This window comes from Anomaloglossus baeobatrachus, chromosome 2, assembly GCF_048569485.1.
Source record: "Anomaloglossus baeobatrachus isolate aAnoBae1 chromosome 2, aAnoBae1.hap1, whole genome shotgun sequence".
In the NCBI taxonomy this organism is placed as follows: Eukaryota; Metazoa; Chordata; class Amphibia; order Anura; family Aromobatidae; genus Anomaloglossus; species Anomaloglossus baeobatrachus.
Window position 1 is genome coordinate 182592543 of NC_134354.1, and position 474158 is coordinate 183066700.

At 47.8% G+C, this 474158-nt stretch overlaps 2 protein-coding genes across 2 annotated transcripts; one reads left to right on the forward strand and one right to left on the reverse strand.

Annotated features, from left to right (window-relative positions):
• Positions 1-30119: 30119 nt before the first annotated feature.
• Positions 30120-346495, forward strand: USP9X (ubiquitin specific peptidase 9 X-linked). The gene is given in 46 exon segments (XM_075335516.1): positions 30120-30559; positions 125789-126042; positions 135722-135867; positions 137655-137734; positions 139689-139801; positions 149256-149474; positions 151743-151858; positions 152405-152656; positions 167337-167475; positions 171753-171905; positions 172077-172100; positions 172102-172182; positions 180254-180460; positions 180593-180729; positions 182680-182813; positions 182966-183053; positions 191002-191344; positions 216680-216775; positions 217013-217224; positions 225459-225699; positions 226088-226237; positions 228714-228834; positions 229690-229820; positions 229912-230187; positions 231851-231967; positions 232051-232176; positions 232950-233116; positions 233633-233741; positions 251930-252076; positions 252255-252401; positions 260888-261095; positions 270180-270400; positions 287696-287889; positions 289365-289538; positions 289924-290065; positions 295688-296438; positions 311756-311879; positions 313973-314198; positions 314316-314445; positions 314534-314719; positions 332397-332617; positions 336168-336256; positions 336369-336525; positions 336791-337003; positions 339120-339215; positions 344803-346495. Coding segments are annotated over 45 exon segments (7635 nt in total). The 5' UTR covers positions 30120-30559; positions 125789-125946; the 3' UTR covers positions 344938-346495.
• A 57346-nt stretch (positions 346496-403841) lies between these two features.
• On the reverse strand, positions 403842-412132 carry RPL8 (ribosomal protein L8). The gene is made up of 6 exons (XM_075335517.1): positions 412064-412132; positions 410786-410929; positions 407878-408019; positions 404606-404824; positions 404214-404329; positions 403842-404048 (listed from the first exon to the last, which is right to left on the reverse strand). The coding sequence occupies exons 2-6, from the start codon at positions 410921-410923 to the stop codon at positions 403890-403892; spliced, it is 774 nt and encodes a 257-aa protein (XP_075191632.1). The 5' UTR covers positions 410924-410929; positions 412064-412132; the 3' UTR covers positions 403842-403889.
• Positions 412133-474158: the final 62026 nt, after the last annotated feature.

Here is a 474158-nt window from a genome sequence, read left to right on the forward strand (position 1 = left end):
ACATAGGCACACTGCCCAGGCATCTAGTCCAATGGACAGGGATATATTCCCAGCAGGGCCAGTGTACGTGCCTATATCATAAACAGGTTCACAGCAAATGACAGAGTAACACTTTAGTGAATGACAATGGGCACATTACACAAACACATGGTCCAACGGACAGGGAAGTATTCCCAGCAAAACCAATGTAAGTGCCTTTCCAAGTTCACAGTAATGACAGGATAACACTTAGTACATAATCATAGGCACATTACCCAAACACTTAGCCCGGTGGATATTCCACCAATTATAGCACTCACATGCAGTCACACAAGGGGGGGAAAAAAAAAAAAAAAAAAAAAAAAAAAAAAAAAAAAAAAAAAGTCCCAATACGTATTTCGTGATGACTTCCTCAGGGGACCATGGACAAAAGGAGGGAAATGGTTGCATTTATACACTAGTGTATATTAGATCATTTGCAGCACCTGTCGCTGCTACAGAGCACTAAGGCACACTGAGCAGGCGTGGGTGGCTACTCCAGCATCACCTGGGCCAGGGAAAACCCCTTTGATGACGTCAATATTACCCAGGGGAAGCTTCAAGGAGAGCCACACACACTGCACATGTGCAGAGCCGCAAACAGGAAGTAAAGCTGCAAATGCCATGTCTACTCCTGGCAAAAGAAAGGGCAAATCGCATTGGGAATCATACAAAGTGCATAGCACTATAGAGGGATAAGAATACATATAATTACATCATAATTACATCCAGTACTGTATACATAGAGCGTAAGGACATTATTCATGCATATAACAACATATTAAACAGTAAGACGCAGTCCAATGAACAATCTCATATAGACAATCAGGATATACTGTATTCCTTCCCAGCTCATTCTCCAATGCAGGCAGACCACCAGGTTAGTGACACAGAGAAATATTGCACCAAGAGCACAAACGTAGACAACTGTAGAAAAAAGAGGACACAAAGAATCCAGTTAAAAAAATCCAGTTAAAAAAATATTAATAAAAACCATTATGTACAAAGCAGATTCAATCACAGGGGATCCGCAACCAAACAAATATTGCCCGTAATGGGGTATATGTCAAACGCAGACGAGACCTACTGGATTATAAATAGGAACTAAAGGTCTGCCTCTCATTCAAACCTCGAGGGGCCACTGTGTCGAGGAGAAATATCCAACGACATTCAACCCGTGCCAACACCTTATGAATATTACCACCCCTCAATCCAAGGTGTACACGGTCAATCCCCCTCACCTTAAAGCTTGAGGGGTCAGACCCGTGATGCACCCTAAAATGGCGGGGGATGGTCTTCAGGGAATCAACATCCTCAGGTTTCGCTTTTTTAGCCGCGATGATGTCCCTAGTATGCTCCCTCGTCCGGACCCGCAATTCACGACTAGTGAGTCCGACATATATTAAGTCGCAAGCGCACGTAGCGTAATAAATTACGCCCGTGCTACTGCAAGAAATATATTGCCGGATCTCGAATGTTTTGGAGCCGTCCGAGGAGGCAAAGGATGTTGCCCTGATGATGTTACCGTGACGGCACGCAATGCATGAGCCACATGGAAATGATCCACAGATAGAACGTCCCATCATAAATGGTGGTTTCTTTTGTGCCACATAGTGGCTGTGGACCAACATATCACGTAGGCTCCGGCCCCGACGTGCCGTCATGAGGGGTCGGTCTGGAAGCATATCTTTCAGCACAGGTTCCGTTTGTAGGACAGACCAGTGCTTAGTTAATATGCCACGAATATGATCCCATTGACGGTTGAATGAGGAGATAAAACGCACCTTCGGTTCAGCAGGCTTCGTCTTATCAGGATTGAAACGTAAAAGAAGTCGGTCTCTCGGAGCTACTTTAGCCCGACTATAGGCAATTACTCACATAGTCACCAGGTGCGGGTTCCAGTCACTTTATTTACTGGCTCAGGTGGTATTGCACCCCGGATGCTGGTCCTCGCCAACAGAGACTCCGGTCGCTTCCCGGGCAGGTCATAGGCTGGATCCTGTTTGATAATCTGTGACCTTTATCCTCCATGAATAACTCTGTACTCTCCCCCAGTCCTGGCCCATACGTCCGGCAGCCTGAGCCTCTCATGAGTCGGACTCCTATCCCTTTCCCCAGGCTCACTCTCTGCTGTCGCGCCGTGGCCACCTTGACTAGGGCTCTGTACCTCTCTCTTGTGCTCAGTCCCATTCTCTGGCGACTACTCTCTTCTGGTCCACGATTATAGGTACCGGGTCCCGTCTCTCTAGATGTTTCTGGCCCTCAGCTTGGTGGAGCTGTCTGTTCGGTGTTACATCCAAACAGCTCTGTTCTGCCTCCCTGAAGGCCTGACAGCCTCCCCTTCAGGGAGCTGCACCACTGTGTGTCTGCTCTGACTCGTGTCCAAGCTTATTCTGACTTACTAGATTAACATCTTGACCTGCCAGGGAAGGATATAATGATATACCCTGTAGCGACCAGTCTCAGGGTCGCTACAATAACAGCACACAGCTGCTACTAAGCTATAGGTTGTGATGGCACAAGTGTCTATGAGATACCTGCATCACTAATCTATAAGTGACAGTAAATAAATATAAACACAGAGAAAAAATACAAAAACGCACCCTCCTTCACCACTTTATTAATCCCCAACACACCCCTCCAGGTCCGGCGTAATCCACACGAGGTCCCACGATGACGCATCCAGCTCTTCTACATCTCACAGCCAGCGCCCATAGAGCACAACCGCCAGCTGTGAGTGTAGCCTATGACTGAGCTGCGATGAGCAATGACTTCAGGCAGACGCTGTCACAGGCTGGGGGAGCGTCTGACTGCAACCAATCACAGATGACAGGACGGCCGGTGGGTGGGGAAAGCACAGAAGCAGCGCAGTACAGGAAGTGAATGCGCGATCCGGAAGCAGTTTGCTGCCATGACACTGAGTCTTGTAAGTATGAAACTGTCACTTAATCCTTGTTTCTTTATTTTTCAATTAATTTCCCCAGTGCCGGATCTGGATCATGCACCTGGAATCCCGGGCCAGGGTGTGGCACCCGGGCATCTTTGAAACCGCGCTGATCCGGACTTTTACAGTCCGGATCCGCTCAGCCCTAGTCATAAGTGGAATGAAGAGCACAGAAACGATGTTAGACAGTGATGAAGGAGGAATTGGGCAGTGCAAAGGCTTTGTTGGTGATAAGTTTATATTGTACAATGTAATGGATGGGTAACCAGTGCAATGACTGGCTTAGGGTGGAGTTATTGGTGTAGTGGCTGGACAGAATTCTGACTCTGCCTGCTGCATTTAGGATAGTTTGTAAAGGGAAGAGTTTAGTAAGAGGGAGGATGATTAGTAGAGAGTTGCAGCAGTCCAGATGAGAATGAAAGTACCTGAATCAAGACAGTACCTAATCTAATATTTAAACATTACTTTGTATCATATAACATCAATGTAGATGGGGGCAGAGAAGGACTGGGGCCCTACTGTATGGACACCGTACATGGAAAAAAATGAAAAATTATCCAGGTCAAGGAGAGGGAGCTACATAAGGAAAAAATTAAAACATGATCCGAAGTATAAGTTGATATACATGTACTGCATAGAAGTATGTTCACACTGTGGCCATTTAATAGACAAAACCTAACATTGAAACAAAATGAGAACATACCCTGCTCTAAAAAAATAAGTAAAAATCACTACCCATTTTACAACCGGTTTCATGCTCATTTTGTTTCTTAGATTATGTCTGTTAAATGGTCATAGTGTGAACATGCTTCCCATGGCGGGGTGTCCAAATAATAAAGATCTGAGTCAACTAATAAACGTAAGACATCGCGCGTGCTATGAGTTAAGGCCCTGGCATACACAGAGATAAATCTGCTGCAGATCTGTGGTTGCAGTGAAATTGTGGACAATCAGTGCCAGGTTTGTGGCTGTGTACAAATGGAACAATATGTCCATGATTTCACTGCAACCACAGATCTGCCAAAGATTTATCTCTGTGTGTGTGACGGGGCCTTTACTCACAGAAATGGTAATATCGGAGTTAGGTAGATTAGTAGAAAAATGAGGAATCACAAGTTCAGTTTTGGAAAGGTTCCATTATAGTTAGAGGTTGGACTTAATTTCAGGATCAGCAGACAATCACAAATATTTTGTAGTAGTGTAGGGGTGATATAAGTAGATGTGTATAAATGGATGTTATGTTTGTCCAATAGGGGACGGTGAGTGGAGAAACAGTAATGGGAAGTGAAGAGTGAGAAAAAGCTATGATTCTCTGAGCAACCAAGATGGTAGAAAGTCAGCAAACCATATGAAGACTGGCTAAATGAACGAGGAATGTTTAGTTTGCAAAAGGAAAGGCTGAAAAGAGACTTAACACCTTCACCACTAAGCATGTTTTCACCTTCATGACCAGACCATTTTTTGCAATTCTGACCAGTGTCACTTTGAGAGGTTACAACTCTGGAACGCTTCAACGGATCCCGGTGATTTTAAGAATGTTTTTTCGTGACACACTTCATGATACTGGTAAATTTAAGACAATATTTTTTGTGTTTATTTGTGAAAATATTGGAATTTTAGCAAAAATGTCCAAACTTTTTTTATTCCAACATTTTTATGCCATTAAATCTGAGAGCTATATCACAAAATATAGTTAACAAATAACATTACCCACAGTCTACTTTACATCAGCGCAATTTTTGAAACATAATTTTTTTTTATTAGCAAGTTAGAAGGGTTCAAAGTTTGTCAGCAATTTCTCATTTTTCCAACAAAGTTTACAAAAACATTTTTAGGGACCACATCACATTTTAAATGACTTTGAGAGGCTTATATGACAGAAAATACCCAAAAGTGTCACCATTCTGAAAACTGCATCCCTCACACTGCTCAAAATCATATTCAGGAAGTTTATTAATCCTTCAGGTGCTTCAAATGAACTAAAGCAATGTGGATGGAAAAAATGAAAATTTTACTTTTTCACACAAAAAATGTAACTTTAGACACAAATTTTGTCTTTTTACAAATGTAACAACAGAAAATGCACCATACAATTTGTTGTGCAATTTCTCTTTAGTACACCGATACCTTACATGTGGTGGAAATCTACTGGTTGGCTGCACAGTAGGGCTCGGAAGGGAAGGCAATTTGACTTTTTGAATGAAAAATTAGCTGGACTCTTTACTTGACGCCATATCGTGTTTGGAGAGACCCTGAGGTGCCTAAACAGTGGATCTCTACACAAATGACCCCATTTTGGAAACTAGATACCTCAAGGAATTTATCTAGATGTTTAGTGAGCACCTGGAACAGGTAGGTGCTTCACAGAATTTTATAATGTTGAGCCATGAAAATAAAAAATACATTTTTACCACAAACTTGTTGTTTCAACCAGATAGCTTTTTATTCACAAGGGTAACTGAAAAAAATGCATAATAAAATTTATTGTGCAAATTCTCATGAGTATGCTGATACCTCACGTGTTGTGGAAATCTACTATTTGGGCGCATGTCAGGGATCGGAAGAGAAGGAGCGCCATTTGTATTTTTGAGTGCAAAATTAGCTGTAATCATTAGTGAACGTCATGTTACATTTGGAGACTCCCCCACAAGTAACCCTATTTTGGTAAGCGGACCCCTCAGGGAATATATCTGGATGGTTGGTGAGCACCTTGAACTCCCAGGTGCTACACAGAATTTTATAACCTTATGAAAAATGCGTGCAATGAAATACACAAACAAGGAGTACTATATTCAAACTGTATAAATGTTTTATTGATTACAAAAAATTCACAAACAAAATAACATTTAAAAGCATCATCATGTTACAAAAAATGATTATTTTAGGGGACTCCTTAAAGGGGGGAGAATAGCCATGTGTCCAGTACTGGATGTAAAGATGGTTAATGAAATAGACCGTCTTCTATATATAAATATAGTGCTTAAATATGAAGTATTGGTATATACTGTAGCTAAATCCAGCACAAAAATAGTATTCTATGAGTAAAGAGTAAATATATTCAGTAGTGAAGGGTTAAATAACCTGCATGTAGCGACTCATGCATAGAAAAAGACAGTCAAAAAGTCCAAGTGACTGGGCATAATAGTAATGTACCGACCCGTCCTGCACGTGCATATCGCGTAGGCAGCTTCTTCAGCAGAGTGGGGAAGGCCTTAAACCTGTGTTTTTTTTGTATACAGAATTTTATAACGCTGAAGCATGAAAATGAAAAAATACATTTTTAATCACAAAAATGTTGCTTTAACACCAAATGTTTACAAGGGTAAAAGGGTAACAGGAGAAAATGGATCATACAATTTTTGTGTAATTTCTCCTGAGTACGCCAATGCCCCATATGTGGTCAAAAACTACTTTTGAGGCACAGTGAAAAGTGAGAAAAGGAAGGAGCGCCATATTGGAGTGGAGATTTAGTTGGAATAGTTTGCGGGTATCATGTCATGTTCTGAATTGCCAGAACAGCATAAATTCCCCACAAGTGACCCCATATTAAAAACTGCACCCCTCAATGAATTCATCCAGGGGTGCAGTGACAATATTGACAGAATAGGTGTATCTCAAAATGTTATACTATTGGGCATTTTTACCACTGAAATGTTGTTTTAACCCCAGATTTCCAATTTTCACAAGGGGAATAGATAAAAAAGGCCCCTAAAATGTGTTACACAATTTCTCCTGAATGTGGCAATACCTCACATGTGACTGTACAGTACTGTTTGGCCATACCACAGGGCTCGGGAGGGAAGCATTTGATTCTTGGAGCACAGATATTCCAAGAATAGTTTGAAAACACCATTTACACAGCCCCTAAGTGCCAGAACAACAGTAACCTCCACAAGTGACCACATTTTAGAAATTACGCCCCTTTGGGTATTCATATACGAGTGTAGTGACAATTTAGTCTCTGGAAAACATCAATGGTGTCAAACGCAGTGAATATTTCAGAATTAAAAATTGCAAATAAGTCCTTGTCGTGCCCAGTACATAGTAGTGCCTGTACATTGTGCCCAGCTCATGCTTCTGAAGACTTGCACCCTGTAAATAAAGCAGGCTCTCCTCACTACAATAATGTCAAACATGTGGACGTTAACTGTGGTTTAGGGGCTCAGAAGGGAGGGAGGCAAATGGGAGTGCAGATTTAGCTGCATTTCTTTTTTGAGGGTGGGAGCCATAACATTTTTCCAGAGCCTTTGTGTTACTAGTAATGTGGAAGAACCCTATATTTCCATTAACAGATGACAGGCCTGAGTGGGGACTTGTGTTTTTGTGGGTTGAGTTGAATGCTATTTGGTGGCAATTTGGCTACAGAACATTTTCAATCAATCAGTTCATGTTTATTCGGTACTTTATGCCGGACACATACATTGGGATTTACATCTATATCTCCAAAATACGTGATTCAGGTGAATACCCCGAAGGATTTAGTCACTAATGAGTCAGCAGAGTTACTACAGACTCTGTTTGGCCTCTGTTCAGCGGTGTCCGTCTTTTCAAAGGTGAACAAAACTGTTGTTGACCGCGCTTTTGAGCACGCATAAAAAGATGAACACCGTTGGACCACAGGCAAGACGGGAGTTGAAAGTGACTCCTTCATTACAGTGAATTTTCCTTCGGGAATTATGTCTGAATCACGTTTTTCAGAGATTTACACATAATCCCCGGTGTAAGTGCTCAGCATATAGTGAAGAAAATAATTATTTGATTGCTTGCTAATTTTGTAAATTCGTCCACTGACAAAGATATGAACAGTCTATAATTTTAAGGGTGGGTTAATTTTAACAATGGGAAATAGAATATCCAAAATAAAATTCAGAAAATCACATTGTATAAGTTATACAACTTTATTTGCATTTTGCAGAGATAAATTTGTATTTGCTCCCTCTGGCAAATAAGACTTAATACTTGGTGGCAAAACCCTTGTTGTCAAGCACAGCAGTCAGACGATTTTTTGGTTGATGATGAGGATTGTGCATATGTCAGGAGGAATTTCAGTCCACTCCACTTTGCAGACCATCTCTAAATCATTAAGATTTTGAAGCTGTCGCTCGTCAACTCAGAGCGTCAGCTACTTCCATATGTTTTCTATGAGATTGAGGTCTGGAGACTGGCTAGGACACTCCATGACCTTAATGTAATTCTTTTTGAGCCACTCCTTTGTTGCCTTGCCTGTATGTTTTGGGTTGTTGTCATGCTGGAAGACCCAGACACGACCCATTTTTAATATCCTGGCAGAAGGAAGGAGGTTGATACTTAGGATTTTACGGTACATGGCTCCATCCATTGTCCCATTGATGTGGTGAAGTAGTCCTGTGCCCTTAGCAGAAAAACACCCCCAAAACATAATGTTTCTACCTCCATGCTTGACAGTGGGGACGGTGTTCTTTGGGTCATAGGCAGCATTTCTCTTGCTTCAAACACGGAAAGTTGAATTAAGGCCAAAGAGCTCAACTTTTGTCTCATCTGACCACAGTACCTTCTCCCAATCACTCTCAGAATCATCCAGGTGTTTATTGGCAAACTTCAGACGGGCCTGCACATGTGCCTTCTTGAGCAGTGAGACTTTGCAGGCACTGTAAGATTTTAATCCATTACGGCATAATGTGTTACCACTGGTTTTCTTTGTGACAGTGGTCACAGCTGTCTTGAGATCATTAACAAGTTCCTCCCGTGTAGTTTTAGGCTGATCTCTCACCAGTGCCGTAACTAGTGTGCGATAGGTTCCTATGCGAAATTTGGACCTTGGCACCCCTCCGGACATTGGTCAGATGTATGGGCACCTGTAGCGTTCTAAATCATATAAAGACATATTTATTGCCCCACCCCACTTTCTTCATTATGCAGTAATGTCCTCAGTCCTGGTACATATGTCCCCACATCCTGGTATCCAGTCCTCAGCACACACAAGAGGTTACAGTACAGTTATAGATGGTGACTTCAAGCTGTTTCGGACGGAATCGTTCACTTTTGCCGTCTTTTCCATCTGGTCCAGACCGACATCGCAACTTCTTACAGACAGAATTTGTCTGCAGAAATTACAAAAAAGATACATTTCCAACACCTTTCCATCTATTCCCAACCTGAAAAAACTCCTCATCCTGCTGACACCCCATTAATGAGCCGCTGTTGCCCTATGTGTCCCTATTCCTGCACCTGCTGTGCGGTACAAAAACGATGTTCCTCTTACTGCCCCACATAGTAATGTCACCACTGTGCCCCTTACATGGTAAAATACCTCTTTTGTGCCCTCTAGATGGTAAAAAATATTAATGGTAGAAAATATTAATGCCCTATGCAAGTGCCCTACAGAAGTGTCCACATTTTGCTCCTAGAAAGTAATAATGCCCCATGTGTTCCTTTGATGGTCATAATACTCTGAGTGCACCTATAACAGTAATGATTCTCAAGTGCCTTCTTAACATTTACTAATGTCTCCTAAGTCTTCCCATGTACACTTCCCTATACAGAATATGATAGACCCACAGCTCCCCCAAAACAATGGTCCGCACACTGTATAATGGTCATCACAGTAGCCCACACACTGATTAATTGTCCCCACATAGCATAATGGCTTGAATATAAGTCCCTACACAGTATGAGAACCCACAAAATAGTCCCCACAATATATGATAGCCCTCCCACATTAGCTCCTATGCTTTATAAAGGCTCCTCATTAGCTTTCACACTGTATAAAGGCCCCTCACACTGTATAAGTGCCCCCCACACCAGTGGCATAACTATAGTCCGGTGGACCCTGGTGCAAGATTTGGCTCTGACCCTCATTCCCACTCCCCTGCAATGTTAATATCAGATGTATGGGCCCTTCTGGCTTTCTAAATCCTATAAAGACATACGTGTTGCTCCCCCTTTATTATGTAGTAATGTCCCCATCCAGGTATATATGTCCCCATCCTGGTATATATGTCCCCCAGCCTGGGCCCTATGCTGGTATATATATGTCCCCCAGCCTGGGCCCTATGCTGGTATATATATGTCCCCCAGCCTGGGTCCTCCTATCCTCATATATATGTTCCCTGGCCCCCAGGCTAATCCTGGTATATATATGTCCCCCAGCCTGGCCCCTATGCTGGTATATATATATATATATATATATATATATATATATTCCCCAGCCTGGGCCTTACGCTGGTATGCATGGGCCCTATGCTAGTAAATATATATATGTCCCCCAGCCTGGGCCCTATGCTGGTATATATATGTCCCCCAGCCTGGGCCTTATGCTGTTATATAAACAGTACAAACCAAAAGTTTGGACACACCTTCTCATCTCTAGAACAATTATTAAGAAGAGACTTTGTGCAGCAGGCCTTCATGGTAAAATAGCTGCTATGAAATCACTGCTAAGGACAGGCAACAAGCAGAAAAGACTTGTTTGGGATAAAGAACACAAGGAATGGACATTAGACCAGTGAAAATCTGTACTTTGGTCTGATGAGTCTAAATTTGAGATCTTTGGATCCAACCACCGTGTCTTTGTAGAAAAGGTGAATGGATGGACTCTAAATGCCTGGTTCCCACTGTGAAGCATAGAGGAGGAGGTGTGACGGTGTGGGGGTGATTTGCTGGTGACATTGTTGGGGATTTATTCAAAATTGAAGGCATACTGAACCAGCATGGCTACCACAGCATCTTGCAGCGGCATGCTATTCCATTCAGTTTGCGTTTAGTTGGACCATCATTTATTTTTCTATAGGACAAGAATCCCAAACACACCTGCAGGCTGTGTAAGGGCTATTTGACTAAGGCCTAAAACACACGTCCTTGATAACCACGCACGTGTAATACGGGCCGTTTTTCATGTCCGTAATCCGTTTTTTGGTCCGTAAATAACGCACGTGTGGTGGCAATATCAGCCAGCAGACGCCCAGAATTGCCGCATACATTAGATGCGACAGTTCCGGAACTGTACCCGGCTCTTCCCGATTTGCCCTGGTGCGTTGGCAAATCGGGGTAATAAGGAGTTAATGGCAGCCCATAGCTGCCACTAAATCCTAGATTAATCATGTCAGGCGTCTCCCCGAGATACCTTCCATGATTAATCTGTAAGTTACGGTAAATAAACACACACACCTGAGAAATCCTTTATTAGAAATAAAAAACACAAACACATTTCGTGGTTCACCAATTTAATCAGCCCGAAAAAGCCCTCCATATCTGGCGTAATCCAGGATGGTCCAGCGTCGCTACCAGCTCTGCTGCATGAAGGTGACCGGAGCAGCAGAAGACACATCCGCTCCTGTCAGCTCCACGCAGCAACTGAGGTGAGTAGCGCGATCAGCTGTGCTGTCACTGAGGATACTCGCGGCCACCGCTGGATCCAGTGACAGCTCAGCTGATCACGCGGCTCTCTTCATACAGTTTATTTACTGTAATTTACAGATCAATCATGGAAGGTATCTCGGGGAGACGCCTGACATGATTAATCTAGGATTTAGTGGCAGCTATGGGCTGCCGTTAACTCCTTATTACCCCGATTTGCCAACGCACCAGGGCAAAGAGCCGGGTACTGTCCCAGAACAGTCGTATCTACTGTATTCGGCCATTCTGGGCGGCTGCTGACTGATATTGTTAGGCTGGGAGGCTCCCCATAACGTGGAGCTCCCCATCCTGAGAATACCAGCCTTCAGCCGTATGGCTTTATCTGGCTGGTATTAAAATTGGGGGGACCGCACACCGTTTTTTTTAATTATTTATTTATTTATTTCTATACTCCATAGTGACACGCCCACCGGCTGCTGTGATTGGGTGCAGTGAGACACCTGTCACTCAGCGTGGGGGCGTGTCTCACTGCAACAAATCATAGGCGCCGGTGGGCGGGGAAAGCAGGGAATACGAGATTGTTTAATGAGCGGCCGGCTTTTTCAAATTAGAAAAAGCCGCCGGAGGTGTGTGAACGCTGTGCAGCGCCGCGCCGGGGATCGGGGATCGGTCAGTATGAGAGAGGGGGGGAAACTTCAGTCACCCGAGTTCATTCTCATCCCGCTACTCTGTCTTCCGACATGTAGTAACGACATTTTGCATCACACACGGACATTTCTCACGGACAACATAACCACACATCCGTGCAAGGAACGTTTTATTTGGACTCCCATAGGCTAACATTATGTCCGTGTGTGCGTGCTCCGTCCCAAAAACGAACATGCCTCTGTGCCAAACGGAGCAAAAAACGTGGGACGCACACGAACACACGGAAGATCAAATAACACGCACGTGTGCCTTTAAACATAAAAAAGATATGTGCACGTTTGGTCGTATCTCCGGTATGTGCGGAAACGGACCAAACACGCACGTTTTCAACGGATGTGTGTTGCGGGCCTAAGAAGGAGAGTGATGGGATGCTACGCCAGATGACCTGGCCTCCACAGTCACCAGACCTGAACCCAATCGAGAAGGTTTGGGGTGAGCTGGACCGCAAAGTGAAGGCAAAAGGGCCAACAAGTGGTAAGCATCTCTGGGAACTCCTTCAAGACTGTTGGAAAACCATTTCTGGGGACTACCTCTTAAAGCTCATCAAGAGAATGCCAAGAGTGTGCAAAGCAGTAATCAAAGAAAAAGGTGGCTACTTTGAAGAACCTAGAATATAAGACATATTTTCAGTTGTTTCACACTTTTTTAAGTATTTAATTCAACATGTTTTCATTTATAGTTTTGATGTCTTCAATATGAATCTACAATTTTTAGAGTCATGAAAATAAAAAAAACTCTTTGAATGAGAAGGTGTGTCCAAACTTTTGGTCTGTACTGTATGTCTCCATGCATGGGCCCTAAGCTAGTATATATATACAGTATAGACCAAAGGTTTGGACACACCTTCTCATTGTCCACCAGACTTCTACACAACACAACTGATGGTCCCAACCCCATTTATAACGCAAGAAATCCCACTTATTAAACCTGAAAGGGCACACCTGTGAAGTGAAAACCATTTCCGGTGACTACCTCTTGAAGCTCATCAAGAGAATGCCAAGAGTGTGCAAAGCAGTAATCAAAGCAAAAGGTGGCTACTTTGAAGAACCTAGAATATAAGACATATTATCATTTGTTTCACACTTTTTTTGTTAAGTATTTCATTCCACATGTGTTAATTCATAGTTTTGATGCCTTCAATGTGAATCTACAATTTTCAGAGTCATGAAAATAAAGAAAACTCTTTGAATGAGAAGGTGTGTCCAAACGTTTCGCCTGTACTGTAACCTAACCTGGGCCCTCCTATCCTGATATAGTTGTTCCCTAGCCTGGGCCTCATCCTGGTATATATATGTCCCCCAGCCTGGGTCCCATCCTGGTATATATATATATATATATATATATATATATATATATATATATATATATATATATATATATATATATGTATATATATATATATATATATATATATGTTACACAGCCTGGGTCCCATCCTGGTATTTACAGTATACATACACTACAGTTCAAAAGTTTAAGGTCACTTAGATATTTCCTGATTTTTGAAAGAAAAGCACATTTTTTTCAATGAAGCTAACATTAAATTAAACAGAAATACACTCTATACATTGTTAGTTTGGTAAATGACTATTCTAGCTTCAACCATCTGGTTTTTAATGCAATATCTACATAGGTGTATAGAGGCCCATTTCCAACAACCACCACTCCAGTGTTTAATGGTACATTGTGTTTGCTAACTGTGTTAGAAGACTAATGGATGTTTAGAAATCCTTCGAAAACCCTTGTGCAAGTATGTTAGCACAGCTGAAAACAGTTTTGCTGATTAGAGAAGCTATAAAACTGACCTACCTTTGCGCTAGTTGAGAATCTGGAGGATTACATTTGTTGGTTCCATTAAACACTCAAAATGGGCAGAAAAAGAGAACTTTCATGTGAAAATCGACAGTCTATTCTTAGAAATGACTGTCTTCCATGCAAGAAATGACTGTCTTCCATGCAAGAAATTGCCAAGAAACGAAAGATTTCCTACAACGGTGTGTACTACTCCCTTCAGAGGAGAGCACAAACAGGCTCTAACCAGAGTAGAAAGAGAAGTGGGAGGCCCCGCTGCACAACTGAGCAACAAGACAACTCCATTAGAGTCTCTAGTTTGAGAAATCGACTCCTCACAGGTCCTCAACTGGCAGCTTCATTAAATAGTACTGACAAAATGACAGTGTCAACGTCTACAGTGAAGAGGCGACTTCGGAATGCTGGTCTTCAGGGCAGAGTGGCAAAGAAAAAGCCATATCTGAGACTGGCTAATAAAAGGAAAAGATTAATATGGGCAAAAGAACACAGACATTGGACAGAGGAAGATTGTAAAAAAGTGTTATTGACAGACGAATCGTAGTTTGAGGTGTTTGTATCACACAGAAGAACATTTGTGAGATGCAGAACAGCTGAAAAGATGCTGGAAGAGTGCCTGACGCCATCTGTCAAGCATGGTGGAGGTAATGTGATGGACTGGGGTTGCTTGGTGGTGGTAAAGTGGGAGTTTTGTACAAGGTAAAAAGGATTTGCAGTGCCCACGGGGGTTTGGGCACTCGTCACCAGGCCGGTGTACGGGGTTAGGGATGTCAAAGCGGCCAGGCCCGGTTCCCTGACCCCAGCGGTGTCAATAATGACGGAGGGGTGTATTTACAGGGAAGAAGAGTTTGTATCCATGAGGCCACCTGGTTTGCGGTTAATATAGGAGCCGCCGCTGCGGGAGATATCATCTGGGGCAGATGGTAGCGCAGCTAGGTTGGTGCAGCTCTCCACAAGCAGAGCTCAGGCCCCAGGGAAGTTAGGAGTAGCAGTCTCCTGCTGCCGTGCAGCTAATGTGCGTGAAGAATTGGACGACACAGGGGTAGCAGTTAATGTTCTTTACTCACTGAGATCTCGCCGCCCTTGGGGTGCCGGATTCCGGTGTCATGGGCACCAGCCGATCCCGGATAGTTCGGAGAGGAAAACCGGTTCTCTCTGTGAGCTTTCCTACTTGTGCTGTGTTGTGTAAGTCCCTGCGGCTTGAAGCTACGCTGGAACCCGAGTCCTTGAATTAGCTCTGTACCTGTCCTGTATGGCAGGCAGCGCAAGTCTTTTACTGGTGCCGATCTGGTATTACGGCTCCTGGCTCTAGTATGCTGCTGTGCCCCGGGCACTTTATGTGGGCCAGAAGACTTGAAATCTTCTGCCCAGCGGATTCTGGTGGCGGGACCTGAAGTACCCATCCAGCCTAGGGCTCCACACCCTGTTGCATGCGCCCGGTCCTGGAGGTGCTATGGCGCAGCTCTCTCCCCAGCGACCGTCTCTCTCCACGCCTCACTTGTTACCTGTCCGTCACTGTTCAGCGTCCATCTGATGAGTGTGTATGTGTCGCCTTGCTCCCTAGTGTCGCTCCCCCCCTCCGGTTGCTGAACTGGTGGGCAGGAGGTCCACTACTTTAGTGATGGCCACTCCCCAGGTCCCTACCCTAGGCCAGTCCCAGTGGGAGGGCAATATACTGTGTGTTATGGATTGTAGTGGTTACCGGCAATGACCTCTTCCTTACCCGAGATGAATACTGCACCTCTAGTGAGGTTCAATACCTTGTGGCGACTGAAGCCTCAGAGGTGCCACAGATTTTGAATAAGGAAGGCTATCACTCCATTTTGCAACGCCATGCCACACCCTGTGGACAGCGCTTGACTGGAGCCAATTTCATCCTACAACAGGACAATTACCCAAAGCACATCTCCAAATTATGCATGAACTATTTAGGGAAGAAGCAGGGAGCTGGTATTCCATCAGTAATGGAGTGGCCAGCCCAGTCTCAAGATCTCAACCCTATAGAGCTGTTGTGGGATCAGCTTGACCGTATTGTATGCAAACAGGGTCCCAGAGGTGTAGGCAGGAGGCATGTGGCGACATTGCTAGCCAGGTAAGTAGTGTGACGGGTCCGCGCGATTTTGTGCGCCACGGGCAGCGATTTACCCGTGACGCACAAACGATGGGGGCGGGTACGCACGCTAGCGATCTTGCTAGAGAGATCGCAGTGTGTAAAGTGGCCTTTAGTCAATGTCTGGACTATATTTTGTATTCATTATGGATCTCATTTGATAAACAAAAGTATGATTTTTCATTGAAAAGACAAAATTGTCTGCGGGACCCCAAACTAATGAACTGTAGTGTATGTCCCCCAGCCTGGGCCCTATCCTGGTATATATATGTCCCCCAGCCTGGCCCCTATGGTGGTATATATGATCTCCAGCCTGGGCTCTATCCTGGTATATATATGTCCCCCAGCCTGGCCCCATCCTGGTATATATATTTGTCCCCCAGGCTGGGCCTGTTCTGCTATACATACCAGGCTGGGGATATACAGATGTTTAGAAATCCCTTGAAAACCCTTGTGCAAGTATGTTAGCACAGCTGAAAACAGTTTTGCTGATTAAAGAAGCTATAAAACTGACCTTCCTTTGAGCTAGTTGAGAATCTGGAGCATTACATTTGTTGGTTCCATTAACACTAGAAGTCCCAGAAATTTCGAGCTCCCCCCTGAAGTCCCAAAAGAGGGTCAAATGACATACAATAAACTGAATAGAACTAACTAGAAACTAAATGGCTAAACTCAATGGAAAACAACAACCTCTTGTGGTGTGAAAGGTGCGAAATGTTAAATGACCCCTCTCTGGGACTTCTAGTATTAAACTTTCGAAATAGGCAGAAAAAGAGAACTTTCATGTGAAACTAGACAGTCTGTTCTTGTTCTTAGAAATGAAGGATATTCCATGCAAGAAAATGCCAAGAAACTGAAGATTTCCTACAATGGTGTGTACTACTCCCTTCAGAGGAGAGCTTAAACAGGTTCTAACCAGAGTAGAAGGAGAAGTGGGAGTCTCCGCTGCACAACTGAGCAACAAGTCAAGTACATTAGAGTGTCTAGTTTGAGAAATCAACGCCTCTCAGGTCCTCAACTGGCAGCTTCATTACCCGCAAAACGCCAGTGTCAACGTCTACAGTGAACAGGCGACTTCGGGATGCTGACCTTCAGGGCAGAGTGGCAAAGAAAAAGCCATATCTGAGACTGGCTAATAAAAGGAAAATATTAATATGGGCAAAAGAACACAGACATTGGACAGAGGATAATTGGAAAAACGTGTTATGGACAGTCGAATCGAAGTTTGAGGTGATTGGATCACACAGAAGAACATTTGTGAGACGCAGAACAACTGAAAAGATGCTGGAAGAGTGCCTGATGCCATCTGTCAAGCATGGTGGAAGTAATATGATGGTCTGGGGTTACTTTGGTTCTGACAAAGTGGGAGATTTGTACAATGTAAAAGGGATTTTGAATAAGGAAGGCTATCACTCCATTTTGCAATGCCATGACATACCCTGTGGACAGCGCTTGATTGGAGCCAATTTCATCCTACAACAGGACAATGCCCCAAAACACAGCTCCAAATTATGCATGAACTTTTTAGGGAAGAAGCAGGCAGCTGGTATTCTATCTGTAATAAAGTGGCCAGCCCAGTCACCAGATCTCAACCCTATTGAGCTGTTGTGGGAGCAGCTTGACCGTATGATACGCAAAAAGTGAACATCAAGCCAATCCAACTTGTGGGAGGAGCTTCGGGAAGCATGGGGTGAAATATCTCTGGATTACCTCAGCAAACCAACAGCTAGAATGCCAAAGGTCTGCAAAGCTGAAATTGCTGCAAAGGGAGCATTCTGTGACAAAAGCAAAGTTTGAAGGAGAAAATTATTATTTCAAGTAAAAATCATTATTTCTCTAACCTGGTCAATGTCTGGACTATATTTTCTATTCATTATGCAACTCCTTTGATTAATAAAAGTATGATTTTTTATGGAAAGGACAAAATTGCCTGGGTGACCCCAAACTTTTGAACTGTAGTGTGTATATAAGTCCCCCAGCCTGGCCCCTATGCTGGTATATACGATATACAGTATATGTTCCCCAACCTGGGCCCTATCTTGGTATATATATATACGGTATATATATATATATATATATATATATATATATATATATATATATATGTGGTCCTCCAGCCTGGCCCCTATGCTGCTAGATATATATAATGTCCCCCATCATACTCACGTACTCCATGGTCCTGGTGTCCTCAGCACGGGCGGATCACAGCGATGTCATCGCCCGCACAAGACATCAAAGTCCCGACGCTCTGCTATGACGTCACCATGCTGGGACTCTGAGGTACTGCACATGCGCTCATTGTTGTCATCAGCGGCAGTGCTGGGAAATCATGTCTCCCGGCACGACCGCAGAGTTTAGCTATATAGGCGCTTGGTGCCAATATAGTTAACAGTAGCGCAGCTTCAGGTGGGCGCCCTCTGAGCATGGGTCCCCACCCCCCGGTAGCAGCGATACTTATTGAAATTACAGGAACAGCACATCTCCTTTCTCACTGAGAGGAGCCAGCTGTTTCTCTGAAGGGCAGGCGCCGGGCCCAGAAACCTGCCAGGTCAGGTCGCAGTGGCGAAAGAGGTCGTTACGTCCCTGTCTCTCACCTTCCTCAAGATCCTGGGTACCCCACGAGGTGAGATTTTGCGTGGTGCCCCAGATCGATGTAGATTGACATTCATTTTGTATTTTTTCCATTTTCTTACTATGGCACCAACAGTTGCCTCCTTCTCATCCAGTGTCTTACTTAAGGTTTTGTAGCCCATTCCAGCCTTGACCAGTTCTATGATCTTGTCCCTGACATTCTTGGAAAGCTCTTTGCCCATGTTGTAGAGGTTAGAGTGTGACTGATTGAGTCTGTGGACAGGAGTCTTTTATACAGGTGGCAATTTAAGACAGCTGTCTATAATGCAGGTAGTGAGTTGATTAGGAGCGTCTGTAAGAGCCAGAAGTCTTAAGGGGGCTTTAAACACAGTGACATCGCTAGCAATGTCGCTCGTGAAAGCACCCGCCCCTGTTGTTTGTGCGTCACAGGCAAATCGCTGCCCGTGGTGCACAATATCACTAGTACCCATCACACGAACTTACCTGCCTAACGACGTCGCTGTGGCCGGCGAACGGCCTCATTTCTAAGGGGGCGGTTCGTGCAGCGTCACAGTTATGTCACACGGAAGGCGTCCAATAGAAGCGGAGGGGCAGAGAGCAGCCAAATGAAAGTCACGCGCACCTCATTGCCGGAGGACGCAGGTACGGTGTTGTTCTTCGTTCCTGGGGTGTCACAAAGTAGCGATGTGTGCTGCTTCAGGAACGACGAACAACCTGCGTCCTGCACCATCAACGATATTTGGGATTTGAACGATGTGTCAACGATCAACGATTAGGTAAGTATTTTTGATCGTTAGCGGTCTCTCGTACGTGTCACACGCAACGACATCGCTAACGAGGCCGGATGTGCGTCACAAATTCCGTGACCCCCAACGACATCTCGTTAGCGATGTCGTTGTGTGTAAAGCCCCCTTTAGGCCCTGTGCGCACACTGCATTTTTACCCGCGGGGTTTTTTTTGCGTTTTTGCTGCAGAAATATCTTGAGAAAATGGTTGTAACCTTTCTGCAGACATTCCCCAGCAAAACCTATGGAAAAAAAAATAGCTGTGCGCACAGTGCGTTTTTTTCTCAAGAACATTCTTTCTGCAGAATTTCTTGAGAAAAATTATGAGCATATCACTTCTTTTCTGCAGGTATCTGCGTTTTTTGCCATAGATAATGGAAAAAAACGCAGGGCCCAACCTGTGGAAAAAAACGCATGCGGTTTTTGGTACATTATTGGTAAGTTTTTTAAATGCAAGTGCGCTAATCTTTCAGACTCTGAAGAAATTTCCTGAGAAAAATCCTTTTTCTAGTGCGCACAGGTCCTTAACGGTTGGTAGGGGATCAAATACTTATTTCACTCTGCAAAATGCAAATAAATTTATACAATGAGATTTTCTGGATTTTATTTTGGATATTCTATCTCTCACTGTTAAAATTAACCTACCCTTAAAATTCTAGATTGCTCATGTGTTTGTCAGTGGACAAACTTAGAAAATCAGCAAGGGATCAAATAATATTTTCCTTCACTGTAGAGCGCAGCATAAATATGAGCCGTGCCGTACTGCGACCTTTGGGAGGCAGAATGAACAAATTAACAACAGTTGAAGAATTGGCTTTATTTATTTTTTTACGCCATTCACCTTGCGGTATTAGTGATATGGTGGCTTTATTCCTGCAGTCAGTACGATTACAGAGATACCAGATTTATATAGTGTTTTTAAGTTTGGCGATGATCACATTAAAAACACTTTTTTACATCACTGAATTTTTAAGGCTATAGCTTTTTTATTTTTCTGCAGACAGAGTAATTTCAAGGCTTGTTTTCTACGGGATCAGTTGGAGTTTTTATTGGTACCATTTTGGACCACATAATATTTTTTGAATGCTTTCTAATCCAATGAAGAAACAGCAATTCAGGGTTTTTTGGTTTTTTTTTTTTTTACACCACTCACAGTGCTGTAAACGTGATAAGATAGTTTTATACTTCGGGTCAGTACGACTACAGCGCTACCACATTTATGTAGTTTTTTTTTATGTTTTACTGCTTTTACACAATATAAACAATTTTACAGAAAAAAAGAAGTTTTTGCATTCTGTATTCTTATTCTTAATTTATACTTAATTTAATACTTAATGTATACTTAATTTAATAATTTACACTTAATTTAATCTTATTATTATTGTTTCTGTATTCTTTGAGCTATAGATTTTTTTATTTTTTCACTGACAGAGCTGTGTGGTGGCTTGTTTTTTGTGGGACAAGATGACGTTTTCCGCGGTACCATTTTTATTTATATATGGCTCTTTGATCGCGTTTTATCACTTTTTTGTCAGCTTTATGTTAAAAAGACATAGTTTTTACTACTTTATTTACGCTTTTGACCATCTTCACTGAAGGGGTTAATCCCACATGGTCTGTGAGACTCTCAGTAACCCGAGGTCATCATGACGACAACCCAAGGTTACCGTGGCAGAGATGGGGTCTCTGTGATTGCATTACAGGAATCCGATCGCCTGGGAGAGGTAAGCTATCCTCTCCCTGCCTCCTCAATGCTGCGATCACTATTGATCGCAGGCATTCAGAAGGTTAAGCTGCTGGGAGCGGCACGGGCACCGCTTCGGCAGTGAAAGCTGGGTCTCAGCTGCAAGATAAAACACAGAACCAGGGGCAATTGCGGGGGTACAGCGCAGGAACCCCTGTGATCACCATTATCGATCGGACTGGCACTGACTTTCATAACGTACCCAGTACATTCAATATAGTAAAGAGGTTAATAGCAGTCTACAAATATCTGCAAGGTAGTCACAGTGCAGAAGGAACTACCCTTTTCTCATTAGTATAAGGAAGTACAAGAGACAATGGGATGAAACTGAAAGGAAAAAGATTCATATTAGATATTAGGAAAAACTTTCTGACAGTGAGGGCATTCAGGCAGTGGAACAGGCTACCACGGGAGGTGGTGAGCTCTCCATCAATGGAAATATTCAAGCAGAAACTGGATAAACATCTAGCTGGGATGATTTATGAAAACCTGCACTCACAGGGGGTTGGACCCGATGGCCCTTGAGGTCCCTTCCAACCCTACCATTGTATGATTCTATGATATCCTGAAAGAGCAATAAGTCAACTAGGAGGAGAACCAAGACAGAGCAGTATACTTGAGATGGGTAAAGTGGAACATAATGAAAAGGAGCTGGTAATCCACAGTATCAAATATTGCAGAGAGATCCAGGAGATTCATAGGGAGTAGCGACCAATAAATTAAGGTGTTAGTAGATCATTACAATATCTAGTAAAAGCAGTTTCTGTATAGTGGAAACCTGATTGTAAAGGTTCAAGAACAGAGTTAAAAGTTCAATGAGGGAGTGAAAAGTGTCAGAGGCATTTTGGGTTTTTGGATAGTGAAGTGATGAGGGTGATGAAGTAGGTTGGTTTGGTGACATGAAGAGCAGAGTTAAATTTTGACCATAAATGTCTGTGTTGATGAGGAGGCATATTGGAGTAGTCGATCCTGATTCATTATAAACGTGTCAGGGAAGGCATATAGTTGCCGTGGTCCAAGTCACACATATTACTTTGGTCCCTCCTCAAATAAGATTAGTGGCATATCGCTGATTACCACACCCAGTCCCAGCTGGGCAAAAATGGCATAGAAATTGTTTTGTGCAAATACAGTGCAGACCAAAAGTTTGGACACACCTCATTCAAAAAGTTTTCTTTATTTTCATGACTGAAAATTGTAGCTTCACATTGAAGGCATCAAAACTATGAAATAACACATGTGGAATGAAATACTTAACAAAAAAGTGTGAAACAACTGAAAATATGTCTTATATTCTAAGTTCTTCAAAGTAGCCACCTTTTGCTTTGATTACTGCTTTGCACACTCTTGGCATTCTCTTGATGAGCTTCAAGAGGTAGTCACCGGAAATGGTTTTCACTTCACAGGCGTGCCCTTTCAGGTTTAATAAGTAGGATTTCTTGCCTTATAAATGGGGTTGGGACCATCAGTTGTGTTGGGTTATAAATGGGGTTGGGACCATCAGTTGTGTTGTGTAGAAGTCTGGTGGACACACAGCTGATAGTCATACTGAAGAGACTGTTAGAATTTGTATTATGGGAAGAAAAAAGCAGCTAAGTAAAGAAAAATGAGTGGCCATCATTACTTTAAGAAATGAAGGTCAGTCAGTCCAAAAAATTGGGAAAACTTCGAAAGTGTCCCCAAGTGCAGTGGCAAAAACCATCAAATGCTACAAAGAAACTGGCTCACATGAGGACCCCCCCAGGAAAGGAAGACCAAGAGTCACCTCTGCTGTGGAGGATAAGTTTATCCGAGTCACCAGCCTCAGAAATCGCAGATTAACAGCAGCTCAGATTAGAGACCAGGTCAATGCCACACAAAGTTCAAGCAGCAGACACATATCTAGAACAACTGTTAAGAGGAGACTTTGTGCAGCAGGACTTCATGGTAAAATAGCTGCTAGGAAACCACTGCTAAGGACAGACAACAAACAGAAGAGATTTGTTTGGGCTCAAGAACACAGGGAATGGACATTAAACCAGTGGAAATCTGTGCTTTGGTCTGATGAGTCCAAATTTGAGATCTTTGGATCCAACCACCGTGTCTTTGTGTGACGCATAAAAGGTGAACGGATGGACTCTACATGCCTGGTTCCCACCGTGAAGTATGGAGGATGAGGTGTGATGTTGTGGGGGTGCTTTGCTGGTGACAGTGAAGGGGATTTATTCAAAATTGAAGGCATACTGAGCCAGCAAGGCTAACACAGCATCTTGCCGCGGCATGCTATTCCATGCGGTTTGTGTTTAGTTGAACCGTCATTTATTTTTCAACAGGATAATGACCCCAAACACACCTCCAGGCTGTGTAAGGGCTATCTGACTAAGAAGGAGAGTGATGGGGTGCTACACCAGATGACCTGGCCTCCACAGTCACCAGACCTGAACCCAATCGAGATGGTTTGAGGTGAGCTGGACCGCAGAGTGAAGGTAAAAGGGCCAACAAGTGCTAAGCATCTATGGGAACTCCTTCAAGACTGTTGAAAGACCATTTCCAGTTACTACCTCTTGAAGCTCATCAAGAGAATGCCAAGAAGTGTGCAAAGCAGTATTCAAAGCAAAAGGGGGCTACTTTGAAGAACCTAGAATATAAGACATTTTTTCAGTTGTTTCCCACTTTTTTGTTAAGTATTCCATTCCACATGTGTTAATTCATATTTTGTATGCCTTCAATGTGAATCTACAATTTTCAGTCATGAAAATAAAGAAAACTCTTTGAATGAGAAGGTGTGTCCAAACGTTTGGTCTGTACTGTACGTGTTGGGCAAAAACTGTGTGACTTTTCAAAGTGTTTTGAATATCTATTTTTTCTTTAACATCAAAGTCTATAAGAAACAGATGATAATTGAAATCCATTTAACAAATGTTTTTTGTTAGCACTAGTAATCACAAAACACTTAACGGGAAGCTGTCAACTGACCAAGCGTAGCATGTATTAGCCACTGGCCTGCCAGTAGATGCAGGTCTGTGTACTCAGTGACCTCAGTTGAAGTGAGGTCACTCAGTTCAATGAGGTCAGGTTACCTGCGATCAGAGGTAAAGGACTGTGGAAATCTCCAGCTGTGACCGTAAATAACCTAAATGATGTCACCGCTCATTGCAAAGTCATTCTTTGTCTGACGCTCACAGGAGGCAGTCATGTTTTATGGCTGCCATCTGTCACTTCAAATGTAGAAGTGCTGGAATCGTCGTAGGACCTAGTGTGGATTACGTTGGACCTGGGTGGTTTTGGGGTTAATAATTTGGTGAAAGAGGGTGTTTTTTTGTATTTTTTTTCAAATAAAGGATTTTGTTTGGTACTTGTTTCTTTTCACTTACAGATTAGTAATGGGGAGGTCTCAAACACCTTTCATTACTAATCTAGTGCTTATTGGCAGCTGTGGGCTGTTATTAACACCTTATTAACCCAATTGTCACTGCACCTGGGCAATCGAGAAGAGCCAGGTAAAGTGCTAGATGGATGTGACAATACTGAGTGGCTGCAGACTGCATGCATCCCCAGCCTGAGAATACCAGCCCCCAGCTGTCGGGATTTATCCTGGCTGGGTATCAAAATTAGGGTGGACTGCAAGTCGCTTTTTTTATTTATTTAAATAATTATGAAAAAAAATAAACCGCATGCAGTTTCTTTGATTTTGAAACACAGCCAAAATAAGTACACGGCTGGGGCTGTATGCCTTATCTGTGCTGGGTATCATAATATCGGTGGGATCCTATGTCAATTTTTTTCCATTATTTCTTTTTTTTCCTATTTACAGTGACCTGCAGACAGGGTCTGTGATCGCAAGCAGTAAAACACTGTCACACAGGCTAGGGGCACTGTCTGACTGCAACCAATCACAGATGGCAAGACTGCTGGTGGGTAGGGGAAGCAGTGAATATGCATGAGGCTAATGAGTGGCCCCAGAAGAAGAGTGAGCTGCCTGGAAGCAGTTACTGCCGCGCCAGAGACTCGGTAAGTATAGCGTGCGTGCTTTATTTTTCTTTTTTTAAATTTCCCGAGTTGCCGGATTCGGATTTGACCCGGCACCCGGATACTTTTGAAACCACGAGGATCGGACTAATCAAGACGCGTGCACCTCTATGAATCAGGAGCATCAGACTTCAGCATGCACCTCATCAAGACTGACATGAACGCCAGTTTTCATGAATCAGGTCCTTTGTTCTTAAAGGCATCAATTTAAAAATCTGAACCTTTGGTTTAAGATTAGAATCTGTGTCTTTATATGTCGTTTTTTTTCTAGTGTGTAACGAAGCAACATTACTCTCTACTCCATCATGCTTTTGTGTCCAGAAATACCATTGGAAAGGAGGTCGGATGGGGTACAAAGTGATCCTATCTGACATAGGCCATGTTCACACTGAGTTTCTGCAGTTTTTTTGTGGGGTCTGCTTGAATCTCCATAAAAAAGGTGATTGAGTCATAGAATGTAATATGAACAGAATTCGACTTTTTTTCCTCTGAAAGTGTCTGTCTGTTCGGACAAGTCCAGAACTATAGCAGACAACATTTCTGCCCTTGTCTGTACAAAAGGACCGTTCAGAAAAAAAACAGATAGAAATCATTTTAATGTCATTGCACTTTTTGAATCCCATTTCTAGGGTTTTTCAGGTAAAAATTACTGCTCAGTGTGAACAAGACGTTAGGCCTATTGCATCACGCTTTTGGGGTGTACACAACGTATCCATTTGTATAAAAGAATTCTATAGAAGAATGTACTGTGATACATTTGCATCCATTGTATTATTTCAGAAAACAAATCACATGATCAGAGCTGAGCTGCCAATCCTCCAGACATTCTAACACAGTCCATAAAAATAAAGCACATTTTTTTGTACTGTCACTAAAAAAACCACATTTTTAAAACGGAATCTGTCAGCAGGTTTTTGCTCCATCATCTGAGAGCAGTGTAATGTAGACAGAGATCCTGATTCCAGCGATGATGTGTTACTCAGGGCTCATTCACATGACCATTCCGTTTGTCCTGATCAGTTCCTGTTTTTTTGCGGACCCATGGACAGGACCATCTTTTCAATGTCTTTTGTGTAGGATCGGATGGCACATTGAAGCACTTCTGTGTGCATCCGATCCTACAAAAAAACACATCGGATGCCGTATGTCCGTTCCGTTATTATGGAACATGTCCTATTCTGTTCCGTAATAACGGACTGTGACTCAATACAAGTCAATGGGCCCGCAAAATCTCCGGAAGCCGCATGGAAGCACATCCGTGTGACCTCCGTCGGGTGCCCGTGCAGTCTGTGTCCCGCTCACCCGCCAGCCACGCAGCTGCTTGCACTGCAGTGCGTCCGCATATGCCGACACTGCAATGTCAGTATATGCCTGCACTGCAGTGTGTCAGCATATGCCGGCACTGCAATGTGAGCAGCTGCCGGGATGATGAGCGTTTCCATCAGGAGGTTAGTAAAGTTCATTACCTGCGGTGATTAAGTCCTGCTCTCCTGACGTCAGCGCTCCTCACTGATCGTCGTGGGACCCCCTTATTGGATTACGCCGGACCAGGATTTGTTTTTTCTTTTCAATAAATTGGTGAAAGAGGGAATGTGTTGGGGAGTTTTTTTTTCAAATGAAAATGTGTTTGTCACCTATATTTTTTTAATTACTGACTGGGTTATTGATGGCAGGTATCTGATAGACGCCGTGACATCAGTAACCCCAGGGCTTGATGCCAGGTGACATTACACATGTCGTATCAACCCCATATATTACCCCGTTTGCCACCGCACCAGGGCATCGGGATGAGCTGGGACAAAGCACCAGGATTGGCACATCTAATGGATGCGCCACTTCTGGAGCAGCTGCGGCCTGCTATTCTTCAGCTGGGGAGGGTCCAAGAACCACGGACCTCCCTAGACTAAGAATACCTGACCACAGCTGTCCGCTTTACCTTGGCTGGTGATCTAATTTGGGGGGGACCCCACGTTTTTTGTTTTAAATTATTTATTTAATTTAAAATAACAGCGTGGGGAGCCCTCTGTTTTGGATTACCAGCCAAGGTAAAGTTGCCAGCTGTGGTCTGCAGGCTGCAACCATCTGCTTTACCCGAGCTGGCTACAAAAAATAGGGGGACCCCATGTTGTTTTTTTTAATTATTTTTTTGTCTAAATGCAAGGCTAAGCACCCTTTAGTGCCACATTATATATGTCTTTCTCATCTATTATCTATCTATCCCTCTAGCTATCCCTCCATTCATTCGTTCATTCATCCCTCTATCTCTGTCTCTCTATCTATCCCTCTATCTATATCTAGCTATCCATCTATTTATCTATCTAGCTGCTTCCGTGTTTTGTGGTCTGCAAAAAAACGGAAGGCACACGGATGACACACGGCCCATATACGGAATGGATGTCACACGGATGTATCCGTGAAGAAAACGGACAGTGTTCTGCGGACCACAAAAATGGGATGGTCATGTGAATGTAGCCTCACTGAGCTGTTTGTTGTCAGTTTGATAAAATCACTGTTTTCTCTGCTGCAGATCTAGCAGTTATACAGAGTTCATTAATATGCTGGACTACCTGCAGCAGGCCAAGTAGTCATAATAATCTACTGCTGATTAACAGTGATTTTATCAAAACTACAGTAAGCAGCCCAGTAAGTGACACATCGTTGGAATCAGGGTCTCTGTCTCTACGTTATGCTGCTCTCAGATTTGGTGGCAAAAGCCTGGTGATAGATTCCCTTAGGCCCCCTTCACACATCTGTGAAAAACACGCACGTTTTTCACGGACCTGTCAAAGGTGCGTATATCCTTCCGTGTGCCGTTTTTATGGCACAACGTGTGGTCTCCGTGTGCTATCTGTGATAACACACAGAGATCGGGAACTTTCTGCTCACCTGTACATGGCGTTGCTGTCCGTGGTGCTGATCTTCAGTCTCCGGTCCTGCCGACTCCCCGCTGCTGCTGCTTCCGCCCGCAGTGGAATGAATATGCAATGAGCATAATGAGTGGGGGTCGGAAGCGAGTGACAGCAGCGGCAGAGACTGCAGCACTGGGGACAGGTGAGTATACATTTTTTCTTTTTTACCAACACGTGTTTTCTCCGATGTGTGTCACACGGATCACATCCATGTGGTCCGTGTGATACCCGTGATGCCGGAGAAAAACGAACATGTCTACATGTGGAGCACACGGGCACACGTATGCTCCACATGTACACACGGTCCACAGCAAAACACGCATGTGTTGATTTTAATGGGTCTACGTGTGGCCGTGTCTCCGGCATGTGAGGAAACGGACCAAACACGTACCGGAGACACGGACATGTGAAGGGGGCCTTAAAAAGCCTGTGATTTTTTTTATCTGTAGACACTTATACAAATTATTCTGACTGCAATAATCAGTTTGCAGTGACTGCGGCTGATGTCTTCATATCTGCATTAAGGGCAGCAGACCTGGCTCACTTATAATCAGAATGATTTACTATAATTTTCCAATGTGTCATTAAAAAATATTGTCTGTTTGTGATTTTTGGATAAGCTGTCCAGAAAAAGTAAAAAATCTAGTTGGCAAACTTGGATCTGATATTGTGGATGAAACATATATGTAAAAAAAAAATAACCACACGGATATAATGGAATAGTTGTGTTAAAACACCCCCGTTTGCAGCAGACCAGTTTTCGGTGGCTTCCGCACAGTGCTTCGTGCGGTCTCCGTGCACCGCTTCCTGCACCTTTTGTGCAGCGCCCCCTGCCCTGTGTGGTATTCTGTGCTCCCGCCTGGCTGCATGCCCTGCTTCCTGTGCTCCATGTGGCATGCGCACAGTGCTTCCTGCGCCCTTCATACAGTGCTTTTCCACCTCGTGTGGCCTCTGCGCAGTGCCCCCCCTCACCCCGTGTGGACTCCGTGCAGCGCCCTCCTCACCCTGTGTGGCCTCCGCGCAGCGCTCCCCTGACCCCGTGTGGTCTCCGCCCAGCGCCCCCCTCACCCCGTGTGGCCTCCGCCCAGCGCCCACCTCACCCCGTGTGGCCTCTGCCCAGCGCCACCCTCACCCCGTGTGGCCGCCGCCCAGCGCCCCCCTCACCCCGTGTGGCCTCCCCCCAGCGCCCCCTCACTCCGTGTGTCCTCTGCCCATTTCATCCCTCACCTCGTGTGGCCTCCGCCCAGCGCCCCCCTCTCCCCGTGTGGCCCCCGCCCAGCGCCCCCCTCACTCCGTGTGGCCTCCGCCCAGCACATCCCTCCCCCTGTGTGGCCTCCGCCCAGCGCATCCCTCACCCCGTGTGGCCTCCGCCCAGCGCTCCCCTCACCCCATGTGGCCTTCGCGCAGCGCTCCCCTCACCCAGTGTAGCCTCCGCACAGCGCTCCCCTCACCCAGTGTGGCCTCCGCCCAGCGCCCCCTCACCCCGTGTGGCCTCCGCCCAGCGCCCCCCTCACCCCGTGTGGCCTCCGCCCAGCACCCCCTCACCCCGTGTGGCCTCCACCCAGCGTCCCCCTGTCACCCCGTGTGGCCTCCGCCCCCCTCACCCCGTGTGGCCTCCGCCCAGCGCCAGCCTCACCCCGTGTGGCCTCCGCCCCCCTCACCCCGTGTGGCCTCCGCCCAGCGCCAGCCTCACCCCGTGTGGCCTCTGCCCAGCGCCCCCTGTCACCCCGTGTGGCCTCCGCCCCCCTCACCCCGTGTGGCCTCCGCCCAGCGCCAGCCTCACCCCGTGTGGCCTCCGCCCAGCGCCCCCTCACCCCGTGTGGCCTCCGCCCAGAGCCCCCCCTCACCCCGTGTGGCCTCCGCCCAGAGCCCCCCCTCACCCCGTCTGGCCTTCATAAATGTATTAGTGTAATTGCTGCTGATAAATCCAAATATTTTGTCCCAAACTTGAAAAATGCCTGAAATGTGCCCCACTACTGGCTACAACCAGGTGTGTACCAGGGCCTATGGGAAATAAGCCCCATGTCTCCTCACCGGGGACACGCCAGTTACGGTACATGGTAACAGCGTAAACCCCCTACAGGTGAAGTGCCGTAAAGTGAGGACGCCGGCTCGGCCGCCCCGGCTTGCAATGTGACAGTGTGTATGTCCGGGCTTGAAGAGGAAGAGGAGGTGGTTGCTGTGGCTGATGGTGGGAGAGGAGGAGTCGCTCAGCTGAAGCTGCTGCTGTTAGTGCTCATGACGCAGGAAAAACGCACCGCCGGCCAAAAAGAGACACTGCGAGCCTGAAGAAGCCAGGGATCCTGCAGGCACACACCGGCAGCGGGCGGACAGCACGGGGCGCCGCCGACACCAGCCGCTCACCGCACGGCTCCACCGGGAGCAGAACCGGCGCGGGAGGCAACGACAACAAGTTCTGATGCCTTTCAAGTTGTGGGGGAAACTATAAAGGAAGCCGAGGACCTGCCGCCCGCCCGCCCGCGCCGTTATATTAACCGCCTGCACGTTACTGCGCGGACCCCGCGGCCGCCTCACATGTGTGTCCCTGCGCCGGCTCCGCGGGCTCTCCAGCAGGGGAGGACGGCTCACTAGCTGGCGGTGAGTACATGGCCGTGTGTGTGAGACTGACAATGCCGGGGCTGCGGGACAGGACGTGCAGAACGTTCTCTCTCCGCCTCCCTTCTTTATAACATGATGAAGTGTAAAGGAAAATGGCTGACGTCTCCGCTCTCCCCCATCCTGTCTGGGCTGACTGGGGATGAGCTCGCTGCACTCCTCCTCCTCTTCCTCCTCCTCCAGGAGCCATTGCTGTTCCTCAGACCCCGGAGATTTTTCCTTCTCGCCGCTTAACCCCTGGCTGCCCGCCGTGCCGCTCGTCAGGGAGGAGGCAGCTGGCGGCGGCCGGCATTTCCTCCCCGGCTCCCTCCCGCTCGCTCTCTCTCTCCTCCCCCTTCCCTCTTCTCTTCTGCTTTCTGCCAAACGCCATTACTGAGGTGGAGTGATTTGGAGGGGGTGGGTGGGGGAAATAAGCGAGAGCCATGTAGGCCCTGCCCGCAATTCCAGGCCTCCGACCACTCCACATAAATGGCGGCCTACTCGTCTCTGTAGCCGCGGCTGCCAGCCTTCCCCCGGCTGTGTCCTCACCACAGACTAGACGGAAGCCGGCGGACATGTAAGTAGTCCCTGCTGGCCCGGTGCAGCCTGGGCTGTCTGCTGTCACTGCCGGTGTCACCTCTATTGCCTGTCACCTGCCGGCACTGCCATCCCTGTGTGGGCAGCAGTCACCCTGTGCCTCTGCTGTTCTGCCCAGTGATGCTCTATGCCTCTTGTCTTATGCCCAGTGATCACCCCCCTGTGCCTCTGCTCTTATGCCCAGTGATCACCCCCCTGTGCCTCTTGTCTTATGCCCAGTGATCACCCCCCCCCTGTGCCTCTGCTCTTATGCCCAGTGATAACCCTCCCCCCCCCCGTGCCTCTGCTCTTATGCCCTGTGATCACCCCCCCCCCCCGTGCCTCTGCTCTTATGCCCTGTGATCACCCCCCCCCCCCCGTGCCTCTGCTCTTATGCCCTGTGATCACCCCCCCCCCCCGTGCCTCTGCTCTTATGCCCTGTGATCACCCCCCCCCCCGTGCCTCTGCTCTTATGCCCTGTGATCACCCCCCCCCCCCCCGTGCCTCTGCTCTTATGCCCTGTGATCACCCCCCCCCCCCTCGTGCCTCTGCTCTTATGCCCAGTGATTCACCCCCCTGTGCCTCTGCTCTTAGGCCCAGTGATTCACCCCCCTGTGCCTCTGCTCTTATGCCCAGTGATCACCCCCCTGTGCCTCTGCTCTTAGGCCCAGTGATCTCCCCACCCCCCGTGCCTCTGCTCTTATGCCCAGTGATCTCCCCACCCCCCGTGCCTCTGCTCTTATGCCCAGTGATCTCCCCACCCCCCCCCCGTGCCTCTGCTCTTATGCCCAGTGATCTCCCCACCCCCCGTGCCTCTGCTCTTATGCCCAGTGATCACCCCACCCCCCCCCGTGCCTCTGCTCTTATGCCCAGTGATCTCCCCGTGCCTCTGCTCTTATGCCCAGTAATCACCCCCCCCGTGCCTCTGCTCTTATGCCCAGTGATCACCCCACCCCCCCCGTGCCTCTGCTCTTATGCCCAGTGATCTCCCCGTGCCTCTGCTCTTATGCCCAGTAATCACCCCCCCCGTGCCTCTGCTCTCATGCCCAGTGATCACCCCCCCCCTGTGCCTCTGCTCTTATGCCCAGTGAGTGATCACCCCCCCGTGCCTCTGCACTTATGCCCAGTGATCTCCCCACCCCCCCGTGCCTCTGCACTTATGCCCAGTGATCACCCCCCCCCCTGTGCCTCTGCTCTTATGCCCAGTAATCACCCCCCCCCCCCTGTGCCTCTGCTCTTATGCCCAGTAATCACCCCCCCCCCTGTGCCTCTGCTCTTATGCCCAGTAATCACCCCCCCCCTGTGCCTCTGCTCTTATGCCCAGTAATCACCCCCCCCTGTGCCTCTGCTCTTATGCCCAGTGAGTGATCACCCCCCCCCCCCGTGCCTCTGCACTTATGCCCAGTGATCACCCCCCTGTGCCTCTGCTGTTATGCCCAGTGATCACCCCCCCCCGAGCCTCTGCTCTTATGCCCAGTGATCACCCCCCCGTGCCTCTGCTCTCATGCCCAGTGACCCTCAGCCCCCCCCCGTGCCTCTGCTCTCATGCCCAGTGACCCTCAGCCCCCCCCCCCCCCGTGCCTCTGCTCTCATGCCCAGTTACCCTCAGCCCCCCTCTCCCCCCCCCCCCCCCCCCCGTGCCCCTGCTCTTATGCCCAGTGATCACCCCCCCTGTGCCTCTGCTCTTATGCCCAGTGATCACCCCCCCCCCCCTATGCCTCTGCTCTTATGCCCAGTAATCACCCCCCCCCGTGCCTCTGCTCTTATGCCCCGTGACCACCCTCCCGGTGCCTCTGGTCTTATGCCCAGTGACCCTCTATGCCTCTGCTGTTATGCCCAGTGACCACATGACAGGACACTGTGCCCAATAGCTATGGCTCCAGTAACTTGTGTGTTGCTTGTTGTCCCTTTCTGAGGCCGTAACTCGTATACATGTATTTAGGGATAACAACTTCTGCTCTTGGGTTTCATTATAAATTTGCACTGTTTTGCTTTTACAGGCCTCTTGGTTTCTTGCAATGTCAACTTTGATGTGGTGTGTGTGGTCATAAATCTGCAGAGAGGAGCTCAGAGAAAGACTGATAAGTTACAAGCTCTGCTGTCAAACTGTTTGAATAAGCTCATTGACAGATTCTTAAAGAGAACCTGTCACCACCAGTGAGCTCTTATATGCAGTATTCTGGAATGCTGTATAACATAAAAATCACGTTTATAATATTCACATAGGGGGTGGTCCGCTCCGATGTTGCAGCTCTATCTCGGAGCCTTTTCTCTGCGGCGATTGCCGTCCTCCTTCTACCCTGCCCAGTATGAATGACGTGCCCTATGTCATCCACACAAGCGGACACTGTGGTCCTGCTCAGGCGCACTTCTCCCCCTTGCTGAGGGCAGATCACAGTGTTGTACTGCGCATGCATGGGTGGTCTTTCACTTTTCCTTGCGCCTGCACATTACAGTACTTTGATCTGCTCTGAGTAGGGCAGATCAAAGTGCAGCTGCGCAGTACCGCAATCCTGGCTTGTGTGGATGACGTAGGACACGTTATCCAAACTGGGCTGGGTCGAAGGAGGACCGCAATCACCGCAGAGAGGAGGCGCCGGACCAGAGAGCAACAACACCCATTGGACCCAACTGCCCCCCCCGGTGAGTATAATAAAGGTGAATTTTACATTCTACAGAACGGCCTGGGCTCTGGTATACAGTATTCTGGAATGCTGTATATAAGAGCTCAGTGTTGGTGGCCGCAGGTTATAGCTGCCAAATCTGGTGACAGGTTTCCTGTAACTTATTCTACAGCCAGTATAACACTGAAGCCATAGAAAGCAAATGTTGCAAAATTTGTAATGAAACCAATTTGCGTTTTTTGTTCTCCCCCAATTAAATGCGTTTTTGAAGGAATTTCACTGTGGTTGTGTCTCCTAAACTAAAAGCAGGGGAGAGACACTGATTCCAGCATTGTCACTCACTTGGCTGATTTGGTAATCTCGTAAAACAAAAACTTATCACTAGAGGGCTAGTAAACCTGCTGCCATGTAGTCCTCCATATTCTTGAACTCTGTATAACCTTGCTCCCCACCACTCATTGGCAGGTTTCTGCCTATGCACAGTGTACATAAAGCTGTCAATCAAGGGTGTGAACTTGTAGATGTGCAGCAGATGACTGATTTTATAAGAACTATAGAAAGCAAAGTAGGTGACACATAGCTGGAATCAGGGTCTCTGTCTCTACATTATACTGCTCTCAGTTGTAGCAAAAATCTGGTGACAGATTCCCTTTAAAGGGAACCTGTCAGGTGCAATATGCACCCAGAACCACGATCAGTTCTGGGTACATATTTCCAATCCCTGCCTAACTGTCCCTGTATTTAGTAGCATAGATAAAGGGATGTTTAGAAAAAGTATTTCAAAAGATCCTTTATGATATGCTAATGAGTGCGGGGGCTATTCGCAAGGGGGATAGTTCCTGTGCTCATTCCGCCCTCTTAGCATGTTAGTACGCCCATTGCCCAGCGTTATCAGCGGTGACGCATGTACCTGTGTCTGTTGTCACAGCTTCAGAGTGCCGGTTCCCTTTTAAGTGTTGCCTTTTCTTCTTTCTCTCCACATTCACGTTCTATTTTCCAGCCTCTTTTGTATGTTTTCCAGATTTAGAGAATTAAAGTAACATTTTTATACAGTAGTCTCCAAACTCCTAGAATCTCAGGCTGACGTTCACGGTCTGATTATGGGCGGTCCTTACATAATAGCCCCTACTTGGGCCATAAATGTGTGACGCTGACGTAAATCAGATGTACTGAAACCCCCTTTATAGTCATACGTCATACTCCTTGCTTGTGTCGCTTGTAGGAAAAGCTGCTGACGTGAATGTTAAGCGTGTTCTGTGATTGATGCCATCTGTGTGCTATAATAAATTGGTGTGTTTTTTTTTTTTTTTGTATATCCCATAGGTCTGCACCGTGTAAAAATAACAATTGGTGTATAGGCGGTAGTATTTAAAATCCTGTTTACGTTTGCAGAAGGCTGATCAGATGTGCGCTAAACGTTCAGTGTGTGTAGGCCGCCATTGTTGGTAGCGACTCTTGTGCTCTTTACACAGGACAACTTGCTGACCAGAACCGTGATCTTTGGGGCATAATTATGCATTTTCTTTGTTGATCAGGTGACTGGCAGCCTGTGTAGACTGCTCTATTATTAGGAAAGGAGCTTTCCTAGGGCGGCTCTTTCACGATGATCGTGCAATGTAAATTATTTATTATAGTGCCATTTATTCCATGTTGCTTTACATGTGAAAAGTTGTATACATAATAAATGCAAGTACAGATGATCATGAACTATACAAAACAGACTGGTATAGGAGGAGAGAGAGGACCCTGCCTGCGAGGGAGCACAGTCCTCTAGGGATTGGTGAGGATACAGTAGGTGAGGACAGAGCTGGTTGTGCAGCAGTATAGTGGAATGAGGGTTAATGCAGGTTGTAAGCTTGTCGAAAGAGGTGCGTCTTCAAGTTTTGTTTGAAGGTTTGCACAGTAGGCGAGAGTCTGGAACTCTACCACAGCATATCAGAGTATGGGGGATGCATGGGAGAAATCTTGTATGCAATTTTTGGGAAGAGGAGATAAGCGTGCAGGAGACCTTGTAAGGATCAGAGGTTTGTGTGCAAATAAATACCGGGAGACTAGACAGATGTATGGGGGAGACAGGTTGCGGATGGCTTTATATGTCATGGTTAGGGTTTTGAACTGGAGTCCCTGAGTAATGGGAGGTCAGTGAAGGGATTCGAAGAGAGAAGAGGTCAGGGGGTGGACATGTTGGGCAGCAGAGTTTAGGATTTTGTTAGAGGGGTGCGAGAGTGTTGGAAGGGAGGCCACAGAGCAGGATATTGCAGTAGTTGAGGCAGGAGATGATGAGGGCTTGCAGTGGTGTTGCTGAATCTTTGCTAAGGAATGTACAGATCCGAGTAATATTTTTGAGTTTGGGTCTGCAAGAGGTGGAAAAGGCTTGAATATGTGGCAAAGCAATGTTTAGGGTTACCCCAAGGCAGTGAGCTTGTGGGCTTTGGGAGAGGGGGTGGGGTTGAGTGATAAAGGGGAAATATCATGAAACCTGTTTTGTTCACGTTAAGGTTTAGAAATCAAGTGGAGAAAAAGGATGAAATTGTAGACACATTGTGGGGTTCTGGTTAGTAAGGAGGTGATATTGGGTCCAGAGAGTTAGATCTGCATATCATCAGCATAGAGAGGAAACCAAAAGCCATAGGCCTTTATGCTACATGCGCAAACTGCATCTTTTTCTGAGTGCTTCTTTTTTCCTGTGATCACAGAAAACAGCTTGTGGCCCAAAAAACGCATTACGTTTTGCCGCGTTATTGTTAATACGTTTGTTAAAGGAGAAACAAAATGATAGGTTAGGATAATTGTTAGCTAGAATAGAAAGCAGAGGTAGGTAGGCTAGAAAGAACATGTAGAATAGATAGAGAGAGAGAGAAAGAAATAACAGAGTGATGGCTAGCTTGGCCACACTTTTTTTATTTTTTTATTTTTGATTTATTTAAAAATGGATACGCCACATCTGGGGTGGCTGTGGCCTTTTATTGTTAGACTGGAAAGGGCCAAATAACCATGGCCCTACTCTCCCTAGTATCAGCCCCAGTTGTCTGCTGTACCTTCACTGGTGTTAGAAAAAATTGGGGGGACCAGATTTTTTTTTCAAATTATTTGATTTAAAAAAAAAAAAAAAAAGTGTAATCCCCTTTATTTTATATAATGGATGCAGCAATTCCGGGTGGCTGCAGGCTGAAATTTTTAGCCTGGGGGTGAACAAATAAACCAACCCCCAGCTGTCGGGCTTTCTGTGCTGGGTATCATAATATGGGGGGATCCTATGCTAATTTTTATTTTACTGTACATATACACCTACCCACCGGCGTCTATGATTGGATGCCTCACACACGTTGTCACTCAGCATGGGGGCTCATCTGACTGCAACCAATCAGATGCCTGTGGGCGGGGGAAGCGGTGCATATTCAATGAAGGCATTTAGTGGCACGGGAAGTAAGACTGGCTGTGGGAGCAGTGTGACAGCCTACCCGGTGAATCGGTAAGTGAAGCGCTTTCTCCTACCCTTTTGCGCCATGTTCTGGTCCCCATAGACTTTATATGGGGACCAGATACCTAGTATCAATCCTGCGACCCAGAGTCAGCGGGGAATTGATCTGCGAGACCTCCGAAACGCAGGGACAATATGCAAAAAGAATTGACATGCTGCGTCTTCAAAAACACAGCCAAAAGAAAGTGTAGTAGGGAGTACTGACAGGAACCCCAACAGATAATCATTCAGCAGACAGTTGCCTCTTCTGACTCCCCCATACACACGATCAGTCAGTCTAGCTTTCTAGTGTTATCTTTGGGTGGAAAAATAGCCACTGGCAGATAACCATGACAATGGCTTAAGGCCCAGTCACACTAAACAACTTACCAGCGATCCCAACAACGATACAACCTGATAGGGATCGCTGGTAAGTTGCTAGGAGGTCGCTGGTGAGATGTCACACTAAGCGACGCTCCAGCGATCCCACCAGCAACCTGACCTGGCAGGGATCGCTGGAGCGTGGCTACACGGGTTGCTGGTGAGCTGTCACACAGGCAGATCTCACCAGCAACCAGTGACCAGCCCCCAGCCAGCAGCGCCGCGTGGAAGCGATGCTGCGCTTGGTAACTAAGGTAAATATCGGGTAACCAACCCGATATTTACCTTGGTTACCAGCGCGCACCGCTTAGCGCTGGCTCCCTGCACTCCTAGCCAGAGTACACATCGGGTTAATTACCTGATGTGTAGTCTGGCTATGTTTGCAGGCAGCAGGAGCCGGCACTGACAGCGTGAGAACAGCGGACGCTGGTAACGAAGGTAAATATCGAGTAACCAAGGAAAGGGCTTCTTGGTTACCCGATGTTTACCGTGGTTACCAGCGTCCGCAGAAGCCGGCTCCTGCTGCCTGCACATTTAGTTGTTGCTCTGTCGCTGTCACACACAGCGATCTGTGCTTCACAGCAGGACAGCAACAACTAAAAAATGGCCCAGGACACACTCAAACTCTTATTAACTAAGCCATTATGCTAGCAAACAGTCAGTGTACCTAGTGGCATCCTAAACGTGGCTATTGTACTTTTGTCTATTCACACTATTGTAAAGATATTTACCTCACACTTACCTCACATTTGCCTCACAGCAGGGGCCGGGTTGTTGCTGGATGTCACACACAGCAACATCGCTGCTACGTTACAAAAGTTGTACGTTACAAAAGTTGTTCCTTAGCAGCGATGTTGCTTAGTGTGACGTGACCTTTAGAGTACCTGCCACTTGGTCAAGTATCCAATGATTGCTCTTATGTTATTACAGCTACTCCCCTCAGTGGTGTGTCTGTGTGTCTGTGTGTCTGTGTGTCTGTGTGTCTGTGTGTCTGTGTGTCTGTGTGTCTGTGTGTCTGTGTGTCTGTGTGTCTGTGTGTCTGTGTGTCTGTGTGTCTGTGTGTCTGTGTGTCTGTGTGTCTGTGTGTCTGTGTGTCTGTGTGTCTGTGTGTCTGTGTGTCTGTGTGTCTGTGTGTCTGTGTGTCTGTGTGTCTGTGTGTCTGTGTGTCTGTGTGTCTGTGTGTCTGTGTGTCTGTGGTTTTGTTGTTTTTTTTTTTTTTTTTAAATCTGCCAAACCATGGGCAGCCTGTATCGGCCATTGGCTGTATAATCACAGCAATGAATGATTTTAACTCTGGCTGGAGCGATTCAGAGAGAAACCCTTTTAACCCCTTAGCGACCCATGTCGTACTTCATGGATCGTGTGAGGTTAATCCCCGCCCCATGCCGTGGGCAGGCCGCGGCGATCCGCACACATATCAGCTGATTTCAACAGCTGACGTGTGCCTGCTAGTTGCCAGAGGAATCGCGTTCCACCCGCGATTATTAACCCCTTACGTCTCGCTGCCAAAATCTGACAGCAAGATGTATATGCGCGCAGCCATTATGATGACCTACCCCGCCCCCATCGAAAGTCATGTGACTTCCGGTGGTTGCCATGGTAGCACAGGATCATGTGAGTCTGTAGCTAACATGAGTCACTTTCTCTCAATGCCGGAATAGTGCCAGCATTGACAGTAAAGCAGCATATCTCCAGATGTCAGCTCTCTAGCTGTGATCTGGAAATATGAAAGAGCGATCAGATTGCTGATCCATATAGTCCTCTTAGGCTATGTGCGCACGTGTGCGCTCTGCACCGCACCGAAAATGTGCGCTTCAGAGCGCAGCTGAAAAGCTGCGTTTTGAAGCGCATGGTGCCGGCAGATTCGTGCGCTCTGCATGCTGCCTCTCCCTATAGACAGCATGCAGAACGCACGAAAGAAGTGACATGCCACTTCTTAGAACGCAGCGATTCGGCAAGCAGCCGAATCGCTGCGTTCTAACATGCCACGTGCACACGGCCCCTGCACAATCTCCATAGATTCGCGAGATGCGGTGCAGAACCCAGCGTAACTGCATGTAATACGCACACGTGTGCACATACCCTTAGGGGACTAGTAAAATAAAACAAAAGTAAAAAAAAAATGTAAAAAAACCCCATTAAGTTCAAATCACCACTTTTTCGCCCCATTGAAAATTAAAGGGTTAAATATACATCTTGCTGCGTTCAGAAATGCCCTATCAAAATATAAAATCAATTAATCTGCTTGGTAAACGGCGTAGCGGCAAAAAAAATTCCAAATGCCAAAATTTTACATTATTTTTGGTTGCAGCAAATTTTGAGCAAAATGCAATAAGACGATCAAAACGTTGCATCTGCGCAAAAATGGTACCGTTAAAAATGTCAGCTTGAGACGCAAAAAATAAGCCATCACTGAGCCATAGATACCGAAAAATGAGAATGTTACAGGTTTCGGAAAATGGCGCAAAATGTGCTCCACTTTTTTTTTTTTTTTTTTTTTTTTTGGATAGACTTGTGAATTTTTCTTAACCCCTTAGATACAAGTAAACCTATACATGTTTGGTGCCTCTAAACTCGCGCCGACCTCAGGCATCATACCCACACATCAGTTTTACCATATAGTGAACATGGTGAGTAAAATATCCCAAAAAGTATTGTGCGATCACACTTTTTTTTGCCGTTTTTCCACACTTACAAATTTTTTAAAATTTTTGTTTGCTGTTTTCCAGTACACTATATGGTAAAACGTATGGTTTCATTTAAAACTACAACTTGTCCCACAAAAAAACAAGCCCTTACATGGCAAGATTGATGGAAAAATGAAAGTTATTGGTCTCGGAAGAAAGAGAGGAAAAAAACCCCCAGAAATAGGCAAAACGCCCGGGGGCTTAAGGGGTTAATAGTTGCCGGGTACCGGGAAACGTTGACTAGGCGGAACCCCTGCAGCTTCTATCTGCCTGCTAACAGTGACTGACAAGTCTTTGCTTATACGTGCGTATAGGCAGAAACTTGTCAGTCACTGTCAGCGAGCAGGGAGTAGCTGCCGGGGATCTGCCTTTTTGACTAGTCAGTAGCGCTGACTGCTATTAAGTGTGTTGTGGTTTTTTTTTTATTTTTTTTTTATTTTTTATATTTTTGTTTCTCGTCGCAACGTTTCAGAATTACATACATGCTGCCTATTCCTTGGGCAGCATGTATCCGCTTTAAGTGAGCCTTTCTCACAGAGTAATAATGCAGAGCAGCTGAATGAAAGGGAGAATTGTAAACCATGTCTCCTTTGCTCAAATTATTCCTGAGAAGGTCCATATCTCAACTGTAAGGATTTAAAAGAAAATAGAATTGTGAGAACAGTGTGGATAAAATCTGAAAGGAAACAATGGCCATGTTTGACCTGTTGACAGGCTTTCTTAAAAAGGGTAGTCGGAAATCCAAAGTAATTTACCTTATAAATCCTTATCTATTTTTTTACGCCATGATCAAAACTACTTATACTTAAATTAAAAATTCCCTACAGTTCACAAACTACCTTTTTGTATTTATTTTTTTCTACATTACCTTTTTGGTGATTTTTTTTTTTTTTTTTTTTTTTTTTCTTTCTTTTGAGACTCCCAGTGCATGCTAGGATACTAAAAATGAAGCATCATCAGTGGCAGAGGCTGCGGTTACGAAGAGCCTCTGTCCCCTCCCTGAAACAACAACAAAAAAGCATTACCAGTGACCCTTGTTTTCAGGGACTGTATTGGTTCCTGTGCAATGTGCACAATGACAGTGCATTCTCTGTAAGCTCGGATCAGCAGTAATTAGCCAGTAAGAGAGTGTTGACACCACCCCCGCAAGTGACGTAACCAGTTGGTGCACGCTGGGTATTATAACACCGCTCTGGTGTCAGCTCATTACTTATGATCTGGGCCAACAGAGCGCACTGTCATAGTGCATAGCACGCAGACTAGCCCAACTCCTGAAACGAGTGTCGCTGGTGGTGCTTTTTCAGGGAGGGGGGCAGAGGCTGTGAGTGGCCACAGCCTCTGCCCCCTGATGACACATGCACTAGGATTCTCAAAGCATCTTCATAAAGGAAGTGGGTGGAGGGATAGAAAAAGCAGTTGGGGTACATGCTCATGATCAGTGTTTGCAGCATTTTGAACGGAGTGTGTTTTCGCTGTCCTATAAAAAAGAATAGCGTAGTCTACGATTGGGTTAAATCACCTTTTTGTAAGTATGCTATAGATGAGGGACACCACTCTTACAGAGGTGGATCACTACTCTGCAATTGTGGCCACTTCTCTGTAAAACTGATAGGGAAGGCTTTTATTAAATACCTTGTTCAGCCAATTCTGTCTCTGAGCAGCTCTATTGCAATCCGCCCATCCCCAGAGAAGTGACCCCAGGGCTCTGTGACCTCTGAGATTCGGTGCTGTGACGTCACCTTCCAGTTGACCTGACATCACTAAGGTGGGCCCCAGTCTTCCTGAGTGACAGGGCTGTGGGCGGAGTTTCACCGTTCATCACAGCCCAGCATTGCTCCTGCTTGCGGTGCTTTGCAGTGAAGGGGAGCGCATGCAAAATGCTGTGCTGTTATACTGGGCCATGATGCAGCCCACAGCTCAGTCACTCAGTATGACTGGGGTCGGCCTCGATGTCAGGTCAACTGGAAGTTGACGTAACCTGACCGGATGAGTACACCGCAATAGCGCCGCTTAGGCCGGGGCCACACGGGGTTATGTGCGATCCTCGTATGCCACTTGGCGCACGCTCACAACACAGTGGGATCCTAGGGTCATGCGACTGGTCCGATTGTGCGTTCAGAGCACAGCTGAGGAGGGGAGGGCTAGCGCTGTGGAGGAGAGGGAGGGATTTATCTCTCTATCTCCTCCGTTGCCGGCTGATGCGAGAGTGCGATGTTTCTCTCGCCCCATAGTTTTGAATGGGTTTGAGTGGAACAGTATCGGGTTCCACTCTCAGCATGCTGCGATTGTTTTCTCTGTCCGATTAAGGCTGAGAAAATAATCGCTCATGGGAGCGGGCACATAGAGTATTATTGGTCTGAGTGAAACACAATTTTTTTTTAAATCCCATTCCACTCGTACCCTTTTTCTCGCCGTGTGTCCTAGGCCTTATTGGCAAAATTGACTGAACAAGTTATTAAAAAGCCTTCACTATCAGTTTTACATGTGGCCACTATTGCAGAGTAGTAAACGACTCCTTTAAGTCTGAAGGGATCCATCTGTCAGACAGAGGCTAAGTTTTGCATGTACGTCGAAAGCACTTGTGTACTTGGGAACAATGTAAGGTAGATTTGGGCTAGGGCTATGTTAACATATAATAATAATAATAATGTTGATGATGATATTATTATATATTAATTTATATAGCGCTATTGATTCCACAGCGATTTACATACATTGGCAACACTGTCCCCATTGGGGCTCACAATCTAGAGTCCCTATCTGTATGTCTTTGGAGTGTGGGAGGAAACCGGAGTACTCGAAGGAAACCCACACACGGGGAGAACATACAAACTACTTGCAGATGTTTTCCTTGGTGGGAATTGAACCCAGAACCTCAGCGCTGCAAGGCTACAGTGCTAACCACTGAGCCACCGACATCTGTTAGTTTTCACTTGAACATGAAAAATAGTGCTGCATGCTATTCTGCAACATAGCCATGAGCGTAGATCAAAGGGGAAAACTAAGATGAAGAACAATCTGGTTCTAGGCATGACAAAGGCTTTGCATGGGCAAAATGTTATTTGTTCTGTTGCTTTAAAACATTCTTTTCCCTTCTCCCCAAATGCTGAAAAAGTACAACTCCTAAGCATGTATTGTCAGTGATTTTAGTTTTTAGCAGTTGGGGAGCCACAGATTCATGAGAAATGTTTTGGGGTTCTCAATGTGGCCTTAAAAAAAAAAAAAAAAATATATTCTTTCTTTATCGTTCCTTTGGGAGACCCAGACCATGGGTGTTTTTAGCTTCTGCCTCCGGAGGACACACAAAGTACTACACTTAAAGTGTAGCTCCTCCCTCTGAGCTTATACACCCCCTGGTGAGCTGACCCAGCCAGTTTATCGCTTTGTGTTCAGGAGGCATACATCCACACATGCATTCTCATATGATTTTTTCCTTTTGGAACGAGATTGAAGAGTGGGGTCCACGTCTGGACCCCCGGCATGTCCCTTCTCACCCCACTGTGTCGGCGGTGTTGTAAGGTTGATTTCCAAGGCTGGAGCCTTTACATGCCGTGCTCCTTCACCATCCCTCCTGGGCTCTGGCTTGAAGTGGGAGCCAGCACGGTTTCCCTGCCTGGCAGAAGACCGGTCTCCATCTGCAGCCCTTCAGGACCCTGCTGGACCGGAGCACTCATCCCCAGGGACCTGGCCCTGCGTCTCAGCAGCTAAGTACCTGAGACGTTTATATTTTGGGGGTCCCTGTGCTTTATTGTTTGGGGAGAGTGTGCTTACTGTATTTATTGGCATTTCCGGCGGGTTCTCTGTCGCCCGAGAACCGCGCCGATGGCGCCTGCGCGTCGGCCTCGCCGCTCAAATTTAGGCCCCGGCTTTGCCGGAGGCCTAGTTTCTGTTCTCTGCCCTCGCATGTCATTCATGCAGAGGGACAGGCTCGGCTCCTCCCGGCGGCCGTTCTGTACAGGGGAGGGACACTCCCCACTGCTGTGCGTGTCTCCTCCCCTGTAGGTCTCAAGGGCCCTCCAGATCCCGCTCTCCAAGCCAAGTCCTGCCCCCTCTCTTCGCTCCGGCGGCCATTTTCTCAGACAGAGTTCACTCGGCGCTGGTCTGCACTCTGCATCCCTGCTGAAGTAACAACAAAGAGCCAGCACCAGTGTGCACTAAGGCATCAAATATTCCAAACTGCATTATAAAAATTTTTTTTTTTGAGATTTTTGGCAAAAAATTGCAATTTCTTGAGCTGCTTCGCCACGTCACGGCAAATCTCATTTGAAGCAGTCCTACACTAAAATATTTTTATAAAATGTGCCATGCGGCCTCACATATAAATAGCAGAACTGCTCTCAGCAGCACTCACCTGGTCTATTGCAGTCCCGTACCCATGACTGAGTCATGGCTGTGGGCGGGACAGGTCCAAGCAAATGCTGCATGAAGTATATATATAGCCTGTGGACAAAGCCTGATGACCCAATGTGAACAGTCACCAAACGCCAAAATCTATACAGATGGAATACATCCCAAATTGGGGTGCATAGCAAGGTGGAGGTCAACCACCGACCAATTCAACAAAGAAACAACAAAGAGCCAGCACCAGTGTGCACTAAGGCATCAAATATTCCAAACTGCATTATAAAAATTTTTTTTTGAGATTTTTGGCAAAAAATTGCAATTTCTTGAGCTGCTTCGCCACGTCACGGCAAATCTCATTTGAAGCAGTCCTACACTAAAATATTTTTATAAAATGTGCCATGCGGCCTCACATATAAATAGCAGAACTGCTCTCAGCAGCACTCACCTGGTCTATTGCAGTCCCGTACCCATGACTGAGTCATGGCTGTGGGCGGGACAGGTCCAAGCAAATGCTGCATGAAGTATATATATAGCCTGTGGACAAAGCCTGATGACCCAATGTGAACAGTCACCAAACGCCAAAATCTATACAGATGGAATACATCCCAAATTGGGGTGCATAGCAAGGTGGAGGTCAACCACCGACCAATTCAACAAAGAAACAACAAAGAGCCAGCACCAGTGTGCACTAAGGCATCAAATATTCCAAACTGCATTATAAAAATTTTTTTTTTTGAGATTTTTGGCAAAAAATTGCAATTTCTTGAGCTGCTTCGCCACGTCACGGCAAATCTCATTTGAAGCAGTCCTACACTAAAATATTTTCCCTGCTGAAGTGCTGTGCTTGGGGGTCCGGGCTTCGGGATCTGGAGGGCACACAACACCGCTCCAGCGGTCTGGTAAGCCACAACCGGTCTCTGGTTGTGGACCTCTGTATATACTCTCTGGGGTTCATTCTCTTGCAGAGCCCCCACTCCAGCAGCATGTCTCACACGAGGAGCAAGGCTTCAAAGCTTTATTCTGTATGCGCTGCATGTAAGCTCCTGTTGCCTGAACCGAGCACCTATCCTCATTGTGATGTCTGCTCTAACTTGGCGGTGCCACAGCCTGGAGTCTCACCCCCAGTGGTCTCTCAGGCTGCTCCTGCTCCTGTGGCTGAACCCCCGGCTTGGGTAGAATCCTTTTCTAGGTCTATCTCCCAGTCCTTTGCAGAGTCCATGGGACTTCTGTCCAGGACTTTGATGAATATGCATCAGCCACCTTCACAGGGTGCCCTTACTGCTATGGGTCCCTTAGGTTCGGAGCTCACAGAGGATTCATCATCAGGTCCCAGACCCCGTCCTCCTCAGAAGAGACGTAGGGTTCCCTCTCCCTCCTCCTCCCGCGGCTCTGATTCAAGAGCTGACTCGCAGGATGAGGAGGATGCCTTTACAGGGGGCTCGGAGGCTAACTCCATGTACCCCATTGATCTATCCGAGGGTGACTCAGATCTTAGTGACTTGATTGCTTCCATTAATTCTGTGCTGGATCTCAATCCGCCAGTATCAGAGGAGCAACCCTCTCTGGCAGAAAAGCACCAGTTTACCTCGCCTAAGAGAGCAAAGAGTGTGTTCTTTAACCACTCCAGTTTTCAGGCCACTGTGACCAAGCCCAGGGCCTGTCCTGACAACGCTTCCCAAAGCGCGGTTCTGATGACCGTTTTCCCTTCCTACCTGAGGTGGTCAAGGAGTGGGCTCAGTCCCCAAAGGTAGACCCTCCGGTGTCTAGGCTCTCAGCCCGGACCGTTGTGTCGGTGGCTGATGGCACCTCCCTTAAGGATTCCACTGACCGTCAGATTGACCTTCTGGCCAAATCAAATGAAGCGGCGGGGGCCACGTTTTCCCCGACTTTTGCAGCAGTGTGGGCTCTCAAAGCCATCTCTGCTTCTCTAGAGGAGATGCATTCCCTCACCAAGGAATCTATGCCTGAGATGGTTACCTTAACTGCTCAGGCTTCAGCTTTTTCATCTTATGCCATGTCTGCCATGCTAGAGGCTGCTCACCGCACTGCGGTGGCTTCAGCTAATTCTCTTCTTATCCGCAGGATTTTGTGGCTTCGAGAGTGGAAGGCAGATGCTTCTTCCAAGAAGTTTCTTGCTGGGCTCCCTTTTGCTGGTTCACGGCTGTTTGGTGAACAGCTGGATGAAATCATTAAAGAAGCTACTGGCGGAAGAGTACTTCCATGCCACAAACCAAAACCAGGAAACCCGCCCAGGGTAGGAATCAGTCGAGGTTTCGCTCCTTTCGTTCCTCCAACTGGTCGTCCTCTAAGCCCTCGGCCTCGTCCGCTAACTCAGCGAATGACCAGAAATCCAACTGGCGCCCAAAAGCGCGTCCACAGAAGACCGCAGGAGGTGCTGCCACTAAGGCAGCCTCCTCATGACTCTCTGACCGCTTCGGCGACGTCATTAGTCGGTGGCAGGCTCTCCCACTTTGGCGACGCTTGGTTTCAACACGTCTCCGATCAGTGGGTGAGAGACATCATCTCACACGGCTACAGGATAGAATTTTCTTCCAGACCGCCAAACAGATTTTTTCTCTCAACTCCCCCCTGCTCCAAGGCCGCCACCTTCTCACAGGCCGTGGCAGCCTTGCAGGCCAACGGAGTAATTGTACCGGTTCCCGCCCGGGAACGGTTCAGAGGTTTCTACTCAAATCTCTTCCTAGTTCCCAAAAAGGACGGTTCCTTCCGGCCCATCCTGGATCTCAAGCTTCTCAACAAGCATGTTCAGGTGCGGCACTTTTGCATGGAGTCTCTGCGATCAGTCATTGCCTCAATGACCCAAGGGGATTTCCTGGCATCCATCGACATCAGAGATGCCTATCTGCATGTGCCAATTGCAGTTTCACACCAGCGTTGGCTACGTTTTGCAATAGGAGAAGATCATTTCCAATTCGTGGCTCTCCCCTTCGGGTTAGCCACGGCCCCTCGGGTATTCACCAAGGTCATGGCAGCCGTGATTGCAGTTCTGCACCTCCAGGGGTTGGCAGTGATTCCTTACCTGGACGACCTTCTAGTCAAGGCTCATCCAGCGCAGACTGTCAGCGGAGTGTCTCGCTCACTCTCGCCACTCTAGCCCAATTCGGGTGGCTTGTCAATCTTCCAAAATCCACTCTGACTCCGACCCAGAGTCTCGCGTACCTAGGGATGCAGTTCGAGACTTTGCCGGCACTTGTGAAGTTGCCATTAGTCAAACAGCAGTCCCTCCAGCTAGCGGTGCGCTCTCTGCTGAGGCCCCGCCGTTATACCCTCAGGCGTCTGATGCAGGTGCTGGGTCAAATGGTGGCGTCCATGGAGGCTGTTCCCTTTGCCCAGTTCCATCTGCGCCCCCTGCAGCTGGACATTCTCCGCTGTTGGGACAAGCGGCCTTCCTCCTTACACAGGTTAGTGGCTCTGTCGCCACAGACCAGGAGCTCTCTTCAGTGGTGGCTTCGGCCCCTCTCACTGTCCCAGGGGCGCTCCTTCCTGGCCACGTCCTGGGTGATTCTCACCACTGATGCGAGTCTATCCGGCTGGGGAGCGGTATGTCTCCACCACAGAGCGCAGGGCACTTGGACTCCGTCCGAGTCAGCCCTTTCAATCAATGTGCTGGAAACCAGAGCCGTGCTTCTAGCTCTCCTAGCTTTTCACCACCTGTTGGCGGGCAGGCACATTCGAGTCCAGTCAGACAACGCGACAGCGGTTGCCTACATCAATCACCAAGGCGGGACACGCAACCGCCTGGCAATGTTGGAGGTCCAACGCATTCTTCAATGGGCGGAGGACTCCAAGTCCACCATATCCGCAGTCCACATCCCTGGCGTAGAAAACTGGGAGGCAGATTATCTCAGCCGTCAAACCGTGGACGGTGGCGAGTGGTCCCTGCACCCGGCAGTGTTTCATTCAATCTGCCGCAAATGGGGCACTCCGGACGTGGACCTAATGGCATCCCGTCACAACAACAAGGTTCCTGTTTACGTGGCTTGCTCCCACGATCCTCAGGCATTCGCCGCGGACGCTCTGGTTCAAGACTGGTCCCAGTTTCGTCTGTCCTACGTGTTTCCCCCTTTAGCTCTCTTGCCCAGAGTCCTGCGCAAGATCAGAATGGAGAGCCGTCGAGTCATCCTCATTGCATCGGACTGGCCCAGGCGAGCTTGGTATCCAGACCTGCTCCATCTGTCCGTAGAGATGCCGTGGCATCTCCCGGACCGTCCAGACCTACTCTCGCAGGGTCCGTTTTTCCGCCCGAATTCTGCGGCACTCAAATTGACGGCGTGGCTCTTGAGTCCTGGATTTTGACGGCTTCTGGTATTCCTCCTGAAGTCATCTCCACTATGACTCGGGCCCGTAAGTCTTCCTCCGCTAAGATCTATCACAGGACTTGGAAAATTTTCCTGTCCTGGTGTCACTCTGCCGACCATCCTCCTTGGCCATTCTCCTTGCCGACCCTTCTGTCTTTTCTACAGTCCGGTCTGCAGCTAGGGCTGTCCCTCAACTCTCTCAAGGGACAAGTCTCAGCTCTGTCAGTTTTGTTCCAGCGGCGTCTCGCTCGGCTGGCTCAGGTCCGCACCTTCATGCAAGGCGCGTCTCACATCATTCCGCCTTACCGGCGGCCCTTGAATCCCTGGGACCTTAACTTGGTTCTTACGGTTTTGCAGAAACCCCCCTTTGAGCCTCTTAGGGAGGTTTCTTTGTATCGTCTTTCACAGAAAGTGGCTTTTCTGGTGGCCATAACTTCCCTTAGGAGAGTCTCTGATTTAGCTGCGCTCTCCTCGGAGTCACCTTTTTTTAGTTTTCCATCAAGACAAGGTGGTTCTCCGTCCGACTCCGGACTTTCTTCCTAAGGTGGTCTCTCCTTTCCACCTTAACCAGGACATTACCCTTGTGAGGCAAATCCCGGGATATGAAGATGAATTATGACTCCAGTCATAATCCCTCATCACTCCCTGGCAGTGCCCCCTCCCTTCTTGTTCTCAGTGTTCCACTTACACCTCCATGGCCATGTCCTGTGATATGGAAATGAGGTGGTGTGGGAACAATGGACACAGGATGACTCCCTGCCGTCACCCTGTAACAAGAGTTGTATCTCATTAGCAAGGCTATGGAAATAGCCAGACAGAACGACTCCAGTAAAAAATGGTTCATATCTCGCAAGCCATATTTCCGATAAATATGGCAACCATAAAAATGGTGTCTCCGCATGCGGACGATGCTGGCACACCCTTTTTATGGGAGCAGGACATTGGGAAATGCCCCAGGCGTGATATCAGCCAATGGGGAACTGGCAGACAGGTCATGAGTCCCCTCGTTCTGTAGCTAAATTCATAACTGTCACAATGAGAGCATTGGCGTCCGCCTACGACGCTCCCAGGCAAAGTTATGGCCATATTCCATGTTGTGGATTTTGTCCATAACTCCAGCCAGGGGTGGAGCAGTGCTCCCTCTGAGGTCACGAAGGTAGGAGGGGACCTGGATTTGTCCAGGTTGATAACCCTACTTCGGCCATTTTCCAGTGTTTTCGCTGGGGGCACGTGTAGGAAACATCTGTGGGAAGGATCCTAGAAACCTGGGTACAGCGCCCCCCTGTGGCCAGACGCAACAAGGTAACTGCTGGAACTGTGTATGCCTGTTTGTAACCCATGCTTTGATTGTAACTGTACTCTGACATATGTATATTCTGTAGATTCCCTATTGTATATATTGTAGTTTCTAGTGTGCTTTAGGCTGATTAAATTATATAATTAATCTTGGGCTGTTCTGTTATCTCGATCTTGAATCCCACGTCTGTGTGTTCGGCTAATAGTTACCGTGAAGCGGTTGGTGGCAGCGAATTGTGCCAAGGATTATTGTGGGGAGGCCAGTGAGATTCGGGGAGATTTTATATATTCCGCCCGCGGAGGTCGGGGGAATATATACCCTACTCTCACCGGGGACCCTTCAATAATCGGCATAAGTAGTATAGCGGCCTCCTTGCTTATTGTCGGGCAATTCCATAATTGGCCTGACTATAAGAGGGGCGCTAGAGAGCGCGTCACGTGCTCTGTCTGTCGGTCGGGAGGTATAAAGGAGGGGTGACCCCCACTTGTTACCCCCCGATTGTGACGTACTGGTAGCCAGCGCGGGGGATTTCTGAGTGACCCCCCGGTGGTTTGTGACATATTGGTGGCATAGCGGTGGGATCGAGATAATAGTGTGTGTGAGTGTGAGACCCATACTCCCAGACACTAAAGACTGCCTGCAGCAGCTGTGGCTGCTGGGGTCTTCAGACTAGCTCAACACTAGAGTGTCAGAGTGCAGATACTGTAAGGTGTGTGGAGGCATCAGGTGTCAGTTCTGTGTCAGTGACCAAAAGTCTGCAAGAATGGCTGATGGCACCAGGAGCAGAGCTATGCAACTGGCCAATGCTAAGGCAGGAGCCGAAGAGAGGGAGGACGGTGCTGTGGACAGCAATGAGGAGGTTGCCCACGAGTCCTCCAGGAGCTCGACGCCAGAAAACAGTTCTGCCGAGGACATTGCGCAACCTGGCACTGCTGGACAAGATGAGGAGGAGCTCACCCAAGGTTCCTCAACGAGCCAGATGCCAGCCCTCCGCTCTGAAAGGGACAGTGAATCGCCTAGCTCTGCAGCGTGCCGCAGATCACCACGTGCCATTCCACCGAGCCTGGGAGGCTCGGATAGCCTTCTTCAAATGGCTATGGCCCTTCTCCAGGCTGGAGACCAGAAGGGCTACAAGGAACTCCTGGCAGAGCGCAGGGCAGAGCGGCAGGCAGCGCGTGACGCTGAGGCTGCGGAGCGGCACGCAGAGCGTGAGGCTGCGGAGCGACGGCAACAGGCAGACCGTGACCACCAGCTGCAGCTAGCTCAGCTCCGGCCCTCATCAGCCACACGTGACCTTCAAGACACCAAACTTCCAAAGGTCCGTGTTGAGGACTTCCCAGTGCTGGAGAAGGATGGAGACTTGGACTCTTTCTTGACTGCTTTTGAACGGACTTGCTTGCAGCACCATCTGGACAAGGAGCAGTGGGCCAAATACCTGACCCCCCGTTTAAGGGGTAAGGCCCTGGATATCCTTGGGGACTTGCCTGCTGAGGCAGATCAGGGCTACGACACCATCAAGCGGGCCCTGATCCAACAGTACAACCTCACCCCAGAGTCCTACCGCAAGAAGTTCCGGAGCCTACAGAAGGGACCAAAGGACTCCTGGGCTGACCACAGGCGGGCACTTGCCCGAGCTGCCGACCACTGGACCCAAGGCCTGCAGCTTTCCACCGGACCGGAGATCCTGGACTTGTTCATCACGGAGCAACTCTTGTGGAACTGCCCTGAGGATCTCCGCCAGTTCATCCGAGACCAGAAGCCAAAGGGGTCCACGGCTACAGCTGCCCTGGCCGATGACTACACCAACAATCGTGCTCCTGAAGCCAGGAGAGCAGCCACCAGCAGCACCTGGAGAGGGGGTAAGATGAATTCTGCGACTGCCCCACCTGCCCCTAGACTGCAGGGGGTGTCCCCCTCAACTCCCCTCTCCAGGCCCGTGGCAGAACCAAGACGGTGCCACCAGTGCAACCTACCTGGACACTTCAAGGCCATGTGCCCTCAGCGTCCCAAGGCCCCGGCTCCGTCCCCGTCCCAAGGGCCGCCCAAGGTGTATTGTGTGGGTGGGGGTGGTGGTAGGTCCCTGGACAGCTTCCAACCTGTCACCGTCGGCCGGTCTGTGACCATAGGACTGCGAGACAGCGCCTCGGAGGTGACTCTGGTGCGGCCTGAGATGGTGTCCCCCCAAGACTTGATCCCTGGAAAAACCCTCGCTGTCTCCGGGATTGGAGGCATTGACCCGGCGCTGCCTGTTGCTGACATTTATGTGGACTGGGGCGCAGGGCGAGGGGTGAGGGAGGTGGGGGTAACTGATTGGATCCCCGCAAACGTGCTACTTGGGACAGATTTGGGGCAGATAACCTCCCAGTTTAGGCCCCAACCAAGGGCTGAACCTTCAGCCAGTACTGACATGCCTCCGGACAATGTTAATGTGTTATCTATGAATGATGTAAGGGAGGAGGGAGTGAACTCTGATATTTCTGCTTGCATAGACACCATAGACACACACACAGCTGCAGCTGTGACAGGGGAGGGGGTCAGAGAAAGGTGTGACAATGCCTCTACAAGTAACCAGCCTGTGAGCTGGGATCTGCTGCCCTCTGCAGGGATAAGCAGAGAGCAGGGTGCTGCAGGGGGAGGACCAGTGTGTGGGGTGGGGGCTACCACAGCAAATGTGGGGTCCCCAGAGATTTCACAGCGGGGTTCTGTTGCTGCAGGAGGGGAACAGGCAGGTGAGATTGGGGCCGGTCCAGGAGCGGAAGTGCTCCCAGGTAAGATCTCGGTGCATGGTTCCCCCACAACCGGGGTGTCAGGAAGCCAGGTAGGTCTGCCTGAACCGGCGACTTGGTCAGGAACGGAGGAGGAGCAGGCACGACCCACGGTCGCAGCGGCTGTGGCCGCTGTCACCCGCAGTGGGAGTGCTGGAAGCCAAGGGGCCTCCCGGAGGTCCGATAGCTCTTCCCCTTCTGACCAAGTGGCAGCCGAGTCAGGTGGAGGCCAGGACACAGGTCCCGGGGTACTGACTGAAGATGTGACAGTCTCGTCGATTCTGGCCACATCTAGTCAGGGGTTTCAGGCAGCGTTAGAAGCTGACGACAGCCTGAAAGCTCTTAAGGAGCAGGCGGCACAGCCTCCCTCGGACTCGGACCCGGAGCGAGTGGTCTGGGACCAAGGACGGCTGTACCGGGCCACGGTCCAGCAGGGTTCACCGGAGGCGTGGCCCAGGGACCGACAGTTGGTGGTACCCTATCCGTTCCGGACGGAGTTGTTGCGGATCGCACATGAGATTCCGATGGCCGGACACCTAGGGATCGCTAAGACCAAGGCCAGGTTAAACCAGCATTTCTACTGGCCAAAAATGGGGGCCGATGTGGCTGCCTACTGCCGTTCGTGTGAAACCTGTCAGAGAGTGGGGAAGGCGGGGCCACACCCCAAAGCCCCACTGGTATCTCTGCCAATCATCGATGAGCCTTTCAGGAGGGTGGCTGTGGATCTGGTCGGCCCGCTGGCCATCCCCAGCAGCTCCGGGAAACGCTTCATACTGACGGTAGTGGACTATGCCACCCGGTACCCAGAAGCAGTGGCCTTGTCGTCCATTTGGGCTGACAAGGTGGCCACCGCATTGCTGGAGATTTTCTCCCGAGTGGGTTTTCCCCAGGAAATGCTCACTGACCGGGGGACCCAATTCATGTCCCAGCTGATGGAAGCCCTCTGTAAGCAAGTCCAGGTGCGACATCTGGTGGCCAGCCCGTACCATCCACAGACTAATGGCCTGTGCGAGCGGTTCAATGGCACCTTAAAGCAGATGCTTAAGATGTTGGTCGACTCCCATGGGCGTGACTGGGAGCGGTATCTCCCACACCTGTTATTTGCTTACCGGGAGGTTCCACAGGCCTCAACAGGATTCTCACCGTTTGAGCTCCTGTACGGGCGACGTGTGCGGGGCCCCCTGGCTCTGGTGAAAGAGGCTTGGGAAGGGGATTTGGCCACCCCTGGAGTGTCGGTTATCGAGTATGTCATGCGCTTCCGGGACAAAATGCAGGCCTTGACGCAACTGGTACACGACAATATGGCTCAAGCCCAGGCCGGTCAGAAGCGTTGGTACGACCAGAACGCTTGTGAGAGGACCTACCAAGTGGGTCAAGAGGTGTGGGTACTGGTCCCCGTACCACAGGACAAGCTTCAGGCAGCCTGGGAAGGCCCATACCTCGTGTACCAGCAGCTCAACCCTGTGACGTACCTGGTCACCCTGGACCCTGCCCGTGGAAGGCGGAAGCCCTTCCATGTGAACATGATGAAGGCACATCATGAGCGGGAGGCATGTGCGCTCCCCGTGTGCAACCTGCCCGAGGAGGGAGAAGCGGAAACCCTCTTGGATATGCTAGCCCAGGTTAGGGCAGGCGGATCCATTGAGGATGTGGAGGTTGGCCACCAGCTCTTGGAAGACCAACGGTCCCAGCTGTGGGCCACCCTCCTCCCCTTCCGGGGGTTGTTTACCAACCAGCCCGGAAGGACTGACTTGGCTGTCCATCACGTGGACACTGGGGATCATCCCCCGATCCGGCGTTCAGCATATCGGGTCTCCCTGGAGGTGCAGCAACACATGCGCCAGGAGATTGACGAGATGCTGAAGCTGGGGGTGATCCAGGCATCCAACAGCGCTTGGGCCTCGCCTGTAGTCCTCGTCCCTAAGAAGGACCGAACCACTCGGTTCTGCGTGGACTACAGGGGGCTCAATGCGGTCACGGTCGCCGATGCGTACCCAATGCCACGCATCGATGACCTGCTCGATCAGTTGGCCGGGGCTCAGTACCTGACCATCATGGATCTGAGCCGGGGATATTGGCAGATCCCCCTGACTCGCAAGGCCAGGGAACGCTCTGCCTTTATTACCCCATTTGGACTGTACGAGTCCACGGTGATGCCATTCGGGATGAGGAATGCCCCTGCCACTTTCCAGCGGATGGTCAACACCCTGCTCAAGGGACTTGAAGGGTACGCGGCCGCGTACCTGGATGACATTGCCGTCTTCAGTCCCACCTGGGAAGATCACCTAGAGCATCTAGCACAGGTGCTCAGGCGGGTCCACCGGGCAGGTTTGACCATCAAGCCGGGCAAGTGTCAGCTGGCCATGAGCGAGGTCCAGTACCTCGGTCACCGGGTAGGCGGGGGAACACTGAAGCCCGAGCCTGAGAAAGTGGAGGCCATCGCATCCTGGCCCACCCCCAGGACCAAGAAGCAGGTGATGTCCTTCTTGGGGACCGCTGGGTACTATAGGAGGTTTGTTCCATGCTATAGTAGCCTGGCAAAGCCCTTGACGGACCTCACCAAGAAGAAGCGGCCCTCTGCAGTCGATTGGACAATGGACTGCGAGACAGCCTTCCGGGCCCTAAAGGACGCCCTGTCCAGCCCGCCCGTGCTACAGGCAGCCGACTTCACGCGGCCGTTTGTAGTACAGACCGACGCCAGTGACTTCGGCCTCGGTGCGGTGCTCAGCCAGGTGGACTCTGCGAGCCAAGAGCACCCAGTCTTGTACCTGAGCAGGAAGCTGTTACCAAGGGAAGTTGCCTATTCCACGATGGAGAAGGAGTGCCTGGCCATAGTGTGGGCCCTGCAGCGTCTGCAACCCTATCTATACGGGCGCCACTTCATCGTGGAGACGGACCACAATCCCCTCAGCTGGTTGCACACCGTCTCTGGGACGAATGGGCGATTGTTGCGATGGAGCCTTGCGCTCCAGCAATACAACTTCACCATTCGCCACAAAAGGGGCCGTGACCACGGTAACGCAGACGGGCTGTCCCGACAAGGAGAGGTCGCGGACGGGCGCACGGGGGAACACCGGAGTGTGCTGCCCCCTAGCGCCCTCAAAAGGGGGGAGGTGTGAGGCAAATCCCGGGATATGAAGATGAATTATGACTCCAGTCATAATCCCTCATCACTCCCTGGCAGTGCCCCCTCCCTTCTTGTTCTCAGTGTTCCACTTACACCTCCATGGCCATGTCCTGTGATATGGAAATGAGGTGGTGTGGGAACAATGGACACAGGATGACTCCCTGCCGTCACCCTGTAACAAGAGTTGTATCTCATTAGCAAGGCTATGGAAATAGCCAGACTGAACGACTCCAGTAAAAAATGGTTCATATCTCGCAAGCCATATTTCCGATAAATATGGCAACCATAAAAATGGTGTCTCCGCATGCGGACGATGCTGGCACACCCTTTTTATGGGAGCAGGACATTGGGAAATGCCCCAGGCGTGATATCAGCCAATGGGGAACTGGCAGACAGGTCATGAGTCCCCTCGTTCTGTAGCTAAATTCATAACTGTCACAATGAGAGCATTGGCGTCCGCCTACGACGCTCCCAGGCAAAGTTATGGCCATATTCCATGTTGTGGATTTTGTCCATAACTCCAGCCAGGGGTGGAGCAGTGCTCCCTCTGAGGTCACGAAGGTAGGAGGGGACCTGGATTTGTCCAGGTTGATAACCCTACTTCGGCCATTTTCCAGTGTTCTTTTCGCTGGGGGCACGTGTAGGAAACATCTGTGGGAAGGATCCTAGAAACCTGGGTACAGCGCCCCCCTGTGGCCAGACGCAACAAGGTAACTGCTGGAACTGTGTATGCCTGTTTGTAACCCATGCTTTGATTGTAACTGTACTCTGACATATGTATATTCTGTAGATTCCCTATTGTATATATTGTAGTTTCTAGTGTGCTTTAGGCTGATTAAATTATATAATTAATCTTGGGCTGTTCTGTTATCTCGATCTTGAATCCCACGTCTGTGTGTTCGGCTAATAGTTACCGTGAAGCGGTTGGTGGCAGCGAGTTTGTGCCAAGGATTATTGTGGGGAGGCCAGTGAGATTCGGGGAGATTTTATATATTCCGCCCGCGGAGGTCGGGGGAATATATACCCTACTCTCACCGGGGACCCTTCAATAATCGGCATAAGTAGTATAGCGGCCTCCTTGCTTATTGTCGGGCAATTCCATAATTGGCCTGACTATAAGAGGGGCGCTAGAGAGCGCGTCACGTGCTCTGTCTGTCGGTCGGGAGGTATAAAGGAGGGGTGACCCCCACTTGTTACCCCCCGATTGTGACGTACTGGTAGCCAGCGCGGGGGATTTCTGAGTGACCCCCCGGTGGTTTGTGACAACCCTACCTTCCTTTTGTCCGGCTCCTGTTCATCGCTTTGAGAAAGCGCTGCATACTCTGGATCTGGTGCGTGCTCTCCGGATCTATGTGTCTCGCACCGCTGCACTTAGGCGGTGCACCTCTCTTTTTCTGCTAACCACAGGTCGGCGCAAGGGCCTTTCTGCTTCTAAGCCGACCTTAGCCTGTTGGATTAGATCGACCATTTCGGACGCCTACCAGAGTACTCGGGTGCCTCCCCCGCCGGGGATCAAGGCACATTCGACCAGAGCTGTCGGTGCCTCTTGGGCTTTCAGGCACCAGGCTACGGCTCAACAAGTCTGTCAGGCTGCCACTTGGACAAGCCTGCACACCTTTTCGAAGCACTACCAAGTGCATGCTCATGCTTCGGCAGATGCGAGCTTGGGCAGACGCATCCTTCAGGCGGCTGTCGCCCATTTGTGAAGTTAGGTTCTGCCTACTTCTTGCCTTTTTTCGGTTTATTTCCCACCCAGGGACTGCTTTGGAACGTCCCATGGTCTGGGTCTCCCAAAGGAACGATAAAGAAAAAGAGAATTTTGTTACTTACCGTAAATTCTTTTTCTTATAGTTTAGTATTGGGAGACCCAGCACCCTCCCTGTTGCCTGTTGGCAATTTCTTGTTCCGCGTGTTATCACCGGCTGTTGTCGTGGACAGAGTCTCCGGTTGTTCCGACTCTTGCTCTGTTCTAATTGTGGGTGGCTATTCTCCTTCAGCTTTTGCACTAAACTGGCTGGGTCTGCTCACCAGGGGGTGTATAAGCTCAGAGGGAGGAGCTACACTTTTAAGTGTAGTACTTTGTGTGTCCTCCGGAGGCAGAAGCTAAACACCCATGGTCTGGGTCTCCCAATACGGAACTATAAGAAAAAGAATTTACGGTAAGTAAACAAATTTCTCTTTTTTGTTGTTTATAATGATCTTCATTTGCTATTTCATTAAAAGGCCTCGTACAGAGGGAGAGACTGGGCGCTCTTGTATACGTGGTGGGCGAACCGAAGTCTCATGGGGAATCAGAGCTTGTGCATATTAACTTCTTCCAACCAGAATACCCTTTTATCACCTCCATAGGATATCGTTTAAACTTTTTTTTTTTAAATTGGTCGAAGACTGGGGCATTTTTATTCCCATTACAATGGAGCGTCAGTGCGCATTCTTCATTGCTGCTTTATTCATTCTCTTGGACATGGCAGTCCCATATGAAGTGAATGGAGCGGAGGATGAGCGTACATACGGTCTGTCGCTCCATTGTAATGGGGGTGGTAGGTGCCCCAATCTGAAGATCAGTAGGGATTTTACCTGTCGGATCCAAAGCAATCTAGAAGTTATTTTCTAACAGAATGTCCTTTTAAGATTTAACTATGGGTGACTAAGCAGTATCATGCCTTTCTACTGTCTAACATGTGGTTGTGATTATAGGGATAAACGGAGAATTAACAAACTTATAAAATTATTGGTGTTCTAACCCCAGCTGCCACTTTAAGTCTGATTCCATATGCCTTGTTTGTACTTTTTGTGACGTCCACTCAGTTTGATTCTATTTACTTACCTTTTTGATACATGTTTTAATCTCAGGAAGCAGGTGACATTGCTGAAATATGACTTCTCTCAGTGGTGGAAACATTCCAGGTTCCTAGATTTTATTGGAAATTTTCATATCGGACATTGAGGTTTTGTGGGTTTTTTTTTTTGTTTGCCACCTGGAAGATCCTATGGCATTGCAACAGTTACACTACTGTATTGCTGTTGAAATTTCTTAATGGTCTGAATTGTTCTGATAATTTTCTATTTTATTTTGCCGTTTAGGAATTGTAAGAATGTAACTGGCACTGGTTTCCACTAAAATAACCAAAACCTTTGTCACAATTGTACATGCTTACACCTGTTAAAGGGGTGGTCTAGTCTAAATTGAGTGACTGCAGATTTGTGAATCCACAGTGTGCGATGTGACCATTCACAAGTCAGACTACAGACTTGTGGGGGGTACTGGTATCTATCTGATCAGCAGACAGTATGTTATAGTGCAGGAGGAGTTGATCGGATTAATACATTTTTGTTGGCAAAGCTTCAGCAAACCTTGCATTTTAATTATTGAAATCCTTGCTTGTATGCATGAGTCCAGTGACTAGTCCCTTTATGGCTGTGTATGCGGAGACCGCTGTTAATCAACTACCCCATGGACTCGTATATGGAACAGACACAAGGGATTTCAACAAATAAAATTAATTATACTGAATTCTTTAACACAAATCTATATTCATTACCTTGACAAAGTAATCATGCCCTAGAACTTTTCCAAAATTTTTCACATGATACCCATAAATTTAGAGGGGTGGGCCAATGCCTAAAATGTATATTCTAGCCATCTTCACCCCCTAACCTGTTTTGTAATTACCTTTTTATTATAAAATTTCCTACACTTCTCTCCTATCTCCTTTATCTATCTAATCTCTGAAAGCGTGTTTTTTTTTTTTTTTTTTTTTTTTTTTTTTTTTTTTTTTTTTACTGCACTGAAACGTGATGGCACAGGAGGCTGGAGCTGCAGTCACTCCCCACCGCGTCCGTCTCCCCTCCAGGAACATGATGTCCCCTGGGTGCGAACTGCAGTTACTTACTAATTTTTTGCATCGCCGCCTGAGGTTAATGATTGGACGCTGTGGTCAGGATTAGTGGAGCGCTGGCAAGTTACTCCTCCTCTCTTTGCAGCCACTTCCATTGCTTTTACGAAAGACAACGGCTGGGGGATTGCTAGATGCAGTGAGTGACACCAGTGCTGCCCACAGCATCTAGAACCACCCTCAAATGAAGCTTCATCAGGGGGCTAGTGTCGCTCATTACTTCTAGCACCATCTCCTTATGACTCTTCATTTGAGATCAGGGCTAAAGGTTTGTAAGCACCGCTGCTTTCACTCACTGCATCTAGCACCTCCCCCAACCGACATCTTTCATACAAGCCATGAAAGCAGCCAAAGATAGATGAGTAACTGGCCACAGCATCCTTCATCCAGGATGAAGGACATCCTAACGGGGCTGTGATGCAAGAAATTAGTAAGTAACGGCTGCGTCGCCTCCTGGTGACGTCCTGTTCCCATGGGAGTGATTGCAGCTCCAGCCTTCTATGTCATTGCGTAGGAGACTCTTCTCAAACAAAACATCACAGGAAGTGCAGTTAAAAAAATACCTTTAGAAATTAGATAGGAGAGAAGTGTAGGGAATTGTGTATTAATAATTACAAACTGGTTTGGAGTAAAGCTAGTTAGAAAATACATTTAGGTGTCAGACCACCACTTTTAAATAGAATGTAGGCTACATTCACATGACCGTTACGTTTTTGCGGTCCACAAAACACGGTTCGTTTTTTCTTTTTTTTTTCACAGATACATCCGTGTGACATCTGTTCTGTTCCACATACAGGCTGTGTGTCTTCCGTTTTTTTTTTTTTGCGGACCGCGAAAACGGAAACAGCTAGATAGATAAATAGATAGATGGCTAGATGGGGATAGCGGGACAGATAGACAGAGATAGTGGGATGGATAATAGATGAGAAAGACATATAATGTCCCACTCCCCAGCATTTTGTAGTCTTGCACCCTCTAGTGCCTTTCATGTGGCACTAAAGGGTGATTAACCTTGTATTTAGCCAAAAGATAAATAAATAATTAAAAAAAAAACGACGTGGGGTGCCCTATTTTTTTGTAGCCAGTTCGGGTAAAGCAGATGGTTGCAGCCTCTACACCACAGCTGGCAGCTTCACCTTGGCTGGTAATCGAAAACAGAGGGCACTCCATGCTGTTTTAAATTAAATAATTTAAAACAAAAGTGGGGTCCCCCCCAAATTGAATCACCAGCCAAGGTAAAGCGGACAGCTGTTGTCTGGTATTCTCAGACTAGGGAGGTCCGCGGTTCTTGGACCCTCACCAGCCTAAGAATAGCAAGCTGCAGCTGCCCCAGAAGTGGCGCATCCATTAGATGTTTCAATCTGCAAACTGGGTAATATATGGGGTTGATACCAGATGTGTAATGTCACCTGGCATCAAGCCCTGGGGTTACTGATGTAATGCGGTCTATCAGATACCTGACGACAGTAACCCAGTCAGTAATTAAAAAAAAAAATAGACTAAAAAAAATTCTTATTTAAAGAAAAAAAAAGAACTTCCCCCAACACATTCCCTCTTTCACCAATTTATTGAAAAGAATAAACAAATCCAATGAACAGAGCAGTGCAGTGACCTGAGCTAACATCATGAGGTCAGCCAAGGTCACTGCAGGGCATGACCAGCGCTGACTTCAGGAGGTTAGCGAGGTACATTACCTGCAGTGATGGAAGCCGCTGCACTCCTGACATCAGCGCTTGTCACTGACTTCTATGCCCGCCGCATTCTCAGATCACCTCTCGCAAGCAGCCTGTGACATCACCGCTAGTCACAGTCTCGGGCCGCCTGCGAGAGGAGATGTGAGAATGCGGCTGTCAGTGAGGAGCGCAGACTTCAGGAAAGCAGGACTAAGGCTCTGTGCGCACTGGGAAATGAAATTTCCTTGAGAAAATTCCGCATGCTCTCAAAGATTACCGCACCCGCGGTAAAAAACCGTGGGAAACCGCACCCGAAAACCGCATGCGGTTTGCCGCGGTTTTACCGCGGTATTATTCGCGGTATTGCCGCGGTTTTGCCGCGTGCGGGTTGGGATGTGGTTTATTGCATTCAATGCAATAAAGCACATTGAAAAAAAAAAAAAGGCATTTAATTCTGAGATAGTAGATAGATAGATAGATAGATAGATAGATAGATAGATAAAGAGACAGAAGAATAGATAGAGGGATAGATAGATGATAGATAGATAGATAGAGGACAGATCGCTGCATTTCCCACGGTCGGCAGTGAGTTCACATTACCGGCCGTGGGAAATGACCGGTAATTACCTCTGCTGTCTGCTGCATTCAGCCTGTGTCTGTGACAGTCGCGGCTGGATGTCAGCAGTGCAGGACGCCGGAGCTGTGGATTACGCCGGAGCTTTGCTTGGGGGGGGGGTTAATAAAAGGGTGAACGAGGCTTGTTGGTTTTATTTAAAATAAAGGATTTTTCGGTGTCTGTGTTTTTTTTTCACTTTACTTACGGGTTGATCATGTCAGCTGTCACATAGACGCTGCCATGATCAAGCCTGGGGTTAATGGCGGTGATCCCCCATCACCATTAACCCCTTGTATTACCTTGCCACCACTGCTACACGGTGGCAAGAAGAGCCGAGGACACGCCGGCAGTGCCGCATAATGCATGCGACAGTGCCGGGGCAGCTGCGGCTGATATTCTCGGCTGCGGGAGGGGGAGTGAGGCGGGGGACATTACCCCTGCCCCTCTCCCTCCCCAGCCTGAGGATACCGGGACGCCGCTGTGTGCTTACCTCGGCTGGAAGGTAAATATGCAGCGGAGCCCACGTTCTTTTTTTTCTATATTTCCGTTTTCTTTCTATGTGTGTTCTATGTGTCTGTGTCTATGTGATCTATGTGTCTGTGATGTCTGTGTGTGTGTGATGTGTTTGTGTTTACTCTGCACGGCTTCCTCTTCCTGTAATGACATCACTTCCCTGCAAAACCGCAGACAAGTGATGTACATTACCGGAGGTAAACCGCAAAATACCGCAGGGAATAACGCAGGAAAACGCAGTGAACCGCACAGAATTTGCTGCCTGCGTTATTCTTTGCGGGATTTCACGATTACATTAAAGTCAATGGAGTGAAATCCCGCAGCGATGTGCGGAAAAGAAGTGACATGCACTTGTTTTTGCTGCGGGATTCCCGCAGCAAAACATGCAGCTGTCAAATTCCGCCCAGTGCGCACAGGATTTTTTTTCTCCATAGGATTTGCTGGTGATTCACTGCAGAGATGTTATGAACATTTTCTGCAGCGAAACATGCAGCAATCCGCGAAAAATCCGCGGCAAAATCCGGTAAGTGCGCACATAGCCTTAATCACCGCAGGTAATGAACTTTACTAACCTGACTGCAACGCTCATCATCCCCGTGGCTGCTCGCACTGCGGTGCGGGCATATGCTGACACGATGCTGTGCGAGCAGCCGCGGGGCTGGCGGGGGAGCGGGACACAGACTGCACGGGCACCCGACGGAGGTTACACGGAAGTGCTTCCATGCAGCTTCCGGGGAATTTGCGGGCTTATTGACTTGTATTGAGTCACGGTTCGTTATTACGGAACAGAATAGGACATGTTCCATAATAACGGAACGGAGATACGGCATCCGATGTGGGTTTTTTTGTTTTGTTTTTTTTTTTTCTTGTAGGAACTGATGCATACGGAAGTGCTAGTGTGTACCATCCGATCCTACACAAAAGACATAGAAAAGATGGTCCTGTCCATGGGTCCGCAAAAAACCAGGAACTGACCATGACAAGGGAAACGGTCATGTGAATGAGCCCTTATTGGGATTTTGTGAAATGTCAACACAAAATAGCAAATATTTGTGAAGTGTATAGGAAATGTTAAATGGTTCTCTGAATATTTTTAAAATATAAATATGAAAATTGTGATGTGCATTTGTATTCAACCTCTGTAGCCTGATACCCCCTAAATAAAATCTTGAATGACCAATTGCCTTCAGAAGTCACCTAATTAGTAAATTTAATTCACTAGTGTGTAATTTGTTCTCAGTATAACTTACAAGTATTAGGCGATTGCCTCAGAGGTTTGTTTCAGAACATTAAGGAATGATGAATACCAAGAAACGCACCAGATGGGTATGGCGGAAAACTAAGGCAATGTGCCCCCATAGCATATTTTCATGCAGTTACGCTGCGATCTGCACCGCAGCGTAGCTGCATGCGTCCTGCGTCCCCAGCATAATCTATGAAGATTGTGCCTAATCCATGCCCACGTGGCGTATTAGAACGCAGCGCTTCGGCTCCTGCCGAAACGCTGTGTTCTAAAAAGCAACATGTCACTTCTTTCATGCGCTTTGGATGCAGCCCCCGCTCTATCTATGGGAGAGGCTGCATCCAGAGTGCATGAAATCTGCTTTTCGTTACGGACTGTTTCTGCAGCGATTTGAAACGCACGTGTGCTGTTCAAATCGCTGCAGAAATTTCTGCAGGGACAGAACGCAATGTGGGCACATAGCCGAACACTGCACATCACCTTGAAAACACGATCTCCAACATCAAACATAGTGGTAGCAGCATCATGCTGTGTGGGTGTTTTTCTTCAGCAGGGACAAAGGAAGCTGGTCAAAGTTGATGGGAAGATGGATGGAGCTAGTTAAGGCAATCCTGAAGGAAAACCTGTTGGAGGCAGCAAAAAACTGGAGATCGGAGTGTAGGTTCACCTTCCTGCAGGATGACCCTAAACATACTGCCAGAGCTACAATGGAATAGTTTAGGTTAAAGCATATTCATGTGTGTGAATGGCCCAGTCAAGCTCCAGACCTAAGCTCCAGACCTAAGCTCCAGACCTAAGCTCCAGACCTAAGCTCCAGACCTAAGCTCCAGACCTAAGCTCCAGACCTAAGCTCCAGACCTAAGCTCCAGACCTAAGCTCCAGACCTAAGCTCCAGACCTAAGCTCCAGACCTAAGCTCCAGACCTAAGCTCCAGACCTAAGCTCCAGACCTAAGCTCCAGACCTAAGCTCCAGACCTAAGCTCCAGACCTAAGCTCCAGACCTAAGCTCCAGACCTAAGCTCCAGACCTAAGCTCCAGACCTAAGCTCCAGACCTAAGCTCCAGACCTAAGCTCCAGACCTAAGCTCCAGACCTAAGCTCCAGACCTAAGCTCCAGACCTAAGCTCCAGACCTAAGCTCCAGACCTAAGCTCCAGACCTAAGCTCCAGACCTAAGCTCCAGACCTAAGCTCCAGACCTAAGCTGTGGTGAGACTTGAAAATTGCTGTTCACAGATGCTCTACATCAATCTCAGAGCTTGAGACAGCTTAGGCTGCTTTCACATATCCGGCTTGAGCTCTGCGGCTCAATCCGGCTGTGCAAGCTATGCAACGGATGCGGTGAAAACACCGCATCCTTTTCATAAGTTTTTCCCTTGCGGCCTGTCCGGTTTTTGCAGCTTGCGGCATGCTACTGAGCATGCGCAGTGGCAAAAACCGCATGCGGCGTCCGGATGCGGTTTTTGCCGCATCCGGCCGCCATAGGCATGCATTGAAAAATACGCTGCATCGGCCGAATGCGGCGCGATGCGGTTTATTTTGCCGCACGAATAAACGTGCTAGGCAACGTTCCATCCGGCCGCCGCATCGGCTAAATCTGCCGCATGCGGCAAAAACCGGATGGAACGCAAGGCCATGCGGCACAATGCGGCACTAATTAAAGTCTATGCAGAAAAAACGCAACCGGCAGCAAAAAAAAACGGTTGCGATTTTCCTGCAAAGTGCCGGAGTGTGCCGCATTGCAGAAACCGGAGGTGTGAAAGCAGCCTTACAAAGAATGGGCAAAATTTTCAGCCTCCAAGATGTGCAAAACTGGTAGACATACAGTATATCCCAAAAGCGAAATGTTATCCTACAAAATATGGATTCAGGCGGCTGAATTGCAGATACACGTCTATTTTCAGATTAATATTTTTAAAATATTTGAAACCATGTATGATTTCCTTCACATTTCACAAATACTTTCTACTTCGTGTTCGTAATGGCTCAGTCACAATAAATGTATTTAATTGATCATGCTTGTGCTATCCATTGAGCATCTTGGAGTCTGTGGTGGATACAGGACCAGATCTGGGTCAGGTATAGGTTAAGGGAATCGGGCTGAAGTCCAGAATCAGAGACTGGTGCAGGTAAGGCTAGTTTCTCACATCCTTCTTTTCGCCGGTTTGGCGGATCCGGCGCACTACAGTACAGTGTATACAGTACAATGGCAGCGCTGCAACGTCCGGGTCACATGCTCTGGTCACATGACATGTGACCAGAGCTTGTCGCGCTGTCATTGTATTGTATACACTGTACTGGAGTGCGCCGGATCCGCCAAACCAGCAAAAAGAAGGATGTGTGAAACTAGCCTTAAAGGGATCAGGCTGGGAAGCGTGCTCAGGAAGGTACTCAGGATCTGTAAGCAGAGAAAGAGTTACTCAAAGCACATGGCATAGAGGGACCTGAACAACTGATACAAGAGACGAGCACCGGCCAAGGGAAGTGGAAAGTCTTAGGCTATGTGCCCACGAGAGCTCGCACCTGCGGATATATCCGCAGGTTTCCCACAGCAGCTCCCCGGAATTCACAGCTATACATAGCTGTGGGATTCCAGCGAAATAGCTGTGGTAAACCTGCGCAAGGTCCGGCCTCTATCTCCATAGTGAAGGTCGGGGTTTCCGCAGGAATAATTGACATGCAGTTATGTGCGGCTGCGGGACATCCACAGCCGCACATACCGCAGCATGGACACAGACACTCCCCATGCCCCATAGGATAACATGGGGAGTGTCTGTACTTGCTGAAACCTGCAGATTTATCTAGAAAATCCAGATAAATCTGCAGGTTTTCCACGGCAAAATCTGCAGGTGAGAGCTCCCGTGGACACACAGCCTAAAATACCCAAAGCTAATTAGTAGTCAGATCCCGAACAGCTGTGCTGGCCCTTTAAGTCTAGGTGAGTGCACGCGTGCGCCCTCTAGAGTGCATGTGTGCAGCCTGAACCCCGGAAGTCAGAGCTGAACCCACAGGAGGAGTGGCAGGACGCTAGAGCGCAGGTGGCTGCAGTGAGAGAGTGCAGCGCGGCGTCGATACCGACGGGGGGGGGGGGGGTGTATGGACAAGGTAGCAGGAGTACGAGCTCGGCGGGGACCCCAGGGGGGTGGAGTGACGGGGGGGTGGGCGGCGCGGGAGCGTGACAGTGATATAGTCCTGCAAGAGAATATCATTAAAATAAGAGACTAGACTGGTCATCCACTTCAGCCCGGAGTAGAAATGTCCTGCATCCTGCACTTGTTTACCCACATAAGATTTTATCACCATTGAAAGTTGGGCCTAGAGAGGAACTTTGTAAAGGCAATGGCTAAAAATGCAAAAGCACTGAAGTATCTGATAGATTTCCAAGGTTGAGTGAAGCAAAGATAAAGGAAAGAGTCTTTATTGGACCTCAGATTTCTGAAGTTCAAGATAAAGAGTTTCCATTTGTTGCAGGGCAGGTAAAAGGCTGCATGGATAGCTTGTGTATTAGTGGTGACTCGAGCAGATAACTATGAAGAGTCGGTGAATAATCTCAACATAAAAGGATCTTGGCTGTAAGGCCATGTGCGCACGCTGCGTTTTTTTGACGCTGCGTTTTTTATGCGTTTTTGGCCGCTAAAAACGCACAAACGCACCTGCGTTGAAAAAACGCATCAAAAACGCATGCGTTTTTACCGCGATTTGGTGCGTGTTTTGCTGCGTTTTTGATCTCTGCGTTTTGCTGCGTTTTTCCAATGCATTGCATGGGCGGAAAACGCAGAAAAACGCAAGAAAGAATTGACATGTCTATTTTTTTTTTCAAGCTCAAAAACGCAGCTTAAAAAAACAGATGTGTGCGGACAGCAAAAATGAAAACTCATAGACTTTGCTGGGGAAGCAAAGTCATGCAGTTTTGAGGCCAAAAACGCACCCGAAAAATGTGCAAAAATGCACTGTGCGCACATAGCCTAACTTGTCCTTTAAAGGGAACCAATCACCAGGAGATAGATATAATTTACTGACACTATCAGGCTGATTCTCTACGTACTTGTAATGGTCAGCTCGGATGCATAAAGGCCCCGTGACACACACAGGTTCGCTAACAAGATCGTTGCTGCAGCGATCTCGTTATGTGTGACACCTACCAGCGATCAGGCCCCTGCTGTGAGATCTCTAGTCGTTGCTGAATGGTTGGGACCATTTTCTTCAAAGGCGATGGGCAGGACGCATTGCTGTGTTTGACGCCTACCAACGACCTCCTAACATGGTCCCACCGCCCGCCGAGATCGTTATACAGGTCGCTGATCGTTACTGTGTCGTTGGTAAGATCTTACTGTGTGACATCTCACCAGCGACCTCCCAGTGACTTATCAGCGATCCCTATCAGGTCGCATCGTTTTCGGGATTGCTGGTAAGTCGTTTAATGTGACAGGACCTTAAGTTTTGAAACCCAAGAAAGTAAAGGATATAAAATCTGCAACTTCTTGAGTGACAGCAGCTGAGGCCAGATAATATCTGGGGGGTATTCAGAGTTATCCCCTCCTCCTGTTAGAATTACCATATGTATTTTAGAATCAATTTAACTTTTCACTAGCAGGATCTGGGAGGTAATACCCATGTGACCAGAAGGGGCGGGGCCTCAGCCAACAAAGCGGATACCACGAAGCAACATTTTTCTGTAGGCTGAGGCCCTGCCCCTTCTGTTCACATGGGTATGACCTCACACAGGTCCTGTAAGGGAAAAAGTGAATAGTTTGTAATTATAATACTTATGGGATAACTCTGAATACCCCCCCAGATATTATCTGATCCTCAGCTGCTGTCACTCAAGAAGCTGCCGATTTTTATAAACTTTAGGTTTGAAATCCAAGAAAGTAAACATCTGAGCTGACCGCTAAAGGTATGTGAAGAATCAGCCTGATAGTGCCAGTATAGCACTGGTTTTAGGTTGCATCCAAAAATCCTGATCAGACCCCTTTTAACCCCAGAGCATGTTTTTTTTAGCATGACCAGGACATATTTTTTTACAACTGACCAGTGTAACTTTAACATGTTATAACTCTGTAACGCTTCAACGAATCCTGGTTGAGATTTTTTGTTTTCTTTTCTTTTCCTGGGACCTATTGTACTTCATGTTAGTGGTAAATTTGAGATATATATATATATATATATATATATATTTTATATTTATTTTTATTGTGAAATTTTACGGAAATATAGAAAATTTTGCTATTTGCAAACTGAATTGTTATGCCCTTAAATCAGTTATGTCACACAAAATTAGGTAATAACATTTCCTACTCTTTAATTCATCAGTGCAATTTTTGAAACGTAATTTTTTTTTTTTTTTTGTTATGAAGTTAGAAGTTTATCAGCAATTTCTCCTTTTTGTTGTAAAAAAAAAAAAATGTACAAAATCTTTTTTAGAGACCACATCACATTTAAAGTGATTTGAGAGGCCTAGGTGACAGAAAATATCCAAAAGTGACACCATTCTAAAAACTAAACCACATCCAAGAAGTTTAACCCTTTAGATGCTTCACAGGCACTAAAGCCATGTGGAAGGGGAAAGCATGGAAAATGTTACTTTTTCCCATAAAGAAATGTTAGTTTAGGCCCAACTTTTGTATTGTCACAAGGGTATAAGAGAAAATGCACCATACAATTTGTTGTGAAATTTCACCTGAATATACAGATACCCAACATATCTACTGTTTGGGCGCACGGCAGTGCTTGGAAGAGAAGGAGCATCATTTGACTTTTTGAATGCAAAATTAGCTGGAATCATTAGTGGATACTGTGACTCTTTAGGAGCGCCCATTTGGTGGAGATCCCCCATAAGTAACCCCATTTTGGAAACTAGACTCAAAGTAATTTATGTAGATGTTTGGTGGACACCTTGAAAGCCCTGGTGCTTCACAGAATTTAATAGCGTTGAGCCGTGAAAATGAAAAAGGTTTTGAACCACAAAAATGTTGCTTTAACCCCAAATTTTCCCGTCACCACGACAGCGCCACCAGAGAGATACGTCCGTCCCTCATTTGGATAGGAAACCCACTAAAATAAAAGGGCGGTACCTCTCTACTGCATCAGTTAGGTTTCCTGTCCCATGATGGGAGACCCAGAAGTGCTGTTTTGCTGCCACAGTGAAGGACTGCTTAGGTTGGGGTCCTTTGGCTTTTTTTAGGGGCCTCAACTTTTTCTTTTATATTTTGACTGGGTCTGTGTCCTGCAGGGGGTTAAATAACCCCTATGGTTGTATACGCCAGTTGACCGGGTCTGTATCCTGCTGTGCTGCTGGATCCCCGGCAGTTGTATACGCTGGTCTTATGTCCGGGTCTGTGTCCTGCGGAGGTGGCGGTCGAAAGGTTCCCTCAGGAGTCCTCCGCCTGCCTCCCACAAGAACCCGGTACAGCATCTGTCTCAAGGGGGTAAGTGACGCCTTTTTTTTTCGGGGTCTTACTAGGTCCCTTCTTTCTGCTGTCCCTTTGATAGACCCAAGAATAGTACAGAGAAGGTGCACAACAGAGAATGTCCCTTATGTAGAAAACCTCTACCTTCTGGATCAGATAAAAGCTATGTCAGGCCTGTATCCAGAAGATGATAGCCGAGAGGAAGCCCCAGATTTTAATAGCAATCTGCGGGATGTCATTAGGGCGGAGATAAAGGATGCCTTGAGTGGATTACCTCGACCTAAACCTACAGAGCCCAATACTAGCAGATCCCCCAAAAAGAGGAAAGTTCGGACAAGGGAATCCTCTGAATCGTCGTCTTCCAATTCCCAGTCTTCGGCCTCGTCTTCCTCTGATGAGGACATAGAAGGCAGACCCTGTTTTCCAGATTCTGATATTAATTGACTGGTGAAGGCAGTTCGTTCCACAATGGGGTTGGTGGATGACAAGGTCCCGGAATCCCTGGAGGAAGTTATGTTTAGTGGTTTGGAGCATAAACAAAAAACGCTCCTTCCCTGCCCATTCTTTTTTTTTTTATAACTGAATGTTTTATTAAGTTTTTAGAACAGATACAAAAAAAAAAATACATGGATGCATGGATATGTCTCACAAGCTTGTTAATAACTGTAAACCAGAAATCCATATTATCCACTAATACACTGAAAACAGGGAATATGACAAGACGAACAATACAATACTAGACAGGGAAACATAAGGGAGGGGGGATGGATTGGGGAGGGTGAGCATATCAGGCTTCCATCAAGGCCGTACTTCACTGTTATTCTTTGTTGGCCCAATAAGTATCCCAAAGTGACCAAACACTCTCAAAAAGATCTACTGTGTTATTTGACAGGGCAGATAAATACTCCATCCTTCTCACATCTTGGATCCGAGATTGGAGATCTGTAAGTGAGGGTGGATGGGCCAACCTCCAGTTACGGGCAATTAGACATCTAGCTGCTGTGGTCATGTGTAATAGTAACCGCTTCACTCTTTTCCCCAGCTGAGCAAGTGGTATATTTAATAAATAGAATTTAGGATCCAGGGGAATCTGAAGGTTAGTTACTTTATATATAAGGGATTGCACCAACCTCCAGAAACACTCGATATTGGGGCATACCCAGAATATGTGCGGTATGTCTCCTCCTGTGGCTCCACACCTCCAACAATTGTCAGGTATAGCTGGGTTTAGTTTATGTAGTAGTGATGGGGTGTGATACCAATACATAAGTAATTTATACTGATTTTCCTTATAGACATAGCATGACGATGTCTTAGAGGCCGTATCCCAGATCCGCTTCCACATACACAAGGGAATGGACTCACCAAGGAAATCTTCCCATTTCCTCATATATGTATGCTTTGGCTTGTCTTCTGGGCACGGAGCCATTAAAATACGATATATATCGGAGATGAGGCCTTTAGTAGAGGCCCCAGCTCTACACGATCTCTCAAAAAGTGTAGGGATAGAGACTTCTAATGAGGTAAAAAGGGAATGCATCAGGTGTCTAACTTGTAAATACCGATATTGGGAATTGCCTGGGAGATTAAATTTATCAGCTATGGTGGCGTATGGGAGAAGGACTCTGGAACATGCGTCTACTATGTCAGCAAAGCAAAAGAGTTTCCTGTCAAACCACATTTTAGTCGCTGTACCCTGCATACCGTCCGGCATTCTGGGATTAAAAAGAAAAGAAGTCAATGGAGAGTGTTCAGATTTAAGTGGAAACTTCTTGACACAACAGTCCCATATCCTCTTCGTGAAGGCTATCGGGCCCAGAGTATTTGGGTCAGGCTTATTAGATGAGGTGCCCCAAAGGTAGGAGTTAGGGTGTATTGGGGCAAGCCATAACTTCTCTATTTCCATCCATCTAGAGAAGGCACAGCGATTAGACCATGCAGGGATGTGGCGTAAGTGTGCTGCCCAATAGTACTTAGTAATATCAGGGACCCCCAGGCCTCCTCTCAGTTTACTGTCAAATAATGTTGTTTTCTTGATTCTATGTCTCTTAAGCTGGTGTCACACACAGCGACAACGACAACGACGTCGCTGCTACGTCACCATTTTCTGTGACGTTGCAGCGACGTCCCGTCGCTGTCGCTGTGTGTGACATCCAGCAACGACCTGGCCCCTGCTGTGAGGTCGCCGGTCGTTGCTGAATGTCCTGCTTCATTTTTTGGTCGTCACTCTCCCGCTGTGAAGCACACATCGCTGTGTGTGACAGCGAGAGAGCGACGAAATGAAGCGAGCAGGAGCCGGCACTGGCAGCTGCGGTAAGCTGTAACCAGCGTAAACATCGGGTAACCAAGGGAAGACCTTTCCCTGGTTACCCGATGTTTACGCTGGTTACCAGCCTCCGCTCTTGCTGCCAGCGCCGGCTCCTGCACTGTGACATGTGGCTGCAGTACGCATCGGGTAATTAACCCGATGTATACTGTAGCAAGGAGAGCAAGGAGCCAGCACTAAGCAGTGCGCGCGGCTCCCTGCTCTCTGAACTGTGACATGTAGCTGCAGCACACATCGGGTTAATTAACCCGATGTGTATTGTAGGAGAGCAAGGAGCCAGCGCTAAGCGCGGCACCCTGCTCTCTGCACATGTAGCACAGCGACGTTATGATCGCTGCTGCGTCGCTGTGTTTGACAGCTAAGCAGCGATCATAACAACGACTTACAAGGTCGCTGTTACGTCACAGAAAATGGTGACGTAACAGCGACGTCGTTGTCGCTGTCGTTTAGTGTGAACCCAGCTTTATGGGCCCAAACAAATTGAAGTATACTAGACTGAATGTTGCGCAATTCTTTGTATGGTACACACACCGGAAGGGTCTCAAACAGGTAAAGGAGCTTTGGCAGAACAGACATTTTGACTGCAGAGATTCTTCCAAACAGAGACAATGGGAGCTTATTCCAATTGAGCAGGAGCCTTTTTATCTCAGTAAATAAACTAGGATAGTTCTGCTGGTACAAGAGCTTATACTTAGATGTTAATTGTATCCCAAGGTATGTCAAGGATATGTTTTTCCATTTATAGTTGTAGTTTCCCTGTAAGGAAGAGACCCGCACCTGTGGAACATTAAGAGGCAGAGCTTCCGTTTTGTTCTGATTGACCTTATACCCTGACAACCTTCCAAATTGTAGTAACAAGGAATGCAAATTCGGGAAGGTGATATGTGGTTGGGACAAGATCAATAGGACATCATCCGCATATAGAGATAGCTTAAATTCCTTATCTCGTACCATTACTCCATGTATATTAGGGTCATTGCGAATAGCAGCAGCCAATGGTTCAATACACATGACAAAGAGAAGGGGGGACAAAGGGCATCCCTGACGAGTGCCGTTGTGTATTTGAAAGGGTTGAGATGTGGCATAAGGAAGCTTGACCGAAGCTGAGGGGCACGAATATAGACTTTTCAGGGCAGTAATAAATGGACCTGAAATTCCAAATTGATGCAATGTTTCGAACATGAATGGCCACCCCAGACGGTCAAACGCCTTCTCCGCATCCAAACTAAGGAGTGCTTCACTCTCTGTCTTATTAACAACCTCTACTAAGTCAATGATCTTCCTGGTATTGTCCCCTCCCTGTCTACATGGGACAAAACCCACCTGGTCTTTATGTATTAGGTGAGGAAGTAGAACTGAAAGGCGTAGAGCTATAGTAGTTAAGTGAAGATTTTCAAATCGGCATTAAGGAGTGCTATGGGCCTATAGTTGGCACATTCCATAGCATCCTTCCCAGGTTTGGGTATAAGCGTAATATATGAATGTAACATACTTGTGGGTATAGGGGAGCCCGTGAGGAAGCTATTAAATAATTTAACTAAATAGGGGGTAAGTCGATCCGCAAATGCCTTGTAGTAGAAGTATGTCAGGCCGTCTGGACCCGGTGATTTTCCATTAGGAAGTAATTTAAGCACCTCTCCTACCTCTTCACACGTGATTTCTTTATTCAGTGTGTTTACAGTATTCTTAGTAAGGGTAGGCAGCTTACAATGCTCAAGAAAGGAGTGGATTAGCTCCCTCTGTTTTCCTGGGTCTGTAGGAAGGGTGCTGGGCAAAGAATACAATCTTGACAAATAATCCTGAAAAATCTTTGCAACTTTAGTGGGGTCATATAACGTATTCCCTCCCGAATCTCTCAAGGCATAAACGGATGAGTTCCCCCTCTCCTCCCTAAGTTGGCGGGCTAAAAGAGAGTGAGATTTATTTCCTTTGTCATAGTATTTATGCCTGCTATAAAGTAGTAATTTTTCTGTTATATTGACCTCTAGGTCCTTCAGTTGGGCACGAGTCTTTACTATACCTCTAAGGGTACGTATTGATGGGTTAAGGGTCATCCTATTTTCTAAGTCTCTGAGACTTTTAAGGAGCTGATCTCTCTGATATAGTCTATCTTTTTTGATGCGGGAGCTTAAAGCTATGCATTGCCCTCTAAAGACGGCCTTATGGGCTTCCCAAACAGTAGAAAAATTGGGCACTGACCCCTCATTGTTCTCAAAGTATTCCATCAATCCTGCTTCCAGTTTGTCTCTGTAGGAAGTTCTCTTGAGAAGGGACTCATTGAGCCTCCAGTGGCAGACTCTTGTACGTTGGGTTGTCTGATCTAGGGTGAGAGTCATTGGCGCGTGGTCTGACCACGTTATTGCACCAATATCTACTTTGCTCGTCCATCTAAGGGCCTGAATGTTGCCAAAGAAGAAATCGATTCTGGTGTGTGTACCATGAGGGGGAGAGTAGAAGGTAAAGGTTTTTTCTGAGGGATGTTTAACTCGCCACAAATTAAATAAGGCAAACCTGCGGATCAGTCTTCGAAAGGCAGCTGTCAATTTACGTTGAGACGGGCTCGACAATTGATTGTTAATGGTCAACCTGTCTAAAGAGTCAGAGAAAATAGTGTTAAAATCTCCACCCACTATCCACACTGAGGGGGGAAGGCGTGTTAATTTGAGGAATACCCGGTTCAAAAAAAGGATCTGGGAGGTGTTAGGGGCATAAATGTTACACAAAAGGATTGGAACTTCCTTATATATCCCTTGTAGGATAAGGTATCTACCCTGTGGGTCTGCCAGGGAGGTAGTAACTTGAATGGGACAGGTCCTTGATATCAAGATCGCCACACCGGCTTTTTTCCTTTCCTGAGAGGCTAAAAAAATCGTAGGGTAAAGGTGTTTGGCGAAATTGCAGTTCCCGTTGAGATTCAAGTGCGTTTCCTGCAAGAAAACCACATCAGCTCGCTGGGTCCGCATCTCACCTAATGCCATTCGCCTCTTAATGTTTGAGTTTAAACCCTTAACATTTAGTGTTAAAATTTTAACCATATTTTAAGTTATAGTGGTATAAAGCAAAATTAGCATTACATACAAAGGCTAACCGGGTATTGCCCATCTCAAACTTGCCTGACGGCCCATGATGGATGGCTCTCAATGGGGTACAAAAGATTCCCTCACCTCAATCAGGGTAAACACATAAGGAATGGTAAAAGACAATGACAAAACACATAACATATAAAGCATAACATTTACATGTCATAAATGTTACCGGTGAGGAGTGAAGCCGCAGGCAAAAGCCTTCACCTCCGCTTCCGTCCTCCCCGGTCAGGGTCAAAGAAGAAAAAATTGGCATAATTTAAAACTTTACCAATATCTAAACTCTAACCTCCTATACCAACTCTTCCGTAGAAGGAACCAGGGTAACTCTAACCCTTAAAGGGAGTTTGTGGCTATGGACACACTGCTATCACAGTCAGTGTCTAAAGCTAGATTCTAAACATCTAAGAGAGGGGAGCATTCGGTTCTCACCGCCCTAGTAGCAAACCAATGCAAATGATATGAGGAATCGTAACCAGATATATCAATATCAGAAAAGAAAAAAGAAAGTGAACAACTAGTTATGAAAGAAAAGACCAACCAAAGTCCTTATAATAAATCAGGGAGGGCATGAAGCCACCCCCCAAGGGGGGGACTACAGCCTGAAACCAGAAACTCAAACTCAAGGCTCCTGTTCCTAGAAGAAAGAAAAAATAAAATTGTCGTCTCAGGTCGGAGCCGGTCGTGCCTTAGGCCGTGATGAGGGAGAACCCCCCCTTAGAGTCCACTTGTTGCCAGATCGGACGGGGTGGATTGGATGGCATCTCTAATTCCCAGTCTACCAGGGAGGGCGAAGGGATTCCCAGGTCAGTGCAGAAGGCTGGGAGGTCCTGAGTAGAGCGTAGCACAGCCGTACGACCATCTTTTGAGGCTATGAGGGCAAACGGGAACCCCCAGCGGTATCGGATGCCCTTATCTTTTAGGGATGCAAATAGTGGCTGCAGATGTCTCCTTTTCTGTAAGGTGATCCAAGATAGATCAGGGAATAATTGGATCCGAGTCCCTTTATATTCAATTCCCTCCGAAGTGCGGGCTTTGGCCATGATAGACTCTTTTAGTTGGAAGTCATGGACACAGCAAATAACGTCACGAGAGTAATTTTGAGGCCCCCTGGGGCGTAATGCTCTATGTGCTCTGTCCAATTTTATCCTTTGAGTTGTAGGGCGCTCCAGTACAGTGTTGAATATGGTTTCAAGTATGGCATGGACGTCTTCATTACCTGTAGCCTCAGGGACGCCTCTCACTCGGATATTACGGCGCCCTCTGTTGTCTAGGTCCTCCAGATGTTTGTTAGTTTCACTCAGAGCCCGAGCATAAGAGGTCACGTTCTTTTGTAATTTGATGATGTACTGTCTAGTGTTATCGTGAACCCTTTCCACCGAGTCCACTCTATCTGCTAGTAGCCCAACATCTTGGCGGATTGAGTTAATCTCTGACTTACAGGTTTCTTTTACTTCCGAGATCAGGGATCTGAAGTCTTCCTTGGTAGGAAGGAGATCCAGGTACTTTTTTAATTTTCTGTGGTCAAAATGGTGTTCCATGTCTCCCGGCTCAGATTCTGATGGGGAGTCGCGTGACCCTCCTCCGTCTTCCTGTTGAGACACCAAAGCAGACAGCGAAGGCGTAGAGTCTAGGTCCATATCCACGGAACCCGACCGCGTAGTTTTTATTTTTCGCTTGATTGCTTTTATGGGTTGATTGTTGTCGTGACTTTGGTGGCATGGGGTCACTCACAGCACAGTCTCTTTTAGTAAGAAACTTGTCTAGAGGGGTCACAAACGACTGCCCCCCTTTCAATCTATATGACCAGCTTGGACCTCTTCTCCTCCTCACCCCAGCCAGATCGTCACCTGGTCTGTACAATATATTATGTCGCCTTTCAATATTGTTTAAAGATGTAAGACCGTTAAAATTATAGTTGTTCACTTATGTCCTCTATCTGGGCGGTAAGACAAGCCCCCCTCTACTCAGACATTATACAGGGGTGTACATCTCTTTCATGGCTCCGTTCCAAGAAAATCTTTTTGCAGCAAGCTATTATTCCAATGTCCACAAGATGGCAGCAGAGTACAGTGCAGAAAGTGAGGGATTTTTCTATATAGAGAAAAGGCGGGCTCTGAAAAGACAATTCTGCAGCACTGCCCCGAATTTTCTTCCTTCTCCCTTCTTTACTTATATCATGGAAGAGGGAACCGTAGCACCCCTCTCCCTGTACTGCCACAGGATCAGACTTGAGTCAGGGGTTAACTCTTCAGATGTTATAAGAGCACTGGATGTTATCAGATCTCAGGGCTTACTTTCTTCTCTGAAGGTCTTAGCTTTCCCTCTTCCCCCTCCCCTCCAGGGAAACCAGCCTCAGACTCCTCCACACCCGTGTGTCACCCCTGTGCTTCTTATCAGAGCAATGCGACTCGTGTTGCGGGGGTGAGGGTTAATTTACAGCCCTAGTGGGTAATGGTGCTCTAGTGCGTAGCACTGGCTTTAGAGCCAGGGGGTGTATGCGTCCTAGGACCAGCCAGTTACCCGGCTGGTTGTCGCCCCTATGCACGGGGGATTTCCACTCACCAGCCTCCTCTCTTGCCGTTCGCCTGTCACTTCACTGCCTGCCTCCAGCCGGCTCTCTCTCAGGCCCGACAGTCACCAGGCGGCTCCCCCTCCCCGTGTCCGGCTCGTGCTCCACTCCACTCCAGCGTCTCTCCCTCCACCAGGCTCCTGGTCTCAGCGTCTGCAGCGTGGTCCCAGGCCTCCCTTGAGAATGATGTCTGCTGGGATTCAGGTAGGGTCCTGTCCCACAATACTCGTCTCCTGGGGTCCGCTGGCTCTCAGGGACGGTATATGGAGGCTTCAGATGGATCTAAGTCGGGCAGGGGCTCAGATGTCTCTGGATGTCTCAGAGCTCTGTCAGATACATCCTCCTGCATCGGCGGCCATTTTGGACTCCAGTACAATACCCTTCCCTGTCCATTCTAAGGTCAAACAGTATTGGAGCAGTGGAAGAAGCCGGACAAAAAATCCTTTATCTCATCCTCCTTTCGGCATCGGTATCCCTTTCAGGAGCAGGACTCTACTCTTTGGGACCATTGTCCAAAAATTGATGTGGCAGTCTCCAAGACATGCATGAAATCTGCCCTGCCGTTTGAAGATGTCAGCACTCTCCGTGACCCCCCCTGGATAGAAAGGCTGATGCGTATCTTAAGTCTGCATGCAAGACCTCAGCAGGGGCACTGCGACCCTTGGTAGCCAGAACATGTGTGGCTCAGTCTTTGATGGTCTGGATGCAACAACTGGAGGACCATTTAAAGGCTGATGTTCCTCGTGAACAAGTGTTGGATACCTTCTCTCAAGTAAAAGGTGCTGCTGCCCTCTTATCCGATGCCTCTGCAGACACCCTACAACTTTCAGCTAAAGCAGCATCTTTGTCTAATTTGGCAAGACGGGTACTATGGTGAAAGTACTGGCCTGGGGACTCTCAATCAAAATCCAGATTGTGTGGAGGGGTTTCCTTTTCAGTAAGCCCCTGGATGATATCCTGCAAAAAGCCGGGGATGAGAAGAAAGGCTTTCCCACTTTCTCTTATGCTTCCTTAGACCCATCTCCTTTAGAACGAAAAGCTACCAGAAGAGGAAGACTGCAACATTACAAGAGAGGTGACCAGACAGTAAGAGATGGCGGTAAGGGTTCATGTTTGGCACTTCCCAGGGAGATAAGAAGTCTACCCAGTAATCCCAGTCTCCAGGTGGGAGGTAGACTTTCCTTTTTTTTTTTTTTCCCCCCTACATGGAGTACAATTTCCTCCAGCTCCCGGAATTTTGAGATTGTGAGATCTGATCTCAAGCTACAATATTCATCGGCCCCTAAGGGATCATTAATTGTTACATCGCTCGGCAGGTTACGAGAGAAACAGATAGCCCTGCAGCGGGAGGTACAAGACCTAATGATCAAATCAGTCTTGGTCGAAGTTCCCAAAGGAGAAGGTTGAGTATTTTATTCTCCACTATTTCTAATCCGCAAACAGAGCGGCCCATTATGGACAATCATCAACTTGAGGAGGTTAAACCAGTATCTTGTGACCCACCATTTCAAGATGGAATCAGTACAGTCGGCCTTAAAACTCCTCTTTCGGGGATGTTTTATAACGGTGATCGACCTCAGGGATGCATATTATCACATCCCAATTAACCCCTCACACCAGCAGTTTTTAAGGGTGGCCCTACTTCTTAACGGACAGATGAAACCCCTTCAATTCCGAGCCCTACCATTCGGCTTGGCTATGGCACCAAGGGTATTTACGAAGGTGATGGCAGAGGTAACGGCTCACATTCGAGAGGGGAAATTTTGATAGTACCCTATCTGGATGATTTCCTAATAGTGGGCACCTCGGAGGCACATTGTACGGCCTAGATTCAGTCGGTCATATCCATCCTACAGAACCTGGGATGCCTTATCAACTTCGACAAGTCACGACTGACTCCCCTAACCAGATCTTTCTCGGCCTGATCCTGGACTCAGTGATGCGTTCTACCCCAGACAAAGTGACTTCCATGAAAGCAAAAGTGCACGCTGCCGTCTCCACTCCAGTCCTGACCCTCCGAGAGGCTATGTCACTGTTAGGTTCCCTAGTGGCTTGTATTCCGGCTGTCCCCTGGGCTTAGTTACATTCCTGGGCACTTCAGAGGGAGGTCTTGCTAGCACAGCTTCGCTTAGGAGAGTGTTTGGACAGACACAACACTCTCTGCCCATGTCTGTCACTCTCTCCATTGGTGGCTGCAAACCAAATTTCTAACAGTGGGTGTCCCTTGGGCAGTCACGGTTTCAGATACAATCACTACCGATGCCAGCGCTTTCGGGTCTGGGGATCACCTACTGGGCCAGCTAACGCAAGGTCGATGGAGTCCCTTAGAGAGCCATGGTTCATCCAATTTCAGGGAGCTTTGTGCTATAGGGAAAGCTCTTCAAGCCCTTCTCCCTCTCCTATTGGGTCGTCGCATTCGGATTCTGTCAGACAACAGTGTGATTGTGTCATACATAAATCACCAGGAGGGTACACGGTCACCAGCCCGCATGGAGCTCACCCGTCACATTTTTTCCCTGGCTCAGGTCCATCTGTCGTCATTTAAAGCCCTGCACATTAGGGGGGATGACACTACTGCCTTTTTTTTTGTTTGTTTTTTTTTAGTCGCCAATGAGTTTGTCAGGGGGAATGGTGCCTTCACCCGGACGTCTTCAGGGACATTGTACACCTTTTTGGGGTTCTCCAGTCTTAGACCTATTTGCCACCAGGTCCATTCGGAAAGTACAGAGGTTTTGCTCTTTGAATCCCAACGAAAGACCTTGGGCAGTAGATGTCTTTCAGATCCCCTGGTTCACGGGTCTCCTCTACGCCTTTCCTCCCTTGGTGTTAGTCTCGGCAGTGTTGAGGAAGATCAGAGACGAGAGGGTGCAGATCATTCTAATCGCCCCCTTCTGGCCCATGAGAGCTTGTTTCTACTGGCTTCAGAAGCTGTTGGAGTCAGATCCATTGGTTCTGCCGGAGAGGCCAGATCTTCTGTCTCGGGGCCCTATGCTCCATCCCCAGGTTTCCAGTCTCCACCTGACGGCCTGGAGTTTGAAATCACAAAATGTGATTCTGAGGACCGTATCGTTGCCATAGTGACAGAAGGGTGGCATGAAGACCTCCAGGTCACACAGAAAAAAAATGTTAAATATAGAAATGTTTATCTATGTAGAAAAAAGTACACCTTTGCGTTCGCCGCGTCCGTAAAAAAATCTATAAAACTGTAATGCTAGTGAACACTGTAGAAAAATACATCTGATAAAGTTTAATAGAATGCAGCCAAAAAAATCACACATAAATAAAAATTGTATAGCTGAAAACGTCATCTTGTCCTGCAAAAAAACAAGCTACCACACAGCTCTGAGAAAAAATAAAAATCCAGAGGGAGAAAAGAAATGGTGGCACTCGCCCTTCGTAAAAATTCTTTTTTTTAATTTTTTTTATTTAGTCAAAGGTTACGGGATATGTCTAAGACACCGGGCACGCCAAGACGACAGCGACCGTTTTGCGCACCTAGGCGCTATGTTGGATCCTGACACCTTTTTCCTTAACTCACATCCATCCTACCTATTTCAATTCCTATAGTCTTTAATATTGGGCCTGGTACCGACTCTCACTTCTATCCTGCATGTCCTTATAGACTAGAAGATATCTTCAGGAATGTGTGTTGGTTAATGTGCAAAAGGACCACATTAACAGTTAATGTAAAAGGTGTCAGGACCTGACAAAGCGCAAAACGGTCGCAGTCCTCTTGGTGTGCCCTGCGTCTTAGACATATCCTATATTCCCCTACTGTATGCGCTTTTAACGATGGCTGTCATGGTAGCACAGGGTCCTGTGACAAGCAGCCGAGTACTGCAGGTTACAAGAGATGAGCATTTCTCCCGATCTGAGCGGTGCTGTTCTGACCGAGGGAAAAGAATGAGCGACCAGACATCTGATCCCTCTAGTTCCCTAGGGGGACTAGTAAAATAAAATTTACTAGTTTTTTTTTTTTAAAAAAAATTTTTAAAAATAAAAAAACCCTAAGTTCAAATCACCCCCCCCCCTTTGCCTCATTGAAAATTAAAGGGTTAAAAAAAATTATGTGCATATGTATGTATGTGTGTGTGTGTGTGTGTGTGTGTGTGTGTGTATGTATATGTATGTGTGTGTATATATATATATATATATATATATATATATATATATATATATATATATATATATATAATATTAATAATAAAATCTCTCATACACATACGCGCACACACACACTCTTTGGTATTGCCGTGTTCAGAGATGCCCGATTTTTATCAAAATATAAAATCAATTAATCTATCACTGAACGGCGTAGCGACAAAAAATTCCAAACGTCAAAATTACGTTTTTTGGTCTCCACAAAATGCAATAACAGGCGATCAAAACATAGCATCTGCACAAAATGGTACCATTAAAAACATCACCTCGAAACGCAAAAAATAAGCTGTCACTGAGCCATAGATCCTGAAAAATGAGAACACTACAGGTTGTGGAAAATGGCGCAGAATGTGCACCACTTTTGCTGGACAAACTTCTTTTGTTTTTTTTCTTTTACCCCTTAGGTAAAAGTAAACCTTTACATGTTTGGTATCTACGAACTCGCACTGACCTCAGGCATCACAACAACACATCAGTTTTACCATATAGTAAACACCGTGAATAAAATATCCCAAAAACAGTCATGCAATCACACTTTTGCTGTTTTTTGTTTTTTTTTTTTGTTTTTTTTTTGCTGTTTTCCAGTACACTATATGGTATAACTTATGGTTCCACTTAAAAGTACAATTCATCCTGCAAAAACAAAGTCCTCATATGGCAAGATTGACAGAAAAATAAAAGTTACAGCTCTCGGAAGAAGGGGAGCAAACACCCCCCCCCCCCGCCCCCTCCCCTCCCAAAAAAAAACAAATGGAAAATCGGCCGGTGGTGAAGGGGTTAATCTTTGAAATAAAAGAAGAATTTTATGAAGGATGAGTGCCATTATTTCTTCTCTCCCTATGTGGGCTTGGATTGCTGTGCTGTTTGCCAGATGGCGCACCTCCCTCTATTAAATGTTGGTATTACCACAGCTCTGTCTGTTCCATTTTGAGACTGATAAGTTGAGCTAGGTCTGTGTTCGGAATTGGTGCCGGACCATGATCTTTGTTGTGGAAACAATAAACATGCTATAGCTCTCAAAATACAGCAATGCAAAAACTATTTTTTTTTCCTATAAAATTGTTCTTGTGCTTTAAAAGCGGCAAAATTAAAAAATGTATCACTGTAATCGTGCTGAGCTGAAGAATAAAGCTGTCCTATCACTTTTGACACAAGGAATGGCGTGTAAAAAAAAATCTTTAAGGCCTTGTTCACACACTGCGGTTTTACCCACGTTTTTGTTTTGTGGTTTTGCTGCAGAAATTTCTTGAGAAAATGGTTGTAACCTTTCTGCAGACATTCCCCAGCAAAACCTATGGAAAAATAAAAATAGCTGCGCACACTGCGTTTTTTTTCTCAAGAACATTCCTTCTGCAGAATTTCTTGAGAAAAAGAGTGAGCCGGTCACTTTTTTGCAGGTACCTGCGTTATTTCACTCCATTGACTGTAATGTAATCATGAAATACCGCAGGGAATAACGTAGGTAGCAAATTATGTGAGTTTCATTGCGTTTTCCTGCATTATTCACGCAGTATTTTGCGTTTCTCGGGATATAGTGATCATCAATCACTACACTGTGTTTTGCAAGGAAGTGATGTCACACAGATCACACTCACACAGACACACATACTGTAACACACAGAAAACAAACCGTACATATTAAATAAAAAAACGTGGGCGCCACCATATTTTTACTGTCCAGCCAAGATAAGCACACAGCAGGGGCCTGGTATTCTCAGGCTGGGGAGGGCGAGGGCCATGGTTATTGCCCCCCCCCCCCTTCCTGTAGCCAAGAATATCAGCCCACAGCTGCCCCGAGAATGTCGCATCCATTATGCAACAGTGCCGCCGTGTTACTGGCTTTTCCCATTGCCAAGATGTGGTGGCAATCAGGAGTTAATAGCAACCCATAGCTGCCACTAAGTCCTAGGTTAATCATGGCGGGCGTCTGATATCACCCCCTCTTCCCCCCCCCCCCCCATGATTAACCTGTAAGTAAAGTGAATAAACACACACACACCGAAAAATCCTTTATTTGAAATAAAGCACAAAAAAAGCCCTCTCTTTCACCACTTTATGAACCCCCCCCCCTGCCCCCCACAAACACACATCTCCGGCGTAATCCACAGAGGTCCCATGACGCTTGTATAGTGATTTCTTCAATGTGCTTTATTGCATTGAATGCATAAAAACACATGTACCAATATCGCGGCAAACCGCTGTAAAACCGCATGCGGTTTTTGGGTGCGGTTTGCTGGGGTTTTTTTGCCGCAGGTGCGGTAATCTTTCAGAAGGTGTGAAATTTTCTAGTGCGCACGGGCCTAATTGCTGTTTCTCGGATTCTGTGTTACAGAAAGCGGAAGAGAGCTATATTCAGACACTGCATCTTTCCTTAACCACAAAGATGCAGCATTTTTGGCCCAAAAAATGCACCCGTGGCAAAAGCATCAAAAACTCTTGCCACATTTTGCCCAAAGCGTTTTTTTAAGTCTACTCTGTTGATTGGAAGAGTCCAAATGCAAAAAGAATTAACATTCATCATCTTCAAAAACACAGCCAAGATGCAGCCAAATAAAGATGCTCTTTGTAGACAGCAAAATAGAAATCTCATAGACTTTGCTGGGAGAAGGAAATACATGCATTTGAGTGCATCTTTGACCTCAGAAATGCACCAAAAGCGCCGTAAAAAATGCAGTGTGTGAACATAGTCTAAAGTGTACAAAAAATATTGTGGCCCAAAAATGGTACAAAAAAAAATTTCCCAACTCATCCCGCAAAAAACAAGCCCTCCCATGACTGTCGATAGAAAGCTAATAAAGATTATAGTATAAAATTTGGCGATGCAGGGTTTTTTAGTGTGATTGTAGCCAAACCTATTTAAGCCTGGTATCACTGTAATCCTACTGACCTGAGAAACAAGTTGCCTATTCACTTATAGCGCATGGTGTATGGCGTAAACAATAGTAAAGCCAATTCTTCAACTGCTGTTGATTTGTTTATACTGCCTCCTCAAGATCGCAGCACGTATCACGGGTTTTCTGCGCTCTATGGATTATGTGTAAATCTCTGGAAAAATGTAATTCAGACAAAATTCTTAACGGAAGATTCACTGTAATGAGGAAGAGGCAGTCACTTTAAACTCCTGTGGTCCTGTGTTGTCCATCTTTTTAGGCTTGCACAATAAGGTGGTCAACAACAGTCAACAACAACAGTTTTATGCACGGTGGTCAGGGCTGTGGAGTCGGTAAGCCAAACCTCCGACTCCTCAATTTCCCTGACTCTCATACATGATTTGATAAATTTACTATGATGAAGCTGTTGAGATAGATAAAATATATTGAAATACAAGTTTAGAACACAAAAAAACTTTAACCTTTTCCTATCTTGAGTTCCCCCCCCCCCCCAAAAAAAAAATTCCATTACGCTCCTTTGTCGGGCCACTGCCTTGTTTATCATTCTCATGTGAATAACTTGATTTCCTTGTTGATGATTTATTTTACAAAATTCATCCATATTGCAAAATTTTGTTTTGACGTTTTTTTTCAAAATATAATAGGATTTCAATGGGAAGAACAGGAACTTTTATTGGATAGGAAAAGGTTAATAAATTGTAAATATGTAATGAGTATGCTGTAAGTGGGGGGAAATTGTTTTCTATAAAAATGGACAGCATAACATTTTGTGCAGTCTATAAATTTGTTCTGAGAAATGGTATTGCCTCCATCAGATCCTCCTTCATAGATGACCTCAAATCTTACCTAATTTTAACGCTAGAGACACTAACTTGGGTTGATGACAAACATGTTTGGTAGCTACAAACTCGTACCGACTTGAGGAATTATACCAACACATCAGTTTTACCATATAGTGAGCATGGTGAATAAAATACCCTTAAAACAATTGTGCAATGGCACTTTACCCGCACTTGGAATTTTTTTATCCTGTACACTATATGGTCAAAATCATGATTTCATTCAAAAGTACAACTTTCTGCAAAAAATAAGCCCTCATATGGCAACACTGACAGAAAAATAAAGTTATGGTTGTCTGAAGAAAGGCAGCAAAAAATGGAAAATCTCCGGGGGGTGAAGAGTTACATAGGGGAAAAAAAAAAAACCAAAACGCCGCATGCGGTCTCTTATTTTGATACACAGCAAAGATAAGCGCACAGCTGGGGTCTGTAGCCGCATGCTTTTATCTGTACTGTATCATATGTGGGGGGGACCCTACACCAAATATTTTTATACCACGATACATGAACTTAGCGTTTGTGATTGGAAGCAGTCAGCTCACACGCTGCCACTTGGGACTTGGGGTGAGTCTGACTGCAACCAATCACAGATGCCGGTGGGCAGGGAAAGCCGTGCATATGCAATGAAGGTAAAGAATGGTCTGGGAGCAGTGTACAGCCGCGCCAGAGCTACGGTAAGTAGAGCCCACTTGCTCCTATCCTTCTAGCCCAGTCATGGCGAACCTTTTACAGGCCGAGTGCCCAAACTGTAGCCCTAAACCCAATTTTTTTTCCTTAGTGCCAACCAATCCTATCATGTAAATAATTGATTTTAACCTTACCTTTGCCATCTTCTCTTAAGCAGGGGCATCACGCTCATGCTTACCACACATTGAAGTTGAGCCCCTGCCCTTTCCAGACACAGCAGTTGGATTGATCTTTCTGGAAAAAATTGCAGCATATTAGACAGAGATTTTAGCCTGGAATGCAATCAGAGGTCACCCTGTAATCCACATCTACATTTCAAAGTCTGAACATCTTGAAATCCCATAAAGACGTACGAGTGGCTCCCCTCCCCTTCATTGTGTAGTTATGTCCCCCTTCCTCGGACACTTCCTGGTAAACATGTCCCCCATCCTGATATATATTTCCTACATTCTGGTATATTTGTCCCTATCACGGCCCCATCCTGGTAAATGTCCTCCATCCTGGTAAATGTTACCCATTCTGGCATGTTCCCTCATGCTGGTAAATGTACCCCATCCTGACATATTGCCCATCCTTGTGAATGTTCCCCCATCATGGCATGTACCCCATTCCTGGTAAATGTCCTCCATCCTGGTAAATGTTCCCAATCCTGGTAAATGTACCCTATCGTGGCATGTTTCCTCCATCCTGGCATGTATGTTTCCTCCATCCTGGCATGCATGTTTCCTCCATCCTGGCATGCATGTTTCCTCCATCCTGGCATGCATGTTTCCTCCATCCTGGCATGCATGTTTCCTCCATCCTGGCATGCATGTTTCCTCCATCCTGGCATGCATGTTTCCTCCATCCTGGCAGGCATGTTTCCTCCATCCTGGCATGCATGTTTCCTCCATCCTGGCAGGCATGTTTCCTCCATCCTGGCAGGCATGTTTCCTCCATCCTGGCATGCATGTTTCCTCCATCCTGGCATGCATGTTTCCTCCATCCTGGCATGCATGTTTCCTCCATCCTGGCATGCATGTTCCCTCCATCCTGGCATGCATGTTTCCTCCATCCTGGCATGCATGTTTCCTCCATCCTGGCATGCATGTTTCCTCCATCCTGGCATGCATGTTTCCTCCATCCTGGCATGCATGTTTCCTCCATCCTGGCATGCATGTTTCCTCCATCCTGGCATGCATGTTTCCTCCATCCTGGCATGCATGTTTCCTCCATCCTGGCATGCATGTTTCCTCCATCCTGGCATGCATGTTTCCTCCATCCTGGCATGCATGTTTCCTCCATCCTGGCATGCATGTTACCTCCATCCTGGCATGCATTGTTCCCCATTCTGGCATGCATTTCCCCCCCCCCATGCTGGCAAGCATGTTTCCCCCCATGCTGTTATGCATGTCGTCCCCACCCCATGCTGGCATGTGCGTTCCCCCACCGCCACCCCACGCTACCAAGTGCGTTTCCCCCCCCCCACGCTGCCAGGTGCGTTTCCCCCCCCCCCCACGCTACCAAGTGCGTTTCCCCCCCCCCCCACGCTGCCAGGTGCGTTTCCCCCCACCCCACGCTGGCATGTGCGTTCCCCCACCCCATGCTGGCGCTGCCCCCCCCCCCCATCCCCACCTTGGCACAGCCGCACACGAGTTGTATATTTAAAAAAAAAAAAAAAGCAACACACAACTTACCTGCACACGCTCCCCCGCTGCGCGCTGCTGGGTCCCCAGTTCCCACGCGGCCAGCAGACGGCGACGCTCGCTGACACTCCTCCGTCTCCTAGGCAACACACCTGCAGTCTGGGGGAGGAGGAGTGTCAGAGCGGAGGAGAAATGTCTCCGCTCCAACACAGATTTAATCTGCCGGCGCGACTGCACTAGCAGATCAAAGCTGCAGGGTCGGGCGGCAGCACGCGTGCCAGCAGAATGGGCTCAGCGTGCCCCTGGTGGCACGCGTGCCATAGGTTTGCCATCACTGTTCTAGCCCTTCTACCATCAATTTTAAGTGCCTGATTCTGGTCCCCATAGACTTTTATGGAGACCGGCATCCATCCAGATAACCGGGATCAATCCCGGGCTGGAGACTGGAACTTGTTTTTTTGCTTTACTGCCCGCAGTCATTAAGTGGTTAAAGTTACATCCTAGCGGTCATCATATTAATCCCCACCGGCTGCCACGGGCAGGCGGTGGGAATCCACACACATCTCAGCTGATTTGTACAGCTGACATGTGTGCCTTGCAGGCACGAGTGGAATCATTATCCACCCATACCTGTTAACCTTTTAAATGGCGCTGTCAAATGTGACAGTGTCATTTTAATGGCGATTGTGGTAACTGTTTACTCACAGCCTGCCACCGGAAGTCACGTGACATGATCACGTGGATCCAATGGTTGTCATGGTAGCACAGGGTCATGGGTCATTCCATGTCAAGTGGACCAGTGGTCCCCACGCGACCTTCTCCGATTTTGCTGAAAATTTATAAGGATGTACATGTATGTTTGAAAAGAGGTTCTGTAAATTTTTAGGGCCAGATCTCAAATACATTGGGCACTGCTGACCTTTAACTGGAGGTTCCACCAAGCCTGCGGCTTCAGCTAAGAGGATTGTGCAAACTTTGGCACATAGCCATTAGAGTTCTATACTGGCTATGGTGCTGAAATTTGGCATACTAGCTCAACTTTTGCTGCTAAACGCGATAAAACTATTACCGGCTATGACAAAACAATATTTCGGCCCCAATTTTGTGTCAAAGTAGCTTGTAAAACATGTCGCATAAAATTTATGCCTAACTTTGCCCATATATAACTCAAGACCAAAAACCAATAGTAACTGGTGCTTTGCCCTGTACACCAAACATCTACATGACTTTGCATTGCTGCAATATCACGGTCAAAGCATATGTATTTGTGGAAATATTCACACCCACATATGATGACAAACTTAAAAAAACGAATTTTACCTATTTTTTTTAGGTCAAATTTCTCAAAAAGGGTACCCCTAAAATATATTAATTCTGATATCATTAGAAAGAGCACATTTTTCTCTACAAGGATCATTGTTTTTTTTTGGAGTCTCTCAGTTTAAGAAAAGAAAAATGCCACTGAACATGGTGTTATTTATGCATTGATTTTGTTTGATTTTCAGATTCTTATCACATGTTAGAGTTGTATTGTTGCTAGCAATGTCTATTATAATCAAAAACCTATAAACCTTTTTTATTTATGAAAAGTTATTGACTAATAATTAATCAGTGATTGCTCACGACATGACACAGTTGCAGTCCACACTTTCTTAGGCTGGTTTCACGCTACGTTTATTTAACATCCGTCCATAACGTTTTTTTAGCGGAAAAGCGGATCCAGTGCAAATGCGTTTTCATTTCAATGCATTTGCAATGGACTCGCGTTAACATGCGTTCACCTGCGTTTGCGTGCGTTATAGTGAGGATCCAGCGACTTGCAGTTTTTTAACATGTTTCAAAAACGCTACTTGTAGCGTTTTTGAGCTGCGTCCAAATACTGCATGTCACCGGATCCTGACTAAACAGCATGCAAACGCAGGTGAACGCTGGCGTGCTGATAGACAGGATCCTGCTTTTGTACTGAGCATGCCCAGAAAGTACTGAGCATGCCCAGAACCAGTCTCGCGTGATCTGTCTCTCTCTCCTCCTCCCTCACCCTCTCTATCTGTCTTTCCCCCTTCCTCTCCTCCCTCTCTCTCCCACCTGAGAGCTGCGGACACTCGTAACCAAGGTAAATATCGGGTAACCACTTCTCTTAGTTACCCGATGTTTACGTTGGTTACGTGTGCAGACAGCCCTGCTCCTAGCAGCTGCAGACACTCGTAACCAAGGTAAATATCGGGTATCCAAGGCCGATGTTTACCTTGGTTACCAGCGTCTGCAGCTGTCAGAAGCCGGCTCCCAGTCTAGTTCCCCTCACTCCCGATCACATGACTCCAATGCCCGCCCCTAAACATCCAGTGACAGGATCCTGCAAAATAACAGATGCGTTTGCATGCGTTTTTTGCTGTAAAAGCAGGATCCGCTTTTGCAGCAAAAAAACGTTCCTGACGCATGTTAAATAAACGTAGTGTGAAACCAGCCTTAACAGTAATTATGGAGTATCTCAAGACTCATCTATGGGATTCGTCATATCCACTACTTCAGCGATGGATCTGCAGCCCAGTACAAAAATGTCAAAAATTTTCTCAACTTGTGCCACCACAATGCTGATTCCAATATCGGTGCTGAATGGAATTTTTTTGGTACCAGTCATGGAAAGTCGCCCTGTGATGGGATTGGAGGGACAGCAAAGAAGTTGGCAGCTCGTGCCAGTCTTCAACGCCCAACTGAAAACCAAATACTGACCCCGGTGGATTTATTCAACTTTTGCAACGAGCAACTGCATGGAATAAAGTTTCGTTTTGTTTTTGTTTTTTTGTTTTTTTTTGTTCGAAAAGAAAAAATTGACGAAATACGGGTAGTTCAAGAGGAAAGGTTCAAAGATGGACATACGATTGCTGGAACAAGAGAAAATCACCAGTTTGTGCCAATTGATGACAAAGATTCGCATTTCAAGGGTGTCAAATGACCCATCATCTTTCATTGCCCATGTAGATAGATCTGTCAGATCAGAAATGCCTTTTGTGCCAATTGCAAACCTCCAGCCAGGGCAATACATTGCCTGCATTTACGATAGGAACTGGTGGATTAGAAATATTTCTGAAATTTCAGTCGACGACCATGATGCATTAATAAATTTTATGCATCCTCATGGACCAGCTAGCTTCTTTCACTGGCCTGTGAGAAATGATACATGCTGGATTCCCGAGCAGTCATTGCAATAATTCCAGCACCAGCTGCAACAGCAATGGGCCGACAATACTGCTTCTCTGAACCCATTATGTTGCAAATTCAGCAACAATTCCAGACCACTTAGGCCCTGTGCGCACTTACCGTTTTTTGCTGCGGATTTCCTGCGGTTTTGCTGCATGTTTCGCTGCAGAAAATGTTCATAACATCTCTGCAGTGATTCACCAGCAAAACCTATGGGGAAAAAAAAAATCCTGTGCACACTAGACGGAATTTGACAGCTGCATGTTTTGCTGCGGGACTCCCGCAGCAAAAACAATTGCATGTCACTTCTTTTCTGCAATTCGCTGCGGGATTTCACTACATTGACTCCAATGTAATCGTGAAATCCCGCAGGGAATAACGCAGGTAGCAAATTCTGTGCAGTTCACTGCGTTTTCCTGCGGTATTTTGCGGTTTACCTGCGGTAATGTACATTGCTTGCCTGCGGTTTGCAGGGAAGTGATGTCATTATGACAGGAAGAGGAAGTGGAGCAGAGCGTAAACGCACACAGATCAGACACACACAGACATATAGAATACACATAGAAAGCAAACGGAAATATAGAAAACAAAACACGTGGGCTCCGCTGTATTTTTACCTTCCAGCCAAGGTAAGCACACAGCGGGGGCCCGGTATTCTCAGGCTGGTGAAGGCGAGGGGCAGGGTTAATGTCCCCTCCTTCCGCAGTCGAGAATATCAGCCGCAGCTGCCCCGGGACTGTCGCATGCATTATGCGGCAGTACCGGAGTGTCCCCAGCTCTTCCTGCTGCCGTGATGCAGTGGCATTCAGGGTAATACAAGGAGTTAATGGCGGCGGATCGCCGCCACTAAGTCCAGGCTTGATCATGGCAGTGTCTGTGACAGCTGACCTGATCAACCCGTAAGTAAAGTGAAAAAAAAAACCACAGAAAAATCCTTTATTTTAAATAAAACACAAATGAACCTCGTTCACCCTTTTATTAACCCCTCCCGAAACAAAGCTCCGACGTAATCCACAGGTCCGGCGTAATCCATGTCCTGCGATGCTTGCATCCAGCCGCGACTGACACACACAGCACTGAATGCAGCCTCGCAGTGAGACAGCAGAGGTAATTCCAGGGCATTTCCCACGGCCGGTAATATGAACTCACTGCTGACCGTGAGAAATGCAGCGATCTGTCCTCTATCTATTTATCCCTCTATCTATTCTTCTATCTGTCTATCTATCTCAGAAGGATTTTTTTTTTTTTTTTAATGTGCTTTATTGCATTGAATGCAATAAAGCACATGTACCAACCCGCACGCGACAATACCGCGGTAAGACCGCAGCGAACCGCGGCAAACCGCATGCTGTTTTCGGGTGCGGTTTGCCGCGGGTTTTTACCACGGGTGCGGTAATCTTTCAATGCCTGCGGAATTTTCTTGAGAAAATTCCATTTTCCAGTGCGCACATAGCCTTAGACTGAACATTATGGCTTGGGAACCAACAAAAGATACCCAATATTAGGCTTGGGATCCTAGGCAAAGACACCCACCCTCAGGCTTCGGAACATGTGATAAAGAGACCGCCCGCGGCTGGCCTTGCACGGCTATCGGCCATGGCTCCTAGGCGATGGGGCTGCCAATTCTCGAAAGACAGCATTATTACAATTCTTAATAGGATTATAACACCAATTCTTAGGGAATTGGTTGTAGTGTAACCACCATGGACCAACGCAAGGGTTTGAGTAGTGCTGTTACCATTCATTGCGTATTAATAAATAACACCTGTTCAGTGGCATTTTTCTTTTTTTAAACTGAGAGACTCCAAAAAAACAACAATGATCCTTGTAGAGAAAAAGGTGCTCTTTCTAATGATATCAGAATTAATATATTTTAGGGGTACCCTTTTGAGAAATTTGACCTAAAAATAGGTAAAATTCGTTTTTTTTTAAGTTTGTCATATGTGGGTGTGAATATTTCCACAAATACATATGCTTTGACCGTGATATTGCAGCAATGCAAAGTCATGTAGATGTTTGGTGTACAGGGTAAAGCACCAGTTCCTATTGGTTTTTGGTCTTGAGTTATATATGGGCAAAGTTAGGCATACATTTTATGCGAGGCGTTTTACAAGCTACTTTGACACAAAATTGCGGCCGAAATATTGTTTAGTCATAGCCGGAAATAATTTTATTGTGTTTAGCAGCAAAAGTTGAGCTATTTTGCCAGATTTCAGCACCATAGCCAGTATAGAACTCTAATGGCTATGAAGTCGCAGGCTTGGTGGAACCTCCAGTGAAAGGTCAACAGTGCCCAATGGATTTGAGATCTGGCCCTAAAAATTTACAGAACCACTTTTCAAACATACATGTACATCCTTATAAATTTTCAGCAAAATCGGAGAAGGTCGAGTGGGGACGATTTTTTAAAACTGGTCCACTTGATGTGGAATGACCCCCCCCCCCCCCTGCATGACTGCCATGACCCCTATTGGACCATGAATATAGGTATGTCAAATGTCGTGAACGCAATAAAGGGAATTTGGTTAGATTGTTGCCATCTAACCTGAGAGCAGCGTAATGGAGAGGCAGAGATCCTGATTCCAGTTGTCACTGGGTTGCTTGCCATCCTCTTGATGATCTGCTGATACAGCAGTGATTTAAACACTAGAGGACTCATAAACCTGCTCCTATGTATAACCTCGGTCACATCATTGATTGGCAGCTTTCTGTGTACAATGCGAATAAGGAAAACAGTTGCCAATCAGTGATATTGGTGGAGTTATTCAATGCTCAGCAACCAGAGCGCTGGTAGATCTGCAGCAAATCAATGGTTTTTACAACTAAATAGTAGACTTGCCCAATTTTGTGGGGATGTTTTTAGTCTAACGGTGTGATTAAAGTCTGTTTGCTGCTGATATTTACTTCAAAGTAATTTTTTTTTTTTTTAATTTATTTATAGCAATAATATCTTAGAATGGTAGGTTCTAGAGAGCTGAAACCTGGTTTAAAGCCTTCTGAAGTGCCTCATTTACCTGTATGCTGAATCTAGTGCAGATTGGTCCCATCATTTGGCCATAAATTGTTTGCTTTGTTTTCTAAATCTTGTAAGGCTGGAAACACATCTATGCGTGTAAAATTGGTCCGACTGGGCTGAAAAAAACTCGGCTGATTTTAGTTCACGTTGGGTCCGAGTGCAACGCAAGTGCGATGCTTTTTCTGAATAAATTAATGATTTTACTAGCGTGTGTAATGCGTATTTTTTACTATGTCATCTGCCATTCAGCGCTGCTACATGGCCGCTGACAGCAGACACAGAGAGCCATGTAGCAGAGCTGAATGGCAGATGACAGCAGACACAGACAGAGCCGCACAATCAGAATGAACTCGGGTGAACTTCACCCGACTTCATTGTCATGCTGCGGCTCTGTCTGTGCCGCGTCCTGATTAGCGGTCACCAGTGCAGGGCTCACCGGTGACCGCTAATCCCCTGAGTGACTGAAGTTAGCTGCCCTCTCTCATACTCACAGATCCCCGGCGCCGCGCTGCGCTGCACGGCGTTCACACTGCTGCGGCTTTTACTATTTTGAAAAAGCCGGCCGCTCATTAAACAATCTCGTATTCCCTGCTTTCCCCGCCCACAGGCGCCTATGATTGGTTGCAGTGAGACACAACCCCACGCTGAGTGACAGGTGTCTCACTGCAACCAATCACAGCAGCCGGTGGGCGGGTCAATGCTGTGCAGTGAAATAAATAAATAAATAAAAAAAAATGACGTGCGGTCCCCCACAATTTTAATACCAGCCAGATAAAGCCATACGGCTGAAGGCTGGTATTCTCAGGATGGGGAGCTCCACGTTATGGGGAGCCCCCCAGCCTAACAATATCAGTCAGCAGCCGACCAGAATTGCCGCATACATTATATGCGACAGTTCTGGGACTGTACCCGGCTCTTCCCGATTTGCCCTGGTGCGTTGGCAAATCGGGGTAGTAAGGAGTTAATGGCAGCCCATAGCTGCCACTAAGTCCTAGATTAATCATGTCAGGCATCAATGAGACACCCTCCATGATTAATCTGTAAGTTACAGTAAATAAACACGCACACTCGAAAAATCCTTTATTAGAAATAAAAAACACAAACAAATTCCCTCATTACCAATTTAATAAGCCCCAAAAAGCCCTCCATGTCCGGCGTAATCCACGGACCTCCAGCATGAAGGTGACAGGAGCTGCAGCAGACACCGCCGCTCCGGTCACCTCCAAGCAGCAACTGAGGTGAGTAGCGCGATCAGCTGAGGTGTCACTAAGGTTATCCGCGGCCACCGCTGAATCCAGTGACAGCGGGTAACCTCAGTGACAGCTCAGCTGATCGCGATACTCACCTCAGTTGCTGCTTGGAGGTGACCGGAGCGGCGGTGTCTGCTGCAGCTCCTGTCACCTTCATGCTGGAGGTCCGTGGATTACGCCGGACATGGAGGGCTTTTTGGGGCTTATTAAATTGGTAATGAGGGAATTTGTTTGTGTTTTTTTTTTATTTCTAATAAAGGATTTTTCAGGTGTGTGTGTGTGTGTGTGTGTGTGTGTGTGTGTTTGTGTGTGTTTATTTACTGTAATTTACAGATTAATCATGGAGGGTGTCTCAGACGCCTGACATGATTAATCTAGGATTTAGTGGCAGCTATGGGCTGCCATTAACTCCTTATTACCCCGATTTGCCAACGCACCAGGGCAAATCGGGAAGAGCCGGGTACAGTCCCAGAACTGTCGCATATAATGTATGCGGCCATTCTGGGCGGCTGCTGACTGATATTGTTAGGCTGGGGGGCTCCCCATAACGTGGAGCTCCCCATCCTGAGAATACCAGCCTTCAGCCGTATGGCTTTATCTGGCTGGTATTAAAATTGTAGGGGACCGCACGTCATTTTTTTTAATTATTTATTTCACTGCACAGCATTGACCCGCCCACCGGCTGCTGTGATTGGTTGCAGTGAGACACCTGTCACTCAGTGTGGGGGTGTGTCTCACTGCAACCAATCATAGGCGCCTGTGGGCGGGGAAAGCAGGGAATAAGAGATTGTTTAATGAGCGGCCGGCTTTTTCAAAATAGTAAAAGCTGCCGCAGCAGTGTGAATGCCGTGCAGCGCCAGAGATCGGGGAACGGTGAGTATGAGAGAGGGGGGGAAAATGACCGACAGACTGTGAGAGAGGGACAGAGATAGTGACGGACCGACAGAGAGAGAATAGAGACCGAGGGAGAGACCGACTGACAGAGAATAGTGATTGACAGACATTGGGAGACATCGCTCGTTTCCAGTGTTTTAGGAAACATGCGAGAAATGTATTTAGAAAATCACATGTCACTAGGATGGTGTGAGTGCCGTCCCGTGACATCCGATTTTTTTTACACGCTCCCATAGACTTGCATTGGAGAAACTCGCAGTAGAAACTCGCAAAAAAGCAGCATGCTGCGATTTTTTTTCTCAGTCCAATTTGGACTGAGAAAAAAATCGCAGATGCGAGCTGAATCATTGACTAACGTGTCCGATTCCAATGCGAGATTTTCTCGCATTGCTCTACTGCGAGAAACTTGCAAGTGAGAAGCAGCCCAAACAGTAAGGCTATGTGCGCACGTGTGTGCTCTGCACGGCACCTAAGAGGTGCGCTTCAGAGCGCAGCTGAAAAGCTCCGTTCTGAAGCGCATGGTGCCGGCGAGAATGTGCGCTCTGCCTGCAGCTCCTGCCATAGACAGAGCAGGAGCTGCCGGCAAAGCGCACGGAAGAAGTGACATGTCACTTCTTGAACGCAGCGCTTTGGGCAGCAGCCGAAGCGCTGCGCTCTAAGGCCGGTTTCACACATCCGGCTTTTTGCCGTTTTACCGGATCCGGCGCTCTCCCGTACAGATAATACAGTACAATGACAGCGCTGTAACTTCCGGGTCACATGCGCCGGTCACATGACAGCATGTGACCGGCGCTTGTTGCTCTGTCATTGTACTGTATTAACTGTACGGGAGAGCGCCGGATCCGGCAAAACGGCAAAAAGCCGGATGTGTGAAACCGGCCTTAGACGTCACGTGTGCACGGCCCCTGCACAATCTCCATAGACTGTGCAGGGGACGCAGGACGCATGCAGTTACGCTGCGCTACAAAGCGCAGCGTAACTGCATGAATTACGCACACGTGCGCACATAGCCTAAGTGCTAGAGAGCTGAAACCCGGTGTAAAGCCTTCCAAAGTGCCTGATTTGCATATATGGCATATTTGGGGCAAACTAGTGTAGTAAATTGATGTTTGCATTCATATTCCATTTTATGGCGATGACTTAGAGAACGCTTTATTCCATTTTTATACTGAGTGCTTCTTAGAAAGATGAAACCTGGTGTAAAACCTTCCTAATTTACCTGTGTGGCAAATATGGCAGATGAATCCAGTTTTACAGTAAATTAAGTTATTATTCCCTTTTTGGCAAATATCTCGAACAGTGACACCTAGAACATGAACCTGATTAAAAGCTTCTGAATTGCCTGTATGCCAGATTAGGGCGGGTTGGTCCAGTTACTTCCTTTTGATCGTTTTTGGGAGATGCCACATTCTTATATACAGATACAACTTGCCGCCAACTAAGAAACATATTGCTGGGATCAGGGTCTCTGCCCTCATGTCATACTGTACATAAATTGGCCAGCAAAAGAATAAACTGGGGACAGTTTCTCTTTAAGGCCGGAGTCGCACTTATGAGTGACTCCTGAGTGACGCACACGAGTCTCGCATCGTATCACCCAGAGCACGGCCACACTCTCTCCTGACAGGAGTGAGTCAGCTGCATGTATCCCTATACTCAGAAGAGTGTGGCCGTGCTGGGTGATGCGATGCGAGACTCGTGCGTGTCACTCATGAGTCACTTCCAAGTGTGACTCCGGCCTATATATGAGCACCCTTCAAGGGTATTCCCAACTCCAAGTTCCTATCCCATTATATATAGTTCTCCAGATATAGCCATGTCTCTTACCTCATGTGCAGGGCATTGTTACCTCAGCCAAAAGCAGCTGTCACTACGAGTGGACATAACCACGGATATTGAAGCTGCAATGCCCTGTAGTAAGAGACATGGCTAACAGGAGAACTGTACTGCATTTGTGATTGTAGCCCTTTGCTAATATTACTAATCTTACTATATAGTGGTATAGGGTCTTGTAGATGGGAATAACGGTCTTTTTATTTTTCTTGTTTCTTTTTCTTAAAAGGGAATCTGTTAACAGTCCTTTACCGTCCAAACTATACTTCTTTCTGCGCGTAACTTTCAGAGACCAATCCAGCATCACCTTTAGGCTGTGTCCGCACTTTGCGTTTCCACCTGCGTTTCAGGTGCTTTTTAGGTCCGTTTTGAACTTCATCTTTTCTTGCGAAAAGGCATGCGTTTTGATTTTCCATAATAGTCTATGAAAAATGGTGATTTCTTGTCCGCACTTAGCGTTTATAAACGCTGCATTTAATTTGCATAATTTGTGGCAAAAACCATGCGTTCAAAGAAGCAGCATGTCAATTGTTTTTGCCATTTGGGCTGCGTTTTGCTAACATTGAGGTCAATGAGAAGTAGCAAAAAGCAACAAGCATCAAAATTCCAGCGTTTTACATGCTTTTTACCTGCTGAAACAATGCGTTTTGGACTACATAAACGCAAGCTATTCTAACATTAAATTAATGGAATATGATGTCCCTTTGCACACACACATAGTCCGACAATTAAAATAATGGAAAATATATTTAATGCTATTTTACCGCTAAATAGTATAAAACCATTATAATTATGAGAAATATAACCATAATCTTTATAATTTCAATAATTGTGTTCCTTTTTTTCCCCTTTTTTTTTCATTGTTTGACTGTTTAAACTTTATTTAGCAGTGTCTTTATGTTCAAAACGCATCCTTACAAACGCAATGGAAAAGCATGTAAAAAGCGCTAAACCGCGATAAATACGCATGCGTTTTTAGCGCTATTTTGTGGTCAAAAGCAACTTTGGCAAAATCAATTACTGCCAGATGATGCATATTGAACTGCAAGTTGGGCGATGCAAAGTGCGGACATAGCCTTATGCTACTTTTTCCATTTTGCGCTTTTGGTGAGTTTTGGACGCATGTTGTTGTTGTTGTTTGTTTTTGTTTTTGTTTTTTTTGGACGGGCAGAGGCCAAAAAAGAGTAAATTCTGTTGTTTTTTTTTTTCTTTTTTCCTTCTCACTACAGTGTTTACAGATCAGATTTCAGTACATAATGACGTAAAATTTAATGCTGTCATTCAAAAATACAAAACCTCCTGCAGAAAAATAGCTATAGCAGTCTAAGGCTGGAAACACACCTAAGCGTGTAAAATCGGTCCGAGTTGCCTGAAAAAATCTCGGCCGATTTTAGTTCATGTTAGGTCAGAGTGCAATGCAAGTGCTATGCTTTTTTTAAAATTATTTAATGACTTGCAGAGCGTGTGTAATGCGTGTGTTTCTTTTTTTTTCTCAGCAGCTGTCATCTGCCAAAGAGCTCTGCTACATGGCCGCTGACAGCAGACACAGCCAGAGCGATGTAGCAGAGCTGAATAGCCGCTGACAGCAGACACCGACAGAGCCGCACGATCAGAATGAAGTCTGATGAACGTCACCCGACTTCATTGTCATCCCGCGGCTCTGTCTGTGTGGCATGGCCCCTGATTTTCGGTTACCGGTAAAGATCTCACCGGTGACCGCAAATCCCCTGAGTGACCCCAGTGAGCCGCGCTATCAGCGGTGCTGTCACTGAGGTTACCCGCGGCCACAGCTGAAGTTCTCCCACTGAGAGCAGTGGCTGCGGGTAACCTCAGTGACGTCATCGCTGATAGCGCGACTCACTTCAGTCGCTGCGGGGAGCTCACAGAGAGCGGTCGTAGTCTGTGACCGCTCTGTCAGCTTCTGATGTAGCAGAGCTGACAGCGTCGAGGGACCTCTGTGGCTTACGTCGGACATGGAAGGGTATTTGGGGACTTGAATAAAGTGGCGAAAGGTTGTGTTTTTTTTTTTTTTTTTTTTGTTTATTTCAAAGAATTTTTTGGGTGTATGTCGTCTTTTACTTTATCTTACAGGTTAATCATGGAAGGTATCTCAGGGAGACATCTGCTTTGATTAATCTAGGACTTAGTGGCAGCTATGGGCTGCTGCCATTAACTCCTTCTTACCTCGATTGCCAACGCACCAGGGCAATTCGGGATGGCCGGGTACAGTCCCGGGACTGTTGCAGCTCATGGATGCAGCTATTCAGGGCGGCTGCTGGCTGATATTGTTAGGGTGGGGGGCTCCCCTTAACGTCATCAGTCGCAATCCGCCACTAATACAAGTCTATGGGACACAACGGAATCCGCTAAACTGATAGCATTGTTTACCATAGCCGCGGATTGTGACTGATACATTTTAACGGAAGTGTGAACCTAACCTTAGACACATTTTCTGATGCAAAATCTGCATTGTGCGCACATAGCCTAAAATAGAACAATAAAACAAGGATGAAAAATTCTCCCATTCTTGAGGTTAAAAGTACAGCATGGTAAATGTAATGGTCAGAATGCCAGCCCTGCTGTTTAGTCACCATGCAACCAAAACAATGCAATTGAAATTGGATTCAAAAAGTTGCATATGCTTTAAAATGGTCCAATAAACATGACACTCATTCCACAAAAAGTCCTCATGCAATCCGTCACGGGTGCAAGCTGTCTTATTGCTGAGCATAGTTATTGGATGCATGGCCAAATGTGCTGCCTTTTAGGTAAATTCGACTTGTGGAGAGGGTAGCTTTTTATAAGTAGAGCTGTGAAAGATTAACACTTTCCTGACATTCGCTAGCTTGTTGGCTGCATGTATAAAGCGTGGGTTCAGGGGCTAAGTCAGCACCTGTCAGACGGCAGTGATCATAGGTGGCCCCTAGTGTTGTGAATAAGTTTTCCAGTTTGGAGCTCCCTCTTGTGGTCAGTGCTGCCAGTGCAGTTGATGTGTGGAATGGAAGTGACACACCTGCAGAGGACTGGCAATCAGGGTCAGATTGGGCTATTTAACTTGGTAGCTTTCTCTTGTTACTTTCCGGTGGTCAATTGCTCATGTGTGTAAGGCTATGTGTCCACGTTGCTTTTTTCATACTTGCAGTTCTAAATGCACGTTTTGTCCTTAATTGAATTAGCCAAAGTTGTCTTTTGCGGAACTTTAGCGCTGAAAACGCATGCGTATTTGCCGTGTATTTCATGCGTTTTTAGCGCTTTTTGAATGCTTTTTCAAATGCTTTTTGACACATGCGTTTTGAACAACAAGACACTGATAAATAAAGTTACAACAGTCAAACCAAATGAAAAAAAGAGTAAAAAAATGGGCACATAAAAATTTGTATGAAAAAAAAGAAAATAGCAAGATTTAATAGAATTATAGCGGTTATTGAATAAAAAACGGAAATATAGCAATAAAATGATGATTTTCTTTAAATAAATAGTCGGACTGTGTGTGTGTAAATGGACATAAGAAATCATTTAATAGTCCAAAATGCATGTTTTCTGCACCTAAAAAGCAGGTAAAACGCTGGAATTTTGATGTTTCTTGGTTACTCCCTGTTTCTCATTGACTTCTATGTTATCTAAACACACCTCAAATGGCAAAAACAATTGACATGCTGCTTTTTTAAAAGCATGTTTTTTGCCACAAAATATGCAAATTAAACGCAGCATTTTGAACTGCATGGTGGGCACAGGAAAACCCTATTTCCCATAGACTTTGCTGGGAAATCAAAACGCAGCCATTTGGGCACTAAAAAGGTGCAGTTGAAAACGCTGCAGAAAAGCATGAAAAAACGCACCGTGGGCACATAGCCTTAAGCTGGGTTTACACACTGCAACATCTCAAACGACATCGCTGTAACGTCACCGGTTTTGTGATGCAATAGCGATGTTGTTTGCGATGTTGCAGTGTGTGAAACCTATCAGCGACCCGGCCCCTGCTGTGAAGTTGTAATTGTTACAAATCGTTCTGGACCATTCCTAGGTCCTTTGTTTCCCGCTGTGCAGCAAGCATCGCTGGAAAGTTTCAGTGTGTGAAAGACTTTGCAGCGACTTTGTTAGCAACTTCCCTTTCAAAAGGCTGCTTATCAACGCCCCCAACAACCAGCTAGGTCGCTCTGCAGGTCCGGATCGCTGTTGCGTTGTTGGACAGGTTTGCCTGTTTGACAGCTCACCAGAGACTTAGCAGAGACTTAGGGAGGTCGCTGTTACGTCACAAAACCGGTGACGTTACAGCGATGTCCTTTGCGATGTTGCAGTGTGTAAACCCAGCTTTCAGGACATTTTGCAACCAGCTGTTCACTTCCAGAACTTCCCACAGATAAGTGGTCTTGTACCTCTGTTATTTGTTTACCACCTTTAGTTGTTCTGCTTTGATACTATGCATGATTCCTAATTTGTCTGTGTGGAGTTTGTGGTGGAATGGGATCATTCCCTGCTGGGAGTGTCTGTATACTTAGCTCCATGATTCTGCAAGATTTGTTTTGTCATGCCTGGTATTATTCAGTCCCTCATCTGTATTAGGGTATGTGCGCACGTTGCTTTTTACCTGCTTTTTTGCTGCTTTTTCTTCTGCGCTGTTTAATGCCAAAATGGATATGTTCTTCTATTCAAGCAAAGTCTATGGGAATTTGGGTTTCTTGTTCACACAATGTTGTTCAAAATGCTGCCTTTTTGTGGCAGAACTTTGGTCAAAAACTCAGCTTTGCAGTGCAAAACCCAAATGGCAAAAACAATTGACATGTTGCTTCTTCGAAAAGCTGAGTTTTTGACCAAAGTTCTGCCACAAAACGGCAGCATTTTGAACAACAGTGTGAACAAGAAACCCAAATTCCCATAGACTTTGCTTGAATAGAAGGACACATCCATTTTGGCATTAAACAGCGCAGAAGAAAAAGCAGCAAAAAAGCAGGTAAAAAGCAACGTGCGCACATACCCTTAGTGTTTTTTGGATCCCAGTAACATCTGAGTGCTGGTACAGTGGGGGAGAGGTTGTGTGACCTCAGGATTTTTTCATATCAGTAGTGCTGGTATTTATTAGGGTTTTTACGGCTGCAGACAGTTGCTCTTTCCTATCCTTTTCTATAAAGATAGTTTGGGCCTCACCTTTGCTTAAATCTGTCCTTTCTGGCTTAGTATTGTGTTTTTCTATATAACTGTGGCCTTTACATGTGGGGGGCTATCTATCTATCTTTGGGGACTACTCCGAAGCAGATTAGCTTTCTTATATTTCTATCTGTGAGATTATTTAGTTCTCTGGCTTTATCGAGGCATCTAGGTCATCGTAGGCACGCCCCACGGCTACTGTTAGTTGTGTGTCAGGATTAGGTCTGCAGTCCGTTAAGTTTCCAGCCACTCTGTTACCGGTTTGGGATTCCATATTATTTGATCCTCCCCGGTCCCTGAATCCTAACACCCTAGATTTCTTAACATAGGTCTTTGGTTTTGTTGCAATGAGAGACAATTGGTTTTTTTTTTTGGGGGGGGGGGGGGTTTGATTTGTGCTCCTTTTATGTCAAATGAACAGAGTCCCTTCTATATGTAAATATTTTTAGGTGATCCTGTACTTGCTGAACTTTCTGATTGCATATTCCACAGATTGAGATAAAGGGCTTGTATTGTGATTTCAATTCTGCTGCTGGAACAGTCGTCTCATTGATATCACACTGCTACTACAATGACAAAGTCTTTTTTTAATCTGTTCAGTGATGGGTGTGTGGTAAGAATGTCTGTGCTTTCTACTTGTATTATTGGGCAAATCCAAATCACTACTAGAAGTGCTGTCCATAAATTAGAATTGCAGTTCTCCCAATACTTGTAAAAACTATCAGTTTGGAGGCCACATTTTGAGTTGTAGATATTTTCTTTGGTGGGATTTAAACCCAGGACCCCAGCACTGTGAAACTGCCCATGTAGTACAGACGCCACATTAAGCCTTCAAATCCACAGCTCTTCCATCTTCTCTGACATTCTACAGCGCATTCCGACAGTGTCATTGAAAATTATACTGTGTATATTTTTTTCATGCCACATTATATCTTCCATGCTATGCCCCTGAATAAATAATGCATCACTGTGCTTCGTGAACCAACTGGCCCCCATGCTGTCTTGTCTTCCACCCCCCCCATACATATGAAATGAAAACCAGAACACTGTCATCCCTTATGAACTATAACTGCTACGCTGTCCCCCCTCCCCTTATGAAATTATAACCACTACTCCGTCCTCCCTTATGAACTATAAATGCAACGCTGTCCTCGCCTGCCTTCTCGGTTTATGTACCTTTAGGCCGGGGCACTAGTGCGATGCTTGCATGACACTCGGCTCGCGCTGGCAGCACAGCAGGAGCCGAGTGTCGTGCTTGTATCCCTGCGACTGCGGTCCGACCATGCGAGCAGATCGGAGCTGCAGAGGGGAGGGATGGATTTATCTTCCTCTCTCCTCCGTAGCCGGCTATTGCGATTCTTGCTGTGCACGCGCGATACACCGGTGTACTGCGAGTGCAGTGCGATTTTTCTCTCCCCCCATTCACTTGAATGGGTGCGAGAGAAAAGAGTCTCGCATTGCACCCGCAGCATGCTGCGATTTGTTTTCTTGGTCCGATTAGGGCTGAGAAAATAATCGCTCTTGGTGCTGTCACACAGGCTAGAATTGGTCCGAGTGGAATGCGATGTTTTAACGCACTCCACTCGCACCGATTTTTCTCGCCGTGGGGCTTAGGCCATAATACTCTCACTCTGACCCCTCTCAACCACCATCTTTGCATACTGTGCCATCATACAGACCAGCCCACCTGCAGTAAAAGTCCCTAAATGTTCAGCTCCACATAGCACTTGCCCTCCCCACCGTTTTTGGCTAAGCAGTGACTGCAGCAGTGTGATGAACTCGTAAGACTCTGCACGTCAGGGTGACTAGTTGATTAGTGCTACCCTGTCCCGGCACTCATGGCTTCCTATGTATTTGCATCTGAAAATCAAGAATGCAGAAAGAGGGAAACCTGTCTTAGGCTCTGACCGCACTTTGCGTTTTTCTACTTGCAGTTCTAAACGCACGTTTTGGGCTTAATTGATTTGACCAAAGTTGCCTTTTTCAGAAATTTAGCGCTAAAAACGCATGCGTATTTACCGCGATTTAGATGCGTTTTCACCTGCGTTTTGACAGATACGTTTTGAACATCAAGACACTGCTAAATAAAGTTTAATCTGTCAAACACAATGAAAAAAGAGAAAAAAAGGAACACAAATATAGATTTTTAGAAATAATAAAGAAAATAGAAATATTGAATAAAATTATAGCGGTAATATACTATATATTGCAAAAATAGCAGTAAATTTTTTAATTTTTTTTTAATTTAATTGTCGGACTATGTGTGTGTGTGTAAAGGGACATATGAAATCATTATTTTAATGTCCAAAACGCATGTTTTCTGCTCATAAAAAGCAGGTAAAACGCAGGAATTTGAAGGAATCTTGGTTTTTGCCATTTCTCATTGACTTCAATGTTAGTAAAACGCACCCAAAATGGCAAAAACAATTGACATGCTGCTTTTTTGAACGCATGGTTTTTGCCACAAAATATGCAAATTAAACGCAGCGTTTAGAAACGCAAAGTGGGGTCTAGAAATCCCCATTTTCCATAGACTTTGCTGTGAAATCAAAACGCATGCATTTTGGCATGAAAAAGGTGCTTCTCAAAACGGACCTAGAAAGCACCTAAAACGCAGGTGGAAACGCAAAGTGGGGTCTTAGCCTTACACCGATTTTCACTGAGCTTTGGCCAGCTGCATGTTGTGCTTCAAATAGCTTTGAAGTAAACCGCTCTTCAATATCATAATGCACTTAAAGAGAATCGGTCAGCAGGTTTTTGCTACCTCGTTTGAGAGCAGCATGATGTAGGCCAAGAGATCATGAATCCAGTGATGAATCACTTAGATTACTGGGTACAGCTGTTCTAACAAAATCAAAGAGTTTAGTTTTAGCCATGCAACAGAGCTTTACAAGCTGCCCCCGCCCACACCAGACTTTCAGTGCACATTTCTATAGACTGAAGCTGCTAATCAGAGTCCTCACTTCCTTCTCAGTCCACTAATGATAAAGATACTGAAACTTAAACTAACATTGCAGGTAAATAAAACCACTTTGTGATGAGATGAATAATGCTGTAATCTGTATGTTGACAAAAATACACCAAAAATACACCAAAAACGCACCAAATTGTCAGCATGCGTTGTTGATGCGTTTTTTTCGTCAAATGTCAAAGTTCTGACAAAACTGCACCAAAAAACGCAGCGTGCTTTGTAGGCATGTAGCCTAAGAGAAACCCCAATATTTTTTTTTTTGTTTTGTTTTTTTTTCTTCTTTGTCTGCACAATTTTGTAATATATTGTAAAGTAAAAAAATGTGGCTCTATCATAGATGAAATTGATTCCTTTGGTGAAGAAATCATCTGCTTTGTTCTTTTAATCTGCATTTGAAGTTTTCTGATAAGTAGATTTCAGTGCACAGGATGCTGCCTGTACACTGGGTCTTCTCTTCCCTGTCTATGATTCCCTGGCTCCTCTACCTACCTCCAGTCATTGACAGGTCACTGCATTATGGAGGCAGCATTATGCTTTGTAGCTTTTTTTTTTTTTTTTAATTCCTTCAGCTTGCGACTTTAGTCAAGATGAAGAGAATTATGAACAGTTCCAATTGATCAGTTTTTCAACATATCCTTCAGGTCTCTGCTGAACAGCTATAGAGGAATTTCAGCACTGCGACCTTAAGGCTATGTGTGCACTTACCGGATTTTCCGCGGATTTTCTGCATGTTTCGCTGCAGAAAATGTTCATAACATCTCTGCAGTGAATCACCAGCAAATCCTATGGAGAAAAAAAATCCTGTGCGCACTGGGCGGAATTTGACAGCTGCATGTTTTGCTGCGGGAATCCCGCAGCAAAAACAAGTGCATGCCACTTCTTTTCCGCACATCGCTGCGGGATTTCACTCCATTGACTCCAATGTTAATCATGAAATCCCGCAGGGAATAACGCAGGCAGCAAATTCTGTGCGGTTCACTGCGTTTTCCTGCGTTATTCCCTGCGGTATTTCGCGGTTTACCTCCGGTAATGTGCATCACTTGCTTGCGGTTTTGCAGGGAAGTGATGTCATTACAGGAAGAGGAAGCCGTGCAGAGAGTAAACACACACACATCACAGACACAGAACACATCACAGACATAGAACACAGACATATTATAGAACACACATAGAAAGAAAACGAAAATATAGAAAACAAAGAACGTGGGCTCCGCTGCATATTTACCTTCCAGCCGAGGTAAGCACACAGCGGCGGCCCGGTATTCTCAGGCTGGGGAGGGAGAGGGGCAGGGTTAATGTCCCCCGCCTCACTCCCCCTCCCACAGCCGAGAATATCAGCCGCAGCTGCCCCGGCACTGTTGCATGCATTATGCGGCAGCACCGGCGTGTCCCCGGCTCTTCTTGCTGCCGTGTAGCAGTGGCAGCAAGGTAATACAAGGGGTTAATGATGGTGGGGGACCACCGCCATTAACTTCAGGCTTGATCATGGCAGCGTCTATGAGACAGCTGACATGATCAACCCGTAAGTAAAGTGAATAAAACACACACACAGAAAAATCCTTTATTTTAAATAAAACAAACAAGCCTCGTTCACCATTTTATTAACCCCTCCCGCACCAAAGCTCCGGCGTAATCCACCGCTCCGGCGTAATCCACAGGTCCTGCGCTGCTTACATCCAGCCGCGACTGTCACAGACACAGCGCTGAATGAAAGCAGCAGACAGCAGAGGTAATTACCGGTCATTTCCCACGGCCGGTAATGTGAACTCCCTGCCGACCGTGGGAAATGTAGCGATCTGTCCTCTATCTATCTATCTATCTATCCCTCTATCTATTCTTCTGTCTATCTATCTACTATCTCAGAATTAAATGACTTTTTTTTTTTTCTTTTTTCAATGTGCTTTATTGCATTGAATGCAATAAAGTACATCCCAACCCGCACGCGGCAAAACCGCGGCAATACCGCGAACAATACCGCGGTAAAACCGCAGCAAACCGCATGCGGTTTTCAGGTGCGGTTTCCCGCGGTTTTTTACCGCGGGTGCGGTAATCTTTGAGAGCATGCGGAATTTTCTCAAGAAAATTACATTTCCCAGTGCGCACATAGCCTTAAGGGGTTATCCGGTTTATTTTGCCTTTTTCTTGTCATTACACTATTAGGCTACATTGGGGCAGGTAAGTAGACTACTTACCTGCCCTGCTGTCAGCCCCTCTCCCCCGGCTCAGAGCGGTCATGTGACCCGCTCCTGCTGTGATTTTATTGCTTCCTATGGTGTCACTTGCCGCTTATGCTGCCTTGTAGACGGCATCACAGGAGACGACATGTAGCCGGGTGAGAGAGAGAGTTCGAACCAGGAATGATTTCACACCTCATCTGAGCATGCTCTGTTGAGAAAAAACAGATCAGTCGCCGGAATCAGTGAAATGACAAATTCTGGCGCCCTTAGGCTTCCATTATAACAAATGATGAACACCGACGGATTTCTGCGCATTGCGTTTTTTTCGACTCTCTAAGAAGTTAGTCTCAGTTGCTTGCGTCCGACGGTCCATCATTCCACAACTGATCAGTAGCCCGGCGGATGCAACTGATTGCATTCAGTCACAATCCATCGTTAATACAAGTCTATGGGGAAAAACCTGAATCCTGCAAATTATTTTGCAGGATTCAGTTGTTTCTCAAACCAACAGATTGTGACTGATGCAAAAAGACTGAATTGTGAAAGTAGCCTAAGGCATTGTGCGCACTCTGCGGATTTGCTGCAGAAAATGTCTAACATTTCTACAGTCAATCCCCAGCAAAACCTATCGGTATAAAAAAAAATGCTGTGAGCACACTGCGTGATTTTTTTTTTATACCTGCGGATTTACCCGCAGATATTGCGCTGCGGAATTAATGAGCATGTCACTTCTTTTCCGCAGGTACCTGCGGTTTTTGCCATAGATAAAGGTAAAAATCCGCAGGTACCAACCTGCGGAAAAAACGCTGCAAATCCGCACCAAACCACTGCAAAACCGCATGCTTATTTCGTTGCGGTTTTGGTGTGTTTTTTTTATTTTTTTCTTACCGCAGGTGCGGGATTCTTTAAGAGGATCCGGATTGTCCTTGAGAAAAAATGACTTTCTAGTGCGCACATGGCCTTATATAGTAAGTAATGTACCCATCTTTGCTGGAGCGATGAGAGGTCAATGCTGGGGCAGAACACTGACAGCCAATGAGTGTGCAGAGGGCGGGGCTGGACAGTGAGGCCGGCTCTGACCTGAGGTTCAGCATTGTAAGTTATCATGTTTGGTTGAGCTGCAGGTAAACAAAGCTGCAGAGAATAAAGGGATAATTCAAGAGGAACAAAAGTTTTAAAACCAAAAAAAAATAATGGGGTGATTTATATGACAATACAGCACAGACTAGCTTGAAACTTTTTTGGGATTTTATGTCGGAGAACTCCTTTAACCATACCTCAGTATCAATAAAAGATTGGCTTTGCTAGGTCAAAGATTTGGAATGGCCTTGAATCTCTGGGTTGACCTAAGGGGTGCTTCACACACAGCGAGCTCGCTGCCGAGATCGCTGCTCGTTACACACAGCCCTGGTTCGTTTGCTTCAAAGGCGCTCTCCCACTGTGACACACAGATCGCTGTGTGTGACAGCGAGAGAGCGACAAATGAAGCGAGCAGGGAGCAGGAGCCGGCGTCTGACAGCTGAGGTAAGCTTGTAACCAAGATAAACATCGGGTAACCAAGGTGGTTACCCGATATTTACCTTAGTTACCAGCCTCACGCTGCCTGTGCTGCCGGCTCCGGCTCTCTGCACATGTAGCTGCATTACACATCGGGTTAATTAACCCGATGTGTACTGTAGCTAGGAGAGCAAGGAGCCAGCGCTAAACAGTGTGCGCGGCTCCCTGCTCTCTGCACATGTAGCTGCATTACACATCGGGTTAATTAACCCGATGTGTACTGTAGCTAGGAGAGCGAAGCTAAGCGGTGTGCGCTGGTAACGAATGTAAACATCGGGTAACCATACCCGATGTTTACCTTAGTTACCAGTGTCCGCAGCTTCCAGACGCCGGCTCCGTGCAAGCGCAGTGTCGCTTGCACGTCGCTGCTGGCTGGGGGCTGGTCACTGGTCGCTGGTGAGATCTGCCTGTTTGACAGCTCACCAGCGACCATGTAGCGATGCAGCAGCGATCCTGACCAGGTCAGATCGCTGGTCGGATCGCTGCTGCATCGCTAAAGTGTGAAGGCACCCTAAAGAAGGTGCTGTACACTGGGGAGGCCCTCGCAATCTGAAGTTCTGAAATGATTCTGGCATTTTATCAGGATTGTTGACTTTTTATAGGTGTGTGTGTGTGTGTTTTAGTTATATAGATAGATGTACATCTTCTTTTTTTTTTTTTTTTTTTTTTTTTGCTGTCTACAATGCTGCTGTTTACCACACCACTGTGACCAGGAAAAACCAACTGAAGCCTGACAGAAAAGATCTAGCGCAGGTGTGAGCCAAGGTTTTGCCAGACATATGCTCAAAGCGGTTGCACATCCCCCTCCTCCATTCATCTCCGCAGGGTATGTGAAGCGTGTTACCCAGCAGACAGTAAGCACAGGTCATGGCACTGCTGCCGTCCATTTCAAGGCTTGCAAACAGTAAATATTCATTTCTTAAATCCTTAGAGGTTAGTATAGATTTTCTACAAACAACGTGTACAAAATATCTATGCATAGGTTTTTATTTTTGTTTTAAATTTTTTTTTTTTTTAATACAAAAAATCCCGAGCAGAGCACACAGTTACCCCTATCCAAGTTCCAGTGTAGTTCTCTTCTGCTATTCCCTATATTTTGCATTAGTTTAGCAGTTGATCTTTACAGCGCTGTGACTGTTGGCTGAGCAATTTGTGACGTAATGCATGACTTTTATATCCCCACCCCCTTTAATTGCCAACAACCAGACAAGACATCTGTCAGCTCTTTACACCTAAAAGGTATAAATGTTCTTCAGGAAGTAAGCTTTATAGGCCTTTTGAATAATATTGCGCCATTTGTTCCATGGTGCTTTATATGTTTAATCTTTCTTTATTAAAGTAAACAAGACAATTTACAGGAATAAAAAAGGAAGATTCAAATAAGGCTGGTTTCACACTACGTCTTTTTAACATCCGTTAAAAACGTTTTTTTAACGGAAGTACGGATCCTGTGCAAATCCGTTTTCACTGCAATGCATTTTCAATGGACTCGCGTCCACCTGCGTTTGCATGCGTTTGCGTCCGTTAGACGCAGGATCCGTCCTTTTGCGTTATTTTGACATGTTTCAAAAACGCAACATGTAGCGTTTTTTTGCTTTGTCAAAATAACGCATCTCACAGGATCCTTCACATTGCGCCGCGAGCTGCAATGCATTTCAATGAGTGCTGGATCCTGCCTAGCAGAATGCGTTCAGTTGCGTTGTAACAGGATCCTGCTTTTGTACTGAGCATGCCCAGAAAGTACTGAGCATGCCCAGAACCAGTCTCCAGTGATCTGTCTATCTCTCTACTCCCTCCCTCACCCCCTCTCTCTCTATCTCTGTCTTTCCCCCTTCCTCTCCTGTCTCTCTCTCCCCTGCCTGAGAGCTGCGGACACTCGTAACCAAGGTAAATATCGCGTAACCACTTCTCTTAGTTACCCGATGTTTACGTTGGTTACGCGTGCAGGCAGCCCTGCTCCTAGCAGCTGCAGACACTCGTAACCAAGATAAATATCGGGTATCCAAGGCCGATGTTTACCTTGGTTACCAGCGTCTGCAGCTGTCAGAAGCCTCCTCCCAGTCTAGCTCCCCTCACTCCCGATCACATGACTCCAATGCCCGCCCCTAAATATCCAGTGCAGGATCCTGCAAAATAACATATGCGTTTGCATACGTTATTTGCTGTAAAAGCAGGATCCGTACTTCCGCTAAAAAAACGTTTTCAGCGGATGTTAAAAAGACGTAGTGTGAAACCAGCCTAAGTGATTACTTCGTGGCAATTTACAGAGAAAAATATAAGCCACGTCCTAACTAATACATCCTCTCTTACTAACTACCATAAGGCACGCATAGGACATGTAACCACATTTTATAATACGAACAGTCTCTTCCAAAGGAGAAATACGCCTCAACCAACACTAGGCCACTGCCGAAAAAAATTAGAATTAACTAGAACCAGAAAGAAAACAAGTAGCAAGAGGGAAAGATAAGGAAAAGAAGTGGGGGGGGGAGAAGATAAGCAGAAAGAGAGGGAGGGAAGGCATGGTAGGGATTACTTCCCCAGTACTCGGACCGCTACATTGGACTGACGTAACACAGGTTATGAGTTACCAATAAGGTTCTGAAATAGTAGGGAATCAAGAGCCAGGGGGTCCAGATCCTAAGGAATTTATCCACTGAGTCATTGGTCTCTGCCGTGAGGGACTCCATCCTGTGAATGATGGCTATCTCCGCAAACCACTCCCTCACAGATGGCACCACAGTCGATCTCTAGTATCTCGGGATCACCATGCGTGCCGCTGTAAGACAGAATCTCAGGAGGCCCATTCATGGTGCTTTATATGTGTAAAGGTTTGGGACATACATTCAATACTCATGAACAATACACGGCACAGACTGGTCCAGGAGGGGGGAGGACCCTGCCTGCGAGGGCTCAGTCAACAAGGGATGGGTGAGGGCAGAGCTGGTCGGGCAGCGGTATAGTGGACTGAGGGTTATTGTAGGTTGTAGGCTTGTCTGAAAAGGAAGGTCTTCAGGTTCTCATTGAAGGTTTCCACGGTAGGCGAGAGTCTATGTTGTGGTAGAGAGTTCCAGAGTATGGGGGAGGCGCTGGAGAAATCTTGTATGCGATTGTGGGAAGAGCAGATAAGAGGGCAGGAGAGAAGGAGATATTTTGAAGATTGGCAGCTGTGTGCAGGTAGATACTGGGAGTCTAGGTCACATGTATGGAGAAGACCGGTTTTGGATGGCTTTGTATGTCTTGGTTAGTGTTTTGAACTGGGGTCTTTGGGCAAAGGGAAACCAGTGAAGAGATTGAAAGAGAGGAGAGGCCAGGGACAGGTGGATTAGTCGGGCAGCAGAATTCAGGATAGATTGTAGGGGTGCTACAGTGTTAGAAAGGAGGCCAGAAAATAGGAGGTTGCATTAGTCAAGCCGGAAGATGAGGGCATTCACTAGTGTTTTTGTACATTCTTGGTTAAGGAATGTAAAGATGCGGGAAATATACAAGAGTTATTCCCAGGCAGTCAGCACGTGGGACTGGGCAGTGTGAGCAACCATTGACTCTGATAGATCAGGTGGAGTGGTAGAGTGAGGTGGGGGAAAGATGATTAATTCTGATTTGTCCATGTTCAGTTTTAGAAATCGGGCAGAAAAAGATGAAATAGCAGACATTGAGATTTTGGTTAGTAGGGAGGTAATATCAGGTCCAGAGGGGTAGATCTGTGTATCAGCATAAAGATAATACTGGAAGCTGTGGTACTCTGAGCCAGGGCTGGCTCCAGGTTTTTGTGGGCCCCGGGCGGAAGAGTCTCAGTGGGCCCCATCCACACACAGACACTGATACGAACACGTACATATACATATTTAAAGACAAACTCACAAAAATACATATAAACAGACAAATCTATACAGTCATATACACTTACAGACAGACAGACACACACAACTCTGCTGCATACAGACAAACACACACAACTCTGCTGCATACAGACAAACACACACAACTCTGCTGCATACAGACAAACACACACAACTCTGCTACATATAGACAAACACACAACTCTGCTACATACAGACAAACACACACAACTCTGCTATATACAGACAGCCAAACACACACAACTCTGCTGCATACAGACAAACACACACAACTCTGCTACATACAGACAGCCAAACACACACAACTCTGCTACATACAGACAGCCAAACACACACAACTCTGCTACATACAGACAAACAAACACACACAACTCTGCTGCTCTGCGGGGCCCGCACCCGCGGCTCTGCAGGGTCCGCACCCACACACCCATGGCTCTGTGGGGCCTGCACTCGCGGCTCTGTGGGGCCCGCATGCTCGGCCCTGTGGAGCCAGCACACGCAGCCTGCGGGGCCCGCACACGTGGCCCTGCGGGGCCAGCTCACGCGGCACTGGGGAGGGGTGGGGGGGATTGGCAGGGCATACATCCAGGGGCTAGAAGAAGCTCACCGGGGCCCATAATCGGGAGGCGGAGAGGGCACTTACCCTCTTAGGTCACGGTGGAGAGGGGGCCCACACAGCGCCGGACAGAAGCTTGCCTCCTTCATCTGTGGGACTGAACAGGCGGTAGCTCCGCCCACAGATGAAGTTCAAACCAGGATGTCTGCGCGCCTTAAAGGGACTGCGCTGCAGATTGCTGCCGAGGACTGCGGTCCCCGGAACTCGGCCCGGGGCAGCAGAACTGTAACGGCGAGTGGGCCCCGGCCAAGGGACAGCAGGACTGATGAGGCCGAGTGGGCCCCCCGGCTCTCCAGGGCCCCGGCATTTGCCCGGGTTTGCCGGGTGCTGACGCCGGCACTGCTCTGAGCTGTCCCAGGCCAAAGGTGTAGATGGAGAACAGCAGGGGTTCTAGGACTGAACTTCGGGGGGGCACTGACAGGGTGCAAAATGAGAAGGTAATGGGAGATGCTGAAAGTCTGGTCCATTATATAGGACGTGATCCAGAATAGTGCGAAGTCTGTGATACCAAGAGATGAGAAAATCTGTAGTAGAAGGGAATGGTCCACTGTGCCAAAGGCAGAGGACAGGTCCAGTAGGAGGGGGACAGAGTAGTTTCGCTTGGATTTGGCAGTTAGTAGGTCATTGATGACTTAAGTTAGGGCAGTTTCAGTGGAATGATGGGGTCAGAAGCCAGATTGTAAGGCCTAAGACACACGGCATGAAAATCGGACCGGGTGGAATGCGATAAAACATTGCATTCCACTCGGACCAATATCAGCCTATGTGCCAGCACCCATGAGCGATTTATTTTCTCGGCCCCAATCGTTCCGAGAAAACAATCGCAGCATGCAGCGATTGTAATGTGAGTCTCTTTCTCTCGCACCCATTCAAGTCTATGGGGCGAGAGAAAGATCGCACTGCACTCGCAGTACCGCTAGTGCAGGGCGAGAATGGCAATAGCCGGACACGCAGGAGAAAGGGAGATAAATCCCTCCCTCCCCTCCGCAGCGCCAGCCCGCCCCCCGCAGCTGAGGTCCGACCCTCTAAAACAATTCCGCACCCACGGCAAAAAAAACTCAAAAAAAACACATCCGAAATCTTCATGCGGATTTGCCACAGTTTGTGTGCGGAATTGCTGCCTTTTTTCCGCGGGTTGGTCCCTGCGGAGGGATTACCGCTTTCTAATGTGTCTCCCAGCCCCCCAACAGTATTTGTGATACAGCAGTGACTCTGCGGGACCTTGGATCTGAGTTCTCACAGGGTCACTGCCTGTCGGTGACTGTACTCACTTATCGCTTGTGAGGCCCTGAAGTTCTCGCGAGCCGTAGTGTGTTGACATCACCGACCGTGAGATGTCCTGGAGTTACCCCTGCAGTCTTTCACGGAACCAGGCTGCATTGAGTTCTATGTCTCGTACGTCGCTGGATCAGTGTTCAAGCGTCGTGGGACCTCGTGTGGATTATGCGGGACCTGGAGGGGTATTTGGGGATTTTAATTAAGAGGTGAGAGGGGGGGATTTTTTTGTATTTTATTTCAATAAGGCCCGTTTCATACGTCAGTGAAAAACAGACGTTCTTCACTGACGTGTAAAACACGCACATGTCCCTCCGTTTTCCGTGATTGCATAGGACATTACTCACCTGCCTTCACTGCTGCTGTCCATGGTGCTGAAGTCTCCAGCTCTGCAGCGTCCGCCCACTGCTCTCAGCACCTACTTCCTGGTCGGGTTTTTCTGCTCTCATGAATATTCATGAGCCAGGCAGGAGCTGCCGAGAGCAGAGGATGCACAGCGAATCGCAGGCAAGGTAAGTTGAACTTGAAAATATTTAATATGGCCGTGATTTTCTGGTACGTGTTTCACTGATCACACACGGATCACACCATAGTGTGGTTCGTGGGTCATAAGTGATGCCAGAAAAAAAACTGACTTGTCTCCGTGCAGAATCACGGCCACGCGTGCACGGAGACACGTTCAGTGAAAAATAACTGATGTGTGAGCAGACCCATTGATTATAATGGGTCTGCGTATGTCAGTGATTCTGGTACGTTTAAAAAAAAAAAAAAAAAAAACACAAACGTACCAGAATCACTGACGTGCGAAACAGGCCTAAAGGATTTTTTTCGGTGTGTTATTTACTGTCTCTTCCAGATTAGTGACGGCGTGTCATAGACGTTGCCATTACTAATCTTGGCGTTAGTGGCAGCTATGGGCTGCCACTAACTCCTTATTACCCCGATTGCCACTGCATCACGGCAATCGGGAAGAGCCGGTAACACGCTGGACTGTCTCATAGTAGATGCGATATTCTTGGCTGCAGGAGGGGGGGTGGGTTTGTTGTCATTAACCATGGCCCACACCCTCCCCAGCCTGAGAGTACCAGGCCCCTGCTGTGTGCTTACCTTGGCTGGACGGTAAAAGTTTGGCGGAGCCTACTTTTTTTTTATTTTTTTTAACTCTCTGCTCAATTTCCTCTTCCTCTCGTAATGACATCACTTCCTTGCAAAACGCAGTGTAGTGATGGTCACTATGTCCCGAAAAAACGCCAAATAATGCGGGAATAATGCAGGAAAAGGCAATGAAACGCACATTTGCTACCTGCGTTATCCACTGCGGTATTTCATGATTACATTACAGTCAATGGGGTAAAATACCGCAGGTACCTGCAGAAAAGAAGTGACATGCTCATTCTTTTTGCTGTGGAAATTCCGCGGCAAAACCTGTTGGTGAAAAAAACCTCAGTGTGCGCACACCATTTTTTTTTTTTTTTTTTTTTTTTTTTAAACCATAGGTTTTGCTGGGGAAGGGCTGCAGCAATGTTAGGCTATGTGCACACGCTGCGTTTTTTTGACGCTACGTTTTTGGCCGCTAAAAACGCTCAAACGCGGCAAAAAACGCATGCGTTTTTACCGCGATTAGGTGCGTTTTTGGCTGCGTTTTGCTGCGTTTTTGATCTCTGCGTTTTGCTGCGTTTTTCCAATGCATTGTATGGGGGGGGGGGGAATGCAGAAAAACGCAGGAAAGAATTGACATGTCCATTATTTTTTTTTTTTTTAAGCTCAAAAACGCAGCTTAAAAAAAAATTGTGTGCGGACAGCAAAAATGAAAACTCATAGACTTTGCTGGGGAAGCAAAGTCATGCAGTTTTGAGGCCAAAAACGCACCCGAAAAATGCACTGTGTGAACTTACCCTTATGAACATTTTCTGCAGCAAAACATGCTGCAACACCGCGGTAAAAACCCGCAGTGTGCGCACAGGGCCTTAATCATCAGATGCCAAACCTTCAAAGTTTCTGTAAACATAGCCTAAGGCCGAATGAGACTCTGTCTGCTTTTGTTTTTGCCACTTTAGTGTTTTAGTTTTATTTTTTGATTGCTCAGTTATTTTCCATACATGATTATGGGGGAAGCCATGCAGCCTGAGCTGCTGCTTTGCTGTAACAGCGGTTTAGAGAGAGCGTTTACCGTAGATGGATAACGTTAGAACCTGTGTCTGGAGGCGACTGATTAAAGGGTGAGGGTTAGTAAGATCAACCCTTATGTGCATTTCATAGTTGAAAGAAATTATCTGTGATTTCATGCCTTTCAGATAATGCAGAGAAATCCATGGTTTTCTTACTATGTAAATGAGGCGTTAAGATCTCTGGGCCAGACACTGATCTCCCGGGGAATCTGTCTGCAGGGCTTATTTGAGATTAAAGTGGGTGTTACCTGTGTGAGACATATTAGGGATTCTTTATTCTTACTGAAGAGCAGGGTAATAAAAAGAAGCTGTCACCAGGATTAGGGGTGCTTCACACACAGCGAGCTCGCTGCCGAGATCGCTGCTGAGTCACGCTTTTTGTGACGCAGCAGTGACCTCATTAGCGATCTCGCTGTGTGTGACACTGAGCAGCGATCTGGCCCCTGCTGCGAGATCGCTGCTCGTTACACACAGCCCTGGTTCGTTTTCTTCAAAGGCGCTCTCCCGCTGTGACACACAGATCGCTGTGTGTGACAGCGAGAGAGCGACAAATGAAGCGAGCAGGGAGCAGGAGCCGGCGTCTGACAGCTGAGGTAAGCTGTATCCAAGATAAACATCGGGTAACCAAGGTGGTTACCCGATATTTACCTTAGTTACCAGCCTCCGCAGCTCTCACGCTGCCTGTGCTGCCGGCTCCGGCTCTCTGCACATGTAGCTGCTGTACACATCGGGTTAATTAACCCGATGTGTACAGCAGCTAGGAGAGCAAGGAGCCAGCGCTAAGCAGTGTGCGCGGCTCCTTGCTCTCTGCACATGTAGCTGCATTACACATCGGGTTAATTAACCCGATGTGTACAGCAGCTAGGAGAGCAAGGAGCCAGCGCTAAGCAGTGTGCGCGGCTCCTTGCTCTCTGCACATGTAGCTGCATTACACATCGGGTTAATTAACCCGATGTGTACAGCAGCTAGGAGAGCAAGGAGCCAGCGCTCAGTGTGCGCGGCTCCCTGCTCCCTGCACACACAGCTAAGCGGTGTGCGCTGGTAACTAATGTAAACATCGGGTAACCATACCCGATGTTTACCTTAGTTACCAGTCTCCGCAGCTTCCAGACGGCGGCTCCGTGCAAGCGCAGCGTCGCTTGCACGTCGCTGCTGGCTGGGGGCTGTTCACTGGTCGCTGGTGAGATCTGCCTGTTTGACAGCTCACCAGCGACCATGTAGCGATGCAGCAGCGATCCTGACCAGGTCAGATCGCTGGTCGGATCGCTGCTGCATCGCTAAGTGAGAAGGTACCCTTACACCTCCCACCCAAACTATTTATACTGTATGTGCAGGTAGCTCCTTCAAAGACAAGTTTAGCAATATCTTTCTGGCCAATCTCCTCCATTAGGCTATGTGCACACAGTGCGTTTTTCTCGGCGTTTTTGCGCGTTTTTCGGGTGCGTTTTTGGCCTCAAAACTGCATGACTTTGCTTCCCCAGCAAAGTCTATGAGTTTTCATTTTTGCTGTCCCCACACAGCGTTTTTTTTCAGCTGCGTTTTTGTGGTGACCACAAAAGCGCAGCATGTCAATTATTCCAGCGTTTTTCACCGCGTTTTTCATCCATTGAGTGCAATGGGATGTTGAAAGACGCAATGAAAAACGCAAATAGCTGCGTTTTGGTGCGTTTCTAAGACCAAAAACGCAGCTATAAACGCAGGAGGTGGGTAGTAAAGTGACGTGTACAGGAAGAGGATTCCTTCTGTCAGTATATACAGAAGCGTGAATCCTCCCGGTACCGTCACCGCCGCTTCCATCTCCCGTCCTGTGCATGTATGCTGCCGTGCGGCGCCATGTCTGGCCGGGAGGTGGAAGCGGCTGCGAAAACAAAAGTGAACAGTAGTAAAAAAAAAAAAAAAAAGTTATACTCACCTGTCTGCAGGGTCCCGGTGCCATGCCCGCTCCCAGCTCCTCTCACGGTATCGCCACCCCCGCTCCGGCTGTGTACAGACGGCCGGGAAAGCTCCGATGGATGCAGGACCTGGCGATGGATCACGTGATGCAGTCACCTGACGCATCAGGTGATCGTAAGTATCGCGGTGACGCGGGCGCCCGGCCGGTATCAGCGGATTCGTCAGGAGACTTCATCCCTGATTACCGGCAGCTGCTGCAGCGATCGGACAGGATCAGACTCCCGCCCCATCGCTCCAGGAGCTGCCGGTAATCAGCACATAAGTGAGTATTATTATTATTTTTTTTTTTTTTTTTTTGCACCGATGCATCTGCTGATTGTATAAACGGCTTTTATACAATCAGCTGATGTGTGATGGGATTCAGGCACTTGATCCTGACACATCATCTGATCGCTTTGCCTTCCAGCAAACCGATCAGATGATATTGGATCCGGATTGGACGGCGCGGGACCCTGACCCAGGATTACTGCGGAGGGGGGGGTTCTTTATTTCAATAAAGATGGAGTCACTAATTTTGTTGTGTTTTATTTCTAATAAAAATATTTTTGTGTGTTGTGTTTTTTTTTTTATCTTTACTAGAAATTCATGGTGGCCATGTCTAATATTGGCGTAACACCATGAATTTCGGACTTAGGGCTAGCTGATAATATACAGATAGCCCTAACTCCATTATTACCTAGCTAGCCACCCGGCTTCAGGGCAGCTGGAAGAGTTGGATACAGCGCCAGAAGATGGCGCTTCTATGAAAGCGCCATTTTCTGGGGTGGCTGCGGGACTGCAATTCACAGCGGGGGTGCCCAGAAAGCATGGGTACCCTGCACTGTGGATTCCAATCCCCAGCTGCCTAGTTGTACCTGGCTGGACTTAAAAATTGGGCGAAGCTCACGTCAATTTTTTTTTTTAAATTATTTCATGAAATTCATGAAATAATTTAAAAAAAAAAAGGGCTTCTCTATATTTTTGGTTCCCAGCCGGGTACAAATAGGCAGCTGGGGGTTGGGGGCAGCCCGTACCTGCCTGCTGTACCCGGCTAGCATACAAAAATATGGCGAAGCCCACGTCATTTTTTTTGTTTGGGGGGGCAAAGAAATCCAGCATACAGTCCTGGAAGGAGGATGCTGAGCCTTGTAGTTCGACAGCTGCTGTCTGCTGTCCTGCATACACTATTGGATGGAGTATGCTGAGCCTTGTAGTTCTGCAGCTGTCTGCTCTTCTGCATACACTAGTGGAGAATGAAGAACACATTGAAGGAAATGACATCAGACCTTTTTTTTTTGTTCACTGATAAAAAACGCATAAGGACGCAGTGAGCAAAAACGCAGCAAAAAAACGCACCAAATCGCGGCAAAACGCGTGCGTTTTTTTGCCGCGTTTTTTCGACGCAGGTGCGTTTTTGTGCGTTTTTAGCGGCCAAAAACGCAGCGTCAAAAAAACGCAGTGTGTGCACGTACCCTTACTGAGAGATCTGTTAAAACTGATATGCAAATTGGGATAAAGGTCTGTGGTAGAGATGAAGCCTCTGTCACTCAAGCTCTATTACCCGCTCAGTGCTACATGCTGCTTGTGTGATTTTGGTCAAAGAAGCCCTTGGTCAAAAGGGAGGCAGCGGCATGGGATGCAGAATAGAACTGGAGTGAGAGGTTTCAGATCTACAAATGGCTCTTGTGTATGTCAATTAAAACACTGTTTTCTTAGTAGTGAAGGAACGGCCTAGCCATGTAAACTTATTGCTTGATTTGTCTTTGAAAAAGCTATATGTACCTATAAATGGACAAAAAAAGACTTTCATGCCAAAGCTTGAAACTACTAAAGAAAAAAAAAGTTTAAGCTGTTTTGCATATTAAAATGGCCGTTTTCATACCTGCCCAGTAGCCACGTCACGGCAATCTCATCTATCGTACTGGGTCCTACTCTAATTTACTACCTCTCTCGGGGTTTTAAAACCTACATATATGTGAAACGAGAGACCTGCCATTAATGGATAAAAACACCATATGCATATAAATTGTTTGTAGGTGAAATTTAGCTGGCAGATTTTCTCTAAAGGGAATCTGTCAACAGGTTTTGCAAGCAGCAAAATAGAGGAAATGAGCCCCCCAATTCCAACGATGTATCACTTCGTTTACTGGGTGCAGCTGTTGTGATGGTTCTTAGGGTATTTTCACACTTTAGCGATGCAGCAGCGATCCCACCAACGATCTGACCTGGTCAGGATCGCTGCTGCGTCGCTACATGGTCGCTGGCGAGCTGTCAAACAGGCAGATCTCACCAGTGACCAGCCCCCAGCCAGCAGCGACGTGCAAGCGACGCTGCGCTTGCACGGAGCCGGCGTCTGGAAGCTGCGGACACTGGTAACTAAGGTAAACATCGGGTATGGTTACCCGATGTTTACCTTAGTTACCAGCGCACACTGCTTAGCATGTGCAGGGAGCAGGAGCCGGCACTAGCAGCGTGAGAGCTGCGGAGGCTGGTAACGAAGGTAAATATCGGGTAACCACCTTGGTTACCCGATGTTTACCTTGGTTACAGCTTACCACAGGCTGTCAGACGCCGGCTCGATTGTTGCTCTCTCGCTGTCACACACAGCGATGTGTGCTTATCAGCGGGAGAGCAACAATAAAAAAAACGAACCAGGGCTGTGTGTAACGAGCAGCGATCTCACAGCAGGGGCCAGATCGCTGCTCAGTGTCACACACAGCGAGATCGCTAATGAGGTCACTGCTGCGTCACAAAAACCGTGACTCAGCAGCGATCTAAGCAGCGATCTCGCTCTGTGTGAAGTACCCCTTAGATGTAGCATAGCTCAGACAGCTAACCTTGCACCCACAACACCTCTCTTGTTGTCTATTGATAGTGATCTGTTTATCTGACGAGGAGGCATGGTCTGAGAACTGCTAGAGTGCACTGTAGTCATGAGTGATAATGTCTGGGTGATAAAATTGTCATAAGTAAATGGCCCACAGCTTGATAAGTGACACATCACTGAATTCAGTGGTTTAATCCCTACCTCATTCTGTCCTCAAATTACATGGCAAAAACCTGCTGACAGATTCCATTTAACCCTCCTGGTAAGTGGCTGTAAAAGACCAAAGTCAAAACCATGTGTTCATCCCGCTACTTCTTAATAAACATTTAAAATGTAGCACAAAATGAAAGGCTCTTATCTCAGGAATAATATAAAGGATTTTTGTTAAGAGTGGCGTTCTTATGGAGCAGTGAAAATCAGAGATGTGTAAATAGTGCAGTGGTCAGGTTTGGATTATGCTAGCCGAATAACTAGTACTATTCCAGTATTCGTCACGAATAACAAACCTAATGCGAGTCAATAGAGAACCCAGTTATTCGTGATGAATACTGGAATAGTATTCGGATAGCATAACCCGAACGTTTCACTATTTATCCATCTCTAGTGAGAATAAAATGAGAGCATAAACTGTTCACTTACCACCTGGTGACAAATCCTCATGAAGGCTCTTTAAAATCCAAGATCTTGTATTCAGGACTGTTACTGGTTTAAAAGGTGTCATGTCGTATTGTAAGGGGTTCTTGCTGTCCTCGTTGACCACCCCTTAACATGGTCTATAAATATTTTATTTTTCTACTGTGTTTCTCCAAAAATAAGACCCTGTCTTATACTTTTTTTTTTGCCCCCCCCCCCCCCCCCCCCCCAAAGCAGTAGGAGGTGGTTTTATTCTTGGAGAAACATGGTTGAGGGTAAGTTCCAGACTCGTGCGCACGCATCACATCCGGCGTTATAGAATGCTTCCGGTGCCAGGGAATGATGGGAGGAAGTCACATGTGTCTCCAGGTCCTGTAAGCTAGCAGTGCGGCAGGTCCTTGCGCTTCAACACACAGCCTTTCAGTTTTCTGCCGGCGAGAAGGTGTGTGTGTGTGTGTGTGTGTGTGTGTGTGTGTGTGTGTGTGTGTGTGTGTGTGTGTGTGTGTGTGTGTGTGTGTGTGTGTGTGTGTGCGAGCACTGCAGGTCCTCTGCTTGGCGTCTGGTGAGTGTGATTGAGGGGTGTCCGCTTTCTATAATGAAGTGTCCTGCAGTATCTTTAATTTAGCTGCATGGACACTTGATTACTGAACCGCAACTAGGGCTTATTTTTGGAGTAGGGCTTATATTTAAGCCTTGCTCCGAAAAATGCTGAAAATCCCCGTTGGGGATTATTTTTGGGGGCAGTATTATTTTTGGAAAAACACTGTAAACCCTTAGTACAACAGAACCTGCTAAAGTCTTTCATCAATTAGAATCCCAAATAATGATCTATAACAATCTGGAAGACTGTTTTCCTCCTTTTTTTTTTCTCTGGAACTAGGGTGTGTGGTAACAAACAAAGTTAAGGTAGCTCCTTATCACAAAATATATTTGCAAGGAATTGGGATCTCTATTCTTTTTTTTTTTTTTTTTTTTTTCCCTTCCTCACCCCGCCACTAAAAAAAAAAAAAAAAAGCTTTTTAACACTATTGCAATTCTATCCCACATCTCACCACAAATATAACTAAATAAAAGGATTGTCCACTACTTACATATTGATGAGGTCTAACGCTGGCACCCACATCGATCAGCTGTTGCCTCAGCCATGTTTCGGGCGTAAACGTTACATGGAGCAGAACATTTAGTGGCCACTCCTCCGCATTGTAGCTCTGGTCCAAAGAAAAGAATAGCCGATGTTGGGTACCCAGTCACATCGCTCTGCTCCTTAAGTTGTTAATATGGAGCTGGTATTGGCAGCAACAGCTGATTGTGGTAATGCCAAGTTTTGGAGCCTCACCGATCTATTAGGTCACCAATATAAAAATAGTGGCCTACCTCTTTTAAGTTTTGGCGCTCTCCTAAAAACAGTGGAGCCTCAGTTGCCGGACATATCCGTGTTATCAATGCTTCTAATAATAAGTAACCTTTAAAAGCTGTTCATGTGCACTTTATAGCCTTTCCTCTAACAAGCCTGGCACTTCTCTATCGAAATCCAAAAGAATTCGTAACAATATAGCAAATAATAACCTTCAGTGAGACTACATGATTGACAGGAGTGTTGCCCATTCTAATTTTGGGTTATCGTGCCTACATGTGCACTTTTCATAGTGTTGTTGTCATTCTTGAAAAATAGACTATTGATGGTGAACACAGTTTTGAAAAACTGTAAAATGCATTTTTCAGATCTCCTATACTAACCAGTTGGTGTTTTTTTTTCTTCTCTAAACAGGTTATGCAATGGTCTCTGCAAAACGTCCTGTGCTTGAGGTGGAGCTTCGTAAGACAGACCTATGCTGGCTTGTCATCTGTAATAAAGGGACTATAATTTCTTCTCTTACTACTGCTACATAAACAGACAAAATTGCAAAGATTTGCCCTGTGTCGAGTATGACAGCCACGACCCGTGGTTCTCCAGTTGGAGGGAATGAAAGCCAGGGCCAGGCTCCCGATGGACAGTCCCAGCCTCCAGTCCAACAGAATCAGGTATGAATTGTCCCTAAAGTTGTTCACATAACGAAAAAACATTTCCCCCAGAAAGAAAGAAACTAATTTATCTCTCCTCCTATACCAGTCTGTTTTGTACTGTTAATGATTGTTGTACGTATACCCTCTTGCACTTGTAAAGCGCCATGAAATAAATGGCGCTATAATAATAATAATAATAATAATAATATTTATTTAGGCTGTGTTTCCACGATCAGGGTTCACAGCGTTCTGGACGCAGCATGTTATCGCTGCATCCAAAACCCCGCGATGTACAGTACAAGCACGGTGGATGGGATGTCTAGAACCCCATGCCCACTGTGCTTCATTTGCCCACAGCGCAAACTGACATGCAGTGCGGCTTTCCAAGCAGCAGCATGACAACTACTGTGGAGCAGTGAGAACCGAGAGAGAAACTGTAGCAGACTGAACCCTGATCGAGGGCACGGGCAGCCGTGGTCGCCGTACCCTTGAAGTGAAAACTTTTTTTTTTTTCTTTAACCCCTTCACGACCTGCTGATTTTGCGCCTTCTAGGTTTTTTTCACCACTCTTCTTCTGAGAGACGTAACCTTTTTATTTTTCAGTTAATCTGGTCGTGTGCGGGATCTTTTTTTTTTTTTTTTTTTTTTCTTCTTTCGTGGAATGAGCTGTACTTTTAAATGAAACCATGAGTTTTACCATATAGTGTACTGAAAAAACGGCAAAAAAATTTCCAAATGCGCAAAAATTGCAAAAAACTGCAATTGCACTATTTGTTTTTGAGATATATTTTATTCACGGTGTCCCCTATATGGTAAAACTGATCTATCATTGTGATGCCTCGGGTCGATATAAGTTCGTAGACACCAAACATGTATAGCTTTACTTTTATCTAAGGGGTTAAACAAAAAAAAAGTTTGTCCGAAAAAAAGTGGCGTACGTTTTGCGCCATTTTCCGTGATCCGTAGTGTTCTCATTTTTCGGTATCTATGGCTCAAGGACTGCTTATTTTTTGCGTCTCGTGCTGACATTTTTAACAGTACCATTTTTGCGCAGATGCTACATTTTGATCGCCTTTTACTGCATTTAGTCCACAATTTGTGGCAACCAAAAACCGTAATTTTGGCATTTTGGAATTTTTTTGCTGCAACTCTGTGAACCGATCAGGTGAATTGATTTTATATTTTCATAAATCGGGATTTCTGAATGCGGCGATAGCAAGTGCGTGTGTGCGTGTGCGCGTGTGCGTGTGTGCGTGTGTGTGTGTTTTTTTACATTTTTTTTTAACCCTTTAATTTTCAATGGGGCGAAAGGAGGGTGGTTTGAACTTTTTTTTTCTTTTCTAATCCCCTAGGGGGCAATAAGGAGCAGTAGCCTGATCGCTAATTCTTTTCTCCTGATCAGAGCAGCACCACTCGACTATTTCTTACAGGACCTGAGTCATGTGAGCACAGGAGTCATCACATGACCCTCTGCTACCATGACAACCACCGGATCCACGTGATCACATCACGTGATTTCCGGTATTGGGTGGTGAGTACGGATATACCGCTATTGCCGTTAATATGGCGCTGTCACATCTTAACAGCGCCATTTAAGGGGATAAAAGGCATGGGCGGAAAGTAATTCCACTCGTGCCTAGCAGGCACACATGTCAGCTGTATAAATCAGCTGAGACGTGCGCTGATTGCCCCCCCCCCCTCCTCCCACAGCAGCAGGTGGGGAATAACACTGACTGCTAGTTCGTAACTTTACTGTCCACGGTCATTAAGGGGCTAATGCATTAAAGGGAAGGTGCCATAAAAAAAATTACAATATTTATATATGTATATGTGTGTGTATATATAAGTATGTGTGTGCATATAATAAATATATATTTTATAGAATATATATATTTTTTTATTTAAATGAAAAATATAAATTGGTAGTGTTTTAATATCTTGATCAATTGTTTTTAATGGAGCAAAATATGAAAAAGTAATTTAAAAAGTTTATTATGTTCCACTCCTAAACAGTAGGGGGAGCAGCTTCTGAAAAACAAGTGTACAACTAGCCTGGATTGCAACTGCAGTAAAATGGGTGGAATCTGCTCTCCTGTGTGTGATGTCACAGCTACCCCTCCCCTTCTGGGTGTTTCCAAAAGGAGAAGGGAGAATGAAGGTCACCGTGCGGAGCCATTTTGTTTGGGGACTGTAAAGTGTCACCAAGGACAGCTGGCACAGTGCTCTTTAATACTGTGTCCCATAGTGCTACATATAGTACACAGCTATGCTCTGCTATATCAGTGTGCAGTTATATTGCAGAGGTCTGTCAGTGTGTTCATTGCACAGCAGTGTGATTTCTCTGCTTTGCTTTGAACACAGCGGGGAGCGGAGATCTGTAGCCTGGCATTGTACTATAGCTGTTAGGCTGCAATCATCACTTTCTGCCACCAGTACTCACAATAATTATTAATACAAAAACTACAATCGTGGCACCTTCCCTTTTTAACCCCTTAATGACCCATGACGTACTAGGTGTACGTCGGCACACATCAGCTGATTTCAGCAGCTGACGTGTGCCTACAAGTTACGAGTGGAATCACATTTCACCCGCAACTTTTAACCACTTACGTCTCGCTGCCAAAATCTGGCAGCGAGATGTATATGCGCGCGGCCATTACTTTTACTTACCGCCGCCCCCACCGGAAGTCATGTGCGCGATCACGTGACTTCCGGTGGTTGCCATGGTAGCACAGGGTCATGTGAAGACTCCTGTAGCTAACATGAGTCACTTTCTCTCAATGCCGGAATAGTGCCAGCACTGAGAGTAAAGCAGCATATCTGCAGATCTCGACTCTGTAGCTGAGATCTACAGATATGGCAGTGATCGGATTGTTGTTCCATATAGCTCCTAGGGGGACTAGTAAAAATAAAAAAAAGTAAAAAAAAACCCTAAAAGTTCAAATCACCCCCCTTTTGCGCTATTGAAAATCAAAGGGTTAAAAAAATTAAAAAATATACACCTATTTGGTATCGCCGCGTTCAGAAATGTCCGATCTATCAAAATATAAAATCAATTAATTTGATCGGTAAATGCCGTAGCGGCAAAAAAATTCCAAACGACAAAATTACGTTTTGTGGTTGCCGCAAGTATTGCGCAAAATGCAATACCAGGTGATCGAAATGTAGCATCTACGCAAAAATAGTTCCATTAAAAGCGTCAGCTCGAGACGCAAAAAATAAGCCGTCACTGAGCCATAGATACCGAAAACTGAGAACGTTACAGGTTTCGGAAAATGACGCAAAATGTGCACCACTTTTTTTTTTTTTTTTTTTTTGGACAAACTTGTGAATTTTTTTAACCCCTTAGATACAAGTAAACCTATACTTGTTTACTTGTTTGGTGTCTATAAACTCATACTGACCTCCGGCATCACACCCACATCAGTTTTACCATATAGTGAACATGGTGAATAAAATTTCCCAAAAACTATTGTGCGATCACACTTTTTGCAGTTTTTCCACACGTGGAATTTTTTTGCTGTTTTCCAGTACACTATATGGTAAAACTTATGGTTTCATGTAAAAGTACAACTTGTCCCGCAAAAAACAAGCCCTCATATGGCAAGATTGACCAAAAAATAAAAAAGTTACAGGTCTCGGAAGAAGGGGAGCAAAAAAACAAAACAAAAACTGAAACCACCCGGGGGCTGAAGGGGTTAAGATATAACTAAATCACTAGCAATTTTGAGGCAAGAGTGTTGACAAAATGTCAGACACCCAGGTATTAAGATTCTCAAAAACTTGAACATAAGATACAGGATGAGAATAAATATATATATATATATATTATATATATATATATACACACTCACACAGTGGAACCTCGCTTAACGAGAATTTCGCTTAACACTAGAACTACTGAGGTAGTCATTTAGACTACTTTGCACCATGTATTTCTATATAGGTCTCATGAGTCCAGTAGTTCTAGTGTTAACAAGCAAAGCTTTCTGTAAATTTGTAACCCGCTTTCCGAGAAAGCTTTGCTGTACGAGCGAAATCCTCACCGCACACACTACATGTTCCAACCATCCACCGTGCACTGACCCGCACTTGCAGTTCACACAAACACACACATGTACACACGCACGCATGCACACACATACAGTATTATGCTCACCTTACCTTCCGTTCCACCGCCGGTCTCATGGTGCTTGTAGTTCCCGGGTACATCGCGGCGAACTAAAAGTACCATGAGGCCGGCGGTGGAGCAGAAGGTCAAGTGAGCATATAATATCTGTACCTTCCGTTTCATCGCCGGCCTCCTGGGTCCTGTAGTGCGCCGCTCTGCTCCGCTCCACTCCAGGCATCGGCATCCATAGCAACGAAGCAGGAACTTCCTGGTTCCTGTCACCGCTTGTCAAAGGCAGCGCGCTGGCCAATCAGAGGCAAGCCGCTCTGCCCTTGACGTCAGCGCTCTGGCAGGAAGTTCCGCCCTCGTCGTTATGGTTAACTGATACACTGCCCGCACCGGAGAACAGCAAGTCCCAGGAGACCGGCGATGGAACGCAAGGTAAGGTGAGCATATAATATGTGCGTGTGTGTATGTGCGTGTGTGTTTGTGCGTGTGTGTTTGTGCGTGTGTGTTTGTGCGTGTGTGTGTTTGTGCGTGTGTGTGTTTGTGCGTGTGTGTGTTTGTGCGTGTGTGTGTTTGTGCGTGTGTGTGTTTGTGCGTGTGTGTGTTTGTGCGTGTGTGTGTTTGTGCGTGTGTGTGTTTGTGCGTGTGTGTGTTTGTACGTGTGTGTTTGCACGTGTGTGTGTTTGCACGTGTGTGTTTGTACGTGTGTGTGTTTGTACATGTGTGTGTTTGTACGTGTGTGTGTTTGTACGTGTGTGTTTTGTACGTGTGTTTGTACGTGTGTGTGTGTACGTGTGTTTGTACGTGTGTGTGTGTGTGTTTGTACGTGTGTTTGTACGTGTGTGTGTTTGTACGTGTGTGTTTGTACGTGTGTGTGTGTGTTTGTACGTGTGTGTGTGTGTGTTTGTACGTGTGTGTGTGTGTTTGTACGTGTGTGTGTGTGTTTGTACGTGTGGGTGTGTTTGCACGTGTGTGTTTGCACGTGTGTGTGTTTGCACGTGTGTGTTTGTACGTGTGTTTGTACGTGTGTGTGTGTTTGTACGTGTGCGTGTGTTTTGTACGTGTGTGTGTGTTTTGTACGTGTGTGTGTGTGTGTGTGTGTGTGTGTGTGTGTTTGTACGTGTGTGGAATGACACAATACGGGACCAGGATGGGACATTTAACAAGTTGTGGAACGAATTGTCTGCATTGCAATGATTTCCTATGGGAAATCTTGCTTTGCTGAACGAGTAACTTCATTAACAAGCACAGTCCCAGAACGGATTGTTCTCGTTAAGCAAGGTTCCACTGTGTGTGTGTGTGTGTGTGTGTGTGTCTGCGTGTGTGTGTGTATATATGTGTATATATGTGTATATATGTAATATATTTTTATACGAAATTCCAGTAAAAATTGCAAAACCTGCGGCTTACACAGGAGTTTTTTAAAAAAAACAAAAAAAAAAACTATGCTCTTACGCCCTTCCTGACCGGCGACGAATATTTAGATTGAGGGAAAGCAAGTAGGTGCGAAGGTGTATTTAAATGTTTGGCCTCGCCATGATGGGCCGGGCCATGACTACCCATTGGCACCCCGTGATTATGTCACGGAGCTGCTGATAGTGGAGTTATGCACTCCCCACCGGTGCACTTTTAAGTTCCGCCTGCAGAGACAGGCAGTGGGATTTAACTGGTTAACAGGTGCGGGTGACTCTGAGTTGTTAGCTGCACATGTTGGCTGATCAGATCAGCTGATGTACAGGAAAGATGTGGGCTTGCATTAGGCTATGTGTCCACGAGAGAATGTTGCTGCGGATTTTAATGCCTCAAATTCCGCAGCTTTCCCCCAGAATCCGCACCTTAGCATAGCTGCGGATTTCGATGCGGATTTTGATGCGGATTTTGTCCAATGTGTTTCTGAATAAAGCTTTGACTGTTTTGAAGGCAAAAAAAAGTCTTTGTCATTTCCTGTCCCAACCCTCCTTTCTTCTCCATTATCCATTTTGTTAGCAGTCTCAGTGTGCTTATACAGAAAAGCTGCGGCCAACACCACTGGGCTCTTACATTCTAACAGGCTGTATATAATAACCCAGTGGTGGTGGCCGCAGCTTATAGCCAAAAAATGTGGTCCCATGTTCCCTTTCACTGTTATTTAAAAAAAAAAAAAAAAAAAATAAATGTGCTCCGCTGTATTTTCACTGTCCAGCCCGATGCAAGTGAGCAACTGGGGGCTGTGCTCAGCGGGATAAGGCTGAAGCATTCTCTGCCCCTCCCGCTGAGAAAAACAGTCCTCAGCTGCCCCTGAAAATGGCGGCTCCGTTGTGAAGCGCCATTCTCAGGTGCTGTACCGAGGCTCATCCAGCTGCCCTGATGCATTTGGCTGGCTGGGTAATACGGGGTTAATGCCAGTTTTCTGCAAACTGGCACTAAGCCCGAGGTTCATAATGTCATGCCTGTGTAGACACGGCCATTATGAACCTCCATTTGGTAATAAAGAAAACACAACACCTTTATTAAAAATTTTAATTGAAAGAAAAACACACAAACATCCCTGATTGCCATCTTTATTACTATCAAGCCTCAGAGGTTAATCCAGGACAATATCACAGGAAAGCTCTCTGCCGGCTGCTGGGAGCGGCAGAACTCACTGGCCGGGTCAGCTCAGTTCATAGCTGAGCTCGGGTCAGCTGACTTCAGAACATCCGCTGACCCGGGCACAGAAGTCAGCCGGTCAGCTGACTTAATTCGCGAGCGCGGGCGGGTCAGCTGAGTGCACATCGACAGCTGAATAGTCGGCCGATGTGCACTCATCTGACCCAGGCACGGACGTCAGCCGGTCCCAGCAGACGGAAGAGAGCTTTGCAGCATCTCGTACACTGACAGCTGCTGTGACCGGCTGACGTCAGTGCCCGGGTCAGCTGGGTGCACATCGGAGCTGTCATGGATTATCGTCGGGGGATTCAGGGAGTAATAAAGATGGCAATCAGGGATGTTTGTGTGTTTTTCTTTCAAATAAAATTTTTAAAAAAGTGTTTTCTTTTCTTTATTACCAAACGGAGGTTCATAATGGCCGTGTCTACACAGGCATGACATTATGAACCTCGGGCTTAGTGCCAGTTTGCAGAAAACTGGCAGTAACCCAGTTATATTACCCAGCCAGCCAAATGCATCAGGGCAGCTGGATGAGCCTCGGTACAGCACCTGAGAATGGCGCTTCACAACGGAGCCGCCATTTTCAGGGGCAGCTGAGGACTGTTTTTCTCAGCGGGAGGGGCAGAGAATGCTTCAGCCTTATCCCGCTGAGAAGCACAGCCCTCAGTTGCTTGCTTGCTTGCTTGCATCGGGCTGGACAGTGAAAATACAGCGGAGCACATTTTTTTTTTTTTTTTTAAAAAAAGAATTGTGAAAAAAGACCTGGGATCCTGTTTTGCCAGCTAAAAGCAAGCAGCCTGTAACTAGCTGCTTTTAGCTGGCAATCCAGAGTCCGGACACAACACGACTACACTGCCACTAGTCTACACTACAAAATGGTGAAACTTCCTCTTCCTGAACTATCCTACATCACTTCCTGCGGATTTGTTTGCGAGATCCGCACCAAATCCGCAGGAAAAAGAGCCTGTGGGAACAGACCTGCGGATTTTACACCTTGCATTGACTTGCATGGGAAAAATCCGCAACAAAATCCGCAACAATAATTGACATGCTGCAGATTTTTCCGGATCAAAATCCGCGGAAAAATCCGCAGCATGGGCACAGCATTTCCAAAATGCCATTGAAATGGCTTGGAAGTGCCGCTGCTGCAGATTTTCGGCAAATCCGCGGCAAAATCCGCGGTAAATCCGCAGTGTGGGCACATAGCCTTAAAGGGACACATATGACCTTGGACGTACCAGTATGTCCAAGGTTGTGAAGGAGTTAAAAGATTTATTGCAACAAAGAAAGTAGCTTTAGGCCCTGTGCGCACTAGAAATAGGATTTTTCTCAAGAAATTTTGAGTCTGAAAGATTAGCGCACTTGCGGTAAAAAAAAACTCACCAATAACGCACCGAAAACTGCATGCGTTTTTACCGCGGTTTTGTTGTTTTTTCTGCAGGTTGGTCCCTGCGTTTTTTTACCATTTATCTATGGCAAAAAACGCAGGTATCGGCAGAAAAGAAGTGACATGCACGTTCTTTTTCTCAAGAAATTCTGCAGAAAGAATGTTCTTGAGAAAAAGTGTGCGCACAGCTATTTTTGTTTTCCATAGGTTTTGCTGGGGAATGTCTGCAGAAAGCTTCCAACCATTTTCTTAAAAGATTTCTGCAGCAAAAACACAGTGCGGACAAGGCCTTAGCGTAACATTTCATTTTCATAAGGCTTAATAGTTTAAAATTGCACAACAAATCATGGGGCTCATTTTCTCAGGGATAAATGTGGTCAGACACTATTAGCACACATAGCAGGGAACACAATTTGACTGTTGCAGCACAATTTTTGCTGACCTAGATTGTGTATGGCACGTTGCATTTGCAGAACCCCTGAGGTGCCAAAACAGATGAGACCTCCCATGAGTAACCTCATTTTTGGAAACTACACCACTTGAGGAATTTTTCTAGGGGTGCAAATGTGTATCTTGAATCTACTAGTAAAAATATATATATATATATATATATATATATATATATATATATATATATATATATATATATATATATATATATATATATATATATATATATATATATATATATATATATATATATATATATATATATATAATATTAAAATAAAAAATCCCACTGGTGCAAATTGTAGTTGTCCTATAAGTCACCAGTCTCAGATAATCTGTCGTTACCACCACAGGATTGAAATATTAAACCCTAACGTATAGCGATCAAGGTGGTGTAAAGGATATTCACACTGGAGGACAACCAATCATAGCACACTTGCATAGTAATATATGTTGTATAGTTATATATAATATACCACATTCAACCTCAGTGAGGATATTACATTGATTTATTCCCTGGTTGCAATATTAGTCCAAGTTTCCAAGTGTCAGATTAATAAAATCACATATCCAAAGATCACTTTAGTCACGCCATCCTCAATGTGACTTTGTAGAACTTGAAATCCAGAGAGATACCGCTAAGACAGAGCCCCGTCCGGCAGCTGTGACCTTACTGTCCATACTCCACACGAGGTGCTCTGGATCGTCGAATGTGACGTCACCTGTGCAAATTAGGATGTGCAGCTGTACAGTACCCTGTGAAGTCCTACATGTTTCAGAGAACCGCTGTCTCAATCAGTGATGTGTGCTGTCAATCAGTTCTGGGGGCTCAGATACGACCATCACTCACTGTATACTGAGCAGTGATTTTAAAGCCACTCCTGTGCCACCTCTGTAACTGGAAGCCGAATGCTGCTGGGAGGAATAAAGTTAATTTCCTCCCAGCAGTAGAGTTCTAATTACCAGTGATCATGCAGGTTTAAAACTCTATTCACCTGTAGATTAACCCCATTTCTGCAGGGTAATAGCAATTTACCTTTTAAGGGGTGTCCATCCATTGGACTTGTTTTTACTATTGATTTTGTAATTTGTGTACCTTCTCTTGTTTGCCTTAGACCTCCTCACCTGATTCGTCCAATGAGAATTCTCCAGTCAGCCCTCCAGATGAGCAGGAACAAGGGGACGCACCACCTCCACTCGAAGATGAGGAACCCGCTTTTCCTCACACTGATCTGGCCAAGCTGGATGACATGATCAACAGGTATTTTTTTTTTATTTTCTGAATTAGCAAATCTTCACATTTGTCCATTATAAACTTGTGGAGCTGGTGTGCCCCATAGCTCTAAATTGCTTGCTCGCTATGATTCACACAATATATATCCTATGCTTGGCCGTTCACTGACGCCCTCTTCAGTATTGTCCAAGTGAGTGTGGCTAGAGAGCATGCAATGTGCGCTGTGATTTCCCCCCCATATTGGCCAAACAGAGACTATACATATCATTTTTGTAAAGTTGTGTACTATGCCTATATATAATTGCCTTTTGTACAATTATGGACAAAGATTTTGAGGCTAATGCAGTGGAACCTTGGATTAAGAGTAACTTGGTTTGAGAGTGTTTTGCAAGACAAGCAAAGCTTTCTAAAAATTTGTAACTTGGTTTAAGAGCAATGCTGTGCAATAAGAGCAAATAACTGAAGTAGAATTCTAAGCATTTCATGCGGTTTTAAACTTTTATTGTCCTACGTTAAGTTTATGGAAAGACTCTCAATATTTACAGTTTTGACCCTTATTGTACAAGACTTCGGCAATTCAACTGGGATATAAACTTTTGGGCCAAATCCTGATCGATGGCAACTTATTCTTGCCTAAGCAGTGCTTGGAGTTTATCCATGTTTTGTGTTGTGTGGGTTTTTTTTTTTTTATCTACTTGCTTTTTGAGAAATGACCACAGGGTCTCATTGGGCTTGAAATCTGGTGAGTTTCCTGGCCACGGACCAAAAATGTCAGAGCTAGTTGGTCATCATTTTTGCCCGGTGACCTGGTGCTCCATCATGCTGGAGAAAGCATTGTTCATAACCAAATTGCTCCATGACCAGTGAGCGCGTGGCGCTGTGTATTTAGTGTTGTCAGGACGCTTCGGAATTGTCGCAGAAGTAGTGTAGTGGTCAGCGTGGGAACGGGAAAAGCTGAAGCTACTGTCAAACAGGAAAGGAGTCAAACTGTGCTTATCGCCGATTGGCCTACACTCCTCCCTCCGCCAGTCAGTCTCCTAATTTACTGCCAGCAGTCACTGTGTTTCGGATGTCAGCACATGTGCAATACAAGACTTTGGGAAGTTAAAGAAAACAAACAAACCTGAACTCTTCTTTCTCTCACTTTTTAATTACTCAGACATTATGGACAGCAGCAAAGACCCTCGTTTTTTTGGACTGTCCTTAAATTTATGGGTGGTTGGAAAGCTAGACAAAGTGGTGTTTTCCAGTTTCACAGCAGGAAGTTTCACATGGCTGTTAAAATAGAGAAACAGTGAAGACCCTTCAACTAACTTTTATTAAACAGCCAAAGCTTTCATTAATAAAGTTGATGGATTTTTTTTTTTTTTTTAAATACTCCGTACTGTTTTTCAGGAGTATGTTGCCATACATCTTCGTAACATTTTGCATCATACATCTGCAGGTGTATTCTATATACATCTGCACTTGTTTGCAATCAGTAGTGACCCAGTGAAATTAATCAACAGGATGGGTAAATCATTTTTGGGTCAAAAGCTTCACACCTAGAAGACTTGATGCCACTTTCTGATGTAAATTCGTTTTTTTTTTTTTTGTTTTTTTTTTTTTGTTCCTTGCACAGCCTTTCAAAGTCTCACTCACTTGTGTCATTGCTGGCTTAAAACTGTTGCAAAGTTTTTGTGCCACTAAGCGTTTTACAAATGTGTGCTCTTTTCAACACTAGTTTTCTGGCATGAACCCTTTTAATTAGTAACATTGTTTGCCTAAAAGTATTTCCCCTAAATTTACTTGCTGAAATCAAATTTGTTTTCTAGACCTCGTTGGGTTGTTCCAGTTTTACCGAAAGGTGAATTAGAAGTTCTTTTAGAAGCTGCTATTGATCTTAGTAAAAAAGGTATGTTCAAAGGGGGAAACCTGCTGTTAGTTTGTGTGGATTTTTTTGTTTGTTTTTTTTTTAAATTACTAAAAATATCTTGAGTCCATAATTTATACTGAGAAGCTGTATGATTTCTCATATGTACTGTATTTTCTGGCGTAGAAGACTACCCCAAAATTTAGAGATAAAGAAAATAGTAATGGGGTCCGTCTTATATTCCAGTGTTGTCTTGCCAGCGGTGATGAAGCCGGGTCACGAGACAGGGGCGGTGCTGGTGGAGTCTGTGCCTGGCAGCGGTGGGGTCTGTGCTGGCTGTGTGGAGCAGGCAGGTGTCCCAGATGCTCTGTCGGTGGTCCGGGCTTCAAAGAAATTGCGCCTTGAGCGGCGCGTGCGCAAATGGAGCTCTCAGCTGAGGGCTCAATCTGCACATGCGCTGACTCCGGGGACCACAATTTGAAGCCAGGGTATCTGGGACATCCGACGCACGGCTTCCGCTGCCAGCACAGCTAGCCAGCCGCCCGCATGGAGAGACAGCCAGCCACACAGAGAGCCGCCCTTCCGCACAGACAGCCTCCAGCCACTTATAATCCGGTACCTAATTATACACCCTATAAGACGATACCCGGCGTATAAGATGACCTCCGACAGTAACTTGCGATTTTAATTCTTTTTGCCACAATATGTACAATCACTGTACGGATCTCATAGGGGAATGAGTCCAAATCAATGGCGAGCAGCGCCTGCTGTGTGGATAGGATTATTGGTACACCACAAACCTGAAATATTAAATGATTTATTGCTTCCCACAGACGTCTAATATTACTACAATTCCACCATATGTGTAACATGTCTGCGCCGGGGTCTCCACATCTCCAGCACGTATCCAGGGAACCCCAAATTCCCTACACTGACCAAAATCATCTCATTGATTAATGTAAACTGCCTATCAGAGAAAATAATTGCTTCATCTAATAATATATCGCGATTTAAAAAATAAAATAAAAATGTGGAACATTTGGTTGTATTTCCGTTTCAACACTTATCAAATAACTGTAGATTTATATATATATATATATATATATATATATATATATACCGTATATATAATATTTCCCCCTACTCCCTCCCCTCCCCCCCCCATAATAATGTGCTGATTGTTAAGAATTTATTGTCAATATGATATGATATTTGACACATTTTGTAAATAAAAACCATTTGGTTTAAAAAAGACGACCTCCGACTTTTCGAAAAGATTTTCAGGGGTTAAAAAGTCATCTTATACGCCGGAAAATACGTTATGTGCAACCAAAACAGTTAGGCTGTGTGCACCCTGTGTGTTTTTTGCCTAGTTTCTTGCTGCATTTTGTTTTTTTTAGAAATCTGCAAGGGAATCCTGCTATCAGCAAAGTCTGAGAATTCTGAAATGTTGTGCACACTTTCAGGATTTTTTTCCTTACAGAAAAAATCTGCAGGATGTCGCTTCTTTCTGTCAATTTTTTTTCCTGCGTTTTCACCATTGAAAACGATGAAGAAAAAAGCGGCAAAAAACGTGCTGTTTTTTTTCCCTAGCAGCGTTTTTCGTGCCGGAACATGTAGATTGTCTGCAACATGTGCACATAACCTTAGTCTGTACTGTGATTTGTGCTTGTCGTTTACGGTCTGCCATAGACTTCAATAACCATTTATATGCGAAATATTGTCATTTTGTGTTATATCTGACTGGTGTGTCGCTATGGGGTTTCAAAACTGTAATTAAGAATAATTCAGGTTTGCTACTTTGATACAGGGATACAGTAAAAAAAAAACATGCTTATGGTAGAGAAAGCCATGAAGATAGAAAAGTCATAAATCTTTGCACTGTTAACTCTTATTTTATTGGATAAAAAGCATATAACCTTTTTTGTGTGTTTTAGCTTTTACTTTGTATTTATTTTATTTATGTATTTATTTTCCCCCTCGACCCTTCACATAGGCCTTGATGTGAAAAGTGAAGCCTGCCAACGATTTTTTAGAGATGGTCTAACGATATCCTTTACCAAAATTCTCACTGATGAGGCAGTGAGCGGCTGGAAGTTTGAGATCCATGTAAGTATTTTTTACTTTGTATTCCATAGGAGAAAAAAAGGTAAATTGTATGCATTTGTCATTTTCATAGCCGCAGTTCTTGAAAGTGTAACTTCAATTGTTTATTTCTTAATGTTTTGCCATTTTAAATTTTCAGTTTTGTGTAATTTTTTCTTTTGCAATTACTCTTGTTTCATCTGTATTCCATAGAAGATTTATGTGGCTTTTTTTTCTTTCCATTACTTTCCTTGAAAGAGTGTGATTGTCCTTCTCCCCCCCCCCCCCACAAAAAATAAATTTGACACAAAAAATCAATAAAAAAAAAATTAAACCTGAAATTTAAATTCAAAAGCATTGTTTAAAGGGAATCTGTCACCACATTTGACCGGTCTAAACTATTAATATGGGCATACAGGTAATGGAATGCTAAAAGAAAAAATCCATACATGTATGTTTATATTAAACCTTGTTGTGGATAAATCATCTTTTATCACTTTATGTAGATGAGCTCTTCCAGGCCATGGGGCAGATGCTACCTGCAAGGTAACTCCGCCTCCAGAGATTATTTTACACAAAAGGAGGTGTTACCAGTGATGTATGGCTGCTCTCTTCAGAGCGGTGTGTGATAACTGACACATCTCTGCTTTATTCTCACAGGCAGCCTGTGTTACATTATTTTCTTTATCGTTCCTTTGGGAGACCCAGACCATGGGTGTTTAGCTTCTGCCTCCGGAGGACACACAAAGTACTACACTTAAAAGTGTAGCTCCTCCCTCTGAGCTTATACACCCCCTGGTAGCCAGTTCTAGCCAGTTTATCGCTTTGTGTTAAGGAGGCCATACATCCACACATGCATTCTCATCTAATTTGTTTGACTTTTGGTAAGAGTTTGAAGAAAAGCGGGTCCATGTCTGGACTCCCGACATGTCCCTTCTCACCCCACTGTGTCGGCGGTGTTGTTAAGGTTGATTTACAAGGCTGAAGCCTTACATGCTGCGCTCCTTCACCATCCCTTCTGGGCTCTGGCTTGAAGTGGGAGCCAGCACGGTCTCCATGCCTGGCAGGAGTCCGGTCTCCATCCACAGCCCCTTGAGGATTCTGTTGGACCGGAGCACTCATCCCCAGGAACATGGCCCTGCGTCTCAGCAGCTAAGTACCTGAGACGTTTATGTTGGGGGTCCAGGTTCTTTATTGTAAGGGGAGAGTATGCTGTATGTGATTGTTTTTAACTTTTCCGGCGGGTTCTCCAGCTTTTGCCAGATAACCGCGCCGATGGTGCCTGCTTGTCGGCCTCGCCGATTTTAAATTTAGGCCCCGGCTTCGCCGGAGGCCTAGTTTTGTTTTCCTGCCCTTGCATGTCACTCATGCAGAGGGACAGGTTCGGCTCCTCCCGGCAGCCGTTCTACACAGGGGAGGGACACTCCCCACTGCTGGGGCGTCCCTCCTTCCCTGCAGGTCTCTATAGCCCTCCAGTTCCCGCTCTTTTATAGGAAAGCCCCCTCTCTTCTCAGGCAGAGTTCACTCTGCTCTGGGACATCCTGCATTCTGCATCTCTGCTGAGGTGCTGCGCACTGGGGGACCGGGCTTCGGGATCTGGAGGGCACACAACACCGCGCTCAGCGGTCTGGTAAGCCACAGCCGGTCTCCGGTTGTGGACCTTTGTATATTCTCCCTGGGGTTCATTCTCTGCAAAGCCCCCACTCCAGCAGCATGTCTCACACAAGGAGCAAGGCTCCAAAGCTTTATGCTGCATGCACTGCATGTAAGCTCCTGCTGCCCGAGCCGAGCATTTATCCACACTGTGATGGTTGCTCTAACTTGGCGGTGCCACAGCCTGGAGTCTCACCCCCAGTGGTCTCTCAGGCTGCTGCTGCTGCACCTGTGACTGAACCCCCGGCCTGGGTAGAGTCCTTTTCTAGGTCCATATCCCAGTCATTTGCTGAGTCCATGGGACTTTTGTCCAGGACTTTGATGAATATGCATCAGCCCCCCTCACAGGGTGCCTCTAATACTCTTGACAGAGGACTCCTATCCTCTGACCTCCGTCCATCAGAGCTCACGGAGGATTCATCATCTGATCCCAGACCCCGTCCTTCTAAGAGAAGGCGCAGGGTTTCCTCCCCCTCCCCACTCCACGGCTCTGTCTCAAGAGCTGACTCTCAAGAGGAGGAGGATGCCCTCACTGGGGGCTCAGAGGCTATGTATCCCATCGATTTCTCTGAGGGTGACTCGGACCTTAGTGATTTTATTGCGTCTATTAATTTTGTGCTGGATCTCAATCCGCCAGTGTCAGAGGAGCAACTCTCTTTGGCAGAAAAACATCAGTTTACCTCACCTAAGAGAATGAAGAGTGTGTTCTTTAACCACTCCAGTTTTCAGACCGCTGTGACCAAACCCAGGGCCTGCCCTGACAAACGCTTTCCAAAGCGTGGTTCTGATGACCGGTTTCCATTTCCACCTGAGGTGGTCAAGGAGTGGTCTCACTCCCCAAAGGTAGACCCACCGGTGTCTAGGCTCTCAGCCCGGACCGTTGTGTCGGTGGCTGACGGCACCTCACTTAAGGATTCCACTGACCGTCAGATTGACCTTCTGGCCAAATCTGTGTATGAAGCTGCGGGGGCCGCGGTTTCCCCGACTTTTGCAGCAGTGTGGGCTCTCAAAGCCATCTCTGCTTCTCTAGAGGAGATGCATTCCCTCACCAAGGAATCTATGCCTGAGATGGTTACCTTAACTGCTCAGGCTTCAGCTTTTTCATCTTATGCCATGTCTGCCATGCTAGAGGCTGCTCACCGCACTGCGGTTGCTTCAGCTAATTCTCTTGTTATCCGCAGGATTTTGTGGCTTCGAGAGTGGAAGGCAGATGCTTCTTCCAAGAAGTTTCTTGCTGGGCTCCCTTTTGCTGGTTCACGGCTGTTTGGTGAACAGATGGATGAAATCATTAAAGAAGCTACTGGCGGGAAGAGTACTTCCATGCCACAAACCAAGACCAGGAAACCCGCCCAGGGTAGGAATCAATCGAGGTTTCTTTCCTCTCGTTCCTCCAACTGGTCATCCTCTAAGCCTTCCGCCTCGTCCGCTAACTCAGCCAAGGATCAGAAATCCAACTGGTGCCCGAAAGCGCGTCCGCAGAAGACAGCAGGAGGTTCTGCCACTAAGGCAGCTTCCTCATGACTCTCGGCCCGCTCCAACCACGTCCTTAGTCGGTGGCAGGCTCTCCCACTTTGGCGACACTTGGTTAAAGCAAGTGTCCGATCAGTGGGTGAGAGACATCATATCTCACGGCTACAGGATAGAATTCTCTTCCAGCCCTCCAAACAGATTTTTTTCTCTCAACTCCCCCCTGCTCCAAGGCCGCCGCCTTCTCGCAGGCCGTGGCATCCTTGCAGGCAAACGGAGTGATTGTCCCAATTCCCGCTCAGGAACAGTTCAGAGGTTTTTACTCAAATCTCTTCCTAGTTCCAAAAAAGGACTGTACCTTCCGGCCCATCCTGGATCTCAAGCTTCTCAACAAGCATGTTCGGGTGCGGCATTTTCGCATGGAGTCCCTGCGATCAGTCATTGCCTCTATGACCCAAGGGGAGTTCCTGGCGTCAATAGACATCAGAGATGCCTATCTACATGTGCCAATCGCAGTGTCACATCAGCGTTGGTTACGTTTTGCGATAGGAGAGGATCATTTCCAATTCTTGGCTCTCCCCTTCGGGTTAGCCACGGCCCCTCTGGTATTCACCAAGGTCATGGCGGCAGTGATTGCGGTCCTGCACCTCCAGGGGTTGGCAGTGCTCCCCTACCTGGACGACCTTCTGGTCAAGGGTCTATCCAGCGCAGACTGTCAGCGGAGTGTTTCGCTCACTCTCGCCACCCTAGCCCAATTCGGGTGGATTGTCAATTTTCCCAAATCCACTCTGACTCCGACTCAACAGCAGTCTCTCCGGCTAGCGGTGCGCTCTCTGCTGAGGCCCCGCCGTTATACCCTCAGGCGCCTGATGCAGGTGCTGGGTCAAATGGTGGCTTCCATGGAGGCTGTTCCCTTTGCCCAGTTCCATCTGCGTCCTCTGCAGCTGGACATCCTCCGCTGTTGGGACAAGCGGCCTTCCTCCTTACAGAGGTTAGTGGCTCTGTCGCCACGGACCAGGAGCTCTCTCCAGTGGTGGCTTCGACCCCTCTCCCTGTCCCAAGGGCGCTCCTTCCTGGCTCCGTCCTGGGTGATTCTCACCACGGATGCCAGCCTATCCGGCTGGGGAGCGGTACATCTCCACCACAGAGAACAGGGCACTTGGACTCCGTCCGAGTCAGCCCTTTCAATCAATGTGCTGGAAACCAGAGCTGTGCTTCTAGTTTTCCTAGCCTTTCACCACCTGTTGGCGGGCAGGCACATTCGAGTCCAGTCAGACAACGCGACAGCGGTTGCCTACATTAATCACCAAGGCGGGACACGCAGCCGCCTGGCAATGTTGGAGGTCCAACGCATTCTTCAATGGGCGGAGGACTCCAAGTCCACCATATCCGCAGTCCACATCCCTGGCGTAGAACACTGGGAGGCAGATTATCTCAGCCGTCAATCCGTGGACGGTGGCGAGTGGTCCCTGCACCCGGCAGTGTTTCAGTCAATCTGCCGCAAGTGGGGCACTCCGGACGTGGACCTAATGGCATCCCGTCACAACAACAAGGTTCCGATTTACGTGGCTCACTCCCACGATCCTCAGGCCTTCGCCGCGGACGCTCTGGTTCAAGACTGGTCCCAGTTTCGTCTGTCCTATGTGTTTCCCCCTCTAGCTCTCTTGCCCAGAGTCCTGCGCAAGATCAGAATGGAGGACCGTCGAGTCATTCTCATTGTACCGGACTGGCCCAGGCGAGCTTGGTATCCGGACCTGCTCCAACTGTCCGTTGAGAAGCCATGGCATCTTCCGGACCGTCCAGACCTGCTCTCGCAAGGTCCGTTTTTCCGCGGCACTCAAATTGACGGCGTGGCTCTTGAGTCCTGGATTTTGACGGCTTCTGGTATTCCTCCTGAAGTCATCTCCACTATGACTCGGGCCCGTAAGTCTTCCTCCGTCAAGATCTATCACAGGACTTGGAAAATTTTCCTGTCCTGGTGTCGCTCTTCCGGCCATTCTCCTTGGCCATTCTCGTTGCCGACCCTTCTGTCTTTTTTACAGTCCGATCTGCAGCTAGGACTGTCCCTCAACTCTCTCAAGGGACAAGTCTCAGCTCTATCAGTGCTGTTCCAGCGGCGTATCTCCCGGCTGGCTCAAATCCGCACCTTCATGCAAGGTGCGTCTCACATCATTCCGTCTTATCGGCAGCCCTTGGATCCCTGGGACCTTAACTTGGTCCTCACGGTATTGCAGAAACCCCCCTTTGAGCCTCTTAGGGAGGTTTCTTTGTATCGTTTTTCTCAAAAGGTGGCCTTTCTAGTTGCCATAACTTCTCTCAGGAGAGTCTCTGATTTGGCTGCACTCTCCTCGGAGTCACCTTTTTTGGTTTTTCACCAAGACAAGGTAGTTCTCCGTCCGACCCCGGACTTTCTTCCTAAGGTGGTCTCTCCCTTCCACCTTAACCAGGATATTTCCTTGCCTTCCTTCTGTCCGGCCCCTGTTCATCGCTTTGAGAAAGCGCTGCATACTCTAGATCTGGTGCGTGCTCTCCGGATCTATGTGGCTTGCACCGCTGCGCTTAGGCGGTGCACCTCTCTTTTTGTGCTAACCACAGGGCGGCGCAAGGGTCTCTCTGCTTCTAAGCCGACCTTAGCCCGTTGGATTAGATCGACCATTTCGGACGCCTACCAGAGTACTCAGGTGCCTCCCCCGCCGGGGATCAAAGCACACTCGACCAGAGCTGTTGGTGCCTCTTGGGCTTTTAGGCACCAGGCTACGGCTCAACAAGTCTGTCAGGCTGCCACTTGGACTAGCCTGCACACCTCTTCGAAGCACTACCAAGTGCATGCTCATGCTTCGGCAGATGCGAGCTTGGGCAGACGCATCCTTCAGGCGGCTGTCGCCCACTTGTAAAGTTAAGCTCCGCCTACTTCTTAGTTTTTCTGTTTATTCCCACCCAGGGACAGCTTTAAACGTCCCATGGTCTGGGTCTCCCAAAGGAACGATAAAGAAAGAGAGAATTTTGTTACTTACCGTAAATTCTTTTTCTTATAGTTCCGTATTGGGAGACCCAGCTCCCTCCCTGTTGCCTGTTGGCAATTTTCTTGTTCCGTGTGTTATCACCGGCTGTTGTCGTGGACAGAGTCTCCGGTTGTTCCGGTTCTTACTCGGTTCTACTTGTGGGTGGCTATTCTCCTTCAGCTTTTGCACTAAACTGGCTAGAACTGGCTACCAGGGGGTGTATAAGCTCAGAGGGAGGAGCTACACTTAAGTGTAGTACTTTGTGTGTCCTCCGGAGGCAGAAGCTAAACACCCATGGTCTGGGTCTCCCAATACGGAACTATAAGAAAAAGAATTTACGGTAAGTAACAAAATTCTTTTTTTTTTTTTTTTTTTGCAGAGATGTGCAAAAAATGTGGTTTTTTTTGGGTTTTTTTTTTTGCAAGAAGTCAAATCTCAATTCTCATGTTCTTTTAATTACTTGTCTCTCACTGGTAACACATTCTATGTAAAATAATCTCTACCTCCAGAGATTATTTTCCTGGCAGGATCCGCCCCATAGCCTGGAAGAGCTCATTTACAGATAAGAAAAGTTAGGATTTCTCTTTAATGAGACATTGTATTGCAGATATTAACCCCTTTAGCCCCCGGGCACTTTCCGTTTTTGCGTTTTTGTTTTTTCTCCCCTTTTTCCGAGAGGCGTAACTTTTTTTTATTTTTCCATCAATCTTGCCATATGAGGGCTTGTTTTTTGCGGGGCGAGTTGTACTTTTAAATTAAACCATAAGTTTTACCATATAGTGTACTGGAAAACGGCAAAAAAATTCCAAGTGCGGAAAAATTGCAAAAAAAGTGTGATCGTACAATAGTTTTTAAGATATTTTATTCACTGTGTTCACTATATGGTAAAACTGATGTGTGGGTGTGATGCCTCAGGTCAGTACGGGTTTGTAGACACCAAACATGTATAGGTTTACTTGTATCTAAGGGGTTAAAAAAAAATTCACAAGCTTGTCCAAAAATTCGTGGCGCACGTTTTGCGCAATTTTCCAAAACTTGTAGCGTTCTCATTTTTCAGGATCTGAGGCTCAGTGATGGCTTATTTTTTGCGTCTCGACCTGACGTTTTTAACGGTACCATTTTTGCGCAGATGCTACATTTTAATCGCCTGTTATTGCATTTTGCACAAAATTTGCGGCGAGCAAAAAACGTAATTTTGGTGTTTGGAAATGTTTTGCCGCTACGCCGTTTACTGATCAGATTCATTGATTTTATATTGTGATAGATCAGGCATTTCTGAATGTGGCGATACCAAATATGTGTGTATTTTGTATTTTTTTTTAACCCTTAATTTTCAATGGGGTGAAAGGGGGGTGATTGGAACTTTTTTTAGGTTTTTTTTTTTATTTTTTTTAGTTTTTTAAACATTTTTTTTACTTTTTTTTTTTAAGTTTACTAGTCCCCCTAGGGGGCTATAGCGATCAGTAATCCGATCGCTTTGCACTATCTGCAGATCTCAGCTACAGAGCTGAGAACTGCAGATTTACTGCTTTACTTTCAATGCCGGCTGTATTCCGGCATTGAGAGGAAGTGAGTCATGTTAGCTACAGGCGTCATCACATGACCCTGTGCTACCATGGCAACCACCGAAAGTCACGTGATCATGTCACGTGACTTCGGGTGGGAGCGGGGTAAGTGACTGTCATGGCGGCGCCCATATACATATCGCTGCCAAGATTTTGGCAGCGAAATGTAAGGGGTTAATGGCCGCCGGTGGAAGCGATTCCACCCGCGGCTAGCAGGCACACATGTCAGCTGTTGATAACAGCTGATATGTGTGCGGATCGCTGCCGCCTGCCGGCGGCAGGGGGCGAGGCTTACCGGCACACGATCCATGACGTACCCAGTACGTCATGGGTCGTTAAGGGCTTAAGGTATCATTGTATTCAGCTTCCTATGACCTGCATGCCCATATAGATGGCTTAGGAGGGTTGATCCATCTGCCAATTTCCTTTAAAAGCTAAAAACTATGCGTGCCTTATGGTAGTTAGTAAGAGAGGATGTATTAGTTAGGACGTGGCTTATATTTTTCTCTGTAAGTTGACACGAAATAATCACTTATTTGAATCTTCTTTTTTTTCTGTACATTGCCTTGTTTACTTTAATAAAGAAAGATTAAACATAAAAGCTAAAAACTGTGGGGGAAAGCTTACTTCACTATTGATGAATAAGAGCAAAAGCGTTCACATGGTGCAGATTTTAACCATAGTTTTTAAAAATCGTACCTACATAAGGAAAATGAATTTGGCGGTGAGTCCACAACCATAGCCTGTATTCTATGAATAAATTGGGCAGAGGGGACAGCATGGAGCCCACAACTGCATTGAGACTGTCTCTTAAATGACTGTTTAAAGAGAACCTGTCTTTTTTCGGCAGTGGCCTTGTGTTGGTTGAGGCGTTTTTTCTCCTTTGGAAGGAGACTGTTCGTATTATAAAATGTGGTTACATGTCCTATGCGTGCCTTAGGGTAGTTGGTGAGAGAGGATGTATTAGTTAGGACGTGGCTTATATTTTTCTCTGTAAGTTGACACGAAGTAATCACTTATTTGAATCTTCCTTTTTTTTCCTGTTAATTGTCTTGTTTACTTTAATAAAGAAAGATTAAACATAAAGAGAACCTGTCATGTAGAAAAAAAAATCCTATTAACCTGCAAATATGGGGTTAATATGCAGGCTAATGCTGTTCTGACGCCGTGTGAATGCCACACTGAGAGCCCCGCTGCCGGGTGGCAATGAACATTATCCCTCCCATGAGCATCTGGTTTTCAGTCAGAGGTGTGGCCCGTGCAGTTTGTCACTGGTGTGTGAACGGCGGCTGCAACCGCGCCCTGGCACAGACTGACAGCCAGCTTAGCAGTGCCTTGATCCGGCTACTGTGACTGAAGCTGCGCCCCTATGATTGAAAGATGGAGGCTGTCAGGAGAAATTAAGATCATTTCCTCTCAGCATCTATTAACCTGCAGATTAACCCCATATCTGCAGGTTAATAGTTGGTGGTTAGGTTTTTTTTTTCTCTTTCACATGGCAGGTTCCCTTTAATATAATCTATTGACTTTCATATGCATTACACTTTAGTGAGTGCTGCACAAAGCCGAGGAAATAGTGATTACCATATGATAAATAATAGTACAGTGCCAGCAGTCGTGTGACGTCCTATTGGTTGTAGCATGATTTATAACTATGGCAAATTTTGTTTTTGGAAATGACCTGGGTTTACAGGGTTTCAGTATGACCAGGATTTGTACTGTATTTATCACAATGCCTTTTATCAAGTTGAACCATTCACTCACATGTATAATTTTTCTTCCCATGAACAGAGGTGTATAATTAATAACACTCATCGCCTTGTGGAGCTATGTGTGGCCAAGCTTTCCCAGGATTGGTTTCCACTTCTTGAGCTTCTTGCTATGGCCTTAAATCCTCATTGTAAATTTCATATCTACAATGGTACACGTCCATCAGAGACTGTGCCAGCTGGTGTCCAGCTGGCAGAAGATGAGCTTTTTGCCCGTCCTCCTGACCCAAGGTCTCCAAAGGTGGGTGACGTAGTATATTGTGAGCCGTTGTTAACCTTTTGAGGGATATAAGTTTTTTTTTTTTGTGTTGTTTTTTTTTCTATTTTGGAAATAGTCATTGACTTTACATTCCAATAATATAGAGTATAATGAATTATGCTAAGGGTGCGTGCCTACGATCAGGAATAGCGGCGTTTTGGATGCAGCGTGTTTCCACTGGATCTAAAACACTGTGTTGTGCAGTAGAAGCACAGTGGATGGGATTTATAGAAATCCCTTGTCCACTGTGCTTCTATTCTCCGCAGGAAAATTGACATACGGCGCAGCTCGGAAAGCCATGTCGTATGTCAATTTTGCTGCGGAGACGCGAGTGTTCTCCGCAGGGACGACACAAAATCTGCATTGGCCCGAATCCTGATCGAGGGCACGAGCACCTGCAGAGAACACTTGTGACCCAGCAGGAGAGGACATGCTGTGTCCCGATCATGTGTGCACCCACCCTTTCAGGAAATTGGTCACATGTATGTTGATTCTATGAGAGCTTTTACTGATTGTTTTGCTGCTTAGCAATGTGTTGGTGGCTTAGGCTACTTTCACACTTGCGTTAGTCGTAATCTGCTGCTTTGGAAAACGGTGCAATCCGTTAACGGCTTGCGCTGTTTCCCATAGACTTGGATGGACAACAGATTGCGACTAATGTGTTTGTGTGGCATCCGCCACGTGACAGATCAGTCGTGGAACGACTGACCATCGGGCGGCAGGAACAAAGCATGTAGCGTTTTTTGAGCGGCGGAAACCTTTTTTGTTAACTGCGCATGCTCCGCTCTTATGTTTAATCATTGAAATCAATGTTCTCTCTCTCGGCGGCTGAACGATCAACTGATTGCCCAGCGGCCGGATTTTGTGAGTGATTAGCTGATCGCCTGCGGGCGGCTTTTGAGAGTAATCAGCTGATTGGCCGGCTTCTGAGAGAGATCAGCTGATTGGCCGGCTTCTGAGAGAGATCAGCTGATTGGCCGGCTTCTGAGAGAGATCAGCTGATTGGCCGGCTTCTGAGAGAGATCAGCTGATTGGCCGGCTTCTGAGAGAGATCAGCTGATTGGCCGGCTTCTGAGAGAGATCAGCTGATTGGCCGGCTTCTGAGAGAGATCAGCTGATTGGCCGGCTTCTGAGAGAGATCAGCTGATTGGCCGGCTTTTGAGAGCGATCAGCTGATTGGCCGGCTTTTGGGGGCGATCAGCTGATCGGCCTGCCACCGGTAAAACAGTAAAAAAAAAAATCATTGTTTTGCAGCATCAGTCACATCAGTTGTGCCACTGTCTGCACCGCATCCGTTGCATCATTCACACAACTGATTGTGACGGATGCCGCACAACCCAAGTGTGAAAGTAGCCTTCGTTTTGGGTTACTCAGCTGCATTTTGTAGACCTATATATAAACATACAAATCTGTCATTTAAAGGCAATATGTCAGATGCCTTATTCTTCCAAATTGCATGAGTAAAACAGGCTCTGTTAAAGGGAATTGGTCACAAAGTTTTTACTATGCCATCTGAGAGCAGTATAATGTAGGAGGAGAGACCCTGATTCCAGCAATGTTTCACTTATTGGGCTGCTTGCTGTCATTTTGATAAAATTATGGTTTTATTTACTGCAGATATACCAGTTTTTTCTTAATGTTGAGCTCTGTAAAGCCTCGCCCACACCATTGATGGGATAAAAGCGGTCTGTCAATGTGCAGAATACACAGAAAGCTGCCGTAGGTGGGAGAGGGGTTATACAGAACTCATGAATATACAGGATTGCATGTCTACTGGTCCTTTTCTACACTAAGGAGCCCAGTAAGTGACAGATCACTGGATTCAAGGTATTTTTCTCTAGATAATGCTGCTCTTAGGTTTGGTGCCAAAATTTGGTGACAGATTTTTTTAATGGAAATCTGCAATTTCATGCTGTAACACTGTTGCATTTTTGAGAAAACTATAGTAAGTTGCTGAGCATGAGGTGACCCGAATAAGTCACCCAGGGATGTACCCACCAGCTTCTCCCCAGCCAAGTTAACAAGTCTGTCCCTATATATAAGTAGAGAGCTTTCAGTTTAGTGGAGCGGGGCAGGGAGAAGTCAGCTGGACAAGGCTGTGACCATCGTCCTTGTTGCCTCGTCATCGGGGCTCCCTTTATAGTATGTAATGAAGTACAGAGAAGTTGACAATAATTGTTAATTTTTTCATCTTACTCGTGATTCAGAAACTAGTTGTATGTGTGTAACCTATTTCTTTTTTTCTTTTAGGGTTGGTTAGTTGACCTCATAAATAAGTTTGGCACGTTAAACGGGTTCCAGTTACTGCATGATCGCTTTATGAATGGCTCCGCATTGAATGTTCAAATCATTGCAGCTCTCATAAAGTAAGTTACAACTGTATCTCTGCTTCTCTATGCTGTAGCTTTAGGCCAGAGGTGTGGATAACCGTATTACACAGGCAACATCTACATGCAGATGTGAATAAGATATACCCTATTGTTATCACTTATGTTTTCTTTTTAATTTGCTATGCTTGCTATATTTAAAGGGGTCATCAATGTTTTTGACAAGTCTGCAGTCCGAGCACATTCTGCTTTCTGCCGTGCGATGATACCTTTAGTTTTATGTTCTTCGTGTGATCATTCTGATCTGTGTCTCTTACTTTTTGGATTAAGGATTATTTAACACGGAGATGTAATTTCTGCAAATTTTGTGTTTATGGCGCATCATGTTCTTGCAGTCTGCATTATCCTTGGGACTGTTGGCGGTCCCAGCAGTCCGGCCTGCAGCGATCAGTAATTTATTCCCTATACCATTATTGGGGGGTACGGTAATTGCCAAACTTAGTAGAACTAGTGATTATTGGTATTTTCTTTATCACCAGGACCTTGTGCTTCAGTGCTAACATGTCTTACTCTTGTCTCCTGTAGGCCATTTGGACAGTGCTATGATTTTTTAACTCTTCACACAGTCAAGAAATACTTTCTTCCAATTATAGAAATGGTTCCTCAGTTTCTAGAAAATTTAACTGATGATGAATTGAAAAAAGAAGCAAAGAATGAAGCCAAAAATGACGCGCTCTCAATGATAATAAAATCCCTCAAAAACCTAGCTTCTCGTGTTCCGGGGCAGGAAGAAACTGTCAAAAATTTAGAAATTTTTAGACTTAAAATGATACTTAGGTGAGTTTTACATGTCTGCATGTAATTGGCTTTACTTCTTCTTTTTTTTTTTTTTTTTTTTTAATCCTTCAGTAGCTGTCACCATTTCTTGCGGTTTTTACTGGCCACTGGGGCTATTCTACAGTTGTACCTACTGTCCTTCCAGGATATTCTCTTAAGCATTAGATTTAGCATTAGTCATAGGTATTTCGTATTGAAGCCCCTTATGAGCCTTTGTGAAGGGAGGGGGCAGCGGTGACACCAGCTGTTGTGAATGGTGGATCCTGTGCGGTGTATATAGAAGAGTTTACAGCCATTGTGTAATAATGAGATTTCTGAAAACTGCTGAAATTACAAAAAGTATGAATAGGCCCAGTGGCCACTTTATAGTTTTATTTTTTTTTAGGCCTTAAAAAAAAACAAAACAAAAACCTTTTGACCCACAATTGACCACTTTCTGGTGGTACATTCCCTTTAAACTTGTGATATTCTCATTCTATGAATTTTTATTTTTGTTTTTCATGAGGTACACAATTATTTGCAGTAATACATAGTTTTCTCAGGTTGTAAAGCTGTGGTAAAAGGCAGTGTCTCACTTGTTGCAGTGTCTTGAATCCAAAGTGGAGAAACTCATTTGAAGAAGCCACTTTTGCTTTACCATTCATGGTTAGGCCCATATCACACATCTGGCATTTCACTGGATTGACGGATCCGGCACACTCCAGTACAGTGTTAATATGTACAATGGCATCGCAGCAAGCTCCAGTCACAATAATAATAATAATTCATTTATATAGCGCTATTAATTCCACAGCGCTTTACATACATTGGCAACACTGGGGCTCACAATCTATATTCCCTATCAGTATGTTTTTGGAGTGTTGGAAGAAACCGGAGACCCTCAGAGGAAACCCACGCAACCCACGCAAACACGGGAGAACATACAAACTCCTTGCAGATGTTGTCCTTAGTGGGACTAGAACCCAGGACCCCAGCGCTGCAAGACTGCAGTGCTAACCACTGAGCCACCGTGCCGCCCGTCAGTTTGTGACCGGAGGTTGCCGCGATGCCATTGTACTCTATACACTGTACTGGAGTGTGCCGGATCTGTCAATCCAGTGAAATGCCGGATGTGTGAAAGCAGCCTTAGTCGTGTATCCATCCTTTCATTTTCTTGGCTCCTCTTGTAAAGGTCCATTTCTCCCATCCATAGCTGCCCCTGACTATAGGAGGGGATCACCTAGGGAAAGTATTCCAGTAGCCTGACCTGCATAACATACTATTTTAAGAGTTCTCAGTTAGGGCTCATTCACAGGATTTTTTTCACATGCATGTGCCATCTTTCTTGCACATGACAGTTTATGGGGCTTTCCACATGTCTGATTTTTGGATGACCGAATTTGGTCCTTGTAGAATTGTTACAACATATCTGACATTGATCAGAGTCAGTCAAACGTTGCAATCCTAGTCTATGGCTCCTTAAAAGAAAATCGGAGAGCACTTGGATCTCATCTGTGTGCTGTCTGTGTTTTACAGACTGATAGGAGGGGAGTTATGTTTTGTTTTTTTTTTCCTTCCATCAGCTAAAAACTGAAATGCTGATCAACTCTGATGAAACTGTCCATTTTCATCCTACTTCAAAAAAAAAACCAAAAAAACAAAAGCAAAGACCTCTGAATCTTAATTCTGCCAGAACAGCAGTCTGAGAGTCGGTTGTCTGCACCCAGGTTCCCTGTTTGTTGTAGTGGGCGCTTTCCATTTTTGAGGATCAGTTAACAAAGTTTTCTTTGTCGCGCCATTGGGAGACCCAGACAATTGGGTGTATAGCTTCTGCCTCCGGAGGCCACACAAAGTATTACACTTTAAAAAGTGTAACCCCTCCCCTCTGCCTATACACCCTCCCGTGGATCACGGGCTCCTCAGTTTTATGCTTTGTGTGGAAGGAGGCACACATCCACTCATGCATTCTCATATTAGTTATGTCGGTTGGAAGAAAAGAGGGCCCCCACGGGGCCCCCGGCATGTTCCCTTCTCACCCCACTATGTCGGCGGTGTTGTTAAGGTTGAGGTACCCATTGCGGGTACAAAGGCCGGAGCCTCATGCCGTCTCCTTCACCATCCCTTAGCGGCTCTGGGAGAAGTGGGATCCTGAACGGTCAGCCATTTGCTGGGACCGTGCTCCCTCCGCAGCCCCTGTGGGAATCTGCCGGACCGGAGTCTATTCAACCTCAGGGACCGGGCCCTGCAACTCTAAGGTACTCTGTGTCCCCATTGGGGAATATGCAGGAGCGCACCTTCTTCCCGGACGCTGCGGCAGCTGCTGAGTTGAGAAGACTGGCGGACTTCCGCGCCGACCGTGCCTGCTTGTCGGGCACGGTCTCAAATTTAGTCCCCGGCTTCATCGTGGCCTAGTCGCAAAAATCCCGCCCCCGGGCCTGCCTGTCAGGGGTAAGGGCGGGACTGCCGACCTGACGTCTGATGTGAGGGCTGGAGCATCCTGCATGTTTCCTCCCCCCTCACTGATCACTGTGGGGACCCCAGATTCCCGCACTTTCCTGGCGCCGCCCACGGCTCCACTCCTCCCCTGAGATCTCCGGCAGCCATTTTTTGGGCATTCTGCCGGTGGAGGATTCTCAGGAACAGCTCTGCAGCTCCAGGGGACCTAAAGCTGGGAATCTGGAGGCACACACTCCGCTTGTTAGCGGTCGGTAAGCCACACCGGTCACCCGGTGCTGGTCCCCCCCAGGGTGCCGGAATAGATACGTATTTATATATATATTTCTGTTCGGTCGGGCTGTATACCCTGTTTTTGCCCATATACCCTCAGTGATCATTCTCCTAGGAGACAACAGCATGTCGTCCACAAGGAGCAAAGCTGTTAAGGCACAGGGGTTTTTTGCGGCCTGTACCTCTTGTGGGGCTATGTTACCTGCGGGTTCCACCTACCCTCACTGTGAGCAATGCTCGACCCCTGTTTCACTTGCTCAGCCGGAGCCTCGGTCACTAGTGGACCCCTCGGCTCATGTAGACCCCCCTGCTCCCCCTGTCCAGGCGGCAGGGACAGAGTTCTCCTCTTTTGCTGAGAAACTCTGAGTCACTTTCACAATCCATGGCTCAGTCTATGGACAAATGGTCTGCCAAGCTGCTAGAAGCTTTGCAGTCCAGACCGGTCCTTACACAGGCCCCGGCCCCTGTTGGATCGTCACCTCCAGGCCCCTCTCGGTCTGAGCCGCAGCGCGCTCCCAGGTTGGGCCCTAGGTCCCACGCGGAGGACTCCTGCCAGGACCACAGTCCTAGACAGGCTAAGCGGGCTCGCTGGGAATCTTCCCCGACTTCTTCACGCTGCTCGGGTTCCCAGCTTGAGGACTCTCTGGAGGACGAGGCGGACGTCGCAGCTCAGGGTTCTGACCCTGACGTCGCCCTTAACCTTGATACACCTGAGGGGGACGCATTAGTGAATGATCTTATCTCGTCCATCAACCAGGTATTGGATCTCTCTCCCCCGCCTCCTACTGTGGAGGAGTCGGCGTGTCAGCAGGAGAAACACCAGTTTCGGTTCCCCAAACGTACACTTAGTGCGTTCTTCGATCACTCTAACTTCAGAGACGCTGTCCAGAAGCCCAGAGCGGTTCCGGACAAGCGCTTTACTAAGCGCCTCACTGACACGCGTTACCCCTTCCCCGCTGAAGTCGTTAAGGGGTGGGCTCAATGTCCCAAGGTGGATCCTCCAGTCTCTAGATTGGCGGCTCGATCTGTGGTATCGGTGGCAGATGGCTCATCGCTAAAGGATGCCACTGACAGGCAGATAGAGCTCCTGGTGAAGTCCATCTTTGAGGCCACGGGCGCGTCTTTTGCCCCGGCCTTTGCAGCCGTGTGGGCACTCCAAGCTATCTCGGCCTGTCTGACTGAGATTAATGCTGTCACACGTAATTCTGCTCCGCAAGTTGCGTCTTTGACTTCTCAAGCATCAGCTTTTTCTTCCTACGCCATGAACGCAGTCCTAGACTCGGCTAGCCGTACAGCTGTGGCATCCGCTAACTCTGTGGCAGTCCGCAGGGCCTTGTAATTGCGCGAATGGAAGGCAGACTCGGCCTCCAAGAGGTTCTTAACCGGTTTGCCGTTTTGTGGCGAACGCTTGTTTGGCGAACGATTGGATGAGATTATTAAGGAATCCAAGGGAAAGGACTCCTCCTTACCCCAGTCCAGACCTAAGAGACCTCAACAACGGAAAATACAATCGAGGTTTCGGTCCTTTCGTCCCTCCGCCAAGCCCCAATCCTCTTCGTCCAGCAGGCAGGAGAAAGGCCAGAGGACCTCCTATGCGTGGCGGTCCAAGTCACGCCCCCAAAAGGCCGCAGGAGGCACTGCCTCCAAGGCGGCCTCCTCATGACTCTCGGCATCCCCTAACCGCATCCTCGGTCGGTGGCAGGCTCTCCCGCTTTGGCGACGCCTGGTGGCCACATGTTCAAGACCGATGGGTGAGAGACATTCTGTCTCACGGTTACAGGATAGAGTTCAGCTCCTGTCCTGCGGTTCGTTTCTTCAGAACCTCTCCGCCCCCCGCTCAGGCCGACGCACTTTTTCAGGCGGTGGACGCTCTGAAGACAGAAGGCGTTGTGACCCCCGTTCCCCTTCAGGAACGTGGTCGCGGCTTTTACGCCAACTTGTTCGTGGTGCCAAAAAAGGACAGATCATTCCGTCCCGTTCTGGACCTCAAACTGCTCAACAGACACGTGAGAATCAGAAGGTTTCGGATGGAATCTCTCCGCTCGGTCATCGCCTCGATGTCACAAGGAGACTTCCTAGCATCGATCGACATCAAGGATGCTTATCTCCACGTGCCGATCGCACCCGAGCATCAACGCTTCTTGCGTTTCGCCATCGGGCACGAACACCTTCAGTTCGTGGCATTGCCTTTCGGCCTGGCGACAGCCCCACGGGTTTTCACCAAAGTCATGGCATCCGTCGTGGCGGTCCTACACTCTCAGGGCCACTCGGTGATTCCCTACCTAGACGATCTCCTAGTCAGGGCCCCTTCTCGGGTGGCGTGTCAACACAGCCTTACAGTCGCTCTGACGACTCTCCAGCAGTTCGGGTGGATCATCAACTTTCCAAAATCCAAGTTGACACCGACCCAATCACTGACTTACCTCGGGATGGAGTTTCATACACAGCGGTAGTCAAGCTACCGCGAGACAAACAGCTTTCTCTGCAGGCAGGGGTGCAATCACTTCTTCGGAGTCAGTCACACCCCTTAAGGCACCTCATGCACTTCCTGGGGAAGATGGTGGCAGCGATGGAGGCAGTACCGTTTGCGCAATTCCATCTACGGCAGCTCCAATGGGACATTCTCCGCAAATGGGACAGGAGGTCGGCTTCCCTCGACAGGAACGTCTCTTTCCCTTGCAACCAAGACGTCACTTCAGTGGTGGCTCCTTCCCAACTCTCTATCGCAGGGAAAATCCTTCCTACCCCCAACCTGTACTGTGGTCACCACGGACGCGAGCCTGTCAGGGTGGGGAGCGGTTTTTCTCCACCACAGGGCTCAGGGAACCTGGACTCCGATAGAATCGTCCCTTCAGATCAATGTTCTGGAAATAAGGGCAGTGTATCTAGCCCTATTGGCTTTTCAGCGGTGGCTGGAGGGAAGGCAGATCCGTATCCAGTCGGACAACGCCACTGCCGTCGCATACATCAACCACCAAGGCGGCACTCTCAGTCGTCAAGCCTTCCAGGAAGTCCGGCGGATTCTGCAGTGGGTGGAAGCCACAGCCTCCACCATCTCCGCAGTTCACATCCCGGGCGTAGAAAACTGGGAAGCAGATTTTCTCAGTCGTCAGGGCATGGATGCGGGGGAATGATCTCTGCACCCAGAAGTGTTTCGAGAGATCTGTCGCAGCTGGGGAACGCCGGACGTCGATCTCATGGCGTCACGGCACAACAACAAAGTCCCGGCATTCATGGCACGGTCTCAGGATCACAGAGCTCTGGCGGCGGACGCGTTAGTTCAGGACTGGTCGCAGTTCCGACTGCCTTATGTGTTTCCTCCTCTGGCGATGCTGCCCAGAGTGTTACGCAAGATCAGGTCCGACTGCCGTCGCGCCATTCTCGTCGCTCCAGACTGGCCGAGGCGGTCGTGGTACCCTGATCTGTGGCATCTCACGGTGGGTCAGCCGTGGGCGCTTCCAGACCACCCAGACTTGCTGTCACAAGGGCCATTTTTCCATCTGAATTCTGTGGCCCTCAACCTGACTGTGTGGCCATTGAGTCCTGGCTCCTAGCGTCTTCAGGGTTATCTCAGGATGTCATTGCCACCATGAGACAAGCCAGGAAGCCAACGTCCGCCAAGATCTATTACAGGTCTTGGCAAATCTTCTTATCCTGGTGCTCTGATAACGGTTCCTCTCCATGGCAGTTTGCCTTACCCACTTTTCTTTCATTCCTCCAATCCGGAATGGAAAAGGGTTTGTCACTCGGCTCTCTCAAGGGCCAAGTATCGGCACTCTCCGTATTTTTTCAAAAGCGTCTAGCCAGGCTTCCGCAGGTCCGCACGTTCCTGCAGGGAGTTTGCCACATAGTCCCACCTTACAAGCGTCCGCTGGAACCCTGGGATCTTAACAGGGTGCTAACGGCTCTTCAGAAACCACCTTTCGAGCCGCTGCGGGATGTCTCTTTATCACGTCTTTCGCAAAAGGTGGCCTTTCTAGTGACCTACCGTTCTTCTGGGCTTCCACTTCCTTCAGGGCTGAAAGCCCATTCTACCAGAGCCGTGGGTGCGTCCTGGGCATTGCGGCACAGGTTTACGGCTCAGCAGGTGTGTCAGGCAGCGACGTGGTCTAGTCTGCACACTTTCACGAAGCACTATCAAGTGCATACCTATGCTTCGGCAGACGCCAGTCTAGGTAGGCGAGTCCTTCAGGCGGCGGTTGCCCACCTGTAAGAGGAGGGCCGTTCGGCTCTTTTTATTGAGGTATTCTTTTACCCACCCAGGGACTGCTTTTGGACGTCCCAATTGTCTGGGTCTCCCAATGGAGCGACAAAGAAGGGAATTTCTGTTTACTTACCGTAAATTCCTTTTCTTCTAGCTCCTATTGGGAGACCCAGCACCCGCCCCTGTTCCCTTCGGGCTGGTTGTTCTTTTGTGTACACATGTTGTTCATGTTGAATTGTTCTTTTGGTTCATGGTTCAGTTCTCCGAACATCCTTCGGATTGAATTTACCCTATACCAATTCATAAGTCTTCTCCTTCCTGCTTTTGCACCAAAACTGAGGAGCCCGTGATCCACGGGAGGGTGTATAGGCAGAGGGGAGGGGTTACACTTTTTAAAGTGTAATACTTTGTGTGGCCTCCGGAGGCAGAAGCTATACACCCAATTGTCTGGGTCTCCCAATAGGAGCTAGAAGAAAAGGAATTTTCGGTAAGTAAACAAAATTCCCTTCTTTAACCTGTTCACATTAGTTGTTACAAACCAACAATGGAAGAGAAAAATACGAAACAAGATGTAACTATTAGCCTATGTGCCCACGATAGCTCGCACCTGCGGATTTATCCACAGGTACGTCCGTAGGTTTCCGCAGCTGATCCCCGGAATCCGCAGATGTCCATTGCTGCGGGAAACCTGCGGACATTCGTGCGACTTGCCTGCGGAAGTCCCAGCCTCTATCTCCGTAGTGGAGGGCCGGGATTTCTGCAGGTATTTCCGCAGGAATAATTGATATGCAGTTGTGTGGCTGCAGGACATCCGCAGCATATTCCACAGCTGCACATACCGCAGCATGGACACACACTCCCCATGTCCCATAGGATAACATGGGGAGTGTCTGTACTTCCTAAAACCTGTGGATTTATCTAGAAAATCCAGATAAATCCGCGGGTACATTGTCCCGTGGGCACATAGCCTTAGAAAACACGCCTGCGACTTTACCTGATAATATGAAATGAAATCTGAAAAATAGGATGTATTGTGAACTTGATATTCCAGACTCCAGTCCTTGTTCATGTTTAAGTGGCCACACAAATATATAACCTTCTTATGTGTCTGCTCCCGGTGTCTGTAATTGTCCGCAGTCCTATCCCCCTCTCACATGTGTTGTGGACCTTTCTGAATTACACATGGAAGAAGGAGGAGAATATTTTGAGACACTTCGCAAACATCAATGTGCCAATAGACTTTAATTTTCAAAGATGGCACCCTAGCCACCATAAAGGAACTGCAACGAACATATACACATCTCATTTCTTTGTGTTTATGTAAACAATTTCTTCATAAGCTTTTTATTATATTTCTAGAGAATACGATGTACCACACATTCTCTATGACCCTACCTCCACTATTATGATTTGTACTTTCTACTTCTAGCCGCTGCCTACTTTTAGTTTCACAAATTTGTGTGTATTCTGTTCTTAACAATTTTAGGAGAAAATTTAATTATTTTTTTTTATGTTTGCAAGAACCAATTATGTAGAAAGTATCTTTTGTGAGCCCAAAGCATTCTTTTGAATTGCAAATTTCTTCAGCGCTCTATTGGGAGACCCAGACGATTGGGGTATAGCTACTGCCCTCCGGAGGCCACACAAAGCACTACACTAAAAAGTGCAAGGCCCCTCCCCTTCTGGCTATACCCCCCCCCCCCCGTGGTATCACGGGTTCTCCAGTTTTCAAGCTTTGTGCGAAGGAGGTCAGACATCCACGCATGGCTCCACAGATTTTAGTCAGCAGTAGCTGCTGACTATTTCGGATGGAAGAAAAGAGGGCCCATATAGGGCCCCCAGCATGCTCCCTTGTCACCCGTGGATGGTGTTGTAAGGTTGAGGTACCTATTGCTGGTACAGAGGCTGGAGCCCCACATGCTGTTTTCCTTCCACATCCCCTTGTAGGGCTCTGTGGAAGTGGGATCCTGCCGGCCTCTAAGCTCTGACGCCGGGCTCCATCCACAGACCCATAGCACCTGATGGATATGGAGCAGGAGTACAATCAGGGACATGGCCCTGCATCATACAGGTACTCTGTGTCCCCGGCAGGCACAGACACACTCCGGGCTGGCTGGGTGTTGTAGTGCGCCGGGGACCGTAACGTGGGAGTTAGTGTCCCTACAGTTTACTGGGGGACTTTTGTGTTGTGGGAACGCAGCGCCGACCCCCACTGGACCGGCGGCGCTGCTGTGACTTGTAGTGCGCCGGGGACACGCCGACCGCGCTTTTACGGCGGCGGCGTTTATAAATCCAGTCCCCGGCTTTTGCGGCCTAGCTCCGCTTCGTTCCCGCCCCCACCCTGTCAATCAGGGTAGGGGAGAGACGCTGTTTCACCGCAGCGACGAGGGCTGGAGCCTGATTTACATGCTCCAGCCCTCTCACTAGGCACAGAGGGAAGCAGGCTTCCCGCTCTTAGCCAGGAACGCCCAGGGCCCGCCCCCCCCTTCTCTCCCAGGACGCCGGCAGCCATTACATGCAGTCTGGCTGGAGGAAGGACGCAAGGCTCTGGGAGACCTGGACTAGGGGGCTTTGGAGACCACACACCCGCTCTTAAGCGGGCGGTAAGCGGCTTTTCAGCTGGCCCCTCTAGTGCCTCAGTGTGCATTGGTGTACTGTGTCACCAGATATATATATTTATTTATTTCTTGCACTGTGAGGTCGCTTCCTGGCTGGATACCCCAGATCGCTCTGAGGAGGCAGCAACATGTCATCCACAAAACGCAAGGCTGCCAAGGCTAGGGCTGTGTACACTGCGTGTGCTGCATGTGGGGCTGCTCTACCAGCAGGTTCCAAAGACCCCCATTGTGTGCAATGCTCAGATCCGGTGCTGCTTCGCCAGCCGGAGTCCGGAGGGGTAGTGACCCAGGCTGAGACGCTTGTAAGTCCTGCCCCGGTGTCAGGGACAGACTTTGCAGTTTTTGCTGATGGAATGTCTGTGACTATGGCAAAAATCCTTGAAACTTTGCAATCCATGACTGGGGCTCAGTCTATGGACACGGCGAGGTCTCTGTCCTCTAATCCCCCTCAGTTGGAATTAATCCAGACTGCAAGGGGGTCCCCGGCTTCCCAGGCTGAGTATTATGACTCAGATGATAGCCCCAGCCACCCTAAGCGAGCTCGCTGGGAAAGACCCTCAACGTCATCACACTGCTCAGGGTCTCAGCGCAATCAGTCGCCCTGTGATGCGTCTGAAGAGAGTGATCAGGAGTCTTATCCTGGAACCCCTCTCAATCTGGATGCCCCGGATGGGGACGCCATGGTAAACGAGCTTATCTCAGCCATCAATAGACTGTTGGATATTTTTCCCCCAGCCCCTTCTGCAGAGGAGGCAGCTGCAGAGCAGGAGAAGTTTCGTTTCCTCTATCCCAAGCGTAAATTGAGTGCTTTCTTGGATCACTCTGACTTCAGAGAGTCAATCCAGAAACACGACGCTCATCCAGAAAGGCGTTTCTCTAAACGTTCTAAGGATACACGTTTTCCTTTCCCCCCTGATGTGGTCAAGCGCTGGACCCAGTGTCCAAAAGTAGACCCCCCGATTTCCAAACTTGCAGCTAGATCCATAGTTGCAGTGGAGGATGGCGCTTCACTTAAGGATGCCAATGACAGACAGATGGACTTTTGGTTAAATTCTGTCTATGAAGCTATCGGCGCGTCGTTTGCTCCAGCATTCGCAGCCGTATGGGCACTCCAAGCTATTTCAGCTGGTTTAGCAAAAGTGGATGCTATCATACATCCAGCGGTGCCGCAAGTGGCGTCCCTTACCTCGCAGATGTCTGCGTTTGCGTCTTACGCTATCAATGCGGTCCTAGAATCTACAGCCGCACCTCTATGGCGTCCGCCAATTCGGTAGTTTTGCGCAGAGCCTTGTGGTTAAAGGACTGGAAAGCAGATGCTGGTTCCAAAAAATGTTTAACCAGCTTGCCTTTATCTAGAGATAGACTGTTTGGCGAGCCATTGGCTGACATCATTAAACAGTCCAAGGGTAAAGACTCTTCCTTACCCCAGCCCAGATCAAGCAAACCTCAGCAGAAAAAATGGCAGCAGAGGTTTCAGTCCTTTCGAGGTTCGGGCAAGACACAATTCTCCTCGTCCAAAGGGACTCAGAGGACGCAAAGAGTCTCAGATTCCTGGCGGGCTCACGCACGCCCCAAGAAAGCAAATGGAGGAACCGCTTCCAAAGCGGCTACCTCATGACTTCCAGCCCCCCCCCTCCGCATCTCCGGTCGGGGGCAGGCTCTCCCGCTTTTCCGACATTTGGATGTCACAGGTCAAAGACCGGTGGGTGACAAACATTTTGTCTCGCGGGTACAGAATCGAGTTCAGTTCTCGTCCTCCAGCTCGGTTCTTCAGAACCTCCCCACATCCAGACCGAGCAGATGCCCTGCTGCAGGCGGTGGACTCCCTAAGAGCGGAAGGAGTAGTGGTTCCTGTACCGCCTCAGGAACAAGGGCGAGGGTTTTTACTCCAATCTCTTTGTGGTTCCAAAAAAGGACGGCTCGTTCCGTCCTGTTCTGGATCTAAAGCTGCTCAACAAACATGTGCACGCCAGACGGTTCCGGATGGAAACCCTCCGCTCTGTCGTTGCCTCAATGTCTCAAGGAGACTTCCTTGCCTCAATAGACATCAAAGATGCTTATCTCCACGTGCCAATTGCTACAGAACATCAACGTTTTCTACGTTTTGTGATAGGAAACGACCATCTTCAGTTCGTAGCTCTGCCATTCGTCTGGCGACAGCCCCCCGGGTCTTCACCAAGGTCATGGCGGCGGTGGTAGCAGTCTTGCACTCTCAGGGACACTCGGTGATCCCTTACCTAGACGATCTACTTGTCAAGGCACCCTCTCAAGAGGCATGCCAACTCAGTCTACATGCTACGCTGGAGACTCTACAGACGTTCGGATGGATCATCAACTTTCCAAAGTCGAATCTGTCACCGTCACAGTCGCTAACGTATCTTGGCATGGAGTTTCATACTCGAGCAGCGAGAGTGAAGCTTCCGCTGAACAAGCAGCGGTCCCTACAGACAGGGGTGCAATCCCTCCTTCAAGGCCAGTCGCACCCCTTACGGCGCCTCATGCACTTCCTCGGGAAGATGGTGGCAGCCATGGAAGCAGTTCCCTTTGCGCAGTTTCATCTGCGCCCACTTCAATGGGACATTCTCCGCCAATGGGACGGGAAGTCAACGTCCCTGGACAGGAAAGTCTCTCTTTCCCAGACGGCCAAGGACTCTCTACAATGGTGGCTCCTTCCCACCTCATTGTCTCAGGGAAGATCCTTCCTGCCCCCATCCTGGGCAGTGGTCACGACAGATGCGAGTCTGTCAGGGTGGGGAGCAGTGTTTCTCCACCACATGGCCCAGGGGACGTGGACTCCGCAGGAGTCCACCCTTCAGATCAATGTTCTGGAAATCAGGGCAGTGTATCTTGCCCTACTGGCCTTCCAACAGTGGCTGGAAGGAAAGCAGATCCGAATCCAGTCGGACAACTCCACAGCGGTGGCATACATCAACCACCAAGGAGGGACGCGCAGTCGGCAAGCATTCCAAGAAGTCCGGCGCATTCTAATGTGGGTGGAGGACACAGCATCCACCATATCCGCGGTTCACATCCCAGGCGTAGAAAATTGGGAAGCAGACTTCCTCAGTCGCCAGGGCATGGACGCAGGGGAGTGGTCCCTTCACCCGGACGTGTTTCAGGAAATCTGTCGCCGATGGGGAGTGCCGGACGTCGACCTAATGGCGTCCCGGCACAACAACAAGGTCCCGGCATTCATGGCGAGGTCGCGCGATCAAAGAGCTCTGGCGGCAGACGCATTAGTTCAAGATTGGTCGCAGTTCCGGCTCCCATACGTCTTCCCACCTCTGGCACTCTTGCCCAGAGTGTTACGCAAGATCAGATCCGATTGCAGCCGCGTCATACTCGTCGCCCCAGACTGGCCGAGGAGATCGTGGTATCCGGATCTGTGGCATCTCACGGTCGGTCGACCGTGGTCACTGCCAGACCGACCAGACTTACTGTCCCAAGGGCCGTTTTTCCATCAGAATTCTGCGGCCCTGAACCTGACTGTGTGGCCATTGAGTCCTGGATCCTAGCGTCCGCAGGATTATCTCAAGGAGTCGTAGCCACAATGAGACAAGCTAGGAAGTCAACGTCTGCTAAGATCTACCACAGAACGTGGAAGATTTTCTTATCCTGGTGCTCTGCACAGAGAGTATCCCCTTGGCCATTTGCATTGCCTACTTTTCTTTCCTTCCTGCAATCGGGGTTGGAAAAGGGCTTGTCGCTCAGCTCCCTTAAAGGGCAAGTCTCGGCACTATCTGTGTTTTTTCAGAAGCGTCTAGCACGTCTTCCTAAGGTGCGCACGTTCCTACAGGGGGTCTGTCATATTGTGCCCCCGTACAAGCGGCCGTTAGATCCATGGGATCTGAACAGAGTACTAGTTGCTCTGCAAAAGCCGCCCTTCGAGCCTCTAAAGGACGTTTCCTTTTCTCGCCTGTCACAGAAAGTGGCGTTTCTTGTTGCGATCACATCGCTTCGGCGAGTGTCTGAGCTGGCAGCTCTGTCATCCAAGGCTCCCTTCCTGGTGTTCCACCAGGACAAGGTAGTGCTGCGCCCCATTCCGGAGTTTCTCCCTAAGGTCGTATCCTCGTTTCATCTTAATCAGGATATATCCTTGCCTTCCTTTTGTCCTCAGCCGGTTCACCGGTATGAGAAAGACTTACGTTTGCTAGATCTGGTGAGAGCACTCAGAATCTATATTTCTCGCACGGCGCCTATCCGCCGTTCAGATGCACTTTTTGTCCTTGTCGCTGGCCAGCGCAAGGGGTCGCAGGCTTCTAAAGCCACCCTGGCTCGATGGATCAAAGAACCAATTCTGGAAGCCTACCGTTCTGCTGGGCTTCCGGTTCCTTCAGGGCTGAAAGCCCACTCAACCAGAGCTGTGGGTGCGTCCTGGGCTTTGCGACACCAGGCTTCGGCTCAACAGGTGTGCCAGGCAGCTACCTGGTCGAGTCTGCACACTTTCACCAAACATTATCAGGTGCATACCTATGCTTCGGCGGATGCCAGCTTAGGTAGAAGAGTCCTGCAGGCGGCAGTGACATCCCCGTAGGGGAGGGCTGTTTTGCAGCTCTAACATGAGGTATCTCTTTACCCACCCAGGGACAGCTTTTGGACGTCCCAATCGTCTGGGTCTCCCAATAGAGCGCTGAAGAAGAAGGGAATTTTGTTACTTACCGTAAATTCCTTTTCTTCTAGCTCTTATTGGGAGACCCAGCACCCGCCCTGTTGTCCTTCGGGATTTTTTTGTTGTTTGCGGGTACACATGTTGTTCATGTTGAACGGTTTTTCAGTTCTCCGACGTTATTCGGAGTTAATTTGTTTAAACCAGTTATTGGCTTTCCTCCTTCTTGCTTTGGCACTAAAACTGGAGAACCCGTGATACCACGGGGGGGGGTATAGCCAGAAGGGGAGGGGCCTTGCACTTTTTAGTGTAGTGCTTTGTGTGGCCTCCGGAGGGCAGTAGCTATACCCCAATCGTCTGGGTCTCCCAATAAGAGCTAGAAGAAAAGGAATTTACGGTAAGTAACAAAATTCCCTTCTTTTTCAATATCAGTATATTTGGAAATCAGGGACAACGCACCCCTCCCTCCATACATAAGACGCAGATGAGCTACATGTAGGACGTTACCCCTGTAAAATTAACAAAATCTTTTTAACGTTTTTTTAGGTTGTTACAAATTTCATCCTTCAATGGAAAAATGAATGCACTTAATGAAGTGAACAAAGTAATATCAAGCGTCTCTTACTACACTCACAGACATGGCAATCCGGAGGAAGAGGAGTGGTTGACTGCAGAGCGGATGGCAGTAAGTACATCTTTTGTAGTTTGCATATATAATAAAGAATTTAATGAAAGGGGTTGTCCACTCTCTGGATAACTACTTAAATGCTTGAATCAACTAAAATTAAGACAAAACTTGTACTTTTTTTTTATTTTTTTTTTTTTTAACCTCCGCCCGGGTCATCCAGCACTCTTGTGACAATCGGGATCTGCTGCTCTCAGATGGGGTCGCAAAACCCTTCGGTCAGATTTCCTTTTTAAAATCCAATTTTAAAGTACTCACTTTAGACTGGAACAATATTTGGAAGAAGCTTTAGGCTATATGCGCACACTGCAGGCTTTTTTGCACACAAACTGCAACCAAAATTGCACCTTTTCAGAAAGCCTGTCAATGTATAAAAAAAGCTTGTAATGTATGTGCGATTTTGTGTTTTTTTGATGCATTTTGTTATTATATTTTTAAAGGAGAAACAAAAATATGAGGATAAGGGATAGAATAATGATAGAAAGAAACCCCATAAAGAATAATTGGATGGATAGATAGTTAAGAACATATATATTAGATAATAAAGAACAATATAGCTAGAAAGAAATAACAGAATAGCTTGATAGAGGGATAGCCAGCTTGGCTAGCTGGTTTTTACATTTTTTTTTTTGTAGAAAAAAAAAAGACTGTGGGGTCCCCCCCTTTTTCATATGCAGCACAGGAACTGCAGCGGCTGCAGGCTACAACCCTTATCTCTCTGTTGTAGCTTGGCTGGTTATCACAAAATAGAGGAGATCCACACTTTTTTTTTTTTTTTTTTTAATTTTATTTATTAAAAAAAAATAAAAAAAAATTGACGTGGGGTCCCCCCATTTTTCTAATACCAGCCAAGGTACAGCAGACAACTGGGATCTGATATTATTAGGGTGGGAAGGGCCATCGTTATTTGGCCCTTTCCAGCCTAATAAATAGCAGCCCACGGCCGCCCCAAAAGTGGCGCATCCTTATGATGTGCCAATTCTGGCGCTGGACCCAGCTGTTACCAATTTGCTGTGGTGTGGTGGCAATCTGGGTAAAAAGAGGTTAATGGAGCCCATAGGTGCCACTAAGCCCTAGGTTAGTGATGCCAAGCATCTATTAGACACCCCACATCACTAATCTGTAAGTGAAAGTATATTGCCACAAACAGCCAAAAACTCCTTTATTTGAAATAAAATAAAATTAAAATAAAAAGCCCCTTCTTTCACCACTTATTAATCCCCAAACACCCCTCCAGGTCCGAAGTAATCCACACGAGGTCCCACAGCGATTCAGCTCTGCTACATCCCTGTCCTGTCACAGCGAGCGGCCATATCGGATGACTGCCAGCTGTGAGTGAAGAGAAAGCCGCAGCTATCAGAATGAACTGGGGTGAACCCCCTGACGTCATAGCTACGGGTCCCGCAGTACGGCGTGTGTCTCATCAGTGACCTCACGGGTTCACTGCTGTGCGGGTCAGGCCGCTACTGAAGTGTACTGTACGATGTAAACACTCCCACCGGCGGTTGTGATTGGTTGCAGTCAGAGGTACGTTTGACTGCAAGAAATCACAGATGGGGGGAGGAGTGAATATGTAGGAGGCTAATGAGCGGGTCCAGCAGGTGAGAGGCCATGGGAGCAGTGTGACAGCTGGTGATCGGTGAGTATGTAGTGCTTTGGGAGAGAGAGATACACAGACATGCCAAAATCACTCCAGCATTGATTTTGTCATTCTGGAACGAAGTTGGTGAGCTGCGTTTTTCGTTGACAAAACTGAAAGTAAAACGCATGCAAAACGCACCAATTTGATGGCATGCGTTTTTCCTTGCGTTTTTGATACCCTCATTGATTTCAATAGGTGACATGGTGACAAAAATGCAAGAAAGAATGAACATGCTGCTGCTTTTTTGTCACAAACTTTTCTCAAAGAAAAGCGCTGACAAACTGCAACGTGCGCATAGCAAATCTGACTTCTCATAGACTTTGCTGGGAAATCAAATGTCAAAGTTCTGACAAAACTGCACCAAAACAATGACTTTGTTTTACACAACTATGATTTTATTGCACAGGATTGGCCATATTTTGGTTTTTTCCTCTTTTTAAATATGTAGAAGCAAACACTTGTATGTGTGCTACTTTTTCGGGGAACAGCAGGCACTTTGAAAATTCCTAATTTTATTTCTTGTACAATATAACCTTGTTGTAACAGACTGTTAAGTTTGGAGAATGTTCTATTCTAGAAGTATTCAACAGATGTTTTACACTGGCCGCATGGTTTATACGCGGTTAAACAAACTAAGCTTTTCCATTTTATGCGGTGCAGACATCTGGTCACAGGCAAGTCACAATAAAATCAGGATTACTGTGAAGAAGCCTCAGCACAGAATGTTGTTAAATCCTCTGCTTTCAGTTCTAATGGCACACAAATATTCAATATAAAAAAAAATCCAAAACCTTTGCTTTTCTGATTAACATTTGAAAGGGTTTTGTTGTTTTTTTTTTTGCTATGTAGTCTTCCATTTCTTAGCTTAGGTCATCCTACCCTTAGGCTATGTGCGCACGTTGCGTACAAGCCCTGCAGATATTTCTGCAGCGATCTGAAGAGCACATGTGCGCTTTAGATCGCTGCAGAAATGTCCGTAGAGAAAAAAAAAAAAAGCCGATTCCATGCGCTCTGCCCCCAGCTCCTGCCATAGACAGAGCAGGAGCTGCCGGCAAAGCGCAGGAAAGAAGTGACATGTCACTTCTTTTTGCGCAGCGCTTCGGCAGTAGCCGAAGCGCTGCGCTCTTAGACGCCACGTGCGCACGGCCCCTGCACAGTCTCCATAGACTGTGCAGGGGACGCAGGACGCATGCAGTTACGCTGCGCTACAAAGCGCAGCGTAACTGCATGTTTTTACGCGACGTGCGCACATAGCCTTAGAGCTTTAACTCCGCTTTATCCTCAAAGTGAGCAGTAAGTGGTGTATGGAGCTGTTCTGTTTAGTTCCGTTCTCTATTTACATTTGTCGTTAACTGATAAGTTGATAGTTTAATAAGTGTTTGTCGTCAAACTGCCACCCAATATTGTTGATATCCTATGGATACGACATCAATTTCATACCAGTTGAAAACCGCTCATGAACATAAAAGAAATCGTACTTTGCTGCAGTATTTATACTGGGCACATGGCATTTTTGGTATTATGTATATACTATAGTGTGTATAAATTAATCAGACATTGCTTAGGAGTTGTTTGCAATTCAGCTACAGTGGAACCTCTGTTTACGAGTAACTTGGTGTGCGAATATTTTGCTATACGAGCAAAGCTTTCTGTAAATTTGTAACTCAGTTTACGAACAATCTTTGCTGTACAAGCAAATAATCACCGTACACACTTCCGGTTCCTTTCTTTAACCGCCCTCTGACCCGCTCTTGCTGTCCGCACAAACACGCACACACACATTATGCTCACCTTACCTTCCGTTTCATCGCCGGCCTCGTGGTTGTTGTAGTTCGCCGGTACAGGATGTGTATCGGGTAACTATCGCGACGATGGAGAAACGTCTGCTGTCAGCCGCTACTCAAAGGCAGCGTGCTGGCCACAATCTGAGGCAAGCGGCTCATGTCTTTGACGTCAGCGCTCTGGCGATGGAAGGTTCAGTATGGTTACCCGATACACACCCTGTACCGACGAACTACAAGAACCAGGAGTCCGGCGATGGAACGGAAGGTAAGGTAGGTGTGTGTTTGTTTGTTTGTTTGTTTGTTTTGTGTGGAATGGCACAATAGGGAACCAGAATGGGACATTGAACAAGTTTTGGAATGAATTGTCTGAGCTTGCATGATTTTCCTATGGGAAATTTTGCTTTGTTAGACGAGTAACTTGGTTTCCAAGCACACTCCCAGAACGGATTCTTCTCGTAAACCAAGGTTCCTCTGTATTAGCTTTTAACATGTCTTAGAAAACCAAAATTGCTTTTTTAAACAAATGAACAACACATTCACAATGTATATTTATGTTACGATGCCTAGCTAAATACTGGTTTCCGCTGGTATTATAGTGCAAGCAGTTGATAACAGTATAGATGTATGAATTTGTGTATATATTGCAACCAGAAGGACTTGGCTGTAATCCTAATGCTAAAAGCCTTTCAACTCTCTAGAAAAAAGCCCAGATGTCGTCTAACTTGATGAATCACTTGAGTTGTTGCTTTATAGAGGTTATGCTTTCAGAAGTCTAATGAATCTTAGTTTATTATCCACTTAAGATTTGAAAACCTTTTGCTTGATTTTTATCAATGTACTTGTGTTTGTAGGAATGGATTCAACAGAACAATATCCTATCTATTGTTTTGCGGGATAGTCTTCATCAGCCACAGTATGTAGAGAAACTGGAGAAAATTCTTAGATTTGTCATCAAAGAAAAAGCCCTAACATTACAAGATCTTGACAATATATGGGCAGCACAGGTAAATAGTGCACTTGTTGTTTTTCGCAGTGTGCGTGCATGTACGTTATAATGTATGTAGTCTACTTTAATTTTTTAATATTCTCCCATATTTCAAATGTTTTTGTGCAGTAGTGACAAAAGTTGTTTAAAAACTAATTTTTTAATCTTTAATATTTTTATTTTTTTTCAGGCAGGAAAACATGAAGCCATTGTAAAAAAATGTACATGACTTGCTTGCTAAGCTAGCATGGGATTTTTCCCCAGAACAACTTGACCACCTCTTTGATTGTTTCAAGGTAAATGTTTTAATATAGTAATGTGTTAATCCCACTCACATTGGCAACATGTTGTTTTTCTTTTCTTCTTATTTTTTAGGTTTTAAAGGATTAGTACGAACTCAAAGATCCTATCCCATTTATGTAGTAGGCGTAATATTATTGGCAAATAACTCCAATTAGAAATGTATGTTCTCCTGATATAGCCATGTCCCTTACCTCATGTGCAGGGCATTGCAGCTTGGGTATTCATGGTTATGTCCACTCATATGGTGACAGTTACCATGGTTACATAAGATGCAGTGAGGTAAGAGACATGGCAATATCAGGATAACTTTAATTTCTTTATCGTTCCTATGGGAGACCCAGACAATTTGTGTCCTCCGGAGGCAGAACTAAACACCCAAAGTACTACACTTAAAAGTGTAGCTCCTCCCTCTGAGCTTATACACCCCCTGGAGAACCAGATCTAGCCAGTTTATTGCTTTGTGTCAGGAGGCATACATCCACACATGCATTCTCATCTGATTTTTGATTTTTGGAAAGAGTTTAAAGAAAAGCGGGTCCAAGTCTGGACCCCCGGCATGTCCCTTCTCACCCCACTGTGTCGGCGGTGTTGTTAAGGTTGATTCCAAGGCTGGAGCCTTACATGCCACGCTCCTTTACCATCCCTCCTGGGCTCTGGCTTGAAGTGGGAGCCAGCACGGTTCTCCATGCTTGGCAGGAGACCGGTCTCCATCCGCAGCCCTTCAGGATCCTGCTGGACCGGAGCACTCATCCCCAGGGACTTGGAACCCTGCGTCTCAGCAAGCTAAGTACCTGAGGCATTTATATATTGGGGGTCCCTGTACTTTATTGTTGTGGGAGAGTGTGCTGATTGTGCTTTATGACATTTCCGGCGGGTTCTCTGGCTGTCGCCTGAGAACCGCGCCGATGGTGCCTGCGCGCCGGCCGCACCGCTCAAATTTAGGCCCCGGCTTCGCCGGAGGCCTAGTTTCGGTTTCTCTGCCCTCGCATGTCACTCATGCAGAGGGACAGGCTCGGCTCCGCCCGGCGGCCGTTCTGCACAGGGGAGGGACACTCCTCACTGCAGTGTATGTTCCCTCCCCTGTAGGTCTCTATGGCCCTCCAGATCCCGCTCCCAAGCAAGTCCCGCCCCCTCTCTTCGCTCCGGCGGCCATTTTCTCAGCGTTCCCCCTGCGATCAGTCATTGCAGCGCTGGTCTGCAGCATCCCTGCTGAGGTGCTGTGCTTTGGGGTCCGGGCTTCGGGATCTGGAGGGCACACAACACCGCTCCAGCGGTCTGGTAAGCCACAACCTCTGGTTGTGGACCTCTGTATATACTCTCTGGGGGTCATTCTCTGGCAGAGCCCCCACTCCAGCAGCATGTCTCACACGAGGAGCAAGGCTCCAAAGCTGTATTCAGTATGCACTGCATGTAAGCTCCTACTGCCTGAACCGAACACCTATCCACATTGTGATGCCTGCTCTCACCTGACGGTGCCTCAGCCTGGAGTCTCACTCCCAGTGGTCTCTCAGGCTGCTCCTGCTCCTGTGGCTGAACCCCTGGCTTGGGTAGAATCCTTTTCTAGGTCTATCTCCCAGTCTTTTGCCGAATCCATGGGACTTCTGTCCAGGACTTTGCTGAATATGCATCAGCCCCCTTCACAGGGGGCCTCTGCTGCTAGGGGTCTCTCAGGACCGGAGCTCACAGAGGATTCATCATCTGGTCCCAGACCCCGTCCTTCTAAGAAGAGACACAGGGTTCCCTCTCCTTCCTCGTCCCGCGGCTCTGATTCAGGAGCTGACTCGCAAGACGAGGAGGATGCCTTTACGGGGGGCTCGGAGGTTAACTCCATGTACCCCATTGATCTGTCCGAAAGTGACTCAGATGTTAGTGATTTGCTTGCGTCCATTAATTCTGTACTGGATCTCAATCCGCCAGTATCAGAGGAACAACCCTCTCTGGCAGAAAAGCACCAGTTTACCTCGCCTAAAAGGGCAAAGAGTGTGTTCTTTAACCACTCCAGTTTTCAGGCCGCTGTGACCAAACCCAGGGCCTGTCCTGACAAACTCTTTCCAAAGCGTGGTTCTGATGACCGTTTTCCCTTTCCACCTGAGGTAGTCAAGGAGTGGGCTCAGTCCCCAAAGGTAGACCCCCCCGGTGTCTAGGCTCTCAGCCCGGACCGTTGTATCGGTGGCTGATGGCACCTCTCTTAAGGATTCCACTGACCGCCAGATTGACCTTCTGGCCAAATCTGTATATGAAGCGGCAGGGGCCTCGTTCTCCCCGACTTTTGCAGCAGTGTGGGCTCTCAAAGCCATCTCTGCTTCTCTAGAGGGGATGCATTCCCTCGCCAGGGAATCTATGCCCGAAATGGTTGCCTTAACTTCCCAAGCTTCAGCTTTTTCATCCTATGCCATGTCTGCCATGCTGGAGGCTTCTCACCGCACTGCGGTGGCTTCAGCTAATTCCCTCGGTATCCGCAGGATCTTGTGGCTTCGAGAGTGGAAGGCAGATGCTTCTTCAAAGAAGTACCTTGCTGGACTCCCTTTTGCTGGGTCCCGGATGTTCGGTGAACAGCTGGATGAAATTATTAAGGAAGCTACTGGCGGGAGGGAAGAGTACTTCCATGCCACAAACCAAAACCAGGAAACCTGTCCAGGGCAGGAATCAGTCGAGCTTTCGTTCCTCCAACTGGTCGTCCTCTAAGCCCTCGGCCTCGTCCACTAACTCGGCCAAGGACCAGAAATCCAACTGGCGCCCAAAAGCGCGTCCACAAAAGACCGCAGGAGGTGCTGCCGCCAAGGCAGCGTCCTCGTGACTATTTGCCTGCTCCAGCAACATTCTTAGTCGGTGGCAGGCTCTCCCACTTTGGCAATATGGGGAGATAAGGTATGCACACCAGTGACTATGTAAGGGGAATACATGGAATAGCAGAAACTGCTGTGTGAATACTGACTTGAAAAATCCAATAGCTATATGTAAGGGTGAAAATGTGAAAAATGGAATCTGCATTACTGCCATGAACATATGAATCAAGAGAAATTTAGCTACTGAATTGATCAATGCAATAGAGCCCCAACACTACGCCAAAGTATTTCTCTACGTTGGGGTCCCTAACTTGTGTGTGTCCTCTCATGCAGTTAAAAAACTTACCGTGTATGGGAAGCTGAGACCCAAGCTATTTATGCGTATTATATGGATTGGCAATAGGTGTGGTGGGGAGGGTTCACAAACGAAAAACTACTAACAATAACGAATAACGTTTGGAACACCATTCTAAGTCTGAACTGGGTGCAAAAAACCTAAAAAACATCACTATGGGGAGATAAGGTATGCACACCAGTGACTATGTAAGGGGAATACATGGAATAGCAGAAACTGCTGTGTGAATACTGACTTGAAAAATCCAATAGCTATATGTAAGGGTGAAAATGTGAAAAATGGAATCTGCATTACTGCCATGAACATATGAATCAAGAGAAATTTAGCTACTGAATTGATCAATGCAATAGAGCCCCAACACTACGCCAAAGTATTTCTCTACGTTGGGGTCCCTAACTTGTGTGTGTCCTCTCATGCAGTTAAAAAAAACTTTAACGACGCGTGGTTTCAACACGTCTCCGATCAGTGGGTGCGGGATATCATCTCCCACGGCTACAGGATAGAATTCTCTTCCAGCCCGCCAAACAGATTTTTTCTGTCAACTCCCCCCTGCTCCAAGGCCGCCGCCTTCTCTCAGGCCGTGGCATCCTTGCAGGCCAACGGAGTAATTGTACCGGTTCCCGCCCGGGAACGGTTCAGAGGTTTCTACTCAAATCTCTTCCTAGTCCCCAAAAAGGACGGTTCCTTCCGGCCCATCCTGGATCTCAAGCTTCTCAACAAGCATGTTCAGGTGCGGCATTTTCGCATGGAGTCTCTGCGATCAGTCATTGCCTCAATGACCCAAGGGGATTTCCTGGCATCCATCGACATCAGAGATGCCCATCTGCATGTGCCAATTGCAGTTTCACACCAGCGTTGGCTACGTTTTGCAATCTGAGAGGAACATTTCCAATTCGTGGCTCTCCCCTTCGGGTTGGCCACGGCCCCTCGGGTATTCACCAAGGTCATGGCAGCAGTGATTGCGGTTCTGCACCTCCAGGGGTTGGCAGTGATTCCTTACCTGGACGACCTTCTAGTCAAGGCTTCATCCAGCGCAGACTGTCAGCGGAGTGTCTTGCTCACTCTCGCCACTCTAGCCCAATTCGGGTGGCTGGTCAATCTGCCCAAATCCACTCTGACCCCGACCCAGAGTCTCACGTACCTAGGGATGCAGTTCGAGACTCTGCCGGCACTTGTGAAGTTGCCCTTAGTCAAACAGCAGTGCCTCCAACTGGCGGTGCACTCTCTGCTGAGGCCCCGCCGTTATTCCCTCAGGCGCCTGATGCAGGTGCTGGGTCAGATGGTGGCGTCAATGGAGGCTGTTCCCTTTGCCCAGTTCCATCTGCGTCCCCCTGCAGCTGGACATTCTCCGCTGTTGGGACAAGCGGCCTTCCTCCTTGCACAGGTTAGTGGCTCTGTCGCCACAGACCAGGAGCTCTCTTCAGTGGTGGCTTCGGCCCCTCTCTTTGTCTCAGGGGCGCTCCTTTCTGGCCCCGTCCTGGGTGATCCTCACCACGGATGCCAGTCTATCCGGCTGGGGAGCGGTATGTCTCCACCACTGAGCGCAGGGCACTTGGACTCCGTCCGAGTCAGCCCTTTCAATCAATGTGCTGGAAACCAGAGCCGTGCTTCTGGCTCTCCTAGCTTTTCACCACCTGTTGGCGGGCAAGCACATCCGAGTCCAGTCAGACAACGCGACAGCGGTTGCCTACATCAATCACCAAGGCGGGACACGCAGCCACCTGGCAATGTTGGAGGTACAACGCATCCTTCAATGGGCGGAGGACTCCACGTCCACCATATCCGCAGTCCACATTCCAGGCGTGGAAAACTGGGAGGCAGATTATCTCAGCAGTCAAACCGTGGACAGTGGTGAGTGGTCCCTGCACCCGGCAGTTTTTCAGTCAATCTGCCGCAAATGGGGCTCTCCGGACGTGGACCTAATGGCATCCCGTCACAACAACAAAGTTCCCGTTTACGTGGCTCGCTCCCACGATCCTCAGGCATTCGCCGCGCACGCTCTGGTTCAAGACTGGTCCCAGTTTCGTCTGTCCTACGTGTTTCCCCCTCTAGCTCTCTCTTGCCCAGAGTCCTGCGCAAGATCAGAATGGAGGGCCGTCGAGTCATCCTCATTGCACCGGACTGGCCCAGGCGAGCTTGGTACCCAGACCTGCTCCATCTGTCCGTAGAGGTGCCGTGGCATCTTCCGGACCGTCCAAACCTCTCACAAGGTCCGTTTTTCCGCCAGAATTCTGCGGCTCTCAAATTGACGGCGTGGCTCTTGAGTCCTGGATTTTGACGGCTTCTGGTATCCCTCCTGAAGTCATCTCCACTATGAGTCGGGCCCGTAAGTCTTCCTCCGCCAAGATCTATCACAGGACTTGGAACATTTTCCTGTCCTGGTGTCGCTCTTCCGGCCATCCTCCTTGGCCTTTTTCCTTGCCGACCCTTCTGTCCTTTCTACAGTCCGGTCTGCAGCTGGGACTGTCCCTCAACTCTCTCAAGGGACAAGTCTCGGCTCTGTCAGTGCTGTTCCAGCGGCGTATCGCCCGGCTGGCTCAGGTCTGCACCTTCATGCAGGGCGCGTCTCACATCATTCCACCTTACCGGCACCCCTTGGATCCCTGGGACCTCAATTTGGTTCTCACAGTTTTGCAGAAGCCCCCCTTTGAGCCTCTTAGGGAGGTTTCTTTGTTTCGTCTTTCACAGAAAGTGGTCTTTCTAGTGGCCATAACTTCCCTCAGGAGAGTCTCCGATTTGGCTGCGCTCTCTTCGGAGTCACCTTTTTTGGTTTTTCATCAAGATAAGGTGGTTCTCCGTCCAACTCCGGACTTTCTTCCTAAGGTGGTCTCTCCTTTCCACCTTAACCAGGACATTACCCTACCTTCCTTTTGTCCGGCTCCTGTTCATCGCTTTGAAAAAGCGTTGCATACTCTGGTTCTGGTGCGTGCTCTCCGGATCTATGTGTCTCGCACCGCTGCTCTTAGGCGGTGCACCTCTCTTTTTGTGCTAACCACAGGTCGGCGCAAGGGCCTCTCTGCTTCTAAGCCGACCTTAGCCCGTTGGATTAGGTCGACCATTTCGGATGCCTACCAGTGTTCTCGGGTGCCTCCCCCGCCGGGGATCAAGGCACAGTCGACCAGAGCTGTCGGTGCCTCTTGGGCTTTCAGGCACCAGGCTACGGCTCAACAAGTCTGTCAGGCTGCCACTTGGACTAGCCTGCATACCTTCTCGAAGCACTACCAAGTGCATGCTGATGCTTCGGAAGATGCGAGCTTGGGCAGACGCATCCTTCAGGCGGCTGTCGCCCATTTGTGAAGTTAGGCTCCGCCTACTTTAGTTTTTCTGTTTATTCCCACCCATGGACTGCTTTGAGACGTCCCATTGTCTGGGTCTCCCATAGGAACGAAAAGAAAGAGAATTTTGTTTACTTACCGTAAATTCTTTTTCTTATAGTTCCGTATTGGGAGACCCAGCACCCTCCCTGTTGCCTGTTGGCAATTTCTTGTTCCGTGTGTTATCACCGGCTGTTGTCGTGGACAGAGTCTCCGGTTGTTCCGGTACTTGCTCTGTTTTACTTGTGGGTGGCTATTCTCCTTCATCTTTTGCACTAAACTGGCTAGATCTGGTTCTCCAGGGGGTGTATAAGCTCAGAGGGAGGAGCTACACTTTTAAGTGTAGTACTTTGTGTGTCCTCCAGAGGTAGAAGCTAAACACCCATGGTCTGGGTCTCCCAATACGGAACTATAAGAAAAAGAATTTACGGTAAGTAAACAAAATTCTCTTTATATTTCTTATTGTAGGGATTTGCTAATACAGTGGAACCTCGCTTAACGAGTAACCCAGTTAACGAGAATTTCGCTTAACAAGCAAAGCTTTCTGTAAATTTGTAACTTGATTTCAAAGAAAGCTTTGCTGTACAAGCGAAATCCTCACCGCACACACTTCCGGTTCCGTACATCATCCGTGCTCTGACCCGCACTTGCAGTCCACACAAACACACACATGTACGCACAAAACACACACGCACACACATACATACAGTATTATGCTCACCTTACCTTTCGTTCCACCGCCGGTCTCATGGTTCTTGTAGTTCCCGGGTACATCGCGACGTCTTTGCGGCAAACTAAAAGACCCAGGAGGCCTGCGATGGAACGGAAGGTAAGGTGAGCATATAATATGTGTACCTTCCGTTTCATCACCGGCCTCCTGGGTCCTGTAGTTCGCCGCTCTGCTCCACTGCAGGCTGTACATCGGCATCCATAGCGACGAAGCAGAAACTTTCTGTCACCACTACTCAAACGCAGTGCGCTGGCCAATCAGAGGCAAGCGTCTCTGCCTTTGACGTCGGCAGAGGAAGTTCCGCCCTCGTCGTTATGGTTACCCGATACACAGCCTGCACCAGAGAACAGCAAGTCCCAGGAGACCGGCGATGCAACAGAAGGTAGTGTGTGTGTGTGTGTGTGTGTGTGTGTGTAATGGCACAATAGGGGAAAAGGATGGGACATTTAACAAGTTGTGGAACAAATTGTCTGCATTGCAATGATTTCCTAAATCTTGCTTTGCTGAACGAGTAACTTGGTTAACAAGCACACTCCCAGAACGGATTGTTCTCGTTAACCAAGGTTCCACTGTATTACATCTACTACTTATTGGGCTTGGATCTTGGCAATGGGAATACCCCTTTTAATATATAGAATCTCAATAATTTTGAATTATTAAAAACAATATACATGAATTTGCTATTTGCAAGTTATTGAAAGAGAAAAGTCTATGGCACTTAATTTCCCTTCAGTTTTCCACCCTGCACAGTATCACACACCGAGAACATTGCCTTGCCTAAGTTATTATTGGTGAAATGTGTGCTTGTATGAAATCATTGTCTTGGATATTAAAAAATGCACATATAGGCACTGACAGGGCGCTCTGCTTTGATTTTAGGCTAGTTGGACGAATGCAAGTAAAAAACAGCGGGAAAAGTTATTGGAGCTGATCCGACGACTAGCAGAAGATGACAAGGATGGTGTAATGGCTCACAAAGTATTAAATCTCTTGTGGAATTTGGCTCACAGTGATGATGTACCCGTTGATATAATGGACCAAGCCCTGAGTGCTCACATTAAAATTTTGGATTACAGCTGCTCGCAGGTGGGTAAAGTGAGTTCATATATTTTATCTTGGGCATTTTTGGGGTTTTTGATACTTACTACATATCAAAGTCACATAATTTCATATGGTAGGGCACAGTTAAAAATACAGACCTGTTTTCTGCCTATACAGGATCGAGACACACAAAAAATTCAGTGGATAGATCGTTTTATAGAAGAATTGCGTACAAATGACAAGTGGGTCATTCCAGCACTTAAACAAATTAGAGAAATTTGCAGTTTATTTGGTGAAGCGCCTCAGAACTTAAGGTAAATACCAATGTATAATTCTAAGATCTTAAGACCAGATATAGTTTTATTATTTTGCATAAAGATAAACTTCAGATTTATGAGCCGAAAGTCAGTCATACATCACACACTCTGCCCCTGATCTGAGCTTTCTGATGCTCTTTGTATTGTATTAGACACTTTTTGTAAGGTTTGTCCTATTGAGCATGAATATATTATGTAGTTTCACACTTGCGTTGAACGGCATCTGTTCCATTGTGTTGTGTGACTGATGCAACTGATGTGTTGCATATAGTGGCGCAACGGATCGTACAAAACAGAATCTGCTTTTTTTTTTTTTTTTAAAAAAAAAAAAAATATTTTTACCGGTGGCAGACTATTGTGAATGATCAACTGATCACCCGGCTGCCGGGCGATTAGCTGAGCGCTCTCAAAAGCCGGCTGCCGGGCGATCAGCTGAGCGTTCGGCCACCGAGAGACAAAACAAAGTTTCTGCGGAAGCAACGCAGTGTCGGTCAGCGGAAGCAACGCAGGTCCATCAGTCGCAATCCGTCGTTCATTCAAGTCAATGGGAAGCAGCGGAATCCGTTGACGGATTCCGCTGTTTTCCAAAACGGCGGATTGCGACTGAAGGAAAAAAACGCAAGTGTGAAACTAGCCTTAGTGGATGGATGATTGGGGGGGTGGAATTGTAGTTATACCAAATGTATTTTTCTCAAACAATTGAGGGTAGGTATTGATATTTGTTCTGAGTAAAGGATCCTTCACATGGCAGTATTTTGGCCAGTATTTGAAAAGCAAGAGTGGAATATGTACAGAGAAGAAAGATGTAATGGAAAGATTTATACCTCTTGAGCTTTGCGTACAATACTGATGTACACTTTAAAGGGAACCTATCACCATATTTGGCGAATATAAGCTATGGCCACCACCACTGAGCTCCTATATACAGTGTTCTGGAATGCTGTATATAACAGCGCAGGCTGCATTGTATAACGGGGAAAAAAAACACTTTTATAATACCTGGGGGGGGGGGGGCGCGGTTTGGTCCGATGGGTGTCTCCGGTCCGGCGCCTCCTTTCTGAGGCAATCTCAGTCCTCGTTCTGCCCAGCCCAGTATGGATGACGCGTCTGTCATTCACACTGGCAGACACTGATCCTGCGCAAGCGCACATTGATTTGCCCTGCTGAGGGCAGATCAAACTACTATAATGCGCAAGGAAAGGTTAAAGACTGCCCACACATGTGCATTACAATACTTTGATCTGCCTTGAACAGGCAGATCAAAGTGCGCCTGCACGGGACCTCAGTGCCCGCTAGTGTGCAATGACGTAGGATGCGTCATGCACACAGGCCTCCGAAGGAGCATGGCGATCGCCGCAGAGAGGAGGAGCTGGACCGGAGACCAGCAGTACCCATTGGACCCGACTGCCCCTCAGCGGAGTTTTAAAAGTGTTAATTATGTTCTTCAGAGCGGCCTGGGTTCTTACATACAGTATTCTAGAATGCTGTACATAAGAGCTCTGTGGTGGTGGCCGCAGCTTATAGTCGCCAAATCAGTTGACAGGCTTTTTTCACACTGCAGTATTTTACACGTCATTGGAGATGGTGCATATTGATTCCCAGGACCCTGTCAGTCGGCAGTGTTAGTGTGGCTGCTGATGATGGGCTTGTGAGCCATCTCCTACCTGCCAGTTTTCTTGGCACTTCTTTGGATTAGCTGGTCATGCGCAGCCACATTTGTGCAGTACACTGCCACATCCGTATACTGCAGTCAGGAGGAGCTGGGGACGCCGTCAGTTCCTAAAGCTCCCATCCAGCGACCACATATTCTTGTCTGGTCTGCTGGACTGGGTCCTGTGAGTAGATTTGCACCAACTTTAGTCAGAACTTCGGTTTTCACAATAAGAACAAAACAATTTTATTGAGTAACGTGTAATGTTAGTAATTAGTTGAACATGTCTCCTTCAGTCAGACGCAGCGGAGCCCACATGTGTTCTACCGTCATGATTTAATAAACCAACTCCAGCATAACCATGCCCTCGTCACTTTAGTTGCTGAAAATCTGTCTTCCTATATGGACAGTATGCGACAGTACTCAAAAGGTAAGTGACATTTACACACCCTTCCAGAAATCTCTTTAATCTTGTTAATATCTGATCCACCTTTTATAGTACGCCTCTAGAGAACGTTGAAGCAGAATTTTGCCCGTGCTGAAATGACTTTATTAGCTGATTCCACTTCTCTTCTCTTCAAGAACATGGAGAGTACGATCCACAGACAGTGAGGCCAGGGAGTCGCTACAGTCATGTGCAGGAAGTCCAGGAAAGGCTCAATTTTTTAAGGTAATTTAATTTAGTTTCCTTTTCTTACTGTGGATGACGCCCCCTTGTGGCAGAATGGATTTCTGTGGCCAGTAAAAGTACAGCAATGAATACGGTTATATGCACTCCATGCTTTGCAATATACTGTAATGTTTGGAATGTGCCATATGTGCATAGACTCTCACCTCTTGTTTGCCAAAGCATTTATTTCTGACGTTTTCATTTTTTTGGTCAGTCTGAAACTCTTTCATTACATAACTATGGAATATCTGCAACTCTTTACCTTTCCAAAGGAATCATGTGCAACAGGTTTAGTAATCGGCCATTGCAGATTAACAAACTAAAAATAAGGCCCGGCCCATGCCTTTTTAATGACCTTGGCTGGAAAAAATTCTGACAGCGATCTGCCACGGTCTGGAATTCTTTTTAATGGTTGTAAGACTGAGGCCAAGAGAATCTATCTAATAATGAAACCCTTTGGAAAGAGCGTTTGCATCCGTAGCTTTTCTGAGTGCATGCTGTGCTGTTGTACGCTGCAATTTTATTGACACCGACCTGACCCATATAAAGGGAACCTGTCACCACTTATTTTGCTATAAGCTGCGGCCACCACCACCGGGATGTTATATACATACAGCATTCTAACATGCTGTATATAAGAGCCCAGGCCGGGGGTATAACATAAAAAACACTTTATAATACTTGCCTAACGGTCGCGCGGTTGGCCTTATGGGCATCTCCGTTCTCCGGTGCCGGCGCCGCCTCTTTTGTCGATTTTTGTGCTCCTTGTTCTCTAGCCGCGGTGCATGACTGGTCCGACGTCATACACACTCGCCGGCATTCAGGTCCTGTGCAGGGCAGATCAAAGTATTGTAGTGCGCCTGCGCAGTATCGGCGAGTGTGTATGACATAGACTCATCATGCACACAGGCTTCAGAAAGAGGACAAAGAGGGCCGAAAGAGGAGGCGCCGGACAACGGAGATGCCCATATGGCCCACCATGCGACAGTTAGGCAAGTATTATCAAGTATTTTGTATGTTATATCCCTGGCCTGGGCTCTCATATATAGAATTCTAACATGCTGTATATAAGAGCCCGGAAGTGGTGGCCGCAGCTTTATAAGCCAAAAAAGTAGTAACAGGTTCCCTTTTAAGAACCTGATGGCTGATGCATGCTGCCAGATCCAATGCCAGGTATAAACCTACATTTATAAGCCACCGGTGATCAGGCGGGCTAGTTGGGCAGGTGGGTTCCCCGGCAGCTTCACCCTGTCTGCTGCCCTGGAATCTCCAGAATGGTTTGCACTTTTAGGCCTAAGCCACACTGCGAGAAAATCTGTACGAGTGGAGTGTGATAAAACATCGCATTCCCCTCGGACCAATTCTAGCCTGTGTGTCAGCGCACATGAGCGATTATTTTCTCAGCCCTAATCGGACCGAGAAAACAATCGCAGCATGCCGCGATTGTAAGCTGAGACTTTTCTCTCACACCCATTCAAGTGAACGGGGCGAGAAAAAAATCGCACTGCACTCGCAGTACTCCAGTGTACTGCCCGTGCAGAGCGAGAATCACAATAGCCGGCTACGGAGGAGAGAGGGAGCTAAATCCTTCCCGCCCTCCACAGCGCTGGTCCGCCCGCCCCCCGCAGCTCAGGTCCGCTTGCAGGGTCGGACACTCGGCTCCTGCTGTGCTGCCAGCACGAGCCGAGTCTCATGCACGCATCGCAGTAGTGCCCCGTGTGGCCCCAGCCTAAAAATGTTTTTTCTCTAATGCCGCATAATTTTTTTTTCTTTGTCGCTCCATTGGGAGACCCAGACAATCGGGTGTATAGCTTCTGCCTCCGGAGGCCACACAAAGTATTACACTTAAAAGTGTAAACCCCTCCCCTCTGCCTATACACCCCCCCGTGCATCACGGGCTCCTCAGTTTTTATGCTTTGTGTTGAAGGAGGCACACATGCACGCAAGCTCCACAATTTAGTCAGCAGCAGCTGCTGACTATATCGGATGGAAGAAAAGAGGGCCCATAACAGGGCCCCCGGCATGCTCCCTTCTCACCCCACTCTGGTCGTCGGTGCTGTTAAGGTTGAGGTACCCATTGCGGGTACAAAGGCTGGAGCCACATGCTGTTTTCCTTCCCCATCCCTTAGGGGCTCTGGGTGAAGTGGGATCCTAACCGGTCACCAGGCACTGGGACCGTGCTCCCTCCGCAGCCCCTGGGGGAATCTGCTGGACAGGAGACCGGGTATCGTTAGGGACAGGCCCTGCTCCTCTGAGGTACTCTGTGTCCCCTTGGGGACGGCGCATAGAGCGCCTGTGTAACGGACGCTGCAGCACCTGCCGGGTGTTTTGCGTCGCCGGGACTACTGCGCCGACCGCGCTTGTTTGCCGGCCGCGCTAATAAATTTAGTCCCCGGCTTTTGCGGCCTAGTACCGCAAACTCCCGCCCCCGGGCCTGCCAGTCAGGGGTGAGGGCGGGACGCTAGACTGCATGTCAGCGGTGAGGGCTGGAGCATACTGAGGTATCCTCCTCCCCCGTCACTGAGCACTGCGGGGCACCAGATTCCCGCACTTTCTGAGGCACGCCCACGGCTCCCTCCTCCTCTCAGAACGCTGGCAGCCATTCCTATCAGCACTTCTGACGCTGGAGAACTTCAGAGGGGAGACAACACCGAGCTCCACAGCTCTGGGAGGCCCAGGCAGGGAATCTGGTGGTCACACAACCGCTGAGGGCGGTCGGTAAGCCGCACCTGTTACTAGGTGCTGGCCCCCTGGGTGCCGAAGTGTATATTTATATGCTTATATTGTATACATTTACTCTGTACGGCCGCACTATTTGCTTTTGGCTATATACCCTCACTGATTGCACTAAGAGGAGACAACAGCATGTCGTCCGCAAAAAGCAAGGGTGCCAAGGCACAGACTTATTTTGCAACCTGTACCTCATGTGCGGCTATGCTACCTGCAGGTTCCACCTACCCTCATTGTGTGCAATGCTCGGCCCCTGTGACACTCACTCAGCCGGAGCCTCAGCCACTGGTGGGACCCTCGGCCCAGGTGGAACCACCTGCTGCCACTGTCTAGGTGACAGGGACAGAGTTTGCAGTATTCGCTGACAAACTTTCTGAGTCTATGGATAGATGGTCTGCTAAGATACTAGAAGCTTTGCAGTCCAGACAGGTAACACAGGCCCCGGGCACTGTTGAATCATTGCTCTCAGACCCCCCTCGGTCGGCGCAGCAAAGTGCTCCTGGGGCGACTCATAGGTCCCACGGTGAGGACTCCGACACGGACCGCAGTCCCAGACCGGCTAAGCGGGCTCGCTGGGAGCTTCCCTCGACTTCATCACACTGCTCAGGGTCTCAGCATGAGGACTCTCTGGAGGATGAAGCGGAGGTGGCAGATCAGGGCTCTGATCCTGACACCGCTCTCAACCTTGATACACCTGAAGGGGACGCCATAGTAAACGACCTTATAGCGTCCATCAATCAGGTGTTAGAACTTTCTCCTCCAACTCCTCCGATTGAGGAGTCAGCTTCTCAGCAGGAGAAATTCCAATTTAGGTTTCCCAAACGTACACGGAGTGCGTTTTTCGATCACTCCAACTTCAGAGATACAGTCCAGAAACACCGAGCTTTTCCGGATAAGCGCTTTACTAAGCGCCTTAATGACACACGTTATCCCTTCCCCCCTGACGTAGTCAAGGGTTGGGCTCAGTGTCCCAAGGTGGATCCTCCAGTCTCTAGACTGGCGGCTAGATCCATAGTTGCAGTGGCAGATGGTGCATCACTCAAGGATGCCACTGACAGGCAGATAGAGCTCCTGATGAAATCCATCTATGAAGCTATAGGCGCGTCTTTTGCTCCGGCATTCGCAGCCGTATGGGCACTCCAAGCTATCTCAGCTTGTCAGTCTGAGATTAATGCAGTCACACGTGCCTCTACTCCGCAGGTTGTGTCTTTAACCTCTCAGGCGTCGGCTTTTGCGTCCTACGCCATGAATGCTGTCCTGGACTCTGCGAGCCGTACGGCGGTAGCATCCGCCAATTCAGTGGCAGTCCGCAGGGCCATGTGGCTACGTGAATGGAAGGCAGACTCTGCTTCCAAAAAGTTCTTAACCGGTTTGCCATTTTCTGGCGACCGCCTGTTTGGCGAGCAATTGGATGAAATCATTAAACAATCCAAGGGAAAGGACTCGTCCTTACCCCAGTCCAAACCAAACAGACCTCAACAACGGAAGGTACAATCGAGGTTTCGGTCCTTTCGGCCCTCAGCCAGGTCTCAATTCTCCTCGTCCAACAGGCCACAGAAGGGTCAGAGGAACTCCGATTCATGGCGGCCTAAGTCACGTCCTAAAAAGACCGCCGGAGGAACCGCTCCCAAAGCGGCCTCCTCATGACTTTCGGCCTCCCCAAACCGCATCCTCGGTCGGTGGCAGGCTCTCCCGCTTTTGCGACGCCTGGTTGCCACATGTCCAAGACCGATGGGTGAGAGACATTCTGTCTCACGGTTACAGGATAGAGTTCAGCTCTCGTCCTCCGACTCGTTTCTTCAGAACATCTCCGCCCCCCGAGCGAGCCGTTGCTCTTCTTCAGGCGGTGAGCACTCTGAAGGCAGAAGGAGTGGTGATCCCTGTCCCCCTTCAGCAATGGGGCCACGGTTTTTACTCCAACTTGTTTGTGGTGCCAAAAAAGGACGGATCTTTCCGTCCCGTTCTGGACCTCAAACTGCTCAACAGACACGTGAAAACCAGGCGGTTCCGGATGGAATCTCTCCGCTCCGTCATCGCCTCGATGTCCCAAGGAGACTTCCTAGCATCAATCGACATCAGGGATGCTTATCTCCACGTGCCGATTGCACCAGAGCATCAGCGCTTCCTGCGTTTCGCCATCGGGGACGAACACCTTCAGTTCGTGGCACTGCCTTTCGGCCTGGCGACAGCCCCACGGGTCTTCACCAAGGTCATGGCAACAGTGGTAGCAGTCCTACACTCTCAGGGACACTCGGTGATCCCTTACTTAGACGATCTTCTTGTCAAGGCCCCCTCTCGGGTGGCATGCCAACACAGCCTGAACATTGCTCTGGAGACTCTCCAGAGATTCGGGTGGATCATCAATTTCCCAAAGTCAAAATTGACACCGACCCAGTCACTGACATATCTTGGGATGGAGTTTCATACTCTCTCAGCGATAGTGAAACTTCCGCTGGACAAACAGCGTTCACTACAGACAGGGGTGCAATCTCTCCTTCGAGCCCAGTCGCACCCCTTGAGGCGCCTCATGCACTTCCTAGGGAAGATGGTGGCAGCAATGGAGGCAGTTCCATTTGAGCAGTTTCATCTGCGTTCACTTCAATGGGACATTCTCCGCAAATGGGACAGGAAGTCGACGTCCCTCGACAGGAACGTCTCCCTTTCTCGGGCAGCCAAGGCCTCCCTTCAGTGGTGGCTTCTTCCCACTTCTTTATCGAAGGGGAAATCCTTCCTGCCCCCATCCTGGGCTGTGGTCACGACGGACGCGAGTCTGTCAGGGTGGGGAGCGGTCTTCCTCCACCACAGGGCTCAGGGTACCTGGACTCAGCCAGAGTCCTCCCTTCAGATCAATGTTCTGGAGATAAGGGCAGTGTATCTAGCCCTAAAGGCGTTCCAGCCGTGGCTGGAAGGCAGGCAGATCCGAATTCAGTCGGACAACGCCACGGCGGTGGCATACATCAACCACCAAGGCGGCACACGCAGTCGGCAAGCCTTCCAGGAAGTTCGGCGGATTCTGCTGTGGGTGGAAGCCACAGCCTCCACCATCTCCGCAGTTCACATCCCGGGCGTAGAAAACTGGGAAGCAGACTTTCTCAGTCGCCAGGGCATGGACGCAGGGGAATGGTCTCTTCACCCGGACGTGTTTCAAGAGATCTGTTGCCGCTGGGGGAAGCCGGACGTTGACCTAATGGCGTCCCGGCACAACAACAAAGTCCCGGCATTCATGGCACGGTCTCAAGATCACAGAGCTCCATCGGCAGACGCATTAGTTCAGGATTGGTCGCAGTTTCGACTGCCTTATGTATTTCCTCCTCTGGCACTGCTGCCCAGAGTGTTACGCAAGATCAGGTCAGACTGCCGCCGCGCCATCCTCATCGCCCCAGACTGGCCGAGGAGGTCGTGGTACCCGGATCTGTGGCATCTCACGGTGGGTCAACCGTGGGCACTACCAGACCGACCAGACTTGCTGTCTCAAGGGCCATTTTTCCATCTGAATTCTGCGGCCCTCAACCTGACTGTGTGGCCATTGAGTCCTGGATCCTAGCGTCTTCAGGGTTATCTCAAGAGGTCATTGCCACTATGAGACAGGCCAGGAAACCAACGTCCGCCAAGATCTACCACAGGACGTGGAGGATCTTCTTATCCTGGTGCTCTGATCAGGGTTTTACTCCCTGGCCATTTGCCTTGCCCACTTTTCTGTCCTTCCTTCAATCCGGAATGTTAAAGGGTTTGTCTCTCGGCTCTCTTAAGGGACAAGTCTCGGCGCTCTCTGTGTTTTTTCAAAAGCGTCTAGCCAGGCTTCCGCAGGTACGCACGTTCCTGCAGGGGGTTTGCCACATAGTCCCTCCTTACAAGCGTCCGCTAGAACCCTGGGATCTGAACAGGGTGCTAACGGCTCTTCAGAAACCACCTTTCGAGCCAATGAGGGATATTTCTCTTTCACGCCTTTCGCAGAAGGTGGTCTTCCTAGTGGCAGTCACATCACTTCGGAGAGTGTCTGAGCTAGCTGCACTGTCATGCAAAGCCCCCTTCCTGGTGTTTCACCAGGACAAGGTGGTTCTGCGTCCGGTTCCGGAATTTCTCCCTAAGGTGGTATCCCCTTTTCATCTCAATCAGGATATCTCCTTACCTTCTTTTTGCCCTCATCCAGTTCACCAATGTGAAAAGGATTTGCACTTGTTAGACCTTGTGAGAGCACTCAGACTCTACATTTCTCGTACGGCGCCCCTGCGCCGCTCGGATGCGCTCTTTGTCCTTGTCGCTGGCCAGCGTAAAGGGTCGCAGGCTTCCAAGTCAACCTTGGCTCGGTGGATCAAGGAACCAATTCTTGAAGCCTACCGTTCTTCTGGGCTTCCGGTTCCTTCAGGGCTGAAAGCCCATTCTACCAGAGCCATGGGTGCGTCCTGGGCATTGCGGCACCAGGCTACGGCTCAGCAGGTGTGTCAGGCGGCTACCTGGTCGAGTCTGCACACTTTCACGAAACACTATCAGGTGCATACCTACGCTTCGGCAGATGCCAGCCTAGGTAGGCGAGTCCTTCAGGCGGCGGTTGCCCACCTGTAGGAAGGGGCCGTCTTACGGCTCTTTTACCGAGGTATTCTTTTACCCACCCAGGGACTGCTTTTGGACGTCCCAATTGTCTGGGTCTCCCAATGGAGCGACAAAGAAGAAGGGAATTTTGTTTACTTACCGTAAATTCCTTTTCTTCTAGCTCCTATTGGGAGACCCAGCACCCGCCCCTGTTCCCTTCGGGCTGTTGTTCTTTTGTGTACACATATTGTTCATGTTGAATTGTTCTTGGTTCATGGTTTTCAGTTCTCCGAACATCCTTCGGATTGAATTTACCTTAGACCAATTTATAAGTTTCCTCTTTCCTGCTTTTGCACCAAAACTGAGGAGCCCGTGATGCACGGGGGGGTGTATAGGCAGAGGGGAGGGGTTACACTTTTTAAAGTGTAATACTTTGTGTGGCCTCCGGAGGCAGAAGCTATACACCCGATTGTCTGGGTCTCCCAATAGGAGCTAGAAGAAAAGGAATTTACGGTAAGTAAACAAAATTCCCTTCTTTTTTTTAGAGTCAAACATGCGTGCCTGAAATTATACAGCCAATGCCTGATCCACTCGTTCTGTGGATGTCAGGTTCACTTTAAGACTCATTTCTAATATTGTTTCTTCAATATTTTGTCTAAAATCTCTTTGCTTTCTGTTTCTCAAACAGATTTCTTTTGAAGGATGGTCAGCTCTGGCTTTGTGCCCCTCAGGCAAAACAAATCTGGAAGTGTTTAGCTGAAAATGCCGTGTACCTTTGTGATCGTGAAGCCTGTTTCAAGTGGTATTCCAAGTTGATGGGTGATGAGCCAGACCTTGATCCGGATATTAATAAAGACTTCTTTGAAAACAATGTGCTCCAGCTCGATCCCTCCCTCTTAACAGAAAATGGCATGAAATGCTTTGAACGTTTTTTCAAAGCAGTTAACTGCCGGGAAGGCAAGCTGGTAGCGAAGCGGCGAGCCTACATGATGGATGACTTGGAGCTCATAGGACTTGACTATCTTTGGAGGGTGAGTGCTTTTATCTTGCAACTCCACATTCAATTCTACAAAACTAAGACCATGATGTCTTTATTTGGTTATCCAGAATTAAATTTGTGTTCTCCAAAGGATTATGAAAGCAATAAAAATTTAACTCTCCTCACTGGCTGCAACGCTGGTCGCGCTGCAAAAAAATCTAACTATGCCGCAGCTACTTCACAGCATAATAAAAGTGAATGGAGTTACACTGCGACTTGCAAAGTAACGCAAAAAGCAAGTCTCAAAGTTGGGACCAGTTGGATTTTTTTGCAGCTTGCTTGTGCAAGTTACAATGTGACTGCATTAATCTAAATTATGCCAAAGGTGTCGTGTAGCCCCAGGTTGCTGTCACTCAAGTCACTATGGGGTTTTGGTTTACTTCTGTTAAGGTGAACTCATAACCAGAGATCACTAGTTGCCTACTGCCTGGCCGAATTGATATGGGCCAAGTGCATGCATAAAAGAATCCACACCAGACACAGTCGGATGTGTAATCTCTTCTTGGTCACAGTAGAAATGGCACCAAACAGACAGAGGAGACTCATGCATCCTCTTGATATAGGCTAGGGGCGTACACAAGTTCAGATATGCACATTTAGTGGGACAGTTCATGAGCTAGCCAATGGGGAGATCCGTGTTGCTGTTGATGGGTGCGTCTGACTTCAGCGGATGAAACCATGGTGATGGGAGGGACGTCATCTGGTGCATCCATGCTGATGGTTTGGTCCGTGATGTCTTCTAGCTTGACCACCTTATATGGTATCTTCTTACACCTGGACATTCCTTGCATTCCAGGCAAGGTGTGGAGAAACAGGCAATAGCAGCCATCTTTATATCTGTGTCATGTATATGATCTGAAACCTGAATTACGTAAGGCAAATCGACATATTTCCCACAATCCCTTGTCAAGAAGTTAATTAAGTATTTCATCTTATGGCTCTCCTCAACACTTCTGTACACCTGTATTACTGATTCCAATAGTTGGCCACAGCGATCACATACTGGAAAGCATCGGACTACATGCTTCATTGGTTATGTGCTATGATGGTGCTGTATTTCTACTGAGGTTCGTAATTGTACAAAGCAGAGACGTACTTTAAAAGTGTTTTCTTTATCGTTCCTTTGGGAGACCCAGACCATGGGTGTTTAGCTTCTACCTCCGGAGGACACACAAAGTACTACACTTAAAAGTGTAGCTCCTCCCCCTGAGCTTATACACCCCCTGGTGAGCAGACCCAGCCAGTTTATCGCTTTGTGTTCAGGAGGCATACATCCACACATGCATTCTCATATGATTTTTTCCTTTTGGAACGAGATTGAAGAGTGGGGTCCACGTCTGGACCCCCGGCATGTCCCTTCTCACCCCACTGTGTCGGCGGTGTTGTAAGGTTGATTCCTAGGCTGGAGCCTTTACATGCCGTGCTCCTTCACCATCCCTCCTGGGCTCTGGCTTGAAGTGGGAGCCAGCACGGTCTCCATGCTTGGCAGGAGACCGGTCTCCATCCGCAGCCCTTCAGGACCCTGCTGGACCGGAGCACTCATCCCCAGGGACTTGGCCCTGCGTCTCAGCAGCTAAGTACCTGAGACGTTTAGATTTCGGGGTCCCTGTACTTTATTGTTGGGGGAGAGTGTGCTTATTGTGTTTACTAACATTTCCGGCGGGTTCTCTAGCTGTCGCCTGAGAACCGCGCCGATGGTGCCTGCGCGTCGGCCGCGCCGCTCAAATTTAGGCCCCGGCTTCGTCGGAGGCCTAGTTTCTGTTTCACTGCCCTCGCATGTCACTCATGCAGAGGGACAGGCTCGGCTCCTCCCGGCGGCCGTTCTGTACAGGGGAGGGAGACTCCCCACTGCAGTGTGTCTCCCCTCCCCTGTAGGTCTCTATGGCCCTCCAGATCCCGCTCCTCAAGCAAGTCCCGCCCCCTCTCTTAGCTCCGGCGGCCATTTTCTCAGCATTCTCTCTGCGATCAGTCATTGCAGCGCTGGTCTGCAGCATCTCTGCTGAGGTGCTGTGTTTGGGGTCCGGGCTTCGGGATCTGGAGGGCACACAACACCGCTCCAGCGGTCTGGTAAGCCACAACCGGTCTCCGGTTGTGGACCCTCTGTATATACTCTCTGGGGTTCATTCTCTGGCAGAGCCCCCACTCCAGCAGCATGTCTCACATGAGGAGCAAGGCCCCAAAGCTTTTTGCTGTATGTGCTGCATGTAAGCTCCTGCTGCCTGAACCGAGCCCCTTCCCACATTGTGATGCCTGCTCTAACTTGGCGGTGCCACAGCCTGGAGTCTCACCCCCAGTGGTTTCTCAGGCTGCTCCTGCTCCTGTGGCTGAACCCCCCGGCTTGGGTAGAATCCTTTTCTAGGTCTATCTCCCAGTCTTTTGCTGAGTCCATGGGACTTCTGTCCAGGACTTTGATGAATATGCATCAGCCCCCTTCACAGGGTGCCCTTACTGCTATGGGTCCCTTTAGGTTCGGAGCTCACAGAGGATTCATAATCAGGGCCCAGACCCCGTCCTCCTAAGAAGAGACGCAGGGTTCCCTCTCCCTCCTCCTCCCGTGGCTCTGATTCTAGAGCTGACTCGCTGGATGAGGAGGATGCCTTTACAGGGGGCTCGGAGGCTAACTCCATGTGCCCCATTGATCTGTCCGAAAGTGACTCAGATGTTAGTGACCTGATTGCTTCTATTAATTCTGTACTGGATCTCAATCTGCCAGTATCAGAGGAGCAACCCTCTCTGGCAGAAAAGCACCAGTTTACATTGCCTAAGAGAGCAAAGAGTGTGTTCTTTAACCACTCCAGTTTTCAGGCCGCTGTGACCAAGCCCAGGGCCTGTCCTGACAAGCGCTTCCCAAAGCGTGGTTCTGATGACAGTTTTCCCTTTCCACCTGAGGTGGTCAAGGAGTGGGCTTAGTCCCCAAAGGTAGACCCTCCGGTGTCTAGGCTCGCAGCCCGGACCGTTGTGTCGGTGGCTGATGGCACTTCACTTAAGGATTCCACTGACCGCCAGATTGACCTTCTGGCCAAATCCGTGTATGAAGCGGCGGGGGCCGCGTTTTCTCCGACTTTTGCAGCAGTGTGGGCTCTCAAGGCCATCTCTGCTTCTCTAGAGGAGATGCATTCCCTAACCAGGGAATCTATGCCCGAAATGGACGCCTTAACTTCCCAAGCTTCGGCCTTTTCATCCTATGCAATGTCTGCCATGCTGGAGGCTTCTCACCACACTGCGGTGGCTTCGGCTAATTCCCTCGCTATCCGCAGAATCTTGTGGCTTCGAGAGTGCAAGGCAGATGCTTCTTCAAAGAAGTACCTTGCTGGGCTCCCTTTTGCTGGGTCCCGGCTGTTCGGAGAACAGCTGGATGAAATTATTAAGGAAGCTACTGGCGGGAAGAGTACTTCCATGCCTCAAACTAAAGCCAGGAAACCTGTCCAGGGTAGGAATCAGTCAAGGTTTCGCTCCTTTCGTTCCTCCAACTGGTCGTCCTCTAAGCCCTCGGCCTCGTCCGCTAACTCAGCCAAGGACCAGAAATCCAACTGGCGCACAAAAGCACGTCCACAGAAGACCGCAGGAGCTGCTGCCACTAAGGCAGCCTCCTCGTGACTATCTGCCCGCTCCAGCAACGTCCTTAGTCGGTGGCAGGCTCTCCCACTTTGGCGACGCTTGGTTTCAACACGTCTCCGATCAGTGGGTGAGAGATATCATCTCCCACGGCTACAGGATAGAATTCTCTTCCAGTCCGCCAAACAGATTTTTTTCTCTCAACTCCCCCCTGCTCCAAGGCCGCCACCTTCTCACAGGCAGTGGCAGCCTTACAGGCCAATGGAGTAATTGTACCGGTTCCCGCCCGGGAACGGTTCAGAGGTTTCTACTCAAATCTCTTCCTAGTTCCCAAAAAGGACGGTACCTTCCGGCCCATCCTGGATCTGAAGCTTCTCAACAAGCATGTTCAGGTGCGGCGCTTTTGCATGGAGTCTCTGCGGTCAGTCATTGCCTCAATGACCCAAGGGGATTTCCTGGCCTCCATCGACATCAGAGATGCCTATCTGCATGTGCCAATTGCAGTGTCACACCAGCGTTGGCTACGTTTTGCAGTAGGAGAAGATCCCTTCCAATTCGTGGCTCTCCCCTTCGGGTTGGCCACGGCCCCTCGGGTATTCACCAAGGTCATGGCAGTAGTGATTGCAGTTCTGCACCTCCAGGGGTTGGCAGTGATTCCTTACCTGGACGACCTCCTAGTCAAGGTTTCATCCAGCGCAGACTGTCAGCGGAGTGTCTCGCTCACTCTCTCCACTCTAGCTCAATTCGGGTGGCTGGTCAATCTTCCCAAATCCACTCTGACTCCGACCCAGAGTCTCACGTACCTAGGGATGCAGTTCGAGACCTTGACGGCACTTGTGAAGTTGCCCTTAGTCAAACAGCAGTCCCTCCAGCTAGCGGTGCGCTCTCTGCTGAGGCCCCGCCGTTATACCCTCAGGCGTCTGATGCAGGTGCTGGGTCAAATGGTGGCGTCCATGGAGGCTGTTCCCTTTGCCCAGTTCCATCTGCGCCCCCTGCAGCTGGACATTCTCCGCTGTTGGGACAAGCGGCCTTCCTCCTTACACAGGTTAGTGGCTCTGTCGCCACAAACCAGGAGCTCTCTTCAGTGGTGGCTTCGGCCCCTCTCCCTGTCCCAGGGGCGCTCCTTCCTGGCCCCGTCCTGGGTGATTCTCACCACGGATGCCAGTCTATCCGGCTGGGGAGCGGTATGTCTCCACCACAGAGCGCAGGGCACTTGGACTCCGTCCGAGTCAGCCCTTTCAATCAATGTGCTGGAAACCAGAGCTGTGCTTCTAGCTCTCCTAGCTTTTCACCACCTGTTGGCGGGCAGGCACATTCGAGTCCAGTCAGACAACGCGACAGCGGTTGCCTACATCAATCACCAAGGCGGGACACGCAGCCGCCTGGCGATGTTGGAAGTACAACGCATCCTTCAATGGGCGGAGGACTCCAAGTCCACCATATCCGCAGTCCACATCCCAGGCGTGGAAAACTGGGAGGCAGATTATCTCAGCCGTCAAACCGTGGACGGTGGCGAGTGGTCCCTGCACCCGGCAGTGTTTCAGTCAATCTGCCGCAAATGGGGCACTCCGGACGTGGACCTAATGGCATCCCGTCACAACAACAAGGTTCCCGTTTACGTGGCTCGCTCCCACGACCCTCAGGCATTCGCCGCGGACGCACTGGTTCAAGACTGGTCCCAGTTTCGTCTGTCCTACGTGTTTCCCCCTCTAGCTCTCTTGCCCAGAGTTCTGCGCAAGATCAGAACAGAGGGCTGTTGAGTCATCCTCATTGCACCGGACTGACCCAGGCGAGCTTGGTATCCAGACCTGCTCCATCTGTCCGTAGAGATGCCGTGGCATCTCCCGGACCGTCCAGACCTACTCTCACAAGGTCCGTTTTTCTGCCCGAATTCTGCGGCTCTCAAATTGACGGCGTGGCTCTTGAGTCCTGGATCTTGACGGCTTCTGGTATCCCTCCTGAAGTAATCTCCACTATGACTCGGGCCCGTAAGTCTTCCTCCGCTAAGATCTATCACAGGACTTGGAAAATTTTCCTGTCCTGGTGTCGCTCTACTGACCATCCTCCTTGGCCATTCTCTTTGCCGACCCTTCTGTCTTTTCTACAGTCCGGTCTGCAGCTAGGACTGTCCCTCAACTCTCTCAAGGGACAAGTCTCAGCTCTATCAGCTCTGTTCCAGCGGCGTCTCGCTCGGCTGGCTCAGGTCCGCACCTTCATGCAAGGCGCGTCTCACATCATTCCGCCTTACCGGCGGCCCTTGAATCCCTGGGACCTTAATTTAGTTCTCACGGTTTTGCAGAAACCCCCCTTTGAGCCTCTTAGGGAGGTCTCTTTGCATCGTCTTTCACAGAAAGTGGTTTTTCTGGTGGCCATAACTTCCCTCAGGAGAGTCTCTGATTTGGCCGCGCTCTCTTCGGAGTCACCTTTTTTAGTTTTTCATCAAGACAAGGTGGTTCTCCGTCAGACTCCGGATTTTCTTCCTAAGGTGGTCTCTCCTTTCCACCTTAAACAGGATATTTACCCTACCTTCCTTTTGTCCGGCTCCTGTTCATCGCTTTGAAAAAGCGCTGCATACTCTGGATCTGGTGCGTGCGCTCCGGATCTATGTGTCTCGCGCCGCTGCTCTTAGGCGGTGCACTTTTTGTGCTAACCACAGGTCGGCGCAAGGGCCTCTCTGCTTCTAAGCCGACCTTGGCCCGTTGGATTAGATTGACCATTTCGGACGCCTAGCAGAGTTCTCAGGTGCCTCCCCCACCGGGGATCAAGGCACATTCGACCAGAGCTGTTGGTGCCTCGTGGGCTTTCAGGCACCAGGCTACGGCTCAACAAGTCTGTCAGGCTGCCACTTGGACTAGCCTGCATACCTTTTCGAAGCACTACCAAGTGCATGCTCATGCTTCGGCAGATGCGAGCTTGGACAGACGCATCCTTCAGGCGGCTGTCGCCCACTTGTGAAGTTAGGCTCCGCCTACTTCTTAGTTTTCTTCGGCGCTCCATTGGGAGACCCAGACGATTGGGTGTATAGCTACTGCCTCCGGAGGCCACACAAAGCATTACACTAAAAAGTGTAAGGCCCCTCCCCTTCTGGCTATACACCCCCCGTGGGATCACGGGCTGCTCAGTTTTCAAGCTTTGTGCGAAGGAGGTCAGACATCCACGCATAGCTCCACTGTTTAGTCAGCAGTAGCTGCTGACTATATCGGATGGAAGAAAAGAGGGCCCATGCTAAAGGGCCCCCAGCATGCTCCCTTCTCACCCCACTCTTGTTGGCGGTGTTTGTTAAGGTTGAGGTACCCATTGCGGGTACGGAGGCTGGAGCCCACATGCTGTTTTTCCTTCCCCATCCCCCTGAGGGCTCTGGTGAAGTGGGATCTTACCGGCCTCCAGGCTCTGAGGCCGGGCTCCATCCACAGACCCGGAGATCCTGCTGGATTTGGAGCTGGGTACCGTCAGGGACAAGGCCCTGCAACATTCAGGTACTCTGTGTCCCCGTACAGACAGGCACAGACACACTCCAGCGTTGCTGGGTGTTCTAGTGCGCCGGGGACAGTAGCGCTGCGCGCTTGGGTTATACTCACTGCAGCTTAGCTGAGTGAGTTTATGTGTGGGGAACTACCGCGCCGGCCGCCCCCGGAGACTGCGGCGCGGCTGAGACTTGTGGTGCGCCGGGGACTTCGCGCCGACCGTGCTTTTACGACGGCAGCGCTTATAAATCTAGTCCCCGGCTTCTGCGGCCTAGTTACGTTTCGTTCCCGCCCCCAGCCCTGTCAGTCAGGGAAGGGGAGAGACGCTGTACAATAGTCAGCGCCGAGGGCTGGAGTCTTATTTACATACTCCAGCCCTCTCACTGGGCACAGTGGGACGCCAGTTTCCCGCTCTTTGTCTGCAGCACGCCCACGGCCCGCCCCTCTTCACAGGACGCCGGCAGCCATTCCTGCACGCAGTCTGAGCTGGAGAACGGACATAGCCCTGGGAGACCCAGACAGGGGATTCTGGCGACCACACACCCGCTGTTAAGCGGGCGGTAAGCAGCACCTAGGTGCTGACCCCACTAGTGCCACAGTGTTGTTTGGTGTACTTTTGTCTGTACCTATATATTGCACTGTACGGTCGCTTCTTGGCTTATACCCCTATATTGCTCTGAGGAGACAACAGCATGTCATCCGCAAAAAGCAAGGGTGCCAAGGCACAGGCTTTATATGCTGCCTGTACCGCATGTGGGGCTGATCTACCGGCAGGTTCCACTGACCCCCATTGTGTGCAATGTTCGGTCCCTGTGCCACTTCGTCAGCCGGAGTCTATGCTAGTAGTGGCCCAGGCAGAGACGCCTGTGAACCCTGCCCCGGTGACGGGGACAGAGTTTGCAGTTTTTGCTGATAAGATGTCTGTGACTATGAGAAAAATTCTAGAAACTTTGCAGTCCAGGCCGGTCACTCAGACCATGGGCACTGCTGATTCAATGTTCCCCGGTCCCCCTCAGTTGGAACTAATCCGTGCTCCAAGGGGGTCCCAGGCATCACAGGCTGAAGGCTCTGACTCGGACGACAGTCCCAGGCAGCCTAAGCGAGCTCGCTGGGAGAGACCCTCGGCGTCATCACGCTGGTCAGGGTCTCAGCGAGAGGATTCTCTGTATGATGAGACAGAGCTAGGTGATCAGGAGTCTAATCCTGAGACTGCGCTCAACCTGGATACCCCTGATGGTGACGCCATGGTGAATGATCTTATAGCGGCCATCAATAGACTGCTGGATATTTCTCCTCCAGCGGAGGAGGCAGCAGCACAGCAGGAGAAATTCCATTTCAGGTATCCCAAACGTAAATTGAGTACTTTTCTGGACCACGCTGACTTCAGAGAAGCAGTCCAGAAACACCATGCTTATCCAGATAAGCGTTTCTCCAAACGTCTTAAGGATACACGTTATCCCTTTCCCCCTGACGTGGTCAAACGCTGGACCCAGTGTCCAAAGGTGGACCCCCCAATCTCCAGGCTTGCGGCTAGATCCATAGTTGCAGTGGAAGATGGGGCTTGACTTAAGGATGCCAATGACAGACAGATGGACCTTTGGTTGAAATCTGTCTATGAAGCTATCGGCGCGTCGTTTGCTCCAGCATTCGCAGCCGTGTGGGCACTCCAAGCTATTTCAGCTGGTCTGGCGCAGGTGGACTCTGTCATACGTCCATCAGTGCCGCAAGTGGCGTCCTTGACCTCGCAAATGTCTGCGTTTGCGACTTACGCTATCAATGCGGTCTTGGACTCTACCAGCCGTACGTCAATGGCGTCCGCCAACTCTGTGGTTTTACGCAGAGCCTTATGGTTAAAGGAATGGAAAGCAGATTCTGCTTCCAAAAAATGCTTAACCAGTTTGCCATTATCTCAAGACAGACTGTTTGGTGAGCAATTGGCTGAAATCATTAAACAGTCCAAGGGTAAGGACTCTTCCTTACCCCAGCCCAGATCAAGCAAACCTCAACAGTGGAGGGGACAGTCGAGGTTTCGGTCCTTTCGAGGTTCGGGCAGGGCCCAATTCTCCTCGTCCAAAAGGACTCAGAAGGAGCAGAGGAGCTCAGATTCCTGGCGGACTCACTCACGCCCAAAGAAAGCAGCCGGAGGAACCGCTTCCAAGCCGGCTGCCTCATGACTTTCGGCCTCCTCTCTCCGCATCCTCGGTCGGTGGCAGGCTCTCCCGCTTTTGCGGCATTTGGCTGCCACAGGTCAAAGACCGGTGGGTAACAGACATTTTGTCTCACGGGTACCGGATAGAGTTCAGTTCTCGTCCTCCGCCTCGGTTCTTCAGAACTTCCCCACATCCCGACCGAGCCGATGCTCTTCTGCAGGCGGTGTGCTCTCTAAGGGCAGAAGGAGTGGTGATCCCTGTTCCTCTTCAGGAACGAGGTCAAGGTTTTTACTCCAATCTCTTTGTGGTGCCAAAAAAGGACGGCTCTTTCCGTCCTGTTCTGGACCTAAAACTGCTCAACAAGCACGTGAAAACCAGGCGGTTCCGGATGGAATCTCTCCGCTCCGTCATTGCCTCGATGTCTCAAGGAGATTTCCTAGCATCAATAGACATCAAGGATGCTTATCTCCACGTGCCGATTGCTCCAGAGCACCAGCGTTTTCTACGCTTCGTTATAGGAGACGAACACCTTCAGTTCGTAGCCCTGCCATTTGGTCTGGCGACAGCCCCACGGGTTTTCACCAAGGTCATGGCAGCAGTGGTAGCAGTCTTGCACTCTCAGGGACACTCGGTGATCCCTTACTTGGACGATCTACTTGTCAAGGCACCCTCTCAAGAGGCATGCCAACACAGCCTGAACGTTGCGCTGGAGACTCTCCAGACTTTCGGGTGGATCATCAACTTTTCAAAGTCAAATCTGTCACCGACCCAATCACTAACATATCTTGGCATGGAGTTTCATACTCTCTCAGCGATAGTGAAGCTTCCGATGGACAAGCAGCGTTCACTACAGACAGGGGTGCACTCTCTCCTTCAAGGCCAGTCGCACCCCTTAAGACGCCTCATGCACTTCCTGGGGAAGATGGTGGCAGCAATGGAGGCAGTCCCGTTTGCGCAGTTTCATCTGCGCCCACTTCAATGGGACATTCTCCGCCAATGGGACGGGAAGTCGACGTCCTTAGACAGGAAAGTCTCCCTTTCCCAGATGGCCAAGGACTCTCTTCAATGGTGGCTTCTTCCCACCTCATTATCACAAGGAAGGTCCTTCCTACCCCCATCCTGGGCGGTGGTCACGACAGACGCGAGTCTGTCAGGGTGGGGAGCAGTTTTTCTCCACCACAGGGCTCAGGGTACGTGGACTCAGCAGGAGTCCACCCTTCAGATCAATGTTCTGGAAATCAGGGCAGTGTATCTTGCCCTACAAGCCTTCCAGCAGTGGCTGGAAGGAAAGCAGATCCGAATTCAGTCGGACAACTCCACAGCGGTGGCATACATCAACCACCAAGGCGGGACACGCAGTCGGCAAGCCTTCCAGGAAGTCCGGCGGATTCTGATGTGGGTGGAAGCCACGGCCTCCACCATATCCGCAGTTCACATCCCCGGCGTAGAAAACTGGGAAGCGGACTTCCTCAGTCGCCAGGGTATGGACGCAGGGGAATGGTCCCTTCACCCGGACGTGTTTCAGGAAATCTGTCGCCGCTGGGGAAGGCCGGACGTCGACCTAATGGCGTCCCGGCACAACAACAAGGTCCCAACTTTCATGGCACGGTCTCGCGATCACAGAGCTCTGGCGGCAGACGCCTTAGTGCAAGATTGGTCGCAGTTCCAGCTGCCCTATGTGTTTCCTCCTCTGGCACTCTTGCCCAGAGTGCTACGCAACATCAGGTCCGATTGCCGCCGCGTCCTACTCGTCGCCCCAGACTGGCCGAGGAGGTCGTGGTATCCGGATCTGTGGCATCTCACGGTCGGCCAACCGTGGGCGCTACCAGACCGGCCAGACTTACTGTCACAAGGACCGTTTTTCCATCTGAATTCTACGGCCCTGAACCTGACTGTGTGGCCATTGAGTCCTGGATACTAGCATCTTCAGGATTATCTCAAGGGGTCGTGGCCACCATGAGACAGGCTAGGAAGCCCACGTCTGCTAAGATCTACCACAGAACGTGGAAGATTTTCTTATCCTGGTGCTCGGCACAGGGAGTGTCCCCCTGGCCATTTGCATTGCCTACTTTTCTTTCCTTCCTGCAATCTGGTTTGGAAAAAGGCTTATCGCTCGGCTCCCTTAAAGGGCAAGTCTCAGCGCTATCGGTATTTTTTCAAAAGCGTCTAGCACGACTTCCTCAGGTACGCACGTTCCTGCAGGGGGTTTGTCACATCGTCCCTCCGTACAAACGGCCGTTAGATCCATGGGATCTGAACAGGGTACTAGTTGCTCTCCAGAAGCCGCCCTTCGAGCCTCTGAGGGATGTTTCACTTTCTCGACTCTCACAGAAAGTGGCCTTTCTGGTAGCGGTCACGTCTCTTCGGAGGGTATCCGAGCTGGCAGCGCTGTCATCCAAAGCTCCCTTCCTGGTTTTTCACCAGGACAAGGTAGTGCTGCGCCCGATTCAGGAGTTTCTCCCTAAGGTGGTATCCTCTTTTCATCTCAATCAGGATATCTCCTTACCTTCCTTTTGTCCTCATCCAGTTCATCGGTATGAAAAGGATTTGCATTTGTTGGATCTCGTGAGAGCACTCAGAATCTACATTTCCCGCACGGCGCCCCTGCGCCGCTCGGACGCACTCTTTGTCCTTGTCGCTGGTAAGCGCAAAGGATCGCAGGCTTCCAAATCCACCCTGGCTCGATGGATCAAGGAACCAATTCTTGAAGCCTACCGTTCTGCTGGGCTTCCGGTTCCATCAGGGCTGAAGGCCCATTCTACCAGAGCCGTGGGTGCGTCCTGGGCATTACGACACCAGGCTACGGCTCAACAGGTGTGCCAGGCAGCTACCTGGTCGAGTCTGCACACTTTCACCAAACATTATCAGGTGCATACCTACGCTTCGGCGGACGCCAGCCTAGGTAGAAGAGTCCTGCAGGCGGCGGTTGCCTCCTCGTAGGGGAGGGCTGTTTTGCAGCTCTAACTTGAGGTATTAATTTACCCACCCAGGGACTGCTTTTGGACGTCCCAATCGTCTGGGTCTCCCAATGGAGCGCCGAAGAAGAAGGGAATTTTGTTACTTACCGTAAATTCCTTTTCTTCTAGCTCCAATTGGGAGACCCAGCACCCGCCCTGTTTCCTTCGGGATTTTTGTTTTTTTCGGGTACACATGTTGTTCATGTTGAACGGTTTCAGTTCTCCGATGTTACTTCGGATTGAATTTGTTTAAACCAGTTATTGGCTTTCCTCCTTCTTGCTTTAGCACTAAAACTGAGCAGCCCGTGATCCCACGGGGGGTGTATAGCCAGAAGGGGAGGGGCCTTACACTTTTTAGTGTAATGCTTTGTGTGGCCTCCGGAGGCAGTAGCTATTCACCCAATCGTCTGGGTCTCCCAATTGGAGCTAGAAGAAAAGGAATTTACGGTAAGTAACAAAATTCCCTTCTTTTCTGTTTATTCCCACTCAGGGACAGCTTTGGAACATCCCATGGTCTGGGTCTCCCAAAGGAACGATAAAGAAAAAGAGAATTTTGTTACTTACCGTAAATTCTTTTTCTTATAGTTCCGTATTGGGAGACCCAGCTCCCTCCCTGTTGCCTGTTGGCAATTTCTTGTTCCGCGTGTTATCACCGGCTGTTGTCGTGGACAGAGTCTCTGGTTGTTCCGGCTTTTGCTCTGTTCTACTTGTGGGTGGCTATTCTCCTTCATCTTTTGCACTAAACTGGCTGGGTCTGCTCACCAGGGGGTGTATAAGCTCAGAGGGAGGAGCTACACTTTTAAGTGTAGTACTTTGTGTGTCCTCCGGAGGCAGAAGCTAAACACCCATGGTCTGGGTCTCCCAATACGGAAGTATAAGAAAAAGAATTTACGGTAAGTAAACAAAATTCTCTTTTTTTCATTTCACATTGAAAAAAAGACCAATCCTTTTAAATGTCTTTTGAATGTTAATGTTTTATGTTAATCATTTAAAGAACTTTTTTTTTTTTTTATTGTTGTGGTCAGTGTTGTAGTAATGCTATGCACTGAGCTTCCAACGCTACCTTTTTGTTCTTGTGCGGTTTAAAGATGCTTTCACATCAGCGTTTTTTGCCGGTCGGCAAAAAAAACACCGCAAAACACATATGACCGGATCCTTTACAAATGCATTGTCATTTCAATGCATTTGCAATGGAATCGCGGCAATATCCGTTCACTTACGATTGCGTGCGGCACACACTGGATCCGGTGAGATGCAGTTTTTTTATCTTTTTTCATTAACGCTACTTGTAGCGTTTTTGACCTCCGACAAAATACTGCATCTCACCGGATCCTTCAGAATGCAGCGGTACCTACAATGCTTTTCAATGAGCCAGATCCTGCTCTACCAGAAGTCACCGCATTCTGGTAGATAGGATCCTGTTTTTCTGTACTGAGCATGCCCAGAAAGCAAAAAAAAAAAACAAAAAAGGGGCTTCCCTGTATTTTTTTTTTTTTTTTTTTAACCCCTAACCCTAGAGTTAGGGTTATGTGTTTCGGGTTTTTGTTTTTATTTATTTTTTATTTTTTAATGAATTAAAAAAAAAAAATAGACATGGGCTTTGCCCATCAAGCATTTTACTGCTCACTCATCCCTACTCCTGACCCCACAGCCAACAGAACTAGTAATCAGATCAGCTGACTCCAGTGTCGGTCGATAACTTGTTCTGTGTCCCCCTGCATCAATCGCAGCGTGTGCGGTCTGTGAGGTCAGCTGAGTTTGGCCGGCACTGGAGTCAGCTGATCTGATTACTTGTTCTGCTGGCTGAGTTCAGTTGAGTTCAGATCAGCTGACTCCAGTGGCGGCCGAACTCAGCTGACCTCACAGCCCGCACACGCTGTGATAGTTGCAGGGGACACAGAACAATCGGACGACACTGGAGTCAGATGATCTGAACTCAGTTGAACTCCTGACCACACAACTCGCACACGGTCACATGTGATCGGCAGCAGCCAGTGACTGCTGTTAACCTGCATCCACAGCGTGTGTGGGCTGTGAGATCACGAGTCACTGGCTGCTGCTGATGCGCTGACTCTGGTGCCGGCCGATAAATTCTGTGTCCCGCTGCAGAAGGATCCGGTAAAATAACAATTGCGGTTGCATACATTGCACGTACAATCCACAGGATCCGGTCAGATGCGTTTTGTGTTTTTTTGCTGTCAGGGAAAAAAACACTGATGTGAAACCAGCCTTACTTTACTTTCTTCGGCGCTCCATTGGGAGACCCAGACGATTGGGTGTATAGCACTGCCTCCGGAGGCCACACAAAGCATTACACTAAAAAGTGTAAGGCCCCTCCCCTTCTGGCTATACACCCCCAGTGGGATCACTGGCTCACCAGTTTTCTGCTTTGTGCGAAGGAGGTCAGACATCCACGCATAGCTCCACTGTTTAGTCAGCAGTAGCTGCTGACTATATCGGATGGAAGAAAAGAGGGCCCATACTAGGGCCCCCAGCATACTCCCTTCTCACCCCATTCCTATTGGCGGTGTTTGTTAAGGTTGAGGTACCCATTGTGGGTACGGAGGCTGGAGCCCACATGCTGCTTTCCTTCCCCATCCCCCTGAGGGGCTCTGAGGAAGTGGGATCTTACCGGCCCCCAAGCCCTGAGGCCGGGCTCCATCCACAGACCCGTAGAACCTGCTGGATACGGAGCTGGGTACCGTTCAGGGACAAGGCCCTGCAACATTCAGGTACTCTGTGTCCCCGTATGGACAGGCCGCGCACACTCCAGACTTGCTGGGTGTGCTAGTGCGCCGGGGACAGTAGCGCTGCGCGCTGGGGTTACAGTCACTGCAGTTTCTCTGAGGGACTTTATGTGTTGGGGACTGCCGCGCCGGCCGCCCCTGGAGCGGCGGCGCGGCTGAGACTTGTGGTGCGCCGGGGACTTAGCGCCGACCGTGCTTTTACGACGGCGGCGCTTATAAATCTAGTCCCCGGCTTTTGCGGCCTAGCTCCGCTTCATTCCCGCCCCCACCCTGTCAATCAGGGCAAGGGAGAGACGCTGTACGATAGTCAGCGCCGAGGGCTGGAGTCTTATTTACATACTCCAGCCCTCTCACTGAGCACAGTGGGGCGCAGGTTTCCCGCACTTTGTCTGCACACGCCCAGGGCCCGCCCCTCTCCACAGGACGCCGGCAGCCATTCCTACATGCAGTCTGGCTGGAGAACGGACACAGGTTCTGGGAGACCCAGACAAGGGATTTCTGGCGACCACACACCCGCGTTAAGCGGGCGGTAAGCAGCACATTAGTGCTGGCCCCACTAGTGCCACAGTGTTATATTGGTGTATTTTTTTCTCTATACCATATATATATATATATTGCACTGTAAGGTCGCTTCTTGGCTGTATACCCTATATTGCTCTGAGGAGACGACAACATGTCATCCGCAAAACGCAAGGGTGCCAAGACACAGGCTGTATACGCTACTTGTGCCGCTTGTGGGGCTGATCTACCGGCAGGTTCCAATGACCCCCATTGTGTGCAATGTTCGGTCCCTGTGCCACTTCGTCAGCCGGAGTCTATGGTGGTAGTGGCCCAGGCAGGGTCACCGGTGAACCCTGTCCCGGTGACGGGGACAGAGTTTGCAGTTTTTGCTGACAAGATGTCTGTCACTATGACAAAAATCCTAGAGACCTTGCAGGCCAGGCCAGTTACTCAGACCATGGACACTGCTGCGTCAATGTTCCCCGGTCCCCCTCAGTTGGAGTTAATCCGTGCTTCAAGGGGGTCCCAGGCATCTCAGGCTGAAGGCTCTGACTCAGATGACAGTCCCAGGCAGCCTAAGCGAGCTCGCTGGGAGAGACCCTCCACGTCATCACGCGGATCAGGGTCTCAGCGAGAAGAGTCTCTGCATGATGAGACAGAGGAGGGTGATCAGGAGTCTAATCCTGAGACCGCTCTCAATCTGGATACTCCTGATGGTGACGCCATGGTAAATGACCTTATAGCGGCCATCAATAGACTGTTGGATATTTCTCCCCCAGCCCCTTCAGCAGAAGAGGCAGCTGCACAGCAGGAGAAGTTCCATTTCAGGTATCCCAAGCGTAAACTGAGTACTTTTCTGGACCACGCTGACTTCAGAGAATCAGTCCAGAAACACCATGCTTATCCAGACAAGCGTTTCTCCAAACGTCTTAAGGATACACGTTATCCCTTTCCCCCTGACGTGGTCAAACGCTGGACCCAGTGTCCAAAGGTGGACCCCCCAATCTCCAGGCTTGCGGCTAGATCCATAGTTGCAGTGGAGGATGGGGCTTCACTTAAAGATGCCAATGACAGACAGATGGACCTTTGGTTGAAATCTGTCTATGAAGCTATCGGCGCGTCGTTTGCTCCAGCATTCGCGGCCGTGTGGGCACTCCAAGCTATTTCAGCTGGTCTGGCACAGGTGGACTCTATTATACGTCCAGCAGTGCCGCAAGTGGAGTCCTTAACTTCGCAAATGTCTGCGTTTGCGACCTATGTTATCAACGCTGTCCTGGACTCTACGAGCCGTACCTCAATGGCGTCTGCCAACTCGGTGGTTTTGCGCAGAGCCTTGTGGTTAAAAGAATGGAAAGCGGATTCTGCTTCCAAAAAATGTTTAACCAGCTTGCCACTATCTGTAGACAGACTGTTTGGTGAGCAATTGGCTGAAATCATTAAACAGTCCAAGGGTAAAGACTCCTCCTTACCCCAGCCCAGATCAAGCAAACCTCAACAAAGGAGGTGGCAGTCGAGGTTTCGGTCCTTTCGAGGCTCCGGCAAGGCCCAATTCTCCTCGTCCAAAGGGACTCAGAAGGAGCAAAGGGGCTCAGATTCCTGGCGGGCTCACTCACGCCCCAAGAAAGCAACCGGAGTAACCGCTTCCAAGGCGGCTGCCTCATGACTTTCGGCCTCCTCCCTCCGCATCCTCGGTCGGTGGCAGGCTCTCCCGCTTTTGCGACATTTGGCTGCCACAGGTCAAGGACCGGTGGGTAACAGACATTTTGTCTCACGGGTACAGGATAGAGTTCAGTTCTCGTCCTCCGCCTCGGTTCTTCAGAACTTCCCCACATCCCGACCGAGCAGATGCTCTTCTGCAGGCGGTGGGCTCACTAAGAGCAGGAGGAGTGGTGATCCCTGTTCCTCTTCAGGAACAAGGGCAAGGTTTTTACTCCAATCTCTTCGTGGTTCCAAAAAAGGACGGCTCGTTCCGTCCTGTTCTGGACCTAAAGCTGCTCAACAAGCATGTGAACGCCAGGCGGTTCCGGATGGAATCCCTCCGCTCCGTCATTGCCTCAATGTCTCAAGGAGATTTCCTTGCATCAATAGACATCAAAGATGCTTATCTCCACGTGCCGATTGCTACAGAGCACCAACGTTTTCTACGTTTTGTGATAAGAGACGAACATCTCCAGTTCGTAGCTCTGCCTTTTGGTCTGGCGACAGCCCCACGGGTTTTCACCAAGGTCATGGCGGCAGTGGTAGCAGTCTTGCACTCCCAGGGACACTCGGTGATCCCTTACTTGGACGATCTACTTGTCAAAGCACCCTCTCAAGAGGCATGCCAACACAGCCTGAATGTTGCGCTGGAGACTCTCCAGACTTTCGGGTGGATCATCAACTTTTCAAAGTCAAATCTGTCACCGACTCAATCACTAACGTATCTTGGCATGGAGTTTCATACTCTCTCAGCGATAGTGAAGCTTCCGCTGGACAAGCAGCGGTCACTACAGACAGGGGTACAGTCTCTCCTTCATGGTCAGTCGCACTCCTTAAGGCGCCTCATGCACTTCCTAGGGAAGATGGTGGCAGCAATGGAGGCAGTCCCGTTTGCACAGTTTCATCTGCGCCCACTTCAATGGGACATTCTCCGCCAATGGGACGGGAAGTCAACTTCCCTGGACAGGAAAGTCTCCCTTTCCCAGACGGCCAAGGACTCTCTGCAATGGTGGCTTCTTCCCACCTCATTATCACAGGGAAGATCATTCCTACCCCCATCCTGGGCAGTGGTCACGACAGACGCGAGTCTGTCAGGGTGGGGAGCAGTTTTTCTCCACCACAGGGCTCAAGGGACGTGGACCCAGCAGGAGTCCACCCTTCAGATCAATGTTCTGGAAATCAGGGCAGTGTATCTTGCCCTACTAGCCTTCCAGCAGTGGCTGGAAGGAAAGCAGATCCGAATTCAGTCGGACAACTCCACAGCGGTGGCATACATCAACCACCAAGGAGGGACACGCAGTCGGCAAGCCTTCCAGGAAGTCCGGCGGATTCTGTTGTGGGTGGAGGACAGAGCATCCACCATATCAGCGGTTCACATCCCGGGCGTAGAAAACTGGGAAGCAGACTTCCTCAGTCGCCAGGGTATGGACGCAGGGGAATGGTCCCTTCACCCGGACGTGTTTCAGGAAATCTGTCGCCGCTGGGGGGTGCCGGACGTCGACCTAATGGCGTCGCGGCACAACAACAAGGTCCCGACGTTCATGGCGCGGTCTCGCGATCAAAGAGCTCTGGCGGCAGACGCCTTAGTGCAAGATTGGTCGCAGTTCCGGCTCCCTTATGTGTTCCCACCTCTGGCACTCTTGCCCAGAGTGCTACGCAAGATCAGATCCGATTGCAGCCGCGTCATACTCGTCGCCCCAGACTGGCCGAGGAGGTCGTGGTACCCGGATCTGTGGCATCTCACGGTCGGCCAACCGTGGACACTACCAGACCGACCAGACTTACTGTCCCAAGGGCCGTTTTTCCATCGGAATTCTGCGGCCCTGAACCTGACTGTGTGGCCATTGAGTCCTGGATCCTAGCGTCTTCAGGATTATCCCAAGGAGTCGTTGCCACCATGAGACAGGCTAGGAAGTCCACTTCTGCTAAGATCTACCACAGAACGTGGAGGATTTTCTTATCCTGGTGCTCTGCACAAGGAGTATCCCCCTGGCCATTCGCGTTACCTACTTTTCTTTCCTTCCTGCAATCTGGGTTGGAAAAGGGCTTGTCGCTCGGCTCCCTTAAAGGGCAAGTCTCGGCACTATCCGTGTTTTTTCAGAAGCGTCTAGCACGACTTTCTCAGGTGCGCACGTTCCTGCAGGGGGTTTGTCATATCGTCCCTCCGTACAGGCGGCCGTTAGATCCATGGGATCTAAACAGGGTACTAGTTGCTCTCCAGAAGCCGCCCTTCGAGCCTCTGAGGGATGTTTCACTTTCTCGTCTCTCACAGAAAGTGTCCTTTCTAGTGGCGGTCACGTCTCTTCGGAGAGTGTCTGAGCTAGCAGCGCTGTCATCCAAGGCTCCCTTCCTGGTGTTCCACCAGGACAAGGTAGTGCTGCGCCCCATTCAGGAGTTTCTCCCTAAGGTGGTATCCTCTTTTCATCTTAATCAGGATATCTCCTTGCCTTCCTTTTGTCCTCATCCAGTTCTTCGGTATGAAAAGGATTTACATTTGTTGGATCTGGTGAGAGCACTCAGAATCTACATTTCCCGCACGGCGCCCCTGCGCCGCTCGGATGCACTCTTTGTCCTTGTCGCTGGTAAGCGCAAAGGGTCGCAGGCTTCCAAAGCCACCCTGGCTCGATGGATCAAAGAACCAATTCTTGAAGCCTACCGTTCTGCTGGGCTTCCGGTTCCATCAGGGCTGAAGGCCCACTCTACCAGAGCCGTGGGTGCGTCCTGGGCATTACGACACCAGGCCACGGCTGAACAGGTGTGCCAGGCAGCTACCTGGTCGAGTCTGCACACTTTCACCAAACATTATCAGGTGCATACCTATGCTTCGGCGGACGCCAGCCTAGGTAGAAGAGTCCTGCAGGCGGCAGTTACCTCCCCGTAGGGGAAGGCTGTCTTTGCAGCTCTAACTTGAGGTATTTCTTTACCCACCCAGGGACTGCTTTTGGACGTCCCAATCGTCTGGGTCTCCCAATGGAGCGCCAAAGAAGGGAATTTTGTTACTTACCGTAAATTCCTTTTCTTCTAGCTCCTATTGGGAGACCCAGCACCCGCCCTGTTGTCCTTCGGGATTGTTGGTTTTTTTCGGGTACACATGTTGTTCATGTTGAACGGTTTTCAGTTCTCCGATGTTACTTCGGAGTGAATTTGTTTAAACCAGTTATTGGCTTTCCTCCTTCTTGCTTTAGCACTAAAACTGAGCAGCCCGTGATCCCACGGGGGGTGTATAGCCAGAAGGGGAGGGGCCTTACACTTTTTAGTGTAATGCTTTGTGTGGCCTCCGGAGGCAGTGCTATACACCCAATCGTCTGGGTCTCCCAATAGGAGCTAGAAGAAAAGGAATTTACGGTAAGTAACAAAATTCCCTTCTTTTTTGCTACAATAGCCCCAGATGCTGGAAAAAAAACAGAACTTCAGTTCTTAGGGTCTGTTCACGTTAAAGTCTCAGTTACTAATTCTACCCAAATTGACAATAAGAATAGTTGAGTATTCAGCGTGATTGCTAATATTATGACAGAAACCACATTAGATTGCTTTAACCCCATTACGACCGCCTTACGGAGATAAACGGCTGCAGAATCAGGTCCTTATTCTGATCCGCCGTCTATAAACGGCGGTCAGAAAAAGGTAAATAGCGCCCCCCAGCGTCAGAAAATCTCCGGGGTTTCAGCTGCCGGGGGTAGCTGAGACCCTGGAGATCATGATTCGGGACGTTTTTTCCGGTCCCCGCTCACATGATCACCGGTATACACCGTATACCGATGATCATGTAATAGTAAATCACAGCGCCGGTAAACAATGATTTATCTCCCATCTGGCATGATCAAACATGTCAGCTGGGAGATAAATCTGCTCCCCCGGTCCCCTCTGGTCCCCCGGGGTCGCCGAAGTGCCGACCCCCCAACCCCCAACCCCCCCCTACCCCCCCGAAAATCCAAAATGGCGGCGCGCACAGCAGCGCACCGCCCGCATTTCCCCAGTTCCTTTGAATTCTGTCGCATGTGCCATCACACATGCGACAGAATACTGCTCCCCAGGCCCTGCCAGGTCACCCCCTACTCCCACCCCGGTGTTCCCCGGTGTCCCCCGTACCTGTGGGAGCGCTGATCCCCCGCGGCCCCCTCCTCCGGCTCCTTCACAGCAGTGCCGGTCACATGTGCAGAGCGCGGCTGTCAGCTTCCTGTGTCTGACTCAGACGCTGGCTGCTGCTGCTGCTGCTTGCACAGAGTCTGCAGCTGTGACCCGGGGAGGGTGGGTGCAGATTCTTTGCACCCACTCTCCTCAAATGGAAGGTCTTTACTCCTAGAAAATGGGGGACACGTTCCCTGAACGTGCCCCCCATATTCTAGAAGATCGTGGGACTTCCAAAATGGCTTACAGGAGATTTTTTTTTTCTTTTCAATAAATTGGTCAAAGAGGGATGGTTGGGGAGTGTTTTTTCAAATAAAATTTTTTTTGTTGTCAATTTTTTTTTGTATTACTGTCAATTAGTTATGTCTGGTATCAAATAGACGCCGTGACATCACTAATTGCTGGGCTTGATGCCAGGTGACATTACACATCTGGTATCAACCCCATTTATTACCCCATCTGCCACCGCACCAGGGCGCGGGATGAGCTGGGGCGAAGCGCCAGGATTGGCGCATCTAATGGATGCGCCACTTCTGGGGTGGCTGCGGCCTGCTATTTTCAGGCTGGGAAGAGTCCAATAACCATGGCTCTTCCCACCCTGAGAATACCAGACCCCAGCTGTCAGCTTCACCTTGGCTGGTGCTCTAATTTGGGGGGACCCCACGTTTGTTTGTTTTTTAATTATTATAAAAAATTTAAAAAAAAAACAGCTTGGGGAGCCCTCCAAATTGATCACCAGCCAAGGTGAAACTGTCAGCTGTGGTTTGCAGGCTACAGCTGTCTGCTTTACCCTAGCTGGCTATCAAAAATAGGGGGGACCCCACGTCATTTATTTTATTTTTTTTTTTTCTTTTTGGGCTAAATACAAGGCTAGGCACCCTTTAGTGCCACATGAAAATCACTGAAGGGCGCCAGCTTAGAATATGCAGGGGGTGGGATGTTATATATGTTTGTCATCTATCCATTCATCCATTGTAGCATTTTAGGCTGTGTGCCCACAATCAGGGTTTGCAGCATTTTGGGTGCAGAGTGTTTTTCCTGCGTCCATAACGCTGCATTGTGCAGTAGAAGCACAGTGGAAGGATTTTTAGAAATCCCATGCCCAATGTGCTTCTTTTCTCTGCAGCATACACTGACCTGTGGTGCAGCTTCCCGAGCCTCAGCATGTCAATTTATGCTGCGGAGACGAGAGTGTTCTCTGCACGTAGAATAGAACTAAAGTCCACAGCAGCCTGAACCCAAATCGTGGGCATGGGCAGCTGCGTTCTCCCGTGGACAACACTCACATCTCTGCAGGAAGGCTGACACTGTGTACTAGACGCCGTGTCGCTGGATCATGGCCACATAGCCTAACAGTGAGAAATTTGTTGCTACAGCAACATTTTTGTGAAGTACCTGTGGAATCAAAATGCTTACTATACTCCTGAATAAAATCCTTGAGGGGTCCAGTTTCCAAAATGGGGTCACTTGTGGGGGGTTTCTGATGTATAGGCACCCAAGAGGCCCTGCTAATGTGACATGGTGCGCGCAATTTATTTCAACTTTTCCAAAATTCAAACTGTGCTCCTTCCATTCCAAGCCCTCCCATATATCCAAACAGAGGTTTTTGGCCACATATGGGGTATCCCTGCGCTCACAAGAAATTGGATAACAACCTGTGGGGTCCACGTTTTGTTGTTGCCTCTTGAAAAAGTGAGAAATTTGATGCTAAATCAACATTTTTGTGAAAAAAATGAAAATTTTCAATATGACAATGTAACGTTATCAAAATCTGTGAAGTACCTGTGGGTCCAAAATGCTCACTATACCCCTAGATAGGAGCCTTAAGGGGTCTAGTTTCCAAAATGGTATCACTTGTGAGGGGTTTCTGCTGTTTAGGTACCTTAGCGGACATCTAAATGCAACATGGTGCTCGCAATCTATTTCAACCAAATTTGCTTTCCAAAATTCAAATATTGCTACTTTCGTTCCAAGCCCTCCCATTTGTCCAAACAGAGGTTTCTGACCACATGTGGGGTATTAACGCGTTCATAAGAAAGTGGGTAACAAGTTTTGGGGTCCATTTTGTTGTGTTATTTCTTCTAAAAGTGAATAAATTTGGGGTAGAGCAACATTTTAGGTAACATTTTATTTTTTGCTTTTTTTCATTCCACATTGCTTTAGTTCCTGTGTAGCACCTGAAGGGTTAATAAAGTTCTTGGATGTGGTTTTGAGTACCTTGAGGGGTGCAGTTTTTAGAATGGTGTCACTTTAGGGTATTTTTGTCACCCAGGCCTCTCAAAGTCACTTCAAATGTGATGTGGTCGCTAAAAAAATGGTTTTGTGAATTTTGTTGAAAAAATGTGAAATTGCTGATGAACTTTGAACCCTTCTAACTTCCTAACCACAAAAAATGTTGTTTCAGAAATTGCGCTGATGAAAAGTAGACAAGTGGGAAATGTTATTTATTAACTATTTTGTGTGACATAACTCTCTGGTTTATGGGCATAAAAATTAAAAGTTTGAAAATTGCAAAATTTTAAAAATTTTCATCAAATTTCCGATTTTTTTACAAATAAAAGCAAAAAATATCGTTCTAAATTTATAACTGTCATGAAGTACAATATGTCACGAAAAAACAATGTCAGAATCACCAGGATCCATTGAAGCGTTCCAGAGTTATAACTTCATAAAGGGACACTGGTCAGAATTGCAAAAAATGGCCTGGGCATTAAGGACAAAACTGGCTTCGTCCTTAAGGGGTTAAGGAGACTGTCGCCAGTTGTTACCTCACCTGAGAGTCATAATGTAAGGCCGGCTTCACACTTGCGATTAACTCACACGAGTGCAATGCGACAAATTCTCGCATTGCACTTGGACCCATATTAATCAATGAGGCAGCTCCCATCTGCTATTTTTTTTCTCAGTCCAAATTGGACTGAGAAGAAAATCTCAGCATGCTGCGTTTTGGTGAGTTTCTCGTGCGAGTCTCTGCAATGGAAGTGTGAAGAAATAAAAAAAAAAAGGATGTCACACGGACCATAGTGACATCCGTTTTTCACAATTTATTTCTAGCAAGTAGCAGAGAATAATGTAAACGCTCCTGTACATAACAGTACATGAGTAGCAGCTGCTGAGGGTAAAAACTGATTGCACACTGACAGCATACTGACAGCACACTGATGAAAAGTGAGAAGAAATCGTCCGACTTTCTGGCATGAGAATCGGACAGATTTTACACTCGCAAGTGTGATTCCAGCCTAAGAGACTGATTCCAGCGATGTATCAGTTTGAGTACAGCAGTTGTAACAATCAGAAAGCTAACCCCGCCCACATTCCTGATTAGCTGTTTTTGGTGTCACAACATGCAATATAAACAGAAGCTGACCTATTTGGTGTGTGTGTGTGTGTGTCGCCAAAAGTGTTGGCACCTTTGCAATTGTTCCAGAAAATGAGTAAAAATATAAAATCGACAGAAAAGGCAAATTGGACATAATTACATAATTACGCATAATACTTAAAAAATGGGCCAGACAAAATTGTTGGCACCCTCAACTTTTATATTTGGCTTTGTACCCCTTGGAATAAATAACTGCAATTTTTCGCTTCCTATAACCAGCAACAAGCTTCTGACACCTTTTTAGACTGGAATTTTGGACCACTCTTCGTTTGAGATACAAACCCAGCTTTCTGACATTGGGCATTACATTGCGACCCAGAAATCTTTTGGTAATCTTCAGCTTTCATGATGCTGTGCACACAGTTAAGGCACCCAGTGCCGGAGGCAGCCACACAACCCTGAAACCTCATTAAACTTCCACCATATTTGACTGATGGTACTGTGTTCCTTTCTTTGTAGTATTTATTCCGTTGAATGAAATTGTCCAATTTGCCTCTACTTTTGTTTTTTTTTTGTGTTGTTCCAATACACAGAGAGGATTAAGCGCATATAAGAAAACATTTGTCATTGGAGTATTTCTTCCAGGGAATTATTTCATTTTCCTGAAAAATTAAGGGTGCCAGAGTGTGAGTGTGAGTGTGAGTGTGAGTGTGAGTGTGAGTGTGAGTGTGAGTGTGAGTGTGAGTGTGAGTGTGATACTGTTATGCGCTTTGTATTCTTACTGGATTGTCTCTTATGCTTTTTGTAGGTTGTAATTCAGGGTAGTGATGACATTGCAAGCCGAGCAATAGATCTTCTCAAGGAAATTTATACTAACCTTGGTCCCAGGCTACAAGTAAATCAGGTAAGGTTGTCCTAGTTAACACCGCCTCTGTATTACTTATGAGATATTATGATTGTATGCACTCCCTGGCACAATTACAGTTTATTGAAAGAAATTGCTGGAAACGAGTCATGTTGGAGAGCTCTGTTCTTTAGCCGTTGCTTACAAAGCATTGTCTATGTAGGCTACATATCCTTGTACCTATAGCCATATGATCTTGCCATTATGCATCGCTGATTGTGTTTTGCTTAACTCTAGGTGGAAATTCATGAAGACTTTATTCAGTCTTGCTTTGATCGCTTGAAGGCCTCCTATGACACATTGTGTGTTTTAGATGGTGACAAAGACAGTATTAATTGTGCAAGACAAGAAGCCATACGAATGGTCAGGGTTTTAACAGTCCTTAAAGAATATATAAATGAATGTGACAGCGACTACCATGAAGAGAGAACGATACTTCCAATGTCCAGGTACTGATTACTTGGAGTGTTACATTCAGTTGTGTTCTGACAAACGTGTCTTGATTTGTCCGCTGACCGAGCTTAATCTCATAACAACCAAGCGACATAACTTTAAAGTGCTTGGTTGTGAGCTGAAATCCCATGCCATTGTATATTAAAGCCTAGGACACAATGTGATGGCAGCGATACATGTTGGGTCCTCACTGTAACTCTATCCATTCCGAACATCTCTCCCTGTGTGTGGTCATTTCTGATTAGGATATTACATGCAGCTTCCTGTTCATTTTAGGATCACACTTTTTTTTTTTTTTTTTTTTTTTTTTTTTTATTTCTTTGTAGGGATTCTTTATTTTTAAATATACATAATAAAAGCTATAGACCTGTATGAGCATCTTAGTTACACTTTAATACTCGATTCTGTGTGCTGCTTTATTGTATTGTCTAATCAACCAGTTTAGATATGGGTTTATTAGCCCTGATTCATTAAGCTGTTTTGGTTAGATTTCTGGTTTAAAATACCTTTTTATAGGTTACACATGTTTTGCTCAACTTGTTTGTTTTTTTTTTTTTTAGATAAAATAAAAAAAAATGTATTTAGAATTTTTTCGCCAGCCCCAACTAGCGTCCTCAAAATCACTGAAATTGCATTTCTAATGGAGGCTCATGCCTGTCGTAAGGTGCAGGCAGGGATCCATGCACATGTCAGCTGATTTATACAGCTGATGTGTGCCTAGAAGGTATGAGTGGAATCGCGTTCCACCTGTTTCTGTTAACCCCTTAAATGGCGCTGTCAAGATGTGACAGCGCCATATTAACGGCGGTCACATCACCTGGATCTGGTGGTTGTCATGGTAGCACAGGGTCATGTGATGACTCTTGTAGCTCACATTACATGACTAAGGTATTGTAAGAAGCAGCAGAGTACTGCAGCTTACAAGAGATGATCATTACTCCTGGTCTGAGCGATGCTGCTCTGATCGGGAGAAATGAATGAGCGATCAGACTGCTGATCCATATAGCCCCCTAGGAAGACTAGTAAAAAAAAAATACAAGTTTTGAAAAATTCAAAAAATTAAACATAAATGTTCAAATCACCCCCCTTTCATCCCATTGAAAATTAAAGGGTTAAAAAAAATATATACCCACATTTGGTATCGCAGTGTACAGAAATGCCCAATCAAAATATAAAATCAATTAAGCTGATCGGTGAAAAAAAATTTCAAATGCCAAAATTACCTTTTTTTTGGTGACCGCATATTTTGCGCAAAATGCAATAACAGACGATCAAAACTTAGCATCAGCGCAAAAATAATACCATTAAACGTTAACCCAAGATGTAAAAAATAAGCAATCACTGAGCCATAGATCCTGAAAAATGAGAACGCTACGGGTTGCGGAAAATGAAGCAAAACGTACACACCTATTTTCGTAACAACTTCTGATTTTTTTTTTAACCCCTTAGATAAAAGTAAGCCTATACATGTTTGGTGTTTGCGAACTCGCACTGACCTCAGGCATCACACCGAAGCATCAGTTTTACCATATAGTGAACAGGGTGAATAAAATATCCCAAAAATAATCACACTTTTTTTTTTTTAATATGGTAAAACTCCTGGTTTAATTTAAAAGTTCATCTCGTTCCGCAAGAAACGAGCCCTCACGTGATCACATTGACTGAAAAATAAAAAAAATAACATCTCTTTGAAGAATGGTGAAAAAAAAAAAGCGAAAAGCGCAAAATTGGCTGGTTGTGAAGGGGTTAATGAATTTGACACATTTTGCTCTTGAAATGCTGTTAAGGCTACTTTCACACATCCGGTTTTTGCTCTGCGGCACAATACGGCGCTCTGCAGAAAAACCGCAACCGTTTTTTTTTTTGCCACCGGTTGCGGTTTTTTTTTTGCATTAGTGCCGTATTGTGCCGCATGGGCTTGCGTTCGGTCCGGTTTTTGCCGCATGCGGCAGATTTAGCCGATGCCGCGGCCGGATGGAACGTTGCCTGGCACGTTTTTTGCTCCGGCAAAAAAAACGCATTGCGCCGCATCCGGCCGCTGCGGCGCATTTTTCAATGCATGCCTATGGACGCCGGATGCAGCGCGATGCAGAAAAACGCATCCGGACGCCGCATGCGGTTTCTTCCACTGCGCATGCTCAGTAGCATGCCGCAACCGGAAAAAAATGGACTGGCCACATGTAAAAACGTATGCAAAGGATGCGGTGTTTTCGCCGCATCCGTTGCATAGGTTTCGCAGCCGGATTGAGCCGCACAGCTCAAACCGGATGTGTGAAAGTAGCCTAAGACACAACATCAGTCTTAATCAGGCTTATTGCCTTTGTGTTAAAGGGATGTTCTTATCCGCTGTCTTAAAGTAAACCAATCACCAGGAGTTTTATATCTATAACCTAAAACCAGTGCTATACTGGCACTGTCAGGCTGATCCTCTATATACCTTATACCTCTAGTGGTCAGTGCGGATGTTTAGGTTTTGAAATCCAAGAAATGAACGTTTATAAAATCGGCATCTTCTTGAGTGACTGCAGCTGAGGAGCAGATAATAGCTTGGGGGGGGGGTGTATTATTTATCCCTTTTCCTGTTAAAATTCGCATAAATGTTATACAATCGATTTACCTTTTAGACTAGAAGTACCTGTGTGAGGTCATACCCATGTGACCAGAAGAGGCGGGGCCTTATCAAACAGATTGCTTCCTGGTTTCTGCTTTGTTGGCTGAGGCCCCGCCCCTTCTGGTCACATGTGTATGACCTCAGCACAGATCCTGCTAGTGAAAAGTTAAATCAATTGTAGAATACTTATGCTAATTCTTACAGGGGGAGGAGATAATATCTTCGGGGGGGGGGTTTCTTACTTATCTGATCCTCAGCTGCTGTCACTCAAGAAGCTGCCAATTTTATAAACTTTACTTTTTTGGATTTCAAAACTATATATCAAAGCTGACCACTAAAGGTATGAATAGAATCTGCCTGATAGTGCCAGTATACCGCTAGCTTTGGATTATATATGAAAATCCTGGTGATTGATTCCCTTTAAGGTGTGCACCGCCCCTGGCTTCCTAGTCGTAAAGATTGTCAGTTCAGACAATCGGCATTGATGGTTTAAACTAAGGACTTTTCCATGCTTCTAGCATAATAGCTTTGACACGTAGCCTGGGCTCATTTGGCCAGCTTCTAGAGCTGCATGTGCTGGCTCTAAATAATAAGAGCCCACAAGCTGCACATGCTCCTTGCCTCAGTTACCGCTTCACCTGAACCTGCAAACTTCAGAAAAGTTCTCAAGAACAGAATTTTTAATTCTTTCAAGAGGTAAATTGTGAAGTTTATTTTTACAAACACTTTGCAATTTAGCCATTTAAGGAACTTGAAACACGACCCCTTTCATAAAGACCTCTTTGGACTTCTGGAAAGGGTCTTATTTTAAGTCATTGTTATTGCCCAACCACAAATTTCTTGTGGCTATTTTAAGTTTTAATATTTAACCATTTGTGAGGCATCATTTGTTAATGTATATACAGTCAGGGCCAGAAATACCGTATATACTGGTGTATAAGACGACTTTTTACCCCCTTAAAATAATGGCTACAGTGGGGGGTCGTCTTATACGCCGGATATACGGGGGGGGGGGGGGGGGTGTATGTACACTGCAGCGTCCAGGGGAGGTGGGGGCAGCAGCTCTGGAGCACAGGGGAACGCTGCGGCCTGCATCCTTTGATCTCCTGCACCCGCTCATATAATATGCACAGCCGCTGTCCATCTCCAATGGTGCTGAAATCGCACGCAGTGAGGGGCTGGGGCAGCGGTGCATATTATATGAGCCTGCGTCCCAGTGTGATCGCACATGTCCCCCATGTGTTAGATTTGGCCCCCAGGCTGCTGCTCATTCTAAAATAAAAAAAGCTTTACTTACCCCTGCAGCGTTTCTCCCCGTGTCCCTGCTTCCACTGTGATCAGGCAGAGATCTCAGCCTGCTGTGCCGATCACATGACCGCACTGACAACCAGGAAGTGGAAGAACAGAAGCACGGAGCCAGACAGGAGGGAGCTCAGCGCTGGAGGAGATAAGGAAAGAGGGTTTTATTTTACTTTGGGCAGCAGCCTAGGGGCCATATCTGACACAGGGGGACTTGTGCGATCTATAGGGGCCATGGGCAGCACTATGGGGGCGATATCTGACACAGGGGGACTTGTGCGATCTATATAGGGGCCATGGGCAGCACTATGGGGGCGATATCTGACACAGGGGGACTTGTGCGATCTATATAGGGGCCATGGGCAGCACTATGGGGGAGATATCTAACACAGGGGGACTTGTGCCCATTATGGGCTCGGTGAGCTGCTTCTAACCCCCCAGATGTATGCCCTGCCAATCCCCCCCCGCCGATGCCGCGGGTGCTGTACCCGCCGAGCCGCGGGTGCAGGCCCCACAGAGCAGCAGAGTTGTGTGTATTTGTCTGTATGTAGCAGAGTTGTATGTGTTTGTCTGTATGTAGCAGAGTTGTATGTGTTTGTCTGTATGTAGCAGAGTTGTATGTGTTTGTCTGTATGTAGCAGAGTTGTATGTGTTTGTCTGTATGTAGCAGAGTTGTGTGTTTGTCTGTATGTAGCAGAGTTGTGTGTGTTTGTCTGCATGTAGCAGAGTTGTGTGTGTTTGTCTGTTTGTAGCAGAGTTGTGTGTGTTTGTCTGTTTGTAGCAGAGTTGTGTGTGTTTGTCTGTTTGTAGCAGAGTTGTGTGTGTCTGTTTGTAGCAGAGTGTAGTACCATTGTTTCAGTCCAGTTGTGGCTTTATACAGCAGGGAGGAGCATTCCTTGCTGTACTAAGTGAACATTGGAGCGATTGATCTGTCAATGGCCCTTTAAAAACATATTGTACGGCTCTCGCGGAATTAAAATTAACATGTTGCAATCAAAGCAGACTTTTTTTCATTTGGGAGCGGGGTAGTCTTATACAGTGAGTATATCCCAAATTCTATATTTTTAGGGCAGAAGTTGGGGGTCGTCTTATACGCCCAGTCGTCTTATACGCCGGCATATACGGTATTTGGACAGTGACACAAGTTTTGTTATTTTAGCTGTTTACAAAAACATGTTCAGAAATACAATTATATATATAATATGGGCTGAAAGTGAACACTCCCAGCTGCAATATGAGAGTTTTCACATCCAAATCGGAGAAAGGGTTTAGGAATCATAGCTCTGTAATGCATAGCCTCCTCTTTTTAAAGGGCCCAAAAGTAATTGGACAAGGGACTCTAAGGGCTGCAATTAACTCTGAAGGCGTCTCCCTCGTTAACCTGTAATAAGTGAAGTAGTTAAAAGGTCTGGGGTTGATTACAGGTGTGTGGTTTTGCATTTGGAAGCTGTTGCTGTGACCAGACAACATGCGGTCTAAGGAACTCTCAATTGAGGTGAAGCAGAACATCCTGAGGCTGAAAAAAAAGAAAAAATCCATCAGAGAGATAGCAGACATGCTTGGAGTAGCAAAATCAACAGTCGGGTACATTCTGAGAAAAAAGGAATTGACTGGTGAGCTTGGGAACTCAAAAAGGCCTGGGCGTCCACGGATGACAACAGTGGTGGATGATCGCCGCATACTTTCTTTGGTGAAGAAGAACCCGTTCACAACATCAACTGAAGTCCAGAACACTCTCAGTGAAGTAGGTGTATCTGTCTCTAAGTCAACAGTAAAGAGAAGACTCCATGAAAGTAAATACAAAGGGTTCACATCTAGATGCAAACCATTCATCAATTCCAAAAATAGACAGGTCAGAGTTAAATTTGCTGAAAAACAACCTCGGAGCAAGTAGTTGATTGGCAGTTTGGGTCTCCGCCAACAAACAGCCAGCCATAAGCAGATCCCTTTTGGGGGAGGGCAGGTCAGCTTTATCAAACAATTTTTTGGGTTGCACACTACATGTAATTGTGCTGATGTTACCCCCAGTGCGAGTCGTTCAAACACTGCAAGAGGCTTGCACAGGACCAAGCATACATGAGCACAGCGTTGCTCACGAGAGTGAAGTTCTCACGTAAAGCATCCAAACCTTGATTTTTTTTTTTTAAGTTGGTGTTCGGTTTGAAAATCGAACCTCAGGTTCGCTCATCTCTACTAGTGAGTAGTAACTGGGGACTTCAAAGCCCTGTTCTAGTAATTGAGCTGGAGTCCACTTCATTAAAGTTTATACTTTCTATCAGTTGGTTGGAAATTCTTTTTATGGTTCCTCATGATCTGCTGAGACTATGGTTGAATTTCTTAAAGGTTTGTTTGGTACAAAGCCAACACTGCATCACCAAAAGAATACTATACCCACAGTGAAGCATGGTGGAGACAGCATTAGGCTTTGTAGCGTTTTTTTTGGCAGCTTGAACAAGGTCTTAAGTCAAGGTGGGGAGAATTATGAACTGTTCCAAGTATAAGTTTTGCAACCAAAACTGGAGGTGAAGAGTAATGCCACCTTTCAGCTCAATAACCCTAAGGATATCTAAAAATCAGCAAAAAAAAAAAGTTGTGCTAGCAGAACATTAAAGTTTTGGAATGGGCCAGACCTGACTCCAATAGTTGTGGGTTGTCCTGAAGAGGGCACTGTACACAAGAAATCATTGGGAATTACTACAAGCAAGACTAGATTACCAATTCTAGATGTGCTATGCTGATACTGAACACATCAATTTCTAACATTTTGACAAGACTGAGATTCATAGGACATTTTTAATCCGTAACATTAAAAGTAAGGATAACTTTCATTACAAAATTTAATGAAATTCAGTCATTTCAACATTCTAAATGACAGTGTTTGCGACATTGAGTAAAATCTTACTTTTTAACCCCTTCAGCCCCCGGGCACTTTCCGTTTTTGCGTTTTTTGTTTTTTGCTCCCCTTCTTCCGAGAGCCGTAACTTTTTTTTATTTTTCCATCAGTCTTGACATGTAAGGGCTTGGTTTTTACGGGACGAGTTGTACTTTTAAATGAAACCATAAGTTTTACCATATAGTGTACTGAAAACAGAAAAAAATTCCAAGTGTGGAAAAATTGCAAAAAAAGTGTGATCGAACAATAGTTTTTTGGGATATTTTATTCACTGTTTTCCCCTTATGGTAAAACTGATGTATCTATGTGATGCCTCAGGTCAGTGCAAGTTTGTAGACACCAAACATGTATAGGTTTACTTGTGTCTAAGGGGTTAAAAAAAATTCACAAGCTTGTCCAAAAAAAGTGGCGCATGTTTTGCACCATTTTCCAAAACCCATAGCGGTCACATTTTTCAGGATCTATGGCTCAGTGACGGCTTATTTTTTGCGACTCGAACTGATGTTTTTAACGGTACCATTTTTGCGCAGATCCTACGTTTTGATCGCCTGTTATTGCATTTTGCGCAAAATTTGCGGCGACCAAAAAACGTAATTTTGGCGTTTGGAATTTTTTTGCAGCTACGCCGTTTACTGATCATATTAATTGATTTTATATTTTGATCGGGCATTTCTGAATGCGGCGATACCAAATGTGTATTTTTTTTAATTTTTTTAACCCTAATTTTCAATGGGGTGAAAGGGGGGTGATTTGAACTTTTAGGTTTTTTTTATTTATATTTATTTTTTTTAATTTTACTAGTTTCGCTAGGGCGCTATAGCGATCAGCAATCCGATCGCTCTGCACTATCTGCAGATCTCAGCTACAGAGCTGAGAACTGCAGATTTGGTGCTTTACTTTCAATGCCGGCTGTATTCCGGCATTGAGAGGAAGTGAGTCATGTTAGCTACAGGCGTCATCACATGACCCTGTGCTACTATGGCAACCACCGAAAGTCACGTGATCATGTCACGTGACTTCCTGTGGGGGCGGGGTAAGTGACTGTCATGGCGGCGCGCATATACATATCGCTGCCAGATTTTGGCAGTGATATGTAAGGGGTTAATGGCCGCGGGTGGAATCGCTTCCACCCGCGGCTAGTAGGCACACATGTCAGCTGTTGAAAACAGCTGATATGTGCGCGGATCGCCGCCGCCTTCCCGCGGCAGGGGCGGGGCTTAACGGCACACGATCCATGACGTAACCAGTACGTCATGGGTCATTAAGGGGTTAAAGGGTGTGTACTCGTTTATACCTGGCTCTGTATCTATTTATTTTAATATATTTTGTATATGGTAATTTTTCAACCTTTTGGGTTTTGGTTTAATTTTTTTCCTCCCAACCACAATATCGTTGTTTTTCATATTTTAAATGTTTCCACCTTCTAGGGCTTTCCGTGGCAAACACATAACCTTGGTTGTCCGATTTCCAAATCAGGGGCGTCAGGTGGAGGATTTAGACATCTGGTCTCATACAAATGACACTATAGGCTCTGTTCGGCGTTGTATACTTAATCGTATCAAGGCCAATAGTGCACACACGAAAGTTGAACTCTTTATCGGTGGGGAACTGGTGGATCCTTCAGAAGACAGGAAGTTAATTGGCCAGTTAAACTTGAAAGATAAAACAGTGAGTACATTCTCCCCAAACTACATCTTCAGAAAATGTAATATAAAATTGTGTGAGTTTTGTTGTGGCCATTCTTACATAATTTTTTATTTTATTTTTTTTGAGCACTCTCCCTGCCACTGGTGCACACAAAATAGGCCGACTAATCTGTTGTTCTGCTACTAGGTTAATACAAATGGTGGGCAAGGATTTGGGTTTTGAGATGTTTTATGCCTATATCATGACCAGAGAGATGCGACACTGCTCTGAGGAAGATGAAGTATTCCTTCTGTTGTAGTAATCAGTAGAAGTGTAAGGATTCTGTATTAGGGTGTGGATTATCTCACTCCGTACAGCATTAAATACAGGGAATTGGGGAATAAAGATGAATATATGTTTTTTGTTACAGTTGATTACTGCCAAGCTGACACAGATAAGTTCAAATATGCCTTCAAGTCCGGATAGTTCTTCAGACTCCTCAACTGGGTCTCCTGGAAATCATGGAAACCACTACAGTGATGGTCCAAACCCAGAAGTTGAAAGCTGCCTGCCTGGAGTGGTTTGTATATTTACTGAGTACTTAAATGTCTTACACTACGGGCAAATTCAAACACAAGGTTTTTACGCACGAGTGCTATACTCCCCCCCCCCCCCCACCCCCTATCACTCGTACCGATTACAGTAAATGGGAGTGTTCACATGTCCATTTATCTTTTGTGGATTGACTGGTCCATGGCAAAATCATGGTGACCTGTGCAGCAATAATCCTTGTCAGATCAAACTCTGCAATAATACTATGGGCCAGCGAGGAAAAAAAACGGACCGCAAAGGTGTAACAAACTCCTCCCCCCTTCCGTCATCTGATGAATCAGTTTTTCGCCATGAAAATCTAGTCCTCGTACCATTCTGGCTTCTCCTCTTAGCCCCTTGCCACCTCAGCCAATTTTCATTTTTATGTTTGCATTTTTCCCTCTCCTTCCGAGAGACATGACCTTTTTATTAGTTGACATAGGCAGATAAGGGCTTGATTTTTCAGGACAAATTATTTTGCAGGGTGTTTTTTTTTTTGTTTTTTTTTTGTGGTTAAGTGGTGGGGAAAAATAGCCCAAACAATTGTAAATTATTCACACAACATTTGTATTGCCTTACGTAATTGAAGTATGGTGACTAAAAAACCCCCACAATTCTGCCATTTCCATTTTTCTATGGCATGTACCATATGGGTTAATTTTATGATTTTAATAGACTAGACTTCTATGGACACTGATACCAAATGTGTGTTTTTTTTTTTTGTTTTTTTTTATTAACCCCTTAACGACTGCGGGCAGTAATATTACATCCTAGCGGTCATAGTGTTACTGCCCACGGTCTGCTGCCGGCAGCGATCGGCGCACATCTCAGCTGATTTTTACAGCTGAGATGTGTGCCTGCCAGGCACGAGCAGAATCATTATCTGCCCGTGCCGTTTAACCCCTTAAATGACGCTGTCAATATGTGACAGCGCCATTATAATGGCATCAGCAGTAAACATTTACTCACCGGCCGATACTGGAAGTCACGTGACGTGATCACGTGACTTCCGGTGGTTGTCATGGTAGCACAGGGTCATGTGATGACTACTGTAGCTCACATGACTCCTCCCTTTAAGTTTCACCAGGCCCAGAGCTGGGTGAGACATGAAACGAGCATATCTGTTATTCACAGCTGTGTAGCTGTGATCAGCAGATATGGCAGAGCGATCAGATTGCTGATCCATATAGTCCCCTAGGAGACTAGTAAGATAAAAAAAAAAAGTGAAAAAAGTTATAAAGAATAAAAAAACCTAGAAGTTCAAATCACCCCCCTTTCGAAAAAAATATACACGTATTTGGTATCGCCGCGTTCAGAAATGCCCGATCTATAAAACTATAAAATCAATTCATCTGATCGATAAACTGTGTAGCGGCAAAAAAAATCCTAACGCCAAAATTACGTTTTTTTGTCGCTACAAATTTTGAGCTAAATGCATTAAAAGGCGATCAAAACGTAGCATCTACACAAAAATGGTACAGTTAAAAACGTTAGCCTGAGACGCAAAAACTAAGTAGTCACTGAGCCATAGATCCTGAAAAATGATAATGCTAGGAGTCGCGGAATATGGCGTAAAACATACGCCAATTTTTTCGGACAAACTTCTGTTTTGTTTTTTTTTTACGTCTTAGATAAAAGTAAACCTCTACATGTTTGGTGTCTACGAATTTCCACCGACCATCAGGCATCACACCCACATATCAGTTTTACCATATAGTAAACATAGTGAATAAAATATCTCAAAAACAATAGTGCTATTGCACTTTTTTTTTTTTTTTGCAATTTTTTCCGCATTTGGAATTTTTTTTCCGTTTTCCAGTACACTATATGGTAAAACGTATGGTTTTATTTAAAAGTACAGCTCGTTCTGCAAAAAATGAGCCCTCACATGACCATATTGGCTGAATAATAAAAAAGTTACGCATCTCTGAAGAATGGCAAAAAAAAAACAAAGCGAAAAATTGGCTGGTCGTGAATGGGTTAAAGTATGAGTGAAAAGGGGGTTAATCATTTTTGTCTGAGTCTCGCAGGCGTACCAAGATGGCAGCGACTGAGGCTTTTTAGTATACCCCCAGCTGACATGGCAGCCAATTTGTACCCCATTATGAAATTTAGCATGTTCAGGGAGCTCCGCTCTTAAGTCACCTCCACAAGCACTGACTTACATGACTGTCCTGGCTGATCAAGCAGATTGCAGTGAATCCTGATGGCTCCGATTTACTTCTAATTGTAGCGGAGTTGGTGTTTTGGACAGCAGACTATGCCGGTCTTGTGGGTGAACAGTTTCCCTGAGCCAGTAAGGCCATTATGAACTGGGCCATGAGGAAATGTCTTTCAGCACAAATCTTATTCGCTATTCCTCTGATTTCATTTGCAACTTGCAGAGCACTAATATATGCACCAAAACACTAAATTGTACGTAACAATTATTGCCTATCTGTAAATGTATTTCTCTCTTGCTCTAGATAATGTCATTGCATCATCGGTATATCTCCTTTCTTTGGCAAGTCGCTGATTTAGGCAGCAGTCTAAATATGCCACCTTTACGTGATGGTGCACGTGTCCTGATGAAGCTTATGCCACCAGGTAAGGACAAATCATCTGGTATCAGTCACTACATATATTTTTAGACTTATTCCCCAGCTCCCCGATTCACAATGAGCCGACTGTATTCAGGATTACATGTCTGCTGGTTAACATCTTAAAGGGAACCTAACAGCTGACACATACTGCCCAGTCCACGCTTCAAACAATGTAGTTTAATGGTCTGTATTACTCTAAGATCAAATGTTTTCTGAAATGGGATCAAGAAAGCATTGTTTTTATTTTTTGTTTTTTTTTCTCCTCTTTATTTTAAAGGCCACAATAGACATGATATAGGTTACTTACAGTTACACTGTTCTAACCTATTACTAATAATGACTGTCCAATGTGAACGCCACATCTCTGGTGCGAGGCTTGAGCTTAGTTGCTGAGCCTCCTCCACATATGGAGGAAATCGGCTGTGGTACATAGCTGGCAGCTGCCTCCAACAACCGTGACCGGAGCTTGCTTCAACAGCAGTATTTAAAGCGTTAGCAGCAGCTGTATTGGAAAGTGGCATTTATGGCACGCTATCGTGGCAGAACGTTCTAGTTCATACCCATCTGCCCACCAACAGCGTCATTGTGTGGTACCGAGGGGTTGCCATATGTTTGTCCAAGAAAAATTCTAAAGTTACTGCGCTTGGGAGAGAAGATGGGAAAAACAAAGTGCAGAATACACAAACTCGCCCGAGCAGGAAAGGCTTACGATAATTGAGGCTTTGTTTTATAGGTTCTGGTACCTAATACGAGTAGCATTACCATGTCTAACGTTCTCTGTATTAGCATGTAACCTGATCATATGACTTTTGGACCTGTCGGAGTTCTTCCTGTCACAAGCTTGTATTTGTTATTTCAGACAATACTATAGTTGAAAAACTCCGAGCAATTTGTTTAGACCATGCTAAACTTGGAGAAAGCAGCCTAAGTTCGTCCTTGGATTCGCTCTTCTTTGGTCAGTCAGCTTCACAAGTTTTATATCTGACAGAGGTGCGTTAATATAATAAACTTTGCCTAGACTTTGTGAATACTTCCTAACTTTGGCCTTACAAACCCTTTCTATGTGGCTTCTGATCTCTAGGTGGTTTATTCCTTGCTGATGCCTGCCAATGCACCTTTGGGAGAAGATGCTAGTGACTTTCAGTACAACTTCCTGAAAAGTGGTGGTTTGCCGCTTGTGTTGAGCATGCTTACCCGGAATAACTTTCTGCCAAATGCTGACATGGAGACAAGAAGGAGTGCGTATCTTAATGCGCTGAAAGTCGCCAAATTGTTGCTTACTGCAATTGGTTATGGGCACGTCCGGGCAGTTGCTGAAGCTTGCCAGCCTGTTGAAGGAACAAATCCTGTGTCACCGGTAAGTTGACAAGGTGTTGAGCAGCCATGTTGTGTCACACATTAGGTAAGCTGCGTTAACCTCTCCGGGTTACAAGATTTGTTCTTCTCCGCTCTCTTCCCCATTAAGAGGTGAGTGAGGCAGATGTTGTCAAGTCTGTTACTAAATGGGAGTCATGTTCAGTCCTGGTTGTCGTCTGAATCTAATAAGTGGGAGAGGCGTATAACACCAGGTGGTGGCGACTCAGCAGATATCTGTAGATGTCACATTGCCTGCGCTGATCACCTGTGGATGTGGGTGAAGCACAAAAACAGAAAAAAAATACACCTTCCCTATGGGTTTGTCCTGCCCCACTTCTGCATGGAGAGTTATGCATGGCAGGTGACATTACATCTACCTGCAGACGCCATGTGCCAGATATTATACACCTGTCTTATTGTAATGAGTGGGATAAGTGCACAATACCCGTTGATCACTCCTGCATCCCGTACACTTAACGTCGCCCGCCCCTCTTGCCTTTAGGGAAGTGAGCAGAGACTAACCATTCAATTTGCCTTATTTACTTGATTAGATCTCTTTACAAAAGCTGTCTTTTGGGGTTTGTTTTGTTTTTTTTCTTTAAAAAAAAAAAAAGTTTGTTTGCTTTATAAGTGAAAAACTGAGTAACTTACTAAGTAAACTGTATCGTACCATTATATTACTGTATGTGTAACTAGTTCACGGGCTGCACATATGTATCCGGGTGTGGGTAAGGCTACTTTCACACTTGCGTTCAGCGGAGTCCGTCACTATGGAGAATAGCGCAGTCCGTTAACGCATTGCGCTATTCTCCATAGACTTGTATGGACGACGCACTGTAACGCAAGTGTCAGCGTTGCATCCGCTGGACGACGCAGCGTCGTTATTTTGACGCTGCGTCGGGCGGAATGAACACTGCATGTAACTTTTTTTTTGTTAAGCAGCAGAAACCTTTATTTTTCACTGTGCATGCTCTTTGTGATAAAAAAAAAACAAAAACATTATTTTATTTCTCGGTGGCCGAACGTTCAGCTGAGCGCTCGGCCGCCGGCATGTCAGGGCACTCAGCTGAGCGCTCGGCCGCCGGCATGTGAGGGCGCTCAGCTGATCGCCCAGCCGCCGGCATGTTATAGCGCTCAGCTGAGCGCTCGGCCGCCGGCATGTGAGAGCGCTCGGCCGCCGGCTATTAAGAGCGATCAGCTGATCGTTCACAATAGTCGGCTGCCGGTAAACTGTAAAGAAGAAAAAAAAAATAAAAATAAAGCTTTCCGTTATTTTGTACGATCCGTAGCATTGCGTTGTGCCACTATATGCAACGCATCCGTTGCATCCATAACACAACACAACGCAATGCTACGGAAGCCATCCAACGCAAGTGTGAAAGTAGCCTAAGGAGACAGGCCTACAGGACAGTCTGATGGGGGATGGGGTGAACCACGCAGACGGCTTTCCATCTTTGTAGATGGGGAAGAAAGCGCACACATCAGAATCTGCAGAGAAATCACACTACTTGCCACTAATAGAATGATGTGTTCACCACCTATAAAGTGATGGGATGGTAAATGTTTTGGTATAAAAGGATGTGACGTTTTCTGTAAAATCTGTCCATTTTTATAGCTTTAAAGTGATTCAACATTGTCTTGATTTCTTGCATGTTTGACTTCAGGCGACCCATGATCAAGCAGTGGTGCTACAAAATGCCCTGCAGAACATTCCCAATCCTACGTCAGAATGTATGCTGAGAAATGTAGCGATACGCCTGGCACAGCAAATATCTGATGAAGTAAGCGCTCCTACTTTTGGGTTGTAAAGACTCAGCTCTTCACTTAATCTTATATTAACAGTGTGAACTTTACACCTTTTTAGGCTTCTAAGTATATCCCCGATATTTGTGTAATACGAGCAATACAAAAAGTAATCTGGGCATCCGGCTGTGGATCTGTTCAGTTGGTGTTTTCAGCCAATGAAGAAATAAGTAAAATTTACGAGAAGGTAAGAGAAATGTATGCTTTCCTAAAAATGTTTTTTCTGCAGCCATTGGTTGTTTTTTCTTCCTAATGGATTTGGAATAAAAAAAGCAATTTTGCTAATGGTCTTGAATAAGGCTATGTGCGCACGTTTGCGTATTGCATGCAGTTACGTTGCGTTCTGCACCACAGCGTAACTGCATGCATCCTGCGTCCCCAGCAGAATCTATGAAGATTGTGCATGAGCCGTGCGCACGTGGCATATTAGAACGCAGCGATTCGGCTGCTGCCCGACATGTCACTTCTTTCGTGTGCTTTGCATGCTGTCTATAGGGAGATGCAGCATGCAGAGCGCACGAATTCTGCAGGCACCAGGCGCTTCAGAACAGAGCTTTTCAGCTGCGCTCTGAAGCGGACCTTTTGTGTGCGGTGCAGAATGCACACGTGCGCACATAGCCTAGAATGCACACGTGCGCGCACAGCCTAAAACTGCCTTCACAGCCTGTATCCTATGTGAAACCATGGTGTCTGACCCTGCAGTAATACTAATGTATAGACTTGGGCACAAAGTACGGTCCTGATGGGAGCCTGACTATGGGATTTGATGTGACAGAAATTGCTCTCTCACTGTGGACACATGGGTAGTTTATTGGTTTGTTCTTTTGCACTTTAAGCATTAAGGTCTTGTGGTTATTTGGATTGTCCGCATTTCTGCATTGTGGGATTACTTACATTCCACTCCAATATTTTGTATGTGAGTTAAGTAGTGAACATTCACGTTACGTTCTTATTTACCAGACAAACGCCGGTAATGAACCCGACCCAGAAGATGAACAAGTTTGTTGCGAGGCTCTGGAAGCGATGACCTTGTGTTTTGCTCTGATACCAACAGCACTGGAAGCCCTCAGCAAAGAGAAAGCATGGCAAACGTTCATTATAGACTTGCTGCTACATTGTCAAAGCAAGTGAGTGTTTCTAGTTCATTGCAAAAGGAGTTTGAGTTCCTGAGCAGGTCCTAATCAGAGAGAAGTACTGGTATATGTCACCCATACAAGGCAGACCTGATCATATAACCATGTCTACTTCAGATTTTTTACTTAATCACCATGTTCAGATGTGCAACTGTTAACCATCAGTTTGCAATGTATGGGATTAAATATAGTACAGTGGTATTGATTTTGATTTGAAAAGTTGTCAAAGCAAAACTAAATGTCATCTCCTTTGGAAATGTCTGGCCGGCCCCTGCTCCTGGTATAATCGGCTGTTTGGCTGTGTTATCCCAAACCAAGCAGGGGATCTCTAATGGGACAATTCCTTTCATGACAATTTTGTGACTTTTACTAGTCTAAATATATAAAAAATATTTGCAAGAACAGACACCTGTGTAATGTGTTGGTTTACCATATTAACAAACATTACTCCCTTCAGGTCCCTTGAATGTCTATCCATCTGTATGACAATTTGATTTTTGTGTTTTTCAGACTTGTAAGACAAATGGCACAGGAGCAGTTCTTTCTTATGGCTACTAGGTGCTGCATGGGGCACAGACCCCTCATTTTCTTCATCACTCTGCTCTTTACAGTACTGGGGGTAAGCCATTTTTCCCATATGAGATTGTTTTAAATGGAATCTGCCAACAGGTTTTTGCTATTCTGATGACCGCATAATATAGAGCACAAGCCTGATTGCAGGGATGTGTCACTTATTAGGCTGTGTTGTGGTTTCAATACAGTCTGTATTTTATCAGCATGAGTTTACCACTGCATCACTAGGTACGGCTGAGTTCTCAGGTCATGAGAATCTGTGTAACCCCACCCCCAGCATTGATTGGCAGCTTGCTGACCATTCACAGTGTATATAGGAAGTTGCCAGTCAGGAGTGTTTGCGGGGTTATACACAACCCAGAAGTCTTCGCTAAGGATTCTGCATGAGCTTGTCCTGGGTTACGACATCCAGCAGAATAGTGAATGCAGCTGTCTGTTATAATGTGGATCAGCACAAGATGAGAGGCTATTCTAAGGTCGTGTGTGTGTGTGTGTGTGTGTGTGTGTGTGTGTGTGTGTGTGTGTGTGTTTATATATACATGATGCACATATACACTGCTCAAAAATTAAAGGGAACACTCAACACATCCTAGATCTGAATGAATGAAATATTCTCATTGAATACTTTGTTCTGTACAAAGTTGAATGTGCTGACAACAAAATCACACAAAAATTATCAATGGAAATCAAATGTTTTAACCAATGGGGGCTTGGATTTGAAGACACCCACAAAATGAAAGTGGAAACAAGTCAAATTGAAAATCAAAAAAGACAAAATTAAAGTGGAAACAAGTCAAAATGAGGCTCATTATTGTGTGTGCGTGCGTTTGTGTGGCCTCCATGTGCCTGTGTGACCTCCCTACAACGCCTGGACATGCTCCTGATGAAGTTGTGGATGGTCTCTTGAGGGATCTCCTCCCAGACCTGGACTAAAGCATCCGTCAACTCCTGGACAGTCTGTAGTGCAATTTGACGTTGGTGGATGGTGCGAGACATGATGTCCCAGATGTGCTTAATCGGATTCAGGTCTGGGGAACGGGCGGGCCAGTCCATAGCTTCATATTCATGCGAAAAAGGAGAAAAGTTCAGGGCACTGCCCCAACACCAAAAAACTTTCAGAACATCCTATACTGGGCCGAAAAAGGTGCACATGCTCTGCGGTGCCGTTGATGTGAATAAACATATGAACATCAGAGCAATAAAAAAGGAGAAAACATCAGGCACTCACCAGTTGCTGCTTGTGCAAGTTTTGTTGTTTTATTCGTGCAGGTTACAAGTGCATGGAGTGGAGGGGAGGGAGTGGACGCTACACACGTCCAAAGACTTGTGTAGCGTCCACTCCCTCCCCTCCACTCCATGCACTTGTAACCTGCACGAATAAAACAACAAAACTTGCACAAGCAGCAACTGGTGAGTGCCTGATGTTTTCTCCTTTTTTATTGCTCTGCAGTCCATAGCTTCAATGCCTTCATCTTGCAGGAACTGGTGACACACTATAGCCACATGGGGTCTGGCATTGTCCTGCATTAGGAGGAGCCCAGGGCCAACCGCACCAGCACATGGTCTCACAAGGGGTCTGAGGATCTCATCTCGGTACCTAATGGCAGTCGGGCTACCTCTGGCGAGCACATGTAGGGCTGTGCGGCCCTCCAAAGAAATGCCACCCCACACCATTATTGACCCACTGACAAACCGGTCATGCTCAGATGTTGCATGCAGCAGATCGCTCTCCACGGCGTCTCCAGACTCATGTCTGTCATGTGCTCTGTGTTAACCTGCCTTCATCTGTGAAGAGCACAGGGCGCCAGTGGCGAATTTCCCAATCCTGCTGTTCTGTGGCAAATGCCAAGCTTCCTGCACGGTGTTGGGCAGTCAGCACAACCTCCATCTGTGGACGTTGGGCCCTCATGTCATCCTCATGGAGTCTGTTTCCAACAGTTTGTGCAGACACATGCACATTTGTAAAAAGAAGTAAATGGCACTTCCTCCGTGCAGATATTGCTGGGCGTCGGGGTACACTTTATGTTCCAAAGCCATACGTTACAAAAAATAAGCAAGGCACTCCCAAAATGACTGCAACGTGTATTTCTTTATCGTTCCTTTGGGAGACCCAGACCATGGGTGTTTAGCTTCTGCCTCCGGAGGACACACAAAGTACTACACTTAAAAGTGTAGCTCCACCCTCTGAGCTTATACACCCCCTTGTAGCCAGTCCTAGCCAGTTTATTGCTTTGTGTCAGGAGGCATACATCCACACATGCATTCTCATCTGATTTGTTTGACTTTTGGAAAGAGTTTGAAGAAAAGCGGGTCCATGTCTGGACTCCCGGCATGTCCCTTCTCACCCCACTGTGTCGGCGGTGTTGTTAAGGTTGATTTACAAGGCTGCAGCCTTACATGCCGCGCTCCTTCACCATCCCTTCTGGGCTCTGGCTTGAAGTGGGAGCCAGCACAGTCTCCATGCCTGGCAGGAGTCCGGTCTCCATCCACAGCCCCTTGAGGATTCTGTTGGACCGGAGCACTCATCCCCAGGGACATGGCCCTGCGTCTCAGCAGCTAAGTACCTGAGACGTTTATGTTGGGGGTCCCGGTTCTTTATTGTAAGGGGAGAGTATGCTGTATGTGATTGTTTTAACTTTTCCGGCGGGCTCTCTAGCTTTTGCCTGAGAACCGCGCCGATGGTGCCTGCTTGTCGGCCTCGCCGCTTAAATTTAGGCCCTGGCTTCGCCGGAGGCCTAGTTTCATTTTCCTGCCCTCGCATGTCACTCATGCAGAGGGACAGGTTTGGCTCCTCCCGGCGGCCGTTCTACACAGGGGAGGGACACTCCCCACTGCTGGGGCGTCCCTCCTTCCCTGCAGGTCTCTATAGCCCTCCAGTTCCCGCTCTTTTATAGGAACGCCCTCTTCTCAGGCAGAGTTCACTCTGCTCTGGGACATCCTGCATTCTGCATCTCTGCTGAGGTGCTGCGACTGGGGGACCGGGCTTCGGGATCTGGAGGGCACACAACACCGCGCTCAGCGGTCTGGTAAGCCACAGCCAGTCTCCGGTTGTGGACCTCTGTATATTCTCCCTGGGGTTCATTCTCTGCAAAGCCCCCACTCCAGCAGCATGTCTCACACAAGGAGCAAGGCTCCAAAGCTTTATGCTGCATGCACTGCATGTAAGCTCCTGCTGCCCGAGCCGAGCATTTATCCACACTGTGATGGTTGCTCTAACTTGGCGGTGCCACAGCCTGGAGTCTAACCCCCAGTGGTCTCTCAGGCTGCTCCTGCACCTGTGATTGAACCCCCGGCCTGGGTAGAGTCCTTTTCTAGGTCCATAGCCCAGTCATTTGCTGAGTCCATGGGGCTTTTGTCCAGGACTTTGAATATGCATCAGCCCCACCTCACAGGGTGCCTCTAATACTCTTGACAGAGGACTCCTATCCTCTGACCTCCGTCCATCGGAGCTCACGGAGGATTCATCATCTGATCCCAGACCCCATCCTTCTAAGAGAAGGCGCAGGGTTTCCTCCCCCTCCCCATCCCACGGCTCTGTCTCAAGAACTGACTCTCAAGATGAGGAGGATGCCCTCACTGGGGGCTCGGAGGCTATGTATCCCATCGATTTCTCTGAGGGTGACTCAGATCTTAGTGATTTGATTGCTTCTATTAATTCTGTGCTTGATCTCAATCCGCCAGTGTCAGAGGAGCAACTCTCTTTGGCAGAAAAACATCAGTTTACCTCGCCTAAGAGAGTGAAGAATGTGTTCTTTAACCACTCCAGTTTTCAGACCGCTGTGACCAAACCCAGGGCCTGCCCTGACAAACGCTTTCCAAAGCGTGGTTCTGATGACCGGTTTCCATTTCCACCTGAGGTGGTCAAGGAGTGGTCTCACTCCCCAAAGGTAGACCCTCCGGTGTCTAGGCTCTCAGCCCGGACCGTTGTGTCGGTGGCTGACGGCACCTCACTTAAGGATTCCACTGACCGTCAGATTGACCTTCTGACCAAATCTGTGTATGAAGCTGCGGGGGCCGCGTTTTCCCCGACTTTTGCAGCAGTGTTGGCTCTCAAAGCCATCTCTGCTTCTCTAGAGGAGATGCATTCCCTCACCAAAGAATCTATGCCTGAGATGGTTACCTTAACTGCTCAGGCTTCAGCTTTTTCATCCTATGCCATGTCTGCCATGCTAGAGGCTGCTCACCGCACTGCGGTAGCTTCAGCTAATTCTCTTGTTATCCGCAGGATTTTGTGGCTTCGAGAGTGGAAGGCAGATGCTTCTTCCAAGAAGTTTCTTGCTGGGCTCCCTTTTGCTGGTTCACGGCTGTTTGGTGAACAGCTGGATGAAATCATTAAAGAAGCTACTGGCGGGAAGAGCACTTCCATGCCACAAACCAAGACCAGGAAACCCGCCCAGGGTAGGAATCAATCGAGGTTTTGTTCCTTTCGTTCCTCCAACTGGTCATCCTCTAAGCCTTCCGCCTCGTCCGCTAACTCAGCCAAGGATCAGAAATCCAACTGGCGCCCAAAAGCGCGTCCGCAGAAGACCGCAGGAGGTTCTGCCACTAAGGCAGCTTCCTCATGACTCTCGGCCCGCTCCAGCCACGTCCTTAGTCGGTGGCAGGCTCTCCCACTTTGACGACGCTTGGTTAAAGCAAGTCTCCGATCAGTGGGTGAGAGACATCATATCTCACGGCTACAGGATAGAATTCTCTTCCAGCCCTCCAAACAGATTTTTTTCTCCCAACTCCCCCCTGCTCCAAGGCCGCCGCCTTCTCGCAGGCCGTGGTGTCCTTGCAGGCAAACGGAGTGATTGTCCCAGTTCCTGCTCAGGAACGGTTCAGAGGTTTTTACTCAAATCTCTTCCTAGTTCCAAAAAAGGACGGTACCTTCCGGCCCATCCTGGATCTCAAGCTTCTCAACAAGCATGTCCGGGTGCGGCATTTTCGCATGGAGTCTCTGCGATCAGTCATTGCCTCTATGACCCAAGGAGAGTTCCTGGCGTCAATCGACATCAGAGATGCCTATCTACATGTGCCAATCGCAGTGTCACATCAGCGTTGGTTACGTTTTGCGATAGGAGAGGATCATTTCCAATTCGTGGCTCTCCCCTTCGGGTTAGCCACGGCCCCTCGGGTATTCACCAAGGTCATGGCGGCAGTGATTGCGGTCCTGCACCTCCAGGGGTTAGCAGTGCTTCCTTATCTGGACGACCTTCTGGTCAAGGGTACATCCAGCGCAGACTGTCAGCAGAGTGTTTCGCTCACTCTCGCCACCCTAGCCCAATTCGGGTGGATTGTCAATCTTCCCAAATCCACTCTGACTCCGACTCAGTCTCCCGTACCTAGGGATGCAGTTCGAGACTTTGCCGGCACTTGTGAAGTTGCCCTTAAACAGCTGTCACTCCGGTTGGCGGTGCGCTCTCTCCTGAGGCCCCGCCGTTATACCCTCAGGCGTCTGATGCAGGTGCTGGGTCAAATGGTGGCCTCCATGGAGGCGGTTCCCTTTGCCCAGTTCCATCTGCGTCCTCTGCAGCTGGACATTCTCCGCTGTTGGGACAAGCGGCCTTCCTCCTTACAGAGGTTAGTGGCTCTGTCGCCACGGACCAGGAGCTCTCTTCAGTGGTTGCTTCGACCCCTCTCCCTGTCCCAAGGGCGCTCCTTCCTTGCTCCGTCCTGGGTGATTCTCACCACGGATGCCAGCCTATCCGGCTGGGGAGCGGTACATCTCCACCACAGAGCACAGGGCACTTGGACTCCGTCCGAGTCAGCCCTTTCAATCAATGTGCTGGAAACCAGAGCTGTGCTTCTAGCTCTCCTAGCCTTTCACCACCTGTTGGCGGGCAGGCACATTCGAGTCCAGTCAGACAACGCGACAGCGGTTGCCTACATCAATCACCAAGGCGGGACACCCAGCCGCCTGGCAATGTTGGAGGTCCAACGCATCCTTCAATGGGCGGAGGACTCCAAGTCCACCATATCCGCAGTCCACATCCCTGGCGTAGAAAACTGGGAGGCAGATTATCTCAGCCGTCAATCCGTGGACGGTGGCGAGTGGTCCCTGCACCCGGCAGTGTTTCAGTCAATCTGCCGCAAGTGAGGCACTCCGGACGTGGACCTAATGGCATCCCGTAACAACAACAAGGTTCCGGTTTACGTGGCTCGCTCCCACGATCCTCAGGCCTTCGCCGTGGACGCTCTGGTTCAAGTCTGGTCCCAGTTTCGTCTGTCCTACGTGTTTCCCCCTCTAGCTCTCTTGCCCAGAGTCCTGCGCAAGATCAGAATGGAGGGCCGTCGAGTCATCCTCATTGCACCGGACTGGCCCAGGCGAGCTTGGTATCCGGACCTGCTCCAACTGTCCGTGGAGATGCCGTGGCATCTTCCGGACCGTCCAGACCTGCTCTCGCAAGGTCCGTTTTTCCGCGGCACTCAAATTGACAGCGTGGCTCTTGAGTCCTGGATTTTGACGGCTTCTGGTATTCCTCCTGAAGTCATCTCCACTATGACTCGGGCCCGTAAGTCTTCCTCCGTCAAGATCTATCACAGGACTTGGAAAATTTTCCTGTCCTGGTGTCGCTCTTCCGGCCATTCTCCTTGGCCATTCTCGTTGCCAACCCTTCTGTCTTTTTTTACAGTCCGGTCTGCAGCTAGGACTGTCCCTCAACTCTCTCAAGGGACAAGTTTCGGCTCTGTCAGTTCTGTTCCAGCGGCGTCTCGCTCGGCTGGCTCAGGTCCGCACCTTCATGCAGCGCGCGTCTCACATCATTCCGCCTTACCGGCGGCCCTTGGACCCCATGGACCTTAACTTGGTCCTCACGGTATTGCAGAAACCCCCTTTCGAGCCCCTTAGGGAGGTTTCTTTGTGTCGTCTTTCTCAAAAGGTGGCCTTTCTAGTTGCCATAACTTCTCTCAGGAGAGTCTCTGATTTGGCTGCGCTCTCCTCGGAGTCACCTTTTTTGGTTTTTCACCAAGACAAGGTAGTTCTCCGTCCGACCCCGGACTTTCTTCCGAAGGTGGTCTCTCCCTTCCACCTTAACCAGGATATTTCCTTGCCTTCCTTCTGTCCGGCCCCTGTTCATCGCTTTGAGAAAGCGCTGCATACTCTAGATCTGGTGCGTGCTCTCCGGATCTATGTGTCTCGCACCGCTGCGCTTAGGCGGTGCACCTCTCTTTTTGTGCTAACCACAGGGCGGCGCAAGGGTCTCTCTGCTTCTAAGCCGACCTTGGCCCATTGGATTAGATCGACCATTTCGGACGCCTACCAGAGTACTCAGATGCCTCCCCCGCCGGAGATCAAAGCACACTCGACCAGAGCTGTCGGTGCCTCTTGGGCTTTTAGGCACCAGGCTACGGCTCAACAAGTCTGTCAGGCTGCCACTTGGACTAGCCTGCATACCTTTTCGAAGCACTACCAAGTGCATGCTCATGCTTCGGCAGATGTGAGCTTGGGCAGACGCATCCTTCAGGCGGCTGTCGCCCACTTGTGAAGTTAGGCTCCGCCTACTTAGTTTTTTCTGTTTATTCCCACCCAGGGACAGCTTTGGAACGTCCCATGGTCTGGGTCTCCCAAAGGAATCATAAAGAAAAAGAGAATTTTGTTACTTACCGTAAATTCTTTTTCTTATAGTTCCGTATTGGGAGACCCAGCTCCCTCCCTGTTGCCTGTTGGCAATTTTCTTGTTCCGTGTGTTATCACCGGCTGTTGTCGTGGACAGAGTCTCCGGTTGTTCCGGTTCTTACTCGGTTCTACTTGTGGGTGGCTATTCTCCTTCAGCTTTTGCACTAAACTGGCTAGGACTGGCTACCAGGGGGTGTATAAGCTCAGAGGGAGGAGCTACACTTTTAAGTGTAGTACTTTGTGTGTCCTCCTGAGGCAGAAGCTAAACACCCATGGTCTGGGTCTCCCAGTACGGAACTATAAGAAAAAGAATTTACGGTAAGTAACAAAATTTCTCTTTTTTTTTATTCAATGGGCAAAAAAAAACGTTTTCTTCATCGTTCCTATGGGAGACCCGGACCATAGGGTGTATAGCTTCTGCCTCCGGAGGACACACAAAGTACTACACTAAAAAGTGTAGCCCCTCCCTCCAAGCATATACACCCCCTGGGTAACCAAATCTAGCCAGTTCAATGCTTTGTGTTCAGGAGGCACACATCCACACATGCATTCTCATCTGATTTTGATTTTTGGAAAGAGTTTGAAGAAAAGCGGGTCCATGTCTGGACTCCCGGCATGTCCCTTCTCACCCCACTGTGTCGGCGGTGTTGTTAAGGTTGATTTCAGGGCTGGAGCCTTACATGCCGCGCTCCTTCACCATCCCTCGGGCTCTGGTTTGAAGTGGGAGCCAGCACGGTTCTCCCTGCCTTGCAGGAGACCGGTCTCCATCCGCAGCCCTTTCAGGATCCTGCCGGACGGAGCACTCACCCCTCAGGGACCTGGCCCTGCGTCTCACAAGCTAAGTATCTGAGACGTTATTATCGGGGGTCCCTTGTACTTTATTGTTGGGGAGAGTGTGCTGTGTATCTATTGTGACATTTCCGGCCGGTTCTCTGGTTTTCACCTGAGAACCGCGCTGATGGTGCCTGCTCGCCGGCCGCATCGTTAAATTTAGGCCCCGGCTTCGCCTGAGGCCTAGTTTCGTTTTCACTGCCCCTGCATGCCAATCATGCAGAGGGACAGTGCGGCTCCGCCCAGCGACCGTTCGGCACAGGGGAGGGACACTCCTCTCAGAGGTAATATTCCCTCCCCTGTATATCTCCTTGGCCTTCCGGATCCTGCTCTTAGAGTAGGCGCCGCCCCCTCTCCTCGCTCCGGCGCCATTTTATCAGCGTTCTTATGCATGTCTGCATAACCATATTGTGACAGCGATCGGCGCTGGCCATCTCTCTGGGGGTCCGGGCTGTGGGATCTGGAGGACACAGAGATGTCCCAATGTCAAACGGTCTGGCAAGCCACAACCTCCGGTTGTGGACCTGCTTATATACTCTGCTGGGGGTCATTCTGGCTCAGAGCCCCCACTTCAGCAGCATGTCTCACACGAGGAGCAAGGCTGCAAGGCTGTACTTAATATGCACTGCATGTAGGCTCGTACTGCCTGTACTGAGCACATAACCACATTGTGATGCCTGCTCTAACATGGTGGTGCCTCAGCCTGAAGGCTCATCCCCAGTGGTCCCTCCGGCTGCTCCGGCTCCGGTGGCTGAACCCCCGGCTTGGGTAGAATCCTTTTTTCCAGGGGACAGATGTCCCGGACACTGCTGAGCATGCATCAGCCCCCTCCTCAGGGCGCTTCTGCTGCTACGGCTCGCTCAGCAAAGCTCACAGAGGATTCTTCATCTGGCTCAGACCCCGTCCTCCTAAAATGGAGACGCAGGGTCCCCTCTCCTTCCTCGTTCCGCGGCTCGGATTCACGAGCTGACTCGCAGGACAAGGAGGATGCCTTTACTGGGGGCTCGGACGCTACCTCTATGTACCCCATTGATCTGTCCGAAAGTGACGCAGATGCTAGTGATTTGATTGCGTCCATTAATTTTGTACTGGACCTCAATCCGCTTGTATCAGGGGAGCACCCCTCTCTGGCAGAAAAGCATCAGTATGCCTTGCCTAAGTGAACAAGGAGTGTATTCCTTAACCACTCCAGTTTTCAGGCCACTGTGACCAAGCCCAGAGCCTGTCCTGACAGACGCTTCCCAAAGCGTGGTTCTGATGACCGTTTTCCGTTTCCACCAGAGGTGGTCAAGGAGTGGGCTCATTCACCACAGGTAGACCCTCCGGTGTCTAGACTCGCAGCCCGGAAAGTTGTATCAGTGGCTGATGGCAACTCTCTTAAGGATTCCAACCGCCATCTGTATATGAGGCGGCAGGGGCCTCGTGCTCCCTATCTTTTGCAGCAGTGTGGGCTTTCAAAGCCATCTCTGCTTCTCTAGAGGAGATGCATTCCCTCACCAGGGACTCTATTCCCGAGATGGTTGCCTTAACTTCCAGGCTTCAGCCTTTTCATCCTATGCCATGTCTGCCATGCTGGAGGCTCCGCACTGCGGTGGCTTCGGCCAATTCTCTCGCTATCCACAGGATCTTGTGGCTTCGAGAGTGGAAGGCAGACGCTTCTTCAAAGAAGTACCTTGCTGGGCTCCCATTTGCTGGGCCCAGGCTGTTCGGTGAACAACTGGATGAAATTATTCAGGAAGCTATTGGCGGGAAGAGTACTTCCATGCCACAAACCAAATCCATCCAGGGCAGGAACCAGTCGAGGTTTCGTTCCTTTCGTTCCTCCAACTGGTCGTTCTCTAAGCCCTCGGCCTCGTCCACTAACTCAGCCAAGGACCAAAAACCCATCTGGCGCACGAAGCCGCGTCCTCAGAAGACGCAGGAGCTGCTGCCACTAAGGCAGCCTCCTCTTGACTATCTGGCCGCGCCAGCAACGTCCTTGGTCGGTGGCAGGCTCTCCCGCCTGGCGACATGTGGTTTCAGCACGTCTCCGATCAGTGGGTGCGGAATATAATCTCCCACGGCTACAGGATAGAATTCTATCCAGCCCGCCAAACAGATTTTTTCTGTCAACTCCCTCCTGCTTCAAGGCCGCCGCCTTCTCTCAGGTCGTGGCATCCTCGCAGGCCAACGGAGTAATTGTACCGGTTCCCGCATGGGAACGGTTCAGAGGTTTCTACTCAAATCTCTTCCTAGTCCCCTAAAGGGACGGTTCCTTCCGGCCCATCCTGGATCTCAGGCTTCTCAACAAGCATGTTCAGGTGCGGCATTTTCGCATGGAGTCTCTGCGATCAGTCATTGCCTCAATGACCCAAGGAGATTCCTTGCATCCTCGACATCAGAGATGTCTATCTGCATGTGCCAATTGCAGTTTCACACCAGCGTTGGCTATGTTTTGCAATCAGAGAGGAACATTTCCGATTCGTGGCTCTTCCCTTCGGGTTAGCCACGGTCCCTCGAGTATTCATCAGGGTCATGGCAGCTGTGGTTGCGGTTCTGCACCTCCAAGGGTTGGCATCCCTTTTCCTGGACGGCCTTCTAGTCAAGGCTTCATCCAGTGCAGACCGTCAGCGGAGTGCTTCGTTCACTCTCGCCACTCTAGTCCAATTCGGGTGGCTTGTCTTTTCCCCAAGTCCACTCTGACTCCGACCCAAAAGCTCACGTACCTAGGGATGTAATTCGAGACTCTGCAGGCACTCGTGAAGCTGCCCTTAGTAAAACAGCAGTCCCTTCACTAGCGGTGCGCTCTTTGCTGAGGCCCCGCCGTCATTCCATCAGGCACCTAATGCAGGTGCTGGGTCAGATGGTGGCGACAATGGAAACGGTTCCCTTGCCCAGTTCAATCTGCGTCCTCTGCAGCTGGACATTCTCCGCTGTTGGGACAGATTGCACTGGTTAGTGGCTCTATCTTCGGCTTCGGCCCCCCTCTCTTCAGGGGCGCTCCTTCCTGGCCCCGTCCTGGGTGATCCTCACCACGGATGCCAGTCTATCCGGCTAGGGAGCAGTATATCTCCACCACAGAGCGCAGGGCACTGGGACTCCGTCCGAATCAGCCCTCTCGATCAATGTGCTGGAAATCAGAGCTGTGCTTCTAGCTCTCTTGGCCTTTCACCAAGTTGGCGGGCAAGCACATTCGAGTCCAGTCAGACAACGCCACAGCGGTTGCCTACATCAACCACCAGGGCGTGACACTCAACCGCCTGGCAACGTTGGAGGTTCAACGCATCCTTCAGTGGACGGAGGATTCCAGGTCCACCACATCCGCAATCCACTACCCAGGCGTGGAAAATTGGGAGGCAGACTATCTGAGCCGTCAAACCATGGACAGCGGCGAGTGGGCTCTGCATCCGGCAGTGTTTCGGTCAATCTGCCGCACTTGGGGCACTCCGGAAGTGGATCTTCGCTCCCACGATCCTCAGGCCTTGGCAGCAGACGTGCTGGTTCAAGATTGGTCCCAGTTTCGTCTGTCTTACGTGTTTCCCCCACTAGCTCTTGCCCAGAGTCCTGCGCAAGATCAGAATGGAGGGCCGTCGGGTCATTCTCATTGCTCCAGACTGGCCCAGGCGAGCTTGGTACCCTGACCTGCTCCATCTGTCCGTTGAGGTGCTGTGGCATCTCCCGGACCGTCCAGACCTTCTCTCACAAGGTCCGTCTTTCCGCCAGAATTCTGCGGCTCTCAGATTGACGGCGTGGCTCTTGAGTCCTGGATCTTGACGACTTCTGGTATCCCTCCTGAAGTCATCTCCACTATGACTCTGGCTCGGAAGTCTTCCTCGGCCAAAATCTATCACAGGACCTGGAGAATTTTCCTGCCCTGGTGTCACCCTTCCGGCCATGCTTCTTGACCTTTTTCCTTGCCGACCCTCCTGTCCCTTCTACAGTCCGGTCTGCAGCTAGGACTAACCCTCAAGGGACAGGTCTCGGCTCTGCCAGTGTTGTTCCAGCGGCGTATCGCCCGGCTGGCTCAGGTGCGCTCCTTCATACAGGGCGCATCTCACATCATGCCGCCTTCCGGCGGTCTTTGGATCCCTGGGACCTTAATCTGGTCCTCACGGCTTCCAGAAACCCCCCTTTGAGCTTCTTAGGGAGGTTTCTTTGTTTCGTCTTTCACAGAAAGTGGTCTTTCTAGTGTCCATAACTTCCCTCGGGAGAGTCTCTGATTTGGCTGCACTCTCTTCGGAGTCACCTTTTTTGGTTTTTCATCAAAACAAGGTCGTTCTCCGTCCGACTCCGGACTTCCTCCCTAAGGTGGTTTCTCCTTCCACCTTAACCAGGACATTTCCCTGCCTTCCTTTTGTCCGGCTCCTGTTCATCGCTTTGAAAAAGCGTTGCATACTCTGGATCTGGTGCGGGCGCTCCGGATCTGTGTCTCGCACCGCTGTTCTTAGGCGGTGCACCTCTCCTTTTGTGCTGACCACAGGTCGGCGTAAGGGCCTCTCGGCTTCTAAGCCGACCCTAGCTTGTTGGATTGGGTCGGCCATTTCCGATGCCTACCAGTGTACTCGAGTGCCTCCCCCGCCGGGGATCAAGGCACACTCGACCAGAGCTGTCTGTGCCTCTTGGGTTTCAGGCACCAGGCTACGGCTCAGCAGGTCTGTCAGACTTCCACTTGGACTAGTCTGCATGCCTTTTCGAAGCACTACCAAGTGCATGCTCATGCTTCGGCAGATGCGAGCTTGGGCAGACGCACCCTTCAGGCGGCTGTCGCCCATTTGCGAAGTTAGGTTTCGCCTACTTCTCAGTTTTCTGTTTATTCCCACCCATGGACTGCTTTGAGACGTCCCATGGTCTGGGTCTCCCATAGGAACGATGGAGAAAAAGAGAATTTTGTTTACTTACCGTAAATTCTTTTTCTTATAGTTCCGTAATGGGAGACCCAGCACCCTCCCTGTTGCCTGTTGGCAGTTTCTTGTTCCGCGTGTTATCACCGGCTGTTGTTGTAGACAGAGGCTCCGGTTGTTCCGGTTCTTGCTCTATCTCTACTTGTGGGTGGCTACTCTCCTTCAGCTTTTAAAGGGAACCTGTCAGCAGAAATGTCCCCTAAAACCTAACAGATTCCCCCTCTGCAGCTCCTGGGCTGCATTCTATAAAGGTCCCTGTTATGATTGTGCCCACTTTCTGACCGAAAAAAAGTGTTTATAAAGTTGTACCTTTTTGGCTTCTGATTCTGTAAATCCGTCACGGGGGCGGGCTGCCTGATGGCCGTTATTCTGCCCCCTGGTCCTGTATGCCGCCCCCATCGCTGATTTCAATACTTCTGGACGCCGCCCACTGCTCCAGCCATCCCCGCGCATGCCCAGTGCCCATCTCTCGGGGATGAGCACTGTGCCCAGCGTCACGTGCACGCAGGGTTAAGATTATGGGCGGTGCTGTGATGTTTATTCCTAAGCAACCGCCCATAATCGCGGGACCGCGCTTTCGGTGTAGTCACTGCTCCGCGCTCTTCCCATCTATTTCCTGCCTCGGGGCAAGATGGGAAGGAGGCGAAGTGAGGTCAGCAGCAGCGCGCTTGCGCAGAAAGAAGCAGGCCGAGGGGGAAAGCGCGGTCCCGCGATTATGGGCGGTTGCTTAGGAATAAACATCACAGCACCGCCCATAATCTTAACCCTGCGTGCACGTCACCAGCGGTGACGCTGGGCACAGTGCTCATCCCCGAGAGATGGGCACTGGGCATGCGCGGGGATGGCTGGAGCAGTGGGCGGCGTCCAGAAGTATTGAAATCAGCGATGGGGGCGGCATACAAGACCAGGGGGCAGAATAACGGCCATCAGGCAACCCGCCCCCGTGACGGATTTACAGAATCAGAAGCCAAAAAGGTACAACTTTATAAACACTTTTTTTCGGTCAGAAAGTGGGCACAATCATAACAGGGACCTTTATAGAATGCAGCCCAGGAGCTGCAGAGGGGGAATCTGTTAGGTTTTAGGGGACATTTCTGCTGACAGGTTCCCTTTAAACTAAACTGGCTATATTTGGTTACCCAGGGGGTGTATATGCTTGGAGGGAGGGGCTACACTTTTTAGTGTAGTACTTTGTGTGTCCTCCGGAGGCAGAAGCTATACACCCTATGGTCTGGGTCTCCCATTACGGAACTATAAGAAAAAGAATTTACGATAAGTAAACAAAATTCTCTTTTTTTGTTCTACATGGACCTTCTTCAGTAGCACATTAGTGTAGAGGAAGTCAGTCATTTTGTGAGTGCCTTGCTTACTTTTTGTAACATGCACATTTGTGTCCTGCTGGAGGTCATTTTGCAGGACTCTGGCAGTGCTCCTGCTGTTCTTCCTTGCACAAAGGCGGAGGTAGCGGTCCTGCTGCTGGGTTGTTGCCCTCCTACGGCCCCCTCCACGTCTCCGGTGTACAGGCCTGTCCCATGGTAGCGCCTCCATCCTGTGGACACTAGCTGACAGCAAACCTTCTTGCCACAGCTCGCATTGATGTGCCATCCTGGATGAGCTGCACTACCTGTGCCACTTGTGTGGGTTGTAGAGTTCGTCTCATACTACCACGAGTGTGAAAGCACAACCAACATTCACAAGTGACCAAAACATCAGCCAGAAAGCATTGGTACTGAGATTTGGTCTTTGTCCCCACCTGCAGAAACACTCCTTTGAGTGTATCTTGATTGCCAATAATTTCCATCTGATGTTTATTCCATTTACACAACAGCATGTGAAATTGATTGTCAATCAGTGGACAGTTTTATTTCACAGAAGTTTAAGTTTTCGCTTTACTTTTTTGAGCTATATATAATTTATATAATTTTCTAATATTATAGTGGTCCAAAAGTAGGTGGACAGTATGTGTAATAAGGTTATGAAGGGGGAGATTTATCAATTTATCAAACATGGTGTAAAGTGAAACTGACTCAGTTGCCCTTAGCAACCAATCAGATTCCACTTTTCATTCTTCAGACTCTTTGGATAATGAAAGGTAGAACCTGATCGGTTGCTAAGGGCAACGAAGTCAGTTTCATTTTTTTTATCAATTTATCAAACATGGTGTAATCTCCCTCTTCATAACCCTATTACACATACTGTCCACCTACTTTTAGACCAATAAATATATATATAATGTAAATTTTTGGTTAAAAGTAGACAAACTCCAAATATCTGTTACTTCTGTTACTATATTGCGTGTGGCTGCTCGCATTTTCAGTGCCTATTATTATTTATTGTGTTTAGCATATTGATTTACAGTGATACTGGACAGTCTTTGGAGGGCTAGTGCTTATTCTCAGCTGCCTCATTTGCACCCAATGTTTGTACTGTAGGGACCTAATACAGTGGAACCTTGGTTAACGAGAACAATCCGTTCTGGGAGTGTGCTTGTTAACCAAGTTACTCGTTCAGCAAAGCAAGATTTCCCATAGGAAATCATTGCAATGCAGCCAATTCGTTCCACAACTTGTTAAATATCCTGGTCCCCTATTGTGTCATTTCACACACACACACACACACGCACAAGCACACACGCACATATTATGCTCACCTTACCTTCCGTTCCATCGCCGGTCTCCTGGGACTTGCTGTTCACTAGTACGGGCTCTGTATCGGGTTACTATCACGACGAGGGAGGAACTTCCGCGGCCAGAGCGCTGACGTCAAAGGCAGGAGCAGCTTGCCTCTGGTCAGCGCACTGCCTTTAAGTAGCGGTGACAGAAGAAGTTCCTGCTTCGTCGCTATGGTTGCCGATGCACAGCCTATACCGGCGAACTACAGGACCCAGGAGGTCGGCGATGGAACGGAAGGCAAACATTATGCTCACCTTACCTTCCGTTCCATCGCCAGCCTCCTAGATCTTGTAGTTCGCTGCAAGGATTCCTCCCTCGTCGCGATGTACCGGCGGACTACAAGAACCATGAGACCGGCGATGGAACGGAAGATAAGGTGAGCATAATACTGTATGTGTGTGCGCGTGCGTGTTTGTTTGTGTTTTGTGCGTGCTTGTGTGTGTTTGTGTGGACTGCAAGAGCGGGTCAGAGCATGGTGAATGTACGGAACCGGAAGGGAGTGCAGTGAAGATTTTGTTCGTACAGCAAAGCATTCTCGTAAACTGAGTTACAAATTTACAGAAAGCTTTGCTTGTTAAGCGAAATTCTCGTTAACTGGGTTACTCGTTAAGCGAGGTTCCACTATACATGAAAATGAATTAAATCTTATTTGAAAGCATTTCTTTAGATGAACCGGGCTGGGTGTTGGGTTGTTTTAAGCCAGCTTTACACGTTGCAATTTCGCATACTATTTCGTATGCGATTTGCAACGCCCCCATCGTATGTGTTGCACGTTCAATTTGTTGAACGTGCCGCACATACGAGTAACCCCCGTCACACGTACTTACCCGTCCATACGATCTTGCTGTGGGCGGCGAACGTCCACTTCCTGGAGTGGGAGGGACATTTGGCGTCACAGAGACGTCACACGGCAGCTGGCCAATAGAAGCGGAGGGGCGGAGCTAAGCGGGACGTAAACATCCCGCCCACCTCCTTCCTTCCGCATTGTGGGCCGGGAGCCGCAGGACGCAGGTAAGATCTGTTCATCGTTCCCGGGGTGTCGCATACTGCAATGTGTGCTACCCCGGGTACAATGAACAATCTAACGTGCAATTCTAGAGACAGGTACGATGTGTATGCGATGAACGTTTTAACGTTCAATCGCACGTACCTGTCACACACTGCAATGTACTTACAATGCCGGATGTTCGTCACTTACGACGTGACCCCGCCGACACATTGTAAGATACATTGCAGCGTGTAAAGCGGGCTTTAGTCTCTTCTATTCTTCTGATCTGTCATGGGGTCAGGCACTTTCAGCTCCAGTGGTCAGATGTTAATAGTGAACAGAGCTGTCAGATCCACACTTCTACATATTCTGAAGAGAAGTACTTTTGCACAACCCCTTTAAGAATCTTGCTTCAAGGGGGTGTTAATTTTTCCACAGCTCTAGTAGATTTTCATGTACTGCAGCTCGGCTCCTTTTGAAATACACAGTGAAGGGAGCTGTGCTGTTTTGGGATCCATTCACTATTTACTATCACCAATTGGATATCCTCTTGGCTAGGTTCTCAATATACTAAGTCTGTATAAACCCCTTTAAAGGGAACCTGTCACCAAGAATATGCATTCTGACCTATCAGCAGACGCATGTGTGCCCTAATTACACCTCCCTACCCATCCCTGTGTTATAAAATTGTATAATATGAAAGTAATAAACGTTTTATTACCTTCATATTTCGCATGTAAATAACAGGGAATGTGGTCACAGGGGCGGCACCTTGCCCTATGGACGTCTGCATATTTCCGTGGTATCACGCCCCTGTGGGCGTGATACCATGGAGCGACGTCCCAATCGCTCATTCTATCCTGTGTGCATTGCAGCAGGCTTCTCTTCCGGGTTCTCCTTGTCAGTTTCAGTTTTGCAGTGCGCATCTGAAGCCGGCGATTGAACACCCGGAAACGAAGCCTGCTGCAATGCTCGCAGGATAGAATGAGTGACGGGGACGTCGCTCCTGTGACCACATTCCCTGCTATTTACATACGAAATATGAAGGTAATAAAACGTATAATATGAAAGTAATAAAAAACAATTTTATAACACAGGGATGGGTGGGGAGGTGTAATTAGGGCACACATGCGTCTGCTGATGGGTCAGAACGCATATTCTAAGTGACAGGTTCCCTTTAATATGGAAGAAAATACCAGGTGACAAGTTTTAAAATCTTTGAAATAATCCATTAAAGCATAAATGTATTTCATGTGTCATTCACAGAGTACTGCGAGAGAACGAGCCAAACACTCTGGGGATTATTTCACCCTTCTGAGGCACCTTCTAAACTATGCTTACAATAGCAACATCAACATCCCCAATGCAGAAGTCCTCCTAAACAATGAGATTGATTGGCTTAAAAGGATAAGGGTAAGTTCTTTAGCCTTTTGCATCTGTGTGTGTGTGTGTGTGTGTGTGTGTGTGTGTGTGTGTGTGTGTGTGTGTGTGTTAATGTTGCCAAGATTGTATAGAGCACAATTCAGAGGTTTGTGCTAATTATATTTGTTTAGGTAAAAGGTCAACGTTCCTGATTTTATATTTTCCGTAGGATGATGTGAAGAGAACGGGTGAAACTGGTATTGAGGAAACTATTCTGGAGGGTCATCTAGGAGTAACGAAAGAATTGCTGGCGTTCCAAACACCTGAAAAGAAGTATCACATTGGCTGTGAGAAAGGGGGTGCTAATCTTATTAAGGTAATGATTTTTATTTTTTTTTGTTAATGACTCCTTCTTTTTTTACTGCACACTCAGGTTGATGTAGTCTTGCGTGCAGCTTTTTCTGACCATTACAAGTTTGATTACTTCCGTGTAACATAAACCACTTAGGCATTAGATATTAAATTCCACATTCTCTCAGGTAGCACTGTTGTGGTTGCAAGCTGTGCTTTAACATCACAAAAGTCTCAACAATAACTGATCAAGTACCTGCTGGCATTAAACAGAATACAGAAAAATACGTACGACCAGGAGCCCACCAGAAAACCACGACTAGGGCCTTTCTGCACTGCACAAATGCAAGCGAATATTCCAAAAGATGGTAGTAGCAGGATCTGAATGATGATATTTTTTTAACTTATAACGGTCTGTGTTCCTGGGCCATAATTTGGACTTAAATGGGAAGGGATAGATCCTAAGCCCACTCCATACATGTAATGATAAAACCACTGTTTAATCAGCAGTAGATTATCAAAACTAAACTAAGCAACCCAGTAAGTGACACCCCACTGGATTCAGGATCTCTGCCTCTACGTTATGCTGCTTTCAGATTAGGTGTCAAAAATCTGGTAACAGATATCCTTTAAAGAGAAACATTAATTGAGATGGCTCCAAGGAGTGGATTCCCTGGAAAGCACTGCAGGTTCCTGTTTAACTGTTGACTTAGTGCTTATTCTGACGTCCATGCAAATCAGTCCGATCTCTGACTGTAATGCATGGACTTCCCGTGGATGGAGCAGGACAGCTTCTTGTATTTCTTCGTCGCTCTATTGGGAGACCCAGACGATTGGGTGTATAGCACTGCCTCCGGAGGCCACACAAAGCAATTACACTAAAAAGTGTAAGGCCCCTCCCCTTCTGGCTATACACCCCCAGTGGGATCACTGGCTCACCAGTTTTCTGCTTTGTGCGAAGGAGGTCAGACATCCACGCATAGCTCCACTGTTTGTAGTCAGCAGTAGCTGCTGGCTATATCGGATGGAAGAAAAGAGGGCCCATATGGGGCCCCCAGCATGCTCCCTTCTCACCCGCGGTGGTGCTTGTAAGGTTGAGGTACCTATTGCTGGTACAGAGGCTGGAGCCCACATGCTGTTTTCCTTCCACATCCCCTGGAGGGCTCTGTGGAAGTGGGATCTTGCCGGCCCCCAAGCCCTGGGGCCGGGCTCCATCCACAGACCCATAGAACCTGCTGGATTTGGAGCGGGAGTGCCGTTCAGGGACAAGGCCCTGCAACTTTCAGGTACTCTGTGTCCCCGGCAGGCACGGACACTCTCAGGCTTGCTGAGCGTTATAGTGCGCCGGGGACAGTAGCGCTGTGCGCCGGGGTTAGGTCACTGCAGCTTTGCTGAGTGACGTTTCATGTTGGGAACTACTGCGCCGACCGCTCCTGGAGCGGCGGCGCAGCTGCGACTTGTAGTGCGCCGGGGACTTTGCGCCGACCGCGCTTTTACGGCGGCGGCGCTTCTAACTTTAGCCCCCGGCTTCTGCGGCCTAGTGCCGCTTCGTTCCCGCCCCCACCCTGTCAATCAGGGTAGGGGAGAGACGCTGCTCAATTAACAGCGCCGAGGGCTGGAGCTTTATTTACATGCTCCAGCCCTCTCACTAGGCACAGGGGGAAGCAGACTTCCCGCTCTTCGTCGGTGTACGCCCAGGGCCCGCCCCCCCTCTCCACAAGGACGCCGGCAGCCATTACACATGCGGTCTGGCTGGGGAAAGGCAGCAGGCTCTGGGAGACCCAGACTAGAGGGATTTCTGGCGTCCACACACCGCTCCTAAGCGGGCGGTAAGCAGCACAGTAGTGCTGGCCCCTCTAGTGCCTCAGTGTTATATTAGTGTACTTTTTTCTTGGTACCATATATATATATATATATTTATATAGTGCACTGTAAGGTCGCTTCTTGGCTGGACACCCTGTACTGCTCTGAGGAGGCAGCAACATGTCATCCGCAAAACGCAAGGCTGCCAAGGCACGGGCTGTGTACACTGTTTGTACTGCATGTGGGGCTGATCTACCAGCAGGCTCCAACGACTCTCATTGTGTGCAATGTTCAGTCCCAGTGGCACTTCGTCAGCCAGAGCCTATTGTGGTGGTAGCCCAGGCAGAGGCGCCTGTGAACCCTGCCCCGGTGACGGGGACAGACTTTGCAGTTTTTGCTGATAAAATGTCTGTGACTATGGCAAAAATCCTGGAGACCTTGCGTCCAGGCCAGTTGCTCAGACCATGGACACTGCTGTGTCTATGCTCTCCGGTCCCCCTCAGTTGGAACTAATCCGTACTTCAGGGGGGTCTCAAGCATCACAGGCTGAAGTCTCTGACTCAGATGACAGTCCCAGGCAGCCTAAGCGAGCTCGCTGGGAAAGACCCTCCACGTCTTCACACTGTTCAGGGTCGCAGCGACAAGAGTCTCTCTGTGATGAGACTGAGGACGGTGACCAGGATTCTAATCCTGAGGCCCCTCTCAATCTGGATGCCCCTGATGGTGACGCCATGGTTAATGACCTTATATCGGCAATTAATAGGCTGTTGGATATTTCTCCCCCAGCCCCTTCTGCAGAGGAGGCAGCTGCACAGCAGGAGAAGTTCCATTTCCTATATCCCAAGCGTAAATTAAGTGCTTTTTTGGACCACTCTGACTTCAGAGAATCGATCCAGAAACACGACGCTCATCCAGACAAGCGTTTCTCTAAACGTTCTAAGGATACCCGTTATCCTTTTCCCTCTGAGGTGGCCAAACGCTGGACCCAGTGTCCAAAGGTGGATCCCCCAATTTCCAAGCTTGCGGCTAGATCCATAGTCGCAGTAGAGGATGGCGCTTCACTTAAAGATGCCAACGACAGACAGATGGACCTTTGGTTGAAATCTGTCTATGAATCTATCGGCGCGTCGTTTGCTCCAGCATTCGCGGCCGTGTGGGCACTCCAAGCTATTTCAGCTGGTTTAGCACAGGTGGATGCTTTCATACATCCAGCAGTGCCGCAAGTGGCGTCCCTAACTTCGCAAATGTCTGCGTTTGCGACCTATGCTATCAATGCTGTCCTAGAATCTACGAGCCGTACCGCTATGGCGTCCGCCAATTCTGTGGTTTTGCGCAGAGCCTTGTGGTTAAAGGACTGGAAAGCAGATGCTGGTTCCAAAAAATGCTTAACCAGCTTGCCATTATCTAGAGACAGACTGTTTGGTGAGCCATTGGCTGAAATCATAAAACAGTCCAAGGGTAAGGACTCTTCCTTACCACAGCCCAGAGCAAGTAAACCTCAACAGAAAAAGTGGCAGTCGAGGTTTCGGTCCTTTCGAGGCTCGGGCAAGGCCCAATTCTCCTCGTCCAAAAGGACTCAGAAAGAACAAGGGAGCTCAGATTCCTGGCGGGCTCACTCACGCCCCAGGAAAACAAATGGAGGAACCGCTTCCAAAGCGGCTACCTCATGACTTTCGGCCTCCTCCCTCCGCATCCTCAGTCGGTGGCAGGCTCTCCCGCTTTTGCGACATTTGGCTGTCACAGGTCAAAGACCGGTGGGTAACAGACATTCTGTCTCGCGGGTACAGAATCGAGTTCAGTTCTCGGCCTCCACTTCGGATCTTCAGAACCTCCCCACACCCCAACCGAGCAGATGCCCTGCTGCAGGCGGTGGACTCTCTAAGAGCAGAAGGAGTCGTGATCCCTGTCCCCCCTCACGAACGGGGGCGAGGATTTTACTCCAATCTCTTTGTGGTTCCAAAAAAGGACGGCTCCTTCCGTCCTGTTCTGGACCTAAAACTGCTCAACAAGCATGTGAACGCCAGGCGGTTCCGGATGGAATCCCTCCGCTCAGTCATTGCCTCAATGTCTCAAGGAGATTTCCTAGCATCAATAGACATCAAAGATGCTTATCTCCATGTGCCGATTGCTACAGAGCACCAATGCTTTCTACGCTTCGTGATAGGAGACGACCATCTTCAGTTCGTAGCTCTGCCATTTGGTCTGGCGACAGCCCCTCGGGTGTTCACCAAGATCATGGCGGCAGTGGTAGCAGTCTTGCACTCTCACGGACACTCTGTGATCCCTTACTTGGACGATCTACTGGTCAAGGCACCCTCTCAAGAGGCATGCCAACTCAGCCTGAATGTTGCACTGGAGACTCTCCAGGCGTTCGGGTGGATCATCAACTTCCCAAAGTCAAATCTGTCAACGACCCAATCACTAACGTATCTTGGCATGGAGTTTCATACTCTATCAGCGATAGTGAAGCTTCCGCTGGACAAGCAGCGGTCTCTACAGACTGGGGTGCAGGCTCTCCTTCAAAGTCAGCCGCACTCCTTAAGACGCCTCATGCACTTCCTCGGGAAGATGGTGGCGGCAATGGAGGCGGTTCCGTTTGCGCAGTTTCATCTGCGTCCACTTCAATGGGACATTCTCCGCCAATGGGACGGGAAGTCAACATCCCTGGACAGGAAAGTCTCCCTTTCCCAGACGGCCAAAGACTCTCTGCAGTGGTGGCTTCTTCCCACCTCATTATCACAGGGAAGATCCTTCCTACCACCGTCTTGGGCGGTGGTCACGACAGATGCGAGTCTGTCAGGGTGGGGAGCAGTCTTTCTCCACCACAGGGCTCAGGGTACGTGGTCTCAGCAGGAGTCCACCCTTCAGATCAATGTTCTGGAAATCAGAGCAGTGTATCTTGCCCTACTAGCCTTCCAGCAGTGGCTGGAAGGAAGGCAGATCCGAATTCAGTCGGTCAACTCCACAGCGGTGGCATACATCAACCACCAAGGGGGGACACGCAGTCGGCAAGCCTTCCAGGAAGTCCGGCGGATTCTGATGTGGGTGGAAGCCACAGTCTCCACCATATCCGCGGTTCACATCCCCGGCGTAGAAAACTGGGAAGCAGACTTCCTCAGTCGCCAGGGCATGGACGCAGGGGAATGGTCCCTTCACCCAGACGTGTTTCAGGAAATCTGTCGCCGCTGGGGGGTGCCGGACGTCGACCTAATGGCGTCACGGCACAACAACAAGGTCCCAACCTTCATGGCACGGTCTCGCGATCAAAGAGCGCTGGCGGCAGACGCCCTAGTGCAAGATTGGTCGCAGTTCCGGCTCCCTTATGTGTTTCCACCTCTGGCACTCTTGCCCAGAGTGCTACGCAAGATCAGATCCGATTGCAGCCGCGTCATACTTGTCGCCCCAGACTGGCCGAGGAGGGCGTGGTATCCGGATCTGTGGCAGCTCACGGTCGGCCAACCGTGGGCACTACCAGACCGACCTGACTTACTGTCCCAAGGGCCGTTTTTCCATCGGAATTCTGCGGCCCTGAACCTGACTGTGTGGCCATTGAGTCCTGGATCCTAGCGTCTTCAGGATTATCCCAAGGGGTCGTTGCCACCATGAGACAGGCTAGGAAGCCCACGTCCGCTAAGATCTACCACAGAACGTGGAGGATATTTTTATCCTGGTGCTCTGCTCAGGGAGTGTCTCCCTGGCCATTTGCATTGCCTACCTTTCTTTCTTTCCTGCAATCTGGGTTAGAAAAAGGTTTGTCGCTCGGCTCCCTTAAAGGTCAGGTCTCGGCGCTATCCGTCTTTTTTCAGAGGCGTTTGGCACGCCTTCCTAAGGTGCGCACGTTCCTACAGGGGGTTTGCCATATCGTACCCCCGTACAAGCGGCCGTTAGATCCATGGGATCTGAACAGGGTACTAGTTGCCCTCCAGAAGCCGCCCTTCGAGCCTCTGAAGGAGGTTTCACTTTCTAGACTATCACAGAAAGTGGCTTTTCTGGTAGCGATCACATCTCTTCGGAGAGTGTCTGAGCTGGCAGCACTATCATCCAAGGCTCCCTTCCTGGTCTTCCACCAGGACAAGGTTGTGCTGCGTCCTATTCAGGAGTTTCTCCCGAAGGTGGTATCCTCTTTTCATCTTAATCAGGATATCTCTTTGCCTCATGCAGTTCATCGGTATGAGAAGGATTTACATTTGTTAGATCTGGTGAGAGCACTCAGAATCTACATTTCCCGCACGGCGCCCTTGCGCCGTTCGGATGCACTCTTTGTCCTTGTCGCTGGTAAGCGCAAAGGGTCGCAGGCTTCTAAAGCCACCCTGGCTCGATGGATCAAAGAACCAATTCTTGAAGCCTACCGTTCTGCTGGGCTTCCGGTTCATCAGGGCTGAAGGCCCATTCTACCAGAGCCGTGGGTGCATCCTGGGCATTACGACACCAGGCTACGGCTCAACAGGTGTGCCAGGCAGCTACCTGGTCGAGTCTGCACACTTTCACCAAACATTATCAGGTGCATACCTATGCTTCGGCGGACGCCAGCCTAGGTAGAAGAGTCCTGCAGGCGGCAGTTGCCTCCCCGTAGGGGAGGGCTGTCTTGCAGCTCTAACATGAGGTATTTCTTTACCCACCCAGGGACAGCTTTTGGACGTCCCAATCGTCTGGGTCTCCCAATAGAGCGACGAAGAAGAAGGGAATTTTGTTACTTACCGTAAATTCCTTTTCTTCTAGCTCTTATTGGGAGACCCAGCACCCGCCCTGTTGTCCTTCGGGATTGTTGGTTGTTTGCGGGTACACATGTTGTGCATGTTGAACGGTTTTCAGTTCTCCGATGTTACTCGGAGAGAATTTGTTTAAACCAGTTATTGGCTTTCCTCCTTCTTGCTTTTGCACTAAAACTGGTGAGCCAGTGATCCCACTGGGGGTGTATAGCCAGAAGGGGAGGGGCCTTACACTTTTTAGTGTAATTGCTTTGTGTGGCCTCCGGAGGCAGTGCTATACACCCAATCGTCTGGGTCTCCCAATAAGAGCTAGAAGAAAAGGAATTTACAGTAAGTAACAAAATTCCCTTCTTTTTTGAGGTTGTCTCTCTCCAATCAACAGAGCCACGACCAGTCTAAGCAGAGATTGGACTGATGTGAACAAACGTCTGCATAAGCCCTTACTCTGTTCTGTTTCCCTTTTTAATCTTGTGGTAATATCTGGCTACTTGTGTATCAGTATTGGTGACAGGTGATGCACTTATGGTTTATTGCTGCTGTTCAGTGGCAAAACCTATATATTGCATGGTCACATCCTGTGTGTGTGTGTGTGTGTGTGTGTGTGTGTGATTCTCTAAACTGCTGCTGTAAGATGGATGGCTAGATACGGTAGATAGATACTATATCTGATAAAGGTTTATTTGTACTTATCACTTGCCTGCATATCTTTTGTCTACTTGTGTTTGCAATATATTCCTATAGTGATCGGCCATCTAGATTATAGGAAAATATAGATATATCACTTGCTAGTGTCCACGTAGCTTTGCTAAAAAATAAATGCCATCATTAACAATAACCAATCGATTCGCACTTTCTTGTAGTGCATTGGAAAGCCACCACAATTTTTACCATCTACTTGGCACCCGTCCTAAAGAATTTTCTAGCAGAATAATGCTACAGAGTGGTGCTGAGTAGTGTTGAGCGAGTAGCTGATTATTCGTACTCGCTATGGTGTTAGCGAGTTCTGTCCTCTACTCGCATATTCGTTACGAGTAGCAAGTGCAATGTAAGTCAATGGAAAATAATCGCTAAGTAGCGAGTAACCAGAAAGCCGTACTATTTGCTACTCGCAGGAAAAGGTATGGCTTTCAGGTTACTCTCTACTTAGCGAGTAATTCCCATTGACTTAAATTGCACCCGCTACTCGTAACGAATATGCGAGTAGCGGATAGTACACACTAACACCATAGCGAGTATGAATAGTCAACTACTCGCTCAACTCTAGTACTGAGAGCTTCTTCTCTCTCGTTTTAAACAGAGCCATAAGGGGAATGTGAACATGTCACCACTGAGAGACCAACTTTAAGGCCAGAGTCACACTTGCGAGTCTCGCATCGCATCACCTGGCACGACCTGCCGCTCACCGGATAGCTGCATAGTAATACATGTAACCGACCCGCTCCTATCAAGAGAGTGTGTGGCTGCGCCAGGTGATGCGATGCGAGATGCATGCAAGGCACCCGCAAGTGTGACTCTGGCCTAAAGCAACGGTTTTACAGGCTGCTGGCCTCTGCCACATTTTCACATTCGTTCCCTATTCTGTCCAATGGTGGGAACGAAAAAAAAAAAATAAAAGTTGAAAAATAAATTATAAAAAAAAGACTTGTCAGTGTAACTTTGTTCCTTTTTAGCTTCTTTACTCCTTCTGGTCTTCAGTTTCTGTGACCAGGCACCGCTCCTCTCATTTCTGGGACCACAGAGCTGTAGAATCTCCCCGGAGTGTTGCACCTGCTTCTGCATTCTCCTAGTCTACCTTCCTTCCCAGACCTGGAGAGAATACTCCCTACATCCGACTCTGCGATTCCAATATTATCTGTACCTGATCTTTGTTCCCTCTTACATATAGCTAGCAGAACGCTTCAAACATGCAATTAACACATATGCACAAATGTTTTTGCGACAATGTGTCCTAAGCAAGATGAGGTGTTGGCTAATATCTTCTGTTGTGTACATATTATAGGAGCTGATTGATGACTTCATATTCCCAGCATCCAACGTTTACTTGCAATATATGAAAACTGGCGAGCTTCCAGCTGAACAGGCTATTCCAGTATGCAGTTCACCAGCCACCATAAACGCAGGCTTTGAATTGCTAGTTGCATTGGCTGTGGGATGTGTTCGTAATCTCAGACAGATTGTAGATGCATTGAATGAAATGTATTATACAGGTATTGTCTATCTACATTTTACCAGTGTGTTGTTTTGGGGTGTTTTTTTTTTTTTTTTGTTTGTTTTTTTTTCTCCTTTTATAACTTGGTTTTTACACCCTTCTTTACTAAAATAAATGTACACTGGCTCCTTAATCTTCACTATTTTGCACATATTAGCGCAGGAACTCTTAGCCACTAGTATGTAAGCTTTAACTAATGTGAAATTTCTCATGTACGACCAGTATAAGACTATATTTTTAATGACCTCTCATAGTTGTGGTCTTGGATGTCATTGTTCTAATATAAAATAAAGTCTCCACTCAATCTCTGCTGTTATCTCAGCTGCCATCAGTGATTGTGACATCCAGTCTAACCAACTTTTTATTTACCACACCTCACGGTAGCCAATCCAAAATGGCAGAACTTAAAGGGAACCAATCACCAAGATTTTCGTATATAAACTAAAGCCAGTGCTATACTGGCACTATCAGGTGGATTCTATACATACTTGTAGTGGTCAGCTCGGATGATTACTTTCTTGGATTTTAAAACCTAAAGTTTATAAAATCAGCTTCTTGAATGACAGCAGCTGAGGATCAGTTAATATATTCATAGTTATCCCCTCCCCCTGTTAGAATTAGCACAAGTATTATACAATTTAATTTTTGACTTGCAGGACCTGTGCTGGGGTCATACCCATATGATCACAAGGGGCGTGGCCTCAGCCAACAATGCTGATACCAGGAAGCAACATTTTCTGTTGGCTGAGGCCCCTCCCCTTCTGGTCACATGGGTATGACGTCACACAGGTCCTGAAAGTCAAAAATTAAATTGATTGCATAATACGTATTCTAATTCTAACGGGGAGGGGATAACTATGCATATATTAACTGATCCTCAGCTGCTGTCATTCAAGAAACTGATTTTATAAACTTTACTTTCTTGGATTTTAAAACCTAATCATCCGAGCTGACCACTACAAGTATGTATAGAATCCACCTGATAGTGCCAGTATAGCACTGGCTTTAAGTTATATACGAAAATCCTGGTGATCATTTTAAACATATCTTTCATTGTTCCTCTTGTCACGCTCGTTTGCCAACTATACTTGTCTTGGCACAGAAAATTGTCAAAAGTGGCCTTTTTAGCCATCCAAAATCTCTAGTGTTCGACCAGCCTCTATGGAAACTCGTGCAACATGAATGTGCCCTGAGGCTTAGATTTTAGTGATGGAATAGGTAAGCATTATAAGTAACGGAGATGGAGTAAGCACTTATGTTGGAAAGTGATTCAGCAGACCGCTTATTTAAAGATGAAAAAAATGATAAAAAAAATTGACGGTTTCCAGTATATACTAGCCTCAAATTAAAGTTTTAGTTTTCTTTATCGTTCCTTTGGGAGACCCAGACCGTGGGTGTTTAGCTTCTGCCTCCGGAGGACACACAAAGTACTACACTTAAAAGTGTAGCTCCTCCCTCTGAGCCTATACACCCCCTGGTGAGCCAGTCCCAGCCAGTTTATCGCTTTGTGTTCAGGAGGCATACATCCACACATGCATTCTCATATGATTTTTTGCTTTTTGGAAAGAGATTGAAGAAGTGCGGATCCACGTCTGGCTATCCACATTGTGATGTCTGCTCTAACTTGGAGGTGCCACAGCCTGGAGCCTCACCCCCAGTGGTCTCTCAGGCTGCTTCTGCACCTGTGGCTGAGCCCCCGGCCTGGGTAGAATCCTTCTCTAGGTCTATCTCCCAGTCTTTTGCTGAGTCCATGGGACTTCTGTCCAGGACTTTGATGAATATGCATCAGCCCCCTTCACAGGGTGCCTCTAATGCTCTTGCTAAGGGTCCTTTAGGATCCCTATCATCTGACCTCCGTCCACCGGAGCTCACAGAGGATTCATCATCAGGGCACAAACCCCGTCCTCCTAAGAGGAGTTTCCTCTCCCTCCTCATCCCGCGGCTCTGATTCAAGAGCTGACTCGCAAGATGAGGAGGATGCCTTTACAGGGGGCTCGGAGGCTAACTCCATGTGTCCCATTGATCTTTCCGAGGGTGACTCAGATCTTAGTGACTTGATTGCTTCCATTAATTCGGTACTGGATCTCAATCCGCCAGTATCAGAGGAGCAACCCTCTCTGGCAGAAAAGCACCAGTTTACCTCGCCTAAGAGAGTAAAGAGTGTGTTCTTTAACCACTCCAGTTTTCAGACCGCTGTGACCAAACCCAGGGCCTGTCCTGACAAACGCTTCCCAAAGCGTGGTTCTGATGACCGTTTTCCCTTTCCACCTGAGGTGGTCAAGGAGTGGGCTCACTCCCCAAAGGTAGACCCTCCGGTGTCTAGGCTCTCAGAGCCCGGACCGTTGTGTCGGTGGCTGACGGCACTTCCCTTAGGGATTCCACTGACCGTCAGATTGACCTTCTGGCCAAATCCATGTATGAAGCGGTGGGGGCCGCGTTTTCCCCAACTTTTGCAGCAGTGTGGGCTCTCAAACCCATCTCTGCTTCTCTAGAGGAGATGCATTCCCTCACCAAGGAATCTATGCCCGAGATGGTTGCCTTAACTTCTCAAGCTTCAGCTTTTTCATCTTATGCCATGTCTGCCATGCTAGAGGCTTCTCACTGCACTGCGGTGGCTTCGGCTAATTCCCTCGTTATCCGCTGGATCTTGTGGCTTCGAGAGTGGAAGGCAGATGCTTCTTCAAAGAAGTTCCTTGCTGGGCTCCCTTTTGCTGGTTCCCGGCTGTTCGGTGAACAGCTGGATGAAATTATTAAAGAAGCTACTGGCGGGAAGAGTACTTCCATGCCACAAACCAAGACCAGGAAACCTGCCCAGGGTAGGAATCAGTCGAGGTTTCGCTCCTTTCGTTCCTCCAACTGGTCGTCCTCTAAGCCCTCCACCTCGTCCGCTAACTCAGCTAAGGACCAGAAATCCAACTGGCGCCCAAAAGCGCGTCCACAGAAGACCTCCTCGTGACTCTCTGCCCGCTCCAGCAACGTCCTTAGTCGGTGGCAGGCTCTCCCACTTTGGCGACGCTTGGTTTCAACAAGTCTCCGATCAGAGGGTGAGAGATATCATCTCTCACGGCTACAGGATAGAATTCTCTTCCAGCCCGCCAAACAGATTTTTTCTTCATCGTTCCTTTGGGAGACCCAGACCATGGGTGTTTAGCTTCTGCCTCCGGAGGACACACAAAGTACTACACTTAAAAGTGTAGCTCCTCCCTCTGAGCTTATACACCCCCTGGTAGCCAGTCCTAGCCAGTTTATTGCTTTGTGTCAGGAGGCATACATCCACACATGCATTCTCATCTGATTTGTTTGACTTTTGGAAAGAGTTTGAAGAAAAGCGGGTCCATGTCTGGACTCCCGGCATGTCCCTTCTCACCCCACTGTGTCGGCGGTGTTGTTAAGGTTGATTTACAAGGCTGCAGCCTTACATGCCGCGCTCCTTCACCATCCCTTCTGGGCTCTGGCTTGAAGTGGGAGCCAGCACGGTCTCCATGCCTGGCAGGAGTCCGGTCTCCATCCACAGCCCCTTGAGGATTCTGTTGGACCGGAGCACTCATCCCCAGGGACATGGCCCTGCGTCTCAGCAGCTAAGTACCTGAGACGTTTATGTTGGGGGTCCCGGTTCTTTATTGTAAGGGGAGAGTATGCTGTATGTGATTTAACTTTTCCGGCGGGTTCTCTAGCTTTTGTCTGAGAACCGCGCCGATGGTGCCTGCTTGTCGGCCTCGCCGCTTAAATTTAGGCCCCGGCTTCGCCGGAGGCCTAGTTTCATTTTCCTGCCCTCGCATGTCACTCATGCAGAGGGACAGGTTCGGCTCCTCCCGGCGGCCGTTCTACACAGGGGAGGGACACTCCCCACTGCTGGGGCGTCCCTCCTTCCCTGCAGGTCTCTATAGCCCTCCATTTCCCGCTCTTTTATAGGAACGCCCTCTTCTCAGGCAGAGTTCACTCTGCTCTGGGACATTCTGCATCTCTGCTGAGGTGCTGCGACTGGGGGACCGGGCTTCGGGATCTGGAGGGCACACAACACCGCGCTCAGCGGTCTGGTAAGCCACATTCGGTCTCCGTTTGTGGACCTCTGTATATTCTCCCTGGGGTTCATTCTCTGCAAAGCCCCCACTCCAGCAGCATGTCTCACACAAGGAGCAAGGCTCCAAAGCCTTATTCTGCATGCACTGCATGTAAGCTCCTGCTGCCTGAGCCGAGCACCTATCCACATTGTGATGTCTGCTCTAACTTGGCGGTGCCACAGCCTGGAGTCTCACCCCCAGTGGTCTCTCATTCTGCTGCTGCACCTGTGATTCAACCCCCGGCCTGGGTAGAGTCCTTTTCTAGGTCCATATCCCAGTCATTTGCTGAGTCCATGGGGCTTTTGTCCAGGACTTTGATGAATATGCATCAGCCCCACCTCACAGGGTGCCTCTAATACTCTTGACAGAGGACTCCTATCCTCTGACCTCCGTCCATCAGAGCTCACGGAGGATTCATCATCTGATCCCAGACCCCATCCTTCTAAGAGAAGGCGCAGGGTTTCCTCCCCCTCCCCATCCCACGGCTCTGTCTCAAGAACTGACTCTCAAGATGAGGAGGATGCCCTCACTGGGGGCTCGGAGGCTATGTATCCCATCGATTTCTCTGAGGGTGACTCAGATCTTAGTGATTTGATTGCTTCTATTAATTCTGTGCTGGATCTCAATCCGCCAGTGTCAGAGGAGCAACTCTCTTTGGCAGAAAAACATCAGTTTACCTCGCCTAAGAGAGTGAAGAATGTGTTCTTTAACCACTCCAGTTTTCAGACCGCTGTGGCCAAACCCAGGGCCTGCCCTGACAAACGCTTTCCAAAGCGTGGTTCTGATGACCGGTTTCCATTTCCACCTGAGGTGGTCAAGGAGTGGTCTCACTCCCCAAAGGTAGACCCTCCGGTGTCTAGGCTCTCAGCCCGGACCGTTGTCGGTGGCTGACGGCACCTCACTTAAGGATTCCACTGACCGTCAGATTGACCTTCTGGCCAAATCTGTGTATGAAGCTGCGGGGGCCGCGTTTTCCCCGACTTTTGCAGCATTGTTGGCTCTCAAAGCCATCTCTGCTTCTCTAGAGGAGATGCATTCCCTCACCAAGGAATCTATGCCTGAGATGGTTACCTTAACTGCTCAGGCTTCAGCTTTTTCATCTTATGCCATGTCTGCCATGCTAGAGGCTGCTCACCGCACTGCGGTGGCTTCAGCTAATTCTCTTGTTATCCGCAGGATTTTGTGGCTTCGAGAGTGGAAGGCAGATGCTTCTTCCAAGAAGTTTCTTGCTGGGCTCCCTTTTGCTGGTTCACGGCTGTTTGGTGAACAGCTGGATGAAATCATTAAAGAAGCTACTGGCGGGAAGAGCACTTCCATGCCACAAACCAAGACCAGGAAACCCGCCCAGGGTAGGAATCAATCGAGGTTTCGTTCCTTTCGTTCCTCCAACTGGTCATCCTCTAAGCCTTCCGCCTCGTCCGCTAACTCAGCCAAGGATCAGAAATCCAACTGGCGCCCAAAAGCGCGTCCGCAGAAGACCGCAGGAGGTTCTGCCACTAAGGCAGCTTCCTCATGACTCTCGGCCCGCTCCAGCCACGTCCTTAGTCGGTGGCAGGCTCTCCCACTTTGGCGACGCTTGGTTAAAGCAAGTCTCCGATCAGTGGGTGAGAGACATCCTATCTCACGGCTACAGGATAGAATTCTCTTCCAGCCCGCCAAACAGATTTTTTTCTCTCAACTCCCCCCTGCTCCAAGGCCGCCGCCTTCTCGCAGGCCGTGGCGTCCTTGCAGGCAAACGGAGTGATTGTCCCAGTTCCCGCTCAGGAACAGTTCAGAGGTTTTTACTCAAATCTCTTCCTAGTTCCAAAAAAGGACGGTACCTTCCGGCCCATCCTGGATCTCAAGCTTCTCAACAAGCATGTTCAGGTGCGGCATTTTCGCATGGAGTCTCTGCGGTCAGTCATTGCCTCAATGACCCAAGGGGATTTCCTGGCATCCATCGACATCAGAGATGCCTATCTGCATGTGCCAATTGCAGTTTCACACCAGCGTTGGCTACGTTTTGCAATCGGAGAGGAACATTTCCAATTCGTGGCTCTCCCCTTCGGGTTAGCCACGGCCCCTCGAGTATTCACCAAGGTCATGGCAGCAGTGGTTGCGGTTCTGCACCTACAGGGGTTGGCAGTGATTCCTTACCTGGACGACCTTCTAGTCAAGGCTTCATCCAGCGCAGACTGTCAGTGGAGTGTCTCGCTCACTCTTGCCACTCTAGCCCAATTCGGGTGGATTGTCAATATTCCCAAATCCACTATGACTCCGACCCAGAGTCTCACGTACCTAGGGATGCAGTTCGAGACTTTGCCGGCACTTGTGAAGTTGCCTTTAATCAAACAACAGTCTCTCCGGCTAGCGGTGCGCTCTCTCCTGAGGCCCCGCCGTTATTCCCTCGTGCGCCTGATGCAGGTGCTGGGTCAAATGGTGGCCTCCATGGAGGCGGTTCTCTTTGCCCAGTTCCATCTGCGTCCTCTGCAGCTGGACATTCTCCGCTGTTGGGACAAGCGGCCTTCCTCCTTACAGAGGTTAGTGGCTCTGTCGCCACGGACCAGGAGCTCTCTTCAGTGGTGGCTTCGACCCCTCTTCCTGTCCCAAGGGCGCTCCTTCCTGACTCCGTCCTGGGTGATTCTCACCACGGATGCCAGCCTATCCGGCTGGGGAGCGGTACATCTCCACCACAGAGAACAGGGCACTTGGACTCCGTCCGAGTCAGCCCTTTCAATCAATGTGCTGGAAACCAGAGCTGTGCTTCTAGTTTTCCTAGCCTTTCACCACCTGTTGGCGGGCAGGCACATTCGAGTCCAGTCAGACAACGCGACAGCGGTTGCCTACATCAATCACCAAGGCGGGACACGCAGCCGCCTGGCAATGTTGGAGGTCCAACGCATTCTTCAATGGGCGGAGGACTCCAAGTCCACCATATCCGCAGTCCACATCCCTGGCGTAGAAAACTGGGAGGCAGATTATCTCAGCCGTCAATCCGTGGACGGTGGCGAGTGGTCCCTGCACCCGGCAGTGTTTGTCAATCTGCCGCAAGTGGGGCACTCCGGAAGTGGACCTAATGGCATCCCGTCACAACAACAAGTTTACGGTTTACGTGGCTCGCTCCCACGATCCTCAGGCCTTCACCGCGGACGCTCTGGTTCAAGACTGGTCCCAGTTTCGTCTGTCCTACGTGTTTCCCCCTCTAGCTCTCTTGCCCAGAGTCCTGCGCAAGATCAGAATGGAGGGCCGTCGAGTCATCCTCATTGCACCGGACTGGCCCAGGCGAGCTTGGTATCCGGACCTGCTCCAACTGTCCGTGGAGATGCCGTGGCATCTTCCGGACCGTCCAGACCTGCTCTCGCAAGGTCCGTTTTTCCGCCCGAATTCTGCGGCACTCAAATTGACGGCGTGGCTCTTGAGTCTTTGATTTTGACGGCTTCTGGTATTCCTCCTGAAGTCATCTCCGCTATGACTCGGGCCCGTAAGTCTTCCTCCGTCAAGATCTATCACAGGACTTGGAAAATTTTCCTGTCCTGGTGTCGCTCTTCCAGCCATTCTCCTTGGCCATTCTCGTTGCCGACCCTTCTGTCTTTGTTACAGTCCGGTCTGCAGCTAGGACTGTCCCTCAACTCTCTCAAGGGACAAGTCTCAGCTCTATCAGTGCTGTTCCAGCGGCGTCTCGCCCGGCTGGCTCAGGTCCGCACCTTCATGCAAGGTGCGTCTCACATCATTCCGCCTTACCGGCGGCCCTTGGATCCCTGGGACCTTAACTTGGTCCTCACGGTATTGCAGAAACCCCCTTTCGAGCCTCTTAGGGAGGTTTCTTTGTATCGTCTTTCTCAAAAGGTGGCCTTTCTAGTTGCCATAACTTCTCTCAGGAGAGTCTCTGATTTGGCTGCGCTCTCCTCGGAGTCACCTTTTTTGGTTTTTCACCAAGACAAGGTAGTTCTCCGTCCGACCCCGGACTTTCTTCCTAAGGTGGTCTCTCCCTTCCACCTTAACCAGGATATTTCCTTGCCTTCCTTCTGTCCGGCCCCTGTTCATCGCTTTGAGAAAGCGCTGCATACTCTAGATCTGGTGCGTGCTCTCCGGATCTATGTGTCTCGCACCGCTGCGCTTAGGCGGTGCACCTCTCTTTTTGTGCTAACCACAGGGCGGCGCAAGGGTTTCTCTGCTTCTAAGCCGACCTTGGCCCGTTGGATTAGATCGACCATTTCGGATGCCTACCAGAGTACTCAGGTGCCTCCCCCGCCGGGGATCAAAGCACACTCGACCAGAGCTGTCGGTGCCTCTTGGGCTTTTAGGCACCAGGCTACGGCTCAACAAGTCTGTCAGGCTGCCACTTGGACTAGCCTGCATACCTTTTCGAAGCACTACCAAGTGCATGCTCATGCTTCGGCAGATGCGAGCTTGGGCAGACGCATCCTTCAGGCGGCTGTCGCCCACTTGTGAAGTTAGGCTCCGCCTACTTCTTAGTTTTTTCTGTTTATTCCCACCCAGGGACAGCTTTGGAACGTCCCATGGTCTGGGTCTCCCAAAGGAACGATAAAGAAAAAGAGAATTTTGTTACTTACCGTAAATTCTTTTTCTTATAGTTCCGCCTTGGGAGACCCAGCTCCCTCCCTGTTGCCTGTTGGCAGTTTCTTGTTCCGTGTGTTATCACCGGCTGTTGTCGTGGACAGAGTCTCCGGTTGTTCCGGTTGTTCCGGTTCTTACTCGGTTCTACTTGTGGGTGGCTATTCTCCTTCAGCTTTTGCACTAAACTGGCTAGGACTGGCTACCAGGGGGTGTATAAGCTCAGAGGGAGGAGCTACACTTTTAGATGTAGTACTTTGTGTGTCCTCCGGAGGCAGAAGCTAAACACCCAAGGTCTGGGTCTCCCAAGACGGAACTATAAGAAAAAGAATTTACGGTAAGTAAACAAAATTCTCTTTTTTGTGCATTTGATTCCTTATTTTTGGTGGAAATGTGTGTAATCTTGCTTTTGGATTAAATCCTTTAACAATTTCAGGATTTTAATGCAACTTTTCTCCACCATTTAGGTTGTGAAGCACTTACAGAGTGGGAATATCTTCCCCCAGTCGGACCACGACCACCTAAGGGCTTTGTTGGACTAAAAAACGCTGGTGCTACATGTTATATGAACTCTGTAATCCAGCAGTTGTATATGATACCTGCCATCCGAAATGGAATTCTTGCTATTGAAGGCACCGGCAGTGATGTTGATGATGACATGTCTGGGGATGAAAAACAAGACAATGAGGTGACATGACCATTCTTGCTTCACCATAACAGGGAATTTGGAGTTTAAAGGGTTTTTCCACAATTTACTTCTACTTCTTACTTATAATCCTGCTGTTCATCCATGATCACTAGAATGGTTGCCCCAATCCCACCCTTTTCACCTTAGTGTAACTTTAAGAGTACCAGCAGTCGAGCAGGCATGATGCAGCCTATTTAGTCAATGGGACTTGTTCTGGTTTCACACCTCAGCTCTTCTAGTGTGTGTGTATATATATATATATATATATATATATATATATATATATATATATATATATATATATATATATATATATATATATATATAATATATATACCTTTGTTAGTCCATATAGTCTTTATTTTTACAGAAAAATTACTGACCCTTTGCAATTGATGTGCCTTTTCATTTATTTTTTTGCCTAAGTGTCTCTGTTACGTGGGATGACTGTTTTCACATGTCCCAGAGACCTGACCCACACAGACCCATTAAAATCAATGAGCTTGGTCACACATCAGTGTTTTCCCACGGACCATGTGGAGCACACGTGTCTTCGTGCGCTTCGTCTGGTGACATGTCCTTTTTCTGCCGGCAGCACAGGTGTCACAAGGACCAAACACTGACGTGATATATGTGACACTAACCGGACTAAACATGTGACCTATAAATAAAACGTTTTTATACTTACCGATCTCCAGCACTGCTGCCTCTGCTGTTGCTTCCTGGCCTGCTTATTATGCTCATTACATATTCACTGCACTCAGCGCCGCAGACAGCAGCGACAAGGACATGTAAGTATATCAGCTCATGCTGTCCATGTGCTATCTGGCTGTCACACAGCACAAGGACTACAAATGGAGCGCACAAACATACGCACCTGTGTTCAGGGCCGTATTTACCATTAGGCACCCATGGTTCCCTGCCTGGGGCGGCAGGATGCGGGGGGCGGCACCTTCTAGCAGCAAAAAAAAAAAAAATATATATAATATATAAAATATATAATTTTTTTTTTTTTTTTTTACACATCCATTAAATCCGCTGTGTTTTCGGAGGGGGGAGAGGTGCACCTCCATTTATTTGTATCCGCGTCAATTAAGACGCGAATGCAGACAAACTGCGGCGGCCGGGCACAGGGAGCTGATTGACCCCGGAACTGCCGGCGCCTGCACTTTCGGGGTCACAGGCCCGCGCCAATCAGCTCCTTACTCTGTGCTGAGTCCAATGCTGTGTGGACATCACATGCAGAGCTCACAGCAGGACGCTGCGGAGGACGCCGCGATGGAAGCCGGTGTCAGAAGAAGATACTCACGTGAGCCAGGAAGATGACGGCGGGCACTGGAGCAGGCAAGTGCTCGCAGAGCTGAACATTCATAAGGCGCGTGCATGGGGGTGTCTCTCATGCAGACCGGAGATCTGCGCATGCGGTGGGGGGAGAGAGGATGATAGTGGGGGAGACTTGGGGGAAGAGAGGCTGATAGTGGGGGAGACTTGGGGGAAGAAAGGCTGATACTGGGGGAGACTTGGGGGAGAGAGGCTGATGCTGGGGGAGGCTGGGAGGAGAGAGGCTGATGCTGAGGGAGGCTAGGAGGAGAGAGGCTGATGCTGGGAGGAGAGAGGCTGATGCTGGGGAAAGAGAGGCTGCTGGGGGAGGCTGGGGGGTGAGAGGCTGATGCTGGGGGAGGTTGGGGGGAGAGAGGCTGATGCTGGGGGAATGGGAGACAGGGTCCAATGCTAGAGACAGAAGACAAGGGTTTAGGGATAGTGCAATGACAAAATCCTGTAAAGACTCAGAATAAGAGGGGGGCAGCATTGGGAGCTCATTATGGAGAAGGGGCAGCATGTGTGGGCTCAGTATGGAGTGGAGCAATGTAGGGGAATCCAATATCAAGAGTGGGGTTCTGTGTGTGTGTGTGTGTGTGTGTGTGTGTGTGTGTGTGTGTGTGTGTGTGTGTGTGGAGGGGGGTGGGGGCTCAGCATAAGCGCTAGTGTGGTGGTCTTGGTATGATGAGTGGGGCAGGATGGAGGTGTCATTATGGAAAAGAGGAAGGCAGCATTAGGATCTCATGGAGAGGGGCAGCATGCATGGGACATTGTGAGGAGGGGGCAGCATGCATGGGACACTGTGAGGAGGGGGCAGCATGCATGGGACACTGTGAGGAGGGGGCAGCATGCATGGGACACTGTGAGGAGGGGGCAGCATGCATGGGACACTGAGGAGGGGGCAGCATGCATGGGACACTGTGAGGAGGGGGCAGCATGCATGGGACATTGTGAGGAGGGGGCAGCGTGCATGGGACATTGTGAGGAGGGGGCAGCGTGCATGGGACATTGTGAGGAGGGGGCAGCGTGCATGGGACACTGTGAGGAGGGGGCAGCGTGCATGGGACACTGTGAGGAGGGGGCAGCATGCATGGGACACTGTGAGGAGGGGGCAGCATGCATGGGACACTGTGAGGAGGGGGCAGCATGCATGGGACACTGTGAGGAGGGGGCAGCATGCATGGGACACTGTGAGGAGGGGGCAGCATGCATGGGACATTGTGAGGAGGGGCAGCGTGCATGGGAAATTGTGAGGAGGGGGAAGCATGCATGGGACACTGTGAGGAGGGGGCAGCATGATGTGAGGACAATGTGCAGATCATATTTCTTCAGCGCTCTATTGGGAGACCCAGACGATTGGGGTATAGCTACTGCCCTCCGGAGGCCACACAAAGCACTACACTAAAAAGTGCAAGGCCCCTCCCCTTCTGGCTATACCCCCCCGTGGTATCACGGGTACTCCAGTTTTCAAGCTTTGTGCGAAGGAGGTCAGACATTCCATGCATAGCTCCACAGATTTTAGTCAGCAGTAGCTGCTGACTATTTCGGATGGAAGAAAAGAGGGCCCATATAGGGCCCCCAGCATGCTCCCTTCTCACCCGTAGATGGTGTTGTAAGGTTGAGGTACCTATTGCTGGTACAGGGGCTGGAGCCCCACATGCTGTTTTCCTTCCACATCCCCTTGTAGGGCTCTGTGGAAGTGGGATCCTGCCGGCCTCTAAGCTCTGACGCCGGGCTCCATCCACAGACCCATAGCACCTGGTGGATGCCGAGCAGGAGTACCATCAGGGACAAGGCCCTGCATCATACAGGTACTCTGTGTCCCCGGCAGGCACAGACACACTCCGGGCTGGCTGGGTGTTGTAGTGCGCCGGGGACCGTAACGCTAGAGCTAGTGTTCCTACAGTTTAACTGGGGGACTTTTTTCTGTGTTGTGGGAACGCAGCGCCGACCCCCGCTGGACCGGCGGCGCTGCTGTGACTTTTAGTTCGCCGGGGACACGCCGACCGCGCTTTTACGGCGGTGGCGTTTATAAATCTAGTCCCCGGCTTTTGCGGCCTAGGACGCCGGCAGCTCCGATTCGTTCCCGCCCCCACCCTGTCAATCAGGGTAGGGGAGAGACGCTGTTTCACGGCAGCGACGAGGGCTGGAGCCTGATTTACATGCTCCAGCCCTCTCACTAGGCACAGAGGGAAGCAGGCTTCCCGCTCTTAGTCAGGAACGCCCAGGGCCCGCCCCCCCTCCTCTCTCAGGACGCCGGCAGCCATTACATGCATGTCTGGCTGGAGGAAGGACGCAAGGCTCTGGGAGACCTGGACTAGGGGGCTTTGGAGATCACACACCCGCTCTTAAGCGGGCGGTAAGCGGCTTTTCAGCTGGCCCCTCTAGTGCCTCAGTGTGTATTAGTGTACTGTGTCACTGGACATATATATATTTCCTTATTGCTTGCACTGTGAGGTCGCTTCCTGGCTGTATACCCAGATCACTCTGAGGAGGCAGCAACATGTCATCCACAAAACGCAAGGCTGCCAAGGCTAGGGCTGTGTACACTGCGTGTGCTGCATGTGGGGCTGCTCTACCAGCAGGCTCCAAGGACCTCCATTGTGTGCAATGCTCAGATCCGGTGCTGCTTCGCCAGCCGGAGTCAGGAGAGATAGTGACCCAGGCTGAGACGCCTGTAAGTCCTGCCCCGGTGTCAGGGACAGACTTTGCAGTTTTTGCTGATAATATGTCTGTGACTATGGCAAAAATCCTTGAAACTTTGCAATCCATGCCTGGGGCTCAGTCTATGGACACGGCGAGGTCTCTGTCCTCTAATCCCCCTCAGTTGGATTTAATCCAGACTGCAAGGGGGTACCCGGCTTCACAGGCTGAGTATTATGACTCAGATGATAGCCCCAGCCACCCTAAGCGAGCTCGCTGGGAAAGACCCTCAACGTCATCACACTGCTCAGGGTCTCAGCGCAATCAGTCGCTCTGTGATGCGTCTGATGAGAGTGATCAGGAGTCTTATCCTGGAACCCCTCTCAATCTGGATACCCCGGATGGGGACGCCATGGTAAACGATCTTATATCAGCCATCAATAGACTGTTAGATATTTCTCCCCCAGCTCCTTCAGCAGAGGAGGCAGCTGCAGAGCAGGAGAAGTTTCGTTTTCTCTATCCCAAGCGTAAATTAAGTGCTTTCTTGGATCACTCTGACTTCAGAGAATCAATCCAGAAACACGACGCTCATCCAGAAAGGCGTTTCTCTAAACGTTCTAAGGATACACGTTTTCCTTTCCCCCCTGATGTGGTCAAGCGCTGGACCCAGTGTCCAAAAGTTGACCCCCCGATTTCCAAACTTGCAGCTAGATCCATAGTTGCAGTGGAGGATGGCGCTTCACTTAAGGATGCCAATGACAGACAGATGGACCTCTGGTTAAAATCTGTCTATGAAGCTATCGGCGCGTCGTTTGCTCCAGCATTCGCAGCCGTATGGGCACTCCAAGCTATTTCAGCAGGGTTAGCAAAAGTGGATGCTATCTTACATCCAGCGGTGCCGCAAGTGGCGTCCCTTACCTCGCAGATGTCCGCGTTTGCGTCTTACGCTATCAATGCGGTCCTAGAATCTACCAGCCGCACCTCAATGGCGTCCGCCAATTCGGTAGTTTTGCGCAGAGCCTTGTGGTTAAAGGACTGGAAAGCAGATGCTGGTTCCAAAAAATGTTTAACCAGCCTGCCTTTATCTAGAGATAGACTGTTTGGCGAGCCATTGGCTGACATCATTAAACAGTCCAAGGGTAAAGACTCTTCTTTGCCCCAGCCCAGATCAAGCAAACCTCAGCAGAAAAGATGGCAGCAGAAGTTTCAGTCCTTTCGAGGTTCGGGCAAGACACAATTCTCCTCGTCCAAAGGGACTCAGAGGACGCAAAGAAGCTCAGATTCCTGGCGGGCTCACGCGCGCCCCAAGAAAGCAAATGGAGGAACCGCTTCCAAAGCGGCTACCTCATGACTTCCAGCTCCCCCCCTCCGCATCTCCGGTCGGGGGCAGGCTCTCCCGCTTTTCCGACATTTGGATGTCACAGGTCAAAGACCGGTGGGTGACAGACATTTTGTCTCGCGGGTACAGAATCGAGTTCAGTTCTCGTCCTCCAGCTCGGTTCTTCAGAACCTCCCCACATCCAGACCGAGCAGATGCCCTGCTGCAGGCGGTGGACTCCCTAAGAGCGGAAGGAGTAGTGGTTCCTGTACCGTCTCAGGAACAAGGGAGAGGGTTTTACTCCAATCTCTTTGTGGTTCCAAAAAAGGACGGCTCGTTCCGTCCTGTTCTGGATCTAAAGCTGCTCAACAAACATGTGCACGCCAGGCGGTTCCGGATGGAAACCCTCCGCTCTGTCGTGGCCTCAATGTCTCAAGGAGACTTCCTTGCCTCAATAGACATCAAAGATGCTTATCTCCACGTGCCAATTGCTACAGAACATCAACGTTTTCTACGTTTTGTGATAGGAAACGAACATCTTCAGTTCGTAGCTCTGCCATTCGGTCTGGCGACAGCCCCACGGGTTTTCACCAAGGTCATGGCGGCAGTGGTAGCGGTCTTGCACTCTCAGGGACACTCGGTGATCCCTTACCTAGACGATCTACTTGTCAAGGCACCCTCTCAAGAGGCATGCCAACTCAGTCTACATGCTACACTGGAGACTCTACAGACGTTCGGATGGATCATCAACTTTCCAAAGTCGAATCTGTCTCCGACACAGTCACTAACGTATCTTGGCATGGAGTTCCATACTCGAGCAGCGAGAGTGAAGCTTCCGCTGAACAAGCAGCGGTCACTACAGACAGGGGTGCAATCCCTCCTTCAGGGCCAGTCGCACCCCTTACGGCGCCTCATGCACTTCCTCGGGAAGATGGTGGCAGCCATGGAAGCAGTTCCCTTTGCGCAGTTTCATCTGCGTCCACTTCAATGGGACATTCTCCGCCAATGGGACGGGAAGTCAACGTCCCTGGACAGGAAAGTCTCTCTTTCCCAGACGGCCAAGGACTCTCTACAATGGTGGCTCCTTCCCACCTCATTGTCTCAGGGAAGATCCTTCCTGCCCCCATCCTGGGCAGTGGTCACGACAGATGCGAGTCTGTCAGGGTGGGGAGCAGTGTTTCTCCACCACAGGGCTCAGGGGACGTGGACTCCGCAGGAGTCCACCCTTCAGATCAATGTTCTGGAAATCAGAGCAGTGTATCTTGCCCTACTAGCCTTCCAGCAGTGGCTGGAAGGAAGGCAGATCCGAATTCAGTCGGACAACTCCACAGCGGTGGCATACATCAACCACCAAGGGGGGACACGCAGTCGGCAAGCCTTCCAGGAAGTCCGGCGGATTCTGATGTGGGTGGAAGCCACGGCCTCCACCATATCCGCAGTTCACATCCCCGGCGTAGAAAACTGGGAAGCAGACTTCCTCAGTCGCCAGGGCATGGACGCAGGGGAATGGTCCCTTCACCCGGACGTGTTTCAGGAAATCTGTCGCCGATGGGGAGTGCCGGACGTCGACCTAATGGCGTCCCGGCACAACAACAAGGTCCCGGCATTCATGGCGAGGTCGCGCGATCAAAGAGCTCTGGCGGCAGACGCATTGGTTCAAGATTGGTCGCAGTTCCGGCTCCCATACGTCTTTCCACCTCTGGCACTCTTGCCCAGAGTGTTACGCAAGATCAGATCCGATTGCAGCCGCGTCATACTCGTCGCCCCAGACTGGCCGAGGAGATCGTGGTATCCGGATCTGTGGCATCTCACGGTCGGTCGACCGTGGTCACTGCCAGACCGACCAGACTTACTGTCCCAAGGGCCGTTTTTCCATCAGAATTCTGCGGCCCTGAACCTGACTGTGTGGCCATTGAGTCCTGGATCCTAGCGTCTGCAGGATTATCTCAAGGAGTCGTAGCCACAATGAGACAAGCTAGGAAGTCAACGTCTGCTAAGATCTACCACAGAACGTGGAAGATTTTCTTATCTTGGTGCTCTGCACAGAGAGTATCCCCTTGGCCATTTGCATTGCCCACCTTTCTTTCCTTCCTGCAATCGGGGTTGGAAAAGGGCTTGTCGCTCAGCTCCCTTAAAGGGCAAGTCTCGGCACTGTCGGTGTTTTTTCAGAAGCGTCTAGCACGTCTTCCTAAGGTGCGCACGTTCCTACAGGGGGTCTGTCATATTGTGCCCCCGTACAAGCGGCCGTTAGATCCATGGGATCTGAACAGAGTACTTGTTGCTCTGCAAAAGCCGCCCTTCGAGCCTCTAAAGGACGTTTCCTTTTCTCGCCTGTCACAGAAAGTGGCGTTTCTTGTCGCGATCACATCGCTTCGGCGAGTGTCTGAGCTGGCAGCTTTGTCATCCAAGGCTCCTTTCCTGGTGTTCCACCAAGACAAGGTAGTGCTGCGCCCCATTCCGGAGTTTCTCCCTAAGGTCGTATCCTCGTTTCATCTTAATCAGGATATATCCTTGCCTTCCTTTTACCCTCATCCGGTTCACCGGTATGAAAAGGACTTACGTTTGCTAGATCTGGTGAGAGCACTCAGAATCTACATTTCCCGAACGGCGCCCATGCGCCGTTCCGATGCTCTTTTTGTCCTTGTCGCTGGTCCGCGCAAGGGATTGCAGGCTTCTAAAGCCACCCTGGCTCGATGGATCAAAGAACCAATTCTAGAGGCCTACCGCTCTGCGGGGCTTCCGGTTCCTTCAGGGCTAAAAGCCCACTCAACCAGAGCCGTGGGTGCGTTCTGGGCATTACGACACCAGGCTTCGGCTCAACAGGTGTGCCAGGCAGCAACCTGGTCAAGTCTGCACACTTTCACCAAGCATTATCAGGTGCATACCTATGCTTCGGCGGATGCCAGCTTAGGTAGAAGAGTCCTGCAGGCGGCAGTGACATCCCCGTAGGGGAGGGCTGTTTTTTTGCAGCTCTAACATGAGGTATTTCTTTACCCACCCAGGGACAGCTTTTGGACGTCCCAATCGTCTGGGTCTCCCAATAGAGCGCTGAAGAAGAAGGGAATTTTGTTACTTACCGTAAATTCCTTTTCTTCTAGCTCTTATTGGGAGACCCAGCACCCGCCCTGTTGTCCTTCGGGATTTTTTTGTTGTTTGCGGGTACACATGTTGTTCATGTTGAACGGTTTTTTCGGTTCTCCGATGTTTCTCGGAGTTAATTTGTTTACACCAGTTATTGGCTTCCTCCTTCTTGCTTTGGCACTAAAACTGGAGTACCCGTGATACCACGGGGGGGTATAGCCAGAAGGGGAGGGGCCTTGCACTTTTTAGTGTAGTGCTTTGTGTGGCCTCCGGAGGGCAGTAGCTATACCCCAATCGTCTGGGTCTCCCAATAAGAGCTAGAAGAAAAGGAATTTACGGTAAGTAACAAAATTCCCTTCTTCGAGGAAGGTATTGGTGGATATAATTTATAAGGGAGGGCAGTGTGTAGTATATTAGGGGCCGTGTGACAGTCACAGTATATAAGTGGGGACGGTGGGAATATTTTATACTCATGCTATGTTTTGATGTGCCTGTGGTGATCCCCATTAAGGGGGGGGTGCCATTTGTTTCTCATTGATACTTTTTCAAGTGTTTTACAGAGTAGATCTGCCTTAAACAGATGTCGTGTGCGAAAACTCAGTTTTACTTTGTCACTAAGGGGCGCGACCACCTAGGGCAGCATGAAGGCAAAATACAGCCCTGTCTGTGTTTAGTGTTTTGCACGGACTTGTGAAGGAGGCCTAATAGAGGGGAAAAGCAGAGATTTCTTATATAGAAAAATATAATCCATTTTTAATGTATGAGGGAAAAAGCTGACTTAAAATATGTGCACTCGTTAACTATTTGCAGACATTTCTGAATCAAATCCAAAACCGGAAATAGAAATCCATATTATATCTATAAATGCATATCTACCAAACTGAACATATTTAACCTACATTAGACCTGCATCTTAGTACAAGTATATCAAGGAGACGAAAAACAAAACAAAAAAAGTCTCCTTGATAATACTTGTACCATTTCTGAGTCAAATATGTCTGTGGGCAGGAAGAACATTTCATTAAATAAACACGTATTTTTCTGCCACTTTTATTTTGCTTCTAATGTATTAATGGGGAAAAGTCCATTGTTACTGATACTTATTTCATGCCGTTGCAAGTGGTCAGTTATTTCATATAGGAGAGGACAAACAGCCAATCTGCGTGCAAATTGTTCACAAATTAACATAATTGTGACTTTTAAGTCTCAAATACCAGCATCATTCATGCAGTGCAGGGGTGTATTATTTTTTTTTTTTCCTTCTTTTTGTGTACTTCACGGTGTATGGAATGAAGTGTCCAGACTGCTGGTCTCCCAGCCTGAGCTTAAACAGCACATTTTGCTGCCAGACCGGGCACATTGCTCTGTATATCTGTCCATATCCTTGTGTGACCCTGGAGTATACCAGACTCTCTCCACTCGTATGTGAAATGTCTGAGTTTAACCCCTTCACGACCTTGGACAGATCTATCCGTCCAGGATCGTGTCCCGTTAAGCCGTCCCGTGTCCCGTTAAGTCAGGCGGCGTGGATCGGCACTCATATCAGCTGTTTTCAACAGCTGACATGTGTGCCTGCTAGCTGCGGGTGGAATCGCTTCCACCCGCGGCAATTAACCCCTTAAATCTTGCTGCCAAAGTCTGGCAGCAAGATTTAAATGCGCGCGGCCATGTTTTTTACTTACCGCCGCCCCCACCGGAAGTCACGTGTGTTATCACGTTACTATCGGTGGTTGCCATCGTAGCACAGGGTCATGTGATGACGCCTGCTGCTATGATGTTTCACTTTCGTTTTCCCTCAGCCGAGAGCAGAGGGAAAAACAAAGTGACTGAATCTGCTGTTTACAGCTGTATTGCTGTGATCAGCAGATAGATAATAGCGATCGGATTGCTGATCGCTATAGCCCCCTAGAGGGACTAGTAAAATAAAAAAAGTAAAAAAAATTTTTAAAAAATAAAAAAAAAACCTAAAAGTTCAAATCACCCCCCTTTCCCCCCATTGAAAATTAAAGGGTTAAAAAATAAATAAATATACACATATTTGGTATCGCCGCGTTCAGAAATGCCCGATCTATCAAAATATAAAATCAATTAATCTGATTGGTAAACGGCGTTGTGGCAAAAAAATTCCAAACGCCAAAATTACGTTTTTTGATCGCCGCAAGTTTTACGCAAAATGCAATAACAGGCGATCAAAACGTAGCATCTGCGCAAAAATTGTACCATTATAAACGTCAGCTCGAGACGCAAAAAATAAGCCATCACTGAGCCATAGATCCCTAAAAATAACAACGCTACTTGTTTCGGAAAATGGCGCAAAACGTGCGCCACTTTTATTGGACAAACTTGTGAATTTTTTTTAACCCCTTAGATACAAGTAAACCTATACATGTTTGGTGTCTACAAACTCGCACCGACCTGAGGCATCACATAGATACATCAGTTTTATCATATAGTGAACACGGTGAATAAAACCTCCCAAAAACTATTGTGCGATCACACTTTTTTTGCAGTTTTTCCACACTTGGAATTTTTTTGCTGTTTTCCAGTACAATATATGGTAAAACCTATGGTTTCATTTAAAAGTACAACTCTTCCCGCAAAATACAAGCCCTCATATGGCAAGATTGACGGAATAATAAAAACGTTACGGCTCTCGGAAGAAAAGGAGCAAAAAACAAAAACGGAAAGTGCCCGGGGGCTGAAGGGGTTAAAAGAAGAAAAAAAATCCTAATTCAGTAAAGCGGGTTTTTCTTCGGCGCTCCATTGGGAGACCCAGACGATTGGGTGTATAGCTACTGCCTCCGGAGGCCACACAAAGCATTACACTAAAAAGTGTAAGGCCCCTCCCCTTCTGGCTATACACCCCCAGTGGGATCACTGGCTCACCAGTTTTCTGCTTTGTGCGAAGGAGGTCAGACATCCACGCATAGCTCCACTGTTTAGTCAGCAGTAGCTGCTGACTATGTCGGATGGAAGAAAAGAGGGCCCATATAGGGCCCCCAGCATGCTCCCTTCTCTCCCCACTTGTGGTTTGTAAGGTTGAGGTACCCATTGCGGGTACGGAGGCTGGAGCCCACATGCTGTTTTCCTTCCCCATCCCCCTGAGGGGCTCTGAGGAAGTGGGATCTTACCGGCCCACAACCCCTGAGGCCGGGCTCCATCCACAGACCCAGTGAACCTGCTGGATACGGAGCTGTGTACCGTTCAGGGACCAGGCCCTGCAACTTTCAGGTACTCTGTGTCCCCGTACAGGCAGGCACGCACACGCCAGACTTGCTGGGTGTGTTAGTGCGCCGGGGACAGTAGCGCTGTACGCTGGGGTTTGGAGTCACAGCAGCTTAGCTGGGTGACGTCATATGCTGGGAACTACCGCGCCGGCCACTCTCGGAGCGGCGGCGCGGCTGGGACTTGTAGTGCGCCGGGGACTTAGCGCCGACCGCGCTTTTACGGCGGCGGCGCTTATAAATTTAGTCCCCGGCTTTTGCGGCCTAGCTCCGCTTCGTTCCCGCCCCCTCCCTGTCAATCAGGGAAGGGGAGAGACGCTGTACGTTTACTCAGCGCCGAGGGCTGGAGCCTTATTTACATGCTCCAGCCCTCTCACTAGGCACAGTGGGACGCAGGTTTCCCGCTTTTGGTCTGAGCACGCCCAGGGCCCGCCCCCCCCTCCACAGGACGCCGGCAGCCATTCCTGCATGCAGTTCTGGCTGGAGGACGGACACAGGCTCTGGGAGACCCAGACTAGGGATTTCTGGCGACCACACACCCGCGTTTAGCGGGCGGTAAGCTGCACTTTAGTGCTGGCCCCACTTAGTGCCACAGTGTGTATTGGTGTATTTTTTCCTGTACCAGATATATATATACTGCACTGTAAGGTCGCTTCTTGGCTGTATACCCTATATTGCTCTGGGGAGACAACAACATGTCATCCACAAAACGCAAGGGTGCCAAGGCACGGGCTGTATACACTGTTTGTACAGCATGTGGGGCTAATCTACCAGCAGGCTCCAACGACTCTCATTGTGTGCAATGTTCAGTCCCAGTGGCACTTCGTCAGCCAGAGCCTATGGTGGTGGTAGCCCAGGCAGAGACGCCTGTGAACCCTGCCCCGGTGACGGGGACAGAATTTGCAGCCTTTGCTGATAAAATGTCTGTGACTATGACAAAAATCCTGGAGACCTTGCAGTCCAGGCCAGTTGCTCAGACCATGGACACCGCTGTGCCTATGTTCCCCGGTCCCCCTCAGTTGGAACTAATCCGTACTTCAAGGGGGTCACCGGCATCACAGGCTGAGGGCTCTGACTCTGATGACAGTCCCAGCCCGCCTAAGCGAGCTCGCTGGGAGAGACCCTCCACGTCTTCACGCGGGTCAGGGTCTCAGCGAGAAGGGTCTCTATATGATGAGACAGAGGTGGGTGATCAGGAGTCTAGCCCTGACACCGCACTCAATTTGGATACGCCAGATGGTGACGCCATGGTAAATGACCTTATTGCGGCCATCAATAGGCTGTTGGATATTTCTCCCCCAGCCCCTTCAGCAGAGGAGGCAGCTGCTCAGCAGGAGAAATTCCATTTCCTGTATCCCAAGCGTAAATTGAGTACTTTTCTGGACCACTCTGACTTCAGAGCGTCAATCCAGAAACACAACGCTTATCCGGACAAGCGTTTTTCCAAACGTCTTAAGGATACACGTTATCCCTTTCCCCCTGACGTGGTCAAACGCTGGACCCAGTGTCCAAAAGTGGACCCTCCAATATCCAGGCTGGCAGCTAGATCCATAGTTGCAGTGGAGGATGGGGCTTCACTTAAAGATGCCAATGACAGACAGATGGACCTCTGGTTAAAATCTGTCTATGAAGCTATTGGCGCGTCGTTTGCTCCAGCATTCGCGGCCGTGTGGGCGCTCCAAGCTATTTCAGCTGGTTTGGCACAGGTGGACTCTTTCATACGTCCAGCAGTGCCGCAAGTGGCGTCCTTAACTACGCAAATGACTGCGTTTGCGACCTACGCTATTAATGCGGTACTGGACTCTACGAGCCGTACCGCAATGGCATCCGCCAACTCTGTAGTTTTGCGCAGAGCCTTGTGGTTAAAAGAATGGAAAGCAGATTCTGCTTCTAAAAAATGTTTAACCAGCTTGCCATTATCTGGAGACAGACTGTTTGGTGAGCAATTGGCGGAAATCATTAAACAGTCCAAGGGTAAGGACTCTTCCTTACCCCAGCCCAGATCAAGCAAACCTCAACAGAGGAAGTGGCAGTCAAAGTTTCGGTCCTTTTGAGGCTCGGGCAAGCCCCAATTCTCCTCGTCCAAAGGGACTCAGAAAGAGCAAAGGAGCTCTGATTCCTGGCGGGCCCACTCACGCCCCAAGAAAGCAACCGGAGGTTCCGCTTCCAAGACGGCTGCCTCATGACTTTCGGCCGCCTCCCTCCGCATCCTCGGTCGGTGGCAGGCTCTCCCGCTTTTGCGACATTTGGCTGCCACAGGTCAAAGACCGGTGGGTAACAGACATTTTGTCTCACGGGTACAGGATAGAGTTCAGTTCTCGTCCTCCGCCTCGGTTCTTCAGAACTTCCCCACATCCCGACCGAGCAGATGCCCTTCTGCAGGCGGTGAATTCTCTAAGAGCAGAAGGAGTGGTGGTCCCTGTTCCTCTTCGGGAACAAGGACAAGGTTTTTACTCCAATCTCTTTGTGGTGCCAAAAAAGGACGGCTCATTCCGTCCTGTTCTGGACCTAAAACTGCTCAACAAGCATGTGAACGCCAGGCGGTTCCGGATGGAATCCCTCCGCTCAGTCATTGCCTCAATGTCTAAAGGAGATTTCCTAGCATCAATAGACATCAAAGATGCTTATCTCCACGTGCCGATTGCTACAGAGCACCAACGCTTTCTACGCTTCGTGATAGGAGACGACCATCTCCAGTTCGTAGCGCTGCCATTTGGTTTAGCGACAGCCCCACGGGTGTTCACCAAGGTCATGGCGGCAGTGGTAGCAGTCTTGCACTCTCAGGGACACTCTGTGATCCCTTACTTGGACGATCTACTTGTCAAGGCACCCTCTCAAGAGGCATGCCAACTCAGCCTGAATGTTGCACTGGAGACTCTCCAGACGTTCGGGTGGATCATCAACTTCTCAAAGTCAAATCTGTCACCGACCCAATCCCTGACGTATCTTGGCATGGAGTTTCATACTCTCTCAGCGATAGTGAAGCTTCCGCTGGACAAGCAGCGGTCACTACAGACTGGGGTGCAGGCTCTCCTTCAAAGTCAGTCGCACTCCTTAAGACGCCTCATGCACTTCCTCGGGAAGATGGTGGCGGCAATGGAGGCGGTTCCGTTTGCGCAGTTTCATCTGCGCCCACTTCAATGGGACATTCTCCGCCAATGGGACGGGAAGTCTACATCCCTGGACAGGAAAGTCTCCCTTTCCCAGACAGCCAAAGACTCTCTGCAGTGGTGGCTTCTTCCCACCTCATTATCACAGGGAAGATCCTTCCTACCACCGTCCTGGGCGGTGGTCTCGACGGACGCGAGTCTGTCAGGGTGGGGAGCAGTTTTTCTCCACCACAGGGCTCAGGGTACGTGGACTCACCAGGAGTCCACCCTTCAGATCAATGTTCTGGAGATCAGAGCAGTGTATCTTGCCCTACTAGCCTTCCAGCAGTGGCTGGAAGGAAGGCAGATCCGAATTCAGTCGGACAACTCCACAGCGGTGGCATACATCAACCACCAAGGGGGGACACGCAGTCGGCAAGCCTTCCAGGAAGTCCGGCGGATTCTGATGTGGGTGGAAGCCACGGCCTCCACCATATCCGCGGTTCACATCCCCGGCGTAGAAAACTGGGAACCAGACTTCCTCAGTCGCCAGGGCATGGACGCAGGGGAATGGTCCCTTCACCCGGACGTGTTTCAGGAAATCTGTCGCCGCTGGGGAAGGCCGGACGTCGACCTAATGGCGTCCCGGCACAACAACAAGGTCCCAACCTTCATGGCACGGTCTCGCGATCACAGAGCTCTGGCGGCAGACGCCTTAGTGCAAGATTGGTCGCAGTTCCGGCTCCCTTATGTGTTTCCACCTCTGGCACTCTTGCCCAGAGTGCTACGCAAGATCAGATTCGACTGCAGCCGCGTCATACTCGTCGCCCCAGACTGGCCAAGGAGGGCGTGGTATCCGGATCTGTGGCATCTCACGGTCGGCCAACCGTGGGCCCTACCAGACCGACCAGACTTACTGTCCCAAGGGCCGTTTTTCCATCGGAATTCTGCGGCCCTGAACCTGACTGTGTGGCCATTGAGTCCTGGATCCTAGCGTCTTCAGGATTGTCCCAAGGGGTCGTTGCCACCATGAGACAGGCTAGGAAGCCCACGTCCGCTAAGATCTACCACAGAACGTGGAGGATATTCTTATCCTGGTGCTCTGCTCAGGGAGTGTCTCCCTGGCCATTTGCATTGCCTACCTTTCTGTCTTTCCTGCAATCTGGGTTAGAAAAAGGTCTGTCGCTCGGCTCCCTTAAAGGGCAAGTCTCGGCGCTATCCGTCTTTTTTCAGAAGCGTCTAGCACGTCTTTCTAAGGTGCGCACGTTCCTGCAGGGGGTTTGTCATATCGTACCCCCGTACAAGCGACCGTTAGATCCATGGGATCTGAACAAGGTGCTAGTTGCCCTCCAGAAGCCGCCCTTCGAGCCTCTGAGGGAGGTTTCACTTTCTAGACTATCACAGAAAGTGGCTTTTCTGGTAGCGATCACATCTCTTCGGAGAGTGTCTGAGCTAGCAGCGCTGTCATCCAAGGCTCCCTTCCTGGTCTTCCACCAGAACAAGGTAGTGCTGCGCCCCCTTCAGGAGTTTCTCCCGAAGGTGGTATCCTCTTTTCATCTTAATCAGGATATCTCTTTGCCTTCTTTTTGTCCTCATGCAGTTCATCGGTATGAGAAGGATTTACATTTGTTAGATCTGGTGAGAGCACTCAGAATCTACATTTCCCGCACGGCGCCCCTGCGCCGTTCGGATGCACTCTTTGTCCTTGTCGCTGGTAAGCGCAAGGGGTCGCAGGCTTCTAAGGCCACCCTGGCTCGATGGATCAAAGAACCAATTCTTGAAGCCTACCGTTCTGCTGGGCTTCCGGTTCCATCAGGGCTGAAGGCCCATTCTACCAGAGCCGTGGGTGCGTCCTGGGCATTGCGTCACCAGGCTACGGCTCAACAGGTGTGCCAGGCAGCTACCTGGTCGAGTCTGCACACTTTCACCAAACATTATCAGGTGCATACCTATGCTTCGGCGGACGCCAGCCTAGGTAGAAGAGTCCTGCAGGCGGCAGTTGCCTCCCCGTAGGGGAGGGCTGTCTTCGCAGCTCTAACTTGAGGTATTCTTTACCCACCCAGGGACAGCTTTTGGACGTCCCAATCGTCTGGGTCTCCCAATGGAGCGCCGAAGAAGAAGGGAATTTTGTTACTTACCGTAAATTCCTTTTCTTCTAGCTCCTATTGGGAGACCCAGCACCCGCCCTGTTGTCCTTCGGGATTTTTGGTTGTTTTTCGGGTACACATGTTGTTCATGTTGAATGGTTTTCAGTTCTCCGACGTTACTTCGGAGTGAATTTGTTTAAACCAGTTATTGGCTTTCCTCCTTCTTGCTTTTGCACTAAAACTGGTGAGCCAGTGATCCCACTGGGGGTGTATAGCCAGAAGGGGAGGGGCCTTACACTTTTTAGTGTAATGCTTTGTGTGGGTTCCGGAGGCAGTAGCTATACACCCAATCGTCTGGGTCTCCCAATAGGAGCTAGAAGAAAAGGAATTTACGGTAAGTAACAAAATTCCCTTCTTTTTATATATACATATATATTGAAGAGTGGCAGTGTATGAAGCCTTTAAATATTTGGCCATATATTAAACCTCTTATGAGAGCGGAAACTCACACTAGAATTACTTTGTCTTGACAGAGTAATGTAGACTCACGGGGAGATGATGTTTTTGGTTACCCTCACCAGTATGAAGATAAACCCTCTCTGAGCAAAACGGAGGACAGAAAAGAGTACAATATTGGCGTGCTGAGACATCTGCAAGTTATATTTGGCCACTTGGCAGCATCGAGGTTGCAGTACTATGTCCCGAGAGGTTTCTGGAAACAATTTAGGTTAGTTACATCTTTCTCTTACAAATGTTGATCTCTAACTTGTGGTTTTTCGAACGGCATTGCTTTTCTATATTTTTGGTTTTTTTCCAATAGGTTTTTAATTGTCCAAATGTACCAAAATGTTTTATATATACTGTTGGTTGCTGCCTTCTAGTAAAAGCAAATGTGTTATCAGAATGGCTTATTGATTAAATCAGTTTTAATGTTAAATGTATTTTTAAAGTTGTGAGTGTAGCTTTTACATTTTTACATACAGACTATGAAAAAAAAAAGACAGCCTGCAATTTTCAGTCACTAGACCAGAATATACTGTGTTTTTTTGGATTATAATGGTTTGTGCTCACACTGCAGTTTTATTTCTCCAACAAAAAAAACCTCACCCTCTAGCTGAAAAAAACACATGCTTTTTTGCCACGTTTTCAGTGCATTTTTGCTTGCGTTTTTGCCCCTGCGTTTTTTTTGTTTTTTTTTTTAAACATTGCCAGTGGCAAAACGTAGAAAACTGACATGCTGCTTCTTTTTTCTGTAACCAAACCTGTAGGCAAAAAAGAAGCAACATGTGCACAACCATTCGGATTGCTCATAGACTTTGCTGGGCCAGGTCATACATGCCGTTTAGGAACACAAATTGCACCAAAAAAGCAGTGTGTGCACAAGGCCTAAGACTCTCTTTTCCTCCCAAAACATTGGGAGGAAAGGGAGGGGTGCATCTTACAATTTAAATGTAGCTTACCAGAGGGTGGTGGAGGGGGGTAGCAGGAGGCGGGTGCAAGGCTGCGGGAGGTGAGGACTTCAAATAATGGCGCCCGGAGTTGGTGCATGCGCATATGGAGCTCTTGGCTCAACATCTCCTTCTGTGCATGTGCCGCTTCCCCAGTAGCTGACTTAAGATAAATGGCGCCCAGAAGTGGCACGTGCGCAGATGAGATCTCAGCTTGTCATTGAGCCTAGAGCTCAATCTGCGCACACCCTAACTCGGGGCGCCATTTCTTTAAAGCACGCAGCCCCAGCAACAGCCGCTGACAGTTTCTGCCTCCCATGACCTGGCTGCTGCCCCCCCTCTGGTAAGACACCACCGGATTATTAAACTAAACCCCCTTCCCCCTCTCCTTCTTGTGTGGAAGGTGGATGGGCAGGAAAAAAAAAATTGTGAAGGAGCCCCCTTTATTTTGAGCATTATTGGGTTTTGCAGTGACCTGCTACTGCCCACACAATTGTTCAATAACACACTTTAAATTTAGTCACGTTTTAGAATGACTTGGTGTAAGGTAACATGGTATATCTGTAGTTTGCCCGATGTCCTTCATCCTTACTTGGTTTACTGATGGCCGAACATGAATCCATGTCCGAACTAAGCTGGGTATTACTTGGGACTACTGAGGACTCTTGTGATTTGCCTTTACAACTCTTAAATGTTTTTGTTATATTAATTTGGAGTTTGTATTTCTTTTAAAACCATTTTTTCTTGCTTTCAGACTTTGGGGAGAACCCGTTAACCTTCGAGAACAACATGATGCTTTAGAATTTTTTAATTCTCTTGTGGACAGTTTAGATGAAGCTTTAAAGGCATTGGGTCACCCAACTATGTTGAGCAAAGTCTTAGGAGGTTCCTTTGCTGATCAAAAAATCTGTCAGGGATGTCCTCATAGGTGAGTTTCCAAATAATACATTAGTAAAGTATTCTGACAAGCTTTTTATCACTTTCATTAGCGGTTTTGTTCTACAAGCATACTGTTAGTTTCCAGTCTCCATTCCTCTTTTTCCCCTGGGCTGTGGAGTTAGTAAGCCACGGTTCCGATTTCATTGCTCAAATTTTCCCACTCCTGAATGGTTGATTAGTAATGACATATTTAATGTAGTAAAATGGAAACATTGCTGTATCACTGTCTGTAAATTAAGTGTCTTAGATTCTTTGAATATATAAGCTGGACTACTAGAGTCTCCCAATGAGACCCAAAGCATTGCTCATTTTAAAGCACTATAACTTATACAAAACTGTGCCTGTCAGGCTTTAAAACCTCTTTACTTTTACAGGTACGAATGTGAAGAATCTTTTACAACGCTGAATGTAGATATTAGAAACCACCAAAACTTGCTTGACTCAATGGAACAATATGTCAAAGGAGACTTGCTGGAAGGTGCAAATGCATATCACTGTGAAAAATGCAACAAAAAGGTGAATTCTTTATAAAAGTTTAAATCCTCAGTTTTCCAGACTACAAGGCGACTTCCCTGGAGAGTTAATGGAGCCGATACATCAAAGCATTTATGCCAGAAAAGACTTTGATTAGTCACAAACCTTTAAGCCAAGCTCTTAAACCTGACTTCCACAAATTCCCTTCAATATGGATAAAAACTTTTAATAAATAGGCATTAAAAGTGAAACCGAATCAATTGTGTTTTGGTATAATGTGGCACAAACCAACACAAAAAAATCTGGATTAAACCAGGGACAGAAAAACAAAAGCAGAGACAAACTACGTAGCCCTAATGTATTACTGCGGAGGTTGGCACCCTACAATAACCGCTAGTTGTTGTGCCCTCCTCTCAATGTGGACTTTCCCTAATTGTCCATATAGAGCCCTGAAGTAATCACCCATCAATACCAAATTATATCTCAGTAATCGCCTGACCAACCCAATGGGAACAAGTAAAAAAAATTGTATATCTATGCCTCACTTGCAATGGTAGAGTCTAAGTTAGCAAAGAGTGGGGAGGGCACCACCTAACAGAATTAATAATACCCTAAATGGGTAAATGGGTTCACCTCAGCACACTTAGTTTACATTTATGGGGGAGAGAGGGGCAGAAGTGTGCAAACAAGAGGGATACTCCAATTTATATAGAAAGGTTATCTTTATTACAAAATGGACACAGGAATACACACAATTAAAAACACTTAAAAGGCATACAGCCATATATATCTACTAATCCAATCCTCCGTTGAGGTTTGGAAAACCCCTGCTACCCAAGGGGAAACAATGGTGTGACACAGGGTAATACAATATATACAAGGGAACCGCCAAACAGTTTAGGTAACAATAATACATGTATACCATACAAGATCACATAGAATTGCAAATGGTACAAAAAGCATATTATAAATTGCAAGATCATATAAAGTTGCAGAATGGAGTTAGTACCCAAAGCATATTTTTTATATATATATGCGGTTACAATTATATTACAGAGCCACCATTTAAACCATAGGGGACTCTGAGAAAATTCCCCAAATAAGGTTTCCCATAGGAATAACCTGTAAGTATAAAGATGTAAAGCTCTAGTCACCAGCCATTGTCAGATTACCCATAAGATAGAGTAGCAGTGGATATAGTCCCCACGCGTATCGTCACCTACTGGGGTGACTTCATCAGGGGTGGGTTCCCTGTATCCACAAGATACAGGTTTTAAAATACCTGGAGATCCGAATATCAGCTGTGATGTTTTCAAATTGCGCGCCTCAGAAGCACCCGGCGTCCCGGAAATAGCTACTGCGCATGCGCAAGATCATACAGAAAGGAAGTATTAGATAACGGAGTACCGCGCATGCGCGGGACTCCGAAAAGATGGTGGCCGCCATAGAAAGAGACATATTTTAGGAATCATAATAGATTTGATAGAAATGTATTATAAGAAGGTCGAAACGGACAAGGACAGGAAGGCAGTCCCTCCTCCACAAGTTATACCTCTTAGGGGTCCGTATAGGGAGCTGCATGTATATACAGGTGCACCCATACATGTGTGCACATACCACAGAATGCACATATATATATCACACAGGGCAACATACCCATCACCCCACCCATAATAGGGCACACTTTTAGAATCATAATAGATTTAATAGGAATGTATTATTAGAAGATCGAGACGGACAAGGACAGGAAGGCAGTCCATACTCCACAAGCTATACCTCTTAGGGGTCCGTGTAGGGAGCTGCATGTATATACATGTGCACCCATACATGTGTGCACATACAAACAATTACCACAGAATGCATATACACACATATATATCACACAGGGCAACATACCCATCACCCCACCCATAATAGGGCACATTAAGTAGGATTCATATACCACTAGAGAGTACAGCCCTGGGTATCCTATACACAGCTAAATTATATAGCCCTGGGTATTCCTGCACAGGGTCCCCATGGTAGGCACACATGTACACCCCAATGAGCAACCATAGCCCCTTATCATAAAGCCTCATGATCCTCACATGTAGATCACATTACCCCCCCCCCCCCCCCCACACACACACACACCACCACCCACCCAGCGTGGATGGGGGAGGGGGGGTGCGGGGCGGGGGGAGGCGCACATAGGCACTATCTCTGTTTGTAAAAACCGGTAAACAGCAGTTCCTCATTTAATCCTCCGGGTGCCAGACTATTTAGATTATATATCCAAGTGGATTCCCGTCTAAGCAAGTCCAATGTCAAATTCCCTCCTCTAACATTAGTCCTTAAACCTTCTAGTCCAAGAATCTTTATCCCAGATGTTTTTCCATTATGGTGTTGTAAAAAATGTGCTGCTACCGAGGAGAGGGTCCTGCCTTTCTCAAGGTCCGTTCTGGCTGTATTAATAGTGGAGATGTGCTGTTGAATTCTTCTCCTCAAGTTGCCCCAAGATATACGTAGGACAGACTGGACAAGAGCTGAGGAGAAGAATTCAACAGCACATCTCCACTATTAATACAGCCAGAACGGACCTTGAGAAAGGCAGGACCCTCTCCTCGGTAGCAGCACATTTTTTACAACACCATAATGGAAAAACATCTGGGATAAAGATTCTTGGACTAGAAGGTTTAAGGACTAATGTTAGAGGAGGGAATTTGACATTGGACTTGCTTAGACGGGAATCCACTTGGATATATAATCTAAATAGTCTGGCACCCAGAGGATTAAATGAGGAACTGCTGTTTACCGGTTTTTACAAACAGAGATAGTGCCTATGTGCGCCTCCCCCCGCCCCGCACCCCCCTCCCCCATCCACGCTGGGTGGGTGGTGGTGTGTGTGGGGGGGGGGGGGTAATGTGATCTACATGTGAGGATCATGAGGCTTTATGATAAGGGGCTATGGTTGCTCATTGGGGTGTACATGTGTGCCTACCATGGGGACCCTGTGCAGGAATACCCAGGGCTATATAATTTAGCTGTGTATAGGATACCCAGGGCTGTACTCTCTAGTGGTATATGAATCCTACTTAATGTGCCCTATTATGGGTGGGGTGATGGGTATGTTGCCCTGTGTGATATATATGTGTGTATATGCATTCTGTGGTAATTGTTTGTATGTGCACACATGTATGGGTGCACATGTATATACATGCAGCTCCCTACACGGACCCCTAAGAGGTATAGCTTGTGGAGTATGGACTGCCTTCCTGTCCTTGTCCGTCTCGATCTTCTAATAATACATTCCTATTAAATCTATTATGATTCTAAAAGTGTGCCCTATTATGGGTGGGGTGATGGGTATGTTGCCCTGTGTGATATATATATGTGCATTCTGTGGTATGTGCACACATTTATGGGTGCACCTGTATATACATGCAGCTCCCTATACGGACCCCTAAGAGGTATAACTTGTGGAGGAGGGACTGCCTTCCTGTCCTTGTCCGTTTCGACCTTCTTATAATACATTTCTATCAAATCTATTATGATTCCTAAAATATGTCTCTTTCTATGGCGGCCGCCATCTTTTCGGAGTCCCGCGCATGCGCGGTACTCCGTTATCTAATACTTCCTTTCTGTATGATCTCGCGCATGCGCAGTAGCTATTTCCGGGACGCCAGGTGCTTCTGAGGCGCGCAATTTGAAAACATCACAGCTGATATTCGGATCTCCAGGTATTTAAAACCTGTATCTTGTGGATACAGGGAACCCACCCCTGATGAAGTCACCCCAGTAGGTGACGATACGCGTGGGGACTATATCCACTGCTACTCTATCTTATGGGTAATCTGACAATGGCTGGTGACTAGAGCTTTACATCTTTATACTTACAGGTTATTCCTATGGGAAACCTTGTTTGGGGAATTTTCTCAGAGTCCCCTATGGTTTAAATGGTGGCTCTGTAATATAATTGTAACCGCATATATATATAAAAAATATGCTTTGGGTACTAACTCCATTCTGCAACTTTATATGATCTTGCAATTTATAATATGCTTTTTGTACCATTTGCAATTCTATGTGATCTTGTATGGTATACATGTATTATTGTTACCTAAACTGTTTGGCGGTTCCCTTGTATATATTGTATTACCCTGTGTCACACCATTGTTTCCCCTTGGGTAGCAGGGGTTTTCCAAACCTCAACGGAGGATTGGATTAGTAGATATATATGGCTGTATGCCTTTTAAGTGTTTTTAATTGTGTGTATTCCTGTGTCCATTTTGTAATAAAGATAACCTTTCTATATAAATTGGAGTATCCCTCTTGTTTGCACACTTCTGCCCCTCTCTCCCCCATAAATGGTAGAGTCTAAGTTCACATGTGTAACAGGAATCACTTAAAGGGAATCTGTCATCCGATTCGGAAACTATAAGCTGCGGCCACCAACAGTAAGCTCTTGTATACAGCATTCCAGAGTGCTGTATATAAGAGCCCGGGCCGTGCTGTATAATGTAAAAAAAAAACCCCACTTTTATTTATACTCCCCTTGGGGGAGCGGTCCAGTCCAATGGATGTCACTGCTCTCCAGTCTGGCACCTCCTCTCTGCGGCTATTGACATTTTTTTTTTTTCTGAGTCCCGTGTACATGATGCGTCCTACATCATGACTAAGGTGGCGCACTTTAATCTGCTCAGGGCAGATCGAAGTATTGTAGTGCGCATGCGCGGGCAGTCTTTAACCTTTGCTCGCTTCTGTGCATTACAGTACTTTGATCTGCCCTCAGCAGGGCAGATAACAGTGCGTCTGCGCAGGACCGCAATGTCGGCATGGACTGGATAGAAGGACGACAGATCGCAGCAGAGAGGAGGCGCCAGACTGGAGAGCAGCGACACCCTTTGGACCGGACCCCCCCCCCCTCTCCCCCCACCAGGTGAGTAGTATAAAAGTGTTTCTTATGAAGGAAGAAATCAACACATGCATTCATTTAAGAAGAGTTCTAGTCTAGGCTTGGCCTCAATGCGTCCTCTGTGTCCCCCCCCCCCACCCCGCCAAATCTGAGTTTCTGACTCTGATGAATGCTAGATGCTGTAACACGCATGACTTAGGCAGGTTTAAATGGTTTTGGATACACACATATTAGAGAGCTATACAGAGGTCTGAAGAACACAAAATGTCTCCTATGTGGCCACTGCGCATATCACCTTTTACACTTTAGGGGATGAACACGGGTGATTCCTTCAGGGCTCTATAGGGACAGTCGGGGAGACTCCACGTTGAAATGGGGGCACCACAATTTACGTTGCTTCTGGGCTGCCAACCTCTATGGCAAGGCAGTAGCAGACACTAGGGCTACCTATTTTTTTCTGTTGTATTGTTTTTTTGCCCCTGATATGAGCCATATTTTTCTGTGTTGGTGTATTCCACAGTATACCAAACACAATTGATTTGTTTTTGTATGTTTACTATTTTTTTTATGCAGGCTTTTTATAGGTTTTTATCCACATTGAAGGAAATTTTGGGACGTTAGCAATTTGAGGTACTTCCTTTGTGCATCTTACTACAAGTTAACCAAGATCTTAAATCTACAGAACCCCAGTAATACAGTATAGCCGCAGGAGTGCTTGTGCCAAAGCTGCAGTGAAAACCTGTATCTAACAATTGTTCTTCTGCTTCCAGGTGGATACAGTGAAGCGTTTGCTGATAAAGAAGCTGCCTCCGGTGTTAGCCATCCAGCTTAAACGTTTTGACTATGATTGGGAAAGGGAATGTGCAATTAAATTCAATGACTATTTTGAGTTTCCACGTGAACTTGATATGGAGCCATACACAGTGGCTGGTGTAGCAAAATTGGAAGGAGATGATGTAAACCCGGAAAATCAAGTCATCCCCAATGAACAAACTGAAAATGAGCCTGCTGGAAGTACTAAATACAGGCTAGTAGGGGTGCTGGTGCACAGTGGACAGGCGAGTGGAGGTCATTACTATTCTTACATCATCCAAAGAAATGGCGGAGATGGCGAGAAGAACCGCTGGTATAAGTTTGATGATGGCGATGTAACGGAATGCAAAATGGATGATGATGAGGAAATGAAAAACCAGTGCTTTGGGGGCGAGTACATGGGCGAAGTGTTTGACCACATGATGAAAAGAATGTCCTACCGACGTCAGAAGAGGTGGTGGAACGCGTACATTCTTTTCTATGAACGAATGGACACTCTAGACAAAGACAGTGAACTGATCAAATATATTAATGAACTAACGATCACCTCAAAACCCCATCAGATCAAGATGCCGTCAGCTATTGAGCGCAGTGTACGCAAGCAAAATGTGCAATTCATGCACAACCGAATGCAGTTCAGCTTAGAATATTTCCAGTTTATTAAGAAATTACTAACTTGTAACAGTGTCTACCTGAACCCTCCCCCGGGTAAGTTTATACACGCATCGCAAATTTGATGGGAATTTTGTCTCTAGGGAAAAAGTCACAATCTACTGGTTGACCAGTGATCCATATAGGTCAGTGAGGTTGGGCTCTCCTTTCACAGCCTGATTACCAATAGCTTCAGGGCTCTCCTTATTCTACAGAGGAGTTGCTTGGGCCTGCTTACCTGCTGCCATTGTAAAGTTACCATGGGCTGTATCTGTTCTGTGACTTTACATTTAGGATGCAGACATTCACATGTTGTGCTAGTTTTTAGTTTTTACGCTTGTTTACAATTTGCACCATGAAAATGTGCAGCGTTTTACATAATGTCAATGACATTCTGAAATCTCATGCACAGGCTGTTAGTTCTGCAAGTTTGAACTCCAAAGTGCTTCATCTGCACTGTGTCCATTCTTTCATTGTTTTATCCATTGAAATAAATGGGGGGAGGATGCATGAGAATTTTACCAAGCAATTTTGCTGCCAACATTAGTATTTGCAGTAGAAAAATCTGTTTGCAGTCGCAACGTTTTATCACTTGAGAAAAAGGTAGATATTAGATATCTACATTTAAGTACAAACAGAGCAACGTTCCTCACTGTAAACTGAACTTAAGGGGGTCTTCAAGTCTAGATGCCCGATTTTTATGCTTTTTTTAAAAAAAAAATAAAGATTTTTTGGAGATATGCTTAAAAATGTTTATATCATGAAGAGTATAAATAACTACTGTAAAGATGCAGTGAAGTGGGCAAGGAAAGCAAATGAACGGTGGCCACAATCCTGGCTGTTATACTTGTCTAAAACAAATGAAGAAAAAAAAAAAGATTTTTTTAATTGCTATGCTTATTGCAGTCTCCAGTAGCAGAATTTAAAAAAATAAATAAAATTAGAAACTAAATGGCATATTGAAAATTGAGTACCGATTTTTGGCACAATTGGAGGCCTGACAAAATTACAAAAAAAAATATTTCTTCGGCGCTCCATTGGGAGACCCAGACGATTGGGTGTATAGCTACTGCCTCCGGAGGCCACACAAAGCATTACACTAAAAAGTGTAAGGCCCCTCCCCTTCTGGCTATACACCCCCAGTGGGATCACTGGCTCACCAGTTTTCTGCTTTGTGCGAAGGAGGTCAGACATCCACGCATAGCTCCACTGTTTAGTCAGCAGTAGCTGCTGACTATGTCGGATGGAAGAAAAGAGGGCCCATATGGGGCCCCCAGCATGCTCCCTTCTTACCCCACTTGTGGTTTGTACGGTTGAGGTACCCATTGCGGGTACGGAGGCTGGAGCCCACATGCTGTTTTCCTTCCCCATCCCCCTGAGGGGCTCTGAGGAAGTGGGATCTTACCGGCCCCCAAGCCCTGAGGCCGGGCTCCATCCACAGACCCAGTGAACCTGCTGGATACGGAGCTGGGTACCGTTCAGGGACAAGGCCCTGCAACTTTCAGGTACTCTGTGTCCCCGTACAGACAGGCACGCACACGCCAGACTTGCTGGGTGTGTTAGTGCGCCGGGGACAGTAACGCTGCACGCTGGGGTTTGAGTCACAGCAGCTTAGCTGTGTGACTTCATGTGCTGGGAACTACCGCGCCGGCCACTCTCGGAGCGGCGGCGCGGCTGGGACTTGTAGTGCGCCGGGGACTTAGCGCCGACCGCGCTTTTACGGCGGCGGCGCTTATAAATTTAGTCCCCGGCTTTTGCGGCCTAGCTCCGCTTCGTTCCCCGCCCCCTCCCTGTCAATCAGGGAATGGGACAGACGCTGTGCAATCGTCAGCGCCGAGGGCTGGAGCCTTATTTACATGCTCCAGCCCTCTCACTAGGCACAGTGGGACGCAGGTTTCCCGCTTTTGGTCTGAGCACGCCCAGGGCCCGCCCCCCTCTCCACAGGACGCCGGCAGCCATTCCTGCATGCAGTCTGGCTGGAGGACGGACACAGGCTCTGGGAGACCCAGACTAGGGATTTCTGGCGACCACACACCCGCGTTTAGCGGGCGGTAAGCAGCACATTAGTGCTGGCCCCACTAGTGCCACAGTGTTGTATTGGTGTACTTTTTCCTGTACCAGATATATATATATATACTGCACTGTACGGTCGCTTCTTGGCTGTATACCCTATATTGCTCTGAGGAGACAACAACATGTCATCCACAAAACGCAAGGGTGCCAAGGCACGGGCTGTATACACTGCTTGTACAGCATGTGGGGCTAATCTACCAGCAGGCTCCAACGACTCTCATTGTGTGCAATGTTCAGTCCCAGTGGCACTTCGTCAGCCAAAGCCTATTGTGGTGGTAGCCCAGGCAGAGACGCCTGTGAACCCTGCCCCGGTGACGGGGACAGAATTTGCAGTCTTTGCTGATAAAATGTCTGTGACTATGTCAAAAATCCTGGAGACCTTGCAGTCCAGGCCAGTTGCTCAGACCATAGACACTGCTGTGTCTATGTTCCCCGGTCCCCCTCAGTTGGAACTAATCCGTACTTCAAGGGGGTCCCAGGCATCACAGGCTGAGGGCTCTGACTCCGATGACAGTCCCAGGCCGCCTAAGCGAGCTCGCTGGGAGAGACCCTCCACGTCATCACGCGGGTCAGGGTCTCAGCGAGAAGGGTCTCTATATGATGAGACAGAGGTGGGTGATCAGGAGTCTAGTCCTGACACCGCACTCAATTTGGATACGCCAGATGGTGACGCCATGGTAAATGACCTTATAGCGGCCATCAATAGGCTGTTGGATATTTCTCCCCCAGCCCCTTCAGCAGAGGAGGCAGCTGCCCAGCAGGAGAAATTCCATTTCCTGTATCCCAAGCGTAAATTGAGTACTTTTCTGGACCACTCTGACTTCAGAGCATCAATCCAGAAACACCATGCTTATCCGGACAAGCGTTTTTCCAAACGTCTTAAGGATACACGTTATCCCTTTCCCCCTGACGTGGTCAAACGCTGGACCCAGTGTCCAAAAGTGGACCCTCCAATATCCAGGCTTGCAGCTAGATCCATAGTTGCAGTGGAGGATGGGGCTTCACTTAAAGATGCCAATGACAGACAGATGGACCTTTTGGTTGCAATCTGTCTATGAAGCTATTGGCGCGTCGTTTGCTCCAGCATTCGCGGCCGTGTGGGCGCTCCAAGCTATTTCAGCTGGTCTGGCACAGGTGGACTCTTTCATACGTCCAGCAGTGCCGCAAGTGGCGTCCTTAACTACGCAAATGTCTGCGTTTGCGACCTATGCTATCAACGCTGTCCTGGACTCTACGAGCCGTACCTCAATGGCATCCGCCAACTCTGTAGTTTTGCGCAGAGCCTTGTGGTTAAAAGAATGGAAAGCAGATTCTGCTTCTAAAAAATGTTTAACCAGCTTGCCATTATCTGGAGACAGACTGTTTGGTGAGCAATTGGCTGAAATCATTAAACAGTCCAAGGGTAAGGACTCCTCCTTACCCCAGCCCAGATCAAGCAAACCTCAACAGAGGAAGTGGCAGTCGAGGTTTCGGTCCTTTCGAGGCTCGGGCAAGCCCCAATTCTCCTCGTCCAAAGGGACTCAGAAGGAGCAAAGGAGCTCTGATTCCTGGCGGGCTCACTCACGCCCCAAGAAAGCAACCGGAGGTACCGCTTCCAAGGCGGCTGCCTCATGACTTTCGGCCGCCTCCCTCCGCATCCTCGGTCGGTGGCAGGCTCTCCCGCTTTTGCGACATTTGGCTGCCACAGGTCAAAGACCGGTGGGTAACAGACATTTTGTCTCACGGGTACAGGATAGAGTTCAGTTCTCGTCCTCCGCCTCGGTTCTTCAGAACTTCCCCACATCCCGACCGAGCAGATGCCCTTCTGCAGGCGGTGAATTCTCTAAGAGCAGAAGGAGTGGTGGTCCCTGTTCCTCTTCGGGAACAAGGACAAGGTTTTTACTCCAATCTCTTTGTGGTGCCAAAAAAGGACGGCTCATTCCGTCCTGTTCTGGACCTAAAACTGCTCAACAAGCATGTGAACGCCAGGCGGTTCCGGATGGAATCCCTCCGCTCAGTCATTGCCTCAATGTCTCAAGGAGATTTCCTAGCATCAATAGACATCAAAGATGCTTATCTCCACGTGCCGATTGCTACAGAGCACCAACGCTTTCTACGCTTCGTGATAGGAGACGACCATCTTCAGTTCGTAGCTCTGCCATTTGGTCTGGCGACAGCCCCACGGGTGTTCACCAAGGTCATGGCGGCAGTGGTAGCAGTCTTGCACTCTCAGGGACACTCTGTGATCCCTTACTTGGACGATTTACTTGTCAAGGCACCCTCTCAAGAGGCATGCCAACTCAGCCTGAATGTTGCACTGGAGACTCTCCAGACGTTCGGGTGGATCATCAACTTCTCAAAGTCAAATCTGTCACCGACCCAATCACTAACGTATCTTGGCATGGAGTTTCATACTCTCTCAGCGATAGTGAAGCTTCCGCTGGACAAGCAGAGGTCACTACAGACTGGGGTGCAGGCTCTCCTTCAAAGTCAGTCGCACTCCTTAAGACGCCTCATGCACTTCCTCGGGAAGATGGTGGCGGCAATGGAGGCGGTTCCGTTTGCGCAGTTTCATCTGCGCCCACTTCAATGGGACATTCTCCGCCAATGGGACGGGAAGTCTACATCCCTGGACAGGAAAGTCTCCCTTTCCCAGACGGCCAAAGACTCTCTGCAGTGGTGGCTTCTTCCCACCTCATTATCACAGGGAAGATCCTTCCTACCACCGTCCTGGGCGGTGGTCACGACAGACGCGAGTCTGTCAGGGTGGGGAGCAGTTTTTCTCCACCACAGGGCTCAGGGTACGTGGACTCAGCAGGAGTCCACCCTTCAGATCAATGTTCTGGAAATCAGAGCAGTGTATCTTGCCCTACTAGCCTTCCAGCAGTGGCTGGAAGGAAGGCAGATCCGAATTCAGTCGGACAACTCCACAGCGGTGGCATACATCAACCACCAAGGGGGGACACGCAGTCGGCAAGCCTTCCAGGAAGTCCGGCGGATTCTGATGTGGGTGGAAGCCACGGCCTCCACCATATCCGCAGTTCACATCCCCGGCGTAGAAAACTGGGAAGCAGACTTCCTCAGTCGCCAGGGCATGGACGCAGGGGAATGGTCCCTTCACCCGGACGTGTTTCAGGAAATCTGTCGCCGCTGGGGAAAGCCGGACGTCGACCTAATGGCGTCCAGGCACAACAACAAGGTCCCAACCTTCATGGCACGGTCTCGCGATCACAGAGCTCTGGCGGCAGACGCCTTAGCGCAAGATTGGTCGCAGTTCCGGCTCCCTTATGTGTTTCCACCTCTGGCACTCTTGCCCAGAGTGCTACGCAAGATCAGATCCGACTGCAGCCGCGTCATACTCGTCGCCCCAGACTGGCCAAGGAGGGCGTGGTATCCGGATCTGTGGCATCTCACGGTCGGCCAACCGTGGGCACTACCAGACCGACCTGACTTACTGTCCCAAGGGCCGTTTTTCCATCGGAATTCTGCGGCCCTGAACCTGACTGTGTGGCCATTGAGTCCTGGATCCTAGCGTCTTCAGGATTATCCCAAGGGGTCGTGGCCACCATGAGACAGGCTCGGAAGCCCACGTCCGCTAAGATCTACCACAGAACGTGGAGGATATTCTTATCCTGGTGCTCTGCTCAGGGAGTGTCTCCCTGGCCATTTGCATTGCCTACCTTTCTTTCTTTCCTGCAATCTGGGTTAGAAAAAGGTTTGTCGCTCGGCTCCCTTAAAGGGCAAGTCTCGGCGCTATCCGTCTTTTTTCAGAAGCGTCTAGCACGACTTCCTAAGGTGCGCACGTTCCTGCAGGGGGTTTGTCATATCGTACCCCCGTACAAGCGGCCGTTAGATCCATGGGATCTGAACAGGGTACTAGTTGCCCTCCAGAAGCCGCCCTTCGAGCCTCTGAGGGAGGTTTCACTTTCTAGACTATCACAGAAAGTGGCTTTTCTGGTAGCGATCACATCTCTTCGGAGAGTGTCTGAGCTAGCAGCGCTGTCATCCAAGGCTCCTTTCCTGGTCTTCCACCAGGACAAGGTAGTGCTGCGCCCCATTCAGGAGTTTCTCCCGAAGGTGGTATCCTCTTTTCATCTTAATCAGGATATCTCTTTGCCTTCTTTTTGTCCTCATGCAGTTCATCGGTATGAGAAGGATTTACATTTGTTAGATCTGGTGAGAGCACTCAGAATCTACATTTCCCGCACGGCGCCCCTGCGCCGCTCCGATGCACTCTTTGTCCTTGTCGCTGGTAAGCGCAAAGGGTCGCAGGCTTCCAAAGCCACCCTGGCTCGATGGATCAAAGAACCAATTCTTGAAGCCTACCGTTCTGCTGGGCTTCCGGTTCCTTCAGGGCTAAAGGCCCACTCAACCAGAGCCGTGGGTGCTTCCTGGGCATTACGACACCAGGCTACGGCTCAACAGGTGTGCCAGGCAGCTACCTGGTCGAGTCTGCACACTTTCACCAAACATTATCAGGTGCATACCTATGCTTCGGCGGACGCCAGCCTAGGTAGAAGAGTCCTGCAGGCGGCAGTTGCCTCCCCGTAGGGGAGGGCTGTCTTCGCAGCTCTAACATGAGGTATTTCTTTACCCACCCAGGGACAGCTTTTGGACGTCCCAATCGTCTGGGTCTCCCAATGGAGCGCCGAAGAAGAAGGGAATTTTGTTACTTACCGTAAATTCCTTTTCTTCTAGCTCCTATTGGGAGACCCAGCACCCGCCCTGTTGTCCTTCGGGATTTTTGGTTTTTTCGGGTACACATGTTGTTCATGTTGAACGGTTTTTCAGTTCTCCGATGTTACTCGGAGTGAATTTGTTTAAACCAGTTATTGGCTTTCCTCCTTCTTGCTTTTGCACTAAAACTGGTGAGCCAGTGATCCCACTGGGGGTGTATAGCCAGAAGGGGAGGGGCCTTACACTTTTTAGTGTAATGCTTTGTGTGGCCTCCGGAGGCAGTAGCTATACACCCAATCGTCTGGGTCTCCCAATAGGAGCTAGAAGAAAAGGAATTTACGGTAAGTAACAAAATTCCCTTCTTTTACTTTATTCTGGTACTGGAGATAGTCTCTTATTTACTGAAAGTGTGCACAAGCCTGAGTCAATTAACTGATTCTGGAGATATCGTGGCCTCTGACTTTGAAAAACTTTTTTTGAGAGAAATGCGGTTGAAGTTTTCAGAGTGCTTACATAGAGACACGTTTACTTAGGATCAATCCGCTATTCCAGGACCATTGTGTTCCTTCTTCGCGCTCATAAATTTTTCCGAAGCTCTTAGTTTTTTTTCATCAATGTGCTCGATAACTGTGAATCCTGTTCACTTGTGTGTCGGTTGCCTCGAAATGTCTGTTTTTAAAATATGGATGCGCTTTATAATTATATATATTAATATATATAATAATATTATACACACACCTACAGCTCCTCTCAAAAATTATGGAAACACTTGGCTCTGAGGATGTTCATTCAATTGTCTACTTTGTTTAAAAAAAAAAAGGCAGATCACAGACATGGCACAAAACTAAAGTCATTTCAAATCTGAACTTTCTGGCTTTAAGAAACACTAAAAAATTTCATGAAAACATAATGTGCTAGCCAGTAACTGTTACTTTTCAAGATCAAACAGGTGGAATAAATTATGGAATCGCTCAATTATGAGGAAAGACTTATGGAATCACCCTGTAAATTTTCATTCCCATAACTAACATCTGCATCAAATAAGATCTGCTCTTTAGTCGGCATCTAAAAAGGAGTGATCACACCTTGGAGAGCTGTTGCAGCAAGTGGACTGACATGAATCATGGCTCCAACATGAGACGTCAATTGAAACGAAGAGGATTATCAAACTCTTAAGAGGGTAAATCATCACGCAATGTTGCAAAAGATGTTGGTTGTTCATTGTTAGCTGTCTAAAATCTGGACCAGATACAAACAACATGGGAAGGTTGTTAAAGGCAAATATACTGGTAGACCAAGGAAGACATCAAAGCGTCAAGACTGGAAACTTAAAGCAATATGTCTCCAAAACAGGAAATGCACAACAAAACGAATGAATGGGAGGAAACTGGATTCAATGTCTGTGATCGAACTGTAAGAAACCGCCTAAAGAAAATGGGATTTACGTACAGAAAAGCTAAACAAAATTAAAAAGATGACTGCCTGAAGAGAACATGTACATTTCCACAGTCATTGATGATATGGGGCTGCATGTCAGGTAAAGGCACTGGGGAGATGGCTGTCATTAAATGTTCAATAAATGCCCAAGTTTATATTGAAATTTTGGACACTTTTCTTATCCCATCAAATGAAAGGATGTTTGGGGATGATGAAATCATTTATCAAGATAATGCATCCTGCCATAGAGCAAAAACTGAAAACATTCCTTGAAAGAAGACACATCAGGTCAATGACCTCTCCTGCAAATAGTCCGGATCTCAATCCAATTGAAAATCTTTGGTGGAAGTTGAAGAAAATGGTCCATGACAAGGCTCCAACCTGCAAAGCTGATTTGGCAACAGCAATCAGAGAAAATTGGAGCCAGATTGATGAAAAGTACGGTTTGTCACTCATTAAGTCCATGCCTCAGAGACTGCAAGCGGTTATAAAAGCCAGAGGTGGTGCAACAAAATACTAGTGATGTATTGGAGTGTTCTTTTGTTTTTGTTTTTCATGATTCCATAATTTTTTTTCCCCCTCTTTGGTCTGAAAAAGTAACCATTACTGGCTAGCACATTTGTTTTCATGATTGTTTTTTTGTGTTTCTTAACACTAGAACTACTGAGGTAGTCATTTTGACTACTTTGCACCATGTATTTCTATATAGGTGTCACAAGTCCAGTAGTTCTAGTGTTAAACCCAGAAAGTTGACATTTGAAATTTACTATTTATATTTAAAAAAGCAGATCACAGACATGGCACAAAACTAAATAACTGAATGAACATCTTCCGAGCCAGGTGATTCCATAATTTTTGCCAGGGGTTGTATATGTGTATATAGAAATTTCCACATTTTATTACATTTCTAAAATTTATGAATACATTTGTTAGCGTCCACTCGCCCCGACGTTCAGCACAGATTGTTTATAGCAATCAGAGTGCAGCTTTCAGCATTGAAGCTGTTGATATAAAGTGAAAGCTGAGCTCTGGTTGCTCTGGACAAGTAGAGTAGTCTGACGGTGAGGCGGTTTTCATACCGAAGATGTGACATCCTTCAGAACACACACTTTCTGCGATAGGTAGATTTACCTATTAGATCTCTGATGAGTAGGAGGTGATTACAAAGGATCATAATACTAAGGACTGTTTTTCAGAAAATGCTGCCGAAAAACGACAACACACACACACACACACACACACACACACACACACACACACACACACAAGCCCGACGGAATGCTCCATTGTGTGCCACGCTGTCCGAACATAAAGCACATGCCGGAGATTGCTCCTTAAAGGTGCTAGAATTTTTTTTTTTTTTTTTTTTTTTTTTTTTTTAATACTGCAAATCAAACTAAATCATTTTGCAGGTAGATTCTTTAAACTAAATACATTACCTATATGGGGAAAAAAATTCGCAAAAATAGGAGACCCCTTTTTAAAGGGGTATTCCCCATTCTAAAATCCTATCACAATGAGTAGTAGTCGTAATAATGTTTGTAAATACCTCCAGTTGGGAACATAGTATAGTTCTCCTGATTAGCTATGTCTCTAACCTCATGTACCTCAGGGTATTGCAGCTTAGGTATCCATGGTCACAGTCACTCATATATTGACAGTTGCTTGTGGTTATAACCATGGATGCCTAATCTACTATAATGCCCTGCACATGAGATAAGCAACAGAGCTAATCAGGAGAACTATGCTACATTTCTAATTTGGAATTTTAATTTTGATTTATAAGATGCACTTCAACTATAGAGATAAAAAAGGTAAACAAAAATTAAATAACTAAATGGGGTTCATCTTATACTCCGGTGGTGTCTTACCATAGGGGGGCCGCATTAGTGGTGGAGAGGGGGTCACAGGAGCAGAGGTGGTGTTGGAGTAGGGCAATGGAGGCTTCTATGCTGGTCGTGTGGAGCAGGGTAGTGTCGGGGTGAGATGCTCTGTCAGCGGTGCGATCTTCAAATGCTGCCGCCCGGAATAGGCACCTGCTATGCTCAATGACAAACCGAGAGCTCCATCTGCGCACGCACCGACTCCTGGTAGCTTTATTTTAAGATCGCACCTCCTTGCTCCACAGAGCGCCCACCACAGCCAGCACAGCCCCGCACCGCTCACAAACATCTCACCCCCGCAGCCAGCACCGCCGACAAAGCATCTCATCCGCCGCAGCCAGCACAGCCCCGCACCGCTCACCAGGGCTTCGGAGTCGTGGAGTCTGAGTCGGAGCTCATTTTGGTGGAGTCGGTATAAAATGCACTGACTCCGACTCCTAAAATATATAATAAACTGGAGACAGTAGTGCAATGCAGAATGTGCTGAATATTTTACTAAATAATATTTAGTATAATGCTTATATTTAAGTGAAAAATCTATTGTAGTACAATGTGAACATTAGACATTTCATTATTTTTGATACAATAATCAAGATATTTAGATAGAACATAAAATATACTTATTGGAATACAACTTTAGAACACAAAAAACTAATAAATTGTAAATATGTAATACAATATACAGTGTGTATATGTATGTATATGTGTGTATATATATATATATATATATATATATACACACAAGATAAATACACACAAGGTATATATGTAATCTACTGTATATTACATAGTGTATTACATATTTACAATTTATTACAGTTTTTTGTGTTCTAAAGTTGTATCCCATAAATATATGTTATGTTCTATCCAAATATATTGATTATTGTATCATAAAAATTATTAAATGTCTGATGTTCACATACACATGTTCATGTACTACAATAAATTTTTCACCTAACTATAAGCAATATATGTAGGAGTCTAAGTCGGTGCAAGAGAAATTGAGGAGTCTGAGTCAAAGGTTTGGCTTACCGACTCCACAGCCCTGCCGCTCACAAACATCTCACCCCCGCAGCTAGCACAGCTCAGCACCGCCAACAAAGCATCTCACCCGCCACACCGCCCTGCTCCACACAGCGCCCACTACAGCCAGCACAGCGCCCATTTTCAACCTCCCGTAAGCTGCTTTCGGATTTTGACACACCCCTAATTTTTCTCCCAAATGTTTGGGAGGAATAGTGCGCCTTCTAAACCAAAACATACGGTATTTGCTAATATTACATGTACTACATATCTGAATAAGATCTTGGCCATGGGAATTAAGTTTCTTAGTAATGTACCTAGTTACCATGTGTGAGTTCTGGGTATTTGCATATGGCGTCGCACAGCTTGACTATGTTGCCTGTAGGGTCCAAACCTTAGGCGTTTCAGAAAATCTTAACTTTGTCATATGGGAGCGTCCAGGAGAAACTTGCTTTCAGCTTACCCCTAGGAATGCTTGTTTTGGACTTTTATGTGGATTCTCACCTTTTGCGTGCTGAATCATTTTGTGCCTGCAAGTCTAGAAACAGTATGGACAGCATCTAACATAAGATAACTACACCCTGAGGCACATCTGTCTACCTGCTGCATGGTTCATTAGTACAGTCACACCTCAAGGTTGCTCCATTTCGTTAACCTTTCTCAAGTGGTGCCCTACATTGGCTATACAGTTCATACTAGCACATGTGTATATTCTTTCATACCAGATTTTTTTGTTTTTATACGACACACTGGATTATAAGAAGTACCCCAAATTTAGTGATGTTAAAAGTTTAATAAAAAAAAGTCTGTCTTATACTCCGGTGTTGTCTTACCGGAGGGGGGCTGTCAGTGGTGGTGGAGCGGAGTCACAAGAGGCAGGGGATGTACTGGCTTCGGAGGCTGTGTGGTGCAGGCCGGTGCGGCGGGTGTTACACATGCGCTGTCGGCGGTGCGGGCTTCAAAGAAATAGCGCCTGGAGCGGCACGTGTGCAGCTTGAGCTCTCAGCTCAATGACAAGCTCTTGAGCCGAGAGCTCCCATCTGCGCACGTGCTGACTCTGGGTGCCATTATTTGAAGCCTGAGCATCTGGGACGCCCGCCGCACCAACCAGCTCCACACAGCCACCGCAGGCCCACATATTTTCCTCCCAAATGTTTAGGGGGACAAGTGCATCTTATAATCCGAAAAATATGGTACATGCTGTGAACGATCACTTTATTTCGACAAACTTTTATGCAACTATTAATCAATCGTATTGTGCAAATACAAATGAGGATTATTATTTTTTTTATTTGCAACAGTGACTATTAGCGGGCTTGTTTGTGCGCATTCACATTGAGTTGCTCAGTAATACAAATTGATTTATGAAGAATTACACTCGATTTTTAGATTTGTATCGCCGGTAACACATGATCACGTCATTCCCAATAGCTGGTGAGTGAAGGCCATAGCGCAGAGTTGGTCATTTTTATGACCATGTGGCTGCTGTAAAGACTCAAAAAGCAGCAGATCAGGCAAGATGGCTACCCGCATACAGTGCCTTGCGAAAGTATTCAGCCCCCTTGAATTTTTCACATTTTTCCCACATTTCAGGCTTCAAACATAAAGATAAAAATTTTAATGTTATGGAGAAGAATCAACAAGTGGGACACAATTCTGAAGTTGAACGAAATTTATTGCTTATTTTAAACTTTTGTAAAAAAGAATAAACTGAAAATTGGGGCGTGCAATATTATTCGGCCCCTTTACTTTCAGTGCAGCAATCTCACTCCAGAAGTTCATTGAGGATCTCTGAATGATCCATTGTTGTCCTAAATGACTGGTGATGATAAATATAAGCCACCTGTGTGTAATATAGTCTTCGTATAAATGCACCTGCTCTGTAATAGTCCCAGTCTTTGTTTAAAGCGCAGATCTCATCATGAAGACTAAGGAACACAACAGTCAGGTCCGTGATACTGTTGTGGATAAAGGCCCAGTCACACTAAACAACTTACCAGCGATCCCAACAACTATACAACCTGATGGGGATCGCTGGTAAGTTGCTAGGAGGTCGCTGGTGAGATGTCACACTAAGTCGCTCCAGCGATCCCACCAGCAACCTGACCTGGCAGGGATCGCTGGAGCGTCGCTACACGGGTTGCTGGTGAGCTGTCACACAGGCAGATCTCACCAGCAACCAGTGACCAGCCAACAGCGCCGCGTGGAAGCGAAGCTGCGCTTGGTAACGAAGGTAAATATCGGGTAACCAACCCGATATTTACCTTGGTTACCAGCACACACCGCTTAGCGCTGGCTCCCTGCACACCTAGCCACAGTACACATCGGGTTAATTACCCGATGTGTACTCTGCTACGTGTGCAGGCAGCAGGAGTCGGCTTCTGCGGATGCTGGTAACCACGGTAAACATCGGGTAACCAAGAAGCCCTTACCTTGGTTACCCGATATTTACCTTCGTTACCAGCGTCCGCCGCTCTCACGCTGTCAGTGCCGGCTCCCTGTTCCCTGCACTCCTAGCCACAGTACACATCGAGTTAATTACCCGATGTGTACTGTGGCTACGTGTGCAGAGAGCAGGGAGCCGGCACTGACAGTGTGAGAGCGGCGGACGCTGGTAACGAAGGGAAATATCAGGTAACCAAGGTAAGGGCTTCTTGGTTACCCGATGTTTACCGTGGTTACCAGCATCCGCAGAAGCCGGCTCCTGCTGCCTGCACATTTAGTTGTTGCTCTGTCGCTGTCACACGCAGCGATGTGCGCTTCACAGCGGGAGAGCAACAACTAAAAAATGGCCCAGGACATTCAGCAACAACCAACGACCTCACAGCAGGGGCCAGGTTGTTGCTGGATGTCACACACAGCAACAACGCTAGCAACATCGCTGCTACGTTACAAAAGTTGTTCCTTAGTAGCGATGTTGCTTAGTGTGACGTGGCCTTAAGTTTAAAGCTGGATTTGGTTACAAAAAGATTTCCACAACTTTAAACTTCCCAAGAACCACTGTGCAAGCGATCATATTGAAATGGAAGGAGTATCATACCACTGCAAATCTACCAAGACCCGGCCGTCCCTCAAAAATTTCATCTCAAACAAGGAGAAGACTGATCAGAGATGCAGCCAAGAGGCCATGATCACTCTAGATGAGCTGCAGAGATCTACAGCTGAGGTGGGAGAGTCTGTCCATAGGACAACAATCAGTCATACACAGCACAAATCTGGCCTTTATGGAAGAGTGATAAGAAGAAAGCAATTTCTCAAAGATATCCATAAAAAGTGTCGTTTAAAGTTTGCCACAAGCCACCTGGGAGACACACCAAACATGTGGAAGAAGGTGCTCTGGTCTGATGAAACCAAAATCGAACTATTTGGGCACAATGCCAAACGATATGTTTGGCATAAAAGCAACACAGCTCATCACCCTGAACACACCGTTCCCACTGTCAAACATGGCATGGCAGCACCATGGTTTGGGCCTGCTTTTCTTCAGTAGGGTCAGGGAAGATGGTTAAAATTGATTGGAAGATGGATGGACCAACAGGACCATTCTTGAAGAAAACCTGTTGGAGTCTGCAAAAGACCTGAGACTGGGACGGAGATTTGTCTTGCAACAAGACAATGATCCAAAACAAAGCAAAATCTGCAATGGAATGGTTCACAAATAAACATATCCAGGTGTTAGAATGGCCAAGTCAAAGTCCAGACCTGAATCCAATTGAGATTCTGTGTAAAGAGCTGAAAAATGCTGTTCACAAACGCTCTTCATCCAACCTCACTCAGCTCCAGCTATTTGCAAGGGAAGAATAGGCAAGAATTTCAGTCTCTCGATGTGCAAAATTGATAGACCTACCCCAAGCGACTTGCAGCTGTAATCGCAGCAAAAGGTGGCGCTACAAAGTATTAACTTAAAGGAGCCGAATAATATTGCACGCCCCAATTTTCCGTTTGTTTTTTTTATAAAAGTTTAAAATAAGCAATACATTTCGTTCAACTTCACAATTGTGTCCACTTGTTGATTCTTCACCATAATATTAACAATTTAATCTTTATGCTTGGAACCTGAAATGTGGGAAAAGGTTGAAAAATTCAAGGGGGCTGAATACTTTCGCAAGGCATTGTACTTGAGTACAGAGCAGACCAATTAGAAGAAATTGTTTCTGCATAGGATTTTTGTTTAATTTTTTTTTTTGGGGGGGGGGGGGTTGTGAGGGGGAAAACGGTCAGGTGGTGGTGTATTCAGAGGTATGTGGTTTTACATGTTTGCTTGTATTGTACAGACATGCATATATTTATATATATTTTCAGGGCAAGAACATTTGATGCCTGAGCCAGAGGAAATCACCATGATTAGTATACAGCTTGCTGCTAAATTCTTATTTACCACAGGATTCCATACAAAAAAAGTCGTCCGTGGGCCTGCCAGTGACTGGTAAGTGTGATTTGGTCAGCTCCCGAAAGCTCACTGTTTTTACATTGACCATTGAACTTATAATACACTGATGCTTTCTGAACTGGTCACAACGTACACTCACAACATTCTCCCATAAAAGTAGTATTTATGAAGTGTGTGTAACTTAGCCTCCTCCACACAGGGCATATGCCTGGGTTACAAACCCAGCGTTTGCCATAATAGCAGCAATTGGTTCAGATTGCTGCATTTAGTGACTTGACTGCTGCTGTCTGAGATTGACCACATTTTGTTTAATATTGCGATCCTGATGAGGGGTCTGTAATGGCTGCCGGGTGGCACCTGAAGGCTCCTGTTGCCATCATCTAGGCACACCTATGAAGCCCAGGCTATATATAAAAATAAGATAGCTTCGTCGCTCGTACTACATACTGAACTTCTGTTTCAGGATTAGGTTTCCTAGGGTGGGTTTTTAAATTGAAGGGGAAAAAAACATTTGATTTTGCCACATCCATAAAAGCCCAATCGATTAAATTATGAAATGAATTACCCTGCATGGATATCTCCATTAAAGGGAACCTGTCACCAGATCTTTCCCTATGCAACTAAAACTACCACCTTCTGCAGCTCTTCAGCTGCATTCTATGAAGGTGTGCCTCGTATCTGGCCCCCTTTTCAGACCGCAAAAACAACTTTATAAATATTACCTTATCTTATGTAAATTTTTTAGTCGGGCCTAAAGGGCGGGCTCTCTTTCTCCTTCGTTCCCCCTTCCTGCTGCTGTACGCCATCCCCTGTGTTGATTTGAATTGATGACGATGCCCCCGTCATCCTCCACGCTGTGCCGAAGTCTCGCGCATGCGCAGTTATCGTAGGCCACTATCGCGGGCCTGTGCACAAACTATCCCTCGCGCGTTGGTACTGTGCACACTTTGCAAAAGATAATATTTTGAATAGAGGTTGCTTTTATCCCTCGCGCGCGCCTGAGATGTATTTGGTGAGGCACGAGATTATGGGCAGTGCTGTGCATGACCACACCAGCATCATGCTAGTATTTGCGCATAATATCGTGCCTCAGCAAATATATCCCGGGTGCGCGCGAGGGATAGTTTTGTGCACAGGCCCGCGATAGTGGGCTACGATAACTGCGCATGCGCGAGACTTCGAGACAATGTGGAGGATGGCGGGGGTGTCGTCATCAATTCAAATCAACACAGGGGACGGCGTACAGCTGCAGGAGGGGGGAACGAAGGAGAAAGAGAGCCCGCCCTTTAGGCCCTACCAAAAAATTTACATACGAAAAGGTAATATTTATAAAGTTGTTTTTGCGGTCTGAAAAAAAATATTTTTTTTAGACATTAAAACTTTTTAAAAAATCTCATTTCCCCCACCCCTGAATATTTATTATGTTTGCTGATATCGTAAAGTGAGTTGTACCATTCAAAACTACCACGTGTGCAAAAAAATCCCTTTATAAATCTTTGTGAAGGAAAAATTAAACTAAATCTGTCAGTAGGATCAATCCTTCTAAGTTGTCCATATAACCTTGATATCTGCGATCTGAAAAATCAACAATTTTTCTTAAGATCTATGGTCCGCACACACATTTCCCTGAGAATCTGCCTGCAGAGCTTATTTTAAATGAAAGGGGGCGTTACCAGTGTAAGACATGTAATGACTGACAGTCTGCTTTTCTGATCTACATGTCTCATACTAGTAACACCCTCCTTCATTTAACATCAGCTCTGGGGGCAAATTCTCAGGAAGCTTTCTCTGGAATAAAACATCAGATCACAGATATCAAGGTATCATTCAACAGTCCATGATCTGCATGCCCATATATGAGTTAGGTGGGTTGATCCTACAGACAGATTCCCCTTTATTTTTTTTTTCCTTCAGAAAGGTAAAAGTCTGGACATATGAAAGCAAGTTGTTTTTAACATAGAAATGTTTTATGCGCATTCTCTTGAGCGTTTTCTGACATGTTTTAGGCAGTTTTCATGCCGGAATCCCCCTGAAAGATTAAGTGCAAATACACTAATGATAATGTGATTTGCTTTTTCAAATAAGAGTTTGGATTTTTTTGCCTTGACTTGGTTAACGCTGTTTTTCAGGTATGACGCATTGTGCATCTTGCTCCGCCACAGCAAGAATGTTCGCTACTGGTTTGCACATGGCGTTCTTTTTGCTTATCCAAATCGCTTTTCTGAATATCTTCTGGAATGCCCTAGTGCTGAAGTTAGAGGAGCTTTTGCAAAATTGGTAGTATTTATTGCACATTTTTCTTTGCAAGATGGACCTTGTACTTTACCCTTTGCCTCACCTGGACCATCCACTCAGGTAGGTGTACATTTTTCCCTTTCAACAGTGCCTACATTTGTCACGTCTGAGTATCTCGTTCATCTCTACATCACGGATTCCAGTGCTGGGTCTTATTTTCATTCTTTTCTTTTTTAGACTTATGATAATTTGAGCCTGAGTGATCAGTTACTGAGGGCAGTCTTGAACCTTCTGAGGAGAGAAGTGTCCGAGCATGGACGGCATTTACAGCAGTACTTCAACCTTTTTGTCATGTATGCTAATCTCGGTAAGAGACAATCTTTGGATTATTAAAGTATGTATTGACTATTATACGTTAATGTGGCTAATACTATTTTTTATTTTTCTTTCTTCAGGCATGCAAGAAAAGACCCAGCTCTTAAAACTCAATGTGCCTGCAACATTTATGCTAGTAGCAATGGATGAAGGGCCAGGTCCTCCAATCAAATATCAGTATGCTGAATTGGGCAAATTGTACACTGTAGTGTCACAGCTAATCCGGTGTTGCGATGTATCATCGCGTATGCAGTCTTCTATAAATGGTAATGCCCGACAATACATCCATGTGTATGTTAGTCAGGAAAATATGGCATATTGGACTGTTTTTCATCAGTTTATCCCTCTGCCGGCTCTCTAACATGCAACTGAGGGATTCCTGCTCCCCCACCCCCAATTTTCCCTTTGCTAGCACATGCAGAAGCATCAGAGGCATGGAGGAAATGATACAGCAGTTTATCGGAGTTCAGCACTGGGATAAGCTAGTTTCCATAGAATCTGCACAACCAGTTTCTCTGCCGCTCACTTTGCACCTCACTTATCCTCCCATACCTCTCTAGAAGTATAATGGGTTTTGTAAACAGACATGGTGTCATTCAAGTCTACAACTAATCCCATAAAAAACAAACCCACATATGGCTGTCTAATGAAAAAAACAGAAAAACATTTGTGGCTATTGGAAGAAGCAATGAGGAAAAAAAAATGAAAATAAAAAATTGGCCAGTCCATAAGAAGCTAAACTATTATTGATATTTCTCAAGAAAGGATAATTTTTTAGGTAGTTCCAATCTTGAGAGAAGTCTGAGTCCCAACAGATCTACTATGGTTTAGGATTATACAAATGAGCTTCCTGTTTTGTGGGGTTGTCTGGCTCATTTAATTATGCCCACCCCTTAATATGTATAGATTACTAATGACCGGGGGCTGGCTTCGCTCTGCTCCCCCTCCAAAGCACTGAAACAAGACATTAAAGGGAACCGGTCACCAGATTGTTCCCTATTAAACTAAAAGAATCCCCTTCTGCAGCTCCTGGGCTGCATTCTATGAAGCTGCACCTTGACCTTGACTCCCCTTCCAGACCACAAAAATAACTTTATAAAACTTGGCCCTTAGGTATGCTAATTACCTTGGTTGGCCAGATGGGCGGGCTCATTTTCTGCTCCTTTATCCCCCTCCTGCCGCTGATCGCTGTCCTCCTTCCTTGATTGACGGGATGATGCCCTCAGTCATTATCCTTGTCTCATTTTAAAATCTTGCGCCTGGGCTGTTAGGTCTGCTTGCTCAGGCGCAGTTCACTCTGCCATATCGCGGCCAGAGCAGAAAACAGCTGCCCTAGCTTGCGCTGGTGAGCTAACTGTGCAGGCGCGAGATTATGGGCGGGTACGAGCATTTCGCTGGTGAGGTCAGCGCTATGCATGAGCGCCATGCTCGTACCTGCCCATAATCTCGCGCCCGCGCATCTAGCTCACCGGCGCGAGCTAGAGCAGCTGTTTTCTGCTCTGGCCGCGATATGGCAGAGCGAACTGCGCCTGCGCGATCAGACCTAACTGCACAGGTGCGAGATTTGAAAATGCGACTAGGATGATGACGGAGGAAGTCATCCCCTCAATCAAGGAAGGAGGGGATGGCGATCAGCAGCAGGAGAATGATAAAGGAGCAGAAAATGAGCCCGCCCATCTGGCCAACCAAGGTAATTAGCATACCTAAGGGCCAAGTTTTATAAAGTTATTTTTAGGGTCTGGAAGGGGAGTCGGGGCCAAGGTGCACCTTCAAAGAATGCAGCCCAGGAGCTGCAGAAGGAGGTTTCCCTTTTATTGCTCTTGCATGCCAAACCCTCTGGAAGTGGAGCTGCCAGGATTTAGGGAAGCTTTAACCCCTTAACGACCTTTGACGTACTGAGTACGTCATGGTGACATCGTGCTAAACGACCCATGACGTACTCAGTACGACATTGGCGAAATCGCGGTCCCGGAGCCCCGGGAAGTGAAATTTGTTTAATTATACGGTAGATTCGGGAAGGAGGGGACCTCTGCCTGACCTCAGGAGGGGTGGTGCCTCCTCCCCGAACCTACTGAGGCTGTGATTGGCTGACGAACGCCGCTCAGCCAATTACAGCCACTGTAATGTTCCAGCCATTGAAAATGGCTGGAACATTGAAATCCAGCCCTGATCAGTGCTGCTGTAGCACTGGCCACTGGCTGGAGCTGGGTGATCGGTGCTTCACCCGCCCCCAGCTCTGATTGGAGAGACCGGTCTGGTGACCGCTCTCTCCAATCAATGTGGATCTGCGGCCTGTGACCGTCCCTGGAAGCCGAGGAGAGCGGTAAGTTGCTGTCCCCGCCGCCCGCCCCTGTCCCCGATCGCCCCGCCGCTTCTCCCGATCCACTGCTGTCCCTGGCGCCATGCTCCCGATCTACTGCTGTCCCCGGCGCCATGCTCCCGCTCCACCGCTGTCCCCGGCGCCATGCTCCCGCTCCACCGCTGTCCCCGCCGCTGCTCCCGATGCACCGCTGTCCCCGCCGCTGTCTCCGATCGCCCCGCCGCTGCTCCCGCTCCACCGCTGTCCCCGCCACTGCTCCCGATGCACCGCTGTCTCCGATCGCCCCGCCGCTGCTCCCGATCCACCGCTGTCCCCGGCGCCACGCTCCCGCTCCACCGCTGTCCCCGGCGCCATGCTCCCGCTCCACCGCTGTCCCCGGCGCCACGCTCCCGCTCCACCGCTGTCCCCGGCGCCATGCTCCCGCTCCACCGCTGTCCCCGGCGCCATGCTCCCGCTCCACTGCTGTCCCCGCCGCCGCTCCCGATCCACCGCTGTCCCCGACGCCATGCTCCCGCTCCACCGCTGTCCCCGCCGCCGCTCGCGATCCACCGCTGTCCCCGCCGCCATGCTCGCCGCTGTCCCCGCCGCCGTCGCACCCACCTTTTTCAGCCGCTGCTGCCCCCGAATCGGCCCCCACTGTTCCCGATCGGCGGCCGCCGCCTCCTTCATCGGCTGCCCCTTCTCCATCGCCACACCTCCTATCCCTCCATGTGCTGCAAGCCACCTTCCCCCCACGTGGGGGGAGGGTGGCTGGCTTGCAGCACATGTGGGGGGAGGGTGGCTGGCTTGCAGCACATGTGGGGGGGAGGGTGGCTGGCTTGCAGCACATGTGGGGGGAGGGTGGCTGACTTGCAGCACATGTGGGGGGAGGGTGGCTGGCTTGCAGCACATGTGGGGGGAGGGTGGCTGGCTTGCAGCACATGTGGGGGGAGGGTGGCTGGCTTGCAGCACATGTGGGGGGAGGGTGGCTGGCTTGCAGCACATGTGCTGCAAGCCACCCTCCCCCCACATGTGCTGCAAGCCACCCTCCCCCTACATGTGCTTCAAGCCACCCTCCCCCTACATGTGCTGCAAGCCACCCTCCCCCTACATGTGCTGCAAGCCACCCTCCCCCTACATGTGCTGCAAGCCACCCTCCCCCCGGGGCCCCCCCCTCCTCCATGTGCCATCTCTCTCTCCCATCAGACTCTGCCCCCCTCCCCGATCTGCTGCCTGCTCTCTCCCATTTTCCATCTACTGCCCCCTCTCACCCTCCTCGATCTGTTGCCTCCTTCATCTGCTGCCTCTTCTGTCTGCTGTGATCCTGCTGCCTAGATCCATCCTGTAAGGTAGGTATCCCCATCTCACCTCCCCCCCCCCCCCATCCTCTGCCGCTCCTCCATCCGCTGCGCCATTTCCCATCCATCCGCTGCGCCATTTCCCATCATCCATCCGCTGCGCCCTTTCCCATCCTCTGCCGCTCCTCCACCCGCTGCGCCCTTTCCCATCTTCCATCCGCTGCGCCCTTTCTCATCTGCCGCCCCGCCCTCTCGCATCGCATTATCCAGCGCAGTTGCTCGCTTCCAGACTGCAGTAGATGATGCGATGCGAGACTCGTGCATTGCTCTCACATTTGGCACTGGTCTTAGTGGCAGGCGCTCATTTTTTTTTTATTTTTTTTTTTTTTTTTTACTGATGTCTGTATTTTTTATTTCGCCAAACTAATTTTTTTTGTATGGGGGGGGTCTAGTTTCCAAAATGGGATCACATGTGGGGGAGCTCCATTGTTTAGGCACCTCAGGGGGTCTCCAAATGAAACATGGCGTCTGCTAATAATTCCAATCAATTTTACTGTGAAATGGCGCTCCTTCTCTTCTGAGCCCTGCCGTATGCCCAAACAATTGATTTCCACCACATATGAGGTATCGTCGTACTCAGGAGAAATTGCACATTACATTTTATGGTGCATTTTTCTTTTTCGCTCCTAATTGGGAGACCCAGACAATTGGGTGTATAGCTACTGCCTCCGGAGGCCGCACAAAGTACTACACTTAAAAGTGTAAGGCCCCTCCCCTTCTGGCTATACACCCCCCCGTGGGAGCACGGGTCCCTCAGTTTTTGCTTTGTGCGAAGGAGGTCAGACACGCACGCATAGCTCCACTATTTAGTCAGCAGCAGCTGCTGACTATGTCGGATGGAAGAAAAGAGGGCCCATACAGGGCCCCCAGCATGCTCCCTTCTCACCCCACTTTCTGTCGGTGGTGCTTGTTAAGGTTGAGGTACCCATTGCGGGTACGGAGGCTGGAGCCCACATGCTGATTCCTTCCCCATCCCCATTAGGGCTCTGGGCGAAGTGGGATTTTACCGGTCTCCAGGCACTGAGACCGTGCTCCATCCGCAGCCCCTGGAGAAGCCGCTGGATATGGAGCTGAGTATCGTCAGGGACATGGCCCTGCTCCGTCAAGGTACTCTGTGTCCCCGTGCATACGCGCGCACACCGCAGCATTGCTGGGTGTGTTAGTGCGCCGGGGACAACAGCGCTGCTGCGCTTGTGCCATTTCCTCACTTCAGCTTAGCTGAGTGGGTAGACTCAGGGAGAACGGTCGCGCCGGCCGCTGGGACTGCGACTTCCGCGCTGACCGTGCATATATCACGGCCGCGCTTATTACTACAGTCCCCGGCTTTTGCGGCCTAGTTCGTTCGTTCCCGCCTCCGCACCTGCCAGTCAGGAGGAGGGCGGGACGCTGTACAGAGCATCAGCGCTGAGGGCTGGAGTCTTTTTTACATACTCCAGCCCTCACACCAGGCACAGTAGGACGCAGTTTCCCGCACTTTGTTTGTGGCACGCCCACGGTCCGCCCCTCTTCACAGAACGCCGGCAGCCATTCCTGCCTGCACGCTGAGCTGCAGAGGGGAGACGGGGAGACCCAGACACGGGATTCTACGGCCTCATACCCGCTGTTCAGCGGGCGGTAAGCAGCCCTCAAGGGCTCACCCCCACTTGTGCCGTTTGTATACTGAGTATTTTGTGTTTGCAAATACTTTGTATTGTACGGTCGCTGGTGATTCTCGGCTATATACCCTCCTAGATTACAAGGAGGCAACAGCATGTCGTCCGCAAAACGCAAGGGTGCCAAGGCACAGACATTATATGCTGCCTGTACCGCATGTGGGGCTGCTCTACCGGCAGGTTCCACTGACCCCCATTGTGTGCAGTGCTCGGCCCCTGTGCAACTTGCACAGCCGGGGCCTCTGCTGGACGTGACCCAGAGTGTACCACCTGTGAATGCTGTCCAGGTGACAGGAACGGAGTTTGCAGCTTTTGCTGACAGATTGTCTATGACCATGTCAAAGATTCTTGAAACATTGCAGTCTAGACCAGTAACTCAGACCATGGACACTGTGGCATCATTGCTCCCTGGTCCCCCTCAGCTGGAACACTTCCAAGCTCCGGGGGTGTCACATGCACCCCAGGGTGACGATTCTGACTCAGACAACAGTCCCAGACAACCTAAGCGGGCTCGTTATGAGGGGCCCTCAACTTCGTCTCACTGGTCAGGATCCCAGCGGGACGAATCTATGGGTGATGAGGCGGATGTAACTGATCAAGATTCTGATCCTGGGACCGCTCTCAATCTGGATACACCGGATGGTGACGCCATAGTGAATGATCTTATAGCGTCCATCAATAGGATGTTAGATATTTCCCCGCCAGCTCCTCCTGCGGAGGAGGCAGCTTCACAGCAGGAGAAATTCCATTTCAGATATCCCAAGCGTAAATTAAGCACTTTTCTGGACCACTCTGACTTTAGAGATGCAATCCAGAAACACCACGCTTATCCTGAGAAGCGGTTTTCTAAACGGCTTAAAGATACACGCTATCCTTTTCCCCCTGACGTGGTCATGGGTTGGACCCAGTGTCCCAAGGTGGACCCTCCAATCTCCAGGCTTGCAGCTAGATCTCTAGTTGCAGTGGAAGATGGAGCGGCACTTAGATGCCACTGACAGGCAGATGGAGCTCTGGTGAAATCCATCTATGAAGCTATTGGAGCGTCGTTGGCGCCAGCTTTTGCAGCCGTATGGGCACTCCAAGCCATTTCAGCTGGGCTTATACAAGTCGACTCGGTCACACGTACATCTGCCCCGCAGGTGGCACCATTGACCTCTCAAATGTCTGCATTCGCGTCTTACGCGATTAATGCTGTCCTGGACTCTACGAGCCGTACGGCGGTGGCGTCAGCCAACTCTGTGGTTTTGCGCAGAGCCCTGTGGTTGAGAGAATGGAAGGCAGATTCTGCTTCCAAGAAGTGCTTAACCAGTTTGCCTTTTTCTCGTGACCGATTGTTTGGGGAGCGTTTGGATGAAATCATTAAACACTCCAAGGGTAAGGACTCATCCTTACCTCAACACAGACAAAACAAACCCCAACAAAGGAGGGGTCAGTCTGGTTTTCGGTCCTTTCGAGGCTCAAGCAGGTCCCAATTCTCCTCGTCCAAAAGGACTCAAAAGGATCAGAGAGGCTCAGATTCTTGGCGGACTCAGTCACGCCCAAAAAAGACAGCAGGAAGAACCGTTACCAAGACGGCTTCCTCATGACTTTCAGCCTCCTCTCTCCGCATCCTCGGTCGGTGGCAGGCTCTCCCGCTTTGGCGACATTTGGCTGTCACAGGTCAAAGACCGTTGGGTGAGGGACATTCTGTCTCACGGGTACAGGATAGAGTTCAGCTCTCGTCCTCCAACTCGTTTCTTCAGAACTTCCCCACCGCCCGACCGAGCCGATGCTCTGCTGCAGGCGGTGGCCGCTCTAAAGGCGGAAGGAGTGGTGACTTCCGTTCCTCTTCAGGAACAAGGTCACGGTTTTTACTCCAATCTGTTTGTGGTGCCAAAGAAGGACGGGTCCTTTCGGCCCGTCCTGGATCTAAAGTTGCTCAACAAACACGTAAAAACCAGGAGGTTCCGGATGGAATCTCTACGCTCCGTCATAGCCTCAATGTCTCAAGGAGATTTCTTAGCATCAATAGACATCAAAGATGCTTATCTTCACGTGCCGATTGCGCCAGAGCATCAGCGTTTTCTACGCTTCGTTATAGAAAGCGAACACCTGCAGTTCGTAGCGTTACCTTTCGGGCTGGCAACAGCCCCTCGGGTCTTCACCAAGGTCATGGCAGCAGTAGTAGCTGTCCTGCACTCGCAGGGTCACTCCGTGATCCCGTATTTGGACGATCTACTTATAAAGGCACCCTCTCAAGAGGCATGCCAACACAGTCTGGACGTGGCACTGAAGACTCTCCAGAGTTTCGGGTGGATTATCAACTTTTCAAAGTCAAATCTAACCCCGACCCAATCACTAACATATCTTGGCATGGAGTTTCATACTCTCTCAGCGATAGTGAAGCTTCCACTGGACAAGCAGTGCTCTCTGCAGACAGGGGTGCAATCTCTCCTGCAGAACCAGTCCCACTCCTTGAGGCGCCTCATGCATTTCCTAGGGAAGATGGTGGCAGCAATGGAAGCAGTCCCTTTCGCGCAGTTTCATCTGCGCCCTCTACAATGGGACATTCTCCGCCAATGGGACGGGAAGTCGACGTCCCTCGACAGGGATGTCTCCCTCTCTCAGGCAGCCAAGGACTCTCTCCGATGGTGGCTTCTTCCCACCTCATTGTCAAAAGGAAAGTCGTTCCTACCCCCATCCTGGGCGGTGGTCACGACAGATGCGAGCCTATCAGGGTGGGGAGCAGTGTTTCTTCACCACAGGGCTCAGGGTACGTGGACTCAGAGAGAGTCCACCCTTCAGATCAATGTTCTGGAAATCAGAGCAGTCTATCTTGCTCTGCGAGCCTTCCAACAGTGGCTGGAGGGCAAGCAGATCCGCATTCAGTCGGACAATTCCACAGCGGTGGCGTACATCAACCACCAAGGGGGAACACGCAGTCGGCAAGCCTTTCAAGAAGTCCGGCGGATTCTGACGTGGGTGGAAAACACAGCATCCACCATATCCGCAGTTCACATCCCTGGCGTGGAAAACTGGGAAGCAGACTTTCTCAGTCGCCAGGGCATGGACGCAGGGGAATGGTCCCTTCACCCGGACGTGTTTCAGGAGATCTGTCGCCGCTGGGGGATGCCGGACGTCGACCTGATGGCGTCACGGCACAACAACAAGGTCCCGGTTTTCATGGCACGGTCTCACGATCACCGAGCTCTGGCGGCAGACGCCTTAGTTCAGGATTGGTCGCAGTTCCGACTACCTTATGTGTTCCCACCTCTGGCATTGTTGCCCAGAGTGCTCCGCAAAATCAGGTCCGACTGCCGTTGCGCCATTCTCGTCGCTCCAGACTGGCCAAGGAGGTCGTGGTACCCGGATCTGTGGCATCTCACGGTAGGACAACCGTGGGCGCTACCAGGCCGTCCAGACTTGCTGTCTCAAGGGCCGTTTTTCCATCTGAATTCTGCGGCCCTGAACCTGACTGTGTGGCCATTGAGTCCTGGATCCTAGGGACCTCAGGTTTATCTCATGATGTTGTTGCCACCATGAGACAGGCTAGGAAACCATCCTCCGCCAAGATCTACCACAGAACGTGGAAGATATTCTTATCTTGGTGCTCTGCTCAGGGAGTTTCTCCCTGGCCATTTGCATTGCCTATTTTTCTTTCCTTCCTGCAGTCTGGGTTGGAAAAAGGTTTGTCGCTTAGCTCCCTTAAAGGACAAGTCTCTGCGCTATCCGTATTCTTTCAGAAGCGCCTGGCGCGACTTCCTAAGGTACGCACGTTCCTGCAAGGGGTTTGTCATATCGTTCCCCCTTACAAGCGGCCATTGGAACCCTGGGATCTGAACAAGGTTCTAATTGCTCTCCAGAAGCCACCTTTCGAGCCTATGAAGGAGATTTCCTTTTCTCGGCTTTCACAGAAAGTGGCTTTTCTGGTGGCGGTCACGTCTCTTCGGAGAGTGTCAGAGCTGGCGGCGTTATCTTGCAAATCTCCCTTCCTAGTGTTTCACCAAGACAAGGTAGTACTGCGTCCAATTCCAGAGTTTCTTCCCAAGGTGGTATCTTCCTTTCATCTCAATCAGGATATCACTTTACCATCTTTGTGTCCGCATCCAGTTCACCAATTTGAAAAGGGTTTGCATCTGTTGGACCTGGTGAGAGCACTCAGGATCTACATTTCCCGCACGGCGCCTCTGCGCCGTTCAGATGCACTCTTTATCCTGGTCGCTGGTCAGCATAAAGGGTCGCAAGCTTCCAAATCCACCCTTGCGCGGTGGATCAAGGAACCAATTCTTCACGCCTACCGTTCTGCTGGGCTTCCGACTCCTTCTGGACTGAAGGCCCATTCTACCAGAGCCGTGGGTGCGTCCTGGGCATTACGGCATCAGGCTACGGCTCAGCAGGTGTGCCAGGCGGCTACCTGGTCGAGTCTGCACACTTTTACCAAGCATTATCAGGTGCATACCTACGCTTCGGCGGATGCCAGCCTAGGTAGACAAGTCCTGCAGGCGGCGGTGGCCCACCTGTAAGAAAGGGCTGCCTGACAGCCCGATCACGAGGTATTCTTTTACCCACCCAGGGACTGCTTTTGGACGTCCCAATTGTCTGGGTCTCCCAATTAGGAGCGAAAAAGAAGAAGGGAATTTTGTTTACTTACCGTAAATTCCTTTTCTTCTAGCTCCAATTGGGAGACCCAGCACCCGCCCTGTTTTTTCTTAGGGTATTTGTTTTTCGGGTGCACATGTTGTTCATGTTGATAAGTTACGTTCTCCGATATTGTTTATCGGATTGAATTTGTTTTTGAAACAGTTATTGGCTTTCCTCCTTCTTGCTTTTGCACTAAAACTGAGGGACCCGTGCTCCCACGGGGGGGTGTATAGCCAGAAGGGGAGGAGCCTTACACTTTTAAGTGTAGTACTTTGTGCGGCCTCCGGAGGCAGTAGCTATACACCCAATTGTCTGGGTCTCCCAATTGGAGCTAGAAGAAAAGGAATTTACGGTAAGTAAACAAAATTCCCTTCTTTCCCTGATACCCTTGTGGAAAAAAAGCTACCTGTTTGAAAAAACAATTTTGTGGTAAAAAAAAGAATAAAATATTTTCTTTGTCGCTCCATTGGGAGACCCAGACAATTGGGTGTATAGCTACTGCCTCCGGAGGACACACAAAGTATTACACTTAAAAGTGTAAAGCCCCTCCCCTCTGCTATACACCCTCCCGTGCATCACGGGCTCCTCAGTTTTTATGCTTTGTGCGAAGGAGGCACACATCCACGCATAGCTCCACAACTTAGTCAGCAGCAGCTGCTGACTATTTCGGATGGAAGAAAAGTGGGCCCATATAGGGCCCCCAGCATGCTCCCTTCTCACCCCACTCTGGTCGGCGGTGCTGTTAAGGTTGAGGTACCCATTGCGGGTACATAGGCAGGAGCCACATGCTGTTTTCCTTCCCCATCTTTGCAGGGCTCTGGGTGAAGTGGGATCCATAATCGGTCTCCAGATACTGGGACCGTGCTCCCTCCGCAGCCCCTGGGGAATCTGCTGGACAGGAGCTGGGTATCGTCAGGGACATGGCCCTGCTACTGTGAGGTACTCTGTGTCCCCCTGGGGACGGCGCATGGAGCGCTTGTGTCATACACGCTGCAGCACTGCTGGGCGTGTTAGTGCGCCGGGACTACCGCGCTGACCGCGCTTGTTGCCGGCCGCGCTTATAACTCTAGTCCCCGGCTTCTGCGGCCTAGTACCGCATATTCCAGGTGCTCTGTGTCCCCGTTGGGACGGCGCATAAAGCACCTTGGGCCCAGACGCTGCAGCGACTGCGGCGTGCGTATGGGTCCGGGACTACCGCGTCGACCGTGCACTGCGGGCCGGCCGCGATTTTAACTTTAGTCCCCGGCTTTTGCGGCCTAGTATGGGATTCTCCCGCCCCCAGACCTGCCAGTCAGGGAAAAGGGCGGGACGGTCGGTATGACGCCGACAGTGAGGGCTGTAGTACATTGAGCTGTTCTCCGCCCCCCTCACTAACCACGCTGGGGCACCAGATTCCCGCACTTTTTTGTGACACGCCCACGCCTCCCTCCTCCTCAGAGAACGCCGTCAGCCATGTTTTTCAGCAACTTCTGGCTGCAGCTGAGGGAGACCCGGGGCAGAGAATCTGGTGGCTACAAGCCACATCCGCAGCCCCTGCCGGACAGGAGACGGAGTATCGTCAGGGACATGGCCCTGCATCTACAGGTACTCTGTGTCCCCGTTGGGACGGTGCATGAAGCACCTTGGCCTCAGACGCAGCTGCGACTGCGGTGTGCATTTTTTGTCCGGGACTACCGCGCCGACCGTGCCTGTTTGCCGGCCGCGGCTTATTTTAACCTCTTGTGCGGCTATATTACGGGCACTGCACAGATGACAGCGACAGAGTTTGCATGATGAAAACTTCGCCGGCGTTCCCTGTCCAGGCGGCAGGGACAGAGTTACAGCTTTGCTGAGAAACTCTCTGGGTCATTTTCACTATCCATGTCTCAGACTATGGACAAATGGTCGGCTAAGAGACTAGGAGTTTGCAGTCCAGACCGGCCCCTTACACAGGCCCGGGCACTGCGGGATCGCCCCAGGCCTCTATCGGTCTGCGACGAAGCGTGTTCCTGGGGTGGCCTCTAGTTATTACGTGGTAAACTCCAGCACGAACCGCAGTCCCAGTCCGGCTAAGCAGCCTTGCTTGGAATCTTCCCCGACTTCTTCAAGGGTCTCAGCTTGAGGACCCTCTAGAGGATGGGACGGAGGTCGCAACCCAGGACTCTGTCCGGACGTGGCTCTAAAAGCTTCACAGATACTGTACAGAAGCACGCCTTCCAGGACAAGCGTTTTACTGAACGCCTTATAACACACGTTGTCCCTTCCCCTCTGACGTTGTTAAGGTTTGGGCTCAGTGGCATAAGGTGCCCTCCAGTCTCTTGACTGGCGGCTAGATCAGTGGTAGCAGTGGCTGACGGGTCCACGCTCAAGAATGCCACGGACAGACGGATAGAACTCCTAATGAGATCCATCTAGGAACCCATAGGCGCGTCCGTTGCCCCAGCCTTTGCAGGGGCGGGCACTCCAGGCTATCTCTGCTGCTCTGTCTCACATTAATGCGGTCTGCTCCGCATTTAGCGTCTTGACGTCTCAGGCGGTGGTTTTTTCATCCTCCGCCGTGCACAGAGAACCTTTTCTGTATGGCGGTCCAGGTCAGGGCAGTGGCCCCCACGTGTCCAAGACCGATGTAGGAGACATTCTGTCTTACGGTCACAGGATAGAGCTCAGTTCTCGTCCTCCGACTAGTTGCTTCAGAGCATCTCCGTCCCCCGAGCGAGCCGATGCATTTCCAGGCGGTGAACACCAGATAGGACGGATCACTCCACCCCGTTCTGGACTTCACACTGCTCAACGGACAGAGAACCTGACGGTTCCGGATGGAATCTCTCCGCTTTGCCATCGCCTTTGATGGCCCAAGGAGGCTTCCTAGCATCAATCGACATCAGGGATGCTTATCTCCACGTGCCGATTGTACCAGGATTTCAGCGCTTCCTGCGCTTCGCCATAGGGGACGAACACCTTCAGTTCGTGGCAATAACTCTCGGCCTGGCGACAGCCCCACGGGCCTTCACCAAGGTCATAACGGTGGTAGCGGTCCTACACTCTCAGGGACACTCGGCGATCCTTTACTTAGACTATCTGCTGGTCAAGGCTCCCTCTCGGGTGGCATGCCAACACAGCCCGAACATTGCTCTAGAGACTCTCCAGAGATTCGGGTGGATCATCAATTTCCCAAAGTCAAGATTGACACCGGCCCAATCACTGACATATCTCAGCATGGAGTTTCATACTCTCTCAGCGATAGTGAAGCTTCCGCTGGACATACAGCGTTCACTACAGACAGGGGTGCAATCGCGCCTTCGAGCCCAGTCACACCCTTTGAGGCGCCTCATACACTTCCTAGAGAAGTTGGTGGCAGCAATGGAGGCAGCTCAGTTTGCGCAGATTCATCTGCGCGCACTTCAATGGGACTTTCTCCGCAAATGGGACAGCAAATCGACGTCCCTCGACAGGAACGTTACTTCTTCTCGGGCAGCCAAGGCATCCCTTCAGTGGTGGCTTCTTCTCACTTCTTATCGAAGGAAAAATCCTTCCTGCCCCCATCCTGGGCTGTGGTCACGGCTGACGCGAGTCTGTCAGGGAGTCTTCCCCCGCCACAGGGCTCAGGGTACATGGACTCAACAGAGTCCTCCCTCCAGATCAATGTTCCGGAGGTGAGGGCAGTGTATCTAGCCCTAAAAGCGTTCCAGCCATGGCTGGAATGCAGGCAGATCCGATTTCAGTTGGACATCGCCACGGCGGTGGCATACATCAACCACCAAGCCGGCACAAGCAGTCGGCAAGCCTTCCAGGAAGTCCGGCGGATTCTGCTGTGGGTGGAAGCCACAGCCTCCACCATCTCCGCAGTTCACATCCCGGGCGTAGAAAACTGGGAAGCAGTCTTTCTCAGTCGCCGGTCATGGACGCAGGGGAATGGTCTCTTCACCCGGACGTGTTTCAAGAGATTTGTTGCCGCTGGGTGAAGCCGAACGTCGACCTATTGGCGTCCCGGCACAACAACAAGGTCCCGGCATTCTGGCACGTTCTCAAGACCAGATTGGTCGCAGTTTCCACTGCCTTACGTATTCCTCCTCTGGCGATGCTGCCCAGAGTGTTACGCAAGATCAGATCAGACTGCCGCCGCGCCATCCTCGTCACTCCAGACTGGCCGAGGAGGTCGTGGTACCCGGATCTGTGGCATCTCACGGTAGGCCAACCGTGGACACTACCAGTCCGGCCAGACTTGCTATCTCAAGGGCCGTTTTTCCATCTGAATTCTGCGGCCTTCAACCTGACTGCGTAGCCTTTGAGTCCTATATCCTAGCGTCTTCAGGGTTATCTCAAGAGGTCATTACCACTATGAGACACGCCAGGAAACCAACGCAAGATCTACCACAAGACGTGGAAGATCTTATCCTGGTGCTCTGATCAGGGTTTTACTCTGGCCATTCGCCTTGCCCACTTTTCTGTCCTTCCTTCAATCCGGAATGGAAAAGGGGTGGTCTCTCGACTCCCTTAAGGGACAAATTTCGGCGCTTTCTGTGTTTTTTTTTTTTCAAGAGCGTCTAGCCAGGCTTCCTCAGGCACTCACGTTCCTGCAGGGGGTTTGCCACATAGTCCCTCCTTCCAAGCGTCGGCTAGAACCCTGGGATCGGAACAGGGTGATACCGGCTCTTCAGGAACCACCCTTCGAGCCAATGAGGGATATTTCTCTTTCACGCTTTTCGCAGAAGGTGGTCTTCCTAGTGGCAGTCACGTCACTCCGCAGAGTGTCTGACATAGCAGCACTGTCATGCAAAGCCCCCCTTCCTGGTGTTTCACCAGGACAAGGTGGTTCTGCGTCCGGTTCCGGAATTTCTCCCTAAGGTGGTATCCCCTTTTCATCTCAATCAGGATATCTTCTTACCTTCTTTTTTTGTCCTCATCCAGTTCACCGATGTGAAAAGGATTTGCACTTGTTAGGTCTGGTGAGAGCACTCAGACTCTACATTTCTCGTACGGCGCCCCTGCGCCGCTCGGATGCGCTCTTTGTCCTTGTCGCTGGCTAGCGTAAAGGGTCGCAGGCTTACAAGTCAACTTGGCTCAGTGGATCAAGGAACCAATTCTTGAAGCCTACCGTTCTGCTGGGCTTCCGGTCCCTTCAGGGCTGGAGGCCCATTCTGCCAGAGCCGGGGGTGCGACCTGGGCATTGCTGCACCAGGCTACGGCTCAGCAGGTGTGTCAGGCGACTACCTGGTCGAGTCTGCACACTTTCACGAAGCACTATCTAGTGCATACCTACGCTTCGGCAGATGCCAGCTTAGGTAGGCGAGTCCTTCAGGCGGCGGTTGTCCACCTGTAGGAAGGAGCCGTTTTACGGCTCTTTAACAGAGGTATTCTTTTACCCACCCAGGGACTGCTTTTGGACGTCCCAATTGTCTGGGTCTCCCAATGGAGCGACAAAGAAGAAGGGAATTTTGTTTACTTACCGTAAATTCCTTTTCTTCTAGCTCCAATTGGGAGACCCAGCACCCGCCCCTGTTCCCTTCGGGCTGTTGTTCTTGGTTATGGTTTCAGTTCTCCGAACATCCTTCGGATTGAATTTACCTTAGACCAATTTATAAGTTTCCTCCTTCTTGCTTTTGCACCAAACCTGAGGAGCCCGTGATGCACAGGAGGGTGTATAGCAGAGGGGAGGGGCTTTACACTTTTAAGTGTAATACTTTGTGTGTCCTCCGGAGGCAGTAGCTATACACCCAATTGTCTGGGTCTCCCAATTGGAGCTAGAAGAAAAGTATTTACGGTAAGTAAACAAAATTCCCTTCTTCACGGCTGAACATTACAAACGTTTGTGAAGCCTCCAGGGGTTCAAAATGCTCACTAAACAGCTAGATAAATTCCATGAGGGGTCTAGTTTCCAAAATGGGGTCAATTGTGGGGGAGCTCCATTGTTTAGGCACTTCAGGGGGGTCTCCAAACGCAACATGGCGTTTGCTAATAATTCCAACCAATTTTGCTGTGAAATGGCGCTCCTTGCCTTCCGAGTCCTGCCGTGCGCCCAAACATTTGATTTCCACCACATATGGGGTATCTGCGTACTCAGGAGAAAATGCACAATACATTTTATGGTGCATTTTTTCCTGATACCCTTGTGATAAAAAAAGCTACCTGGTTGAAGCAACAGTTCTGTGGTAAAAAAAAAATGTTTTTCTTTTCACGGCTCAACGTTATAAACTTCTGTGAAGCCCCCAGGGGTTCAAAGTGCACATCAAACATCTAGAAAAAATATTTGAGGGCTCTAGTTTCCAAAATGGGGTCATTTGTGGGGGAGCTCCATTGTTTAGGCACCTCAGGGAGTCTTCAAACCCGACATGGCGTCCGCTAATGAGTGCAGCTAATTTTGCACTCAAAAATTCAAATGGCGCTCCTTGCCTTCCGAGTCCTGCTGTGTGCCCAAACATTTGATTACCACCACATATGGGGTATCTGCGTACTCAGGAGAAAATGCACGATACTTTTTATGATGCATTTTTCCTGATACCCTTGTGAAAATACTAATTTTTATGGCTGAAGTAACATTTTTGTGTTAGAAAAGTAAAATTTTCATTTTTTCGTCTACATTGCTTTGGTTGCTGTGAAGCGCCTAAAGGGTTAATAAACTTCTTGGATGTGGTTTTGAGCAGAGTGAGGGGTGCAGATTTTAGAATTGGGTCACTTTTGGGTATTTTCTGTCGCCTAGGTTTCTCAAATCACTCCAAATGTGATGTGGTACCTAAAAAAAATTTTTTTGTAAATTTTGTTGGAAAAATGAGAAATTGGTGATGAACTTTGAACCCTTCTAACTTCCTAACGGAAATGGTTTTTTTTTCAAAAATTGCGCTGGTGTAAAGTAGACATGTGGGAAATGTTATTTAGTAACTTTTTTGTGTGACATCTCAGATTTATGGGCATAAAATTTCAAATTTTGAAAATTGCAAAATTTTCAAAATTTTCGCCAAATTTCCGAAATTTTCACAAACGCAAAACATATCGGCCTAAATTTACCACTGACATGAAGTACAATATGTCACGAAAAAACAATCTCAGAATCGCCAGGATCCGTTGAAGTGTTCCAGAGTTATAACCTGTCAAAGTGACACTGGTCAGAATTGCAAAAAATGGCCGGGTCTTTAAGGTGAAAACAGGCTGGGGGCTGAAGTGGTTAATAATACAATAACACTAATACGTATAGAAGAGGTTTCCCCATAAATAAATATTTACTATAAAATTAGTTTTCAATTGCAACTATGCTAGAGAAAAATGCACTTGTATGTAATTACTTTAGTAGCAAACTTATGATGTCAGCCTTTGTTCTTTTCTTTCACAAGATGTGTCAAATGCTGGTAACCACACATGCTCAGTAGTAAATCGGACCACCTGGGGTGGCTTGTATGGGGGCAGATTAAGGCTATGTGTCCACGGTAGAATGTACCTGCGGATTTTTCTGCATGAAAATCCGCGACTTTCGCGGCAAATCCGCACCTTATATTTGCCGCGGATTACCGCGAATTTGCCGCGGATTTTGATGCGGATTTTTTTTTTTTTTACCCCATTCTATACCCAAAATCCGCAACAATAATTGACATGCTGCAGATTTTTCCGGATCAAAATCCGCGGCAAATCCGCCGCGGAAAAATCCGCAGCATGGACACAGCATTTCCAAAATGCCATTGAAATGGCTTGGAAGTGCCGCTGCTGCAGATTTTCGGAAAATCCGCGGCAAATCCGCGGTAAATCCGCAGCGTGGGCACATAGCCTAATAACGCTAGACATTTGTGCAGTAAGAATCGATTACCAAGAAACAGCATCTTGCGAACACTGAACATATTAGATGGATTTTCTGAGAGAGAATCAAAGGAACATTAGGGGCTCTATAACTAGTAAATAACCGCAATAGCTGTAGAGACACATGGTTCCAATTGAAGATTTCATGGTTTTTAAGCAAATTAATATTTATGACTTGTTAAATCATTAGTGCATGCACAAAAGCTCGGCACAAATTCTAGAATATGTATCATTCTTTTGTATGCCGTTCCAGGTAATCCGCCACTTTCCAACCCCTATGGAGATCCCAACCTATCCCAGCCTATAATGCCACTGCAACAGAACGTGGCAGAGTTGTTGTTTGTGAAAACCAGTTATGTAAAGAAAATCATTGAGGACTGCAGCAACTCTGAGGAGACCATCAAACTTCTACGATTTTGTTGCTGGGAGAATCCACAGTTCTCCTCCACGGTTCTCAGTGAATTGTTGTGGCAGGTGAGAAATCTGTGGACTTTTGTATCATTTAGATCCGGTTGGGATTAAAGTATGGGCTGTTGAGGAGCTAAAAGTTGAAAAGGCAGAGCAATCCTAAAGCCTGAATCTGTTAGTGTAACTTTGGCTTTAAATGTCAAGTGTAACGCCATAGAGTGTCTGAAATATAAAGCCTCTGTCACAAGTGCTGTGAGCCTTAAGTCCGTACAGGATTTCAGAGCGCTACGCCTCTAATGAATTTCGTGTGAAGTCAGGAGAAAAATGAAGTACACTTTATTGGTGCATATGTCCAGAACATACAGTTGTCGTCCTTTGTGTTTAAAATCTGAACTCTATAAGGTCTTAAAATTTAGTGAAATGCCTCATGTGAATAAGAATGACAAATTATATTGTGACATTCTTTAAAGTTCAGCTTTAAATACTAGCTTTTTTTTTATTCCACCAAGACCCATTAACATCTGTAATGTATGTACAATACATGCGTTAACATACTTACAGTCTCTATCTTCTGCCATGCCCAGTGCCACCCCCGTCCTCTCAGGGATCATGCGACCACTGCTGTGACTAGCTGTTTCACTACAGTACTTGTGAGGACTACGCATCACTTTGTCTATGGAAGTCTGACACTCCATACAAGGCTCATGTAAAACTACAGAAGGGCAGTATGGTCCACTGCGTGAGATGGCACGTCATGGCTGCAGTCACATGGTGCATGAGAGGGACCAGAACCGACATTAATGCATGCTCTGTACATATATTACTGATGGCTAACAGATGAATTAGAAAGAAAAACACTGGAATGGGAGTTAAAAACGAAACCAAATTTCCAAAGCAGTGTCAAGAATTGGGTGCGCTCCATGAATAATTGTAAAACAATCTTTAACAAAAAAAAACAACACTTAAAGGGGTTCTCCTCAAATAAAAAAAAGAATGGTCATTATAAATTTCTTAAATACATTTACTTAGCAAATTTTCAATTGTTTTTTGTTTAGGGAGGCATCACTATAGAATTAAATGTCTGCCACCTTGTTTCGCTGGGAAACCTCTCCTAGAGTGTTAGTGCAGGTGCCTGTGAGCATGTGCAGTAGCTATTCATTCATAATGACCTTTCCTTCTGTTATATTTTTTTTGTTTGATTTATTCCCCTTTACTCAATCATTTTCTGTATGACTTTCAGTCTTTCATGATCTGGAGTTATTTTTAGACAATTGTTCTGTTGCCTAAATAGAATCTGACAGCAGGGTTTTGCCATTTAATCTGAGAACAGCATATTGTAGCTGGAAAGTGCACTGATTCAAAGGATATCAGTTTGCTGTAGTTTCAATGTAATCACTATTTTAATTGGGAAATAATCACTGCTAGATATTAGGTCTTGTGTGCAGGGTAGTCAAAGTAATCTGTGTAACCCCATCCCCACGACTGATTGGCAGCTTGCTCACAATGTACGTAGTACACGAGAAGCTGCCAGTCAGGGGTGTGGGACAGGTTACACACATCTACAGCAGAGAAAACTGGGATGCTATCAAAACTACACCAAGGAGTCGAGTAAGTGATGCATCCTTGGAATCAGGGTCCCTTCCCCTATTTCATGCTGCACTTACATAGCAAAAACTTGCTGACAGATTCCCTTTTTAAGCTCATTAAAAGGAACCTGTCACCGGATGTTTATAATGCTCACCTAACGGTCTGTGCGGAGCAGACTGGTCGGAAGGGCGTCTCCGGGTCCACGCCTCCTCTTTTGGCCATCTTTGTCCTCCTTCTGAAGCTCCGCACCGACCGCTAGGTGATCCGGTGACTGTTCCCTTTTCAGGTTTGTGGACGTTCCATTACAGTTGGGTTGAGGTCTAAACTGGAGCATTAAAAAAAACCCTTTGATTTCTTGGTGTTTTTTTTTTTTTCTTACCATCTGATATAGACTTGCTGGTGTGCTTGAATAGTTCTCTTGTTGCTCAACTAAGTTTCTTTAGCCTTTGGATACTTGCCCCTATAATTGATTTTCATATATTTTAGTACACGGAGGCGTTCACGGTCAACTCACTGACCATAAGGTGCCCAGGTCCTGTGGCTGCAAAACAAGGCCAAATCCCTTCTCTAACCCCACTTTTGATAGTTGGTATGAGGTGGTAGTGCTGATGCGTTGTATTTTTGCATTTTCCCAAATGTTGTGTATGACATTTTGGTCAAACCTCTCCAATTTGGTTTAGGGTACCTTCACACTTTAGCGATGCAGCAGCGATCAGACCAGCGATCTGACCTGGTCAGGATCGCTGCTGCATCGCTACATGGTCGCTGGTGAGCTGTCAAACAGGCAGATCTCACCAGCGACCAGTGACCAGCCCCCAGCCAGCAGCGACGTGCAAGCGACGCTGCGCTTGCACGGAGCCGGCGTCTGGAAGCTGCGGACACTGGTAACTAAGGTAAACATCGGGTATGGTTACCCGATGTTTACCTTAGTTACTAGCTCACACCGCTTAACTTTGCGTGTGCAGGGAGCAGGAGCCGGCACTGGCAGCGTGAGAGCTGCGGAGGCTGGTAACGAAGGTAAATATCGGGTAACCACCTTGGTTACCCGATGTTTACCTTGGTTACAGCTTATCACAGGCTGTCAGACGCCGGCTCCTGCTCCCTGCACATTCAGGATTGTTGCTCTTTCGCTGTCACACACAGCGATGTGTGCTTATCAGCGGGAGAGCAACAATAAAAAAACGAACCAGCACTGTGTGTAACGAGCAGCGATCTCACAGCAGGGGCCAGATCGCTGCTCAGTGTCACACACAGCGAGATCGCTAATGAGGTCACAAAACACGTGACTCAGTAGCGATCTCGCTGTGTATGAAGTACCCCTTAGTCTCTCCAGTGCACATGGTCACAAAGGTTTTATGGTTTTGTTCAGATGCATCTTTGCAAAATTGAGCTGGGACATTTTACACCCTGAGGTGATTAGAGTCTGAGTTGCAGCTATTTCTGAGCATTGCTTGTTCTTGGACAGCAAGCCCTGGGAAGATTGTCAACGATCTGAAATGTCTTCTATTTGTGAATAACCCTTCTCATTGTAGAACGGTAGACTCCACATGTGAATTGGCCTTATAACTTTTCTCAGATTGATGGGGAACAACAATTTCTTCTCCTAAAATCCATGTATCGCCTCCTTTCCATTGATTTTAAAATGTGTCTGAATGTTCTACACTAGCAAACTTTTGGTCAGCAGCACCATGCTGCTACTTGTCTTTTTAATTAAGTAGTAAGGGTGTACTTAATTTGTCGCTCTTCATCTGCATTTTGGCCTATGTTGAATAAAACTGTTTTTGTTATGCGTATGCTCAAGGTATATTTACTTAAGCTTATGACACTTCCAAGGACTAAATGTTTTATGTAGAAGGACATAAAAAAAAAAAAAAAAAAAAACATGATTCATGTGTACTTAGTTTTTCTCATGGCTGTAGATGGTTTTCATATCTATTTAAACCTTTGTCAATAGCTATGCAGCTCTTATAACAGAGCATTGTCTATTCTGTGAGTCATCTGGGTTCTTTTCTCCCCAATGTTTCTATAGGTGGCATACTCTTACACCTATGAGCTTAGACCCTACTTAGATCTGCTACTCCAGATCTTGTTGATTGAGGACTCTTGGCAAACCCATAGGTGAGTGCCTTTATTAAGGCTTTATGACAATATTAAGTAATTAAACTTCTTGATTTGTTAGCCAATTTCTTGCTTTATGACTTGCATCTTTGAACATTTTTTCGGTCTTTAGGATTCATAATGCACTTAAAGGAATACCAGATGATAGAGATGGCTTGTTTGATACCATCCAGCGCTCGAAGAACCACTATCAGAAGAGAGCTTATCAGTGCATAAAGTGCATGGTGGCGCTCTTCAGCAACTGCTCTGTCGCTTACCAAATATTACAGGTAAGGAGGTCTTGTTACATGCGTTTAGTGATATTCTATCCATGAGAACTGGAGAAAGTCACTAATTTTTAAGTTTAGTAACCAGACAAACCCTTAAACCCTTTTAATTATGACTTGTACTTATCTACTAATGTTCTTTCATGCTTTCAATATTGGTGAGACTAGAACGATAACAGACAATTCAAATGTCACCTAAAATATACATATGTTATATTACACTTTTTGATATAATTAACCACATTTTTTGTTATTTTCACTTCTCTAGAGTAATGGAGATTTGAAAAGAAAATGGACTTGGGCAGTGGAATGGTTGGGCGATGAATTGGAGCGTCGGCCTTATACTGGCAATCCTCAGTATACCTACAACAACTGGTCTCCACCAGTACAAAGCAATGAAACTTCAAATGGCTACTTTTTAGAGAGGTCCCACAGTGCTAGGATGACTCTAGCAAAGGCCTGTGAGCTCTGCCCGGAAGAGGTAATGATTGCTTTTGTTTTTTTAAATCTCCCTTTATCTATTATTCTGGATCTTAATAGGTATTGAATGTTTTTGTTGTCTGTATGTAAAAGCTCTTCACTTAGTATTGTAGGGCATCCTAAGCCATATTCCATATCCTCTTGTAACGTGATGCAATACATCCTTGGAGCTACAGCTTAAACATTTGTTTTTATCCTGTAATGATAAAAGGCCCAAAACAGCAGATTACATATTAAATTAGATTTCTGGTATGTGCAAATGTTAAGCTTATATCGTGTTCTTTTTCTGCCCAGTTTTGTCACAAAAATTGAAGGACTTCCTAATCTCAGCAGTGTGAGTGAGACTTCTTGAGTCTCATGCACATGTTGCTTATTTTTTCCTTTCAGATTTGAAGCTGCTTCAAATCTGCAGCTCGTCAATTCTTTTCTCGTTTTTGTGCAGTTTTTCAGTTATGCCAATTACTGGGGGGACGCATTAAAGCTCTTTTTTGCAGTGTTTCCTTTCAAGAGACATGATGCAGAAATGTTGGTAACAAATAATTAACGTGTGCACATACCCTTCCGGTTAAGAAGGCAACAGTTCAGCCCTTTTAATACTGGTTCCTTGTCAGCAACATCTTAAAAGTCTAAATTTTGCTGTTTTGGCATGAAGTATCTGTAGTTAGCCTGTAGTTATATATATGTTATATATGTATGTATGTATAGATATGTTATATATGTATGTATGTATAGATATGTTATGTATGTATGTATGTATATCTGTTATATATGTGTGTATATATATATATATATCTGTATTTATATAATTTAATCTAAATCAATAGTAAACATGAAAAAGGGCTAATTTGTATTATATCTTAAAGAAATCCACTTTTCTCCTTCTTGACGAAGTCTTCATTCTGAAAACTCCCAATTCACTGGTAAAATTTGCGATTTTCCCAGTACTGCGAGAGATGTTTGTGCTCAAAAAGTTCTGCGGAAAAGTATGATTGTCATTTCAGAAGAAATTACAACGGACTGCCTCTAGCTCCTCACTCCATAAACCCTTAACGCATCAATAGTCCTCCCCTAATCTCTGTAATGGGAATCTGTCTCATTGAATACATATTTTTATATTACTGAGATGACAGTTGGTTTTTCTAAGATTCTATGCAGGAGGGAGGGAGGACCTTCCTCTAGCTCCTCCCTGCCCACCCCAAACCCCCACTTTACCATCTAGAATACAATCTTGTCAGTTTCAACTTTTTTCTGATCTCCGAAATAGAATTTGTTTTCAGTGAATACAGATTTTTAGACCTAGAAATTGAGTGAAAGATCAGTCCAGGGGATGAAAATCAGATTTCTCTGATAAAATATATTACAAAGCTGCATATATTTGTGATTTACTATTGATTTATTAATTAAAACGACAGTTACACTTTAAAGAATTCTACCAAGGAAATTGCTTCACACCAAAGACTCAGGATTGATTTCTGATAATGTGGCACAAAGCTGATATCAACATAGTTATAATTCATGACTGCAAAATGAAATCTTGCAGCCATGATTCCAGGGAATTTATTTGCATGAAATATCAATACTTTTGGATCAAGCAAGGCTTTTGATCACCTAATACTGGTTTATATTAAGCACTAACTCTACTAACCTTCGACTAATAACACTTGCCATTTTAAGTTTTTGTATTTTGAGGGGCAAAAAAAAGTCAAAGATAGAAAATTAGTTTTGGTATTTTTTGATCCCATGGTATTGTTATGGCACGTATATTATATTTTTCTTTTAAGATGTTAACAAGCCATGTACAGTGGATCCCGCCTGTTGGCTTTTTCTGGCTGTACACACCCATTTTGATATTTTCACATAGTTAATGTGCATTAAAAACAATACTGGTATTGCAAATGAATGACGTAACGTAAGAAAACCACAACTAGAGTATTGAAATTGAGGGTCACTAAAATGTAATGTATAGTGGGCTGCAGAACAAGATTTATGGACTAAATAAGAAGGTTGAAGTGCAGCATTATATATAAGCCAAGAGACTATTCTTCTGGCTGTGAAATTTGTTGACTCTAAGTTGGTAAACTTGTATATGTAAAATACGACTCTTGCAAACTTTATAGGAGCCAGATGACCAAGATGCTCCTGAGGAACATGAGTCCTCTCCTCCTGAAGATGCCCCATTGTATCCCCATTCACCTGGTTCTCAGTATCAGCAGGTATAAGATGAACTTCTATTTCTTTTTGTTTGCTGCAGTTCTACCCACGTTATAATACATCTTGGTGTTTGATGTTTATGGTTCAATGAAACAAGCCTGTTATATATCTATTTTAAACAAGTCATTAGCTTTTTAGAATGAAACTGAAGTCTGTTAATGACATGAGATATTAAAACTTCTGACCTCTGACGGCATTTTTAGGTCCTCTCGATTGGTCAAGTCCTATTCATTCTTTAGATCAAACGTGCATCCCTTAGGTTATATTTGCAAGGAGCAGAAGCTTACCGTCAAAATCACATGGAAATGTATGGGTTTCTCTACAAAATAAGCAATTGTAATACCACATCTCTATTATGTTCATCTGGTGGCTGGCCCCTCAATTACTTTGTCCATCTCTGATGTCCCCTGCTAATAGGCAAGGGAAAGGATCAGTCTATGTAAGCGCCTAATATGTCTAGTAATATATACAGGGTATGGTGTACGTACTTCTGTGCATGTATTAGATGCTTTGGCATGAATGTTTGACATTAAAAATATTTTGCTGTGATGTTAACAAGAAGCTGATTTACTGTCTGTTAACATAAGGACCTTCCATTTCTCAAAGTAGAGCTCACCCACGTTTGCAGTGTTAATATATTAACAGATATATCCCTAAATTGTAAGCCCATATGTAACTGTAGTTTGCCCGTGCGTCTAAAGAGGTCCTTGAAAGTTAAAACTGTGGGTTTTTTGGGGGGGCGGGGGTTATAATTTTTCAGATTTATTCTTAAATTTGACCTAAAACTACATAAGATTTTCACACAAAAGTAGAGGGGAACCAAATCTAACAAATGAGTCCTAATACTAGAGAGTAAATTTTTTTTAAGGCGGAAATTGACTTAATATCACATGACTGTGAGTGTCAAAAGTATAAAACTTTAATTTCACGATCAAATTTACTGCCAATCCTCATCTGGCGTCTTTAAATCTGGTGTTTATCTTAAAGAACAAGGACTTATCAGTCTGATCTTCTTAACACATTTATGCAAGTGTATAGGTACCTTCACACATAGCGAGATCGCTGTTGAGTCACAGTTTCTGTGACTCAACAACGACCTCGCCAGCGATATTGACACGTTTGACACATAGCAGCGACCAGGCCCCTGCTGTGAGATCGCTGGTCGTGTCGGAATGGTCTGGACCATTTTTTGATAGTCTGTCCTGCTGGGCAGGATGCATCCGTGTGTTTGACGCCTTACCAACGACCTCGTTGACGCCACGTACAGGTCCCAACGCCCACAGAGATCGTTACACAGGTCGCTGTTTCATTGCTGCGTCGTTGGGAAGATCTGACTGTTTGACATCTCACCAGCGACCACGTTGCGACTTACCAGCGATCCTTATCAGGTCGTATTGTTGTCGCAATCGCTGGAAAGTCGTTAAATGTGACAGGGGGTTATCATGGCATGAGCTAAGATTTCTGAGAACCTCAGAAGAGTTGTTCTCATCAGACTGGAAAAGGTTACACAGTCTCTAAAAAAAAAAAACCTTGGACTCTAAACAATAAACAGATTGTTTACAAATGGAGGATATTCAGGACCATTGTTACCCACCCAGGAATGATCAACAATGATAAATATAAGATTTAGGCTACAGTGCCTACAAGTAGTATTCAACCCCCTGCAGATTTAGCAGGTTTGATCAGATGCAAATAAGTTAGAGCCTGCAAACTTCAAACAAGAGCAGGATTTATTAACAGATGCATAAATCTTGCAAACCAACAAGTTATGTTGCTCAGTTAAATTTTAATAAATTTTCAACATAAAACTGTGGGTCAATTATTATTCAACCCCTAGGTTTAATATTTTGTGGAATAACCCTTGTATGCAATTACAGCTAATAATCATCTTTTATAAGACCTGATCAGGCCAGCACAGGTCTCTGGAGTTATCTTGGCCCACTCCTCCATGCAGATCTTCTCCAAGTTATCTAGGTTCTTTGGGTGTCTCATGTGGACTTTAATCTTGAGCTCCTTCCACAAGTTTTCAATTGGGTTAAGGTCAGGAGACTGACTAGGCCACTGCAACACCTTGATTTTTTCCCTCTTAAACCAGGCCTTGGTTTTCTTGGCTGTGTGCTTTGGGTCGTTGTCTTGTTGGAAGATGAAATGACGACCCATCTTAAGATCCTTGATGGAGGAGCGGAGGTTCTTGGCCAAAATCTCCAGGTAGGCCGTGCTATCCATCTTCCCATGGATGCGGACCAGATGGCCAGGCCCCTTGGCTGAGAAACAGCACAGCATGATGCTGCCACCACCATGCTTGACTGTAGGGATGGTATTCTTGGGGTCGTATGCAGTGCCATCCAGTCTCCAAACGTCACGTGTGTGGTTGGCACCAAAGATCTCGATCTTGGTCTCATCAGACCAGAGAACCTTGAACCAGTCTGTCTCAGAGTCCTCCAAGTGATCATGAGCAAACTGTAGATGAGCCTTGACATGACGCTTTGAAAGTAAAGGTACCTTACGGGCTCGTCTGGAACGGAGACCATTGCGGTGGAGTACGTTACTTATGGTATTGACTGAAACCAATGTCCCCACTGCCATGAGATCTTCCCGGAGCTCCTTCCTTGTTGTCCTTGGGTTAGCCTTGACTCTTCGGACAAGCCTGGCCTCGGCACGGGTGGAAACTTTCAAAAGGCTGTCCAGGCCGTGGAAGGCTAACGGTAGTTCCATAAGCCTTACACTTCCGGATGATGCTCCCAACAGTGGAGACAGGTAGGCCCAACTCCTTGGAAAGGGTTTTGTACCCCTTGCCAGCCTTGTGACCCTCCACGATCTTGTCTCTGATGGCCTTGGAATTCTCCTTTGTCTTTCCCATGTTGACCAAGTATGAGTGCTGTTCACAAGTTTGGGGAGGGTCTTAATTAGTCAGAAAAGGCTGGAAAAAGAGATAATTAATCCAAACATGTGAAGCTCAGTGTTCTTTGTGCCTGAAATACTTCTTAATACTTTAGGGGAACCAAACAGAATTCTGGTGGATTGAGGGGTTGAATAATAAATGACCCTCTGAATAAACTTTTCACAATTTTTAAAAAAAAAAAAAAAAAAATAACATTCTTTTTTGCTGCAGTGCATTTCACACTTCCAGGCTGATCTACAGTCCAAATGTCACAATGCCAAGTTAATTCCGAATGTGTAAACCTGCTAAATCTGCAGGGGGTTGAATACTACTTGTAGGCACTGTATGTGTGCACGTTGCGTAATTACATGCAGTTATGCTGCGCTTTGTAGCGCAGCGTAACTGCATGCGTCCTGCGTCCCCTGCATAATCTATGAAGATTATGCAGGGGCCGTGCGCACGTGGTGTCTTAGAGCGCAGCGCTTCGGCTGCTGCCCGAAGCGCGCGGTCTAAGAAGTGACATGTCACTTCTTTTGTGCGCTTTGCCGGCAGTCCCCGCTCTGTCTATGGGAGGAGCTGCAGGCAGAGTGCATGGAATCGGCTTTTCTTTTTTTTTCCACTACGGACATTTTCTGCAGCGATTTGAAGCGCACGTCTGCTCTTCAGATCGCTGCAGAAATTTCTGCAGTGACTGTACGCAACGTGCGCACATAGCCTAAGACATCTAATTGTCCATGAGGTCACAAAGGAGCCCCATGTAACCTTTAAGCAGCTAAAGACCTCACCTTAATGTTCATTAGTCCACCTTAAGGAGGCCATTAAACAATGGTGTGCATGGCAGGATTACAAGGAGAAAACCACTGCTCTCCAAAAAGGTTAGCAGTTTGCTAATAATCATCTGGACTTGCCAATAGGCTATGAGAACAATGTTTTGTGGATGGATTAGTGCAAAATAGAGCTTTTTAGTTTATATGAGAAGCATTCTATTTGGAGGAAAAAAACATTGCACTACAGGATAAAAACTTCATATCATCTATTAAAGATGGTGGTAGTGTCATGGTGTGGGACAGTTTTGCTGCATCTTTGCCAGGATATTTTGCCATTATTGATGGAACAATAAATTCATATTTTCTCTTGGAATTTGTTGATAAAATTCAGGATATCTGTCTGAAGTCATGCAGCAAGACATCAACTCAAAGCATACAAGATGCCCACGTTTAAAATTTTGGATTAGCCAAAACAAAGTCCCAAAAATTCACCAAGATAAAGTTGAAGCTGTTTTGTAGCAAAGTGCAGGACTAATCTGCAATTAACAGAAACATTTGGATGCTGTTATTGCAGTAAAGCTAGGATCACACGTAGCGACGCAGTAGCGATCACGACGACGACCTGACCTTATCATGATTGCTGCTGTGTCGTTACATGGTCGCTGGTGACCTGTCAAACAGGCAGATGTCACCAGTGACCAGCCAGCAGCGACGCGTGGAAGCGATGCTGCGCTTTGTAACTAAGGTAAATATTGGGTAACCAAGCAAAGCCCTTCGCTGGTTAACCGATATTTACCTTGGTTACCAGCTCACACCGCTTAGCGCTGGCTCCCTGCACTCCTAGCCAGAGTATACATCGGGTTAATAAGCAAACCTTTGCTTATTTACCCGATGTGTGCTCTGGCTACGCGTGCAGGGAGCCTGCACTGGCAGCCTGAGAGCGGCGGACGCTAGTAACTAAGGTAAATATCGGGTAACCAGTGATGCACTTCGCTTGGTTACCCGATGTTTACCTTGGTTACAGCTTACCGCAGGCTGCCAGGCGCCGGATCCCTGCTCGCTTCAGTTCGTCGCTCTCTCGCTGTCGCACACAGCGATGTGTGCATCACAGCGGCAGAACAACGTCCAAAAAATGAAGCAGGACATTCGGCAACGACCGGCGACCTTACAGCAGGGGCCAGGTCGTTGCTGGATTGTCACACACAGCGACAGCGATGGGACGTTGCTGCTATGTCACAGAAAATGGTGAGTTAGCAGCGACATCGTTGTCGCTGTGTGTGACACCACCTTAAGGGGGTCACACCAGAGACTGAAAGCAGAGGTTCACATAATTTGCCACGCAGACATATGAAATTAGCTAATTTTCCTCGAAACAAAATGAATCAAATATTACCTTCATTCTATATTTCTCTTTTTATCTACTTTTAGGACTGGTGTTAAAATCAGATGTAGTTTTGTCAAATTTGTGCAGAATTATGGATCATTCTAGAGAGGTCACACATTTTCAAATACCACTGTATGTGTATGTATGTACAGGTACACAAAAGTAACCTAAACCGATGAAGGATATTTATACCCCATGATATTATTTGATTTAGCTGTTACCCTCAAATTTTCATTGACCTTTTTAAACTAATGGTAACTACAAATATCGAATTACCTTTAGACCAGAACAGTCTGTCCATAAATTGTGCAGCGGTTAAGGACATTTAGTGTTGTCCTCATTGCAATCACAACTTTCTAATATGCGTAGATTGAGGAGGATTTAAATGAAACTGAACTTGGTAGAGGCAGATGGGAGGGTGTTGGTGTTTTTTGTTTTTGTTTTTTTTATTAGTGAATTAAAATAGTTTAGGTATTGTATTTTTTTTCTTTATTCATATGCTTAAAAAGAAATCTAACCAATAATTTTCTTTTTTTTTCCCTCTAACAATGTTCTAGAATAACCATTTGCATGGACAACCATATACCGGCCCGGCAGCACATCACATGAACAATCCTCAAAGGACAGGCCAACGAGCACAAGAAGAATTTGAAGGCAGCGAAGAAGTCCCCCTAATTCAGACAAAAGATTAGTGAAACGTAGTCATTTTACTTAACTCCTCCGAGACTGTGCACCCAGGCCTTACAGTCCAACCTTCCTTTGTGTCTGGCTAATATTTAAAACTAAAAAAGAAAAAAAAAAAACTATTCCTAATCAACTTGGAGTGGAGAGTCTATTCACTGTCTTATCTGCAGAAACTTGCTGTCAATATATAACCCGCCTGCAGTGGAAAGTGTATAGTGTTTTGTAATAAACGGCCTGATGCTAATGTGTAAATGGCAAAGGTGTATATAGTATATTAATGTTTGACTGTTAATTCTTAAGCAAGACCTTTTTTTTTTCTTTTTAATTTGGGGCTCAACAAGATACAGATATCCAAAAACAGGAAAAAAAAAAGGAAAATACAAAATCTCTGGGAGAAAAAAAAACAAAAAACCCTAAACTTTAGTTTCTTGAACTATGTGCTCTGCTCAACAAGAATTTTTTTTTTCTGCCTTGAGGCAGTTGAATTTTGACGGCAAATGAAAAGCAAAATCTTTCCACGCCAAAACACCGAAATAGTTCAATGTTAACATCTCGCCACCAAGAATGGTTTTCCTCTGAGCAACGTCGATGGCTGGTAAACTCTTAATGTTTCTGGTGGATGTGGATAAGTGATCATCTTTGTGTCTAGAGTTCCTTCATTGCCTTCTCCATACTCATAATAGTTTATACATTTGAAGATTCTTATTGCTGTAACATATAGCATGGCTTCACATCAGGCTAGTGTAGCCAGACATAAGGGTTTGGGAGGGGTAACGAGGACTATATGCCATGATCTACAAACAGTTGCACTCTTCAGGGCTTTTTTTTTTTTTTCGTGTGTGTTTTCTTAGACCTCAATTATAAAGTGGACAGAGAAATTAGAGGTAAATTGCACATGTGCCCATTTGTAATATTTGAGAATTGCCTGTGAATATGAATACATGACACTTAAGTTTCAATAATTAACACAGGATGGGTTGGGGGAGATCAAATATGCAAATAATCACTATGCCAGGACCTCCGAAGCATAGTAGAGATGGTATTTTTTTGTGCTTGTTTTGTTCCTTTTTGGTAAAGCTTATTTAAGACACTTGTCTGGCACTTTTCCCTTCTACTGCATCTCAATAAAGTGAAGGCCTGTGACATTCTATGAATACCACTGCCTGGGTAAAAATTGGTGGTATTTGCTCAGCGTACAACATTTCTACTTGAAATTAGAGTTTGTTTTGTAGTCCTTAATCGGCTCCGTGAGAAATATTTAACATGACGCAGGGACTGAACATAAGAACTACTGGCTAGTCATACATATTTTTCTTTTTTTTTTTTTTTTGGAGGTAGCACGAGTTCCAGGCTAAAATGTTTTACTAACTTCAAGCAAAACAGTAAATACTGTATTTAAGCGAAAATTGGTAACTTGAATGTGTGTATTTTTTTGGACCTGTCTAAAAACCAAATACCCCCTGCAGAACAGATACAGCCCATCCTATAATATTTAAATATTTTGCTGTTTTATTTTATAGAAATTATTTTGCTGAATTCACAAATAGAATTTGATTTAAGAAGAAATCCTGTTGTGTGTTTTTTCTTTTTGCACAAACATAATTGTATCATAGTTCAATGCCTAATGTTATGTTCGATTTTATTTTTATTATTTCAGAACAATCACCCCATATAATAGGTTTGCAATAGTTGATTTCTACATTTGCCTGCAGGGGTAGTGTATTACATGTACCTCTAATATATGAACCTGGAATCTACTCATAGCAATAATATATAATGGGCATGATGGGTGGGTACATTGACAAGAAGCTTGTTTTGTTTTTTTGGTGTATTTTTTTTTTTTCTGTATACATTTTTTAAAAAGTGATTTCCCCATTCCGCTTTTCATTCTAGTGCTTATTATGTGTGTTCACATATTCCTGTTACTTGGATTTTTACTGATTTTTACGGATTTTTAGCACTTGGCATAGGCTGACCTGTTTGAGCTCCCCACTCCAGTCAAAGTGGGGAACACATGAAAACTGGTCCATAGGTATATGGGCTTAAAGGAAACCTTTTTACATATTGAAGTAGTGGTACAGATGTGTAGGCAGTAATCTTTCAAGAATTTATTATTTTTTTTTGTAGAGCTCAAATGTACCAGTCATGAGAAATCCAGTGTACAAACCCATTTGCAAGTTTTCCTCGAAAGTACATCGGTACACATCAAGCATGATTTGCATATGGAGATTTCACATGACTTGCACGTTGAAACTGGGGGAAAAAAGGCTCTATTTTCTGATTAATCAAGACAGACCTTGTTCACACCGGTGTCGATGAGTGGGCATGCTGGAGTCAAACGCTCATGATTCATGAAGAGGTCTATTCTTCATGAATCGAGATTTTGACGAGTGGTGTGCGCTACTCCAGAAATCTAACTCAAGTCAGGTACTGGAGTGGGATTTCTGGTGTGTGTGGAAAACCACAGCTAGACATGAAGTAGACCAGTTTTGATGTCCTGCCCTTACCATGCTCTTGACCCTCTCCAGATCTGTCCATTTGTGTTAGAGCTTTGAGAAACTAACATGAAAACAACAAAGGTCACAAAATGTAGGCGCAACTGAGTTGTGTGTAAATTTTGTGACTTTTCAAAGCTTTTACACCTGAATTCTGGCATGACAGCTCAGATGCATATCACCAATAAAAATTAGGGCCCAATTCCTCAATCTATACACTACTTCCATATGTGTGAACGGGCTGACAGGTTCTTTTTAAAGGGAATCTGTCACCTGGTTTTTGCTTCCCCATCTGAGAGAAGCATAATGTAGAGACAGAGACCCTGATTCCAGCGATTTTGTCACTCTCATTTTGATAAAATCAATGTTTTCTCTGCTGCAGATTTAGCCGTTATACAGCCCTTATGAATTTGCTGGACTACCTGGCAGTGCACAAAGTAGTCCTCTAATGATGATAATCTACTGCTGATTAATCAGTAATTTTATCAAAACTACACTCAGCAGCGCAGTAAGTGACACACTGCTGGAATCAGGATCTTTGCCCTACGTTATGCTGCTCTCAGGTTAGGTGGCAAAAACCTAACTGGTGACAGATTCCCTTTATGTGTGCAGCATCTTTAACAGCTGCTCTTATGTAATAACGAAATGTAAAGTAAATGTATAGACACTTCACTGTCAAGCTGCCTTATCACCTGTTTCATAATGTTCTCTCATGATTTCTGCAATGCCTGCTTTCAGAATGTTAGTTTTGTCTATACCTGGTCAGAGCTGGTTGGACAAATATAATTTGGTGCTGTTGTCCTATATCGTCACAATATTGTTCTGGGTTTATTCTGTAGATTAGCTTCTCAAATAATATTTTTGTATTTTGTTTGTGTATATTTCTACAAAACCTCAATGCTTTCCCTATTGTGTTCAAGATGGCACTGTCACCTGTCCAACACAAACATAGGGTTTTCGTGGTTTCTAAAAGCTTTACATGTACAGTAGAGATGTATCTGAATGCTTATTGTGCATTTAGAAATCAAACTGCAATATGCCCAACAAAACGACATTCTTTTGATTTGAAGTCTGTTGCTCCGTTAAAAACAAATACAAAACAGTCCGTCCTTAGAACTGTTATGTTGCTAAATTAACAAAATAAAAATTAATATGCTTTTGTTATAATTGGAGCCATGCTTGATAAATTAATTTCTCTTGCAGCTCATTTTTATGGATAATCTGTCATATACACAGTGTGCGGAATTATTAGGCAAGTTGTATTTTAGAGGATTTTTTTTTTTATTATTGATCAACTATGTTCTCAATCAACCCAAAAGACTTATAAATATCAAAGCTTAATATTTTTGGAAGTTGAAGTTTTTAGATTTGGCTATCTTAGGAGGATATCTGTTTGTGCAGATAATTATTACTGTGCAGAATTATTAGGCAACTTAATAAAAACCAAATATATTCCCATCTCATTTGTGTATTTTCACCAGGTAAACCAATAACTGCACAAAATTTAGAAATAAAAATTTCTGACATGCAAAAACAAAACCCATAAAAATTAGTGACCAATATAGCCACCTTTCTTTATGATGACACTCAGCAGCCGACCATCCATAGATTCTATCAGTTGCTTGATCTGTTTACGATCAACATTGCGTGCAGCAGCCACCACAGCCTCCCAGACACTGTTCCAAGAGGTGTACTGTTTTCCCTCCCTGTAGATCTCACATTTTGAGGGATCACAGGTTCTCTATGGTATTCAGATCAGGTGAACAAGGGGGCCATGTCATTTTTTTCATCTTTTTAGACCTTTACTGGCCAGCCATGCCGCTGAGTAGTTGGATGCATGTGATGGAGTATTGTCCTGCATGAAAAATCATGTTTTTCTTGAACAATACAGACTTCTTCCTGTACCACTACTTGAAGAAGTTGTCTTCCAGAAACTGGCAGTAGGTCTGGGAGTTGAGCTTCACTCCATCCTCAACCCAAAAAGGTCCCACGAGTTTATCTTTGATGATACCAGCCCATACCAGTACCCCACCTCCACCTTGCTGGCATCTGAGTCGGAATGGAGGTCTCTGCCCTTTACTGATCCAGCCTCTGGCTCAGGGGTCAGGAACCTTTTTGGCTAAGAGAGCCGTAAACGCCACATATTTTGAAATATAATTCCGCGAGAGCCGTACAATATGTTTAAAGGGCCATTGACAGATCAATCACTCCAATGTTCACTTAGTACAGCAAGGAATGCTCCTCCCTGCTGTATAAAGCCACAACTGGACTGAAACAATGGTAATTAGCAGTAAAAAAATCAAATAAATAACTTACATTGTGAACTTGCGATGCATGACATCAGTCCAGCAGTCTGGCTTCTTCTTTTTCCTGCGCATGACTGGAAGCTGGCATTCTTCCCACCTGATGTTGAGAGAATGCCAGCTTTGAGGCATTCGCAGAAGAAAGAAGCTGGAATATTGGACATGTCACACAACGCATTGTCAGTTATGTCAATTATCTATTTTATTATTTTACAGCGAATTATTGTTTAGGTCCAGCGGTGGCTTAGTGCAGCAGAGAGGAACACTCCTTTGTGTACTAAGTGACCGCTGGAGCAATTGTATCTGTCAGTGGCCCAGACACCCTGCTTCCCATACAGCCTGCACCCCCCATATCACACACACACACTGCTCCCCATACAGCCTGCACCCCCCATATCCCACACACACACACACTGCTCCCCATACAGCCTGCACCCCCCATATCCCACACACACACACACACTGCTTCCCATACAGCCTGCACCCCCCATATCCCACACACACACACAAACTGCTCCCCATACAGCCTGCACCCCCCATATCCCACACACACACACACTGCTTCCCATACAGCCTGCACCCCCCAGATCTCACACACTACACCCCCATATGTCACATACCCTGCTTCCCATACAGCCTGCACCCCCCATATCACACACACACACACACTGCTCCCCATACGGCCTGCACCCCCCCATATCCCACACACACACTGCTTCCCATACAGCCTGCACCCCCCAGATCTCACACACTACACCCCCATATGTCACATACCCTGATTCCCATACAGCCTGCACCCCCCAGATCTCACACACTACACCCCCATATGTCACATACCCTGCTTCCCATACAGCCTGCACCCCCATATCACACACAATACACCCCCATATCTCACACACCCTGCTCACATATCTCACCCTGTCTGTACCCCAACTTACCCCTCTCAAACACTCTGCACCCCTTCACATCCTTCTGTCAGTCTGCAGCCCTCATATGTCACTCACCCTGCAGCCCCCCTCACCCTCATGTCCCCTCTTTTCTTATTACCAGTCATGTGTCCAAATCTCCTTCAGGATTCAGTTCTCTTGCTTTCTGCCGGCCTCCTGTGTCTCCTCCCACACAGTCACATGGGCGTGACGTCATCGCAGGTCCTGCAGGATGGAGATCCCGTCTGCTGTGCAGGTCAGGACTAGCACTCCTGCAGCTCAGACATGGCTGGTGGCTTCTCCAGGTCAGGGGCCCCTCTACTGACACTGGGCTCCCCTGACTCACAGGCCGGCCACTACACAGCAGCACTACACATAGACGCAGAGCGGCTGCCGGGCACCTATGTGTACTAGTGCCGCTGTGTAGTGGCCGGCCTGTGAGTCAGGGGAGCCCAGTGTCAGTAGAGGGGCGGCTCACTCGTTCCCCCGCTGATCCGGTCTCCTCGGCGCGTCGTCCATTGCTGTCGCTCGCTCTGACCTCTCAGCAGGCGCGCAGTGATGACGTCACCGCGCTCGCTGCAGAGCTGTCAGAAGAACGCCGACAGTCACAGCGGGGAGAATGATAAGAGAGAGAGCGCGCCGCTCACTCTCTCATCATTGCTCTCAATTGTGCTGGCGCCGGCCCTGATCCTTCCCATAGACAGGTAGGAGCCCTGTCTGCGAGCCAGATACGGCCATCAAAAGAGCCATATCTGGCTCGCGAGCCATAGGTTCCCGACCCCTGCTCTGGCTCATCCATCTGGCCCATCAAGAGTCACTCTCATTTCATCAGTCCATAAAACATTTGAAAAATTAGTCTTAAGATATTTCTTGGCCCAGTGTTGACGTTTTATCTTATTTTTCTTGTTCAAAGGTGGTCATTTTTCAGCCTTCCTTACCTTGGCCATGTCCCGGAGTATGGCACACCTTGTGCTTTTTGATACTCCAGAAATGTTGCAGCTCTGAAATATGGCCAAACTGGTGGCAAATTGCATCTTGGCAGCTTCACATTTGATTTTCCTCAATTTATGGGCAGTTATTTTGCGGCTTTTTTGCTCAACACGCTTCTTGCGACCCTGTTGGCTATTTGCCATGAAAGACTTGATTGTTCGGTGATCACACTTCAAAAGTTTGGCAATTTCAAGACTGCTTCATCGCTCTGCAAGACATCTCATAATTTTGGACTTTTAAGAGCCCGTCAAATCTCTTCTGACCCATTTTGCCAAAGAAAAGGAAGTTGCCTAATAATTAAGCACACCTTATATAGGGTGTTGATGTCATTACACCACACCCCTCCTCGTTAGAGATGCACATCACCTGATTTACTTAATTGGTTGGCTCTCAAGCCTATACAGCTTGGAGTAAGCCAACGTGTATAAAAAGTATTATGTGATCAAAATACTCATTTGCCTAATAATTCTGCACATGGTGTATACTAATTTGATGTTTAGACACTGAGTGAAGGCAACTTAAAGGACTTTCTCATGGTGGGTATGCTGATAAATCTGCAGGCAGCATGTTATAAAGCAGAAGAAGCCAAAAAGATGGAATAGACTGGAGAACACAATTTTCGTTGAATTAATCGGTTTATTGACTTTTTTGTTCTGAATCCAAAAGTGACCCCAGTTTTTTTTCTAGCACAACCATTTTGAGGAACAGGGTATAGTCACGGTCTCCAAAACCAGACAAATGTATATACAATGGAAAATAATGCAAAAATAACCAGCATGTAATGTTTATTTAAAGCTATTTTGTCCTTACAAAGGATATATTGTTACTGTAAGTCAAATTGTGTGCAAATAGTAAAGTTAGGTAGCAGTTAAAGGCTTTATCCCATCTCCAAGATCCTATTCCAATATGTAGTAGGTGGTAATATTAGCAAATACCTCCAATTAGAAATGTATAGTTCTCCTTATTCACTATGTCACTTACCTCATGTGCAGGGCATTGAAGGATCTTAGGTATCCATGGTTACAACTGCACATATAGTGACAGTTGCTAATGGTTTACTATAAGGCCCTGTACTGAGGTAAGCGACATAGTGAATCAGGAGAACTATACTACATTTCTAATTGGAGGTATTTGCTAATATTATTATTACTACTACACCTACCGTGTTTTTCCAAAAATAAGACTGTCTTATTTTTTTTTTTGCAGCCCAAAAAAGCACTAGGGCTTATTTTTGGAGGAGGTCTTATTCTTGGAGAAACATAGTTGGGGGTAAGTTTACCCCCCCAAAAAAGCAGACACACCCCCCCCTCCCCCCTTCCGAGGAGACTTATACTCACCAGGACGTCTGCGTGGTTCCCAGGTCCTCCTGTGATCTCCGGTCGGTGCTGCACGCCGTCCTACCCTGCTGCTAGCTGACACACGCAGCAGATCGCAGGCACACGCAGCAGATCGCAGGCACACGCAGCAGATCGCAGGCACACGCAGCAGATCGCAGGCACACGCAGCAGATCGCAGGCACACGCAGCAGATCGCAGGCACACGCAGCAGATCGCAGGCACACGCAGCAGATCGCAGGCACACGCAGCAGATCGCAGGCACACGCAGCAGGTCGCAGGCACACGCAGCAGGTCGCAGGCACACGCAGCCGGTCGCAGGCACACGCAGCCGGTCGCAGGCACACGCAGCCGGTCGCAGAAAAACACAGCAGATCACACACACACATCACATCCAGCACTTACGGCAGCAGGGAATTAGAGCAAGTCATGTGTCCGGCCGCAGGTCCTGTTCGTCGCGCTGCACTGCACTGCCTGTCAGGATTCTCCCGGCGAGAAGAGATCGGTGTCACTGGATAAGGTGAGTGTGTATGCGATCCGATGTGTGCGATCCGATGTTTGTGTGTGTGTGTGTGTGTGTGTGTGTGTGTTCCGATGTTTGTGTGTGAAATCTGGTGTGTGTGTGTGATCTGATTGTGTGTGAGCTGATGTGTGCGGGTGTGTGATTGCCGGGTGCCGCTGTCTATAATGAAGTGTTCTGCAGTATCTGTAACTTTTTTAGCTGCACGGACACTTCATTATTGATCCGGGACTAGGGCTTATTTTTGGGGGAGGGCTTATATTTAAGCCTTTCTCCGAAAATGCTGAAAATCCCTGCTAGGCCTTATTTTTGGGGGAGGTCTTATTTTTGGAAAAACACGGTACTACATATTTGGGTAGGGTCTTGGAGATACGGTAGGAATACTCCCTTTTAAGGTAAAAATTTACATACAGCTTTTCCTGGAGACAATTTGTGGACAAACTCACCTGAAGCGCCAACCATGGTAAGATATCCAAGAGTTTCTGGACAATTCTGGTGTTTGCTCGTGTGTTGGAGACCCAGGTTCGTGTGCAGAGATGGGCATATACTGCACTTAACCCCTTAGTGATTAAGCCAAAATGAAATATTTGAAATTCGATGTGTTACCATGTGGCAATGGCTCTGCAATGTTTCAATATATCCCAATGATTTTGAGATTTTGTTTTTCATGACATATACTGTATATTTCTGACTACAAGGCGCACTTCAAATTTGTTAAAATGTGAGTATACCCCCCGTAAGTTACATTCAGCCAATTTGGGAATTGGGAAGGGGGGGGAATTGTGCATACTATAATCCGAAAAATGCAGTATTTTATGATAATGGTAAATTAAAGTAGATATGATTTGCATTTATAAAAAAAAATCAGAAATTTGACTACAATTGGTATGAATTTGCAAATTTCAAACTTGGAATGACCCTTCAATCCAGATATTTACACCACAAAAAATAGTTAATACCATTTACCTAATGTCTGGGTAAAATCAACACTTTTTTTTTTTTTTAAGGGGGGGGGGGTTTAATCAGTTTTGAGGTGACTTTGGGGAAACTATATATTGGAAAACCCCAAAAGGTGATATAAAAAAAAGAAAAAAAAAACACAGCACCTCTCAACATGTTCAACATTTCTTGCAGGTAGTTTACCCTTCAGCTGCTTTTCAGGAATCAATGCAAAGTGGCATGACCTGAAGGAAAAATGCCACTTTTACCCCATAAATATTGCTAACTTCTGAAAAGGTGACTATTTCCGCCAGACTCTAAAGTTGTTGCCATGGCAAACTGACAATCATGAGCACACCATCATGATTTTAGGGTGCTGATGAGGTTAGAGACAGCCCCCCACATTCTGTTAACCATCTTGATGTCATAATCCACATTGATAGCAGTGGTTAAATGACTATGGACGTTGTCAACACTGATTGTGACTGATGCAGCAGGATGTCGGCTGTAGTGGACAGCTGCTGCATTTTCTCCCATCGGGGAATACTATTCGTTTTTACCTCAGTTCAGTTTTAAGTCCTATTGGTGGTAACTAGGTTAAGCTCGACTTTAAGCTGATGATGAACTGTTGCCGTACATTTGAATTATAGATTAGAATTTCCAATTCCTTATTTAGATTATGTATGGTTATGGCAATGCACAAAGCCACTATCATTTCTAACGGATTGCAGAAATGCACTTTCTCTGGATTGAAAGTAGGGTACTTTATTCCTTTTTCAAGCAAGTTTTTCTCATGCCAAATCGTTCAATTCATGCTGGTCAAATAGCTTACGATGTGAGACCTCTTTGGTTTCAAAGATTTATTATTACTGTCACTTTGATCTTCATCATAATGCTAATCTTGAAATAGGGTAGTTCAATGAAAACATCCACTGGATTTTCAGCTGAATGAGGCACTCTATGTATAGCTGATCGCACACTAGGTTCCTCTATTTCATATGTTTTTCTTGTTCTATATGTTGAAGTGTTCACGATATAAAAGTCACTGGAATAATCTGTTGGTTCTCGCCAAACTGTACAGTCATGGACAAAAGTTTTGAGAATGACACTAAATAATATTTTCACATGATCTGTTGCCCTCTGGTTTTTAATTGTGTTTGTCTGATGTTTACATCACATACAGAAATATAATTGCAATCATATTATGAGTACCAAAAGGTTATATTGACAGTTAGAATGAGTTAATGCAGCAAGTCAATATTTGCAGTGTTGACCCTTCTTCTTCAGGACCTCTGCAATTCTCCCTGGCATGCTCTCAATCAACTTCTGGACCAAATCCTGACTGATAGCTGTCCATTCTTGCATAAGCAATGCTTGCATTTTGCCAAAATTTGTTCGTTTTTGTTTGTCCACCCATCTCTTGATGATTGCCCACAAGTTCTCAATGGGATTAAGATCTGGGGAGTTTCCAGGCCATGGACCCAAAATCTCTGTTTTGTTCCGTGAGCCATTTAGTGATCACCTTTGCTTTATGGCAAGGTGCTCCATCATGCTGGAAAAGGCATTGTTAGGCGCCAAACTGCTCTTGGACAGTTGGGAGAAGTTGCTCTTGGAGGACATTCTGGTACCATTCTTTATTCATGGCTGTGTTTTTAGGCAAGACTGTGAGTGAGCCGATTCCCTTGGCTGAGAAGCAACCCCACACATGAATCGTTTCAGGATGCTTAACAGTTGGCATGAGACAAGACTGGTGGTAGCGCTCACCTCTTCTTCTGCTAATAAGCTGTTTTCCAGATGTCCCAAACAATCAAAGGGGATTCATCTGAGAAAATGACTTTACCCCAGTCCTCAGCAGTCCACTCCCTGTACCTTTTGCAGAATATAAGTCGGTCCCTGATGTTTTTTCTGGAGAGAAGTGGCTTCTTTGCTGCCCTCCTTGAAACCCAGGCCTTGCTCAGAGTCTCCGCCTCACAGTGCGTGCAGAAGCACTCACACCAGCCTGCTGCCATTGCTGAGCTAGCTCTGCACTGCTAGTAGTCTGATCCCGCAGCTGAAACAGTTTTAAGATACGGTCCTGGCGTTTGCTGGTCCTTCTTGGGCGCCCAGGAGCCTTTTTGGCAACAATGGAAGCTCTCTCCTTGAAGTTTTTGATGATGCGATAGATTGACTGAGGTGCAATCTTTGTAGCTGCGATACTCTTCCCTGTTAGGCCATTTTTGTGCAGTGCAATGATGGCTGCACATGTTTCTTTAGAGAGAACCATGGTTAACTGAACAGAAACAATGATACCAAGCACCAGCCTCCTTTTAAAGTGTCCAGTGGTGTCATTCTTAATCATGACTGATCGCCAGCCCTGTCCTCATCAACACCCACACCTGTGTTAATGGAACAATCACTAAAACAATGTTAGCTGCTCCTTTTAAGGCAGGAATGCAATGATGTTGAAATGTGTCTTGGGGGTTAAAGTTCATTTTCTTAGCCAATATTGACTTTGCAAGTAATTGCTGTTAAGCTGATCACTCTTTATGACATTCTGGAGTATATGCAAATTGCCATTAGAAAAACTTATGCAGTAGACTTTGTAAATATTAATATTTGTAGCATTCTCAAAACTTTTGGCCATGACTGTAGATATACCAAATGACATCTTAGCACATGTTCCCTTCGTCAACATCTGTAAACGGTCGATACACTACTTTCACACCTTGTGAGGGAGCCAAAACTTTGATCACCAAGTTTTATTTTGTCCTTTGACTGGGAATGGTGAAACTGCCACAGATTAAAACAAAAGGAAATTGAGACAGACGTTATACTAGATTTCTGTAAATAAGTGGCAAATTATGCCTCATTCTCACTTGCTTATTGGATCAGTCTTTAGATGTTTTTTTTCTTTTTATTAGGTTCAAAAATATGTACATTCTACTATATTTTAGCTTGTATAAAAGATGTTACTGATCAAGTATGCGAGAATGCTCAAATAGGGCCTTAACACTGAATCTTGTCCCACGTATACAGTGACAAAAGGGTAACAATGTTTTGAACTTTTTTTTTTTTTTTTTTTTTCCCATATCTTACTACAGCTTTGGTCATGAAACTACCTTAATTTATAGACAATTCTCTTCACTATCTCATACATAAATTTGAATTTAAGCTATTTAGCATATGATTAGATATGCAGACTCTTGTCAGGTTACTACATTGTTACTGTTTTGCTTCTGGTGTTAATGTTTTTTCTTCCTGTATACTACAAATTACAACCTGTTCTCACATTCCCTAATGGCCCAGTGTGTAATTGGGTTGAATCCCACTCGAAAAGTCACTGGTTGGAAACGAGAAGTAGCTATGAAGATTTCACAAGAAAAGAGAAACTGCATCATCCAGCTTATCGATAGCTGTCTCTTGGCTAAGAAAATTCCCAAATTGCATCATGTGAGTGCCATGAAGGTTGGAGATGTTCGAAATGAAGTCCTTCCATCCATTCAGAAGTCAAGAGTTTGACGTCTAGCCCAAAATATCAGTCAAAAAGTCGACTCATCACAAGGGCTATCAGTTCTGGTGCAACAAACACTGAGTGAAGATGGCTTCTATGCTTCGTAATACTGAAATCACAGATGTCCACGCAAACACCGTGTGAAGCATGTTACACAAATCTGGGAAGATGGCCCAAAAAAAGGTGACAACGTCTCGACTTCAATATCATCATAAGATATTGGCTTGAGTTTGTAAAAAAATTATGAAAAGTGGACAGTAGAAGATTGGAAATGGGTGATTTGGAGTGATGACATGAATGTCAGTAGACTAGACTCTGATGGGTGCAGATGAGCTTGGATGAAACCAAAGAAAAAGGGGAGAACGCATCAAGAAATATGAAGGAACTGTCAAGTTCAATGAAGGAAGCCTGAGATATGGTGGTGTTTTACAGCCAGAGGTGTGCGATACTTGACCAGGATCGATGGTGGTCTCAATTGTGAGCTACAGGTGCATCTCAATAAATTAGAATATCATTAAAAAGTTAATTTATTTCAGTAATTCAATATTAAAAGGGAAATGCATATAGTCATTACAAACAGAGTGATCTATTTCAAGTGTTTATTTCTGTTAATGTTGATTATGGCTTACAACCAATGAAAACCCAAAAGTCATCTCAGAAAAGTAGAATTGCCACAAAACACCTGCAAAGGCTTCCTAAGCATTTAAAATGGTCCGTAGCCTACACAATCACGAGGAAGACTACTGACTTGACAGCTGTCCAGAAAGCAGTGATTGACACTCTACAAGGAGGGTAAGCCACAAAAGGTCACTGCTAAAGAAGTTGGCTGTTCAGAGTACTGTATCCAAGCATAAAAATGGACAGTTGAGTGGAAGGAAAGTGTGGTAGAAAAAAGGTGCACAACAACCGGGATAACCGCAGCCTTGATAGTATTGTTAAGAAAAGGCCATTCAAAAATTTGGGGATATTCACAAGGAGTGGACTGCTGCTGGAGCCAGTGCTTCAAGAGCCACCACACACCGACGTATCCAGGACATAGGTTACCACTGTCGCATTCCTTGTGTCAAGCCACTTATGACCAATAGACAAGGCCAGAAGCATCTTACCTTGGCCAAGGAGAAAAAGAACTGGACTGTTGCTCAGTGGTCCAAGGTGGTGTTTTCAGATGAAAGTAAATTTTGCGTTTCATTTGGAAATCAAGGTCCCAGAGTCTGGAGGAAGAGTGTAAAGGCCACAATCCAAGCTGCTTGAGGTCTAGTGTGAAGTTTCCACAATCGGTGATGGTTTGGGGTGACATGTCCTCTGCTGGTGTAGGTGCACTGTGTTTTATCAAGACCAAAGTCAATGCAGCCGTCTGCCAGGAAATTTTAGAACACTTCATGCTTCCCTCTGCTGACAAGCTTTTTGAAGATAAATTTTCATTTTCCAGCAGGACTTGGCACCTGTCCACACTGCCAAAAGTACCAATACCTGGTTTAATAACCACAGTATCGCTGTACTTGATTGACCAGCAAACTCGTCTGACCTTAACACCATTGAGACTCTATGGGGTATTGTCAAGAGGAAGATGAGGGGCAGCAGACCCAACAATGCAGACGAGCTGAATGCTTCTTATCAAAGCAACCTGGGCTTCCATAACACCTCAGCAGTGCCACAGGCTGATCGCCTCCATGTCGCAATGATGCAGTAATTCATACAAATGGAGCCCCGACCAAGTATTGAGTGCATTTACTGTACAGACTTTTCAGTAGGCCAACATTTCTTAGTTTAAAATAATTTTTTCAGTTGGTCTTATATAATCTAATTTTCTGAGAATTACTTTTGGGTTTTTATTGGCTGTAACCCATAATCAACAGTAACAAATACTTAAAATAGATCACTCTTTGTAATGACTCTATATAATATGGTTTCTTTTTGTATTTATTAATGAAATTAACTTTTTAATGATATTCTAATTTATTGAGATGCACCTGTATATATGAGTATCTTACTAGACGAGTCACTTTGTATACTCAAGTACTATGGTATGAAAAGGATGACACTGTTTCAGCAGGACAACTACCCGAAGCATATATAGAGATTGGCGAAGAAATGGTTTAATGACAACATAGAGATTCTGGATTGTCCGCACAGAGATCAACCCAATTGAACAATTGTGGGTAAAGTTGAAGAAAAACCTGCATACATACTCAAGTGAGTTAACCAGTATGCACCAACATTGGGACGATGTAGAAAAGACCTGGGATTTAAGCATGTCTCGACCTTTTGGTCGAGACTTGCTTAAATCTTATCAAGAGCATGCTCAGAAGGCTTCAGGCAGTGTTCCAATCCAAATGTTGACTTAAAAAATGCTAAATATTAAAATTTAGATTTTTAGGAGCAAAATAGTAACCATGCTGTAACATGACAATCTGCATAACTAATTATATGCTAAATAGTTACAAGTCATATTTATGTATGGGATAGCCAAGATAATTGTCTATAAAATGAAGGTAGTCTCACGCTCAAGGCTGTAGTGTATGGTGAGATATGGAGCCTGAAAGTCAAAGTTTCACAACATTGTTACCAGTTTGTTCATCCCTCTATAAATAACAATCTTCTGCTATTTAAGACTTTATTCACACTATAAGCAGGGCTGTGGAGTCTGAGTCTGTGTTCATTTTGGTGGAGTCGGTATAAAATGGACCGACTCCTAAAATATATAATAAATTGGGGACAGTAGTTCAATGCAGAATGTGCTGAATATTTTTCATAGGAATTTGGGAAAGTTATGAAATGTCCTATAAATGGCTGTTCTATTCCTGATCTAAGGCTACATTCACACACAGCAATTTTGCTGCGTTTTTTGAGGATATGTTTTTCAGCTTCAAAAGCAAATCAGCTGTTTAAAAATCCGCATCACCCGAAAGGTTTTTGAGCTCATAGATAATGTTTTCAATAGCAAAAGCAGATTAGAAAAATGCCACACAAACTGACTGCTCATTCTTTGTGAGGATCCGTTTTTGAGCCCAAAAACGGATCCTCACAAAACTATGTGTCTGTCATCTTGAAACCCAGACACTTTGCTGGGATGCCCAGAGTCACTGCATTTCACTGGAAAAACGTATCCTCAAAAACGCTGTGTGTGAATGTATGTAGCCTGAAGATCTAGGCTTTGTCTTAGCTGAGATAGTGCCTTGCGAAAGTATTCGGCCTTTTCCCACATTTCAGGCTTCAAACATGAAGATAAATAATTTAAATTTTATGGTGAAGAATCAACAAGTGGGACACAATTGTGAAGTTGAACGAAATGTATTGCTTATTTTAAACTTTTATAAAAGACTGAAAATTGGGGCGTGCAATATTATTCGTCCCCTTTAAGTTAATACTTTATAGCACCACCTTTTGCTGCGATTACATCTGCAAGTTGCTTGGGGTATGTCTCATCAGTTTTGCACATCGAGAGACTGAAATTCTTGCCCATTCTTCCTTTGCAAAAAGCTTGAGCTGAGTGAGGTTGGATGAAGAGCGTTTTTCAACACCAGTTTTCAGCTCTTTCCACAGATTCTCATTTGGATTCAGGTCTAGACTTTTACTTGGCCATTCTAACACCTGGATACGTTTATTTGTGAACCATTCCATTGTAGATTTTGCTTTGTTTGGGATCATTGTCTTGTTGAAAGACCAGTCTCTGTCCCAGTCTCAGGTCTTTTGCAGACTCCAACTGTTTTTTTCAAGAATGGTCCTATATTTGGCTCCATCTATCTTCCCTGTCCCTGCTGAAGAAAAGCAGGCCCAAACCATGATGCTGCCACCACCATGTTTGACAGTGGGGATGGTGTGTTCAGGGTGATGAGCTGTGTTGCTTTTACGCTAAACATATCGTTTTGGTATTGTGCCCAAATAGCTCGATTTTGGTTTCATCTGACCAGAGCACCTTCTTCCACATGTTTGGTGTGTCTCCCAGGTGGCTTGTGGCAAACTTTAAACAACACTTTTTATGGATATCTTTGAGAAATGGCTTTCTTCTTGCCCCCTCGTCCATAAAGGCCAGCCAGATCTGTGCAGTGTACGGCTGATTGTTGTCCTATGGACAGACTCTCCCACCTAGGCTGTAGATCTCTACAGTTCATTCAGAGTGATCATGGGCTTGGCTGCATCTCTGATCAGTCTTCTCCTTGTTTGAGATTAAATTTTTGAGGGACGGCCGGGTCTTGGTAGATTTGCAGTGGTATCATACTCCTTCCATTCCAATATGATTGCTTACATAGTGCTTCTTGGGATGTTTAAAGTTGTGGAAATCTTTTTGTAACCAAATCCAGCTTTAAACTTTACAACAACAGTATCACGGACCTGCCTGCTGTGTTCCTTAGTCTGTGTTCTATTTAAAGCACAGCGCATTATGAAGACAATCACAGAGCAGGTGCATTTATATGGAGACTTTATTACACACAGGTGGCTTATATTTATCCTCATCAGTCATTTAGGACAACATTGGATCATTCAGAGATCCTCAATGAACGTCTGGCGTGAGTTTGCTGCACTGAAAGTAAAGGGGACGAATATTGCACTTCCCACTTTTCAGTTTCTTTTTTTTTACAAAAGTTTAAAATAAGCAATACATTTTGTTCAACTTCACAATTGTGTCCCACTTGTTGTTGATTCTTCATCATAAAATTTAAATTATTTATCTATGTTTGAAGCCTGAAATGTGGGAAAACATTGAAAAATTCAAGGGGGCCAAATACTTTCGCAAGGCACTGTGTCTGTGCTGCACTTGAGCACCAGTGAAGCTCCTCCTTTACAGGCAAGGGTAAAAACTAAACACACTCAGAAAGGCAGGCCTGCACTCATCTCAGAATTGCTGGAGTGAACAGGATAACAAGATTAAAGTAATTACTACTTAAAGCATATTTACACTATGCATAAATAAATAGTCCAGTATACTGTATGTGTTCTCACTGTATGCTTGATGCTTGTTTGTTTTTTCTTTGAGCTCATGTACTTTTGGGAGGATAGCTTTTATACAATATACAGGTAAAATACAGCAACAGGATTGATGAGGACTTCTATGAGGACTTGTATAGGTATAGAAGCCAAAACATCAGCTCTGTTATCAGTTTCTTAGTTCCTGGAGTATGATACACAACAAACCTGCTCCCTCCGTCCTCCCCTCTTCATAGACTGAAGCAATCTGATGTGAAACATTTAGTGAGCTGTACCTAAGAAAAGCCTGAGATTGGAAGTTCAAAGTAAAGCTATCTAATGACATATTTTACACACTTTATATTTGTCATCTGTACTATTGATATATGCAAAGTTTGTTTTATTTATATCTAAAATAAGAGTGGGGGAAATAAGTATTTAATACACTGTCAATTCCCACCTACAATGAATGGAGAGGTCTGAAATTTTTACCTTATGTACACTTCATCTGAGAGAAACAGAATCTACCGGAAACCTCTGACCTCTGTAATTGCAAACAAAGGTTTCTGTAACAAATATTTAAGTTCTGTTTTTCTATTGTATGAAATACATTTTTTGTATGCAAATTATTTAAATCATACAATGCAATTTTCTGGATTTATTTATTATTTTTTTTTTTTAGATTCTGTCTTTCACAGGTGAAGTGTACCATTACAGACCTCTCCATTTTTTGTAGGTGGGAAAACTTGCAAAATTGTCTGTATCCAATACTTATTTTCCCCACTGTACATGGTTCCCTGTTCTTGCTGGAATTATAATACTTTTTTTTTATAGGACAAAATTATTTTGAGTGAATTTATGATTACAAAATGTCTAAGGCTGCTTTCACACTTGCGTTGTGTTGCATCCGTCACAATCAGTTGTGTGACTGATGCAACGGATGTGTTGCAGATAGTGGCACAACTGATGTGACTGATGCTGCAAAAAAAATCCTTTTTTTGGGGGGGTTTTTTTTTTACTGTTTTACCGGCGGTCGGCTTTTGTGAACAATCAGCCGATCACCTGGCGGCCGCTTTTTGTGAACGATCAGCTGATCATCGGACGGCTGTTGTAAAAAAATGGCCGCCGGCCGATCAGCTGATTGTTCACAAAAGGCACCAGATCGGTCCGGCCGCTGGAACTGAATTTACAGTCCATCATGGGGTTTTTTTCTGTTCACATGCTCACCGTAAAATAAAACGATCCACCGCACGCAAAAAATGTTACATTCAGGTTTGCTCCCACCTGACAGTCAGTAAACGACTGATCCGTCACGCGGCAGATGCAACGCAGGGCCATCAGTCACAATCCGTTGCTAATAGTCTATGGGGAAAAAACGGATTCCTGCAAAATTCTTTACAGAATACCATAATTCCTCAAAGCAACGGATTGTGACTGATGCAAAACAACGCAAGTGTGAAAGTAGCCTAAGAAGGACCCTATGAAGTCTGCTGTAATTTGAGCATTTCACAGTTACTCAAGATGAAAAATATTCTTTCCGTCGCCACGACAGCGCCACCAGAGAGATAGGTCTGCCCCTCAATTTGGACAGGAAACCCACTAAAATAAAAGGGCGGCACCTCTCTACCGCATCAGTTTGGTTTGCTGTCCCAGGATGGAGACCCAGAAGTGCCACAGTGAAGGCAGCTAGGGGTTCTTGGTTTCACATCAGGGACCTCCATCTTCTTTTTTTTTTTTTTTTTTTTGTTTTTTGTTTTTTTTTTTTGTTTTGCTGCTTTTTCTTTGGCCGGGTCTCTATCCTGCCTGAGAATCCGGGCAGTAGTATACGCTGGCTACCGGTTCTGTGTCCCACCTGGCTCTGCCGGCAGTAGTATATGCTGGCTACTGGGTCTGTGTCCCGCCTGGCTCTTCCGGCAGTTGTACACACCGGCTTGCTGTCTGGGTCTGTGTCCCGCCAGTGGAAAAATGGCGCCGGGCCTGTGTCCCATAGCTGTTGGAGCTGCGGTTGTACACAGCGGTGATTGCTACAGTTGCTGGTCGGGTCTGTGTCCCGAGGCCTGCGGGGCTACCGTTGTACATGCCGGTGGCTTTGCTGTGGCCTGCGAGGCTGCGGTTGTACACGCCGGGGGATCAATGAGCTGGGTCTTTGTCCCACAGCTGGCGAGGCTGCGGTTGACACGCCAATAACGATGAACCGGGTCTGTGTCCCACAGCGTGCGGGGATGTGGTGGTACACGCCAGTGGTTGTGTGCCGGGTCTGTGTCCCGCAGGCTGCGGTGGTTCACGCCAGTCACTTTCCTTGCAATGACTGAGGACACGCGGTCTCTGGCGTGGTGGCTGCAGTTCCTGGAGTATACAGGATGTGATGTCAGCTGGAAGTCTTCTGATGTAACTTCTGGTAAGATGTTGCTGCCCTTTGCTGCTGGTTGAAAAACCCCATGACTGACCATGGATCAGGAGCCTTCACAGCAACAGCAGCGGTCATCGTCATCGCCACCCTCTATCCACACAAAGGCAGTGGAGGGAGCTGCTCGGGCAGCACTCGGGGCTTGGAGAGTTCCTGCAGGAGTCCTCCATCACGTACAAGGGAGAAGAAAAGCCGGTTACAGCCTCAGGGGTGGGCAAGTGGCTCCTAATGGGGGTCATACTTGTTTTTTCCTTCTGTCTTGTCCTATAGGATAGACCAAGGAAGAGACCTGAGAAGACCCACAATAGAGAATGCCCCCTCTGTAGGACCCCTTTACCCTCAGGGTTGGATAAAAAGCTGTGCCAAGACTATATTCAGAGGATAGTCGCTGAGGGGAAATATAGGGATTTCAGAGCAGTCTCCGTGATCTCATCAAGGCAGGAATCAAGGAGTGCCAGATTGAGGTAACCCCCGTAAAGCCTACCTCCTCACCTGGCAAAAGGAAGACAAGGGCTAAAGAGTCCAGTGGCTCATCATCATCTGATTCTGGTTCTTCTGACACGTCTTCCTCAGAAGAGGATCTTGAAGGCAGGCCCTGTTTCCCAACCTCAGATGTTCCTTGTCAAAGGCAGTCCGTACTACAATAGGGTTGGTGGACACCAAATCTATGGCGGACGTTATGCTTAGTGGCCTGGAGCATAAACAGAAGCACTCTTTCCCAGTCCATTTCAAAATTAATCAGTTGGTATTGGATCAATGGAAGAAGCCGGATGGCTAAGAAACCCTTCATGTCCTCGGCCTTTCGGGCACGGTATCAGTTTCAAGACGAGGATTCTACTCTTTGGGACCATTGTCCAAAAATTGAGGTGGCAGTCTCTAAGTCAGCAAGAAAATCTGCCTTACCGTTTGAGGATATGTGGGTACTTTGAGAGACCCGCTGGATAGGAGGGCGGATGCCTACTTTAAGACAGCATGGAAGACCTCAGCAGGTGCACTTAGGCCATCGGTGGCAGGAACCTGTGTGGCTCGCTCACTCATGGTCTGGATGCAGCAGTTGGAAGACCATTTGAAGTCGGACATTCCCCGAGAGCACGTATTGCATACCTTTTCCCAAGTTAAAGGTACCGCAGCTTTTCATGCCGAAGCATCGGCTGATACTCCTTCGTCTTACGGCAAAGGTGGCGGCTTTGTCTAACTCAGAAGGGCACTTTAACTCAAGTGCTGGCACGGGGACTCTGTCGAAGACCAGATTGTGCGCAGTCCCATGCGGTGCTGATTTCCTATTCGGTAAGCCACTTGATGGTATCCTTGAGAAGGCTGGAGACAGGAAGAAGGGTTTTCCTTCTGTTTCCTTTTAGAACCAACTCCTTCAGGAGACGAAGGTACCAGAAGAGGAAGACTGCGCCGCAGGAAATGTGGCAGAAAATAAGTCGGTCAGGGTTTGTTGGACCCTTCCCAGGGAGGTAAGAAGTCTGGCCGGTAGTTCCACTCCTCCGGTAGGAGGTAGACTTTCTTCCTTTTTTCCCGCCTGACAAGCTATTTCCTCTAGTCCCTGGATTTTTGAGATCATGAAATCTCAAATTAGAATTCTCATCAACCCCCAAGGGGTTGCTAATTGTTACATCACTTAGCAGGTCTCAGGAGTACCAGTTAGTCCTGCAGCAGGAAGTGCAAAAACTTGTCCAAAAAACAGTCCTGGTCGAAGTTCCCAAGGGAGAAGAGGGCCAAGGTTTCTACTTCGCTCTATTTTTGGTACCCAAACCAGACGTGACTTTCAGGACTATCATCAACTTGAAAAGATTAAATCATTCACTGGCAGTGCATCACTTCAAAATGGAAAATACGGTCGGCAGTAAAACTCCTCTCTCCAGGGTGTTTCATGGCCATAATCTACCTCGAGGATGCCTACTATGACATCCCGATCCACCACTCCCACCAGCGTTTTTGAGAGTAGCTCTGCCAATCAACGGACAAATAAAGCACTTGCAGTTTCAGGCTCTTCCATTTGGCCTAGCCATGGCTCCGAGATTGTTTACAAAAGTGATGGCAGGGGTCATGGCACACATCCTAGAACAGGATGTTTTTAATAGTGCCATATCTGGACGATTTTCTCGTAGTCGGCACATCAGAAGTGCATTGTACAGGCCAGGTGGTCCTCTCTATCCTACAGACGGGATGAATAGTCAACTTTGACAAGTCACGTTTGACTCCACTCACCAGCCAGGTTTTTCTCGGCCTGATCCTGGACTCCACAGTTCAGCGATGCCTTCTGCCCCAGGACAAAATAGCATCACTACAGGCTAAAGTGCAAGCAGTAATCTCAGCTCCGGTCCTGACCCTCCGGGAGGCAATGACCCTACTGGGGTCCTTGGTTTCTTGTATTCCAGCCATCCCCTGAGCTCAGTTACATTCCCAGGTGTTGCAGAGGGAGGTTTTGCTTGCTCAGATATGATTGGGCGAGTGTTTGGACCATATAATAACTCTCGCCTCCCCGGTCTGTCACTCACTCCGGTGGTGGCTACAATCGCAGAACCTGCACGAGGGTGTTCCATGGGCAATACAAGTCTCAGATACAGTGACCACAGATGCCAGCGCACAGGGTTGGGTAGCGCACCTACGGGGTCATTTTATACAAGGGAGTTGAAGTCCTCTGGAGGGCAGGGTATCTTCCAATTTCAGGGAACCTTGCGCCATAGAGAGCTCTCCGACCCTTCCTCCCCCCTCCTGACTGGCCGTCACGTATGTGTCCTGTCGGACAACAGAGCAGCAGTGTCTTACATCTATCACCAAGGGGGGACACTATCGCATACTCCTATGAAGCTCACTTATCAGATCTTTCTCTTCGCACAAACACACCTGGCTTCTCTCACGGCCCTGCATATCGGGGTTGGACAACACGGCGGCCGATTTTTCTCAGTTGCACTCGGGTTCGTCAGGGGGAATGGTGCCTTCACCCAAACGGTTTCAGCAGCATAACACGTCTTTGGGGCCTTCCAGTTCTAGATATATTTGCAACCAAGTCCAACCGCCAGGTTCCCAAAGTTTTGCTCCCTAAATCCGCACGACGGGCCTTGGGCAGTAGAATGCATTTCAGATCCTGTGGGGGTTGGGACTCCTTTACGCCTTTCCTTCCCTGATTTTAATTCCAGCAGTATTACAGAAGATCAAGGACGATTGGGCCCATGTTATCCTCATAGCTCCCTTCTGGCCCAGGCGGACGTGGTTCTACTGGCTCAGGAGACTGTCGATGTCTGCTCCTTGGGTGTTGCCGGAGAGGCCGGATATCCTCTCCCAGGGCCTGCTGCTACATCCCAGGGTTTCCAACCTCCATCTGCCTGCCTGGCATTTAAGGCAGTTATTAGAAAGTAAGGGGTTTTCCTCGGGCCTGATTAACAGTCTTCAGCTTAGCAGGAAGCCTTCCACCACTAGAATCTATGCTAGGGTATGGAAGAAGTTTCTTTGCTTTACAGGTAGCTCTCCAGAGGGTGTTGCTCCGCTCCTAAAGATTCTGGAGTTTCTACAAGGGGGGTTGGACTTGGGCTTGTCTGTCAGTACTCTGAAAGTTCACGTGTCAGCTCTAGGAGCATTGTACAGTTGCGACTTAGCAGGGAATAGATGGGTTAGAGGATTTATATCCAGTCAGAGGCAGACCCCTGTGCCTTGTCTGTCCTTCCCTGCTTGGGACCTTAATTTGTTTTTTGGCGCACTTACAGGTTTACCCTTTGAGCCCATTGCTTGCTCCTCGGTTAGATTCCTTACACTCAAGATGGCACTTTTAATTGCACTTACTTCGGCCTGTAGAGTTAATGACTTGCAGGCTCTTTCTGTCACTTCTCCGTATCTCCAGGTTAAGGATGATAGTTGTTCTGTGCACCGACCCGGCTTTTCTTCCAAAGGTGGCGGGTATGTTTCATCGTTCACAGGAGATTGTTCTTCCCTCGTTTTGCCCCTCTCCACAGAATCCGGGAGAAGAGAAATTTCATTCCTTGGATGTTAGAAGGGCTCTCCTTCATTATTTAGATGTCACTGCATCTAGGCGGAAGAGTCAGTCACTTTTTGTTTGTTTTCAGGGACCTAGGAGAGGTTGTGCAGCCTCTAAAGATTCTATTGTACGTTGGGTTAAAGAAGCCATTAAAGAGGCTTATGTAGCTCAAGGAATTCCACTGCCTCAGGGCATCACAGCTCACTCTACTCGGTCCGTTTCCACCTCCTGGGCAGAACGGGCAGACGTGCCTCTTGATCTTATTTGCAAAGCGGCCACTTAGTCTTCAACCTACCACCTTCTTTAGACACTACCGGCTGGATCTTTCCACCTCCACTGACATGACCTTTGGTAGACTGGTTCTGCAGGCGGTGGTCCCTTCCTAGTGGTGTTTCTTTCAAATCTCTCTGGTGGCGCTGTCATGGCAACAGGAAAACTCTAAAGGCTCATACGCACATTGCTTATTTTTTTTGCGTTTCTGCAGCATTTTGAGCAGCAGTGTCACATTGTCAAAGTGCATGCGTTCTGGTTCACCATGCAAAATCCGTGCGCACGATGCTTTTTGAAACGCAGAGTCTTGATTGTCAAAAATGTGACAATCTCTGCGTTTAGAAAAGCAGCATGTCACTTCTTTTGAGTGTTTTGGCAGCGTTCTACACCCATTGAAATCAATGAGTTGTAGAAAAACGCTACCAAAATGCTAAGCAGTGCGTTTGCACTGCATTTTTGTTGCGATCCGCATGTTTTTTTAACATATTAAACGCAGGTCTTTTGGTCTCTCTCTCTCTGTCCATGTCGGTCTCTCCCTCCCATGCCCTCTCTCATACCGATCCACGATCACCGGCGCAGCACTGCGTGGCTGTCGCACTGTGGCAGCTTCTCTTTTGAAAATGCCGGCCGCTCATTAATCCATCTCGTATTCCCTGCTTCCCCCGACCACCGGCGCCTATGATTGGTTGCAGTGAGACAGCTGTCACTCAGCGTGGGGGCGTGTCTGACTGCAACAAATCACAGCCGCCAGTGGGTGTCTATATCGAGCTGTAAAAAAAAAAAAAATAATTAAAAAAAAAAAGTGCGGTCCTACCCCAATTTGGATACCAGCCAGAGTAAAGCCACACTGCTGAAGGCTGATATTCTCAGGAAGGGGAGCTCCACGTTATGGGGAGCCCCCTAATCGAACAATATCAGCCAGCAGCCACCCGGAATTGCCGCATTCATTAGATGCGACAGTCCCGGGACTCTACCCGGCTCATCTCAAATTGCCCTGGTGCGGTGGCAAACAGGGTAATAAGGAGTTAATGGCAGCAGCCCATAGCTGCCACTAAGTCCTAGGTTAATCATGGCAGGCGTCTCCCCGAGATACCTTCCATTATTAACCTGTAAGTTAAAGAAAATAAACACACACATCCAAAAAATCCTTTATTTGTAATGAAAGACAAAAAAAACACCCTCTTTCACCACGTTGTTAAGCCATCAAAAACGCCTCCAGGTCCGATGTAATCCATGCAAGGTCCCACGACTCTTTCGGCTCTGCTACATCGCAAGCTGACAGGAGCGGCAGTAGAACACCACCGCTCCTGTGAGCTCCATGCAGCAACTGAAGTGAGTCGCGCGATCAGCTGTGCTGTCACTGAGGTTATTCATGGCCACCGCTTTCAGGTGGAGGACTGCAGCTGTGGCCGCGAGTAACCTGAGTGAATGCACAGCTGATCGCGCGTCTCACTGCAGTCACTCAGGGGATTTGCGATCACAGGTGAGTCCTTCACGTGTGACCGCAAATCAGGCTGTGACACAGAGAGCCACGCGATGTCAGTGAAATTGGGTGAAGCCCTGACGTCACTGCTGCGGACTCCTGTGTCCTGGCACTGACCTCAGAGGTTCATCTCAGTTCATAACCGCACACAAAGACAGAACCGCGGGATGAAAATGAAGTCGGGTGCAGTTCATTCTCATTGCAGACAAAAATGCATCCAAAACGCATGAAAAATGCATGCAAAATGCATCCAAAATACATGCGTTTTGGATGCATTCTTTTTGTCAACACGCAGCGTCACATCTGCCAGAGGGTGCATTTATTTCTGCACTGGCCAGGACAAAACGTGCACATGAGCCCAAAGTTACTTACAGGTAATTGGGTTTTCCAGAGCCACGACGGCGCCACTGCTTCCCACCCTTTTTTTTTCTCTGCTCACGCGCGGTCTTCCGCATTAGGGGTGTGTATTTTGGTGTTGGAAAAATGCTCCTACAGGAGCTTCCAATCTAAAAAGACATTTACAAAGCTTCCACCCAGAAGTTTTCAAAGCTGTGACTGAGAAAGATAACCGCAGCACCAAGAAACCAGTGCCCAGCACTTCCTGCCTGACAAAGATTGAGGAAAGAGCATCTCAAACATCATTAACAAGATATTTTGTAAGTGAGAATGTTACTGTAACTATGGAAGCAGATATGTTTAAAAGACAGGTCATTCAGCTTGTTATGAAGGACGGTGTACCATTATCATTATTTGCACGACCAGCTTTTACAGCTCTTAATGGAGAAATGGCCCGCAAACTTGGTATTTCTCTGGAAAGAGAAAGTATTAGAAAATTAGTGATTGAAGAAGCCCTAAAACAAAAGGAAGATCTTAAACGGACTCAAAAGACACTTCATGTTTCTTAAAATGGGTGCCTGTACACATCAGAGTGAACTATTTTGCCTTCAATGTTTGATATGTTTGTGACCACAAAGAAATTGTTACCAAGACACTGGCAGTAAGGGTACCTTCACACTTTAGCGATGCAGCAGCGATCCGACCAGCGATCTGACCTGGTCAGGATCGCTGCTGAATCGCTACATGGTCGCTGGTGAGCTGTCAAACAGGCAGATCTCACCACCAGCGACCAGTGACCAGCCAGCAGCGACGTGCAAGTGACGCTGCGCTTGCACGGAGCCGGCGTCTGGAAGCTGCGGACACTGGTAACTAAGGTAAACATCGGGTATGGTTACCCGATGTTTACCTTAGTTACCAGCTCACACCGCTTAACTTAGCGTGTGCAGGGAGCAGGAGCCGGCACTGGCAGCATGAGAGCTGCGGAGGCTGGTAACGAAGGTAAATATCGGGTAACCACCTTGGTTACCCGATGTTTACCTTGGTTACAGCTTACCGCAGGCTGTCAGACTCCGGCTCCTGCTCCCTTCACATTCAGGATTGTTGCTCTCTTGCTGTCACACACAGCGATGTGTGCTTATCAGCGGGAGAGCAACAATAAAAAAACGAACCAGCACTGTGTGTAACGAGCAGTGATCTCACAGCAGGGGCCAGATCGCTGCTCAGTGTCACACACAGCGAGATCGCTAATGAGGTCACAAAAAACGTGACTCAGCAGCGATCTCAGTAGCGATCTCGCTGTGTGTGAAGTACCCCTAAAAGATACTAAAGCTCATCACACCAGCCAGTTTCTCCAGGACTTAGTGTAAAAAGTTCTGCAAGATTACGAACTCAAAGAACAGGTTCTTACTATTGTACCGGACAATGCTTCAAACATAAGTACAATTAACCTGATGAATGAGAGTAAATAAACAGCTAGAAGAAGATTTAGGATTCAGTATGTTCGAGATGGAAGGCCATAGTTGAGTTCATGTAACTGAGGAACAAACAGATATTACAACAGAAGAACAGCAAAATGATACTTTAGAATTAATGATCTTGTTGAAGCTGCTTCAAAACACTTTCATATTCATCACATGCGCTGTGTTGGGCACACGCTGCAGCTGGCAATAAGAGATAGTCTGCAAGAGGAACATGCTGGAAATCCGATTGGAAAAGTGAGGAAATTCGTTATTGCTGCCAGAACTTCTAAAATTGATTCCATCTTGAAGAGACGTGCTGGGAAAGGGCCAATTGTCAATCAAGCCACTTGGTGGGGCCTCACTTATTTAATGATTTAGCGATTGCTTGAACGAAAACTGTTTCTTATAGAAGTGGCGAACCCTCAGGTAACCCTAAATGAAGGTCAATGGACACAGGTGGTTAAATTGAAGTAATTGCTTAATCACCTATTTAGTGTGACTAAAAAATTACAAGCTGAGGATTTAACTCCTGGCATTTTCATAAGGGAGTGGAAGAACTTGCTATTTTGCCCGTCCCAAAGAGGAGGTTTAATCACAGATGGCATTTCTGCTTCAAAGAAACTGAGAGACACAGCTATTGGAAAATTAAAACTCTTCTGGCAGCTGTTTGTGGATCCAAGTCATTGTATACTGCTTGATGATCAACAGCTTACTAAAGCAAAAGAAGCTCTGACTGAGGTGGTAGTTAGGATGAGTGGCCTACAGGACTGCCAGGCGCAAGAGGACTTTGGTCCTGACAGTGCTACTGCTGCCATATCTTCATCCTCATCAGATGAGTTTAACTTTGACAAGTATTTGGATGACATGGAGCAGGCAAAGCGTTGCTGTAAGGAAAAAGATTGCACTCTGTCTCCTATAGCAAGCAGATTCAGCAAAGATATTTCAGCAAAATGTTTCACTTGCTCTCACAGAAATAGAAAAATTCAACCGTTCATCAAAACTGACTGTGCATGAGGCAATTCCTTTATACCCGGAAATTGTTAGATATGTTGCCCATGTGGAAACTGCTTTGCCTTCAACCCAATTTAGTATAGAGAGGTTATTCTCTAACCTTTTAAAATTATTAGGTCAGATTTGAGGTAATCTATGAAGGAGGATCTGATGGGGCAATTCTATTTCGTAGATCAAATTCATAGACTGCACAAATGTTTAGTAGGTTTTTTTTGAAAACTGACTATAGGCACAATGTCTTTTTTTTGCCTTTCAAAAATTGTGGTGAAAAAACCTCATGGCTGCTGCAACGTGTAAACCAAGGGTCTCGAACTCTAGTATATTTGCCACACATAGAAAAAACTTGAATTTGGGGGCTGCATTCTTTGCAGAACAAAGTGACATTTTTAGTGATACCATATTATTATTTATTTTAAATATACATTTTCCATTTTGTTTTATTTAATTACATTTATTAATGGGTTATGGTACAGTTTTACAGCTTGGGTCTCCACGGACGTGGCTATAAAAATGTGCTTAAAGTTAGTGCATATATAAATCTGGTTTTAGTGGTAAAAAAAACTTCATGCTTTTTTTTTAATTTAATTTTTTTTTTACATTTTAAACCCTTCTTGTAAGTAATATTATTTTACAATTCGTAATGTTTCCATCCTTATTTTCATCTTGTGGTAATGTGTCCCATCCTGGTCCTCTATCTTATTTGTGTGCCCCATCCTGCTTCTGAATATGGAGTTGTTTCTATTCTATTTATTACTTGTCCCATAAAAATTACTATTTTCATCAGCAAAACACATTTTGGCCCATTTCACAATTCTAGGCTATGATCATGACATACTAAACTTTTATTCAGACAAATCTCCGATTATATGCCCACGTCTATATACTCCAGAATGTGGACCCCACAAATGTTCTTGAAATTCAGGTCATCCGACAATGAATTCAAGGATTTGATCACTTTCAAACATTTTTGACCATTTATCTTAGTTTGACGGTTTTTACCACTATATCTTGCTACACAAAACTTTTCTTTGCATTTATATTACAAATTTTCTACACTGTGTAGGTATTTTATTCACTGCTGATTTTTCAAGTTTTCCCTCCTACAAAGAATGGAGAGGGCTGTAACTTTTATGGTAGGTACACTTCACATTTATATGTTTATTAAATAATTAACTTGCATTTTATTGCATGAAATAAGTATTTGATACCATAGAAAACAGAACTTAAAGGGAACCTGTTATCAGATTCGGTGACTATAAAGTGTGGCCACCACCATCATTGAGCTCTTATATACAGTATTGTACAATGCTGTATATGAGAGCCCAGGTTGCTGTGAAGAACATAAAAAACACTTTCATAATACTCACCTAAGGGGTGGTCTGGTCCAATGGGCATCGCTGCTGCGATCTCCATCCTCCTTCTAGCCAGCCCAGGCTGGCATTGCGGTTCTGCGCAGTCGCACTTTCAATCTGCCCTGCTAAGGGCAGATCAAAGTACTGTAATACACAGCCGTGAGGAAAGGTGAAAGACCGCCTACGCATGCGCACTACAATACTTTTATCTGCCCTTAGAATGCTGTATATAATAGCTCACTGATGATGGCCGCAGCTCATAAGGGAAAATCTGGTGACGGGCTTCCTTAAATATTTGGTACAGAAACCTTTGTTTGCAATTACAGACGTGAGACATTTCCTGTAGTTTTTGACCAAATTTGCACACACGGCAGCAGGGAATTTGATAGGATTTTCTTTAAGTGTGGAGGAAAGGTGATTCTGGCATCACAATAAGAATGTATTACCACAAAATGAATAGTTATTTCAGTACTATATCAGCATTACAAGGACGAGATGCTTGTCTAACAAATATAATTGGAGGTGATACATTTAGTGATTGAAAAAAAAATAAATTGTGAAACTAATGGCACTGGACTTTTTAACTCTGCATTTGTTCCAACCTAAGCAGAGAATGTCTTCACAACTCTGTGTTGGTACATAACTGTTGACATGCTTCATGAGGACTGACGGGGTTGGTTTGACATCTATTGAGCTTGGCTACCTTCAAACATGTCACTAGACAGGTAACAACACACTGAATGGGGAGGAAGCTTCCTTATACAGTGGGTATTGAAAATATTCAGACCCTTTTAAATTTTTCACTCTGTTTCATTGCAGCCATTTGGTATATTCAAAAAAGTTCATTTTTTTTCTCAATGCACACTCTGCACCCCATCTTGTAAAAAAAAAAAAAAAAAAAAAAAGTTTTGAAAGTTTTGCAAATTTATTAAACAAGAAAACCTGAAATATCACATGGTCATAAATATTCAGACCCTTTGCTCAGACACTCATATTTAAGTCACATGCTGTCCATTTCCTTGTGATCCTCTTTGAGATGGTTCTACTCCTTCATTGGAGTCCAGCTGTGTTTAATCAAACTGATAGGACTTGATTTGGAAAGGCACACGCCTGTCTATACCGAGGCTGCTGATAATTTTTTTTGTTACTATGGTAACAAATGTTACATCACATGAAAGCCCTGTGTGTCTAATGTATGTTTTCAAAATGTTGTGTTTGTTGCTTATGACAACAGTGTTCTATGCACGTAGGAAAACAAAATGGCGGAGTCTAATACAATATTCACAGCAATTGAGATCAGAATAGTCATAAAATTCTTGTTTCTTCAAGGAAAGTTCTTGAATGATTTTCATGGTGATATGTGGCAGACATTGGGGGATCAATGCCCTTCATATTCCACAGTTAAGAACTGGGTTGCCAAATTTAAAATGGGCCACTTCAGCACCAATGATGAGGATCGTCCTGGACTACCTAGAGTAATGGTGGTTCTGGATATCGTGCACAACCTCATACTGGAGAATCGATGCATTTCAGGTAAAGCAATATCAAACATGGGGATTTCCCGTGAACGTGTTTGTGTCATTATCCATGAACATTTGCACATGAGAAAGCTATCTGCAAAGTGGGTCTCTAAATGTTTGACAACAGCTCAGAGAAGTATGCAAGTGAAAACTTCCTGGTCCATTTTTCAGCGTTTCTGAACTTCCTGGATTGACTGGTCACTATGGATAAGACCTAGATTAAGTTGTATGACCCTGAAAACAAGGAGCAGTCAAAAGAGGGGAGACAGGGGTTCTCCTCCAAAGAAGTTCAGGGTGCAGAAATCAGCCACTAAGGTAATGGCGTCTGTGTTCTGGGATAAGGAGGGTGTGCTGCTGGTGGACTACTTTCAAAAGGTTTCCTCAATCAATGCAAGGTATTACATTGAACTTTTGGACCAATTGAAGGCCAAAAGGCACGGTAAGCTGTCCAAAGGAATCTTGTTCTTGCAAGACAACGCTTCCAACAACGCTTCCACTCACACTGCTCAAGCGACCACAGCAAAAGTGGCAGAGCTGGGCATCCAGCTGGTTGACCACCCACCTTATTCACCAGATCTAGCTCCCTCCGACTATCATCTGTTTCCATACCTGAAGAAACTCCTCAAGGGTACCAAATTTCACACCATTTGTGATGCCATGGCTGCTATGAATGCCTGGTTTGAGGCACAAGCTAAATCTTTTTTTGCTAGGCTTACAGAACTTTGAATACCGATGTAAGAAGTGTGTTTACATCAGTGTAGCGTATGTGGAATAAATGTAAAGTTTTATCCTATCTCGTTTCTTACTGGGTAAAGCCAAAGAATTATCAGTAGCCCCTCGTATTTCTTGAAATAATTACAAAATCCAAATAACAATTGGAAAAAGTGGTCAAGTTGAAGTCTGAGAGAGCCTGCATAGTACAATCACAAATTTTTTTTATATGGGAATAGTAAGACTACACTATGCAACAAGTGGAAACAGTAATATGTTGAAATGTTTTGTTAAAGTGTAACGATCACCTCCAGTAAGATGATAAAAAAACAGCATATAAGCAGCCTGGAGACAAATGAACTGAACATTTGTATTCTGAAAACCTTTGAAGCCACACCTCCAAGGAGTTTGTATGTTCTTCCTGTGTTTGGGTGGGTTTCCTCTGGGTTTTCCAGTTTCCTCCCACACTACAAAGACATATACTGATAGGGAATTTAGATTGTGAGCCCTAATGGGGGCAGTGGTGATCATATCTATAAAGCACTATGGAATTAATAACACTATATAACTAACAAATTAAGTACTTTTCTTCAACTCCTAGTTACTTCTTCCTTCTCTTCAGAATCGCTGAAAATGGCAGAGCAGGACCTCTCTTCTGTAAGGTTTGCCAGTGCCTACTGCATCACAGGCTGCCCTCACTACCCATTTATTTAATTTCCGCACTTATATAGCACCCAGGGCCGTATTTGCCACTAGGCACCTGTGGTCCCGTGCCTAGGGCGGCACGTTGAGGGGGGGCGGCACTTTCTGGCAGCAAAAAAAAAAAAAAAAAAATATGTAAAATTTTTTTTTTTTTTTACATCCCCGCCCCCCGCCCCTCCCTCCGTTGCACTTCGCTGTGTTCTCGGGGGGGAGGGGGGGTTGAGAGGGAGAGGAAAGGCGCACTTCTGTCTCTTTAAATACACGGAGGGCACCAGGCATAGTGAGCTGATTAACCCCGGAAGTTCCAGCACCTGCACTTCCGGGTCAGAGGCGCGCGGGCGCGCCAATCAGCTCACTGCCCCGTGCTGCAGCGTCCAATTCTGCAGACAACACACGCCGCGGAGGAGGACGCGACTGGAGCTGGAGCCAGCCAGGAGAAGAGGATAATAGCAGAGCAGGGCAGCAGGCACCGGAGCAGGTATGCGTAAGGCAGAGCCTAGAATGTATGGGCACCTTACAGGTTAGTTGATGATCGTTGCGATGCCTCTTTTTGGCTGGGGGGAGGCTGGGGGGGGGGGAGGCTGGGAAAAGAGAGAGGCTGGGGGGGAGGCTGGGAAAAGAGAGGCTGGGGGGGGGAGGCTGGGAAAAGAGAGGCTGGGGGGGGAGGCTGGGAAAAGAGAGGCTGGGGGGGAGGCTAGGAAAAGAGAGGCTGGGGGGGAGGCTGGGAAAAGAGAGGCTGGGGGGGAGGCTAGGAAAAGAGAGGCTGGGGGGGAGGCTGGGAAAAGAGAGGCTGGGGGGGAGGCTGGGAAAAGAGAGGCTGGGGGGGAGGCTGGGAAAAGAGAGGCTGGGGGGGGGAGGCTGGGAAAAAAGAGGCTTGGGGGAGGCTGGGAAAAGAAGCTGGGGGGAGGCTGGGAAAAGAGAGGCTGAGGCTGGGGGGGAGGCTGGGGGGAGAGAGAGGCTGGGGGGGAGGCTGGGGGGAGAGAGAGGCTGGGGGGGAGGCTGGGGGGAGGCTGGGGGGAGAGAGAGGCTGGGGGGGAGGCTGGGGGGAGAGAGAGGCTGGGGGGGAGGCTGGGGGGAGAGAGAGGCTGAGGCTGGGGGGAGAGAGAGGCTGGGGGGGAGGCTGGGGGGAGAGAGAGGCTGAGGCTGGGGGGGAGGCTGGGGGAGAGAGAGGCTGGGGGGAGAGAGAGGCTGAGGCTGGGGGGGAGGCTGGGGGGAGAGAGAGGCTGGGGGGAGAGAGAGGCTGAGGCTGGGGGGGAGGCTGGGGGGAGAGAGAGGCTGGGGGGAGAGAGAGGCTGAGGCTGGGGGGAGAGAGAGGCTGGGGGGGAGGCTGGGGGGAGAGAGAGGCTGAGGCTGGGGGGAGAGAGAGGCTGGGGGGAGAGAGAGGCTGGGGGAGAGGCTGGGGGGGAGGCTGGGGGGAGAGAGAGGCTGAGGCTGGGGGGGAGGCTGGGGGGAGAGAGAGGTTGAGGCTGGGAGGGAGGCTGGGGGGAGAGAGAGGCTGAGGCTGGGAGGGAGGCTGGGGGGAGAGAGAGGCTGAGGCTGGGGGGGAGGCTGGGGGGGGAGAGAGGCTGAGGCTGGGAGGGAGGCTGGGGGGAGAGAGAGGCTGGGGGGGAGGCTGGGGGGAGAGAGAGGCTGAGGCTGGGGGGAGAGGGAGGCTGGGGGGAGAGAGAGAGGCTGGGGGGAGAGAGAGGCTGGGGGGGAGGCTGGGGGGAGAGAGAGGCTGAGGCTGGGGGGAGAGAGAGGCTGAGGCTGGGGGGGAGGCTGGGGGGAGAGAGAGGCTGAGGCTGGGGGGGAGGCTGGGGGGAGAGAGAGGCTGAGGCTGGGGGGGAGGCTGGGGGGAGAGAGAGGCTGGGGGGGAGGCTGGGGGGAGAGAGAGGCTGAGGCTGGGGGGGAGGCTGGGGGGAGAGAGAGGCTGGGGGGGAGGCTGGGGGGAGAGAGAGGCTGGGGGGGAGGCTGGGGGGAGAGAGAGGCTGAGGCTGGGGGGGAGGCTGGGGGGAGAGAGAGGCTGGGGGGGAGGCTGGGGGGAGAGAGAGGCTGAGGCTGGGGGGGAGGCTGGGGGGAGAGAGAGGCTGGGGGGAGAGAGAGGCTGAGGCTGGGGGGGAGGCTGGGGGGAGAGAGAGGCTGGGGGGAGAGAGAGGCTGAGGCTGGGGGGGAGGCTGGGGGGAGAGAGAGAGGCTGGGGGGAGAGAGAGGCTGGGGGGAGAGAGAGGCTGAGGCTGGGGGGGAGGCTGGGGGGAGAGAGAGGCTGGGGGGAGAGAGAGGCTGGGGGGGAGGCTGGGGAGAGAGAGGCTGGGGGGAGAGAGAGGCTGGGGGGAGAGAGAGGCTGGGGGGGAGGCTGGGGGGAGAGAGAGGCTGGGGGGGAGGCTGGGGGGAGAGAGAGGCTGGGGGGGAGGCTGGGGGGAGAGAGAGGCTGGGGGGGAGGCTGGGGGGAGAGAGAGGCTGAGGCTGGGGGGGAGGCTGGGGGGAGAGAGAGGCTGGGGGGGAGGCTGGGGGGAGAGTGAGGCTGGGGGGGAGGCTGGGGGGAGAGAGAGGCTGAGGCTGGGGGGGAGGCTGGGGGGGAGGCTGGGGGGAGAGAGAGGCTGGGGGGGAGGCTGGGGGGAGAGAGAGGCTGAGGCTGGGGGGAGAGAGAGGCTGGGGGGGAGGCTGGGGGGGAGGCTGGGGGGGAGAGAGAGGCTGAGGCTGGGGGGGAGGCGGGGGGGGAGAGAGAGGCTGAGGCTGGGGGGGAGGCTGGGGGGAGAGAGAGGCTGGGGGGGAGGCTGGGGGGAGAGAGAGGCTGAGGCTGGGGGGGAGGCTGGGGGGAGAGAGAGGCTGGGGGGGAGGCTGGGGGGAGAGAGAGGCTGAGGCTGGGGGGGAGGCTGGGGGGAGAGAGAGGCTGGGGGGAGGCTGGGGGGAGAGAGAGGCTGGGGGGGAGGCTGGGGGGAGAGAGAGGCTGAGGCTGGGGGGGAGGCTGGGGGGGGAGAGAGGCTGGGGGGAGAGAGGCTGGGGGGGAGGCTGGGGGGGAGGCTGGGGGGGAGGCTGGGGGGAGAGAGAGGCTGGGGGGGAGGCTGGGGGGAGAGAGAGGCTGAGGCTGGGGGGGAGGCTGGGGGGAGAGAGAGGCTGGGGGGAGGCTGGGGGGAGAGAGAGGCTGGGGGGGAGGCTGGGGGGAGAGAGAGGCTGAGGCTGGGGGGGAGGCTGGGGGGGGAGAGAGGCTGGGGGGAGAGAGGCTGGGGGGGAGGCTGGGGGGAGAGAGGCTTGGGGGGAGGCTGGGGGGAGAGAGAGGCTGGGGGGGAGGCTGGGGGGAGAGAGAGGCTGGGGGGGAGGCTGGGGGGAGAGAGAGGCTGGGGGGGAGGCTGGGGGGAGAGAGAGGCTGAGGCTGGGGGGAGAGAGAGGCTGGGGGGGAGGCTGGGGGGAGAGAGAGGCTGAGGCTGGGGGGGAGGCTGGGGGAGAGAGAGGCTGGGGGGAGAGAGAGGCTGAGGCTGGGGGGGAGGCTGGGGGGAGAGAGAGGCTGGGGGGAGAGAGAGGCTGAGGCTGGGGGGGAGGCTGGGGGGAGAGAGAGGCTGAGGCTGGGGGGGAGGCTGGGGGGAGAGAGAGGCTGGGGGGGAGGCTGGGGGGAGAGAGAGGCTGAGGCTGGGGGGAGAGAGAGGCTGGGGGGGAGGCTGGGGGGAGAGAGAGGCTGAGGCTGGGGGGGAGGCTGGGGGGAGAGAGAGGCTGGGGGGAGGCTGGGGGGAGAGAGAGGCTGGGGGGGAGGCTGGGGGGAGAGAGAGGCTGAGGCTGGGGGGGAGGCTGGGGGGGGAGAGAGGCTGGGGGGAGAGAGGCTGGGGGGAGAGAGAGGCTGAGGCTGGGGGGGAGGCTGGGGGGAGAGAGAGGCTGGGGGGGAGGCTGGGGGGAGAGAGAGGCTGAGGCTGGGGGGGAGGCTGGGGGGAGAGAGAGGCTGAGGCTGGGGGGGAGGCTGGGGGGAGAGAGAGAGGCTGGGGGAGAGAGAGGCTGAGGCTGGGGGGGAGGCTGGGGGGAGAGAGGCTGAGGGGGAGGCTGGGGGGAGAGAGAGGCTGAGGCTGGGGGGGGAGGCTGGGGGGAGGGGCTAATGCTAGAGACAGAGGACAAGGGTTGAGGGATAGTGCAATGACAAAATCGATGGGGGGAGTGTAAGGACTCAGAATGAGAGGGGGGCAGCATTGGGAGCTCAGTATGGAGTGGAGCAATGTAGGGGAGTCAATATCAAGAGTGGGGTAGTGTGTGTGTGTGTGTGTTTGTGTGTGTGTGTGTGGGGGGGGGGGGGGTCTCAGCATAAGCGTTAGTGTGGTGGTCTTAGTATGATGAGTGGGGCAGCATGGAGGTGTCATTATGGAAAAGAGTAAGGCAGCATTAGGAGCTCATGGAGAGGGGCAGCATGCATGGGACATTGTGAGGAGGGGGCAGCATGCATGGCACACTGTGAGGAGGGGGCAGCATGCATGGCACACTGTGAGGAGGGGGCAGCATGCATGGGACCCTGTGAGGAGGGGGCAGCATGCATGGGACCCTGTGAGGAGGGAGCAGCATGCATGGGACCCTGTGAGGAGGGAGCAGCATGCATGGGACCCTGTGAGGAGGGAGCAGCATGCATGGGACACTGTGAGGATGGAGCAGCATGCATGGGACACTGAGAGGATGGAGCAGCATGCATGGGACACTGAGGAGGGGGCAGCATGCATGGGACACTGTGAGGAGGGGGCAGCATGCATGGGACACTGTGAGGAGGGGGCAGCATGCATGGGACACTGTGAGGATGGAGCAGCATGCATGGGACACTGTGAGGAGGGAACAGCATGCATGGGACATTGTGAGGAGGGAGCAGCATGCATGGGACACTGTGAGGAGGGAGCAGCATGCATGGGACACTGTGAGGATGGAGCAGCATGCATGGGACACTGTGAGGATGGAGCAGCATGCATGGGACACTGTGAGGATGGAGCAGCATGCATGGGACCCTGTGAGGAGGGAGCAGCATGCATGGGACACTGTGAGGAGGGAGCAGCATGCATGGGACCCTGTGAGGAGGGGGCAGCATGCATGGGACCCTGTGAGGAGGGGGCAGCATGCATGGGACCCTGTGAGGAGGGGGCAGCATGCATGGGACCCTGTGAGGAGGGGGCAGCATGCATGGGACCCTGTGAGGAGGGGGCAGCATGCATGGGACCCTGTGAGGAGGGGGCAGCATGCATGGGACCCTGTGAGGAGGGGGCAGCATGCATGGGACACTGTGAGGAGGGGGCAGCATGCATGGGACACTGTGAGGATGGAGCAGCATGCATGGGACACTGTGAGGAGGGGGCAGCATGCATGGGACACTGTGAGGAGGGGGCAGCATGCATGGGACACTGAGGAGGGGGCAGCATGCATGGGACACTGTGAGGAGGGGGCAGCATGCATGGGACACTGTGAGGAGGGGGCAGCATGCATGGGACACTGTGAGGAGGGGACAGCATGCATGGGACACTGAGGAGGGGGCAGCATGCATGGGACACTGTGAGGAGGGGGCAGCATGCATGGGACACTGTGAGGAGGGGGCAGCATGCATGGGACACTGTGAGGAGGGGGCAGCATGCATGGGACACTGTGAGGAGGGGGCAGCATGCATGGGACACTGTGAGGAGGGGGAAGCATGCATGGGACACTGAGGAGGGGGCAGCATGCATGGGACACTGTGAGGAGGGGGCAGCATGCATGGGACACTGTGAGGAGGGGGCAGCATGCATGGGACACTGAGGATGGAGCAGCATGCATGGGACCCTGTGAGGAGGGGGCAGCATGCATGGGACCCTGTGAGGAGGGGGCAGCATGCATGGGACACTGTGAGGAGGGATCAGCATGCATGGGACATTGTGAGGAGGGATCAGCATGCATGGGACATTGTGAGGAGGGGGCAGCATGCATGGGACACTGTGAGGAGGGGGCAGCATGCATGGGACATTGTGAGGAGGGGGCAGCATGCATGGGACATTGTGAGGAGGGAGCAGCATGCATGGGACATTGTGAGGAGGGAGCAGCATGCATGGGACACTGTGAGGAGGGGGCAGCATGCATGGGACACTGTGAGGAGGGGGCAGCATGCATGGGACACTGTGAGGAGGGGGCAGCATGCATGGGACACTGTGAGGAGGGGGCAGCATGCATGGGACACTGTGAGGAGGGGGCAGCATGCATGGGACACTGTGAGGAGGGGGCAGCATGCATGGGACACTGAGGATGGAGCAGCATGCATGGGACCCTGTGAGGAGGGGGCAGCATGCATGGGACCCTGTGAGGAGGGGGCAGCATGCATGGGACACTGTGAGGAGGGGGCAGCATGCATGGGACACTGTGAGGAGGGAGCAGCATGCATGGGACACTGTGAGGAGGGGGCAGCATGCATGGGACATTGTGAGGAGGGGGCAGCATGCATGGGACATTGTGAGGAGGGGGCAGCATGCATGGGACATTGTGAGGAGGGGGCAGCATGCATGGGACATTGTGAGGAGGGGGCAGCATGCATGGGACATTGTGAGGAGGGGGCAGCATGCATGGGACATTGTGAGGAGGGGGCAGCATGCATGGGACATTGTGAGGATGGGGCAGCATGCATGGGACACTGTGAGGAGGGAGCAGCATGCATGAGACATTGTGAGGAGGGGGTAGCATGCATGGGACATTGTGAGGAGGGAGCAGCATGCATGGGACATTGAGGAGGGAGCAGCATGCATGGGACACTGTGAGGAGGGGGCAGCATGATGTGAGGTCAATGTGCAGATCATATTTCATAATTGAGGAAGGTGTGGTGGGTATAATTTATAAGGGAGGGCAGTGTGTAGTTTATTAGGGGCAGTGTGACAGTCACAGTATATAAGTGGGGATGGTGTGGTGGGAATATTTTATACTCATGCTATGTTTTGATGTGCCTGTGGTGATCCCCATTGGGGGGGGGGTGGTTAGTGCCCTTTGTTTCTCATTGATACTTTTTAAAGTGTTTTACAGAGTAGATCTGCCTTAAACAGATGTCGAGTGCGAAAATTCAGTGTTACGTTGTCACTAAGGGGCGCGACCACTTAAAGTGCCTAGGGCAGCACGAAGGCAAAATACAGCCCTGATAGCACCCCCGAATTACAAAGCGCTTAACAGACATCACGTCACCAAACATTCATTGGTCTCACAATCCAAATTTCCTATCAGTATGTGTTTGGAAGGAAACCCATGCAAACACAGGGAGAACATACAAACTCCTTGCAGATGGTGTCCTTGGTGGGAACCTATGATACCAGTGCTGGAAAGCAACAGTGCCAACCACTGAGCCACTGCCATACATATATATACCCATAAGGCACAGTTACTTTCTTGGGAGCATATATTGGCTGTTGTCCGGTCAACACAAAGCTATCCTTTAGCACAGATGCCTTACTTCAGATGGCTGGACATATGCCAATGCTCCGAGAATAGAGTGTAGCTGCTTTGATTGAATACAGAGTACATGTTAGGCATCATGGATAACGCAAGGAGCTTCTCCTTCACGTCATGTATTCATACTGAGCACTGAAGTATGGAATTTGCCTGACAATGCATCTTTAGAGTAGCTGGTGACAGGGATAGGTGCAGCACTTCAGAAGACTAATACAAGTGCATCTCAATAAATTAAAATATAAAAAAGTTAATTTATTTCAGTAATTCAATATGAAAAAGGAAACATTATATAGAGTCATTACACACAGTGATCTATTTCAAGTGTTTATTTCTGTTACTGTTGATGATTATGGCTTACAGGCAATAAAACCCAAAAGTCATTATCTTAGAAAATTAGAATATTATATAAGAGCAACTGAAAACAGGATTTTAAACTCCGAAATGTTGGCGCCTACTGAAAAGTCTGTACAGTAAATGCACTCAATACTTGGTCACGGCTCCTTTTGCATGAATTACTGCAATAATGTGGTGTGGCATGGAGGCGATCAGCCTGTGGCACTGCTGAGGTGTTATGGAAGCCCAGGTTGCTGTGATAGCAGCCTTAGCTCATTTGCATTGTTGGGTCTGGTGTCTCATCTTCCTCTTGACCAGACCTTGACAAGGGGCGGCCCGCGGGCCACATCCAGCCCGCTTACTGTCTGTGACCGGCCTGCCCATCTTCAACCGGTGCAGTGGAGCCGGGCTGCTGCGTGCCAGGCAGAGAGCGATCCTGCAGCTCCGCATAGTGTAGGCAGCGGAACGCAAGAACCTCTCCTGCCCGGCACCTTTCTATGTGACACGCGCGCACACTCTGATGTTGTTAGTACGGCGCAAGTGTGTCATTTCAAAAGTTCCCGCCCGGCAGGGTAAGAAGCGGCACAGCAGCCAGGGCCTGTACGGAGAGAAGCAGCGGTGAGGGCCCCTTTGAGAACAGCATCGGCGCAGCCAGGGCACATTAAAAGAGAAGCAGCAGCTCAGCGGGGGATCCGTAGGGAGGTGCCTGAGGACAGGGACGATAAGAAGGGAGAGGTAAGTAGTGACTAATAAGCTAAGGAGGGGACAATGGGGGAGGGGGATTGGTGACTAATACTGGGGGCGTAGTGGTGTAGTTTTACAGGTGTAGTATATGGTGTGCATATAGTGGTGTAGTATATGGGGATGTAGTGATGTGGTATATTACAGATGTAGTATATAGGGGCGTATTAATGTAGTATATTACAGGTGTATATAGGGGTGTAGTGATGTAGTATATTACAGGTGTAGTGTATATAGGGGTGTAGTATATTACAGGTGTAGTATATTACAGGTGTAGTATATTACAGGTGTAGTATATAGGGGTGCAGTGGTGTAGTATAATACAGGTGTAGTATATAGGGGTGTAGTATATTACAGATGTAGTATATGGAGGGGGTGTAGTGATGTAGTATATTGGGTAGAACTGAGTTAATTATATTAGTCCAGCCCTCGAAAACCATCCCAATTTCTCATGCGGCCCCATGGGAAAATTAATTGCCCACCCCTGCTCTTGACAATACCCCATAGATTCTCAATGGGGTTTAAGGTCAGGCGAGTTTGCTGGCCAATCAAACATAGTGATACTGTGGTTAGCAAACCAGGTATTGGTACTTTTGGCAGTGTGGACAAGTGCCAAGTCCTGCTGGAAAATAAAATTTCCATCTCCAAAAAGCTTGTCTGCAGAGGGAAGCATGAAGTGCTGTAAAATTTCCTGGTAGACGGCTGCGCTGACTTTGATCTTGATAAAACACAGTGGACCTACACTAGGAGATGACATGGCTCCCCAAACCATCACTGATTGTGGAAACTTCACACTAGACCTCAAGCAGCTTAGATTGTGGCCTCTCCACTCTGCCTCCAGACTCTGGGACCTTGATTGCCAAATGAAATGCAAAATTTACTTTCATCTGAAAACACCTTGGACTACTGAGCAACAGTCCAGTTCTTTTTCTCCTTGGCCCAGGTAAGACGCTTCTGGCCTTGTCTATTCATCATAAGTGGCTTGACACAAGGAATGTGACAGTTGTAGCCCATGTCTTGGATACATCGGTGTGTGGTGGCTCTTGAACCACTGACTCCAGGAGCAGTCCACTACTTGTGAACTCCCCCAAATTTTTGAATGGCCTTGTCTTAACAATCCAATCAAGGCTGCGGTTATCCTTCCACTCAACTGTCCATTAATATGCTTGGATACAGTACTCTGAACAGCCAACTTCTTTAGCAGTGACCTTTTGTGGCTTACCCTCTTTGTAGAGTGTGTCAATCACTGCTTTCTGGACATCTGTCAAATCAGCAGTCTTTCTCATGATTGTGTAGGCTACGGAACCAGACTAAAGACTAAGGGACCATTTTAAATGCTTAGGAAGCCTTTGCAGCTGCTTTGTGGCAATTCTACTTTTCTGAGATGACTTTTTGGTTTTCATTGGTTGTAACCCATAATCATCAACATTAACAGAAATAAACACTTGAAATAGATCACTGTTTGTAATGACTATATGCATTCCCTTTTAATATTGAATTACTGAAATTAACCTTTTGATGATCAAATTTACTGAGATGCACCCGTAGATCAGAATTGAGACCACCATCAATCCTGGTCAAGTATCGCACACCTCTGGCTGTAAAACACCATCATATCTCAGGCTTCCTTCACTGAACTTGACAGTTCCTTCAAATTTCTTGATGCGTTCTCCCCTTTTTCCTTGGTTTCTTCCAAACTCATCTGCACCCATCAGAGTCTAGTCTACTGACATTCATGTCATCACTCCAAATCACCCATTTCCAATCTTTTACTGTCCACTTTTCATAATTGGCTGTGGTTATCCCAGTTGCTTGTGCACCTTCTTCTACCTCATTTTTTTTTTCCTTCCATTCCATTAATATGCTTGGATACAACACTGAACAGCCAGCTTCTTTAGCAATGATTTTTTTTTGTGGCTAAGACTATGTGCGCACGTTGCGTCGTGTTCCTGCAGAGATTTCTGCAGGGATTTGATAGCACAAATCACTGCAGAAACACTGCGTCATGGATGCAGTGTTTCTGCAGAAAAAAAGCCGATTTCATGCGCTCTGGATGCTGCCTCTCCCATAGACAGAGCGGAAGCTGCATCCTAAACGCACGGAATAATTGACATGTTTTTTAGAACGCAGCAATTTGGAACAAAATTTTGGCATCCAAATCGCTGCGCTCAAATGAAACATGAGCATGGATTATGCACAATATTCATAGATTGCGCTGGGGACGCAGGTCGCGTGGATTTACGCTGCGGTGCAATACGCAGCGTAAATGCATGAAATTCGGCAACGTGTGCACACAGCCTCACCATCCTTGGAGTGTGTCAATGACTGCATTCTGGACATCTGTCAAGGCAGTCTTCCTCATGATTGTGTAGCCTACTGAACCAGACTAACGGACCATTTTAAAATCTTAGGAAGTCTCTGCAGTTTTGTAGTAATTCTAATTTTCTGAGATGATGGGTGGGGGGGGGTTATTCACAAAAGTCACCATCTGGAGATCTGCACTTCATGCTCATTTGCAAGGCACGGTGCTACTATACCAAGTTTGCTGCGTGTCACGAGACACAAATTATAGGCCTGCGAACAACATGTGGTTCGCAAGCCCCAAGTCAAGTACTCACTGGCCTAGGACAATGTCTTCTTCAGCTGACTCCATAAAAATAAAAAATAAAAATTGGCACAGTACTCCTCAGCTCAGAATGACCAATAATTATTTTCAGGAAAATCTCGCAAGAGTTCAATGCATCTGACACCAACACATCCAAATTTACTGAAAACAATGTGATATATGCACAGTAACATCAAAACTAATTGTTCTGCTTATGTTGTGGTTTGTTTTGTAAATAGAAGGAAAATCCAGCTTTTAAAGGCGAGGAAAGCCGTGGTCTTTATTTTAGCATGCAGAAACAACGGATGACATCACGTGCTGTGCTGGTCATGTCATCCGTTGGTTTCTGCATGCTAAAATAAAGACCATGGCTTTCCTCACCGGAAGAGCTGGATGTTCCTTCTTCTATTTGCAATATCGGGCTGCGGCAGTGCCTATCCGTACTCCTGGGAGAGGCCAGGAGTGAGCGTGTACACGGTGAGCTGATATACATAAATTTGTTTTGTAACCTTTGATTCTCATCAGGCTTTGACAATTGAACAGTCAAAGTAGCGACCGGTCTATTCTTCTGTTTGGCAGTCAGCTATAAAAGGGGAGCAAAAAAAACAAAACCACCAGGAAAAGATGCAGTGTGCATATACCCTACAGGGTAAACTGTTTTTATTGCACTCCGCTGGATTTTATCATTAAAAATTACCAAAAAGTGCCAACCAAAAGGGTTAGGCCTAATTCACATGGCATGAAAATCTGTGAGTGGCGTGCGATAAAAAAAAAAAAAAACGCATTCCACTCGGACCAATAGTGGCCTGTGTGTCAGCACCCATGAGCGATTTTCTCAGATCTAATCGGACCAAGAAAACAATTGCAGCATGCTGCGACTGATGCGATCCTGTTTTTTCTCGCACCCATTCAAGTCTAAGGGGCGAGAGAAAAATCGCACTGCACTCACGGTGCACCGGTGTACCGCCAGTGCAGGGCGAGAATGGCAATAGCCGGCTACGGAGGAGAGAGGGAGAGAAATCCCTCCCTCCCCTCCGCAGTTCCGGCCCGCCCCCCGCAGCTGAGGTCCGCTCGCATGATCAGACCTCAGTCACAGGGACACTCGCTTGACACTTTGCTCTGCTGTACTGCCAACGTGATCCGAGCATCATGCAAGGGGATCGCAGTACTCCCAGTGTGTGTTTCCAGCCTTAAACAAAGAATTTTGTTACTTACCGTAAATTCTTTTTCTTATAGTTCCGACATGGGAGACCCAGACCATGGGTGTATAGCTTCTGCCTCCGGAGGACACACAAAGTACTACACTAAAAGTGTAGCTCCTTCCTCCGAGCATATACACCCCCTGGATGACAAATCTAACCAGTTTAGTGCAAAAGCTGAAGGAGGACATCGACCCATAAGTAGAGAAAGAGTAAAACCCGGAATAACCGGAACCTCTGTCTACAACAACAGCCGGTGAAAACACACGGAACAAGAACTGCCAACAGGCAACAGGGAGGGTGCTGGGTCTCCCATGTCGGAACTATAAGAAAAAGAATTTACGGTAAGTAACAAAATTCTCTTTTTCTTCATCGTTCCTTATGGGAGACCCAGACCATGGGACGTCTCAAAGCAGTCCATGGGTGGGAAATAAACAGAACTGAGAAGTAGGCAAAACCTAACTTCACAAATGGGCGACAGCCGCCTGAAGGATGCGTCTGCCCAAGCTCGCATCTGCCGAAGCATGAGCATGCACTTGGTAGTGCTTCGAAAAGGTGTGCAGACTAGACCAAGTGGCAGCCTGACAAACCTGCTGAGCCGTAGCCTGGTGGGCTACGGACAAAGGGAAGGCAATAAAATGTCCTGGTTAAGGTGGAAAGGAGACACCACCTTAGGGAGAAAGTCCGGAGTCGGACGAAGAACCACCTTGTCTTGGTGAAAAACCAAAAAAAGTGACTCCGAAGAGAGCGCAGCCAAATCAGAGACTCTCCTGAGAGAAGTGATGGCCACCAGAAAGACCACTTTCTGTGAAAGTCGAAACAAAGGAACCTCCCTAAGAGGCTCAAAGGGGGGTTTCTGTAAGGCCGTGAGGACCAGATTAAGGTTCCAGGGATCCAAAGGCCGCCGGTAAGGAGGAATGATGTGAGATGCGCCCTGTATGAAGGTGCGCACCTGGGCCAGTCAGGCGATACGCCGCTAGAACAATACCGACAGAGCCCGAGACCTGTCCCTTGAGGGAATTGAGGGATAGTCCTAGCTGCAGACCGGACTGTAGAAAGGACAGGATGGTCGGCAAAGAAAACGGCCAAGGAGCATGGCCGGAAGAGCGACACCAGGACAGGAAAATCCTCCAAGTCCTGTGGTAAATCCTGGCCGAGGAAGACTTCCGAGCCTGAGTCATAGTGGAGATGACCTCGGAAGGAATGCCTGAAGCAGTCAGGATCCAGGACTCAAGAGCCACGCCGTCAATCTGAGAGCCGCAGAATTCTGGCGGAAAAACGGACCTTGAGAGAGAAGGTCTGGGCGGTCCGGGAGATGCCACGGCATTTCTACGGACAGACGGAGCAGGTCTGGGTACCAAGCTCGCCTGGGCCAGTCTGGAGCAATGATTATAACCGGACGGCCCTCCATTCTGATCTTGCGCAGGACTCTGGGCAAGAGAGCTAGAGGGGGAAACACGTAGGCCAGACGGAACTGGGACCAATCTTGAACCAGCGCGTCCGCTGCCAAGGCCTGAGGATCGTGGGAGCGAGCCACGTAAACCGGGACCTTGTTGTTGTGCCGGGATGCCATTAGATCCACTTCCGGAGTGCCCCACTTGCGGCAGATTGACCGGAACAATGCCGGATGCAGGGCCCACTCGCCGCTGTCCACGGTTTGACGGCTGAGATAATCTGCCTTCCAGTTTTCTACGCCTGGGATGTGGACTGCGGATATGGTGGACCTGGAGTCCTCCGTCCACTGAAGGATGCATTGAACCTCCAACATCGCCAGGCGGCTGCGAGTCCCGCCCTGGTGATTGATGTAGGCAACTGCTGTCGCGTTGTCCGACTGGACTCGAATGTGCTTGCCCGCCAACAGGTGGTGAAAGGCTACGAGAGCTAGAAGTACAGCCCTGATTTCCAGCACATTGATCGAGAGGGCTGATTCGGACGGAGTCCAAGTGCCCTGTGCTCGGTGGTGGAGAAATACTGCTCCCCAGCCGGAGAGACTGGCGTCCGTAGTGAGGATCACCCAGGACGGAGTCAGGAAGGAGCGTCCCTGAGACAGAGAGAGGGGCCGAAGCCACCACTGAAGAGAGCTCCTGGTCTGTGGCGACAGAGCCACTAGCCTGTGCAAGGAAGAGGTCCGCTTGTCCCAAAAGCAGAGAATGTCCAGCTGCAGAGGACGCAGATGGAACTGGGCAAAGGGAACCGCTTCCATTGACGCCACCATCTGACCCAGCACCTGCATGAGGTGCCTGATGGAATGACGGCGGGGCTTCAACAGAGAACGCACCGCCAGATGAAGGAACTGCTGTTTGACTAAGGGCAGTCTCACAAGTGCCGGCAGAGTCTCGAATTGCATCCCTAGGTACGTAAGTTCCTGGGTCGGGGTCAGAGTGGACTTGGGCAGATTGACAAGCCACCCGAATTGAACAAGCGTGGCGAGAGTGAGCAAGACACTCCGCTGACAGTCTGCACTGGATGAGGCCTTGACTAGAAGGTCGTCCAGGTAGGGGATTACTGCCAACCCCTGGAGATGCAGAACCGCAACCACTGCTGCCATGACCTTGGTGAACACACGAGGGGCCGTGGCTAACCCGAAGGGGAGAGCCACGAATTGGAAATGTTCCTCTCCGATTGCAAAGCGTAGCCAACGCTTGTGTGAAACTGCAATTGGCACATGCAGATAAGCATCTCTGATGTCGATGGATGCTAGAAAATCTCCTTGGGTCATTGAGGCAATGACCGATCTCAGAGATTCCATGCGAAAGTGCCGCACCTGAACATGCTTGTTGAGAAGCTTGAGATCCAGGATGGGCCGGAAGGAACCGTCCTTCTTGGGGACTAGGAAGAGGTTTGAGTAGAAACCTCTGAACCGTTCCCGGGCGGGAACCGGAACAATTACTCCGTTGGCCTGCAAGGATGCCACGGCCTGTGAGAAGGCGGCGGCTTTGGAGCAGGGGGGAGTGGACATAAAAAATCTGTTTGGCGGGCTGGAAGAAAATTCTATCCTGTAGCCGTGGGAGATTATATCCCGCACCCACTGATCGGAGACGTGTTGGAACCACACGTCGCCAAAGTGGGAGAGCCTGCCACCGACCAAGGACGTTGCTGGCGCAGCCAGATAGTCAAGAGGAGGTTGCCTTAGTGGCAGCGGCTCCTCCGTTCTTCTGAGGACGCGGCTTCGCGCGCCAGCTGGGTTTTCGATCCTTGGCTGAGTTAGTGGACGAAGCTGAGGGCTTAGAGGATGACCAGTTAGAGGAACGAAAGGAACAAAACCTCGACTGGTTCCTGCCCTGGACAGGTTTCCTGGTTTTAGTTTGTGGCAAGGAAGTACTCTTCCCGCCAGTAGCTTCCTTAATAATTTCATCCAGTTGTTCACCGAACAGCCGGGACCCAGCAAAGGGGAGCCCAGCAAGATACTTCTTGGAAGAAGCGCTTGCTTTCCACTCTCGAAGCCACAAGATCCTGCGGATCGCGAGGGAATTAGCGGAAGCCACCACCGTGCGGTGAGAAGCCTCCAGAATGGCAGACATGGCATAGGATGAAAAAGCCGAAACCTGGGAAGTTAAGGCAACCATCTCGGGTATAGAGTCCCTGGCGAGGGAATGTATCTCCGCCAGAGAAGCAGAGACTGCTTTAAGAGCCCACACTGCTGCAAAGGACGGGGAGAACGAGGCTCCTGCCGCCTCATATACAGATTTGGCCAGAAGGTCAACCTGGCGGTCAGTGGGATCCTTAAGAGAGGTGCCATCGGCCACAGATACGACTGTCCGGGCCGAGATTCTAGACACCGGAGGGTCTACCTTTGGTGAGTGAGCCCACTCCTTGACCACTTCTGGTGGAAAGGGAAAACGGTCATCAGAACTACGCTTTGGGAAGCGTTTGTCAGGACAGGCCCTGGGCTTGGTAACAGTGGCCTGAAAACTGGAGTGGTTAAAAAAAAAAAACATACTCCTTGCTCTCTTAGGTGAGGTAAACTGGTGTTTTTCTACCAGAGAGGCTTGTTCCTCTGACACTGGTGGATTGAGGTTCAGTACGGAGTTAATGGATGCAATCAAGTCACTAACATCCGCATCACCCTCAGATAAATCAATGGGGTACATAGAGGTAGCGTCTGAGCCCACAGTAAAAGTATCCTCCTCGCCCTGCAATTCAGCTCGTGAATCAGAGCCGTGGGACGAGGAAGGAGAAGAGTCCCTGCGTCTCCGTTTAGGAGGACGGGGTCCGAAAACATGCTCTGTTAGCTCTGCAGAGCGAGTCGGAGCAGCAGAGGCGCCCTGAGAGGGGGCTGATGCATGGTCAGCAGAGTCCGGGACAGCTGTCCCATGGAGTCGGCAAAAGACTGGGAGATAGCTCTGGAAAAAGATGCTACCCAAGCCGGGGGTTCAGCCACCGGGGCCGGAGCAGCCGGAGGGACCCCTGAGGAGGCTCCAGGCTGAGGCACCACCATGTTAGAGCAGGCATCACAATGTGGATATGTGCTCGGTTCAGGCAGAATGAGCTGACATGCAGTACAAATAGAGTAAAGCCTTGCAGCCTTGCTCCTAGTGAGAGACATGCTGCTGAGGTGGAGGCTCTGCAGTAAAGAATACACTCCTTTAGAATGACCCCCTGAGAGTGTATAATAAAGCCCACAACCAGAGGTTGTGGCTTACCAGACCGGTTTTTGTGTGCCCTCCGGATTCCACAGCTCGGACCCCCAGTGGATGCAGCAGCTGCAGCAGCCAGCGCCGATCAGTGTGTAAACGCTGATAAAATGGCGCCGGCGTGAGGAGGGGGGGCGGGGATTAGCCCAAGAGCGGGAACCGGAGGGCCAAGGAGAGATACAGGGGAGGGAAACATCTCCTCAGAGAGGAGTGTCCTCTCCTCTGCTGAACGGCCGGTGGGCGGCGCCGCACTGTTCCCCTGCATGACTGACATGCAGGGGAACTGAAAACGAAACTAGGCCGCAACTGAAGCCGGGGCCTAGATTTTTACATGCGGCCGACGAGCAGGCACCCTCGGCGCGGTTCTCAGGAAAAACCCAGAGAACCGGCCGGAAATCACAGCAAAGTTAAAAAACACACTCCCCCCTCAATAAATGTACAAGGGACCCCTGAATAACGTCTCAATACTTAGCTTATAAGACGCAGGGCCAGGTCCCTGGGGGGGGGTGAGCGCTCCGTCCGGCAGGATCCTGACAGGGCTGCGGATGGAGACCGGTCTCCTGCAAAGCAGAGAGAACCGTGATGGCTCCCACTTCAAGCCAGAGCCTCAGGGGATGGTGAAGGAGCGCGGCATGTGAAGGCTCCAGCCTTGTAAAGTCAACCTTAACAGCACCGCCGACACAGTGGGGTGAGAAGGGACATGCCGGGAGTCCGGACCCGCTTTTCTTCCAAATCTTTGAAATCAAAAATCTTAAAAATCAAAAATCAGAGAATGCATGTGTGTGTGACCTCCTGAACACAAAGCATTGAACTGGTTAGATTTGTCATCCAGGGGGTGTATATGCTCGGAGGGAGGAGCTACACTTTTAGTGTAGTACTTTGTGTGTCCTCCGGAGGCAGAAGCTATACACCCATGGTCTGGGTCTCCCATAAGGAACGATGAAGAAAAAAGGGAATTTTGTTACTTACCGTAAATTCCTTTTCTTCTAGCTCCTATTGGGAGACCCAGACGATTGGGTGTATAGCTACTGCCTCCGGAGGCCACACAAAGCATTACACTAAAAAGTGTAAGGCCCCTCCCCTTCTGGCTATACACCCCCAGTGGGATCACTGGCTCACCAGTTTTAGTGCAAAAGCAAGAAGGTGGAAAGCCAATAACTGGTTTAAACAAATTCACTCCGAAGTAACATCGGAGAACTGAAAACCATGCAACATGAACAACATGTGTACCCGAAAACAACCAAAAATCCCGAAGGACAACAGGGCGGGTGCTGGGTCTCCCAATAGGAGCTAGAAGAAAAGGAATTTACGGTAAGTAACAAAATTCCCTTCTTCTTCGGCGCTCCATTGGGAGACCCAGACGATTGGGACGTCCAAAAGCTGTCCCTGGGTGGGTAAAGAAATACCTCATGTTAGAGCTGCAAGACAGCCTTCCCCTACGGGGAGGCAACTGCCGCCTGCAGGACTCTTCTACCTAGGCTGGCGTCCGCCTAAGCATAGGTATGCACCTGATAATGTTTGGTGAAAGTGTGCAGACTCGACCAGGTAGCTGCCTGGCACACCTGTTGAGCCGTAGCCTGGTGCCGTAATGCCCAGGACGCATCCACGGCTCTGGTAGAATGGGCCTTCAGCCCTGATGAAACCGGAAGCCCAGTAGAACGGTAGGCTTCAAGGATTGGTTCCTTGATCCATTGAGCCAAGGTGGATGTTGCAGCCTGCGATCCCTTGCGCTGACCAGTGACAAGGACAAAGAGTGCATCCGAGCGGCGCAGGAGCGCCGTGCGGGAATGTAGATTCTGGGTGCTCTACACCAGATCCAACAATGCAAAGCCATTACATATCGATGAAATGGATAAAAGGAAGGTAAGGAGATATCCTGATTGTGATAAAAAGGGGATACCACCTTAGGGAGAAACTCTGGGATCGGACGCAGCACTACCTTATCTTGGTGAACACCAGGAAGGGAGCTGTGGATGACCGCGCTGCTAGTTCTGACACTCTCCGAAGAGACGTGACCGCTACCAGAAAGGCCACTTTCTGTGAAAGTCGAGAAAGTGAAAACAACCCTCAGAGGCTCGAAGGGCGGCTCCTAGAGAGCAATTAATACCCTGTGCAGATCCCATGGGTCTGACGGCCTCTTGTACGGAGGGACAATGTGATAATCCCCCTGCAGGAACGTGCGTACCTGAGGAAGTCGTACTAGGCGCTTCTGAAAGAATACCGACAGCGCTGCGACTTGTCCTTTAAGGGAGCCGAGCGACAAACCTTTTCCCAATCCAGATGCAGGAAGGGGGGAAAAAGGAGACAATGCAAATGGCCAGGGAGACACTCCCTAAGCAGAGCACCAAGATAAGAATAACTTCCACGTCTTGTGGGAGGTTTTGGCAGACGTCGGCTTCCTAGCCCGTCTCATGGTGGCAATGACGTCTTGAGATAATCCTGAAGACGCTAGGATCTCGGACTCGATGGCCACACAGTCCGGATCAGGGCCGTAGAATTCAGTGGAAAGAACGGCCCTTGGGACAGTAAGTCTGGCCGGTCTGAGAGTGCCCACGGTTGGCCGACCGTGAGATGCCACAGATCCGGGACCACGACCTCCTCGGTCAGTCTGGGACGACGAGGATGGCGCGGCGGCAAGCGGAGCTGAGCTTGCGTAGCACTCTGGGCAACAGTGCCAGAGTAGGAAACACATAGGGTAGCTGGAACTGCGACCAATCCTGAACTAGGGCGCCTGCCGCCAGAGCTCTTTGCTCGTGAGACCGCGCCATGAAAATCGGGACCTTGTTGTTGTGCCGAGACGCCATTAGGTCGACGTCCGGCATCCTCCAGCGGCTACAGATTTCCTGATACCATACTGGGTGCAGAGGCCATTCCCCTGCGTCCATGCCCAGGCGACTGAGGAAGTCTGCTTCCCAATTTTCTACGCCCGGGATGTGAACTGCGGATATGGTGGATGCTCTGTCCCCCACCCACATCAGAATCCGCCGGATTGCCTGGTAGGCTTGGCGATGCGTGTTCCGCCTTGGTGGGCGATGTCTGCCACCGCTGTGGAATTGTCCGACTGAATTCGGATCTGTTTTCCTTCCAGCCACTGCTGGAAGGCTTGCAGGGCAAGATGCACTGCCCAGATTTCCAGAACATTGATCTGAAGGATGGACTCCTCTGGAGAGAGTCCTTGACCGTCTGAGAAGGGAAACGTTCCTTTCTAGGGACGTCGACTCCCCAACCCATTGGCAAAGCATGTCCCATTGAAGTGGACGCAGTGAAACTGCGCGAAAGTGACTGCCTCTGCATGAGGCGTCTTAAGGGGTGTGACTGGCCTTGAAGGAGAGACTGCACCCCCGTCTGTAGTGAACGCTGCCTGTCCAGCGGAAGCTTCACTATCGCTGAGGGAGTGTGAAACTCCATGCCCAGATATGTCAGCGATTGGGTCGGTGCCCGATGTAACCTTGAAAAGTTGATGATCCACCCGAAACTCTGGAGAGTCTCCAGCGCCACGTTCAGGCTGTGTCGGCATGTCTCTTGAGAGGGTGCCTTGACAAGTGGATCGTCCAGTAAGGATCACAGAGTGACCCTGAGAGTGCAGGACTGCTCCCACTGCTGCCCTGAACTTGGTGAAAACCTGTAGGGCTGTCGCCAGACCGAAGGGCAGGGCTACGCCCTGAAGATGCTCGTCTTCAATAACGAAACGTAGCAAACGCTGGTGCTCTGGAGCAATCGGCACGAGGAGATAAGCATCCTGATGTCTATTGATGCTAGGAAAATCTCCTTGAGACATTGAGGCAATGACGGAGCGGAGGGTTACATCCGGAACCGCCTGGCCTTCACGTGCTTGGTGAGCAGTTTTAGGTCCAGAACGGAAGGGAAAAAGCCACCCTTTTTTTGGCACCCCAATAAGATTGGAGGAAAAAACCGTGTCTTGTTCCTGAAGAGGAACAGGGATTACCACTCCTTCTGCCTGCAGAAGAGCCTCGGCTCGGTGGGGGGGGTGAAGTTCTGAAGAATCGAGCCGGAGGACGAGAACAGAGTTCTATCCTGTACACGTGAGACACAATGTCTCTCACCCACCGGTCTGTGACCTGTGGCAGCTAAATGTACCCAGAAGCGGGAGATTCTGCCACCAACCGCGGATGCGGGGAGAGAGAGCTGAAATACATGAGGAGATCGCCTTGGTAGCGGTTCCTCCTGCTGCCTTCCTTGGGCGTGAACGAACCCGGCCGGAATCTGAGCCCCTCTGAGCCTTTTGAGCCCTTTTAGACGAGTACAATTGGGACTTGCCCGAGCCTGGGAAGGACCAACCTCGACTGTCCCCCCAGGACAGCATTACTAGGGTAAGTTGCAATGCAGACATTGCGAGGTTAAGGACACCACCTGCGGCACAGATGTACATGTGCTCAAGACCAGCTGCGCAAGACCAGCTGAAAAAGGTTAGGGTGCCCATACGGCTGCGAATGCCGGAGCAACCGACACGCTGATAGCTTCACAGACAGATTTCAACCGGAGGTCTGTCTGTCAATGGCATCTTTAAGTGAATTCCCATCTCCACTGCAACTATGGATCTAGCCGCAAGCCTGGAGATTGGGGGATCCACCCTTGGACCCTGGGTCCAGGGCTGCACCACATCAGGGTAAAGGGATAACGTGTATCCTTAATACGTTTGGAGAAAACGTTTATCTGGTAAGCGTGGTGTTTCTGAACTGCGTCTCTGAAGTCAGCGTGGTCAGAAAAAGTACTCAATCTACGCATGAGTACTGAAAAAGGATTTCTCCTGCTGTGAAGCTGACTCCTCCACTGGGGGAGCTGAGGGAGCAATATGCAACATTCCATTGATGGACGCTATAAGATCATTCACTATGGCGTCACCATCCGGTGTATCCGGATTGAGAGCGGTGTCAGGACCAAAGCCCTGATCAGCTACGTCTGCCTCATCATACAGAGAGTCGTCCCGCTGGGACCTTGACCAGTGATGAAGCCGAGTGCCGCACCCAGCGAGCTAGCTTAGGCTGTCTGGGACTGTCGTCCGTGTCAGAGCCTTCACCCTGGAATGCCTGGGACCCCCCCGGAGTACCGAGTACGTTCCAAATGAGGGTGGCCAGGGAGCATTAATCAAGATTGCCCATGGCCTGTCTGGAGTGCAAAGTCTCCATCCCATGACAATCTCCGTCCCTGTCCCTGGACAGGGTTCACAGGTGGTTTCTTTGGCCACTTCTAGTAGAGACCCCGGCTGACCAAGTGCTACAGGGGAGCATTGCCCACAATGGGGGTCAGTGAAAAACCTGCCGGTGGAACAGTATCTGCAGGAAAAGCAGCATAGAAAGCCTGTGTTGCTTTTTTGCTGCTGTATTCTAGTCATCTATGCAATGTACAACATACAAGCATAAACACTTCAGCACATGCAATACAAGCAGCATAGAAAGCCTGTGCCTTGGCACCCTTGCTTTTTTGCTGCTGTTGTCCAGCCATCTAGGAGAATATAGCCCAGAGTAGCGACCGTACAGTGCAATGTATAGCATACAAGCATATATACAAATGAACACTTCAGCCATGCAATACAAGCAGCCTAGAAAACCTGTGCCTTAGCACCCTTGCGTTTTTGCTGCTGTTATCTCGCCATCTAGAAGGGCATATAGCCAAAGATAGCGACCTACAGTGCAGTGTATAGCATACAAGCATAAAATACAAATGGACACTTCGGTATTTAGTGGGGTCAGCACTTCAGGTGCTGCTTACCGCCCGCCTATAACGCGGGTGTGTGGTCGCCAGAGCCCTGTGTTGGTTGCCCAGAGCATGTCTCCGTTCCCCAGCTCGGACGGCGTGCAGTAATGGCTGCCGGCGTCCTTCTCCAGCTCGTGTGACGAGGGGCGGGCCGTGGGCGTGCCCCAGACAAGAGCGGGAAACTGGCGTCCCACTGTGTCCAGTGAAGGGGGCTGGAGAATGCAAAGCAGACTCCAGCCCTCGGCGCTGACTGTCTGTACAGCGTCCCGCCTCTCCCCTGACTGGCAGGGCTGGAGGCGGTAACGAAACGAAAACTAGGCCGCAAAGCCTCGAGTAATAAGCGCGGCCGTCCATGTGCACGGCCAGCGCGGAAGTCCCCGGCGCACCACAAGTCCCAGCCGCGCCAGTGTAAAAAACACCCAGCAACGGCCGGCGCGGCAGTTCCCAATACATAAAGTCACTCAGCAAAGCTGTAGTGACTAATAGCACGAGCGCTCTGCGCTGTTGCCCCCGGCGCACTAACACTCCCAGCAATGCTGGTGTGTGTGTGCGCGCTTGCCCGGGGACACAGAGTACCTTAATGTAGCAGGGCCTGTCCCTGACGATACTCAGCTCCATATCCAGCAGGTTCTCTGGGTCTGTGGATGGAGCCCGGTTTCAGTGCCTGGAGACCTGTAAGATCCCACTTCACCCAGAGCCCTGAGGGGGGATGGGGAAGGAAAACAGCATGTGGGCTCCAGCCTCTGTACCCGCAATGGGTACCTCAACCTTACAAACCGCAAGTGGGGTGAGAAGGGAGCATGCTGGGGACCCCATATGGGCCCACTTTTCTTCCATCCGACATAGTCAGCAGCTGCTGCTGACTAAACAGTGGAGCTATGCGTGGATGTCTGACCTCCTTCGCACAAAGCAGAAAACTGGTGAGCCAGTGATCCCACTGGGGGTGTATAGCCAGAAGGGGAGGGGCCTTACACTTTAGTGTAATGCTTTGTGTGGCCTCCGGAGGCAGTAGCTATACACCCAATCGTCTGGGTCTCCCAATGGAGCGCCGAAGAAAATATAAATCAAAATATAGTAAACCAAACCTGGCATGGTAGTTAAATTGGCAGAAAATAAGTCCACCTAGGCTATATGCAATTCAATCAATTGAAAACACCAATAAAGAACCAAAAGCAAATAGCCAGAATAAGAGGTACATTTTATTTAAACAAATTAAAAAAACAAGATGCAAGAATATTGATTGAAAAGGAAACACACCAGGGAGAGAAAAAGAATGCAACCGCACCACTCAATGACACCAGGGGGTTGGCAGAATCAATCGTGTGTGATTGACACACGATTCTTGTGTTGCTTTTCAATCACTATTCTTGCACCTTGTTTTTAAATTTGTTTAATATTTACCTCTTATTCTGGCTATTTGCTTTGGATTTTAACATTTAACAGTAGCTTACTGTATTGGATGTCACAAATGAAGTAAATTCACACCAAGTTTTAAGGCTATGGAAGCAGTACACCTTTCTGAAATATACCATAAAGCATGTATTGTATGACACAGGACACAAAAAAAAAAAAACCCTGACATTATCAAGCTGCTACTAATGATGTAGATGCAATTGTCTGTAGGGAAAGAAATGCGTCGGTCACAAAAATTAAATTGTACCTTTTGAAAGGCTGCAAGCATACATGTAATAAAGGGGGAACTCCGCTATATGTGCAATTGGCTGAGCTACCGTTATGTAGTAGGTTGGCTTTGAAAACTGTGCACTGGAAGTGTGGGGGGGGGGGGGATGTCTACCTCGGCTCCATCAAAAGGCTGTTGTGATTAGACAAGAGATCTATTGGGCCCAGTACCAGAATAATTTTTTTTTATACGAGCACTTTGAGTTTTACCAAACCACGGTTAAAATCAGTTTTTAATATTCAACTGCACACTGATGTCCTGTAGCAGTGATATTCCAACAAAACTTGTGAAAGCTAGGGAGTGACGGCAGGGTAACACATCAACTGTCAAACAATTAGAGTTGTACCAGGACATATTACCATTACACACTGAAGTATTTTTTTCCCCCTTTTCAGATCATACACCTAATACATGGGTCCCCAATTCCAGTCCTCAAGGGCCGCCAACAGTGCATGTTTTCAGGATTTCCTTAGTATTGCACAGGTGATAATTTAATCACCTGCACAGTTGATGATTCCAACACCCATGCAATGCTAAGGAAATCCTGAAAACATGCACTGTTGGCGGCCCTCGAGGACTGGAGTTGGGGAACCCTGACCTAATATGTTTAATATGGAAGAAGCCACTTCTAGTGAATAGATTTTTAGTCCTGATCAACTTGTTTAAGAATTAGTTTCGATTTGCGCCAATCGAGGCGCGCCAAAACCATGCTGGAAAAATGCCATTTAGATGGAGGAGTTGAAAATTAAACATAGCGAATGTCACCAAGGTTTTGTTGCCTAATCTGAAAGCATCTTAATGACCATAAGGTCAAAGACCCCCGATTCCAGCGATGGGTCATATAGCTGTTTCACATCAGCGTTTTTCTGCCGCACTGCCAGATCCGGCACAAGTACAGTACAATACAGTCCACAGTGTGGCAAGCCCCGGTCACATGCTGTCACATGCTCCGGTCACATGACCTCATGTGCCCGGAGCTTGCCATTGAACGGTACTACACTTATGCCGGATCTAGCAGTGCGGCAGAGGAAAATGCTGACGTGAAGCCAACGTAACTTTGATAAAATTACTGTTTCATCACCAGGAGATAGGCTAGTTAACATGTTGCCATGCAGTCCTGCATATTAATGAGCTCTGTATAACCCATAACACTAATTGGCAGCTTTCTGCCTATGCACAGTATATACAGAAAGCTGCAAGTGGTGTGGCTGGGGTTAAGCAGAGCTCAACATTCATAGAACTAGTAGAGCTGCATCAGATGAAAATGATTTTCGAAGAACTGCAAACAGCGCGGTAAGTGACATCACTGGAATCAGGATTTCTGCCCATACATAATGTGGCTTAACAAGGGGGGAGCAAAAACCTGGTCACATTTCCTTTAATCTTAAGTAGCTCTATAGGCTGTTGTTGACATGCTTTACAGAACTTTTGACCATTCTGTGTTGACAGGTAAATCTTTCTGTACAGACACAATAAGACTAAGTTTTTGGGGATTTTTTTAAACAGTTTATTATGTAAAGTACAGGATTTCTTAGTTCTCCTTTTCTTGCACAGTCTTTGTGCCACGCAGACGACCAGTACGACGAGCAGCAATAAGACCAACTTTGCGACCGGCTGGAGCATCTCTCCTGATAGTTGAGGGCTTGCCAATGTGTTGATGGTTACCACCACCGAAGGGATGTTCTACAGGCTGCAGAGAAGGAATGGAGAATAATGTAACAACGGCTATATAATGGGGTACAAATAGCCATTTCAGGATTGTAGATTACTTGTTTTGGCATACAAAGCATCGGCAGACAATCCATAAATATGTAAAAATTGTTATACATTTCTAAAAAAAAAATAAATCACTTACGTTCATAGCCACACCACGGACACGTGGCCAGCAGTTTCTCTTGGCCTTGTACTTATGGTAGGCACGACCTGCCTTCAGAATGGGTTTGTCAATACGTCCACCTCCAGCAACAACTCCTGAATTGCAAAAAAGGTTGATTAAAATAGAACTTGTCCTTTAGTGTAGACTAAAAGTGCTCTGACCATTCTCCAGTATTCCCCGTGCTAGTAGGTGGTCACATGACCAATTTGCATACACGCAGTAACGTGCCATCTTAAACCATTTCCGACTACTACAGGGAAATGTGACTGTCAAGATGCGGCATTCTGCAGCCACAGAGCGACTACATACTTTTGTTCCACTGCTTTAGGAGGAAATGCATAAAGCCTGGGGTTATAACCATGAATACCCACCAACAATTGCTCTGTTTGCAGAAGAGATGACCTTCTTGGAGCCAGAAGGCAGCTTCACTCTGGTCTTCTTTGTTTCAGGATTGTGGGAGATGACTGTAGCATAATTGCCAGATGCACGGGCCAATTTACCACGATCACCTGGTTTCTCCTCTACACAACACACAATGGTTCCTTCAGGCATTGTGCCAACTGGGAGGACATTGCCGATGTTAAGCTGAGCTGAAAGCAATAGAATTATTAAGTTAGTCCATTGGCCAGCTTTGAAGTAGCTACATTTCCTCCAACACCGATTGTAGGCCCACTACAAACTAGTGAGGGAAACTTAATGAAGTGTGAAAAACATAGCATATTTGACTAACTTAAAGGCCCCGTCACACTAAGCAACATCGCTAGCAACATCGCTGCTAACGAACAACTTTTGTGACGTTGCTAGCGATGTTGCTGTGTGTGACATCCAGCAACAACCTGGCCCCTGCTGTGAGGTCGTTGGTTGTTGCTGAATGTCCTGGGCCATTTTTTAGTTGTTGCTGTCCTGCTGTGAAGCAGATTGCTGTGTGTGACAGCGAGACAGCAACAACTAAATGTGCAGGCAGCAGGAGCCGGCTTCTGCGGAGGCTGGTAACCAATGTAAACATCGGGTAACCAAGAAGCCCTGTCCTTGGTTACCCGATATTTACCTTTGATACCAGCCTCCCCCGCTCTCACTGTCAGTGCCGCCGGCTCCTGCTCTGTAAACATGTAGCTGCAGGACACATCGGGTTAATTAACCCGATGTGTGCTGTAGCTAGGAGAGCAGGGAGCCAGTGCTAAGCATTGTGCGCTGCTCCCTGCTCTGTGCACATTAGCTGCAGCACACATCAGGTAATTAACCCGATGTGTGCTGTACTAGGAAAGCAGGGAGCCAGCGCTCAGTGTGCGCTGCTCCCTGCTCTCTGCACGTGTGGCTGGACACTGGTTGCTGGTGAGCTCACCAGCAACTCGTGTAGCCACGCTCCAGCGATCCCTGCCAGGTCAGGTTGCTGGTGGGATCGCTGGAGTGTCGCAGTGTGACAGCTCACCAGCAACCTCCTAGCAACTTACCAGCGATCCCTATCGTTGTTGGGATCGCTGGTAAGTTGCTTAGTGTGACTGGACCTTTAGTGAATATCTAGTTTACAACAACACCAAGGACATAATTACATTCTAACTCCGCTATATATTATACATTACTGCATATTCACAGTTCTATTTTTGACCAAAAGTGGATGCAGAAGGGAGAGCACAGTGGTTAAATGTCTGAACACACGCGATCATGGTATGGTTTTCCTGGATTGCTATGTGTACATTGTAGAATTAGACTAAAAGCAGCAGTCATTGAGAAGCATATGGAGTAAGGAAACAAAAATGAGAATGTGTTAACTTAGAAGTCCTCAAAATAACCCCCTCTTATTCTGATAGCAGCTTTACACATCCTTGGCACTCTGCCCCGCAGCCGCACGTAATTGCATGTCAATTCTTTCTGCGGAATTACCTGCGGAAATCCCGGCCCTCCGCTATGGAGATAGGGCCGGGACTTCCGCAGGTAATCCACAGCAATGTCCGCAGGTTTACCACAACTATTTCGTTGTACTACTGCAGCTAAAAATAGCTGCGGATTCCAGCGAACTGCTGCGGGAAACCTGCGGCCGTACCTGCGGATATATCCGCAGGTACAAACTCCCGTGGGCACATAGCCTTAAGCGGGCTTTACACGCTACGACATCGCTAATGCGGAGTCGTTGGGGTCACGGAATTCGTGACGCACATCCGGCCGCATTAGCGATGCCGTTGCGTGTGACATCGATAAGCGATTTTGCATCGTTGCAAAAACGTGCAAAATCGCTAATCGGCGACACGGGGGTCCATTCTCAAATCTAGTTACTGCAGCAGTAACGAGGTTGTTCCTCATTCCTGCGGCTAATGATCATCGCTGCGTGTGACGCCGCAGGAACGAGGAAGCTCTCCTTACCTGCCTCCCGGCCGCTATGCGGAAGGAAGGAGGTGGGCGGGATGTTACGTCCCGCTCATCTCCGCCCCTCCGCTGCTATTGGGCGGCGGTTCAGTGACGTTTCAGTGACGTCGCTGTGACGCCGCACGGACCGCCCCCTTAGAAAGGAGGCGGTTCGCCGGTCACATCGACGTCGCCGGACAGGCAAGTATGTGTGACGGCTGTGGGCGATGTTGTGCGGCACGGGCAGCGATATGCCCGTGTCGCGCAACAGATGGGGGCGGGTACCCACACTAGCGATATCGGGAACGATATCGCAGTGTGTAAAGTAGCCTTTAGAGTCTCATATGGACAGTTGATGTCAAGATGTGTTTGCTATTTGAGGTCTAACAATTATGAAGGCTGTTATCTAAAGTGCTGTCAATTTGTAATTTCAGAGGCCGGTAATTGATGAACTTATCCTCTGCAGAAGAAATAATTCTTAAGTCTTTGTTTCCTGAGGCAGTCCTCAGTTTTCTATTAGTGAATGTTTTAATGACTGCACTGGAGGATACCATAAAGGTTTTGCATTGATTAAACTTAATTTCTTAAAACAATTGGCCACCATTACTCTTTGCTTAGTCGAGTGATACCTGCCATATTCTGGCATAGGACAGTTTTAGAATAGGGTTCACTACTGTGTACTACCGTAACATTGCCTCTGCAAAACACACTAGATGGTAGCAAACATTTTCTGAGTCCTCAAAGCCATTCCAGGCATTTAGCTGATGAAGCTGCTTGAAAATACCAAGCGGGTGTAAAACAAGTAAAAGGTGGGGGCAACACTGTGGCTCAGTGGTTAGCAAGTCTTGCAGCACTGGGGTCCTGGGTTCTAATCCCACTAAGGAGAACATCTGCAAGGAGTTTGTATGTTCTCCCAGTGTTTGCAGGGGTTTCCTCCCACATGCCAAAAAAAACATACTGATAGGAAATTTAGATTGTGAACCCCAATGGGAACAGTGTTGCCAATGTATGTAAAACACTGTGGAATTAATAGCGCTATATAAATGAATATTATTATTATTACTTTGAGGAATCAAAGGTTTAACATACATTGTGGTTTGTCTCATCTTTTTACTCCTTAATTCTATAGATGTTCTTTTGTGGACTGCCTGGGACTGTATGGACATACAATTAAATGTATTGGCAATTGTTGGAATACAGATAAATCAAAGACTCGTGTGAAGACCCAGATACTGTAAAATTTATCCCCTGGATCCATCTGTTTAGTAAGTAATGGCGCTCAAATTTTAATCAGTCAGGATACCTTTTTTTCCGCAGTAGACAAATTGACCAGTGTGGATTCCCTCAGCGGCAACAAACAGTTCAGTCCTCTTCTTAAACCTGTAGGGGTCTCGGAAGGCAACCTTGGCAAGAGGAGCACCACGGCCAGGATCATGGATAATGTCCTAAAGAACAGGAAGAAATTATTATTCTCAAACCAAAGCAGCAGGAATGTCAGGCACTCATGACACGAGTCTACAATTCTAGAATATGTTATGACAGGCTGATTTTGGTTATCACCACGCATTTTTATATTGTTGCTGCCTATTTGAGCAAGCATCTGGCACAGCAGCCAATACAGTAAAAATTCTCCAACGTATCTCCTAAAGAGAAAACTAACCTAATTTAGGCCAGAATTTTTTTTTTATTTTTAATTCCTTTATATCAGATATAAAAGGCAGTCATCCTTCACTGCAAAATTGGGTGTTTTTTTCCCAATTGATTTCTTTATCGTGAGACTCCTGGCACCTCCACCGATCAGCCATTACTGGGAACTATGAGTTGTGGAGCTGTAGACCTGAGAGCTGTCAACTGAATAGTGGCTGCACCTGGGTACTGCATATCTGCCCTCTATTCGAATCAATAGTGCGCGAATGTGCAGTACCTGGCCACTTATGTCGACAATGCTGTAATGTACAGCTTCGCAACCGAGTAGGCTTTTCTGCCCCCTCTACATGGCTATATCTGGCATGGCCTTCAAGACAAGAAAGGAAATATTGCATCCGATTATGTTAATACATCGGTAAACTAATCTGCAACCAAACACTTAAAGGTCTGGAATATAATCAGGAAACTCCATATAATAAATATTAATATAAATAATGAAAAGTGGACCATGTAACTCATTGCAAAGATACAGAGCAAAAACAGGGGAGGAAAACGAACTGATCGTTGCGACTCAGTGTATAGAAGCACTGAACGTCTTGTGTACCAAATGTGAAATATCTAAAAAAGGTGAAAATGGTTCCCACTGTGAAAAAAAAATAGTCCGTTACAGTTACAATTTCTGTGTGTTATATACACCGATTTCTATTTTCGTGTGGCTTGGCTTAGCAAAGTATAAAAAGCATAGGATTTACCGGTATTTAGCTCAAAGAATGCAGACGAGCGTTCTAAACGAGTTACCTTTTCTATACAATTTGGAATCTATTTTTAACATTTAAAGCACCACTCCATTTTTTTTTATTGCACAGCTGGAGTGGTGCTTCAAATCTAAAGGTACCGTCACACTAAGCGACACTCCAGCGACCCCACCAGCGATCTGACCTGGCAGGGATTGCTGGAGCGTCGCTACATGGTCGCTGGTGAGCTGTCAAAAAGGCAGATCTCCATAGAGATCAGCCACCTGTGTAACGACGCTGTGCTTTGTAACCATGGTACACATTGGGTTACTAAGCAAAGCGCTTAGTTACCCGATGTGTACCTTTGCTACGTGTGCAGGGAGCCGGCTTCTAAAACCTGCAGAGCGAGCAGGGAGCCTGCTTCTGCGGACGCTGGTAACCAAGGTAAATATCGGGTAACCAAGCAGAGCACTTTGCTTGGTCACCCACGTCCGCAGAAGCCGGCTCCCTGCACAGATTGTTGCTCTTTCGCTGTCATACACAGAGATGTGTGCTTCACAGCAGGAGAGCAACAACCAAAAAATGGTCCAGGACATTCAGCAACGACCGGCGACCTCACAGCAGGGGCCAGGTCGTTGCTGGATGTCACACACAGTAACATCACTAGCAAGATCGCTGTTGCGTCACAAAACCGTGACTCAGCAGCGATGTTGCTAGCGATGTCGCTTAGTGAGACGTGGCCTTTAGTCCCCTAAGCGGTCATATACCCAACTTCAGGTGCCTTCATCTGTCGCCACTCCGGATGGCGATTTGTGACCTCACAGCAGCTCCAGTGTTTCATGGAGCTCAGCGAAGGTAACATCTTACTACAACTCTATGGGAGCCTCGTTCTGGCTCTCATAGGCTTGCATGGGGAGCTTGTGAGTTAACTTTTTTGACTGTGGCCAGTCAGGAGTTCCGGGATCAAGATGGTGCCCCAGGACCAGAGTGGCATCAATAAAAGGTGAAGGTGAGTCTATGATAGTGAACTTGGATTTCAAGCGCCACTCCAGTGCTGAAAAAAAAATTCTGGACTGGTGCTTTAATAAAAGGACTTATTTTTAATGAAGCTGACATCATTTTTACATAACTCCTTGTTCTTGCATCCTCTGATATAGCAGCAAACTACCCAGTGTCCACATAGGCCTCATCTCCTCTGCTTCAGTAGCCGTGCAATACCTATGCTTGGCCTCTCATACTAGGATATATAGGGGTTTGTCTGCAGAAACCTCAGACAAAGTCCATGTTCACTCAGCTCCTAAATGCTCAGCAGGGACCATAATGACAGATTTGAGGAGACGCTAGGCATGAGAATGCATCTGTACCAAGTATTAGGGGGTTGTCAAACCATTTACAAGTATGCAAAAAAAAAAAATATTTTTCTTATTTACACACACCTCTCAGACGAGTACCACCTCTCCATGCTCAGAGCCATATCCCGCCTGATTTCTTTGTATTAATATTCACCTGGGCGCGAGCGCTGCAATCAATCAGTTGCCACTTTCAACAACAGCAGATTGATGCCAGGATTGCCTGCAGGGCACTGATGCCAATTCAGCTCAGTAATAAGGGGGTTCTCTAGAAGTAGAAACCCCTCTACTACCACTGAAGGTGCACTATGTACAACCGGTTGTAGAAGTGCTTCCTACCATTCTCAGCACTACAGACCTCCACTGATGGAATCCCACAGCCAATGAATCACTACTACTAACATCAATGCCAGGAGTCTCATTCATTGCTGTACTGTAGCAGCCCGTCTCAGCGGATCCAATCACCGGACAGAATACTTACTTTTACAATACCCTTGATGTAGCCATGTCTTTCTGCGAAATCGATAGCCCTGAGCTTAGCGGCCCCTTTCCTGTGCTTCACATGAGCTCTGAAAACAGAGCCGGCACCTTTCCTCTGTCCCCTGATTACACGTCCCATCGTGACCTGTATGACCAAACAGAAAATATTACATATTAACAGGCAGCAAGAGCACATGGCACCAAGCAGTACAGCCAGGAGAGATACGACAGGAGCCCATACACACAGGCAGGCCGCTGTAGTGCTGATCGAGCTAAGGTGTATGGGGGCTACCAGATCCCCCCCCCCCTCCAAAAATAAGAAGGGTCAGGCATGGGGAATTTCATTGCCTGATTCAATTTCCAGGGAGATGAGCCTGCACCAGAAAAAGGAACAGCACTGACAACAGAATATATGAGGATGTGTAAGATCTGCAAAGGACTGAACAGCAAAAGATCAAAAAAAAGGGGATCAGTACTTCAAGGACCCCCTTTATTCACAAGTGCAATGCTTCAGCAGCAAAGATGGCATCTGAAACCTGGCACTGCCAAATAAAGGATAATGCCCCCATAAGCTTTAGTCTGTCGGCCAACAATGTGTACGAGGCTCCGAGACAGGTGAGGTCAGAGATTATGAATATATGGGAAGACCACCAGCCCACAGCCATCTTAGGCTGCAGTCACACAGCCATGGCTCCTAGCCTGTGTGCGGACAGTGCCCAGACCCACCATGGTCTCCACACCCAAACAGCCACATGCTGTATTACAGGAGCCAGTTATGAAGACACATGGCCACCTGTAACCAATATGCGCTCTATTTGTTGAAAAAGCTAAGTTGTGCCTGTGTTCTCTGTTATCAGCTGCTGGCTGGCTGTTCATCATCCCTAGACATGTGACTGTGCAAAGCAGGAGCGGACATATCATTGGTGCAGTCACACAGGGGCCCATATACACCTGCAGGAGGACTGGTGCTTTATGAGCTATTGCACTGTAAAGGGCCCATATACACAGGCCCTCTCTGTCTGTGTCCACCAGTGGGTAAAGACATAAGGCAGCACGGCCACACAATAAGTCGCAGCCCGCACACAGCTTCTGCTATCTCCGGCATCACATAGCTGGTAACAGAATGTCTCATAACCAGCATTACTTCACCCTAATACGCCGCCCTCCTGTACAGCCGAGCTCCCACACACTGGTGTCCGAGGAAGATGAGCCCTGCTGGGCAGGATGGCTGGGATCTACGTACGATTGAGGGACGGGAGACTCAGCTCCATGATCCTACCTAGGCCCGGGCTGTCCGCGAAGAGGAAGTTCTCAGCTCCAAGCGGCCGATTTCTTCCGGAGAACACGATGACGCTAGGCATTCTGGGAAGTGACGTCAGAGACTCGACGGCGCCATATTTGATTCTGGAATCGACGAGTGACTATTCTTCCACCGTTGCGGGGTATTCCAGTATAACTAATACCAGGCAGTAAGGTGCGGGAATACTTGGCTCCCGGGATAGCTTCATTAGGAGCCCCCTATTCCCGTACTTTATTGCCTGGTATGGAAACATGGCGCACGTATTTCTATGATCATAAAGTAGTGTCTCCCATACCATATTATATGTCACTGTTTCTAGCAGGGCCGCCACTAGGAATTTCAGAGCCCCATACTAGCAACATTTTTGGGCTCCACCCCAGCTCCCCTCCACACTCTCACCTCCATTCTTGGAAGAACGTATGTGATACACACACACTCTCTCGGGGCCAAAAGTGTTAGCACCCTTGAAGTTGTTGCAGAATATGAAGTATTTTCCTCAGAAAATTAATAATACACCCTCTACACCACCCTTCTCCATAATATCTCTCCCACACTGCCCCATGTATAATATCCCCCCATACACTGCCCCTCTGTATAATATCTCTCTCACACACACTACCCCTCTGTATAATATCCAGTGGCGTAACTACCGCGGTCGCAGCGGTCGCGACCGGGCCCGGGCGGTTTGGGGCCCGCGGGGACCCGGCAGATCAGCAGCCAGCTCCTCTCAGTGAGAGAGAAGCTGCGCTGATCTATCACAGTGCACGCGCCCACTATATGGCCCGCTGCCGCCCCCGACACCGGGCCCTCCTGCCCGATGTCAGCGGCGGCACCGGGGCCCCCCTCCCCCGTCACCGCGCACAGTAATAATGAAGCAAAGAGCGGCCGGCGCCGCTCTGCATCATCATTCTGCCCCTGTGCCTGTGCGGTGACGTCACTCCTGTGCGACTGCTGTGCTGAGTGCACAGAGCGCAGGGAGGGAGGACGCCGCCGACCGCAGCACCGGGAGGACGAGCAGCAGTGGAAGGAGGAGAGCAGGGACTCGGGAGTACAGCATCAGTGGAACAAGGAGACGTCAGGACAGAGCAGCAGTGGAAGGAGGAGAGCGGTGAGTACTTGGTTTTTTTTTTTTATATATATATGAGTACACGGTGGTCAGAGGCCTGGAGTGGGGAGGCTGCATTATACTGTGCATGGAGGCCTGGGGTGGGGAGGCTGCATCTGTACATGGAGGCCTGGGGTGGGGAGGCTGCCTGATACTGTACAAGGAGGCCTGGGGTGGGGAGGCTGCATGATACTGTACATGGAGGCCTGGGGTGGGGAGGCTGCCTGATACTGTACAAGGAGGCCTGGGGTGGGGAGGCTGCATGATACTGTACATGGAGGCCTGGGGTGGGGAGGCTGCCTGATACTGTACAAGGAGGCCTGGGGTGGGAAGGCTGGATGATACTGTACATGGAGGCCTGGGGTGGGGAGGCTGCATCTGTACATGGAGGCCTGGGGTGGGGAGGCTGCCTGATACTGTACAAGGAGGCCTGGGGTGGGGAGGCTGCCTGATACTGTACAAGGAGGCCTGGGGTGGGGAGGCTGCATGATACTGTACATGGAGGCCTGGGGTGGGGAGGCTGCCTGATACTGTACATGGAGGCCTGGGGTGGGGAGGCTGCATGATACTGTACATGGAGGCCTGGGGTGGGGAGGCTGCCTGATACTGTACAAGGAGGCCTGGGGTGGGGAGGCTGCCTGATACTGTACATGGAGGCCTGGGGTGGGGAGGCTGCCTGATACTGTACATGGAGGCCTGGGGTGGGGAGGCTGCATGATACTGTACATGGAGGCCTGGGGTGGGGAGGCTGCCTGATACTGTACAAGGAGGCCTGGGGTGGGGAGGCTGCATGATACTGTGCATGGAGGCCTGGGGAGGCTGCATTATACTGTACATGGAGGCCTGGGGAGACTCCATTATACTGTACATGGAGGCCTGGGGAGGCTGGCAGCATTATTATACATGGAGGCCTGGGGAGGCTGGCTGCATTATTATACATGGAGGCCTGGGGAGGCTGGCTGCATTATTATACATGGAGGTCTGGGGAGGCTGGCTGCATTATTATACATGGAGGCCTGGGGAGGCTGGCTGCATTATTATACATGGAGGCCTGGGGAGGCTGGCTGCATTATTATACATGGAGGCCTGGGGAGGCTGGCTGCATTATTATACATGGAGGCCTGGGGAGGCTGGCTGCATTATTATACATGGAGGCCTGGGGAGGCTGGCTGCTATATTATACATGGAGGCCTGGGAGGCTGGCTGCTATATTATACATGGAGGCCTGGAGAGGTTGGCTGCATTATTATATATGGAGGCCTGGTGAGGCTGCATAATAAACATGAAGGACACCTAATACATTGAATATAGAGGTGTAATATACATAGAGGTCTATGAGGCTGCATTATACTGGAGGTCTATAGGGCTGCATTAAAATGGAGGTCGGGGGGGGCTGTATAATACAAAATGAAGGGACACCTTATACATGGAATATAGGGGTGAATTATACATGGAGGAGTATGGGGCTGCATAATACCATCTGAAGTTTTATGGGGTTGTGTTATAATACATATAGGACTATGGGGGCTGCATTATAATATATGGAGGACTATGGAGGCTACCTTATACATGGACTATGGAAGTGCATTATAAAACATGGAGGACTATGTGGTGCAGTATAATATATGGAGAACTATGGGGTGAATTTTAATACATGGAGAACTATGGGAAATGCATTATAATTGAAGGGCTACTTTATACATGGAGGATTATGGGGGTGCATTATAATATATGGAGGGCTATGTATCTGCATTCTAATATATGAAGGGTTATGTGAGACCCTTTATACAATTATTTGGAAGGCTATGTGGGGGCTGTTATAGTATTTTGAGAACTTTATACAGGGGGGACAAAGATACAAGTATGGGATGGAAATGTTTTGTGCTGAGGGAAAAAGGCTCTTTCCCTCAGCAGCCAACTTTCCCATGCTCTGCTATACATCTCTCAGCACCCAGCTTTCCCATGTTCTGATATACATCTCTCAGCACCCAGCTTTCCCATGTTCTGATATACATCTCTCAGCACCCAGCTTTCTCATGCTCTGATATGGGAAAGCTGGGTGCTGAGGACAAGATAAATATCAGAACATAGGAAAGCTGGGTGCTGATAGAGGGATTTCAGGGTGCTGTGGGTGAGAGCCAAGTGTCAGCGTCATTATCCTGTACCCCGAGTGTCAGTGTCATTATCCCTTACCCCATACCTCCCAACCGTCCCGGATACAGTGGGACTTTCACGCTTTACGTTGTTTGTCCCGTTGCCACGATCGGGACGGCCGGCTCCCGGGCTCCGCCCACCCACTCTCTCTCCGCCTCCCTGCTTTTCCCTCCTACCATCCCAGTAGACGTGGCATAACAGAGAGGAGCGCTGCCTGTGCTGCTGCTGGTACAGTAAAATCTCCCCAGCGCTGATTTCCCTCCCTCCCCCCCCTCACCCCCGGCCGGAGCCTCTCTGTGCGGTCGGCCGGCCGCCTGTCTGTGCGGTCGGCCGGCCGCCTTTCTGTGCGGGCGCCCCCCGGCCGCCTGTCTGTGCGGGCGCCCCCCGGCCGCCTGTCTGTGCGGGCGCCCCCCGGCCGCCTGTCTGTGCGGGTGCCCCCCTGCCGCCTGTCTGTGCGGGCGCCCCCCTGCCGCCTGTCTGTGCGGGCGCCCCCCTGCCGCCTGTCTGTGAAGGCGACCGGCCACCTCACTGTGTGGGCGACCGGCCGCCTCACTGTGGCTCCCTGCGTGTCCATGCTGGAGGCCCGCCGGCTGCCTGCGTGTCCATGCTGGAGGCCCGCCGGCTGCCTGCGTGTCCATGCTGGAGGCCCGCCGGCTGCCTGCGTGTCCATGCTGGAGGCCCGCCGGCTGCCTGCGTGTCCATGCTGGAGGCCCGCCGGCTGCCTGCGTGTCCATGCTGGAGGCCCGCCGGCTGCCTGCGTGTCCATGCTGGAGGCCCGCCGGCTGCCTGCGTGTCCATGCTGAATGGGTGTGGATGGGGAGTGGATATGGGCGTGACTGTGAAATGGGTGTGGTTAGGGGGCGTGGCTACGCGCGCCGCAAACTTTGTCCTTCTTTTCCTTCTTTAAAAGTTGGGAGGTATGCCTTACCCCAAGTGTCTGTGTATGTGGAGGGGGGGCCCAGGTCTAAACTTTGCACCGGGGCCCATCCAACTCTAGTTACGCCACTGATAATATCCCTCCCCCACACACACTGCTCCTCTGTATAATATCCCCCACACACACACACTACTCCTCTATAATATTCCCACATGCACACTGCTCCTCTGTATAATATCCCTCAAGTATGCTGCCCCTCTGTATACTATCCCCCCCCCCACACAAGCTGCCCCTCTTTTTAATATCCTGCTGGTATAAATGTCTTCCTCCTGGTATATATGTCCCCTTCCTGGTATATATGTGCCAATCCTGGTATGTATGTCCCTATCCTGGGCCCTTCCTGGTATGTATGTCCTCATGCAGGTTTATTGTCCCCTTCCTAGCATAAATGTCATCCTCCTGGTATGCATGTCCCCATCATGAGACCCTCCTTGTATATATGTCCCTATCCTGATTTATTTGTCCCCATACTGGTATATATATCCCATACTGGGCCCTCCTGGTATGTATATCCCCCTCCTGGGCACATTCTGGTATATATGTCCTCATCCTGGTTTTTGTCCCCTTCCTGCTATATATGTCTCTTTCATCGGCCTCTCCTATTTGTCTGCTGCAAAAAGAAAAAAACAAACATTTTACTCACCCTCCCTAGCTCTCACATCGTGCAGCGTCCACTCTGAGCAGCGATGCATTTCAGCTGGATGTGCGCCCTCTAATACACATACAGCTGAATCAAGGCAGGAGCTGGGGACAGTGGCCACCCCACCACCCCTGGCAGGGGCGTAGATGGGCCCCTAACCAGGTAACTATGTTTACCCCTCTGTTACAGTCTGCACTCCTCTATCCCACACACCCTGCAAACACCAATCCCACACAGCCTGCACCCCTCTGTTATAGGCTGCACCCCTGTCTCACCCTGCACCCCTTTCTCACCATACATCCCTGTTACATCCTGCACCCCTGTGTCACACCCTGCACCTCTCTGTCACAGTCTGCTCCCCTCTCTGTCATACGCTGCCCCCCCTCTGTCACACTCTGCCCCCCCTCTGTCACACTCTGCCCCCTCTGTCACATTCTGCACCTCTCTGTCACACTCTGCCACCCTCTGTCACACTCTGCCCCCCTCTGTCACAGCCTGCACCCCCATATCCTCCTCTTCCCTCATTACCTGTCACATCTGTCCTCATCTTCTACAGCTTTTTCTTTATCTCCTGGCTCCTCCCACATAGGTCACATGGGCTTAATGTTATTGCAGGTCCTGCAGCACTTGCAAATATTTTCTTCTGTCTGGGCCGGGAGAAGATTAGAGCTTCCCTGCCTCTTCAGCGCTCATGTATTGAACCCCCCTCCACTCCCCCTTAAAAAATTGCAGGATTTGCTTCTTAGCCTGGCAAAGAGAAATGGAGTTTATTAACATGGCCCTGAGTGGCAGATGCTCCGGGTGGGCCCCTCTAGGTCATGGGCCCAGGTTAACAGCCCCCTTCAGTAGCTACGTTACTGGCCTGCAGTGATTTTCAGCTCACGGAGCGCATACCTCTTCCGTCGGATGCCATGTTCTCGCCACCTCCGCGCTGCTCACAGCATTGTGATCAGTAAGTGCAGAGTGATGACGTCAACACGCTGGGATGAGGGATGATGCCCATCCTCCCTGCTCTGCTCCACTCACCTTGCAGTAACATCTAAATCCCAGTGGACAGAGGAACCTCTGCTGATGTCATGCCCATAAAGCCAGAAGGGGCAGGGCCTCCGTCAACATAGCTGATACCAGGAATATACATTATTCTTTAAGTCCACTTGGGCATGGAGTTGATTATGATAAAAGTGGGAGTCTGTGGTAAGACCCCCAGATGGGGATGTGTTGTCCTAAATGACTGATGATGATAAATATAATCCACCTGTGTGTAATCAAGTCTCTGTATAAATGCACCTGCTCTGTGATAGTCTCAGTGTTATGTTTAAGGCCTTGTGCGCACTGGGAAATGGAATTTTCTTGAGAAAATTCCGCATGCTCTCAAAGATTACCGCACCCGCGGTAAAAAACCGCGGGAAACCGCACCCGAAAACCGCATGCGGTTTGCCGCGGTTTGCTGCGGTTTTACCGCGGTATTATTCGCGGTATTGCCGCGGTTTTGCCGCGTGCGGGTTGGGATGTGCTTTATTGCATTCAATGCAATAAAGCACTTTGAAAAAAAAAAAAAAGTCATTTAATTCTGAGATAGTAGATAGACAGAAGAATAGATAGAGGGATAGATAGACAGACAGAGGGATAGATAGATAGATGACAGATCGCTGTATTTCCCACGGTCGGCAGTGAGTTCACATTACCGGCCGTGGGAAATGACCGGTAATTACCTCTGCTGTCTGCTGCTTTCATTCAGCGCTGTGTCTGTGACAGTCGCGGCTGGATGTAAGCAGCGCAGGACCTGTGGATTACGCCGGAGCGGTGGATTACGCCGGAGCGGAGCTTTGGTACGGGAGGGGTTAATAAAAGGGTGAACGAGGCTTGTTTGTTTTATTTAAAATAAAGGATTTTTCAGTGTCTGTGTTTTTTCACTTTACTTACGGGTTGATCATGTCAGCTGTCACATAGACGCTGCCATGATCAAGCCTGGAGTTAATGGCGGTGGTCCCCCACCACCATTAACCCCTTGTATTACCTTGCTGCCACTGCTACACGGTGGCAAGAAGAGCCGAGGACACGCCGGTGCTGCCGCATAATGCATGCGACAGTGCCGGGGCAGCTGCGGCTGATATTCTCGGCTGCGGGAGGGGGAGTGAGGCGGGGGACATTAACCCTGCCCCTCTCCCTCCCCAGCCTGAGAATACCGGGCCGCTGCTGTGTGCTTACCTCGGCTGGAAGGTAAATATGCAGCGGAGCCCACGTTCTTTGTTTTCTATATTTCCATTTTCTTTCTATGTGTGTTCTATGTGTCTGTGTCTGTGTTCTATGTCTGTGATGTCTGTGTGTGTGTGATGTGTGTGTGTTTACTCTCTGCACGGCTTCCTCTTCCTGTAATGACATCACTTCCCTGCAAAACCGCAGACAAGCGATGCACATTACCGGAGGTAAACCGCGAAATACCGCAGGGAATAACGCAGCAAAACACAGTGAATTGCACAGAATTTGCTGCCTGCGTTATTCCCTGCGGGATTTCATGATTAACATTGGAGTCAATGGAGTGAAATCCCGCAGCGATGTGCGGAAAAGAAGTGACATGCACTTGTTTTTGCTGCGGGATTCCCGCAGCAAAACATGCAGCTGTCAAATTCCGCCCAGTGCGCACAGGATTTTTTTTCTCCATAGGATTTGCTGGTAATTCACTGCAGAGATGTTATGAACATTTTCTGCAGCGAAACATGCAGCAAATCCGCGGAAAATCCGCGGCAAAATCCGGTAAGTGCGCACATAGCCTAAAGCACAGAGAGCATCATGAAGACCAAGGAACACACCAGGCAGATATGTGGAGAAGTTTAAAGCCGGATTTGGTTACAAAAAAATTTCCAAAACCTTAAACATCCCAAGAAAAACTGCAAGCGATCATATTGCTATGCAAGGAGTATCATATCACTGCAAATCTACCAAGACCCGGCCGTCCATACAAACTTTTATCTCAAATAAGGAGAAGACTGATCAGAGATGCAGCCAAGAGGCCCATGATCACTCTGGTTGAACTGCAGAGATCTACAGCTGAGGTGGGAGAGTCTGTCCATAGGACAACAATCATTCGTTCACTGCACAAATCTGGCCTTTATGGAAGAGTGGCAAGAATAAAGCCATTTCTCAAAGATATCCATAAAAAGTGTTGTTTAAAGTTTGCCACAAGCCACCTGGGAGACACACCAAACATGTGGAAGAAGGTGATCTGGTCAGATGAAACCAAAATCGAACTATTTGGGCACAATGCCAAACTATATGTTTGGCATAAAAGCAACACAGCTCATCACCCTCAACACACCATTCCCACTGTCAAACATGGCATGGCAGCATCATGGTTTGGGCCTGCTTTTCTTCAGTAGGGACAGGGAAGATGGGTTAAATTGATTGGAAGATGGATGGACCAACAGGACCATTCTTGAAGAAAACCTGTTGGAGTCTGCAAAAGACCTGACACTGGGACGGAGATTTGTCTTCCAACAAGACAATGATCCAAAACATAAAGCAAAATCTACAATGGAATGGTTCACAAATAAACATATCCAGGTGTTAGAATGGCCAAGTCAAAGTCCAGACCTGAATCCAACTGAGAATCTGTGGAAAGAGCTGAAAACTGCTGTTCACAAACGCTCTCCATCCAACCTCACTGAGCTCCAGCTGTTTGCAAAGGAAGAATGGGCAAGAATTTCAGTCTCTCAATGTGCAAAACTGATAGACACATACCCCAAGCAACTTGCAGCTGTAATCACAGCAAAAGGTTGCACTACAAAGCATTAACTTAATGGGGCCGAATAATATTGCACGCCCCAATTTTTAGTTTTTTATTTTTTACAAAAGTTTAAAGAAAGCAATACATTTAAAATAAATGTAAATCGTAGAACCAGATATAGGAACAGTGCAGTGCGTTCTATGAGATAGCGTTCCTGCTGCATCTGCACAATCCAAAATAGTCCTTGTAAGGGCTGAACACAGTGTCCAGTAGCTGCTACCAGCTGTGTAAATCGTAGAAATAGCTATAGGGTTAGTGTTAGTGCATTGCTTAGTTAGGTGAGAGCCGTTCCTGTTTTAAACCGTTTAAAATCCTCTTCGTGCTGCATACGGTCTGCTACTACAGTGTGTGATATAGGGAGAGCTTATTCACAGGCAGGGAGAGATTTAAAGCTGTCCTGACATCTGCTACATTATTAAATCAACAATCTCAACACTGCTACATCCCTTGTGTCTGTTCTACTAGCAATAGGTATGACAACTTGCAAAAAAAGGTCCCAAAATTGTCAAAACAACGGGTTCAGGTGTAGTGTAGTGCCTGTCAGCCACCATCTCAATTTATACCAGCTCAGTGGCGTCCTTGTGTTGGCTTCATAGCGTACATAAACTCCTTAGTATCCTACTGCTAAAAAAAATTAGTGTAAAGGTACCGTCACACTAAGCAACATCACTAGCAACATCGCTGCTGAGGCACAACTTGCTAGCGATGTTGCTGTGTGTGACATCCAGCAACAACCTGGCCCCTGCTGTGAGGTTGTTGGTTGTTGCTGAATGTCCTGGACCATTTTTTAGTTGTTGCTCTCCCGCTGTGAAGCACACATCGCTGTGTGTGACAGCGACAGAGAAACAACTGAATGTGCAGGCAGCAGGAGCCGGCTTCTGCGGACGCTGGTAACCAATCTAAATATCGGGTAACCAAGAAGCCCTTTCCTTGGTTACCCGATATTTACCTTCGTTACCAGCGTCCGCCGCTCTCAGCTGTCAGTGCCGGCTCCCTGCTGCCTGCACACGTAGAAGAGTACACATCGGGTAATTACCCCGATGTGTACTGTGGCTAGGTGTGCAGGGAGCCAGCGCTAAGCGGTGTGCGCTGGTAACCAAGGTAAATATCGGGTTGGTTACCCGATATTTACCTTAGTTACCAAGCGCAGCATGCTTCCACGTGTAGCGACGCTCCAGCGATCCCTGCCAGGTCAGGTTTCTGGTGGGATCGCTGGAGCGTCGCTTAGTGTGACATCTCACCAGCGACCTCCTAGCAACTTACCAGCGATCCCTATCAGGTTGTATCGTTGTTGGGATCGTTGGTAAGTTGTTTAGTGTGACTGGGCCTTAAGTTTAAAATAAATAAATAAATAAAATTGCTGTCACAGCCTATAGTTCTGCCTGAAGCCAAATACCATAATATATAGCATTGTGGTGGTGGCTTCATATCTTACAGAACTTAGATAGTGGCTTGCTCTTATTAAAACACAGTCTGAGTGTTACCAAATTTTTATTAATATTCGATGTCAGTGGCACTACTTCTGCCTGAAGGCCAGTACCTTCCTATCAGCAACCTAGCATAATTTTGGGGGCTTCATATCTTACAGAACCTACATAGTGTCCTGCTCCTACTAAAACACAGTCTGAGTGCCAAAAACCAATACTAAAATAAAAGTGTTGTCAAACCCTGTTTTCTTTTGGGGCTGAAAGACATTCACATCTTTGTCGACTCCTCCAAGTGGTAGTTTGTCCAATAAAGGTACCTTGGGGTTTTTAGACCTTTAGAAACAGCTATCGTGGGAAACTATTAACACTAGTTTAACAACCCGGCATCAGTGTTATTCCACTGCCTGTACAAAAGGTCACGTTACAGTATTTACCTTCAAATAATCAAACAAAAAAAATGGGAAAAAGAGGGGGTAAGAGCCGTGGAAAAGGTGGTAGTGACAGTGGTGGTCGCCCAAGCAGTGTGATTGAGCCAAAGAAAAAGGTTCCTGATTTATCTACCTCTGCCTTCCTATCCCAATTTTCTTATCCATGTGGGATAGCACTGTTGTGCCCTGAACAGTGCGAACAGGTAACGAGCTGGCTAGCAGAAAATACCTCCAGTTTCTTGTCAAGTAGCAAATCCCAAGAATCCACACAGACAGACTTGAGTAGCACAGAGGCTGGCCCATCGAATCCCCAGCCTGGTCCTCCTTCCTCACAACATGAGTATTTTAAGGAAACATATGACACCAAAGCAGGTTACTCTGTGGAACTGTTTGCGGGACCCTTTGACCTTTCTTGCCTCTCACCGCACAACACCACCAACGCAGGTGAGGCCGTGGTGTGCAGTGATGCACAGATCTTTGAGCACCCAAGGCCAGAAGAAAGCCATGTTGTTTGCCGTGACATGCTGGGCAACCAGGTGGAAGTGTTGGAGGATGATGAGACACAGTTGCCCTTAGGTCAGCCTGAAACCTCCATTACTGAAAATGTTGACCTTCAGGAATTTGAAGACGACCTCGTCGATGATGAGTAGACTGATCCAACATGGACGGGTGGCATGGATTGTGAGAGCAGCAGTGCAGAGGAGCATGTGCCCATAGTCCGCAAAAAGTCTGTAAGAGATAGGATTTAGACCACTGCCAGAGGTCAATCAACTGTGCACATGACACCACCACCTGTGCCATCTCAGAGTGCAAGGGTCCGTGCACCACCTGTGCCAACTCAGAGTCCAAGGGTCCGTGCACCATCTGAGCCATCTCAGAGTCCAAGGGTCCAAGATGCGATTGTGTGGGTGTTTTTTTCCAAGAGTCCTTCGGACCAAACGGTTGCCATTTGTCAAATCTGTCAGACCAAGCTTAGCAGAGGCAGAAATACTTCCAGCTTGGGCACCTCCAGCATGAGAAACCATATGTTAGCTAAGCACACCAATAGGTGGTTGACAGCTCTAGGTGAAAAACACGATTTCCAGACTCAAAACTCTGCCACTTTCCCTGGGCTGCCTGCTTACCAAACTGGTGTGCAAGAAGGTGGCGCTGATGCCTCCTTCTCCCAACCTGATGTTGGCCAAATTCAATCATCAACGACCACATCCGCTTTGGTGTCCCAGCGTTCCGTTCAGTTGTCCATACCACAGACCTTTGAAAAGAAGCGAAAATACTCCGTTACGCACCCAAGGGCAGAAACCATAACTGCACACATTGCACGATTGATAGCCCTTGAGATGTTACCGTATCGGCTTGTGGGAACAGAGGATTTCCGCAACCTTTTGGCGGTGTTAGAACATTAGTACTCTGTGCCTAGCCGCCACTATTTTTCTCGTTGTGCCGTCCCTGCACTCCACAATCACGTGTCCGTAAACATCAAACGGGCTCTCACCAACGCCTTAACAGGGAAGGTCCACTTAACCACAGACACATGGACAAGTGGAAGTGGACAGGGACGCTACATCTCACTGATGGCACACTGGGTGAACCTGGTGGCGGCTCGTACAGCGTCTGAGTCGACAACATCCCATATAATTCCCACACCCAGAATAGCGGGGCCCACTTCAATCACAGTTTCAGTAGCCTCCTACGCAGCAACAAATCCCTCATCCTACTCTTCATCTGGCTCCTGTGCATCCTCCTCAACATCCGCCGGTGTCCAACCGTCGACATCATTCCCCAGCTGGGATCTCTGCAGCACTGAGAATTTTGATTACTGTACCAACATTGTGAGCAGTGATGATACTCTTATCAGCATTACCATTCCACTGATTTGTTTATTGAAACGCTCTCTGGATGGTCTGACTGACCAAAGTGTTAATGCACCCCAGGTGTCTGTGGATCCAGACTTCACAATGGTTGCTAGTAATCCGCACAACCTCGGCCAACAGGCTCAGGCCACCTTTGGTCAGCATCATGAGGATGAGGATGATGAGGATGATAAAGAACAGGAATGCTTTGACGTTGGTAACCAAGGGATTGACAACCCAAGCTTCAGGGCTGTCCAGTATGGATGGCCTGAGTAGGAGGAGGAGGAGAGAAAGACTGAGGAGGAGAGGAAGTTTATGGAGACAGAATGTATTCTTAGCAGTAACACACAAAGGTTTCCAGTTCGGAGTCTGGGACACATGACACAGTTCATGTCACACTGCCTTTCTCATGACTGTCGGCTAGTGCACATTTTGGCAGACAACAAATACTGGTTATGTACCTTCCTTGACCCACGCTACAAAGACAAATTCGCTTCGATACTTGTGGAGGCAAATAAGGATTGTACTACGGAAACATTCAAGAGGGCTGTAGTGGAGCAGTTGATGAAACGATTACCCTCAGATCATGCTGGCATCAGAGGTAGCGTGTCATCTCACGCAACAGGATTACAAGAGAGGGCTACGCATAATAGGAGCAACACAGGCGGGGGACTAATGTGCCAAAACTGATCCATTTCCACAAATCATCAACTGCGAATCAGATACCGGTTGGGGGAACTATGACAAGAAGGGAACACTTAAGTAAGATGGTGAGGGACTGTGTAGGTGACCGTATCAGCGTGCTTTCAGAGTCTACAGTTCCCTTTAACTATTGGGTTTCCAAGCTCAACAGTTGGCCAGACCTCGCCTAATATGCCTCCCTGCCCTGCTGCGAGTGTGTTGTCTGAACGTGTTTTCAGCTCAGCGGGATCAATAATAACAGATACTCCCACACGACTATCCACAGAAAGTGCAGACAGTTTGACGATGATTAAAATGAACCATAGATAGATTGCCCCAGAGTACCTCAGGCCGCCTGTTAACAAGACCCAATAATAAGTGTAGCCCCAAAATTTGTATTTGTTAAGTTCAAGTAAGTTCCATTGATTCTTTCATCTAATGACACCGCATGACTAATCTAACTTGTTATGCTGCTGCGATGTAGTTGTCACGGGCGGAGGAGGGGACGCTGCGCTCACCACGCTCGGGTCCGGTGCTGCTGCTGCTCGGTGGCTCGAGCGGTGGACCGGATCCGGGGACTCGAGCGGCGCTCCTCGCCCGTGAGTGCAAAGGAGAATGGTTTTGGGGATTTATTGTCCGTGACGCCACCCACGGTTGCGGTGAGGTTGTGACACCACCGCTGCTCTGGACGGGGATCCCGGGAGCGATGACAGGGAGCAGCTTGGATTTTGTTCTTCCCCTCCGTGGGTACGGGGGTTGGTTGTCCCGGGGCTCGGTGAGGGAGGAATGGCAGGCGGGTTACGGGGCCTGGTGAGGTGCAGGGTCGCGGGGGCATCGTGGTGCCGCACGGCACGGTGGTACTCACTCAGCCAATGATGAATACAAAGTGTCCGGTAAAACAAACGGCTGGATGGACGGGTCCCACAGACGGCTGCGGTGGTTCTTCTCCCGGTAGGTTGGTGGTGACTGCCTTTCCCTGCACCTGTGTTATGTTCTTGGTTCTGGTGGCTTCCCACCGGTAACCCGCTCCCCAGCTTGGATGGATGCTGAGGGAGCCCCTTTTGCCCGCAGGCTCTGGCCCTGGGAACTGTAGCCTTGGCGGTGACTGTATTTCCCTTCACGGTTTGAGCGGTTGCCTTCAATCGGGTCTTTATGGGGAGATAAGGTATGCACACCAGTGACTATGTAAGGGGAATACATAAAATAGCAGAAACTGCTGTGTGAATACTGACTTGAAAAATCCAGTAGCTATATGTAAGAGTGAAAATGTGAAAAATGGAATCTGCATTACTGCCATGAACATATGAATCAAGAGAAATTTAGCTACTGAATTGATCAATGCAATAGAGCCCCAACACTACGCCAAAGTATTTCTCTACGTTGGGGTCCCTAGCTTGTGTGTGTCCTCTCATGCAGTTAAAAAACTTACCGTGTATGGGAAGCTGAGACCCAGGCTATTTATGCGTATGATATGGATTGGCAATAGGTGTGGTTGGGGAGGGTTCACAAACGAAAAACTACTAACAATAAGGAATAACGTTTGGAACACCATTCTAAGTCTGAACTGGGTGCAAAAACCTAAAAAAACATCACTATGGGGAGATAAGGTATGCACACCAGTGACTATGTAAGGGGAATACATAAAATAGCAGAAACTGCTGTGTGAATACTGACTTGAAAAATCCAATAGCTATATGTAAGAGTGAAAATGTGAAAAATGGAATCTGCATTACTGCCATGAACATATGAATCAAGAGAAATTTAGCTACTGAATTGATCAATGCAATAGAGCCCCAACACTACGCCAAAGTATTTCTCTACGTTGGGGTCCCTAGCTTGTGTGTGTCCTCTCATGCAGTTAAAAAACTTACCGTGTATGGGAAGCTGAGACCCAGGCTATTTATGCGTATGATATGGATTGGCAATAGGTGTGGTTGGGGAGGGTTCACAAACGAAAAACTACTAACAATAAGGAATAACGTTTGGAACACCATTCTAAGTCTGAACTGGGTGCAAAAACCTAAAAAAACATCACTATGGGGAGATAAGGTATGCACACCAGTGACTATGTAAGGGGAATACATAAAATAGCAGAAACTGCTGTGTGAATACTGACTTGAAAAATCCAATAGCTATATGTAAGAGTGAAAATGTGAAAAATGGAATCTGCATTACTGCCATGAACATATGAATCAAGAGAAATTTAGCTACTGAATTGATCAATGCAATAGAGCCCCAACACTACGCCAAAGTATTTCTCTACGTTGGGGTCCCTAGCTTGTGTGTGTCCTCTCATGCAGTTAAAAGTGCAGTTAAGTGGAGTTTTTTTAGGTTTTTGCACCCAGTTCAGACTTAGAATGGTGTTCCAAACGTTATTCCTTATTGTTAGTAGTTTTTCGTTTGTGAACCCTCCCCAACCATACCTATTGCCAATCCATATCATATGCATAAATAGCCTGGGTCTCAGCTTCCCATACATGGTAAGTTTTTTAACTGCATGAGAGGACACACACAAGCTAGGGACCCCAACGTAGAGAAATACTTTGGCGTAGTGTTGGGGCTCTATTGCATTGATCAATTCAGTAGCTAAATTTCTCTTGATTCATATGTTCATGGCAGTAATGCAGATTCCATTTTTCACATTTTCACTCTTACATATAGCTATTGGATTTTTCAAGTCAGTATTCACACAGCAGTTTCTGCTATTTTATGTATTCCCCTTACATAGTCACTGGTGTGCATACCTTATCTCCCCATAGTGATGTTTTTTTTAGGTTTTTGCACCCAGTTCAGACTTACAATGGTGTTCCAAACGTTATTCCTTATTGTTAGTAGTTTTTCGTTTGTGAACCCTCCCCAACCACACCTATTGCCAATCCATATCATACGCATAAATAGCCTGGGTCTCAGCTTCCCATACACGGTAAGTTTTTTAACTGCATGAGAGGACACACACAAGCTAGGGACCCCAACGTAGAGAAATACTTTGGCGTAGTGTTGGGGCTCTATTGCATTGATCAATTCAGTAGCTAAATTTCTCTTGATTCATATGTTCATGGCAGTAATGCAGATTCCATTTTTCACATTTTCACTCTTACATATAGCTATTGGATTTTTCAAGTCAGTATTCACACAGCAGTTTCTGCTATTTTATGTATTCCCCTTACATAGTCACTGGTGTGCATACCTTATCTCCCCATAGTGATGTTTCAATCGGGTCTTGACTGCTGGGAAACCCCAAAGGTTCCCTTCGCTAACGGATTTGACCGGTTTTACGGCGACTCCAAGCCTGGTTGGGGTCCGTAGGCCCTGCCGAATGGTGCTGGCTTCTCTTCGCTCCCCGATCCGGTACCGGCGTGCCACCGCCCGTCCCCGGTCCGTACGGTTCACGTCAATCAGCCCCTCCTGCAGACGGTCACCACCGTCTGCCAACCTTGCTGTATGTGCCCGGGCCACGCAACCGGACACGGTCAGTCTGCTCCGCTACCACTTCACTCCTCTCTCCTCAACTACCCTCTTTCCACTCTCACTTCAACTGCCTTCATTTTCCCGCCTCCAGGACTGTGAACTTCTCGGTGGGTGGGGCCAACCACCTGGCTCCACCCCCTGGTGTGGACATCAGCCCCTGGAGGGAGGCAAGAAGGATTTTTGTTTGACCTAGATGTGCCTAGCCAGGGTGTGGGATGTGTTGTTGTAGTACCTGTGACGTCCTGGCTTGTCCAGGGCGCCATATTCCCCCTTAGTAAAATGCAGACCGTCCACAGGCTGCCCGTCCGTCACCGGTTTTATTTTTGTTAACTGCAAAGATAGAAAACGGTAAAAACATGTAAATATCACAAACATTTTACAACGGTACGGCTTCCGCTCTTCTCCCACCCAAACAACCTGGCCCTGATGCTGCCCCCAAGAAGTGGGCAGCACCGCTTGACCCCAGTTCAGAACCAAGTCGCCCGAGCGGGTACAGTCTCTTTCAGGGGACCCGCGTCCATGGGGACCCCTGAACCCCCCGGAGGATTGCCACCGGTTACGGTAGTGGCGGGCCTTGGCCATCCCTTTCCTCCAGGCCCATCCTCCAAATCAGCCTCTCCGGAGGCGGTAACGGTGTAAGCCAACAATTATTTACATTCCACTAGTTTGTGGTTGCCCTGCAAGTTCTTGGGCTTGTCCGTAAGCAGTTCCTTACGCATCGGTTGCAGAAAGTCCCTACGGGGACTAGTTGCCGGCAACGGCCGGTTTAATCACGGTTCCAATCAGGTAAACTTCGGTTGATCAGTCTTATCATTCAAACTTCTAATTATACTGGTGGTCCCAACGGGGACAACTTGCAGCGGAACTCCGCTGCCATTACTGCTCACTTTCGTCCTCCTCACCCGGCCCCGGGTGGAAGAACACAGGTACCAGCCCCTCCAGCGCATAGCAGGCGCGACGAGGAAGGGCCGCCCGGTATCCATTGTTCCCGCTCCGGGGGATGTAAGTGGCCTCCGTGCCATACAGGGCGACGACTCCCTCGTCCTCCTCCGAAACAGGCTCTGTGTCAGGTCATCGAGTCACTATCATCTATCCCTGTGCCAGGCGGGTTGCCGCCAGCTGCCGCAGTCTCCGGGATCACCACTCTTTCAGCTATCGTTACGAGGGGGTGTACGTCAGACGGACCAGCAGTAGAAAGGTGCACAGGCAGGGAAGACAGAGGCGGCATGGGGGCCAGGGGTAGACCGGGTCCCTCAGCCGCAACGGCCGGTCCCTCGGGGACACAGGGGCGTGGGTCACTCACCAGCTCCTCCATCATGGCCTCCATTCCTTACACTCGGGGGACCGCAGCTACCTCCTCCACCTCCGCGGTCCACTGCTCCATCAGCAGACATATCTGACTCTGGTAGCGCCGGCAGATCCCTGCCGTTCGGGCCCTGAGCCACGCCGCTGTTCTGGGCACTGGCTCCGTAACCTCTGCATAGCTAGACGGGGCGAACATGTTGGTAGCGGTACTTTCCAGGAACCAGCAGATCGCAAAGTCCCGGCGTCCCTGCTTTTATAGCCGCGAGCTACATGCAGCCAGATGCCATCCGTCCCCCTTAGTCTTTTTCCGGCTCCTCCTCTACAGGGGCGGGGTTTCGGCTTTCGCGCCTCCACTGCTCGAGGAGACGCTCGAGCGGGGACTTTTCGTGCCCAAAATGGCGGCTTCTCAAAATTTTCGGCCGGACACCGACGGTCACAAGGCGCACCTCTACCAGACGACAGAGTGGTAAGATCCTGTTCGTGACGCCAAGTTGTCGCGGGCGGAGGAGGGGACGCTGCGCTCACCACGCTCGGGTCCGGCGCTGCTGTTGCTCGGTGGGTCGAGCGGTGGGCCGGATCCGGGGACTCGAGCGGCGCTCCTCGCCCGTGAGTGCAAAGGGGAATGGTTTTGGGGATTTATTGTCCGTGACGCCACCCACGGTTGTGGTGAGGTTGTGACACCACCGCTGCTCTGGACGGGGATCCAGAGAGTGATGACAGGGAGCAGCTTGGATGTTGTTCTTCCCCTCCGTGGGTAGGGGGGTTGGTTGTCCCGGGGCCCGGTGAGGGAGGAATGGCAGGCGGGTTACGGGGCCTGGTGAGGTGCAGGGTCGCGGGGGCAGCGCGGTGCCGCACGGCACGGTGGTACTCACTCAGCCAATGATGAATGCAAAGTTTCCGGTAAAACAAACGGCTCAATGGACGGGTCCCACAGACGGCTGCGGTGGTTCTTCTCCCGGTAGGTTGGTGGTGACTGCCTTTCCCTGCACCTGTGTTATGTTCTTGGTTCTGGTGGCTTCCCACTGGTAACCCGCTCCCCAGCTTGGATGGATGCTGAGGCAGCCCCTTTTGCCCGCAGGCTCTGGCCCTGGGAACTGTAGCCTTGGCGGTGACTGTATTTCCCTTCACGGTTTGAGCGGTTGCCTTCAATCGGGTCTTGACTGCTGTGAAACCCCGGAGGTTCCCTTCGCTAACGGATTTGACCGGTTTTACGGCGACTCCAAGCCTGGTCGGGGTCCGTAGGCCCTGCCGAATGGTGCTGGCTTCTCTTCGCTCCCCGATCCGGTACAGGCGTGCCACCGCCCGTCCCCGGTCCGTACGGTTCACGTCAATCAGCCCCTCCTGCAGACGGTCACCACCGTCTGCCAACCTTGCTGTATGTGCCCGGGCCACGCACCCGGACACGGTCAGTCTGCTCCGCTATCACTTCACTCCTCTCTCCTCAACTACCCTCTTTCCACTCTCACTTCAACTGCCTTCCTTTTCCCGCCTCAAGGACTGTGAACTCCTCGGTGGGTGGGGCCAACCACCTGACTCCACCCCCTGGTGTGGACATCAGCCCCTGGAGGGAGGCAAGAAGGATTTTTCTTTGACCTAGATGTGCCTAGCCGGGGTGTGGAGTATGTTGTTGTAGTACCTGTGACGTTCTGGCTTGTCCAGGGAGCCACATAATTGTTTGGCCCAATCACTCAGGGCAATATTTTTCAAGCCTTTGTACATTATGCACTGGCACAACCACTGTCGAGGCTACACTGTCTAGAACAATTGGTCAGGCAGTGTCTATTTGTGTTCATTACTGATGCTGTGCTCCACGGTGTGTTACACATGGCCCTCTGCGGAATCTGAATTTTTTTAGCTCCTTGGTATGTTATGCTCCGTTGCAAATCCTACCAATTTTACAAAAAAAAAGCTGTTGGGAGCTGGTGGAAGTACCTTCTCATGCTTTGCTACATGGTGTTTCAACCATTATCCCCTGGGGAAACTGAATTTATTAAACTCCTTGGCATGTTATGCCCTGTTACTTATCCTACCAATTTTTTTTTTAAAAAAAAAGCTGTTGGGAGCTGTTGGGAGTACCTTCTGATGCTTTGCTACATGGTGTTTGAACCATTCCCCCCTGGGGAAACTGATTTTTTTTTAAATCCTCGGTGTTAGCTAGTGGAATAAAGCCTGAGTTCCAGAGTGAAACAGCTGCCACTTTCATGGTGCTGCATGCTTCAGAAACAAGGAAGCAGGCGATGATGCCTCCTGCTCCCAACCTGCTTTTGGTCAGATGCAATCATCATCAACGACAACAGCTTCGATGTCCCAGCGTGGCATTCATTTGTCCAGAAAACATACATTACTGAATCATTTGAATAGAATTTGAATAGAGGGCCACTTTAGCCGGTGGTGTTGGTGGTGGAGGAGGAGGAGGAAGGCAAGGCCATCCCTCACCAATGTATGTTACAGGGCCCACCTGAGAGCCCTAATAAGTCTGAGATTTGAGAACAGCCAGCGGCCAGAGGGCCACTGGAGCCAGTGGTGTTGATGGAGGAGGAGGAGGGCAAAGCCAACATCCAAATGGCCACAATGGCAATAGCACTGTAAAGTGTTATGGAGTACGTATTCCAACTTTCACACTAATGATATAGGGGACGCAGAAAACTACAAATGACTGCCATCCCTCCCCAATGTATGTTACAGGGCCCACCTGAGAGCCCTACGAAGTCTAAGATTTGAGGACAGCCAGTGTCCCTTTCTACATTTGAATAGAGGGCCACTGGAGCCCTCTATTCAAGAGGGGAGTAACTCATACAGGGAAAAGAGACTTCTTGTTTCCACATAGACTACACAAAAGAGAAGAATCTACTGGGTGGAAAGGCAAAATTAGCAACTGTAAGTACACAGTGCTATATAATATAACTGTAATATTTGAAGACGATAAAAACTTTGATAGGAGTGCTTCTTTAAATGCATAGATTGCCACCAGCCCTTTAAAAGGAATCGGTCAGCAGGTTTATTGCCATGTAATCTGAGGACAACACAATGTAGGGGTTGTAACACTGAATTTACTGTGTGTCTTAAGCTGGGTTTACACACTGCAACATCGCAAAGGACATCGCTGTAACGTCACCGGTTTTGTGACGTAACAGCGACCTCCCTAAGTCTCTGCTAAGTCTCTGGTGAGCTGTCAAACAGGCAAACCTGGCCAACAACTCAACAGCGATCCGGACCTGCAGAGCGACCTAGCTGGTTGTTGGGGACGTTGATAAGCAGCCTTTTGAAAGGGAAGTTGCTAACAAAGTCTCTGCAAAGTCTTTCACACACTGAAACTTTCCAGCGATGCATGCTGCACAGCGGGAAACAAAGGACCTAGGAATGGTCCTGAACGATTTGTAACGATTACAACTTCACAGCAGGGGCCGGGTCGCTGATAGGTTTTACACACTGCAACATCGCAAACAACATCGCTATTGCGTCACAAAACCGGTGACGTTACAGCGATGTCGTTTGAGATGTTGCAGTGTGTAAACCCAGCTTTAGAAGATCTAGCATCTTAGATGTAGCATGTAGTAGAGCTCGGGAAGCTAACCCCACCTACACCACAGCTTTTTATCTACATTGTCTATTGACATATTGACAGAAGGCTATTTATCACAGGGGGGAGTGTGGTCAGTAAAAGGCCCAATTCACATTGCATTTTCATTTACGTTCACTGGTCCCATCGGGGCATCTGTCTGAACAACACCCCCCCCCCCCGCAAAACATGTTTTGGACGCATATGCCAAAGAGGCCATTGACGATAATGGAGCAGATAGAGTCAGCGAGTGCTCTGTCTTGCACCATTTTCGGGCATATACGTTCTCTGCAGGCGGGCACCCAAACGGACTACGTTCGGTGGGGGGAGGTGGTTCAGACGGATGCCCCGACAGGACCAGTGAACGTAGGTGAAAATGCAAAGTGAAAGTGGCCTTAGTGTTTGTGGGAATCAGGGTCTCTTTTCCTATATTATGTTGTTGAACCAGGGATCATGAGGGCAACTGTCCCCTGGGCTAGTCTCCTAGCACCAGCTAAGGGCCACTCAGCCACACATTATTTGGCAGCTGATCTGTACCTTGCAATGCTGTTCTGGCCAGCAGCATCACGCTGATTAGTGGATCAGAAAAGGCTGCCGTGTACAGATGAGCAGACCTATCGAAGTTCGGGTTCTGCGCGTTCAGCTGGACTTTATATAAAGGTCTGTTCTGGACTCGGACTTGACCTCAGCTTCATTGGAAATCACTAATTGGTAGTTCAGCTCTCCGCAAACATTCAGCCAGTCATAACCAAACCATTTTTTTTTATTTTGTGCACTGACCGTTCAATAACGCTCAGACACTGAAAGCAGCTCGCACTGGGCTGACCATGGAGCGTAACCAAGCACACCGATGCTCGCTCAAGTTAATTGCATACATAAAGCACCTAAACTCCAAACTCAACCTCTTTAAAGTTCGGGTCCACTCATCTCTACTGCTGTGCCCTTCCTGCTCTCTGACTGGTGGAGCAGCAGTCACTAGAGGTTGCAGTGTGCTGCTTCACCTTGTGCAGATCAGGAAGCAGACATTGCAACCTCTAGTGATTGCTGCTCCACCAATCTGAGAGCAATAAGCACACACTGCTGCACCACTGAGGAAGCTGCTGGTTGCCCCACACCATGTGTAAGAACCTTGTGAATAGCATCTTTAAATCAAGGAGGCTTATAAAAAGGTATCTCCTTACTTTTCAGTTGTTTGGGGGTAGACGGATGAAACTCAGCTAGAGGGGAGCAGGTGGTGTCACACACTGTATGTGTTGGTCAGGCAAAAATAGGAGAGTAACAATGAGTATGTCTCATTCTTGGTGATTAAATACACCTTCAGATCCTCAACTGCAGTGTATTCCTGTGTTCGTCTGTGTTGTGGGACACTTCTGGAGTGAGTGCTGTCTGTTTAAGTAGCGCGGCGCAGGCGTGCCCTAAGCGCATTGCCAGGAGGCCTGCATGGTGTACACAGGCCCTGGCCGTTGGAAGCCAGAACAGAAGGAACCCGCGCCTGTTAGCTACATATGTCGGCTGATCAGATCAGTGACCAATAAGTCACGAACAGCCGGGTAGGAAGTGGAAGTTACAGCCCCCTTTCCACCACCCGACAGACTCTCTAGCGCCCCTCTTATAGTCAGGTCAATTATGGAATTGCCCGACAATAAGCAAGGAGGCCGCTATTCTACTATGCCGATGATTGAAGGGTTCCCGGTGAGAATAAGGTATATATTCCCCCGACCTCTGCGGAAGGAATATATCTAAGCCTCCACAGATCTCACTGGTTGCCCCACAATGATCCTTAGCATAAACTTGCTGCCACCAATCGATTACGATAACTATTACGTTGAGCACACAGACGTGGAATTCAGGATCGAGATAACAGAACAGCCCAAGATTCAATTATATATTTTAATTGCCGTAAGGCATACTAGAAACTACAAAATATACAATATGGAATTTACAGAATATATATCTATGTCAGAATACATTTACAGGTAAGTTATGGATCACAAGCAGGTATACAGATGTATCAATTACCTTATTCCCTAGCGGACACTCTAGTGTTCAGCTGGTCTTAAAGGCCCCGTCACACTAAGCAACATCGCTGCTAACGAACAACTTTTGTGACGTTGCTAGCGATGTTGCTGTGTGTGACATCCAGCAACAACCTGGCCCCTGCTGTGAGGTCGTTGGTTGTTGCTGAATGTCCTGGGCCATTTTTTAGTTGTTGCTCTCCCGCTGTGAAGCACAGATCACTGTGTGTGACAGCGAGACAGCAACAACTAAATGTGCAGGCAGCAGGAGCCGGCTTCTGCAGAGGCTGGTAACCAATGTAAACATCGGGTAACCAAGAAGCCCTGTCCTTGGTTACCCGATATTTACCTTTGTTACCAGCCTCCGCTCTCACTGTCAGTGCCGGCTCCTGCTCTGTGCACATGTAGCTGCAGCACACATCGGGTTAATTAACCCGATGTGTGCTGTAACTAGGAGAGCAGGGAGCCAGCGCTAAGCGGTGTGCGCTGCTCCCTGCTCTCTGCACATTTAGCTGCAGCACACATCGAGTAATTAACCCGATGTGTGCTGTAACTAGGAGAGCAGGGAGCCAGCGCTAAGCGGTGTGCGCTGCTCCCTGCTCTCTGCACGTGTAGCTCCGTGCGGTGGTAACCAAGGTAAATATCGGGTTGGTTACCCGATATTTACCTTAGTTACCAAGCGCAGCATCTTCCCCGCGGCGCTGGGGGCTTGTCACTGGTTGCTGGTGAGCTCACCAGCAACTTGTGTAGCGACGCTCCAGCGATCCCTGCCAGGTCAGGTTGCTGGTGGGATCGGTGGAGCGTCGCAGTGTGACATCTCACCAGCAACCTTCTAGCAACTTACCAGCGATCCCTATCGTTGTTGGGATCGCTGGTAAGTTGCTTAGTGTGACTGGACCTTAAGACCCCAGCAGCCACAGCTTCTACTGGCAGTCTTTAGTGTCCGGGAGTATGGGTCTCACACTCACTATTATCTCAATCCCACCGCTACCCTTGCAAGCTTCAAACGGAACCTGAAAACTCATCTGTTCAGAAATGCCTATAATCTACAATGACCTCACTGCTTCACCACCGTGCGGAGCTGCCGCCCGACCTAAACCCCACCTACTGTCTCCTCCCCAAAATCCTATAGACTGTAAGCCCGCTGAACATTTATTTAAAAATAAACTTTGCAATTTCATAAGTTATCATTAGTTATGCTACTACATTGGTTCCAGTTTAAGTAAAATCTCTGTAAGGGTATGAAAAAAAAAATGTCTTCTTCTTTTAAGAGGCAGCTGGGTTCTGCTACTGTATTTCATGTATATTTTACGAAATAACCACAAATGCAGGAAATTCAGATTGAGGATCTGGTTTTGTTTATTGCTCATAGTTGCCTATTATTATTCAAAAGACAAGAAAATGAAAACAAAACAAGAGTTTCACTATATTTTTTGAGTTTCCCCATCTATTACTCAGAACTGAAAAGCTGTTCTGGCGAATACAATATATTTCATATAATACTCAAATGTTCTGCTGTTGAAAGGAGCCTGTCATCACAAAATGACTGTTCAAACTCATTACAGGCAATTGGTGTAACCTTAGGGCGGCTTTGCACACTACGACATCACAGGTGCGATGTCGGTGGGGTCAAATCGAAAGTGACGCACATCTGGCGTCACTTGCGATGTCGTAGTGTGTAAATCCTAGATTATACGATTAACGAGCGCAAAAGCGTCGTTATCGTATCATCGGTGCAGGCTCCGACATTTCCATAATGCCGGTGCTGCGACAGGTACGATGTTGTTCCTCGTTCCTGCGTCAGCACACATCGCTGTGTGAGAAGCCGCAGGAGCGAGGAACATCTCCTACCTGCTGCCGGCCACAATGCGGAAGGAAGGAGGTGGGTTGGATGTTTACATCCTGCTTATCTCCGCCCCTCCGCCGCTATTGGCCGCCTGCCGTGTGACGTCGCTATGACGCTGCACGACCCGCCCCCTTAGGAAGGAGGCGGGTCGCCGGCCAGAGAGACGGTCGCAGGGCAGGTGAGTGCATGTGAAGCTGGCGCAGCAATAATTTTCGCTACGCCAGATATCACAAGATATCGTACCTGCGACGGGGGCAGGAACTATCGCGTGCAACATCGCAGCATCGGCTTGCGATGTCGCAACGTGCAAAGCCCGCCTTAGTGTGGCCAAACAGATCACCTCTCCTCTCGCTACTGTAAAGTCAGATTTGTATATCAAGAAAAAGAGGGCAGAGATAGAAGACAAGTAGGTGGAAAAGTGCACTAATATGTTTGACCACACTAATGGTCATGTTACACACAACGACAGCGACGACGAAGTCGCTGCTAAGTCACCATTTTCTGTGACGTAGCAGTGACCTTGCTAGCGATGTCGCTGTGTGTGACATCCAGCAACAACCTGGCCCCTGCTGTGAGGTCGCCGGTTGTTCTTGAATGTTCTGGACCATTTTTTGGTCGTTGCTCTCCCGCTGTGAAGCACACATCGCTGTGTGTGACAGCAAGAGAGGAACGTACTGAATGTGCAGGGAGCAGGGAGCCGGCTTCTGCGGACGCTGGTAACCAAGGCAAATATCGGGTAACCAAGTAAAGGCTTGGTTACCCGATATTTACCTTTGTTACCAGCGTCCGCAGCTTCTAGAAGCCGGCTCCCTGCACACGTAGCCAAGGTACACATTGGGTAACTATAAGCAAAGCGGTTTGCTTATTAACCCAATGTGTACTCTGGCTATGAGTGCAGGGAGTCAGCGCTAAGCGGTGTGCGCTGGTAACCAAGGTAAATATCGGGTAACCAAGCAAAGCACTTTGCTTGGTTACCCGATATTTACCTTAGTTACCAAGCGCAGCATCGCTTCCACGCGTCGCTGCCGTCTGGTCACTGGTCGCTGGTGAGATCTGCCTGTTTGACAGCTCACCAGCAACCATGTAACGACACAGCAGCGATCCTGATAAGGTCAGATCGTCGTCGTGATCGCTGCTGCATCGCTACGTGTGACCTAGGCTTAAGGGTGCACCAACAATCTGTGCTTTGTTTGAGAAGATGTTTTGTGCTTAAATACTTGTCAATTCCAATGTACCAGTCATCAAATAAATCTTCATATATCAGCACTAGTTCCATTGAAATTAAATTCCCAGACACTCCATCCAGTGGTGCCTGTATGTTTTTACCTTCTAGTATCAATGATGTGCCATGCATCCACATATATGTTGGTGCTTTTTGCTGGGCTAAGTGGTCTTGTGCCACACATGCGATCATTAGGCCACAGACTATTTAATTTAGTACCTTTAGGACCTTAATTTGATGGGATCCTAACCTAGTGTAATGCCTCTCCTCGACTACAAGTCTACAAATATAGATATGATCTAGCAAATAGGATGTAGCACTAAATAAAAACACCCTGTGGCTGATATGCAGAGCAGTCAGAATAGGAGGCTGTCTACACCTCAAATATATACTGCAAAATACTGCATCTGCAAATATACAGTGGTGTGAAAACGTGTTTGACCCCTTCCTAATTTCCTACTCCTTTGCATGTTTGTCACACAAATGTTTCAGATCACAAAACAAATTTAAATAATAGACAAAGCTAGCACAAATAAACACAAAATGCAGTTTATAAATAAAGGTCTTTATTATTTAACTAGAAGGTGGCCCGATTCTAACGCATCGGGTATTCTAGAATTTATTGTGTAGTTAATGTATGATTTTTGTTATATATATATATATATATATATATATATATATATATATAAATATATATGTATATATATATATATATATATATATATATATATATATATATATATAGATAGATATTGTTGTGTGTAGTTGCCAAGTGTTTGTGTAGGGCGCTGTAAATGTTATGGGTGTTGTCTGGGTGGGGGGGTGAGAGCGGTGTTGTTTGTGTGTTTCGTTGTGTGTGTTGTGTTGTTTGTGGAGCGCTGTGTGTCTGCACTGTTGTCTGTGTGTGGTGCTGTGTGTGTTGCGCAGTTTATGTGCGTGTGGGTGTGGGGTGTGTGTGTATGTTTTGGGGGAGGTATATTTTGTGAAATGTGTGTTGCGCGGTATGTGCGTATATTTGTGTGTGCCGCAGTGTTTGTGTGTTGTGTGTGTGCGGCGTTGTCTGTGTGTGTGGGTGTCTGTGTAGGGGGGTGTTTGTGGTTCCCAGTGTGTGTGGTGTGTTGTGCGGTGCGTGTGTGGCAGTGTGTGTGTGTTTTGGGGGGAGGTGTGCACCCCCATCGTGCTCCATCCCCCATGCTGTGCACCCCCCATCGTGTTTCATCCCCCCATTCTGGGCATCCCCCATCATGTTTCATCCCCCCGATTCTGGGCACCCCCCATCGTGCTCCATCCCCCCATGATGCACCCCCCATCGTGCTCCATCCCCCATGCTGCGCACCCCCCATCATGTTTCAACCTCCCATTCTGGGAACCCCCATCATGCTCCATCTCCCATGCTGCGCACCCCACATCGTGTTTCAACCTCCCATTCTGGGCACCCCCCATCGTGCTCCATCCCCCATGCTGCACCCCCCCATCGTGCTCCATCCCCCATGCTGCGAACCGCCCATCGTGTTTCATCCCCCCATTCTGGGCACCCCCCATCATGGTCCACCCCCCATGCTGCACCCCCCATCGTGCTGCATCCCCCATGCTTCACCCCCCATCGTGCTCCATCCCCCATGCTGCAAACCCCTCAGAGAGGAGTATAATAGGAGGAGTATGTCCTGGGGGGAGGTGTACAGGTGCCCAACGTGTGCGGGGGGCGTGGCCTAGCGGCATCATGGGGGCGTGGCCTAGCGGCATCATGGGGGCATGGCATAGTGTGGGGGCGTGGCATAGTGCCATAGTGTGAGGAGGCGTGGCCTAGTGACAGTGTGAGGGGGCGTAGCCTAGTGGCATAGTGCAAGGGGGCGTGGCCTAGAGGTAGTGTGAGGGGCGTGGCTTAGCGCCATAGTGTGAGGGGCGTGGCCTAGTACCATAGTGTGAGGGGGCGTGGCCTAGCGTCATAGTGTGAGGGGCGTGGCCTAGTGCCATAGTGTGAGGGGCATGGCCTAGCACCATAGTGTGAGGGGCGTGGCCTAGTGCCATAGTGTGAGGGGCGTGAACTAGCGTCATAGTGTGAGGGCCGTGGCCTAGCGCCAGTGTGAGGGGCGTGGCCTAGCGCCATAGTGTGAGGGGCGTGGCCTAGCGGCATAGTGTGAGGGGCGTGGCCTAGCACCATAGTGTGAGGGGCGCGTGGCCTAGCGGCATAGTGTGAGGGGGTGTGGCCTAGCGCCATAGTGTGAGGGGCGTGGCCTAGCGGGATCGTGAGGGGGCGTGGCCTAGCTGCATAGTGTGAGGGGGCGTGGCCTAGCGCCATAGTGTGAGGGGGCGTGGCCTAGCGGGATCGTGAGGGGCGTGGCCTAGCTGCAGTGTGAGGGGGCGTGGCCTAGCAGCATAGTGTGAGGGCGTGGCCTATCGGCATAGTGTCAGGGGGCGTGGCTTATCAACATAGTATGAGGGGGTGTGGCCTAACGACACCACGTGAGGGGCGTGGCCTAGCGGCATAGTGCGGAGGCGTGGCCTAGCGGCATAGTGTGAGGGGCGTGGCCTAGTGTGAGGGGCGTAGCCTAGCGACACCGCGTGAGGGGGAGTGGCCTAGCGGCATAGCGTGAGGGGGCGTGGCCTAGCGACACAGCGTGCGTGGCGTGGCCTGGTTAAACGGCCAATCCATGTGGGGGCGGGGCCAGGCCGAGCCCAGCGGCCAGTCCGACGGTTGTCACTGTAAGGACACAATTTTGGAGCAAGACAGACAGACAGAATAAGGAAATTATATATATAGATAGGACCTGCCTGACATAGTGAAGTAGACCAAAAGATCCCCAAAAGCTAGACATCATGCCGCAATACAAAGAAATTCAGGAACAAATGAGAAACAAAGTAATTGAGATCTACCAGTCTGGAAAAGGTTATAAAGCCATTTCTAAAGCTTTGGGACTCCAGCGAACCACAGTGAGAGCCATTATCCAAAAGTGGCGAAAAGATGGAACAGAAGTGAACCTTCCCAGGAGTGGCTGGCCGACCAAAATTACCCCAAGTGCCCAACAATGATTCATCAAAGAGGTCACAAAAGACCCCACAATAACATAAAAAAAAACTGCAGGCCTCATTTGCCTCAGTTAAGGTCAGTATTCACAACTCCACAATAATAAAGAGACTGGGCAAAAATGGCTACTTGGCAGAGTTCCAAGACAAAAACCACTGCTGAGCAAAATGAATATAAAGGCTCGTCTCAGTTTTGCCAGAAAATATCTTGATGAGCCCCAAGACTTTTGGGAGACTGTGGACTGGCGAGACAAAAGTTGAACTTTTTGGAAGGTGTATGTCCCATTACATCTGGCGTAGAAGTAACACGGCCTTTCAGAAAAGGAACATCATAGGAACAGTAAAATATGGTGGTGTAAAGGGGGCTTTACATGGTAGCGATATCGCTAACAATTTGTAGCGATAGCGAGCGTGTAAGTACCCGCCCCCGTCGTGCATGCGATTGTTTGTGATCGCTGCCGTAGCGAACATTATCGCTACGGTAGCGTCACACGTACTTACCTGGTCGTCGTCGTCGCTGTGACTGCCGAACAATCCCTCCTTCAAGGGGGAGGGACGTTCGGCATCACAGCGACGTCACCGCAACGTCACACAGCGGCCGGCCAATCAAAGCGGAGGGGCGGAGCTGAGCGTGATGTAAACATCCCGCCCACCTCTTCCTTCCGCATTGGGGCCGGCGGCAGGTAAGGAGACGTTCCTCGCTCATGCGGTGTCACACATAGCGATGTGTGCTGCCACATGAGCGATGAATCACAACGCTAAACAACTCTTACCGATTTTTGAGTTTGGGACGACCTCTCCATGGTGAAGATTTTCACCATTTTTGAGGTCGCTTAAGGTCGCTGGTAAGTATCACACGCTGCGATATTGTTAATGACGCCGGATGTGCGTCACTAACAATGTGACCCCGACGATAAAACATTAACGATATCGTAGCGTGTAAAGCCCCCTTTAGTGTGATGGTCTGGAGCTGTATTGCTGAGCTGTCACTGAGGTTACCCGCGGCCACCGCTGCATCCACCGCTGGATCCAGGTAACCTCAGTGACAGCTCAGCCGATCACGCGGCTCTCTTCATTTGCTGCGTGAAGGTGACAGGAGCGGCGGTTTCTTCTGCTGCTCCGGTCACCTTCATGTAGCAGAGCTGGAAGCGACGCTGGACCATCCTGGATTCCGCCGGACATGGAGGGCTTTTTGGGGCTGATTAAAGTGGTGAACCAGGGAATGTGTTTGTGTTTTTTATTTCTAATAAAGGATTTTTCAGTTGTGTGTGTTTATTTACTGTAATTTACAGATTAATCATGGAAGGTATCTCGGGGAGACACCTGACATGATTAATCTAGGACTTATTGGCAGCTATGGGCTGCCAATAACTCCTTATTACCCCGATTTGCCAACGCACCAGGGCAAATCGGGAAGAGCCGGGTACTGTCCCAGAACAGTCGCATCTAATGTATGCGGCCATTCTGGGCGGCTGCTGACTGATATTGTTAGGCTGGGGGGCTCCCCATAACGTGGAGCTCCCCATCCTGAGAATACCAGCCTTCAGCCGTATGGCTTTATCTGGCTGTTATTAAATTTGGGGGGAACCGCACGCCGTTTTTTTTAATTATTTATTTATTTATTTCTATACTCCATAGTGACACGCCCACCGGCTGCTGTGATTGGGTGCAGTGAGACACCTGTCACTCAGCGTGGGGGCGTGTCTCACTGCAACCAATCATAGGCGCCGGTGGGCGGGGAAAGCAGGGAATACGAGATTGTTTAATGAGCGGCCGGCTTTTTCAAATTAGAAAAAGCTGCCGGAGCAGTGTGAACGCCGTGCAGCGCCGGTGATCGATCGGGGATCGGTGAGTATGAGAGAGGGGGGGGGACACTTCAGTCACTCGGGGGATTAGCGGTCACCGGTGAATCCTTCACAGGTGACCGCTAATCAGTACACGGCACACAGACAGAGCCGCGGCATGACAATGAAGTCGGGTGAAGTTCACCCGAGTTCCTTCTCATCGCGCTACTCTGTCTGCTGTCTGCCGACAGTTTTCACGGTGGTTTTCACGGTTTTCACAGATGTGTGTTTTAGGCCTGACAACGTCCCCAATGACTAGCTAGGTCATTCTGCAGGTCTGGATCGCTGTTGCGTCGTTGGCCAGGTCTGCCTGTTTGACAGCTCACCAGAGACTTTGTAGCGATCCCGGCCAGGTTGGGATCGCTGGTGGGATCGCTAGAAAGTCTCAGTGTGTAAAGGGGCCTTTAGTGTGACATCTCACCAGTGACCTCCTAGCAACTTACCAGCAATCCCTATCAGGTTGTATCGTTGTTGGGATCGCTGGTAAGTTGTTTAGTGTGACTGGGCCTTAAGACATTGAAATAGCATAGTCAAAGTCCTGTACCTTAATCCGATTAAGATGCTGTGGCATGACCTTAAAAAGGTGGTGCATGCTCAGAAACCCTCCAATGTGGCTGAATAACAACAATTCTGCATGGATGAGTGGGCCAACATTTCTCAAGAGCGTTGTAAAAGACTCATAGTTATCACAAATGCTTGATTGCAGTTGTTGCTGCTAAGGTTGGCCCAACTAGTTAAGGTATGTGCGCATGCTGCGTTTCTGTGTCCTTCGCAAAGATGTTTGTTGAATTTTCTTTACCTATTTTTCAGCTTTGCCCAACACCTGGTTGTGTAATGGTTAGACGGAGACCTGGAGAGGCATACAAGCCACAGTGTCTTGCACCCAATGTGAAATTTGGTGGATGATCGGTGATGATCTGGGGATGCTGCAGCAAGGCTGGAATTGGGTAGATTAAACTTTGCGAAGGATGTATGAATCAAGTCGCATACAAGGTTATCCTGGAAAAACAGTTGCTTCCTTCTGCTTAGGCGACGTTCCCCAACTCTGAGGACTGTTTTTTTCCAGCAGAATAATGTGCCATGACACACAGCTAGGTCAATGTGTGGATGAAGGCCCACCACATCAAAACCGTGTCATGGCCAGCCCAATCTCCAGACCTGAACCCTATTGAAAACCTTTGGACTGTAATCAAGAGGAAGATGGATAGTGAAAAGCCATCAAACAAAGAAGAACTGCTTACATTTTTGCCCCAGGAGTGGTATAATGTCACCCAAAAGCAGTGTGAAAGACTGGTAGAAAGCATGCCAAGACGCATGAAAGCTGTGATTAAAAATCATGATTATTCCACAAAATATTGATTTCTGAACTCTTCCTGAGTGAAAACATTAGTATTGTTTCTAAATGATTATTAACTTATTTTCTGTGCATTATTTGAAAGCAATGCATTTTTTTTGTTTCATTTCTCATCTTCAGAAAATAAATACAAAATGTATTGCTTGGAAATTCGGAGACATGTTGTGAGTAGTTTATAGAATAAAAAAACAATTTACATTTTACTCAAAAGTATACCTATAAAGAGAAAAATCAGAAAAACTGAAAATTTGGAAGTGGTCTCCTAATTTTTGCCAGAGCCCCCCTCAGTATACAGTACAATATATATTATATATACAGTGCCTTGCGAGAGTATTCGGCCCCCTTGAATTTTTCAAACTTTTCCCACATTTCAGGCTTCAAACATAAAGATAAAAAATAAAAAATTTATGGTGAAGAATCAACAACAAGTGGGACACAATTGTGAAGGTGAATGAAATGTATTGCTTATTTTAAACTTTTGTAAAAAGTAAGAAACTGAAAATTGGGGCGTGCAATATTATTCGGCCCCTTTACTTTCAGTGCAGCAAACTCACTCCAGAAGTTCATTGAGGATCTCTGAATGAGCCAATATTGTCCTAAATGACTGATGATGATAAATATAAGCCACCTGTGTGTAATCAAGTCTCCTTATAAAAGCACCTGCTCTGGGATAGTCTCAGTGTTCTGTTTAAAGCACAGATAGCAACATGAAGACCAAGGAACACAACAGGCAGGTTCGTGATACTATTGTGGAGAAGTTTAAAGCCGGATTTCGTTGCAAAAAGATTTCTAAAACTTTAAACATCCCATGAAGCACCATGCAAGTGGTCATATTGAAATGGAAGGAGTATCATACCACTGCAAATCTACCAAGACGCGGCCGTCCCTCAAAAATTTCATGTCAAACAAGGAGAAGACTGATCAGAGATGCAGCCAAGAGGCGCATGATCACTCTGGATGAACTGCAGAGATCTACAGCTGAGGTGGGAGAGTCTGTCCATAGGAGAATAATCAGTCGTACACTGCACAAATCTGGCCTTTATGGAAGAGTGGTAAGAAGAAAGCCATTTCTCAAAGATATCCATAAAAAGTGTTGTTTAAAGTTTGCCATAAGTCACCTGGGAGACACACCAAACATGTGGAAGAAGGTGCTCTGGTCAGATGAAACCAAAAATTGAACTTTTTGGGCACAATGCCAAACGATATGTTTGGCGTAAAAGCAACACTGCTCATCACCCTAAACACACCATCCCCACTGTCAAACATGGTGGTGGCAGCATCATGGTTTGGGCCTGCTTTGCTTCAGCAGGGACAGGGAAGATGGTTAAAAGTGATGGGAAGATGGATGGAGCCAAATACAGGACCATCCTTGAAGAAAACCTGTTGGAGTCTGCAAAAGACCTGAGACTGGGACGGAGATTTGCCTTCCAAGAAGACAATGATCCAAAACATAAAGCAAAATCTACAATGGAATGGTTTACAAATAAACGTATCCAGGTGTTAGAATGGCCAAGTAAAAGTCCAGACCTGAATTCAATCGAGAATCTGTGGAAAGAGCTGAAAACTGCTGTTCACAAACGCTCTCCATGCAACCTCTCTCATCTCGAGCTATTTGCAAAGGAAGAATGGGCAAGAATTTTAGTCTCTCGATGTGCAAAACTGATAGAGACATACCCCAAGCGACTTGCAGCTGTAATCGCAGAAAAAGGTGGCGCTACAAAGTATTAACTTAAAGGGGCCGAATAATATTGCACGCCCTAATTTTCAGTTTATTTTTTTAAAAAAAAAATTTAAATAAGCAATAAATATCGTTCAATTTCACAATTGTGTCCCATTTCTTGTTGATTCTTCACCATAGAAATGCAGCAGGGACTAAAACTTAGCTTTTACTAGTACATAGATAAAATCAGTAATAGCAATAATAATAAGGTGCTTGTGCATAAATTGTGCAAACAACAGCAAAATGCCACATGGCAGCGCATAGGCTTGATCTCACCCAAGCTTCATCCATGGGCTGGACTGCACATCGGTCCCAAGGTGAGAGGTCACAGGCCGGAAGGATCAGGTAGACAGGTATACTACAAACCCTGTTGTGCCCCGTGAATGAACTTCCGCCCTGACCAGGGCAGCACCCAAGTAGAATGTCTGCCCCACAACCAAAAAACAAACAATTCCTCCCGACGCATTTCCCTCTCAGTAGTGAGAGTTCCTCAGGGGAGACGGAGGAAAAAATTGGGAGAGATCAACCTGCAGTGGCAGGGATCAGCACAGGCCAACAAGGTGATGGACCCATGTGTGCTAGGCAAATGATTCTTCACCATAACATTAAAATTTTTATCTTTATGTCTGAAATGTGGGAAAAGGTTGAAATATTCAAGGGGGCCGAATACTTTCGCAAAGCACTGTATATCAGTCCCTCAGTATACAACTCATTATATGTCAGTCCCCTCAGAAGATTGTCTCCCAGTAAGCTCACTCTCGTTGCCTATAGCAACCAGAATGCAGCTTTCAGCTTTGAAGCTGCTGAGGAAAGTAAAAGATGAGCTTTGATTGCTTGCTATGGAGAACTAGACCCTTATCAAACGTAATCAATAATCTTTTTATCTATAATATAATGCTGAATGCATCCTTCTGTCCGAAGCCAGGATCAAACTATTTGCTTGGCCAAAGCCGAAATTGAATAGTTTAATTGGCCAAAGGGCCTATTTTTTATTTTTTTTTAAAAAGGTTAGGCACTGCAGAACTAACTGGGGCCTCGTTTACGAGTATTGCCTCACAGTAAGAATGTTCTGGCTGCATATAGTGACTGCAGAAGTAACTGGAGCCTCATTTATTAAAATTGCCTCTTAGTAAAATCATTCTCGTTGCCTATAGCAACCAGAGTGCAGCTTTCAGCATTAAAGCTGCTGAGGTAAAGTAAAAGCTGAGCTCTGATTGGTTGCTATGGACAACTAGACCCTTAACAAGTGTAACCAAGTCTTTTGTCTGTTTCTATTCACTATATAATGCTGAATGCATCCTTCTGGCTGAGTCTCAGGTGGTGCATGCGCAGTGCTCTGTTTACCTCTGCCCGCCCACACTAGCGCGGTGAGGGAGGGGAGAGTTGAGGAACCACCCGTCCACACCACACGCATCATGGTGAGGGAGATCAGTAGCATGCGGACATCATGTGAGTTGAAGATGGCTGGCACCTGTATGAAGGGTGCTGACAGGCACGCTATTGTGCAGGGCACAAGATGTATGGGCTGGGGTTGCAGGATGCAGGGGTTTGGCTTCTGCACTGGGCAGCGTGGGTTCTCCATGGAAGCTGCACGGTGCTGTGTGTTTAATGAGGCTGGCAGTGTGGTCTCAGATCAGGACGCCTATGCAGCAGGAGGTGGAGGAAACAGGTACAGCACTGTGAGGGCTGGCCAAGGTCACTGATGTCACTGCACTGACTACAAGGGTGTGCTCTGCTGCTCTTTGCTATCTGCCAATAGACACACATGCGGCCAATTCACTGATGTCCCCTGGCCGACCACTGCACGCTGCTGCACTCTGTTATTTGCCAATACACTCATTCATTCACTATATAACGCTGAACGCATCCTTCTGTCCCGAGCCGGTATAGAACCATTTGGCCGGCACATGCGCAATGCTATGTTCATATTGTAGTTGAATTCTTCAATAAAATGGTATCGGAGTCAGCGCGTGCACATACCGCCAACTCCGGCGCCATTTTATTGAAGACATTGTCTATGTGAATATCACCAGTCACCAGTTTGTTTCAGATGATATTTGCAGACACAGTGTTTTCAACAAAATGGAGCCAGAGTTTGCGGTATGAGCATGTGCTGACTCTGGCCCCATTTTAGTGAAGAATTCAACTACAACGTGAACATAGCACTGCACACACGCCAGCCATAGGGATGATGGTGACGGCTGTGTCGCTAAATTTAAATAAAAGCGAGGAAAGCAGCTAGGGGAGGAATAGATTAAAAAAAGACCCCACCCACAAAGTTCCACCCAGATGCTAAATCATTGAAAGTAGAACAGGTTCAGTAAGTAGTTTACTATAATAAGGCGGATGGAGGCACTGTAGATGGTCTCTCACCTACAGTCATGGACAAACGTTTTGAGAATGACACCAAAATTATATTTTCACATGATCTGTTGCCCTCTGGTTTTTAATTGTGTTTGTCTGATTTTTACATCACATACAGAAATATAATTGCAATCATATGAGTACCAAAAGGTTATATTGACAGTTAGAATGAGTTAATGCAGCAAGTCAATATTTGCAGTGTTGACCCTTCTTCTTCAGGACCTCTGCAATTCTCCCCGACATGCTCTCAATCAACTTCTGGACCAAATCCTGACTGATAACTGTCCATTCTTGCATAAGCAATGCTTGCATTTTACCAGAATTTGTTGGTTTTTGTTTGTCCACCCGTCTCTTGATGATTGCCCACAAGTTCTCAATGGGATTAAGATCTGGGGAGTTTCCAGGCCATGGACCCAAAATCTCTATGTTTTGTTCCATGAGCCATTTAGTGATCACCTTTGCTTTATGGCAAGGTGCTTTATCATGCTGGAAAAGGCATTGTTGGGCGCCAAACTGCTCTTGGACAGTTGGGAGAAGTTGCTCTTGGAGGACATTCTGGTACCATTCTTTATTCATGGCTGTGTTTTTAGGCAAGACTGTGAGTGAGCCGATTCCCTTGGCTGAGAAGCAACCCCACACATGAATCGTTTCAGGATGCTTAACAGTTGGCATGAGACAAGACTGGTGGTAGCGCTCACCTCTTCTTCTCCTAATAAGCTGTTTTCCAGATGTCCCAAACAATCGAAAAGGGGATTCATCTGAGAAAATGACTTTATCCCAGTCCACAGCAGTCCACTCCCTGTACCTTTTGCAGAATATCAGTCGGTCCCTGATGTTTTTTTCTGGAGAGAAGTGGCTTCTTTGCTGCCCTCTTTGAAACCAGGCCTTGCTCAAGCAGTCTCCGCCTCACAGTGCGTGCAGAAACACTCACACCAGCCTGCTGCCATTGCTGAGCTAGCTCGGCACTGCTGGTAGTCCGATCCCGCAGCTGAAACAGTTTTAAGATACGGTCCTGGCGTTTGCTGGTCCTTCTTGGGCGCCCTGGAGCCTTTTTGGCAACTCTCTCCTTGAAGCTCTCTCCTTGAAGTTCTTGATGATGCAATAGATTGTTGACTGAGGTGCAATCTTTGTAGCTGCGAAACTCTTCCCTGTTAGGCCATTTTTGTGCAGAGCAATGATGGCTGAACGTGTTTCTTTAGAGATAACCATGGTTAACTGAAGAGAAACAATGATACCAAGCACCAGCCTCCTTTTAAAGTGTCCAGTGGTGTCATTCTTACTTAATCATGACTGATTGATCGCCAGCCCTGTCGTCATCAACACCCACACCTATGTTAATGGAACAATCACTAAAACAATGTTAGCTGCTCCTTTTAAGGCAGGAATGCAATGATGTTGAAATGTGTTTTGGGGGTTGAAGTTCATTTTCTTAGCCAATATTGACTTTGCAAGTAATTGCCGTTAAGCTGATCACTCTTTATGACATTCTGGAGTATATGCAAATTGCCATTAGAAAAACATAAGCAGTAGACTTTGTAAAAATTAATATTTGTAGCATTCTCAAAACGTTTGGCCATGACTGTATAATCCAGCGGTGTCTATCTTCTTAAGTGTACATAAAAGCACGGTCAGCCACATTTTTGTGTACTTTTGAATAGATGGATACCACTGAACAAAGGCCAGAAAAGTCCAAAGTAACTCTGCTGCCTCATTATAGTGAATTAATCCCTCAGGGGTTTAATCTGAATCATTTCATTCTGGGATTTAGATATAAACCCCAAAGAAATTGCTCAGCGTAGAGCACAGGATAAATGTGATCCAAATAGTCATGTAGAATGTTCCCAATAAAAGTTTCAACTCATTCCACACACAAAAAACAAGCCTCCACTCTGGTCCGTCATCAGTCAATGGAAATATAGGTGGCTTTTAAGTTACTGGTAACACAAAGGCTCTGAAAAAGCGCCATGGCTTGGGGCTAAAATATTTTAGTGGTAAAATTTGAATTATTCTTTTTCACCACCTAGTGGTATGATATTTTGTGAGGCACATGTTTTGTAAACATGCTCACTGCACCCCTAGATGAATTCATTGAGGGGGTGTAGTTTGTAAAGTGGGGTCACTTATGGGGGGTTGCTTTCTAGCACCTCAGGGACTCTGCCAATGTGACATGGCACCCTCAAACTATTCCAGCAAAATCTGCACAGCAATACGGTGCCCCTTCCCTTCTGAGCTAGGCACTGTGCGTTAAAAGTAGATTTAAACTACATACAGGGTACAGGTTCAGCCTACTCAGGAGAAATTGCATAACAAATGGTACTATTCGTTTTCTCCTATTACCCCTTTTAAAAATTAAAAACTTGGGGCTAGAGCAACATTTTATTAGAAAAAAATTGGACATTTTAATTTACTCAGCCCAATGTTATACAATTCTATGAATCGCCTGAGGGTGAAAAATGTTAACTATACCCCCTAGATCAGACCTGGGCAAGGGGCGGCCCGCGGGCCACATCCGGCCCGCCTACTCTCTGTGACCGGCCCGCCTGGCTCAGGGCGTCCTTGCTGGCCGGTCACTGATGAGAGCAATCTGACCTGTTGTCCGGAGCTCCAGGCTCCGGGAGGCACGTGGTCAGATTGCCCTCATCAGTGCCCGGGCAAATGCCGGGGCCCTGGAGAGCCTGGGGGGCCCACTCGGCCTCGTCAGTTCTGGTGACCCTTGGCCAGGGCCCACTCGCCTTAGTTCTGCTGCCCCCGGGCCGAGTTTCGGGGACCGCAGTCCTCGGCAGGAATCTGCGGCGCCGTCCCTTTAAGGAGCAAAGACTTCCTGGTTGAACTTAATCTCTGGGCGGAGCTACCGGCCGGCGTCCTGCTCATCCCACAGATGAAAGAGTTGCAGTGCCAGCCAGCGACCCCCAGCACAGTGCTTCTTTCCAGCTCTGTGTGAGCCCCCTCTCCACCGTGACCTGAGCGGTATGTGCTGGGCCCCAGAGCCGCGTGTGTGTCTGTCTGTATGTGTATATGTAGCAGAGCTATGTGTGTATGTATGTAGCAGAGCTATGTGTGTATATATGTAGCAGAGCTATGTGTGTATGTATCAGAGCAATGTGTATGTATGTATGTAGCAGAGCTATGTGTGTCTGTATGTAGCAGTGCTATGTGTGTATGTAGCAGTGCTATGTGTGTATGTATGTAGCAGAGCTATGTGTGTATGTATGTAGCAGAGCTATGTGTGTCTGTATGTAGCAGAGCTATGTGTGTCTGTATGTAGCAGTGCTGTGTGTGTATGTATGTAGCAGAGCTATGTGTGTATGTATGTAGCAGAGCTATGTGTGTCTGTATGTAGCAGTGCTATGTGTGTATGTAGCAGTGCTATGTGTGTATGTATGTAGCAGAGCTATGTATGTAGCAGAGCTATGTGTGTATGTATGTAGCAGAGCTATGTGTGTCTGTAGCAGAGCTATGTGTGTCTGTAGCAGAGCTATGTGTGTCTGTATGTATGCAGCAGAGCTGTGTGTCTGTAGGCATGTATAATGTGTATCTATGTATGTCAGTGTATATGGCTGTATAGATGTGTCCGTTCTATATGTATTTTTGTGAGTTTGTCTTTAAATATGTATGTGTACGTATGTGTGTCTGCGTGTTGATGGGGCCCACTGGGACTCTTCCGCCCAGGGCCCACAAAAACCTGGAGCCGGCCCTGACCCTCATCACACGCTGCGTGTCGGGCAGGAAACAGAGGACAGATCCTGAAGCTCCGCACAGTGTAGGCAGCGGAACGCAGGAATCTCTCCTCTGTTCCTTGCTCGACACTTTTCTCTGTGACACACGCGCGCCCTGATATCGTCAGTACGGCGCGCGCGTGTGTCATTTGAAAAGTTCCCGCCCGGCAGGAGAAGCTGCAGAGGCGGGGGCCGTATGGAGAGAGGCAGCGGCGGGGGCTCCTAGGAATGCAGCGTCGGCGCAGCCTGGCCATGTGAAGGAGAAGCAACTCAGCGGGGGGCTCGTACGGAGGTGTCTGAGGACGGGAATGATAAGAAGAGAGGTGAGTGGTTACTAGTAACCTGCGGGGACAATGGGGGCGGGCAGGCGGGGGGCTGGGGGAGAGGGGTAACTTTTGACAAATATTTGGGGTGTAGTGGTTTAGTATATGGGAATGCAGTTTTACAGGTGTGGTATATGGGGGGGGTGTAGTGGTGTAGTTTTATAGGTGTGTAGTGTTGTAGTATAATACAGGTGTATATAGGAGTGTAGTATAATACTACACCCCTATATACACCTGTATTATACTACACCACTACACCCCTATATACACCTGTAATATACTACACCCCTATATACACCTGTATTATACTACACCCCTATATACACCTGTATTATACTACACCACTACACCCCTATATACACCTGTATTATACTACACCCCTATATACACCTGTATTATACTACACCACTACACCCCTATATACACCTGTATTATACAGGTGTATATAGGGGTGTAGTATAATACAGGTGTATATAGGGGTGTAGTGGTGTAGTATATTACAGGTGTATATAAGGGTGTAGTGGTGTAGTAAATTACAGGTGTATATGGGGTGTAGTGGTGTAGTATATTACAGGTGTAGTGGTGTAGTATAATACAGGTGTTTATAGGGGTGTAGTGGTGTAGTATAATACAGGTGTATATAGGAGTGTAGTATAATACAAGTGTAGTATATAGGGGTGTAGTGATGTAGTATAATACAAGTGTAGTATATAGGGGTGTAGTGATGTAGTATAATACAAGTGTAGTATATAGGGATGTAGTGATGTAGGTTATCACAGGTGTAGTATATAGTGATGTGCTGCAGTTTATTACAGGTGTAGTGTATACTGATGTATATTACAGGTGTAGTATGTGGCGGGTGTAGTGATGTAGTATATGGGGATTGTGTGTGTATGTATACATTGTGTGTATGTGTATATATATTATACACGCACAGTATATATGCGTGTTTGTATATATATATATATATATATGTGTAGAACCGAGTTAATTATATTAGTCCGGCCCTCTAAAACCATCCCAATTTCTCATGCGGCCCCATGGGAAAATTAATTGCCCACCCCTGCCCTAGATAAATCCCTCGAAAGGTGTAGTTTCCAAAATAGGGTTCCATATGGAGGTTTCTGCATGGGAGCTCTTCAAATGTGACATGGTGTCTGCAATCTATTCCAGCCAAAATAGCACTCCAAAATTCAAATAGCACTCTTTCCCTTCTAAATCCTGCTGTGCACCCAAAAAGTAGTTTTCCACCACATATGGGGTATTGGTGTACTTAGGAGAGATTGAGCAACAATTTGTATTTTCCAGTTTCTCCTTTTACCATTATGAAAATTAAAAATTTGGAGCAAAATTAACATGTTTGTAGGGAAAAATGTATTTTTTCATTTTCGCAGGTGAAAGTTATAAAATTCTGTGACGCACCTGTGGGTTCAAGCTGCTCACCACACCTCTAAATAAAGTCCTTAAGTGGTGTAGTTTCCAAAATGCGGTCTCTTGTTGGGGGTTTCCACTGTTTAGGTACATCAAGGGCTCGATCTATGCGACATGAGGTCCACTATGTATTTCAACTAATTTTACACTCCAAAAGTCGAATAGTGCTTTTTCCCTTCTGAGCCATGCTGTGCGCCCAAACAGTTGATTTCCACCACACATTGGGTATTGGTGTACTCAGGAGAATTTGCACAACAAATTCTAAGATGCATTCTCTCTTGTTATCCTTGTGAAAATGCAACATTTGGGGCAAAAGTAACATTTTTGTGGGAAAAAGTTAAACTTTCATTTTTTTCATCTACATTGGTTTAGTTCTTGTGAAGCACCTCAAGGGTTAATAAAGTTCTTGAATGTGGTTTTGAGTCATTTGAAGGGTGCAGTTTTTAGAATGGTGTCACTTTGGGGTACATTCTCACCTAGGCCTCTCAAAGTCACTTCAAATGTGATGTGGTCCCTAAAATAATTGGTTAAGTAAATTTTCTTGAAAAAATGAGAAATTGCTGATAAAGTTTTAACCCTTCTAACTTCCTAATAAAGTAAAAATATGTTCAAAAATGATCCTGATGTAAAGTAGACATGTGGGAAATGTTATTAACTATTTTGTGTGATAAAACTATCTGTATTAAGGCCATATAAATTACAAGTTTGAAAATTGCAAATTTTTTTGCCAAAATTCTAATATTGCCACAAATAAATGTAATTTTTTTTTACCACTAACATGAAGTACAATATGTCACGAAAAAACAATCTCAGAATTACTGGGATCCGTTAAAGCCTTACAGAGTTTTGACGACAAAGTGATGCTGGTCAGAAGTGTAAAATTTGGCTCAGTCATGAAGGTGAAAACAGGCTTCGGCGGTATGGATTCAAATAATTCGGGTTTTTTTTTTTTTGGTTTTTTTTTTGTATATTTCTTGTTATAAGTTTTTACTTCACTGAAACACATTTGTTTTTTTTACTTGCATATGTTTCTCATCTCATTGAAGTCTATGGCAAAAAGCTGAAAATAAAAGCATATTTACTGCAAGATACCGTAAATTGACGTTATAGATTTCATAAATGCCCTGTAGGTCAAATTATGCAACATAAAAAGCAGTGTGCATATGACTTCTATAACTCCCATAAACTTTGCGTCGAAAATCTGCAGTGTCAAAAAAGCACCAAATATTCATTATGGGAACTTAGCTTAAAAAGGAAATGCCAAAGGTAATCACATGTGACGTGTCCTGTATATAATCAGATATTGCTGGCAGATATGCCAGCCATATAAAACTAAAATTATGTAAACTGTGCTCTTTTACTATCCTGTAAATTCCATTTTTGCCAGCAGTTTTAAGGTGTAATCGACCTTGCCAAAAGGTCAGCACTTATTTGGCTTTACATCTAGTAGATCTTCGAAGTTTGGGCATCACTGCCAGTCTGACATCTTCTGGGTATTTTCAGATGTTTTAGATCTTTTATAATTGGAGACAGCTGCTTTCACTATAGTTGTGTCCATGACGAACATCTTCCCAGATGGATATTTTAAAGACCATTAGATCACAGTAGAGTTCTTGTAAAAACTTGTAAGTGCAATGGACTATACCAGTCAGTGCGTCACTGTCAGAACGCTTGTTAGAACATGCTGCTGGCATTGTCTAACATGCTTGCCAAAGCCAGGTAACTTGGAAGTTGTCACTTTGGTCATCATGGAAACCACTGACAGCCCGTGATCACGTTGTGGAGGTCCTGATTGGGTGGGAGAGACAGATCACTTCCTTTCCGAGCCTCCTAAATGCTTCGGTCACTATTTATCACGGCATTCAGGGGGTTAAACCAGGGATGGTGTGGGAACAATCCCTGAGAGCTTGACTATCACTTAAACTTGTTGAGTGACAGCAGCTGAGGAGCAGATAATATATTCATAGTTATCCCCTCCCTCTGTTAGAATTAGCATAAGTATACAAACGATTCACTTTGTCTGTTGCAGGACCTGTGTGAGGACATACCCATGTGACCTGGTATCCAGCTTTGTTGGCTGAGGCCCCGCCCCTTCTGGTCACATGGAATAACCTCACACAGATCAAGCAACAGACAAAGTGAATCATTCTTATAATACTTATGCTAATTCTAACAGAGGGAGAGGATAACTATGAATATATTATCTGATCCTTTGCTCCTGTCACAAAACAAACTGCTAATTTTATAAACTTTACTTTTTTGGATTTTAAAACCTAAACATCGTATGTAAAGAATCAGTCTGATAGTGCCAGTATAGCACGGGCTTTAGCTTATATACGAAAATCCTGGTGATTGGTTCCCTGTAAGAAAAATGTTCTTGTGCTGAGATAATATTATTTATGCGCCCCTGCCATGTACTGTGTAATGGCCGTGTCTGACCATACAGTGACATAATCTGATACTTCCACAAATCCTGGGCTGGGAAAGAAGTAAAAAAGTATACAGACATTACAGTATGGGTGTCACGCTAGGTGTGGGGAGAGACACCCAGCAAGTGGACTCCAGGAAATAAGGAAGGCTGTAACACAAAGAGGGCGGGGGGACCAAGGACTCCTGCGCTGACCCTGACACTGGGTGGCCCTGTGCTTACCCTCAAACCACAGGTACCTATAATGGTTAGGAGGTGCCTCTGTCTCCTAGCCAGACTCTAGGACTAAATCCCACCACCCACCAATTCTCAGGGGGAAAAACAAACACAAAAATAACCAGCAAAAGGGTAAAAAGGAAAAAACAACAATTTATCTTTGAGAGGGATTCTTCAGAAAACACAGCTACAGAAGTCTGAAGCAACAAGCACACCAGAGCAAGCAACTTCTTTAAGTGAAGAGTATAACCTGCACTGGAGAAGTGAGAGGCCCATCCTTAGAAAGGCCCTTAATTACCAGCTGGAGGAAAGGCTCCTCCAACCTGGCAAGGAACATAAAAAACCTAAATCCAGCCCTAAAAGGGACAGCGTCCATTAATGTCTGGGCGATCGCCGGGCCGTTCTGCACCTGGTTCCAGTAGCAGTACCTGAAGGTCCCAACACATCCATGACAACAGGATCGCAAATTATTCTTTATTTCAGGTAAAACATTCTTTAAAAACAAGCAGGGAAATGTTTTATCTCACAAAAAGAATAAGCTGTGATCCCATGCTGTTCTGACTGTACACTCTTTTTTGTGTCCTCCCCGGCACAGAAGCTGTGGTATGAGCAGACCATGTCCCTGTACGGTCAGACACAGCCATTACACAGTATATAGCAGGGACACACATACAGTGGAACCTCGGTTAACTAGTAACCTAGTTTGCGAGTATTTTGCTATACGAGCAAAGCTTGCTGTAAATATGTAACTCAGTTTAAGAGCAAGCTTTGCTGTACGAGCAAATACTTACCGCACACACTTCCGGTTCCGTACTTCCACCACGCTCTAACCCGCTCTTCCAGTCCGCACAAACACGCACATATTATGCTCACCTTACCTTCCGTTCCATTGCTACAGGATGTATATCGGGTAACCATCGAGACGAGGGAGCAACTTCCGCTGTCAGCCGCTACTCAAAGGCAGCACGATAACCAATCAGAGGCAAGCGTCTCATGCCATTGACGTCAGCGCGCTGGCAGCGGAAGTTCCTCCCTTATCGCGATGGTTACCCGATACACATCCTGAACCGGCGAAATACAAGAACCATGAGGCCGGCGATGGAATGGAAGGTAAGGTGAGCATAATATGTGTGTGTTCGTGTGTGTTTGTGCGTGTTTGTGCATGTGTGGAATGGCACAATAGGGAACCAGGATGGGACATCGAACAAGTTGTGGAATGAATTGTCTGAGCTTGCATTATTTCCTATGGGAAATTTTGCTTTGCTACACGAGTATCTTTGTTTACAAGCACACTCCCAGAACGGATTGTTCTCGTAAACCAAGGTTCCACTGTATATGATCTCAGCACAGGAACAATATTTTTAAAAACATCCAATTGTGAAACGTATTCTTCTCTCAAGATCTGTTTATTAAAATGAACTTTAAAATTAGCATTGTTCATGGGAAAACCCCTTTAAGGTACAAGGAGTTTTTTGAGATAATAAAGATTTTGAGATAAAAAAAAACCCAAAAAACCAAATACATTTTCAAGGGAAGGGAAGACCATTTTAGGAAACTCAGTTTTGAGAGTTTTTGGACATGTTTTTTGTTCGAAATTTATTTTCCAGAAGTGTTTTTTTTTGTGCAGCCTTTTGATTTGACAATTGCCTAGTTTGATGAGGTTTCCCTAAGCATCTGCTTCCTAGAAGTGACATGCACTCCCCCCCCCCCCATCAAGAAAGTTTCAAAACCTATTCAGGAAAAAAAACCGCTCATATGGACAATTAATTTTTTGGAGGATTTGTCCAAGCAGTTTTAAAGGAGGATTTTGGAGATGATCCACTCCAAAACAAGTCAGCTAATTGCTGGGTGCAGATTGGTTACCACGAAGCCGGACGCCTCATCAACTCTGGTCTGTAATCAGTATCTCCTATTATGCCAATTACAGATACTGTGTATGCCACAGAAGAAATCAAGCTCCTCTCTTCACCTATCATTTCCATTAGACTCAATTCCCTCACACCTGAAGCAGTCTCTCTGACTGGCTGTCACTATCCAAATAAATATTCAACCTCTTTGGTATCCTTCCCTCCTCTTTCAACATTGCCATCAGAGCCCCATTACAGAAAAAAAATTCCCTTGACCATAATGTTCATGTTACAGATCTGTCTCTAATCTTCCCTTAATTTCTAAACTCCTGGAAAAAATGCTGAGCCCACTCTCGTCCAATCCACTCTCTCATATAACGCTCTTCTTGACCTGTCACAATCAGATATGTTTTTTGCACACAACAGAAACTAACCTTATTAAAGCCTATAACGATCTACTAATGGCCAAATCTAATGGTAAACACTTTGTTCTGATTCTCCTGGAAAAATTGACCTCATGGATCACCAACACTTCCTATATTTTGCTTTATCGGTCTTAAAGATTTTTTTAACTATATAATCTGATCACATAATACAGGGCAAGAAAGCCTGATTCCAGGGATGTATCACTTAGGCTGCTTTCACACATCCGGCTTTTGCAATGCGGCACAATCCGGCACTTTGCAGGAAAACCGCAACCGTTTTTTTTTGCTGCCGGTTGCGTTTTTCCTGCATAGACTTTAATTAGTGCCGCATTGTGCCGCATGGGCTTGCGTTCGGTCCGGTTTTTGCCGCATGCGGCAGATTTAGCCGATGCGGCGGCTGGATGGAACGTTCCCTGGCACGTTTTTTGCTCCGGCAAAAAAAACCGCATCGCGCCGCATTCGGCCGATGCGGCGCTTTTCCCAATGCATCCCTATGGATGCCGGATGCGGCGCGATGCGGCAAAAACAGCATCCGGCCGCCGCATGCGGTTTTTGCCACTGCGCATGCTCAGTAGCATGCCGTAAGCGGCAAAAACTGGACCGGCCGCATGTAAAAAACTTATGCAAAGGATGCAGTGTTTTCACCGCATCCGTTGCATAGGCTTCACAGCCGGATTGAGCCGCACAGCTCAAACCGGATGTGTGAAAGCAGCCTTACTGGGCTGGTTGGTGAAGTTTTCATAGAAAACCTGTTTTGTCTGATGTAAATATAGAAGAGCTAAGTTTTCAGCTCTGTGTATAACCCACCCCGGGACCCTGACAGGCAGCTTCCTGTGTACACTGTGCATTGTCAGTCAGCTGTTAATTAGTGGAGGTGGCGGAGTAAAGCTGGGTTCACACTAAACGACAGCGACAACGACGTCGCTGTTACGTCACCATTTTCGGTGACGTAACAGCGACCTTGTAAGTCGCTGTTATGATCGCTGCTTAGCTGTCAAACACAGCAGAAGCAGCGATCATAACGTCGCTGTGCTACATGTGCAGAGAGCAGGGAGCCGCGCTTAGCGCTGGCTCCTTGCTCTCCTAGGTACAGTACACATCGGGTTAATTAACCCGATGTGTGCTGCAGCTACATGTCACAGTGCAGAGAGCAGGGAGCCGCGCGCACTGCTTAGCGCTGGCTCCTTGCTCTCTTTGCTACAGTATACATCGGGTTAATTACCCGATGCATACTGCAGCCACATGTCACAGTGCAGGAGCCGGCGCTGGCAGCAAGAGCGGAGGCTGGTAACCAGCGTAAACATCGGGTAACCAGGGAAAGGACTTCCCTTGGTTACCCGATGTTTACGCTGGTTACAGCTTACCGCAGCTGCCAGTGCCGGCTCCTGCTCGCTTCATTTCGTCGCTCTCTCGCTGTCACACACAGCGATGTGTGTGTCACAGCGGGAGAGTGACGACGAAAAAATGAAGCTGGACATTCAGCAACGACCGGCGACCTCACAGCAGGGGCCAGGTCGTTGCTGGATGTCACACACAGCGACAGCGACGGGACGTCGCTGCAACGTCACCGAAAATGGTGACGTAGCAGCGACGTCGTTGTCGTTGTCACTGTGTGTGACACCAGCTTAACACTCATTAGCTGCTGTGCACCTGAGATGTAGTCCAACACTGTTATCTCTTGTTGATAAAACACTGTTCATTTTGAAACTACAACACAGTCCAGTAAGTTACACTTTCATCAGTGTCTTATGCCCTATATTTTGATATTCTCAGAATAAACAGAAAAAACCCCCTATTTTTTAAAGGGAACCTGTGACCATGAAAATGTCTAATCTGCAGGCCCCATGTTATACAGCAGGGGGATATTTAGTTTTGTGAGTAAAGATTCATTATAATTTATATTTTAGTCATTTACAGTATTTTTTGTTTTATAAGATGCACCCCAAATTTTTAGAAAAAAAAACAACAGATTTTTGTGTACTCACCGTAAAATCGTTTTCTCTTAGCCATCATTGGGGGACACAGGACCATGGGTGTTATGCTGCCTATCCATAGGAGGACACTAAGTAGATGCAAAAGCATAGCTCCTCCTATGCAGTATACACCCCCTGGCCGGGCCAGGCAACCTCAGTTTTAGTACACAAGCAGTAGGAGAAAAAAACAGTAAAAACTTATCTCAACAGAGGAACATGAGAAAAAAAGAGTCATAACCAAATAAGGTACTGAGAGAACCAAGGCCCAACAGGGCAACAGGGTGGGTGCTGTGTCCCCCAATGATGGCTAAGAGAAAACGATTTTACGGTAAGTACACAAAAATCCGTTTTTCTCTGACGCCTCATTGGGGGACACAGGACCATGGGACGTCCTAAAGCAGTCCATGGGTGGGAAAAATAAAAACAAGACAACGCAACCCAAGGACTAGGAACCAGTCCCAGACAGCATGAAGCACCTAGGTGCTTTACTGCCGTTTGCAGAATTGTCCTACCCAGATTTGCCTCAGCTGAAACCTGGGTATGGACTCTGTAATGCTTTGAAAACGTATGTAGGCTAGACCAGGTCGCAGCCTTATACACCTGTTCCACTGAAGCCTGATGCCGAATGGCCCACGAAGCGCCAACTGCTCGCGTGGAATGAGCCCGCAGCCCACTAGGAATGGGCTTCAGTTGCAAGCAGTAGACTTCCTGGATCGCAGAGCGAATCCAGCGAGCCAGAGTCACCTTTGAAGCTGCCTGTCCCTTCTTAGGCGCCTCAGGAATGACGAACAAAGAGTCCGTTTTCCTAAAGGGGGCTGTCCTGGATATGTAATATCTGAGAGCTCTGACGAGGTCTAACGAATGCAGAGACCTTTCCACCCTATGAACTGGGTGTGGACAAAAGGAAGGCAGAACAATGTCCTCGTTCAAATAAAATGGGGTAGGAACCTTTGGAAGAAAATCCGGAAGGGGGCGCAGAACCACCTTGTCCTGGTGAAAAATCAGAAAAGGCTCGCGGCAAGAGAGTGCTGCTAGCTCCGAAACACGTCTGATGGATGTAATTGCCACCAGGAACGTTACCTTCCAGGACAGAAGAGCAAGGGAGGATTCCTTGAAAGGTTCAAAGGGGGACCTCTGGAGACCGTCCAGAACGAGATTGAGGTCCCATGGTTCCAGCGGCCGTTTGTACGAGGGAACTAGATGGGAAATGCCCTGGGGGAAGGTCTTGACCTGCGGTTTTTGAGCCAGGCGGCATTGGTAGAAGATTGAGAGCGCTGAGACCTGCCCTTTAAGGGAACTGAGAGCCAACCTGCAGAAAATCGAGAATTCTGGGGATGGCCAGAGGCAGAGGCTGGACGTTAGTTTCCCTGCACCATGAAAGGAAGATTTTCCACGTACGGTGGTAAATGCGGGATGAAGCAGGCTTTCGGGTGCTGATCATGGTGGAGATAACCGCGGGAGAGAATCCTGCTCTTGTTAATACCCAGGTCTCAATGGCCATGCCGTCAGCTTCAGGGCTCTGGAGTTCTGATGGGAAATGGGCCCTTGGGTCAGCAAATCTGGGATGTCTGGAAGGCGCCACGGTACGTCTACGAGCATTTGTACTAATTCGGCGTACCAGGCGCACCTGGGCCAGTCCGGTGCTATCAGTATCACCGGGACTCCCTCTGCCTTGATTTTCCTGATTACCCGCGGCAGCAGAGGTAAAGGTGAAAATATGTAAGGCAGGCGGAAGTGGTGCCAGGAGCAGACTAGAGCATACGCGCCGATGGACTGCGGATCGCGTGACCTGGCTATGAGCGCGGGTACCTTTGCGTTCAATCTTGAGGCCATTAGATCCACGTCTGATGTACCCCAGCGAGTGCAGATGTGTAGGAACACTTCTGGAAGGAGAGACCACTCTTCGGCGGCCAGGCTTTGGCGACTTAGAAGTCTGCTGCCCAGTCCTCTACTCCAGTTATGTGTACCGCTGATATCACTGACCCTGTCGATTCGGCCCAGCTGAGGATCCTGTGGGCCTCGAGATAAGCTGCCTTGCTGCAGGTGTCCCCCTGCCGATTGATGTAGGCTACAGCTGTCGCATTGTCCGATTGGACTCGAATCTGATGACCCGCTAGCAAAGGGCAGAACGCCCTGAGCGCGAGGAAGATCGCGCAGGTTTCCAGGATGTTTATGGGTAGGGAAGACTCCTGGGGCGTCCAACGTCCTTGAGCAGTGTGGTGCTGGTAACCTGCTCCCCAGCCTAGGAGGCTGGCGTCCGTGGTCAGGACCAGCCAGTTCACTGGGAGAAAAGATCTCCCCTTCGATAGGCATGAGGACCAAAGCCACCAGCGGAGTGCGTACCTGACTGAAGGCGTCAGGTGAAGATGTCTGTCCGGGGAGAAGGGGCTCTTGTCCCAGGCCGCTAGAAGGGCTAGCTGCAGTGGGCGGAGGTGCAGTTGAGCAAAGGGTACTGCTTCCATAGGTGCCACCATCCTGCCGAGCACCTTCATGCTGAATCGAATGGAGCGAGACGGAGGACATAGAAGGCAGCGTACCGCTCATTGAGGAGCAATCGCCTTGTCCAGGGGGAGATAGATAAAGCCCCGACGGGTGTCCAAGGACATGCCCAGGAAGGTGATGGATCGTGATGGGATCGGGGATGATTTGTCTAGATTAACTAGCCACCCTAAGCGGGATAGGGTATCCACAGTGATCTGTACGCTGGTTGATCAGTCGCGGAAGGAGGGGGCCTTGATGAGGAGGTTGTCCAAGTAAAGGAGAACGACTACTCCCCTGGCGTGAAGGACGCTCATGGCGGCCGCCATGACTCTGGTGAAGACCCTTGGTGCGGTGGCAAGGCCGAAGGGTAGAGCTACGAATTGAAAGTGGGAGTTCTGAAGTGCGAAGCGGAGGAACTTTTGGTGATCTGGGGTGATGGGTATGTGCAGGTACGCGTCCTTGATGTCTATGGAGGCGAGGAATTCGCCTTCAACCATGGATGCAATATTGGACCTTAGGGACTCCATTCCGAATCTCTGTACGTGCACGTTTGTTCAGGTGTTTGAGGTCCAGGATGGGTCGAACTGACCCATCCTCTTTGGGGACCACAAAGAGGTTGGAATAAAAACCCCTGAACTTCTCGTCGTCCGGGACAGGTATTATCACTCCTGCTGTTTGGAGCGAGTGGATTGCTGAGAAAAGCTTTGCGTCGTTTTCGAGTCTTTGGAGGGTTTGAGAGAAAGAACCGACTCGGGGGTCGGGTCCTGGTAACCGGAAGACACAAGGTCTCGGACCCATTTGTCGTCTGAGGCGGCAGCCCAGATGTGTTGAAAGAGCCGCAGTCGACCTCCTACAATGAGTGTGTCTTCCGGGGCGCCGAAGGAGTCACGAGGGGGGAAAATGTCATGGACGAGTGTTACATCTCGTGGCTCTCCTGAGGCAAGGACTGAGGCAGTCTCCCATTCCTTGCCTGCCACGAGCATTCCTGCTCAGCAGCGCCGAAGGTCTGCCAGACTGCGCAGTGTGCAGGAGATACCTTCTCAGAGAGGCAGCAGAAGGGTGACACCTAGTGGTTCTCCTGTTACAAGGAGTGAAGCGGTCTCCCATTCCTGGCCTGCCGCAGACTCTCCTGCTCAGCGGCCCCGAAGGTCTGCGAGGCTGCGCAATGTGCAGAGGTTTACTGCTCAGGGAAGCAGTGAGATTCCCGTTATCTCTGCACATTGTGAGACCGAGGATCCCACCTCTATTTCCCAGAGGCAGGAGGGTGAGCATGTGCAATGCGTGGTGGGTCCTGATTCGCTCACTGACGTCACACGGCTTGATGACAAGGCTGGTGACGTGGTGAATCCTGACTGGCCAGGCTGGGACGTCGTGGACCCTGATTGGGTCAAGTCCGTCATCTCCGCCTCGCGCCCGCCCTCGGGTGGAGCTGCACCTCCTTAAAAGCTCCCCCTGCCATCATGGCGGCGCGCGACCGTCCTTCTGTTTGGATGTCTGGCAGCGTGCTGCCACGCCACTGCTCAGGCATTACTGTCTCTTGTGGGCTTGGCCCTTGCTGCTCCGGCAGTACCTCGTTTGCAGGCCGTGTTCCTGCCTTGCTGCTCCGGCAGTACCCCCGTCAACAGGCCGTGTTCCTGTCCCAGGTGAGCTCCTCAAGTCTCCTTTGGACTCACCTGGTTATTGAAAGCACACGTGCGTGGGCACCTCTGTGCTACCCTCGTGCCATATTCTCGTGACTTCCACTGGCACACGTGCGTGGGCACCTCTGTGCTTCCCCGTGCAACAGGTACACCGAGCCGTGAGATCTGTGCCATACAACCCTCACGGGTTAGGGCAGATCGGTGTACATAGATCGTCTGTGACATTCCAGACGATCGCTAGCAGCAACCCGCTCACTCTTCACCCACCATAGCGGCGGTCCCTTACACCGCACAGTGGACCTTGACCGGCGGAAGCAGTCCATTTCCCATCTTGGCACGCTTCCCCGGGTCCCCCTCGTAACAGACGAGTCTCCCTAGTCCTGGACTGTTTCGGTCTAGGCTGCCATGACGAAGTGGGTTTCGGGGAGAGCTGAGAAGGTCGGTCCCTGCGTAGTCCACGGCTGGTGGCAGGGACAGCACGGGATGTCGACCAACCAATGAGTTCCGAAGGAGCGGAACGAGGACTGTGGACGTCTGGTGAAGGTCGTCCTGGACTTCAGCTGGGGGAGGAGGTACTCTTTCCTCCCGTGGCGTCAGAAATGAGCTTGTCCAGACGTTCACCAAACAATCGGTCTGGAAAAAAAGGGAAGGCCCGTGAGAGACTTCTTGGAGGCAGAGTCCGCTCGCCATTGTCGGAGCCAGAGAGCCCTACGGATGGCTATGGTATTTGAGGCGGCAAACGCTGCACAGGTTGTAGCGTCCATGGAGGCCTGCATGAGGTACTCCGCCGCAGTGGCAATTTGAGCTGTTACCTCTGTGAAGGTATGAGTGAACTGGGATTCCTCAAGCGAAGTGTTAAGGGATTCTGCCCAGACCGAGATCACCTTTGCGACCCACACAGAGGCAAAGGAGGGCGAGAGGGAGGAACCCGCAGCCTCAAAAGCAGAGCGGGCGAGGTGCTCCACCTGTCTGTCTGTCGGGTCCTTGATGGAGGAACCATCGGGTAAAGACAGGAGCATCTTTGTGGCAAGGCGGGAGACCGGGGGGGTCGACCGAGGGCGGATCGGCCCAGCCCTTAGGGGCAGGTGAGGCAAAAGGGTACCGGGACTCCATGAGTTTTCGGTTACCGAAGCGCCTGTCAGGCTTCTCCCTTTGCTTTGTGACGATATCCTGAAACTCCGGGTTATCAGCGAAAACCTTTTGGGGTTTTCTTGCCCTCTTAAAGGAGACCGCATGGTCAGTGGTAGTGGATGGGGGATCCTCCACATGCAGAGTTTGGTTGACTGCTGCTATAAGGGAGTCTATTGCAGTTTGATCATCTGGGGAGGATGAAACCAAGGAATCCTCCTGGTACAAACAGCATTCTCCCTCCTCCAGCTCTTCAGAAGCCGTGGAGCGTGTGGGAGAGCCTGCCCTGTGTGCTCCCGAGGGAGAGCCATGGGGGCCATGAGAGAGTGCTGGAGACACCCGGCCGTGTGCTCTTTTCCTGATCCCTGCAACCTGTGAAGCATGTGCCCGGATTACCTCAGAAGGATCCTCCATAGGGGTATGCTCAGGCTGCGTTCCGTCCAGGGACCCAGAAGGGTGTGGAGGACGACATTGTATAGCCAGAACCAGGTTCTGTGACAGTTTTTCCATGGATTGGGACAGAAACTGTGCCCATTCCGGAGGGCTGGGAGCCCTAGCCTCTGGGCTGACGGTTGCGGCAGTGGTGTCTTGGGGGGCTATAGGGGCACAGGACTCACAGAGAGAAGAGATGTGTTTACGTGGTAGCTCTGCATGGCAGGCAGTGCAGGCTGAATAATCTCTTAGTACCCTTAGAATTCTGCATGTTCCTAATAGGAGTATGCCAGGAGGGTGAGGAACGCTCAGCAGAGCTACAAGTGAAGCAGGTACCTCACCAGAATCAGCCGATGGCCCTGCGTCCTCAGGAAGGAGTAAGCTCTGTGGAGAACTTCACACACTTTCCTGGGGGGGGGGGGAGGGAGGGCTTATTGCGGCCTGCGGGGGGGTGGGGCTTAGCGCTAAAAGAGCGCCAAGAAGAAGTCAGTGTGCCCCCCCCTGCTGTCGGTAGCAAAAAACGGCGGGAAAGGAGCTTCTGTGATGGTTTTTCTCCCCCTCCCTCCAGTCAGCACACAGCTTGTCACCCGCCGGTGGATTATCTCTGCCGGCTTTCCTGCAATCAGAGCAGGCAGCAAGAGCAAATAAGCAGAGGAAATAAACAGTGTGAGTTACTGCGCTCTGGGCTCTCCCCCCGCCACCGGTAAATTATCTGTGCAGGATTTTCTGCAAACAGCGAGGGACTTCCCCCTCCTCCAGCCAGCATGCAGTTAGAGAAAAATTAACACTGTGTGTTCAGGATCCCTGGGACTCTCCTCCTTGCAATCAGCAGGGGACTTTCTCATAATAAATACTGTAAATTCAGTAGTCCTGGGAGCCTTCCCTGCACCGTCTTTTGTCCCTTTGTCTGGGAAACCAGTCAGGGGGGATCTCACCTTAAGGCCCCTTTCACACGTCAGTCATTCTGGTACGTTTGTGCTTTTTTTAAACGTACCAGAATCACTGACATACGCAGACCCATTATAATGAATGGGTCTGCTCACACGTCAGTGATTTTTCACTGCACGTGTCTCCGTGCAGCGTACCCGCGTGTGCGTGATTGCTGCACGGAGACATGTCCATTTTTTTCTGGCATCACTGATGTTCCACGGACCACGCAGAGGTGTGGTCCGTGAAACACGTGCCAGAAAAAAACGTGCATTTAAAATAATAAACCTTTTAACTCACCCGGCTTCAGCCGCGCTCTCTGCAGCCCGTTCTCCCTGCTGCTTCTAAGCCGGCTGATTACTGTCGCGCATCTTAATGATGCACGACACAGCCGACCCGGAAGCAGCTGCTGCAGGGGTCAGCACCGGCCGGATGCTGCATCACGGGAGGATTCAGCACCATGGAGAGCGGGAGCGGGCGCAGGTGAGTTGATTTCTAAGTGCAATCACGGGCCACGGAGAACGGAGCCCGGATTGCACTTAGACAACCCACGTGTGCCGTGAATCACGGCACACGCAGGGACATGTGCGTGTTTTACACGCCAGTGAAAAACGTCACTGTTTTTCACTGACGTGTGAAACGGGCCTAACACTGCCTCAGTCCAGGCAGTGGAAATAGAGTCAGCTTGCTGTGTCCGGCCACACATGCCATGTTCAACTCAGAGCCTGCAAAGAGGGGCTGAGAAATAGTGCCTCTGCCCTGGGCTCTGGAAAATCGGTGTCTGTGGAACCCGTCGTCTAGTAAAAGACAGCCCAGGATCCAGCGTCGCAGGAGGGGGTACATGGAGGCAACACTCCGCATTCCCGCCCGTTGATGGTATTGGGAGATCGGTCCCAAAAGGAAACCGTCGCCCTCAAAAAATAACAAAACCTTGAAAGATGTGCCTCCTACAGACACTAAGCTAAAACTGAGGTTGCCTGGCCCGGCCAGGGGGTGTAAACTGCAGAGTAGGAGCTATGCTTTTGCATCTACTTAGTGTCCTCCTATGGATAGGCAGCATAACACCCATGGTCCTGTATCCCCCCAATGAGGCATCAGTGAAAAAAGAAAAAGAAAACAACATGGGGTCCGTTTTATAATCCGGTGGTGTCTTAGGGAGGGGTGGCAGCGGTGGCCACAGGAGGCAGGGGCAGTGCTGGAGTAGGCAATGCTGCGGGTGGTGCAGAGAGGACCCAGATACTCACTGCGGGCTGCGGCACTGTTCTGTCCTGGAGCTGTGGGCTCTGCTCTGCGGCTTCAAAGAAATGGAGGCCGGAGTCAGCGCCTGCGCTAAGGAGAGCTTGAGCAGAGATCTCCATCTTCACATGCGCCCGCACAGATGCCCACTGCCTCAAGCCGCACAGACCCCAGCAGCCCTGGCACAGAACAGCGGCTGCAGCACAGCACACATTACTGCCCCTACCTCCTGTGACCCCTTTCCACCACCCCATGGTAAACTACATTTGGATTTTAAGACGCACCCCTCATTTTCCTCCCTAAGTTTTGGAAGGAAAAGTGCATCTTATAATCCGAAAAATATGGTAAATCTTTGCTCTTCCTGGCAAATTTGGTCAAGTAGGCGGTCCTATCAGTGACTGACAGCTTTCCGTGTATAACTGCATACAAAGATTGCTATCAGTCATGGATAGGACCGCCTACTGGACAAAAAATACCAAACAGGTCAGAGGTTTAAATGATTAAAACACAGGTTATACCGAGTCTATTCTCACAAAACTATGTCAACTTACTCAACTTCCACTGCTTTCATGAAAGGTTCCCTTTAAAGATACTGCTCTCTTTTGGTTTTATTCCTACTTTTACAACCACTCTTTCATGCACCTAAAAAACACATCTCTTTAGACAGGTCTATCACATCACCCATCTTTTACATGTTCTCCGTTCCTATACATTCTTCAAAATCTAGGCTTTTGTATCATCTGTCCTCACTCCCTCCATGCACTCAGTTGCACTTTGTATCTGGACATAGATACTAGTTTGTGACAGATTTATGCAACCCTACTTGAATACCCTACTTATTATAAAGATGGCTGGACCTTACATACAAGCACTTGCTATCTTTTGTGTCTCCCCTATTCCCTGATAGGTCATAAGCTTGTGGGCAGGACCCTTACTCCTTATTTATATGTTAAAAGTATGTGTTAGGGTCTGTGCGCACTGGGAAAATGTGTTTCTTAACTAAAATACGCACCCTCTAGCAGAATTCCGCACCCGCGGCAAAAAAACACACCAAAAACACACCCAAAATCCGCATGCGGTTTTACCGCAGTTTGGGTGCGGTTTTTCCGCATGTTGGTCCCTGCGGCTTTTAACCATTATTAAATGGCAAAACCACAGGTACCTGCGGAAAATAAGTGACATGCTACTTCTTTTTGCTGCAGAAATCCAAAAAGAAATTACTGCTTCAACTTCTTTATTGGGGCAGAGAAAAAAATTAAAGTTCTATGAAGTTTTGTGAACACTGTTCACCGCCACAAAAAGTAAATACTATTTTTTTTATTCAAAAATTTTTTTTTTAATTGCACATCATAAAAAAACAAATAAGGTACGGTACCAACAGTCACGACCCATGCATTAAAAGAGCAATTCCTTACACCACACAGCAGAAAACTTTAAAGCACCACTTCAGCATTTTGTTTTTTATTTGTAGCACTGGAGTGGTGCCACTAACGTAAGATCCTAGAGCCTAGTATACTTACCAGCCGCCATCTTCATGTCTTCCAGGCGCCGCTGTGGTCCCAATCCAACCAAACTTTGACTGCAATGTCTGACTGACTGGAAGTCAGAGATAATATCGTAGTCACAAGCTTTTGTTGTAAGTGTATGAGAGCCTCGTTCTGGCTCTCATAGACTTACATAAAGGTGTGTCTTCAGACTCAAAGAGCAAATGCCAAAGTAGCAGCAGGTCACAAACTGCTGGAGACCGACCAGAGCGGCAATTACAACAGAGGAAGACGGCGGCAGACAAGTATGAGCCTAGGAGTCGGGAGCATAGATTAGGCTCACCATTCTAGCAGTAAAACAAAAAAAAACACTGGAGTGCTGCCTTAGGCCATGTGTGCACTAGAAAGTGACTTTTTCTCAAGGAAAATCCAGACCTTCTTAAAGAATCCCGCACCTGCGGTAAAAAACCACAACAAAATCTGTATGAAGTTTTACCGCGGTTTTTCCGCAGGTAGGTCCCTGTGGATTTTTACCATTATCTATGGCAAAAACCGCAGGTAGCTGCGGAAAAGAAGTGACATGCACATTAATTCCGCGGGTAAATCCATAGGTATAAAAAAAACGCAGTGTGCGCACAGCATTTTTTTTATACCCATAGGTTTTGCTGGGGATTGACTGCAGAAATGTTAAGACGTTTTCTGCGGCAAATCCATGGTAAAATCAGCGGAAAATCCGCAGCGTGCGCATATAGCCTTAGATTTGCTTTTCTGGGGCGATAGATTTACTCTATCGCCCCAGAAAAAAACTATATCAAAGTGGGTCATTATATGTATCCCAAATGGCACAATGATAAAGAATAAGCCATCATATACAATGGGTGAAATATTTTTACTGTACTTAAAAAAAAAAAAAAATGAAGATGTGTTCAATACTCATTTCTCTTGCTGTAGCTATAATAAATGAAAGACAAATGGGTTATAGCTCTCAGGATGCAAAAATACCCAAAACCCTTTTTGCCCCATAAAACGTTTAAATTGTGCAGAAATTAAGAAAAATAGCTTTATATGGTTTACTGCATGGTAACAGCAAAACAGATTTTTTTTTTATCCCCCTCCCACTTAATAGAAGCTAATCAAAGTATGTGACCAAAAATGGTGATATTAAGAAAAGAATATACAACTCGTCCTAGAAAAACAAGCCTTTGTACAGCTATGACATTAACCCCTTAAAGACCGGGCGTTCATTTTTTTCCTTTCCTAATTCCAAGAGCCATAACTTTTTTTTTTTTCTTTTTTTCAGTCAATATACCGGTAGCCGTGTGAGGTGTTTTTGTTTTGTTTTTTTTTTGGAGGATGAGTTGTACTTTTGGCTGACACCATTTTATCATATAATGTAATGGCAAGTGGGGAAAAAATTCCAAGAGTGGTGAAATAGTAAAAAAAAGTGAAACTCATTGTTTTTTGGGGGTTTACGGTATTTACAGCATTCATTTTACCATAAAACTGATCTGAGGGTATGATTCTCAAGGTTAATTTGATTTTGTAGATACCAAAAGTATATTTTTTGTTTTATTTAAGTAGTGGAAAAAAAAATCCTGAAATTAAAAAAAAATCTCACTTGCGTCACGACTTTCCGAGAGCTGTATCGTTTTTAATTTCTGGGATGTGGAGCGGTGCAGGCTTATTTTTTGCACCTTGAGCTGATATTTTTAGCAATATTATTTTGGGTTATATACGATGTTTTGATCACCTGTTATTACATTTTTTTCTCATTTTGGCAGCTTAAAAACTAATTCTAGCGTTTTGATTTTTTTTTTATTGCTACAGTTTACCAATCAAATTTTTTTTTATCGTTTGCTAGATCAGACTTATGAACCCAGTGGTACCGAATATGCGTTATTTTTTTATTTAATTTTTTTATGTTGTTAAAAGGGAATGGCTTGAAGTTTTACTTTTTTTTTTAAATCTTTTTTTCTACTTTGTACCGTTCTTGAACCTGCAATAGTCTGATCATTTGTTCTATATACAGCAATTTCTCAGCACTGCTGTATATAGAAGAGCTTGGTCGCCTATGAACACCAGCCATGGGCTGTTTTTTCCATTAGCTGCATTTTGGAAGTACTTTGAATGCGGAATAGATGCAGAATTCATGCGTTCTGGATAATTGCTCTGCCATAGACAGAGTGGAAAAAGCATCCAGAACGCACAAAAGAAGTGACATGTTGTTTTTTAGAAAGCAGCGATTCAGCCACATATTTCAGCATGCAAATCGCTGCATTCTAAAACGCAACGTGCGGTTGGAATTTGCACAAGTTACATAAGACTTTGCTGGGGACGCAGAACACATGCATTTACGCTGCAGTGCAAAGCGCTGCGTAAACGCATGCAAAACGCACACGTGGCCTTAGAGGTAAATGAAACCTGATTATTTCAGCCAACATGCATAAGGAAAGGTGTGAGCCCGCATCAAAGGCAGGGAAACAAAGGATGACAAACATAGTAAGTCAGTAGTCGTTAAGGGGTTAAAATAAAAATAAGTTCAGAAAAATTAAAACGTTCCACGTAAAGTTGCTCGTTAATCAAACCCACCTGGTCGTTAAGCGTGGACCTGTCAGATGATACATGCTGCTCAACGGTGGTCATCATGTATGATCACAGTGAGGTATGTTTGACTGAAATGCTGCGATGTTTCAGAGAAATGATAGATCAATGACCATCGTCGACTGCACTGTAGACTAGGTGGTCAGGAGAGTCCCTGGTGGCTTCTCCTGTGGACAGTGACTGCCAGGTCTTTGCCTGTTTGTGTATAAGCAGAGACCAGTCAGTCCAGAGCAGCGGCCGGGCGGGACCCAACTAATTAGTGCGGCTCAGCTATTAGGCCAGAGTCACACTTACGAGTGCCTCGCGCGAGTCTCTCTGACTCATCCGGCATGGACTCGCACTCTCCTGACAGGAGCGGGTCGGTTGCATGTATGTCTATGCAGCTGAGATGCTCCTGTCCTGAGAGTGTGAGTCCGTGCCGGGTGACTGAATGAGGCACTCGCAAGTGTGACTCTGGCCTTAAACGTATTTTCTATAAAACATGCAGCAGTTCAGAGTCAAACATACCTGACTGGGATAATTCCATGGTTTGGGCAGCATGCATCAGCTGACCGGCCCCCTATAATGAGCATGGATAAACCTCCTACATGGCTGACTGGCACCTGTTGGGGCACATTATCTTCCTGTTCTGTGCAAAGGTTTAGTACAAACCCTGAAAGTCTCAAGACAAAATAAAGACCCCTGTACACATGCTCTAAGGCCACATTCACACATTGAGTATTTTGACTTTTTACCTCAGTATTTGTAAGCCACAACCAGTAGTGGGACAGTCAGAGGAAAAGTATAAGGCTACTTTCACACTGCATTTTTCTCTACGTCCACAGGTCCCGTTGGGGCATCCGTCGGAACCGCCCCTCCCCCACTCTGCAAAGCATGCTCCGGACGCATGCGCCCGACAGGGCCATTCACTGTTATGGAGCGCACTGCGTTAGCGTGTGCCATTTTTTGCACATATACGTTTCTGCAGACAGACACCCGAACGTAGAGTACAATGTGAAAGGGGCCCAATAGAAACACGAGCACCACTTCTGTATTTTCTACCCACTCCTGGGCTTGGCT

Coding starts and splice junctions, on each gene's coding strand:
- RPL8 (XM_075335517.1), bottom strand. CDS start 410,923: ATGGGACGTGTAATCAGGGGACAGAGGAAAGGTGCCGGCTCTGTTTTC. Junction 404,330..404,605: donor TGCAAACAGAGCAATTGTTG/GTGGGTATTCAT, acceptor TTTGCAATTCAG/GAGTTGTTGCTGGAGGTGGA. Junction 404,049..404,213: donor TCCGTGGTGTGGCTATGAAC/GTAAGTGATTTA, acceptor CCTTCTCTGCAG/CCTGTAGAACATCCCTTCGG.